General features: G+C 44.0%; 10 protein-coding genes, 3 long non-coding RNA genes, 1 other non-coding gene and 2 pseudogenes across 71 annotated transcripts; 9 read left to right on the top strand and 7 right to left on the bottom strand.

Annotated features, from left to right (window-relative positions):
• Positions 1-49340: 49340 nt before the first annotated feature.
• Positions 49341-79859, bottom strand: Hnrnpll (heterogeneous nuclear ribonucleoprotein L-like). Of its 2 annotated transcripts, XR_015621835.1 has the most exons (14): positions 79284-79859; positions 72310-72428; positions 69765-70002; positions 68831-68916; positions 67863-67959; positions 67705-67777; positions 64075-64157; positions 63628-63699; positions 58466-58683; positions 55954-56075; positions 54414-54615; positions 52922-52979; positions 52740-52838; positions 49341-50374 (listed from the first exon to the last, which is right to left on the bottom strand). XR_015621835.1 is itself a non-coding variant. In NM_001446911.1 (13 exons), the coding sequence occupies exons 1-13, from the start codon at positions 79617-79619 to the stop codon at positions 50319-50321; spliced, it is 1776 nt and encodes a 591-aa protein (NP_001433840.1). In that variant the 5' UTR covers positions 79620-79859; the 3' UTR covers positions 49341-50318. The 2 variants fall into 2 exon arrangements, 1 of the variants encoding a protein (NP_001433840.1); NM_001446911.1 differs by lacking the exon at positions 64075-64157.
• LOC120093309 (U6 spliceosomal RNA) lies at positions 53923-54021 on the top strand (annotated as a pseudogene).
• Positions 79860-123084: 43225 nt separating the features above from the next.
• Positions 123085-128033, bottom strand: LOC148005075 (uncharacterized). Its single transcript, XR_015622786.1, has 2 exons — positions 127918-128033; positions 123085-124913 (listed from the first exon to the last, which is right to left on the bottom strand). It is a non-coding gene; the product is annotated as an uncharacterized LOC148005075 (long non-coding RNA).
• A 4514-nt stretch (positions 128034-132547) lies between these two features.
• LOC120093299 (U6 spliceosomal RNA) lies at positions 132548-132651 on the top strand. Its single transcript, XR_015623653.1, has one exon. It is a non-coding gene; the product is annotated as a U6 spliceosomal RNA (small nuclear RNA).
• A 2097-nt stretch (positions 132652-134748) lies between these two features.
• LOC134479103 (uncharacterized) lies at positions 134749-164842 on the bottom strand. Of its 5 annotated transcripts, none has more exons than XR_015622780.1 (3): positions 163637-164048; positions 163433-163535; positions 135213-135816 (listed from the first exon to the last, which is right to left on the bottom strand). XR_015622780.1 is itself a non-coding variant. In XM_087555042.1 (3 exons), exons 1-3 carry the CDS (start codon positions 164041-164043, stop codon positions 135379-135381), a joined length of 576 nt encoding a protein of 191 aa, XP_087411168.1. In that variant the 5' UTR covers positions 164044-164072; the 3' UTR covers positions 135220-135378. The 5 variants fall into 5 exon arrangements, 1 of the variants encoding a protein (XP_087411168.1); XR_015622782.1 differs by lacking the exon at positions 163637-164048 and adding an exon at positions 164723-164842 and having other exon boundaries at positions 135220-135816; XM_087555042.1 differs by having other exon boundaries at positions 135220-135816; positions 164009-164072.
• Positions 145866-151210, top strand: LOC134479102 (uncharacterized). Its single transcript, XR_015622785.1, has 2 exons — positions 145866-145956; positions 149868-151210. It is a non-coding gene; the product is annotated as an uncharacterized LOC134479102 (long non-coding RNA).
• Positions 160415-212379, top strand: Galm (galactose mutarotase). Of its 2 annotated transcripts, NM_001007704.1 has the most exons (7): positions 160626-160867; positions 167490-167644; positions 176427-176633; positions 182038-182119; positions 208494-208635; positions 210190-210364; positions 211218-212379. In NM_001007704.1, the coding sequence occupies exons 1-7, from the start codon at positions 160678-160680 to the stop codon at positions 211293-211295; spliced, it is 1029 nt and encodes a 342-aa protein (NP_001007705.1). In that variant the 5' UTR covers positions 160626-160677; the 3' UTR covers positions 211296-212379. The 2 variants fall into 2 exon arrangements, 1 of the variants encoding a protein (NP_001007705.1); XR_015621836.1 differs by lacking the exons at positions 208494-208635; positions 210190-210364; positions 211218-212379 and adding an exon at positions 184895-185215 and having other exon boundaries at positions 160415-160867; positions 182038-182806.
• Positions 212380-232151: 19772 nt separating this feature from the next.
• On the bottom strand, positions 232152-238107 carry Srsf7 (serine and arginine rich splicing factor 7). Of its 18 annotated transcripts, none has more exons than XR_015621966.1 (9): positions 237977-238107; positions 236670-236850; positions 236159-236335; positions 235518-235978; positions 235199-235273; positions 235007-235117; positions 233753-233806; positions 233224-233259; positions 232152-232445 (listed from the first exon to the last, which is right to left on the bottom strand). XR_015621966.1 is itself a non-coding variant. In XM_087553655.1 (9 exons), the coding sequence occupies exons 4-9, from the start codon at positions 235612-235614 to the stop codon at positions 232369-232371; spliced, it is 417 nt and encodes a 138-aa protein (XP_087409781.1). In that variant the 5' UTR covers positions 235615-235978; positions 236159-236335; positions 236670-236850; positions 237977-238107; the 3' UTR covers positions 232152-232368. The 18 variants fall into 18 exon arrangements, 7 of the variants coding, with proteins under 7 accessions (XP_087409781.1, XP_087409776.1, XP_087409777.1 ...); XR_015621963.1 differs by having other exon boundaries at positions 235016-235117; XR_015621965.1 differs by having other exon boundaries at positions 235872-235978.
• Positions 238108-238397: 290 nt separating this feature from the next.
• Positions 238398-247158, top strand: Ttc39d (tetratricopeptide repeat domain 39D). Its single transcript, NM_001191906.1, has 2 exons — positions 238398-238573; positions 245026-247158. Exon 2 carries the CDS (start codon positions 245139-245141, stop codon positions 246951-246953), a length of 1815 nt encoding a protein of 604 aa, NP_001178835.1. The 5' UTR covers positions 238398-238573; positions 245026-245138; the 3' UTR covers positions 246954-247158.
• Positions 247159-259302: 12144 nt separating this feature from the next.
• On the top strand, positions 259303-263830 carry Gemin6 (gem (nuclear organelle) associated protein 6). Of its 5 annotated transcripts, NM_001395137.1 has the most exons (4): positions 259303-259527; positions 260294-260437; positions 261204-261407; positions 262999-263830. In NM_001395137.1, the coding sequence occupies exon 4, from the start codon at positions 263051-263053 to the stop codon at positions 263372-263374; it is 324 nt and encodes a 107-aa protein (NP_001382066.1). In that variant the 5' UTR covers positions 259303-259527; positions 260294-260437; positions 261204-261407; positions 262999-263050; the 3' UTR covers positions 263375-263830. The 5 variants fall into 5 exon arrangements, with proteins under 5 accessions (NP_001382066.1, NP_001382065.1, NP_001009466.2 ...); NM_001395136.1 differs by lacking the exon at positions 261204-261407 and having other exon boundaries at positions 259303-259523; NM_001009466.3 differs by lacking the exon at positions 261204-261407.
• Positions 263831-273599: 9769 nt separating this feature from the next.
• On the bottom strand, positions 273600-324581 carry Dhx57 (DExH-box helicase 57). 7 transcript variants are annotated; one of them, XM_087554032.1, is made up of 24 exons: positions 324481-324581; positions 316611-316852; positions 313704-313862; positions 311937-312122; positions 310836-311674; positions 308591-308769; positions 305933-306054; positions 304544-304739; positions 303536-303660; positions 301313-301446; positions 300278-300332; positions 296946-297154; positions 294716-294832; positions 291726-291822; positions 290459-290632; positions 289207-289407; positions 287293-287569; positions 285847-285942; positions 285679-285762; positions 283743-283877; positions 282450-282524; positions 281160-281294; positions 276597-276797; positions 273607-274235 (listed from the first exon to the last, which is right to left on the bottom strand). In XM_087554032.1, the coding sequence occupies exons 2-24, from the start codon at positions 316844-316846 to the stop codon at positions 274092-274094; spliced, it is 4176 nt and encodes a 1391-aa protein (XP_087410158.1). In that variant the 5' UTR covers positions 316847-316852; positions 324481-324581; the 3' UTR covers positions 273607-274091. The 7 variants fall into 7 exon arrangements, 6 of the variants coding, with proteins under 6 accessions (NP_001178836.1, XP_087410158.1, XP_087410160.1 ...); XM_087554034.1 differs by having other exon boundaries at positions 316822-316852; NM_001191907.2 differs by lacking the exon at positions 324481-324581 and having other exon boundaries at positions 273600-274235.
• Positions 324582-324652: 71 nt separating this feature from the next.
• Morn2 (MORN repeat containing 2) lies at positions 324653-331113 on the top strand. Of its 2 annotated transcripts, none has more exons than NM_001145449.2 (5): positions 324653-324762; positions 328099-328152; positions 328469-328575; positions 329276-329412; positions 330874-331113. In NM_001145449.2, exons 1-5 carry the CDS (start codon positions 324705-324707, stop codon positions 330974-330976), a joined length of 459 nt encoding a protein of 152 aa, NP_001138921.2. In that variant the 5' UTR covers positions 324653-324704; the 3' UTR covers positions 330977-331113. The 2 variants fall into 2 exon arrangements, with proteins under 2 accessions (NP_001138921.2, NP_001119558.1); NM_001126086.2 differs by having other exon boundaries at positions 324666-324762; positions 328444-328575.
• Positions 331114-337821: 6708 nt separating this feature from the next.
• On the bottom strand, positions 337822-338984 carry Eif4a2-ps2 (eukaryotic translation initiation factor 4A2, pseudogene 2; annotated as a pseudogene).
• Positions 338985-340094: 1110 nt separating this feature from the next.
• On the top strand, positions 340095-467925 carry Arhgef33 (Rho guanine nucleotide exchange factor 33). 23 transcript variants are annotated; one of them, NM_001432101.1, is made up of 19 exons: positions 340095-340204; positions 345904-345975; positions 369930-370033; positions 372016-372065; positions 380758-380922; positions 381243-381364; positions 382887-383047; positions 386963-387022; positions 389331-389555; positions 395414-395543; positions 406808-406940; positions 408520-408603; positions 409637-409720; positions 412606-412754; positions 413556-413720; positions 415169-415991; positions 423382-423521; positions 428803-428877; positions 430591-430717. In NM_001432101.1, the coding sequence occupies exons 3-18, from the start codon at positions 370009-370011 to the stop codon at positions 428852-428854; spliced, it is 2568 nt and encodes an 855-aa protein (NP_001419030.1). In that variant the 5' UTR covers positions 340095-340204; positions 345904-345975; positions 369930-370008; the 3' UTR covers positions 428855-428877; positions 430591-430717. The 23 variants fall into 23 exon arrangements, with proteins under 23 accessions (NP_001419030.1, NP_001419027.1, NP_001419029.1 ...); NM_001432098.1 differs by lacking the exon at positions 428803-428877 and having other exon boundaries at positions 415169-415865; positions 430591-431017; NM_001432100.1 differs by lacking the exon at positions 430591-430717 and having other exon boundaries at positions 426721-430555.
• Sos1 (SOS Ras/Rac guanine nucleotide exchange factor 1) lies at positions 436556-516575 on the bottom strand. Of its 2 annotated transcripts, XM_087553022.1 has the most exons (23): positions 516538-516575; positions 515949-516076; positions 498763-498888; positions 494395-494526; positions 492653-492817; positions 490840-491049; positions 487838-487981; positions 484086-484196; positions 483909-484007; positions 474442-474569; positions 473040-473695; positions 464618-464699; positions 463507-463629; positions 463091-463194; positions 461652-461874; positions 460463-460582; positions 456070-456232; positions 454729-454846; positions 449991-450163; positions 449671-449787; positions 447946-448213; positions 442469-442587; positions 436556-441333 (listed from the first exon to the last, which is right to left on the bottom strand). In XM_087553022.1, the coding sequence occupies exons 2-23, from the start codon at positions 516033-516035 to the stop codon at positions 440842-440844; spliced, it is 3960 nt and encodes a 1319-aa protein (XP_087409148.1). In that variant the 5' UTR covers positions 516036-516076; positions 516538-516575; the 3' UTR covers positions 436556-440841. The 2 variants fall into 2 exon arrangements, with proteins under 2 accessions (XP_087409148.1, NP_001094186.1); NM_001100716.1 differs by lacking the exon at positions 516538-516575 and having other exon boundaries at positions 438797-441333; positions 515949-516048.
• On the top strand, positions 451073-456419 carry LOC148005074 (uncharacterized). Its single transcript, XR_015622778.1, has 3 exons — positions 451073-451185; positions 452520-454002; positions 454656-456419. It is a non-coding gene; the product is annotated as an uncharacterized LOC148005074 (long non-coding RNA).
• Positions 516576-539160: the final 22585 nt, after the last annotated feature.

Raw genomic sequence — 539160 nt, 5'->3', positions numbered from 1 at the left:
TTGCTTTATAGATGATAGCTTCCTTTGAGCCCTTTTCTAGTTTGGATACCTATCCCCCTGCACACCTGCCCATACCTGTCCCTCTTGTGCCCCACCTGCATTTTGCTGACCTTGTTAGGACAGAAAGAATGCCAGTGTCCATCATTGTTTTGTAACTATAACACTTACTTAAAAGAACATGTTCTCAGGAAACTAGGAATCTACCATTGAATAAGGGCCAGGGTTTGGCATGTGCTTCAAATCTAGCTCTAATCAAGGTCATTTCTCCCCCAAAGTTGAAGCTTTTAAGTGTATCTGTGTTTAGCAGAGTGATGTGCAGGACAAGGGGGAATAGGTCCAGCATTTCTGGGAAGAGACCTGATGATTTATATACATGCAGAAACATCTCTAACTTGCACTCTATGAAGTATTCATGTTCTCATCTCACAGTTCAGAAATTGAGCTCTGAGATTAAATAAGAGATATTTCTCCCCACCCCCAACCCCCGCCAAGGTTTCTCTGTGAGGCCCTAGCTATCCTGGAACTCACTCTGTAGACCAGGCTGGCCTTGAATTCACAGAGATCTGCCTGCCCCTGCCTTCCAAGTGCTGGGATCAAAGGTGTTGTCATCACAAGTAACCAGTCTGACACTGGAGTCCTTAACCTGACACCAGTATCCATTCTTGGGGTGACAGAGGTGAGCAGTTCTGAGTGTGATCTCCAAGGTAACCAAGTTTACAGTGAGTGATTGGGTACCACACAGAGAAGTATGTGCTCTTGAACCCAAATCAGTGCTTTGGAATCTTTTCTGAAGTCATTGTTAGGGTTGTCAAATATGAGATCAAGACCAGGTCTTTAAAAAGGCCTACTGAGTCGAGCAATGGTAGCACACATCTTTGATCCCAGCACTCGGAAGGCAGAGGCAAATGGATCTCTGAATTCTGGGCCAGCATGGTCTACACAGCTAGTTCCATGACAGGGCTACACAGAGAAAGCCTGTCTTTGGGGTCGGGGAAGAAAAAGAGAAAGGGGATGTCAAACATCATTTACTTTAGCTTTTCCTTCCCTCTGCCCACACTGATGCTGACCTCCTGCATGCAATGGTCACAGGGTCCTGCTGAGCCTTCTTCTGCCATCTTCATTTCCATGGCGCCAGCCAGGCCTGCCTTTCCTTCTCTCTGATAACTATCCCTCACCATACCCCAGCCCACCTTCACACTGCCCACAAGGAATAGTTTAGGGGGCCGGGATGAACTGGTAGATGGCTGGAATCCTGAGAAACCTTGCGATCAACCAAGTTTACTCTGTGCTGTCTTGTCACCAAAGAGTTCTAGTTGGCAGAGTGGTTTTGACTTCCCGTCCCTAATATTGGAAGCAAACCCTAGAAACACATCTATACCACTAAAGTAAGTCCAGGTACATGGCCACCTTGTCTGCCTTTTCTAGGGTTGTAGGTCAAAACCCAGGCTCCAGGAGTGGGTGAGCTCAGCCGGCTCGGCTACCAAGGTATACTAATTCCAGAGACAAGCAATGGCGGAAAGAGGAAAAGAGAGATTTAATTAATGCACAGTAGAAAAAAAGAACAAATAAAGAATGCATGAGCCCTCCCCCCAAGCTTGTCTTTAGGTTGAAAAGGAGAAAGAATGGAGCAAAGGAATGTGAGAAACAGGCACAATTAAGCAGTCCTTGTCAGCGGCCCCTGGTTGATGGGTATCTTAGTTCTGGTTCAGCAAGAACCAGAAGCTGTTGCTGTCCTCACTTCAGAGGAATTGCTCTGATTCCCACGAGAGGTTTGTTTCTGCTCCAGGGTGCAGACTCTCCATCAGAGATGATTACACTCTTGGACGGATCATCTTGCTTGGGAAGGAAGTTTAAGTCCCTTGTCACAGAGATATTTATTGGCCGGACCTTCTATTCCTGGAATCCAAAGTAACTTCAAGAGAGAGTGACTCAAGGGAAAACAAGAGAGAATTAGTCCCGTGACCAGCGTCTTCCTTCAAGCATCAAAACCGGCTCCAGGGATATCAGAAGATCTGTGTTAGAGACGGGATCACCCTGGGAAGTTCAGGATGCAGAGCCTGGTAGGGAAGTTAAATAGTGTCCTAACCCTTCATGGGATTCTTTGCAGTTTGGTAATAACCAATACATATAAGGCAAGGGAGTTCATTAAACCGTAGACCTCAAATACAAGGCAAATACTGTAATTTGCATATATATCACGAGATAAGTTAAATCTGTCCATTGTTGTTGTTGTTATTGTTGTTGTTGTTGAAGACATTTCAAGATGTGTGCACATGTGCCTGTCTATGTCTGTCTATCTGCGGGTGGGGCACACGCATACATGTGGAAGCCAAAAGATTGACGTCAGATGTCTTCTGTCTTCCTCTCTCATTTTCCACCAAAGTCTCTTACTGAACCTGAGCTTGTCAGCTAGACCACCTAGCCTGGAAGCCTCAGAGACCCTCCTGCCTCAGCCCCTCCAGTGCTAGGATTACAGGAAAATGCATGTACTATACCTGGCCTTGTCACGTGGTTTGGGGGATCAAACGCAAGGCTTCATGCTTACTTAGCAAACACTTTACTGAATGAGCCACCCCCCAGCCCCAAGGATCTGTTGTTGTTGTTGTTGTTGTTGTTGTTGTTTTGAGGTACAATCTCTTTATTTAGTCCTGGATGTCCTAAAACCCTTCTATGTAGACCAGGCTGGCCTCATACTCACAGAGATCCACCTGCCTCTGCCTCCCAGATTCTGGGATCAAAGGCATGCGCCACCACTGATCAACATCCAGAGATGTATTTTTATCCCTTACCTTTTCTTCTCCCCAGTCCTGGACGTTGTTGCCCCATTTGACCTTGCTGCTATTCAGAAACCTCTGAGCCTTGCTTCTGGGGATGCGTGTGTCCCACTGGCCAGAGCCATACAGGAGACCCTCTTTGGGTACAACTGTTTGTTTGGATTGTTTTGATGAGTCTGAGAGATTATCAAAGTGATAGCTTTGTGTGTCAACTGGCTCTGGCTCTCTGCACAACTGGGGTGACAGGAGTTCCTAACATAAATACAGCAAACGCTGTGACAGACACTTGGAGACAAGAGGCTGAGAGGTGTGGATGACATTCCAAATAGAACAGAAGCGTTTGGAGATCCAGCTTGGGAGACCTTAGAGGAACTGCAGACTGCCACCAGCCCAGTGGCCTGAGGAAGGCAGATGGCTTAGGTCTAGTCATTTCCCTGCCCCGCCCAGCTAGCTATCAGCCTGCTAGGACACAATGATGGCTTACTCCTTTCAACTTTCCTTCTTTAATGATGCATGGAAGATACTCAAAATATCTCTAAAGATAATTCCTTCTCTACTGTGCTTGACTTAACTCACTTTGTACGTTCGGGAGCAAGGCCCGACGTCTGGGGTGGCAGATTCCATTCTTTAATCATCCTTATTTTTAGTCGTGGGGACAAGAGAGTTGAATTACTACACTCTCATTCCCTTGGGCTGGAATCCATATACTCATAAGAATCTTAATGGAAAAGTTAGGCCTTCTTTTTCCTTCCATAGCCTCTACTCTTGAGGAAATGGATTTGCCCCCAAATCTACAATCTTTTAATAATCTTATTTTTCCCCCGTTTGGCTTCATCTTCTCCTTTGTCGTCATTACTCCCAGATCAGTCAACTCCCCCCCACCTGCACACCTACTACCTAGGGAGGGCTGGCTTTAAAAGTCATCTTTCCTTTAATAGCTAAGTGTGCAGAACACCCGGGGGAGGTGGCGTACGATGCCCGTCATGGAATCTGGAGCGAGAACTGGTGTTTAGGAATTCAGAAGTCAGCAAAGGTGTCAGCCCTCCGGCTTTGGAGACTTGTCAGTCCTCCACTGGATATCAGAGCGCACCCCTCACCGGCCTGCCATCTCCAAGTCTTCCTGTGGGCGTTTTGACCTTTCCTGCAGGGCGTGTTACAGTGGTAAGCTTCCCGTTGGCTCACGGAGCCTCATGTGGAATCAGACGAGTGACTGTGTCTTTTCTGGCTCCTCTGGTTAGCCTACTCTGCCTAATCAGAGCCAGCAGGAGCTACCTCAAACTCTCCACATCCCTTGCTATCAACTCTAAGAAGCTCGCTCCACTACCCAGTGATGTCAGTTGCCAGAGCAATCCTGAGCGTTTATGGTCTTAGAATTCTTCCTCTCCTTCTCTACCACACAGTCCTGCTTCTTCCTTGTCAGTGTGTGATAATAAATTCTCGATATGATTTTTGAGACAGGGTCTCATGTTGGCCTCAACCTTACTACATAGCTGAGGAGACCTTGAACCTCTGGTCCTCCTGCCTCTACCTCAGGAGCGGTGCGATTATGGACTACAATGCTCCTGTCTACAAGATGCTAGGGATGGGGTTCACAGCTTTATGCACGCTAGGCAAGCATCTACCAATCGAGACACATCTCCAGCCCTAGAACTTTGATTTTTTTAATCATCCCTACTATCTATGCAGTCAGTGCCAAGTCTTTGAACCCATCTTAAAGAGGACTTTAGGGATAGGTGTGCGTAGGGTGGGGCTGGAAGGGAACCAGCTATGGCGATGTCCTGAGAGTCCGGTACATGTGAACCTTTCCTCGGTAAGGTGGGCTACACACGCTGTGGCCCTGAACCCTGTCCCATGTTTTGGTGTGGTAGACTAATGAAGGCCTGGCTCTTGGGATGAGCCACCTCAATGAAGCTCCTCCAGAAATGGCAAGCTTGTTCACTTCCACTCTGCACCTCCTCTTTACTTTAGATCAGTGCTCCCTGCCCCCATGAAAGAGTTCAGCCACAGTCTTCCCTTGAAGGCAAATGTAGGCAGAATTCCACAGTTTAGAGCTGAGTGGCTGTATAGACTAGGGGATATGGAGGTATGGGGAATGACTTTTCTCCTCAGTCTCCCCTTTCCCCATCCCTTGTTCCTGCGGGCTGCCAATAATGACTGTCCCCTGGACCAAACCTCTTCCCTTGATTAGAAGGACACAGTAATCTTAGCCTTCCCCACCCACGTCCCCTTTCCCAGTCACAGCATAGGACAGATGTTCCCAAGCCGAGAGCTGAAATTCAATCGGAGGCATTCCTCAGGCTGTTTACTTGGTGTTTTCATGCCTCACAGGTTCTGGGCGCCCTCTTACTGAATCCTGACTCTGCCAGGCCGGAGGCTGTGCCAAGAAGCAGGGCTGGTATTGGGTGGCAGCGGACACATGGGCTTTGAATCCTGCTTTATGATTCCCATGTGGCTCCCTCTTGCAGACAGATTCCTGGCTCTGTGGTTTGGGGTTTCCTCATGCTTCTGACACTCTCTGCACTGAGAACGCATTGGAGAAGCACCTCAGATTTCATAATAAGGAGAGGAAGGAAGTTATGGAAATCCATGGAAATCACCTATGGCCAAGGAAACCTCATTTCTGGAAAAAGTCTTAGGCAGCACTTAGAAAGCACCCAGTAGGGCTGCTAATAGATGTTGCATCCTTTTCTCCTAACCTGAGAAGCATGTTTGATTATGGAGATGACAAGGTGTTATAACTTGACATCTCCTGGGACGGTAGGCATGTCCTGGCCCTGCACTCTGGAGCCAGCCCTGCTTCCAGCTCTGCCAGAGCAAGTATCTTTACCCTCCAGACTTAGTCAACATTTTCGTGTCTTTCTTTCCTTCTTTCTTTCTTCCTTCCTTCCTTTCTTTCTTTCTTTCTTTGTTTTAGTTTTTCAAGACAAGATTTGTCTGTAGACCCAGGCTGGCCTTGAACTCATGGAGATCTGCCTGCTTCCCCAGTGCTGGGGTTAAAGCTGTGCATTGGCTTGGCCAGCATTTTCAATAAAATACAAAGTAGTCTCTATGGTCTCGTCTAGCTCTGCTTCTGTAGTTAATGGATCATTATTGCCTGGCAGACCCTCAGTCTCTTCCTGAACAAAGGAGCCATGATGGTTGGTCTTCATTGACATGGACCCACTTGGAAGACACACATCTGGGCATGTCTATGAAGCTGTTTCTAGAGACATCAGATTGAGGGGAAAGGCCTACTTGAACACAGACATCTATGCACTCAGGTCCCAGGCTTAGGGGGAAGAAGTAAACTAAGTGCCCAAATCATCTTTCTCCTCTCTGACCCCAGAAGTAATGTGATGTCTCCACTGCCATGCTTCCTCCACCATGATGGGCCCTATTCCTCAAGCCCCTCCTTCCTTAAATTCCTCCTATCAAGTATTTTCTCATAGCATGTGTCCTTAGAGTTAATATCTCTCAGTTGTGGAGACCCAGGCCTGTTTTGCCCCTTGCAACCCCAAAGCGCCAAGATACGATTGCTCCATTCTGTTTCGTAGCAGCTCGAGGTGAGTAAATCCTGGGTCTTAAGTCTCCTGGGCCATAATTTGAGTGTCCGTTGTTACTATTGCTCCAGTTCGACACGTGGAATTGAATCCATGTGACTCAATGAAACAAACATTTATTCCATATCAAGAACCCTGAGGGATTGGGGATTTAGCTCAGTGGTAGAGCGCTTGCCTAGCAAGCGCAAGGCCCTGGGTTCGGTCCCCAGCTCCGAAAAAAAAAAAAAAAAGAACCCTGAGTACTTGATTACCAACCATGAAAAATGATGTGTGAGGTTCATCTTGGAGTCGATGTTATACAACGTATCTACTTCCTAGGACCATTTTAAAAAAGAATCCTATGGATTCCTGTATGTGGATGTAAGAGTATACAATGTACTAGGCAAATGGTGGACCTGAGAACCCAGAGTACCGGGAGGAGTATGAAAACAGAAGAATTCGAATGCAAGCAGACCTGGCTGGAAAACTCATTAGATTTAGATCCCGCAAGGATGCCTTTTTACAAATTACTTTAGTCTGGCTAGGCCTCTATTTTCTCACCTGAAAGATGAGGATATTAACTTCAGGATAACTAAGTTAGTACCCATCCAGTGCTAAAACAGTGTCTACTATCCAGTAAATGCTCAACAGATGTCAGTGTTGTGAGTGAAACATCACCCTGGCCACACCACACGTGTGTGCTCCCAGAGTCCTTCTTTGCACCTGGGTGTGAAGGGACATGCTGAGGCCCTTTGCATTCTTGAAAGGATGTTTGATGGGTCCAAAATGCCCTTTCTAGCACCAGTGGTGCTGGGCCTTCTATTCAGCACGGTTGACTGATAACTCACGCATACTCCCACTTTTCGTGAGCCTCAGATCTCTCCTTACCTTCATCACCTCGCCGCAGCAGAAAAGGACCATCCTCCTATTCTGTCTCACATCCACTTGGTTGCAATATTCCAGTAGCAGCCCCTACTCCCAGTATACCTCATCTACTTGGAAGCATGAGCACACAGCACACAGAGTAGGAACGATAAGTCCAGAAGCAGCCCCGGACCTACGAGCCCCTGTGGGAAACCCTGAAAGATTATTATCTCCTTTAAACGTCTTCAAAGAACTTTGCCTTTAATTTTCCTGGTTTGGAAACATAGAAATACGTTCCTTGAATCTGAAACAAAGTGGGTACTTTTAAAAATGTGTGTGTGTGTGTGTGTCTGTGTCTGTGTGTTTAATTGAAATAGATTTACATCTCTTTCCACCCCCATTTTGTCTCCCCAACCTCTCCCATGCCACAAACTCTCAAGTTGATAGCCTTTTATTTATTTCTGTCTCACACACACATGCACGCATGCGCACACGCACGCACACACACAAACACATACATGAGAATACATGTGTGTATGCACACAAACATACACAAATACAACCTTCTGAATCCATCTTGACATCTATGTTGCTTTGAGGCTGACCCCTCTACATTGGACAACTGAAAAGGAGGCTCACCTCTGAGACAGACTAATTCCTCTCCCCACAGCCATTAGCTGCCTGTAGTTCTTTGTCTAGAGGTGCAGCTCAAAACTTTCCCTGTTCCACATTAATGTTTATTGACACGGCTATTAGTCAGTCTTGCTTTTGCCCTATTTCTGGGAGAGACTGCTTCTCTGGAGACGTCCTGGTATCCTGGCAATCTTTCTGACTCCTCTTCCCTGAGCCAGAGTCTCAGGAGCTATGATGTAGACATATCCATTGAAGGTGGGCTTCGCAGGACCTGTTGATCTCTGCATGCGTTTGGTTGTGTTTTTCTGTGATAGGTTACATTGACTTTAAGAGAGGTATTCTTTCTTTCTCTCTTTTTCTTTTCTTTCTTTCTTTCTTTTTTTTCCCAGACAGGGTCTCACTAGGTAGTCCTGGCTATCCTGGAACTCACTCTGTAGACCAGGCTGGCCTCAAATACAGTGATCCACCTGCCTCTGCGTCTTGAGTGCTAGGATTAAAGGCATGAGCTAACACTAACTGACTTGAAGTGAGTACTTTTAAAAAAGGGTTTTCTGTCCACACTGCAAGTTGGATTACTTGGGGGCAGTTGCTATTAACCTCGTCTGTGGGCCCCAGAGAGACACGCACTGCACCCAGTCTCCTCTGGCCTCTCTCCGCCATTGGAGAAGAGCCAGGTGAACAAGTGAGCCCCAGCCCCAGAGGGCCTGGCCCGGTCTGACCAGCCTGCTTGGCAAAATGCTGGGCCAAGAGCCTGCCTTCTGCCATCTATCTGCCCAGTTGCTTCTGCATGATTTTAATTACTGACCTCAGATGGCCCTATGGTTGGCTCCTTGGGGGGTCCCCTCTAGGACAAGAGAGTGGTATCAGGTGTCCCCTAGTGTTTCTTCTGTGTGTTGTCAGCTGGCTGGCTGGATTGCCACACTTTCACACAGCATCTTGTCAATTACACCCTCGTGTCCAGCCAGCTCGCCATCCTTGGCTCCAAGTGTAGATTTCCTAAAATCAGATGTGAACTGCGAATGCCATGCAACTGTGGCTGGTTCCCAGTATCTGTTCATATGGCACAGAGGCCTTTGTCCTTGAATCAGTTCCGAAGTCAAGCCTTGGGCTCTGTAGCCCCAGCCTCCAGAGTCACGCTGTGAGTAAGTCTTAGGTAAGAGCTAACATCATCTGGCCTGAGTCTAACCTAACGAACACTGCCAATGTTTGCACAAACAATGCACAAGGTTCTGTCTCAGGAACACTCAAGGTTACCTTTCTTTCCTGATCCTTGGCTGTGGTGACTAGAGTCCAAACCTTCAAAGTTCAAACCTGCAGTAGGGGCTCACATCTGTAATCCCAGCACTCTGGGGCCAGAGACGGGAGAACCGCTGTGAGTTCAAAGTCAGTGGGGGCATCAGCTCCAGACTCTGTCTCCAAATAAACAAACAACAAACAATAACAAAAGTCAGACTAAAACAAAAGACAGGTATAGTGGCGCATGCCTTTAAATCTAGCAGAGGCAGGTGGATCACTGTGAATTCAAGACTAGCCTGATTTAAGTGAGTTCCAGAACAGCCAGAGCTACTCAAGGGGGTAGGGGGACTATCTAAGAAATACAGATCAGCTATAGATCCTCACCACAGATTTTTTTTAAAAAATCACTAATGGGTATTTTTATATGGAATGAGTATTCCCATGAGGAATAATTTATGAGCCAAGGCTATCCCACTCTTCTCATCCCTCCACCCTCTTTCCACCAGGACGGAGTAGGAGGGAGGGTAGACTTGAATGACAGGAAACATCACTGGCTAGACAGCAGGAGTTCAAGTTCAGGGGCTAGAAACATCCGTATCCTGCAACACTGTCTAAAGTAGGCCACAGCCACCAGCTGGGGCAGGGAGGTGACAGTCCTCCAGAGGTGTGACCCTAATACTATAATATCAGAGTGGGAGAGAAAGGCAGAACCAAGGAGAAGGGAGGTGCCTCTGTGTGGTGTGTGTGTGTGTGTGTGTGTGTGTGTGTGTGTGTGTGTGTGTGAGAGAGAGAGAGAGAGAGAGAGAGAGAGAGAGGGAGATGCACCCAGAAAATACAGTGTGAAAACAGTAATTTGGTTTCTACAGAGAAATGTGTCAGCGTTGCAAGAGAAGGAAACGACCTTTTGCATGTAGAAACAGCACAACGGCTTTGAACATCTTCAGAAGAGAGGACATTCAAAGCAGCATTTGAGGCCATAGAGGGGATCAGGAAGCTGGAACCATCTGGAAAGAATTGAATGATATTAGGGTTAATACAAGCTGAGACTTCTCAAGGCTGGATCCTGAGTCTTGGGGCTTAGACTGCTGTTCATTCGGCTGTGCCAACTGGTTAAATTCAGTGGTGAGAGACATCTTAGAGACCAGTGGCAACTGGTTGGGAGTCCCTGGGTATTTCCTTTGGAAACACCATTTCTCCTAACCCCAGAGGGTTCTGGAAGAAGGTGACCTAAGGGTTTAAATATCTCACACCCTTTTGCTGCTTAATGGTCTCTTTGTGGCTTTTAGACGGAACATCCTTCGCAGAAATAGACATAGTTTACGTCATCTAGTTCAGTGCTTTCGGGGTTGTGCACACCATCAGGTCAACTCCTTTAACCTTGGAGGGGAGGAGGAGGCACAGCCAGGCGAGAGTGTAATTTGATCGACTCAATCTGATGTCTTTGTTTAAATGCAAAAAGAAAAAGAGAGGAAGAAAGAAAGAGAAAAAGGAAGGAAGGAAGGAAGGAAGAGAGGGAAAAAAGAAAAGAGGAAAAACCCCATCAACTTTAAAAAACAAACCCATGATGAGGTGAAGTTGCAGTTTCACTGGGCTCCCTCTGAGCAGCTACATCACCCAGGCAACTGAGAAGCTTTGGTAGACCTACACCAGCTGGGTCTCTCCTTGGGAAGGGTTGGGAGCTGGGAGGGAGGCATGTGACAGGTGAGCAGTAACTAAGGCCGATCACCTGATTCCCGGTTCCTTTGCACCTTTAGATTCCATCACTGCAAGATTTCTCACATTGACTCTTCTCTCCACCTGTAGGGCTGACAGACAGAAATGGGATTTTTGCGGCCCTTCACCAGTTAGGCTACTTTGCTTCCCTTCCCCACAGCTAACACACTCTCTCTCTCTCTCTCTCTCTCTCTCTCTCTCTCTCTCTCTCTCTCTCTCTCTCTCTCTCTCCCTCCCTCCCTCCCTCCCTCCCTCCCTCCCTCCCTTCCTCCCCCTCCCCCCCTCCTGCCAACACATTCCAGGACAGATGCAATTCCTTCCTGCTCCAGTCAAACAAGATAGATGAGGGCCAAGGACAGATGTCTGTTAGGGAAGCCAGGAGACATGTGACCCCTTCGGATTCGCTGGAGAGAGGCCGGTGGTGAGACAACTCACCCTGCAGGAGAAGGTTGGGTTACATAAGCCAAGCTCGTGGGTTTGCTCACTGCTGCTCACCTGTTGCTAATTAATAAGCTGCCTGTCACAACCCAACAAGGAAATCGGCTTCCTACTTAAGCAAGCTCACCTCATTGCAGGAGTGAAGACACATTGGTTACCAGTCCAACAATAACACCTCCTGGGCCAAAGTGAAAAGACCAGGGTTCCCATTCAGCCAGGACAGAATTGCACATGTGTGTTGTAGGTCAGCAGCTCTATTCAACCCATGCTGTTCACAGAATAGAATTACCTCCAGTGTACAAAGATACTGCAGAAGTGCTTTGAGCATGGAGTCAGACAGACCCAGTGGTTCCTTCCAGAAGGGCATTCTTCCCAGACAGATAGAACAGTGTGTGCAAAAGTTAGGGAGTGGGGCCAGAGCTCTCCGATCCTGACACAGTATTGAAGCTCAGATTCCAGTGGTAAAAGCAAAGCCTTCCTGCCCACGGGACCAACAACGAAGCTTGAAATGAGAGTGGGGATAAAGAGATCAGGACCAGTGGACAGGGCCAGCGGGGGGAGAAGGGAGGCCTGGGCGATGGCACAGAGTGTCTGCTAGAGTGGAGGCTTGCCACTGGGAGTCCTTAAAGGTGATGTGTGGGGGCGCTGACCTAGTTTGGATGGCAAGTACCTGATGTGTGGCTGCCTGTAGCAAATACTGTTCTACGTTGCTTGAAGAAACACTGAGATCCAGGGCTGGTGCACAACTTCAGTCCCAACACTTGAGAGCAGAGGCAGGGGAATCTCTGTGAGTTCCAGACTAACCTACTCTACATAGTGAGTTCCACAGACCAGGGCTACATAAGACCCTGTCATCAAGGGGTTGGAGGTGAACTAGTGCCCAGGGACACTGGAAAACCATAGATGGCCTTTCAGAGAAACAAGGGCTCTAACAGAGAAGATGGGGAATCCAGAGTTGGGATATAAACTCACCTGTACACAAGAGGGAGTTTTGAAAGTGCCCTGAAGAACACAGAAAGGTTGCAAGGGTAGCAAAGGTTACAGAGCAAAACTGAGTTTCCTGCATCTGAATAGCAACGTGATGCTCCCTCAGATATGGGACTCTACACAGTGACAGTCCCCCTGCCCCCATCACCCACTCTTTGATCTTCTCCTTAAACCCTCATGAGTACCACGTGCCCAGCATATCCAAAACTGAGTGTCATCACTGTCCCTCTTCCAGGCTCTCTCCAGAGCACAGGAGTGAGTCCTCAGCTGACATTAGTACTTGACCTGGAAATCCAGTGAGAGATTTTGTCTCCCACCTCCTTCCTCTAAAGCTCTGGTTCTCAACCCTCCGAAAGCTGCGACCCTTGAATACAGTGTCTCATGTTATGGTGACCCCCCAACCATAAAATTATTTTTGTTGCCACTTCATAACTGTAATTTTGCTAGTTGTGATATAAATACCAGTGTTTTCTGATATTCTTAGGTGACCCCTATGATAGGGTCATTCAACCCCCCCAGGGGGTCATGATCCATGGGTTGAGAACCACTGCTCTAAGAAATCATCTATTAATTTCACTCTGTAAACTACAGTTCTACTATTAGGTGATTGTCTTAACGAGTTGCTACAAACTTAGAAGTGTAATGCACCACACAAACTTATGGCCTTATAGATCTAAAAGTCAGTCCTAAAATTCAAGGTATCCACAAGGCTTCATTCTCTTAGGGGGCTTCTGAAAGGAGAATCTGTTTCCTGCCATCTTGAGCTTCTGCAAGCCACTTGCACTTGGCCGCTGGCCAATTAACTCCTCTATCTTCGAAGCCATCAGGGTGGCAGCTTCAGATCTCTCTAACTCTGACATTCCTCCTGGGCTCACCTACGTAATGAAAGACGACATACATCTCTAGGCCCTTAATCACATTTGCAAAGACTCTTCTGCCTTGCGAGGGAACTGATTCATGGCTTCTACAGTTTAGATAATAGACCCCCTTTAGGGGACCGTTGTCTTGCCTACCAAATGCCTCACCCATCACTGCCACCCTGTGTCCCACTCAGAGTCACCAGCACATTCCCAGGTGCACAGGAGGTATTTGATAAGGATTAGAAAAGAAAGAGGAGGAAATAAAGAGGGAGAGAGGCAGATGCTCTTCCAGTAGGACTTCCTAGGGGACAGGATGCCATTCTTTCAGTCTGTCACCCACTCTGTCCCCTCTCCAAAGCAGTCTTTGTCTTTGTTTGGGTTTTACTGCTGTGACCATGACCAAGGAAACTCTTATAAGGACAACATTTAATTGGGGCTGGCTGACAGGTTCAGAGGTTCAGTCCATTGTCATCAAGGTGGGAGCATGGCAGCATCCAGGCAGACGTGGGGCTGGAGGAGCTGAGGGTTCCACCTCTTGGTCCAAAGGCTGCTAACAGAATACTCACTTCGGGGAGACAGGATGAAGGTCTTAAGACCCACCCCCACAGTGATGCATCTACTCCAACAAGGCCACACCTCCAAATAGTGTCACTCCCTGGGTCAAGCATCTTCAAACCACCACATTCTTTAGTCTTTCTATTTCTTTCCACTCTTATTCTTGGCCGTATAGCCCTTGTTCTTGCTGATTCCTATCTGGAATATCATCTACTGTTTTGGGAGGGAGGGTGGCATTAAGTTGGTCTCATTCTAAAGACTAAGATGACCCAGAGTTCACTATGTAGTCCAAGCCTGCCTTGAACTTCTGGTGGTCCTCCTGACTTAGTCTCCCATGTGCTAAGATTATAGGTACACCACCACACCTAGCCAGTTACCTCCACTCCTCTATGAACTTTGCATCTCAGTTAAGACGCCACCTCCTTCAGGAAGTCCTCCCAGGCCTCCAGGCTAGGGTTTCTATTAGGTCGTTGGTGTCCCTGTACCCTTCCATCACATGGGCTCTTAGAGCCCTTTACACAAATGCCGGTTCACTGTTTCCAGCTCTGAGCTGCACAGACCTTGACAGGAAGAACTGGTCATCCCCCCGTTCTCTAAGTTCACAGTGTCAGTAGGTAATGCCTCAACCATCAACCTACCTCACACTAGTGCTAGGCTCGCAGGCGTAAACGCACCACGCCTGACAACATCTGCTTTTATTGAAAGCTTCATCGTCAAGCCTGCTGTGGCCTTCCTGCAAACCTTGGCCCAGGGCTCTACTTTCCCAGGTCTGCTTATGACTTTATGACTGGCTTGATTGGAGGGAGGGGTCAGTGATGAAGGAATTGGTGACGGCATCAGTAGCCACTGTACTAGGGGCAGAAGGGGACAAACACAGTCCACAGTTCACTGGACTGTGTTTGTCCCCTGGCCTCAGCTCTGGAAGGCAACTGAGGACAAAGACCTGGCAGGGAGAAAGAGCTGGGAGGTTGTCCAAAGTGGAGATCTAGAGAGAGGTTTCCCTGCGTGGGTCCCATGGGCAAGGCTGCACCTGCTGTCTACAGTGTCCTCGCCGGCCAAAGCCAGACTCCAGACGTGTAATAAGAATTCCAGGACACGCACATGCATTGGTAGGTGGTCATCAGTCATCCTAATGGTGTGTGAGGAGACAGGGCCAGTGTGACGGGTTCAAGCGGCTGTGTGTAACTAGCGGGCTCACTCCTTCCCACACACCCCAGTCTCATATCCCTCCTCTCCCCTTTGTACTTCCAAATGCCAGATACACTCAAGGCGGGCAGTGCCACCAAATGTCCAGCCCCATCAGTCACGCCTGGTGGGGCAGGTCTGAAGTCTTGGCTAAAGAAAGAGGATCAGAAGTTCTAAATAAATACCCCCTTGGGTTGTATTTAAAAAAAAAAAAAAAAAAAAAAAGGTTGAAGGCTAGTTGGGCCAGAAAGGTGGCTCAGTGGGTAAATGATTTTGTTATCAAACCTAAATATCTGAGTTCAATCCCCAGAGCCCACAAGGTGGAAGGGAAAAAAGAGTCACTTACAGATTGTCCTCTGATTGTCACGTGTCAACTGTGGTGCGCGCGCGCGCACACACACACACACACACACACACACACACACACACACACAGAGAGAGACAAATTATAAATAAATAATGTAAAACAATGTCCAATACGAGCCTGGGCAACTTAGTGAAATGCTATGGCTGAGGATGTTGCTTGGCAACAGAGCACGTACCTAGATGTCTGAGGTCTTAGATTCAGTCACAGACACTGGGGAATATCTAGCTTTATTTAATTCTGGAGCTGCAAAATAATAATCTATCTCCAGGAGCTGGTGTGACCAAACCAAGTCATACCAAAAATTCTTACCAATGCAGTTCCTGTAGCCTAAAACTTAAGTAAGTGCCTCTTTCTCTCTTCTTACTCTTTAAAATTTAGAATGAGGACTGGAGAGATGGCTCAGCAGTCGAGATCACTGGCTGCTCTTTCAGAGGATCCAGGTTCAATTCCCAGCACCCACACAGCAGCACACAATAGTCTTGTTTAGCTCCACAAGGTCTGACGCCCTCTTCTGGCCTCCTCGGACACTGCATGCCCATGCATTTGAAAACTCATGCACATAAAACAAAAATAGAACCTTATAAAGTTACTATTAATGGACCTCTTATAGTCTTTGTTTTGTTTTGTTTTATGGTTTCATTTTCCATGTACATGAAAAGTTTGTTTTGGTTTGCTTTTTTGTCAGTTTTCAGATATCCTGCTGCTCAGCTGATTTTGTTTTCCTTGATGGCCGTCTAAGTTGTTTCCGCTTCTTCTTTTGAACACGTGTATGGTACAAACTCGTCTCTCTGGCCTTGTGACAAGTAAGAGAGTCTCTTAAGCAGAAGGTATTTCCACAGCTGTGCTTAGAGGGGAGTTTCTAACTCACTACCCACAAGCACCCTGCGTTTCTACCTCTCTGTATCTTCCCGATTCTTCGGCAAATATTTTGGTTCTCAACAATCTCAGGGGTTTGTGGCCGTAGCTCACTTTTCTTTAATTTCCCTGAATATCAGTAAAATTGTGAATCTGTGTGCTTGAAAGCCCTTTAGATCTATGTTATAACTGTCTGTATCCTCTCTGTATCTGTATCCTCTCTGTGTCTGTATCCTCTCTGTGTGTATCCTCTCTGTGTCTGTATCCTCTCTGTCTGTATCCTCTCTGTATCTGTATCCTCTCTGTATCTGTATCCTCTCTGTCTGTATCCTCTCTGTATCTGTATCCTCTCTATCTGTATCCTCTCTGTCCATATCCTCTCTGTATCTGTATCCTCTCTGTCTGTATCCTCTCTGTATCTGTATCCTCTCTGTCTGTATCCGCTCTGTATCTGTATCCTCTCTGTATCTGTATCCTCTCTGTCTGTATCCTCTCTGTGTCTGTATCCTCTCTATGTGTATCCTCTCTGTATCTGTATCCTCTCTGTCTGTATCCTCTCTGTATCTGTATCCTCTCTGTCTGTATCCTCTCTGTATCTGTATCCTCTCTATCTGTATCCTCTCTGTCTGTATCCTCTCTGTCTGTATCCTCTCTGTATCTGTATCCTCTCTGTCTGTATCCTCCCTGTGTCTGTATCCTCTCTGTATCTGTATCCTCTCTGTCTGTATCCTCTCTGTATCTGTATCCTCTCTGTGTCTGTATCCTCTCTGTATCTGTATGCTCTCTGTCTGTATCCTCTCTGTATCTGTATCCTCTCTGTGTCTGTATCCTCTGTGTGTGTATCCTCTCTGTGTCTGTATCCTCTCTGTCTGTATCCTCTCTGTGTATCCTCTCTGTATCTGTATCCTCTCTGTGTCTCTATCCTCTCTGTGTCTGTATCCGCTCTGTGTCTGTATCCTCTCTGTCTCTATCCTCTCTGTATCTGTATCCTCTCTGTCTGTATCCTCTCTGTCTGTATCCGCTCTGTATCTGTATTCTCTCTGTCTGTATCCTCTCTGTATCTGTATCCTCTCTGTATCTGTATCCTCTCTCTGTCTGTATCCTCTCTGTCTGTATCCTCTCTGTATCTGTATCCTCTCTGTATCTGTATCCTCTCTGTCTGTATCCTCTCTGTATCTGTATCCTCTCTGTCTGTATCCTCTCTGTGTCTGTATCCTCTCTGTATCTGTATCCTGTCTGTCTGTATCCTCTTGGTATCTGTATCCTCTCTGTGTCTGTATCCTCTCTGTGTGTATCCTCTCTGTGTCTGTATCCTCTCTGTCTGTATCCTCTCTGTGTATCCTCTCTGTATCTGTATCCTCTCTGTGTCTCTATCCTCTCTGTATCTGTATCCTCTCTCTGTCTGTATCCTCTCTGTGTCTGTATCCTCTCTGTATCTGTATCCTCTCTGTGTCTGTATCCTCTCTGTCTGTATCCTCTCTGTGTCTGTATCCTCTCTGTCTGCATCCTCTCTGTGTCTGTATCCTCTCTGTCTGTATCCTCTCTGTATCTGTATCCTCTCTGTCTGTATCCTCTCAGTGTCTGTGTCCTCTCTGTGTCTGTATCCTCTCTGTGTCTGTATCCTCTCTGTATCTGTATCCTCTCTGTGTCTGTATCCTCTCTGTGTCTGTATCCTCTCTATGTGTATCCTCTCTGTATCTGTATCCTCTCTGTCTGTATCCTCTCTGTATCTGTATCCTCTCTATCTGTATCCTCTCTGTCTGTATCCTCTCTGTCTGTATCCTCTCTGTATCTGTATCCTCTCTGTCTGTATCCTCCCTGTGTCTGTATCCTCTCTGTATCTGTATCCTCTCTGTCTGTATCCTCTCTGTATCTGTATCCTCTCTGTCTGTATCCGCTCTGTGTCTGTATCCTCTCTGTCTGTATCCTCTCTGTCTGTATCCTCTCTGTATCTGTATCCTCTCTGTCTGTATCCTCTCTGTCTGTATCCTCTCTGTGTCTGTATCCTCTCTGTATCTGTATCCTCTCTGTCTGTATCCTCTCTGTGTCTGTATCCTCTCTGTATCTGTATCCTCTCTGTCTGTATCCTCTCTGTATCTGTATCCTCTCTGTGTCTGTATCCTCTCTGTGTGTATCCGCTCTGTATCTGTATCCTCTCTGTCTGTATCCGCTCTGTGTCTGTATCCTCTCTGTCTGTATCCTCTCTGTATCTGTATCCTCTCTGTGTCTGTATCCTCTCTGTGTCTGTATCCTCTCTGTGTCTGTATCCTCTCTGTGTCTGTATCCTCTCTGTATCTGTATCCTCTCTGTGTCTGTATCCTCTTTGTATCTGTATCCTCTCTGTGTCTGTATCCTCTCTGTATCTGTATCCTCTCTGTATCTGTATCCTCTCTGTGTCTGTATCCTCTCTGTGTCTGTATCCTCTCTGTGTCTGTATACTCTCTGAGTCTGTATCCTGTCTGTCTGTATCCTCTCTGTGTCTGTATCCTCTCTGTGTCTGTATCCTCTCTGTCTGTATCCTCTCTGTGTCTGTATCCTCTCTGTATATGTATCCTCTCTGTGTCTCTATCCTTTCTGTATCTGTATCCTCTCTGTGTCTCTATCCTCTGTATCTGTAACCTCTCTGTGTCTGTATCCTCTCTGTCTGTATCCTCTCTGTATCTGTATCCTCTCTGTCTTATCCTCTCTGTCTGTATCCGCTCTGTGTCTGTATCCTCTCTGTCTGTATCCTCTCTGTATCTGTATCCTCTCTGTATCTGTATCCTCTCTGTGTCTGTATCCTCTCTGTGTCTGTATCCTCTCTGTGTCTGTATCCTCTCTGTGTCTGTATACTCTCTATATCTGTATCCTCTCTGTGTCTGTATCCTCTCTGTGTCTGTATCCTCTCTGTATCTGTATCCTCTCTGTATCTGTATCCTCTTTGTGTCTGTATCCTCTCTGTGTCTGTATCCTCTCTGTGTCTGTATCCTCTCTGTGTCTGTATCCTCTCTGTATCTGTATCCTCTCTGTGTCTGTATCCTCTCTGTCTGTATCCTCTCTGTGTCTGTATCCTCTCTGTGTCTGTATCCTCTCTGTGTCTGTATCCTCTCTGTGTCTGTATCCTCTCTGTGTCTGTATCCTCTCTGTCTGTATCCTCTCTGTATCTGTATCCTCTCTGTCTGTATCCTCTCTGTGTCTGTGTCCTCTCTGTGTCTGTATCCTCTCTGTGTCTGCATCCTCTCTGTATCTGTATCCTCTCTGTGTCTGTATCCTCTCTGTGTCTGTATCCTCTCTGTGTCTGTATCCTCTCTGTCTGTATCCTCTCTGTATCTGTATCCTCTCTGTCTGTATCCTCTCTGTGTCTGTATCCTCTCTGTGTCTGTATCCTCTCTGTGTGTATCCTCTGTGTATCTGTATCCTCTCTGTGTCTGTATCCTCTCTGTGTCTGTATCCTCTCTGTATCTGTATCCTCTCTGTGTCTGTATCCTCTCTGTCTGTATCCTCTCTGTGTCTGTATCCTCTCTGTCTGTATCCTCTCTGTGTCTGTATCCTCTCTGTGTCTGTATCCTCTCTGTGTCTGTATCCTCTCTGTGTCTGTATCCTCTCTGTGTCTGTATCCTCTCTGTCTGTATCCTCTCTGTATCTGTATCCTCTCTGTCTGTATCCTCTCTGTGTCTGTGTCCTCTCTGTGTCTGTATCCTCTCTGTGTCTGCATCCTCTCTGTATCTGTACCTCTCTGTGTCTGTATCCTCTCTGTGTCTGTATCCTCTCTGTGTCTGTATCCTCTCTGTCTGTATATTCTCTGTATCTGTATCCTCTCTGTATCTGTATCCTCTCTGTCTGTATCCTCTCTGTGTCTGTATCCTCTCTGTCTATATCCTCTCTGTATCTGTATCCTCTCTGTCTGTATCCTCTCTGTCTGTATCCTCTCTGTCTGTATCCGCTCTGTATCTGTATCCTCTCTGTCTGTATCCGCTCTGTGTCTTTATCCTCTCTGTCTGTATCCTCTCTGTATCTGTATCCTCTCTGTCTGTATCCTCTCTGTCTGTATCCTCTCTGTGTCTGTATCCTCTCTGTATCTGTATCCTCTCTGTATCTGTATCCTCTCTCTGTCTGTATCCTCTCTGTCTGTATCCTCTCTGTATCTGTATACTCTCTCTCTGTATCCTCTCTGTATCTGTATCCTCTCTGTCTGTATCCTCTCTGTATCTGTATCCTCTCTGTGTCTGTATCCTCTCTGTGTGTATCCTCTCTGTGTCTGTATCCTCTCTCTGTGTATCCTCTCTGTGTATCCTCTCTGTATCTGTATCCTCTCTGTGTCTCTATCCTCTCTGTATCTGTATCCTCTCTGTGTCTGTATCCTCTCTGTCTGTATCCTCTCTGTATCTGTATCCTCTCTTTCTGTATCCTCTCTGTCTGTATCCGCTCTGTGTCTGTATCCTCTCTGTCTGTATCCTCTCTGTGTCTATATCCTCTGTCTGTATCCTCTCTGTGTCTGTATCCTCTGTCTGTATCCTCTCTGTGTCTGTATCCTCTCTGTGTCTGTATACTCTCTGTATCTGTATCCTCTCTGTATCTGTATGCTCTCTGTCTGTATCCTCTCTGTATCTGTATCCTCTCTGTCTGTATCCTCTCTGTGTCTGTATCCTCTCTGTCTGTATCCTCTCTGTATCTGTATCCTCTCCGTATCTGTATCCTCTCTGTTTCTGTATCCTCTCTGTATCTGTATCCTCTCTGTGTCTGTATCCTCTCTGTGTCTGTATCCTCTCTGTATCTGTATCCTCTCTGTCTGTATCCTCTCTGTGTCTGTATCCTCTCTGTGTCTGTATCCTCTCTGTCTGTATCCTCTCTGTGTCTGTATCCTCTGTCTGTATCCTCTCTGTGTCTGTATCCTCTCTGTGTCTGTATCCTCTCTGTCTGTATCCTCTCTGTGTCTGTATCCTCTCTGTTTCTGTATCCTCTCTGTGTCTGTATCCTCTCTGTGTCTGTATCCTCTCTGTCTGTATCCTCTCTGTGTCTGTATCCTCTCTGTATCTGTATCCTCTCTGTCTGTATCCTCTCTGTGTCTGTGTCCTCTCTGTGTCTGTATCCTCTCTGTGTCTGCATCCTCTCTGTATCTGTATCCTCTCTGTGTCTGTATCCTCTCTGTGTCTGTATCCTCTCTGTGTCTGTATCCTCTCTGTCTGTATATTCTCTGTATCTGTATCCTCTCTGTCTGTATCCTCTCTGTCTGTATCCTCTCTGTGTCTGTATCCTCTCTGTCTATATCCTCTCTGTATCTGTATCCTCTCTGTCTGTATCCTCTCTGTCTGTATCCTCTCTGTCTGTATCCGCTCTGTATCTGTATCCTCTCTGTCTGTATCCGCTCTGTGTCTGTATCCTCTCTGTGTCTGTATCCTCTCTGTATCTGTATCCTCTCTGTGTCTGTATCCTCTCTGTCTGTATCCTCTCTGTGTCTGTATCCTCTCTGTCTGTATCCTCTCTGTGTCTGTATCCTCTCTGTGTCTGTATCCTCTCTGTGTCTGTATCCTCTCTGTGTCTGTATCCTCTCTGTCTGTATCCTCTCTGTATCTGTATCCTCTCTGTCTGTATCCTCTCTGTGTCTGTGTCCTCTCTGTGTCTGTATCCTCTCTGTGTCTGCATCCTCTCTGTATCTGTATCCTCTCTGTGTCTGTATCCTCTCTGTGTCTGTATCCTCTCTGTGTCTGTATCCTCTCTGTCTGTATATTCTCTGTATCTGTATCCTCTCTGTATCTGTATCCTCTCTGTCTGTATCCTCTCTGTGTCTGTATCCTCTCTGTCTATATCCTCTCTGTATCTGTATCCTCTCTGTCTGTATCCTCTCTGTCTGTATCCTCTCTGTCTGTATCTGCTCTGTATCTGTATCCTCTCTGTCTGTATCCGCTCTGTGTCTTTATCCTCTCTGTCTGTATCCTCTCTGTATCTGTATCCTCTCTGTCTGTATCCTCTCTGTCTGTATCCTCTCTGTGTCTGTATCCTCTCTGTATCTGTATCCTCTCTGTATCTGTATCCTCTCTCTGTCTGTATCCTCTCTGTCTGTATCCTCTCTGTATCTGTATCCTCTCTGTATCTGTATCCTCTCTCTCTGTATCCTCTCTGTATCTGTATCCTCTCTGTCTGTATCTGCTCTGTGTCTGTATCCTCTCTGTCTGTATCCTCTCTGTCTGTATCCTCTCTGTATCTGTATCCTCTCTGTGTCTGTATCCTCTCTGTGTGTATCCTCTCTGTGTCTGTATCCTCTCTCTGTGTATCCTCTCTGTGTATCCTCTCTGTATCTGTATCCTCTCTGTGTCTCTCTCCTCTCTGTATCTGTATCCTCTCTGTGTCTGTATCCTCTCTGTCTGTATCCTCTCCGTATCTGTATCCTCTCTTTCTGTATCCTCTCTGTCTGTATCCTCTCTGTGTCTGTATCCTCTGTCTGTATCCTCTCTGTGTCTGTATCCTCTCTGTGTCTGTATCCTCTCTGTGTCTGTATCCTCTGTCTGTATCCTCTGTCTGTATCCTCTCTGTGTCTGTATCCTCTCTGTGTCTGTATCCTCTCTGTATCTGTATCCTCTCTGTGTTTGTATCCTCTCTGTGTCTGTATCCTCTCTGTGTCTGTATCCTCTCTGTGTCTGTATCCTCTCTGTGTCTGTATCCTCTCTGTCTGTATCCTCTCTGTGTCTGTATCCTCTCTGTATCTGTATCCTCTCTGTGTCTGTATCCTCTCTGTATCTGTATCCTCTCTGTGTCTGTATCCTCTCTGTGTCTGTATCCTCTCTGTGTCTGTATCCTCTCTGTGTCTGTATCCTCTCTGTGTCTGTATCCTCTCTGTCTGTATCCTCTCTGTGTCTGTATCCTCTCTGTGTGTATCCTTTCTGTGTCTGTATCCTCTTTGTGTCTGTATCCTCTCTGTGTCTGTATCCTCTCTGTGTCTGTATCCTCTCTGTGTCTGTATCCTCTCTGTCTGTATCCTCTCTGTGTCTGTATCCTCTCTGTATCTGTATCCTCTCTGTGTCTGTATCCTCTCTGTATCTGTATCCTCTCTGTGTCTGTATCCTCTCTGTGTCTGTATCCTCTCTGTATCTGTATCCTCTCTGTGTCTGTATCCTCTCTGTGTCTGTATCCTCTCTGTGTCTGTATCCTCTCTGTGTCTGTATCCTCTCTGTGTCTGTATCCTCTCTGTGTCTGTATCCTCTCTGTGTCTGTATCCTCTCTGTCTGTATCCTCTCTGTGTCTGTATCCTCTCTGTGTGTATCCTTTCTGTGTCTGTATCCTCTCTGTGTCTGTATCCTCTCTGTGTCTGTATCCTCTCTGTGTCTGTATCCTCTCTGTGTCTGTATCCTCTCTGTGTCTGTATCCTCTCTGTTTGTATCCTCTCTGTGTCTGTGTCCTCTCTGTGTCTGTATCCTCTCTGTGTCTGTATCCTCTCTGTGTCTGTATCCTCTCTGTGTCTGTATCCTCTCTGTCTGTATCCTCTCTGTGTCTGTATCTTCTCTGTGTCTGTATCTTCTCTGTCTGTATCCTCTCTGTCTGTATCCTCTGCCTAATTTTGTTTGTTACCTTTTTTCTTCTCAGTCTTTAATTTCTCTTAATATGCTTCATTCGTTTTTTTTGGCACATCAAAGGTTTTGCTTCTTTTTTGAATGTTAGCTGTATACCTTTTCTGCATTCTAACTCTGACTGGTAAACAAAAGAGCAAATGATTTTTTTTGCATAATGATCTAATTCCCTCACCTATTCATTTATGAAGCTCTTTTCAACAACTCTAGAAAAATTTTTATAACCCTTTCCAAATTAAAAAAATAAAATCCTCACCAAAGGCTTACCCTTGGTTAAATAAGATTATGGAATTTGCCGGGTTGTGGACAAGCTTGTTTTGAAACTTCCAGCTCTCCTATCCTCTGTCAGATAGGACAGCAATGCCCCCTTCTGGAGGCCTGCCATCAGGACAGAACTCTCCTGGACACCGATGTGTTTGTTTAGATCAAAAAGCCAGACTTCCCAGCTTGAGGCTCACCTTTGCTGATGCAAAACAGAATGACACCCACGCAAAAGACTCAGATTAGAACATGGGACCTGATTAGAGGATGGCCTTTCCTAATTGGCCACAGGGAAGAGAGAGACCCACACTGAGAAAGAGGGTTAAAATGAAGCTGGTCCCTCACCCGCCCACACCCCATACCTACCCCATACCCCTGCCCTGTGCTCAAGCTGAGCTCCAACTAGGTTTCCATCTAGGGTAGCCACCTGGACTGGTGACTTTGAAGAACTCAGGTAGCTTCAAGGTTCCATGAGAGCCTGCCAAAAACGTATTCTGTAAATTATTGGATCTTGCTCCAGTCATCCTAAGTGATTCTGGAGAGATGGAGGGGACACGGAGGAGACACGGAGGAGACACGGAGGAGAGATAGAAGCAGAGGGAAAGAGTGGATGCCCAAATAATGGGCACTGGCCACTCTTGGATCCCAGGTGTCTCCACAAAATGGTGGTTAAGTGATTTTTCTGCAACCCCCATTACTTCCTGGAAACCCCCATTACTTCTCTTGTCACTCCAGGGCATATAGGGATGGCTTTATTGCTACCATCAAAGCTAAACAATAGCATCACCTGAAAACCGATTGTGCCCTGGAAGTCAGGCAGATTCGAGCTTCAAATGTCAAGTTGAACTCAGGCATGACATAGTCAATTCATCCAAGGTTTGCTGTCTTCCTCGGTCAAAAGGAGAAGAAATAGCTTTCTTGTAAGACTTGAAACGATTGGGTTAAATTTAAAAAAAAGTATATCACACCAGAGAGACCGCCTGGAACCATGTTTAGGGTCCTCGGAAGGATCCGTGGAGTCCTTGAAAGGTCACACAAGGAAATCAATGAGTCACTTCTCCTATTTAATGGGGTGTTGAACACTTGCCAATCATGCCCCCCCAACGGTGAACCAAGAAATGAGTTCCCCTGAAAGGAAAGACACCTCTGAGTACTATATGTGTTCAGGACAGAATTTATTTACAAACATTAACACACTTTATGATTAGGACAGCCCCGTGAGCTGGATAGAAGCGGCATAAAGCCAATCAATGCATCAGATAAAGAAATAGAAGTTCCAAGAAGCACATGGCTTCCTAAAGACTCGTGTTGGATACAATAGTGCTGAAAGGAAGCCACATGCGTCTGTTCCAGGATCCTGGCTGACTGGGGCCCTGGGTCATTTCTTTCTCCTGTCCTAACAACTAGACACAGGCTCCGGTTATTGCCCGGCGTTTAACCTGGCTCTTGGAAAGACCGAACCTCTTTCTTTAGAGGATAAATTGATCATTTCATTCCCATCAGCAACAGTTGCCTGACCCACGTGACCCGTACAGTCTCTAGGGTTTTCCTGCTAAAAAGAATTGACTGGAGAGCAATTGTTGTTATTGTTCTGTGTTTCACGGGGACTGCGGTTCCATGCACTGTCCCGAGCTGGAAAGTGCAATCAGATAATGGTGGAGAGGAACCAAAGGTTAATAGATAGAAAAGAGGGCAGGAGAAGCATTTTAGAGGAATCAGCAGATCGTTATTTAAATGTAAAGCACCTGCTCTTCTCCGCTGTGGTCGAGATGGTGACCTTGCTTGTGTACCCTGTTGGTCTTTGTGACCACGCCCACGTGTGTTTCATCCCCTAAGCGTCTGGCCTGGCATCTGGTGTATAAACCACTGGCCCATCTTCTCAGAAATGCTTCCTCCTCTTGCCTTCAGTAATGTCTAGCTTGTCCGCCTCCACCCCTCTAAGCTGTCTCTTTCAATGAGGTTAGCCGGGTATGACCGTCTGTCCCTGGAGAAATACAGTATACACAGTGAAAGCCTTCGAAGAAGAAAATTAAGGGAAAAGCTGATGCGTGGTGATAAAATGTTTCTCTGCTGGTGAAATGAGCCCTCTCAAGCCAGACTGGATTATATTAAAGGCAGGTTTATTGAGAGGCTGCTCTCAGACAGTGAGTTCACTGGCCCCAACACCAGAGAAGTTGCTATGGGAGGGGAGTGAGAGGAAGGAAGGAAGGAAGGGAGGAAGGAAGGAAGGAAGGAAGGAAGGAAGGAAGGAAGGAAGGAAGGAAGGAAGGAAGGAAGAGGTGTTAGGGTTTAAATCTCGGCCCACGCCCAGATAAAGCACACCAGGCCAACATGGTTCCACGTGGAGAGATTTAATAAGAGAAGAGGAGAGGAGAGGAAAGGAAGGCCCGCCATGAGCATGGGGGAGGGGAGTAGGGAGAGAAGGTACAGAGAAGAGAGCAAGAGCAGAGAAGGAAGAACAAAGAGCAAGAGGGAGAGGAGAGAGCAAGCAGCCCCCTTTATAGTCAGATACGGCTGGCTGTTGCCAGGCAACTGTGGGGCGGAGCATATCTGGCTCTTCCCAGGTAGCTGTGGGGGTGGAGCTTAGACAGAACACCAACAAGAGGGAACAGGCAAAGAGAGAAGAGAGAGGGGCAGGATGGAGGAGACCAAATCTCTGGATTAAATAGAGAAGAACATCTGGGGGAGGGGCAGCCCAGCCCCTGGGCTAGAAAGTTCAGAGTTAGGGGCAGGGTGTGCCAGGTGGGGACTGAGGAATTCTGGGAGAACCTAGAGGCCAGGTCCGCTGTGATGTGTAAAATATGCGCCTCAGTCCCTTGTCCAGGGATCCGAAACCAAACACTCGGGTGGTGATCAGTCCTGTGAGGGAACCTAGAAAGAAATATACTCCTGGAACATGAAATATGGTCTTTCTTGTACAAAGGAAGAAAAATCAGTATCTCTAGGAATGTCAAGTGTGTACACGCTCGCTCTGACAAATTATTTATTGCTTGGTTTGGTTTGGTTTTTTGGTTTTTTGTGACAGGGTTTCTCTATGTATCCCTGGTTGCCCTGGAGCTCACTCTATAGACCAAGCTGGCCTCCAACTCAAGGATCTGCCTACCGCTAGGATTAAAGAAAAGGCCTAAGACACTGCCATCCAGCTGTCAAACTATTTCAATTCATGCCTGTTCTGAGAGGCAAAGCAGCACACACTTGGCATTCACTCACACAGACACACATACCTGTAAATAAACATTGTTAGGACTCAGATCCCAGACAAATAACTAACGTGCTTATTAACATACCAAAGCTGATGCTGGCCACCAGGTTCTCCCAGCACCCCTCAGTCCCAACCTGTTACAGTATCCTCCTGGCTAGCATACCTGTCCCCCTCCCCTGAACTCCGGCTTCCCTCTCCATAGCTCCTTTGGCACATACATAACTCAGCCATTTTGGCTACACCAGCCTCTTGGCCAGGCTCTTAGCTCAGGCCACCCCTCTTGGTCAGTGACTCTTCTTTTGTCCCACCCCCACCCCCACCCCCCACATGGCCCGTTCCCTCTGGACTCTGCCAAAAGTCTCTGGCTGTATATTCCCTTTTTATCTACAATAAACTTTCTCCTCCACCATACATACCTAGGAGCAGTCACCTCCCCTTTTATTTCTTTTTTTAATTCAAAAATAATAAAGATCAAATTTAAAAAGAATAAAGATCAATCTTTAAACAATAATAGTAACAGTGACAGGAGCTGGGGCAGCCTCTTCTTTATGCTATGTCTATGGAAGGACAGCTACCGTCTTCTTCAAAAGAATAGTTTGGGGTTTTGCTTTTCTTTTTCCAGGTAAAAAGCAACAGGGAACCTAGTTGAAACATTGTGAAATTTCCCCGGTAACAGATGTGATTTTGAAATGCTCACCTCTCTGGAAGGTTCCCAAGGGTAACTCTTTAACAAGGTTCTGCCGCAGCAGGCCTGGGATTTTGCTTGTGTGTTTGTTTGCATTCAGTCTTGTTTTGTGTTCTGTGACCCTTGCTTTCTCCCCAACCCTCTCAGCTGCAAAGAGAACCGCTGCCCAAACCTAGGCTGCCATCTGCAGAACAGAATCAGACCTTTGAAGCAGGAGAAGAACAAAACCAAGACCCTGGGAGAGAGGTCAGGGTTGAAATCCCCATCCTCTACTTGCCAAAGACATTTGAGACCATCCGGGTCAACCTCTGTGTTTCAGATAAAAGAAATGGAGGCCTGAACATAGGCTCCCTATCACCTCTGCCCTTAGTGACAACCCTAAACCCAGAAATCACAGCCCTGCTCTCCAGAGAGACCAGAAGCCTCTTTAGAATGTGTTTCCATTTGTTTCCTCGTTCCTGGTCTTCCCTGTGGTTGTTTATACAATCGGTATCTGAGCTGAAAATATCAGCCCTAAGTTTCCCAGCACCTCGTTCTAGCAGTAAACAGAACACTTACTATACTTGGCAAAATGTCAGCAGTCATTAGGGAAGTTGGTGCTTTGCCAGGTGTTGGTGTTACCCACATTGGAGTTTCAATGGCTAAAAGCCAGCCTTTGAGACCACAGAAAGAGCTGGTATAATAGTTCTCAAACTACTCGATCAGCTCAGCTGAGGACGGGGGGTAGTGTGGCACATATCCGCATCAGCTAAAGCTGAGGCAGGAGGCTAGCCCGAACTACAGAGAAAATTCCAGGACCATTGTGAATTGCATGGAGAGACTGTCTTAACTAAATAAAACACTTGAAACGTATCGTTCTTCAATGGCTAATGTAACGAGGGCTAAAAGAAAACATGAAATATTACTAATTCGTGGGTTATAGTAGTGATCTCAGCTACTGTTGTACAGTATTGTGCTTACGCCTGTGAGCATGATAGCATCTAATTCTGTTTTTAATTAATGGAGAACTTTGGTCCAATATAATATGAGGTACTTAATGACTCCTTATCCCCCAACCGTCTCCCTTTTTATGGGAAGTTCCCAATATCAGAACCCATAGTTAGGGAGAATGTATGTGGGGCTATACCGAGGACTCGGCAAGGAACATGGAGTACCTTCTGGCCTTCTCTCCTCGAGTTTGGAAATAGCTAAATGAGTCCATTTCCACGTTAGATAGTGCGGTGCACACAAGTGCTGGAGGTAGAACCCTAGCTAGAATCAGTCCCAGGAGAATGGGATGAAGAGGTGACCTGTGGCACTGAGTTTATGGGTAACTGCCCAGAACAAAAGGAGGCAGAGAGAGATCCCAAGGGCTTTGTTCGCTGCCATCTTGAATATCAAAGAAGCTGCAAGATGCACAAGGGAAGGCTAAGGGAACGAACAACTCTAAGGACACTCAGCAGAAACAGCAGAAACTCGGCTCCTCATGAGCCAAGATCCCTGTTCAATCGATAGAAGCCTCGCTGTCCCCTTAGGTGTTGCGCCACTCTCCGTGCATCCCCGGGGAAGCTGTACTTCCCATGTAGGTTGTTATATAACAGGGCTTATCTGTGGGAGGATGTGGTACAGGTCCTTGGAGAGAGAAGATAGCTCGACCTCAGACAGAACTATGTCCTCTGAAATTCGAGCTGCCTTCTGCTAATTCCCCTGGAGACTGGCGTCAGGTAACCGAGGACAAGATCATAAACGCCGTCCCATCCATCCTGGCCCCTATGTGGCAGCATTTGGAAGCTCTCTTTTCAGGCCCTGAAATCAAACCTTTGTATAGGAGCCATGACAGAAAGGCAGCAGGGAGGTCTGTAATACAAGGAGAAAGGTGTTCTCTACTCCTGCAGCTTGGAGGTTTGGGTTAGGCACCCCTCGGAACTGTTAAACACACACACACACACACACACACACACACACACACACACACGTGGATTGGGCCAGAAAGTTGAAGAATTGGGGGGCAATCCACGGAATCCTCTAGTCCCGAGATGGAAACTTCAAAGGGAAGGGGATTTCGTGTAATCCAAGGGCAGTTTGAAAGGACAAGTGTGGATCAAAGGTCCAGAGTGGCTCTAGAGAGTCACAGATGTAGGAGACTTACAAGGCCTCTTATCCCCCACAAAATACACACACTCTCACACATCACGTATGCACACATACACACCACACACACACACACTCATACCACACACACAATCAACTGAGGGCCAGGAGTGCAGTGGTAGAATGGTTTGCCTAGCACACTTGTGTGTGAGAGAATGTGTGTATGTTTGTGTGTGTTTAAGTGTCTGTGAGTGTATGTATGGTGTGTGTGGGGGAGTTATGTGTATATAATGTACTGTGTATATGTGTGTATGCATGTATATTGTGTGTGAGTGTGCGTGTGTGTCTGGTGTGTGTGTGTGTGTGTGTGTGTGTGTGTCTGTTTTTGGTGTATGTGGATGTGAATGTGTGTATTGTGCTTACGTGCATATATGGTGTGTGTGTGTGTGTGTGTGTGTGTGTGTGTATGAGTGTTACTAAAGTTTGAACCTCATGCTTTTTTGCCTGCCAGGCATTCTGCAAAATAAGAATTTAAAAATAATGGTAAGTTGAAGGCTTCTTTTCGATTTGTTTTTTTCACTTTGCGCTCAGTGTACAACTGTCCCAGCAGGCTCTGGCATGCAGCAGGGTCCAGGAGCTGCTCTGGACCACTAGAGTTGCTATCCCCTCCCTAGGACACCCCTTTACATCTGTTACCTATGCCCCCACCTCTTCTAGTCAGTACGTGGAGCAGTGATGAGAACAGGAGGCAGAAGTCAGCCAGGGAGTCTAGGGCAGGCATCCGAGCAACAGTCCAGCTCTTATCCTTGGCCACAGAGATGCCAAAAGGAGACTCTGGTTCCTGATTCAAATGTCAGAAGCGTGGGTGAGGGGTGGGGATGGGGCTATAGTTTCTGGTTTGGTTTCTTGTTATCTCTCTTCTTTTACACAGCCACCTGGAAGCTCTTCATGAGGATGAGACCAAACTCCAGCCCACTGTCTGTGTAATCAACAGCGTTAAAAGGATCCCAGGGCTTTCATGATGCAAATGGGTTATATCTATTACAACCTTAGTAGGAATACGATTGACACCCCTCATTGACAGTTGATCTGCACTCAGTCATCTATAGTGGAAGGGCTGATAGCCAGGTCCCCTTATGCTCCAAGACCTGAAAGTCATGGGGGTCCCTCAACAACCAGAGCAGAGTCTGTCCCTGAAGCTGTTGCCTACCTATAGATCTCGTTCCCCTAACCAGGATACCTTGTCTGGCCTCAGTGGAGGGGATGTGCCTAGTCCTGCAGTGACTTGATGTGCCAGGGTGGGATAATACCCTGGGGGGGGGGGGTTCCCTCTTCTCAGAATAGAAGGGGATGAGGGGGATGAGAGAGCAGATGTGAGAGGGGAGATCCAGAAGGGGGCTGCAATCTGGGTGTAAAGTGAATAAATAAATTAATGGAAAAAATGGAAATTGTAACCCCAACCCCGGCCCATCTCCTGAATGATTTTAAGATCCCAGCTCTTGTAGGGGAGGGATTAGGGTTCTAGACACACCTCTCCTTCATGGTTCCCTTTAGACCCCACCTCCCATTTCCCTGGTAACCCCGAGGGGGGAAATGTCACAACTGTTCCTTCTCGGGGTTTAAAGTATCACATGAAGTGTCGGAGGTATCAGGGCTCTGATAAGGGAAACCTACTTTCTCCCGCTCAAACAAATGGAATTTGAGTTCAGCCTGGGTAGAGACAGCGGCACCCTAATATGCTCCAAAGTCGGGAACACTGCAGACCATTGTCCCCTCCCTTAGTCAATGCAGCCAGGGCTGTCAATCACTTGGTCAAGACACCACCCCACAAGAAAGCTGATTCATGTGAAGTCCTGCTGAGAAGATGGGAGGACTAATCATCCCCTTGATGATACAGGGTACTGCCTGCTTTTCTGAAGGAATAACTTTCCCCTTTCCTCTTTCTGCTCAAGCAAGCTCTCCCGGACACATTGTATCTGCATTTACATAAATCTCAGAAACTAACAGGCCAGGCTCCATGGCCTAGGTCGGTTAAGATTTAAGCATCCAGTAGATGGGAGCATTTGTTGCGCTTACAGAGGGCCTAAAATCAGCCATCACCATCCACGTCAGGTGGTTCACAACTACCGCCTACAACTCCAGCTTCAGAGGATCCAACACAGTCTTCTGGACTCCACAGGCACACCAACATGCTTCACACACACACACACACACACACACACACACACACACACACACACACACGAGAGAGAGAGAGAGACAGAGACAGAGACAGAGACGAAAACATATACATATAATTTCTGTTTGTTTGTTTTTCGAGACAGGGTTTCTCTGTATAGCCCTGGCTGTCCTGGAACTCTCTGGAGACCAGGCTGGCCTCGAACTCACAGAGATCACCTGCCTCTGCCTCCTGAGTGCTGGGATTAAAGACGTGCACCAACACCACCCAGATAAATATAAATCTAAACTCCTGCCCTCCCTTCTGAGTACCCAGGGCTTCAAGCCCAGCTCAACCTTACCAGGCTTCCTCTCACGGCCCACTGCCCCACAGTTAAGAGCCCTGGCTGCCCTTCCAGAGGACCCAAGTTGGACCTTTGATTACCACCACCCACACAAGCTTACAACCATCTGCCCCTCCAGTCTCAGGGGATCCAACAGCTTCCTCTGGGCTCCTCAGGTACCAGGCACGCATATGACGACCCAACATACATGCAGGCAAAAGATCCATCCACATAAAATAAAACTATTTTTTTTCTTTTTTTCTTTTTTTCGGAGCTGGGGACCAAACCCAGGGCCTTGCACTTGCTAGGCAAGCACTCTACCACTGAGTTAAATCCCCAACCCAAAACTATTTTTTTTAATGAAGGAAAGATGCATAAAATGGTTCAGAATGCAAGAGAGGCAAACTCTTTTTTTTTTTTTCTGGTTCTATTTTTCGGAGCTGGGGACCGAACCCAGGGCCTTGCGCTTCCTAGGCAAGCGCTCTACCACTGAGCTAAATCCCCAACCCCGAGAGGCAAACTCTTAATTATACCTCATAAAATGTATAACTAATAAAAGTAATAAAATATTAACAAATGCAACTCTATAACCATATAAAAACCTAAGGGAAAAGCTGGGTAAAGTCCCCTCAAACTGGATCAAATGCAAAGAGGCTGTGTGAAAGAATTTCTAGGGAAAAAAATTCCAGGGGCTGGAGAGATGGCTCAGCGGTTAAGAGCACTGACTGCTCTTCCAGAGGTCCTGAGTTCAATTCCCAGCAACCACATGGTGGCTCACAACCATCTGTAATGGGATCTGATGCCCTCTTCTGGTGTGTGTCTTAAGACAATAACAGTGTACTTACATAAAACAAATAAATAGGGCTGGAGAGATGGCTCAGTGGTTAAGAGCACCGACTGCTCTTCCAGAGGTCCTGAGTTCAATTCCCAGCAACCACATGGTGGCTCACAACCATCCGTAATGGGATCTGATGTCCCCTTCTGGTGTGTCTGAAGACAGCTACAGTGTACTCATATACAAAATAAATAAATAAATCTTTAAAAAAAAAAACAAATAAATAAATCTTTAAAAAAATTCCAATAACCTCATAAAGGGGGAGGGGGATTTACGTAAAAAGAAATGCAAAGAAAATACAGTCACCACTGCTCATGAGAGAACTGCAAGTTTAAAGTCTGCTGAGGAACCCTCTATCTTTCTGAAAGAAAGAAAGCCAAATATTTAATAATAAACCCTAGAGTTGAGGCTGGGGCTGCTCTTAAATTGTAATGAGAATTCACAATGTCCTAGTCTCAGCAGAAGGGGGACTGCTGTGATGCCCAGCAAAATCATATGTTATAAAAAAAAAAATCATATGTCATTTTCCCTTGGACCCAGCAGCCACAGCTCTAAGAATTTATTCCAGATATAGCTACCAGAATTGTGAAATCATGCAATGCCTACGTTATCCACCGTAGCACCATTTATAACCGCAAAGGCCAGAAGTGACTCAAATGAACTTCCGTGGAGGCCTGGTTGAATAAATACTGGAGATTACACACAGTGGATTGCCAAGAGACCGGTAAGATGGCCCCGACAGCTGGCTCAGCAGCTAAGAGCACTGGCTGTTCTTCCAGAGGACTCGGGTTCCATTCTCAGCACACACATGGCAGCTCACAACTGTAACTCCAGCTCCAGAGGAACTGGCTCCCTCTTCTGGCCTTCCTGGGCACAGGCGTGTGGGGTGCACAGACATGCATGCCGGCAGAGCATCCATACGCATTAAAAATAATAGTAGTAATGGTAACACACACCATACCTTCCAGAGTACACTGGTAGCTGAGTGGTAGATGAGAGAAGGAACTATAGCTGCAGCCTGCGTCTGTCAGGAAGGGAGGGGTCTTACTACATCAACAGTGGAGAGAGGATAGAAGATGATGGGCTGAAAACCATTATCACTGAGATAAGAAGAGGGGACAGCCGGACCGGAGAGAGAAGCTAACCCGCTCGCGTCATAGAGAGACACACTTGTGTTTGAGAAAGACAGCCCCAGCCCCTCCATCCAAATCCAACAGAGACAAATGGAGCGAACAAGACAGCAAGTCGATTTCATAACCACAATGAGAAGAATCGTGTCACATGACTCCCGGAGACAGCATTTCCGCTGAGCATCCTGGGAGGGGTGGAGCCTAGGGACAGAAAGGCAGGGAGCTCTGAAGCCATTGTTATCGGTCTTCCTAGTTGTCCCACAGGACAATTGACCCAGTTTCTCTGACAAATAAGAAATACAGAAAGGAAAAGGAAGACATTGTTTTCTGGCTTAACAAAAAAATATACAATAGGCACGGTGGTGCACGCCCCTAACCCCAGTGCTTGAGAGGCAGAAACAGGCAGATCTCCGAGTTCGAGGCCAGTCTGGTCTATAGAGTGAGTTCCAGGACACTCAAGGCCACACAGAGAAATCCTGTCTCAAAAAAAACAAAAACAAATAAACAAAGCAAAGACCAGAGGACCTATGGCTGACAAAATATGCCCAATAATGCTAAGAAAGTACTTTTGCTTTTCAGTATGGTTTTATCGAATTATATGGTTTGTTGCAATTTCTCTTCTATTGAATTTATTCTACTGAGTGTTATAGTTTTTATTTGTTTGCGTGTTTTCTTGCTTAGAGGTGGGTTTCTCCCACGAGGGTTACTATGCTTTTACTGAATGATTTATCTCCCTTTTTTTTTTTTTTTTTTTTTTGTCTTTTGAGACAGTGTCTCAGTATGTAGCGCTGGCAGTCCTAGAACCCATTCTGTAGAGATCCACCTGCTTCTTCCTCCTAAGTGCTGAGTGCTAGGATTAAAGCTATGAGCCACTATCACTGGTTTAATTTAAAAAAGTATATGCGTGCGTGCGTGCCTGCGGACGTGTGTGTGTGTGCGTGTGTGTGTGCGTGTGTGCGTGCGTGCGTGCGTGCGTGTGTGCGCGTGCGTGCGTCCGTGTGTGTGTCACATGCATTTGGGTACTTGCAGAGGCCTGAAGACAATGCCAGACCCCCTGCAGCCGGAGTTACACACAGTTGTGAACCTCCTGATGTGAGTACTAGGAACTGAACTCAGGTCCTTGCAAGAACAGCAAGCATTGTTGTCCAATAAGCCATCTGTCCAGACCTTGCCTCGGGTATTTTTATTGTTTTTGTTTCATTGAAACCTGAACATGCGGTATAAACTAGTCTGGGTTCTAACTCACTGTCCTTAGTACCCCAAGTACCATCACCACCATGCTGGGCTAGTACAGTAAATTTCTAGTTGTCTGCCTTGCCCATCAAACTCAAAGCTCACCTCCTTAAGAATATGCTTATAGAGGGCCAGAGAGGAAGCTCCACAGTTAAGAACACTGGTTGCTCTTTCAGAGGACCCAGGTTCCATTTCCAGAACCTGTGGCAGCCCACAACCATCTTTAACTCTAATTCCAGGAGATCTGGCGCCCTCTTCTGGTCTCCACAGACACCAGGCATGCAAAAATACACAGGCCAACATGTAGACAAAGCACCTACCCATAAAATTTAAAAATGAAATATGTTTGCATGATCACCTTCAGTATACAGTCCAGTTTCCTTTCACAAGCCTTTACTGAGACTCTTCCTCAGATAGAATCCTCCCCTCCAAGAACCTTGATGTTTCTTGAAGAAATAAATCTTTTCCTAAACACAGTCACAATAAACAAACTGGAAAGGCAACCTGTGGGATGAGGGAAAATATTTGCAGGTTATATGCCTGTTAAAGGGTTAACACCCATAACATATAAAGAGTTTCAGCAATTCAACAACAAAGGAAAAAACTCCAAAATATAACCAATAGTTCTCTAATGAGGACGTACATGGCCTATAGATGCATGCAAACAAGCTCATCACCACTGATTAATAATTAGGAAAATGAAAATGAAAATCCCTCCTCCCCTTCGAGATAGCTACAACCAAACAAAACCCTGAAATAATTAGCACGGATGTGGAGATGTGGAGAAATGAGAACCTTTGACAGGAATGCAAGATGGTACAGCTAGGAATTCTTCAGCAAGACAAAAATTACCGTATGATAATCAATTCCAAAAGAACTGAAAGCAGGATCTGAAGAGATATTCCCACATATATTGACAGCAGGGTTATGCTATCCGAGAGATGTATCCAAGAGACGGAAACAAACCACCTGTAATCCAGCAACAGGTAAATGGATTTAAAAACATGCTGTCTTCCCACAAGGGAATATTGTTCTCTCTGGGAAAAAAAAAAAAATCCCGATGAGCTCTGTGACACAGAGGAAACTTGGGGACTATCATGGTTTGAATATCCTTGGCCCAGGGAGTTGCACTATTTGGAAGTGTGGCCTTTTGGAATACGTGTGGCCTTTTTGGAGGAAGTGTGTCCATGTGAGCATGGGCCTTAAGACCCTCATCCTAGCTGCCTGGAGGCCAGGCTTCTCTAGCAGCTTTCAGATGAAGAAGTAGAACTCTCAGTTCCTCGAGCACTGTGCCTGCCTGGATGCTGCCATGTTCCCACCTTGATGATGGGCTGAACCTCTGAACCTGTAAGTCAGCCCCAAATAGATGTTGTTCCTTTAAGAGGTGCCTGGTAATGGTGTCTGCAGTAAAACCCCAACTAAGACAAGGACATTGTACTAAATGTCCCAAAAGGACAAGTACTGATTCCACTATGCCAGAGTCATATTATAGAATCAGAAAATGAGGAATTTCACTCTCAATCCATCTTCCCCACCCCTCAGGAGCTGAGGTCTCCAGGCGGTGGCAGTGGCCCCTCCCCCAGCCCCAAACTCCTTCCCTACCACTCTCTCCCATACTTTTTTTAAAAATGTATTTTATGTACATGTGTTTTGTTTATGTGTATGTCTGTGCACTAGAAAGGAACGTTGGAGCCCATTAGACTCCAGTGACAGACAGTTGTGAGCTGTCATGTGAGTGCTGGGAATTGAACCCGGGTCTTCAGAAGAACAGCCAGTGCTCTTCACCACTGAGCCTCTCTCCAACTTCTCCTCTCATTCTCTTAACCCTGCTTTTCATCCCAGAGCAGATCAACAGGTCCCGGAACCCAGCAAACAGCCACTAGGGAGCAGAGTACCCCTTTCTTTCGAACGCCTTTGATACTTTCTCCCCAAAACCAGCCATTTGTCAGTCTTTGTATACTGGCTTTGTATTCCGGCTTCCTCCATAAGGGAAATGGGGCTTGGCTGGCTCCAACTTCTAGGGGGTTCTAGATCTTGGAGGAGGAGGAGGCAACATTTGATCTGACCTTCCAAGGACAGATTTGGTAAAATAAAGATTAATGCTCAGGTAGGGGAGGGATGCAGAGGCCGAGGTCCCAAGACAAGAAGTTTCTGGAGCTGTAGGGAGGCCATTTTAGCTACATCAGACACTCATGAAGGAGCACCGCCCGTACCAGACGGAACATGCGCATTAACACCCAGGGTTCTGCTTCCTGTTGTGTCTGACTCAAGCTGAACTCAGTCCACTCCATGTGCTCTGGGTAGGATGAAGACAGTTGAGCAGCCGTTCTCAGGGATGGTGTTTGGGTTGGTACAGGCAGAAGGGACTAGAGGCTTGCAGCTCACGGGTGCCTGTGAGGAGCTGTTTGGGATAGTCCAGAAAGAGGGGTTCACCTGAGGCCCTTGTTACAAAATTAGCAAAAATCCTGACCTTGTTTTTCCCATGGGCTGTATGCAGATGTGTTAGCCCTTTCTCCTGGCACTCAGATCTCTCTTCGAAGCCCATTCCTAGCTGAGGCACAATGCCTCAGACGCACTGGGTGTCCGTCCAGCTGCCTACCCTGGAATTCCCTTGATTGCACAGCCTTGATGGCACAGCCTTGATTGCACAGGGACAGAACAGTAATCATCTGTTCTTAAGTGACTTAGGACAGGCATAGGTTCCTCAGAAAAACCAGGGTGAATGTTTTCTGTCCTCACACAGATAATGACAGGGAGAGGGTGTGTGTCCCTAGCACACTCAGGTGAGTGGTAGAACTGTAGGCAGCACCCGCAATCCTCTTCAGACCCTAAGAGCTTGTGTGTACAAGGAGGAGAAAGCGTTTACATTGTCAGAGGAGGAAACAGAGCAGGGAGGGTGGGCTTAAAGTAAACGTCAGTGGTGCCAGAGCGCTGGTTCCAGCCCGCAGACATTTTGGACCCGCCCTTTCTCTCCCTACCTTCCTGCTCTTCATTTCTGCCGCACTTATCACCATGGTACCCAAAGATCCTGATCTGCTCTTTAAGTTCAAAAAGAAGCCGTCAGTGGGAAGACACTTCCTCTCCTGAAATTGGATCCCCAAAGCTGAGCTTGGAGGAGGAGCCACAAAACAAAACAAACTCCCGGGATGATGGAACCTGGCAGACGCGGAGAAGAGGAGCCAGCATCGAATCAAATGTCCTCAGGGTGAAAAATCTTATTAGCTGCCTGGAAATTTGGAAGAATGAGTCCCTGCTTCTTGCCCTCAAGGACTTCGAGCCTCTAAGGCAACCGCGGGCTCTCCCGGCACTGCATCCCTAACACGAGGGCAGTTCATTATTCCAAAGTTAGTCCTTGAGGGGGGGTGGGGCATGCTCATCTCCAAAACCCAGCAGCTCAGCCCAGGATGAACTCTCATACTGTACTGAGGGCAAACCACTTAGGGAAGAAGGCGACACAGAGATGCATTTAGGGGACAGATTTATGGGGCGGGTACCCAGAACTAAACCAAGAGTCTCAGAGCAATGAGAAACTGAGGCAGCTGGAGTCAAGATACACAAACGCTATATTCAGATGACAGCCTGAGAGACCAGATCCTTGGTTCCAGCTCTTGTTTTTCTACCACCTCCACAAGTACACTAAAAAAAATGACTTAATCTTGGGGCTGGAGAGATGGCACAGCAGTTGAAAGACCTTACTGCTCTTACACAGGACCAGAATTTGGATCCCAGCACCTACAGTGGGTGAGACAAGGAAAATCAACACCCTCTTCTAGCTTCCACGGACATGAATTCTCTCTCTTTCTCTCTCTCTCTCTCTCTCTCTCTCTCTCTCTCTCTCTCTCTCTCTCTCACACACACACACACACACACACACACACACACACACACACACGGGAGGAGTGGGGAGGTCTTTCTTTGAGACAGGGTCTCTCTACATAGCACTGAGTGTCCTAGAACTCACTCTGTAGACCAAACTGGCCTTGAACTCACAGAGATCCACCTGCCTCTGCCTCTCAAGTGCTAGGATTAAAGGTGTGTCCCCCAACGTCTAGCCATAAGTATTTTTTTTTAATTTTTAAAATCTTGTTTGTCTGATAAATATGGATCTACAGTCGTCTTTTAAGCCACGAATCAGAAGATGATTTGACAAAATATTTTGATGCTATTTCTAGAAGCAACAGACTTTTCGAAGGCGGTGCAGCAGTGTGAGCCCACTGGAGTCCATGCAGAATGTATCTCATTGGAGACCCCATCGCTGGCAGGGCATTGAAACCGGAACTCTCCCGAAAGCCTGGGCCAGGGATTGCAGAGCAGAAGGTGTCTGCCTAGAATTCTCCTTCCGTGACATTTCCACATGGTCGGCAGCACCTTCATTTCCAGGGAGTGAGGTTTTGGATCAAGGTGTTGTTGTTGTTGCTGCTGCTGCTGCTGCTGCTGCTGCTGCTGCTGCTGCTGCTGCTGTTTGCTTGGTTTGGTTTGGTTTGGTTTTATTGGTGTTGTTTTGATTTGTTCTTCAAGACAGGGTTTTACTATGTGGCTCTGGCTGTACTGGTACTCGCTTTGTAAACCAAGCTGTCCTCGAACTCAGAGATCCTCCTGCCTCTGCCTCTGCCTCTGCCTCCCAAGCGCTGGGATTAAAGGTATATGTCATCACCGCGCGGCCAGGGAGCCAGTTTTAATCTCCAAACACCTGCTTTTCAGGAATTCCTTCCCTCAGCTCAGCTTTGGTTCTGAATTCCAAACAAAGTATCCCCGTATACATTGTATGTGTTTTAAAAGAAGGTTGTCCTTGGGCAATTTATTTCTTCTAAAGTAAACTCCCTATTTCATTCTGTCTTTCTTTCCGTCTTTGTTAACGGTCTTGTGATTCAGGATGCCCCTTTTCCAAACTGTGCTGAGTTGAGTGGCACTTCTTTCTAGCGGACTCGACCAGAATCATAGCACACTTGGCCACTAGGGGACGCTCGAGGTACCCGTAATCTACTCTAGATATGCAGCTAGGATAGTCAAGAGCACCAGAGTTGAGCCAAAGTGATTTCCATTCTCCCTGTCCCTCTACTAGAAGCGCCTGCCGCTGGTCTTGTCAAAAGAGTAGAGTAGGAAAGATTAGCCAAACCAAGGTGGAACCAATCAGAAAAGACATTGCATGGTTGACCTAGCGTTTTTTCAGCCCACAATGTTCCACAAGGTCAGACAAAGGAAGCCAAAATGATTTTTATATGCCTTCGGCATAGATTTGAGGGAGAAAGACTCCTCGAGTCCATCAAGACAACATCTTTAAACATCTCCGTCTCCTTCTGGCAAGCTAAAAATCAACAGCCAGCAGAGTGCAATAAAATGAAAATACTTTCTCTATCCCTTCACCTGGTGCTACACATGCACAGAACCACGTTCTCTTTCTGAACCAGGTTTTCTTTCGATTCACATTGAAACTGGATTAAAATGGAAAGCTATTTCCTACATAAAACTAAACCTAGATCCTGGGGCAAGGTTTACCATCATGAGATGGCCTGGTGTTTGTACTCCTAGGCATCCCTGTGTGTTTCCAGAGAGGTTTGACTGAGGTGGGGGCAGCCAGAGTAGAGCACCAGTGTTTGCCTCTCGGTTTCTGGACTATGAATGCCACGTGACCAGCCGCCTTGAACTGCTGCCACACAGTTCCAAATAAACCTTTCCTTCCATAGGTGGCTCCTGCTGGGTCTTTTATTGCGTGAATGAGGAATCACTAATCCTTTTCTGAAGTCAGAAGGAACGGGATTTATTAGGGCTCCAGTGTGACCCCTAACCTTTGAGTCCTGTCAGTGCAGTTACGTCACCAAACCCAAGAGACTATAGCAATTGTTCTGTAGTATAGTTGTCCAGGCTTAGATGACAAAAGTACCATAGGTGGGGCAGCTTACGGCTCACTCTGTGGCTGCACAAGTGTTCCTGCTCAGATACAAATTTGCCAATAGTTTTTCCTCAACATGATTCTTCACAGTGAGGCGTGACATGTGACACGCTATTTAGTCACAAAGTAAACCCATCTAGACGTGGATCAGAAAAGCCTCCAAGGGCTCGGTCCTGAGCTGACCCCAGACAGATCTCAGTGAAGGACCTTATCTTGCCCTTGGTGGGACTGTCTTTCTTCTAGGACATCCAGAACCTGCCTCGTGTGACAGGAGCTACTGTATAGCATGTGACCTGTGGCCTGCATGCTCAAGAGTCCTCAGCAAAGCACTTCCTTCAGAATTTGCTTAACCCTAAAGCAATACAGAACCGTCTGTGTGCAGTGTATGCTGCCCAGAGAGGTCTTCACTTCAGGTAGCCATTTGCTGAAGTTCTGTGGGCTCACCCTGCATAGCAGAAGTGTCTTTCAGCCTTTCTAATCTCCTGGATATGTTGTAGGAAAGGGGTGACTGCCTAGCCTCTGGTGGAGCCGCCTCTCCTGGAGTACCTATGAGTACATCACCCTGCACAACCTTGTGTCATTCCCCTCCAGTGTCCTGGAGCAGGGATTATCTGCCAGCTTCAGTGTGCCTCTGGTTAGTGATAAGGTACCCAAGACCCTGAAAACAAAACCCACCCCCACTCTAATCACATTGCTAATTTGAAGACTAAGATCCGAGGCCCTCACACCGATTGATCCAATGCTACTGTAAAGGGAAGGGGTGTTTGTAGTCCTTCCAATTTTAAAACTCTTTGTGACAAGAAGGCAAAAATGCAAAGGAAAAAGTACATAGGGGTCTATATGCATTAACACATTGATTTCAAGTACTTGGAGATGTTAAGGAGTCCCATAGGTAAAAAGCACGCTCGCCCTTCTCAACTGAGTTTGCCCTGGACACGTAGATGGCTTAGCTCAGGCGATGCCTCCAGCTACGACCTGCACTGCACTGGACCCTGCAGCACTGCCCAGCCCTGCCCAGCCCTGCCCGGCACCCTGAAGACGGCTATGGAAACCACTTCCCAGGGCCCTGAACTTGGGCTTGTAACTGAAAGGCCGTTGCAGGAGGCTGCTGGAGCACCCAGGATCCTGCAGCATGAACGATGCTAAGGGCGCTGTCCCGTCAACCATCCTAAACAGCCGCTGCGTGACTGGGCACGCTCGGTCTCCAGTGCTCGCAGCCAACAGGTGGCGCCACACGGCCACCAAGCAAAGCACCAAGACAAGGGTCTACTGATTCTGACCGCTGCTCTCACAGCAGGAGGCTCACCAACCAGGCAAAGGAAAATGAGGAAGACAATTGTTTGATGGAAGAAAGAAAAGGGGAAAGGAAAAAAATAGTCGACACTCCCAGATCAATTTAAAAATTAATAAGAGGGAACTGGAGAGGTGGCTCGGAGGTTAATAGCACTTGCTGCTTTTGCAGAGAACCCGGGTTAATCCCCAGCACATATTTGGTGGCTCACAACTATCTACAGATGTTTCCTATCTTAGAGGATGCCCTTTTCTGATGCCTGCAGGCACCAGACACACATCATAGACACACGTTTAGGTAAAACATTCAGACCCATAGACCCAATAAGTCCTTTTTTCTTTAAAAAAAAAAAATCTTAGAAACACACAGGGAAACTTGTTAGCAACCACTGTGTCACACTGTGCCTTCCACATGGCCATGCAGGACTCAGCAAAGGACCATGTTTTGCCTCTAATACAAATTTTCTTCCTAGAATCCAGCACATTGCCACCTACTCATAGCACACATTTGACAAGACATGCATGTGACTTTGGAAAGGTTTAGACCATTTCCTTATTTGCTAAAAGGAAGATAGTTCTTAGAATGAGATGATCATAGTCAACACATGCACTGAGCAGCAGGAGGAGATAATTTCCTAATCCCATATGGTCCAGTTTTTCTTCATATGTCAATCTCTCTTCCAACATATGAATAATGTTTTCTCACATCAATATCCTTGTACCACTACTGAAGTCATTTAACTCTACCTTTAGTTTTCAAAGTAAGGCTGACTAACAGGGATCATATCCTTGCTTAAATGTTTAAATTCCATGTATTTTGTCTAGGGCAGGCGCATACACCTGCCACCAGGTGCTTGTGGAAGGAAGAGGACAATATATGGAAGTCGATACTCTTCCCCCCCTATGTGGTCCTGGGATCAAACTCGGGTGGTCAGGCTTGGCAACTAGCACTTTAACCTGCTGAGCCATCTCACCACCTTCAACTATTTTATTTTAAAGATCAAAATGAGGTTTGGAAGAATTAATGTGCCCAAAGTGCATGGCTATGCAGCAGAGTAACTGGAGCTCGGACTGAACCAGGGCACTCTCCTCTACATGACACTGCTCTTGGGCATTGGCTAGGCTTTGGGGCGCAGTGTGTGAGCAATGGTATTTTTCTTTGAGAAGATTTGAGTCTGCCACTAGCTGGCTACTCAGCGTTCTTCCAGAACTCTGTGCTGGGCTGGATTGTGACTCATTTTCCTTTGAGCTCTGTTTGGGTCACAGCTTATAGTTCTTTATCCAGCTGCCGATTTGTAGAGCTCTTCTTTCCTTGTGTTCCTACATAGATGTTGGCGCGCCAGTGCACCCTGGCATGAAATCAGGCTGCTGACTAACAGTTAAATAAGGTGAAATCTATCATGTGTGGCCTCAGCAGAAGTGGGTCCGGGATCACAGGACAAGAAGACCATAAAAACCCTGAGACAAGGAACAGAAACCCTGCTTTTGTCATTGGTAAGAAATAATCCAAACACATTGTCCTGCCCTTTCCCTAGGTCTTAAGAACTTGGCTCTGATAAGCGAGGGCTGCTGGAGTTTAATTTCCTCCCACTTCCAAGTAAAATTGCAAGAAGCCAGGCTTGCTGAACAGAACTGCTTGGTCCCCTCTGTGAAGTGCCCAAGCTTTCAGGACAGTCCCACTTTGGCTCATGTATGAAATGATACATCTTGACTTTTCAAAATATGTCAGAAGACAAAGTAAAAAGGAAAGAAGGGAGGGAAATAAAACCAACCTGGGGCTAGAGAGATGGCACTTGTTGCTCTTACAGAGGACCCCAATTCGATTCTCAGTACCCACATCAGGCAGCTCATGACTGCCTATGACTGCTCCAGCTCCAGATCCTACAACACCCTCTTCCAGCCTCGAGAAATGCTGTGTGCAGGGGTGCGCGCATGCGCTCACACCCTCACAGTTTGAAAACAACTCTGTGGGCAGTGGTGGTGCACACCTTTAATCCCAGTACTCAGGAGGCAGAAGCAGGCGGACCTCTGAGTTGGAGGTCAGCCTGGTCTACAGAGTGAGTTCCAGGACAACCAGAGCTATGGTAGTGAGGCCGTCTCAAACATAAACAAAACAACCAAAACTACTAGGGATGCGACTACCAGTCCTGTTCTCTCTCAGAATGAGAAGAGTAAAGGCATATAGCAGCTGAAGAGCACCGATGCTCCTACCTGCTGAGAAGAGCAGAAGGGATCTTTAGAAGGAAAATATTTTCCCTTATCAGGTAGCAATAATTATGCTGCCAAGCAATTCTCACCATCTAAGACTTAACACTGAAAGGAAACTAGCTAGCGATTCTTCAGATTTGGAAACGTATTTTCTTTATTTTTATCCCACATGCATTGGTGCTTTGCCTGCATGTATGAAGGTGTAGGATCCCTTAGAGCTGAAGTTACAGACAGCTGTGATCTGTGGGTGCAGGGAATTGACCCCTGGTCCTCTGGAAGAGCAGCCAGTGCTCTTAATCTCTAAGCCATCTCTCCAGCCCCAGAATGTGAATATTTTTGACAGAAATTCCTGTTCAAGGATTAGCAGGAGCCTAAATTTACATTTCAAATACTATATGCAAAACCCCATCGGGAGGAGATTGAAGCAGCTATCAGCCCATCTTACAGAGTTGCTGCTCTATAGGAATGGGCAATCATAAGAACTATAAGCTTTATGCCTTTTCTGCCATTTTGGGGATCAAACCTGGGGCCTTGCACATGCTAAATAAATACATATTCTACAACTGGGCCATCCCTAGCCTCAGTCTCTTTTAACTTACATGTAATAACTATAATAGGTTTTGTTCTGCTCATGACAAGGAATGAAGCCCTCAGACTCCAGAGGCGGAGGACTCAACCAGTACATTAGAAAAAAAAGTAAAAAAGAAACTCAAAGGGTGAGGCTTTCAATAAAGGATGTGAACCAAGCAGTGAGGGCCATATGCTTTTATATGGTTGTAGAACAAAGAAAACAGCAATGAAGTGACTGTTGAAGGGTGACCGGTCTTCTTTAGCTGCACAATAAATGACTTTTCCCTGGTGCTAGAACTTTGCCATAAATATAGTACCTAAAGGACATCAAGCAGAGGGGCTTTGATCTGTGGAGCATCTGCAACTGACGTGTTTGTCCAGACAGCCGGCTTACTCACTAAACACTTAGGACCTTGCTGGGGCCAAATTATAACTGCTCAGATCTCCTGTCTCCGTCTTTCAAATAGCTGGGAGTACCAGGCCCAGAAGTTTATAGCTTTCTGACTGCTGTCTATCCTTTTGTTTCTGCTTTATGTCCATATTTATTTACTGTAATGCTGAGGATTGAACCCAGGACCTCTTATGTATGTTAGGTGAATGCTCTACCATTTGGCCACATTCACTTGACAACTGTACCATTTGTAGTAAACAGCTTACTTCTATAATCAGGAAAGCCCATTTTCACATTATTCACTTAAAAGCAGGTCAGAGAGGTAACTGAAAGCACAACTCTGGAAAGCAGACAGCCAGGTTCAAGTCTACCCATTTGTTCAACCTCCAGTTACTTGATGTTTATTAAAATGATACAGCCAGCAGTGGTGGCTCACACCTTTAGTCCCAGCTCTGTTAGTTCAAGGACAGCCTGTCTGGTCTAGTGATTCCAGGACAGCCAGGGTTACACACCCCTACACATACACACACCCCAAAAAGGAAAAACACCATTCTTCTGTGGTATATCCTGTCATCTCTGCCAACACAAAGGTTCTTCTAAGAACCTTATATTACCACATCATTCTATTCCATAGTTAGATTATACTTCAAGATTTTTCAGCACGTCTCTTAATAGTCAATGTTCTTTTTGTATTGTGTTTAATGTTTTTTTTTTTTTTTTTTGGTTCTTTTTTTTCGGAGCTGGGGACCTAACCCAGGGCCTTGCACATGCTAGGCAAGCGCTCCACCGCTGAGCTAAATCCCCAACCCGTGTTTAATGTTTTAATGCTCCCTCTTACCCTGGGCCAGTCCCACTTGCCACTATATTACCAATGTCTGAGATTTTATTTTTTACTACCAATCTTCAGGTTAAGATTTTTCTCGGGCTGGGGATTTAGCTCAGTGGTAGAGCGCTTACCTAGGAAGCGCAAGGCCCTGGGTTCGGTCCCCAGCTCCGAAAAAAAAAGAACCAAAAAAAAAAAAAAAAAAGATTTTTCTCAAAGCACATGACTTGGGGGATGGGAAAATAGAGATTGTTAAAGATGTAAATTACTGTGATTCCTACCCCCACTCCTGCCCTGGTAGATCTAGCTATTAAGCGGGGGTGCTAGGAACTGAATCTAAGGTCTCATCCACATTAAGCATATGTTCTGCCAAACACCCGCAGCTCTGCTCCAAGTACCCTTATATTGTTTAGAGTCCTGAGACATGGTGTTACTAAGTTATCAGGCCGGCCTTGACCTGGCTCTAGTTCAGATAAGCTTTGAACTTGGGTCCTGAGCTAGAATACAGGTCTATGCCACGGCTGTGGCTACCTCTGATATTTCTTCCAGCTCAGATAGGCAAGTTAGCTTCCAACTTGACCATGCTCGGCTTTTGAGACATCCAAAGGCAATGTGCACCGACAGTATCACTCTCCTTCCCTGTGTTGCAGTCCACGTCCTATCCATAAACCGAATAGATGGAAGTGACTGGTACCCCTTAGGACTCCCTCAGGACAGCCGCTGCTGCTCCACAGCCGTCTCCTCAGCTAACTCCCTTTACAGTGGGATGAAACTTTCCCAGTCCAAGCTGCCCCTCTGAATGACACTAGCCTTAATGATCATCACAGGAGCATTTCTTGCTATAGGTAGGGTACTAGCAAGCTGTTACTAAAGTAAATTAGTGCAGACAACAATTACACTGACCAGATTTTAAAAACTAATCTGATTAATTCAGGAACTAAAAGACATATTAAAACCTTACCAATTTACCCACATAATTTCAATAGCCCTTTCCATATGTATTAACTGCTGATCCACAAATCGTTGAGCACGTACCTGGGAAGCAGAAAAACCTGTCTCTTAAACAGGAGCCAGGAAACCACTGTAACAGGTCCCCACCAAGCCTAACCATGTGCACTTCCTTAGGACCCACGGGATGAAGAGAAAATGGACTCTCACAAGTTGTGTCTGACACACATACTTCAAATATCGTTAACATTTTTTTTTTTTTTTTGAGCTGGGGACCGAACCCAGGGCTTTGCGCTTCCTAGGTAAGCGCTCTACCACTGAGCTAAATCCCCAGCCCCAACATTTTTTATAAAAGCAAAACAGGACTGAATTTTTGAACCATGCCAGCTAAACTAAATGCTACATCTTATCAGTGGGAAATCAGACCTAGTAACTGAGCTGGCCTTGAGGTCTTACAAAACCATGTTTCCCCCTCACTTTTCAGGCTATATAGCATTCATTCACGCACAAAGGCACAAAATTTTCAAGCCAGTTCTACTTTCCTCAGACACACTTAAATAAACAAGTTTTATTCATCCTGAGTCTAGTATTTGGAGCAGGATCCATATGGACACAATAGTTTTATAAAGTAGGAGCTAAAGGACTTCAAAAGGCAGCAGTGTCCCAATTTGGCAGATTATAAATACGTAACGAGATTGAATATAAAAACATAATTTGAATATTTAAAATTTAAAAGTAGATCAGTATCTGTCCATCCATCCACCCTTCTACCTACCTTGTATTTCACCAAATCTAAAGTGCTTTTCTCTTCTGTTCCTATTTCAGGAGGTTGAGGTGGGAAAGGTAAGAAAGGCAACATTCACAAACTCTGTTCATACGCAGGGCAAGGATGCTCAAGTGACATTAGTGACGAGAGCAGCTCATGGCTTTATACAGCTGAGCACTTGTTACAGATATCCCCAAGGAATCACTAAAGACAAGTGACCAGTCGATTACTACTTGATGCACATCTAAATTAAACATTGTGTTTTCCTTTACACATGTGCACGTGCGCTTGCACACGCGCGCACGCACACACACACACACACACACACACACACACACACGCACACAAAACCAACACTGAAAACACCACTCAGGTTTTCAAAGGAAGGATAAAAAGACCATTATACATAGGTCTACAAATTACCTTTTAAAATTGGGGTGTGGAGCAAAAGATTAAGACATTTTTTATGGCAGTGTGCTCAATCAGGTGGATGGCTGTGAGATGCCAGCCTGGGCTATACAGCAAGTTCCAGGACAAACTTCAGAATAGCCAGACCTACATAGAGACCTTGTCAACAACAACAGCAACAGCAACAACAGCAGCAACAACAGCAGCAACAGCAGCAACAGCAACAACAGCAACAACAGCAGCAACAGCAGCAACAGCAGCAACAACAGCAGCAGCAACAGCAACAACAACAGCAGCAACAACAGCAACAGCAGCAACAGCAACAACAACAACAACAGCAACAACAGCAGCAACAACAGCAGCAACGCCTTTTTTTTAAAAGACCTAAATAGAACTTGAAAATTGAAAAACCTATTTAATAATCTAAAACTCCTAAAACTGCTTCTGCTAACTATGGACTACCCAGAGTCTACACAGATAAAACATATTGTCTCTTCTTGTAAGTGGAAAGTGAAGTGACTACACCCATTCTCTGGTCTTATTAAAAAGGTGTGAGCGACATAACAGCCTTAGTGTGATTGCTTAAAAAGAGAAAGAAGCCAATCCAGAGGGAGAATGTTTAATAAATGGTGTTGAGACAAATAGCTGTTTTGATCAAAAATAAAATTAATTCTTAAATCTTACACCATATAGAAAAATACATATATTATGATGGATCAAAGATTAAGAAATAAAAATGCAAATATTCCAAACTCTACACACAATTTTGGAAGGGCTCACAAGTTCTCTGAAACTCATTTATGGAACCCATGTTATTATATAGAAGAACTGTTAATTTTAACTTCTATAGTATTAAAATATCAATGTCAAATACTATATGTACTTTTAAGATTAGGTCACATGCAAAATAATGAAGATGAACACATTAACTTATTATTATAACTTTATAAAACCTCCAAACTGCAACTAGGAACAGAGGCATGTGGATACAAAAGGATGATGACTCTTTAAAAGAAACACACCAATTTGAGTTTGAGTGCATACAAGGGTGTTCATGTCTATTAATCCTTTCAGAAATCAACATCAGCTAAACCTGTAGTTCTTGAAAATCAGCATATGCAATGTCATTCTCAAATTTGATTAAAACAATAAATACAAATTATATTTAATATGAGTAACTGTGACAGACTCAATCATCTATTGTAGGAATTCGGTAGTAAAAGGCAAAACTTTCACCTGCATTCATCTCATACACAATGGAAAAACATTTGCAGATAATTACCATTAAGAATGCAAATATATTTTACCATGGAACAAGATTCGTAATAATGTTAGAAATCATACATTTGTATAACCACAATGAAACTGCAGACGGTCTACATTATGGTACTCTATCTTAAGGTGAAAACAATATTTACGTTAACAACAAATTTACTTGAGGCAAAATATGTTTATTACAGAACAGGATCTTATATAGTAGGCAAGGCAACATTAGATCAACCATTTTAGATTATCATGGATGAAGTATAGCTTTAAAACTGTAATAAAGATGAACATAAACTCTAACATGCTCTTCTCTTCTTATAAATGGGATGACGTAGAAAAGCAAAGCTTCAGTGTATAGGGGTTGGAACCATCTGTGAAAATTGAAAAAAATCAAAGTTAATAATCCATCAAAATTTCAATACCACTTTGAATTAGTAAATTATTCTACCATTTTACTATTGGTAATAAGAATACAAAGAAGAAAAACTTTTAAACATTTATGTGTATGACAGTTTTGTCTGTAGTTATACCATCACTGTGCATGCCTGGTGCCCCTCAGAGGCCAGAAGAGGGTGCCAGGTCCCCTGCACTAGAGGTTCAGTGAGCTCCTATGTGGGTGCTCTTACTCTCTAAGCCACCTCTCAAGTCCCAGCAAGGAAATTCTGTATGTAAGGTAAATTTTAACTGTCCCTACTTAACAGACAGTAAGCTCTGTAAAATCATCTGTCTGCTACTACATTCCTACTGTTCTAAGCACTAAGACCATACTCGATTTTTCAAGTGAACTAGTTCATCATTAAAGATCAATAACATCAGGATAAAACAGCTGTCACATCACTTTAATAGCGCATATTGCCAATGGTACAGTATCTTGGTAGTAACTTAAAAGTTGAAAATTTTCTATAAATTAAACCATTTGACATTTACTTCTCTATATTTCAAGGAGGTATTTCTCTTAAATTTTAAGGTAAATTTCAACATATACAAAATACTACTAAGCTTCTGTAATTTTCAATACTTGGCAGTATTATTTTCTACTGGCTCTCCACAAACATTTGGGTGCTATATTTAAAGCATGTTTCCACATATAAAACATTCAAGTAATTTTTAAAAACCTTTGTCCCTCCCTTTTTATTCAATAAAGTCTCGCCGTTTATGTTGCCCAGGCTGGTCTTAGAACTCGTCAGCTCCTAACATTCCTGCCCAGTCTCTTGAGTATCTAGAACTAGAGGCAAGTACCCACAATCCTGTGGTGTTGGTTTCCGTTTTCTGTCATCGCACTCACTCATAGCTGTTGCTGTTATTATTATTATTATTATTATTATTATTATTATTATATCATATTACTAATATTATTATTTTGAAATAGGGTCTCATACAGCCTAGGCTGGCCTCAAACTCTTGATTCTCCTTTCGCCAACTCCTGAACACATTAAAACTACAAACATGGGGCTAGAGAGATGGCTCAGGGTTAAGAGCACCCGACTGCTCTTCCAGAGGTCCTGAGTTCAAATCCCAGAAACCACATGGTGGCTCACAACCATCTGTAAAGAAATCCGATGCCCTCTTCTGGTGTCTGAAGACAGCTACGGTGTACTTATATATAATAAATGAATAAATTAAAAAAAAAAAACTACAAACATACTACATATAGTTAGTTACTTTCATACGACAGAATTTAAACATCATTTAGCTCCAGGATCAAAGTAAATTACGCCACAGAGTTTTATCTGTTTATAGCACAGTAGGGCGGTGTAATAAGTGTTTTCTCAGCTATCACACTAAAGATGTAGGAGTCAATGCTGTAATACTGGGCAGCGCCACTGTAACCACCACAGGTGGCTCTGTAAACACAACCTTTAAGAAGGTTTAAAGGACAATCCAGCAACATTTGGTCAAAAAACACACATTAATGTCCTGTCCTAAAGAAACTGACCTGTACACTTTAAAAATGCCAGGTCTTAGCCAGGCAGTAGTTACACAAGCTCCTCACAGCTGGGTGCAGACAAGCTCCAAGCCAGACTGGTTGGCCTAAACCCTGAGTTCCAGACTAATCAAGGCAAACAGTTAAAAACCTGTCTGCATCCCTCATTCCAGAGTTTGGTTGAAGCCTACACCAGCTGAGAAACAAGATTTCCAGTACAATCAGTATCGCTGAGCAGGTTACTGAAGAGAGAATTCCCTCACATAATCATGTTATGACAGCAACGAGTCAGGCTTAAGGCCAAAATTTATGTAACTTTGGGTAGAGTCCTATTTCTTTTTTTTTTTTTTTTTTTGGTTCTTTTTTTTCGGAGCTGGGGACCGAACCCAGGGCCTTGCGCTTCCTAGGTAAGCGCTCTACCACTGAGCTAAATCCCCAGCCCCCTAGAGTCCTATTTCTTTCCCCAACCCCTTCCTGGCAATCTCAAACAAGACTAGTAACTGTTTACAGTGAAAACACCTGACCTTCCTCACATCCGGGAGTTTTCATTGTAATCCTGACCAACCTCCCTATGGTTTCATTTAGTTCTCTGAACACGCCTTTGGAGATAAACAGCTTCAACCCCACCAAAATCTGCTATGAATCCTGTCCTGTGTCAAGTCAGTGCAGAGCTGCTTCTCTGAGGAAGCACATCACCCCCCTGAGCACCTCTCGCTCTCCTCTCAGGCAGTAGTACTGAGAGCAGTCGTACTCTGCTTCACACAGGCATGGCCGCAGGTATTCCTCCAGGCAATGCCTACTGGCTCACTTACTTGGGACTCGGATCTGGTAGTGATTGAGTGCAGTCAGAGCTTCCACAGCATCAGTTTTGCATTTCCACTCTAAGAGCCCAGACAGAGTTTTCGCAGAAGCTAAAACAGACACAAACCCAGTGGTTAACATGTCAGCAATCTTCCCAAAAAACTTGAAAATTTCCCAAGAGATGCTCCCTTACCTTTTGCATCAAACACTTTATATTTGATGAATGGAAGAACTTCATGGTCATTACACAACTGCCAAGGAAAGGTAAAACTGTATCAGAAGCATAGTTAAATCAAACTTTTTAAAAAAGCTAGCTTTATAGTAGCATTTAAGCCTTTAGTATTACATGAATTCATGTATGTTCAGGTTAACATCAACTTCTATGAGAAAAAAAAACAGTGAAATTTGAAACTATGTAAATAATTTCATATATAATAAAACAGATTTTTAGGGGCTGGAGAGATGGCTCAGTGGTTAAGAGACCCCGACTGCTCTTCCAGAGGTCATGAGTTCAATTCCCAGCAACCACATGGTGGCTCACAACCATCTGTAAAGAGATCCGATGCCCTCTTCTGGTGTGTCTGAAGACAGCTACAGTGTACTTACATATAATAAATAAATAAATCTTTAAAAAAAAAAAACAGATTTTTAAAGTTATAATACATTTCTTCAGACTTTATGAAGAGCCATTTGAATACTAAAGAAAGGAAGTATCAGAATGCCAGAAAGTCCATTACTCCTGAAGTGTGATTACAGTTATGATGGAGTTACGGTGGGAGGGAGCACACAATTTCATTTATTGGTGAGATTTAAAATAAGCTTCCCCTTGCTTCTGGCTTTGTTTTTGTTTTTCTGAGTCAGGCTCCTGCTATGTAACCCAAAACAGCCTTAAATGCAAGCCAAATCTCCTGCCTCTCAGCCTCCTAAGGGCTAGCACTAGCACCATCCACCACACTCAGCTAAATTAGCTTCTTCCACCTACCTTGTCGCAACTGAGTTACTTTAGGTATGTGTATTAAAGTAACTTTGTGGGGTAAAGAAATATCAACTTAATTCCAAGTTCCCAAATGATTGAGCTATAAGGCAATAGACGAGCAATAAACATGTAGGCTGCTGGGAAACAGACAAGAAGATCCTAGAAACTTCTGGTTAACCAGTCTAAACAACTGGCAAGTTCTAGGTTCAGTGTGTAATGCTCACTTTAGCAATGCATATGTTAAAATTGGACACAAAGAATTAGCACGACCCTTGCCCAAGGATGGCACACAAATACATGAAATGTTCACCTTTGTTTATTTATTTAATGGGGTTTGTTTGTTTGAGATAAGGTTTTTCTGTATAGCCCAGGCTGTCCTGTAATTTGCTTTGTAAACAAGACTACGCTTAAACTCAGAGATCCGCCCGCCTCTGCCTTCCAAGCACTGATATTAAAGGCATGCACCACCACCACTGACAAAATGTTCACATTTTAAAAGCAAATTTAACTAACATACACAAGGTGGAGATCAATAGAGGAAAACATCCAACACTACCAACCTTTAGCCTCATACACACAAACCCAAACCAAACAAACAACAAAAAGCAGGGTTTTTGAAAAATTTTAAAATGAGGCTGAACTATGAAATATTACATAAACTTAAAACACAGAGAGCAGCCTTCTATACACACTTTTCTTCAGTGCCTACCTTTGTGAAGGTCTCCTCTGTGACACACAGTGGAACATTGTAATAATGCAGCACACATGAGGGTGGCTGGATTATATTCTTAGAAGCTTGGCCAGCACTTGTAAAGCGATTATTTTTGCTCATTGCAAAATCTTTGTAGCTGCTTGTGCCATCCTCTAGCTCAAATATTTGACTTGGAACAACTGAATGTTGTTTAGACACACTGAAGATTAGAAAAGAAACACACAGTATGTCTTGTTAGACAAAAAGCAGCAGGTAGTCACAAATATTTCTATGAACCAACAAAATAAGGTGTTATGTAAATTTAGTGCAGGTACCCATTTATCCAAGGGGATTGGTCCAGGAACCCCAACCCCCCTGTCAAGGAAAACAAACAACAACAAGACGCTCAGGTGCTACAGCATGCACTCTGTACTGTTTACTCTTTTAGTTTTGGGGGTTTTTGTTTTTGTTTCTGAGAGAACTGGGCCTGAGGGTGACTTTAGCTCTCTGACCCTCCTGTCTCATCTCCCAAGTGCTGGGATTACAGGTGTATGCTACAATACCTAATTTTATTGCCTTCTTTATAATGCAAATCACCCCTATAAACATTTAATAGACACAGTATACTAAATGTATATATAGATGTATATATTATTTAAGAAATACTATGTTTATGTTCTGTACAGATACAATTTTTCCCTCACAGACATCCTTCAATTATGGATGAAAGAATCAATAGGTACAGAATACATAAACAGTATGCATTTTGGGTTATAACCAACCATTTCTATATTTTAGGTATCAATTGGAAAGAAAATATATCAAATATATCCTCGCATTAAGAACTTATCTGTCTTAACATTGTTTGATGATAATGAAAGTACACACTAAGAGATCTTGATTTGATAGGTGGCTCAGTAGTTAATTTTAAGCTATTGCAGAGGACCTGAGTTCAGTTCTCAGCACCAAGGCTGACTGGCTCACATCCACCTATGTTTCCAGCTACAGGAAATGATGCCCTCACAGGAAATGATGCCCTCTTCTGGACTTTTTGGGCACTTGCACTCATGTATACAAACATTTAATTTTTTTTAAAAGGTTTATTTATTTATTATATTTAAGTACACTGTCGCTGTCTTCAGACACACCAGAAGAGGGGCATCAGGTCTCATCACAGATGGTTGTGAGCCGCCATGTGGTTGCTGGGAATTGAACTCAGGACTTCTGGAAGAGCAGTCAGTGCTCTTAACCACTGAGTCATCTCTCCAGCCCCAAACATTTAATTTTTAAATAAAAAAATACATTTAAGGGGTTGGGGATTTAGCTCAGTGGTAGAGCGCTTGCCTAGAAAGCACAAGGCCCTGGGTTCGGTCCCCAGCTCCGAAAAAAAGAAAAAAGGGAAAAAAAAAAAACATTTAAAGTTAGAATTATATAACCTTAAAACTTGTTGCCAATAATGATACTAATACATATATACTCAGTTTACCACAAAATACTCTAAAGTCAACAAGAATTTCAAAATATTCTTTAACATTTATAACTTAAGACAAGTAATTACCAAACATTAAGTCTTTTCCCAAACAGTTTGACATTGTTAAGGTGTGTGACAGCTCTTTCCACAGCATACTCGTCACCCATTTCTACGAGTGCTGTGCCAGGAATGGTCTTCATAAACTTTACCTGCAAACACAAAAATGCCCCCAAAGATCATTTCTTAGAGTCTTAGCCTTAATCCGTAATTCATGAGATAGCAATCCCTCTACTCCAGACTGCTGCAATAAGATGAAGACGACGATGAAGCCCTAGGTAACTCAGCCTATTTCGTCTATATTCATTCAACAAATATTTGAGTGTCTATTTTGATAAGCACAGTGCTAGGTAATAGTAAACATAACCACTTTCACCTTTATATTGAAGTAAACAATTCAGAAATGTCAAGGCAATAAAATACCTAGAGACAGCATGGTAGTGGGAAGTGCAATGCTGGGCAATTAAAGCAAGCAGTAAACATGAACGCTTGCACCTGTGTCACCATTTCTCTATGTCCAGTGCTTCCAGTTTTTAAAAGACACTCTAGCACTCTACATCATACCTGTACTGAACAAACTGGTGTACCAGAAACTTTCAGCTTTACTGGAAATCAGTGGTTTTGCTGTAGGCAACACTTTATCCCTTGATTCAATCCAGTAATACCCTAAAAATCTAACTTATTATAATTATATAATATATATTTATCTATTTAAGCGTAAGCTAATGTGGTTCTTCCTAGCACCTATATAGTAGCTCACAAACCATCCAGAACTGCAGTTCTAGGGAGTTCATTCAGCTCTTCTGAACGCCACAACATACACACATGTAAGCAAAACATTCACACACATTTTTTAAAAATTAAGTCACTGTAAAAGTTTAAATATGAATAGAGGATTATGATGGTTTGAATTTATATCACAATCCATCACTAAACTCTATTAGAAACTTGGGGGCTAAAGAGGTGGCTCAGCAGTTAAGAGCACTCTCACTCACTGCCACCCTCCCAGAGGACCAAGGTTAACCCCCAGCACCAACATGGTAGCACACAACTTTCTCTAGCTCCATTCCCAGAAGCCTCTTCTGGCCTCCTTGGATACCAGGCATGCAAGTGGTGCATAGACACACATGTATTAAAATACTGAGGCAATATGAAATGAAACAGTAGAATTAACCAGACAACATGCCAAAAACTAAATCATGAGACAATTCCTCACACCAAAGACAGTTGTTAAACTCCCGGAACTTAGTTGTCTGCTCACCCTTACACCTACGTCTTTTTTTCTTCCTCTTTTTAGTCTAATGAAATGATGGAGATAACTCTTGTCTAGGACTCTCAAGAACTGCTTATTAAGGCTTTAGAATTAATGAACTAAGAACTAGGAACACCAAGTTTTTAAGCCATGCTCCCACTCCCGTACCAGTGACTCACAGATTTATACTTTCTTATTACTAGGGAAAGAACATTAAAATCACTTACAATAGAGGAAAGTAACATACAATATTGAAACATTCTGTTAAAGTGGGTCAGCTTCAGATATTAACTGAGCTCAAATAAAAACACAGTGTTCCTCATAAGATCACTGAGGCTGGCTCAATAGTCAATCCTTGTTCTTACAAAGAACCTGGATTAAGTACTAACACATACGGCATGTGATCCATACCATTCCTAACTCCAGTTTCAGGGTTCCAATGCTCTTCTGATTTCCATGGATACTAGTCACCCATGTGATACACAGGCATACATGCAAGCAAAACACTCATACACATATAATAAAAATATAAAATAAAACTCATATCATACCATTTAGAAAGCAAGTGTATAACACTACTCCTACCCTCAAATCAAGCTCTGAGACACATTTACAAATATCTAGCTCCAAGATTATCTCCAAAATATCTTCCAAATTCTATAGTTTAACATGTTAAATGGTAAAACCTGATGAAGTGATCAAAGGCTTTCTTTGCCTATTAAAGTAAAAACACGCTAAGTTGAAAATGAACTTATTTTAAATACCCAGTCTGCACTGTGCCATAGCTTGGCTGACACAGCATACCGTAAAGAATCAGTATCTGTTTTTTGCTTATGTCAGAATAACTCAAGAGTCTGGGCTGTCACTGCTTCTTAGGATTACAGTAAGAATATTACACACATCGCTAGTACAGTAAATTTAAATCTAGAGTATGATTTTTATTACATGTATCACGGTCATAACAGAAAGTAGAAAAACCAGGAGTCAAACTACTGCTCACCTAACACTAGTCTAGCCAGGCTTCCCACCTTTAGTGCACAAGTAGGGATTAAATTGCTGCTCTGGACTGTACGCTTTACACTGGTAATTTAAAACATATTTTTATCACTAACCAGATGACTAGCAATATCCAAGTGTTACTGATCACTAACCATTGCTGTAGTCTATGCATGTTAGGCTTATATGAGTTATTAGTGAAAAAATTTAGATGTTCCTGATTAAAGTATGTGTAGCATTTTCTGGATTACCACTAGATATTCCACCCAAATAAACTGAGAAAATAAAATGTACCTTTTCAATATTTCCATACAAGCAGAATAGGTTGAAGACTCTTGAACAATTCATTTTGAGCTGATGTAACCCACTAACCATTACGACGGAACCAGATGGGCTTCCTCCATGCATGTAAGAGGAAGAGGCTTGTGGTAATGGATAAGCAACAAGTTCAGGTGTATCTCTAGAGCCCATTCTGTAACGACTTGGTAAAGGCAATAGTGGACCATGCGATCCTGTAAAGAGGACCAAAAAATAAATAAGTAAAACACACATTTCCATTTATAAAAATTAGTAGATACACTTCACCAAATAAAAATCCAGGACCTTGTGTATGCTAAGCAAGCATTCCAACCCAAATTAAATCCTCAAAATTAGTTTCATGGACATCAAAAACAAACAAAATATCCTCAAGTATACAAATACTTAAATATATACAGGAAACAAATCAAATCAGCACTTGCATGTACCACACCCAACAGACTTAGCTATACCTATATACAGTGGTCTGAGTTTATCTTTACCTATACCTATATATACAGTGGTCTGAATTTATCTTTTCAAAAGGTTTAAGACTAGGCTATAGGATAGAGAGAGCCAGTGTATATAAGTAAGTATGTGTATATATATGTACATATGATGTTATAATTCAGCCAGACATGGCGACATACACCTATGATCTAGTACTTAGGAAGGCAAGAGGATCCACAACTGAAGGTTATCCTCAGTTACATGAAGGATAGCCTAGGTTATGAGACCCACCAACACGATAGAAAACCCACCATGTAGAGACTATTAAATCCACTGTATATAAATTACAGAAAAAACTGCCTACCTTTTAGAAGAATAAGATACAATCAAATATAAGACTACCTTTATATACCTTATAAAATATAAGAAAAACCATTTTCAAGCCAGTGTGATGGTGTACACTTTTACTCCCAGCACTGAGGAGGCTCAGTCAAGTAGATCTCTGAGTTTGAAGCCAGCCAAAGTTAATAAGTGAGACCCTGTTTCACACAAGACCCCACAAAAAAGGAAAAAAAAAATAATTTTCTGCTCTGCAAAAAGTTGTCTCCTTAAATACATTGTATTTTCATTAAAATAAAGACTAGAATTCATTACTTAGTTCTTCATCTATACACAGGTCTTCTATCATTCTCCACTAATACTTCATTTGGTGTGTGTATGTGTGTGTGTCTGTCTATGATGTTTGTCGTATGGTAAAGATAGAAAACAGGACAACTTGCAGGAATCTGTTCTCTCATTCTACCATGTGGGTTCCAAGAATCAAATTCAGGTTTTTAGGCTTGGCAGCAAGTGCCTTCCTTACCCACTGACCCATCTCACAGGTCTGAAATCTTTTTTTCTTTTTTCTTTTTTCTTTTTTTAAAAGGGGAGCTGGAGAAATGGCTCCGTGGTTGGGAGTACAAACTGTTCTTCCAGAGGACCCACATGGCAGCTCAAAATTGTCTGTAATTCCAGGTCCAGGGAACCCGACACCTTACAGGCGACATACATACAGGTAAAACACATTTAAAAAAAAACAAAAAAAAAAAAACAACAACAACAACAACCAAGAACCCAGCAGAAAATATCTAAAATTCTAATGGAATACCCCACCCCACACTACATCTCTTAACCTGAGTAATCTTCATTTCAAAATCAATTTGCTAAATTTAAGAGTTGTAAACTTTATGGGTTTTGCGTCTACAATTTCATTTTCAAGCTTTTTCTTTTTCTTTTTTAAGATTTATTTATTCATTTATTATATATAAGTACACTGTAGCTGTCTTCAGATACACCAGAAGAGGGAATCGGATCTGTTTACAGATGGTTGTGAGCCACCATGTGGTTGCTGGGAATTGAACTCAGGACCTCTGGAAGAGAAGTCGGGTACTCTTAACCGCTGAGCCATCTCTCCAGCCCCCTCAAGCTTTTTCTTAAGTGTGTAACAGAATGGAACAATTGTATAGAAACTGAGGTACTATAAGTGGGCAGAGAATAACAGTTTAATTAAGAAAAATCCAGAAGCAGCAGCTAGGCTGGAAACCTACAGTGTACAAACCCAGGGACTGAAGAGAGGCCAACAGTGGTCAGGAGAGCTCACTGCTCTCCCTGAGTGCCGGCCTGGGTTCAGTCGGTTCCCAGTCAAGCATTGCACTAGTGGCTACAGCTTCAGTTCCAGGGGATCTTATACATTCGGGCCTCTTCTGGCACCGCACATGTGATACACATAAACCCATGCAAGCACACACATTTAAAAAAAAAAAAGACAAAAGAATCCTCTTGTGTATAGATGAATAAATAAAAATAAAAATAAACCCTAAACATCTATGGTTCTCCTAAGCTAGTGGTTACAGAAGCATAGTCTAGAATGTACACAGAGGTGCAATAAACACCAAATCTCAAGCTGTTTCCTCATTTTAAAAGGAAACTTATCATTAGCTCTTTTCTTCTTTGTCTCTTTTTTTGTAGGACTTTGATCAATACTTGCATAGACATTATTCAGATTATATTGTCTCCCTGTCATGAGCATTTGCTTATGCCACAATGATACTTCACTAAAATCACTATTCCTTTCCCTGCCTGTGGACAGTGAAAAGACCGGCAGCAGAGAAGCAGATAAACTTCCACTGAGTTTGAATTGGACAAAGCTCATAAATGTTGGTGAAATACAGGTTAAGTAACAAGCACAACCAGTACAAGAGAATAAGTAAGATTTTAACTATGACCATTTGTTACCAGAATTAAATTATCTACACTACTTAGACTGTTGTGTATAGCTATCAGCCCTAAAGAGTAGGTGCAAGTCTTGATGCTTTAAAAATACTAATGTTTCATATAATCAACTTATATGGAAAAGTGCTATAAATGGCATTACGAACATTCTGAAATCATTTCCTATCTTTCAAAATAATGATCCAGGAGCTATATCCAAAAATGCTAGCATCAGCATGCAAGTGCTTGAAGCTCACTGTTGGAAGTGTAGCTCAAAGCCAGCCTGGTGTACACTGCAAGTTCCAGGCCAGTTGGAGATCTACAATAGTGAGACCATGTCTTTACACAAAAAATAAGAATAAAACACTGTGACGGTATAAAATTTATTCTGATAGAGCAATGAATAAATTTAATCTAGTTTAAAATATGCACCTAACTCATTTTAGATCAATACCTAGAAATATCTATGATGCAATCACAAAATACAAATAGAGCGGTTCTGCTTAACTGCTGCTCTGAAGGTGTTCAGCTGTGATCTGCACATCTGTAAAATCTCAGTATCCTCAGGACACACTTGTCCTCTTTTCACTTCATCTTATTTTTCTCTTTTATTTAGTCTCTGTCCTCCTAAGCCCATGAGCTTTCTTCTCTTAGGAAGCAGAACAAATTCATCTCCAAGTTCGATACCTTAATGATGCAGCTAAGAATGGATGAACGCACACAACCCAAGACAACGGTCTCCAGAAGACACGCTCGCCATCTCCACAACCCTATTTAGCGCCTATCACTCCAAACTGCACACTTCTCTTCACATAAGCCATATTTAAACATTTACTCACAAATAATAAAGTCAAGCAAAGAATTTCACAACAGGCTTTTATTAAGTAAAAGGTTTTAATACAGTATCTATTTGTCTATCTAGTTCTTTTCAGTAAAATATGTGATAACAGAGTACTATTCCTCAAAACCTAGTCAAAGGAAATAGTTTCAATACTACAGAAGAGTTCCTTGGTTTTCACTTATCCTTTTGAATTTTTCTAGCTACTCTAGCAAATGTTTAACCAGGTTTTAGCCTTCAGATGACTATCATTAATGCATTTAACACCATAAATAATAATGGGATCCTTCTATAATACACAGCACAACAGGCTTCTACTCAGTGCTTCTTTACTGCAGAAACACAACTATGCATGTACTCCTAAGCTATAGAAACCAAAATATCATACCAGGCCAGCAAGACGGCTCTATGGGCAAGAGGTGCCTGCCTCCAAGCCTAACGACCCAAGTTCAATTCCTGGGTACCACATGGTGGAAGAGAACTAAGTCCTCTGACCTATTCACTGGCATGACCACACAAAATAAAAATGTAATAAGAAAATTTTTTTTAAAAAAGGACTGTACAACACTTAATGTTTCAACTTTCTCTGCTACTAAAACACACTGAAATTTTATCAGACATAAGAAATACAATTTTAAACTTTTCAAGAAGACACTGGCTATTCTTCCAGAAGAACTGGGTTTATTCCCAGCACTACATGCAGGCAGCTTACAATTGTCTAACTCCAGGTCCAGGAGACCCAATACACTCTTCTGGCCTCTTCATGTATCCGGCATATACACTATGCACATAGTATATATATACATGCAGGCTAAATACCCATACATATAAAAATTATTTAATTAAAAAAAGGAAATATAGCCAGTAGCTAAAACTCCAAGAATGGTCATAAAATGTGAAAATAATTTATAAAGAGAACAACCAACTTTATGATAAATCTAAACACTTCACAAAACATATCAACTTTCTTCCACCTTAAAAAAAAAAATCAACTTTTCCACTTTGAAGCACAGACTATAAAAAGTTAACAACTGCAACAACTAACACCTGAAAATTAAAAAATATTGTTAAACAATGTATAGTCAATTAACACATTTAGTAACAACTCTCAACTTCTGTTTCCAAGAATAATCTGAAGCCTAGATTTTTCCCAAAGAAAATTATCCTTCTGAATTTTGTAATATCAAAATTCCAACCTAATAAGAGGTTTCAAAAGTGGAATTAAATACAAACAAATTTAAGCAAAGGCAAACACCAACTGTAAGGCTAAGCATCTATACATGGAACCACGCTTCTCTCCATCGCCAAATGAAGACGCACCTGCTAGGCAGTAGTGCCCTCTCTGCTCCTCTAAGCCAAAGCTCCTGACAATTCAAAACCAATCACCAAACAAACAAAAAGTGTCCACTCCCCCAACCAATAGCTCTCAACTTATTCACAAATTACTTCATGTACCAATATCCTAAGAAAACAAAGGTTTTAGACAACTTGAAAATAAACTACAACAGGCAGTTAGGAGCGAAGGGAGAAAGACAGACAAGAAACAGAGCATTTTTCATCAGAAACGCAAATGTTCTGGTGGTTGATCTATACTACCTTCCTTCTGCCTTGACACACTTACCATAGCCATCATGTCTAAACGAAGAAGGATGATCTCCCAAAATGGCTTGCCTCTGGCGACCCTTTCCTCTATCTGACACAAAAGTAGAAACATGATTTTAACAATTTTGATCCAAGTACTTAACAGAATTTTCACATGGGAAACACCCATTCAAAACATCCATATACTTCATAAAAGAAATATGACTCCTGGTTAATTTTAAACATCCATTCATATCCAATTTAAATACAAACACCAAAAGTTTAAGAAAACAATTCTATCTAACAAATTCCACTGAAAATTATGTTCTTGATAAATGCCAAATACAATCACACTTTCAGATGTAAAAGATTAGATGCTTTGCAGGAAGTGAATGTACACACTGCCAGAGCTTGACACTGTACAGAAGGCTTTACCAATACATGTCTTTAAAACAAGCTTTAAGTGCAGTACTTTGAAAGACAGTACCTGAATCATACTATTAGCTTCAACAGCAACACATTTTCAAAGTGGGCTTCTTTCAAGAAGTTTCAGCATAAGCCAACAACAACCTGTATTACATGGTTTCACAATCAGTAAACACAGAGTATTTTATATGTACATACACATATTTACAAACACCTACTGACTTGAGAGCTGAAAATTTGCACATCACTGGCTTATGTTGTATCATAATAGGTCATTTTCTATTGACCATAACATCAAGCAAAGTATGAGCAACCTCCAAGTTTAAATGCCAAGATAAACCTAAGCAAGGGGGCTACATTATTGGATGGGAATACTACAATACTCTAGAGATAATTTTTATTCTAGCTATATTTTCAAAACGGCATGCCAATTTCCTCAAATGTTATTTGAGAGATCATTTTAAAAAATTACTTCCAGGTTTCCCAAATAGGAGAATGGCTGTAAAATTTCAAATCATCATATAATACTTTTAGAAGTTTGCTGATTGAATTATAGTATCCAAAATATCCTTAGTCACCTAAACAAGCAAGGTTTATGGAGGATGAGAAATGCTTTAACTTTCATGTCAGCCTAGAGAAGTCTATTTTTACTTACCCATTGAAAGGGACTGAAGGGGGCATCTAGTTCAACTTTTATTCAATTAAACAAACTAACTCTTATCCATCCCTTTTAGCCACTGCTTAACCAATACCAGCAATAAGGTGTTCACTATCTTCTTTACATTTACGGATAAGCTAAATTTCAAGAAAATCATTTTTTTTACACAGAATAGGAACTCATCTTCCCCCCCATATTCTAATGTATTTCAAATCTTATACTTTGTACTTAAACAGTCTTCCAAATGCTCTTGAACACTTAACAACCTGACCTCAATCACCGCTTCTCCAGGCTAAAAAAAAATTTTTTTAACATAGATTCCACCATTTTCCAATATTGGTCTCAATCCTCCAGTCTGTTGATTCCTAAGCTAAATTGTCTGCTCGGGCAGACCACTAAACACTAAATTCAATTCCTCATTTCTTATAAGAACCAAAATGTTTTCATGAATTTAACTGTTCAGGCTAAGGATTCTCTGTAATAAAATAAAATGTAATCATGTTTTTAAAACTGAAATTGTATTTTAATGAGTTTATAGTAAAAATATATGAAGATCTTGTCTTTCTTTTATTACTGTTTGTCTTGTTTTTGAGACAGCGTCTCATAGCTCAGGTAGACTTCAAATTCCTGACTCTGCCTCCACTTCCCAAGTGCTGGGATTATAGGCAGGCACCACCATATCTGGCTCTCCATAAAGGTCTTCTGACAAAGCAAACAAATAATTTTAATGATCTGTCAATTTAAGTCAAGCTTAAATCACTACTGAAACTATGTTTATGTTTATAAGCTGCAAGTCTAGCCAGAAAGCTACCTATCAATAACAAATTAGAATAAGAGTATTTTCCTTAAAAGCATAAATTACTTTACTTCCTTAATTATTTTTTATTCATCAAATATCTACCTTATACATTTCTAAATAGATTATCTAACTAGAATTCCATACCCAAAAAAAAAGCTGGCTCTGTGAAAATTCAGACCTTTTAAAAGAATACACAATGTTAAAATGTATTAATGTTTTGCTGGATGCAATGGCCACACACACCTTTAATCCAGCATTCTGAAGGCAAGCTACCCTGGTCTACAGAATGAGTTCCAAGACAGTCAGGGCTACACAGAGAAATCCTGTCTTGAAGTCCACCCCACTAAGAAAGAAAAAAAGAAAAGGAAGGAAGGATGGAAAGGTAGGTAGACAGGTAAGTCGGACCAAGCAAGTTTATGGTGTTTGTTTTCAATAACTGTTTAGTGGTCAGAAGTAAGAGATTTCTCATCAACCATTTGTCCTCTTGTTTGAGTTCTTAAGGATTTGGTTTCCAGTATTGGATTCAACTGTATCAAACACAGACCAAGCAAATTTCCATAAGTATCAAAAACTGGGGGGGGGGGGGGTGTCTAACAAAGCTACATTTCATAAAACAAACCTATTTATAATTAATTCCATGCATAGGATGAAATGATTTCCTGGACCTGAGAGCAAAAGAAGTCAATCTTAGTATCTGAACATTCAAAGGATCACACTGTGTTTTACTCTCTTTCCTTTGGCTTAAGTACATGTACCATAGAGTACCTACTGCTCAAGATATTTTGGATGGTATTTTCTAGCTAACTTTATAGACACATTCAATTTGAGTTTTTCTAATATGTAGTTCACTGTTAATATTGTAGTTGAAATGTAGCCAATACTGAAGCCCCCTTGTTTTTACAAGATTGACATTTTAATTTTTATATTCCAAAATTACCAGTTACTTAACAAATTATCAGTGAAATATATGCTTGTGAAATTTAGCATGTATAGGCTATTGGTGGAAATGCATTTCAAATGAAATGCTTTTAATATTCAGATTTACCAAGTTTAGAAATTCTCTATCTTGAAAAGGACACGTCATTTTCACCTATATTTGAAATGTCAAATTTTCTCATTACACAAATTAACATAAGTAAAAAACCCTTGTTACAAAATGTGACAACTTATAAACAACCACTTACAAAAGTCAAACCACACAGAAAAACATCTTTTACATATAATACACCTTTTCATTTTGTTAAAACCTTTGTTCATGTTCGTTGGGAAAAACCAAAAACAATAACAAAATAAACTTAAATGCGACAAATGTGTATTTTTTGTGCTAAGGATCAAACACAGGGGTGTATGCATGCTAAGCACATGCTTTACATCACTGACCTGTTTCTCCCCAGACAAATGCACACCTTTCTAATCCACATATCTTTAATGTTTGTGTGCATTGCTTAAGCATTACCAACTCCCAAGGTCTGTAGATAAACTGACCCCTGGTTAAAAACCAATTAACAATTTAAAATCTAAGCTGAAAACAGTTACATCAATGGGCAGTGAACTTTAACAACATTGCATAAAGTCTAGTTTTCATAAATAAAAACGTCTACAGCTGAAACCTTAAGGGAAATCCGATCAGTATACATACAACTTGAATAAATGGGCACAGTCTATCATGGTGTTCGTCCCATGCAAGTCTGAAGTACTGTTAAATGTCGTCCTTTAAAAACTTGGGGTGATGATGCATGTAGTATGCAGTCAAGGTGAATTGCAAGTCTGAGTTTTTCAGAGGGCTTTTGCTGATGCCGATGTTGTGCATGATGAAGTGTAGAGTCAGCCTGCCGGAGTCCTCTATCCTTCTTAATGCCTCGTCCAGCTTGGGGGAAAAGTCCTTCCATAGAGAAGCAGTGTGCAAGTTTGCAGTTTGTAAGGAATATTCTGAATCAGTTTCCTCTCCTCCAAAGAGAGAGAGCTGCTTGGAGAAATGCAAGTCCTTGAACTGCGGGCGTGCCTGTATGTGAGGGCTCCTTGTTGAACTAAATATAAATAAGCTCAGCAGGTACCAGTAGGGGGCACTAATGTCCAAGGTTAATTTCCAGCATTACACGGGATTTTGTAACAAAAGCATTCAGCAACAAGATTTCCATTTTAATTAACTAGCTCATCTCAGAAAAAAAAGAATGCAAATGCTTGTAAGTTTCTCAGCAGATCTCAGTACATTCTAAAATTCGTAAAATACCTACCTCGTCTTCCCAAATAAGGTTTAGTGTAGTCCCAACTGTCATTGTCATTCCTAATAACATTTAGACGAGTTGGCTGTTGAAAGTGAAGATAAGTATGTTTAAATTGAATACCCAAGTATAAATATTTCTTTGGTAGAGTATTGAAAAGAAATACTTACCCTTGCATATTCAATTTTTAGTGTGCAACATCCGGCATATATATCAGCTCCATTGAGTGCTGCTTTAGCTTTCTGGGCACAAAGGACCGACTCAAATGTAAGGCTTCATTAAGGAAATGTGGCTGAAGGATTCCTAAATTTAGTTATGCTTCATTCCCAAGAAATTAAAAGATAACCAAACTAACTGTGTTTCTGGGAATGTTCTTCCAAATAAAATTTCTAAGTAAATCTTTATTTAATAAAGATTTATTTTAAAGAGTGAGAATAACAAAGAAAATTTAACATGATTAACGTTACTTACCCACATAAATCCTTCCAAATAACTAGGTCTGTACAGTAGAGAATGGAATAAGTTCTATCTCCCTAGAGAAGGTCAATCTATAACTATGAAGCACAAAATTACTTTACTCTTAAAGAACAGGTCCAAGGAAGTAACACAGTTGTCAGAGTACTTGGACTAGCATGTAGAGCCTGTGGGTTCAACCCTCAGTATCTTGGGGGACTATTTTATGGTACAAAGTTACCAAAACAGTAAAATTCCCTGTAAGTACTGCAATTCCATCTTTTAAGCAGGGTGTGGTGATGCACACTTTTAATTCCAACACTCAAAAATGGCCCATCTCTGAACTGATGGCCAGTCAAAGTTACACAAGACCCTATTTCAAAGTAAGAAAACAAACAAAACTTAAGATGCTCTAAGATAAAATAAAACATGTGCCTAAAATGTTCAAGAAGGGGCTGAAGAGAGCCCTGACTGCTCTTCCAGAGGACCTGAGTTCAATTCCCAGCAACCACATGGTGACTCACAACCATCTGTAAGAGATCTAATGCCTTCTTCTGGTTCTGTCTGAAGACAGGACAGTATACTTTAATAAACAAATCTTAAAAAAAAAATGTTCAAGAAAAAATATCATTATGAATTACAAACACTTCTATACATCAATAACACATTTACAAATAAAGGATATTCAACCATTGCTTGTATCCCATTTCTCTTGAATATAACAATACGCTGTACTTTTCCAACAGGGTTGCATACAGTATATAGAACATCCTATGAAGAAAAAAAAAAAGTATTCATTTTTTACATTTAGAAAAACATTAAAATTATATTTAATTTTGTTTTATCTTACAAGACATCATTCCTCTTAATTTCTAAACTGTTTTTAAAAAGGATCTCATATAGTTCTAACTAGTCATGCTGACCAAGATAGCCTCAGTTTTGCCTCCTGGGTGCTAGAATCAGAGGCATGTCCCACCATACCCAGCTATTAACCACTTTTTTAAAGGGCAAAGAGTGAGGCTAGAGGAGCAGTTCTCAACTTTCCTAATGTGACCCTTTAGCACAGTTCCTCATGCGGTCTTGACTCCCAACCATAAAATTATTTCATTGCTGCTCCTATCTGTAATTTTGCTTCTGTTAAGAATCATAATGTAAATATCTGATATGTGACCATGTGAAAGGTTGAGAACCACTGGGCTAGAGGTAGCTCAGACCTTGATTAGAGTTCCAGCAACACAACAGCTAGCAACCAACCATCTGTAACTCCAGTTCCAGGGGGATTTATGATGCTCCCTTATGGCCTCTAAGGAACTACACACGTGGTGAACAGACGTACATGCAGGCAAAACACTCATACACAAAAAATAAAAATATTGAAAAAGAAAATCTAAGCATGTTGTTGCACATCTTAAATTCTAGCACTTGGGAAGCGAAGGCAGGCAGATATCTGTAAGTTCCAGACCAAACTGGTCTACATAGCACGTTTAAGGCCAGCCAGGGCCACATAATGAAAATGTGTCTCAAAACAAAGGAAAACAACAGAAACAAAAACTAGCTGGCAGATAAGCAAACTACACGTTAGTTGTTATAGAGGACGTCTGTTTTACTGACATACATACCACTGTAATTGGATAAAGAGGATTCTGAATAGAGAGCAAGAGGACTTTGTTGCCCCCTGAAGGATCGTCAGTGTTTCCTGGCCGAGTGATTCTTTTACTTGTAGAGTAGTTGAAGAAAGCCTGCTGGCCAGCAATGTACACAGGCACATCTGCAGCAAATGTCACACACTCTTTGGCACTATCTATATTTTCAAACTCCACTAGAGCCTGTCGTTTAAATGGCATCATCATCACATAGCTGAAAAGGAAGAAATATCAAAATACAACATCATTTATTCTCAGTCACGTAAAAGCAGACGTTAATCCCCTCAAATGAAAGTGTATTCATCTCATGTCCTACTCAAACCCAATCCCATTATCAATCACTGATACCTCTCCAGCAAAACAATAGAAAACATCAAGACACAAAAACAAAAACTCCAAAGCCAGCAAGCAAAACCCATACTTAAACAGCAGGAACAGCTGGGTATGGAGGAACAGCTGTAATCTCAGCTCTCTGAAGTGAGGCAGAAGGGGGATTTCAAGTTCAAAGCCAGTCTCAAAAAAGAAAATAGCAGAAACACCCACAAACAGTAACTAAAAATTATTTCTATTTTATTAAAAACAGATAACTAGGAGCAACCATAGATTGACCAAAGTTCATATAAGTAATTTACCCCCAGATACTTTTAAAAGTCCATGAAAACACAATGGAAGAATACAATAACCATGGTTTAACAGGAGGATAAGTTAATTTACTTTTAAAAATATATTTAAGAGGAATATATTTTAATTGACAAAATGAATGATAAATGGAGAGGTCCCAGCACTCAAGAGGCAAAGCCAGGAATATCTCTGTGGATCTGAGGTTGGCCTGGTCTACACAGTGAGTTCCTAGCCAACCAGGGCTATATTATACAACTCTGTCCAAAAAAAAAAAAAAGAAAAAGAAAAATCACACACAGTGCATGTTTACACCTGTAACAGGAGAAACAACATATTCCCAACTAACAGGAATAAGAACTTCCAACTGTCTTAAAACACAATCAACATGGTTTAATCATATCAAAAAGCAAATACATCAAGCCAGGCAGTCATACCACTCTGCTCAACAGATAGATAACAGATAGATATCCAGGACCTACAGCTTGTTAGAAACTGACAAACAGTAACAAAACAATAACCCACACATCAATTCATAACTCGGTAAACTGCTACCTTCTTCATTTACAAAACTTCAGAGTAATAGGGTTACCACACGCAAACTGCCTGGCATACCATAGGATCTCACTCACTCCAGAAGATTACTCTATTTTCTTCAGAGCCTGCCACGCCCAATTTTATACCCTAGAGGATAGAAACGGAACCTGGCACAGAGCAGGCTATTAAGAGTATATGTTGACCTAGGAGGTTGGTTGGCTATCCCCACCTATATCACTAAAAATTAAACAGTGAAACAGGTCTTGAATTTAAAACTATACCAACTATAAGTACAACTCTAAATATTTCTTATAGAAGTAAATTCCTCAATCAAGTTTTTAAGTTTTTTTATATGAAAAAAATATAAACCCTAGAATCAGGTTTGTTATTTTATAAAAGGGGTGGTGAAATGGCCCTGCAATTAAGAGCATGGCCTATTATAATAAATCTGCTTTCTAGCTGGGCGCAGTGGCACATACTTTTGCTCCCATTCAGAAGGCAGAGGCAGATGGAATTCTGTGAGTTTCAGCCATCCTGGTCTACATAGCAAGTTCCAGGGTAGCCAGGGATATATACAAACCTCGTCTCTTAAAAACAAAGAGTTCTCTCTACCCGAAATAAGACACTAACTAGAAGCAAACTCAAGAGTTACTAGACAGTGACTTTGTATGAAGACAGGAAGAGGAGAATTTAAACGGCACAGACATTTCAATATGTACTTATACAGCCTGGTGAAAAAAATTTTTTTAATCTTTAAAAAGAATTAATGAGAAAGACCAAACAAAAAACCAAAAGGGTATGAGGAGTCAATATCTCAATACCATGAAAATTTTTACCTACTAACTTGTTGAATGGCTGGCACCTACAAATCACAAATCACCCCAGGAAGGTTAAAACAAGCTTAAGGCTCAGCAGCAGAGTGAATTCAATCTCTAGCACCAGAACACAAAGGGTAATAACAAGCTTAGAAGTTTCCAAAGGGGGCTGGCAAGACCTCTCACTGAGTAAATCACGCAGTGCAGAGACTTGACTCCCTCAAATTGCCCTCTTACCTCCACACACTATAAGTAAATGTAAAAACTTAAAAAAAAAAAAAAAAAAGAGGTTCCAAAGATGGCAGACACCCGTAATTCTAGCATTCAACAGGCTGAGATAGGATGAATACAAGTTCCAAGCTGGCCCTCCTTTGAGAGGAAGTGCTCCCTTTCCAAAAAAAAAAAGAAAAGAGGTAAGAGGTTCTTTTTCATAGCAAAACTTACGCACAGGCAAACAATACAAACGATCAACTCAAAGCGAGCAATCAAGCAAGGCTCAGCTTGCCCTCCCATATTATTTTCAATGTCTATGAAGTCTCCATTCTCCTTACCATATTGTCCCAAATTTCTCCAGTGCCTCCACAAGGTCAGCTTCCACAACGGATTCACAGAGCCCTCGAACATGAACAACAGGAGAAACAGAAACTTTATGATGACTTCCACCTCCCTCCTAGGGAAGAGAAAACAATTTCCTGTTAACTTTAAAAGTCTAAACTACATCTTTCAGTAAATTCAACTCTACATTATAAAGCAAATACACACATTTAAAAAAGAAAAAGTGACAAGTTAGCAGAAGGACCTGAAGACAAATTGAATATTTGATTAGAAATTTTTATTTCTAGTAAGCTCCTAAACACAAACACACACACACACACACACACACACACACTCTCTCTCTCTCTCTCTCTCTCTCTCTCTCTCTCTCTCTCTCTCTCTCTCAACCTTGGTTTTCAAGGCATGGTTTCTCTGTATAGACCAGGTTGGTCTCAAATTCTGGGATATGCCTGTCTCTGAAATTTTCATTTCTAAAAAAGAATGATCTTGAGACCAGCAGGTCAGCTCAGTGGGTAAAAGGCACAGGCACTTGCCACCACACCTGACACCAAAGTTCAATCCCTAAGACCCATATAATAGCGGAAGGAGGGAATCATATGCACAAAATACATTTCTTTAAAAAATGTTCAAGCCAGGAAGGGAGATACAGTAACAGGCAATATTTTACTTACTGAAGTTAAGTGGTAGGGTCATGAGTGATTTTTGTCTTACATAATATATAATGAATAAATTTACAGCTATCTCACACTCAATATTGTTTGTACCCCCCTGGGGGGTTTCTATCCCTGCATTTTATATCTAGATAGACATTTTTCCCCTTAAACTACAAGAAATGGGATTGTCATCACAATAGTTCCTCCCTAATTAGCTCAACATTCCTAATAATGATTTTTTACATAAACTTTATCATTTTCATAAGACAAAAATAAGTGGCTGAGGTAAACCTAAGTGTCTGTTTTCATATTTCTCCAACTACCTATCATATCCCTTCCAACTGCACTTTTTAGTCTATTATAAAATTCACCTTCTGAATTCAGTTTTGTCTCTAGAGTCTCCTCCCTCTTACTTTATCTTGGCATAACTTTTTTTTTTCCCAGAGCTGAGGACCGAACCCAGGGCCCTAGCAAGCGCTCTACCACTGAGCTAAATCCCCAACCCCTTGGCATAACTTTTGAAGAGGCCTTTAACTTTGCCAGTTTTTTCTAAGAATTGCCCATCATGAATAATAACTATGATGAATACAGTGCAAAAAAATGGCTAGTTTTCAAATTGATCTTTCTCACAAAAATGAATTACAGAGCAACGTTTGAAAATCCCTCGTAAGAGATCACTGACTATGTACAGTGAAGTCATTCCCTGAAAGCTGAGGGACATGAAAATGTTAATGCTGACTTGGTCTATGTATTATATACAAATCACAACTCTGCAACACACGAATGTACTCTTATTGTGTCAAGGAAAAATTTTTAAAAGAATTTATAAAAGAGAAGCTAGAAAATACTAAATATAGTATTTGGGGGAAAGGTGATTTTTCTCAACCTCAAGGCAAAAAACCCCTCATACTCCTTGTACTTCTTTATTCCCACTCAATCTATGATTATCTACCTTGGTATTTCTAACTTTAATTACATACCCATACATACTTCTGTTTGGGATAGGGTCTTCCTACATAGCCCTGGCTAGCCGAGAACTCATTAACTTTATTTCTGGGGAGTATACTACTCTGCCATACCCACTTTAACATGAAAACTTCCTATCACTCACTTTAAAACAATTAAAATTCCAGTTATTTCCAACTGAAAAGCTGACAATTCATCTTTTCAAACTGTATTTCTATCATTCGAAGGCTTAGGTTTTCTATCCTCCATTCTACCCCCAAATAGTAACTTTTTAAAGAAAAGCTCTCATGCATCTAAGGCTAGCTTCAAACTTGCTATGTAGCAAAAGATGACCTTAAAACTTCTGATCTTCAAGCTAAGATTATAGGTATGCATCAAAATATCGTTTATGCAGCATAGGAAATCAAACCCACCATTTCACACACACAAGGCAAGCACAAATTTAGCTAGATCCCAACCATTAGCACTCTTCTTAAATCACCATTTTCTCTATTTGTCATATAGCTGTGACAAGAAATCTGAACTTTTCTGCAGCACAGAGCCTCTTTTACCTACCTAATATCAGGTAGGTAGGCAGGCAGGCAGGCAGGCAGGCAGGCTGGCTTCTTTCATGCTAGGCAAGCAGTCTACTGCTGAGTCTTACATCATTATCCTAGTTCCTGATTTTTAAACTAGTAGGTAAGTGAGTATTGATAATCCCTACCTATATCCCAACGAAACTGATGTGGTAGCAAACACCCCCAATCCCATCACTCACATCACCAGCATCCATGGCTCGAGGCCAGGCTATGTACCTATTAATACGTTTAGCATGTATTCTCCAGCTTAAGGAATCATTTTTAAATCTTTTCTCTTACAGCAGTCTTTTCATTTCCATAGCTAGGCTGTTGTTTTCTATTATTTCTCAACCTCAAAATAATATTCCAAGTGTACATACTGAGCAAATGCAACATACACATTTTTTAAAAAACAATTTTCAATCCCTTCTTTGGACAAATTGGGTCAAACTATAAGGGAAGCTCAGTGGGTCCCTACTAACAGTTCAAGGCTGCTCTGGTCATACCCATGCTAATCAATAGCCACTCAAGGGCAGTCTCAAAGACAAATTCTCACAAGCCAATCAAACTGTTCAATATGGCTAGTCTTGAAAATCTTGGTCCATTTTACTGTTTCACTACCTTGCAAGTCTACTCATTAAAATTTGAAAACTCTAAATATTTATCTTATTAACAAATTACCTAACCCTTATAGTTTTTGGCTGTTTGGGCACTTTCTTTTCCTTTGGGGGCTTCTATTTGGGCAATGTGCTCACTGTATTTTGGCAGTAACATGGAGCCAAGGCTAACTTCAAACTCATAATGCAGCTAAGGCTAGCCTTTTACTGATTATCTTGCCTCTTCCCAACTGCTATGGCACCCCTGACCTTTCTTGGTTTTCTGAGATGGGTCTGTAGCCCAGGCTAAGCTCCAGCTTCCATCCATTTAGAAGTATCAGAACTGCTGGGATTACAGACATGTGCCACTGGCTTTGTTTTCAGACACCGTTTTGCCCACCATATTGCCCAGTCTTGTCTTGATCTCCTAGGCTCCAGCTGTTCTCCAGATTTTTAACCTCCTGAGGAGCTGGACTATCACTGCCTGGCTATCACTCAATTTTTGATTTGCCTGTTTACTCACTAGTGGAATACTTGAAAAACTTGATCTTCAAAATGACACCCCATCTTAATTTACTTTTGGTAAATAGTTTTGGTAAGTGAAGAAATTACATGTGAAGGTCTAGTTTCTTTCTTAAAATTAGAAAGTTATAGAGACAAATGAAGATTATGTCTGCTAAATCTAAGAATGCTACTTAAGGGGACCAGAAAGATGGCTTTGAAGCATTGCTGCTTCTGAAGAGGACCCAGGTTCAGTTTCCAGTACCATATGGTGGCTCACGACCATCTGTAACTCCAGTTCCAGGGGCTCAGTGGCCTTCTTCTGATCTCCACAGGAACTAGGCACATACACAGTGCAGGCACACATCTTTAATCCCAGCACACAAGAGGCAGAGGAAGGTGGATCTCTAGTAAGGCCCAGGTCAGTCAAAGCTGTACAATGAGGTCCTGTCTCAAAAGTAAATTTTAGGGGCTGGAGAGATGGCTCAGTGGTTAAAGAGCACTTACTGCTCTTCCAGAGGTCCTGAGTTCAATTCCCAGCAACCACCCGGTGGCTCACAACCATCTGTTGTAATGGGATCTGATGCCTTCTTCTGGTGTGTCTGACAGCTACAGTGTAATATAAAGTAAATAATCTTCAAATCAACCAATCTCAATCCTACCACCTCCCTTTCTCCCCTCCCCTCCTTCCTTTTCCCAAGTCTTGGTGAGTGAGCTCCACAGTAGTGCTACTATGCACTGGAATTACAGGTACACCCCCAACCCGGCCTTCATATTTCTTCAAACATTGAGACCACTTTAACTGTTCCTCTTATTCAGGTTCTTCTTTAAACTTAGTTATTAAATCATCAGAAATCAAAACAGTATGAATCCTGTAAATCTTTTTACCTCACTAATTTCCAATTAGTTAAAAAGATAGTTCATAACTGTACCTAATCTGCATCTACTCTAACAGTTTGACCACATTGTTTCTTCTATAGGCTAAGGACCACTTAAGCTGGGCTAAACCCTTCAGTTAAATGAAAACCGTATTTCAACATGATGAAGTACTACACTCTCTACCTTAATTACAAACATGTTTCATAGCTGCAATGATTTCAAAACAGTACTGAAAAATTACAAGGAAGAGTTTTTGAAAAGGAGGGCTCAGCAGTTAAGAGCACTAGCTACTCTTCCAGAGGACCCAGGTTCAATTCCCATCACCCACACAGCAGCTCACAACTGTCTGTAATGGAGCTTCAAGAGATCTGACATCCTCACACAGGCATACAAGCAGGCAAAAGTACCAATGCACATAAAATATAAATATGTCCTTTTAAAAGTTTTGAAAATGGAAAATAAAGTCTTCATTAAACTTCACATTAGTCTATCAATTCTAGTGTTAAATTTACAAATTAATTTATTGGAGAAGTGTTGATAGGGTCAGAAACAGTTTCGTATGCTAGTCAAGTGCACCATCACCAACATCAAGCTACAGCCCTAGCTCCAGTTACACAGTTAAATGAAACAGCTCACCTTAACCACAGAGAAATGAACAATTTGAATTTATAACTACATACATTAGTTCCTGTCTTGTCCCTTAAAAGCTGCATTATTAGTTAACTTCAGCTTCAAGTAAGGGAAGCCTGTGCAGTTCAACTTTCATATTTTACAGACAACTCAAGGGTAACTAAGAAAACTCAAGGGTATTGGTTGTCTGACTTTCTAGAGGTCACGAAAACTGTATGCTAAGATGAGACTCCTGATCAACCTCAACCCCCTGTCCAATGCCACTTCCACTGCTTGACTTGTGTTACTCATTACTTACTAGCATTCAAAAATAACTATTTTTTGGAACAAAATTTTTATCTTGCGTGTGTGTGTGTGTGTGTGTGTGTGTGTGTGTGTGTGTGTGAGTGAACACATGTGTGTGTGCACAACTACTTATTCATATACAAGTGAGAGGATAACATCTACCCTGTGGGTGCTGGCAACTGAAACTGTAGGTTTCCAGGCATATTAGCAAGCACTCTTCCCCACTGAGCCATCCGTCTCTTCTGACAACTTTTTAAAGTATCTTTCCGAGACACTTAAAAGACATTTCATAGTATTGTACAAACAACCAAGGCTTTTGGCAAAACATGTCTTATAACAAGTCTTACAATACTTGATTATGATCTTAAGACTCCTAAGAAAGTCATCATTTCCTCCTTTACTCAGAATGTAACTTCCAAGTTACATTCTGAGGATCTCAAAAGCCTGACAGAAAAATCCAAATAACTGCATGGAACCTTGGCTTGATCTTGACCAAAAGGCCAAGAACCAGTTGTCCGTAAAGTTATAGAAAGAAAAAAGATTCCTTCTTTAAAATGTGGTCAAATTTCCCCATCACATTTTATTTTTCTAATTATCAGAATTTTTACACAAAAATCCACTGGGCCAGTGAGACGGCTCAGTGGTGAATGTCTGTGGTGAATGGCTGAGGTCCCAGGACTCACATGATGGAAGCCGTCCTTTGACCTCCATACTCGCCTGCATGCTCCAACACACATAACACAAATGAATGTCATTTTTTTTTCTTCAAAGGGCTGAAGAGCTCATCCAAAAGGCACACAGTGCTCTTGCATAAAAGGCCAGAGTTTGGCTCCCAGCACCGGGTCAGGTGACTCACAACTTAACTACCTGTAACTCTACCTCTAAGGAATCCTAAGAAACTTAGGAAGCTGCCATGGGCACTTGTTATGTACCCAACACGAGTAACTAACTATTTTTTTTTTAATTTAAGCTAGACCAATAAAAATTCAAACTTTTGAAAGATAAGCTGCCTCTGATTAATAGGGTCAAAACCGTTCAGATCTCTTGGATCTCTTTGTTTCCTTAAAGCCTCCAGGAGCTGAAGCTGTGGGTTCCGAGGTCCACATTCCTTCAGTCTCCAGTTAACATTTCTGATAAAAGGATTCAAGGAATGTGTGACTTACAGTTCTGAATTCATTTCCTTCTGTGGGGACAAACTTGGAAAGACACAATCAATGAACTCGTCATTTGAAAACCTTCTATCCGACAGCAGGGACACACTCTATCACTTGCCCACACATTTCTGTGACATTTTGTTAGTGAAGACTATCTTGAGTCATCGCCCAGCCTGAACTCCATGCCCACAAAGACTTTTCGATGGAAAGAAAGAGTTAAAATAGCAAGGGAACTGGAGTCTAGGGAGGGCACGGGGGCGTAATTCGTCATTCAATCGCTGCTTTCAAAGAGATGAGGCCACGAAAGCCTTCCCGTTACGGTGCGCCGCGTGAGGATGCTGCGGGACGAGGAGGCCGGGTCCCAGGACCGCCTCCGAGCCAGAGTTGTTCAACTAACAAAGAGCTGATCCCGCCGAGGGCGCGCGGCACAGCCTCCCGGAGCGGAAGCGACACCCGCCGCCGCCGCCCCCACCCCAAAGCCCTCCCCAAGTTCAGGGCCCGGCTGCGGACTCCCTGAGGCCCGGCACCCGAAGCCCAAGCCCGCACTCGCCGTCAGGATTCGGGAAATGTGTGCAATAAATAAGTGATAAGCCCGAGTCCCCAACCGCACGCTCGGTGTGCACGCAGCAGAATAGGAGAGGCCGGAGAGCCGGCGGCGGGTGGGCGAGCGAGCGGGCGGGCAGACGGGCGGCCAGGCCGAACCCCGCCACCGGGCCCTGCTGGAGGGACGCGGCGCCGCGCTTTGTTACCGTGGACGGGGGCATGCTCCGAGGGCCGCCGCCGCTGCCGCCTTCGTCGCCGCCGCTACCTCTCTCATCGCCGTCGCCTTCGTCGCCTTCTTCGCCGTCGCCTTCTTCTCCACCGTCGCCTTCCTCGCCGTCGCCGCCGCCGCCGCCGCTGCCTCGGTCGCCGCCGCCGCTGTCGCTATCGCTCCCCGCCTGAGGCGTCGCTTCCTGGCGATTCTCGCTCTCCTCAGCCGAGTAGACGATCTCTCCCTCCTCCGTCTTGAGGCGCTTGGCCTGGCTTTCGAACTCCCGGTCCTCCTCGTACGTCTCCTCCTTGGGGGAGGAGGAGGTGGAGGACATGGCGGCGGTGGAGACGGCGCGGGATATGGGCCTCAGATGTCGCCGAGCAGTCCCCGCCGCGGGCTGCGCCTCCTCAGCGCGGGTCTGAGAGGCGTCGGCGTCCTCCGCGGCGCGCTCCAGGAGCCCGTGACTGAGAAGGGAGCGCGGGCTGAGGGGACGCTTCCCTTTATCTCCCAGCCAGCCTCCAGCCTCTCCCTCCGCCAGCTTCGCGGCTCCCAGCTCCGGGGGGAACGCGAAACTAAGGATGGGGCCGGGGCCGTGGCCGTGGCTTCCGGTCTTCCCTCCTCCCTAATCCGCTCCCCGCCGCTCAGGCGGAGCCTCCACCCGCCTTGACTGCTGCGGGGCGGGATCGAATCCTCAAGCCCAAGAGTTCCCGCCCCCTAGCTGAACTTTCTCCTCCTATTGGTAGGTGGAAAGTCGATCTGGCTTCCAATTGGCTGAAGGAACTGCTGGTCAAAATCCAGCCTGGACCCTCTCCTGGCTCCAGTCCGGACCGTGCAACGCCCGCAGCGCGCGACTCCGCAGCGGTTGCAGCCCCGCGGCAGTTAACGCTGTTAGGCCCTGACCGCAGCCGAGAGACTTGGTGAATCTGGCGAGCGGCGGTGCGTTCGGCAGAATCGGGACTGCGGGTGTTAACCGCCTTCCCGCTAATTTGAATGCTTTTCTTCTTTTAAAAAGATGAAGGGAACCTCGAGAAGCTCCGCACACCTACCTACCCAACACAGCCCCAAGAGTGCGTGTAACAAAAATTTCATCAAAATGCGTGGACTCTGCGCCACTAAATATTGAAGGACCGTTAGCTATTACTGAACGTGGCGAGTCAACGAGATGATTCACACAGGCACGCGCACAGTATAGGTTGTTTGCAAACCGGACCTTTTGCTGCAGACATACAGAGCCAAGTCCCTGCTGCAGTTACACGTTCTCAATCTTCATCTAAAACCCCCTTTTCTCTCTGTTCTGAATGATCCATTTCATTCATTTTTCCAAAATAGGAAACTATCACAATTCTGTTGGTTTCCAGCCTACAACTCACTTCCTCTGCGAAACCTAAGGACTGTTTTAAGGTTTTAATTGCTTCTATTGCGAAAGGCCTTTTAATATCTGAAGGTGTTGTTAAAAACAAAAACAGAAAACAAAAACCTGGGCATGCTTAAGGCAGGGACTCTGTTCATTTTTGTAATCCAGTTCCAGTACAGTACACCTTAACCCAACTCACCCCCAAATGGATTTCAGTGACCAACTTACTGAGTGGTCCCCCCTTGATAACGGTATAATGTTTCTTGCCGTTACTTTAATCCTTGGAAAACTAAGATTAGTTCTGTGCACCTGTTTTAAATGTGCCTCTTCCTTTCCCACCTGTGGGTGGTTTCCTCCTCTAGCCTGTTTTTTCCCCCAAAGGCATTTCTTCCCCCAGAAAGATGTGTGTATTCTCCACTGATCGTGCTTTTAACATATGTTGTTTTCTCCTTTATACTTCGCACCACTTGTCATTTGAGAATCCCAAAGAATCCAAGTGTTTCTGCACACTGTACAAACTGTGTGTGTGTGAGGCCGCTGGCAGAACTGAAAATTAGAAATTTGATTTTAAAATTAAGACCAAAGTGTGCCGAAGAAGTATAAAGAAGGAATTGCAGAGCTGGGGAACAGATAAGGAAACGATTTAAGCGAGAGCAAGCACACCGGCAGTAAGAGAAACATTGCCCCAGTTTTATCCAAAAGTGTTTCTTTGAGTCAGATGTCCCAAACAAATTTACAATGCAAAAATTATTCTGCTAGAAAGTTCAGGTACTGGAGTTTCAAAAGCTAAGAGCTAAAAAGCCTAGGGCTTCGGGCTGGAGAGATGGCTCAGCAGTTAGGAGCTCTGTGTGCTTTTCCTAGAAAATCTGATGCTCTCTTCTGGCACCTTCATAAGCACCATGTAGTTCCTGAGCAGTATTCTGCAAGAACTGTCAAAATGGCGGCAGCAGTTAAAACAAAGGGAATGAAAAAAGCCACCAATCCCTGAGCAGGAAAACCCACCAATCCCTGGTCTCCTCAAGCTCCAGACTTGAAATCCTACCAATCCTGACTCTGGAAATCTCCACCTCATCAGACATCTTCTCTATGTCTGTCTCTTGTCCAATCGCTTACTGTCTTCTCCCAGGAGCAGAGGGTAGCCACATCTGGACTCCTCCCTCCTCCCCGCTGGATTCATCCCTCCAATAAATCTCTTTTATGAGATGTGCTTCTGGCTATGAAACTTTCAGCACAAGAGGCCAAGAAACAGTGGAGAGAAGAAGGGAAGAAGCAAAGAAGTGAAGTGGGGCTGGGACTCTTGAGCGAACTCAGCTCAGCTGTGGCTACCCTCTCCTGAGACCTGCAATGTCACTGCTGAGGAGGCTTCCTCTCAGAGCTGTGTGGATCTTGGTCTTCCAAGTCGCAGGTTACCGTTCTATCCGAGCAAGAAGGCCAACACACCACACATCCATAACACACATAAAATAAATGAATACATCTAAAAAAAAAGTAAGAGCCCAGTTCTCTGTATTTTTCCTGTCTGTATGTATATATGTGTGTATGTAAATATGTACGTATTTATTTTGGAGACCAGGTATCACTGTGGAACCCTAACAGGCCTGTAACTTTGTATGTAGTTCAGGGGTCCTCTGGCAGTCCCTGCCTCTCTCTGATCCTGGGATTGAAGCAATCACTACTAGTCCTGGTTCTCTGTCCTTTTTACAGTAGTTTTAGCATCGAAGTCCAAGAAAGAAGGGTTAATTATAGCTTGTTTGCCAGGGAAAACTTCTTCTGTTGAAGTGGATAGTTCCCAACATATTTTTATGGGAGAGCTAGAAATATAGTTCATTGGAAAGTGTGTCAGACCCTCGGATTGAATGCCCAGCACCAAAATATTTTTTTTAATTAAAGATAGAAATGTAGAATTAGGGAATTAATTTTTCATATTGCTTTTCTTTAAGGTGGTTGTGCATGCCTTAATCCTAGCACTCAGAAGTCAGTGGCAGGTAGATTTTGAGTTCAAGGCCAACCTGTTCTACATTTCAGGACAGCCAGGGCTTTGAAGAAAGACCCTGTTTCAAACAAAACAAGATAGAATTTGTTTGTTTTAGAGAGTTTGGTTGTTTAAATACACTGTGCTGACCTCAAACTTACAATCTTCCTTGCTCTGCCTGTTAACCTGCCATTTTCATACAAAAGGCAACTTTAACAAACTATATTCACATCCAACTATAAGTTTATTGGGACTTATGCAAAGTTTCCAAATACTTGTCAAAACATTTTCAATTTCCCAAGCCCTGAATTTCAAATTATGGATCATAGACCAAATTAAAATGCAACTCTCATACTAAATAGAAGTTTCCTTTAAAAATTATAGTAAACCAGAGTATTCCAATTCTGATTTACTGTTGGGGTGAATTAAATTTCCTTATACAAATTAAAATGGTTAATCTATAATCTACCCACACTTCCCAGAATTATACTGTTGGTAGAAATTAGAGAATGAATTGCTATCAAGATAAGCAACTATTTCGGTCCCCAGCTCCGAAAAAAAGAACCAAAAAAAAAAAAAAAAAAAAAGATAAGCAACTATAAATTAGGTCTACACGTCCATTGTAGTAACAGTCATTAAATCGTTTTCATTCAGGAATAGCCTGGCTCTGGAATCTGACTCCTTGGGTTCCATTCCTAGAGCAAGAACCAGGTTCATTTGTTGTTGTTGTTTTGTTCTTGTTTTTCTTTTTTTGAGACAAAGTTTTTCTGTGTAGCCTTGGCTATCCTGGAACTCACTATGTAAACCAGGCTGGCCTCCAACTCAGAAAGATCCGCCTGCCTCTGCCTCCTAAGTGTTGGGAATAAAGGCATGTACCACCACTACTGCCCAGCTAAGAGCCATGTTCTTAACTGAACCTCTAGAGCAGCACTTTTGTCTTAAGCTTTTCCGAAAATGCTTAATTACAGAATGGAGTGAGAAATAATACCTCTGATAAAGAGTTTGTGACAGAATTTATCAGCATGACCCTTTCAGTGGTTAGCACATGGAATGGCACATAGGTGGTGGTCATTATTATTTCGTGAGAATTATTATATAAATACACACATGCATGCTTATATTGCTCAGGGGTGTACTGCATCAACTGATTGTAAGGTTTAAAGAGCAAGGTCAAATTGTCCGAAGTTGGCTGTGCTCTGCAGTGCCCTCCTGTAATCCCCTCATTTGGGAGACTAAGGTATGATCTCATATTTGAGGCCAAAGCTTTGCTACTACACATGCAGCAAGTCCCTGTCACAAAATGTATACAATCAAATGAGAACGCAAGAACAAGCTCCTAGCTTTCTGGTATCCTTACCACCTAGAATGTCTTGTTGTTTACATAGGTAGCAATGAGATTTAAAAGTGTAAGCAACATTTGGGGATGTGCTAGGAAGGACTATTTGTTTCCCCAGACCTGCCCTACCCAGAGAAGTCTAGCATTGCTGCTGTATCCCCATGGAGTTGTAGCAGTTGAAATTCTTGGTTACTGCCTACCCTCCTCAACAATAGCTAGTCTAATTAGAGGCCTGGAAAAGTGGCCAAGAGCCTAACACATAAGTAATTCCAGACATTCATGGCCTTGAGGAAGGAGTTAGTCCTGACTTTCTTGTCATTTCTGGCTACCAAGCACTGTATAATTTTTTAATCTCATATAGTTCAAATCATGGATCATATAACTCATGGTTTGTTATTATTAAATATCCTCTCTTGAATCTAGGAGTTATAGCTCCTGCCTGATCATATGTATTTTCTTTGAGAGAGGGTTTCATATTATAGGCCTGCATGGCTTGAACTCACAATATAGACCAACAGTTCTCAACTTGTGTGTCTCAACCACTTTGAATGTCAAATGACCCTCTTTCACAGGGGTGGGATATCAGACATCCTGAATATCAGATACTTATGATTCATAACAGTAGCAAAATTACAGCTATGGATGAAAATAATGTTATGGTGGGGGAGGGTCATCACAACATGAGGAACTGTATTAAAGGGTCTCAGCATTAGGAAGGTTGAGAGCCAGTGCTGTAGACCAACAAGGCTATCCTTGATCTCAGAGGTCCATTTATCTCTGCTTCCTGAGTCCTGGCATTAAAGGTGTGCACCACTATCCCCATTTGACTCCTTTAAATCAAACAAACAAACAAAAAAGTAGAGCGTCCAAATACTTTAGAGACAGCTGGAGCCCCCAAACAGATGTGCAGAACTCTCGAAAGCATATACCATTGTGGTTACACTTGACTACACTTGGAGTTAATATTGCCTCAGGCACTTCCTGTATGGTGCATTCTTCCTGAACAGTGACTTTCCACCCTAACTAACCAATGTCTGGTAGAGTAGAAGAAACAAGCTTACAATTCTTGTTCTAGGTGATTTTTGTCAAACTAGCAGAAGGGTCCCAGAAATAGAACTCTGTAAAGGATTTAACAGTATTTTGCAGAAATAGGAGGGTTGTTTCTGAAGAGCTGGATTTTATGTAAAATATGGAGCCTTGACCTAAAATATCTCTACAGCTCCAATCTTCTGGAAATCATAGTAAAGTATGCATGAAGGCTTATTTAAGTTTTACAGGAGTTCAGGCATAAAACAAGAGTTTTGTGTAGTAGTGAAATAACAATGTTGAAAATTAAGTATGAAAATCCCACAATTTGTAGCCCTACTTCAAATGATATAGGGATCAGAAAATGGTGATATTTTTCAAGAAAATGTTATGTGGTATCAGACAGTTGTTTAACCTATGAGCACTGTTCCAGCTTGTTCTAGATAAGACATCCAGAGAGGAACAATAAGCCTCTAATCTCAGCACTCAGGAGGGAGGGGCAGGTGGGTCTCTGAGTTTGAGGTCAGTCTGAATGAAATACAGAGTGAATTTCAGGACAAACTGGGCTAGAAGGAGAAACTGTCTCAAAAAACTAACTAACTGGAGAGAGAGAGACCTCACCGCCTGGTCAGGTGGGCACTCCTGAGGCTGCAGAGCGGAGGAGACCACCAACACTGCTCACCCCTGCCCACATCCCTGGCCCAAGAGGAAACTGTATAAGGCCTCTGGGCTCCCGTGGGGGAGGGCCCAGGAGCTGCAGGACCCCTGCCTGAGACACCGCTGGAACCTGAAGGAAACAGACCTGATAAACAGTTCTCTGCATCCAAATCCTGTGGGAGGGAGAGCTAAACCTTCAGAGAGACAGACAAGCCTGGGAAACCAGAAGAGACTGCTCTCTGCACACACATCTCGGACGCCAGAGGAAAAAGCCAAAGACCATCTGGAACCCTGGTGCACTGAAGCTCCCAGAAACGGCGGCACAGGTCTTCCTGGTTGCTGCCGCTGCAGAGAGCCCCTGGGCAGCACCCCACGAGCGAACTTGAGCCTCGGGACCACAGGTAAGACCAAATTTTCTGCTGCAAGAAAGCTGCCTGGTGAACTCAAGACACAGGCCCACAGGAACAGCTGAAGACCTGTAGAGAGGAAAAACTACACGCCCGAAAGCAGAACACTCTGTCCCCATAACTGACTGAAAGAGAGGAAAACAGGTCTACAGCACTCCTGACACACAGGCTTATATGACAGTCTAGCCACTGTCAGAAATAGCAGAACAAAGTAACACTAGAGATAATCTGATGGCAAGAGGCAAACGCAGGAACCCAAGCAACAGAAACCAAGACTACATGCCATCATCGGAGCCCAATTCTCCCACCAAAACAAACATGGAATATCCAAACACACCAGAAAAGCAAGATCTAGTTTCAAAATCTTTTTTTTTTTTTTGGTTCTTCTTTTCGGAGCTGGGGACCGAACCCAGGGCCTTGCGCTTCCTAGGTAAGCGCTCTACCACTGAGCTAAATCCCCAGCCCCTCAAAATCATTTTTGATCATGATGCTGGAGGACTTCAAGAAAGACGTGAAGAACTCCCTTAGAGAACAAGTAGAAGCCTACAGAGAGGAATCGCAAAAATGCCTGAAAGAATTCCAGGAAAACATAAATAAACAAGTAGAAGCCCATAGAGAGGAGACACAAAAATCCCTGAAAGAATTCCAGGAAAACACAATCAAACAGTTGAAGGAATTAAAAATGGAAATAGAAGCAATCAAGAAAGAACACATGGAAACAACCCTGGATATAGAAAACCAAAAGAAGAGACAAGGAGCTGTAGATACAAGCTTCACCAACAGAATACAAGAGATGGAAGAGAGACTCTCAGGAGCAGAAGATTCCATAGAAATCATTGACTCAACTGTCAAAGATAATGTAAAGCGGAAAAAGCTACTGGTCCAAAACATACAGGAAATCCAGGACTCAATGAGAAGATCAAACCTAAGGATAATAGGTATAGAAGAGAGTGAAGACTCCCAACTCAAAGGACCAGTAAATATCTTCAACAAAATCATAGAAGAAAACTTCCCTAACCTAAAAAAAGAGATACCCATAGGCATACAAGAAGCCTACAGAACTCCAAATAGATTGGACCAGAAAAGAAACACCTCCCGTCACATAATTGTCAAAACACCAAACGCACAAAATAAAGAAAGAATATTAAAAGCAGTAAGGGAAAAAGGTCAAGTAACATATAAAGGCAGACCTATCAGAATCACACCAGACTTCTCGCCAGAAACTATGAAGGCCAGAAGATCCTGGACTGATGTCATACAGACCCTAAGAGAACACAAATGCCAGCCCAGGTTACTGTATCCAGCAAAACTCTCAATTAACATTGATGGAGAAACCAAGATATTCCATGACAAAACCAAATTTACACAATATCTTTCTACAAATCCAGCACTACAAAAGATAATAAATGGTAAAGCCCAACATAAGGAGGCAAGCTATACCCTAGAAGAAGCAAGAAACTAATCGTCTTGGCAACAAAACAAAGAGAATGAAAGCACACAAACATAACCTCACACCCAAATATGAATATAACGGGAAGCAATAATCACTATTCCTTAATATCTCTCAATATCAATGGCCTCAACTCCCCAATAAAAAGACATAGATTAACAAACTGGATACGCAACGAGGACCCTGCATTCTGCTGCCTACAGGAAACACACCTCAGAGACAAAGACAGACACTACCTCAGAGTGAAAGGCTGGAAAACAACTTTCCAAGCAAATGGTCAGAAGAAGCAAGCTGGAGTAGCCATTCTAATATCAAATAAAATCAATTTCCAACTAAAAGTCATCAAAAAAGATAAGGAAGGACACTTCATATTCATCAAAGGAAAAATCCACCAAGATGAACTCTCAATCCTAAATATCTATGCCCCAAATACAAGGGCACCTACATACGTAAAAGAAACCTTACTAAAGCTCAAAACACACATTGCACCTTACACAATAATAGTGGGAGATTTCAACACCCCACTCTCATCAATGGACAGATCATGGAAACAGAAATTAAACAGTGATGTCGACAGACTAAGAGAAGTCATGAGCCAAATGGACTTAACGGATATTTATAGAACATTCTATCCTAAAGCAAAAGGATATACCTTCTTCTCAGCTCCTCATGGTACTTTCTCCAAAATTGACCATATAATTGGTCAAAAAACGGGCCTCAACAGGTACAGAAAGATAGAAATAAGATCCCATGCGTGCTATCGGACCACCACGGCCTAAAACTGGTCTTCAATAACAATAAGGGAAGAATGCCCACATATATGTGGAAATTGAACAATGCTCTACTCAATGATAACCTGGTCAAGGAAGAAATAAAGAAAGAAATTAAAAACTTTTTAGAATTTAATGAAAATGAAGGTACAACATACCCAAACTTATGGAACACAATGAAAGCTGTGCTAAGAGGAAAACTCATAGCGCTGAGTGCCTGCAGAAAGAAACAGGAAAGAGCATATGTCAGCAGCTTGACAGCACACCCAAAAGCTCTAGAACAAAAAGAAGCAAATACACCCAGGAGGAGTAGAAGGCAGGAAATAATCAAACTCAGAGCTGAAATCAACCAAGTAGAAACAAAAAGGACCATAGAAAGAATCAACAGAACCAAAAGTTGGTTCTTTGAGAAAATCAACAAGATAGATAAACCCTTAGCCAGACTAACGAGAGGACCCAGAGAGTGTGTCCAAATTAACAAAATCAGAAATGAAAAGGGAGACATAACAACAGATTCAGAGGAAATTCAAAAAATCATCAGATCTTACTATAAAAACCTATATTCAACAAAACTTGAAAATCTTCAGGAAATGGACAATTTCCTAGACAGATACCAGGTACCGAAGTTAAATCAGGAACAGATAAACCAGTTAAACAACCCCATAACTCCTAAGGAAATAGAAGCAGTCATTAAAGGTCTCCCAACCAAAAAGAGCCCAGGTCCAGACGGGTTTAGTGCAGAATTCTATCAAACCTTCATAGAAGACCTCATACCAATATTATCCAAACTATTCCACAAAATTGAAACAGATGGATCACTACCGAATTCCTTCTATGAAGCCACAATTACTCTTATACCTAAACCACACAAAGACACAACAAAGAAAGAGAACTTCAGACCAATTTCCCTTATGAATATCAACGCAAAAATACTCAATAAAATTCTGGCAAACCGGGCTGGAGAGATGGCACAGTGGCTAAGAGCACTGACTGCTCTTCCAGAGGTCCTGAGTTCAATTCCCAGCAACCACATGGTGGCTCACAACCATCTGTAGTGAGATCTGATGCCCTCTTCTGGTCTGAAGACAGCTACAATGTACTTACAAATAAATAAATCTTAAAAAATTTTAAAATTCTGGCAAACCGAATCCAAGAGCACATCAAAACAATCATCCACCATGACCAAGTAGGCTTCATCCCAGGCATGCAGGGATGGTTTAATATACGGAAAACCATCAACGTGATCCATTATATAAACAAACTGAAAGAACAAAACCACATGATCATTTCATTAGACGCTGAGAAAGCATTTGACAAAATTCAACACCCCTTCATGATAAAAGTCCTGGAAAGAATAGGAATTCAAGGCCCATACCTGAACATAGTAAAAGCCATATACAGCAAACCAGTTGCTAACATTAAACTAAATGGAGAGAAACTTGAAGCAATCCCACTAAAATCAGGGACTAGACAAGGCTGCCCACTCTCTCCCTACTTATTCAATATAGTTCTTGAAGTTCTAGCCAGAGCAATCAGACAACAAAAGGAGATCAAGGGGATACAGATCGGAAAAGAAGAGGTCAAAATATCACTATTTGCAGATGACATGATAGTATATTTAAGTGATCCCAAAAGTTCCACCAGAGAACTACTAAAGCTGATAAACAACTTCAGCAAAGTGGCTGGGTATAAAATTAACTCAAATAAATCAGTTGCCTTCCTCTATACAAAAGAGAAACAAGCTGAGAAAGAAATTAGGGAAACGACACCCTTCATAATAGACCCAAATAATATAAAGTACCTCGGTGTGACTTTAACCAAGCAAGTAAAAGATCTGTACAATAAGAACTTCAAGACACTGAGGAAAGAAATTGAAGAAGACCTCAGAAGATGGAAAGATCTCCCATGCTCATGGATTGGCAGGATTAATATAGTAAAAATGGCCATTTTACCAAAAGCAATCTACAGATTCAATGCAATCCCCATCAAAATACCAATCCAATTCTTCAAAGAGTTAGACAGAACAATTTGCAAATTCATCTGGAATAACAAAAAACCCAGGATAGCTAAAGCTATCCTCAACAATAAAAGGACTTCAGGGGGAATCACTATCCCTGAACTCAAGCAGTATTACAGAGCAATAGTGATAAAAACTGCATGGTATTGGTACAGAGACAGACAGATAGACCAATGGAATAGAATTGAAGACCCAGAAATGAACCCACACACCTATGGTCACTTGATTTTTGACAAAGGAGCCAAAACCATCCAATGGAAAAAAGATAGCATTTTCAGCAAATGGTGCTGGTTCAACTGGAGGGCAACATGTAGAAGAATGCAGATCGATCCATCCTTATCACCCTGTACAAAGCTTAAGTCCAAGTGGATCAAGGACCTCCACATCAAACCAGACACACTCAAACTAATAGAAGGAAAACTAGGGAAGCATCTGGAACACATGGGCACTGGAAAAAATTTCCTGAACAAAACACCAATGGCTTATGCTCTAAGATCAAGAATCGACAAATGGGATCTCATAAAACTGCAAAGCTTCTGTAAGGCAAAGGACACTGTGGTTAGGACAAAACGGCAACCAACAGATTGGGAAAAGATCTTTACCAATCCTACAACAGATAGAAGCCTTTTATCCAAAATATACAAAGAACTCAAGAAGTTAGACCGCAGGGAAACAAATAACCCTATTAAAAAATGGGGTTCAGAGCTAAACAAAGAATTCACAGCTGAGGAATGCCAAATGGCTGAGAAACACCTAAAGAAATGTTCAACATCTTTAGTCATAAGGGAAATGCAAATCAAAACAACCCTGAGATTTCACCTCACACCAGTGAGAATGGCTAAGATCAAAAACTCAGGTGACAGCAGATGCTGGCGAGGATGTGGAGAAAGAGGAACACTCCTCCATTGTTGGTGGGATTGCAGACTGGTAAAACCATTCTGGAAATCAGTCTGGAGGTTCCTCAGAAAATTGGACATTGAACTACCTGAGGATCCAGCTATACCTCTCTTGGGCATATACCCAAAAGATGCCTCAACATATAAAAGAGACACGTGCTCCACTATGTACATTGCAGCCTTATTTATAATAGCCAGAAACTGGAAAGAACCCAGATGCCCTTCAACAGAGGAATGGATACAGAAAATGTGGTACATCTACACAATGGAATATTACTCAGCTATCAAAAACAACGAGTTTATGAAATTCGTAGGCAAATGGTTGGAACTGGAAAATATCATCCTGAGTGAGCTAACCCAATCACAGAAAGACATACATGGTATGCACTCATTGATAAGTGGCTATTAGCCCAAATGCTTGAATTACCCTAGATCCCTAGAACAAACGAAACTCAAGACGGATGATCAAAAGATGAATGCTTCACTCCTTCTTTAAATGAGGAAAAAGAATACCCTTGGCAGGGAAGGGAGAGGCAAAGATTAAAACAGAGACTGAAGGAACACCCATTCAGAGCCTGCCCCACATGTAGCCCATACATATAGAGCCACCCAATTAGACAAGATGGATGAAGCAAAGAAGTGCAGACCGACAGGAGCTGGATGTAGATTGCTCCTGAGAGACACAGCCAGAATACAGCAAATACAGAGGCGAATGCCAGCAGCAAACCACTGAACTGAGAATAGGACCCCCGTTGAAGGAATCAAAGAAAGAACTGGAAGAGCTTGAAGGGGCTCGAGACCCCATATGTACAACAATGCCAAGCAACCAGAGCTTCCAGGGACTAAGCCACTACCTAAAGACTATACATGGACTGACCCTGGACTCTGACCCCATAGGTAGCAATGAATATCCTAGTAAGAGCACCAGTGGAAGGGGAAGCCCTGGGTCCTGCTAAGACTGAACCCCCAGTGAACTAGACTATGGGGGGAGGGCGGCAATGGGGGGAGGGTTGGGAGGGGAACACCCATAAGGAAGGGGAGGGGGGAGGGGGATGTTTGCCCGGAAACCGGGAAAGGGAATAACACTTGAAATGTATATAAGAAATACTCAAGTTAATAAAAAAAAAAAAACTAACTAACTAACTAACATCATCCCTATCTTCTGAAAAATATTCAAGAGAGGATACTAAATAATACTACTAAACCATGAGTTATGTGATACATGATTTGAACTACATGAGATTAAAAAAAATTACACGGTGCATGGTATCCAGAAATGACAAGAAAGTCAGGACTAACTCAAATACCAAAAATAAAATATAATAATCTGGTCCATGGTGGTGAGTTTCTATAATGCCAGCACACGGAAATCTGACCCAAAAGGATCCAGAGTAGGATCAGTCTCTACTACATATGAGACTGTCTCACGAGAGGGGAAACTTTGTAATAAATGAATAAATGATAAAATGAAGTTGACCTTAGAGCTGCTCAGTCATATGCCAGATGATAAAATTCAGGCCCTAGGTGTAGACACTTCCCTTAACTTAGAACTAGCATTTGAGTCACTTCTACTTTTCTCTTTGACATGTCATTTGGGAGTATTTTACATGTTAAAAAGATAATTTTATAGCCAGGAATGATAGCAGATGCCTTGAACCCAAGCACAGGGAGATCAAGGGCTCAAGGCCATTCTACGCTTCATAGCAAAACCCTGCCTTTAAAAGAAAAAAGGAATGGAGGGTAACCTAAGGTTTTTATAGCTTCCCATTTTGATTCTTGCTGTCTTTGTTTCTCCTGACTGGGCAATGTCTCTATATTCTGAATAAGTAAAGAAACATGTGAATCAAACAGGAATGATTTCATATATATATATATATATATATATAAAATTTATTTTGGGTGTTTTGTTCGTTGGTGGTTTGCCTGAATGTATGCCTATATGAGGGTGTCAGAATGCCTAGAACTGGAGTTACAGAGAAGTGTGAGCTGTCATGTGGGTGCTGAGAATTGAACTGGGGTCCTCTGCAAAGCAGCCAGTTCTTAACCACTGAGCCACCTTTGCAGCCCCAACAGGACAGATTTTAATCAGAATTATGTAATGGTTTCTTTTATTGCAATTTTCTCCTCCCAGCTGCCTCAATATTTTCCTCATCCACAAACCATAATGCAATAGGCCACTCTCTTGAAGACAGATAGGTTTTAGTAACACTAGTGAGCTATTGGCCTTAACCTGTGCGGTCCAATATCACAGCTAACGGTCACGTTTGCTATTTAAATTGATGAGAACAAAACTTGATAGTCAATGGCCGGATCATGCTAGCCACACATCAAGTGACTGAGAGCACAGATACAAGTGGCTACTACATTGCACAGAACAGGAACATGAGCACAGTTAATGACTGATGTTCACTTAATGACGCCTGTCGCCTAGCTCATAGTGTAACCATGACGAGGTGCTTACTGTTCTAAATTGAGCTCTTTATTTGTGTCAGGAAAAAGAAGTATATACAGGCTGGAGATGTAGGGAAGTTGGTAGAGAGTTAGTCTCGTGTGCAGGAAGCCCCAGATTAAATCCTGGAGTATTGCGCAGACCATGTAATCCCAGCAGTCAGGAGCTCGAGAAAAAAAGGATCAGAAATTTAAGATATTCTTTGATTACGGAGTTTGTGACCCCTGGTAAAAGACCACAGACTCAGTCCAAATGTAATTACATTTTTATTGACTAGCTGTTAGCAGGATGAACAATCTCTGAAGCAAATTTGAGATTGCTGTGGACGGGTGTGGGAAAGACTTTTAAAGCAGGAAAACGGCAAGAAGACTCCCCGTCTCTAATAAGCAAGCAAGAACTGGTTTATTCTGCCTGATTTGGTTTGGTGACCCAAAACAATTCGTGGGTATCTGCATAAGCAAATTACAGAAGAAAAAAATCAGTTAGTGATATCTTAACAATTAGTCACGGCTGTATTTTGTAGGTGGGGTCACTGGCTCAGGGTTACTGGGAACTTATCTTTGAGTGACTGAGTCAGAGACAAACAGCTACTGAGTGCCTAGACGGATTCTAGCATTAAATGGAGCTTCTTATAACCATTATACTTTGACTGCACAGAGATTTAGAGACTGGTCTGGGACACTTGAGACATCGCCTCCTAACACCCTAAATTACATGAAGCAATGGATGAAAACTGAGTAAATTACATGTGTTCAGGAATTTCAAAGACCAAAACAGAGTTTACTCTAACTACATTTAAAATGGGGTCATATAGAAACTATTTTATTTATTTAAATAGCTAAATAGAAGCGAATTAAAAAAAGAAGTTAATGAAAGAAAACTAAACAGATAGACAGATAGGCATGACCCCTTTTGTACACAAGATATATAAAAATGTGTACGGTTTAAATTGGTAAAATAATTGGAATGAGTATATGAGAGGCATTTTTCTGTTTTTTTTTCTTTTAATGTTTGTGAGTGTTTTGCCTACATGTATGTCTGTGAATCATGTGCATGTCAGGAGCCTACAGAGAAGCCAGAGAGCAAATGTTCTGATAATAGAGTTACAGTCGCTCGGGTACTAGGAATCTAGCCTGGGTCCTCTGAAGGAACGCCCAGTGCTCTTAACCATTAAACCATCTTCCCAGTCCCACAAGAGGCATTCTAAGAAAACCACAATACCTGTTATGAATGTTTTCAGAAGAAAACAAAAGTCCTATGGCCTTTAATCCCAGCACTCAGGAGGCAGAGGCAGGCAGATCTCTGAGTTCGAGGCCAACCTGGTCTACAGAGTGAGTTGCAGGACATCCAGAGCTAAACAGAAAAACCTTGTCTCAACAAAACAAAACAAAACAAAACAAAACAAAACAAAACAAAACAAAACAAAACAAAAGAGTAAAAAGTCTTTTAGGGCCAATGACTCATCAAGTTCCCAGGACCACAGGATGCAAGAAGAGAACCGTGGAGACTACCCTCTGACATCCACACATGTATGCTTGCCTGCGTGTGTGTGCACACACACATTTTAAAAGCCCTTATCCAGTCCTGATGACATACAGCCACACTGAACTCCTTCACTGTGCACAAAATTGGCCTCATTTGACTCCCATGCAAGCGTCTTATAAAGGAGACTGAGGTACATCTCCACTTGGCAGCTAACATTTAGAAAGACTTATGTTTTCTTCCTTAATTCTCATCTGCTATTCACTATACTAATAATTACATGTGAATCATTATATGTGTGATCTATACTGATTACACCAGAATTGGGATTCTCTCTCTCTCTCTCTCTCTCTCTCTCTCTCTCTCTCTCTCTCTCTCTCTCTGCGTGGAACTACATTCCCAGGAGTATAATTTTTAAGCAACCAATAATTTTTGTAAGCTATTGTTATTTTTATATATCTCTAGATAAAAATCTCATCTCAATATCTCTTAGAAAAAGGACTTCACAATCAACAAGTATTTGTTGAAGTATCGATAAGTACATTCATGGTCTTTGTTGAAGTTTTATCTTTTTTTTTTTCTTTTTTTTTTCAGAGCTGGGGACCGAACCCAGGGCCTTGCGCTTGCTAGGCAAGCGCTCTACCACTGAGCTAAATCCCCAACCCCTATCTTTTTTTTAATTGTATTTTTTTATTTATATTTTAAATGTTCTCCCCTTTCCCAGTTTCCCCTCCAGAAACCCACTATCCCAACCCCCTTCCCCTGCTTCTAGGAGGGGGCTCCCTCACCAAACCACCTACTCCCTCCCACCTCCCCCGCCCTGATATTCCCCTACACTGGGACAGCAAGCCTTGACAGGACCAGAGGTCTCTTCTCCCATTGATGCCTGACAAGGCCATTCTCTGCTACATATGCAGATGGAGACATAGGTCCATTCCTGTGTTCTCTTGGGATGGTGGTTTATTCCCTGGGAGCTCTGGGGGGAATGGAATATTTAGTTGGTTGATATTCTGTTCTTCTTATGGGGTTACAAGCCCCTTCAGCTCCTTCACTCCTTTCTCTAACTCTTCCATTGGGGACCCTGTTCTCAGTTCAATGGTTGGTTGCAAGCATCTGCCTCTGTATTTGCAAGGCTCTGACAGAGCCTCTCAGGAGACAGCTATATCAGGCTCCTGTCAGCTTGTACTTCTTGGCATCCACAATAGTGTCTGGGTTTGGTGACTGTATATGGGCTGGATCCCCAGGTGGGTCAGTCACTGGATGGCCTTTCAGTCTCTGTTCCACATTTTTGTCTCCATATTTCCTTGTGAGTATTTTCATTCTACCTTCTAAGAAGGTCTGAAGCATCCACATTTTGGTCTTCCTTCTTCTTGAGCTTCACGTGGTTTGTGAATTATATCTTGGTATTTCAACCTTTTAGGCAAATATCTGCTTACCAGTGAGTGCATACCATGTATGTTCTTTTGTGATTGGGTTACCTCACTCAGGATATTTTCAAGTTCCATCCATTTGCTTAAGAATTTCATGAACTTATTGTTTTTAATAGCTGAGTAGTACTCCACTGTGTAAATGTACCATATTTTCTGTATCCATTCCTCTATTGAAGGGCATCTGGGTTCTTTCCAGCTTCTGGTTATTATAAATAAGGCTGCTGTGAACATAGTGGAGCATGTGTCTTTGCTGTACGTTGGAGAATCTTTTGGGTATATGCCCAGGAGTAGTATAGCTGGGCCCTCAGGTAGCACTATGTTTAATTTTCTGAGGAACCTCCAGACTGATTTCCAGAATGGTTGTACCAGTCTGCAATCCCACCAACAATGGAGGAGTGTCCTCCTTTCTCCATATCCTCGCCAGCATCTGCTGTTACCTGAGTTTCTGATCTTAGCCATTCTGGCTAGTGTGAAGTGGAATCTCAGGGTTGTTTTGATTTGCATTTCCCTGATGACTAAGGATGTTGAACATTTCTTTAGGTGCTTCTCGGCCATTAGCTATTCCTCAGTTGAGAATTCTTTGTTTAGTTCTGTACCCCATTTTTAATAGGGTTATTTGGCTCCCAGGAGTCTAACATCTTGAGTTCTTTTTATATTAGATATTAGCCCTCTATCGGATGTAGGATTGGTAAAGATCTTTTCCCAATCTTTGTTGCCATTTTGTCCTAATGACATTGTCCTTTGCCTTACAGAAGCTTTGCAATTTTATGAGGTCCCATTTGTTGATTCTTGATCTCAGAGCATAAGCCATTGGTGTTTTATTCAGGAAATTTTCCCTGTGCCCATGTATTCGAGCCTCTTCCCCACTTTTTCTTCTATTAGTTTGAGTGTATCTGGTTTTATGTGAAGGTCCTTGATCCACTTGGACTTGAGCTTTGTACAGAGCAGTAAGAATGGATCAATTTGCATTCTTCTACATGCTGACCTCCAGTTGAAGCAATACCATTTGTTGAAAATGCTGTTTTTTTTTTCCACAGGATGGTTTTAGCTCCTCTGTCAAAGATCAAGTGACCATAGGTATGTGGGTTCATTTCTGGGTCTTCAATTCTATTCCACTGATCTACCTGCCTGTCTCTGTACCAATGCCATACAGTTTTTATGACTATTTCTCTGTAATACTGCTTGAAGGGATGGTGATTCCCCCAGAAGTTCTTTTATTGTTGAGTATAGTTCTCATTATCCTGAATTTGCAAATTGCTTTTTCTAACTCTGTGAAGAATTAACTTGGAATTTTGATGGGGATTGCATTGAATCTGTAGATTCCTTTCGGCAAGATGGCCATTTTTACTATATTAACCCTACCAATCTATGAGCATACATCTTCTGAGATCATCCTCAATTTCTTTCTTCAGAGACTTGAAGTTCTTGTCATACAGATCTTTCACTTGCTTGGTTAGAGTCACCCCAAGGTATTTTATATTATTTGTGAATATTGTGAAGGGTGTTATTTCCCTAATTTTTTTCTCAGGCTGTTTATCCTTTGAGTAAAGGAAGGCTACTGATTTTTTGAGTTAATTTTATATCCAGTCACTTTGCTGAAGGTGTTTATCAGCTGTAGGAGTTCTGTGGTGGAATTTTTGGGGTCACTTAAATATAATATCATATCATCTGCAAATAGTGATATTTTGACTTCTTTTCCAATCTGTATCCCTCTGACCTCTTTTTGTTGTCTAATTGCTCTGGCTAGGACTTCAAGTACTATATTGACTAAGTAAGGAGACAGTGGGCAGCCTTGTCTAGTCCCTGGTTTTAGTGGGATTGCTTCAAGTTTCTCTCCAATTAGCTTGATATTGGCTACTGGTTTTCTGTATATTACTTTTACTATGTTTAAGTATGGGCCTTGAATTCCTGATCTTTCCAAGACTTTTATCATGATGGGGTGTTGAATTTTGTCAAATGCTTTCTCAGCATTTAGTGAAATGATAATGTGTTTTTTTTTCCTTTGAGTTTGTTTATATAGTGGATTACATTGATGGATTTCCATATATATATTGAACCATCCCTGCATCCCTGGGATGAAGCCTTCTTGATCATAATGGAGATCCTTTTGATGTATTCTTGGATTCAGTTTGCAAGAATCTTATTGAGTATTTTGGTATCAATATTCATAAGGGAAATTGGTCTGAAATTCTCTTTCTTTGTTGGGTCTTTGTGTGGTTTAAGTATAAGTGTACTTGTAGCTTCATGGAACGAATTGGGTAGTGGTCCATCTGTTTCAGTTTTGTGGAATAGTTTCAAGAGTATTGGTATGAGGTCTTCTATGAAGGTCTGATAGAATTCTGCATTAAACTATCTGGTCCTGGGCTTTTTTTTTTTTTTTTTGGTTGGGAGACTTTTAATGACTACTTCTATTTCTTTAGGAGTTATGGGGTTGTTTAGATGATTTATCTGTTCCTGATTTAACTTTGGTACCTGGTATTTGTCTAGGAAATTGTCCATTTTCTCCAGATTTTTCATTTTTGTATTAGAATCTGACGATTTCTTCAGTTTCTGTTGTTATGTCTCCCTTTTCATTTCTGACTTTGTTAATTTGTATTCTGTCTCTGTGCTCTCTGCTTAATCTGTCTAAGGATTTATCTATCTTGTTGATTTTTTCAAAGAACCAGCTCCTGGTTCTGCTGATTCTTTGTATAGTTCTTCTTGTTTCTAATTGGTTGATTTCAGCCCCGAGTTTGATTATTTCCTGCCTTCTACTCCTCTCAGGTGTATTTGTTACTTTTTGTTCTAGAGCTTTCAGATGTGCTGTCAAGCTGCTGATATATGCTCTCTCCAGTTTCTTTTTGGAAGCACTCAGAGCTATGTGTTTTCCCCTTAGCACTGCTTTCATTGTGTCCCATTAGTTTGGGTATGTTGTGCTTTCATTTTCATTAAATTCTAAAAAGTGTTTAATTTCTTTCTTTATTTCTTCCTTGACCAAGTTGTCATTGAGTAGAGCATTGTTCAGCTTCCATGTATATGGGGGCTTTCTCTTGTTTTTGTTGTTGTTGAAGACCAGCCTTAGACCATGGTGATCTGATAGGATGCATGGGATTGTTTCTATCTTCTTGTATCTGTTGAGGCCTGTTTTGTGACTGATTATATGATCAATTTTTGAGAAGGTACTGTGGGATGATGTCACAGGTGAGGCAGGTACAGGATAGAAGGAGGCCTGTCATTGGATGAGAAGGAAGGATGGGTGGGAGAGAAGCTTGAAGGAAGAGGAGAAAACTGGAACAAAAAGGAGGAAGAGACAGGAGGGAGAGGGAGAAGGAGAGAAGCCGTGGCAGGACAATATGGCAGGTGACGTTAAGATTCCGCGCTGTAACTTTACAGGTTGTACGAATTTTTTTAAGGGATGGATGTGTATTGGGCTTTTTATGTTTAGGTGGGCAATTACATCTTATCAACTGGGTCAGAGGTTATTGTGTTGTGTGTTCTTTCATGTGTAGATTTAAGTGTAATGGAGTGTGGGGCAGCTGGTCTAGGCTGCCACGGAGTTGGCATGTGTGTTTCTGGAATGGAACTAGATAGGTAGAGAGATGGCTGCCAGGCTCAGAGAGAGGCCTTTGGCAGTGTGATAGGGGATGGAGCAAAGCGGGTGAGACGCTTTGCTGACTGAGAATTAAGATATCCTGCAGATATCTTGGGGCACTGCGGTGCCGGACCTAGTGGGGGATAAAAAACAACCATACTTTTTTTTATTTTTTTTTATACTTTTACAACAACAAGGTGCCATGAGGTGCTGAGAAGAAGGTATATTCTTTTGTTTTGGGATGAAATGTTCTGTAGATATCTGTTAAATCCATTTAGTTCATAACTTCTGTTAGTTTCACTGTGTCTCTGTTTAGTCTCTGTTTCCATGATCTGTTCATTGATGAGAGTGGGGTTTTGAAGTCTCCCACTATTAGTGAGTGAAGTGCAATGTGTGCTTTGAGTTTTAGCAAAGTTTCATTTATAAATGTGGGTGCCCTTGTATTTGGAGCATAGAGATTCAGAATTGAGAGTTCATCTTGGTGGAGTTTTCCTTTGACAAGTATGAAGTGTCCTGCTTTATCTTTTTTGATAACTTTTGGCTAAAATCCATTATATTTGATATTAAAATAGCTACTCCCACTTGTTTCTTGGAACCATTTGCTTGGAAATTTTTTCCCAGCCTTTTACTCTGAGGAAGTGTCTGTCTTTGTCACTGAGGTGCGTTCCCTGTATGCAGCAAAATACTGGGTCCTGTTTATGTATCCAGTCTGTTAGTCTATGTCTTTTTATTGGGAAATTGAGTCCGTTGACATTGAGAGATATTAGGGAGAAATGATTGTTGTTTCCTATTGTTTTTGTTGTTAGAGGTGGAATGATGTTTGTGTGGCTATCTCCTTTTGGGTTAGTTGAAAGATTACTTTCTTGCTTTTTCTAGGATGTATCTTCCCTCCTTGTGTTGGAGTTTTCTACCTATTATCCTTTGTAGGGCTGGATTTGTGGAAATATATTGGGTAAATTTGCTTTTGTCATGGAATATCTTGGTTTCTCTATCTATGGTAATGGAGAGTTTTACTGGATAAAGTAGCCTGGTCTAGCGTTTGTGTTCTCTTAGGGTCTGTATGACATCTGCCCAGGATCATCTGACTTTCATAGTCTCTGGTGAGAAATCTGATGTAATTCTGATAGGTCTGCCCTTATATGTTACTTGACCTTTTTCTCTTATTGCTTTTAACATTCTTTCTTTATTTTGTGCATTTGGTATTTTGACTATTATGTTACAGGAGGAGTTTCTTTTCTGGTCCAATGTATTTGGAGTTCTGTAGGTTTCTTGTATGTTTATGGGCATCTCTTTCTTTAGGTTAGAGAGGTTTTCTTCTATGATTTTGTTGAAGATATTTACTGGTCCTTTGAGCTGGGAGTCTTCACTCTCTTCTATACCTATTATCCTTAGGTTTGATCTTCTCATTGAGTCCTGGATTTCATGTATGTTTTGGACCAGTAGCTTTGTCCGTTTTACATTATCTTTGACAGTTGTGTCGATTTCTATGGAATCTTCTGCTCCTGAGATTCTCTCTTCTGTTCCTTGTATTCTGTTGGTGATGCTTGGATCTATGACTCCTGATCTCTTTCCTAGGTTTTCTATCTCCAGAGTTGTCTTCATTTGTGATTTTTTTATTGTTTCTATTTCCATTTTTAGATCCTGGATGGTTTTGTTCAATTCCTTCCCCTGTTTGGTTGTGATTTCCTGTAATTCTTTAAAGGGTTTTTGTCTTTTCTCTTTAAGGGCTTCTACCTGTTTACCTGTGTTGTTCTGTGTTTTTTAAAGGAGTTATTTATGTCCCTCTTAAAGTCATCTAACATCATTATGAGATATGATTTTAAATCAGAATCTTGCTTTTCTAGTGTGTTGGGGTATCCTGGACTTGCTGTGGTGGGAGAACTGGGTTCTGAAGTTGCCAGGTGGCCTTGGTTTCTGCTGGTTATGTTCTTGTACTTTCCTCTCGCCATCTGGTTATCTCTGGTGTTAGCCGGTCTTGCTGTCTTTGACAGTGGCTTGACCCTCCTGCACTCTCAGGTGTGTGAATACTCCTGGGAGACCAGCTCTCTTCCAGCGGGATCTGGGCACAGAGGGCTGTGGCTCCTTGTTGAAGTTTTATTTGGTTGCTATTGTTGTTATTTGAGACAAGGTCTTACCCTGCAGCCCAGCTGGCCTGGAGCTCATCATGTAGCCCAGGCTAGCTTCCAGCTTGAGGTACTTTTTCTGTCTCCTGATTGCTAGGGTTAGCAGCTGGGGGTTACCAGAGTGGGCTTGATACAATCTTGATACAAAGTCAGCTGTATCAGTCAAAGTTTAATTGACAGAATTCATTTAGGCTATCTTAAATTAGAAGCAGTGAATCACTAAAAGAATTAATACTGACTGGAGACCAGGTATGGTGGCACCTGACTTTAATCCCAGCCCTCCAGAGGCAGAGGCAGGTAGATCTCTGTGAGTTCAAGGCCAGCCTGGTCTACATAATAAGTTCCAAAACAGCTAGGGTTATGTAGAAAGCCTGGATCTCAAAACAAAAATTAAATAAATAGACTAGACTAGACTGCCAGGTGTGGTAACACATTCCTTTACTCCCAGTATTCAGGAGGCGGAGTTGGGTAGAGCTTTATGAGTTCAAGGTTAGCTTAGTCACATAGTGAGTTCTAGGGGTACATGGTGAGACCCTGTCTCAAACAACAACAACAACAAAATTAAGACTACTCATGGAGAAACTCAAAACCACACCTCTAAACTACACAAGCAGGAGTACTGAGAAACCAAAGCTACAGTACCTAGAGCACTGCAGCCACAGTCATGAAAGGCACCATGATCAGAGAGCTGCAGAATCCTGCCACACTGCTCAACAAACATGAGGGGTACGCCTCAGATGGTTCTGATAGTCATAAAGCTGGAGACTGCTACAGAGAAAAATAAAAAGCCCTAGGCAACCACACCCATCAGCAGAAACAGAAGCCAACCATTGGCTGAAGAAGCAGAAAACCTCAAAGACAAATTTAACCTACTTTTCAACCTGAGATTACTCCAGCCCAGTGTCGCAGTGAAACAGGTGGACTGCCTAATGACCTTCATAGTACCAACCCCAATCTTAAAAACTCAACTTTGAAACAGAGAATCTATTCAAGAAATATCTAGAAACAAAAGGGACTGAATCCAAGTTTCCTTTAACTGCTATTTACTTACTTTCTGACATTTTGGAGGTGCCAGGAATAATAGTTTGTCACTGAGACAGATTTAATGATTCATAATCCAACCAACATCACTGATGCCTTGTGAAAGATGCCGGGTGGTGGTGGCAGTTGGTTGATTTGGTTTGTTTTGTTTTTTTTTTGAGACTCTCAAAGTCCCTATACAGCCAAGGCCGTTCTTGAACTCCTAACTCCTGCCTCCCAAATGTTTGGACTACAGACATGAGCCACTATGCTCTTTTATGAATTGGTCTCTCTTTTTTTTCTTCTTTCAAACAATACATCCTGACCACAGTTTCTCCTCTCTCTATTCCTCTTAACTATGCACCTCCCCTCTCCCCATACATCAACTCTTCCTCTGTTTCCCATCAGAAAAGAGCAGGCCTTTTGGGGACATCAATGGAACCAGATATAACAAGTTACAATAAGGCTAGGCACAAATCCTCATATCAGGGCCGGGAAAGGCAACCCAGTAGGGAGAAAAGGGTCCCAAGAGTAAGCAACCAAGTCAAAGATACCCCACTCCTGGAACTGGAGTTATGAGCGGTTATGAGATACCCCATGTATGCTGGGAATCGAACCTGGGTCCTCTACTGGATCACCAAGTGCTCTCAACCTCTGAGCTGTCAGTCTGTGTACTAGAAACTATCTGTGGTGACCTCTGGTCTGGTCAGCAGGAGGGTTCAAGTAAAGGGGAAAGGGCAGGAGAAGGGAGGGGAAGTGCCGGTGCCTCTGCAGCCTGTTGCAGCCTTCACAGTCACCACTGATGCTCTGGTGCCGTGCTGCTGTTCTGAGATGCTACACTGAGCTGGTGAAGGGCTGGCTGGCTGACTAGCGAAGTGCAGCGGCTTCTGGTGCTGAGAGCTTCCAGGGAGAGTTCTTTTCCTAGTCAGTGTGACAGATGCTCTCAGGTGACAAATTAATTCTCACACACCTTTATTTCTTCTGGATAGGATCTTATATACGGTTTTGGGGTGGGTTGGGTCTGACAGCAGGTGCCTCCTATTGGCTTGGCCTGAGATACCTTATCTACATGAGGAGGGACTTGTAGGCTGTCCCTAAGTGACTGATGGCCACGATTCTCTCTATGGAAGGCTGTGACTATGTGACAGGAGCATGTGAAACTCCTACCATCCCTCTGGGTCTCTGGGGCTTCAAGCCCTTCTCAACCTTGCCAGGCTTCCTCTCACAGTCCACTACCCCATACTGGGCCATCTCTCCAGTTCCTACTTAGAAGAATTTAAATATAATCCAAACTATTGCAAGAACCATAAGCATATGGGTATTCATATAATTACTGATGACATGTAAATGTATGGAAGCCATTAGACAAATTGTCTATATGTACAAAAAGGTAAGAATAAGAACTTTGTGATAATTAAAACTTATTTAATAGAAAAAATTTAAAGTGTAATTCAAATCTCCCTCCTTCCCTTTCTCCCTCCCTCCCTCCATATGTGTGTGCACGCGTGCACGCATGTGTGTTTGTGAGCGCATGCATGCGTGCATGCGCGCTTGCTTGGTCCAACTCTGTCCTCTGTGGTAGGATTTTTCCCTAATAAACATTTCAGGACGCCAATCACTGGGCAAATAGGTGGGACTTCCAGGTCAGGAAGAGGAGAGGGAGGCAGGAGAAAGGAACGGCCTTTTGGATGGCAGGAACAAAGGAGCCAGACAGAATATAGGTAGCCGGAAGAGGCTCTTGGGTCCAGAGGCAGCTACCACCGGAGGATTTCTAACATAGAATAGTTTGTAAAATTAGGATGTTAGGTTCTGCACCCAGCAATTGTGTTACCTGTTGATTCTAAACTAAGATTGTGTGGTATTTTCTTTCACGTAGCCACTCAATTGGGTCCCAGAGAAAAATACAGCAGCAGAGCATGGTATGCAAGAGTTCACCCCAGCCAGCCACAGGAATTTGGAAGCGCGGGATGTGCGTGGCAACAGCTAGCCATGGGAACTTAGTGAGCTGGGCGGAGAGAGCAACTTTCAAAGCTCCAGAGAGGCAGAGCCAGTGTGGGTAAGACAGGCCACGGCTAGAAGGAAAGATGAGGTCTCAGCCTGTCCTCTGGGTTGGAAACAGACCAAGGCCATCTGCCGGTGCCTAGCTGGTACTAGTGTGGGATACTTTTTAAATATTTCACACTACAGTCCTAGGGAACAAAATCAATTACATTTGAAAACTACTACTATATATTCCATGATCAAAGTTATATGAAATTTATGCATAAACAGATAAAGCTGGTAGTGATGAGACCAGATAGAACTTTGTTGGTTAGTCAGGGACTCTGTGCTGGTTAGTTGTATCAACTTGACACAGATATGGATATATCTCAAAGGAGAGAATCTTACTTGAGAAATGTCTACATGGGATTGGTCTATAGACAGGTCTGTAAGGCACTGTCTTGACTGATGATTGATATAGGAGAGACCAGCCCACTGGGGTAGTCCTGGGTGGTATAAGCCATCAAATTGAGCAAGCCGAGAGGAGCAAGTCAGTTCCTCCATGGGCTCTGCTCAGTTCCGGCCTCCAGGATGCTGCCTTGAGTTCCTGGATAATAGATTACAAGCAGAAGATGAAATAAACCCTTTCCTCCACAAGTTACTTTTGGTCAGGGTGTTTATTTTATTTTATTTATTTTTTTTTTTTGGTTCTTTTTTTCGGAGCTGGGGACCGAACCCAGGGCCTTGCGCTTCCTAGGTAAGCGCTCTACCACTGAGCTAAATCCCCAGCCCCGGTCAAGGTGTTTATTACAACAGCAGAAAGCCCAGGACCAACTCCAAAGCAACAAGAGGTCAGGCACACCAGAAAATTTCCTTATCCCTCACCTGGAAGCCATGTTCCAACACGTGGCTGAGCTTAGAGACAGCAACTAGATACTCATAGCTCAGCCAAGTGGATCGACCAGCACCTCCCCTCCCGTGCTTACCCCAGTTTCTGCCATAAGTCTTACAAACTTAGCAGCAGTTCATAGGCATGCTACTACTGCACAAGAGGAATCTCCCTTCTTCCTCCTAGGCTCTCGCCTGTGAAGAATTCATAATAAATTCCTTTCTAAAGCACACTCTCTGCGGTCTAAGAACAGCCTCCCTCATGCTAGGCATGAATCCAGAGGCCTCTTTTGTGACCATGAACTTTTAACACTCTTGAGTTTCAGCCCACTTGAAGTGTACGGAAAGGCCTGCTTCAAACTCAGCACCTCAAATTTCCCTGCAACCAGAAGGAAGTTCATAACGACTTTAAAAACGTTTTTAGTAAGGTAACAAAGTTAGGGCTTTAGAACATTCTCTTTAATATTGTTAAATGAAAATATTAGAAAGGGTTAATATAAAATTCAAGTACTGTTATGATCACATTTCCAAGGAATTTAAAAAGAGTATCATACGTTTTCACTGCTATAAGTAATTTTTATCTTTCCGCCGTGATATTATTGAAAGAAACCTGATTTAGATGATTGCAAAATCCCTTTTTAAGAAAAGCCACCAAACCCCAAGTGGTGTATGACTCAGCTGCAGCTGGACAAGGGCAGACTGACTCATTTGGACTGAATTCCACTTTCTGAGGAATACTTCTTGGCGCATCCCCAAATTCAGAATTGCCACTGATTTCTAAGGAAATTTTATGTAAGAAAGAAAACTAAATTCTGGATTTTTGATCACCGACGCCCATCGCTGGAAGTGAGTAAGTACATAGCATATGTTTGGCTTCGATTGGAAAGTTACTTAAAACATATTGACAATTTCTAATTTTGCTTTTTGAAAAAGTGTTAAGGATCACAGCCTGTAACATTTGCAGAACGCTGTGTTCATTTTCCCATCTAATGGATGTGAGCACAAGAAACAAAACTCCAGTTATGAACAAGGGCTGCGTAACACAAGTATGTAACACAGGAATAGAGAATGTGGGCTCTAATACTGTAGGAATTGAGAAAATGCAAACCCACTGTCAGCATTCACACAGCCACCGTGTTCTTTGTTCCCGCTCAAACACACAAGTAGCCATTTTCAGACTTCATAATGCTATTCCAAGAAGCAGGTACTTGTGAGCCCAATTCTTGATAGAGAGATAGGACAAGCAGTTGGCACAACCTCTCCTCTATTCATATATTTGAATCAATAAACATGCAGATGGGTGTGCTATGCTTGTTATGCCTCAAGGCTTGGGAAATTGGAAGCTGAGGATAAAGGGGAGAGAGATCATACACAATCTAGAGGGCTGGGCAGGACACTTCCTGAGCATGCACAGTTCTGAAATTCAACCCCCAGTATTAATCACCAAGAGAAACGTGCAGAGGGCTGGGATACAGCTTGGGTGGTGTACTCTTTGTCTAGCATGTGAAGCCCTGGCATGAGGTCCTGGAATTTTATAAACTGGATGTGATTGGGCACATCTGTCATCCAGCAAGAGAAAGATTACAAGTTCAAGCCCATGGCTGCTCAGTGAGTTTAAGGCCAACCTGGAGTTCCAGTCTTTCTTTAGTCTGGTCTGTCTGATGATTTCTTGGGCCTGGCTCTCCTGATATGCCCATGTGTCCCTAGAGTCACCAATTATCCTATTATAGCTAAAGGGTGGCTCCTTTCCTCTTCCTGGGAATGCCTCATGCATCAATCTGTGGTAGACGGGTAGTATGTGATAGATGGCTCAATTTAAAATGGAGCCTTCTAGGGTAATCATGAGCATGACAAGAACCAAGACAAACAAATCAACTTTACACAATGGGGAGTAACAGCCTGCTCTCAACAAATGGAGAAAACTCCAGTGGGTGGGACTGGGGTCCATTGCAGGATATTTGATCACACTTTGAACCCCAAGGCTGTATTGTTTACTAGGAAAACCAAATTTTAGTTGTGCTGTGTCTCGGCCTTAATCCAAGAGCTTTCTGCTTAAATATTATAAAGAGCATTAAGTAAAGTCAGCCATAGGCCAGGAGGCAGAGCAAGCAACCAGTTGACAGGGAGTGAATACAGGACTATGTAGGATTCGAGTTTTCAAAACCTACTTTAATACGGGTTCTCAGAAGGTTCAATCCCCCTTCTAGCCCACCCTCCACCAAAGGTAGGAGAGAAAAGACAAGGGGATGTGGACCTGTTTAGAAGTAGTTCCTGGGGCAATTTTAATCTGTTTGTTAAGGTTACCAGTCCAGTTAAGTAGTGTCAGTGTACAAAACAGTAATCACACTGGTGGCAAGATCCAGCAGAAACAGCCAGGCCTCTGCAGAATCAGCATGAGTCAGCAGAGCGACCAGAACTAGCTGGGACACTAGGAGAAGTGGCTCTGTCACTGTCCAGTTGAGTCCTGTTTATACTCTCTACAAACATCACATGTCAACCTCAGCAAATCACCATGTGAGTCTGCGTCACATGACACAACCCGTCTACTTTGGGTATTAAGAAAAACCATAGAGAGTAAGATGAAGTCGGGAACACAGATAGAGAGACACACACAGGAAGTAGATGGGAGGGTCATTGAGTTGGAGGTTTTTTGAGACTCCATGAGAGAGGGCATTGGTTCTGAGGAGGAAGGTCAGCTGGCTTCTTTCTCTGCCTCTCTGAGCCAGCAGACTTCACTCCCAACTCTTTACTGGTAAAATCAAAGGATTGAGATTTCATTTAAAAGAAAAAAGCCGGGAGTCCATTGTGTCAATAATGTGCTAGACCAAGTGATGGGCACAGTGACTCTTTGGAATATCTTCAGGGAACTGACAAAGCACAGAGACATGAGCAGACTTGTTCCTAAGAACATGCAAGAAACCAGCTCCCTGATAACTCGGTGAAGATCTGGGGTAGGGACATCACTGAAGGCTTTTGGGTAGACATGTATCTTTTAATGGGGCTTCTTTGGTTCCTATGTGTTGTCTAAGTGTGGCAACAGGGAGCTCACATCTGATTCACTAAAAACATCTCACCAGTCCCGATCTCTACAGTCCATATCATTTGCATCCCTTGAAATGTCTTGCAGAAAAGTTGACTGTGAATACAATGTCATTGTAAGTAAAATATAATTTGGGGCCAGGTGGTGGTACATGCCTTTAATCCCAGCATTTGGGGGCAAAGGAAGGTAAATCTCTGAGTTCAAGACCAGCTTGGTCTACAGAGCCAGTTCTTAAGACAGCCAGGGATACGTAGAGAAACACTGTCTCAGAAAAATCAAAAGGAAGAAAAATATATGCATGTGTTTGTGCGTGTGTGGGGTAATTCCTATTTTATAACTTATATAAGCAGATATCATTAAGTTATTTTCTAGTTGACATTCCCACAGATTGGATTAGAGGATTCTGATAATGAAGGGCATTATAAAAGCCAGTTCAGAACAGGCCACAAGCCAACAGGACAAGTCTCCTATCTTCAAATTCTCTCTCCACCATTAGCCTCTGGTATCTCTAAGCTCCCAGGATGCATTTTTTTTTCTTTGTCTGTGCTGGGGATTGAACCCAGGGTCTTGTGCTTGCTAAGCCAGTGTTCTACCACTGAGCTACATCCTTAGCTAATTTTTTAAATTGTTCTTGTTGTTGTTGACAGAGTTTCTCTGTGTAGCCCTCTGGCTGCCCTGGAGCTTACTATGTAGACTAGGCTGACCTCAAACTCACAGAGATCCTCCTTTGTCTCTCAAGTGCTGGGACTAAAGGCGTTAGTCACCACCACCTGGCCAGCTATTATATTTTTAAGGTCATATTTATGAAGCATCCAGAGCAAGCACTGCTCCTTCAAGAACTATGATCATCACCCCCGATTAAAATTTGCATAAGACAACATAGACTAAATTCGTATGTTCATTCTGAAAGTTAGAGTGTCCCATACTGAATGACACAGTCTGCTAAAGACCATGATAGCCAGTATTAGGGTGAGATTCTAGCCCATCCTTCGTAAGTGAATTTATAATTAATAACTAGCCTGGCCTTTTTTAAATCTGGTCCCTCCTCCCCTTACAAAAGAAGTCTTTTTTCCCACAAGGAACTCCAGTTATGCATCCCAGTTGAGGCTAAACTCTTCCCCAGGACCATAAAAGAATCTTTATAAAAGCGGGTAAGTGGGGCTGGGGATTTAGCTCAGTGGTAGAGCGCTTACCTAGGAAGCGCAAGGCCCTGGGTTTGGTCCCCAGCTCCGAAAAAAAGAACCAAAAAAAAAAAAAATTAAAAAAAAAAAAGCGGGTAAGTGACCCAATCAATCCAACTGCCTCCCCCTTCCTCCTCACATTGATTTCTTCACAGACACACACGTGAGCTAGCACAGCCCATCAGCACCTTCCCCCCATGTCCCTTGTCCGTTATTGAGAAAGACTGCAATTGTGGGGCTTGCTCAGCTGCAAGAGGGAGCCCCTGATGGAGCTGTGAGAGGCTCTCAGAGCTGGGAGACAAGAGCTTCTGGTGCTATCCTGAAATATATCCTGAAATGCTATCCTGAGCCCCTGGAACCTGCAGTGTCTGAAACCTGACCCCTATTGATCCAACTCTCTTCCCATTGTCCTACTGTGGTCCACCCAAGAGCAGTGAGCTCAGTTGTTCCGGTCTGCACCAATCTATGCAGGCCAGTAGAATTTTTTTGAAAATTGAAAGCTAAAACAAAACACCGCCATTTCCCCATTTGGGGTTCCTGAGGTTTCTACCAGGCCAGTAGTGGTGCCCTTGAAATAACTCCTAACAACCTGAAAGCACATGTTTCATTTTGGTTTTGTTCGTTTTCATCAAAGTTCAGGAGAAAGGCAGCAGGTTGGAGGTGCCAACAGTCACTCTCAAAGCTACAGCATTTAAAACTAAGTAAAAGTTAGTAATATCTGTATTAATCCTTTGAAAATTTGATACATGTATACAATGTATTTTGTTCTTTTCTGTCACTCCCTACTGTCTACCTCTGACCCCCCTAGGGCCCACTGACACACTCCCTCTAAATTTCACATTCCTCTTGTCATCGTCATCGTCGTCATCATCATCAGATTATCATTATTAAGAGCAGCCTGAGTCCAATTAGTACTGAATGTACTAATGGGTGTGACACCATCTACAGGCATATGGGCAACCTATCCCACAGCTCCAGCCCAGAAGAAGACTGACTTACCTGCTCTCAGCAGCCGCCAACTGCCAATCAAACCCTAGCTAAGAATGGGGCTTCAGAAGCCCCTCCCCATCTCTGCTGGGATTTTGAATGGCTTGATCTTGAACCTGTCTTCTGCAGGCAACCCGAGCTGCTATGAATTAATGTGTACATCAGCCTTATTATAAATAGAAAATATCATGTCATAGCTCTCTTCCCCATCGCTAGCTTTTGTTTTATTGTATTTTCTCCATATAATCTTCTGCTATGTTCCCCGAGCCTTGGATTGGACTAGGGAGAAGTCAAGATAGATGACCCACCCATGATTTGAGAGCGTAATATCTTAGCTCTTTATTGTGGGGTGGGGTAGGATCTCTTACGTAGCCTACAACTCACAAGGAAGAACAGACGGACCCCAGACTTGGAGAGATGTGCCTGGCTTTGCTGTCTGTTGGAGTCAAAGGTGGGTGTCATTATGCCCGGCTTTATCTTTATTATTATTATTTGGATAAAAGAATAGTATCATGAAGAAAACAGAGAGGCTGGGAAGATGGTTCAGAAGTTAGGAACGCTTGTTCTTGCAGAGGATAGGAGTTAGTAGTACTCAGGTCAAGCGGCTCATAACTGCCTGTAACTCCAGCTCCAGGGGATCTGATGCTTTCTCTCTCTCTCTCTCTCTCTCTCTCTCTCTCTCTTTCTCTCCCTCCCTCCCTTCCTCCCTCCCTCCCTCCCTCTCTCTCCAATCTCTGCTGAGCGTCATCATAGTGTTACAGATGCTCAGAAAACTCACATTAGCCTACACTTGGGCAAAGTTTTCTAAGAATGTAATATCATGAGGAAAATATGATTCATGTCAGTCTTGTTAAATTATCTTCTTTTTTTTTTTTTTTTTTTTTTTTCGGAGCTGGGGACCGAACCCAGGGCCTTGCGGTTGCTAGGCAAGCGCTCTACCACTGAACCAAATCCCCAACTCCTCTTCTTTATCTTCTTAATATTTATGTTTAAACACATAGATTTGTGATGCTCTTAACCTTGCTCAGAGAAGCTTTTTATTGTAATTTATGTATATGAGTACACTATCGCTGTCTTCAGACACACCAGAAGAGGGCATCAGATCCCATTATAGATGGTTGTGAGCCACCATGTGGTTGCTGGGAATTGAAATCAGGACCTCTGGAAGAGCAGTCAGCACCCTTAACCACTGAGCCATCTCTCCAGCACCAAGAGGAGCTTCTTTTTGCAGGGTGTAGTGGTCAGTGCCGAGACTCACAGACTGGAGAATGAATGGCTGTGACCGTAGACTGCTAGCTTCGACCCACAATCTGACTTCAAGTCCTTTGTTTTTGCCACTTCAGACACCATCTTCCTCAGAACCCCTCTCCAAACGGAGGTTGGTCCTTGGCACCCACCCCCAACAGCCAGGAAACTAGGAGAAGGGAACATGTCACTTCAATGTCTAAGGGCCAGTGCAATGGCTCAGCAGGTAAAGGTGCTAGGGATCTGAGTTTGATCCCTGGAACCTACATGGCAGGAGAAAGCTGAGTCCCTCAACTTCCATATGTATACCACGTGTCCCTACACACACACACACACACACACACACACACACACACACACACGTATAAATAAACATTTCTGTTGTTTTATTTTTACTTTGTTTATTTTATGTGCATATGTCTTTTGTCTGCACACAAGAAGAAGGCATGAATCTCATAGGACTCTAGTTATAGAGGGTTGTAAGCCACAGTGTAAATGCTGGGAATCAAACTCAGGACCTCTGGAAGAGCAGAATCATCTCTCCAGAGCCTTTTGTTGGTTTTCTTTGAGACAATGGATCTCCAGGAAAGTCTGCCTGGCCTGGAACACACTATGTAGACCAGGCTGGCCTCAAACTCAAAGAGATCCTCCTGCCTTTGTCTCCCCAGTGCTGGATCTAAAGTTGGGCACTACCACACCTAGCCTAGATTTAAAAAAAATTTTTTTTAAAATAGGAAGAAAAGTTCTCCCACAATGCACTTCACCAAAGCCCTGATATCTCCAGCTTTTCATATAACATTTAAACTTTAAGGGAAGGAAAAGCTGGTGTTTACCTTTCTAGTGTGGATCAGGTAAACAGGAAACAGGGGCCACAAGAAAGCGGTTCATTCTCAATGGCCTCCAAAGTTACTAACTCCCATCTAGATTCCTAATAACAACTTCTTGTGAAAGCGATCAGAACAGTTAGCTCCATGATACCGACTACATCCCATCAGTTAAGACCATGCTTTAGCTACCAGAGACAAAAGCTCCCGACTGCAGTGGCTTCTACCTAGCAGTTTATTTTTGCTACACAGTAAGAACATGGGGAAAGCAGCTGCAGGATTTGGTTCGGTGTTCTAATTACGGCAGCGCAGCAGTCGCTGTGTGCTTCTCACCCTCCCCCTCATGGTGCCAGATGACTCCTGCATTTTCAGGAGTCACATCCTGTTGGATATGACAGAGGGAAAGACGAAGCCAGATTGAATGCCAGCTATATATGTCCCCACAGTGTCACCTTAGAGCCGGATGGATGCTATGCGGTCTGCCGTTTGTCTGGGAATCCATGCCAAGCAAAGCTGTTCTTATAGTCCTAAGGACAGATGCTCAGGGACATAGTCAAGATGGTGGCCCAGGGATTGAAACTGCACAGCTCTGGGGCAGTAGGAAAAAGGAGCCTCGGATTCAGGTGGTGTTCAAGATTCTTGGCTGGAATTGTCTGAGAATGATGCACCCTAAGTAAAAATGTTCCCTCCTCCAAGGCTTTTTGGGGGCATAGTACCAAAATAAACTCTTCCCTTTCTCTAAGTTGCCTTGGCCATAGTGATGGAGGTGATAGCTTTGTCCGTTCACTTTTAGTCACGGGGTTTCTGTACACAATGCTATGTCCCAGTGTAAGTGCCTGACTGCCCTTTCAAAATTACTCTCAAGCCTATGTTGACAGAGCTTCCCTGAGTCCTGCCTGTTACTCTGATATTCTGACTATGGCCTCCATGAGACCCCTTAATCTCTGAACATTCACCATGCTAAGTTAGAGACTTTACATGTGTTTACCCATGTAGTTCTTATGGCAACAGTTACGTTTTGTTTTGTTTTGTTTTGTTTTGTTTTGTTTCTCAAGGCAGAGTTTTTCTGTGCAGCCCTGGCTTCCCAGAACTCTCTCTGTAGACCAGTCTGGCCTCGAACTCAGAGATCTGCCAGCCTCTGCCTCCTCAGTGCTGGCACTAAAGGTGTGAGCTACCCTCACAGGGCCGTATCAGTTACTTTTTTATTGCTGTTACTCTGACTATGGTCAAGGCAACTGATAGAAGGAAGAGCAAGTTCTAGAGAGCTAGCATCTGCCATAGCAGAGCAGAGTTCTAGAGAGCTAGCATCCGCCATAGCAGAGCAGAAGCAGCAGGCTTCAGGCAGAAGCAGCAGGAAGAGAGCACCCATCTCAAACCCTGAGCAGGAAACAGAGAGCATGCTTGGAATGACACAAGCCTTTTGAAACCTCCTAGTGACACACCTCCTCCAACCAAGCCACTCCTCCCAATCCTTCCCAAACCGTTCCACCAACCTGAGCACCAACTACTCAAATACGTGGGCCTTATGGGGGCCAATCTCATTCAACCCACCAACCACAGCAACCCTAGCAAGTAGATAGCAAACGAAAGCAAGGACTCCTCAAAGACATTTTCCCCTGTCCTCTAGGTAGAGCTGAGAGTCTGGGACAGCCAGAAGTAAACAAACACTCTAACAACTTGTAGAGAGAGCCTCCTTCTCATACAAGACAGTCCCTGGCCAAGCTAGGGAGAAGCTACAGAGCTAGCAGCCCTGCTCACTCTCAGTCGGTTCCCCAGCAGCCCTTTTGATTGGCTTCATTTACTTTGTTTTTAACAAGTATTCATCATTAATTATCCCTAACCTATAAGCTATATAAAAGTTGTTTCAAGGAATACAATAGTGAGTAACTGTGTGTGTGCATGTGTGTGTGCATATGTGTGTGCATGTATGTGTGCATGCATGCATGGGTATCTAGAAGAGCAATACATGCATAATCACTGAGCTATCTCTCCTCCCCCTCAAAGAATTATTATTATTATTATTATTATTATTATTATTATTGTTATTGTTATTGTTATTGTTATTATTATTATTTGGTACAAGATTTCACTGTGTAGCTCCTGGCTATCCTGGAACTCATTCAGTCAGTAGACCAAGCTGGCCTCAAACTCCTAAGCTCTACCTGCCTCTGCCTCCCAAATGCTGGGACTAAAGCCGTGTGCCACTAACATCTGACTTCTCTCAAAGAACTTTTTTTTTTTTTTTTTGGTTCTTTTTTTCGGAGCTGGGGACCGAACCCAGGGCCTTGCGCTTCCTGGGTAAGCGCTCTACCACTGAGCTAAATCCCCAGCCCCCTCAAAGAACTTTTAAAGATGACTAATAAGCCACTTACATGGCCCTGCCCCCCCCCCGAAACTTATGTAAATCTCTTTCAAAGGCTCAAGAACAACTTGCATTTGGATTGACAGCTTGTCACTTAAAAGAATGTCAGTCACGACAACCAAGAATACAGAATATGAAGAAAATGAGGAGAGTTCATTTGTTAGAGTGATAGAATTATAGGTAACCCCCTCCCAGTGATTTTGATTTATACTGCCATTATATAGCAGTATGTTTTTGTTGTTGTTGTTGTTGTTTGTTTGTTTGTTTGTTTCCTTGCCTAAGAAAAAGGTTACAGCCAGATATGGTAGTGTATAGCTTTAATCCTGGCACTCAGGAGGGTAGAGACAGGCAGATCTCTGTGAGTTTGAGGTCAGTCTAGACTACATAGAGAGTTCCAGGCCTGCCTGGGGGGCGGGGAGGGGGAACACTGTGATTATTAGAACCAGATATTCTTACAATACAAGCAATAAGGAATCTATTTGAGCCAATTCAAGTTCCGCCTCCATGCAAAAAAGGAATTTCAGAGCACAATGAGATAAAAACACAAGAATGTTACGGGGGACAAAAAGAAAAGATTTAACTCCAGGCACTGAGAGGAACTGGAATCTCCAGGTATGATGGCATATGCCTTTAATCTCAACACTCAGGAGACAAAACCAGACAGAACTGTGAGTTTCAGGCCAGCCAGGTCTACAGTGACTTCCGGCAGAGCCGGGATTCCACAGGAACTGGACATCCACGAGAAGCTGGTGCTGGAGCCCAGAATTCACATGGTGTAGGACTTTTGTAAATAAGGGCTCGCTCTCAGTCTTGGTCTCCCTCTCCGTTCTTCTTTCCCTCGATCTCTGCTCTCTGTCTCTTCTTCAAGGTCTCGCACCACGATCTCTACATAGCCTCCCCTTCTGTTTTACTCTCCACTGTGTCAAAGTTATGTTCTGATTCTCCGTGTACAGAGGGCCAGACAGTTGGCTCCACACTCGCACATGTATTTGTTCTAAGTGGTTCTAATTCCTACTGTTAGGAGACAGAACCCATTAAACCTTGCTGCTTCATCTAATCTAACCCAAATATGGAGTCAGGCAGTCACGAAGCATAAACAGGATTGCAGGAGTCACTCCCGGAGACAGTTTAAAGATGACAAATCCTGCTGTCCGGGCAGAGTCCTAAAAGATGTGTACATAATGCTTTAGACTAGATAAGAATCTAGATCTTTCTCCCTAAAAGCCAATGTTCTGAACTTCCCGTTATTTTGAAAAAAGAAAAATTCTGATTTCTTTATTCAAACATCATAGCTACCAGTCTGATTCAAGCATTATAAGCTATGGATGTGTTTGTGACACTTCATTCATTAAGCTGGATAAGAAGGAGTCATAACAGTCTGTAGTTTGTTCTCTCCCCACCCCAACCCCCTGTCCTGGGAATGGAACCTCAGGCCTTGTAACCAGCTGGGTAAACACTCTATCACTCAACTGCATCTCTAGCTCAGTGTATCTTAAATATTTCATAATTTAGAATAGGAAAGCATCAGGGCTAGAGAGATAGCTCAGCAGTTAAGAGCACTGGTTGCTCTTCCCAAGGCCTCAGGTTTAATTCCCAGCACCCACATCAGGCAGACCACAGGAAATCTGACACTTCTGGTCTCCTCAGACACCTGCACTGACATGCACATATCTGCACACATCTATGTGTAATTACAAAATAAAAAAAATCTTTTTTAAAAAGGAAAGTATCACAAATCTTTGACATTTTAGAAGAAAACTTAAATAATGATGAAAACATTGAATCTCTAGCAACCTGGGACCCAATCCATTCAGAGTAATTCTCAGAAAACAGCAATTGAAATTTTTCCATGACTGACGCGGGGTTTTGGACACATTTCCTGGTTTACCTGGGACAGACGGAAAGAAAACTCAGATGGGGATAGAGGCACAAACAGCTAGGTAAATATGGGGAAAGTGTTTAGCAGAGAGCATCTGCTGGTCCCTGGCTATCCAGCACTTGAACTTTAATACCCTGGATCACGAAAGCAGCAGGGAAAAAGCTAGAATGTTTCCAAGTCGGGCAGTCAAGGCCCGGATGGTTCCCAGGACTGTGGTCTGGCTCAGGGGTAGGGTCACGTGCAGCAAGACTGAAGCCCTTAGTTAAATCTCCAGCAGAGAAAGGAGCAAGCACAATAAGGACCACAAAAACAAAAGAAAACAAAACACAAATAAACAAACAAAACAAACAAACAAAAAATGATAAAAGCAGAGCTCTCGGCGCTGTAGAGATGACTCGTGGGAACCTAGTTCATGTACCTCACGAGAGTAACACTGCTTTCCTTGACTACACAGGAGGCGCTGGGTTCTACCCCTAGCACCACAAAACAAGGCACCACTAAATGGACTATTACGGCTTGAATTTGGGATGTCCCTCGAGGGTGGGTGGAGTCGTTGAAGGTTTGGTGCCAAGGTCAACGAATACTCTGAGAAGACATGCCCTGTCCGTATCCTTAACTCTTCATGTTCTCCTCCTCCCTTCCTCCCCCACTCTCTCTGTCCTGGGTACCATCCGGTGATCAAGTCTGTCCCCACCACGTGACCACCTGCTCCCACCTTGGTGTTTAGCCTAAGCAGGCGCCAAGAACCAACCACGAACAGGAAACCTGTGAAACCTGCTGCAAAGTAAATCTTACCTCTCTTAAGGCAATTTCTTTACCCCTGAGGTGTTTATCACAGTAACTAAAAACAGGTGCACAAAAAGAAAAAAGAGTCACCTAGCGGAGCAGAATGGAGAGATCCACATGTTTCTCAGCTCTGAGAAGCCCCAAAGAAACGAAGCACAGGCCTGTGAGTTCAGTATATTCATGCTGCTTACAGCGCCTGAAACCTCAGTGTAGAAACTTAGCCGAAACGGTCGAGATTAGCCACTTTCAAACACGCCGTAAAGACAAATCCTTTTTTTATGGCTATACTTTAAATCCAAGCTTCAAAAATTCCCAGGATGGGCCAGGAGGTAACAGCCCAGACTTTTCATCAGCTCCTTGTGGGGCTGCAAGTAGGAGGATAGCAAGTTCAAGGCCAGTCTGTGCGACAGAGTGAGTTCATGGCCAGCCTAGGCAACTTTGTGAGACCTTCTCTCAAAATAAAAGTAACAAAGAAGGAGGTGTGGGAGGGGAGGGGAGGAAGAGAAAGAGGGGGAAGGGGAGAAGAAGGAGGAGGAGGAGGGGAGGAGGAGAAGGGGGAGGAGAGGAAAAGGAGGAAGGGGGAGGGGAGGAGGAGCGGGGAGGGGAGAAATTAGAAGGAGAAGCAGAAGCAGAAGGAGCAGCAGCAGAAGGAGACGACTGGGGGTATAGCTCAAAGGTAGAGCCCACACCTCCTTTGCACAAGCCCTAGGCAGGTTCGTCAGCATCAAAAGAAACCGAAATGAAGAGTGAAAAAGAGAATGGCTGCGGCTTTCCAGGGAGCACAGCCTCACAATGAGAACGCACAGGAAGAAATTTCCATGTGACCGTTGTCGCAAACAACTAACAGTAAAACCAAAAATGAGTAAAATTAGAAGTAGAAAGTCTGTGACCTGAGTCACAGGGCAGGTAGTGGTGCCTGCCTTTGATCCCAGCACTTGGGAGGCAGACGCAGGCGCTCTGTGAGTTCAAAGCCAGCTTAGGCCACATAGGAAACCCTGTCTTGACAACAAAGTCCGTAACTTATAGACTGATAAGTACATAAAATGTGCTTAGCATTGGCAATATGAGCAAAAGAACATAAAAGCTGACAGTGCAAGTCGGAACACATTCAGTGAAAACGTGAATTCTATTAAATACTTTAGCAAATTAAAGTTAAGAGTCTAAGGGGCCTGTGAACGAGTTAAAGGACAGATAAGAAGAGGAAACCCTGACCTAGAAGAACTGGAGCTTCTTGCTCTAAGCACAGGACACAGAGGAAAGGAATAGTTCAAAACCCCTCAAACAAGGGGCAGGTTAAAATCATCTCCCACAAAATCATGAATGAAAACAGCAAAGCCAGCACTGAGGGCATCCCAGCTACGGAACATCACCACAGCAGGCAGGCCGAGCCCAGTCACAAGAAGAAAGGACCCAACAGCTAGAATAAAAGTGTTATCGTTTGCAAACAGTAGATGAAACACTGATCTATGGGTCAGTTATTAGGATCAGAATTCAGTTAGGCTGCTGCATATCAAAATCAGTTCACAAATAGCGATGTTTCTGTAAAGTATAAGAAATAAAATTGGGGGGCTGGGGATTTAGCTCAGTGATAGAGCGCTTGCCTAGGAAGCGCAAGGCCCTGGGTTTGGTCCCCAGCTCTGAAAAAAAAGAACCAAAAAAAAAAAAAAAAAAAAAAAAGAAATAAAATTGGGCTGGAGAGATGGCTCAGCCGTTAAAGGCTAGGCTCACAACCAAAAATATAAGAAATAAAATTGATTGTTAAAATAGCACTTGGGACAATGTGTCTACACAAGACACAAGAGTGTCTAGAAACCAATCCAGGGAACGTTTTGTACCAGCTAGAAACAGAACAGATAAAGAATAATATCGTACTACAGTGATCACAAACTTGGCATTTTACAACAGCACAAGCATATAACCTTGCTGTTGTGAAGGTCAGAGTCTGAAGGGCTTTATGGACTAAAATCCAGTTGGAACAGATGTAGTCCTTCTCGTGAGTCAAGGAAAATGTCCTCCCTCCCTAGCCGCCTCCTTTTCTTTCTTCCTTCTTCCCTTCCTTCCTTCTTATGTTTTTGTTGTTTGCTTGTTTGTTTTGGAGTCCTTCCCTTCCTTCCTTCTTGTTTTTTTGTTGTTGTTTGCTCATTTGTTTTGGAGACAAGGTCTTGATATAGAGCCCTGGTTGGTCTGGAACTCACTGTATAACAGAGTTTACCTCTGTGTGTGGTGAACTCCTGCCTCTACCTCTATACAGGGATGAATTAGTACCAATCATGATGGATCCTCAAAGACAAAATTTTGGGCTCTTTGATTAAGGTTTTCTGAGTCTATAGTTTAGAGAAATAGCAAATATGTAGCTAACTGCTTTAAGGCATTCCTCATTTTATAAAAACGGTAGTAAATAGGAAGTAATGATTAAGGAAAACCATGTATGTATATTGTCTGAGTCACGGTTCCTATTCCTGCACGAACGTCATGACCAAGAAGCAAGCTGGGGAGGAAAGGGTTCATGCAGCTTACACTTCCACATTGCTGTTCATCACCAAAGGAAGTCAGGACTGGATCTCAAGCAGGTCAGGAAGCAGGAGCTGATGCAGAGGCCATGGAGGGATCTTACTCACTGGCTTGCTTCCCCTGGCTTGCTCAGCTTGCTTTCTTATAGAACCCAGAACCACCAACCCAGGGACGGTACCACCCACAATGGGCTGGGTCCTCCCACCTTGATCACTAGTTGAGAAAATGTCTTACAGCTGGGTCTCATGGAGGCGTTTCCACAACTGAGGCTCCTTCCTCTGTGATAACTCCAGCTTGTGTCAAGTTGACAGACAAAACCATAATAATACATAAACACATAAATACAACCTAAATACATAAATACAACCTAAATACATAAATACAACCAGCTCGGTCCCGTTTTAGATAACCAGTTGGTGTGCTCTTCCCTGGGTAAGACTGTTTCTCCTGCTCTCCTCAGTCCTTACTTTCTGTACTTTGCATACGACTGAGACCTCATGGGCGTTCCCTGTTCCACTACAGCATGACTATTGTGGCTGTCCTATGTCGGCTCCTGTTCAGACAGCCATGTTGGTGAACCTTAATGAGTGTAGCTGCCAACACTGCTAGGAGACACAGTCTCACAGCAAACTCCCCGATCCTCTCTGGCTCTTGCCATCTTTCTACCCACTCTTCCGAAACGATCCCTGAGCCTCGGGTGTAGGGGTGTGTTGTAGATGTATCTTGTGAGTTGGTCTTTATTCTAAATCAGGTGGTGAGCTCTGTCTTCCCACCACTGACTGGGGTCTGACCTCACAGTTTTAGTCAGTCAGGTAGTCTTAAAAGAGTTAGTGCATTGGATATGAAGGAAGAAAGGGGAAAGGGTCGCTGCCCTAACGGGAAAAGGTCAGTAATCCAGACCATCAAATTCCTGGAATACAACAGGTGGCCTTTATGAGAACAAAGGGTTGCTGGTTCAGGGTGAGTACAACATTTGCCTGAAAGTATTACAGGCTGGGGATGATAAAAAGATATGAATTCCTAGACATAAACACATGCTTTGTAGCGTTTGACAGAAAAGACGGATATTTAATAGTTCTTGCAAGGCTCTGGTTCTCTCTCCTAATGAAGCTAAGTTTCCCAGGGATTGCCAGTCTCGCCTTCCCTTCGCTGAACCTGCCAGTCCCTCTGCATCATTTTGCTACAATTATTATTCAGCATTTTCAAGATTGATTTCCTACTGAGCTTTGAGTAACTTTTAAAACGAGGCCACCTCTTCCCGATGATTGTCTCTAGCAAAGCCAGAACAATGCCAGCCCTTTCCTAATGTGAACACAGTTGGAACTGCCTGGTCCCTAAATCTCCCTTGCTCTCACCACCCATCTTCAGAACTAATGTCTAATGTGTACAAGGAAAACACCCTGTCCTTAGGGCTTTGTCTTGACAAATGGTTCCAATCACGTAACTGACAATGTCACACAACTTGTACAACAGAAGTTGTCCAAGATAGGAAAGGCTGGTGCCCACCGGAAACAGAAAGCAAGGTGATGTGAGGAAGGGCGTGCAGGCTTCTAGAAGCCTATCAAGAAGCACACGTCCGGGGTTGGGGATTTAGCTCAGTGGTAGAGCGCTTGCCTAGGAAGCGCAAGGCCCTGGGTTCGGTCCCCAGCTCTGGAAAAAAAAAAAAGAAAGAAGCACACGTCTGCAAATTACACCAAGAAAAATGTTAACTTCAGAATAATCAATATCCATCCGTTCAAAGTAGTAAGATTTAGCACAACTTGTCACTAATAAAGCAACATAAATATAGGAAAGATTGGCAGAGGATTGGACACTTTGAGATAAATTGCAAAGAGTTCAGAGATCACGAATGACCCCATTGATTTCCATCCTGAGTCACAGGACGACCTCGGGGAAGACACCGGAGAGCTGTGCTCCTGCTTTGAGTTTGACCTTTCTCAAAGCAGAATGTGGTTTGGCTAAAATAGGAAAAGGACCTACCAAGGTCATGCTGTAGCCGTAAGCTTTTGAATCTGGAAGAGGCTTTACCCTGAGCCTCTCAGGAAAGCTGACAAGTCGTGGAAGAATTAATTTAAAGTGTACCACTGCTGTGAGGAACGATCCCATTTTAACAGACACCGTGTTTAGGGGTGGAAATGCAGTTTAGAGACATGTAATTTAGTTTTAATAACACAATTTATTTCTAAGGGGGGAAAAATCCAATACAGTGATCCACTAAATGAAATTTTTATTGAAAAAAAAATCCCGTTAGAGGAAATTTCTTATTTTTTTTTTATTTGTAGATTGTTTTGTGCGTTGGTGTTCTGCCTGCAGGTGTGTCTGTGTGAAGGTGTCAGACCCTCTGGAAATAGAGTTGCAGACATTGTGAGCTGCCACGTGGGTGCTGGGAATTAAACCTGGGCCCTCTGGAACAGCAGCCAGTGCTCTTAACTGCCGAGCCATCTCTCAAGCCTCGTTAGGGGAAATTTCTTTTACAGCATTAATGACTTCTCTTATTAGCCAATCATTTTTCTCTTTTTAGGACAGGGTCTTACTACATAGTCCCGACTGGCCTGGAACTCATGTGTTCTACAGTGCCTCCACTATCTAAGGACTGGCATTAAAGCCCTGTGTCACCCTACCTGGCCTTACTAAGTTCTTATAATAATTCTTTACCATGGACCAAAAACATTTTGAGGTTCTCATTTTGGGAAGAGCGAAATGGAAACTTAAGGGTTCTTGGGAAAGTCCATTATATTGGATGGTGTTTTGCTGAAGCACACACATGAAGGAATGTTTCATTAAAGTGGGCACAGGTAAAAGACTGGGACAGACTTGTAAAAGAACATTTCACTGAAACATACACAGGAGAGCAGATTGTGGAGCAGTGGACTATGACAGGAAGTCCGGTAAGGTCAAGCTAGGGCTTGAAGCTCTAGAGACCCAGAAGGGAGGGTAGACTCCAGGTCACAGCCCTATAGAGAGAATTATGGCCATCAGTCACAGAGGAGCAGTACCCCCAAGACCCTCCACATGCAGATGAGGCATCCCTAACATCTCAGGACAAGCCAATAGGAAGCATCTTCTGTCAGACCCCAACCCACCCCAAAACTATATATAAGATCCTATGCAGAAGGAATAAAGGTGTGTGAGAATTACTCCATCGCCTGAGAGCATCTGTCACAAGAGCTGTAACACCGCCTGAGAAGAGAATGCTCTCCTGAAACTTTCTCCACCAGAAGCTCCCCTGCACTCGGCTTGATAACCAACCCCTAGTCAGCTCAGTTCACTTCAGTGTGGAGCAACAGTAGCTGCTAGGACAGCAGCACCTCCCCTCCTTACTTGGTCCCTTTCTCCTTACTGGAACCCTCCCTGGCCAGAGGTCTCCTCGGATAGTTTCCAGTACACAGATCCACAAAGGATGTTCTGCTAAAGCAAGCACATGAAAGGACACACGATGAAGGATTCTTCGCTCATGATGCATGAATTTGTCCACCTTATATACATAGCTGAGCTCCATTTGTCCAGACTCCACAGAAAGAAACTTCTGGTGGTATGCCGCAATGCTGTTTCCTCAGACTCAGGCTGATTGGCAGAGTGATGTCAGCTAAGACAGACTCACATGCTGAGGCAAGACCTGTGGAGGACATGTGATGTTTGGAGGGAGTATAAAGGCCGCCGCGGACAGTGACAGAGGCTGAGCTTGGCTTGCTGGTAGAGCTGTGACACACTTGCTGGTCTCTGGTCTTCGCTGATCGTACAACCCAGAACTCTTGGCATTCCTGCTGGTCCAATCCCGCCTGCTGCTATCCCGACACTACTGAACTGGACAGCTGGTGTATCCGTGTAGTGTTTGTGAGCAGATGGAGCAGCCGCTGTTGACTCCTATGAACTGAGCTGTTAATTTCCAGACAACACAGATGGGAGTTGCTCCGAAGAACCCTTTCTAAACAGGTCCACTTCCCCTGTATCCTCTCTTTTTCCACTACCTCTGATGGACGATAGGCTAAAAGAGAGGTTAAAGCATTTAAGAACCATCATTAAAAACAGACTTTAAAATTATTAAAGTTATAGAAGAGAGAAATAAAATTCTTAAAATTCGGGAGTGCATCACCAGCAAAATTGCAAGATTGGTTTTTCTTCTGTGATGTCTCCTATTATCCTTTCTATCTGTTCTGTTCCATATTTTTTAAAACTCTTATTCCTGGGTTGGGGATTTAGCTCAGCGGTAGAGCGCTTGCCTAGCGAGCGCAAGGCCCTGGGTTCAGTCCCCAGCCCTGGAAAAAAAAAGAAAAAAGAAAAAAACTCTTATTCCTAGCCAGATGTTAATCATGACATTTTACGTAATAAATGAGTCATCACTAAATCGATTACTTTCTCAGGCTCCTACTCGCTAAGATGAATATGACCAGGTTATAGAGACTATAAAAGGCTGGTAGGGCTTTTCTGAGCAACGTTGCCTCACAACATCCAGGATGGCTGCATGTGCCACCTGCTTCGAATTAGTTCCAGGTCCTCACACAACCCTGGGAAAAGGAACTTGGACCATTTCTGCCTCCAGTGATTTCCTTGGAAAGATGTAAATAGGATTAAGAGGAGGAAAAGAGGAAGTGAGGACAAGATGGCTCAGCCGGTAGAAAACATTGCTTGCCACCATGCCAGGTGGCCTGAGTCAGTCTCTTGAACCCACCGATTGCTGAGATGAAACACCAGGACCAAAAGCAAGTTGGGGAGGAAAGAGTGTATTCAACTTACACTTCCACGTCACCGTTCCTCATCAAAGAAAGTGAGGACAAGAAATCAGGCAGGGCAGGAAGCTGGGGGCAGGAACTGATGCAGAGGCCATGAAGAGGTGTTGCTTACTGGCCTGCCCTTCATGGCTTACTCAGCCTGCTTCTTATAGAAACCAGGACCACCAGCTCAAATCAGTTACAAATTAAGAAGATGCCCTACAGGCTTGCCTACAGCCCAACCTTATGAACACACTTTCTCATTCGTGGCTCCCTCCCCCAAGATGACTACAGCTTGTGTCAAGTTGACATAAAACTAGCCAGCACCCCACACAAGATGGGAAGAATAAATCAAGACCACAAAGTGGTTGTCTGACCTCTACAAATGCATACATTGCACTTATACAACGCACGCACACACACACACACACACACACACACACACACACACACATGATAATGAAAAATAAAATGAATTTTAAAAAGAAGAAAATAAGGAAGGTTCTAGAAGGAGAAAAAATGGGAAGGAGGGCTGGAGAGATGATTCGGTGGTTAACAGCACTGGCTGTTCTTGCAGATGTCCTGAGTTCAATTCCTAGTACCCATAGGTCAGCTCAAAACTGTCTGAAACTGTAGTCCCATGGAATCCAATACCTTATTCTGGTTGTGCAAAATCTAGTTGTGCAAATGTACATGCATACAAAACACATACCCACCCACATGTGCGTGGGTGTGCGTGTGTGCCTGTGTGTGCGTGCATGAGTGTATGTATATACACACACGTGTATATACCTTTGAGAAAAAAAGAGTGGGAAAGATGCATATAAAGGGAATGGGGGAGACTTCAATAATAGGTACAATCATTCCTCATAGAAAAGACAGGAAAAACAAAAAACAGCAAACTCCCACCAATCCACAATCACCTTAGAGAACAAAAGCATTCTGCTTTTGAAGAATAGAAGTAGTAAAGGTCGCCCTGGAGGACCATGTGGCCAGCCTCTGGCTGCAAGCACACGTGGCCCAGTCTGGGTTCGCTGGTTTTTGAGGAAGTGGCTGGCGCACACGCAAGCTTCTCGATGCAGATTGCATGCAGTTACTTCTCAGCGTCAGCTTTGTGTCAGAGTCTCTTTTGTCTTTAATGGTATTTAACTGTCTTGGGAACTTTGGGTACCACAAGCCCATGAACAACAAAGTCGTAGGATGCAGGACCCTACGTGCTTTTGCCACAGCTGCAGAACTCATGTCTGCTATGAAAACACATTTAAAGTTTGCCGGTTTTTCCAAGAAAGACGGTGTTCACCTGGAATCCCAGCCCTGTGAGATGGAGGGAGGGGGATCAAAACCTTCAGACTGGAGTGACGACGGTGAATGAATTCTAGGCATGAGTGAAAAACAGAAGTAGAAAGAACAGAAGATGGCATGACTGCACCTAGGTATGGCGGAGGAGAAAGCTTATCACAGATGTGTTGGGGGAGAGCATGGGCAGAGGCAGGGACATCTGGGAGCATCCAGAGAGGTCACAACCCTGAACCCTGAAGGGAAAGGAGGAGAGGAAGGAGAGAGGGGAACCAAGCACAGCAGCCAGGAGGCCAAACATACGACAAAGAAGCAGGTAACCAAAATGTCAAAATGTCTGGATTATATATGGTAGAGCCTGGGGGGTGGGGGAGGTGAATGGCAGCCCAGCCTCTGGACTGGAGAGTTCAGGATAGAGGACTGGTTATACCAGCCATATCCTGTAACAGGTAGGGACTGAGGGATGCTGGGAGAACCCAGAGGCCAGGTCTGCTTTGATATGTAAAGTATCAGCTGCTTGTCTGGTTTGAAACCTGTTTTATCGTTAGCATGATAGATGATTTGAATAGCATGGTACTGGCTAGAGATGTGACGTGACCATTCACAAACCCTCCACTGCCATTTTCACCTGAACTCCAGGGTCTGAGGCCTGTCACCTGGTTTAAACAGGCTTCCAGGTAACATCGAGGTTGGGTGTGTTTAGGATGTGCAGCCCCAAATATAAAATTAAAGTAACTATCCTCTTTGGGAAGAAAAACCCACACAATTTCACCATCACCGCTGAATCCCATTTTGCAAATGACGCACATCTTCCCCCCCCCCCAAGAAGAGATTAAAAAGCTAAAAAGGGAAATTCTGAAGCAGATACAATGTTTAAACGGGAGTAGGACGCAGAAGTGTTCATGCCGCTCTGAAATGAAATCATAATAGTAAATTATTATAACAGCTCTCAATAGTTACTTAGTTCTTAGGAAAAGGACTTACCATGGCAACCGCTGCATCAGATTGTTCTGAAACGGCTTCCAAGCTCTGCAAACACACAGACGAGGGTCAGGCGAGAGAAGATGTGTCTCTTAGACCTACATTCCTTCAGTGTGGACTCAAAAGGCTGGAGCAGCGCAGTGACGACACAAAGGCAGAGGCACCACACATATCAACTTTGTGTTTCTTTTATGTGTCTGCGGGTTTGGCATTCATGTAAATCCATGCACCACAAGTGCACAATGCCTGCAGAGCCCAGACTGGAGTTACAGACAGCTGTGAGCCGATGTGGGTGCTGGGAATTGAACCCTGGTCCTCTGAAAACCAGCCAGTGCTCTCTTAATTGCTGAACCATCTCTCAGCTCCTTTACGTTCTTTTGTTTAAAAAAATTATGTCAAATCCATATATATACATATATATATACATATATATATATATGTGTGTGTGTGTGTGTGTGTATACATATATGTCTGTATATATGAGTGCAAATACCCTCAGAGGTCATGGCTGCAGGATGTTTGATCACACTGTGAACCCTGAAATTGTGTTATTTACTAAAAAAAAAAAGTTGTGGTGTGGCTTAGCCTTAAAACACGCTTTCAATCCCTCTGGCTGGAAATACAAACACACCCTTAGGACACACCTTTAATCTCAAACAATGAAGGCAAATTTAGTTTGTAGAAGGAAGCACCCATGTTTGCAAGTGATGTCTAATCGAGTGGCAAAGTGATGAATCAGAGAAAGATTTGACAGAATAGGATGTGCCCAACTCTCACAAGAACAGAAAGGAAAGGGAAGCTATTTAAGAGAGTAGAGAGAGAGAGAGAGAGAGAGAGAGAGAGAGAGAGAGAGAGAGAAAAGGAGTGAGGAAGAAGGGAGTTTTACTGGGTCAGCTGTACAGAGGCAGGGAGCCAGAAGATTAGAACACATTGCCAAAGTTAGTGTGAGGCCAAGCAGAGCAATTCATTCGGGAGAAGCCTAGAGAAGCCAGATTGAATCAGTCAGCTTGAAGAGGAGTTTGAACCAGAACGGCTGAGTTGAACCAGCCTGACAGAGTTCCGAAAGAACTAGGAAGTTAAGCTTATTCAGCCTGGAGTCTAAGAGGCTGAAAACATTCTAGGTCTAGATAAGATTGTACGCAGGTGAGAAGCTTCTGGGACTAGGTCTAGGTTAGTAGATGGTGGCAGTAAGCCTCAGAGACAATTACTACAGGAGAATAAAAGTTACATTTACAGGTCATATCCTCTGGAACTGGAGTTACAGGCATTGGTGAGCCACTCTGTGTCAGCACTGAGGACTGAATTTAGGTTGTTCACAGGAGTAGTATATCTCTTAACCACTGAACCATCTCTGCAGCCCCAATGCCTTGCTTTCTATACAACACCGTCCATGACATTGTGTAGTTATGTTCTTAATGGAAGAATCAATTTAAGTATCTTGATATCCTTCCTAACAGCTCAGGACTTCTGGTTATTTAAGTGTGAAATAGAATCTTCATTGAATAGTGTAGGGTTTCTCCTTTTATGGGATTACTGAACTAGTGTTACATTTTTTCAAAAACCAATTTATGCTGGGAGGCAGTGGTGGTGCACACCTTTATTCTCAGCACTTGGGAGGCAGGGGCAGGCAAATCTCTGAGTTCAAAGCCAGCCTGGTCTACAGAGTGAGTTCCAGGACAGCCAGGGCTACACAGAGAAACCCTGTCTCAAAACAAAACAAAAGAAAACAATTTTTATTATATGAGTTCATTGTACAAGTTAACTGGGTTCAGCGTGTCATTTCTTTTTCTTTGTCGTTCTTTTTGCTTGTTGGTTTTGAGACAGGCTTTCTGTGTGTAGCTCTTGCTATCCGGAAACTCACTCTGTAGACCAGGCTAACCTCAAACTCACAGAGATCTGCCTCCCTTGGTCTCCCAAGTGCTGGGTGAGGTTGAAGGATGTGCCACCACACCCAGTTTTCAGTATTGTATTTCTGTACCTGCATACAGCATGCACTATCGATGAAATCCAACCACCTAGGGATGGGATGAAAACTCCTCTAATTTCTGAACCTCCTCCCTCTGCTTCTGGAGTGGGGGAATTACAGGTGTGCGTCACCATGCTGCATTCTGATGATGCTGAGAATTGAACCCAGGGCTTCACGCAAGCTAGGCAAGCAGTCTACCGCCTGGGCTGCACGCACCCTCAGCCTGCAGACCTCTGTGTATAGTGGTATCTAACTCAAAATGCAGTAACGTCCTCAAAGTCTCTCACGTCTGTCTCTGTACACTTTTTTTTTTAATCTGCACATATGTTCTATTTTTCCCTATGGTTTTCAAGCCTCTCTGGACAGAAAGCTTTGGCAGGGTCACGGTTGTTTAACGGTAGCAAATGACTGCGTCATTTCCTGGTTTCTACCTTCTCTAGTTACAAGTACCAAGCAGAACAGGATATGTGACTGCTGGAGAGATTGTTGCTACGGTGAAAACAGTTACTGCAGTGGTTCTCATGAAGGCTGAGAAACACCGAGTTACCAAGTGGAAGGCTGTTTGTTCCTTTCTGTTTCAGATTATCACACAGGTGTGTGTGTGTGTGTGTGTGTGTGTGTGTGTGTGTGTGTGTGCTCTCCTAACTCCCACCGCATCTTTCTGTATAGCAACACCTTCCTGGCTCTGAGTTTACAACAAACTCTGCCTGCATTCCCCTCAGCTCACGTCTAAAACCTCCTGAGCTCTGCTGTAATCTGTTTAACCTGTGTTCATCCTGGAAACTACATGTATGTGAAATGTATCTACTCTGTGTTATGAGAGTTAATAGCACTAATTGAGATTAGAGTGAAAGAACTTTCATTACCCTTGGCCAGATTACCAAAGTGAGTCTGGTTGTCTGACACACTGAGTCCATTAAACCTGCTGCACTTTGTGAGTTTATAATATTCTGGAAAGACACACACTTTCATTTGTTTACAGCATAGAGAACTCGTGACATCCTTCATATTTTTCTTTCCTATAGAAGTCAGTTAAGGGGCTGGAGAGATGGCTCAGTAGTTAAGAGCACTGACTGCTCTTCCAGAGGTCCTGAGTTCAATTCCCAGCAACCACGTGGTGGCTCACAACCATCTGTAACGGGATCTGATGCCCTCTTCTGGTGTGTCTAAGACAGCAACAATGTACTTATATATAAAATAAATAAATCTTTTAAAATATAAATAAATCTTTTAAAGTATTTATTAAAAGTCAGTTTAAAGTGTATCCGATAGAAAACAGGAAGCCCTTAAAGGGTATTTATGTGTGGGAAGCAGGGTGTTATTATTTTGTATTGGACACAGGGTCTCATGTGGTCCAGCACAGCCTCAAACTCATATGTAGCAGAAGACAGCATTGAACTTCTGATCCTCCGCCTGTACTTCTTCAGGGCTGAACATCCTAGTTTGCTTCATTACTCTTGGTTTATACAGTGCTGGGGACCAAACCCAGGTCTTCAAACACTTTAGACAAGCACTGTGCCGTCTGAACTACATCCCTGGTCTTAAGGGGCTTTATTGAGGCAGGTCATATGATTATACTAGTGTTTTAGGGAAGACATTCTGTGGCTGTGAGGAGAGGGGTTATCAGAGGCCAGGATGCGGTTGGGAGGCCACCGTGGTATACACAGCTCACGACGTCTCAACAGAAGGGTTCACTGCTATGGTGGACCAGTAGGGAGAACCAGTGGAGGACAAAGCTTTGGCTCAGGGTCCACAGTCAGAGATGAGGACAGAGAAACTCTGTAAGTGACAGGGGTCAGTGTACCAGTGAAGTGTGAGTCCTGCTGGGGCTGTGTATTAACTGCCGCGGCTGCTACACTCTGAGCTAGCACAGAGCGCAGAGACTACGCGGTCATATGAGTCAGGGTTCTTGAGAGAAACGGAACTGATAGAATGAATCTATCCATCTACATCTGCGTCTGCATCTATACCTGTATGTATGTATGTATGTATGTATGTATGTATGTATGTATGTATGTGTGCATGCATATGTATATGAATGGGGTTTATGTAGCCTGGCGTGGTGGTGCGTGCCTTTAATCCCAGCGTCTGGAGGCAAAGGCAGACAGATCTCTGTGTGTTCAAGGCCAGCCTGGTCTACGGAGTGAGTTACACAAAGCCAGGGTTACACAGAGAACTCTGCCTCAAAAACAAACAAACAAAGAAATGGGATTTACTAGAGTGGATTACAAGTTATGGTCCCACTATTCCAACGATGGCTGTCCCCTATTGGGAAGTTCAAGAACCCAGTAGTCTTCAGTGTTTGTCAGAATCCTGAATAACTAGACTCCAACGTCAGTGAAGGGATGCACTTGCCAGCAAGGGGGAAAGCAAGCAGGCAAACGGTGATCCTTTCCTTCTTCCGCATCCTTTTCGTAGGCTGCCACCGAAAGGTGTGGCCCAGATTAAAGATGGATCTTCCCTTTCAAAAGATCTGGATTTAGGGTAGATTTTCATGTTTCAAATAATTTAATTAAGAAAATAATCCCTTCTAGGTGCATCCAGCCACTTGGCTCTCAGTTAATTCCAGATGTGGTCAAGTTGACAACCAAGAACAGCCAGAGGGAAGGGAGCCTTTTCTAGCGTTGATTTCCCCCTTGGTTCATATTTGGATTCAATAAAATTTAGGTGCTCACTTCTGCAGCACATATGTTAAAGTCGGAGCAATACAGAGATTAGCATGGGCCCTGCGTGAGGATGACGTGAAAATATGTGAAATGTTCTGTATTTAAAACAAAAAAACAAAACCAAAACAAAAAACAAAAACAAAAAAAAAAACAAAAAACAAAAAACAAAACCGGCTGTGCCTCTTTTCTCCCTTCCTTTTGTACTTTTGTTTTTAGAGACCAGGTTTCTCTCTGTAGCCCAGGCTATAGCTCAGATCTGCCTGACTCTGCCTCCAGAGTGTTGGAACTAAAGTCATAAGTCGTCACTGCCCAGCTCTTAATTTTTTAATTTTTACTCTTTATTTTATTTTTACTTAGAAATAAAAATAATTTATTTAATGATAAAAATAATTCTTTTTATTCTGTGTGTGTCTAGCGTGCATGTGTATGTTGTCATGCAGTTCCCAAAGAGGCCAGAAGAGGGCATCATATCACGTGCAACTGAAGTTACAGATGATTGCGAGCCTCCAAATGGATGCTGGGAACTGAACTCAGGGCCTTTGCAAAGGAAGCAGGTGTTCTTAATTAACACCATGGAGCCACCTCTCCAGTGCCTAGTGATGTGTTTCTTATGACAATCTGTCTGGCTACTCCAGCAAGAGAAGCTGTTGTCTGACCAGGTCTTCTCCGCCTGGCCTTGCAAGTAGGTTCTGAGGAACACAGAACTGTTTGCAGGCACACGCAGGAAGTGAAAACAAGGTCATATCGGTATCAACCAGCCAGATTCCCTGTGAGATGTAATGATGATTTTGCCGAGCTCTCTCTCAGGAATCTGAGATCAGCACACCGTGCCAGTACACTGAGCAGGATTGTTGATTTCCTGGGGAGGTTCGGAGAAAGTGGCTGCTTGGGGAACTGGATTCTGGGAGCAGAGCCTTCCCCCATTTGGTAGCAGCATACAGTGGCCTTGTCAGCACCATTACTTCAGCTCTGGGGATTCTGGAAGGATTCACACTGTACAGGGGGCTGCAGAGAGTCAACTTACGACCAAGTCGTCCTAGCCTGACACCTTCCCTTGTCAGTCAGTTTAGAGGAAGGCACTGGAGCAGGGCAGCCTTGAGTTTTGACACCAGCCATACCTCTTTGACCCCAGTCTTTCCCTCAGTTTTCTCAGCTATGAAATAAAAACCTTGCCTTCACTGAAAAGCCACATACAGATGTAACTTCTGATTATTTTTCTGAATGTCAGAGTTCCACCATAGAATCTCCAGGGTCTAAAGGTGTTTTTTTTTTTTCCTCCTGACCAGCTTCAGCTCTCTGTCATGATTCTCCCTATCTCTTAAAAAGGAAAATATTGGAACCTGCAGAAGGCTTAGGGCTCTCTCTGCAGACCATGATGTGGAAGTTTCTGAAAGCAGTGATGCTTTGGGGTCAGGAGCGAGCAGGGGACTCAAAACTGTGCTTACCTCTCTGTCCTAAGACTTCCATGACATGGGACATCCACTGTGAATTATTGAGGTTATTAAAGATAGATGTTGGGGTTGGGGATTTAGCTCAGTGGTAGAGCACTTGCCTAGCAAGCGCAAGGCCCTGGGTTCAGTTCCCATCTCCAGAGGAAAAAGAAAAAAGAAAAAAAAGAAAAGGAAAAAAAATAAAGATAAATGTTCCAGCCCATCCCATCTTATTAAAGATAAATGCCCTGGCCCGTCTCTGCCGTACTGCTCAGACTACTGAGTCAGATCCAATAATCTATATTTTAATACACTTCCCAGAAGATTCTAAATGCACCAAAGTTTGAGAACCACTGCCTTTCCTATAAGTTGCATCCTCCTCCTCTGTGACCTGGTTTCTGCTGCAGGAGAGTGCCTGCTCTCAGTTTAGCTGGGGCCTGCAGTACAGTCTATCTCCCTGGTTCCTGGCACAGAACCTAAAGCCTTTGGCATCTCCTGCGTGATGAGCTTTTTATTTGACAATAATGGTGGGGAGAATGATCAAAAGGTTCAGGATTGGAGCTGATTATCAGAAAAATCAGCTAGGAATTAGGGGACTAGAACTCTCAGCCCCTGACACGCAGTGGTGGTCCACATCTTTGATCCTAGTACTAGGGAGGCAGAAGCAGTGATCTCTTGTGTGTTCCAGGCCAACCTGACCTGCAGTTCTGGGACAGCCGGAGCTACACAGAGAAACCCTGTCTGAAAAAACACATCAAAAAAACATTTTTTTAAAGCCCTTGTTTTAGTCAATGTTCTTTTGCTGCGAAGAGACACCATGACCACAGCAACTTTTATAGAGAAAAACATTAAGTTGGGGCTGGCTAGGGGTTGGGGATTTGGCTCAGTGGCAGAGCGCTTGCCTAGGAAGCGCAAGGCCCTGGGTTCGGTCCCCAGCTCCGAAAAAAAGAACCAAAAAAAAAAGTTGGGGCTGGCTTACAGTTCAGAGCTTTGGTTCATTATTGTAATAGCGGGAAGCACGGCAGCACACAAGCAGACACGGGGCTGCAGGGGGAGCCAAGATTTCTGAATCCGAAGGCAGGAGAAGAGAGTGACACTGGGCCTGGCTTGAGCATTTGAAAGCCCCAAAGCCCACCCTCAGTGACACACTTCCTCCAACAAGGACACATCTGCCATAGCAAGGCCACACCTCCTAATCTTTCTCTAGGAATACCACAACTTCATGATCAAGCATTCAAATATGGGGGTCATTTTTATTCCAAGTACCACAGCCCCATTCCTCAACCTCTGGGGAAAGGAAAGGGCCTGGAAGTTGGGTCCAGTCCTCAATGGCCAATAACTTAATGAATGATACTTAAAGATACGTTGCCAAAACCCTGAAGAAGTGGAGCGTTGGTGTGTTTCAACTGATTGGCGTGCACACTGATGTTCTCAGAAAGTGACTGAGATGGCTGAACTTCGTCGTCAACCCGGCAGGACTAACGATCAGCCAGGAGACACACCTCCGGCCATTTCTGTTGAGGGCGTGGTTCCAGGAGACACACCTCCGGTCATTTCTGTTGAGGGCGTGGTTCCAGGAGACACACCTCCGGCCATTTCTGTTGAGGGCGTGGTTCCAGGAGACACACCTCCGGCCATTTCTGTTGAGGGCGTGGTTCCAGGAGACACACCTCCGGCCATTTCTGTTGAGGGCGTGGTTCCAGGAGACACACCTCCGGCCATTTCTGTTGAGGGCGTGGTTCCAGGAGACACACCTCCGGCCATTTCTGTTGAGGGCGTGGTTCCAGGAGACACACCTCCGGCCATTTCTGTTGAGGGCGTGGTTCCAGAGAGGTTCAATCTAGAAAGGAAAATCCATTCTGAATGTGGGCCGTGCCGTCTCACAGGGCGGGACCCCGGGACAGGTGAAAAGGACAAGGGAGAAAGGGAGCTCATATCCCCTGCCGCTTCTTGACCGCCATCTCAGTCAGGGCTTCTATTGCTGAAAGAAAGAAACACTGCGACCAAAAAGCAGGGTGGGGAGAAAGGGTTTATTTGGCTTTCACTTCCATATCACTATTCATCACTGAAGGAAGCCAGGACAGGAACTGAAACAGGACAAGATCCTGGAGGCAGGAGCTGATGCAGGGGCCATGGACGGTGCCGTTTACTGGCTCCCTCTCTGCTTTCTTATAGAACCCAGGACCACCAGGCCAGGGATGGTCCCACCCACAATGGACTGGGCTCTCTGCAATTAATCACTGATTAAATGTCCCATAGGCTTGCCCTACAACCTAACCTTTTTTTAAAAAAAGATGTATTTATTTATTATATATATATAGCTGTCTTCAGACACACCAGCAGAGGGCATCAGATCTCATTACAGATGGTTGTGAGCCACCATGTGGCTGCTGGGATTTGAACTTAAGACCTTTGGAAGAGCAGTCAGTGCTGTTTTTTTTTTTTTTTTTTTTTCGGAGCTGGGGACCGAACCCAGGGCCTTGCGGTTGTTGGCAAGCGCTCTACCACTGAGCTAAATCCCCAACCCTGCAGTCAGTGCTCTTAACCGCTGAGCCATCTCTCTAGCACCCCTACAACCTAATCTTATGGAGGCATCTTCTCAATTGCCGTTCCTTCCTCTCTGATGACCTAACTTCTGTCAAGTTGACATAAAACTAGACAGGACAACAGTGTAGCTCAACCATTGCTCCCCCGCTGTGACTAATGGCAGTCCTCTGAACTGTAAGCCAAAATCCTTCTTCCCTCAGTTCTTGTGCCATGTATTCTGTAACAGCTATGAGAAGAGTAACCAATGAGTTGGCATTCCCAGAAAGGACATGGAAGCCTTAGGCCCCTACAGCTTGCCTCATGCATCCCTTCTATTTGACTTTTCCTTAAGAATACAGCAGCGAACATAAAGTATATTTCTTTCTAATTTCTGTGAGCCATTTTAATGAATTATCAAATATAAGGGAAGCCCATGGAAACCCCCAGATTTGCAGTCCGCTGGGAAGAAGAATTTGTGGCTAACTCTCAGATGAGGGTAGTCTTGTGAGACTGAATCCTTTAGCTTTATAGAATCTAACCCTAACTCTGGGTAAACAGGACCAGAAATTAATCAATCAGTCATCAATTATTCAATTTCTTTTCAAGTCAGGGTTTCTCAGTATAGTCCTGGCTGTCCTGGAACTTGCTCTGTACTTCAGACTGGCCTTGAACTCACAGAGTTCACAGACCTGCCTCTGCCTCCAGAGAGCTGGAATTAAAGACGTGTGCTACTGCCATTGCTGTCACCATCACCTGGCTAGAATTTAATTTAATTTATAAGGGAAGATAAGAGTGGTATCCATTTAAGCTGGTGAGATGTCTCATTGGTTAAGAGCACTTGCTCTTGTGAAGGTGGGGGCAGATGGTTTCTTAAACCCACATGGTAGACATTAGCCATCTGTGACTCTAGTTCCAGGAGAGCTGATGTCCTTTTTGATGACCTCCATAGGCAGACATACATGTAAGCAAGACACTCATACATAAAATAAAATCAATAAATCTATAATAGAGTGGATCAGTACTTACTGGCCATAGGGTGATAGCCTGTGGTGGTCTGAAATGAGAATGTCCCCCACAGACTCATCTATTTGAACACTTGGTCTCCAGTCAGTGGCGTCTTTGAGGAGGTTTGGAAGGTGTGGCCTTCCTAGAGGAGCTATGCCACTGGGGCAGGCTTTTGACTTTAGGTTTAGACCCCGCCTCTAGTTTGTTCTCTCTGGTTGTTGATGCTGGTGGTTGAAATACGTGCTCTCAGCTTCATGCTCTGTTTATGGAAATGCTTGCAGCCATAATTTCCTGACAGAATGGACTCTTACCTCTCTGAAACCACAGGCCCAAATAAACCCTTTCTTCTGTAAGTTGCCTTGGTCGTGGTGTTTTATCAAAGTAAAAGAAGTTGTTAAGACATGGCCATCTCTAACAAAAGACAAGCTAGCAAGAGAAAAGCCTAACGAATTATTTAATCAAAGTTTGTGTGCAGTCAGATATGGTGGCACACATTGGTAATCCCAGCCCTCAGAAGATAGAAGCAGGAGGATCAGGAGCTCAAGGTCAACCTTGACTACATACGAAGTTGTAGGCCAGGCTGGGTCGTGTCAGACCTTAAGAATGAAGTTCCATTGCATGGAGAAGGTGTGATTCAGTGGAACCTGGTAAGATGTGTCTTCCTTAGATCCCTCCTGACTTCTCGGAATAGCATTCTCTCTTCCCAGACGTAAGGCAGAACCCATTATGAAATAGGTGTCTATAGTAGTCATAACTGCTGGGGTCCAGGAGTAGCCTCACAAACCCCACAAACGCCAATCTCAGTTAAACAAGAATGGCTTATTAAATGCTTAGCCCAAGTCTGATCAAGCAGGGCAACGGCTCAAAGCTGTGTGCTGGTCATTTCCCAGGACCAGCTTATGAAGGCTAAAACTGCAAAAACCACAGTGAGCTCATATGCAGGTGCTGGAAGTGCTGCCCAGTGGTCAGCTCTGACTCAAGCTTTTTAGACATAACGGTTAATATTGACCTTTAATTTGATGGGTCCTTTGTGAAGCTTAGAGTTGTGGGATTTCTTAAGATTAACATATCCCATAACATACAGAACATAAGAGTACCTTATCAGCATGTGGTCAACATGGCCCTGCTCTGAGTCAAGTTATTCCTCTGTGTCAGTGACTGGCAGGCATGTTACAGCAACAATATGTAATAGCTGGCAGGCGTGGAACAAAATGGCTACAGCTATGCTAGGGAGACAGGCCTCAACAATGACCTGGCATGACAGGGAGATGAAAGGTTTTCTTTCTGGTCAGTTTGAAGACAGAAAAGCCAAGGGAAATTCAGGCAACATTCTAGATGTTATGGCTTACTTTGGGAAAAGCAGATTCTGGTTTCTATGAACCTCCTTTAAAAGAGTAGCTCAGGGGGCTGGAGAGAGGGCTCAGAGTTGAAGAGCAATGACTGCTCTTCCAGAGGTCCTGAGTTCAATTCCCAGCAACCACATGGTGGCTCACAACCATCGGTAATGGGATCTGATGACCTCTTCTGGTGTGTCTGAGGACAAGCAACAATGTACTCACGTCTAAAATAAATCTTTAAAAAAAAAGTAGTCAGAAGCTGGGTGGTGGTGGTGTTAGCACTTGTTGGGCAAAGGCAGTCAGATCTCTGAGTTTGTACAGAGTGAGTTCAGGACAGTTAGAGCTAAACAGAGAAACCCTGTCTTGACAAGCCAAGATATATGGATAGATAGATAGATAAATAGATAGATAGATAGATAGATAGATAGATAGATAGATAGATAGATAGATAGATAGATAGGCAGGCAGACAGACAGCTTGACAGACAGTGTCTCTGCTATTTTGTATATATATTTGTTTTGTGTATTCCACATGTGTCCCAGTGCCCCAAGGGGGAGAGAAGAGGGCATCGCATCCCCTGGAGCTGGACTTACAGGAAGTTGCAAGCAGACTGACCTCTGACCTCAGTGCTGGGAACTCGAGGTCCTCTAGCAGAGCAGTGAGTGCCTTTAACTACTGAAGAGCATGTTCCCAGCCCCATCTACAATCCTTCTTAGTAAAATAGATTCAGAAGCAAAATGGAGAATAAGACCCAAGAGGGCAGGGGGAAGTGAGAAAGAAACTCTGCTTTTCTTTTCTTTTCTTTTCTTTTTTTTGAGATGGGATTTCCTGGAACTTGCTCAGTAGACTGGGTCGGCCTTGAACTCACAGAGATCGAAGGCCTCTTCCTCCTGAGTGCTAGGGCTAACCGCATGCACCACTACTTCCCAGTGAATCTTTTCTAGGATTCAAAGTATCTCACTCTGAGTTATTGTCTTCCAAGACCCAACCGTCACTAGCCACATAGCTGGTATCATAGATCATTGGTATGTGGAGAAATAATATGCAGTTGGTTTCAAAACAAGACCAAGAAAACACTGCCCAGGCTACGGACCGTGTCGTATTTTCTCCTCCTGTGTCCACTTCTTTGCAGAATGTGGTTAAATCTGAAGCGCAGCCACGGTGCTACACCTCTCTGACCTACATTCAGAAGAGAAGTGGGGCTAGCACTGCTGTGGTAAAGCCTGCGCCAGAGAGAACAGGGCTTCCCAGCATTCCCCTGCGCCAGAGAGAGCAGGGCTTCCCTGCAGACCCCTGAGCCAGGCTTCTGATTGCAGTCTACACTACACTCGGTGGGGGTTCAGCAGGCCAGGAGCACTGCAGGTGGGTACAGCCCTGCCCGTTGGTATCAGTTATGGCAGAGACAGAATGTCCTGCCTTTGAACCTGTGGAGATGTTAGGTCTACCAGACTCCTGCTTCTTTAGCTAGACTCTTTACACCAGCTATGCTTGACTGTTTACTCACAGTCAAGCTTTTTCTAGGACCCTAACGTTGCCACAGGAAGCCCACTCACAGGCTCTACTCTGTCTCAGGAGCTCAGGCACAGGCTCTGCAGAAAGCTTCCTGTTCTGACCCTGAGCCCGAAGCCCAGATTGCTGCTGCCAGTGTTTGCTGTTGAATTCAACCTCCTCGCTCTTCTCCTTCCCCCTCTCTCTCCTCATCTAAAGAAGACTCACAGTTTCATCAGCCAATGTCACCTGGTTCTGCCCACCAGTGGTGCCACAACAAAAATACTTGAGACTTCGTTAAAAAACAGCATCAGAGGGGTTGGAGCGCTTCAGCGGTAGAGCGCTTGCCTAGCGAGCGCAAGGCCCTGGGTTCGGTCCCCAGCTCCGGGGGAAAAAAAAAAAAAAAAAACAGCATCAGGAGCAACATCAGTGCATGCCCTTAATCCCAGAACACAGGAGTCAGAGTCAGGCTGATCTCTGTGAGTTTCAGGCTAGCCTGGTCTACACAGCAAGTTCCAGAACAGTCAGGGTAACATAATGAAATTTTGTTTTTAAAGAAACCTTCTGTTTCTTTGTTTTGTTTTGTTGTTTTGTTTTTCAAGACAGGGTTTTCTCTGTGTAGCCCTGGCTGTCCTGGAACTCACTCTGTAGACCAGGCTAGCCTCAAACTCAGAGATTCACTCTGCCTCTGCCTCCCAAGTGCTCTGATTAAAGGGCCTGCACCATCATACCCAGCTCTCAACAAACTTAAAAAAAAAAAAAAAAAAAAAAAAAAAAGAATACCAGACATTAGTTTTTCACAGTTTTAGATGCTTGAGAATCCAAGATCAAAGTATCCATAGGAAATTTCTGGTGAGAACCTGGTCTCTGCTTCCAAGAGGATGTCTTGAGTGTTGTGTCCACATATGTCAGAAAGACAGAAGTGGAAGGTGGCTAAAGTCCTTCTGATTCCACCTTTTTTTTTTCTTTTTTTATACTCTTTCCCCCCCCCCCCCCCCCCCCGGAGCTGGGGACCGAACCCAGGGCCTTGAGCTCGCTAGGCAAGTGCTCTACCACTGAGCTAAATCCCCAACCCCTCCACCTTTTTTTTTTAAAGATTTATTTATTTTATTTATATGTTAGTACACTGTAATTCTCTTCAGACACTTCAGAAGAGAGCATCCCATTACAGATGGTTGTGAGCCACCATGTGGTTGCTGGGAACTGAACTCAGGACCTCTGGACGAGCGGTCAGTGCTCTTAACCACCAAGCCATCTCTCCAACCCTGATTCCACCTTTTTAGAAGGTTCTAATCATTGGTTACTTCCTCAAAGCTCCCATCTATTAACACCACACCCTGGGAGTTAAGTTCCAGTGTGAACTGTGGAGGGGTCCTCCTACAAACATCCCTGAAGCTAGCCAGTCAGGCTTTGCTGAGGACATCACACCATGACAGAGACTGCCACAGCAGGCCGGAATGGAGACATCTCAGAAGCCTGAGCTAGCTCTTTATAAACAAACAAACAAACAAACAAAAATGTTGTTCCCATTTCTCCTAATCTTAGCCCTGGACAATGGCTGTATAGATTTTTATTTGTGTGTGACTGCTTTTCAGTTGGCCTTGGTGTAATTATTCTATTATATCTGACTTTCCTACTCCCTTCTCTTTCTGCTCTGGTGAGTTCTGTGAAACTAGATGTTCCCTGAGGTAATGCTTCTTAAACAATTAAAAATTGAGGCATAAGGGGCACGGCACAGCCCAGTCCTACCTAATGGCCCAGGTGCGTGCTGTGTGTTCTCGTCTTGGAAACAATGTAAGAACCGCACAATGGTATTTTCGGATTAATGTTTGACTTGCAAAGAAAGTTTGAAGAAATATTAGAAAATGAAACAGAGCCACGCACTGCTAGAGTTATTCAGTATCCATTACCAGAAAGTGGAGGAATTTATTGGAACTATGAAAAAGCATTAGTACAAGAGACACAATCATGGGATAAGGGAACAGCAGAGTAAGGGAGCACAAACACGGAATACTTTAATTCAGAAAGGCAGAAACTACTGATGCTCTGAAGTGAGTTTTGCACAACATTTGAGAGTAGTTCCTGATCTCCTTTGAATATGTATGGATAGGAAAGTCTGGAATGCATAAAATTATACACTAGTAAAACTAAGTCAAAACACTGGGACCCTTCAGAGAGTCATTGTGTGCAATGTGCAGAAGCAGAAAGCCAGCAGAACTACTGAGCTAAGGGTTCACTTGATCCTTTCTGGCCACTGCCTGGCAGCTTTGCCCATGTCACTGATCATTAGAGCTTCACAGGAAAACGCAAGTAGCTGACCTTGGAGCTCTGAAGTATAGTAAGTCAAAGGTTAAACTTTATTTTTTTTAAACTTTAAATAATGATAAGTTTGCAATTATTATTATTTTGGCCACAGGCTTGGGAACAGGGGAAGCTTGAAACTTTGGGGAGCAATTGTAGTCTTAATTCTTTGTGGGATGTGGTTATTCTTTTGAATTTGACTTGGTAATTATACAATGTCTTTTTTTTTCCTACCTGCTTTTTGGAGTATCAATAAAGGACTGGGGCAAGAGGAAGGCAAGAGAGTGAGGTGTGCATGAGGTGTGCGTGAGGTGAGTGTAGAGTGTGTGGAGAGTTTGTGGAGAGGGAGTGTGGAGTGAGTGAAGAGAGAATGAGAGGAGAGACTGTGGAGAGTGTGGGGAGAGAGAGGATGTGAGGTGAGTGAGTGAGAGAGTGTGTGAGGAGAAAGTGTGTGTGTAGAGAGAGTGTGTGTGAAAAGAATACACATAGTGAGTGTGGTGTGAGAAAGGGAGTGAATGAGAAAGCATAACCCCTAGCCTGAAGAGACGGCAAAACTACATACAGCAGCGTCAAGCTATGAGAGAGAGAGAGAGAGAGAGAGAGAGAGAGAGAGAGAGAGAGAGAACAACTTTAAGCCTTAAAATATTGCCTGTCAGTTTGTACCCAAAAAGTAGTCTGTGTGAGTTTATGATGAGCCTTCCAGATAACCCTGCTTCCAGTTGAGAACTCACATCCTGTGCAGAGGACCCCAGCAAGGGTCCAGTTTCTTTTTACGTGTGGTATTTCTTGGTAGAGGCTTTCTCTTCCAAGGCCCCATTTGTCAGCTACCCACCACTATCATAAATGCCTGGGAGGCGGTGACAGAGCTTGGTTGGTAGAGCGCTTGCCTACCAGTCGTCCAAAGGCCTGGAACTTAATAGACTAGCGTTGTGGTGGTGTACCAGGAATCGTTGGTGAACTCCAAAAGACCACCAAGGAGCCAAGTCCGATGTAATCGCAGTAGGGTCTCTTTATTATAAAAGAGTTTGGGCTTACACACCGCTGACCCACAGGATGGTTTGACGAAGCAGCCCGGAACACCCATCAGGACAAGGTTTTACTGAAAATAGAAGCAAGTAAGGGGAGGGGGATGTCTGTCATGGTTTAAATATACTTAGCCCAGGGCACTTGGCCAGTGGCACTATTTGGAGGTGTGACCTTGTTGGAGTAGGTGTGTCACTGTAGGCATGGGCTTTAAGATCCTCATCCTGGCTGCCTGGAAGTCATCTCCTCATAGGAGCCTTCAAATGAAGACTTAGAACTCTCAGCTCTCTACCTGCACCATGCCTGCCTGGACACCGCCATGCTCCCCCCTCGATACTGGACAGAATCTCTGAGCCTGAAATCCAGTCCCAACTAAATGTCCATATAAGAGTTGCTTTGGTCATGGTGTCTGTTCACAGCAGTAAAACCCTAACTAAGACAGGGTCCGTCCTGGCAAGCGTCTAATTGAATGACTAGTGTACACCAACAGGTAGGTGATCCGAAGCAAGCAGACCATATACAATCATGAAAGGTCTGAAGGTACATCTGAAACAATCAAGCTAATCTTTGATTAACTGTTGCTAGGAAGTAGTTAGGGAGTGACTCTGGCCAAGGCCAAGCCGTGAGGTTCTTCCTGGTACGTGGATGCAGCTTGGATTCAGCTGTAGGCCAAATTTTCAGGCCTTTTTTCTTTTCTTTTAAGAAGGAGGCCAGATCCAAGATGGTAGGTCTGTCATCTCAGTAGCACACACCTGTAACCCCAGTGCTCTGGAGGCGGAGGCAGAAGGATCAGAAGTTCAAGGCTATCCCTAGTCATACATAAAGTCTGAAGCCAGCCTGTGATACTTGAAAGTCTACGTAAAACAACAACAAAAACAAATATAAAAGCAAAAGGGGCTATAGAGATGATTCAGTGGTTAAGACTCACCCAGGAGTTAGTGGCACACGCCTTTAATCCTACCACTAGGAAGGTAGAGGCAGGAGGATCTCTGAGTTTGTGGGGCCAGACTGGTTTACAAGCTCCAGGACAGCCAGGGCTATACAGAGAAATCCTGTCTCAAAAATAAAATAAAATAAATAAAGTAAACCAAAACACCAGCTTCCCTTCTAGAGGACTTGGGTTCAATCCCCAGACCCACATGGCAGATTCTAACTGTCTGTAACTCCAGTTCCGTGGATCGGATGCCCACGGTCTCCATGGTTACCAGGCAGGAAAGTAATGCACATTCAGGACAAACACTCCTACACATAAAATAAAAATAACAGTATGATAAGATTAAAAATTAAACACCTGAGATAATTATAAGGGGAAAAAAGCTCTCATAGATTTGGGTGTTTTGACTGGTGGTTCATTGGCCCCATCACTTTTGAGCCTCTGATGATTCAACCATTTACCTCAGGGCTGAAAAGTGACAAAAGGAAGAAGAAGAGGAGGGGGCCAAGTCTTTACCACTTCAACATTTGGAGGGTCCTTGAGATACTAATTATAGTAGTGACTGGTTTTTCTCCTCTCCAGAAAGAAATGTGCTCAATTTGGTAGAAGCTGGCACAAAATCAAGGGCTATGTGCCTGAGGCCCCATGCGCTATACTCAGCCAATTGAAATTAGCTGGCCAAATGCTTCTACTCTGAGTAGAAATTCAAGTTCTCCATGGAAAAGCATCCCTGAGAGATGGAGGGCTATCCTACTAAACTCTACTGAGCATTGGGAAGCGCCCTAGGGACTGTAGATAAAGCCCTAGTGCTGCTGTGGAGTTCTGCTCCGTCTGCCCACCTCCCTCTTAATCTTGAAAGACCCCCTCCCAGAAAGGGAATTGTACAAGCCCAAGGCCCTCAACTATAGAAGTAAAAAGTAAGTTTTTAGATATGTGGGACAAGCTGACCCATCATTTAGACGAAACAGACCAGAAAAGAAAACAAAATGCAGAAACCAGACTAAATTATGGGCACTGCTCCATGGGCCACCTGGCAGGAAAAAGAAAAAGTCCCTGACCCCCCCGGAAGCCCTGACCACCATGTACTTTTTGCTAACTCATTGTTATGATTATAGCCAAAATAGGTAACATACACGTATGCCTCATTTACTCCACCAATCACATCCCTGTACTGGGACGCCCACAGATACCTGTGTATCCTGATCAATAAAAATCCTCTTGCAGATTGCAGCCTGTGGACTCGGTCTGGTCATTGGGCTTGAGGATCTCCCTCCTGAGGGAAGATTCTCTCTGAGAGTCTTACATATGGGGGCTCGTCCGGGATCGGAGATCCTCTGCCTAGAGACCACCGACCACCCACCGGGAGGTAAGCTGGCCAGTGTTTGTCTTGTCCTGTCTTGTCTTGCTTTGTGACTTGTTCTGTAAATGCTTAGTTACTTGGCTTGGGTCTAGACCGTTTGTATTTGGGCGGGCCAGAGAAGGAGCTGACGAGCTCGGACTTCTCCCCCGCAGCCCTGGAAGACGTTCCAAGGGTGTTTAGAGCCCGGTTTTTCGGGGCTCAGCCTGTATCGGAACGATACGTGGTTTTGGGTTGGAGGAGAGAGGAGAGAGCCGGATCCACTGAAGGATCCGGACCCTCGTCGCCTCTGTCTGAATTTTTGGTTTCAGTTTGACACCGAAGCCGCGCGGTGCGTCTGTCTGTCTGACTGTTGGAATTGTTTGTCTTCTTTGTGTCCTAATTTTCTTTGAACATCTGTGGAAATTGGTTATAGGATTCTTTGTCTTGGTCTTGTTTGTCTGGTTTGTTTTCTGTGGTATTGTCGAGTGTCTTTTTGACTTTTGTTTCGTTTTTGGACTTTGGATAGACGACTGTGTTTAAAATCTTGGACTGACAACTGTGTTTAAAATCATGAAACTGTTTGCTTTGTTTGTCAAGGAGTTTTACTTGGTCCTCTTGGTGCTTAACTTGGAAATAATTTGCTTGAGAAAAATTGTTTTATCTTTCTCTCTTAGCCTCCTCCCCAAGGAAAGATGCCCCTCCCTTTGCTCCCCTTGTCCAGTCTAGCTGCTGTTAACAGTTGTGTATGAAGAACTCCAGGTTAGTGAGTGACCCTGTCTGAAGCAGGTATTAACAAGAGCCTGAAAGCTTTACCTTAGATCCTGAAGAAAAATTCTCCCTGTTGCTTAAACATTCACAGCTTCTAAGGAAGGGACAGCACAGAGTAGGAAAATATAGGGGCTGAGGGTGACAAGCATGCAGGCCTGCTAGCAAGCTGCAGGCTGCGCGTGGGCAGTGGTGCAGCTCTGGCCAAGTCAGCGTAAGAGGAGTTTCAAGGTGATGAGGCCGGCCAGGGTTGATGCTTTGACAACAAGAAGATAGCGTAGAGTTAGTGGTTGTTTTATGAGACTTTTGGCCCTGAAAAAAAATAATAATTCCAGTTGCTGCTTTCAGTGGCCAGACCTTCAACACTTGCTCACAGAAGGAGAGTGTTCATTAAGAGAAGTTCTTTAAGGGAGCCTGCCATATCTGCTGGCCCTATTCCAAGAGAGGAGTTGATCTCCAACATTAAGTAACCTTCCCTGTTAGTCATCATTGACATGGAGAGTGCCTTTGATCCTATCCCCACAGCAGCCAGTTCCTGCCCCTGTGGTCAAAATGCCCCAGGTTGGGGGACAGAGAAGCCCCTAAAATAGTTTCAAAAAGAATCTGCAACAAACTGTGAAGAACTTTGTTTTGCCAGTCAAAATTTAGAATTCAGTCTTTGACTGTGGCCAAGGTCAGGATTAATGTTTTCTTTTCCATGGGCCTTTAGCCCACTGAGACAGTTTGGTAAAGGGCTGCTACTGAGGTCCTGAAAGTCCCAGGTGAACTGGTTACAATTCTTTTGTCAGCCACTTGGCATCTAGCACCCAGGTCCTAACCATCTCTCCATCCTTTTGTTATTAGTTCTTAAGTCCAGAGAGATAGTCGGTAACAGATCAGCTCCCTCTCTGCTTGCCGTTCTGTTTCACAGACACAAAGCTTGTGCTTATTTTTACAACAGCCTTTTTGTCCCAAAAAGTCCTCCTGGTTTAGCTGTGTGACTAAATGCTATTTGTCCTCTTCAGTGGACCTCTATTCTCTAGATTCTCTTCTTGTTTTCTCACCATCCCACTTGAGATGCTTGTTAGTAACTGTTACAGGTCTTCTTTACCACCGAGAAAAGACAGAATCCTACTGGAGGCCAGAAAGATAAATCCAGACATGGATGGAAGACCCTCACTCCTGACTGTTGACTTGAATACCCCTGAAGGTAGGGAGTGCTCCGGGTCTGCCACCAGGCTCCAAGGGTGGGTCTCCGAGGGGCTGGAAAATGCCCCACCAATCTGGCTAAAATAAGTAAAAGATATAAAGAGAGAAAGTTACAGAAATTTAAAGGGTTAAGCTAAGTTGCTGAGAGTTAGTGTAAGTTGCAGAGAAAGTAAAGTTGAAGTGTAGTTACATAAGTGGACAGCATCTAATAGCTGTAGAGGAAGATGCAGAAGATATGAGAGAGAGACTGAGGAAGAGAAAGAGAAAAGAAGGTAAAAAGAGCAGGAAGCTAAGGAAGAAAAGAGATAAAAGGAAAAAGAAGCTAGAGAGTTAAAGAGGGATAAAAGACAGGAGAGGAATATATACTGGCCACAGTAGTTAGGGAACCTAGGAAGACAGTACCTGGCAACAGAAGAGAATTCCTAGCTAAAGATCAGTGTGCCTATCGCAAGGAAAAAGGACACTGGGTCAGGGACTGCCCCATGAAGAACAAGAGGGGCCTCTCCAGCAGCCCGGAAGGCAAGCCTCTTGGTTCTAGAGTGCTGGCTATGCGCAAAGATAGAAGGGAAGCCTGCCCAGTTGTTTTGTGAATACGGGGGCCCAACACTCTGTGCTCCTACGCCCAAATGGGCTAGTGTCCAGCAAAAGACCTTGAGTACAGGGGACTACCGGCAACAAATGATACTCATGGACTACCCGAAGAACGGTGGACCTTGGCGTGGGCCGGGTATCCCACTTGTTCCTTGTGATCCCAGACTGCCCCTACGAGTCTAAACCCTGCAACCCTGCTCCCGGACCCCGACCTAGACACCCCCCTTCATGACTGTCAGCAGGTGCTCACTAAAGCACAGGGGTGGCATAAAGATCTGACTGACCAGCCACCAAAGGGGGTAGATGCCATCTGGTTCATAGATGGGAGCAGCTTCTTAGAGAAGGAAAAAGATGGGCTGGGGCAGCAGTGGTTGATGGAAACAGAGTCATTTGGGCTCAGGCCCTACCAGAAGACACCACTACTCAGGGGGTAGAGCTCGCTCCCCTCACCAAAGCCCTTGAGCCGAGAAGGAGACTTAACATCTATGTGGACAGCACGTATGCCTTTGCTACAGCCCATCAGCAGAGGGGCCTGCTGACATCTGAGGGCAAGAAAAAAAAAGAGATTCTGGCTCTGTTAAGGGCCCTACATGACCCAGCCAGGCCGAGGAAGAGACTCTGGTACACCTCAACGAGAAAGAAGATCCTGCTACAATTTTTACAGGCAGAGGCCATGGTAAAACAAATGCATCAATAGACTCACTTAGGGGTAAGCAAACTCATCCAGACGTTTTCAAAAACTAAATATTATGTCACAGGTCTCAAGTATCTCGTGGAACAGATAGTGCACTGATGTATACCATGCCAAAAGGTAACTGTTTTCAGGAAAGTTGACTGTGGTAGGAGGCTCCGTGGGGAACGGCCTGGATACTACTGAGAAGTGGACTTCACAGAGATAAAACCAGGAAAATATGGTTATAAATGTCTCCTAGTGTTTATAGATATCTTTTCAGGAATAGGTAGAAGCTTTCCCCACCAAGCAAGAGACGGCCTCAATAGTCATCAAGAAGATACTAGAAGAAATCTTCCCCCAATTTGGAATGCCCAAGGTAATCTGGTCAGACAACAGCCCTACTTTCGTTGCCAAGGTAAGCCAGGGTGTGGCCAAGTATTTAGAGGTTGATTGAAAATTACGTTATATTTACAGACCTCAAAGTTCAGGACAGGTAGAATAAATAAATAAGACTCTAAAAGAGACCCTGACCAAATTGACCATGGAGACTGGCGTAGACTGGGTGACACTCCTTCCCTCTTGCTCTCTTCAGAGCAAGAAATACCCCTTCCAGATTCAGCCTTACCCCCTTTGAGATCTTATATGGGGCCTCAGCTCCCCTGACTGTATTAGATGATGTTACTGAACCAACATGTCATAGTAATAATGATTTGTGTGCCAGGCTAAAAGACCTACAGGTGATACAGAAAGAAATCTGCTCACAGCTGACAGCAGCCTATGCCCCGGGGACCCCTGAGACATGTCATCAGTTCCAGGTTAGAGACTACAGCTACACTGAGCCCAGACACTCGAGCCTCGCTGGAAAGGACCATACCTGGTGCTGCTGACCACCCTGACAGCCATCAAGTCTCAGCCCTCACCAGCAGCGTACTAGCTGTTGGGGCTGAGAGCTGGGACCTAGAGGGACACTCAGATCTTCAAAAAGCTCCCTAGACTTAAGTGATTGGGAGGTTGCTATAATGCTCACTTGAGGAGTGTGTTTTAGAAACAAGAATTTCATATTTGCCTGTTTGCCCTGGGTTCCCTCGGAATAGGTGTAAGGATAGGCTTGATTTTTATTGCAAATGATGTAATATTACATATGTTAGTACTCCTAACACTTCTTGGGACTGTGCCTCAGGGATCACAACCTATATAAGTTTAGAAGTTCTAAAAGACCTTGGTGTATAGGTTCAGATAGTGTCCAGATTAGAATCCTGATGCTAAAGACTTAATAAGACACAAAAGAGAGTTGAGAATTATTTAAGGCTATCTAGGTGCTACAAGGGCAGCACAAGGACATCTGCTATTGCCCTATAATGCAAGGCTTATAGAGAATTCAGAACTGCCATTGACTCAGATATGAAAAGAGTAAAAAAGACTTTTTAGCTGACCTCCAAGAACACCTAACCTCCCTCTCAGAGGTAGTCCTTCAAAATAGAAAAAGATTAGACCTGATATTCCTTAAAGAAGGAGTATGTGTGCTACACTAAAAGAAGAATGTTGTTTCTATGCAGATCAGATAGGAATAATAAGAGATATAGTCTTTCAGTCATTCAAACTTTTGTGCTGAGACAACAGTATCAGATGGTGAAACAACAAAAAACAGAGGTACCTTAACCAAGTTGAGTGGAAGATTCCACTCAAGGACAAAAAGAAAATGGGGGAATGAAAGACCCCCTCCCAGAAAGGGAATTGTACAAGCCCAAGGCCCTCAACTATAGAAGTAAAAAGTAAGTTTTTAGATATGTGGGACAAGCTGACCCATCATTTAGACGAAACAGACCAGAAAAGAAAACAAAATGCAGAAACCAGACTAAATTATGGGCACTGCTCCATGGGCCACCTGGCAGGAAAAAGAAAAAGTCCCTGACCCCCCGGAAGCCCTGACCACCATGTACTTTTTGCTAACTCATTGTTATGATTATAGCCAAAATAGGTAACATACACGTATGCCTCATCTGTACTGGGACGCCCACAGATACCTGTGTATCCTGATCAATAAAAATCCTCTTGCAGATTGCAGCCTGTGGACTCGGTCTGGTCATTGGGCTTGAGGATCTCCCTCCTGAGGGAAGATTCTCTCTGAGAGTCTTACAATCTGAGGATTGTATGAGAACTCTAAGGGAGCTTGCAGCCCCTCAATGGGCCATGTCACTGGTACTCACAATCTTAGTGTTTGATCTCTTTCAGGCATTGCTGCTGGAGCATATTAACCATTCAATCACCACCCCAGGAAAGAACGTAGACTGTCAGCAATGACCGCCACCCTTAGAAAGCATTTGGGAAAATAAAATTGTTGGTGGAACAAAATTGAGATGTTTTTACTACTGGCTCTGGTGTAGAAAGTCTTAGGGAACGATTTGAAGTTCAGAAAGGCACACTCTTAATAGTTAAGCTAGGCACCTTTTAAGGTCAGGGAACAAGAACAATGGCAGTACTAGCTGAAGAGACTCTTCTGCTGGAGCTGGGCGGTGATCAAGGCAAGGGATTCCTCGTGCCCAGTTTTGCCCTCAGCCTACTCTACGGTTTAATAAATTTTGCTGATGAGTAGATGTGCAGTCTGAGAATTTAAAGTAGAAACGGCTGGTTGTCTTTTATCTAAAAGTTTAGATTTGTGATTCTTTTAAGATCTTTATAAGATTACTTTTTAAGATAAATGATAAAATAATCTTTCCTTTCTTTGTAACTGCAAACTGCTGCCTGCCAGTAAGAGAAACTGGTTGAGAAAATTACTTTGCCTGCTCACACTTTTGTAATCTCTGGCAAGTTGCTTAGTTACAAATGTACGTGGGTTTTTGGGAATAATCTGTTTTCTTTTCCTGTACTATGTAATGCTATTTCTTGTAAAGGTATTGGAGAACACGCTGTATTTTCACAGTCATTCACTAGAAGAAAAACAGAATGCAATCACACTGTAATTTTATACTGCTTGAGAGATTTTGCTGTGAGAGAAAAAAATGGTTTTTGGAGCCCACTCGTTGAAGTTTTGCCCCATCCACCAAACGTGTGTAGGTATGTGTACGTAAAACAGTTGGTGCCAGCTCATTGGAGTTTGCTTCTCCACCAAAAATATGTGTGTGTGCATGTATGCAAAGTGTGTGAATGTGCATGAATGTGTGTGTGTGTGTGTGTGTGTGTGTGTGTGTGTGTGAAGTTGCTGGAGCATGCTTGTTGGGGCTTGTTGAAGTTTGCTTCATTCATTCATTCATCGTGCAACTGAGTGTATGCGTCTGTATGTCTGTGTGTCTGTGTCTGTGTGTATGTGTATATGTGTGTGTGTCTGTGTATGTATGTCTGTGTGTGTCTCTGTGTGTGTCTGTGTCTGTGTGTATGTTTGTGTGTGTGTCTGTGTGTGTGTCTGTGTATGTGTGTCTGTGTGTGTCTGTGTCTGTGTGTATGTTTGTGTGTGTGTCTGTGTATGTGTCTGTGTGTGTCTGTGTCTGTGTGTATGTTTGTGTGTGTGTCTGTGTATGTGTGTCTGTGTCTGTGTGTATGTTTGTGTGTGTGTGTCTGTGTGTGTGTCTGTGTATGTGTGTCTGTGTGTGTCTGTGTCTGTGTGTATGTCTGTGTGTATGTTTGTGTGTGTGTGTCTGTGTGTGTGTCTGTGTATGTGTGTCTGTGTGTGTGTCTGTGTATGTGTGTGTGTGTTTGTGTGTGTGTGTGTATGATTCTTCCACCCTTTCACTTTCTTTTTTTCCCAGCCTTTTGTGGCCCACAATGAGTTTATTCAATGACCCTTTGCTGCCCCCAGCCTTTTTGCACATTTTTCACCAGCCTTTTGCAGCCCCTAAAGGAATTCTTGATAAGTTAATGGCGTGCTTACGTGGACAAATTTAGTCATCTTTCCGAATAACTTTCACGTGCCTTCCATCTTGCTTTCCCCAGGAGCAAATCCAAAATGGTTGATGAAATTAGGTTGACTTGAACCACGAAGAATTCTACCTCTTGTGGACTTGGTGAATTCTCCCTAGTATTCTGTATCCCAAATATAATGAACTCAAGGGTTTTTTTAAACGCGCGCGCGCGTGTGTGTGTGTGTGTGTGTGTGTGTGAAAATATTGAGTCTGGTATCGAGTCTGGTATATGCTACCTAAATAAGGCTTTGCTTTGCATAATGACAGCACCAGTTGACATGTTAAAGTGGATGAGGACTATTTCACAAGGCCTCATCCCTAGATGAAGATGGGTGCTAAGAGAAGGAGAACCAGCCTCTGCAGGGTCAGCACCCCTAGTAACTTACCCAGTCCCAGGTGGTCAGCCCTAAATACATGTCCACACAAGCAACATTAAATAGACTCAGTAGGTTAGATACATATAACACGCATGTGTAACAATACTTATTTTCAAGCCATGAATTTGAGAGGGAATGGGGAACATGGGAGGGGTGGGGGGAAGTTGAAGGGGTGGGAATAACACAAATCTAATATGTATGAAATGCTCCAAAAAATTAAGATAACAAAATAGAGTCTTGGAATCAACATTTAAGTGAACCAACAACAAAAGCAAAACAGGGAAGGAATTACCTCAGGTAATGAGTCCTGTGTGCCAGGAGGATAAACAGCATGGGAGTCCAGACAAGGAGAGAGAACAGGGAACAGATCACCCTGGTGGAAGAGAACCACCTCCAGGTGTCTTTCCAGGCAGAATAGGAGCTTCCTCTTGTACGGCAGGCGGTGTGTCAGCAGCTTAAGGCTTCAAAGTCATCTTCATGAGTCCTGCAGCTGAGGTGCTGAGGTGCTGAGAGCAGGACATCCTGAAGGTTTTGTGTGTCATAGGAACACATGAGCTCACATATCCTCAGGCCGCTGCTTGTTTAGAGGGCTGTGCACCCACTGAAAGGAAGCCAGCCTTATTGGTTTTTTTTTTCATCTTTATTAATTGAGTATCTCTTATTTACATTTCGATTGTTATTCCCCTTCCCGGTTTCTGGGCCAACATCCCCCTAATCCCTCCCCCTCCCCTTCCTTATGGGTGTTCCCCTCCCCATCCTCCCCCCATTACCACCCTCCCCCCAACAATCATGTTCACTGGGGGTTCAGTCTTAGCAGGACCCAGGGCTTCCCCTTCCACTGGTGCTCTTACTAGGATATTCATTGCTACCTATGAGGTCAGAGTCCAGGGTCAGTCCATGTATAGTCTTTAGGTAGTGGCTTAGTCCCTGGAAGCTCTGGTTGGTTGGCATTGTTGTTCATATGGGGTCTCGAACCCCTTCAAGCTCTTCCGGTTCTTTCTCTGATTCCTTCAACGGGGGTCCCGTTCTCAGTTCAGTGGTTTAATGATGGCGTTCGCCTATGTATTTGCCATATTCTAGCTGTGTCTCTTGGAGAGATCTACATCCGGTTCCTGTCAGCCTGCACTTCTTTGCTTCATCCATCTTATCTAATTGGGTGGCTGTATATGTATGGGCCACATGTGGGGCAGGCTCTGAATGGGTGTTCCTTCTGTGTCTGTTCTAAACTTTGCCTCCCTATTCCCTGCCAAGGGTATTCTTGTTCCCCTTTTAAAGAAGGAGTGAAGCATTTGCATTTTGGTCATCCTTCTTGAGTTTCATGTGTTCTGTGCATCTAGGGTAATTCAAGAATTTGGGCTAATAGCCACTTATCAATGAGTGCATACCATGTGTGTTTTCCTGTGATTGGGTTACCTCACTCAGGATGATATTTTCTAGTTCATTCCATTTGCCTATGAATTTCATAAAGTCATTGTTTTTGATAGCTGAGTAATATTCCATTGTGTAGATGTACCACATTTTCTGTATCCATTCCTCTGTTGAAGGGCATCTGGGTTCTTTCCAGCTTCTGGCTATTATAAATAAGGCTGCTATGAACATAGTGGAGCATGTGTCTTTGTTATATGTTGGGGAATCTTTTGGGTATATGCCCAAGAGAGGTATAGCTGGGTCCTCAGGTAGTTCAATGTCCAATTTTCTGAGGAACCTCCAGACTGATTTCCAGAATGCTTGTACCAGTCTGCAATCCCACCAACAATGGAGGAGTGTTCCTCTTTCTCCACATCCTCGCCAGCATTTGCTGTCATCTGAGTTTTTGATCGTAGCCATTCTCACTGGTGTGAGGTGAAATCTCAGGGTTGTTTTGATTTGCATTTCCCTTATGACTAAAGATGTTGAACATTTCTTTAGGTGTTTCTCACCCATACGGCATTCCTCAGCTGTGAATTCTTTGTTTAGCTCTGAACTCCATTTTTTTTTCTTTCCTTTTTTTTTTTTTTTTTTTTTTTTTGGAGCTGGGGACTGAACCCAGGGCCTTGCGCTTGCTAGGCAAGCGCTCTACCACTGAGCTAAATCACCAACCCCTGAACTCCATTTTTTAATAAGGCTATTTGTCTCCCTGCGGTCTAACTTCTTGAGTTCTTTGTATATTTTGGATATAAGCCCTCTATCAGTTGTAGGATTGGTAAAGATCTTTTCCCAATCTGTTGGTTGCTGTTTTGTCCTAACAACAGTGTCCTTTGCCTTACAGTAGCTTTGCAGTTTTATGAGATCCCATTTGCCGATTCTTTGTCTTAGAGCATAAGCCATTGGTGTTTTGTTCAGGAAATTTTCTCCAGTGCCTGCCAGTCTTATTCTTTAACTGTCTCACCAGGCACCTTTGCTGAAGTTTGGTCTATTGCTATGTATTGTAATGCTAAATTCTATACGGGAAGATCTAGACCTTATGAGTGACTTCTTAAGTTTACAAGCTTTTGTTGTGCAAACCTTGTTCCTTAATTTAAAATTATTAGTTAAATAAAATTGGCTACAGACAATTATTAAGGGGATTAAAAGTAGGTGGGATTCGTTAGAGTGACCTGGTTGGAGAAGGAGAAAGAACAAGGAAGAGAGAGGAAACCACCATGAGGGGAGATGGAGCATCAACACATGGCCAGGAGAAACAACCTGAGGTACATCGCTGGGGAGGTATCTGGGCCAGCAGTTAGAATAGATAAGGGGTTAAACCCCACTACCCCCAGTTCCATAGCCTGAATTTCATTTTGTAAGGGTTCATGATTTGCTGAAGAATGATACCCCACTCAAATAGAATATAAACACAAAGAGAGTTTTATTCTGCAGAAGTCTCCCATTACTAAGATAGAGTGTTGTAGGTGGTCCTGGTGCTGTTTGTATTCTGACGTTAATTCTGCTTCCTTAAGCGGGGCTGTCCCAAGGAAGAGTGGATCAGTAGTCAGGTGATTTCACATGAACATTCTCCCCATTCTAACTGGTCAATAAAGGCTACAGCCTGTGATCCGGCAGTGGAATGGAAAAGAGGTTTTAGAGAGTAGAGGAAGAGTAGGGATGAGGGAGGAAGAAGACAGAGGAAGAGGAGGTAGGAGGAAGATGGAGCAGAACCTCCCGGCAAGGGACCTCATAGCTGGGGATGGGGTGGTGTAGTGGTGAATCTGCCCAATCTAGGCATGCGGCTTATAAATATTGTAACTGAGTTGTGTGTTTTTGAATGGGCTTATTGGGGTTGGAGACTTACCACAATAGAGAGACTCCGAAGTGAGCTCACAGGCCTGAGGTGAAGCACATTAGGGGAGTAGGTGACCCCTATCTTAATCTGTTGAGTCCATCTCTAGGGACATTGCAGAGCCATTACTGGGGCGTGAGGGCTGGAAACTGTTGCTAGGGAAATCTGGAAACTGTTGCTGAGGAAGTCTGGAAACTGTTGCTAGGGAAATCTGGAAACTGTTGCTAGGGAAATCTGGAAACTATTGCTGAGGAAGTCTGGAAACTGTTGCTAGGGAAATCTGGAAACTGTTGCTAGGGAAATCTGGAAACTATTGCTGAGGAAGTCTGGAAACTGTTGCTGAGGAAGTAGCTGAGGAAGTCTGGAAACTGCTGCTGACCCATTGTCCTTGCCTCCTCAGATCAGGTGGTGGGGCAGCTCCTGATGGCAGGGCAGATTCTGACTAGTTGCCCAAAGCCTGATTTGTTTGTTTGTTTGTTTGTTTGTAGTAACGGACTTGCCTGGGCTTGCCCAGCTTTTAGGCCTAGTCTCCTGAACTGCTGATTTGAAGCCTGTCATGGAATCAGCCTAGCCTTCTCAATTTATTTGTAAGTTAGTTGGGGACAAGCTTGAATTGGTTGGATTACACACCTCTGCCCTGGTTGAGGGAGAAGACAAGTAACTCTTCTTACAAAAATAGCACCACAATTTCTACTATTTAACTTAAACCCCCCCCCCCAAGATTTATCCAAAAATTAAAATTAAATAGCTGGTAGGATTTAACGGTGGTTCGTTCCTACATCACTGCTTTGATGTTGACCTCCCTATGGTCGGTGATCATGAACACTGCTGTCAACTGAGGCTTTGAATGTAGGGTAGCACAGTTAAGAAAATGGGCTGCTTGGGTGAAAAATCGAGGTTTGCAGCTCACACAGGATAGCCTTGTTTACCACAGTGAATACTTCAAAGCCACGGGGAAAGAAAATCAAGACCTGTGCCGTTCACATCTTAGGGAAACACAGTATGTTTCGTACCAAGTTAAGCAATGAGAGCTTTCTCTGGTGACACTTGGTGCTAGCCACCCAAGGTGTCTTTCTCTCTGTGGCAGCATGAGCTTGGCAGAACATTGAGAACTGGAGGCTGAGAAATAAAAAAAAAAAAAATGTGGTCTTCCCACTCACAGAAGAAGGTTCTCACGAATCTCTGCTAACACAGTGTTGCTGAAAGGGTCTGCGTATGAGTCAGACACACAAGGTAAGTGGGCTGAAGAGACTTGCAGGATCTATAAGCACGTATGATGGATGAGCAGGGTACAGGAGTGCCCTTGGTTTACTGTGTGAGGTGGGCACAGCCTATAATTTGACTTGTTTGGGTCCTTTTGATATTATGTGTTGTACTTTACTGAAGCCTGCCACAAGCTCTTTTTTCTTTCCTATCAGATTTCCCCTAATTTCCTGAGGGATAATTGAGGCTTTGTAGCTTGAATGCTTAAGACTCCTTCATATTTCAGTCAGAAACAAGTGAGAGAGTTCTTTGTTGGGGTTTAATTACGGGAACATGAGCTCGGTTCTCCTGATTTCCTAATCACGGATGTGTTTCCATGCTGCGTTTCCAACTCACCGTGGCTAGGGCAAGACCAGAAATACAGATAGATTGAGTTATACACTTCTTGAGGCTCCCAGACCTCTTCTTCCCAGAGCTGGGATCCATCTAGAGCTGCATTAAGCAATGAAGGACAGAGGCGTTTTATCTCATGGTCTTACTGAAGCTCCTAACAGTACCTTCCTAATTCCAGGCCATCAAAGGTGAACCTCAGATTTAGCCACCAAACCTTCAGTTTATTTAAATCTAGTCCCAGATTACCGACATCAGAGTGGCCTGAGAGATGAGGAAAAGCGAAGGAGGGCTGGAGAGATGGCTCAGTCGCCAAGAGCTAACACTGCTCTTAGAGAGGTCAAGGGTGGGAGGATAGCGGCGAGAGAGTGGTGGTGATGGTGGTTTGATCCCCAGCCTGCTGTGCCCGTTCAGCATTCTCAAACCCCAAAGACCACCAAGGAGTCGATTCCGATGCAGTCGCATTAGGGTCTTTATTTACAAGCTCGAGCCCGGGCCACACCATCATCACTGGCACAGTGGGACAGGAGGGACAGGAGGGTGAAGCCCCGAGTCTAATTTTAAGCAGGTATTTATAGAGGCAAGAAGGCGGTGTCTAGCTTGGTACACATCTGATTGGGGGAGGGGACATTATGGCCTTTAACATAATTGGCTGGTGCTAGGACCCAAACCATAAACGTAACTTCCACTTTCTTCCTAATTGGTGGTTGTTGGGGAGTGACGTGCCAGGGGCAGGGTTGTAACCTGGAGGTGCAGATTTGTTAGGGAATAACCTGGAAACTGGTGCTAGGTGCCAGCTTGTTAGTGAACTTGAGTTCCACCTTAGGTCAGGTTCTCTAAGCCGGAGTCTGAACCCAAGATCTGGTCTCTCACAGCACCCTTGTCAAGTGGCTCGCAACGACCTATGATTCCAGTTCCAAGGGATCCGATGCTACTTTTCCAGTCTTCTTGGGCACTGCATGCATGGCACAATTCCACATTCACATACACATACAGACATAGTAAAAATATTAAAATGTGTACAGGTCTAGAGAGATGGCTCCTCAACTAAGGGTATTTCTTACTCTTGCAGAGGACCAGTATTCGGTTCCCAGCACCCATATTTTAGCTCACAACCATCTATAAATCCAGTTCCGGGGCACCCAGTGCCCACCTGTGATCTCTATGGGCACCCAGCACGAATGTGGTGCACATACATACTTGCAGGCAAAACACTATTTTAAAATAGATAAGTCTAAAAAATGAAGATTTCTGATTATCGCCTTAGGCTCCCAGAGTCAGAAATTGCAGGCAAGTAATTATAAGACATACTAAAGCAAGATAATAGTTTAAGGACCTCAGAGCCTTCTCCAAACTATAGACACTTAAACTTGCAAAAGAACAAGAAAGAAACTGTACCTGTTACTTACCTGGTACCTGGTCTGCAATAAATATATGACCCTTTAATTCCTTCTTTCTAATACGTGCATTTATAAAACAACCACCGTTAATCCTTCTCTTTTGCTTTTTCACTAATCCCTTCTTAAAGGAGCGTTGTACTTCAGGAGCAAAGGGGGAGACATCTACACAAGTCTGAGGCTCTCTCTGATTACAGGTAGGAAGGCCTAATCTCCTACGTCTAGTTTGCCTAAACTGCGGACTGACAGTCAGAGAACCCACACTAGAGCTTCACCCTTTGAGAACAAAACAAAAACAAACAAACAAACAAAACAGATAGACAGTCAGCAGAAGAGTCTGCGACGAATTTCTCCCCATTTCTAAACCACCACTGTACCACGCACGTTACACCCTGATCTTAACCAGAATTCCCTCGGGATCTGTCGTATTGTCCCAATATTAATAACCAGCATTAATGGCCAAGCAGCTCCTCTCAATGCATCTTGTGGAGGTGTGCAAAGAAATAGGAAAATTGGAGTTTAGAAAGACCACATGTGGGGCAACATGGCTTAGTAGACACAGGAGCACACCTCCAAGCCTGCTCACCGGAAGTGTTTCCTCAGAGCCCATTTGGGAAAAGAGAGAACCTTTTGAGTAAGGAGGAAAGGAGAGATTGATTTCTTGACCCCTAAGGGTTCCTGCGCAAAATAAAGTTGATTCATTTTAAACTACATGTCCCAAGATGCAATTGCAAGTTTCTTAAAGACTACCATTCCCGACATGCACTGCAGTCGGGGTTAGCAAAGGAAGAGACCTGCAAACTTAACTGGAAAGTTTGCTTCTCAGTTACGCTGGGTAAAGGAAAGTTTTAAAAAGGTCTCGGGGCATTTTTCCCAACCCCGGGAGCGGTCAACTGTTTAGATCCAGGCAATAAAGGGGAGGAGTTAAGTCGAGTCCCTCCCCTTCTCCCCGGGAACTTTTATCCTTCCAAACGTGATCCAGGCTAGAGTTTGAACAGCAAGGAGAAGCTGCGCGCCCCGAACTTTCCCAATGGTTTCGGTGACCAGAACCGTGTTTGGAGAGCTGCCCTCGGGGGGAGGGGCAGTGGAGAAGTTCCAGCTTCGGTCAGACCAGCTGAATGTGGACATCATCTCCTGGGGCTGCACGATCACTGCTCTGCAGGTCAAAGACAGGCAGGGGAAAGCCTCAGACGTGGTGCTTGGCTTTGCCGAGTTGGAAGGTGGGTCGCGTCCTGCCCAGGGATACCAAATGGCCCGCCAAATAGGCCCGCGCACACTCCTGAGCCTGCGTACAATCGGGTCCTTCCTGTCACTCACGGGACCTGGCTGAGGTCCCCAAGCTGGGGGCAGCCTAACTTGGAAGCGAGTGAACCCTCTAATGTACGCCACTTAACAGGATTGTGTAGTTGGAAAAAAACGGATCTAATCGAAATAGCTGTAGGGCTTAGCCTCCCTTAGACAGTCAGACTTTGTCACTGTTCACGAGGAAGTCAGCTGAGAGAGACCAACTCCCTGGAGTGAGCTTAGAACTGTGGGGCACAGGGCGTGTTGCGAGTATTCCTCTCTTGCGGTTTTCTGAGGAAGGAAAATCAAAGACGGACGGGCACCGCTACTGTCTCCCCTCCTCTTGTCTAATTTTCTTTGAGGCCTGGTGCCTGTAATTCAATATGTAGCCAAGGCTGGCCTAGAACTCCCAATCATCCTGCTTCCTCTTCTCAAAAGTTGGGATTACTGTCGAGAGCCAGCAGTTTTATCTTAATTTATACATTTAAAACAATGTTAATGCAGTGGACTCAATCAGCAAAATAGACAAGGGTCACGTTCAACTTGCAGTTTAGCTGGGGAGACAGATTTTAGCCCAACAGTTACATCATTAAATCGTTGGATTGCGGTTTGATTTGCAGCAGGAGAAAAATTTCTATCTTAGCATTCCATGTAGCCAGACAGAAAACAAAATCTGAAGTAAAATGGGCAGATGGAATTCGCTCTACTCAGTAATTGCTGTAAACAAATTTTGTGCCGCAAAAGGAAGCTTGAGGTTTTCCTCGTGGTTCCTCTTTCTACATGCCTGTTTTTCATATGTTTAACTTAGTGATTTATTTTGGGGTCTCAGGGGAACCCTGTGTTGTTTACTTACTTTTTTATTTAAGTGTGCATCGTGTCAAAATGCATTATAAGAGTATTGTCCTCCTCCTGGCCGGCTGTCTTTAGGCCTTTATTGTCCTGGAGCCTCCACAACCCTGAGGATTATTTTTTTCCCCCAGCAGAATTTCTCTGGTAACTTAACTGAGAAGGCTGTGGTAAGAGGCAGGCTGGAGGGATGTCGAGGAGACTTGGAGAAGGTGAGGCCTGGTTCCTCGTTCTGTATTCAGACAGGTGATGGAGGAAGTTTTAGAAACTGCTGTGCCACCCCTCTCTGCTAGGCCAGTAGCCCTTTTGTGGGCTGAAGTAAAATGGCAGAGAGATTATTACAGTGGTGTGAAGGGAGAATCCGCTGGGGCCTAGAATTCCAGAGCCAGGAAGAGAATTAGAGGGGACAGGTGGGGACCTGCCCTTATCCTCTGTCCCTGCCTCACCACCGTGTCGAGGGGCACTGCCACCACCCTACAGGGATATACCAGCCACCTCACTCACTCCGGGCCACTTTCAGTTCAGAGGTGAGAGTCCAGGAAACCTGAAATAAGATCTCAGGATGTCTCTGGAATCATTATGAAATGTGAGCTGAGGTGACATCCCACCCAGGGGCACCAGTTTCTTTAGAGGCACCAGACATAATAGTTGTGAACCCATTCACTGTAGTCTGGGGTGCCAGTTGGAGGCTTAGTGAAAGGATTATTCTCACCTGTTCATTAAAGCTCTAGACAAAAGGCATTGTCTCTCCTCTATTAGCCACCCAGCAGGTCTCTTGTCAAGCTCCCAGGAGCAATGGTGCTCCACCTGTGAGTCACAACCCCTTTGTGGGTCCCATATTAGATAACCTGCATGCCAGATATTTACGTTATGGTTCATTACAGTAGCAGAGTTACATGTATGAGGTAGCAATGAAATAATTTTGTGTTATGGGGGTCACCACAACGTGAGGGGTTATGTTAAAAGGTCCTAGCCTTGGGACGGTTGAGGATTACCACCCTATAGCATTTTCTCATTAAGACGCATCATGGCTTCACCAAATCAGAGCTTTTAGGATCTTCTTGGCGCAGTAGGAAGACGGACATTTTCATTCCTGTGCTGTACTATTTTAAAAGGAGAGAACGCTATTTCCAAAAGAGAAGTTGAAAGGAAAACACCTGTAGAATTAAGCAGTGCTTTCTAAGATGTCAGCTGCCTTCCAGATCGTGGCAGAGGAAACTCAGTTCCCGCTGTAAGGTTCTATTTCTCAGGTTTTCCATACCCCCTCATGTTGTCAAAGACAGAGGTTGTCATGTCCCAACAGGAAGTATAGTGTCTCAACTATGAAAGCAATGGTTCTCTGCCACTACCCTGGTGGACTTTAGTATACTAACGGCCATTTTAGATGCCAGGCTCGAAGGCACACACCTTTAATCCCAGCACTTAGGAGGCAGGGGCAGTCAGATCTCTGTGAGTTTGAGGCCAGTCTGGTCTACTAAGGGAGTTCCAGGACAGCTAGAGCTGTTATACGGAGAAACCCTGTCTCAACAAAAGCCAAACCATTTTAGAGTGGCTCTGGCGGCACCTGACCTGTTTTAGCAAGTTCGGACAGCCAGGACTATATAGTGAGACCCCGATGATACAGCCATGAATATAGCTCATCGGGGAGTGCTTACCGCCAAGCCTGATGATCCACGTGGGTTCCAGGACCCACACGGTGGAAGGAAGAACAGACTCCTGCAAGTTGTCCTCAGACCTCCATATGCCCGCATGTAGCACCTGAACACATACGCAAAAAAAATAGTTAACTTATTTAATTTTTAAAGTCTGAGTGCGAATTTGCAGAAACAGAGTAAATAATCTGAAGCGAAAGAACGTACCGCCTCTCATAAATGCTCTGAGATAGGAGGAAGTGCTAATCACTGATAATCCTGTGAAATATGCACCTTTGGTAACTGCCAGTCTCCCAGATAGATTTTTATGTAAACTACTTGGATGGCAGCCATGACCAGAGGTCAGAATGGTTTGACTTATCTCTGGGAAAATGAGATCTTTCTTCTGTAGAATTCTAAAGGGGAAATTATATATGATCATTTTAGTTATAGCCTAGAAAAAAATTAGTAATGTCTCCTGTGGGTTTTTCCTACCCTTTCTTAATATCATCTGTGTGACCCCACCAACAGTCATTATGACTTCTTTCAAAGTCTTTGATAAGAGTACTTGCTTCTAAGCCACAGGTATAAACAGCCTACCCATACATGCAATCAGCAGACTCCTTCTCTTTCATTTCCGACCCTTTACCACCAAATACCCAGCTATTACAGCCGTGAGAGCCAGTATGCAAAGAATAAAAAAAAAAAAAAAACTTGCTGCTTTGAAGTCTGGCCATGTAGTTCAATGGCAGAGCACATGACTGGCAATAAACAAACAGGGTTGAGGTCCAGGCGCCAGGAACATAGCCCAGTTGGTTGCTTGCCTAACGTGCATGTAATGTAGCCTTCTAAGACTTGAATTCCATCCCTGGTGCTTAAAGCCTAGGAACAATGGTGTTTGCCTGTGATTCCTGCGCTTGGAGAGGATCAGAAGTTCAAGGCCATCTTCATCAAGGTCAGCCAGGGATACCTGAGACTGTCTCAGAACAAAACAGAAGAAAAATCTAGGTTTTGAACAGAGTGGAGACAAAAGAGTTCTAGTTAAAGACCAGATTGATATTGCAAATGCCCTAGGGTGCCGTTGTTGGAACGTGGAGAATGCCCAGTTTAAACCAATGCTTTGCCCGTTAGCGTGTGAGTTATTTAACACCTCCGGACCTGTAGCGTAGGTATCCGCCTGTTGGACCCTGTGAACTAAGCCTCTAACTGGAGAACTATTGCTTGTTTTTATCACTTCTTCTTTTGCCCCCAGATAGCTTCTTTCACTGTGCCGGAAGTTTTACTTATCTCGTGGTGGTTATCCCGCTAACATACCTTGGAGATAATATCTGGCATAATTAAAGTGATTGTCAATTCAAGTCGTTTTCTCACAGCACAGGGACTGTGGTTCAATGGGTGGAGCTTCTGAGGGAAAGGAGGGAGGGATTTTACTTCGGACTTTAGGGCTCTCTGGCAGGGTCCGAGGCTGCCTGATGTGGATGGCACAGGCCCAGAAGGGCTGTGTACCACCGTTAAACACTACTTTCTGCTGGCTTAAGAGCCTGACCAGGGTTAGCGTCTACTCTTTCAGTTCCGCAGTTGAGTTCACCAATTAGCATGCATGGCTTGACTTAGGAACTTTGGCCTTGGGGCGATAAACAAGATTTTCTGCAATTCAAAACCTGTCTGTCCTGCCCGCTTCAGGGTCTAGGCTTGTCCTTTTCACAGTCCTGGTTTGATGGGACAGCTTCATAGTCTGTATGTTTCTTCTGTGAAAGGTTTCTCAGGGACCGCTGAGAATAGTTTCTCCGGTCTTTCTCCTGTTTAATCTTTAGAAACTATTCATCTAAACTAAAGAACTATCAAGTGCTTTTCTTTTCTGGGGGCCGAGTCACCGTTGCCAGAAGAGGTCTCTAATGAAGAGATTCTTGCAAACTCATGAGCTCCCAAGGGGACTCGTCTCTCTCCATCCCCTGACATTGCTTGGGAGACTGGGAGCTCCGTGTGCATCTGTTAGATATTTCAAGGAATCTCTGAAAAAATAGATATAGCCAAAAGTTTTCAGACCAAAAAAAAAATGTTTGTTTGGTTTTGTTGTTGTTGTCATCTCCTGTCACCCCTTCTTTGTCCTCCACAAAAGCAGTGCCATAGAAAACCAGACTTCCTCCTCTCGAGGGTCCGAGAAACCAGAAACCGTTTTTCGAAAAGCCAGCAATTCTTTCTCCTGTCTTTCTGGCTATGTTGGCTAAAAAGAAATTCTCTGACCCTCCTTGACTAACTACAGATCAGAAGACCCCCTCAGTGAGAACCCTAGACCTAGGAGAAGGAAGCCTTCCCAAAGGGGCCAGCAAGAATCTGACCAACAGGTCCTGGCGGTTTCCACTTCAGTCCCTCACCATTTTATCAAGCCCATTTATCAAACTCTATTTTTCTATAGCTTCTTCTATACCTTCTATCTATGAACACAAAAATGGCTACCTCACCTAGGTCTTTCAGTCCTAAATTAGAGTATGACCAAATGCATTTGGTGTATTAGTCTCTGTTGACTCACCTGTCCTTTGTTATAAGGGTCAGTCAGGGACAGAATGCATAGGAAGCAAAACCAAAACGAGGTTGTTTGGTTCTTTGGGGGCTATTTCTGGTTAACCACTCTAAGGGGTTTTAAAGCCACAGCTTCCGAAATGGAGGCAGAGTGGAGCAGACAGAGAGATGCCACTCATCTACAGAGATGGTAAGACCACTTGACCTCAGAGACCCGCGCCTTCCAAATCTAGTCTTCCCTCAGTACCTGTGGATTTCACCAACCGCGTACTGAAAACATCATGTCTATCGGTGCCGTATGTCGGTGATCCCATCTCTTGGGAGCCCAGTGCAGGACGAGTACCATAAGCCTGGGTTACAGCACGAAGCCCTGCTTGAGAAAGAAACAAGAAGGGCTGGAGAGACGGCTCAGTGGTTAGAGCACTGACTGCTCTTGCAGAGGTCATGAGTTCAATTCCCAGCAACCACATGGTGGCTCACAACCATCTGTAATGGGATCCGATGCCCTCTTCTGGTGTGTCAGCAGATGGCCATAGTGTACTCATATAAAAATAAATAATTACGTCTTTTTTAAAAAGGGATAAAAAATAAAGATAGAAACAAGGAACAAAGAAAGGATTAAAAAGAGAAGAACACAGCGCGCGCGCGTGCGCGCGCGCACACACACACACACACACACACACACACACACACACACACACACGCTCACCTGACGGTGTTCTCAGAACTGAATTAGGGTCCTCGGTAGGACAGTGCAGATTCTTAACCAGTGAGACATCTCTCTAGTCCCTAATTGTATGGTTCCAAAGAATAAAAAGTCACAGTTTTCTTCCAAGACTGCATAAAAAGTGTTTGAAGAATGGCCCAGCAGTTAAGAGCATGTGCTGTTCTTGCAGAGGACCCAGGTCCAATTCCCAGTACCTATATAGCAGCTCAGAACTGTGTCTAAGTCTAGTCCCAGGGCATCTGATGCTTTCTTCAGGCCTCTGGGGCACCAGACACATATGAGGAATAGACACACATGCATGCAAAAATGCCCATATATGTAAAATAATTTAGAAATATTTTTAAAAGACTGTGTACAAACTGGGCCTAGTGGTTGGTGCATCCCTTCAATCCCAGCACTCCCGTGCACGGGTGAAGGGCAGAGGGCAGATAGGTTGGGTCAGTTCTCTCCTTCTAGTTTGTGGGCTCTAAAGATTAATTTGGGTGGCCAGGCTTGCATCTCTGGGCAGCGAGCACTTTTACCATCCTACTGACCCTAAACAGAAGAATCCTGTGTAACAATACCATCTTAAACTAGGTGTGGTGGCAGTGTTAATGACTGCCATGCCCCTAATAGCTACACTAGGAGGCAGAGGTAGGAAGATCTCACACTTGAGGTCTCGAAACAAGCGAACAAAGCAACTTGGTTTGAGCTTGAACTAGAACTCTGTATTACTAGTACATCCTTGGAGTGTCCCTCAGAAGAATGTAGGAGGCAGCGGTGACGTGAGCCTGAGCCTCCCTTAACATTGGGAGTTTTTAAAGAAATGCTAATATGTCTGGTCTGTTTGTGCAGGTTACCTCCAGAAGCAGCCCTACTTCGGAGCAGTGGTTGGGAGGGTAGCCAACCGAATTGCCAAAGGAAGGTTCACAGTAGATGGGAAGGAGTACCACCTGCCCATTAACAGAGAGCCCAACAGTCTCCATGGAGGATTCAGAGGATTTGATAAGGTGAGCTGGCCCTCGACAAGAGCCACTTGGCACACTTTACGGGCCCCTCAAGCCGGTATTTGCCAGACCCTAGAGCACCTGTGTGGTGGAGGGATCCAGGGGAGGGGTTTGTTCCAGACTTTGACAGCCTTGGACTCAGGAAGCCGGGCATCAGTATCAGGGAGCCGGGTTAATGATCATTCCTGAGACATGGCTCAGGTACTCACATCCATGTTCTCTAATCATTAACACTTATTAAAACCACACGTGATCACTGAATGAGAAAGCTGAGACCGACTCTCCCCCCCACCCCCCCAAAAGCTAGACATCTCCTGGTGGGATAGCCAGGCCTGCCTGCCTGGTCCCAAACCCTCATTCCTACCTCCACTGTAAGTATTGATGTCCTCCAAGGCCACCAGGAGTGTCCCCAATCCTCCTAGTACCTGTCCTCAGCCCCCTCCCCCATGCATAGCATGTACAACACTTAGATCTACCCTTCCACCCAATTGCTTTGTTCCCCAAAGTTAGCTCAGGTCGTCTCCAGTTTCCCATTCCTAGACAAACACTCCCATCACCCAAGCAACTCTCTGGGAAACAGGTTGGGAAAGTAAGTGGATCAGGCAGATCCTCTGAGAGGGGCAGATCCCCCACCTCCTGCTTCCCACCCCACTGCGATCCCCACCTCCTGCTTCCCAGTTCAGCTGTGCACCCAGACCAGTTTCATTCTGAGCTGTGAGGGAGAAAACTCCTGAGGTATTTGGGCTGTGCAGCTTAGGTTGCCTCCTAGACTCTAGCCAGAGAAGATGATGTGGGCCGCAGCCGAAAGCCACCACTTTTCTGCCTCTGGCCACTACCTCTTCTGTGGAGGGAAGTTGGATGCTCTGTTTCCCCGCTCCTGTTACCGGCTTCCTCTATGGCCTAGAACCAGATCACACTGTGGGGAAGAGCAGGAGGAAGAGGGGCGTGTCAGCCATGCCAGCATTATGGTCGAGGATCTCTAGAATATTTCCAGTCCGTGAACAAACCTCAACCCAGGGGAAGTTGGACCCAACTGTGGTTGGGACAGGAATCTTGAGGGGAGTCTGAAAGCAGCAACCTGGTGTAGCTTGTTCCTCCTTCTGTCCCACTGTGTTTGTCTGTGGTATTCACTAGCATGGCTTTCCTAGCAAACACAGACAAAAAAGGTCTGTCTCTATACACCAGGATCTCTTGTGCCCCATGCTGGCCCTGACCTGGCTGAGAATAATCTTTAGTTTATGATTGTCCTTTCTTCCTTCCTTCCTTTCTTTCTCTTAAATTGCATTTTTATTTACATTTTAAAATGTTATCCCATTTCCTGGTTTTCCTTCCAGAAATCTGCTATCCGCCCCGACCCCTGCTTTCCCCGCCCCTCCCCAATCCCCCACCCCTACTTCTTTGAGGATGTTCCCTCACCCACCCACTCCCTCACACCTCCCTGCCCTGACATTCCCCTACACTGGGACATTGAGCCTTGACAGGACCAAGGGCCTCTCCTCCCATTGATGCCTGACAAGGCCATCCTCTGCTGCATGTGCAGCTGGAGCCATGGGTCCATTCCTGTGCTCTCCTCCCCCGGGATAGTGGTTTCATCCCTGGGAACTCTGAGGGGTCTGGTTGGTTGATACCGTTTTCCTCTTTTTTTTTTTTCCGGAGCTGGGGACCGAACCCAGGGCCTTGTGCTTGCTAGGCAAGCGCTCTACCACTGAGCTAAATCCCCAACCGATACCGTTACAAACCCCTTCAGCTCCTTCAGTCCTTTCTCTAACTCCTCCATTGGGGACCCTGTTCTCAGTTCAATGGTTGGCTGCCAGCATCCGCCTCTGTTCTTGTCAGATGCTGGCAAAGCCTCTCAGGAAACAGCTATATCAGGCTCCAGTCAGCATGCACTTCTTGGCATCCACAATATTGTCTGGGTTTGGTGACTGTATATGGGATGCATCCCCATGTGGGTCAGTCTCTGGATGGCCTTTCAGTATCTGCTCCACACTTTGTCCCCATATTTCCTCCTGTGAGAGTATTTTTGTTCCCCCGTCTAAGAAGGTCTGAAGCATCCACATTTTGGTCTTCCTTCTTCTTGAGCTCCATGCAGTTTGTAAATTGTATCTTGGGTATTCCAAGCTTTTAAGCTAATATCCACTTATCAGTGAGTGCATACCAAGTGTGTTTTTCTGTGATTGGGTTACCTCACTCAGGATGATATTTTCTAGTTCCAGCCATTTGCTTAAGAATTTCATAAAGTCATTGTTTTTAATAGCTGAGTAGTACTCCATTGTGTAGATGTACTACATTTTCTGTATCATTCCTCTGTTGAAGGACATCTGGGTTCTTTCCAGCTTCTGGCTATTATGAATAAGGCTGCTATGAACATAGTGGAGCATGTGTCTTTTTTATATGTTGGGGCATCTTGTGGGTATATGCCCAAGAGAGGTATTGCTGGGTCCTCAAGTAGTGCAATGTCCAATTTTCTGAGGAACCTCCAGACTGATTTCCAGAATGGTTGTACCAGTCTGCAATCCCACCAACAATGGAGGAGTGTTTCTCTTTCTCCACATCCTCACCAGCATCTGCTGTCACCTGAGTTTTTTTTATCTTAGCCATTCTGACTGATGTGAGGTGGAATCTCAGAGTTGTTTTGATTTGCATTTCCCTGATGACTAAGGATGTTGAACATTTCTTTAGGTGCTTCTCGGCCATTTGAATTCCTCAGTTGTGAATTCTTTGTTTAGCTCTGTAGCACATTTTTTAATAGGGTTATTTGATTCTCTGGAGTCTAACTTCTTGACTTCTTTGTATATATTGGATATTAGCCTTCTATCAGATGTAGGATTGGTGAAGATCTTTTCCCAATCCATTGGTTGCCATTTTGTCCTATTGACAGTGTCCTTTGCCTTACAGAAGCTTTGCAGTTTTATGAGGTCCCATTTGTCAATTCTTGGTCTTAGAGCATAAGCCACTGGTGTTCAAGAAAATTTCCCCTGTGCCCATATATTCGAGGCTCTTGCCCACTTTCTCTTCTGTTAGTTTCAGTGTATCTGGTTTTATGTGGCGGTCCAAGATCCACTTGGACTTGAGCTTTGTACAAGGAGATAAGAATGGATCGATTTGCATTCTTCTACATGCTGACCTCCAGTTGAACCAGCACCACTTGTTGAAAATGCTGTCTTTTTTTTCCCACTGGATGGTTTTAGCTCCTTTGTGAAAAATCAAGTGACCATAGGTGTGTGGGTTCATTTCTGGTTCTTCAATTCCATTCCATTGATCTACCTTCCTGTCTCTGTATCATTACAAATGATTGTCCTTTCTCTAGCTGCCCCATGCTGGAATTGCTAGTTTGTTTGTTTAAAGATTTCTTTTATTTATTTGTGTGTTGGTGTGTGTGTGTGTGTGTGTGTGTGTGTGTGTGTTGGTTTGTGTGTTGGTGTGTGTGTTGGTGTATGTGTGTGTGTGTTGGTGTGTATGTATGTGTGTGTATGTGTGTGTGTTGGTGTGTGTGTGTTGGTGTGTGTGTTGTGTGTGTGTTGTGTGTTGGTGTGTGTGTGTGTTGGTGTGTGTGTGTTGGTGTGTGTGTTGTGTGTGTGTATGTGTGTGTATGTGTGTGTATGTGTGTGTTGGTGTATGTGTGTTGTGTGTTGGTGTGTGTGTGTGTTGGTGTGTGTGTGTTGGTGGGTGTGTGTTGTGTGTGTGTTGGTGTGTGTGTGTATGTGTGTGTGTGTTGGTGTGTGTGTATGTGTGTGTTGAGTGTGTGTGAGGACACATGTGCATGGGTGTCTAAGGGAGGCCAGAGAGGGTATCAGGTTCCTGGATCTACAGTGACAGGTAGTTGTGGGTACTAGAAACCCGACTCAGCTTCTTTGCAAGAGCAGCCAGCACCCTTAACTGCTGAGCCAGCTCTCTAGTCCGGGCATCACCAGTTTTATGTGGTTGTGGGGGCTGAACCCAGAGCTTCCTGCCTGCTAGGTATACACTCAGCCATCTGAGGCACATCCCCTAAAACCCTGCCTCAGTACATTTCATATTGGTACAGCTGAGTACACTCAGCAGGTTAAAACAAGGGTCTAAATTAGCCCACATTTCTAGAGGCCGGAAGTTCAAGGGCAGGACCTCTGGTCAGGGCCTCCGGTTTTGTTTCAGATATGCCCTCTGTTTTATCCTAAGGTGGAGAAGGTATCTTAGAATCATTGTGCCAGCTCAGGTCTTTTCTTCCCCTATTACAAAACCACCCTGGAGGCGGGAGCTGCACTAACTATCACAACCTTATCCAATCCTGTCAGATGCTCTGCCTCAAATACTCCTACATGCATTTGAGAACCAAGTTTCCAACAGATGAAACCTTTCAGTGGCACATTCCAGTGTTGGCAATGTCCTTTAGTGGTTCGAGTCCCCGCTGTGCACCTGCAAGGCTTAGGGCCTGGATTACTCCGGCTCCCGATGGCCCCTCACATAACGCAGGAGCCCAGATGTGAGCAGTGTGCTGAAGGAAGTGGGTGGGAGCAACAGGGAGGGGTTGGTGGGATTCGAACTCCTGAAAAGCAGATAAGGTCTGTCCATCTGTGGATGTTCAAGAGATGACTGTGAAGGGGAAGACGTGGCTGCCCTGGAACCGCTGAAGTTTGGGGCAGGATGTTTACTACAGTAGCACAGCAGCAGCGTTGGACGTGATACTTGTTCACTCGACTCGAGTGCAACAATAAATGAATAATTTAGTTCGGAGTTACTGTGCTTTTTCTATTTATAGCAGCACTTTTTTAAAAAAGATGAAAATCAAGTCCTGACAGGACTAGAAATCGTACAAGAAAGACTAAAGATATGAAATTTCTGAACAATTGGAAACTCTGGGTCAGGAAACTTGTTCTGTGGATAGGACTTGCACTTAGGTAAGGATAATTAAAAAAAAAAAAATCTTTCCACTGTGCCCTTTCCGTGAAGGTCAAAAATCTAGGTGGCAAGGCAGTAGCATTTTATTTGAAACATTTAATTGTTAAAATTTTCCATTTGGTGACTTTTTCTTCCTTTTTTTTTCCCTTTGATATTTTTTCTTAAGGTTACCCATATAACAGGCTTCTTTAGTGCTTTAAATTTTTTTTATTTATTAGTGTATTGTGTGTATCTGTATATATCTTTGTGTGTGTGTTCATGTGTTCATGTGCATGTCTGTCTGTGCACATCTCTCTGTATGATTGTGTGTGCTCTCATGTACGCATGTGCACACCTCTGTGTGTGTGTGTGTGTGTGTGTGTGTGTGTGTGTGTGTGTGTGCTGTGCATGTGGAGTTCATAGGTCAACTTTGAGAAATCCATTCTGATTCTGCTGTGGGTTCTAGGAGCGGACCTCAGGTTATGCTGTTGCCCACAGAGCCATCTTATAATGCAAATGCTGTTGCCCACAAAGCTGGCTGGCCACCCCTGTATGTATGTCTGTGCCCTGCGTGCCTGGAAAAGGGCATCAGATCACCCAGGACCGGAATTACAGATGGTTGTGAGCCAAGATGTGGGTGCCGAGAATTGAACCTGGATCCTCTGCATGAGCAACAAGTGCTCTTAACCACTGAGCCAACTCTCCAGCCCCTAGATCTTTCTGTCTTTGGATGCTTTGAAACTTTACCATTTCTGGCAGTTAATTAGGATATCATCCATCTAATCTCAGTGAATTTGTTCTCAATGTGGTGTCTTTCACTGTGGGGAACTCAGAGGCCTTCACCATTGCTGGTCTCCCCTTCCTGTCAAATGCACTTTGCGTGAGAGCAGACCCTGCTGGGAGTTGAGTAGACCACACCTAGCCTCATGGGCTGTTCCTCTGGTCTAACGAGACAGTTTAGCTTCAACTGTTCTGTGACAAAAATGGAGATCTGGCCAGTTAAAGTCATATATGCCAGGAGGAAAGAGGGGGAGGCAGTAAAGAGATTACGAGTTGGAGGCCAGTTTAAATTCAACCCACAGCCTACATCCGTTCCTTTTAGAGAAGGATCTTTAGGCTGCCACGGTGGTTCAGTGGTTAAGAGAACTTGCTGCAGCTGCCAGGATAGTGGTCGCACCTTTGATCCAAACACTCAGGAGGCAGAGGCAGGCAGCTCTTCGTGAGTGTGAGGGCCAGCCTGGTCTACAGAGAGTTCAAGACAGCCAGGGCTAAAAGGAGCAGCCCTGTCTTAAAATAAATAAATAAATAAATAAATAAATAAATAAATAAATAAATAAATAAATAAATAAATAAATACTTGCTCTTTCGATCTCTGTCCCCACCATTACGTAAGGTGGCTCATGGCTGCCTTTAACTCCAGCTCCAGGAACTCTGACTCCCTCTTCTTACCTCTACCGGCATGTGTGTATATCCCACACAGATACATACTTTTTTAAAATTAAAATAAAATGTATACATTTAAACAAACATGTTTACTGAAGACAGAATGTGGAGCAGGGTGGGCAGTGTGTGAGAAACATGTTTGATTTCAAGCGAGTTCTGGCTTCACCTCTGTGTAGACCTCGGAGTATCCTAGGCTTCTCTTCTTCCCGCAGTGTCGGGGCTGGAAGCAGGCAGCCTCACTTTGAACTCAGTACTGAGCGAACAAAGCTAGTTGTCGCTGTAAGAAATGACTGGTGCGCAACTGTTGGCCTCCACCTGGTGGGACCAAATATTTAAGGTGACTTATGTAAACTAGACAAACAGCCTAGGAACACTCAGAAAATTCTCTCTCTCTCTCTCTCTCTCTCTCTCTCTCTCTCTCTCTCTCTCTCCCTCCCTCCCTCCCTCCCTCTCTCTCTCTCTCTCTCTCTCTCTCTCTCTCTCTCTCTCTCTCTCTCTCTCCAGAGACAAAGTCTCTTCATGTGTAGCCCTGGCTGCCCTGGAACTCACTGTGTAGACCAGGCTGTGGGCTGGAGAGATGGGTCAGTGGTTAAGAGCACTGGCTGCTCTTCCAGAGGTCCTGAGTTCAATTCCCAGCAACCACATGGTGGCTCATGACCATCTATACTGGGATCTGATGCTCAGTTGATGCTTGACTGAAGAAAGCAACGGTGTACTCACATTAAAAATAAATCAGGGGGTTGGGGATTTAGCTCAGTGGTAGAGCGCTTGCCTAGCAAGCACAAGGCCCTGGGTCCCCAGCTCCGAAAAAAAAAGAAAAAAGAAAAAAAATCAGTTACTTCTAAAAAAAAAATGACACGGGGCTGGAGAGATGGCTCAGCGGTTAAGAGCATCCGACTACTCTTCCAGAGGTCCTGAGTTCAATTCCCAGCAACCACATGGTGGCTCACAACCATCTGTAAAGAGATCCGATGCCCTCTTCTGGTGTATCTGAAGACAGCTACAGTGTACTTATATATAATAAATGAATAAATCTTTTTTTTTTTTTTTTTTGGTTCTTTTTTTCGGAGCTGGGGACCAAACCCAGGGCCTTGCGCTATGAATAAATCTTTTTAAAAAATGACACTTGTAACAGACTCCCCTTTTATATCTGAGCTTTAGTTCCCTGGTCATTTGGTGCCTCCTGAAAGTCTTCTCTTAGACAGAAAGAGCCCCTGTGAAGTTGCCACCTGGGTGCAGCTAATAATGGGCACTCAGGAAATGTTGCAGTGCCCTTTGCTAGAGGTATGAGCTAGGATCCCTGGCAAAGCCAAGAGGTTCAACTGTGAACCCAGGATTCCCATGTCTGTTTGCAAAAGCCCTTCTAGAGAACGTCACCATAGTTCTTACAGTTCTTTCATGTTTCCTAAAAACAGAAGACCCCTTCAGGATAGCTTTTTCAGTAACTCTACTTTAGGAAAAGGTTGGTGGCCGAAGTGATACTGTGAGCTGGGGACACCCTGGTCCCCAAATCAGAACTCCTGACTTGTGACTTGGAATTCTTCCAAATGGAATAAGTGTGCTGTTTGCTTTAACCCCTGTCCAGGGAGCCTGGTCAACCTCAGAGTACTTAGAATAAATATTTACAGAGGGGTTGGAGTAGAGCTCTGTGGGAGAACATTTGCCTAGCGTGTGCAAGGAACTGGGTTCCAACACCAAAATAATAATAGTAAGAATTAAATGTCTACGTATATTGTTTTTGAAGCTAGTATCTCACGTAGCCCAGGCTGGTCTTGAACTCCTGAAGAGCTGAGCGTGACCTTGGACTCTTGGTCCTCTTGCCTTGGCCTTCCGTGCATTGAGGTTATAGTCACGCATTACCACGCCAGGATTTCTGTGGTTCTAGAACTTGAACGCAGGGTTTTATGCACGCTGGGCAAGCACTCTGCCTACTGAGCTACATTCCTGGCCTCAGGGTTATCTCTAAATATTACAAGTAGGTTTTGATGTCTTATATTTGTCAGAGCGAAACTCCGGGATTAAAATACACATCAAAGCCAGGCAGTGGTGGTTCACACATTTAATCACAGCACTCCCGAGATATGGACAGGTGGATCTCTGAATTCAAGGCCAGCCTGGTCTACGGAGTGAGTTCCAGGGCAGCCAGGGCTACAGAGAGAAACCCTGTATCAAAAAAAAAAAAAAAAAAAAAAAAAGAAAAGAAAAGAAAAAAGAAAAAATGGAAATAAATAAAAAACAAAATCAAAGGAAAAACAAAACAAAGGGAAACAGACACATAAATATAAAGTTAGGAGAAGAAAATACAGGAAGTGCAAGTCGATGAAGAGGAAACAGTTTTCTCTTCATTTATAAAACCGTTTTAGATGGGTTGAAGCCTTTATTTCTTCACCACCAGCCCCCTTTCCAGACATGGCTCTTTAAATATTGAAATGTGTCATTTGATGGGGACCACTGTGACTAAGCTTCTCTAAACATCTCTCCCCAGGTCCTCTGGACTCCTCAGGTGCTGTCCAACGGCGTCCAGTTCTCTCGAGTCAGTCCAGATGGTGAGGAAGGCTACCCTGGAGAGTTGAAAGTCTGGGTGACATATACCCTGGATGGCGGAGAGCTTGTAGTCAACTACAGAGCCCAGGCCAGCCAGACCACTCCAGTTAATCTCACCAACCATTCTTATTTTAACCTAGCAGGCCAGGTAAGTGGACTTCCTCCTTCTCTCCTGCTGTAGCCAGAGTGTGGAGGGGTGACCGAGGGGTGTGACTGGGGGGACCAGCCCATGTCGAAGATGAACTTAATGCCCTTGGTGATCAAAAGGGCCCAGCAGAGCATCTGACCTTAAAGAGATGCTCAGTAAAACCAAAGTCATAGAGGAAGAGGGAGTGGGATGTCACCCTGCCAAGGGAGGCAGCCATCTCCCTGGGAGGCCGACACACGACACGTGTTTTCACAAATTCTCCTCCATCTTGTTGCACATTTGCTCTCCTTGCTCTTCTGCTCCCCCGGAATTACTCCCATGTCGGAAATGAGCTTGTTTGCCTCAACCCCTCTAAAAAATGCTGCAGGTAGTGTGTGCGTCTGGCCGTGTGGCCCCGCAGCCTCTCCCAGGACTTCTGCTGTCAGCCCTGTCCGGTGTGGTAGGTGCATGGACAGGGCCCTGGGCGTGCATTTAGAGCACCTGACGTGGTCTCAGTCTCACAACAGTGGCTAACGTTGTGGGCAGCGCTTTATGAGGTTGTTGGTGAAAACATTGAAACCATCCTGGCAGCAGGGCTCTTAACAACATCTGAGAGTTGTGTAGAGCCATCGATAGTCCCTTCCCTCGGTAGCAGCCCTCTGCAAGCCGAGTCATGCCCTCCTAGTTGTTTAACCTGATAAAGAGGCTGTCCCACGGTTCAGTGGAATGTGGAGCCAAACTGCAGCTTCTGTCTCTGTGACTTCCTCCTCACCTCAAGAACTCAGCTTCTCTAATCACGTCAATCACGCTGGCACGGTTTCCTACAAGCTGGTGGCTATGACCAGCTGGCGTTGGCTTCCATTCTCACCTTTACTGGGTTTTGCTGCTGATTTGCTGCTGGTAGCTTCTGGAAGTAGCAGGTAACTGGTTCTTACGGAATCTCCAAAGTTCAGAATAACAAGCATGACTTTTTCTCACCTTTGTTTTTCATCAACCAATTCTTGGTTGGTTGTTGGTTGGTTGGTTGGTTGGTTAGTTGGTTAGTTGGTTGGTTGGTGGTTGGTTGGTTGGTTGTTGGTTGGTTGGTTGGTTGGTTGATTGGTTGTTGGTTGTTTGGTTGTTTGGTTAGTTAGTTGGTTGCTTGGTTAGTTGGTTGGATGGTTGGTTGGATGATTGGTTGTTGGTTGTTTGGTTGTTTGGTTAGTTAGTTGGTTGCTTGGTTAGTTGGTTGGATGGTTGATTGGTTGTTGGTTGTTTGGTTGTTTGGTTAGTTAGTTGGTTGTTTGGTTAGTTGGTTGGATGGTTGGTTGGTTGGTTGTTGCTTGGTTAGTTGGTTGTTGGTTGGTTGGTTGGTTGATTGGTTGTTGGTTGTTTGGTTGTTTGGTTAGTTAGTTGGTTGCTTGGTTAGTTGGTTGGATGGTTGGTTGGATGATTGGTTGTTGGTTGTTTGGTTGTTTGGTTAGTTAGTTGGTTGCTTGGTTAGTTGGTTGGATGGTTGATTGGTTTTTGGTTGTTTGGTTGTTTGGTTAGTTAGTTGGTTGTTTGGTTAGTTGGTTGGATGGTTGGTTGGTTGGATGATTGGTTGGTTGGTTGGTTAGTTGGTTGGTTGTTGCTTGGTTAGTTGGTTGTTGGTTGGTTGGTTGGTTGATTGGTTGTTGGTTGTTTGGTTGTTTGGTTAGTTAGTTGGTTGCTTGGTTAGTTGGTTGGATGGTTGGTTGGTTGGTTGATTGGTTGTTGGTTGGTTGGTTGTTTGGTTAGTTAGTTGGTTGTTTGGTTAGTTGGTTGGATGGTTAGTTGGTTGGATGGTTGGTTGGTTGGTTGTTTTCAGGAGGGTCTCATTTCATAGTCCAGGCTGGTCTGGAACTCACAGCCATCTTCCTGCCTCAGTTCCTGAAATGCTGGGATGACAAGTGTGAGCTGCTGTGCCCATCTTCTAAATTTAATAAATAGAACTTTCTATTGATTTATTATTTCTGTTTTCAGTGTTGGGTCCTCACTCAAGTGAGGGTGGGGAATCGTGTTTCTCAAAGAATGGAAAAGGTATGAAGGCTGCAGGTGGTTTGGCTTTTATCTTTCTGTCCTAGCCCGTGCCCACTGCAAAACTAGGGCACATGTTTTCTATTGAGACTTTACCTCAAGAGCCATGGTAACACATCAGGGAGGGCTTGAGGTGGAAAGCAAGCCGCATGGTTCTGGTGTGACTTGATAGATGTGCCATCAAGGACCCATTTGTACATTTTCCTTCTGTCTTAGTTACTTTTTATTACTGTGAAAAGACACCATGACCAAGGCAACTTGTAGAAGAAAGAGTTTGTTGAGGGCAGTTTCAGATGGTGAGTCCGTGACCATCATGACAGGGAGCATGGCAGCAGGCATGTGGGTGTGGCTCTGACCCACCAGTGTGAAGCTGAGGGAGAGAACTAACTGGGAATGGTGGCTTTGGAAGCCTCAAAGCCCACCTCCAGCAATAAATAACACCTCCTCCAACAAGGCCGCACCTCCTAATCCTTCCCAAACAGTTCTACCAACTCGGAACTGAGCATACAGATATATGTGTCTATGAGGGCCATTCTCATTTAAAGCACCACCCCTTCCTTCGTGGTTGGGATTTTCTCTTCAGACTTGTTTCCCTGTAGCCACAGAATGGCTGCTATAGCTCCAGAAGTCTCATCCGAGTATACAAATCTCTTTCCTTGCGTATCTATACTATTCCTTTTCCAAGGACAAATGGGACACTTTCTAGAAGCACCACAGGCTTTGTTTCACTTTCAAATCAGCCAAAGGTGTGACCCATGCTCTACCTAACCCAACTGCCAGCAAGGAGATTACTACAGAACGGTTGTCTTTAGAGGCTGGCGAGGGTTCTTCTTCCCTGAACATATATGAACTCGCCGACATTAGTCAGCAAGTCTGATTTCTTCCAGGGGAAAGGGAGGTGAGGAAGAGGAGTCGCTGTGACTCTTAGGTAGAAATCTCTTCTCTATTACCTCCTGCAAGAGTCGTTAGGAGCTGAATTAGGCAGTAGTCATGTCGACGCACGGGAAGGTCTTCTAGGCCTATGCTACTCATAATGGGCAAAGTGTGCAAATGCTATAGTTACAACCAGCCACAGTCAAGGGAAATTACCAGAAAAACAAAACAAAACAAACCACCTGAATTCAGAGCCCAGTCTCAAGGTCTGTGTAGTAACCAGTGTTTCGTGACAAGTTTTCGTCAGCCTGGGAAGGAAGTGAATCTGACGGTTATCTCCGACCAGCCTAGACCACTGCATTTTCCAGACGCAGAAAAGGTGCTTCCTTCTCTTCAGTGAAGAAATGTCTGGGCTGTTCAGAGGGCAGGCTCCCGAGACACACCGCTGCTCCTCACCCTTCTTAGTACCTCAGACACCTCCATCTATTTGGTGTGTGGCTTTCATGTTGGTTTTCTTCCTGCCTCGGTGCTTAAAAAAATTTTTTCGAAAGAAAAAAAAGAAAGAAAAACCAGTGAAGGAAATCCCTGAGCAGCTCTGCTCCCGTTGTGAAAGCCGTGGGAATAAGGCACCTGCTCATCTACGGGAGAGTTGTATAAAGTCAGACGACGCCTGACGCAAAGGACCGAGTCACTGATCCGGTGACTTGGGCACATTCAAGAGCACTGTGTTGTGAAGTAGATGGAATCTACGGAAGGGTGTCTACTGAGGGACGGCATTTATGTGAAGTTCCACAACAGAAGAAATCAGTCTATAGCTATAGAAACCAAAACTGTATTCTGGTTATAAATGGGTATTGATCTCTTTTGGAGAGTTGGGAGGCGTGCTTCTGGAAAAGGAGAGCAAAGATCTGGACATGGGCTGGGCCGCGGAGTGAAGACTCAGGCTCAGAGGCCGTGAAGGAGGCAGTGCGCTTGGCTCTGTGCTTTGGGACTCTTCTGCGCTGCAGATAGACCCTGTTGCTCCTGATCTAGTGCCTCTGACGCTTCTTACCCAACCGTCCGTGCTCATTCACAGCAGAGCCTCTGGCTAGTGTAATGAAATCCATTTCTGCTGTGTTTAGACACAGATCCCAAGTCTCGGAACTTTGGCCTCTCTTCTCAGAATGACTCATTTGATCGTGCAGCCTGAGTCTTTTTGGATCAACATCCCACCCAGCTCCTGTTTGCCCCTCTGGGACCTTCAGCAGAACTTGTGCTGAACTTCACTCATGGTTTCTCAGAATTGGCACTAACTGGGGGAGGTGATTCTTGGCGGTAGCGGGGGTGGTTCTGTGCAGGTAGGGCGTTTGACAGCCTCCCTCCAGTGTAGAAGGCAGCAAGCAGCCCTGTTTCCAGACACTGCAGATGTCCCCCTGCAGGACAAAGTCACCCCGGCCAAGAAACCTTGCTTTAGCTGATTTTTGAGCAGTCATAAAAGTGACAGCCCACGCTTGGCTTCTTGTCCCTGTTTTCCACTGTGTGGCTTTAAGATACTGAAAAATAAAAAAAAAAATATTGCTCATATGTTTGCATATTATAAAAGACTTTTTCAATTTACAAACAGCATATCGCCTTAATAACCTGTACCCGTACCTCAGAAGGACCCTGGGAAAAGTGTCTCCCAGGATCTACCAAGACAAGTAAGGTTCCAGAGACTTTGTGATTCCCAGAGGGACACCCATCGAAAGCCAGAACTGGGTCAACCCTGGGCCTTCTGACCACTGACCCAGGCTCCCTAGACCGGTTGGTTCTGCCTCAAAGAACAAGATCTCAGAAGCAGGAACTACGATTCTGACTCCTGTTATGTGATGAGGAATTCATCCTGTGGATAGGAGGGAAGAGTGACAGATAGCTTTCTCTGATGAACCCGAAGTGGTCCCTGGCTATGCAAGATTTATGTGCCCTCCCCCCTTCTTTCTACCTTATATGTGAGAGACTTGCATGCTAAGGTCACTTTTTATGTGTTGAAAATTGTACTTATTTACATGTACATGTATATACACACATGCTTGCCATGGGTCACATATGGAGGTCTGAGGACAACTTATGGGAGCCAATTCTCTCCTTCTGCCCCATGGGTCCTCGGGACAGCCACGACAAGAAGTTCCTTTACCCGCTGAGCCACATCCATCACTCCACAATTATATTTGACAGTTCCTTCCAAACTTGTCAATAGAGATATAGAGGTTCTATCTGCCTTCCTTTAAGTGACCTTATTAATCATAACCATTGGTCAGCCATCAATGCTTGAAGACATTTTTGCAGAAGATATAAAATGAATATGTAAAATAAAACCCAGTAGCTGGTCGTGGTGCAAACTTTTAATCCCAGCACCCAGAAAGCGGGGTCAGGTGGATCTCTGTGGGTTTGAGGCCAGCCTGGTCTACGTGGTGAATTCCAAAACATTCTCAACCCTCACCCCCTAAAATAATAAATACGGAAGCAGTACATCTTCTTTACCTCTTTTCCTACCCAGGGCTCCCCAGATATATATGACCACGAAGTCACCATTGCCGCAGATGCATACTTGCCTGTGGATGAAACTCTGATTCCAACAGGTCAGTGGGTTTAAACTACTGTGTTGTGGAGGACCATGGTTCCCAGCCTCAGAAAGGTTGTTACTTTGTAAACCGTTACCATGTTCACCTTTCCTAGGTAAAGTCCTAGTAAAAGTGGTAGTTCTGTTAACTAATGTATCACATTTATACGAGAAGTTAACGGTAAGGGGAGTTGATGAAAGGTGTGACACAGATATATTAGTTTTTTACTCACTTTGCTGTAAATCTGAAATTCTTTCAAAAATTCAAAGTGAAAAAAATTGTATGAAGATTGGCTTCACTTTTACTGGACAGTGGATCTTGCACTAGGAAAGGTGTGTGCGTGCGTGTGTGCCTGTTTGTTCGTGTGCGTGTATTCTTTAACACAATGGGTTTGTGTTTATTCTTGCAAATTTAAAGGTAAGTATATGGACCTACACACTGAACAGCATTGACAGAGGAATTAGACGGGGCGGAATGGAGGCTGTACACGGGGCCCACGCATTGATCTCAGCACTCAGGGAGACCTCTGTGTTACAGGCCAGCCAGGGCTTCAGCATGAGGTTTCTTCTGTCACTCAACAGCAAACAAACCCAAAACTTAATTGGGGACAGATGCTTAAAGAACTTCCATGTCACCTTGTGGAGTCCACCCATTTCATTTTCTGAACTCAGAAAAATATAACTTTTCATTTTTCTTCTCTCTCCTGCCCCCCTAGACTGGCCAAAGCTTGAACATGGTTTCTCTGGCACTCTGAGCATTCTTTCTCTGAAGCCCCCACCCCCACCTCCAGCCATATGCTGTGTGTCAACCTGCATTATGGGAGGCTTGGGTTTTTTTTTTTTTTTTTCTTATCCTCTTCTTCCTTTTTTAAAATGATTCTATGGGCGTCTGTGTTTGCCTGTATATATGTGTGCTCGGGTGTCAGATTCCCCTGGAGCTGAAGTTACAGACAGTTGTGAGCTGCCATGTGGGTGCTGGGATTTGAACCTGGAATCCCTGGAAGAGCAGTCAGTGCTCTTAACCCCTGAGCCGTCTCTCCAGACCTCTCATCCTCTTCTTCCTGGCAATGGCCAAGATTTACAGCTTGTCTACCCTATTGTTTTTCTCTCAAATTTGAATAACAGTCCCTAAGTTTAAAAAATAATAGCCAGGCAGTCATGGCTAGTGGAGCACACCTTTAATCCCAACACTTAGTAGTCTGAGGCTTCTGTGAGTTCAAGGCCAACCTGATCTACAGAGCAATTTCCGGGACAGCCAAAGTTACACCGAGAAATCCTGTCTCAAAACCAGTATAAATAAATAAATGTAAAAAAAATCGAACGGAATAATTTTGAGAAGTTGAAATAAATAGACTACAATTTTTGACATCTCAGCTTTGAATATTATTCTGGTTGCTAAGCTGGCTTTAACGGCGTTTCTGCCTATCCCGCTAATGTGTCGTCTCCTGATACTTATGTGACTCAGTGGATGAGCAGGAACAAGCTGGCCCATCTTGTCCTAGATGCAGAATCATTGCATTACAGCATTAGAGCAGTGGCTTCTGTTGGTGACTGATAAGGGGGAAGGGAAGCCAAGCGGCTTCACATGGGACACATGTATGTGTCTGCACATCCGAGAGTCATCTTATGCATCCTGCTGGGCTTTAATCTAATGAAAGTCACACACGTGCACATCTGGCGTCCACAACGTGTCATGACTGGGAGGGGCACAGCTCGGAGTGGAATGGAATGTAAAAGTCTCCTCTGTCTCAGTTCTGCACCAGAAATGTCACGGGTGGGAGGGTGAGTTTCTGCACCTTGTACTAATATTGAAAACCTGTTGAGTGGGAGCGAAGGGTTCCGGACTCTGGGAGCAGGAGACTGCCCCAGTCTTCACGGTGTTCTGTTTGTCTCTTTGTGTAACCTTGACTGGCCTGGGCCTGTGTAGGAACTGCCTTGGCTTCCCGAATGGGGGTCTCAGGCATGCACCATCCTGCCCAGCTCTCACTTCCTAACCAGGCAAAGGCCTTCTGTGTGTGAGTATTGCTTTAACATCTAACCGTACAGACTCCCATGTGTGTGAGCAATGCTTTAACATCTAACCGTACAGACTCCCATTTCCCCTTTTGCAAATAGGCGGAAAGTAGACAGTTTAAGTAAGCTTGGCTACTTCAGGACAAAGTCTCAAAACCAGCCAACCAAACAAACAAAGAAAAACAGCCGGGAGGGGGACAGGGGAGGGAGGGCTAGAGAGGTGGCTCGGCAGGTGAAAGGGCATATTGTTATTCCTGAGGACGGGAGTTCAGTTCCCAGCACCCACATTTGGCACTCACAGCTGCTAAAACCCCAGCTGCAGAGACTCCGAAGCCTCCGGCCCCCACCTACACTCACGCACACTAACCCTGAGCACACATGCAGAGTTGACAATACTGTAAAAACACTTTTTAAAAAATTTGGACACCTATATAAAGTATCCAGGTTTTTCTTTATTCAAGTTGGCAGACCCATGAAGCATAGGTTTGCAATCAAGAGTGGTCAGTCCTCCTGTCTGAGTTTTTTGTTGTTTGGTTGGTTAGTTTGGTTTGCTTTGGCTTTGGTGTTTTGAGGCAGGATTTTTCTTCCTTCCTTCCTTTCTTCCTTCCTTCCTTCCTTTCTTTAATGTGTGTGAGTACACTGTCGCTCTCTTCGGACACACCAGAAAAGGGCATCAGATCCCATTACAGATGGTTGTGAGCCACCATGTGGTTGCTGGGATTTGAACTCAGGACCTCTGGAAGAGCAGTCAGTGCTCTTAACCACTGAGCCATCTCTCCAGCCCCGAGGCAGGACTTTCCTGTAGCCCTGGCTGTCCTGGACCTGCTGGGCAGACCAGGCTTCTTGTCTGAGTTTGATTCCCACTTCTATATCAGACAGCTCACAGCTGCCTGTAACTGTGGCTCAGAGAATCTGTCATCATCTTCTGGCCTCCTTGAAGGTAGCTATATGTGTGCACGAACATGCAGGAGCACACCCTTGTACAGATAAATGATAAAGGCAAATCTCCTTTTAAAAAACAAACCAGGGGTTGGGGATTTAGCTCAGTGGTAGAGCGCTTGCCTAGCAAGCACAAGGCCCTGGGTTCGGTCCTCGGCTCCGGAAAAAAAAGAAAAAATAAATAAATAAATAAAAATAAAAAAAATAAAAAACAAACCGAGAATGTGTACGTTAAGCAGTTGCCCCTGCCATGGGCTCCATTCCAGAACCCCGTATGGATACCACAGTTCTCATCTGCGTAAGTCCCTTACATAAAATGCGTTTGCAAATACCCTACCTGCATCCTTCTTTGGGACTTGTTTTTGTTTGTTTGCTTCGAGTCCAGGCTGGGATGGAGCTTAGCATGTAGCCCACAATGGCCTTGAATTCGCAGTCCCCCTGTATCAGCATCCTGGGTGCTGACACTACGGGTGTGTATCACCATGCTCAGCCCCCCTTCCTACTTACTTACGTTAGCTCTAGATTACACAGCATATACCTAGCTTTTTACAGATGCTGTGTTGTGGGGTTGTGGGCTTGCGTCTGCTGCACCACAGGGCACCGCCGCTTGGGGAGCGGACCTCGGGAGTTTGACTACGCTTATCCCATACCGCTGAGGTGGGGATGTTGGGTTATAGGGAAGCAACCAGGCACTGCTCCAGGGTGGAAAAGCAGCAGGCTTGGTGGCCATTATGGCTGGAAGTGCAGAGAGGCCTCTACGACTTGTAGGCGAAGGCCTTCTTCATGGCTCCCCTCAGCGGCTCTTGATGAAAAGAGACAGTCCATGGTTCAAAACAGTTTATTGTCATAGTGAAAGTGCATGCGTAAAACCTTATCCCACTGCTCAGGGTGGGCCCGAGGTTAAATACCTTTTGCAGGGAGGAGTGTCTGGGAAGGGAAGCTTATTGGCTAAGCCCTCCACACCTCTAGGTACCTCATTAGCATGGAGAACTCTATTTTGGGCCTACGTGACTGATGGCCACAGATATATGGGGATCTGCAGCTATGTGACAGGGACCTGGTGCTGGGAGCAGACAAAGCGCCTACTGTCCCTTCAGGGTCTCCAGGGCTTCTAGCCTTTAGCTCGACCTTACCAGGCTTCCTCTCATGGTCTCCAACCCTGCACTGTGTGAAGAACTATTGTACTGTGCTGTTTAGGATAATCAAAAGAAAAGTCTGTGCATGCCTAGTACAAATCTAATATTTTTCCCCTAAGTTGTTTAGCTTTTTGTGGGGTTGAATCCACAAATACCAATTCTGATATTTTGAGATGTATGGACCAACTGTATCTTCATGAGAACTTTTTAAAAGCCTAATTTGAATAATAATGAAAAGAGGTAAATACACTACATTTTTCCAAAGCAAGAAAATACCTAGCTACGATTTATAGTAACCATTCTTTCATATAAGATTGTGTGTGTGTGTGTGTGTGTGTGTCTATGTGTGTGTTTATTCTGGGACTTGAACCCAAATACCTCGTGCAAGTGGGGCAAGCATAGTCCTATGAGCTACATCCCCAAACCAAGAAAAAAAAAATACTTTAATTCCCCACAGAAGTAAGAAATCTTCAATTTCAAAACAAAGAACACTTGGCTTTAAATTTTCATTGTTTTATTTATTTGTTTTGTGTGTATACGTGCGGTGTGAGTGGGCAGGCATCACAGGTAGGTGCTTGAGTGCCGTGGTAGAGTACGGAGGTAAGAGGATAACTTTCAGGCTGTGTCTCGGGGGTTGAACTTGGCTTGTCAGACGTGGCAGGAGATACTTTTAAAGAGTCACGATGGCACATTGACCCAGTGCCTCTCCATTTTCTGTGTACCAGTGAGACAGTTATTGTAAGCTCATAACAGGACCTGACTACTGGGTCTGGAAGGCCACTTGTAGCCCTCCCTTCCTCTCTGTGGCTCTGTGAAGATGCGAGTGTTCAACCCGTTCACTAGATCCATTAGGACGCCAGCATAGTCCACAGCTCATGGTTTTCTCCCATCTACCATTTTGTTCATCAGTAAATGTTACCACTGTTCCCCATCACATTCAAGAACATGCCGTATGATTCTTTTGGAAGCTTCTCCAAAAAGCAGGTGCTATAAAGAACAGAGGAGCTGCTGTGGAGGATCCCAAGACGTCCTCTAACGTCTGTAGACCTGTTTATTTTATGCATACCAGTGTTTGCCTGCACCCGTGTGCCTGATGTTTGAGGAAGTATGAAGAAGGCATTAGATTGCGAGCCATCAAGTGGATGCGCGGAACTGAACCTGTGTCCTCTACAAGAGTAGTAAGTGTTTTTAACTACTAAGCCATCTCTCTGGTCTCCATGACTCTCAACATAAACAAAGCCCCATAGAGATGACTTCATTCTAGAAGCACCCCAGAGGGCCCAACCATCATTCCATCATCCAGAAATGCTCTGCCTGCCCGCTGCTGGGAGGCCCAGGAGTTAGTTAGCCATCTAGTAGAGAAGGAAAAGAATTATCTGTGAAGGTGGAAGATGTCAGGACGGCATACACGTGCATCGTTAGGGAAGGAGAGGAGGCAGATGCAGATGAGAAACCTGAGCAGCATCAGGACCAGTCCTAGAGAAGTGCTGTGTTCCGGCAGCACCAAGACTGGACCAGCTGCTGTGTGCCGTAAAAAAGTTAGCTGGGTCCATGTCACATTTGCATTGAGCTCAGTGCAACTTCAAGGCCTGGATTCACTGTGAAGGAGCTCAAGGCAAATCCATGCAGAGCAGGCTCACGGATGTACCCGAATCTGGCTCCAAACTTCCAGGTGTGGGAATCGATGTGCAGTAGCTAGAGGTTGTAGTGTTCTTGTTGTTGTGTTGTTGCTGCTGCTGCTGCTGCTGCTGCTGTTTGGGTTTAGTTTGTCTTGTTAATTGGGGATCTTTATGGTTTTGGTTTTGGTCGTTGGAGATGGGGGTTTCTCTGTGTAGCCCTGGCCATCCTAGAACTTGCCCTGTAGACCAGGCTGGCCTTTAATTCAGAGATCCGCCTCCCTGTGCCTCCCAGGTCCTTGGTTATGAATATCTTCTACTCTATAAATTATTTATCTTGCTTACCCTCCAGGTCTTCTAATTTCTACCTTAAATCCCTGCTTGTGTGTTTATTTTTCAAATCTCTCTGTGTAGGGCCGTTGCTAATTTCACTTGTAGTTGAGAGATAGGAAGATCTCTATTTCCATCACTGTAGAGGAGATAAACGCAGCATTAAGTACTCCCGAGCTGATAACCAAGCCATATCTGAAAAAGTGACTCATGCAGAAGAATCAATAGTAGATTGGGGTTTGATAGACGTTAAAGCAGTATTTTCACCATGAAGCTCTCGTTGGATCATATGAATTCCTTGGCTTTTGTGGGTTTGTCTAGGTATTTAATCTAATTATTATTTCTGTGTGTGTGCACGTGTGCGTGTGTGTATGTGTGTGTGTGCGTGTGCGTGTGTATCTGTGCGTGTACGAGTGCTCTCAGAGTCACAGATGGCTGTGATATTAGGCTGGGAACTGACTGTCTGTCGTCTGGAAGGGCAGCCATCTCTCAGAGCCATCTCTGCAGCCTCTGATTATAATGTGTATGGTTTCAATTGCTCGACCACAGGTCAGCTGTCAGTGGGTTCTGTGGAGTCCAGCATGCAAGACAGTTCCCAGCACAGTCCTTTCCTTTTTGTGGCTAGTAGTTTATACTTACATTTAGGTTTCAACTCTTTATCTAACCTGTAATCTAAACTGTCTTGAAGGGAGACGCTGACGCAGAACTAAACTTTGGGGGCGCTTTTGCTCTGGTTAGACACGGCAAACAATTTTTCAGACGATGGGAGAACTTGTGTGCTGAGACAGTACTGCGGTGTATTTTACTGTAACGGTAATAGTAAAACAGTGGCCGGGCTACTGTCTTTCCCGGTGTCTGTTGGGGAGGAATCAAGTCCTATTCTGCGTTGGTATGTTTCCTGCTTACTCACTGGGCGGCTGTTGCTTAGAATGGGACACTGCGATATATGAGAACTGGGAGGTGTGACAGTGGCAGGATGGGATAACTCCCTACACACTCCAAGCTCCCACGTAAACCTTTACCCCAGGCACCCTCGGGGTCCCTGTTTTACTCCTTTTGTCAATTGTAGGGGACATAAAAAATGTCTTCGGCCCTCTTTGTCCAATAAAGCATAGAAGACAACAGCCTATGGGGTCTGGCTTCTCCATCCTCTCCTTTGTCCTGTTCCTACATGGAGAGACTCTCCTTCTTCCCAAGTCAATGCAGCAGTAGGGACATGCACAGCCTTCGCTGGGGCCCAACAAGACAATTTAAAGTTACCCCTGCTCTCGCCATAGGCAGTTGTTTCCAGCTGGAGTTTTATGACACAAACGAGCAGTATGTCTCGTGTGTTCAGTGCTGGGCTACAAGATTCGGGCATCTTTGCTCTCCACTTGAAAAATAAATAAATGAAAACCAAGGCAGGTGGTGGTGGCACACGTCTTTAATCCCTGCACTTGGGAGGCAGAGGCATCAGGATCACCTGAACTCAAGAGTTCAAGATCACCCCAGGTAACATAGACAGACCCTGGGTCAAAGAGAGTAAGAAACCGAAGGAAAAGAACACACATCAAGTAAGACAAATATTTTGAGTCAAGTCCATTGGCTAGCTGTCAAAACTGATCCACGGGATGATACGTTTGGCCCTTCTGAACTCACAGCCGTCGGCCATGGCAACCTCTCTCTTGCACCTTGGCAGGCTGCCCTTGCAGAAGGCGTCTGTGGGGCTAAGATCTCCTTTCCACCCACAGCCCAAGCCAGCAGTTGACTGCATGTTGGTCATTAGCTCTGCGGTTTCGCCAAAGCAATTGTTTTTAAGCTTCTTAAAACAAACAAACCCCCAAACCCTTGCTGCTCATGAAACATTTACTCTTTGGTAAGACATGAGAGTCTGCTTTCTCCAGGGCAATCACAGGTTGGTTCTCTTGAGTGTGTTTGCTTTGTGTACTGTAGGCAGATCTAATCCTGAGAGGAAACTCCTAGAGGCCATTTGCAAGAAAGGACAGATGAAATTAACACTGTTCACAATAGCCAGGCAGTGTTGGGACAGGTCTTTAATCCCAGCACTTGGGAGGCAGAGGCAGGTGGATCTCCGAGTTTGAGGCCAGCCTGGCCTACAGAGTAAGTTCCAGGACAGCCAGGGCCACACAGAGAAACCTTGTCTCGAAAACCCCAAAACAAAAAACCCAGTGTCCAGTCTAGGGGAAACTTCCATATCAGGCCTCTTTTTTTATGTTTACGAGTATGATGTACATACATGTCTGTATACATGTTCTTACATGTGTGGGTATGCATGCTAACACACGTGCATGAGGAAGCCTTAAGTTGATGCCTTATTTATGATTGAGGCCCAGTCTCTCGGTCAGACCTAGAGCTTACAGATTATGCTAGTCACCCTAGCCAGCTCTTGCAGAGATCTTCCGTCTTCTCCCAGGGGTGGAATTGCAGGGACGCCACCTCCTCTCCCCAGCATTTACCCAGGCCTGAGGGTCCAAACGCAGGTTCTCAGACTTGCATAGCAAGCCCTGTGATTACCGAGCCATCTTCCTGACTCCAGTGTCTGAATTGTGTTGGGCGTTGTGCTTTAGCACCTGACTCTAGTACCCTGCTCCCCAACAAGAGAAAACAGGTTCCCTACTCAGGTAGCAAGCCAGCTCACTGTGAGCATGTGAGAAAGTGTAACCCCGAGGTGGATGGGCTCCTAGGCTTGGAAATCGTGGTTCTCGGGCTTTGGTCTTAGAACGGAGGGAGCAGGAGGCAACATCACCCTGTACAACTGAGTTTAGGTTTTGCTACATTGCATCTATCTGTAGTAATATGTGAGCCATTAAGAAAGCAGAAGTGGATGCATTGGCCTGCTCATCTTACATTAACATTAGGGGGAGTTGTTTAATTTTGTCTTGTAAGTTTAAAACTCCTCTCCTTAAGAAAATATACCTCTTGTTTTTTAAAAACTTTACCCAGTCGGTGATATCCTGTACCCCATCTGCATCCACCTGCTATTCTTGCTACAGTGAGTTCTGGAAAGCTCATTCTAAAGTTTCATGAAAGCAGCCCAGTTTTGCCCAAATTAGAGTTCTGGTAGGAAAGGCTTACAACAAACCTGTTCAGGGAGGCCCAGCTAGCTGTGTAGCAGTAAATCATTAGGGTCACCTCTGTACTCCTGGTTGGTTCTCACCTGCATGGCTCTGCACCTGCCCAAGAGCTCTGGATTCACGAATGAAAGACATGGACACACAACCTTTGTATATAATATGCTTAACATCTGGGCACTTCCAAACCTCTCATAGCTAGCTCACACTCCCCTCCAGTATTCCTGAGGTAAGACTTTCTAAATCTGTATTTTACCCTTGCTGCCCTGTTTCCTTCTGGGCAGCCCTCGCATGGGGTCGCTTTCCCTTTGCACCTACATTCCAGCCGTCTCACCCTCCTGCTCCTTCCCGGCATGGTCCATCCTGCACCCTTCTCGTGGAGGGACTCCCCTCTCCCCCCTCTCCTTGTTCTTGCCTGGGAATCATGAAAGTCCAGCCTCTGTCCCCCCTGCCCAGCCATCAGCTACATGTTTCTGCTTTATTTCAACCTCTTTCCATTCAACATACAATCCGGTCAGTGATTTAATTACTCCTCTAGGGTAGATCTGTCTTTCCCCAAGAGAGAAAGAAAAATTCCAAGATTGCCTCTTGTCTCCAAGATCTTGCCAGTGAACACTGACAGTCGTGCGCTGGCACGTGGGCTTAATCTCTCTGGGGTTCTAACAGACAATTCCTCAAGACTTCATCTAACCCTAAAATAATGCCCGAGGTCCCGGGTGTTTCTTTCAACCATCTGCACACCGTTTCTCTTTCCTTCCAGCCTCCACACCACTCTCTCAGCCCTTAGTCATCCAGTCCTGCTGATTTCTAGCCTCTGATATTCCTCAAGTCTCTTTCGTCTTCCTCACTGGTTACAGGACTCTGTCTGTCAGTACTCTCCTGGTTTAGGCAACTTTTTTTTTCTCTAACCAGGGCCTAACTTACATTGTGAGAACATAACTTTTGATCAATACACAAATGGAAAGGTGAAAATACAACCTTAAAGATTTATTTTCCATCTGGTTCCTAAATGCATCTAAAATGCAAATCTTATTTCAATAATTACTCCTCTAAAATATTTTGGTAGGGTCTGGGCAAGTAGATTACTTGCCTAGCGTGTATGAAAGCTTGGAGTTTGTTCCCCAGCACTGCGTATACTGCAGTGGTACACATTTTCCTGAGTCTCAGCACTCAGGAGATACAGCCTGGGTAAGTCATAAGATCTTGGTCACCCCTGGCTACATAGGAAGTTTGAGATTAGCCTGGGCTACACGAGACTTCATCTTAAAAAAATGCCGCCCCCCCCCACTTCACCCCCCCTTCACATTGCTACCTACCCAGCCTGGACACTTGGCGCTTTTCCAAGCTGCAAGGCCATGCTTGCTCACACCTCACCAACCTCTAAACCCCCACCCCCATTCTATGGGGACTGTAAATACGGACGTTGCCTCCGAAATGCCTCTCACCCTTCAAAACCCATATGTTCTCCTTGCCTGTCCTTCCCAACCTTCTCCAATGCAGCTTTGTTTCCTGTGCAGGGTTTTGGTAAGGTCTGGTGTTACATGTAGTTTTAAAAACACTCTACGGCCTTGTCGGGGAGCTGCCGTGCTCTAGCCCTTCCCGGCTCCATTTTTGTCCAACCCAGTTTAGGTCCAGGATTGGTTGCAATCAGCCCCAACCCAGCTTCTCTGTCTCTGTCTCTGCCTCTCCCCCCTCTCTCGAGCTCTCTTTCCCCCCCTCCTCTCCCTTGCCTCCCCCTCCCCCTCCCCCCCTTCTCCTTTCCGGCTCCCACCCAGCTTAGCTCCAGGATTGCTCGCAATCAGCCACAACCCAGCTTCTCCCCAACACCCCCACGCCCCTTGCTCCGGGAGTGGTTACCACCCTAGTCTGTTGAATCCATAGATAAAAGATACTCAGTTTTATTACTTTAGGACTTGCCTACTAGCAATTGTGCAAATACCTCCCACCTAGAAATGTGCGCCCTTATCAATTTATTATCTCTGTCTCTCCTTCCGAACTAAACTTGGTGGCTTGGATCAGATAGGCCCCTGCCCACATCTTTGGCCATCCGCCTGCCCATAGTGGAGGCCGTAGGCCCTAGCTGCCCCAAGGCCTTACATGATTACAACCTTCTTCTGCCAAAGCATGGCAGGAAAAATCCTCCTCTCTCCTTGAATCTCCTTTTCCTCTTGGGACCCGGAAGTCCCACCTGTACCTTCCGTGCAGCAAAATGGAAGATCTGAAGGGCTGAACTCTGACATCCTGTCCCAAGGACCACATGGAACGTTAGCTTAAGTGTTCTGGCCTGGTGGCCTGGTGTCTGGAAATCTTACGAAGGAGCACTAGGGATCCAGGAGCTCCTAAGGGCCCGTGGCGGGTCCTGTGTGAACTGGCCGAGCCACCTGGGTCTGCACCGAGATTCCCTTTTCTCCTCTCTCATGGTAATGGCAGGCTATGGCTGCCTTCCTGGGTGGAAGTCCACCTTCTGGGAAGAGCTATAGTGTTTTCCTGTCCAGGAATTTCCGGTGGCGTTGGGTGTTTTATTTTATTTTGCCCAGTTCATCATGGCTGCACTTCTGGATTACAGCTAGTGGGTGAGCTAAAGTAGTGTGGTGGCACACCAAGGAAACCGATGTCCCCCCCCCCAAATTCCACCAGAGATACAGCAGCAGCGAATGGCTCAGAGGAGAGCGGCTACTGTTCCTGCTTGAACCAGTGCATGGAATGGCCGTCCCTGGCCCATCGGTCACGGCAGGATTCAGGCCTGGGCACTCAGGCATAGAACCGACGAGCACGCTGGTCCACTCTGGAAGCAGAAACTACAGCATGTGTCAGCTGTCACCCCCGAGCCTGCAGCTCCGATTACTTCATGTTCCAGTTTCTCCAGGCGATAACAATTACCTACTGTGTGCAAGGGACTGTGTCAGACCTAGGAGAGTAATGCTGGACCATCTGCTCAAGTTCCGCCAACATTGGGAGTGGATAGCAGTGTCTGTAGCACAGGCTATGTCCTCAATCAAGAGAGGCTGCCGTCCCAGAAGTACAGGAAAGGCCGAGGAGATGGCTCAATGGGAGCACTAGCTGCTCTTCCAGAGGACCCAGGTTCAATTCCCAGCACCCGAGTGGCAGCTCACAACTGGCTGTAACTCTAGTTTCAGGGAATCTGTTGCCCCTTTCTTGTCTCTGCAGGCAGTGTACGGATCCGATCCACAGACATGCGTGCAGGGGGGGAAACATACTCATAAAAATAAAATACGTGTGAGACGGCCACTAAGCTAGGCTTGGTGGTACACACCTGTAATCCAGCATTCCGGAAGCTGAGGCAGGAGTGTTACTGCAAGTTTGATATATAGCAAGAAGTTCAGGGGCAGCTCCAGATCTCCAGATGCACAGCAAAAGCCTGTAGGTAGGTAGGTAGGTAGGTAGGTAGGTAGGTAGGTAGGTAGGTAGGTGATAGGGAAAAGGCTAGCAAGATGGGTAAAGACATTTGTCACCAAGCCTTATGACCCGAGTTTGAGTCCTGCAGTTCACATGGTAGAAGGAGAGACCTGACTCTTGAAATTTTTCCTCTGAATTTCACATGCTCACTGTGTCTACACTCATATATACTCAATATCACACACACACACACACACACACACACACACACACACACACGAATAAATAAAGCAGTGACACTATAAAAAAAAAAATAGGCCCATGGCATTAGAGCTGCTTGTTCTAGGGCAGGTTCTGCCTAAACAGCAGGCCAGGAGGTCACCGAGGACCCAGGGACCTTTCCTGATGGCAGTGATGCTTCCCACAGGGACACATGTCTGAGGACCTCTCCACAAGACGATCCAAGAACAGCTTTGTGAGCTTCCAAGATAGCTCCCAGAGCTACCTGTGTTTCCTGCTAGAAAACACATCACCCACTGCTACAAGACTGGCGAGCATGAGCCAGCCTGCTGGAAATCTGGCAGGAAGATAGCTCAGAAGAAAGCACTCGGCCAGGCTCCATGTACTTCCTGTGGAAATTGCAGGCTCACGTGACGTGAGTTTGTCATCATGGAAGTTATTTGCTAGGGCTCTGATCACCACCCACAGAGAACTGATTTAACACTCATGCCTCCCCCTCCCACAGGTCCAACAAGGGCGTGTAGAGCTTCTCAGGGTCATTTATTCCAAAGAGGCTGAGGGATAATGGGCCTTGAACGGCGCAACAGAAGCTGACTTAGTTTCCAGAGCAATCTCAGGTTCATAATGGTGTCTACTGACTTCCATACAACCTAAGACTTGGTCATACTGGAGTAGAAGAATCTAATGTGGCTTGAGTTGTGATAGACATTAATACTTGTGGTGTTAACTGAGCCAGAGGCGAGGCTGTTTTTGAGAAGTTTTTCAGTGTCTCCGAATCCACAAATAAAGAGAGTGAAGTAGGCTGGAGAGATGGCTCAGTGGTTAAGAGCTCTGACTGCTCTTCCGGAGGTCCTGAGTTCAAATCCCAGCAACCACATGGTGGCTCACAACCATCTGTAATGAGATCTGATGCCCTCTTCTGGTGTGTCTGAAGACAGCTACAGTGTACTTATATATAATAAAGAAATAAATCTTTTAAAAAAAGAATGAAGTAATCAAAACGTGGAATGCTGAAGTAGGGTAGGAATGGACTTTAGTGCAAGGCAAGGACTTGAGTGGAAAGTTTTTAAATATATAATTTATTTTTATTTTATGTGCATTGATGTTTTGCCTGCACGCATGTCTGTGTGGAGGTGTCAGATCCCTTGGAACTAAATTATAGACAGATGTACTAGAATTACTGCCATGTGGGTATTGGGAATTAAACCAGCATCCTCTGGAAGAGCAGTCAGTGCTCTTCACGGCTGAGCTGACTTTCCAGCCCCATAGAGTGGGAATTTTAGGCTGTTCACTTGCTGGCTCATGCTCTTCCGGGGTCAGCACCAGAGAGAAGGGCTCTGCTTGCACATTAGACCTCGTGGAGGTCTTTGGAGTGTTTTAATCCAGGAGACTGACCTCACACAGTTGTCAGCCTAGAAATACCATTTCGCCAAGTGTAAGGGTGGGGCTTGACTGGAGACAGAGACCAGTTGAGAAGCTACTCAATGTCCAAGTCAGAAGTAAGGAGGACCTAAGGTCGGGGTCAGCTGGAAGAAGGGAATTTTATAATATTTAGGAGGTAAAATCAGGCAGCCGGGGCTGGAGAATTAGTGCAATCGAATGCTTGCAGACCTGAGTCCCAGGGCCAGAACCCACGTACAAAAAGCTGTGTGTTGGTACAGCATACCTATAGTCCCCACACTGAGGAGGAAGAGACAGTAGGATCCCGGGAGCTCTCTGGCCAGCCAGCCTAGCCACGTCTGCAAACCCCAGGCCGGTGAGAGACACTGTCTCCACAAACCAAGATGGGCTGGATGGTGGGGGCACACACCTTTGGTTCTAGCACTTGGAAGGCAGAGGCAGGCAGATCTCTATGCCCAGCCTGTTCCAGGGCAACTAGGACTACACAGTGAAAACGTGACCCCCAAAAACCAAACAAACAAACCAAGATGGATGGACACCTGAGGTGTTGACCTGAGGTTGTTTCTCGAGTGGCCCCTGGGCAGTAGAAATGAAGATAGGGTAGGAGGGGGGGTGGAGGAGGACAGAGAGGGGGGCAGAACGAGAATGGGATTACAAGTGCAGGGACAAGCACAGAGAGGAGCTAAGAGAGTAGTGGGTTTAGCCTTAGAATGTATGAGGTGAAGCTGGACGTAGGGTGTCCAGGTCAAGCATGTGACAGTGGTAATGGGAAAGAGAAGAGGGGTAGAGATACAGAACGGCATGTGCACTTCGTAGAGCAAAACTCGTGGGTTCAGAATGCAGAAAGCATCAGTGTGAGAGCAAACTCAAGGGAGCCCAAGGAAACTGCCACACATATTTTAGGCACGAGAGGTACCCAGCAAAGGATGTGGGGAAGATGACCAAGCGGAGAGCAGGGGAGACTGTGTCCTGGCTAACCCCACCTGACAGCATGGTCAGGGCAGGGGCCGGTTTGTGAACATGAACGATTGACAGAAAGTGAAGAGGGCCAGAGAGTGTGAGCCTGCGAGCGGTAAGGTAGCTTGAACGTGGAGCCCTCGAGGCCTGGGGCTGGGGGAGGTCTGTCTATCCTCAGCAGCCTATGAGAAATGGAAGAGGCAGGGAAGAGGAGAGAGGGCATCTCGGAGAAGCTGGGCACCACAGGTTGTAAGGGAGAGGGAAGTTCACTCGAGAACTGACGTGGTTCTAGGAGAACTCGGGGGAATCCAACTGATGAAGACCCCAAATGTGTGTAGCCTCAGTCGGACTTCTGTGAATTTTCTCCTGGTTCTTTCAGAAGTCGGGACAAAGAAGGTGGATTGGCCCACAGTTAGGGTTTGGTCAGATCAAAGGGCAGGAGGTCAGAGTGCTAGACAGGTCAAGGAACGTCACTAAGCCAGCAGCTCAGGCCGTAGACAAGGGGTCTTTCATAAGTATCAAAGACTGTGAAGGATGGGGGAAAAAAAGATACAGTGAACCAGGGACCTGGCAGTCCCTGGAGGAGTCTAGACCTATCTGGGACCTCATGCCTGTGACACAGCCACAAGGCCTGGAGGCCACAGCTGGGCAGAGGGCAACTGCAGAGTGTTAACTTATTACTTAGTAGCAAATCCGTGGCCTCGGTGCTGATGGGAGTCTAAAATGGAAAAACACTGTCATGAAAATGCCTTATGTGGGGTTAACCATGAAGAATTGCCCTCTCACTTGAAAGCGACCTGCGGCGTGGCACAGCCCTTCCTGCTGTGGATGTCAAGTCATATCTGGAAGCAACACCCTCCCCCACTGTGAGTCAGAGGCAAAAATCAGAAAGCGCTCAGTGGAATGAAAAGGGATTGGGGAGAGCGGGACCCGCCCACGCAGTATCGGGATGACGTCACGAACACAACCAGAGCGCAGAGAAAACTGCCAAAGAGCGTTGGGACCTCGGGATCTGTGAAATGTTACCTCTACAGAAAAGTCCCAAGATGCTTCCCTTGCCGACTGCTGGAATGAAGTAAAAAATTCCCACCCAGGCTGTTACTTTTCATTATCATCCTCTTTATGTTGCTTCCTAAAATAACTGCCATTCTGGAGATGACTTACCAAGATGACTTAATTAGGTATCAGACGAATACCTGTGCCCATGAGCCCCATCACCGCAGGCCTCCTTATGCAAATCTGACTATTCTCACCTCGAGCAGCTAAAGAGACAGACGTAATTGGAGCAGCTGGGCTGCAAGCACAGCTGGGCCGTCCCCATGGAGACCAGACTCCAGCCGAGCTTTTCTCCCTCGCTCTTTTTTTCATTGTGTAAGCAGCGCATCAGCGCTCAGGTCCGTGCATACCAATCACTGGGGAGCTCGTTAAATACAGATTCTGCCTCCGTATTCTCTGGTTTGAGCTACTGGTTCCATGATTCTCACAAGCCCCCAGGTGAGGCATGTCCTGCGGCTGGTGATCCTTGGGTCTCGTTCCAAGCAGCTACCTACCAGCGCCTCCACAAAGCTCCAACTAGCCTGCAAGAGCCTATGTTTCTTTCTCATTTTGGCACTATTTCTCCCCTTCTTTTGCCCTCCCCAGCTCCTGTATGGTCTCCAACGGTTCGTAGTTCCCTGTATTCTCCCTCCTCCCTCCAGCACGCAATTAGTGGGTTCTGTGCTCCATCAATGGACACTGGGCTCTGTCACTAAACGTGTGTTCCTCAGGTCAGTCTCCAGCAAATGTCATTCAGCCAGTGGTCTCCTTGAATAAGACAAGCTGAAAATGCTATTAAAACAGAAACAGGTGAGGACGAGGCTCAGTCGGTAGAAATGCCTGTCTAGCATGAATGAGGTCTCAGGTCCATCCTCAATACCGCCTAAAACCAGTCGTGGTGGCTACACCTGTGATCTCAGCACAAGTGGTAAGGGCAGGATTCGGAAAGTTCAAAGTCTTCTCAGCTGTACAAGTTCAAGGCCAGCCTGGTCTATGTGAGACTCCGTCTCACAATTAAAAGTTTTAAAAGAAAGAGGGAAAAAAATAACCAGATATCAGAGTATTCCCCAAATCGACAACCTGCTTCACTACTTTTGTCTCACAACCCAATAATCCTGGGTGTCACAGTTGGAAGTCATCACCTATTTATCTGTCCAGCATCTGGATCCCAGAGCTCTAGAGCAACCGGGTGTCTCTGGGAATGGACGCTGCTTTGTTCATTGTCCACTGGGTCAACGTATTGGAAAGGCCTTTCTTTTTTCTTTTTTTCTTGGTTTTTCAGGACAGGGTTTCTCTGTGTAGCCCGGGCTGTCCTGGAACTTAATCTGTAGGTCAGGCTGGCCTTGAACTCAGAGATCCACCTCTGCCTCCAGAGTGCTGGGAGTAAATGTTTACACCACTACCGCCTGGCTTTTTCTTTTTTAATATTTATTTATATTTGGTTCTGGGGAGAGTCTTATTGTATAGTTCCAGCTGGCCTTGAACCTGCCACTTAAACCAAGCTGGTCTATGCTGGGTGGTGGTGGCAAATCAGGAAGCGGAGGCAAGTGAACCTGAGTCCAAGGTTAACCTGGTCTACAGAGCAAGTTCCAGGACAGCCAGAGCCGTACACTGAAACCCTGGCTTGAAAAACCAAACCAAACCAAACAAAAAATAAAACAAAACCAGGCTGGCCCCAAACTCTAAGAGATCTGCCTGCCTCTGCCTCCCAAGTGCTGAGATTAAATGTGTGTGTGCCTGGCTGGTATCACTGGTATCACAGCTATAGCACACCCTGGATATTCTTTTCTTTGTTTACTTGTTTTGAAACTGCCTCATATGTCCCAGGCTAGATGCGTACTTGATCCATTCAGGGCTTCTCAACCCCTGAACAACCCTTTCAAATAAGTATCAACCTGTGCTTCATTTGAGGAAGCCAAGAACTTGAAAGGCACATGTGGTACACAGACAAATAGGCAGGCAAATATACCTCTACACATAAAAATAAAATTCAGTTAAAAAGGAAGAACGTTTGGATAAATACAATTGCAGACCTGAGCTGGATATGAAAATCATACTTTTTTTCCCCCCAGGCAGGGTTTCTCTGTGTAGCCTCAGCCTCAAACTCAGAGATCCTCCTACCTCTGTCTCCTGAGTTAAAGGCATGTACCACCACCACCCGTTGAATCTAAGGCAGGAAGTTGGTAAGTTTGAGTTGAAGACAACCTTTGCTACTGAGTTATCACCACAAAAATTTTAAAGGTGGGCGGGTGGTGAGATGGCTCAGAGGTTGAGAGCACTCGTTGCTTTTGCAGAAGACCCACGTTTGGTTTCCAGTACCCACATGATGGCTTACAACCATCTGTAACTCCAGTTCTAGGGGATCCGACTGCCCTTTGACCTCCACTGGCATCAGGCACATGTGAGGCGAACACATATGGGTGCAAGGAAAGCACTTACAGAATAAAAATCTTTTTGACAATTGTTTGTCCAGACCACTTGTTCTGTGGAGTCTGACTGCCAGATAGAGAGCAGGATACTCCAGGGAACTGGGGTTAACGGCTACCGATGATTATAACTTCTGATACCCATCAAGCTCCAGGGTCACTCACCTGGCCTCTGCAGCCCTATCTGGCCCCGCTTTGGTGGTTGTCATTAGGAACGAGTCCTGCTTTCTTCAATGCTTCATTTCCCTACCATTCCTGAAAGCTGTTGATTTGCTCACACTGAGTTAAGCATCTCTGCCTTTGTGTGTTTGTTATATGTGCTGGTAGAAAATGGAGGGGTTGTAAGTGTTGCAGGAGGCCCTAATGTGGTATCTGGAGTCTTTGCTGCATTGCTGTTAGTGGAAATAAGCCAATATACCCCTGACTAGTTCCCTGACCAATGCCTGGTGATGTAACTGCAGCATTCCATCTGTGAATCTTGGCATCCAATCAGGGGAGGGCAGCATGCTCTGTGATGCTTCGTTGGATAGGAAGTCTGTCTTCTCCAGTCTGCAGGCCAGGGATCTTTAACGAGGGAGGTACAGCTGGGCTTAGGAAGTCCTGGGGACCTTCTGAATGTGCATATGCGCTGTACTGGAGAGAAAGTCTGTAGCTCTTTCAGTATTCTCCAGGGAATTCATGATTCAGCACACAGTTTAAAACCCATTGCTCTAAATGTTTAAATAATGGAGAGTGGAAAGTGAAAAACAGAACAGAAATATCCTATTCTTAAATGAAACTGGCCATGCTCTGACACTCTCCTTTTACCGTATATGTGTGTGCACGCATGTATGTAACAAAACAAGCTATTGTGTGCCAAGTAGATGCCCACATTAGCTCTATCTTATAAATGGGGAAATTGAAGTCTGTGATGGGGTAGGAAGGGGTGCATGCATGCCATAGCATATATGTACAGGACAATGCTAATAAACACACACAGAGAGAAAGCACACAACTATTTCACTGTGGCCCATTTTGGATCAAGAGTTCATAAGAAGCAAGTTACCATTTACCCTGTTTCTTATGTCTATAACTTTCATTTTTTCAAAACCTATTTCTAAAAGTTACCACTTTTTTATTTAGGAGGTAAACTTTTTTTTTTAAGAAAAATTTATTTTATTTATATGAGAACACTGTAGCTTTTTAGACACACCAGAAGAGGGCATCATATCCCATTGCAGATGGTTGTGAGCCACCATGTGGTTGCTGGGAATTGAACTCAGGATCTCTGGAAGACCAATCAGTGCTCTTAACCACTGAGCCATCTCTCCAGCCCTCAAAACCTATTTCTAACATTAGTTCCTAAATGCCTTAACCTCCCTTGTAGCCCACTACCCTTGAGAGGCAGTGGAAAAGAAAGGATACAGGGGAAGTGGACCTGTTTAGAAAGGTTCTTTGGAGCAGCTCTTGTCTGTGTTATCAGGAAATCGGCAGTTCAGTTCACAGGTCAGCAGCGGCAGCTCTATCCACTCGCAAACACTTCATGGATTCCCTAGCAGTCCAGTTCAGTAAAGTTGGAATAGCAAACCCAAATCAGCAGCAGTTGCACTACCTAGCAGAGACAGCCAGGCCTCAGCCGGAGTCAGCAGGAGTCAGCAGTCAGTTGTACCTCACTCAGCTAATCAAAGATCAGCGAAGACCAGAGACCAACAAGCACTGCACAGCTAGCTATACCAGCAAGCCAAGCCCAGCCTCCATCACTGTCCATGGAGTCCTTTTTATACTCCCTCCAAACATCACATGTCTTGCCACAAACATGTGTCTTGCCTCAGCATGTGCATCTGTCTCAGCTGACCTCACTCTGCCAATCAGCCTGAGTCCACCGAAGCGGCAAGAAACTGAAGCACACCACCAGAAGTTTTCTGTCTATAGAGTCCTAACAAATGTAGCTCAACTCTGTAATGTAAGGTAGACGAATACATGTGTGTTGTTAGCAATGAATCTTTCATCACGTGTCCTTTCTGCTTGCTTTAGCTGCACAGCCTCTCTCCTGTGTCTGCTTCAGCAAAATGTTCCTTCACAAGTTTGCCCCAGCAAAGCACCATCTGACTTTCCAAAAACCCCACATTTCCATTTCATATGTCTTTTACTTACACCCCCAATTGTGAGAGCTCGGAATCTCTTAGGATCTGTGTCATAGTATATAAATGTGTCTAGCTTGTGTCCCAAGCATAAGTTCATAGGAAGCAGAAATCTATTCCTGTGTCAACATCTCCGGTCCCTCCTCAATCCCAACTCATCACTTAAGGTTAGAGTCCTGTCACACCACTACAAAACCTTTGCTAGCCCACTGGAATCCCACAATCATGGCATCTCCACAACCCTGTAAAAGTTGATATTGTAAGTCTGTCTCTGCCATCTGGTTCTAGGCTTCTTAAGGTCAGTTTAACCAAAAAAAAAAAAAAAAAAAAAGAGTTGGACTCAAAAATGCACTCCTGTCAGTGTGTATGCACATGCGCTCAAAAGCCACAGGATAAGCTCAGCCGTTGATCCTTTGGCTCCATCCTTCTTGTTTTGTGAGATCTCTCACTGGCCTGGAACTTCACAAGTTGGCTTGGCTTGCTGGCCAGTGAGCTCCAAACAGCTCCCTTTCTGCATCTTCCTGGAGCTGTTTTTTTTATATAAATTCTGGGGGTTAACTCAGGTCCTTGAGCACTTAAGCGATCAGCGAAGCCCTGTGTTTGGTTTCCCCAAGCCCCATCCAGAAGTGTTCTCAAGGATCCATGCTTCTGGTTCACACTCTCCTGAAGGCACTTAAAGACAGTGTGCAAAAGGGAAGATGGAGGAAGCGTGGCCTCCATAGGGACTTGTCAGTCAGTGCCCAGAGACAAAAACATCCTGGAGCGATTACTGGAGCTACTGCTACATAAATCATCCCAATGCACTCATTTATTGTCTAGTTGTTCCTGTTAGACAGGACAATTGTTAAAATATATTAGATTCTGGGCCATAAGCCACGACTCGTCTGGGCCATAAGCTTTGGCTCACTCCCTGACTAGCTCATAATTTATTTAACCCATTCAAACTTTCCTATATCTACCACGCGGTTAGTCACGTCTCTTCAACCCCAGCCCGCTTCTTTCTCTCTCAGCATTTCCCTGAGTTCATCTACCTGCTGGTTTATGTGCAGTTTCCTCAGTTCCTCTCTCTCTTCTCTCTACATCTCCTTTTATTCTCATGTTATTTCCCAGAACTCTCTCTCTTCCTGCCAGGGTCCCACCTCCTATTTCCTGCCTCGGCTCATTGGCCATTGGCTTTTTTATTGATAGGCAATGCTTATATGAAATTTTCTCTAAGGCAAGTCATTCTCTTGGGCTTCCAGCAAAGGTCAGAGCTGGCACACAAGCATCTGAAGACGTTCCTTCCTTGTTTGACTGTTGGCGTTGGCCTTTGGTTGGGAGCCCCCGGTATGACTCAATCTTCCTAATGATATGGTGGCTGGGCTTCTAGAGCACATGTCTTGAGAGCAGCCTAGGCTGAAGCCATTTTATATTTCATGACTGTGTCTCAGGAATCACACACCAGCAGCTCTGTTGTTTGAGGCGGTTATTAAGGCTCATGCAAGTTCAAAGAGTAAAGAGCAGTCAGCTGTCCCTGAAGGGTGTCAGTGTCATGTCAGCAAGGGCACACAAGGGATGGGAGTAGACCAGGGTGCAGTTGACCACAGTCAGGAAGAAAGACAATGTTCCTTATCATAAGACTTGAGTGTGAGACACTCAGTGAGATGAGAAAGGTCAAGGCGGATGGGTTGCAGAAGAGCCGTGAGCTTTCTCTTCACTATCAGAGAGTGAATAATTGTCGCTTTGTCAGCAATTAGGAAGAGGGAGACTGACTCCTGGTGACGGAGTCTGGCCTTGTCAGAAAGCTCTGTCTTCAGTGACCAGATCCACTTCTTACAAATTTCAGGAAGTGCAATGCAGATGCTGCGGCTAGAGTGGCATGTCCATGAGTCCTCTGTTGACTTTGTCCACACGCCCTCATGTCTAGATCACAGTCACTCCAGCACCATTCCTGTCGCCAACCTTGGCTGTTTCAGTGTACACTGGCCGTATCCTGTCCCCACTCCACGCCCCACCCCACCGCCCTCTTGTCTTCTTCACCTGCTCACTGTGACTATCTTGGGTCTGACTGGTTTCCTCCCATGGCAGCCCTCTGTGGCCACACTTCAGGATGTTGGTCTCTCAGAGACCATCATTCTTCAGCACCTGAAGAACCTGTGGCCCTTTGATCCTTCTGCTCTTTTGTTCTGCTACTCACCCACCCACTTATGACCTCATTTCCACCTGTACCCTGCATTAGCTTAGGTCAGGAACTCATCACTGAAAAGCACCCCTTTGCACACGTTCTCAACTTTGTCTCTTCTCCCTCCTCTTGCAATTTTCCAGCAAGCCCCAAGCTGTTTGAGGCAGCCCGCACTCACCACAGCTGCTATCCTGTAGCCATATGAACAGCCTGTGAGGGATCCTTACTGCTGTGTGTCTGTCCTCAGGCTTTGGTGGAAGGAGGAAGCAGGATTAGTCAAATCACTCCTGTGCCCTCGAGCTGAATCTCAACGTTTTCAGGTCAGAGGTCACCAACCACCAGGCTTAAGTTTTGGGGCTCATACCTTAACACACGCCTAGCCATATCGGGAGGATACGGATCCTCTTCAGAAAGCACACTAGATAGGTGGACAGACATATGGACAGACGGACAAAGATGGGTGGGTCTGGTGGCTTTCAGATTAGAACCATGACATGGCATCCTGTCTGTGGACATGTGTTCCATTTCATTTTCATTTTCTGCACATTTGGCTTTGCTCAAAGTGTGATTGGCGTCTCCTTTCTATTCTTAGCACAAAGCAGAAACACATATATGCAGATGAACTGAAGTCAAAAGAACTTGTTCATTTTCCAGAGTCTTAGAAAAACCAAGACGACTTGGGGAGCTGAGGGTGGAGGGTGCTGTCACCATGGCAGACACATCGCAGTGCATCAGGAAGGGCTGTCGTCGACACTGGGAGGCTTTGAGATATATCACTTTGGGCAAGTCCCGTTAGCATCTGGGTCAGCGTCTCTGCAAAGTGAGGGGTCTGCTTGAGGCAACTCACACAGCCATCTGGACTTTTTGTTCTTTGTCACAGACTGCTGCCGCCTTCACGGTGGCTCTTGTTCTCCAGCATCGGTTTCCAGCAGCTTAGCTTTTTCATCAAGCAAAGGTTCCAGCTCAGGCCGGCGGCCGTGGAGGACAGGAAACTGCTCCTGCCCTTTTAGAACTTGCCCTCGGAAGAGGCGGGAAGCTAGCTGTAGTCCAGTAGTGTAGTAAATGTTTGAGTAAGTCTGTCTGATGATAACAAAGAGGAAGGAAGGTTCAGTCTGCCTGTAATTTTGCTACTGTTACAAATCGTAACATAAATATCTAATGTGCGGGAGTGCTCCCAGGAGAGATGCTGTTCGATGGTTCACACAGTACTCTGACTTCTGTTGTTTTGTAAATGTAGATATTTGAGACAGGTTCTCTCTAGTGTGTGGCTCTAGCTGTTCCGGAACTCAGTACGTAGACCAGTAGGCCAGCCTCGAACTCACAGAGATCCACTATGCCCAGCTTTGTGTTTTTAAACTATGTCACTCAGGCTGATCTCAAACCGGAAATGCTCCTGCCCAGTCCCCACGGGCTGCTCTTACAAGCATGCACCACCACATTACAGATGACTCCGTTTTTCTCCCTGTTGTTTGTTGGTGTTTCCTGTTGTTGCACTGTACCCCAGGGTGGCCTTAACCTCAGGGCAATGCTCCTGCCTCATCCTAAGATCCCAAGTGTGTATCACCATGTGTGACTTAGAGGCTCCCTATGGTATGTGTACGGGTATTTTTTTTCCTGCATGTTTGTACATCATATGCATACCTGGTGCCTGCAGAGGCCAGAAGAGGATACCAGAGCCCCTGGAATTGACATTGACAGACATTTTGTGATGCTGGTATGCATGCTGGGAATTGAACCCGGGTTCTCTAGAAGAGCAGCTGGTTTGTTCTTAACTGATGAGCCATCTCTCTAGCCCATGGGAAAATTCTTAAGTAACGAGTTAGACTTTACCAGAGTGTGGTAGGAGTCACAGAAAAGGACATCCCACCTATCTAAAAAAAAAAAATTGCAAGGACATGGTAAATCTAAGGGACAAATTTTCATAATCTCCACACAGCTGCCTGTGAAACACATGACAGCATATTAATGAAAAAAAAAAAAGATTAGGCTGGGCTGTGGCAGTGCACGCCTTTCATCCCAGCACTTGGGAGGCAGAGGTGGGTGGGTCTCTGGGTTTGGTGCCAGCCTGACCTAAAGAATGGGTTCTAGGGCTTTCAAAGCTGTACCCAGAGAAGTCCTGTCTTGAAAAGCCAGGGAGGGGGGAGGGGGGCTTGAACCATATGACTTCTTTCTTCTCATTTAGCAAAGAAAGGAAAGAAGCGGGGAGGGAGGGAGGAAAGAGAGAAGGAAGAAACAAAGAGAGAAAGAAAAAGGAAGGGTGGAAGGAAGGAAGGGAAAATCTTATTTTGGAAGTCTATATTTTAAATGCTAAAAAAAAAAAATGTACCCAGTGGATCCCCACCATCTAGGATTTGGCCTTTGAGATTCAGAATTAACTGCAAATTCTCCCAGAACTAATCAGGATGCAGAGGACTGACTGGCACATCTACAGCTGATGTGCTTGCTCGAGTGTTTCTGGCGCCACCTGCTGGGAAGCGGGTTCCTTTCCCTTCTATTCAAAGGGCTAGAAACCTAAGAATCTTGAAAAAGGAGGCAGGGGTGGCTCTCCCAAAAAGGAATAGGGAGGCTGCTGGGTTATGGGGGGTGGGAGGGTTATGTCTCCACAATATACAGAAAAAAGCTAGTCATGGTGGCACAGGACTGGGCAGGCAGAGTTGGTAGAACCATGGGGATCACTAGGCCAGCCAGCCTAGACTAGTCAAGTTCCAAGCCAGTAAGAGACACTGCCCCCAAACAGTAACATGGGTAGGACATGGTGGTTGGTACACGCCTTTGATCCCAGCATGAGAAGAGGTATAGTGAGACCTCGTCTCAAAAACAAAATAAGCCAAACATTTGACCATAATTGAGACCATAAAAAGGCCTCAGCGGTTTCTAAGGTAGAAAAACTTAGCCAACATGGAGTGCTACTGAATCCAAGTTTATACAGGTTCTGAGGACTTGAACTCAGGACATCTCTGAACCATCTCCCCAACTTGGAATTTTTGTTTCAGTACTTTTATTGGTTTTGTTTATTTTAGAGACAAGATCTCTGTCTATCTGTCTGTCTATCTTGTTTGTTTTGTTTGTTTGTTTGTTTGTTTGTTTGTTTGTTTGTTTTGGTTGAAACAGTCTCTCTGCATGGCCCTGGCTGGCCTGGAACTCATTAGGTAGATCAGGCTGGCCTTGAACTCACAGAGATCTGCCTGCCCCTGCCTGCTGCATGCTGGGATCAATCAGCTTGAATTTCTGATCCTCTGGCCTCCACTTCCTGTGTGCTGGGATCACGATGTAGACTTCCCATGTAGTTTTACGTGTTTCTGGGGATTAAGCACAGTGTTTCTCGTGTGCTGTGGAAGCCCTCTACCAACAGAGCTACTCCCCACCCCTCTTGTCCGTGTTATATTGTTTCAGATACTGCATTTGGCAATCAGTTGCATATTCTGATCCAGGGAACCCAACAACTCATTCTCCTCCCTGGGATCCAAGCTCCCATCCTTTCTACAAATTGAAAGGAAGGCTGAGACTCTAGAACCGATGTGTCGTCAGGACAGCACATATAAAGCTCTGGTCCTGGTAGTAACACCTGTGTCTTCTCCGATTTCTTCCCAGGAGTCATTGCTCCGGTGGAAGGAACTGCTTTCGACCTGAGAAAGCCAGTGGAGCTCGGGAAACACCTGCAGAGTTACCACATCCATGGTTTCGACCATAATTTCTGTCTGAAGGAGTCCAAAGAAAAGAAGTTTTGTGCAAGGTTGGGAACTTTGTTCTTAGTGCCTCTACTTGGGAGAAGAAATTGCAGGGGTTTTGTTGTTGTTTTGGTTTGCTTTAGTTTTGTTTTTTTTGTTTTTTGTGGTTTTTGGGAGTTTTTTTTTGTTTTTTGGGGTTTGTTTGTTTGTTTGTTTGTTTGTTTGAGGAACATTCCCTATGGCGGTTTCAATAGCACCTAATGGGAGCAGAGATCAAATACCACACCCCATATCTTCGTGAAGTCCCCTGCCATAAGTGAATTCTGTAGAATCCACACCCCCCCCCCACCTCCTCCCTGTCATCTTATCCAGCATCCTCTCTGGCTTCCATCCCTGCCTATCCTATAAGCCATTTTCTCTAATTCTCCAAGGCCCAAATCTCCTGCTCTGGTCACCTCTGCCTTCACTGAACTCCATTGTCTGGACCTTTCTCCTTGGAGCTCTAGGAACAGGGGCCCCTTAGGTTCCACCTGCTCAGGAAACCTTCCTCCTGTGCACCTGTGTGGCTCGTGCTTCTGTCCTCACCACCCTACCCGAGGAGCCCTTCCCGCCTTCTGCCCGTGTCAGACCCTGGGCCTTCTCTTCCCAAACATTTTCCTCCAACCTCTTGGTTGACAATGTATTGTGCTTTTAAAAACTTTTTTAAGTTATATTATTAGTGTGCATCAGGGGGAAGATGGGAGAGGGGGAGCGAGGGAGGGAGGGAGGGAGGGAGGGAGGGAGAGAGAGAGAGAGAGAGAGAGAGAGAGAGAGAGAGAGAGAGAGAGAAAGAGAATGAATTCAGAAATGTACTCTCAGGTTTGTAGGGGCAGAGCCATCCCAGCAGCCCGACAACATGCTTTGTTTGAATGATTTCCTGTGTGATTTGCCTACTGCTGCAAGACTGTGCGACACAGCCTTCACATCCCTCTGACAAGAAGTACAGATCCAGGCCAGGCAGTGCTGGCACAGGCCTTTAATCCTAGCACTCAGGAGTTAGAGGCAGGAGGATCTCTGAATCTGAGACCAGCCTGGTCTACAGAGTGAATTTCAGGACAGCTAGGGCTCCACAGAGACAACCTTGTCTTCCAAAACCAAAACAATTAATCAGTCTTTTCGGAACCCTGTGGGTGGGGGTGGGGCACAGGCCTTTAATCCCAGAACTCCGGGAGGACAGGCAAGTAGAGGTCTAAATTCCAGTGCAGCCTGGGTCACACCCTTGGGAACTACGTCTCAGTGGCAGTGGCAGAGTGCTCACAGACAACTACAGGGCCTGGGATCCACCTTGAGCATCCCAAGGGAAGAACCTCAGGACGATTGGATTGTCTCTCTCCAGCCTGGCTGCTCCTCCCCAACTCCCATAACTGGCTGTGGTCAGTCTGTGTTACTATTCCCCAGAGAGGCCAAGACCATGTGACAAGTTGTTTCTGAGGGTCCTCAAAGCCAACAGCCCATGCCTTCCCTGAGAAGCTTCCAGAATTTGTGTCCCCCGTTCTTCCCTCCAGCATCCTTCTTGCCCCTGTTCCCAAAGCTGTTTCGTGGCCTCTTCCCCACTCAGATTGGTTTGTCTTTGCCCCCAGGGTGCATCACGCTGCAAGTGGGAGGATCCTGGAAGTGTACACCACCCAACCTGGCGTCCAGTTCTACACAGGAAACTTCTTGGATGGTACCCTGAAGGGCAAGAGTGGAGAGGTCTATCCCAAGCACTCTGGTTTCTGCCTCGAGACCCAGAACTGGCCTGATGCAGTCAACCAGGTAAAGCTACAAGCTCGCCTGTCAAAGTGGCGTTGACCCACTGACAGGAAGCAGGGCAGGCCACAACACTCAAGCTTTTCAATGTATACAATATATACAACCACAGAGGATCCACAGCTAAAAAACTGGTTAGAGGCACACGTTTCGAACCACCATCCTTCTTCGGTGTTTTTCCTTATCAATCCTCATTCATTTTCTGCACTCTCTTGGGGAGCGGGGGCTGAGCAGGGACAAGCCATGGAGGTCAGAGGACGACTTGCAAGGATTAGTTCTCTTCCTTCATGTGGGTTCCAGTGATTAAACTCAGGTCATCAGCCTTGGCCTCAAGCACTTTTACCCCCTGAACCATCTCTCCAGCCCACAACCACTCTGCTGAGAGACCCTCCGATCTTCCTGCTTGTTCCCTCATTTCCTCTCTAGGTGTTACTCAGAGCATCCCTCCTCAAAGTGTCAGTCACAGGAAGAAGCTTGTGGCTTACTCCAGAATGAAAGTCCAGGCATTGCTTCCTGGAGAGATGGCTCCTTTTTTTTTTTTTTTTTTTTTTTTTTTTTTCCTTTTCTTTTTTTCCGGCGCTGGGGACTGAACCCAGGGCCTTGCACTTGCTCGGCAAGAACTCTACCACTGAGCTAAATCCCCAACCCCAGGCATTGCTTCCTGTAGCAAGTCTTTGACAAAGTAGGCTTGGTACTATGGGAGATTTTCTGTTCCTCACTGCAGATCTGGGACATACTGTCCTCACACTGGCATGGGCCACAGACCCTGCTCCAGACACTAGGACAGAGGCACACCCCATATGGCTGTCTGTATAGCCGTGATGGCTGGTAAGGTCTAACCACTGATCTCCCGTCACAGCCCCAGTTCCCTCCGATACTGCTGAGGCCTGGAGAGGAGTACAACCACACCACCTGGTTCAAGTTCTCCGTTGCTTAAAGAAGACAGAAGATGGGACCTGGTTCGAGGCCAGACTGGTTCCCACTCATCTGCCTCGCTTTAAAAGTAATCCTGTGTGTTAAGTCATTCAGACGGTAGCTGCCATAACAATCAACTAGAATACCGATACCCTTTCCCGAGAGCTGGCTGTAGGCTGTGTCTAACGACCAGCTCTGTTCTCTGTCATCACTAAGGTCTGCTCCTGGTAGAGAAGTGGTCCTCTGGACTCTCCTGACTTCATAGGCTCCACCTCTCCGTCCTGGCTCCATTGTGTCCGTTTTCTTCAAGCCTTCCTTTCCTTGACAGAACTGTTTTCCTGCCTTCTCTTTTACCTCAGACTACCCCCGCAGAAGTTTTAACCAGGTCTTGAGCTATGAGAATTCAGGTTCCCCTTCTGTGCCCCTACCTCAGTCTGCCTAAGCATTCCTAGGGCCACTGAAGGACAAGCAGGGTTTTGGGCCCTGTCCTGTCAGAGCCTTCTTCTCCGGAGCTGCAGAGATGGCTGAGCAGTGAAGAGCAGAGGACCAGAGTCCACCCATGCCAGGCTCGAGGGGAGCAAGCACCCTCTTCTAGCCTCCGGGGACACCTCCACACGTACACATCCACAACGGTTAAAAACAAACCTTAAAAAAGCAAAAAAAAAAAGGGGGGGTTGGGGATTTAGCTCAGTGGTAGAGCGCTTGCCTAGGAAGCGCAAGGCCCTGGGTTCGGTCCCCAGCTCCGAAAAAAAGAAAGAAAAAAAAAATCACTTTAGAAGCATTAGAGTTGACCTATCTTTTTAGAGATGTTGTGATTTAAATTGTAAGACCCAAAAACCCAGAATAATTTCAATTTTCCTGCTTTCGTGGTTAACTAGGAGCTTGGCTAAGGTGTAGCAAGATGCACGGGCATAGAAGGCTGGAGCCTCACATACTTTGCACTAGAAGTAGACGCTCCCCTGAGATGAAGTGGGTGGAGGCTCCTCTTTTCCTCAAAGGTTACATCATCGCTGATGTGCCTAGGCTGCTGATTTTGAAAAAACGCATATAGTTTGTGTTATTATCTACTACAGTCAGTTCAAATAAAACCAAAATTTCCATCTTCAGAAGATTCTTGTTCACTGGTGTGTGTGTGAGTGTGTAAGTGTTTGTGTGTATGTGAGTGTGTGTGAGTATGTGAGTGTGTGAGTGCGTGTGTGTATGTGAGTCTGTGAGTGTGTGTGTATGTGAGTGTGTGTGTATGTGAGTGTGTGAGTGTGTGTGAGTGTGTGTGAGTGTGAGTGTGTGTATGTGAGTGTGTGTGTGAATGTGTGAGTGTGTGTGAGTGCGTGTGCATGTGAGTCTGTGTGAGTGTGTGTGAGTGTGTGTGAGTGTGTGTGAATGTGTGAGTGTGTGTGAATGTGTGAGTGTGTGTGTGAGTGTGTGTGTGTGTGTGTGTGTGTGTGTGTGTGTGTGTGTTGTAGTGCTCATGCATGCCCGTGTAGAGCTGTGAGGATGATTTTGGACATCTCTCTCTCCACTTCTTTACCTTGAGTCAGTGCCTCTCCTGAGTCTGGAGCTTGGCTTTTTTCAGCTGGCCGGCTGCCACGAAGCCTCCTGTCTCCACCACTCCCCCCACGCACCAGGGTTACAGGTATGCGTGACCTTGCCCAGACTTCTTACTTGGGTGCTAGGGATCTGAACTCGGGAAGTCATGTATGCGAAGCAAGCACATTTACTCACTGAGCCATGTAGACTTGTCTTCTCACCTGTGAGACAAAGCGACAAGAAGTTGAATACACGTCAGCAGCATAGGACCTAAAGCTGAGATATGAACCAGGTTCTTTTTCTTCTGGCCCACGGCCCTCCAGTGATGACAGACCACAAAGAAAGGGTGAACAGCAGATGCTTGAGCCACCAAAGCCCTAAGCAACAAAAGCTAGGAGCCTAGGGCTGTGGCCATGTTCCTCTTCCTCGCTACATTTAGGCAGACATGTAGGCCTTAAAAATCACTGCTCAGAGCTCCTAACAACTTTGATCACTCTCTTCTAGGACCCTCTGTATAAATAAACCCTTACGGTTCCCATTGTGGGGGAGCTGTTTCCCTAAAAGGGAGGACAGAGGCTCCTAAGAATCGGGAAGTTTCTCAGAGCTGTAAGATTTGCAAGGTCCCTCCTCCAGGCTAGAGAAGTTAGCGTTCTCTAGAGTAATAGAACTTATAAAGTGTATTTTTTAGAATGACGTATAGGCTGTGGTTCAGCTAATCTAATCCAACAATGGCTACCATGAACTGAACAGAAGGCCCAAGAATCCAGTAGTTGTTCAGTCCATGTGGCTAACTGGTCTTCAGTGTACACCAGAATCCCGAAGAATTATGCTCTGACGCCAGCAAAGGAATGGGTTGGCTAGGGAGATGAGAGCAAGCCAGCAAAGAGCAAAAGCTTCCTTCTTCCTGGTCTTTATATAGGCTCACACAAGTGTGCTTTTCCATTGTGGGGTTTCCATTCTTTCCAGGTATAGTCAGGTTGATAACCAAGAATAGCCATCACAAGCCGTAAAGAATCACAAGGGAGAGAAGATCTCAGTCAGCCACGCTGCCTAAAAGATGTATGGTGGGACTCCATAGTACTTTCCATGAAGCCGTATCCATCCAGGATTGGGTGGGTGGGACTTAGTGATTCATTTGCTTCGGCTCACCCACACTCCTGTAAGTGGCACCAGCATCCACATCATCTGTACTCTGCAAGTGCAGATAAACTCACTGGTCCATCAAGTTGGACTTTGATGGATGTCTTAGTTTGTTCTGTGGTTGGTGCTTTGTTTGGGGTGAATAGATATTTATGTCTTAGGAAGAGTTAATACAGCATGCCAGGAGTCTCTTCCACAATCAGCTGTTGGTTTTAACTTCACCATTATGGTTGTGTATGTAAATGGATGGTGTCTGTCATCTGACCTTGAAGGGTAAGGAAGGTGTTGAAGTCCTTGTGAAAAACAGGTCATGGCAGACCCAGAGTCTATGTCTATATCCTTGGTAAGAAGTCCAGCCCTACTGGCACTATACACAAGAAAAGAAGAAGCTCCCTCCCCCCCTTTTTTTTCTTTAATAGTAGAAGGAAAAAATTATAATTCATGTCTTAGTTACTTTTCAATTGTGTGACCACAGCACCATGGCCAAGACAAACAAGTTTATTGAGGGTTTACAGTTTCATGGTGAGTCCATGCCAGACAGATCATCATGGTGGGAATAATGGCGGCAGGCAGGCAGGCATGGTGCTGGAGCAGTAGCTGAGAGCTTACATACTTATCTGAAAGTTGGAGACAGAGGGTGAGAGGCAGGGCTGAGAATGACATGGGCTTTTGAAACCTCAAAGCCCACCCCAGACCTCCAATAAGGTCATGGATCCTAATCCTTCCCAAACAGTTCCCACTGAGGACCAAATGCTCAACTGCATGAACCTGTGGGGGACCATCCTGTCCAGCTACCACAGTCTGTAATATATAGCACTGGTAAAAAGGGAGTTTCTGCCCAACTACCACTGGTACAAACATATGTTAATACTACTTTATTGGAGGGAAATTTGACAGAATCTATCATTATTGTAAAACTCATGACCTAGGGCTGGATGTCTCACACCTTTAATCCCAACACATTGGAAGTAGAGATGAGCAGATCTCTGTGTTTGAGACAGCCTGGTCTACATAGTGAGTTCTAGGACAGTCAGAGCTATATAGAGAGACTCTGTCTCAAAATAAATAAATAAATAAATAAATAAATAAATAAATAAATAAATAAATAAATAAAAAAGCCTGTTGTCAGAATACGGTCCAGAAATGGAGTCATGTCAGAAGCTTTTTTAAAAGATTTATTTATTATATATAAGTACACTGTAGCTGTCTTCAGACACACCAGAAGAGGGCATCAGATCCCATTACAGATGCTTGTGAGCCACCATGTGGTTGCTGGGATTTGAACTGGGGACCTCTGGAAAAGCAGTCAGTGCTCTTAACCGCTGAGCTATCTCTCCAGCCCATGAGGCAAGTTCTTAATGCTTGTGAGAACATCCATGGAAACAAGACAAGAGTCCTGTGAGCTCAGTTTCTTCAAAACACAGACTTGTTCTCGGAATGTATCTTTGTGCGTCTCCCAGGAGTAGCAGGTAGGAGTGTGTTTACTTCAGGTTACTCATTATTGCCTGCAGGTGTTATTCGATTAAATAGCCATGGAAAATCATGTTTTTGCCATGTGTGTGACTTGCCCTTGTGATTATACATGGCTTGAACTCGAGAACTTTACCTTCCTTAGCCCTCAGAGTATAAATTGTCTGAGGCTCTGACTAAAGTTGGTTATTGCATGGGACTTTCGTCTGTTATTTATCAGCTCTGTTACCCCAGGTTGCCCCACTTCTAGAGCAGAAAACAAAGTAGTTCAGAGGCCTGAGTTTGGTTCCCCACTTGTGTGCCAGGCAGCTCAAATTCCAGCTAGGGGATCTCCCACCTTCTTCTGGCCGCTTTAGGCACCCAATACATGTGACATTCACAGAGACACACAGATACACATAAAAAAATAAATGGACTGAACAGAAATCTAGAGCAAGCCTGTATAGGCAGATAACAATGTGTATCAAACTGTAATTGGTAATAATGAAGAATTTAAGCGACCCAATAAATGCCATCGACGGGGAAATATGGTCAGCTGAGAACCTCATGAATGAATATCAGAGACTGAAGCCATTACCAAGGCAACTGGGCATAAGAGAGGCAGTGTTTGATGAAATTTCACCAGGCCAGATAAAGCTGTTCACAAGAATTAAGAAAGATTAATTCAGCAGGGACCTTGGGACTGGAATAAGACTTTAATAGCTTTGCTGAGTCCCACCATGGGACAAGATCTTTAAGAGACAGGAGGCTTTGGTGAATCCGAATGAGTTGGAGTAGCATATAAATCAGACTCATACCGTGCTAGAGCAATAACAAGGAAATGAAAAGGAAAAAAAAATAAAAATAAAAGCAAGCAAACAGGGCTGGAGAGATGGCTCAGAGGTTAAGAGCACTGACTGCTCTTCCAGAGGTCCTGAGTTCAATTCCCAGCAACCACATGGTGGCTCACAAGCATCTGTAATGAGATCTGATACCCTCTTCTGGAGTGTCTGAAGACAGTGACAGTGAACTTATATAGAATAAATAAATCTTAAAAAAAAAAAAAGCAAGCAAACAATGGGGACCCATCTGGGTTACCTGAGAGCAAAATGTGGCAAAATTTTGAGCCAGTGAAAAAGAAAATGACAAAGCTAAATTCAGTGAGAACCTCTGAAGATGTTAAAGCCTGAAAACAGTGTGTGAAAGAGAGATCGTTCAGATGAAAAGGGCAGTTTATCCCAGGGATGGGCAGCTATCTATCCAGAGTAACCCGCTCACGTTTTCCTCCTGCAAGAGAGTGTAGCAAAGATAGAAATTATTCATTAAGGCCAAGGTATGTCTCAAGAGGCAGGCATGTCTGGCGGAGGGGCAGCAGACCTATCACACAGCACTAGCTAAGAGCCTGTCCGTCCTGGGGAGTCACTTCAGTCGGCAAGCCAGGGTGGCAGCTGGAGCCAGCCTCCCCTTGAGCCTGTTGGAGGTGCTACAACAGCCTCATGAGAGTCCCCAGGATGAGGCAGGTCAGCTTATGGGGACCAACTCAATAGTGTAGACTAAATAAAGTGGTGCCTCCATGTATATGGCTGCGCCCCACATTCACCTCTTGGGGGAAAATGGCACATGTGTGTTGTTGTAAAAATATAAAAGATGAAATGCTGTCTTTTACCCCACTTTAGGTCCAGCACCGCAGATATCTTGCCAGAAGCATACATCCCAACTCCATAGAGTCCCACACAATCTCCAAAATTCAATTCTCCACATGAAAAGAACACACAACACTATAACCTCTGATCCAATAGATAAGATATAATTGCCCACCTAAACATACAAAGCCCAGTACACATCCATCCCTTAAGAACATTCATAACAACCTGTAAAGGCGCAGTGTGGAGTCTTAACCTCAGCTTCCATGTCGTCTCTGGCTACTCTCCCCTCTCCTCCCCCCTCCTCCTCTTCCCTCAAACTTTTCTCCTGCCCATCCTTCCTTCTCGTCCAATGGCAGGCCTCGTTCTTTCTGTCCGGTATGTATTTTACAAGTTAAATGGGGAGAAGGTTCTGGTGAAGTCACCTGAGTCCTGAGTACATGACTAGGCAGCTGTCCTTGGGGCAGCGGAATTAGCAGCAAAATACAGATGACTGCAGGGCAGACCACAGCTCGTGTGAATTCTTTTCAGAAAGTACCAGACCTTGCCAACACTTTTGTTTTCCAACACAGAGTTTCTTCACGTAGCCCTGACTGCCCTGGAACTCAACTCTGTTGACCAGGATGTCCTCAAATTTACAAAGATCTGCCCGCTCTACCTCCTGAGTGCTGGGATTAAAGCCGTGCACCGTCGTGGCCCAGCACTAACACGTTTTAAGTATTAGCTCCTCTGTTTACCTCTGAGCCCAGTCGGTTTAACCAACAATAGGCTTTCAGAACTCTAGCCAACCCTTTGTAAGATCTCATCTGTTAACCTTCAAGTATTTCCCAGATTTTGGAAAGCACAGGAAGGGCATGTAAGCCATGTCTCAAGGCACGAGGATAGGAAATCAGCTCACACTGGATGCAAAGACCAGGCAAAACTGTGCAATCCTTGGGACTCCTAGTGGTGATGCCCAACAAGGTGAGCAGGAACAGCCTGTGTTTGTGAACGGTGAACAAGGTTAAAGAGTCTGTACATGTAAAGATGTTCCCCACAGCCCTAAAATGAAATAAAAGTCCAGTGCTAAGGGTGCCTTACCTCCCTACAGTTGTTGGCTATCTAATCTGCAAGAAACAAGATGGTATGACCTGGTAGTACTTTGCCACACATGGAAAAAAAAAGCCAAGATGGGACTGGGCCAGAAGCCTCCCTTCCCTCCCTGGTGGCTAGTTTTTATTGTGCCGGAATGCAGTGGGTAAGCTTTGGAGGAAAATCTGTCCCCAGTGGTCCTACTCTAGTCCTTCATGTTGTCAACCTACCAGGCAAAGATGTGACTGCTAGTACAACAGGGGCATGATGGTTAGGGAACAATTATTTTCTGATCAGATCTGAGGCCAGCTCCACTGGAGAGAACTCATGTCTGGTGCTGTCTCATCCAAAGCCTGTAGGTCATGGGCTCTTCTGGGGAAGCTACTGCCATTGTTTTTGCTAAACAGGTATGATGTGCTTGTGAAGTTGCCTCTACATAAGTATGTTTATGCCCATAGACTATCGCTGCTGCTGGCCTTGGTCAGGTGAAGTTTTTTTGGCTGGGGTAAGGATAATGGTGGCTGTTATTACAACTGCCTGTGTGTTTAAAGTGCTAAGGAAGGGTTGTAGGCTGTTCATACTTAGTCATCTCTCATCAGGTCCTCCACATCTCGGGAAGGGAGGCGGAAGAAATGTAAGGAAGGGACATTGAGGCACAAGACTGAGCCCATTAACATTCCCTTGTAAATGGGAGGGAATACTTTCGTATTCCTCTTAATAATACAAAAGAAGGGCTGGACATGGTGGTACACACCTTTAATCCCAGCATTCTGGAGGAAGAGGCTGGTGGACAGCCAAGACTATTCGGAGAAACCCTTTCTTGAAAAAAAAAAAAACTAGAGAGAAAATAGAAAAGTACAGTTGCTGAAGGAGGGGATGGACATGACGCATTTTCTCTGGTGATATATTTGCTCATAAATGCTCATATTCTTAAAGGTAACCCTTTACCCATCTTCCTATAAGAAACTGATTAAATCATCTGGTTCGCCAAGTTACTTAAATGTAATAATTTCTTGGTCTGGCACTGGTACCCAATCTGGGATCAACAGAAGTTTGTTTACAGATTCCCAAGAAAAGTTAGTATGATACACATCATTTTCCAGGGCCTGTTTTGCTTCATGCTATAAAACAGCAGGTGAAATAGTGGTTATGTGAACATAGGGCATGTGATCTCAGCAACATGAGAGGACTGTGAATTGGAGGCTAGCCTGGTCTACAGTAGTACACCCTTGTCTATAAGTTAAATAAGAAGATACATAGATGAATAGATAAGTAAATGAGACAAGATCCAACAGATGTTGTTTATGGAGTTTATCTTTCGATACTCAAAAATAAGTTGAAAGTAAATAGATGAAAAAAGATATAACATACAAACAATAATCCTAAGATTTCAAGCAGTTATCTGTTAGGACCTAGGTAAAATACTACATAAAAAGTTAAGGCCTGGGTAACAGTTACCTGGATAGCCTGCCATTATAAGGAAACTTTCTCAATGTGTCTTCTGGTACTATGTTCCAAGACTGATCACATATTCTGCTATGTTCTGTGCCCTTGGAAACCAGTCATGAGAAGTCAGTAGAGCTGCTTTGTATAGTTACCCACACAATATGATTGGACCCTGTCTTAGTCAGGGTTTCTATTCCTGCACAAACATCATGACCAAGAAGCAAGTTGGGGAGGAAAGGGTTTATTCAGCTTACACTTCCACATTGCTGTTTATCACCAAAGAAAGTCAGGACTAGGGGCTGGGGATTTAGCTCAATGGTAGAGCGCTTACCTAGGAAGCGCAAGGCCCTGGGTTCGGTCCCCAGCTCCGAAAAAAAGAACCCAAAAAAAAAAAAAAAAAAGAAAGTCAGGACTGGAACTCAAGCAGGTCAGGAAGCAGGAGCTGATGCAGAGGCCATGGAGGGATGTTACTTACTGGCTTGCTTCCCCTGGCTTGCTCAGCTTGCTCTCTTATAGAACCCAAGACCACCAGCCCAGGGATGGCACCACCCACAAGGGGCTGGGTCCTCCACCCTTGATCACTAATTGAGAAAATGTCTTACATTTTACATCATGTCTTACAGCTGGATCTCAGAGAGGCATTTCCTCAACTGAGGCTCCTTTTTCTGTGATAACTCCAGCTTGTGTCAAATTGACACACAAAACCAGCCAGTACATACCCTAACATAAGAGACATCTGCACCAATATAAAAAAAAAAAAACTATTTGGAATAAGACTTCCATTTTGAGTAATGGTCTAGTAAAGTTAAAGTTCCCAAGACCTCCCTGGGAACATATATCTTATTTGGCAGGAAGAGACATGCATATGGGTAACTGGCATCCTGGTTGGCAAGTTAAGACATAAATGTTAGACAAGGCAAGTCCCCTGCTACAGTTGAATACCCCAACCAACGGGAGCAGCATAAGCATGCAGCAATATCATTGTTCCCAAGGAAATCCTGAATCCCTAAATCCTGATTGGTGGAATAACTTGGCCCAAATGTTTGTGGCTTTTGGGCTTAAAAACCCTGTGGACTCTTTTTTTTTTTTTTTTGTTCTTTTTTTCGGAGCTGGGGACCGAACCCAGGGCCTTGCGCTTTCTAGGTAAGCGCTCTACCACTGAGCTAAATCCCCAGCCCCAACCCTGTGGACTCTTAACTCAATGTCATAGTTCAGTTCCTGACCATGGCCCTGATCAACCAGTCGTGGGGTGTATGCTCATCAAACTATCTCTTTCTGACTGAGATCGATGTTTGTATGGTTTGTAAGGTGAATCCTGGACCCCAACACTATCTAAATGGCTAACCAAATATTTAAAGAAAACAAAAATGCCGGCTATGATAGAGCACACTTGTAATCTCGTTACTCAGGCATAGAGACGCCAGCCTGGAATACACAGGGAATTCCAGGCTAGCATGTCTTAAATAAAAGCCAAGTGAAGCCAGGCAGGCAGGGGTGGCACACACCTTTACACTCCCAGCACTCAGGAGGCAGAGGCAGGAGGATCTCTGAGTTTGATGCCAGCCTGGTCTACAGGGTGAGTCCCAGGACAGTCAGGGCTACACAGAGAAACACTGTCTTAAAGACAAAGAAAGCAGGGAAAGAAGGGAATTATTACTAGAGACCGAGGTTGTTTATTCTAATAAAAGATCAGGTCAGGGAGATAGTTCAGTGGATAAGGTACCAGCCTATTAAGTGTGAGGACCTGAGCTTGAATCTCCAGAATTCCCAGAAAGCCAGAGGCAGTATAATGACTGCCCCTGTAATCCCAGTACAGAGTCCCCAGAAATTTGTGGATTAGCTAGCCTAGAGTATGTGGCAGTGAACAGACTGTTTCAGACAAGGTCATAGAAGAGAACCTACTTATGAAGCTGTCCTCTGTCCCACGTTTATACACACACACAAACACACACACACACACACAAACACACACACACACACACACACACACACACACGAATAACAATTATAAATTTATGTAAGTACCCAACAACAAAGCCTTCAGATGTTTGGAAATAATAATAATAATAATAATAATAATTATTATTATTATTATTATTATTATTATTATTATTATTATTATTATTATTATTATTATGTTGACTTAGTACTTACTGGGTCTACCTTAACAGTTCTGTGAAATTCTGCTTCAAAGTTCCTGAAGAGATTTTTCATCTTTTCCTCTGGTTTATATCTTTTAGCACAGTGACCTCTACTGGTACAGGTGTGGAATAAAACACAGTTTCTGCTGTTTCTAAGAAACATGCATTTGGCTAGAGATGCTAGGGGACACCTAAAACACCCTTAGCCACACCAGAGCGTCTTTCTGTGCAACCAGGCTGATGTTGGTTCCAGTTAGGGAATAGAGGCCCAAAGCAGTGGTTTTCGATCGCCAGGAGGTTTTTGCACTAGTAACACCTATGAGCACTTTCTTCATTAATAAGTCTCAGAGATCTTCCTGACCAGAAGCATTACCTTGGTGTCTTAGTCATAGTAACTATTGTTGTGATTTAAAAAAAAAAAGTGACCAAATGCAAGTCGGAGAGGAAAGGGATTTTTTTGGCTTGTCCTTTATCATCGCTGTTCATCACTGAAGTCAGGGTAGGAATTCAGGCAGAGCAGGCAGGAACCCGGAGCAGGAGTTCATGCAGTAGTCAGGGAGGGGTGCTGCTTACTGGCTTGCTCGCCGTGGTTTGTTCAGCTGCTTTCTTATAGAGCAGAGGACCATCTGACCAAGGACGATGGCGCCACCCACATCTAGATGGGCGGGGCACCTTCCACATCAGTCACTCATTAAGAAATGCCCTACGGGTTTGCCTGCAGCCAGATCTTAAGGAAGCATTTTCTCAACTGAGGCACCCTCCTGTGTTATGACCCTAGCTTATGTCATCAGCCAGCCATAGTACACTTGGTAAACTAGCCTTGGCAATTCCACCAACAACCCCAGCACTCAACATCATCACAAGAATTTGTTTTAAAAACCTGGAAAGTTTTAGACAAATGTCTAAACCAGGGGTGGACAAATACTTTGTCAAGTCAAAATGAGTAATTTTTTATGATCCAACTTTTCAATGATCCGGCTTTGCCACTTCAACACAAAGTCATGGGCAGACATGAAATGGTTTCATGTGATTTTAATTTTTATAAAAAGTCACAAATGAGATCATAGGTATGTTGTGGTAAATATTAAAAAATGCCTGAGCCTTTTACCCGGCGCTAGCGCCGGCACCCACAGGGCCTCATGGCACTGTGGGTATCTTTATCTCAGCCGCTCTACGCTGCCCCCAAGAACTCTCTGACCCAGGAGGTCCACAAGCTGTTCCAGTGTGGCACCTTGCCGTTAGTTCCGGCACCAGTGGGCCATATGGAATCTCTCCCGGAGGCTCTCTGCTAGCCATTAACTCTGGTTCCAGCTACCCGGTAAAATCGGGGCTCTCAAAGTCCCCCATGGCGCTGGCCTGTCGTTGCTCCCTACCACAGACTTTGCTCACACTCCCAACAACCCAGTGAAATCAGGACTCAATAAACTGTAATTTATCAATCAGATTTATATGCTAAATTTTCAATCCACAATATATCCACTCAATAAACTCATAACCAATTGATAAATCACCCACCTAGATAAGATAAATTGGCCAATAGAAATCCATCCCTTGGGGTTGGGGATTTAGCTCAGTGGTAGAGCACTTACTTGCTTAGCAAGCGCAAAGCCCTGGGTTCGGTCCCCAGCTCCGAAAATAATAATAATAATAAAAGAATGTTAGTATTTAAAAAAAAAAAAGAAATCCATCCCTTAGGAAATATTCACAACAACCTGTATCTATGTAGAGATGCATGGCGAGGATCATTTACATCTGCCTCCGTGTTACTTCTCCTTCTGCTTCTCCCTCTCCTAAAACCTCTGTTCCCGCCTCCCTTCCTTCTTATCCAATGACAGGACTCATTTTTTTAAAAATATTTATTTTATATGTGTGAGTACACTGTCACTGTCTTCAGACACCTCAGAAGCCATCAGACCCCATTACAGATGGTTGTGAGCCACCATCTGGTTGCTGGGAATTGAACTCAGGATCTCTGGAAGAGAAGTCAGTGCTATTAACCGCTGAGCCATCTCTCCAGTCCCAAAAGGGCTCGTTTTATCTTGTGTCTGCCTTCACCTGTATAATGACATCAACCTACTTAGGTATAATTCCAGAAAAGCTTTAAGAATCTTTAGTTTGGGGGTTGGGGATTTAGCTCAGTGATAGAGCGCTTGCCTAGCAAACGCAAGGCCCTGGGTTCGGTCCCCAGCTCTGAAAAAAAAAAAAAAAAAGAATCTTTAGTTTGGGCTGGAGAAATGGCTCAGTGACTGCTCCTCTAGAGGTCCTGAGTTCAATACCCAGCAACCACATGGTGGCTCACAACCATCTGTAATGAGATCCGATGCCCTCTTCTGGTGTGTCTGAAGACAGTTACAGTGTACTCATATACATAAAATAAAAAAAATTTAAAAAAGAATCTTATAGTTTGAATTTCATTTAATTTATATGATCAAATATTGGGACTTCTCATTATTCAACTACTTTGAACTGTTAAACCTTCTACAAAACAGAAGCAGACCAAATTTGGCTTGAAGGTAAATTATATCTGTCCAAGGGAAAGACCCTTTTTTCCCCACCATTTACTCCGTGTGTGTGTGTGTGTGTGTGTGTGTGTGTGTGTGTACGTACACACATGTGGAAGGGATCGGTTCTCTTTCCTCCACTTGGATCCTGCAGGATTGAATTCCAGTCATCCAGCCTGGCGGCAAGGGCCTTACCTTGAGCCTTCTTATCAGCTGGGAAAAGCTTGGTTTTACTCACACCAACTGTATTAGTTCCTTCCTTCCCTCCATGCTGTAACAAAATACCTGACAAAACAACTTAAAGGAGGGAGGGCTAACCTTGGTTTAGTTTGAGAGTTCAGTCTATGTCCCGGGGAAGGCCATAGCGACTGGTCAGACTGCCCAAACAGGAAACAGATAAATGCTGGTGCTTCGTTACTTCTCCGTTGTCTTCAGCCTAGCTTCCCAACCCAAAGGATGGTTGTTCATTCTGTGAGTCTTCTCACCTCAAGCTCATTCTAGAAATCCCCTCAGATATACCATGTCTGTCACCTATGGGGTCCTGGGATCAAGCTTGGGTTGTTTGTGCAAGCATCTCTGCTCAAGCAAGGAGCCATCTTGCTGGCCTTTTATTATTTGGAGGGAGGGCTCACTAACATAAGCCATGATTAAAACCATTGGCCACTGGTGATCAGTACAATCTTCTGTTCCTCTTCCCTCCTGGACTGTGATGCATGGCAAAAAAGTCCCATCCCTGTAGCTATTTATTCCTCTTTCTGGTGACCAGCATCCATCCTGAGGCTTATCCAGGGGTCCCCAGCCAAGTCAGTCTGTCAGCACTAAAAGCAAACAAACATTTTGGAGAATTCAAGGAGTTTGGAAAGGTTTTAGATTCATGCTAGGATATAGAAGAAAACTATTTCAGGCTGACAGTGGTCTAAACGAAACTATAAACATTAGACGTATCTTAGTTGTAAAGGAAGCAGTGCTGATAGTTCTTCCCAAACATGATGAGTTTTCCATTTTCCTTTCCCTTGGCTGTACCTAGTTTAATCCCTGAAGATTGAAACAGAGTCTCACTATGTTGCCCTGGCTGGCGGAATTCACTATGTAGATCCAACTGGCCTTGAACTCTAGATCTGCCTGACTCTGCCTTCTAGGTGCTGGGATATGCAGAATTTTTCTTTAATGTCTTGAAACCTTATAGTTGTCTAGGATAGATTTTCTTGGATAGGACCCAATTCAGACACTTTCAAACCTTTCTAAGTGAGACTCACAACCAAGGAGCCTCCAGTATAATATAGGAGGCAGCTGACAGTCATGGTTCTTAGGCCAGGCTCTTACCTGATCTCACTTTGTAAACCTTCTGCACACACATTTGCACAGCAATTTCCTAGATCTTTTCTGAGCAGTACTTCTAAAACTGGAATTCAGGGTTAGCACAGGGTTAGATGAGACTCTTTTGTGTGTGGGTTATGTGTGTGTTTTGCCTACACATATGTATGCATACTTTGTGCATACAGTGTCCAGAGACCACAGATAAGTTGAAAGCCACAATACAGGTGCTAATAGTTGAACCTGAGCTCTTTGGAAGAGCAGCCGGGCTCTCAAACACTGAGCCATTGTGATGACTACTCCTGGTTGTCAACTTGATGACATCTGGAACGAACTACAATCTAGAAATGGAGGGCACACCTGTGCTCCAGATTTTGAGGCTGGAAGACACAGGTTTCTGACCTGGACCTTGACATGGAGGAATACTGGCCGTGAAAAGCTTAGGCCCAGGCAAAATAGTACATGCCTTTAATCCCAGGAGACTGAGACAAACAGATCTGAGTTCAAGGTCGGCCTAGGACAAAGAATATCCCAGATCCAGTCATGGTGGTTACACATCTTTAATCTGAGTCACTCCTTCTGTTGGAGCCCTACATAAGGACAATGGAAGAAGGAAGGTCTCTTCTTCACCTGCTTGCACTTACCTGCCAGCACATCTGTTGAAACCTCCTTCTTCAGGATTCCAGCTTATATGGAGGCCAGCTGAAACAACTAGCCTCGTGGGACTGAACGACTACTAGATTCTTGGACTCCCCATCCACAGCTGCCTGTTGTTGGGTTACTTGGACTACAGATTGTAAATCATCACAACGAATTCCCTTAATATATAGAGACATTTTATAAGTTCTATGACTCTAGAGAACCCTGACTAATAATACAGCCATCTCTCCAGACCCCTAGATGAGAAGAATCCTATGCTTAGAGCTACAAAATAGAGCCTAAGGAGACAGTTTCATAGGCACCTAAAATGAAATATAAGCTTTTAGTTGACATACTGATTAATTTTCAATTTCAGATGCTTGGCTTATAAATTAATTAGAATTCAAGTAATTAAATTTATTCACTCATTAACATTTCACTCAGGTACCTAAGTGTTAATCAGTGTTTACGCAATGAAATAAAATTATAGGCAATAAAGAAACAGAATGGCACCTGGTGTCACAATTTATCTTGTGACTTATATGTAGACCAATGAATGATAACATAAATTAGAGTCCCACTGGTAAAACTCAAGTATATGGAAACTAAGGAAATTAAATCACAGAAACATTCCAGAAAGGGTTAATGTATTTATCATAAATTAAAAAGGGAAGGGTATAAAGAAAAACATGGGGAGAAAGCTGACCCAAGTATGTTAAATGCATGAAAATGTTCTAATGTCTGTAGAACTAAAATGTAGTGATTCAGAGGGAAAAACTGTATTGTTATCAGTTCACAACACAAGACTTACAATTGTTAAGTTGAAAGCCCACCGAATAAATATGGAGACTCAGGAATGCCTACACACTGCCGCAGGGAAAACTTAACACTCACCAAAAATAAAAATGGACATATATTCTTTGAAACTTAGGAATTACTCTGGATATATATGCTCGGGGGCTGGGGATTTAGCTCAGTGGTAGAGCGCTTACCTAGGAAGCGCACGGCCCTGGGTTCGGTCCCCAGCTCCAGAAGAAAAAAAAAAAAAAAAAGAACCAGAATGGATATATATGCTCACCCAAGCTGAGTAACTATTCACTTAGATATGGTAATTATTAGAATTCACAAGTCCATCACTAGGTCTCCATTACTGTTCTCCTCAGAAACCCTTGGAAAGCCAAGTATGGTGGTAAAGCCTTTAATCCCAGCACAGTAGGCTGAGGCAGGCAGATCTCTGAATCTAGGACCTACCAAATTTCAAAGTAGCCAGGGTTAAGTAGAGAAACTGTCTCAAAAAACAATAGGCCACCCACTGCTAGATGGATAGTGCATGCCCTCCATCCCAGCAGAGGAAGGTGGGTCAATGCAAGTTCAAGGCAGTCTGTTCTACACGTCAGAGGGCTATGCTGTGAGACCCTTGTCCCTTGTGCTAGAGGGATGGCTTAACAGTGAAGAGTACTGTTGCCTACACAGGACTCCATTTCAGTTCCCCGCCTCTACAATGTAACTTACAACCATCCATAACTACAGTTCCCCAATGCCCTCTTCTGATCTCTTTTTGGGCACCAGGCACACATGGTACACATATACACATTCAGGTAAAACACTCATATGTATTAAAAATAAATGCATAAATAAAATATAAAATATATAAAAAATACAAGCCTCTTAATAGATCTTTCACCAAAGGAAATGTTGAACCCAGATGCCTCACAGCCCACACTGGTCAGAGAAAGAGCTCTGGCACTCGATCACTATCCACTTACTGGCCAAAATCCAGAGGACAGACACTTAAAAAGACTGGAGCAACAGCAACTGTGGCCACTCACTGCTGGGAATGTGAGAAGATTCACAGCAGCTTCTTACAAAAGGACAGCTCTAGAGTAGGGGAGTGTGGCCACTTGACTGAAAGACTGTCCTCTACCAGAGAAAAGTCATCCTTATGGATAGAGCACAGAGCTTTGAAAGAGACACACGTGGTGGGATGAGGGAGGAAAAGGACAGCCATTTAGCCAGATGAGACCAGCCATCTTAATGCTGGAAATCAACTGTGTAACACGTCACCCTCACATTCAAAAGTAAACAAGCAAGCTCCTTTTTATCCAAAGATGTTAAACGTCTGCACAAAACCACCACTTTAATGGTAGAGTAGCTTTATTCTTTTTTTTTTTTTTTTTTTTTTTGGTTCTTTTTTTTTCCGGAGCTGGGGACCAAACCCAGGGCCTTGCGCTTCCTAGGCAAGCGCTCTACCACTGAGCTAAATCCCCAACCCCTGAGTAGCTTTATTCTTAATTACCTAAACTAGGAAGTAACTAAGACATCCTCCAGCAGGCAAACTGAACAGGAATATCCAACTATTATCCAGCACTAAAAATGTCATCAAGACACAAGAAGTATGGAGGTTAAAGGTTAAAGTGCTTCATACGAGGTTACAAGAAGAGAAAATAATAGAGCTGGATTTGGTGCATCTGTAGTGGAAGGCGGCATCGGAGCAGATCACTAGAGCCCCACCTGCACCTTAAGGAAAGGTTTAAACCATAAGAATTAAGTGCTCCTCTCTTCTACCAGATGAGTAAACAGAGTACAGTAGTAACCCGAGCCCAGGGAGATGGAGACAGTATCAGTAGTTGCTGAGACCCATTTCCTTCAATAGTCTCATTACAGTAAACTGACCAAATAGAAAAACCTATTTTGCTGAGTTTATACCGAATTCAGTCTGTTCCAGGGAAAGCAGTAACCTTCTCCAAGTGTTTGACCTTCCTACTGTTGCTTCCTTCCTTCATTTTAAAATTAAAAGCTCTGGCCAGGCTTGGCGGTGCACCTTTAATCCCAGCACTCAGGAGGCAAAGGCAGGTGGGTCTGATCCTGGTCTATAGAGTAAGTTCCAGGACAGCCAGGGCTACACTGAGAAAGCATGTCTTGAAAAAAATAAACTTAAAACCCGAAAGTCAGGCAGGAATGGTGGCAGGTGCTTTCCAACACTCAGGATGTTCACGGTCAGCCAGTTACAACAAAACTTTGAGAACTGGCAGGGCAACTGTTTCAAATTAAGTAAAATTGGAAAAGCGGGGAGAAAACATGATCATGCAGTATTCATGTATGGAATTACTAATTAAGCAAGGGTTCCAAGTTGGGGGCTGGGGAGATGGCTCAGTGGTTAAGAGCATTGACTGCTCTTCCAGAGGTCCTGAGTTCAAGTTCCAACAACCACATGGTGGCTCACGACCATCTGTAATGGGATCGGATGTCCTCTTTTGGTGTGTCTGAAGACAAGAGTGTACTACTCCTATTTAAAAAAACAAGAAGTAGGGGCTGGGGATTTAGCTCAGTGGTAGAGCGCTTACCTAGGAAGCACAAGGCCCTGGGTTCGGTCCCCAGCTCCGAAAAAAAAGAACCAAAAAAAAAAAAAAAAAAAAAAAAAAAAACAAGAAGTTCCAAGTCAACCTTGGTCTACACAGTGAGGCTGTAATGCCATGTGGTAGCACTTATCTTTAATCCTAATACCCATAGGCACAGGCAAGTGGATCTGAGTTCTAATTAGCCTGCAATACACAGTGAGACCTCAGCCCCTCGCATCCCAATACAGACCTAGCAGGAAAGGTTATAGGCCTATAAGTCAACACCCTGAAGCAGGACTGCACTAACTCAAGGCCTGCAGGGATTACTTCAATACACTACCTCAGAAGAATTACATTCCAGAGCAGCCTGGGTAACAGTGATACCTCTAAAAAAAAGTTATGTAGATGGTTTATACTAAACTACTACTCTACTTTTATTAGCCATTTTATCTTTGGGTTTATCCATCTTCAAGCACCTCACAGCAAGTCTAGCATTTAATTTTTCCTGGTATGAACTATCCCATGTCATTCTCCTTTATGCCACCTGCCAGTTTGATACTTTCTGGGCCTTATCAACTTGCGAAATCAAAAGGGCTGGAGAGACAGCTCTGAAAGGACCCAGCTTGGGCTCCCAGTATTATCAGGTGACTCACAATCACCTGAAACATGTTCCACCTTAAAAACAAAGTTAATCACTTAATATTTGTTCAAAGACTGATGGGAGAGCTGTTTCCCTCATTCTATACTCAAGGAAAAAAAAGTTTTTTTTAATAGTTCCAGTCTAAGGCTGAGCCAGGGTGTGGGAGTTCCTGCCTTTAACTCCAGCACTAGGGAGGCAGAGGTCTATCTGAGTTCAAGGCCAGCCTGATCTACACAATGAGTTCCAGGACAACATAAACTCTAGCAGGGTTGGAGGTAGTTGTGAATGGAGTCTCAGGCTGTAGCCCAGGTTAGACTCCCATCTTTAGATCCTCCTGCCTCAGCCTCCCAGAATGCCAATGCATTTGTCTCATATGCACGGCCTCAAAATTATGTAATCTAGAACCTGGGTTTCTGATCTTCATGGCTCTATTCCCCAAGGGCTAAAATTATAACACAGACATACATTCAAAACGGGGCCTGGGCTACGTAAGGAATATGAAGAAAAACTCTTAGTAAAATATCAGCACTTTTCCTGTCTGCCTAGCAGTGGTAGTCAAAACTACCTAAAATGTAAAAGGTGTACTAAAACTGACTGGAACTGAGTCATTGAGATGGGTACCACTCAACAGATGCATATTGATCGGCCGCCTATACCACACAGCACTAGCTCTTGTAAAAGCACAACTGCTTCCTGAGACGGTTTACTCCATCTCATCCCTTTAGGTTGTCACATAGATCTAGAATGCTGCTAGCTAATCCAAAAGGCTGCATGGGTTGATTTTTGGCTCAGACAGCATACTTCCAAAGACTGAGTATCAGGGTTATTTGTTCAATCTCTGCAGATTTATTGTTGAACAAACTTACAGAACAATTAAAGCTAACCAAGTGCAACAGATAGGTCTGCCGATTACACACAGCTTCATACCAACCACTTATTCAACCAGTCAAACTCTTAAGAACAGAATCCAAATGACTTTCACCACACTAGTGACCACTCAGCCAGATAAACTTGGGGCAGACCAGTATGCATTCAAGTTGCAGTACTATTAGACAACTTCATTGAAAAAGCCTAAAATATAGACAAGGACAGACTCCTGTACTATTATTTTTACACCAAGGCTAAGAAATATAGTAAAAAGCTTGTCCAAAAAACTCGAAAATGATCATTACTGCCCTATTATGCATAATATATTTAAAGTCTGAATAAGAACCTACTGTCTACACCATTCTAAGGTCTACCAGACACTACCAAAGGAGGAAAAACCCAAAACAAAAACGTAACAAACCTTAGCTACATGAAATGCTAATATGTAAGGTTTACAAAACTGCTTTGTCTTTTACATTTTTGCTTGACATTTCTTTATACCAGCTTGGCAAAATAGAACAATGTCGTCAGTAACTGCAAAATCTAGCTCAGATAGTAACAGGTTTTTGCACAGGATAAGGCAATCCATTCAAAAGAACAGAATATTGGGGCTGAATAATTTTGCAAAGCTGGTTTACAAGGTTTTGTTCCAAATTCAGACAATTCCTCAAACATGCATTTTTTGGTATTAAATTGGCTGTTTGAAAGGGAAAAAAAAGTACATTGACCAGAATCATCCCAACTTAAATAGTCTGAAAAACTATACTACTAAAACCTCAGCCTCTAAAAACCAGTTTCTACTTCTTGACATTTCAGTAACTCTGCTTATTTCCTGTCAGTGGTCCCTCTGAGCTTGACAGTTTGAGATTGTTAACACCAATTCCCAGTTAATTAGGGATCTGCCATGATGCACTCATGCTCTTAAGAGGACTCAAAGATCATCTTACCCAAGGTACAAGAGTAAAATGAAAATGTCAAAGTCCTTTCAGATCCTGGCCTGTGCTATGTATAGAACAGTTAATGATGTTTAATACTTAACCAACACCATTAAACTTTGAATACAGGCCATAGAAATATGGTCAATAACAATTTTCTTGATTGTTAAACTTGTCTGATGCTTACCCAATTGAAAAAGTATTAATATTGAACACAAATCAAAACATCTAGTTAGAAACATTTTATTTAAATGTGTCAAATAAAAACCTACATTTCCAGACCATAAGATGTTAATACATTCAACAAAAACAATATTTACTGCTGTGAATTTTACAGAGTAATAATCCAGATCCATTTTGATTAGATGGTTGATGAACCTTCCTAGGTTACACTTTACAGACATAACAAATCCCTTATAATAATGTAAACAAAATAACTTTTCCCTAACGGGTGAACTTGAGAACTTCAGTCCATTCTTTCTGGACTTGCACTTCTGTGTGGACTTCCTGATGGGGAACGACTACAAAGAAAAACATTAAGTTTGGAACCAATTAGTGTAATGAAGCTCCTTGTGTTCAAGTCACAGCAATTCAGTATTTCGATACATCCACAGGATCACATTCCTTCTGCCAAAGACCTATTACACAAAAATGTACACATCCCCTTTTGACCTTGCTTGGTATTTTTCTTAAATTATGTATGTGGGCTTTGTGCACACAAATTCAAGTGCCTGGAGAGGTCAAAGGTATCAATCAGTCCTCCCACCTGACATAGGTATTAGGTTCTACTTGTTCTGTAAAAAATAGTATGCACTCTTAATAACCATTGGGCCATCTCTCCAGCCCCAGAATTTGGCTTTTCAGAACCATTCTAGTTAAAAACTAAGGCTATATTAAAAAGGACAATTACTTAAAGTTGGGGAGTCATCAAGGGGCTTTGGGCAGGAATAATATAGTTGTAATGTTTCAATTTGCAGCTATTTTCATAATTTTGTCATATGCACATCTTCTCCAGCTACATGAGAAAAAACATGTTCCTTAAGCTACATTGCTACAAGACACTCAAGACTAAATAAAACACCTTAAATTTTCCTAACTTAAGTCTTAATACACACACACACACACACACACACACACACACACACACACACACCAAAAAAAAAAAAAGCCATCATTTAAAAATATTCCCAATCTATACAGCACCAATTTTCCAAAGAGTTCAAAGATTAGAGTAGGCAAGTTATAGTTCTCCAAGAGGCCACGTTTTGACAAGACTTGGCAACAAAACATTTAGCTTACCTTCTTTTAGGAGATGGAGATCTGGATTTTGATCGGCTGTTAAAACATGAGAAATTCTAGTTAAGAAAAAGCACCAACCAATCTTTTCTTTTTAAACTTACTACAAAACAAACCCCCAAATTACTTTACAACTAAAATGTCATTACAGCTAAAATTTCAGTACCAGTCTCATTTCATTTAAAAAGCCAATTTTAAAGGGCTTACATTTCCAGGAAAGAGTGAACTGCTGTATAATTACAGTCCTTTTACATATATTTTTCTATAAAGCACATTTCTCTACGAACCTACAACTTTTAGGGCCTCTTACCTCCAAAGTAAAATGTCATATAACATTAATTTCTCCATAAATTCAGCCAAGCAATAGGCCATATATAAATGACGTTCTCAATTGGGTTAACAAGGTACAGGTATTTGTACTTAACACGAGCACTGGGCTAACACCCATTTCTCAATAATTTTCAACACTTTGAACTCTTTGTATATTGGTGCTATATAATTACAAGAGCACTAAATCATAGTCTGACCCTACCTGCTTCTTGGTCGTGAAATAGACCTGGATCTTGATCTCGACCTTGAGCGGGATCTTAATAAAAAGGAAAGGGGACACAATTACAAGAATGCCTTTATAACTAAGCACCTTCCCAGAGAGTAGATAGGATAGGAAAGAGTAGAAACAATTACTGCACAAGTCTTGCCTCTCACATGGATCCAATCTAAGAACCACTATTTCAGATGCCTACCTCCACCATACACAGTATGGTCACTACGCCTACAAAGACACAACAGTCCCACTTTCTAACACTAATAACCACAATCACCAAGTGGTTCCATCCAACTGCTGAGCTGACTTTATTCTTGTTATCATAGTTGCTCCGTTTGTCAAACCAAGTTAGGCTGACCATATCTTTTGAAAATCTTGGGACCCTATAATTAAGTCTATCTAAAGATGGGTTCAATAACTTTCTCAAATTGATTTATGAGTTTTAAACAGCAGTAAAGTGACTTTCATACACAACTGCTTTTCATCTGTAGTGCAAATTATTTATAAAAAACAAAAACTTTTAAAGGACTTCTTACAATGGACTCAAGTTGACTTAAATACATTGAATCCAAATGTAAGGTTAACCCCCTATTCAGGCCAGATGGCGATGGTATACTCCTTTAATCCCAGAACTTGGGAGGTGGAAGCGGGTGAGTCCCTTTGAGTTTTAGGCCAGCCTGGTCTACAGAGCAAGGACTGTTGTCTCATTAAACAACTAAAAAGAAAAAGTCCATTCAGCTATTGCGATGGCATACACCTTTAATCTCATATTAAGAGGCAGGCAGATCCTGTCTCCCTCCTAGTCTTTTATCAAGCTTGGAGGCAAGCTCTGTCACCATCTTCTTCACCAAGGTAGCATCATGCCTGCCCAGATTGTTCACTAAAATCTGTCCTGAGGTGGGATGTGTACCTCACTATGCTCTTCTTCTGTCCTCCAACCCTAGGTCCAAATTATCTTCCTGGTTTCAGTCTCAGTCCAAGTGCTAGGAGTACAAGTGTGCATACTCAAGTATCAGAGGCACCCCATTTGAATTAAGATACTTCACTGTGTCATTAAGACATGACGACAATCCAGTCAGGATCCAGTGGTGGCGGCTCAATCCCAGTGCTCAGGAGGCAGAGGCAAGTGGATTTGAGTTCGAAGCCAGCCTGGTCTACAGCCAGGGCTATAGAGAAACCCTGCCTTGATACTAAAGACACGACAATCCATCTACTAGTAAGCAGGAAAAATGTGCTACATACTGGAAATACCTCGATCCTATTATAGAACCAGACCTAGATCTTCTGAGTGAAGCTGATCTTGATCTACGAAGAGACACGGACCTTGATCGTCGAGGAGATGCTGATCTTGACCTAAAAATTAGAAGCAGTTCTTAAGCCCATCTTGTCGTATTTTTTCCTCCTGTTAAATTTTGAATTTTACAAATTTCTCACCTCCTACCGCGGCTCCTACTACGTGAGCGAGAGTATCGCCTTCCCCTGGATCGGGAATGTGATCTAGATCGTGACCTATTTTTCAAGTTAGAAAAATACAAAATATTAGATGATAACTTAGTTTTAGTGTTTGTGTACCTCTGCTGAAATCAAATCTCAAAACTATTTTAAAATTTAGTATCTCATTTGGAAAAACTCTGGGCCTATTAGTTTTTTTTTTTTTTTTTACTTTTACTAACCTAAAAAAAGATTTGTTAAAAGCTGAATTACAACTTAGAATTACAAAATATAAAACACCATAATGTGTATTAAAATAAACCTTGCAAGTTTGCAGGTCGACCCTCTTTGGCCCATGGTCTAGTAGTAGGTCTAGTAGATCTAGATGATCTAGAAGTATCTATAGCCGATCGCTGCATCTAGATGTTTTCTTCAATCTAACGACGATCAAACTGACAGCCAAAAGAGCCAGGTGAGGCTTGATTGACGCAAGAAGATTTTTCTAGTTGGGAATGTGGTCAATCTGGTGTTCCTCTTTCTAAAGCGGAGGGGGGCCCCAATTGTAAGCCAAATTTACTGTTACGGCGATCACCGACTCAAATTTTCTGCCCTTTAAAGAATAAGGTGAAGCTAGGTGTAGATGACTCGAGGGGATCTGGCCTCTTATGCTGATCACCTCAAGGTCTAGGAGGATCTTAATTGTCGGATTTGCAAGGCGCCTCAGCATGATATCATAAGGCTCGTGACATTCTGAATCAAGGCGACTGACTCAAACGAAGAAACCTGAAAGGTTTTGACCAGGTTGATTATTAATATATTAACATTTTTAATTAAACAAAAATTGTAAAATACACCTGTACAATTAACATTCAAGTTTATAGAAAAACACTAGTTTCTGCCTTGCTAATAAAAGAATTACTTTGATTAACTAGAATACCAACCATTCCTTCATCAATTAAATACCTGCTTCTTCTTCGTCGGCTATAGCGATGACAGTCATAAGCATAATGTCCCTTTTCACCACACTCATAGCATCTATCATTAGGATCAAAGGGACGACGGGCAGGTGGCCTATCAAACCGAGATCTCCGAGGCATGCCTGTTGATAATTCAACCCTCACTCGAGAACCACAAATCACTCTACAAAACAAGAAAATGCTAATGTTAGAATACACGTGTGACTTCTAAATTTAAACCTCAACTACTCAGGCTCTCCACATGCTTTGTCTTTTGTTTACAAATTCTTGCCAATTCTACCTTTAGTCCTAAATCTTATAGTTATCAAGTGCCTGAAGGGCAGGCATTTGAGGCTGGCAGGACAGCTCCAACCACCACCTGAGCTATTTGATGAGTCCCAGGCCCACAGGCTGGAAACACTAAAAATAAGGTCCACCCCACAGTCTATGATTAGCACCAAGAGTACTATCTAGCCCGTGGGAATATTTTAAAGAAATTTGAAAAGCAACCCACTTACTTCCCATCCAATCCTCGAACTGCATCCTCTGCATCTCTAGGGTCTTCAAATTCCACAAAGGCAAATCCTGGAGGATTTCTGGCAATCCATACAGTTCTTAAGGGCCCATAGTAACTGAATGCCCTTTCTAACTCTCCTTTACCAGCGCCAGTTCCCAGGTTACCAACATATACCTTGGTTTCTGTTTAAAAATGCAAACAGAACAAATGTTATTCAATGTGTCTTAAGTTTGAATTCATTTCTTTTAAACAGACTATCCTGAAAGGGCTGTGCAACTTACATGTTTTGTTTTGGAGACCTTGAGGCACGCTAAGTGCTCTACCACGGAGCCACTATTTTATCTATACATTGCTTAACTGACTCTCATGCCTCAGCCATCCAGAGGCAGCTAGGCCCAAAGGTGTAGGGCCACCGCGTCTGGCTCCCTTTATTTGGTGGTCTTCACCAAGTGCTAAATTTTACACCGTGAAATACTAAAAGCCAGACTCATGACCAAGTTCTGGCGTTCTTAAGAGAACGGAAACGCTGGAAATCTCTGCAACGGATCGTGGTAGAAAGGGGTGTGGGGTGGAGGTGGGCCGCGGCCCGGCCCGGCCCCGCCCCCCAGTCCCGGCAGCCTCGGGCACGCCAGCGCGCGGGCTCTCCTAGCCCGGCCTGCTGAGAGGTCCATAGTGAAGAGCAGGGCCGAACCAGTTCCCATCTTCCACAGCAGGCGCAGGCTCATCCAAGTCCCCGCCCCAGAGCTAGAAGCCACGCTTGAAACAGCAAAGGAAAAAAAGGGGGGAAAAAAGCCGCTGGTTGCAACGGTCTTTCCTTCACGCTACTCCTCAAAATCCGACCAATTGTTGGACGACGCGCGGCTCGCAGCTGCCAGTTTCGTTCCGTCTCCAACCCAACCCGAATCTTAACGCCCAGATCTCCCCGCTCCAGTGGCGGGAAAGCGCTGAGGAAATGCGCCACCACAGTCGTCAATGTGCTCAAAATGGCAGCCGCGGCCGCCGAGGGCGGGGGGGTGGAGGCGGGCGGCAGCGCGGAGAATGGCAACGCCACCGCGGCGACCCCGCCAGGCTTCAGCCTGTCCAAGAGACCAAAATGCCCCAGTACCTGGGCCCTAAGCGGCACACATGCCCTCCAGTCCCGCTCTCCCTCCTACTCCCCGCCCCCGCGGCCTCCGGCTTCGTACGGCGTGCGCCTAAGCCGCCATTACGCACGCGGAATAACCGTCTCCAACCGCCGCTCCGACCCTGCGGCCTCGCTCTGCTCAGTCGGAGGACAGCACTGTCCTCCCGTGGGCCCTAGCGGCTTACCTCCTCCATACCGCCCGTAACGTGACATGATGGCCGGCCCGCGTACTCGGCTCTAGCTTGCAATGCTCACAGCGCGAGTAGCACGGAAGCGGCTACACAACCTCCTCTGCCAGTGATCCCGGCGGCACTACAAGGAAGAGGCCGGATTCGAGCTTATATATGCGGCGGGCGGGGATTCTTTTTTTTGCGCATGCGTTCTGTCAACGTTCTGCGCGGCACAAAGGAGCTGGGCGGAAACAGCCTAGAGGCGGAGCGGAGGGAACTGAGAGACCGACTCTGGAAGCGGGCGGAGGGATACGTTTCCATGGGAACGCCAGGATCTCGCCCAGAAACCTGTGGCCTTCCGGGCGGTCTCCTGCTCCCTCCCCTCCCCTTCCCCTTTCCTGAACCCTAAGGATCCTCCTAACCTCTCTCTCCCAACCCTTTTATCTCTTCATTTTAATCTAGGAACTGACAGCGACAGTAACCTTAGTACGGGTACATTAGACCGTTCTGTGAAAGTCTGTAAAATTTAAACGCTGATGTCGCTGTCGCCACCTTTCGGTTTGGGGTACCTGGCCTAGTCTGCTGTTCAGTGATCTTTAAGGCTCAACAGAGGTAATTAAATTATGACCAGAGTGAAAATACCCCCTTACTCCACAGTTATGCCTAGTGGGCATTGCGTCACAGGCCTCAAAAGTGATGACTTCCCACAGGGATTTTGGATAATACCTCTCCTATTTGCACTGTCAGTCACTAATTTGTCACCAAGTTTGATCTGAATCCTTGGGAGTTTGCTGAAACAAAGGGATAGAGTTGGAGAGGAGGGGTTTCTGGCAATGTTAAAAATTGTGGCAAAACTGTAAAAGTTTGCAAGCATAACTGAGCCGAGACTATCCTTAAATTACTTGCATCTGAAGCACAAATTTATTTTTACCTTCTAATGATTTGGATTTTTTTAAAGTTGTGTTTGAATTTTTACTTAAAACCTTACACCTCAGCCACTCAATACATATCAAGTGAAACTCTTTATGTTAGAGTTGCTTAAAATCTGCCTTTGAATTTTGCATCTGCCAGAATTCAGCTCTAAAAATAGTTAAGTTCTTTTTATCAACCACCAAAAAACAAACAAACCAAAACAACAGACATTACATCAAAACTACTTGGAATACTCAGGGGTTGGAAATTTTACACATAAAAGAGGAATTTCATCTTTTTCATTCATTCGGTTTGTGTAGATACAGGTGTGGAGTGCAGAGAAAGGAGTCCTATTTGGTCAATAAAGCATGAGACTCTTAAGTGCTATCAATGTATATGCATGTTGATTTTCAAATATTTAGATTTATAGAGTGTCTCAACAAAAATCTCTGGCAAGAAAATAGAAACTCTGCACAGTATATTGTTCTGCCTCAATCTAGCCGTTGTTTGCTCGCCACAGGGTCTCCTGCAGTTCATCCTGGCCTCTCACAGATTTACTATGTATAGAACCCAGAGCTTCTTTTCATGGTAGCAAAATATTCTTCTAATCTGAGTTACATCCCCAATCCCTGATTTATTTTATCTGCTTCTCTTCTGAAAATCATTGAGCAATAATTATAAAAAAAAATATTCTCTTTGAAGGAATAGCAATTGCATAAAGTCTAATTAATTACACTTTTTCGTTTGGTTGGTTTTTTGTTTGTTTTTCAAGATGGTGGTCTCTCTGAGTAGCCCTAGCTTTCTTGGAATTCCCTCTGTAGACCAGACTAGTGGTGATTTCACCTAGTACCTAAGGCAAGGGGAAAGATCACTTTTTTTTTAAATATAGTTTTCCCTGTCTAGCTGTTTTGTTTAAGATTTATTTATTTATTTTATTTATGTGAGTACACTGTTGCTGTCTTCAGATGCACCAGAAGAGGCATCAGATCCCCAAAACAGATGGCTGTGAGCCACCATGTGGTTGCTGGGATTTGAACTCAGGACCTCTGGAAGAGCAGTCAGTACCCTTACCCACTGAGCCATCTCTCCAGCCTAAAAAGCTTACTTTTAAATCTTGCTTTGTTCACTGTTTTAGTTTCATTTTTAAATTATTGTGACTGTTAAGTCAGATGAGGAAAATCCTAAAGTAAGACAAGCAGTTTAAATGTTTTGTACAGCTGTCTCTCTTTTTTTAACACAAAGAAATAATCTAGCTGGGTGGTTGTGACACAGGCTTTTAATCCCAGCATTTGGGAGCAGAGACAGGCAGATCTCTGAGTTTGAGGCCAGCCTGATCTACGCAGAGAGTTCTAGGACAGCCAATGTCTACAGCCCCTCAGGAAAAAAAAGCTCTAACAGTGGTCTTTTAATGTGTATTTATGTATGATCTATTTACCCAAGTACATATTCACAGAAGGTTGCTCTAAATATCCATGATCAACCACATACTTTCATTATTTCCCTATAAACCACGATCATCTGATCTCCCAGAATGCTTTTAGAAATTCTGGAAAGGAGAGGTTCATGGAATGTATAATTTCATCATATATAAAAAATGAATTTCTCATTAGCAGCACGATACATGCACTCCATGCAGTTCTAAACTTTGAAGGTAGAGAGAGCAATACTGAGGAGCTCTGAGTGCTTTGACCACCTTCCAGCACACAGGGCGTGGTAGCTTGTGCTTGTAATTCCAGCATGCAGCCAGCTGAGTCAGGAGAGCTCTGGGTTTGAGGACAGCCCCAGGGCATGGAAGACCGTAGGGTGGGGAAGTAAGAATGTGATAGTAAAACCAGGAAGAAGAAAACGAATGCAGAGGATGCTTAGAGGTTTAAAACAACCCAGGGAATGCCAGGTTTTCTGAGGAACACCTTGTTATATTAAAAAAATGTAGGGGCTGGGGATTTAGCTCAGTGGTAGAGCGCTTACCTAGGAAGCGCAAGGCCCTGGGTTCGGTCCCCAGCTCCAAAAAAAAGAACCAAAAAAAAAAAAGTAAAAGGAATCTTGATGCCCTCAACGAATCAGTCATGTTCTTCCTTCTCCGAAGAAAGCTGATGAGCAGGACCGGAACTGACTAACGCTCTAACTACAGAGCTGGACTAGGCTCAGGATTCAACAGTTTATTCAGTACCATTTGGGAAGGAGAGAACGGCGAAGCTAAGGGGAAATGTATATAGTTTAAAACAGGACAATTCTTGGAGCCTTTTCAAGTGAAACTCCTTAAAATTTTCTTACAGAATAATTTAATGTTTACAAAATTGTTTAGGATAATGTGGACAATGTAAATTTCAAGATTTCTCCATGAGAGATGCTGACCCTTAGACATAGGACTTACCTGTGGAAGCTTTGTAACTGGCTGTGGGCCATACTTAGAGAAACAGTTTAAAGACCATTGACTTTCTTTGATCTAGACCCTAGAAATGATTTGATTCTGCCGTAAATTAATAAACAGCCAAGTGTGGCAGCATGTGCTCATAATCCTAGCGTGTGGGAGGTAAATGTAGAAGGGTTACAGCTAGCTTGAGACCAGCCTATTGTAGGCAGGGAATTATAGAGCGATCAGAGCTCTGAAGGAGATTCTGTCTTTAAAAGATGTTAAAAAGGCTGGCAAGATGGCTCAGTAGGTAAAGGGATGCTGCCATCCCCGAAGATCTGAGTTTGATCCCCAAGACCCATTTGTTGAGAGGAAACCTACTTGTGCAAGTTTTCTTCTGACTTCTACATGACCTGTGTGTGTGTGTGTGTGTGTGTGTGTGTGTGTGTGTATTTTTTTAAAGATTTATTTATTCATTTATTATATATAAGTACACTGTAGCTGTCTTCAGACACACCAGAAGAGGGCATCGGATCTCTTTACAGATGGTTGTGAGCCACCATGTGGTTGCTGGGAATTGAACTCAGGACCTCTGGAAGAGCAGTCGGGTGCTCTTAACCACTGAGCCATCTCTCCAGCCCATGTGTGTGTATTTTTAAATTTTAAATGTATTTAGTTAAAAAATAATAATAAACACCATTTTCTAAGGAAAATCCCACCACTCAGGAGGCAGAGGCAAGCAGAGTTCTTGAGTTCCAGGTCAACCTGGTCTACATTGAGAATCCCAGGCCAGCCAGGATTACACAGTGAGAGTAAGACCCTGTCCCAAAAGTTAAAATAAAAAAAAAAAAAAATCAAAAGAGGAGCAGGCTGGCCTCATGGCCCACACCTATCATCTCAGAATTTGGGATATAGAGGCAGAAGGGTCAAGAATTCAAGGTCATCCATCACTACATAGTTTGAGACTAGCCTGGGTAACATGAGGCTCTATCTTAAAACAAAATGGAAGAATAAGAGACAGAGATTAAAAAAAAATATTTGGGCCAGGTGGTTGTGGTGCATGCCTTTAATCCCAACACTTGGGGGCAGAGGCTGGCAGATCTCTGAGTTTGAGGCCAGTCTGGTCTACAGAGTGAGTTCAGGACAGTCAGGGCTGCTCAGAGAAACCGTGTCTCAAACAAACCACACACACACACACACACACACACACACACACACACACACACACGCACACAGGAAAATTTGTGTGTATTCTTAATATGTACAGACTTGCCCTATCCAATAACAGTATAACTATTTACACAGTCTTTATATTGTAAGTAATGTAGTTGTGGTGCGCACTTTAAATCCCAGCATTGACACAGGTAGATCTCTGAGTTGAAAGACAGCCTGGGGGTTGGGGATTTAGCTCAGTGGTAGAGCGCTTGCCTAGGAAGCGCAAGGCCCTGGGTTCGGTCCCCAGCTCCAAAAAAAAAAAAAGAACCAAAAAGAAAGAAAGAAAGAAAGAAAGAAAGAAAGAAAGACAGCCTGGTCTACAGAGCAAGTTCCAGGACAGCCATAGCTATACAGAGACTCCCTGTCTTGAAAAAATAAATCAATAAAATGAATAAAGTTTCTAAAAAACAAACAAACAAGTAATCTAGAAATGATTTAAAGTCCTCAGGAGAGTGTGCATAGCTGAATGTTACTTTATATAAGAGATTTGAGCATCCATATGTTCAGTGCTGTAGCACGAGACAGCTTTTTCTTCATGTATAAGGCCGTAGGTTCAGTCATCAGTCTCCCCAACCCCCAAACAATACTTAAAATTCCAAGAGCCTGAGGGTAGCTCAGTAATAAACACTCATGAGGCTGTAGGTGTTACCCCTAACATCATAAATAAATAAGCAGGAAAAATCCAATTCTATAGGCATGGTACTGTATGCCTATAAACCCAGCAGCCGGGAGGCAGAGGAAAGAAAATCTTGGGACGCTCTAGGCCAGCCTGATTTATACAACAGTTTCAGGTTACCTAGGGTTATGTTGTAACACTCTGTTTTAGTCAGGGTTTCTATTCCTGAACAAACATCATGACCAAGAAGCAAATTGGGGAGGAAAGGGTTTATTCAGCTTACACTTCCACAATGCTGTTCATCACCAAAGAAAGTCAGGACTGGCACTCAAGCAGTTCAGGAACCAGGAGCTGATGCAGAGGCCATGGAGGGATGTTACTTACTGACTTGCATCCCCTGGCTTGCTCAGCTTGCTTTCTTATAGAACCCGAGATACCAGCCCAGGGACAGCACCACCCACAATGGGCTGGGCCCTCCCTGCTTGATCACTAATTGAGAAAACACCTGGGTCTCATGGAGGCATTTCCTCAACTGAGGCTCCTTTCTCTGTGATAACTCCAGCTTGCGTCAAGTTGAAACACAAAACCAGCCAGTACAGACCCTGTCCCCCAAAAAGCAAAACAAGAGCTGGGGAGATGGCTCAGTGGGTTGAAATGCTGCTGCACAGGATGAAGGGCTGGAGTTAGAACTCCACCGAAGCAGGGCAGTAGTATTAGTTACCTGTATGGGATCCCTGGAGCAAGCTGACGATCTGTATTGCCCAGCATCAGGGGATCTGGTTCCAGCAAGAGACTGCCTGGGTAATTAAAAGTAGAATGTAACTGTGGAGAATGAGAGTCTATAGTGGAGAATGAGAGTCTATAGTGCAGAATGTGAGTATAGTATCCAATTTGAAAATAGCTTCATAAAGGCCAGGGGGAGTCGAACTTTGTCTCAGGCAGAACCTGGCTAACACCTAGGTGCCTCTGGATAACCTTAAGAGAGCCACTATCCTTAGTTTTATCCTTACTTCCAATTTTGCTTTTGGTTTGTTTTGCTGCTGTGGTTGCAGTCTGGGGGATATAACCCAGGGCACTGTGCACATTAGGCAAGAACTCTACCCCTGAGCTACAGTTTCAGTATTACCCACTGCCATTCAGTGCACCACATGGCTTTCCCATGCACAACAGAGTCTTCCAGGGATGTGTGCTATCCACATGGTTTTCTGGAAGTTATTAATTATAGCTGTTAATTCATTGAAACATAAGTCTTAAAACCAAATATTTCTCTAAAATAACACCCCTGAGATGGTCCTTATCAACATTTTAAAAAATGTAACATTTCTCTTTTTCCCTTTGCCCCCTTTATTAAAAGTTGAATTTCTGGGGTTGGGGATTTAGCTCAGTGGTAGAGCGCTTGCCTAGGATGCGCAAGGCCCTGGGTTCTGTCCCCAGCTCCGAAAAAAAGAACCAAAAAAAAAAAGTTGAATTTCTTTGCTTGGCACGGGGGTCCGTCTTTTTAAGACGCAGAGATAGGTGCCTTTGTGTGAGTTAAGGCTAGTCTGAGTTAATGAGCTCCAAGACAGCCAGGGCTACGTGGGAAGACCTTGTTTCAACACTCCCCCATAAGCTTTGTCCTTTGAACTGAACAATACACACCTTCCTTAGCTTGAACTAGAGAACTTTACAGGCACCGTTTCTAACCAGATTCTTGCCTCCTCCTGAGAGCTTGTGCAGCTACCACAGAACACACAGAACCGTGAGCTTATGCAATTTGTTCAGTGACCAACAGGGTCCAGAAGAACCCTACCGATTACAAAGGGTTTACTCTTTAGTGCTTAGTTTTCTTTAGCACATTCTAGACGAACTTTTCAGAAATCCATCTTCTGGGTATGTTAAAGCGATCCCCTCCTTGTCTGACATAGATCATAGAGAATACCCTTATGCTGCATCTCACAGCTAGTCTTGCGTTTGCCTCCATTTTAACAGCAACACTTCAGAGTGAGCTTTGTGTGGAAGAAGAGACCCCAGTCAGGAGTGCAGCAGCTACTCACAGTGCAACTCCACCTCAGATATTCCTACCTCTAACCAAGGAAGCAAACATGTCACGGTACCAAAGACATGAGGACAATGACGAGTACCTGTTAAATACCCTTAGTCTGAGTGAAGGCGAAACTGAAAGAATGGCAAGAGTAACTAGATCAGTCAATCTCAGGGACAGTGAAACAGAGGACAAGTTTGAGGATGCCCATGAAATTATCCCTGTGGCAACAACAATGAGCCTCTTGTCCTCCTTGGAAGAATGCACAACTGGATTGTATTTGTTTCTAAATAACAGATTCTCAGACGCCATCAATCTTATTCACCCATGGTCAAAAAACAGTTCCTATCATGCCCTAATATACAGTATGTTTATGGTTGTCAAGGCCATCCTCACTTTTGAGCCACAGGATATCCAGATCGGAATGAATGCTGCAAAGGAAGCTCTGAAAACCTGCAACAATTTCCGGAAAAAACCCAGGATAATGACTTTATCTCGCCTAGTGAGTAGGCAGGGAATAAAGTCTATCAAAGAGGAGGAGTTACACGCAGAAGTATGCTATGCCGAGTGTCTAGTCTTGAAGTCTGCCATAACGTTTATACAGGACGACAGTTTGCTGAACTTCCTTAAAAGCGGTGTCAATGTTGGGTCAAGCTATCAAATATACAAAGACTGCCAGCAGGTCTTAGAACTTATGCCGGAGAACCAAAGTAAAACCCACAGACACCTAAATGGAGGGATAAAATTTGGAGTTGGAGTATTCAATCTGATGTTTTCACTTGTTCCACCAAAATCACTTAAACTTCTCAATATGGTTGGCTATTCTGGAGACAGAGAAGTGGGGCTGGCTTTGCTTCACGACAGTGCATCGGAACCCCATATAAATAACATCTTAAGTGTGTTCACTCTTCTCTTTTATTACAACTACGTGCGTGTAGTTGTTGGTGTTGAAAAGGCTTCTACTGCTGCTACAGAGAGTCTCTTCCTGGTCTACCTGGAGAAATTCCCCAACTGTGTTGTACTTAAATTTTTTCGTGCACGTTTTAACATGCTAAATGGAAATTTTGAAAGTGCAAAGTTAAAGTTACAAGAGTGCATTATTACTCAGAATGAATGGAAGCAGGTTCATCACCTCTGTTACTGGGAACTCATGTGGTGCCATATTTTTTTGCAGAATTGGAAGCAGGCATACAACTATGCCAATCTATTGTTTCAACACAGCAGGTGGTCTAAGGCGATCTATACATACAGCAAAGCCATAATACTGGCCTTGCTTCCTCCTGATTCCGTGGACTCAGAAAACGAGAGCTTGAGCTCCTACTTCTTACGTGTGGATAGCCTGAGAATCAAATTTTTAGGCTCTTCTGTGCCGATAGAAAAGTTTATTGCTGAGAAGAGTCAGCGCTATGGTACTACAACGGGCTGGTTTACAGCACAGCCCCTTCTGGAATTCATCTACGCCTGGAGTGGGTTCCGAGTCATGAGCAAGAAAATAGAGCTTATTTCAAGTTGGCTAATGATAATTGACAAAGGAAAAGAGCTTTTGAATGAGAATCCAAATGAGGAGTATGGTGTGGACGACATGAGCTTGCTAAATTTGCTGAAAGGCCTGTGCCTGAAGCACCTGGGCAAACACCTGAAGGCTGAACACTACTTCATCCGTGTGATCAGGAAGGAAAGGTCATTAAAGTACGACCACTATCTGGTGCCCTATAGCTACTATGAACTGGGAATGCTACACTATCTGAAAGGAGACTATACTAATGCAACCAAAAACCTCGACAACATAAAGAACTATAAGGACTATTCCATGGAGGCCCGGCTACAGTTTAGGGCTCATATTGCCCTTGAACAGATAGCTAAATTAGAAAAGTGATTCTTAATCCAGTGTGCTTCTGTGTAGTATGAGTGGAATATCTGCAATTTGTCAAGTAATTGGTGGGTAGAAAAGGAATTCCTCTGTGAAAAGCAGAAGTCCAAGCGGCAACTGCCAAGACCCTGCTAAGTAACTAAGAAAGGGACACGCCATTGCTTTGCCCTCTCTCCTCCTCCTTCCCCATAAAATGCAATGCTCGGACCAAGAAACGGAGTGACGCACATTCTTGCAAAAGCAAAGGCAGGTGCTGTGCACTGCAGACACAGTCCTGAGGGAGTATGCTAAGAGTTTTTAAACTTCCAAGGTTTAGCCCTCCTTCCACTAGATACTGAATATGCTTTGCACATAACAGTGAATGCTTAACTGGTAAAGAAATGACCTCGGTCATGACTGTTTCAGAAACAATGGCACACTGAGTACTACAAACTCTGAGAGGGGTTCTCTTACAATCACTTCCATTGGCTTTTATAGCAAAGACCATTTCCCCCTCTGTGATAAGGAATATCTTTTACACTTTTACATGGGGAGCACTAGGAAGCTCTAGTGTGAATTTCTAATTTGCCAGAGAATAGAGAAGAAAGAAGTCTATTCACATATAAACCCTATGATGATAATTGGAGGAAATCAAGACGACTGGGGAAATAGCTTAGCAAATAAATCATTTGCCACATAAGCATGAAGACCAGAGTTTGGCTCCCCAGAACCCAGGTAAATTCTTGTGGATGGGTGGGTGGTAGCCCCACTTGTAAGAGATGGGAGTCGATGCGGGTCCCAGGAACAAGCTGGCTAGTTAGATGAACCACGTCTGAGAGCTTCAGGTTTGGCTGAGAGACTCTGCCTTAAAAGAGTGAGAAGCAATCAAAAACTTCTAATATTAGCCTGAGGCCTCCATAGGCACAGGCACAGGTACAGGCACAGAGATACACTCCTACACAGGTGTGTCCACAGGCACACTTTACATATCTGAAAGATTAAAAAGAAAACATTTTAGGGGAAAAAGATGAGGCTGTTGAGGGTACAATTAAATGATGAACCCTTGTGTTGGTGTCTTCTCTAAGGTGTAATTTCTACTGAAGACCAGCTGGCTCTTCAACACCTTTAAACCATTGAAGAGCAAATGGTAGCTATAGATTTGGGATTCAATAGTGTTTTACCTGCCTTAGTGATAACACTAGTGCCCAGTTTGCAGACCAGTCAGTTGTTAGGAAAGAGCCAGGCGGGGTGCGCGGACTTATAATGCTGTCGCTCCCAGGCTGAGGCTCCATGCCTGGGCTACATTACACAGACCTGTGCAGAGGACAGGAAACAAAACATGAGGTCGATATTGGGAACTATGCTCTGCCATTAAAGTCATTAACGTGCAAGGCCCCGAGTTGGAACCCCAGCACCCCACAAACAATAATGTGTACTCTTAGTTTCCTAAATTTGGATTGCGAAAACAAATTATCTTAATACTTAATGGGTGTTGTGGCCAAAGGATTAAATGTAGGGGGGGGGGGGAGAGAGAGAGAGAGAGAGAGAGAGAGAGAGAGAGAGAGAACGGAAATGGTAACAGACCATGAGTCCATCTGGAAAGCACTACAACTGCTGAGCCATCTCTCCATCCCCTTTCCATTTCTTCTCAAGACAGGGTCTTATGTAGTAGGCTGTTCTCACATCTGTAATCCCGTCAACTGGGAGGTGATGACAAAGGATCAAGGTTTTAGGGTCATCCTGGGTTACAAAGTAAGTTAGAAACTAACCTGGGCTACATGAGTCTGTCTCAAAAACAGGAAACAGCAAAGGTCACTTCCATGGTTTACATTTATTGCTTTAGAGTGCAAAACAGAAACATGTCCATCTTAGAGAAATAAACCAGCCTTCACCTTATGCCAGAGAAGTCAATTCTTCTTCTCTGTGGTTGTGGATCTTCCCCTGGGCATACACACGGTCCTAATCAGTTCAAAGACCCTCCACTTTTATAATTGGAATTTTTAAAGGACATGGTGTTCTGGAGATGTTTTTCCAGATACCATTCTTTACTTTGCTTGGGTACACAGAATACATTACGTTAATCTTTGTAGTGCATAGGTCTTAGTTCCCTATACTCCAGTGTCTCTGCACTCCCTCTCTCTTTTTCTTGACCTGGGAAGGTGAATCCCTGGCCTGTAACATGCTAATCAATTCTACCATCGAGACACAGTATCCACACATCAAAGGGCTAAGCCTAGAGGCTAAGGTAGCCTGCACAGCAAAGTGAGACCCCTGTCAAAACAACAGTAAAGGAAACAACAAACCATTGCTAATGATTTTTAGGGTTGGGATATAACTCAATGATAAGGTACTTACCTAATATGCTTGAAACGCTGGGCTTCTCAAGCACCACCACAGTCCCATATACAGTGAACACTTTTAAGTTCTTACAGTGCCTGGCATCCTGTATGTCCCTGGGCTGTGTCATGTGTCCCCCAGACCCCACCCCAGTTTCCCTCAGTGCTGTGATTTTAGTACGTGGCACTACTCCAAGCTTATGCCATGCTAGGATCAAACCTAGGAACCCATACGTGCTGAGCAAGCAGCAGGTCTACATGTCCAGCTCAGACACAGGTGAAAGTGCAGGCGCAATGGTGCAGTGCTTTACTAAGGACTCTGTACACCGATTCAGGACGGTCTTGAGTTCCAGACTAGCCGGGGCTACACAGTGAGAGTCTATCTCAAAAGACAGTAACAATTTTTTTTTTTAAATTTTAATTTAGTCACCTAGGCATGGGGGCACACACCTAATCCCAGCACTTGGGAGGCAGAGGCAGGTGGATATCTGAGTTTGAGGCCAGCCTTGTCTACACATTGAATTCTAGGATGGCTAGGGCTACTCCTGTCTAGGGGGGGAAAGGAGAACAATCAATATAACCCGAGCATCTACTTTATGCTGGTTGTGTTAAGAACATGGTTGCCAATAAAACAAAGCATAGTCCCTGCTCACTTTCAGAGGGCGTCTAGGGTTAATGATGTCTTAGTTATGAGATTTTATAGCTGAAATGGTTTGCGGTTTTTTTTTTTTTAAGATTTATTTATTTTATGTATATGAGTACACTGTTCCAGCCTGGGTTTGGGTTTTCTTTCTTTCTTTTTTTCTTTTTTTAAAGATTTATTTATTATATATAAGCACATTGTAGCTGTCTTCAGACACACCAGAAGAGGGCATCAGATCTCATTACAGATGGTTGTGAACCACCATGTGGTTGCTGGGATTTGAACTCAGGACCTCTGGAAGAGCAGTCAGTGCTCTTAACCACTGAGCCATCTCTCCAGCCAGGGTTTGGGTTTTCTAACCACATTTTCATTTCTAGATGAGGTGAGTGAAATCCAGTCAGTGGAACTGTATGCGTTCACAGTTGCGTGCCCACCTGCAAGCAAATAAACACATCACAACACACACACACACACACACACACACACACACACACACACACACACACACACAAATGCAAAGAAAAAACCTGTTTTTAGCCATGTATGGTAGTGGATTCCTGTACTCTTAGTATTTAGGAAACAGAGTCAGAAAGATCAAGAGTTCAAGACCAGCCTCAACTTCCCAGCAAGTTCAAGGCTAGCCTGGGCTAAATGACTAAACCCTCACACATACCTAAAGAAAAATAATTCTAGTTTTTAGCAGAAATCATAGCAACAACACTATAGCAATATTTTTGTGGGGGGTGTTTACTGTGTGGGGATGTGTGTGTGTGTGTGTGTGTGTGTGTGTGTGTGTGTGTGTGTGTGTGTGTGTGTGTGTGTATGTGTAGGTTCGTGTGGGTGAACACATGCAGAGGCCAGGGAGTCAATGCCAGGTATGTTTCTCTCTCAATCATTTCTGTAGTATGATCTATTTTGTGTGCCTGGCCCTTTAAAGGACCCAGTGTCAGTTGCCTCTTGGAATTCTGGGAAGGGGAGAGGTTATCAAAAGCCAGCAGAGGCTGGGAGCTGGCAGAGGGGTTGGGGAGCAGCAGGGAGTAGATCTAGGAGACAGAAGAGTAGGGTCAGAGAGTAGAAGAGAAGACAGTTGGTGACAGTTGAGCCAGGAGAAGCTGAGCTGGGCCAGAGAGGATAGTGTTAGGGGACAGGAAAAGGACCCACAAAGTAGCTAAAAAAAAAAGTCTACCTTTGATGCCCAAGGTGGGGAAGGCTATTTGTAGGAGAATGAAACATTAAAAGACAAGTGGCCACCAATGCAGGCTAAGCAGAGTGGGAGGTAAGATTTCAAGTACTGTAGAGCGAAGGGCAGGAAAGGGAGGGTGACACTTTGTTTCAAATGTCCAATAGAGTGCTACGGCTATGACTGGGGTGCCCTCTCCATGGCTTTCAGCACCCCTTTCTAACTTTTGGGGTGTTTTGTTTATAAAAAAGTTGAAAGACTAGCTGAGCAAATGGAACATGGGTCGGACTGGAGAAGCTTGGGAATCAGAAATGGAGGAAATGGGAAAATGAGGTTTCATTCCTCTGCTTTCTGAAAAGGTAACAGAGTTGGCTGTGTCGTTAGAGAAACAGAGTAGAGGCAGACAAAGTTGAAAACTGTCAAATACAAGAAAAGAGAGAACAATTAAAGCTCATTCCCAGTGACTGAACCAGAGAGCCAGAGTCCCACCCCACCCCCCAACTCCCCGGCAGAAAGAAGAAAAGGAAACTGTGTCAGGGGGAATCAAGTCAAAGAAATGGAAAAGCAGGAGGATGGCCAGGCGAGGCAGTCTGTTTCAGAAGACAGAGTTACACCCACCACCTTTTGAGGACAGGCACTCGTGGGTGACAAAAGCTCCAACAGCGTTCCCAGTTGTTACAGAGCGTATGCCTGCTAATGGGGATGATCCACAGGGTTATAAGGAAACAGAAGTGACAGGCTTAGGTGTTTTAAAGAGGCAATGGTTTCTTATGGCATGGACTCACCCTATGTGAAACAAACTCTAAATAATTGGGCTACTCAGTTGCAATGGTTGCCATAGTGGAAAGAAGCCAGGAATTTGGAACAGCATCACAGAGCAGGGAGAATTAAAATAGCGAGGAACCAGTTGATAGGTGAAGGTCTTTAGGCTGATATACAAGAACAGGTTCAATTTGACACCATCAGAGAACAATATTGTTTAGCAGCATTACGAGCTTGGGACAACGTTTAGGAGCCAGGAAAGAAGTCCACATCCTTTTCAAAAGCTCAGGGAAAGGAAGCCTTCACTGTTTTTTTGTTTTTTGGGTTTTTTTGGGTTTTTTTGTTTTTTTTTTCAAAGATTTGTCTCAGCAGTAAATAAGATCATATCAGACCCTGACACAAGACAGGTGTTGATAGAGACCCTAGCATTAGAAAATGTAAATTTACCTTGAAAAATCATGAGTGATTGATTACTGAATGAAGGCAAGAGCAGCACCCATGAATGAAAGTATGGATGATATTGGTTCCAATGATTACCATGCTAATATAATAGGTCAAGGTCTCCAATATCGAAAGGCCTAGTGCTTTATTTGTGGGAAATATGAACATTTGAAACAAAGTTGTAAACAAGGTATCTCTAAGGGCAATGGTTTTTCTAAATATGGACCCAGAAAGAAGGCCCAGCCTTCCAGGGATGTGCAGGCGATGTGGCAAGGGCTGCCATCAGACCATGTGTCTATGTTCAAGAGAGAGAGCCAAGGCAATTTCTTGCCATCGGGAAACAAAATGGAGGGCATGGCTCGAGGTCCCACAGCAAAAAGTATGAACTGTTTGCCTCTTGTCAGTCAGGAAATAACACGCAGGCAGAAGAACCTCAACTAAGTAATCATGGCGTTGATGCACGCTGCTACAGGCAGTGCTGCTCTAGACTTGGCCATAAACATGTTACTTACACTATCCCCCCACATTCAATGTTCGAAAATAACTTACAGGAGTTCATGGTCCTTTGCCCTCAGGGACGTTAGGCGTGGTCTTGGGAAGGAACAATTTGACTCCCCAAGGGTTCACTGCACATCCAGGAACTAGACATGAAGGTTTCAAAGGAGAAGTTAAAGTACTGGCTATGTAAAAAGAGAGATGTAGTTTAACACAGGAGATGGGATTGCTCAGCTGTTATTGTTTCCCTCCATTAAAGACAAAGCTGCTCTGGGAGAGCAGGAGGGTTTGGAAGGACTGAAAAGGGGTGTTCTGGTAAGCGGTTGTGAATGATCAGAGGCCAGAATTAAAGCTGTAAGTGAATGACATTGAAATAGAAGGCTTGGTGGATGCAGGATCTGATGATCTGACCATTTCACAAAAATCCTGGAACTCAGAATGGCCACTTGGAAAGGTCTATACCCACTTTCTAGGAATTGGTGAGTTATCTCAGATAAAATAAAGTGAGTGGTGGCTTAAGTGTGTGGGACCAGAAGGTCAAATAGGAACATTAAGGTCTTATGTGGCTGACATAGTCATTAACTTAAGGGACTAACATTTATTACAGCAGTGGGAAACTAAATATTCCTTCAATGCCACAGATGATCTCTAAAATAAAGGGTGAAATGGAAGATGCTTCTGGGAAAATGTCTTCCATTCTGAAAAATGTCATCCAGAACAAATATAGAATGTGCAGGTTGTCCAAAGACAGGACACAACAGGGGCTGAATTTCAAAATGTATAAGGGGTTGGGGGGAAGACACACTGCTGAAATTACACCAAGGCTCTACCCTTAAAATGGTTAACTAAGAACCTGAATGGATAGAGCAATTACCCTTAACTAAGGAAAAATTACAGCTTGCCAAGTCAAATGATGGATTTGACCAATTATTAAATGTCTTAGAAGCCCCAAAGTTTCATGAAAAACACCACGTTAACAGAAAAGACTTGGGCTGGAGAGATGGCTCAGTGGTTAAGAGCATTGACTGCTCTTCCAGAGGTCCTGAGTTCAAATCCCAGCAACCACATGGTGGCTCACAACCATCTGTAATAAGATCTGATGCCCTCTTCTGGTGGGTCTGAAGACAGCTACAGTGAACTTATATATATATTAAATAAATCTTTAAAAACAAAAAACAGTAAAGACTTAAAAATTTTTTTTCTATCACCTGTCAATAAGTCAAGGAAGTTATAAGAAAATGTTCTACTTGTTCTTTGTGTAACCAAACTCCATTACCCTAAGGGCACCAAAATAAATGAAATCTGGCAGACACATGTGTTTCATTTTGCAGAATTTGGAAAACTAAAGTTTATATAGCATACCTTTGATACATACTCAGGGTTTCAATAGGCAACTGTTTTGAGTTCTGAAAAGGTTGGTTCTGTAGTTACATTTACTAGAAGTAATGGCTATTATGGGGATACCTGTACAAATTAAGACTGACAATGCCCCTGCATATGTCTCCAGTGTAAAGCACACTGTATATCACACAATCCTACAGGGCAAGCAGTTGTAGAAAGATCTAATCATACCTTAAAAGAACTGCTTATAAAACAAAAAGGAAGACTAAAGATCCCCAGAGAAAAACTAAATAGTGCTTTTAACTTTAAATCTTTTCTGAACATTAATTAAAAAGGGACAACAGGGGGCTGGAGAGATGGCTCAGCGGTTAAGAGCACCCGACTGCTCTTCCAGAGGTCCTGAGTTCAATTCCCAGCAACCACATGGTGGCTCACAACCATCCATAATGGGATCTGATGCCCTCTTCTGGTGTGTCTGAAAAAAGCTACAGTGTACTCACATACATAAATCTGAAAAAAAAAAAAAAAAAAAAAGGGACAACAGCAACTGAGAGACCCTGGGTTATAGAAAAAAAAATTGGAATTAAATCAGTCTATATACTATAAGGATATGTTAACATCAGAATGGAACTCAGCAAATGCTTTGCATTGGCAACATGGCTTTGTTTGTATTTATACAGAAAATAAAAAGATGTGGATAGCATCAAAACTAATAAAGCTGAGGTGAGCGGGGGAGGTCCTCTGAAAACCTTGGCCACTGACCCAAAAAGAGCAAAGAAGAGAGCCTGACCAGCCACTGCTTTCCTCTTCCAGCCAGAAAAGCCTGGACAAGAAACATTCAGCTCCTATCCACTCACAGGCCTATATGCAGGACTTTGGTTTCCTGTTCTACAGAGCCATCCACAGCGTAGAGCAAGTACACTGAGTAGAACACTGCATCCCGCAAGCCCAAATCGGGACTATAAGCTAAAGGCTCACAGAGCTGGGGACAGAGATTAAGAGAGTTCAGTGTGGAACTCCAGAATACAAGATGCTAGAAGATAGTTCAGGAGTATAAAAGGTTCAAGAAGCGGCACCCAAGTTAGAGGAGAGAGAGGCATGGCTTCTAGGTTATCTCAGTTGTGCATATGCTCTGAGAGAGCAACAGGTCACATCAGACACCTCAGAACCCTGGGGAGAACAGAGAAGCGACTTCAAAACTGCATAATTAGTACCTAAAAAACAGAGAAAACACAGAGAGAGAGAGAGAGTGTGTATGTGTGTGTGTGTGTGTGTGTGTGTGTGTGTGTGTGTGTGTGTTATGATATATTTTGTGTGCCTGGACCTTTTTAAAGGACCCTATGTCTTTTTTTTTTTTTGTAGGACCCTATGCCTTTCAGTGTCAGTTGCCTCTTGGAATTCTGGGAACTGGAGAGGATATCAAAAGCCAGCAGAGGCTGGGAGCTGGCAGAGGGGTTGGGGAGTAGCAGGGAGTAGATCTAGGAGACAGAAGAGTAGGGTCAGAGAGTAGAAGAGAAGACAGTTGGTGACAGTTGAGCCAGGAGAAGCTGAGCTGGGCCAGAGAAGATAGTGTTAAGGGACAGGAAAAGGACCCACAAAGTAGCTAAAAAGGAAAAAAGAAAAAGACTAAAAGTTATGCACCCCTCCTCCCCCCCCTCTGTGTGTGTGTGTGTGTGTGTGTGTGTGTGTGTGTGTGTGTGTGTGTATTATATGCATGTATGTATATGTGCTGACATGGCAGGCACCTGAGGCAGATAGAGGTTGACATTAAAGGAGGTTGCACTGGAAGCATAAGAAGCTGAGTTCATATACCCAGCAACCAACATCAGAAGCCAGACAAGGCCCCAAAGTTTAGTAGATTGTTCAATGGTTAAAGGAATTTGCCACTATTCCTGATAAACTAAATTGGATGATTTATTTTATTTTCTCCATCTTTATTAACTTGGGTATTTCTTATTTACATTTCAATTGTTATTCCCTTTCCCAGTTTCCAGGCCAACATCCCCCTAACCCCTCCCCCTCTCCTTCTATATGGTTGTTCCCCTCCCCATCCTACCCCCATTACCACCCTCCCCCCAACAATCCCGTTCACTGGGGGTTCAGTCTTGGCAGGACCAAGGGCTTCCCCTTCCACTGGTGCTCTTACTAGGCTATTCATCGCTACCTATGAGGTTGGAGTCCAGGGTCAGTCCATGTATAGTCATGGGTAGTGGGATGATTTATTTTTATTGTTGCTGCTGCTGTTGTTAATTTTATTATAGACAGGGTCCCAGCATGCGGCTCTGGCTGTCCTGGAACTAAATACTGTAGACCAAGCTGGCTTTGAATTTACTGAGATCCACTTGCCTCTCTGCCTTCTAAGTTCTGAGGTTAAAGGCCTGTGTTCCCATGCGCAAAGTCCACTTTACTTTTTGAGTCAGACCTTCTCTCAGAACTTGATGCTTTGGGGAAAATGGCAGGCTAGCAGGCTTGGGATCTGGCAGTCATAACCCCCAAACCCTGAGGTTACAGATCCATGCTGCCATGCTAGGTTTTTATGTTGTGGTAAAAAATAAAGTGTAACGTTTTCTATCGGTTCCCCGGGGCCGAATCCGCTCACTCTGGCTGCTACTCTGCCATGGGGGTCCTCAAGCCGCCCTCTCCTGGCTGTCTCCCTCTTAGCTGCCCTCTCTGTGCAGTCCCCTAGGCGGTAGTTACCATGCCTGGCACAAACATACATCTGGTTCTGCCGGCCCTTGCAGGTTCTCTCTGTGCGGGCAACAGAACCAGATCTCAGCCATTTCTCTCACACACTGTCCTCTTTAGCCCAGTAAATCAAAGTTCTAGAAACTTGTAATTTAGCAATTAGATTTACTTGTTAAATTCTCAATCTACAATATATCCACACAATAAACTTACAACCAATTGATAAGGATATAAACTGCCTACCTAGATAAGGTAAATTTGCCTATAGAAATTCATCCCAGCTACCTTGGCAATTCAGGACCACCCTGATCTGGGTCATCCTGCTCAGTCTCCTTCTTGATTCTCCTTCCTCCTTCTCCTTTTCTCCCTCCCCACAAAACTTTCTCTCTGCCTTATTTTTTTACTGTCCTGTCATGGCCTTGATCTAACTTAGGCCAGCCTCGCCTGCATAATGACATCAACCTACACTTTTTTTTTCTTTTTCTTTTTTTTTTTTGGTTCTTTTTTTCGGAGCTGGGGACCGAACCCAGAGCCTTGTGCTTCCTAGGCAAGCGCTCTACCACTGAGCTAAATCCCCAACCCCTCAACCTACACTTTTATGTGGGAGAACTCAGGACCTCATGTGTATATAGCAAGGACTTTACACTCTGAACCTTCTCACAAGTTTTCTATTTTGGTTTTGTTTGTCTTGGTTTCTGAGACAGGGTCTTACTGTGCAGCCTTGGCTGGCCTGGAACTCACTGTACAGACAGGGCTGGCCTCTGCCTGTGTACTGCTGAGATTAAAGGTACGCACCACCACATCCAACTTAAAACATCCAACTTGTGTGCGTGTGTGCGTGCGTGTGTGTATGTGTTTTGCTTCCATGTATGTCTAAGTACCACTATGGTGCCTGGTGTCCCTGCTGGCCAAATGTGTGTGTCAGTTCCTGGGAGTTAGACATTTGTAAGCAGCCTGTGGGTACTAGGGATTGAATCCTGGCTCTCTGAAGAACAGCCAGTGTTCCTAGCCCCTGAACCATCTCTCCAGCCCTGTAATGTATTCCTTTTGTAGGTTTGTTTTCTGTTCCCCTCTGTGTGTGCAGGGCAACCTCAGATGTCATTTTCAGGAAGTCCACACACCTTCTTTGAGACAGTGTCTCATTGGTCCAGAATTTGAAAATTAGACTAGTGAGCCCCAGAGGTCCTTCTATTTCCAATTCCCAGCCATGGGGTAACAAATGAACCATACTGGGCTTTTTTTTTTTTTTTAATGGAGCTATTCCTAGCCTCATCAATATAATCTTGATGACTAAGCATATATATAAAGAAGAGACATTTCATTGGCTTGTACTAATTGAATGAACAGAAAAGCTAGACTATTTTAAATATCTTGTGCCTCGTTACAACAAATGCAACTAATTTTTTTTTTTTTTTTTTTTGTGACAGGGTTGGCCTAGAACTCACTATGTAGACTAATTGATCTGCTTCCCACATGCTTGGATTAAAGGCCTGGGAATCACCTGTGGCCCAAATGCAACTTAAATTTCTGATAATTTGGACAAGGTAGCAGCCATCACCTTGTTTCAAAAGAGAAAAAAAAACATAAGCCCAAACATGTTTGCAGTAAATGAAACTTAAAATGCAAGTGAACAGTTGTCACAAATCAGTTGTAGCTTTTTTATTCTGTAGTTTTAAAAGTCAAACATTTTCTCCCACACTCTTAATAACTTGGAATTTACATTAGCTCTCTGTGGATTTATAGGTTTTAACTGATAAAATCTAACTTAATCCATGAAAGCTCATTAATATAAGCAGTCAGTCATTCAATGAATGAAGGTTTTGGGAAGGATTATTTGATATGGAATTCCAAATAGTAATAAAAAGCCGATTTGTATTTAATGATTCTGCTTTTTTGTTCATCGCCCTTGTTTTTTTTCCCCCCAGTACCGGCAGAATTTTAGCATTTACTGCCTTGCACCACTTTTCAGTATCAGTCTTGAAGATTCTTGCGGTATTTCAGAGCCCAGGCAGCTACGTGCCCAGAAATCTGAAGCAGAAGCAAGGGCTGTATCCCTTCCCACCAAAGGGGTTTATAATGAGTGATGGTACTCGACACGATCCAGTGCTGATGTTCCCAGCTTCACCACTGCCCTCAGATTTACTGAGAGCACGTCCCCAAAGGCGCACCCATTTTAAACGCCCCCAAAATGAGCTAAACAAGAATTCATGCCATTCACCTCAACTTCTAGAGCCTTAAGATTTACCCAGAGAGCTTTATGCTGAATTCAGGGAAAAAACGCATTTTCACACCCCACTTAGAAAGCTTTGAGGACATAGTACGAACATTTTCCTCTTACAAAGATTTCTTGAAATGTTCACGGTGGCTGGGAGAACTCAGGCTTTCTTATACACAACCTGCAGTGCAGGCGACTCCGCCTTCGAGCAATAATGGAGGCAAAAGGACTACAGAGCGGAGGATTCTGGGGGAAGGAAATGACGTCAAGAGCAAAGCATGCTGGGCTCAGGCGGGCCGACTCAAGACTGTTCCGTGGCGTGTGAGCTAAGTCGGACTTTAGTCAGGCGTCTCTTCGGCTTTTCCCTGCATTGCGCACAGCTCTGGGTATGGCGGCCTCAAGGCAGGACCCAGTCTTCGAGCTCTAGAGCTTCGCTGGAGCGTCCTCAGCGCTTTATGAGGAAATTGGCGCAAACCCCGCGGAGAATCATCTAGAAAGAGTAGGTAGGAATCCGAGAACCCCGCATCAGTTATGTCTCTAAAGGGTTTAGGGCAAAACCCTGTTATCTGAGGAAAGCGGAGCTGAAGAGTTTGTGTATCATCTATGGGCCAGTTCAAAGCCAGGTTGAAAGCAGTATCTGGAATTGGGAGCAGAGGGTGGGAATAGATAAGCCACAGGAGTTTGAGAATTATACCTGCGGCCATTCGCTACCACCATAGCTCAGTCTGAATTATAAATAACCCCCATCCCGGATATAGTAAACAAAACATTCTCAAGAATTCTCCAAACACAGTATCAGTTTGTTATACTCCAAATGGGCTTTTTGAATGTTGTTCCTTTTGAGGCTTGAGCCGGCGCACTTTGTTCCCAGGCTGGGCTCAGCCCTACTAGTAGGGAGGACTGTAAGTTAAGACTGGCTTTATGGGGCTGGAGAGATGGCTCAGCGGTTAAGAGCACTAACTGCTCTTCCAGAGGTTCTGAGTTCAATTCCCAGCAATCACATTGTGGCTCACAACCATCTGTAATGGGATCCGATGCCCTCTTCTGGTGTGTCTGAAGACAGCTACAATGTGCTTATATATAATAAATAAATCTTAAAAAAAAAAAAAAAGACTGGCTTTATGTATCGGTGCTTACTTGCATTCAGAAACTTGTTAATTTCAGGCAAATTACAGACTTTCGCTGCCTCCAGAATGGCTATTAGGGTGTTAAGACATTGGCATGAGTGGAATATGCACAGTGATTAACCCGAATTGGTACTGGTTCTAGATCTAGCCAGCTGGTAACCATGAGTGAATGGACGAAGAAAAGCCCCTTAGAATGGGAGGATTACGTTTACAAAGAAGTGAGAGTGATAGCCAGTGAGAAGGAGTATAAAGGATGGCTGCTAACCACAGACCCAGTCTCTGCCAAGTGAGTATGCATCTTACTTTCCCGAAATGACAATCCCCTGTACTGTCCTGGATCCAAGATGAGAAGGCAGACGGATGATGGAAGGCTGGTTATTCACACATAAGAATTGCTTTTGAGCCTGACTGCTGTGGAATATTATAGCAAAGCAGACACACTTACAGGAATAGAAAATAGAAATTCTCTCCTCTTCTAATTCTCCTTTCAGAGGGTCTCAAGTGGCCCAGGCTGGCCTTATCTGGCTATATAGTTAGACAACATTAAACTTCTGATGCATCTGCCTCTGCTTCCTGAATGCCAGAACACCTACCTTTTATTTATATATATATATATATATACACACACATATATATATATATATTTGAAATAAGTTTCATATAACTCAGACTGACCTCAAATTCATTATGTAGCTGAAGATAAACATGAACTCCTGACCCTCCTATCTCCACCATATCCATACGGTGGGCTACCATATCCAATTGTGAGAGCTTGTCTCAAAAGATAAAAGGACTGAAGATACACAGATGTCAAGGGGAAAATGCCCATACCCTTTATTGGCAGATTCTATACTTTATTGAAGTAGTAAGTATTTGTAACCTTACTAAGTTTCTGTAGCACCGTGGAGGACTCATACAGCTAAATAACATGTGTGGCTCGGTTAACGGGAACTCTTTAGTTTTGACAGAAGTGCCACAGTAGGCGCGAGGCTAACTTTAGGGGAAGCTTAGTGATGGCGGGTACTCTGTAATGACTATAAATTTTCTATTAGAAATCATCCACATTTAAGACAGATGGCCTAATTCCTAAACACGTCATGTGGAAGAAGTGGGAGCCAAGCTTTTAATCCCAGCACTCAGGAGGCAGAGGCAGGACGGTCTCTGTCCTTTGAGACTATCCTGGTCTACCCATGGAGTTTCAAGCCAGGCAGGGCTACACAGTGTCTCAAAGGAAGGAAAGAAAGAAAACTGAAAAGGTAAGGAACTCACCAAGTTGCCCGGGCTGGCCTTGAGTTTGTGATCCTCCTGTTTCAGCCTTAAGAATAGCTGGGATTACAGGCCTTTGCCATGAAGCCTGTCATGGATGTTTTCCAAATTTCAGAACAATTATCATGAATTTGTTTATAGTATCTTTAAATGGTGCCGCCATATTCCTAGTATTGTGTCCCTTCTGTCTTGCCTGAGGTTTGTGAATCTTGTTTCTTTTTTACTCAGAGAACAACTTTGGGCTAAAGTGTTTTGGCCCACCTTTAGTCCCAGTACTCAGGAAGCAGAGACAGGTGGATCTCTGTGATTTTGAGGCTAGCCTGGTTTACAGAGTGAGTTTACGGACCGCCAGGGCTACACAAAGAAACCCTGTCTTTAAAAACAAAAAACAAACAAACAAAAGGAACTTTGGGAAGGAGTGTGTTCCTAGGTGTGTGTATGTGTCTGTGTGTGTGGGAGAGAGAGGGGCGGGGGGAGAGAGGGAGAGAGAAAAAGAGAGAAGAGAAAGAGATAACCCAGTTTCAACTTTGGGTTTGATGATCTTCTGACTTACTAATTTTAAGTTTAATTTTTAAATTTCAGTTTCTTTAATTTTGTGTTTTGTTTTCTTTGGTCTACTTTGGTGCCTTTAGCTTTTTTTTTTTTTTTTTTTTAAAGATTTATTCATTTATTATATATAAGTACACTGTAGCTGTCTTCAGATACACCAGAAGAGGGAATCGGATCTCTTTACAGATGGTTGTGAGCCACCATGTGGTTGCTGGGAATTGAACTCATGACCTCTGGAAGAGCAGTCGGGTGCTCTTAACCACTGAGCCATCTCTCCAGCCCCCATGTGCCTTTAGCTTTAATGTTTATGTTTTTAACTGGTTTATGTGTATGTGGTTTACGTGAATGTATGTGTGCATATTCTTGTGAGGTATGTGCGGTTAAGCATGCACATGTATGCATGAATAGATAGAAGCCTGAGGTTCCTGTCAGGCAGCTTCCTTAGTCACTCTCCATTTTGAGTACTGGGGCAGGCTCTCTCACTTGAACCCAGAGCTTGCCAGTAGCCAAGTCTGAGTAACCACCTTGCTCTAAGGGTCTTCTGTCTGTGCTTCCCACATGCTGGGATTCCAGGCCGCCTGCGCCTCCATATGTGGTAGGGATTGAGTCTCACTCCTCAGTACAGCCCCTTATCCCCTGAGCTATTTCCAAACCCTGTTTTTGTTTTTCAATCCTACAATTAAAAAATGCCTTGTCTTACACATATTTAAGGCATTTGTAACTTTTTGTTTTAATCTTTGTTAGGAACTGGAGAGCAAAGCATGCACTGTCTTGGAAGTACATTTCAACCCTAACTCTCCCACTCTTTAGATACTCATTAACTGTGCCCTTATAATGATGAGCTAGGCAAAATGGTAGGTGTTAAGGACCTCAGTGAATGCATTTGGTGACGAGAAGACTAATTTCCCCAGGGACCCTTGTTCCCTCCTGTTGAAGGGACCTCAGTTGTTGATGATGCTCTTAGTCCATTGTTTCTTCCTAATTCTTAAGGTTCTTTTACCAATCTGCTCTGAACTTATTTTGTCTTTAAAGCATTGTCCTCGTGAACTTCCTTGAAGATGGCAGACTATGTGTGACTGGAATTATGGGACATTCTGTGCAGACAGTGGAAACTGTAAGCGAAGGGGACCACAGAGTAAGAGAGAAGCTGATGCATCTGTTCACATCTGCAGATTGTAAAGGGTACAGCCCTGAGGATCTGGAAAAGAAGAAAACCAGCCTAAAGAAATGGCTTGAGAAGAACCACATCCCTGTCACTGAAGAGGGAGACACACAAAGGACTCTCTGTGTGGCTGGGGTTCTTACTATAGACCCACCATATGCTCCAGAAAATTGCAGCAGCTCTAACGAGATTATTCTGTCCCGAATTCAGGATCTTATTCAAGGCCATCTTTCAGCTTCCCAGTGAGAGGCCGCACGAGGAGCACACTGACTTCACTGTTTGGTTCTGTATTAAATTCTTCCAGTGTAAGTTGATTATATTACAAGACTTCAAAGCACATGACTACTATGTGTATATGCGCACATTTTTTTTTTTCTTTTTCTTTTTTTTCGGAGCTGGGGACCGAACCCAGGGCCTTGCGTTTGCTAGGCAAGCGCTCTACCACTGAGCTAAATCCCCAACCCCATATGCGTACATTTTAAGTTTTTGTTTAGGTCAAATCAGAGGAAGTGAAGGCACCAGAACAGTGTCCCTTGTCCTGAAAAGAACACAGGAGAGTCAAATTTGGAAGGAGATTTCCTTGCATATGATTTAAGATAAATCACCCTATTTGTGAGACAAGGGTGCATTTTGAATAGGTGTAACAATGTGAAATAAACTTGTAAATTTCAATATAAGATATTAAAGTAAAAATCAGTCTCAGGTTCTTTGGACTAACCATATTTCTGTTTTTAAAATGTTGGTCTTTCCCGGGTGGTGGCGGCACATTCCTTTAATCCCAGCACTTGGAGGGTAGAGGCAGGCAAATCTGAGTTTAAAGCCAGCATTGTCTACAGAGCAAGTTCCAGGACAGCCAAGGCAACACAGAGAAACCCTGCCTTGAGAAAAGAAAGTTGGTCTTTGAGGTTGACTCAGCAAAATTGAATCAGCTGTGGTTTGGCTATAGCTTATGCACCCCTCAGTTCTTGTGATGGGGACTTCTACCTTTAAGAGAGGAGGTGGCTCAGCAGTTAGGAGCACTAGCTGTTCTTCCAAAGGACCCAGGTTCAATTCCTAGCACCTCCATGCTACCTCACAACTGTCTAACTTCAGTTCCAGGGCATCTGACATGCTCATACAGACATGCATGCAGGCAAAACATCAATGCACACAAAATAAAAATAAGGCAGGGAGAGATGAGACATAAGGGGAAATCTTTGGGTCACTGAAGCTATGCCCTAAGGAAGGGTCGTACGGTTCCATTGCTGTGAAGAGACATCATGACCGTGGCAACTCTTACAAAGGAAGCCTTTAATTGGGGCTGGCTTCCAATTTCAGAGGTTTAATCCATTATCATCATGTCGGGAAACATGACAGCGTGTAACAGACATGGTGCTGGAGAAGGAACTGAAAGTTCCACATCTTGATCCACAGGCAGCAAAGGGAGACTGTGCCGCACTGACCGTAACTTGAACATAGGAGGCCTCAAAGCCTGATCCCGTGGTGCCGTATTTCCTTCAACAAGGTCACACCTACTACTTATGCCACTCCTTATGGCCAGACCTTCAAACATGAGTCTGGGGAACCATTTCTATTCAAACCACCACAAGAAGGGCTGTGGGACCTGGTCTCAGACTTCCTGTTTGATGATATAAGCTCACCATGATGTGTATTCGGGAAGAAAACACTCTTGTGGACATGCTCCAGCTCTGACCAAAATGGAGCTGCCATCATGGTACTGTCCTATACGCCCAGCACTGAGCTAAGTTTCTCTCCGTAAGTAGCCTGCTTCAGGTGGTTTGTTCATTTCAGTGACTCAAAGCTGACGAGTAATAGAATATAGTAAAGTTGAAGGTTTTAGCTGATGGCTTTTTTTTTTTTTTTTTTTGAGACAGGATCTCACTGTGTGGCTTAGGCTATCCTGGAACTCACTATGTACTTTAGGCTGATCTCAAACTCACCAAGATCCATCTGCCTCTGCGTCCTGGGTGCTGGGATTTAAAGGGATGCACCACCATGCTCTCCTTTTGCTTGAGGGGAAGAAAAGATTTGTGTTTCATCTCTATGTGTATATTGTCTGTGTGAATGTAAGTCATGTGTGCCCATGCCAAGAGTGAATGTCAGATCTGCTGTGCTGGGGTCGCAGGTGGCTGTGAGCTGCGCACTGTTGATGCTGATACCTGAATTGGGGTCCCCTGCAAGAGCAGTACGTTTAACCACTGAACAGTCTCTCTAGCCCTGGGTCTGGTTTTGCAACCAAGGCTGGTCTAGGATTCAGTGGTCCTGTTGCCTCAGTCTCAGACATGTATGTTACATAGTCAAGAATCCATTTCTCACAGATTCCTAGGTGTGCAGCTCCCCCTCCCCCAGCCCAATAGGGTTTCTCTGTAGCACTGGCTGTCCTGGAATTTGCTCTGTAGATCAGGCTGGCCTCAAACTCTGAGCCACCTGCCTCTTGAGCACTGGGATTAAAGTCGTGAGCCACCACTACCCAGCGTGTGTGTGTCTGTGTGAGACTGTGTAAGGCTGTGAGACAGGTTCTTACTCTCTAACCCTGGCTGATTGACCCTCCCTTGACCTCACGATGTCCTTGCCTCAGCTCTCTGAGAGCTGGGATTACAAGTGTGGGTCACTACACTTGGCTTTTCCTCACAGGTTTAAACACCATGATTCTAAAAGTAAAATTCAGCGACCAAGACTCTTTAGAAAGGTAGTAGAGGAAGCAGAATACAAAAATAGCTGACATGCTTGTGGACATGGTTCTGACCAGATGACACCCTTGAAAAGGGATAAGCCGTACAGGAGAAGCCATGACCTCGCTCAGGCCTTGGTTCAGGGACAGATCCGTCATTAGTGTTGGTAGATAGATTTGCTGTCAATGTGGTCTGCGGGAAACAGGCTGCTTCTTGGCGACTGAACTCTGACTGTTTAAACAATTCTACAAATAAAACCTGAGTGCTGGAGGGGGAAATGATCCTCTCTGCCACGGAAACTGGCAGCTAAGGGAGTTTCCCTGTCACTGCCTCAGCTAAGATGCTCCCAGACAGGTTAGCTCACCTGTTCTGAACCTCCCTCAGGGCCAACGGTTGGAGATCCAGACTCTGCAGAGGCAGCCTTTCCCAAAGCTGGCTCTGTTTACTGCTGCTTCTGGGTGGTAGCCTGGGCTGCCTTTGAACATGGCATCAGGAATACTTTTGAAAAACAAAAACAAAAAGGACTTGGATTGGAGAGATGGCTCAGTGGTAAGAGCACGCACTGCTCTTCCAGAGGGCTGGAGTTTGGTTCCTAACGCCCACATCATTTGGCGCACAGCCAAGTATAACTGGTTCCTGGGGTATTTGACACTGGCCTGTGTGCACCTGGTCTAACAGGCACACTTCTACCATATATATACATATGATTTAAAACAAAAAAATCTTTAAGGCTTTGGGCGTATTGGTTCAGCTTTTGAAATATTTAAAAGGAAAAATTTTTTTTCAGAGACAGGGTCTGTAGCTGTTGTGGACCTCACTCTGTAGCCCAGGCTGGCCTCCCACTCACAGAGATTAGCCTGCCTCTGTGTCCCAAGTGCTGGGATTAAAGGCCAGCCTTTGAGATTTTTAAAAATTGTTTTAGAGGCAAAGTTTGTAGTAATTTTTCCCCCATACGGTGTTTATCTGATTTCCTAAACATTTCCATTGTTTCTTAGAGACATGCCTGAAACAGATTTTATTCCCCAAGTTTTTTAAATTATTGGAGCTGATGATGTGGCTGGGCAAGTAAGGGGCACCCCACCCCCGGTACCATATGTGAAGTTAGATTATTACTGAGGACGTAGGGGCCTTCACGGTCACATGTTAGTTTGGTGGGAACGGATGATACTCAGGGTGCCTGTGCTAAGGACTGCTATCTGATTCCTGTTTATAAAAGGAGGAATGGCTACACCTCCGTGTGACTGCTCCATTTTATATCCCACAGCACCGTGCAAAGGCTTTACAGTCTCCACGGCCTTCCCAGCATTTTGGTTTGTTGGGTTTTGTTGTTGTTTTGAGGTTTATTTTTATTGGTTTCTTTTTTGAGCCAGTTTCTCTATGTAGGCCTGGCTGTTCTTGAGCTCGTTCTATAGGCCAGGCTGGCCTTGAACTTAGAGTGCCGGGATTAAAGGTTGTGCCCGCCATCCAGCAGTTGTTAAAGTATGCCCACGTGCAGAAGTCAGGACTGCAGTGCTTTGGAATTTTCTGTGTACAGGTCTTATACTGCTTTTTTATTTATTATAGTTTTTGGGATAGGGCCTGGCCCTTTCTATATTTCCCAGGCTGGCCTGGTACTTTCAGTGTAGTCCACCCTTGCTTCAGACTTACAACAATCCTCCTGTCTCAGCTCCCAAGTACTATCACTGCATTAAACAAGCACGCCTTATTTATGAGGGAGAGAGGCCTCTTGTATGCTAGACAAGCACCATACCGCCGTGCTCCCTCCATAGGCCTGAGAGTAGAAAAGCAGAATTAGGAAGCCCGATGCCTTTAGTCCCTTTCCTTGTAGTTTCAATAAATAGGCATCCGGATTCTTGAGCTACTGAGACTCTGTGGGTAAGTTATGTTCCGGATCAGTTGTATCCAAGTGAGCGCACATCTGTCCGTGCCTTTGTTTATCTTTGTGCTCCGAACGTCTAGCATGTTAGCTGATCTTCTGCGCCTGATTGAATATGTCGTTTAAATGAAATTCAAAGCCCGCGTGGGAGGCATTTCTGCAGCCCACTGTGGGTTTCCGGGCAGTGCGGTGGTGTACTCTGCCGTACTTCAGTTACTCTCTCCTTAGCCATACTCACTGCAGGAAAGGGTGTCGTAAAAATGATGGGGGAGTAACGGGGGCAGCTGCAGTGTAAGTACGGAGCTGAGGAGGTGAATTTCTTACAGGAGGACACAGTTGCGTTCTTCTGGGTCTAATCAGCTAGCTTCCTTACTGTGTGGGATAGTCCCTTAGTGCTGGCGGTGTAGCAGCCTCCTGGTTTGTTTTGATGCCTGTCTTCTGAAGAGCACGCTGCACTTCGTCCTCTTTGGCACCCTGATGAGTAAACTTTGGGAGAGAAGAGTTACCCAGCCCAGCAATTAAAGTTCCTGTTTAGGTTTATGTGTGAGCCGAAGTCTACAAGATGGGATTTTGTCCAGTCAGCACGGGGATAAGGGCGCGTGCATGTGTGTGCGTGCACGTGCTCGTGCGCCCGCGCCCTTGTGTGTTTCGCACTTTGGAATGTGGGCCCAAGAACGATAACTTGACTTTCTCAGTGATAGTTTCAGCAGTCACACACAAATCGGATCTTCACATTCTTAAAATATGTGATTTTAAAAAAAAGATCAGAACTGAGAGGCCACGTTTCCGAATTGCTCTCCATCTACACGTGTCCTTTTCCTGTTTGTACATACCATTTCTTGGTCTTACTCAGATAGCATGTGCTTGTTCTATATGTGCATATGGCCTGCGTGTGTGCGCGTGTGTGTGTGTGTGCGCGCGTGTGTGTGTGCGCGCGCGTGTGTGTGCGTGTGTGTGTGCCCTCGTGTGCATGTGTGTATACGTGAGCCACAGCACACATGTGGAGGTCAGAGGACAACATGTACAAGGTGCAAGTTTTTTTTTCTCCCTCTACTGCGTGGGTCTGGGGATCCGGCTCAGGTTAGCTTGGTAGCTTTGGCGATTTCTTTTACACACTGAGCAGTCTGTCTGCCCCATGGTACGTTTATTAGAGTTGCTCTGGCCGAGATTTCCTGTTAGTAATCTAAAATGTTTGCATTTTTAGATATGGTTAGTGGCACAATTTTTTTTTTCCTATTCTTTTTTTTTTTTTCGGAGCTGGGGATCGAACCCAGGGCCTTGCGCTTGCTAGGCAAGCACTCTACCACTGAGCCAAATCACCAACCTGTGGCACAATTTTTTATTTGGATAATAAGCTATTATACTTTATAAAACGGTTCCTTATTTCACTTTTTAAAATACTTTTCTTTCCCTTGGCAATACTAACGTTTTGGATTGGATAATTTTTTTGGTCTACAATTCGGGAATCAGTTATTTCTTTTCCATGTAGATGTTCTGAGTCATCTTGCTAGCCTCCAAAATATAGTTTCGGGTATTTTTAAAACTTGATCTCAGGCCGGAGAGATGGCTCAGTGGTTAAGAGCACTGACTGCTCTTCCAGAGGTCCTGAGTTCGATTCCCAGCAACCACGTGGTGGCTCACAACCGTCTGTAATGGGGATCAGTTACTCTCTTTGGGTGTGTCTGAGGACAGCTGCAGTGTACTTATATATAATAAACAAATACATTTTATTGATCTCACTTGGTGGTAATTTGTCCCCTACTTGGTTGTCATAGCTGAAAGCTAGAGCTATCTATCTACTAGAATACAAGGACACTCGCTGCTCGGTGTCCTGCAAGGCATGGGATATCCTGGTACAATGTGACAATCTTGCTCCACCCACTCCAGCAGCACATGAGTGGAAACAATGTAACTCCTAGATTTTGTCTAGAAGGTGTATTCAGGCATGCACCAGCATATCTGCTGTCTAGCACATCTGAAGTCCAAGGACAGAATGAAGAAAAGCTTATTCCAAGTGGAATCTCAGGTGCCAGTGGGTCTTCTGGCCTGCCTCAAAGCAGAGGGAAGACATGCTGGCTAATCTCCATGATGCACGTTTACTCAACATGGAAGGAAAATGAGCCCCTTCACAGTTTCAGTAAAGCCAGGGATAGAGGCAGCAGTAAGTGTGTTTCCTGTATTTTCCTTGCCTTGTTGTTGTTGTAAAACTATTCACTCTTATGATAGATGATCTTGAACTCCTGATCGTCCTGCTTTTATCTGCCAAGGCTAGGCTTACAGGATTGTACTAACATGCCTGACTTAAAGAAAAAACAGAAACAAACAAAGCCCTCATGGTTTGCAGTGTTCCTTAACGGAATGTTTGTTTTATACTATTAAGCCATATTTATCAATGTTTGTATAGTATGTTAAACATTGATTTAAGCCCTGTTCTTCATCCCTCATTGTAGTTAGAAGATTGAGCAGCTGCCCCCCCTCCCCGCCCCTCTCCTCTGCTCTTCCCTCTGCTCATTTCAAAGAGTTCCTCTCTGGTGACCAAGTATTCAAATATATGGGCTGTGCAGGCTGTAGTGCTTTGGATGAGAACGGCCCCCAGAAGCTCGTACATTTGAATGTTTAGTTATTGGGGTGTGAAACTAATTGGAAGGGCTTGGGAGGTGTGAGCTTGTTGGAAAAGGTGTGTCACTAATGAGCTTTGAGGTTATAAAAGCTCAAGCCAGGCCCAGTGTCTCTCTTTTCATGCTGCCTGCAGGTTCAGATGTGGAACCCTCAGCTACTTCCCCAGCACTGTGTCTGCCTGCATGCTGCCACCCCACCCACCACAATGGTAATGTACTAAACCTTTGAAACCAAGCAAGCCCCAATTAAAAGCTTTCTTTTATACTGAGAGTGAGAGTTGCCATGGTCATGGTGTCTTTTCACAGCAGTAGAACAGTAAGCAAGATGAATCACTCTAATCAAACCACTACAAGTGCAATGTCAGATATCCTACTGGGGTGATAATGTAGAAATGGCAAGAAGTTCCACCATCCAGTGACTCCTCACGATTGTCAGCCACACTGCAGTGTGTTACATTTACAGTACTAGAAGAGGGCTTAGAGAAATGGCGCAGGAAGTAGAGTGCTGGTCACAGAAGCACGGGGACCTGAGTCTGAATCCCCAACATCCATGTAAAAAGCCAAGCTTGTGACTGTCACCTCAATGCTGGCTGGGGAGGAGGTGGGTGGGTAGATCTGAGCTTGACGGCAAGCCAGTGTAGATAACTTGGTGAGTTCCAGGTTCAGTGTGAGAACCTGTCTTCAGAATTAGGGTAGAGAGCAATAGAGAATCCTGATGTTGACCTCTGCCCTCCATGCCTGCCCCCACCAAGGTCCATACCTGCCTGGGCCACATAGTGAGACCATGTCTAAAAAATGAAACAAAAGCAAGGGCCAGGGTAGACTCTAGATTCCTTGCCTAGCATGGACAAGGACCTGGATTCAGAGCCCAGCCCTGCAAAACAAACAAAACCCAACTTCCCCAACCCAGAGGTGGGAGGAGACCAAAAGATACTGAAGAAGCCGACCACCCAGGAACAGTCTGAAACTGTTGCTGTGACTAGAACATTCTCTCATCTGTTTCTGTCTGTGCACTCTGCCCTCTGACACTCAAATACTCACTGACACAGGGTCATGATCAAGACGCTCGCACGAGTGAGCTCATCCTCGGCGTGGGGTGGAGGAGGTCTGAGTGAGTGAGACCTACCTTCTGAAAACAATAGCTGCTTTTGTATTTTATTAATTGGCTAAATTTCCTGAGCAGTTTTTGCCTTGAATGTGGAGAGAAAGAAGCTCCAGGATTTATGATTAATTCCATCAATGATTTAAAAGGGAAAAGCAGCATCTACCTGGAGGTTCGAGTAACTATTCAAGAGCTATTATTTATATGGGTGATGCAAGATAACTCCAGAGGGTTCCCATTAGATCTAGAAATTAGGAGAATATATCACAGCAGAGTCCCCTCCTCCTCCTCTTCCTCCTCCTCTTCCTCCTCCCCTCCTCTCTCTCTCTCTCTCTCTCTCTGTGGTGTGTGTGTGCACATGCCTCCTAGAAACAAACTTTCAGTGTCTTCCTTGGTTGTGCTTAACAAATTTTCTATTACATTCATTTATTTACTATTTAGCATATGCACACCACAGCTGGCGTGTGCAAGTTGGAGGATGGGTTCTTTTCTTCTCCTTGGAGCCTGGAGATCAAACTCTAGTCATCAGGCATGGTAACAAGTGCCTTTACCCACTGAGCCATCTTGCCAGCCTCCCCCTTGTTTTTTGAGACAGTCTTTCATGGAACCTTTAGCTCACCAGTTTGTCTAAGCTGGCTTGCCAGCAAGTTCCAGGATCTACCACCACCTCTTAGCACCCAGCACTGGGGTAGACACACGCTAGCACGCCATACTAGCGTGCCTGGCTGTGTGCAGCTAGGGACCTCAGCTCAGGTTCTCACAGAGCAAGCACTTTACTGACAGCTTCTTCTCCAACCTCTGGACAATGTATGCTTTTGTGTTTTAATTTTACAAAGTACTTTCCAAAATCTTATGACATTTTAGGAACATGTTTAAAAGGAGCTGACATTTACCGCATGACTCAGATCTACATGCTGTACTTAGACATATTATTCAAATCAAGAAAAGGATAAAGATTAAATTTGTTATTGTCAGGGAGCAAGTTATCCCTAACAGATAAGGAATGCAAGGAGGAAAGCAAATTCAGTTTCTTTAGTGTGAGACTTGTTACCTCCATTCTGACACTTCTCTCCAATTAAAAAACCAAAACCAAACCACCTACGTAGGGCTGGAGAGATGGCTCAATGGTTAAGAGCACTGACTGCTCTTCCAGAGGTCCGGAGTTCAATTCCCAGAAACCACATGGTGGCTCATATCCATTTGTAATGGGATCTGATGCCCTCTTCTGGTGTGTCTGAAGACAGTGACAGTGTACTTATATAATAAAAAAAGTTATTTGGAGCAATGATAGTTTGTTTCTCTGCTTCCTAAGGGGTTTAGGTTTGTCCACTCTGATGAGAGCTTTGTGTCAGTAGCTAATCAGCAGCTGAACACTGCGGGTGCTTTGCATATGTGTTTGTGGTGTTTTCTTTATGCAAAGAGAATTAGAGACTAAAAATATACTTAAGGGAAGCTCTTCAAATGTATTGAAACTAAAACCTACTTGGTAATTTTGGGCAGCCTAGAATTCCTAAAACTTACATAAGATACATTCTTCACTGAGGTGTCTGGTGTGGGGGAAGGCTGGAGTTATAGGTGGCTGTGAGTGATGTGACACAGGTTCTGGGAACTGAACTCAGGTCCTCTGTAAGAGCAAAGATTCTTTTATTTTGTGGTTGTGTATGTCTTTAATCTATTATATATAAGTACACTGCAGCTGTCTTCAGACACACCAGAAGAGGGCATCAGATCCCATTACAGATGGTTGGGAGCCACCATGTGGTTGCTGGGATTTGAACTCAGGTCCTCTGTAAGAGCAAAGATTCTTTTATTTTGTGGTTGTGTATGTCTTTAATCTATTATATATGAGTACACTGTAGCTGTCTTCAGACACACCAGAAGAGGGCATCAGATCCCATTACAGATGCTTGTGAGCCACCATGTGGTTGCTGGGATTTGAACTCAGGACCTTTAGAAGTGCAGTCAGTGTTCTTAACCACTGAGCCATCTCTCCAGCCCAAGAGCAAAGATTCTTAAATGTACAAGTCAGAGACTGAAACCATGAAGGCTGTTCTCCTTTTAATAGGGGTGTTGAGGAGGAGACCAGCTTTGCATTGTAGCACCCTCAGAACTAATTACATTAACTTACTAATTTACTTCTTTTAAAACCCTGATCTTTTATAAATAAAAATAAAAATCCGTAACAAATCACATTTACTCCACACCAGGTCTAAAATGAAAGTTTTATTTTTCTTACTCACATGATTTCTTTTTTCCTTTCATTTGAGTTCTCTCAGGTAAGCCTTTATTATGACAGGGAAAACCAAACATTTCTCCTCATGCCCAGTAAAAAACCAAGAGAAAAGGATCATCAATTAAGTACAGACAATGCATAATAAAAAGGAGGAGGGAAGAATACATACATTAAGACAGAATTGTATTAAACATTCAGTCTCGAGTTATGAGGTGAATTGCATTCAGTTTGGTACAGTCACAAAAAGACAAGCTGGGTTTTAGACTGTCCTACCACTGACACTCCAAATTGTGCTGGGAGTGTCCCCATGTTTTCAGAAACACCAGTGTGGAGACTGTCTCTTGGGCTGTGGGGCCCAGGCTCTGTGCCCCAGGGGCAGCCCCAGGTCAGTCTTCCGTGGGAGGTAGGAGTGCTCCTGTGCCTTGCAGGGAACAGAGGTGAAGAGCAGGCAACCGGCCAGTCTCACTGTGTGGTGATCAGCTTCACAATCATGCTGATAATTCGAGACCCTCTAGGACAGGTACACAGGTCCATGCTTGGGTTCTTAATTTTATCCTGGAGGAGCTGGTCAAGCTCACAGCGGAGTTCCTTCACCAGTTCGGCCACCTATGATGCAAACTGCTGCATTAGCTGTGTTGAGGTCGTGATAAGCAGCATCACTTAAGACTTCCGACAGCATTTTAGCACATTTCCACTCTGTGACTAGTGAGGCCCACTGTAAGGATATCCACTTATTGTTTACTTATCTCTATCACGTTTATTCATTACTTATCTGAAGTTTTTACCTTCTTGCCTCAGCCTGGGAGTGCTGGGGTCACAGCCTGGGTTGCCAGGACTCATTACTTTAGGAAGTGTGGCTTTTAAGTATTTTCCACAGTACAGTTTGTTGATTTTGTGTGTCTGTGCAGGCATGTGTGCACACATGGGAGTGTGCATGGAATCTGAATTCAGGTTCTCATGCTCATACAGAAAGGGCTTTGCTGATGTCACCTCTCCAGCCTTGTGGGTTTTTGAGACAGTCTCATACAGTAGCCCAGACTGGCCTCGAACTCACAGAAAGTATCCCAGCCCCTCCTCCTGAGTGCTGGGATTCCAGGATTCCAGGTGTAAGCTCTGTGTTCAGTGAGAACTTGCATGTATGTATGCATGTATGTATTTGGTGTTTGCTAATTTCCTTCTTTACTTCTGTGGGCATTGGTGCTTGCCTGCATGCATGTCTGCGTGAAGGTGTTGGATCCCTGGAGCTGGAGTTACAGACAGTTGTGAGCTGCCATGTGGGTGCTGGGAATTGAACTCTGGTCCTCTGGAAGAGAAGCCAGTGCTCTTAACCACTGAGCTATTGCTCCAGCCCCAGTGAGAGCTTTTTAAAAACCATGTTGTCACTTTTTGTTTTATTGGTATATCTGTGTGTATTTGGGCACACACATGTGAGGGTCAGGACAGCCTGAGGAAGTTAATTTTCTCCTCCTATCAAGGAGGTTCTGAGCTTGAACTCTGCCTGTAAGATTTAGCAGCAAGGACCCTTACCATGCTGAGCCATCTCACAGGTCAGATTTTTATTTTTAGCTTTCAAGACAAGATCTTACAGAGCTCAGCTGCCCTCATACTTGCTATGTAGCTGAAGGTGGGCAAGAGCTTCTGAATATGTCTTACCCTGGGGTTACGATGCAAAGGGTTTAGCTTTGTTTTTTAAAGCTGGGTCTCGGGGTTGGAGATTTAGCTCAGTGGTAGAGTGCTTGCCTAGCAAGCGGAAGGCCCTGGGTTCGGTCCCCAGCTCCGAAAAAAAAGAAAAAAGAAAAAGAAGAAGAAGGAAAAAAAAAAAAAAGCTGGGTCTCACTATGTATCCTCGGATGGCCACAATTCAGAATGAACCACCAACTCAACATGCAAGTGTTAGAGTATAAGCATATGCCACCCCACGCTTTAGGAGGGAAGCTTTGATGAAGCTTCTAGGCATGAGGATTTCTCCCCTTTCAGGAAGGCCTGTTGTGTAGTTGTGAAGCTAGGATCTCCTGCAACCATCTAGGTCACACAGGGAGAGCCGGCCTTTATCAGCTGCTGCTGCACCAAACCAGCCTTGCGTGGCCCTTTGGCCATGACAGCCACTGGTCAGACGTGGTTACTTAGGAGCACCTGAAACGTACCTGGCTCAAACTGAAGAGTGTGAATGCACATCTGATGTTAAAGACTTAATATGCAAAGAGAAGTGAAATAACTCAGTAGCTTTCTATATTGATTACACATTGGGACTAAAACATGCTGGGTATATTAGTTAAATAAAATATATTGGGGGTTATTACTTTTTTAAGTACCAGGGGTTGTATCTAAGTCTTACACGTGTTGATTGCATACTCTACCTCTGAGGTGTATTTTCAAGTTTTGTTTTTTACAGATAAGGTCTTGCTATGTTGCCCAGGCTATAGTCTTAAGTATCTGTAGGCTTAAGTACCTGGCTTGAGTGATCTTCTTGCCTTAGTGATCTTCTTGGGACTATTAGTATATAGAGTTCATTTCTTTTTTAGTTATTATTTATTGCTTTATTTTTGTGTTGATTAAACCCAAGGTCTATCAATGAGGTAGTCTGACCACTTTTTTCTTTTATGATAATGGTAAGATCAGGATTTTTATTGATTTATTTTTGCTTAGCTATGCATCACTAAGATTCTATTGTTTGTTTTTGTTATTGAAGCAAGGTTTTGCTATGTGACTCTAGCTGTCCTCAAACTCCCAGTAATCATGCTGCCTCAGCCTCCTAACTACTTGAGCACTGTCTGACTTAAACCTCTGCCTCAGTTCTCCCTCATCTCAAGTCTCCCTACCCCACTGCTTCCCTGGCACTGTTAATAGGCCCTTGTCTGCCTCAGGCTGGTTTCATGCTTCCCGCCCATTAGTTCTGTTATTCTTGGTCCTGAAGCAATGTTGTCATTTCATATTGCAGAGCCTTTAAATGGGTCACTGTTCCTTTACCTGGTGGGAAGCTGCCACGAACCGGATCCACCCATCATCCAAGGAGACGACGAATGCCCCTCTTTGAAGCTGCACACTCACTTGGCCTCCGCCAAACAAGACTAGGGGGTACACAGACACCATGCTGCAGTCTCGGATAAACACCCGGCTCGTTTTGATTTTCTCATGGTACAACAGGTAGGGGCTGTCGAAGTGTCTGACCTGTAACACAAAACCTCAGATGACAACAAGGTGGATGGACACGTAAGGGGGGTCCCGCCAGTCCTGTGGACGTCAGAGCTGCCTGTCCATTAAGGACTCGCAGCTACCTTTCCTCTGAGCTCACTGTTGTTGTGTGACTTCCTGATACCCATCAGAAGCCCAGCCAGCATCTACCACTTTGTAAACGTCTCCTTGTTAGGGCTGGGGATGCTCAGTGACAGAACATTTGCATAGCATGCACGAGGCCCTGGGTTCAATCCCTAGTGCCCTAGAAAACAAAGCGACAACAATAAAAAGCCCCTTTGGGTGGTGTTCAGAAGTTTTCGGAGGTATGTTCATTTGTGTGTGTGGACACATGCTCATACTCATGTGCCACTGCATGTATGTAACATACAGGATCCAGTTCTCTTCCTCTCTAGTGAGTCCCAGGGGTAGAACTCTGGCTGCACGGTGTGACATCAAACTCCCTTATCCGCTGAGCCACCCCAGCAGCACCCACATTTTTAACTGAGCACTAAAGTAAAACTGTAGATATTTATGGGATGTTATGTTGCATGATATAATTCATGATAAAATGTTTAAAAATAATTTTCTAGATTTATTAATTTTGTGTGTTTGCCTGCACATATTTGTGTCTCTGGAGGTCAGAATGAGGCACTGGGCCCCTTGGGTTTGGAGCTTTGTACAGTGTGAGCCATCATGTAGGTGCGGAGGGTTGAATCTGGGTCCTCTGCAAGCTAATACTAAAAGGTTCTTGATTCTTTTTCTCTACAGCTCCTCATTTCAGAAAATGGCAGCCCATGTGTTCAAGCCCCCGTGTGTGGGAGCTTAGCTGCTCTTTTCTGCCCGGTTCCATTTGGAGCATCATCAAGTCCTGACAGCTATGTGTTTCAAACAGATCGGGGCCGACAGTCTCATTCTCATGACCTTTCTAGCTACCATGTTACTACAAACCTTTGCTTTTCACCAGGGCCACCAGGGCCACCGCAGCGTCCTCTGCACACTCTGTGGTTGCGTCCGCATCTTAATGGCGTCTTTTCACAGCAGCCACAGTGATCTTTCAGGTAGGGCCAAGATTCCGATGGTTCCCCAGAGGCTATAGATCTAAATTCCCTACATGACCCAACCCCGGCTCATTTGTCCCTGCACAGCTCCCATCATGCTCATCCGGATCAATCGCCCACTGAACGTCCCAGATACACTCGTGTTCCTGGTCTCAGCACTTACTTCTGTGCTGGAATGTTCTCTCCCAGAGATCCATATGGCTTGCTTCTCATTCAGGACCTGACTGTTTTATCCTAGAGTTCTTCCCAAATTGCTCTATAGAAAAAAGGCTCCTCTCAGCTTGCTGCCTGCTTAGCTTTTTCTCTAGGGCATTTGCCACTGACTTCTTTCCTGCCTGTCCTCACAGCTAAAACTGCTTGAGTAGAAGGACCTTGTTCATTTCCTGTCCTCCATGGCCTACAACAGTGCCCAGCACAGAGACAGACTAGCAGGCATGCATGGATGTTGTCTTCCACATGGCTCGCCGAAAAGAAGAGAAGAGTGCAGCTAGCTCAGGCCTGTGCTGTCTAAGAAGAGAAGAGTGCAGCTAGCTCAGGCCTGTGCTGTCTAAGAAAAGAAGAGTGCAGCTAGCTCAGGCCTGTGCTGTCTAAGAAGAGAAGAGTGCAGCTAGCTCAGGCCTGTGCTGTCTAAGAAGAGAAGAGTGCAGCTAGCTCAGGCCTGTGCTGTCTAAGAAGAGAAGAGTGCAGCTAGCTCAGGCCTGTGCTGTCTAAGAAGAGAAGAGTGCAGCTAGCTCAGGCCTGTGCTGTCTAAAGTTGAGGCAGTCAAGATGAGTGGAGGCCTCCTGGTCCTCTGAGCTTGGAGACCTTTCCCATAGTTTACCACCACTTTCCTCAGTAGCACCATGGGGCTGACCAGCACTGACCTTTCAACCTCACTCTGCCCCTCTTCTTCTGTTTTGTTTGTTTTGAGATAGGGTCTCACTCTGCAGCTCCGGCTGTCCTGGAACTCACCATGTGGACCTGCCTCTGCCCTCAAGTGCTGGGATTAAAGGCGGGCACCATGCACCTGGTGAGAGTTCTCTGTACTCTTTCCTTGTTTTCTTCTCTCTGAATGCTTCACTGAGCACCTACCTTCACCCAGGCCTCATGCTAGACTCTGGAGATATAAAAATCCCTGTCCTGGATTTTATAATTCTGGGACAGAGTAGCGAGGTAAGAAGAGTGGACAAATGCATACCCAGTGGCAGCAGAACAGTGCAGGCAGAGGAGTCTGGGGGCAGTGGCACTGAGGAAATTCTGTCTGAGTCGGAAGTGCTGAGGACTGGACACAGGACCTTGCTGTACCAGGCACACTCTACCACTACGCTACGCCCCATGAAGGAGGTGATTCTTAGTGGAAATGTCAGGTTAAGCATGGCTTCCTGGGAACAGGAGCAGCATGTCTCGGGTCATGGTGATGGGAGACACTGTTGCATTGTATGCAGTGCTGCAGCATGCAGAGTGACAGAGGAAGTGGGGCTCTACAATAGACTCTGTATATGAAGATTTAAGAAATGATCAAGATAGGGCTGGAGAGATGGCTCAGCGGTTAAGAGCACCCGACTGCTCTTCCAGAGGTCATGAGTTCAATTCCCAGCAACCACATGGTGGCTCACAACCATCTGTAAAGAGATCTGATGCCCTCTTCTGGTGTATCTGAAGACAGCTACAGTGTACTTATATATAATAAATGAATAAATAAAAAAAATTAAAAAAAAAAAAAGAAATGATCAAGATAACAGCAATAATGCAGAAGGCTAGAGAGAATTCCAGATTATTACAGTACTTTGGGCATGAAACAATGTTTGGGATTTGAACTGAGAAAATGGTGGTGGCCATGAGAAGAGGCAAAGGTGACACTACCTGAACTTGGTGGTCAATTGAATCAATGTGGAGAAAAGCACATCAGACCCTGATTCAGATGGTACCATTCCTGGACAGCACCCAGGAAGATGGTGTACAGGAAGATGATGAGTTTGATCTGAGGAGGACACTAGCTGCTGTTCTCTAACAGGAAGGTTCAGAACACACTGAGCTCTGGATAGACTTGGGGTGAACATGTACTGGGCAACTGAGATCATGATGTTGTGCCCTTGGAGGGTCGGGGAGTGTACACACAGTACAGTGAGGGTCGAGGAGTGTACACAGACTACAGTGAGGGTCGGGGAGTGTACACACAGTACAGTGAGGGTCGGGGAGTGTACACACAGTACAGTAATGGTCGGGGAGTGTACACACAGTACAGTGAGGGTCAGGGAGTGTACACACAGTACAGTGAGGGTCGGGGAGTGTACACACAGTACAGTGAGGGTCGGGGAGTGTACACACAGTACAGTGAGGGTCGGGGAGTGTACACAGACTACAGTGATGGTCGGGGAGTGTACACACAGTACAGTGAGGGTCGGGGAGTGTACACACAGTACAGTGATGGTCGGGGAGTGTACACACAGTACAGTGAGGGTCGGGGAGTGTACACACAGTACAGTGAGGGTCGAGGAGTGTACACATAGTACAGTGAGGGTCGAGGAGTATATGCAGACAACAGTGAGGGTTGAGGAGTGTACACACAGTACAGTGAGGGTCGGGGAGTGTACACACAGTACAGTGAGGGTCGGGGAGTGTACACACAGTACAGTGAGGGTCGAGGAGTGTACACATAGTACAGTGAGGGTCGAGGAGTATATGCAGAGAACAGTGAGGGTTGAGGAGTGTACACACAGTACAGTGAGGGTCGGGGAGTGTACACACAGTACAGTGAGGGTCGGGGAGTGTACACACACCACAGTGAGAAAAGCCTCAGAGCAGGGGAAGGGGACCTGGTAAAGCAGACAGTGACCAGGGCTCCTTCAGGAGAAAAGAGATCACTGATTGGAGAGGAAGAAAGTTAACAATGTCAAAAGCCACATGAGGACCAGGTGATGTCCCTTTAGATGTGACAACTAGCAGGCCACTGTGACCATAGATGAGTTTACCTCTGGGGAGGAGGCAGCAGTCTCAGCACAGGTTGATGGAAGGACAGAATAACGGACTGGCAAAGCATGCTGATGGTGGAACTACCTCATGGCTTCGTAAACCAACCCACAGAGCAGTGTTCATCTGAGAGCAGGAATGAGCTCTTTTTGTATATAGTGGAATTTTCCCAAACTGGAAACCCTCTCCAGAAGCAGCGTGTCAGTCTGTTTACACAGATCCGACCCTCTCTAACTCTGTGGTACTCCTGGAGACACTGCAAGTCATGGACCGAGGCTTGCCTGCCTTAGGGACTGCGTTTCTCACTGAGGAGGTGCCATAGGTAACATACTGAACACTGCATGCTGACCTGATAGTTTACTGAGGAAGGGTGAATGTGGACATAGCCGTCATTCTTGGTAACGAACTTCAGCTCAGCTGACTTTGGCTGCAGTCTGACCACTCCAGAACTGGTCTTCTGGAACTTTCCTTCTGGGGTTTTGACCTAGATAACAAGTATTTGTGAAAATGGATAAACATATTTTCATTGCAGGACTTGTCCTTTGGCACAAACAAGAATTGCTTGACTAGATCTTGTTTCTTTTCATGTTTCATTTTTTTCAAGGCAGGGTCTCATTGTACAGCACAGGTTATCCTGGAGCTTACTATGTAGTCTTGGTTGGCTTCAAACCTGTGATTCTCCTGTGTTATCTCCCCAGTGCTGAGATATATGTTAATAGTATGCAAATGTGTGTGTGTGTGTGTGTGTGTGTGTGTGTGTGTGTGTAGGCATGCACACCATGTCCACGTGGAGGTCAGAGAACAGCTTGCATGAATCAGTTCTTTTTTCCCACCATGTAGGCCCCAAGGATTAAACTCAGCTAAGAGGTAAACTCAACTTCTAGGCAAGCACCTTTATCCACTGAGTCACCTCCCTGTCCCACGGCTGTCGTATCACTTGCTTTTTAAACTTTATATATTGAACACTTTCTTATATTTATTCAAGATTTTCCTAAAGCATTGTTATCAAGAATTATATAGTGCCTCATTGTAAGTGTCTACAACTTCATCGTTAAACTTTATTTATTTACTTATTGGGCAAGTCTGAAGTGCCCACATGGTGTTGGATTAGTGTGCTGAGGCGGCCTTTGAACCCCCCATCTTCCCCGTCTCTCCAGGGCAGTGATTACAGGTTTGCACCACCACAGCTGGTCATGTCACTGCAAACTTAGATTTGCTGGGTGAAAATCCATCTGCTGAGTGAGGATCCTCCCGGCTATAACTTTGTGCGTGCGTATTTGCAAATTTCCTCTACCAGCTCTAGAAATGGAGCAGAGTTAGGACAGATATGAATTGTATTCTCACCCAGAGTGCTTATTTAAGGACTTACACAGCATTGGTATTAATTATTAGATGTTGCCAATTTTAGGAGTAAACGAGTCTATTTCCTTGTGTAAATCTGCATTTCTTTGTACTACTACACCCAGGCAGTCTGTGTGTGCTGTAGGCTCATTTACAACCTTGTCTCCTACAACCTCTGTGATGGGGGGAACGAAGGAACTGGGAATCCCTGCGTACTGTGTGTGTGATGATGACAAAGTTTACCCTTTGCTACTGTTAAGACAGGAAACAAGAGGACTCAGGAAAAGCGTCACGTTACCTGTACTACATTTGGATACAGAGCGGCACACAGCACTGCTGATATCAGCTTGGGGTTCTCAGCATTTGTGTTAGCCTGTGAGAGAAACATAGCATTACCACACGAGGTGTTTCAGCATTTGCCAGCACAGGTCTTTCTTTTTGAGAGTTTCACGTTAGCCCTGCCTGGCCTGAAACTCACTAATGTAAACCAGGCTGGCCTCGAACTCATAAGAGATACAGCTGCTTCTGTCCCAAATGCTGGGATTAAAGGTGTGCACTACTGTCTTAGTTGGGGTTTTACTGCTGTGAACCCACACCGTGACCCAAGCAACTCTTTAAGGACAACATTTAACTGGGGCTGGCTTAGAGGTTGAGGTTCAGTCCATTGTCATCAAGGCAGGAACAAGGCAGCATCCAGGCAGGCATGGTGCAGGAGGACCCAAGAGTTCTACATCTTCATCTGAAGGCTGTTAGCAGAAGACTGGCTTCCAGGCAGCTAGGATGAGGGTCTTAAGGCTCACACCCACAGTGACACACCCACTTCACCAAGGCTACACCTTCTAATAGTGCCACTCCCTAGGCCAAGCACATGCAAACCAGCACAACCACCACCACCAGCCATTGTATTTCGTTTGATGTCTATCTTAAACAAACAAACAAAAATCTAACTTCCTATTTATTATAAAACAATTTCTTTCTAAGCAGAAAATAAACCTTCCAGACCACAGTCACACAGCACATGTCTTAAAGAGCTTATGATGATTTTTTTCTAGATGCGTGCACAGCGGTCAAGCCAGTGCTCTTGACTGTGGTGTGGTTAAGGGGCCCTCACTAGAGCCAAGGTGAAGCTGATCCAGCACGATCGTGCCCAGCACGATCAAAGTGAACTCTTTTTTCCCATAGGTTTAAACAAGTAAATGAACAGAGCTGGTGTTGATAAGCATCACGGAGAGAAAGAATCTGATTTGTGAGATAGCGGGACTCTCTAGCAAACACTAATTGTTCTATAACAAAAGAACAAAAATTCATTGGGAAGAAGTCTCTTTTAAAATTACACCTAAGACATTAGTTGGTAAAGGCTGGCCTGTTTTGAGGAAACATTACTAGAGCCTACTGTGAATTACAGAATTATGAAGAACAAGTGTGAAATTTAAAAGAAAACAATGTTGACAATGAATGGAAACTCCTGTGCTCGTGGAGGTCAGCTGCCACTTTTGTGGACTGCAGAATCCAGTGTACCACTGCTCACTGGCCGAAGTGAAGAATGCTATTCGAATTAAAGTGAACTAGGACAGAAGGGCACGCCCCTTACCTCCTCTCCTGTGGCATCCAGGACACCATCTCCCCCTTGGGCTCTCTTTTCAATCTCTTTTGCTCTGAGTCCCTCTTTGACAAACCCTATATCGGAAAGCAGCTCAGTGAACTGCCGTTTGAGGCTGGCCATTTCCTGAAAGAAGGAATGGACCTGTTAAAGAAGGAGCTAAGGACACTTCCAAGGTGTAGCTCACACGTGTGTAACAACAGTGAGTAGTGGTGAGTGCGCTGTCCACCTAACGAGGTGTAAGGCCAATCTTGTCTGTCGCCTGTAGAAGGCGGCTTCCATTTACTGCCCACTGGCAGGTGATGAGACAGTTACATGGAAACCCAAAGCCTGCAAAACCCCAGCCATTTTCTATTTAACATTTTAACTGCAGTGTGACAGGTCTGATTTTCTAGGAAATTCTTGGGATGGGCAAAACAAATGTAATTTATTTTTGCTTGTGGTATTGCTTGCTGCCTCTTTGTTTTGTTGTTCTGCTTGTTTGTTTTGTTTTTTGAGACAGGGCTTGTATCCCTGGCTGTCCTGGAACTCACTCTGCAGACCAGGCTGGCCTCTAACTCACAGAGATCTGCCTGCCTCTGCCTCCCAAGGGCTGGGATTAAGGGTGTGCACCCCACCGTCAGGCTTGTTGCTTTACTTCTTTTTTTTTTTTTTTTTTTTTGGTTCTTTTTTTCGGAGCTGGGGACTGAACCCAGGGCCTTGCGCTTCCTAGGTAAGTGCTCTACCACTGAGCTAAATCCCCAGCCCCGTTGCTTTACTTCTTAATCTTTCTGTTTGCGTTTCTATCCAAGTCCTGTCAGTCCCTTATCTGAGCCCAGAGTAGCTAATGTTTCTCTCAGTGAAACTCATCTGCAGAACTTTCCCTCTTTCCCTACCTTATGGTCTTACTGGATCACAGCTGACATTGAGAATATGGGGACATTTTTAAGTTTTTTAGATTTAGATACTGAAAAGTGTTAAGGGCTGGAGAGATGGCTCAGTGGTTAAGAGCACCGACTGCTCTTCCAGAGGTCCTGAGTTCAATTCCCAGCAACCACATGGTGGCTCACAACCATCTGTAATGGGATCTGATGCCCTCTTCTGGTGGGTCTGAAGACAGCTACAGTATACTCATATACAAAATAAATAAATAAATCTTTTTTAAAAAAGTGCCAATGTCTTTATCTTGTAGCTTTTGTTCAAATATAGGCTGCAAGAATCAAATTCAGTTTGTGGTCTCCTTGGAAGGCAGAGAGAGGCAAGCGGACTGAGTGCAGGTGTTGAGGACAGCCATGGCAACACAAAAGAGCTCTTTACTTTAAACGTGGGAGGCACAAATGGGTGGGGGACGGTGTGCTTAGCATGCTGGGAACATGAATCTGATTCATTTCACCAGTCTGAACAAAACATGTCAGGTCTCTGGTACAACTTATCTACCAGCGGAGACAGAACTAGATGTCAGGAAGCAGGAGTACTAAGAACACGATTTATGTTCCTTGGACCTCCCTTTCTCCAGCCTCCAGATTGCTACTCAAATAAAAGTTTTGTAGAGGGGTTGGGCATTTAGCTCAGTGGTAGAGCGCTTGCCTAGGAAGCGCAAGGCCCTGGGTTCGGACCCCAGCTCCGAAAAAAAGAACCAAAAAAAAAAAACAAAAAAACAAAAAAACAAAAAACAAACAAACAAAAAAAAACCAAAAAAAGTTTTGTAGAGACCTTCTCCATCGAGGCTTTGGCTTCCCAGACATGGTGGAAGGAGGTCTAAAATAATGTGTGTCACAGGGGGAGGTAGAAGCACATATCCTCATGTTCAGGAATCCATGTTGCACAGCTGAGAAGACTGAGCATTCCCACTGTCCAGACAGGTCAAGTGAGGCACTACTGCAAGCCCTCTGGGCATCTGCCAGCTGCCACAGTGGGAACGATGAAGGAACGGCACAGAAGAACTCACCTGCAGAGTTCTCCCAGACAGGAAATTCTGTCTGCAGTAATTATAACTTGCTCGCGCACTTTCTTTTGTACTCAGCTGCCAACCCTAAATCGTGGAGAAATCAAGCTGAACTTATTCTGATATTGGAGCCAACCGCGGCTACAGACCTAAGTTCTGAGGTGTCCTTACCTTATATGCACAGAGAAGGGCCAGATAATCACTGTTTGCAAATGCGAATTCCAGCTTTTTCTGATTGGCCTCTTCTTTCTTATCCCAGGGAGACACCTGAATGAGCGATGGATTGAAGGATATGGTTTCTCTCAGCTTTCAAATGGCACTTTCCTACTGCTGCAGCCACTACCTGGGGAAAGCGTCTTGCAGGGAACCAAGTGCATCACTCCATGTGCAGGTTTATTCAAGGCAAGCACGACAGAGAAGCTAACGAATGGCCCTTTTGTTCTGTGAGTTTGAAATAAGGCCAAGATTGGTCTTTTAGGACTAAATGGCAAACGACAGCCATCAAGGACGGCTCCTCTTATTGCTGGATCTGTTGCTTGGCTCTTTCTTTTTTTTTCTTTTTTTCTTTTTTTTTTTTTTTAAAGATTTATTCATTTATTATATATAAGTTCACTGTAGCTGTCTTCAGATACACCAGAAGAGGGCACCGGATCTCCTTACAGATGGTTGTGAGCCACCATGTGGTTGCTGGGAATTGAACTCATGACCTCTGGAAGAGCAGTCGGGTGCTCTTAACCGCTGAGCCATCTCTCCAGCCCGGCTCTTTCTTTTTTTAAAAAGTGATTTACCTTTATGTGCATTGGTATTTTGCCTGCATGTGTCAGTAAGGGTGAGAGATTCCCCAAAACTGGAGATACAAAGAGCTGTGAGCCAGGGTGCTGGGAATTGAACCCTGGTCCTCTAGAAGAGCAGTCAGTGTTCTTAACTGCTGAGATATCTCTCTAGCCCATTTTGTTTTTTAAGACATTCTCACTTTGAGACTGGCCAGCTTAGAACTTGCTATGTACACTAAGCTGGGTTCAGATCTGTGGTGGTCATTTGTGGTGCCTCTGTTTCCAGAACATAGATCATCACACCAACCTAGTTTTTACTTTGATGTCTGAGAGAGGGATTCTATTCTAGAGCCCACACTGGCATGGGACTCACCGTGCAGCTCAGGCTGGCCTGGAAAACTGGTCATAGGGGAATGCTTGTACAAATCCAAAGTTGTTCCTCTCCGCTCTGGTGCTGGAGGGTGAACCTGAGGCCTCACACATACTACCAAGTACCTCACTTTAACTCCTAAAGTGTACCGACTTAGATACGCTCACCAGTGGACTGAATGTGCAAATTATCTTTCAATAGAGTTACTTTTTAAAGTTAATAAATGTGCTCATTACCTTTTGAAATTATAAAATGGTATATGCCGGTTTTTCTAAAATAAGCAATAGCAAACAAAAAGCATATTATTTTAATAAGCTATCCCTCTAGTTCCCAAGGTTTTTTGGGGGGTGGGGCGATACAGATTTTTCTAAGGATCAAATACCATTGTGCTCTGAAATCTTTCACATCCCACATACATGCAAATTTTTAAGGGCTCACATACCTCTATTCCAATTTAAACAAATGTTCACTTACGAAAGGGGACTTAAAAGCCAAGCTGGCAGCAATGGTGAGAGCAGGGTCCAGGCAGCGGAAGATTGATCCCAACAACATCAGTTTGCCGATCCTAACGTCCACAGGCAGAGAGGCCAAGTGATAGCCCAGGGGGGTGAGCTTTTCATCCGGAGTCAAGGCTCCCAAGTCTCGCAACCGTACTTTTGAGGCACGAAGAGAATCAACATGTGGAGGTTCAATGAGCCGAGAGAACACGGATTGGAGATTGTGAGTACTAAACATTTCTAAAATTTTAATTCTGAAAAAGAAAACCATGATTCGTAAATCTGGTATCTTGCAGAATGAAGCAGAGGGATAACTTTTGTTTCTTGAGTAAGAAATGCCTTTTAAAAAAAAGACTGATTTTAATCCTTGCTAATTGTGTTGATGTGTCTGCGTGTAGATGTGTGTATGAAAGTGCAGGTGCTGTCAGGGGCCGGAGGGGAGGACACCCTTGGAATTGTAGTTCCACATGGTTATGAGCTGACAGTGGGCCTTGGGAACTGAACTCAGGTCTTCTGGAAGCGCAGCAAGTGCTCTTAATCCCTGAGCCCTCTCCCCACCACCTCCTAAGTGCTTTTCTAAGCCACACAGGCTTCATGGGCTTGAGACAAGTAGAAGCAGCTTCCCCAATTCTAGGCTTACAGGCAGGGATCACCACACCCAGCTGCAATGATGCTTTAAGTAAAGCCTTTACAAATCTTGTCCTCTAGTTTTCTTAGCAATAAATTACAGGCCCACCTCAAGGTCTACCTACCCATATTAAAAAAATTCTTTTAACAAACTTTGAAAATCGCCTTTTTCTCTTACCAGTGGGTTCAGATTATGAAAGAGAATTCAGATGGTGAATGAAGTATTGGTAAGGATGTGGAAATCTTGAATACTATGGGTGGGAAGGGACACTGGACAGCTGCCGAGGAGGGCAGGGAAGGCTCCTCATACTGCAAACAGAACTGCCACAGGACGCAGCACTCACACTGCCTGTGCTTGTTTGTGTGTTTTTGAGACAGCATTTCTTAGTAGCTCTGTCTGTTCTGGAACTCACTCTGCAGACCAGGCTGGCCTCGAACTCAGAGCTCTGCCTGCCTCTGCCTCCCACGTGCTGGGATTGAAGGTACACAGTGGCCCTGCCTGGTCTTGGGGTCTCTTTTGGTGTTATCAGCTCAGATATACAGCTGTTTTCATGAAGGTACATATATTTGGTGCTTAGCTTTCCTGATTGGGGCATTCCCCTGCAGTGATGCGCTGACAGTGACCCATGTATTGAACTGCAAGGAGGAAAGAGGATGAACTATGCTGTTGGGAAAGCGGGCTTGGCTAACATGCAGCACCCTGAGTCCAATCCCACACCTAAGGGCTTTATACAGCTGAGCCGTGGCTGTTCCATTTTCCTCTTTAAGTTACCAGCTGGATCAAAGAGTATGGATAATTTGCATTTCTTATATCACTAAGCAATTTTTCATAAACATCCAATTAAAACTTCTTTAGCTCATGTAACGTTGCATCTGTTCAACTACTTACTATATCCTATTTTATGACATTTATTCATTAGCTAATAGTGGTGTTGTAACTTTTGTTTACTTTTTCTGATAATAAGGCTGTAGATTTTTCTCTGTCACACTGTGATATCTGTGTCCTCTGGCAGAAATCCCCTGGCAAGTCAAGTTACTTTCCTAATCTGGAAATGTATTTTTGAGAATTATTGTAAGGCCATGATCTGAAAATGTGAGGATCTCTATGTGCAAAGTTAAAAGGAAGAAAAGGGCTACACTGATGTGCTTTATGCAAATGAATGACCGCATTCACTCTATTCTAAGCACAATGTCTTCTACTAGGGAAAAGAGCACAAGACTTAAACGAGGGAGAAACGCGGACTGTGCAAGCAGAGGAGGTAACCTGAGGCACAGCTGCTCCAGGGGCACCCTTTGGATCTCTGGGAGCTGCTGCTTCAGAAGCTGGTGGTTGTAGTGGTGGCTCGTGAACAAGTGGAAGCAGACTCCAGAGGCAACTCGGCCAGCTCGGCCTTTTCTCTGCAGAGCATTGGCCTGAGACACAAAAGTGTCCTCTAGACTTTCCATCCCTTTGCCGGCATCGTATCTAGAGAGGAAGAGGAAATATAGAGGGAGTTATTCTGTGCGCATGTGTGTGTAAGCCCGAGAAGACCCAGGCTGTAGTTCTTCAGACACAGTCTCTCTCTTACTGGCCTGAGCTTGCCCAGTTGGCTAGGCTGGCTGATTTTCCTGTCTCTCCTTCCCCAGAGCCGATGGCACAGGTGCATGCCCCCCATCTAGCTTTTTCTTTTCTTTTCTCCTTCCTTCCCTCCTCTCGACCTCACTCCCTCCCTCTTTCTTTCCCTTTTATTGAGACATGGTTTCTGTGTGTAGCCTTGGCTGTCCTGGAACTTGCTTTATAGACCAGGGTGGCCTCGAACTTACAGAGATCCACTTGCCTCTGCCTCCCAAGTGCTGGGATCAAAGGTGTGTGCCACCACTGCCCAGCTCTTCCTTCCTTTCTTAAGTATGGGTTCTGGGGATTGAACACAGTTCCTGCAAATACTTTACTGAGTTACTTTTAAGAATGTCAAGACTAGGGCTGGAGAGATGGCTCAGCGGTTAAGAGCACCCGACTGCTCTTCCAGAGGTCATGAGTTCAATTCCCAGCAACCACATGGTGGCTCACAACCATCTGTAAGGAGATCTGATGCCCTCTTCTGGTGTATCTGAAGACAGCTATAGTATATATAATAAATAAATTTATAAAAAAAAAAAAAAAAAAAAAAAAAAAGAATGTCAAGACTATTGGGCACGGACAAGTGGTCTTCCTTATGTAAGACAGCCACCCTACTCAGGATCTACAGTCTGGTTTATTGTAGGACTGTGGGGTAACTAGTGCCGTGATGATTTAGGTCCATCAGACACCACACACATTTTCTTTAGCCATTTTCTTCTCATCGAAGCACAAGAAAAATCACATGGGAAAATGAATCCATTATTGGTGATTCTGCATGCTTGTTTGACTTGCACATTCCTCACGCTGGCCATGGAACCATATACAATGTTCCTTTAAAGAGTACCTTGGCAGGAACCATTAACAGCTGTGCTATCCTACAGGAGGTTAGTCCCTCTGTCACTTCACCACAAAAGAATACCTCTTTTCTTTCATCTTCCCAGAATCGATGACATACACGACGTCATCAATGGTTATGGAAGTCTCAGCAATGTTGGTGGAAATTATAATCTTAGTCACACCTAGTGGGGGTTTCACAAACACCGCCTGCTGCTCTTCACTGGATAACGACGAGTGCAGTGGGTGAATGACACACCTAAAAGGAAGTGAAGCACAGTAAGGAGTCTGCACCAAGCACTGAAACTGACCTGCAGGTAAATGTCTACTGAAGTTAACTGAATGACCAAGAGTTATGGCGGTTTAGCTATGCTTGGCCCCTGGGAAGTGGCACTATTAGGAGGCGTGCCCTTATTGGAGGAAGTGTAGCCTTTTTAGAAGAAGTCTGTCACTGTGGAAGCCGGGCTTTGAGTCTCCTTTGTATACTTAAGACTGCCAATGTGGGGGAGGCCCCTCTCCTCCTGCTGCCTTTGGATGACAATGTAGAACCCTCACTCAGCTCCTTCCCCAGCACCAACTTTGTCTGTACACCGCCATGCTTCCTGCCATGCTGATAATGGGCTGAGTCTCTGAACCTGTGAGCCAGCCCCAGTAAAATGTTGTCCCTCATAAGTTGCCTTGGTCATGGTGTCTCTTCTCAACAATGGAAACCCTAAGACAGCGTCTGACACTTTTAAGCACTGCCCTCAAGGCCCAGCTCTTAGAGGTGAGAGGCTCCTTCTGTTCTCACAAAATACAACCTTCCAGAAACACAAACCTTGTGCTAACCTGGGAAAAGTTCTGGGATTATTCAGGAGTAAACCACCAAGATTGATTGATACTTTATAAGTAACACACCTAAAAAAAACTGACCAGCAAAGAATAATCTTTTGCCTTAAGTCCAGGTGGGTAGGGGTGGGAGGGCAAAGTGTGACGCAGCTAGGATATTCATTGTATGTGACAGCATACCCAGTGACTGGCGGAAAATTGTTTTCTCTCAAAATGGCAGCATTTCTTTGTTATTATTAATGCTGGCTTTCCCCAGCCTGCTGCCCTCCTCAGGAATCTGGCAACTGAAACTGCATGCAGATTTGCTGAGTCACTATGATAAGTGAAGAGAAAAGTCTGCCCTTGACGGAATGGAGTAACATTTTCTGGAGCACAAAGGCATCCCATTTCAAGCTGGCATAAACAAACAATGTTTGAGAGGTGACACGACAGTCTAAGGAGGGTGAGGACCACAGGGAGCCTTCAGCTCTTCATCTTTGGAGGTGGCTGCAGTGATATCTATGGATAGAAAGCGAGTGGCTTACCGATGACTTCGTCTGTTGTTGAAGAGAGAGTTAGACTGTAGCTGTTCATAAAGCATCTTGATTTCCGCTAGCCCTGGTAAAAACACAAGTATAGCACCTGGGAATAAAAAATTAATAAATAAATAAACAAACAAGGAAAACTAATGTAGATCACAAGACCGTTTTAAAACCAATAACTGATAACTTTACACTATCAGTTTTTCTTTGTAAAGCCTTATTAGTTAAACAAATATGAAATCACACTTTTGTATATACTCTGATTTAATAAGGAAAAAATAGTATTACCTTTTTCCAATAGAAAACTGAGGTATAGAAGAGCATGCTTTGAGTTATACAAGAAGCACTCACCGAGCACACTCTGTGTGTGTGTGTGTGTGTGTGTGTGTGTGTGTGTGTACAGAAACATCTGAGAACTGAAGCAAATGCCTTGCACACATCAGACCCACCTAAGCTCTCCAGTATTCTTAGTATCCTGACCACTGATACCTGTTTCTACTGTAGAAAAGTAACCTTGTAGACCAGAAGATTCCTTTGTTAATGAGATCCAGACATTTTACTGGATACGATACAAACAAACAAACAAACAAACAAAGAAGTCTGATCGGTTAAGTTTAGACACATTTGAAAGAGCTAGTAAATTAACTAGTCACGTCTTACTAACCACTGATGGCCTTTAGCATGTCCACTAAAGACAATCAGCAACAACAGGAGGTCGTAGCGTGTTTCTGTCCTGGCAGCAGTCCCTTCCCAGGTACTTCTGTGGCTGAGACCGCATCTCACCTGGTAGTTCAGGTGGTCTTGAGACTCAGTCTTGAGCTCAGGTATTGAGTCTCCTGCCTCAGTGGCCCAAGTACTGGGGCTACTTGAGCCTCCACACCCAGCTTTCTCTTGTGCTTCATTCATGGAAGAGGCAGGTCACCTCCTCACTAATGTGTCCCTCAGCCTCACACAGGTAAGCAGATGCCCATGCCAGCCGTGCAGCATGGATATTAAACACATCTCCGGAACTCAGTACCTACAGTCATGGCTTTCTCTCCCCATGAAACTAGGAAGGAGTCCAAATCATCACAAAAATAGAGGAGGGCCAAAGAGCACAGAGATTTTTTTCCTCACACACATTACCTTATTTGGCCTTCAGAGCCCCTTCATAGCCACCCTAGGTAAGAAGGGCATCAGTAGGAGACACACTACTCAGCCCTTGGCTGGGCCTTAGCTGGTAAGCTGACTGCCTCAATACTGACTTTCAGTTTCTGGCCCAAGATCCATCCCATGCTCCTTTGCACTAAATGACACACATTGTGTCATTTAGTGTGTGTGTGTGTGTGTGTATGTATGTATGTGCATATATATATATATGTGTGTGTGTGTGTGTGTGTGTGTGTGTGTGTGTGTGTGTGTGTGTGTGTGTGTGTGTATGTATAAGTTGTCTATATTTTTGCCTACTTTGTTATTATCTATTCCTCCCCCATGGCTGGGCCATGGCTGTTAGGGATAGTTCTTATATTCATGAATATATCACTGATTCTTGTTTTGTTTTGTTGTTGTTATTTGTTTTTGAGACAGGGTCTCACTATGTGTTCCTGGCTAACCTGGAACTGCTCTGTTCCTATGTACACCAGGGCGGCCTTGGACTCATAGAGACCTGTCTGCCTCTACCTCCCAAGGGCTGGGATTAAAAGCATGTGCCACCATGCCTGTCTAATTACGGTAATTCTCTAAAATTTCTTTTTGGCTGGCAAGTTTGTTTTAAAAAAATCTTGTGCTTTGGAATGAAACCAGGCCACCAGTCTATTGGTAATGCATTAGCAACTCCTGACCACTTGCCAAGAGAAGAGAAATAAGAAACTTAATAATTTACATGGCTTTCAAGTCTCCTCAGAAAGCATCACGACACTGAGGTCTAAACTGAGAGAACAGCCATTAGTTATCGCGGCTCCTAAGACTGTACAATGAACATATAAAGTCCTTTATTGACCCATTATCCCCTCAACCAGCACCCAGCCCTTCAACAAACATTTCTTTCAGTCTGGCATGGTAGTGTACACCTTTAATCCCAGCATTTAGAAGGGAGAGGGAGGTGGCTTTCTGTGAGTTCAAGGCTAGTCTGGTCTACAAAATGATTCCAGGCTATCTAGGACCTCAAAGTGAGACCATCTTTTTTTTTTTTTTTTTTTTTTTTTTTTTTGGAGCTGGGGACTGAACCCAGGGCCTTGCGCTTGCTAGGCAAGTGCTCTACCACTGAGCTAAATCCCCAACCCCGTGAGACCATCTTAATTAAAAAAGTTCTATACTTAAATGTACCAACCCCTTTCCCAGAAGCTGAGAAATACAGGAGAACAAGAAAGCCCTGGTTTTTTTATTTTTGCTCTTCTTTCTTTCTTTCTTTCTTTCTTTCTTTCTTTCTTTCTTTCTTTCTTTTTAATATTTGTTTATTTAATGTATATGAGTAAACTGTAGCTGTCTTCAAACACACCAGAAGAGGGCATCGGATCCCATTACAGATGGCTGTGAGCCACCATGTGGTTGCTGGGAATTGAACTCAGGACCTCTGGGAGAGCAGTCAGTGCTCTTAACTGCTAAGCCATCTCTCTAGGCCTTATTTTTGCTTTTCAAGACAGGGTTTCTCTGTGTAGCCCTGGTTGTCCTGGAACTTGCTCTGTAGACCAGGCTGGCCTCGAACTCAGAGATCTACCTGCCTCTGCATCCAGAGTGCTGGAATTAAAGTGTGTGCTGCCACTACCCAGCACAATCCCTGCTCTTACGTTTATACACTACTGAAGGGAGATGGGTCAGTAAGCAAAACAATTCCAGACAGTGTCAAATATTAGTCATTTTGGATGTCATACAGAGTAAGGGTGAGGAGACGATCACAGATAGGATGGCCTATAATGGAGACACAGAGAGGAAACCCACCCAAGAGCAGACTCGCAGTTTGCCAAGGACTAAGTGTCTCATATGTGCATCACTGGGACCTGAGAAAAGAGGCTTACCTGGAGGGTAGGAGTGCTTGCCGTCTACAATCCACTCTAATAAGGCCTCTATTAATTCAAGGTTGACCTTTTCAAAATCCATGACAGACATTGTCTTGATGACCGACTTGCTCACCCCTGAAAGAAAAGGAAGAATCAGAAGAATAATTACACCTTACACCTGTGAGGTTTGTGAGTGTTGGGTCGGTTCAACAGCACAGGAGTTCCCTCAGAAAACACTGGGTTACAGGAGTGCACACACTGTCCCTCTCCTCCCTTGCCTCGCTCTCAGGTGCTGAGACTTTATGCACACACCAGCATGCTCACACCAGCACATCTCGTTTCTGTATTGCTGGAGAGCCAAGCCAAGGCTCCCCGCCAGGTCCATACACTTGATACAGACAGTATCAACCGAGTTACATCCCCAGCCCAAATGTACTTTTGTTTTTCTGGAGCAGTGAGTGACCCAAGGAGAAAGCCCTTGACAGCACTCGCCCCGTTTGAACTTTTAACTCTCTCCTCCTTCTTCTCCTTTCACCATCATTTATTAAAAGTTTAAGATCTAGAATAAAATTCAGTCAGCACATTTTAGAAACTGCTTCCAGATTCGATCGAACCGTGAGTCAGATCATCTAGAAGCCCAGGGAACAATTCCCTCGGGAAGTCCTGAGTGGAACACGGTATTTCATGCGCGTTTTACAACAGTGCTCAGCGTCTAGGTCCCTTTGAGACAGTGACAGCAATGGTGGCTCCTCCTTGAAGGACACATGTGAATTTAGGAAGCTCCTCCACACTGGGCATCGCATTGCAGGCCTTTACTCCCATCACTTGGGAGGCAGAGACAAGCAGATCTCTGTGGGTTCAAGGTCAGCCTGGTCTACACAGTGAATTCCAGGTTCTCTTTTGACACCCCCCCCTTCCAGAAAGAACTTACTCCACACCTTTGATGTCGATCTACAAATGATCCAGTGAGAATCTGTAAACTTCCTACCTACTGGAGTCTTAGCACACAAAAGCCTCCTCAACCCTCACTGAAGCGGAAGCCCAGTTTCAATTCATCTGACTGACAGTGAGTACCGGCACCTCCTGTTTGTTGCATGTTCCCACCCACCCCTGCCAGCCCCACCTCCTGCTGCAGCTCTCTGACATGCCTGGTTGTTATGCAAGCTCTGGGGGTCTCAACTCAAATCGTCACGCGTGTGCAGCAGGCACTGCTCCCGCCATTCCATCCCCCAGGGCCAATACTGACATTTTGGTTTTTCTGGTATTCACTACAATCGAGTCATGCGTTCTTTCACTGAAATAGCACAAGACAATGTTGTGGTATTTCAGTCATGTGTTCAGTGCATGACAGGTCTGCAGTCTTGGCTTGCCCCATTATTAGTGGTTAACTAATTCCCCCGTGTAATTGTTATTAACTCCCTGTGTAGTTAAGTATTTCATGGAGAGGTATGAGACTTACTTAAGTATCAAGTAAATTTTACCCACCAGCTTTAGCAGTATACGTGGACTTCAAAAAACAAGACAAAACAAACAGACAAACAAACAAAAAACCCAACCAAAATAATCAATAAAATGACATCATTTTTTTTTTTCGGAGCTGGGGACTGAACCCAGGCCCAAAATGACATCTTTTAAAAAAATTCTTCCTTGGGGTTGGGGATTTAGCTCAGTGGTAGAGCGCTTGCCTAGCAAGCGCAAGGCCCTGGGTTGGGGTCCTCAGCTCAGGGTGGGGGTGGGGGGATTCTTCCTTTAGATATTTTAATTGTGTTGTTAGGGACCCCCTGCTCCTGCGATATACTGCGCCAGGCTTGTTCCTCCTATGAAGCCTGCTGTGCACATAATCAGAGGTGAGCACACAGGAAATCCAAGACCACTCTTTGCCTTTGTCCTGGAAGCTGAGGCTAGTCCTAGTTCCCAGCTCCCCTTCCTGCTCTTCTTCCTAGACTCCTATCCCTCGCTTATCTTCTGTCAGAACCTCTAACCTCTGTTAGTCCTGCAGGGTCTGTGTGTTTTCCTTTCTCTCCTATCAGAGACTTTTCTTTAATAGTCAGAAAACAAAAACAAAAACTAAACAAAGCCGGCGGGGCAGGTATGATAGCTGTGATCTGTGCACTAGACTGCTGGGTTTGTAAACTAAAGTTGTTCTGACAAATGTAAGGCAGTGTTACTAGAAGTCTCTGGGTCATGGCAGGAAAGAAATGCAAGAAACTTTGGCATACTTGATACCATTCCTGAGTAAGCACAGTACCTTTATAACGGACCAAGAGCTGCTTGAAATCTAACTGCTGATCAGGTATTGTGTCTTTGACAGACTCCTCCTCGTCCTGGAGGTGAAGGGCCAGCCTCAGGTCTTCTTCCACCTCCTCCAGTGCAGTTCTGTTGTGCCTGGCTTTAAGCCTTTCCTTCGCAATCTGTTTCATGGAGCGCATATACGGGCTCCCGTCCTGTAACACATACCTGAGGGAGAAGACAAAGAGCTGTGTCTCTGTGGTATGCCCCTGCTGCAGAAGAAAGAAATTATCCTCCCACTTTGTTTACCCTTAGCAGAATGCTCTTGTTTCTGTCCAGCTCATGTGCTACCTTCTTAGCAGTCCAGGATTCTGCTGGCTGTGCCCTGTTTGGTTGGGAACACACTGGAATGAATGCCATTGGTTCTGTCTACCGTTCTTATCTAACTCAGAAAAGACTATGGCAGTAGAATGAAGGAAGAACGGCACAGACATTCAGAAGACATCTGAGCTATGTTCTCAGTTGCAGTGCCAGAATCTTAATTCCTTCTTAGAGAATCTCACCTACCTCCCCACGGTTCCAACTATAATTCTAAAGCAGCTAATTCTACCCTGTGAAGCCAAACGCAGACCTGGATTACCACTTCTTTTCTGAACGCTGCTACAAGACCATATTCAAACACACTGCAAGCCTCTCATTAGACAGTTTATGATTTGTTAGAGCTAATACTATTGTTATGGTGAGATGGAAAAGTCTGCACTTGGTACTGAAAGCTTAGATTGGTGTTCTAGGCCTGTCACTAAATCACCATGCTACAGAACTTCAAAGAGTCCATTTCGAAGGTCTTATTTTCTCATCATCTGGGAAAACTGACTGACACAACTGGAAACTCCTTCCTCTGGAGGTCTAAGGTTTCTCAGAGGCCCTGGGAAAGGTAAGGGTTGGGGGACAGTGAACAAGCAGGGCTCCCTTTGGCCCTCCTACCTCGCTCACTCAGATAATTTAATTCCCATTTTAGTTCTTACTTCTTTATGATTTTCTACAAGATGTTATTTGCAGAAAGGGTTCTATAGCCCCTTTTAAAGTCTAAATCTTGGTGATTCTATAGTCTTTGACTTTCTCCAGTTACCTCTCACTATCAAACACCATGCTCTTCCTTCCCATTCATCATTCGTCTTGGCATTTACCAAATGTCAGTTTTTTTGTTTTTTGTTTTTTTTTTTTTTCAGAGCTGGGGACCGAACCCAGGGCCTTGCGCTTCCTAGGCAAGCGCTCTACCTCTGAGCTAAATCCCCAACCCCAAATGTCAGTTTTTATGCAGGGCCATGGCAGTGTGGTGTGGTACAGTGTGGTGATGTGTGGTGAAGTACGGAGAGCCTTTCAAGAAACTGGCAAACTAGTGAGAACAGACCAAGACAGTCACTAATCTGCAAGGCAGACTAGAAAAAACACCATTAGAATTACAATAGAATAGCAGAGGATGGCATTGTCTGGCAACAATAGGAGGAAAAGCCTGTTTCCCCAGTGTAGGGGAATGCCAGGGCGTCGAGGTTGGCATGGGCGGGTGGGAGTGGATCGTCCTCATAGAAGCAGGGGGAGGGGGGAGGGGGGAGGGGGGAGGGAGAGGGGAGAAAGGAGATAACATTTGAAATGTAAATACATAAAATATGCAAGAAAAATAAAATAAAAAAAAAAAGCATTACAAGAAGTGCCAAAGACCTCCAAGCAACAGGCAGATGGGAATTCATCAAGGTGGCATCCAAGCTGAGGGTCAAAGGTTGACTGGAAGGAGAGACGGAGCAGAAGTAGAGCAGGAAGAGGCACCGGCCCGCAGCCCGAGGAAGAGCAGGCAGAAGCTTCGGAGCTTCTCCGGCCACACATCAGCAGTGTTTCCACCTCAGGTTTAGTACTTAGCACTACAGAGTCTCATCTAGAAGTTTTTGTCACAGAAGTGACAGCTAAAACTCTGAGAGCCCACAGAGGTTCTCACAGAGGGTGGGTTAACAGTAAGGAACACAGGAAGCACAAAAGCTTAGAGGATCTCAAGGTCAGAAAGCCACAAAGAAACCTGTTTGTATACAACAGAAATGAACATTCCTACTTAGTTCTGCACTGTACAGGCACTGTGTGTACACGTGTGCACGAGTGCCTGCCTTCCTGCGTGGACGGACTTGGAGGACGACTTGTATTAGTCAGTTCTCTCCTCCTGTCATGTGGGTTTCAGGATCAAACCCAGACTACCAGTTTGGGGGCTGGTATCTTTACCCTAAGCCATCTAGCTGCCTCTTAATACACATCCTTTTTTTTAAAAAAAATTATTCATTTTTATTTTGTCTTTTGAGACAGGGTTTCTCTGCGTAGCCTTGGCTGTCCTGGAACTCACTCTGTAGATCAAGCTAACCTGGAATTCAGAGATCTGACTGCTTCTGCCTCCCAAGTGCTAGGATTGAACGTGTGTGCCACCACTTCCTGGCTCTTAAAAGGTAATTTTAGAGATTTATTTTTAGTTAGTTGTGTCTGTGTGTGTATGTGTCTGCATGTGGGTATGTGCATATGTATGCCTGGTGCCTGGGGAAGCCAGAGGTGTCAGATCCCCTGACAGTGGAGTTATAGATGGCTGCATGCCCTATGTAGGCGCTGTGAATTGAACATATATCCCCTGAAAAGTAGTCAATATGTTTAACCTCTGAACTATCTTTCCAGTCCCCTACATCACATCCTTTTTTCTTTTCTTTTTTTTTTTTTTTTTTTCCGGAGCTGGGGACCGAACCCAGGGCCTTGCGCTTGCTAGGCAAGCGCTCTACCGCTGAGCTAAATCCCCAACCCCCCACTACATCACATCCTAACACTCAGCCTCTATTACAAACTTACTGAGAAGAGGATGATGATGGTAGCGGTTAACATTACAAAACATGTTGTCATGCATCAGGCACAGGTCTAAGCACTTTGTTTGCTGACATAGGTGCCACCTGTAAAGGCCAGAAGAGAGACTCGATCTCTGAGAGTCCCAGTTGCTGGGAACTGAATTTAGGTCCCCTAGAAGGACAGCAAGTGCTTCTTTGTTACTCGAGTTAAACTATTACTCTACATTTCCTCAGTTGGTCCTTGGGCCCCGGGGAGCATTATTATTATTAACAGTAACAGACACACTTGCACCTGATGGAACCGAGAGGCAGAGACACTGCCCGCTTGTCAGAGGTGTTAATGAGCAGACTTGGAGTCTGCTCGCTGACAGAGAGGAGCTACTCAGTGGAGAAGGGAGGTGAAAGACAAGATAGGTAAAAAGGAAGATGCTATCCTGGCACACACTCAAGATAAACAGAACCTGTGTTCAAAGATTTTCTTCCTTACCTGGTCACGGCAAGTGCATCCTCCAGAAAAAACTGATCAACAGGAAATGCACGACCTAGAAGACAAGAAAACAAACTAGACTCATCAGAGTCCCCAGTGACCGAGGTTGGGAGTTTTGTGTGCATATTTGTACACACTATCTACGTGTTAAAATAGTATTTGGAAAAATAAATAAAAATGAAACATTTTTTCTGTGTTATTGGAAATATTTTGTTTGTTTGTTCTTTGAGTCAGGGTCTTTCTACAAGACTCTGGTTGTCCTGGAACTCACTATGAACACCAGGCTGACCTTGAACTCACAGTCCCCTGCCTCTGCTTCCTGAGTGCTGGGGTTAAAGGCGTATATTACCACACCCATCTTAAAAATATTCTTTAAAAGGTTTTGATGACAGAAATTGGTAGGCACAAGTTCTATTCAGTAGAGAACAGAGGTGGATAGGAAAGAAATGATAGTTTCCCAATGGGACCTTCAAACTTGTTACACTGTTTCTTTCTTGCACTCTCCCTAGGCAGACTTGAAACAGCACTGTATTCTGGACAGAGCACATGCTCTTCTTCTGCTGTCACCGAGAATGCTATCACTTCAGTCAGTGTTTCCAAATTGTCCCCATGGTAATCAATCACCACAGAAAGACAGGCCAGGCTCAGAGTGGTAATTATTCCACAACAAGGCTGTGGGAACATCAAAGGAAACACTATCCGACTGTATTTTCTTCCAGCATGAATCAGTATCTGGATATTTAGCACGATCCCTAAATGAACAAGTTGGCATGTTTTCCCTCTTTATGACAGACTGTACTTAAAAACAATATTCTGATGTTAAACGCAACAGAACGTTAGACATCCTAAGAACTAAGACTTTCAGGCCACATACAACATTAAAATCTGGCAAGGGGATAAATGACCTCTTGGTCAGCTGCTTTCCCCTGGGTTGTTCTGCTGTTAATGGAGCACGTCTCTACAGACAGGTCCTGATGTGAATGAGCTCTGATGCAGCGAGCCCTCCTTTAGGGACGCACAGCATGCTCTGGTTACCTGGTATGGTGATGACAGGGCAGTAGCTGAAATACTTGGAGAAGAGCCCAGCGTCCAGAGTGGCACTCATAAGAATGACCTGGAGAGTTGCTCTCTGCATCACAATGTCCTTTAACACTAGCAGTAAGAAGTCACTGGAGACAAGAAAAGACAGCCGCAGGTCAGACACGTGCGACATAGGAAAACCACTGACTTTTGAGCATTTGGAACATCTAAGACTTAGGGGAAAGCATAAAACTCCTGGTGGAGAACAGTTCAGAATCTAAAAATATAAAACACCAGATGTCTTCAACAAACTCAGCGCAACACCAATCAAAACATAAGAGCTTTGTCACTGAAGCTGATCATTCTGACTCTTTACAGGGATACAAACGGCACACACAAAGGCTTTCACTGTAGACTGTGTGGAAGAGCAAAGTTACAGATGGCACTGTCAGTGTCCAGGCTGAGGAATGGCACGCAGCTGCTAGAAGTCTAGACAACGACACAAACACTCCTGAGCTAGTGCTAGTGACAACAAACCACAAAGCCCTCCATAAACTGTGGAGTGATGGACTCCACAGAGTAACGGTACACCAAGCAACGTTCTTCACTGGTCTATGCTAGCCCTCATCTTCCCGAAATCTATGATCAACACAGTTGATTACCAACTACTTCTATTCAAACGCTGAGTATACCATTCTCAGTAACCTCTCATCAGAGTGCTTACTGACACGGCTCTCTGCACCCTCATTTCCTTCTGCGCTCCCCCTACCAGGTAGGGTTCAGGACTCCATTCTTGCTGTCCCTGAGGAATGCAGCGTAGGGTCTCTGTACATCGTTAACGTGTCAGCATGAGTGTCTGCCAGCCAGGATGTCCCCTCACTTCTTTCAGGACTGCTTAAAACAGGTTCGGCAAGGCCTTCCTTGGCTAACTGTGGAAGGTTAGCACCTATTGAAAATTTCAAACGAACCCCACTTCTTGCTATGCATTTCTTATCTCTTCTTAGAACTTAACACTTTGTATTTTATGTATTCACTGTATTGTTGAGCTTCCCTAACAATTAGAATGTGAACTCTCAAGGACAAGGATCTGGGGTGTTTGTTGTTTTGCTCACTACTCTAATGCTCAAGCCATACTGAGTGCTCAATGAATATTTAACTCACAAAATAAACTCATTCTCCATAAGAAGAAACCGTCTAAAACAAAAGATTTCTAACAAACAGTCTTTTTGCTCATATATTTTGTTTGGCTTTTCTTTTTTGGTTCTTTTTTTCGGAGCTGGGGACGGAACCCAGGGCCTTGCACTTCCTAGGTAAGGGCTCTACCACTGAGCTAAATCCCCAGCACCCCACTGAGCTAAATCCCCAGCCCCCAACTGAGCTAAATCCCCAGCCCCTTGGCTTTTCAAGATAGTATTTCTGCATAGCTTGGGCTGTCCTGAAACTTGCTCTAACAGAGCAAGGTAGCCTTGAGCTCCATCTGCCCCTGCCTCTGAGTGCTGGGATTAAAAGCATGTGCTCTAGAAATGTTTTTAAATGCTTTCTAATTCGTTAAAATAAACTCTAAATGCCTTATTATGGTTTATAAGGCCTCTTAAGATTTAGCTCCTGTCCTCCTGCTGTCTTCTCTTCCATTAACTCCTTCATGCTCTATTGGCCTCCCTCAGTTCAGAAGCCCACCCATGCTGCCTCCTCCCTCAGTTCAGAAGCCCACCCATGCTGCCTCCTCCCTCAGTTCAGAAGCCCACCCATGCTGCCTCTGTCCCACCTCTTAGCTGGGATTCTCTTTATACTTCAGTTATTAGTTAAAGTCATCTCTTCAGCAATGTGGTCTCTGACTCCCTTATGGTGTCACCTTCCATTGTTCATTTCTTCCTGCTCTCAGACTGTGAAGACAAGGACCTACTCACACCTGTGTCCCCAGCAACTACCACCCAACAGGGCACTTGATGTCAGCACTATAAATACATGAATGAATGCTTACAGAATGATCAAAAGAACAAAAGAAGCACCTGTAGACTACCCCCCAGGGGCACATGCCCAGAGGCTCCCCTGGTGATGGGCATGCCCTCTCCAACCACTGTGCTTCTGACCTGGGAGATCAAGAAAGCCACTTCTTCCCTCTAATTTAGCCTTCCTCTTGGCTTTATCAATATTAAGTCTGTGAAACTCCACACGAAGCAGCAGTTTTCACCTTCATTTAACAGGCCTGTGTGTCTATTGGGAGCACCTTCCTTTTACCTTTCTTCTGTCCTCTCATGGACTTCATCAACAATGATGTGGGTGACTCCCTGCAAAGTTGCGTCCCCTTCCAGCCTTCTCAGCAGCACTCCTGTGGTGCAGTATAACAGTCTGGTGGCTGAGGACTAACATAGGAGAGAGCATTGCCACGCATTAATGAGATTTTGAAAAAGTAGCTATTGGCAAGCAAACCTGAATAAACATTAGACCCACCAGCGATTGTACTAAATACAAGACAGTAAGTAGCTTCTAAGGCCAGCCATCTACCCTTCCGCTTTATATTAAAACTGTAAACAACTCTCTCTCACACAAAACCCAAAACCACCCCAGTACGATTATAAAATCCTTTTTTCATCTTCTGAGACAGGGTGGACCTAATCCTGGGTGTCCTAGAGCTCACTATACAGAACATGCTGGCCCACAACACAGAAGATCCTTCTACTTCGCCTCCCAAGTGCTGGGAGTAAAAGTGCACACTACCAGGTCTGGTTATAAAATATTTCTTTAAAGTGGGTATTTAAATCAAGTCGACATTCGCTTCAACTTTAATAGCAAGATCATTTCTACTAATTAAGAATAAAAAGCCAGGGCTGGAGAGATGGCTCAGCAGTTAGAGCACTTGTGCTTTGAAAGGACCCAGGTTTGATTCCCAGAATTTCCATGGCAGCTTATGATGATCCACAATTTCAGTTCCAGGATATCCTATGCCCTCTCTTGGCCTCTGCAACAGCAGGCATGCACCTGATGCATAGACATACATTCAGGCAAAACAAGTGTGTGTGTGTGTGTGTGTGTGTGTGTGTGTGTGTGTGTGTGTGTGTGTTTGTGTGTGTGTTTGTTTGTGTGCGTGCGCATGCGTGTGATAGGATTTCAACCCCACCAAAAGTGGTTATTAATAAACTGTAGGTACATATCCCCAGTTGCCTGTCAATCTCCAGATCCCCCAAATTCTTTACATCTAGAAACAATTCGTATTCCTAGGAAGTAAGCAGAGCAGAGCACACAGACCTTGACACTTTCCAACCGGATCTGATAGCCCACCGTCAGACCCACTCTTTCTGCTCTTTCCTTAGCAACACGCTCAGCAACAGAGATCGCAGAGATTCGTCGGGGTTGGGTACAGATGATGTTTGCCACCCTCTCAGGTGGCCCGTTCAGAGAATTATCCAGAATAAACTGTGGAATCTGTGTGGTTTTCCCACATCTGTATGTCAAAACAAAGGAGTCCTAAAATGAAGTTTTCAAGGGCTAGTTAACAAAGCAATCACAGGCGACAAGGGACCCACAGCTAACTAGAGTGTGCTGCTGAGCCTAACACGCACTCACGGAGGACCAGGCCTAATGAACCTAGGAACAGGGCAATCGAATGACAGTCTGATGCCATTTATAAAACGAAGGCTATGAAAAAGACACGATGAAGATCTGAAAATGTCTCTAGGGATGTGAACTCTACATATGGATCCCAAAGAAAAAGTGTTGGCTTATGATTTATTCTAGGGGCCTTGCAGAGAGGATTCAATGGTAAGAATGCTTGCTGTGAAACACAAGGAGCTAAGTTCGAATCCTCAGTACTCAGGTAAGAAGCAGGACACGGTTGTGCCAGCTCCTGTCACCCTAGAGTTAGGGTAAGGAAGGGACGGAGGGTCAATGGACAACGGGCTTGCTGGCCTCTAGCCTAGCTCCAGGTTCAGTCAGAGCTTGTCAGGGATTGAGGCAGAGAGTGACAGAGAAGGACATCTGACATCCTCCTATGGCCTCTCTAACACAGAGCCTCACACACCTTTTATATTCTTCTCTTTGATGTGGAATGATTTGGTCATAAATGGGCTGAAATAAAAAACTATGAGAAACCAGGAGATATAAAATTGCTCTCTTAGTTGAGTCTCGGCACAAAACTAATGATGCTTTGTGTAATCCTGAATGAAAGAACTGAATGAAGCCCCAGAGTTGGCTAGGATAAGTTCGCTTTCAGAGTATGGAACAGGGAAAAATATGTTACTTAAGCTGTTGCTAAAAGAAAAAACAAACACGCTTTATAGAAGGAAGGAAAGACACAGAAGATACACAGCTCTCAAGCTGTTGGCATGGAATTCTCCTTCTGACTTGCAATGGGCCTCGTGAAAACCGGTAGCCAGACCATCTACAATGAAGGAGTCTCGGGGCAGAGGTACCCATCTACAGGACGGATGCCTGAGCTCTGTTTTAGCTCTTGTAGTCTGGCCCTAAAACTACATAATTCAACCACCTTCATGGAATCCCATTTCATATCTGACAGAGAAGACGAAATGCTCACATAACGTGGGTACATGCATCTCTTAAGGCTACCTGGTTAAGGCAGACAATGCCCCTGCCCTGCGTGTGCACTAAAGCTGCATCTGACGTCAGTCACTCTCTTACCCAGTCATACCACTTATGACAACCACTTGGTGCTTGCTCAACAATTTAAGAATGGTTTCTCTTTCTTCCCAAGCAGGTAGTAACTGTCTTTCTTGCAGAATTGCGTGGAACTGTCTGGAAGCCTAAAAAAAATCAAGGAGAAGGCAGCAGCTGAGTTATTTCTAGTCACCGTTCACAGAACTCACCTTCGAATCCCACGGTGAGGTTCACTGCTCCTGCTCGCTCTTTAGCAGTTGGCTCTCAGAGCTCAGAGCTGTGAGGCCTGAACCCACAGATGTTAGCTAGATGGCTGGATCCACAGAGTAGGCAGAGCAATCTGTAGTTTTATAGCTAAATAAACTGAACAGTGTGAACCTCTCCTGCTCAGCGCTGGTCTGATCCTAACCAATAACAATAATTATATCAACACTGTGATAAATATTTGTATGTCCACGGAAATGGTTCGCACATGCATTGCCCAATACAGTAATTCTGGCCGCAGGAGGCCACTGAGCCCTTGAGGAACAGAATGCTCTTTGGAGGAACTGAACTTATTTTAATGAGTAAATTCAACTGCAATAGCCAAAGCTTTTAGGAGCTGCTGCAGTAGACAGCAAAGGTCTATACGAGAGCAGACCTTCCCCAGATCAATAATAAGCTAGAACAATTGCCGAAGCTTTCTCTTTGGCCATTCACCATAACTAGGTAAATCAGTTTCACAGCTAATGATCAATACTCTCGACATTGCATTGTACGCTAATATTGTGGGAAAGATGGACTGCGATAGTTAGTAGGTTTGAAGTTCGATAGGATGGAAAAGCTCTCATGTTGTATAGCATAGCTCAGGCTGAAGCAGGAGGAACAGAGTTACAACTTGGTGCCACATGGTAAGTTCTGGCCAGGTGGGATGAAGATCCTGTCTTTAAAACAATGGTTTTAGGCTGGAGAGATGGCTCAGTGGTTAAGAGCACTGACTGCTCTTCCAGAGGTCCTGAGTTCAAATCCCAGCAACCACATGGTGGCTCACAACCATCTGTAATGAGATCTGATGCCCTCTTCTGGTGTGTCTGAAGACAGCTACACTGTATAATAAATAAATCTTTGAAAAAAAAAAGAACTTTTAAAATAATGTGGGGCTGGGGATTTAGCTCAGTGGTAGAGCGCTTACCTAGGAAGCGCAAGGCCCTGGGTTCGGTCCCCAGCTCCGAAAAAAAGAACCAAAAAAAAAAAAAATGTTTTTTTGCATATATATAATATATATGATATATAATTATATATCATATATAATATATGTCAACTAATATAACTAATATAATATATAATAATATAATATATATATAAAATATATACATATATGTCAACTAAAAGTAAAATTGTAGAGTTGGAGACTCGGGTCAGTGGTTAGAAGCCTATACTGCTGCTTCAGAGGACCAGAGTTCAAATCCCAGCACCCACATCAGGTGGCTTACACCATCTGTTAAGTTTAGTTCCAGAGGATACAATCCCTCTTCTGATCTATGAAGGCACCTGCCTACACGCAGTGCAGGTAAACTCGCCCAGATTCGCACGAATGAATAAATAATAATACTCTGTAAAAGTAAACTAAAAATTTGTAAATGAAATATAAGCTGGGTGGTAGTGGTGCATACCTTTAATCCCAGCTCTTGGGAAGCTCTCTGTGAGTTTGAGGCTAGCCTGATCTACAGAGTCAGTTCTAGGACATCTGGGGCTACACAGAGGAACCTTGTCTCAAAAAATAAAAGAAAATTAAATAAAGTAAAAAAAAATTAAAAAATAAAAAATAAAAAAAGAAAGAAAAATAATTGGCTATACTTTGGAACAATAAAGAATTATACTAATGTCATCGCAAATAATTTTATCATATAGATAGGTCATGACAAACTAAATAACTTTCCATCTCTATAATTTTATTTATGGTACGTTACAACATTTTGATGATCTATGGCATATAATATATATTTGATGATATAATATATAAAAAAAAATTGTGAAGGGTCCTTAGACATTACTTAATCTAATCCACAAACTCATCCAATAACTAACCTTTGTGTAACATCCAACTGGGTCCTCAAAATTTACTTCCAACTGGGTCCTCAAAATTTACTTATGGTTTCTTTTAAAACAAATCTTCACGTCAATATAAAAACATGGACTTTTGAGACAGTTGAACTAAACTTCTGTTACCACTTACTGTCTTGTGACCTCGGGCACATTATTTATCCTGTGAGCCTTTGAAATGGCATTGGTTTTCCCCTTCTCTTAGATATGGGTTTCCTAAGTAAATCACAGCATTAATATTCCCTTCAAATATTAAATTAGCTATTATTGCATTGGATGTTCCTAAAACATCTGGTTTACGCATACACTCAATATCTGCCAGCTGAGTGTCCCAAAGCACCCAGCACACGTATGTAAATTTGCTGTGGCATGTAGACAAGAAGGGAGTGGTAGCACAAACCTGTATCTAGCTAGCAAGATCTTGTCCCAAAATGACAAAAGAGAAAACAAAACACAAAAAACAAAAAAGAAAAGAGAAAAAAACGAAGGAAGGAAGTTTGGAAGGGGCGAGAGAAAGTCTTAACCATTCAGAGCGAACCAAAAGCTAGGAGGAAGAGGAGCCCCCAGACCTGAGGGAGGAGGTTGACCCATGTACAGTACCTGTTTCATCTGGAACTGCCTGCAGATCTTACTGTTCTCAGCAAATAAGGACTTTGCAGGCCGGTCACACCTTCTGTAACTCCTTTTCTTAAGGTTCACATAGCTTTCATTCTCCACGACAATTGGAGCAGGGCCTTCGTCCTCATCTGCATCCTCCTCCAGCTCTGATAATCCTTCCCCTTGAGTGGAGTGAAAGGAAACATTTTTAATTTGTCCCTTCTTTAGGTAAGACAGGAAACCCTGAGGCTTGACTGAAACAGCTTCATTTATTTCCATACTACTCCGAAGAGAGCACTGAAGACACTAACTTGAGCTTTCCCCAAGAATAAATGGTGTCATTAAATCAAAGTAACAATGAAGACTTTTCTTTTCCTTTTTTGAGACAGGGTTTCTTTGTGTAGCTTTGGGACTTGCTCTATAGACTAGGCTAGTCTTGAACTCATAGATCTGCCTGCCTCTGTCTTCCAAGTACTGTGATTAAAGGTGTGTATCGAAATCAAAGCTTTCAGTTCAAGGAATTAATATAGAATGTCTCAGCTACTTGCAAGGGTCCCCCAAATTTTTTTTTTTGGTTCTTTTTTTCGGAGCTGGGGACCGAACCCAGGGCCTTGCGCTTGCTAGGCAAGCGCTCTATCACTGAGCTAAATCCCCAACCCCAGGGTCCCCCAAATTTAATGGTATAAAATAACCAAGTTTATGAAACAATGCACTGAGAACAAAATGTGGCATAGCCATGTAATGAATTATCCCTCAATAACAAAAAGGAATAAAGACATACTATGGCATGTGTGAGCTTTGAGAACATTATGCTAAATGAAAGACTCCAGCTTCCAAAGGCTTAAGATCATGACTCAGTTTCTATGAAATATATACATAGGCAAAGCTGTGAAGACAGCCTATGGGAGAACAGTTGTTAGGCCAAAGACAGCGACTGATGCCTACAGGTTTATTTCAGGAAAATCAGTAGTGTTCATGACTGTGCAACTCTAAAACATTAAAAAAAAAAACCCTATTTAATGATATCTGTTAAATAGGTGAAATTAATGTTATATAAATGATCTCAGGAATGTTATTGAAAAGTCAGACTAGGGATGTAGCTTAGTATAGTTGTGCTTGCCTGGCATAAGAAAAGCCAGAGAGGTTCAATCCCCAGCACCACCAAAAACCACAAAAACAAATGAAACGAACAAAATGAAACCCAAGTTTCCATGAGAGCTCTGCCACTCCCCAAGGAAACGGGTGACTGCTGCTCGGAGTGACCTGGCTGGGATGTCCGTCAGCTTCCTGTAGCATCCTGCAGCCCATGCGCTCTACTTACTGATGTGTACAGGAAACTCTGTTTTCCCCTGCACCGCTGGGCTTTAACCCAGAACTTCACGGACATAGGCAGACGCCCTGCTGCTGAGCTCTATCTCTAGCCCTTAGCTAGGAAACTCGTATGAAAGACGGAAAATTGCATTTTTCCTGAAATACAGACATAAATGAAAGTAAATTCTTTGAGGAATGCTGAAGAGGAGTTTGTGGTATAAGAGTCTGCATAGCAGGCTGGAGAGATGGCTCAGTGGTAAAGAGCACTGACTGCTCTTCCAGAAGTCCTGAGTTCAAATCCCAGCAACCACATGGTGGCTCACAAGCATCTGTAATGGGATCTGATGCCCTCTTCTGGTGTGTCTGAAGACAGAGACAGTGTACTCACACACATAAAATAAATCTTTAAAAAAGAAAGGAATCTGCATGGCAAAGCTGGACAAAGCCAGCAGCTTACATACATTTGTATTTAAGGAATTATAAAGACAGCATTATTTTGGTCAACTTTTTTTTACCAGCCTAGAATACTAAAAAAAGAGGAGGAAATGGATATCACATATAAGAAGTAAACATATGAAACCAAGTTAAATGAAATTGATTTTCTGACCATGTATCTTAAGGCCTCTTTGACCTTGGTCTCCACAGGCAGGAGCAAGGCAGAACCTTATCCAGCGCTGCCATTCATATACTCAGGCTGGTCATTCTCTACACAGTAACGACATTTACACTTCAGGCCAGACTTTCTACCTAGGGAGCTCGGCCAAAGAGTTACAGCTGCCAGCCATAGCTAAAGGCAGGCTCAATGACCAGTCAGGGAATTCTTTTTGTTCAAGATCACCAGGAAATAATCCTCATCCAGCCTCAAAACGTTTTACTTTTAAACTCATCACTCTGAATGCTGATCCCATCCTGTACCTAAGATCAACATTTTACGTACCTTCCAGCATCTGATTAGAAAGAAAAGTGTTACTTGGGATCACTGGTTTGCGGTAGGCAGGTTTACTTATTCTGGTCTCGGATGGTGCTGGAGGGACGTTGATGGGAGGAACACTGTACTTATGTTGAGTGTGTGTTAGTAACTTGACAATCTCAGACTCTTCCTCTAAAAGGGTTATCAAAGAATATACAACAGGTTCTGAAGTTTTTGCGAACTCCAAGGCCTTGCCATAAAGGAACTCAGAAATATGTAAACGACAAGCCAGAGGTAGGTTCTCATTGGTGGAATAAAACGCCACGAGGGGAGCCTGGTAGGGGTATTTGTGGTCTTTAGAAAAGCGGATCTGAAGCTCATACAGAAAAGTGGTGTCGTTCTCAGCATCCAGATGAGGGTCGTTTACGTTTCTCTCCGTTCTCCCAATGATCTGATGTGGGGGCACTTCATGTTTGAATTTGCATTTTGATCCAAATTTACAGTTTCCTTTGAGGTAAAATTTACAGGTTTCAGGTGAAGTGTCCCGTACATTTTTGTTACTTTCCTTTTGCTTAGACTTGCAGAATTTGTTGGTCAAATATTCCAGTTCCAATCCAATGGTCCAGACTCTGTTCTGAATTCTTTCTATAAATTTTTCTCCACAGATGGACTTGAGAGCAAGTGTCTCTTCCTGTCTCTGCTCCACGCACTCATCCAAGCTTACAGAAACAGCGGCCTCAGACAGTGCCATCCTCTCTCCAAACGTCTCCGAGAAGCACTGGTGCAGAAGGTGCTCTAGTGCTGCCCCTAAGTCTCCCTCACAGATCCTCAGGGCCAGCTGACAGTGCTCCGTGTGAAAGCCATACCTGCCGAGGGCAAAACGTGACAAAGATGCTGTGTCAAATCTTCATTCCCATCACTGATGTGAGATTCACTTAAATACATGGATGAAATTATAACTGTGGACAGCTACATTCTGTACTTTGAAACAGCACCCCTGACAATACTAACCCCTCCATTTCAAGAGACAGAGTTGTCGGCACATTGGGCCCTACTGGCACTGTCATGGCAGGCCATCCACAGGGAGGACTCGGCTGCCATGGCTTCTATAAGTGATAAAGTGATCACCTGGAAAGTTTTTGCACTGCCAGTGGCGAGACTGTAAATTCCGGAAGAGGAGGCTCCACTTCTTCTGGGCCTATATACTCCCAAGGACGGCAGTCGGGAAGAAAGGTCGGCTCTGGTCCAGCTGACCAGCTCTGCTCGGCAGCGCCCTCGGGCGCGTCCTCTTCCTCCTCCCCGGAGGAGCCTCTTCTAGGGAAGGGGACATTTTCAGGTACTGGGTGTTAATGTCTACTCATTTCAGAGAAAAATTAAGCAAGGATCTAAACATTTAATCAAAGAGCGAAGGATGTGGGACCCTGCTCTTCCGTTGCTGGTTTCGTTTTAATAGTGAGCCGTTAGCTTCTGTCCTGGGAAATGACATTTCTCAGGTACCTACATGCCATTCAGGTCATAGGTAAAGTCATTTACAGAAACAAACTCTTTCTAGCTTCTCAATAATTCTGCTATACCTTACTGAAACCCCCATTTTTCAAATGATCAATGAGCCTTACAGAGGATTAGTAACTAAGGTTACACAGAAAGGAACAACAAGATTCTCACCCTAGGCTAAGCCCAGAGCTTACATATATTCTGACCCACAAAAGCCATCTCTTCCTCTTATTCACAGATAACATCCCCGTCCTTTCCCCTTTATTTAATGTATAACCCCCTTTTCTAAGTCTGAGACAAACAAGTTTGTAGAGGACAGAATATTTTCTATTCCTGACTGACCATTCACTAGTTCTATCAAAGAATGTATTTATTGCCGAGGGTGGAGTGTAGGTCAACTACTCAAGATTTCTAGCAAACATAAAAATGAATGAACCTCTACAACTGTGAGTGTAACAGAGGAGTTAACACAGTGCAGAGGTAGAGGGGAGACAACTAAGAAACTGTTTCACTTGGGTGGCTAGGTACAATATTAAAGCTTGACCTAGAAGCTGAAGAGATGGCTCAGTGGTTAGAAGCACTGGCTGCTCTTTCAGAGGACCTGGGTTCAATTCCCAGCACCCAAATGGCAGCTGATGGCTGTCTATAACTTCAGTTCCAAAGAATCTTACACCTTCTGGCCTCTACCTGCACCAGGCAACAAGAGGTGCCAGGACACACAGCAGGCAAAACAGCCATATACATTAGAAAGAAAAAAGAACAAACATTTTCTTGCTAGGGGTTTGGGACAGGTGGGAAAGCTGAGGCAGGAGGACTGCAGTGAGTCTGAGGCCAGGCAGGGCTGCATTAGCAAGAACTTGCCTCCATATTTGCTTCTAGAATAAGCTCCTACTTGTTAGTATAAAGTTTTAGTTGGATTAGTTTCAATAGAGCACTAATATCCTATATTAGTATGGGCCTGGAGACAAAGGAAGATGAAGCAACCCATGGTGCTGCTCAGGATGGTGGGAGATACACTCACTCCAAAACTGTGGCTGCATAATTGCTATTGTACTTCTCTTACCTCACTTTCAGCCAATGGTATCGCCACAAGAGGCTCTACACCAGCAGTTCTCAACCTGTGGGTCATGAGCCTCACAGGGGATGCATATCAGATACCATGCATAGCAGATGTTTACATTATGATTCAAAACAGCAGCAAAGTAGCAAACAGTTATGAAGTAGCAATGAGAATAGTTTATGGCTGGGGGTCACCACAGCATGAAGAGCTGTATTAAAGGGTCCCAGCATTAGGAAGGTTGAGAACCACTGCTCTTCACTGATCCAGTACCCAAAGCTGAAGAGGCATCATTGCCAATGTGTTCTCCTCAGTATAAAATGTACTCAAACAAGATACTTTACTCGGATCCCGCGTCCGCACCCTGTTCCTGCAGGTCCCTCAGAAGGGCTTTCACCTTCTCCTGATTCTCTGATGTCATGTGCAGCGTCTGAAGGGGCACTTTGGCTTTGGGCTTCCACTTAGGCCGTGTTTCTCCTTTGCTTTTGTTACTGTCGCAGGGCCTGAATTAAAGTCACATGCTCATGAACAAAACTTTGATACTCTTATCAGAGCTCCCAAATACTCACGACACACACCGACAGCAGATGACATCAAATAGAGAGAGTGTTTTCCTACAGTATTTACGAGATTTCCCTAGCTACCAGTTGGCATTTTCCTCAAATTCTTTTACTTTGAAGAGTTCCCGGCCTACTCTCTGACAATGACGTTTGTTGGTTTTTGAGACAAGGTTTCTTTGTGTTGCCCTGGTTTCCCTCCGTGGACCTTATACTCAGAGATCCGCCTGCCTCTGCTTCTGAGTGCTGGGAATAAAGGCATGGCTTCCACTGGCCTGGAGCAGTGGCATTTTTGAAGGGCCACTATCTTTTAGAAATTCTCACAATCTAAATTTGTCTTGTCATTTCTCTGGAATCTGTTTGGGAGGGTCACATGTTCCTATCTCACACAACACTTATTTATAAATCCCTATAGTTTTGTTTTTGTTTTTTGCTTTTTGTTTTTTTTTTTCAAAGACAGGATTTCAGGTAGCATAGGCTGGAGTCAACTAGTTTTGTAGCCATGGTCTCCTCAGTGGCTCCTCCAGTCTCCCTCCACCTCCCAAGTGCTGGGATATCAGATGTGCTCCACCATGCTCTGGGTCCAGTCTTCATCTTAAAGCGCCCCCCCCCCCCCCCCCTAATTTGGAGACTCTGTCCCAACCTCATTTCCTCCAGTGATTCAGTCCATCATTTACTCTCTTCCGTCTCAACTTACCTGGCCCGAGGCTGTAAAGAAAAGGTCCAATCTTCTGAGGATCAGAAGGGCGTATGTTGAAGAGTGGCAACTGTGGCCAGAGTGACTGAAATGTCCTACATCAAACCCTACATTCAAACCCTCTGTGGTTTTCCTTATTAGGCAAAGCAAAAGCCAGACTCCCTCTACTGGCCACAGGGCCACCTGCAGTCAAGTCCCTCTGCTCTGACTGACTTACTCTTGTCCCATGGCTCTGGGTTTCCCAGGCCTTCTAAATCAATTCCTGACTTAGGGTTTCACACTTGCTCTCCCCTCTGCCCTCAATGTTTTCTCTCAGAGAGGCTCATGGCTCTTTCTCTTCTTTGTTCAAATGAGCCTTTTTAGAGGTTTTCCACATGACAGCGACTCTAGCAGTCTCTACACGTCCACTTACACAGTGCTGTGCTTTCTCTTCACAGCGCTCACTGCTTCTGTGACACACTTATGATCCTTCAATCTTAAACATCTTTAATGAAGGGAAGTACAACGTTTACCTATTGCTGCAATCCTAGTGTGTAAAACCAGGACGTCAGAGGTACTCAGGAGATAGTAAGTAAGACCCTGTCTACCACCCCTCCAAAGACTGCAATTGCTCTTTGATGTGACATTAACTGAGACACACATTGTTCTGAATAGTGTCCATAATGACTCTCCTTCCTTCCTTCCTTCCTTCCTCCCTCCCTTCTTTCCTTCCTTCCTTCCTTCTTTCCTTCCTTCCTCCTTCCTTCCTTCCTCCCTTCCTTCTTCCCTTCCTTCTTTCCTTCCTTCCTTCCTTCCTTCCTCCTTCCTTCCTTCCTTCCTTCCTTCTTCCCTTCCTTCCTTCCTTCCTTCCTTCCTTCCTTCCTTCCTTTCTTTCTCAAAGGAAAAATATGTAGATTTTCTGGTGGGACACCTGGCAATCCTGCTCCTTTAGTGACTATGTATGAAGAATATGTATTTAAATCCTCCAATCAGACTCATTACAGCAATCATTTGGTAGCCAGTTTAATGACTTACATTCCCCTTGTTTCTTTTTTTCTACTCTGAATGCATACATACAGTTGAATCCACCTAGGCTAAAAGTACAGATGATCTATGATATCATCAAACCCTGCACCCACTTACAGTCCTTCCTTCCTAATATTCAGATATGCTATTCCTGTGAATGTATGTATGGCTAATGGAGTCTCTCTTCTCTAAGAACCCTGCATACAACTCAGTAGAGTTTCGGAGTCTTCATATGGGGACTTTTCTATGTATACTGTGTAAGATATATTAGCTACATTTACTTTTTACCATCCTTTAATTAAATTAATCGAAAGCCGGAGCTGAGGAAGGTTGATGACACCATCTGTTTCTGGTGGCCATCAGATGATGGCTCACCGGCTGGACAGATGAAACTCATCAACCAGACAGACACGGGCAGCTTGCATTTTGGGCTGTTTAATTTTAACATCAACCTATGGAGTTTACAGAAGACTTTAGGTTTTGTTGCACTTTTATGTCTTCTAGTTTTACTTTCCTAGAAACATTTCACTCAATACTAACATGACATCTAGTTTCAGTGTCACCCTGAGGTAGCTAAAGTCAAAATTCAACCTAATTAAAAAAAGAGAAAAACCCTATTATTTACTACCATGCTTTTAAAAAGTTGTGACAGAGGGACTGCCAGAATTTCAGATGAGAACAATAACCGGACTGGAACTACTTACCCCCCACCTCCCGCCCCACCGCTTCTTGGCCATTGGCTGTACCACATGTTAGGAAGTGAAATGGTTTCTGGAACTGAACATTCTAATGGTTTATCTAACAAAGGGCTGGCAGCATGGCCCACTGGGAAAGGGTGCCTGCCACCAAGCCTGATGAGCTGAGTTCGGTCCCTGGGACCCACATGGGAGAAGAAATCCAACTCCTACATGTGGCCCTTTGCCCTCACATGCACACCAGAGCACCCATATATAAACACACACATAAATAACACGTAAGGGATGCATAATGACCTGGACGGGCGCTTGGATTCAGTGAAGACACAAAAGTCATCGCCATCATCCCAAATTCTATTTGAGGCCTTTCTACTGCCGCTGCCACCACCACCGCCACCGCCGCAGCCACCGCCGCCACTACCTCCACCCCCATGAGATTTATTCACGTGTCCTCTGCCTCCTCTTCCTCCTCTAGAAGACCCCTTTCCATCCCCTTTGCCTGGCTTGCCTTTTCTTCTCACTGAAGAACTCATTTTCACCTGAAAGACAAAAAGTTAATATAGATACCATAAACCAAAAATATAGTAGCCATTTTTTGATCAAAGTTATGGATAAAGCCTACTTTAAAGAAATAAAAAAAATACACATTTTTAATTGGCCAGGTTAGGGGCAGAATGGCTAAATTGCTTCACATATATTTCTTTCTTTCTTTCTTTTTTTTAACAAGTTACCTTAGGACTAATATTTAGTAAGTTTCTGTGACACATATTTATTTTTAATATTTATTTATTTATTTTATGTATCTGAGTGCTCTATTTGCACATATAGCTGCATGGCAGAAGAGGACATCAGATCCCATTACAGATGGTTGAGAGCTACCATGAGGGTGCTGGGAATTAAGTTTAGGAAATCTGGAGGAACAGCCAGTGCTCTTACCTGTTTAGCCCCAGATTTATTAACCAAGAATGTACGACAGACACATATGGGGGAAATTAAATGCACACATGCCTTTAATCCCAAGAGGCAAAGCCAGGTGGCTCTGAGTTTGAGGCCAACCTGATCTACAGAGTGAGTTCCAGGACAGCCAGAAGTACACACAGAAAGCCTGTTTTGGAAAACAAAACAAAGTGATTCTGGAGCAGTGGTTCTCAGCCTTCCCAAAGCTGCAACACTTTCACACAGCTCTTTATGCTGTGGTGACCCCAATCATAAAATTATTTTGTTGCTACTTCATAGCTATAATTTTGCCACTGTTAGGAATCATAATGTAAATATCTGATATGCAGAATATTTGGTAAGTGATCCCTGTAGGGGTCCTGACCCACCAGTTGAGAACTGCTGCTCTAGAGAGATCATCCAAATATACCAGGAAATAGTTAATGGTTAATTCAAAAAGAAAGCATCACAGAGTAGACTAGGAACAGAGGAACAAACACAAGATGGATTTACTCTTAACCAGAGGCAGGCAGGTCTCTGGGTTTGAATCTGCTGACCAGAATGTGCTGACACACAAAGCTCCCACTATCTCGCTATTACAACAGCAATGAATGAGAGTGGGATAAACCATCTAGTCAAAAGATCGTCAGGTCAATTTTTTTAAAAAGGGGAGAACATACAAATTCAAAGATACAAACGAAAGAATGGAAAAGATGAGGTAAATATTTGAGAATTTATGTTCCAGATATATTATGTGCCAATCAGAAACTAAGGAAACTAGATTAGCTATATGAGTACCGGACAGAATAGACTAAAACAAATAATCCTCCTCCTCCTCCTCCTCCTCCTCCTCCTCCTCCTCCTCCCCCTCCTCCTCCTCCTTCTCTTCCTCCTCCTCCTTCTCTTCCTCCTCCTCCTCCTCCTCCTCCTTCTCTTCCTCCTCCTCTTCCTCCTCTTCCTCCTCCTCCCCCTCCTCTTCCTCCCCCTCCTCCTCCTCCCCCTCCTCCTCCTCCCCCTCCTCCTCCTCTTCCTCCTCCTCCCCCCCTCCTCCTCCTCCTCTTCCTCCTCCTCCTCCTCCTCTTCTTCCTCTTCTTTTTTTCCAGGCAGGGTTTCTTTGTGTAGTCCTGGCTGTCCTAGTATTTAATCTGTAGACCAGGCTGGCCTCAGATGCAAGCTCAGAGACCTGCCTGCCTCTGCCCCGAGGCTGCTGGAATTAAAGATGTGCACCACCACACCTAGCTGGAGAGTCGTAAGTACCAGCACAGACTTAACAGACAAACCATCCCACAACAAAATAGCTATTCAATTACATACGGAATGTTGTCTAGGACAGACTGCATGCTAACCTGTAAAACAAACCTCACATTTTTTGTTTTATTGGTGGTGGTGGTGGTTTTTGGACATAGGGTTTCACAGCCTTGGCTATTTATCTCGATTTGTCTTTAAACTCACAGAGATCCTCATGCCTCTGTCTTTCGAGCCCCCATACCTGGCTACCTCACTACATTTTCAGAACACAGAAATAATACAAAACATGCTCTGCTACTAAAATGAAATGAAATTAGAAATTAAAAGCAAGCACAAAATTGGTTAACTCACAAATACACGGAAAGTAAAACTAGAGCTCTTGGTACTTTTTCTTCAAGATCTTAAAGATGGCTCTATATATGTACTGAGTGTTTTTTGTCTTTCTTTCCTACACTTAGAAAGCTCTTTGGAGGCAGCGACTATGTCTACTCTGATTGCTACTTACCCCTAGCATCTGAAGTATCTTGCAGAAAGCAGGATTAAACGTGTACTGGGGAATGGATGAAGGTCAATGAATAATTTATGTAAGAACGAAGATTCACACATGAACTTATCGATTCTACAAATATCAATTGAAAGTTTATGTGCCAGATCTTGAAGATTTAAAGCTAAGACAGCATTCGTGCCTTGTGAAGAAGCTTACTTTCTAGAGGATATGGAAGATAATAAACAGATATATAATCAATCAGGACTGTCTTAGTCTGTTTTCCTCTGCTTTAACAGAATACCTAATACTGAGTGATTTACAAAGACTGAAGCTTTATTTGGGTTCACAGTTCTGAGAGTGAGGAAGTACACAGCACACGGTACCTGAGCAGAGGACAGTCAGAGTCTTTGTACTGGATCTAGAAAGAAAGCTTGAGGACGAGTCAAAGCACAAGGGACGGCCTGCTTTAAAGTAACTATCTTGTGAGACTGGTTTCTCTGCCTTGAGGTATTAATCTCTTTTAATTATCTAACCACCCTTAAAGAACCCAATGCCTAAAGTACTGGTAATCAATTTCAACATGGGTTTTTTGAGGGGACAAATACTATCCAAACTATAGGCACAGATTTATGGTTGTTCCCCAGAGGTGGAAGATAAGTCCCTTTGCTAAAGACACCATGCACTTCAGACACAGGGCCCAGAGGACCTGAGCTGGATCTGACCTGAAAGCCTCCTCCCTGAGGACTAGCTTTCATGGTCCCAGAAAGCACCTGCAAGCTTCCTAAAGAAGGAAGTGAACAATAGTTTTACCCAGCCTTAACATCTATGAAATAAAATAGCCAGCATGGCACAGTGACCCTAGGGGATAGTAATGGCAGGCATATCTTGGTAGTAACCAACAGCTCCCTAATTGGAATTAAAGCCTGATTAACATGGGGAAATCATGCCTGGTACTAAAAACCAAGCTAACTACTCAGGGCTACTGAAGTCATGGATCTTAGAGAATTTACAACTGCTACTTTACTAAATTAACATAATTTCTAATGCACTGTAAATATTTATAGCCATAGGTTAAGTGTAGTTCTTGATAAATGCCTTAGTTGTAAAAACAGAATGTGTATGAAGCTACAGCTGACCTTGTTCAAACCGTTACAATGAGCCACAGAAAGGAAGTGATTTGGGGTTGGGGATTTAGCTCGGTGGTAGAGCGCTTGCCTAGGAAGCTCAAGGCCCTGGGTTCAGTCCCCAGCTCCGGAAAAAAAGAACAAAAAAAAAAAAAAAAAAAAAAAGGAAGTGATTTGCTGAGACAGCCAGTCCCCCAAGATAGCCAGTCCCCCAAGATAGGCTGACTCCACTGAGCCGACAATACCAGGAAGGAGAGGCTCACACATAGCCCCTGAAACTGCATTAACTTCCTCATCCCTAAGCCTCTCTCTCAACTCCAAGCATCACCTCTCCTCTAATAGACACCCCTTTCTGTGTCTGTGGAAGTGTCTGTCCTTTGAGGTTTGAAATGAATGGCTTCACCTGCTGAGGTCAGACTCCAGTCCCTTTCTGTCTCCTGTCACTTTACTTTGAGCTCTGAAATCTATCAGTTCTCATCCCTCTTCAAAGAAGCCTCTCTTTTACAACAGACACAACCATGGCAGAAATTCGCAACTGATCAAGATGCTGAGAACAGAGACTGTGTGGTGTCTAGTCCCAACTGACCCACTACAAAGGGACAAAGGATTGTAAGAGTGAAAGGAACAGAAGTTTACTGTGAGACTGATCTCCAAGAAATGTCAGAGAGGCTACACCCGTGAAGTCTCATCAATACGGCTGCCTAGATAAGACCTGAACAAGGACACAAATGAATGCTAACAGAAGGGGGAAAGCTCAGGGGGCCTCAACCCTAGATGAGGAACTCCATGCAGCTGCAGAGTGCTGAGAACAGGAGAAATGGTTTTCCTCAGGGAAAATCCCTTCAACTGTTTATTCAGAACCAAGTGGTCAGCTCTGAGATCATATGCATACAAGTAACATTATACAGACTGAGCAGGTTGTATTTATGTATTTAGGAGTATATATATTACATACATACACACATATATGTATGTATGTATGTATGTATGTATGTATGTATGTATGTATATAACAACGATAAAAGGAGACCATGAATACAAGAGAAAGCAAGGGAGGAACAAGGGAGGGGTAGAGGGAGGAAAAGGAGGTGGGGGAGACAAAATTATAATTTCAAAGAATATAAAAATAATTTTAAAACAAGACTATTGCAGAGTAGTTGATGACTGCCTCTATGGATAACCTATGAGTGGATATATGAATAAACGGAAAAAGTGAGTATACTGGCTGATTTTCTGTGTCAATTTGACACACGCTGGAGTTATCACAGAGAAAAGAGCCTCAGTTGTGGAAATGCCTTCATGAGACCCAGCTGTAAGGCATTTTCTCAACTAGTGATCAAGGGGGAGGGTCCAGACCATTGTGGGTGGTGCCGTCCCTGGGCTGGTGGTCCTGGGTTCTATAAGAGAGCAAGCTGAGCAAGCTGGGGAAGCAAGCCAGTAAGTAACACCCCTCCATGGCCTCCACATCAGCTCCTGCTTCCTGACCTGCTTGAGTTCCAGTCCTGACTTCCTTTGGTGATGAACAGCAATGTGGAAGTGTAAGCTGAATAAACCCTTTCCTCCCCAGCTTGCTTCTTGGTCATGATGTTTGTGCAGGAATAGAAACCCTGACTAGGACAGTGAGCCATGAAATATTGGTGAAAAGAACATTCGGAGCAGCAGCCATGACAGATGCAAAGGTTTCAAGCTCAGAACATCAATCAGAGCCCTGGACTGGGAGTTGGGATAAGGCCAGAGTGCGCATGCAGAAAGTAATAGGAAACTATTATAGGCATTCAGGTTAGAGAAAAGAAATGCAGTGGCTGAAACACTCTGGGGAGAAAGATGTGCCGTGTTTACATTGAAACTCCATTGGCTATCGCTATGAGGGGCAGGGTGAAGGGAAGTGTCTGTGCCAGGGAGACTCTGGGACAGAATGCTAGCTCCTCAGAAGTAAGAGTCGCTTCTGATTTGTGTAAATACAGCAGGAAATTTATACTTAATAGGGTATATGGCTTTGGTGGAATGCTGTGTGAATGTTTAAGTAAAGCTTTCAGCAAACTTTTTAATAACTGATGGTCCTTCCCCCACTGCATCTTCTCCTTCACTGTGGTACCTGACTGACTTCAGTATCAGGTGCAGTGTGAATGGTAGATAAAGGTAGTGATTTGGGATTTGAATCCAAGACTGGTTAGTTTTCATATGAAATGGCAGGTTACCCGATGAGTTGTTCATTAGCTAGCTCTGGAAAGACACTGCACTGGCTGGTTTTGTCTGTCAACTTGACACAAGCTGGAGTTATCACAGAGAAAGGAGCCTCTCTTGAGGAAATGCCTCCATGAGATCCAGCTGTAAGACATTTTCTCAAATAGTGATCAAGGGTGATAGGGTGGGTGGTACCTGGGTTCTATAAGAGAGCAAGCTGAGCAAGCTGGGGAAGCAAGCCAGTAAGTAACATCCCTCCATGGCCTCTGCATCACCTCCTGCTTCCTGACCTGCTTGAGTTCCAGTCCTGACTTCCTTTGGTGATGAACAGCAATGTGGAAGTGTAAGCTGAATAAACCCTTTCCTCCCCAACTTGCTTCTTGGTCATGATGTTTTGTGCAGGAATAGAGACCCTGACTGAGGGCTGAAGAGATGGCTCAGTGGTTAAGAGCACTGACCGCTCTTCCAGGGGTCCTGAGTTCAATTCCCAGTAACCACATGATAGTTCACAACCATCTGTAATGGGATCCAATGCCTTCTTCTGGTGTGTCTGAAGACAGTGAGAGTGCACTCACATACAAAAAATAAATCTTTTAAAAAAAGAAAACCCTGACTAAGACAGATACTTTTTCTCCTTGGTGAGTAGAAACCCCCCACCCCCCCAATGGCCAAACACCATATAGAAATCAAATAAAACACAAATAATGTTCTCTTTCAATTTAAGATTTAAAACTTGTCAGGCAATGGTGACATAGCCCTTTAGTCCCAACACTCCAGAGGCAGACAGATCTGTGAGTTGGAAGCCAATCTGGTCTACAGAGTGAGTTCCAAGCCAGTCAGGGTTACACAGAGAAAACTCTGTCTTAGAAAACAAAACCAAAACCAACCAACCAACCAAACAACAACAACAACAACAACAACAACAACAACATCTGATTATTTCAACTTCTCTCTAACCCCAGATCCTCATTAGATAAGAACAGAAGTCCAAACTACAAGTTCTCTAAAGACAGCAGGATATACACACACTCACAAAACCATAATGACATTAAATGATTAACATGTGACTGAAGAAATAGCACAAATTAAGTTCTCTAATGCTGTGCATCAATAATTACACACACACACACACACACACACACACACACACACACACACACATCTCCTTCCCTCTCCTTTTCCCCCTCCCCCTCTGTCTTTCCAGACAGGGTTTCTCTGTGTAGCCCTGGCTGTCCTGGAACTCCTTTGTAGACCAGGCTGGACTCGAATTTATAGAGAGTCATCTGTCTCTGCCTTCAAAGGCATGCACTACCACGCCCTGCTGCATATCGTGTTTTTGTTTGTTTGTTTGAATGTAGGAAGAAAGGAAAACATACATCAAACATCTCACCACCCAAACCACCCAGCCGAGGTCAATTCATGGTTGAAAGAAAGGCAAGAAGATTCTGTACTGATTTTAAAACAGGTTGCCTCACACCAACACAGAAAAGGTTACATTTTCAACTTGAGCTGTGATTTTCACACAAAAATTTGAAACAAGATTATTGTATGCCGATTACAGCGGCATGCGATACCAAGTTCCCCAGATACCACATTCCCCAGACGTTTACTGTAGAATACAAATTAGACTGTATAATCCACAGGGGAGAATTCCACTATCTATCTAGCCTGCGAAGATTTCATCTTCTTCACCGTAGACACTGGATCTAAGTTTGGCTCTAAAAGGATCCTTTGTTTCACATCCAAGTTTGGCTCCCACGTCCAGCATCATCAAGCTGAGGTGATGAAAATGAACCCACTCCGCTTGCCTCCCAGGCAAACCTCTGACTACTATACATCACGCGGCTCCATTCAGATATCTAGTCATGCAAAGTTCCTTTCTTCAACATTCATCTTCTCCAACCCTCTCCCCAAATAGCCCCTCGGGTCGACACAGGGCCACAGACAGGAAACGGGGCTGGGGGCCCTTCCTATCCAACCCTGCTCGGAGCCTCGGGCGTGGACGACCTCGACTGCAGATCCCGGGGTCCCCAGGATCCTGTTGGTCCCGGTTCACTGGCCCGGAGCTGACAGACAGGACCATCGGGGCAGGACGGTCCTCGGATGTGAGCTCTGGAGAAGGGAGGCGGCAGGCAGGCCTGGCAACCTTGAACCCGCGCGGCCCCGCACACGCCACGTTAGGCCGTACCTGGCTCGTAGCGTCGCTGGCCTCAGAGCTCAGGAGGCGGCACCCAGGGTCGGGGTCCGGGCTGGGTTCGGCCTCCTTCTTGGACCTCACCCGCAGCAGCTGCCCCGCCCAGGCGTCTTCCGATTGGCCCCTTGCATGTTTGCTTCCGGGTGAGAGGTCGCCCGGTCGCCCCAGCAACCGAGGCCCGCTCTGTCCTAGCGCCCAGCTCCCTCCAGCCTGCCGAGCTGGCGAGCCTAGGGGAATCGCTGAGTCGCGAAAGCCTGTCCTACACGTCTCCATCAAGTGAGTGCGCTTCCTCCCAGGCCTCTAGGGAAGGGCGCCTTCACCTGGAGCCGATGGACCGGGAGCCAGCTGCAGCGTTCGCAATGGGGTGGAGGGCAGCGATAGCCCGGTGTCGGGGAATCCGGAGATATGGTCTGGGCCTCCGAGTCTGTCGTTGGTTCGCTGTTATCTCTGGATTTGTTTCCTTTATGGTGCCAGAACAATCGCAGAGATTCTTTCTAACTCACATAATCCAGAGATTTGAATGGGAAAACGTCACCCCTTTATTTAGAGAACATTTTATTAGTAATCGAACTCACACGGATAAGGCTTTACCTCAGTGAAGTAACCCCTGTGCAAATGGAAAAGAAAGTAGGCTTAATGTTTCTAGACCAATATGGCTGCTGATTTCTGTACAACGACAGCTCAACACGGTGAACCCGGGTGCTTCCCCATCCCAAACTTGAAAGCACAAATACAGTTTAAAAAAATTAAAATTAAAGGTGAAAATATCTATATAAATATATTTATAAATATGTATTAAGACAAATAATAGCAGTGTGCTATGCATCAATAACAACAGCTTTTCCAGGTCCTGTAGTCATAGGAACAAAATCGTAGATGTACAGCCTCACCTTAAAAACAAACAAACAAACAAACAGGCAAACACCACCAAACAACCAGAAAACAGGACAGGTCTGTGACCATTAGGGTACCAGCACAATATATATATACGTATATAAGTATATACATATACATATATGTGTGTATGTATGTATGTGTATATTATTTAGCTTTCAAATCATCTAGAAAGAAAACATCCTGAGTAATATTGAAACCATCTTTGATAAAGCTACCAAAGCATATCATGCAGCAGGTGGAAGATATGTTACATTCACATGATCCAGTGCTGCCCCATATTTGTAACACTAGAGGGCACAAAAGGCATTTGAGACTTCTCTCTCCTTTTTCAGCAGAGGGCCCAAACACTGGTGTGACACAGCTCTTTTTTTTTTTTTTTTTTTTTTTTATTTTATTGAGTATTTCTTATATACATTTCGAGTGTTATTCCCTTTCCCGGTTTCCGGGCAAACATCCCCCTCCCCCCTCCCCTTCCTTATGGGTGTTCCCCTCCCCATCCTCCCCCCCATTGCCGCCCTCCCCCCAACAATCTAGTTCACTGGGGGTTCAGTCTTAGCAGGACCCAGGGCTTCCCCTTCCACTGGTGCTCTTACTAGGATATTCATTGCTACCTATGAGGTCAGAGTCCAGGGTCAGTCCATGTATAGTCTTTAGGTAGTGGCTTAGTCCCTGGAAGCTCTGGTTGCTTGGCATTGTTGTACATATGGGGTCTCGAGCCCCTTCAAGCTCTTCCAGTTCTTTCTCTGATTCCTTCAACGGGGGTCCTATTCTCAGTTCAGTGCTGCTGGCATTTGCCTCTGTATTTGCTGTATTCTGGCTGTGTCTCTCAGGAGCGATCTACATCCGGCTCCTGTCAGCCTGCACTTCTTTGCTTCATCCATTTTGACTAATTGGATGGCTGTATATGTATGGGCCACGTGTGGGGCAGGCTCTGAATGGGTGTTCCTTCTGTGTCTGTTTTAATCTTTGCCTCTCTATTCCCTGCCAAGGGTATTCTTGTTCCCCTTTTAAAGAAGGAGTGAAGCATTCACATTTTGATCATCCATCTTGAGTTTCATTTGTTCTAGGCATCTAGGGTAATTCAAGCATTTGGGCTAATGTCCACTTATCAATGAAAGCATACCATGTGTGTTTTTCTATGATTGGGTTACCTCACTCAGGATGATATTTTCCAGTCCCAACCATTTGCCTACGAATTTCATAAACTCGTTGTTTTTGATAGCTGAGTAATATTCCATTGTGTAGATGTACCACATTTTCTGTATCCATTCCTCTGTTGAAGGGCATCTGGGTTCTTTCCAGCTTCTGGCTATTATAAATAAGGCTGCGATGAACATAGTGGAGCACGTGTCTCTTTTATATGTTGGGGCATCTTTTGGGTATATGCCCAAGAGAGGTATAGCTGGATCCTCAGGCAGTTCAATGTCCAATTTTCTGAGGAACCTCCAGACTGATTTCCAGAATGGTTGTACCGGTCTGCAATCCCACCAACAATGGAGGAGTGTTCCTCTTTCTCCACATCCTCGCCAGCATCTGCTGTCACCTGAGTTTTTTATCTTAGCCATTCTCACTGGTGTGAGGTGAAATCTCAGGGTTGTTTGATTTGCATTTCCCTTATGACTAAAGATGTTGAACATTTCTTTAGGTGTTTCTCAGCCATTCGGCATTCCTCAGCTGTGAATTCTTTGTTTAGCTCTGAGCCCCATTTTTTAATAGGGTTATTTGTGACACAGCTCTTTAAAAGACGTGCACTTTCTTAGATTTCCTTTCAGTAGTGTTCAAAGTATTACTCTCTCTCGAATATCAGCCACAAAACATTACTAAAAACAAAATAAATAAATAAATAAATAAATAAATAAATAAATAAATAAATAAATAAAAAAAATGGGAAAAATTTCCCCAAGATAAAACTGCACAAGACTGTACCCATCGAATGTGGAAATTTGAAGAGTGGTTGAGAACTGCTCCATTTCCTGTATGATCGATTGTGTTTAGTCGTGTCTTTCTTAGCCGGCATCTAATGGTTGTGTCTCAAGAGCCATTCATCCCCTAGATAAGCATTTTTCTGTCAGTAGTCAATCCTGAGTGAGGTGGTGAGAGGAGATCTAACTGCTCTATGGTGACTGTGACACGAGACAAACACATAGCATTGTTTTAATAGGACCCTGAGTCTGGGACTAGAGGAGTGTAGGGATGAGAAGAAATCAGAAAGACCGCAGAGAGGCCATATCTGAGCTAGGTAGCATCTACAGAGTTACACGTTAGCCTGCATGGCTTACATGGCTTCACCCTTTTAGTCAATGGGAAGAAGGAAACACTTGAGGTGTAAGCCATTTTTCTAAGGCCAGAGAAAGTGACAGAGCTGACTTAGCCCAATGTCAGCAAACACACCGCTGTATTCTGTTTCCAACCAAAGCAGACACGCACACTTCCAGGAGAGTGCAGCATGGTCGCTGGGCGCTGTAAACAGATTTGGTAATCTGATAAGCATCGCTAAAACATGGGCCACCGCCCAGCTAATAATAATACATTTATACAAATAAAATCTTATCAAATAAATGAAAATAGACCATCTAGGCAAGATAGCAGTATAAATGCCAGTGAGGAAGTGCTTGTGAAGAGAATTTGTCTGACTAGTGCTGAAAGCACATTTACTGTAGGTCTTGTGATATTAACCTATTTAAACTTACCTTTATTTTCTCCAATCTCTTAAAGCATCTTTAGAAGTGTTCAAGATAAAATTTATATTTCCCAATGGAGACACATACGGTAAGCATGCATTTTAATTACCTTTTCATATAGGAAATTTAGCTTGTTTTTACACTTGTATTGGTATATTATCCCACTTAAATAACAGACATCCTATCGGATGAATAGTCATTTAAGTCAAAATAGATTCTACCTTAAAAACCTGCGGAGTCTGCCATCTGACTCTTAGTTTTAGTCCTAGGAAGCTAGAAAACAAAAGACCAACCAAAACCCACATTTGGGGTGCAGGGCGGTTATGAATTGGCTTCAACATAACTGTTACATCCCCCTAGCCCACAGTCCTCATTTCAGAGTTCTGGGCTTCCTTCCTCACCAGACGGTGACTGCACAAGAACTGCCTCTGGGATCTGTGAGAGAAATGGGACAGGCACCCACACCACGCCTAACGGGATTGTCTACACAGGAAGCTGGAAAGATGACAAGGTATCCTTATCATCCATAGTTCTCGTAGTGGGTAAATAACCCTATGGACTAAGTGATTCCAAGCACTTCATTCCACTCAGAAGGACATTTATTAAAGCTGTAATCTCACTATGTAGGAGGCTAAGGCATGAGGAGCCCAGATTCCTGGGCTATGTGCAAGACCTGTGTTCAAACTAGAGTCTATAATGAAGATAAATGTTTTTACTTAGTGTCCATTATTCTACACATAATATTAATCTCACGAATAGAGCTAATATCGTTCTCAGCTTCCATTCATTGAGTAAAGCCAAACACATTAATTTTTTCCCTGTTTAATCTTCTTGACAATCTCATGAGAAAGGCACCATTAAACCTCCTTTTTTGTAGATGAGATAAGTCAGACTCAGGTTTCTTATAAAGTGGGAATGTGTACCTGGTCTACTTGAATACAAATTCACATTTAAGAAAGCATCATATCTATTTAGCATAAAGCGAGAAGGTTCTCTCTATTCCCTGGGATCAACCTTAGGATGTCAGGCCTGAGAGCAAGCACTCTTACTCACTGAGCCTTCTAGTCAGCTGGGTTGGGGATGGGGCAGGATAACGGTAGAAATGTCTGCTCTGTGGAAACAAGAAGTGATACAAAGTGAATGAAGATGTTGCTGAGGAGATTGTATGTGTAGAGAAGGCTGCTTTCTGAGCATTTCCTTTTTACAATCAGATGAATGGCTTTGGAAGACTTGAACATTTTTCGGGAGCTGTGTATGAAGGACAGTTTAAGGACAACATGTTTCATGGACTGGGGACTTACACATTCCCAACTGGGGCAAAGTACACTGGAAACTTCAATGAAAATAGGTAACTTTGCATTTCAAGAATAATTAAATTCTAGAAGATTCTCTTCAGTCATGCTTGTTTTTTTGTTTTTGTTTTGTTTGTTTGTTTGTTTTTTTTTTTTTTTTTGGTTCTTTTTCCGGAGCTGGGGACCGAACCCAGGGCCTTGCGCTTCCTAGGCAAGCGCTCTACCACTGAGCTAAATCCCCAACCCCCAGTCATGCTTGTTAAGTAATGTATTTAATTAGTGCTAAATAGCCTTTGTGATATATTTGAGCTCCACGAATGGCTGAGGAATGTAAGAGGGGAGGCTGTAACCACTGTAGCCTTGCAAAGTGCAGTATTGTTCTTGGTAAAGGTTATTACACGGCCACCTCCCAACACAGACGTTCTCTGTGCAGCCCTGGCTGTCCCAGAACTCACCCTGTAGATTGGGCTGGCCTTGAACTCAGAAATCCACCTGCCCCTGCCTCCCCAGTGCTAGGATTAAAGGCATACACCACCAGGCCTTGCTAATCATTAAATTTCTACCTCAGCCTCTGTGGTCTCTGTTAGTGTAGGGTGAGTGAGAAATGTGTGATTCTTAAAAATATTTAGTCCAAGAATAATTTTCCCCTAAGATAACTCCCATGGTTAATTTCACAATGATTCACTTCATCCTGACCTGATGTGTATGAATATTTTGTTATGATAGTTTTAAATATTGAGATTAGATAATGTTAACACTAGATGTGGACCTACTAGTGTCCTCTCTGAGCATATGATTTCAGAAAAAATAAAAGAGGGCCAAAGCATAAGCATAGTTATCAGCTGAATCTCATTTCATACCAGGTCACCCAAAGTTCATACGAGGCTGGGGATGCAGCTTAGTTGATAGAGTGCTTGTCTAGTATTCACGAAGCCTTCGGTTCAAATCCTACATCACGTAAAATCAGGCATAGGGGGCAGCTCAAGCTTATAATCCTAGCACCTGAGAGTTCTGAGAGTTAAGGGCGGGCCACATGGAGAGTTTGAGACCAACCTTGACTACAGGAGACTCTGTCTCAAAAAGAAAATAAGATTTATTTATAAATATTCCTTTCACATACCTAGAAATGAAAAGCTAATTGTTATGAAGTCAGTGTGACACATTTCTAGGACTCCATTGCTGTAACAAGGACACATGAACTATTCCCACTTACGTCAATGAAGGGAGGAAAAGCTAACCTCTGGAATGAAGCCTGTTCATAGGAGAGTGTTTTCACCACCCAAGCACAGCACCTCCGGCTTATTTGACCCTGAAATCATGAGCACCCATATTGCCTAGAGACAGTGTTTGTTTGAAATAGTGTTTTCCTCATGTGTGGAAGCAGGACACTGCTGTTTAATAGGAATTAGAAGTGGGAAGTTACCTTAGACAGTACATTAGACAGAGGGTACAGTATAGCAGTTCACATAGTTTGTGTCTGGACTGTGAATGAGCCAGCCTACGTCTCACTTTTGCAGGGTAGAAGGTGAGGGAGAATACACTGATATCCAGGGACTGCAGTGGAGCGGTAACTTCCACTTCACAGCTGCTCCCGGCCTGAAGCTGAAGCTCTACATGTAGACGAGCTGCGTTAATGCTCAGATGTGGCCATGCAACTCCCCTCGGGCAGAGCGACCGAACCTTCAGCTAAAGTAAGCTGCCTCCTCTGTAAGTCCACTAATAAAGCTGTCATGCACTTACACCTTTTGGAACATGTATATGTATTTGTGTGTGCTCATGTGTGCTTCTGTGCATGTATGTGCATATGTGCTTGTATGCTTGTATGCCTGTGTGTGTGTGCACTTGTTCATGCAGGTGCATTTGGAAGGCAGAAGTTAATGTTAAAATATCTTTTTTCAGGCCAGGTGGTGGTAGTACATGCTTTCAATCCCAGCACTCAGGAGAGGCAGGCAGATCTCCTGAGTTCCAGGACAGCCATGGCTATACATCTAGAAGAAGAAGAAAAAAGTCCTTTTCAATCAGTTTTCACCTATTTTTCATAGAGACATGGGTTCACTCTATAACCATGGCTGGCCACTAGATCTAATCTTTCTACCTCGTTTTGTTTCTCAGTGAACCTGGAGCTTGCTGTTTCTGCTCATTTGGCTGGCCAGTGAGTCCCCAGGAGGTTCCCCCATTTCTGTCATCCCCCAGCTGAGCACTGCTGTTACAGGCTCATGCCAGCAAGCCTGGAGAGGGAATCGGGGCCTTCATGCTTGCAAGGCAAGTCCTTTGCCCACTGAGCCATCTCTCCAACTCTTGAATTGTGTTTTCATTAGCAAATGACTAAATAAATTGTGTGACTCAATTCAGAGTGTATGCATGTTTTAAAAATGGAGCAGTACTATCCAAACAGTGGCCAAGTCAGTGTCTAACTCCATGCCTGACTTTTGTTACTCCTCCTGCCAGCTTGGGCTTTCAGGGTTATTTTGGAAGAAAAACATTTTTCATGAGTTATCCTTTAAATTGTGCAATCAGTTGGTCCCCACTGAGTTGATTTACAATTGTGGTAAAGCTTAACATGAAAGCTGTCTTTAAAGGAGAATGTAAGTGCAGTGCATTGCTGATGACTACAGCTGCCATGCTGTGCAGCATGTCCTCAGAGCTTCTGCTCGACTGACCCTTTACCACAGAGATCAGCCACTGCCATTTCCTGCTTCAACCACTGTCTACGCTTTGGTTCTAGGAACTTGAATATTTTACATGCCTTATAGAAATGACACAGCATCTGACTGGCCCTTATAATATCCTGAGTGGTCAGCTGTTATATTTCAGAATTCCCTTCAAAAAAAGCTGAGCGGTATTCCATTATATGAATAGTCAGTTTCTGTCTCTCTTACTGGGTGATCTAAGCTTGGCTATTGTCAACATGCCGCAGTGAGCATAGAAATGTTCACTCAAGGGGCTGGGGATTTAGCTCAGCGGTAGAGCGCTTGCCTAGCGAGAGCGCAAGGCCCTGATTTCGGTCCTCAGCTCCGGAAAAAAAAAAAAAAAAGACATGTTCACTGAAATCTTCTGTTGGAGATGCTGATTTCAACTCGTGTGCATAAGTACCCAGGAGGATTGATGGGTCACACAGTAGGTCTGCTTTTGTCTCAGAGGACCCTCCAAGCTGGTTTTCCATAGTGTGTTCCTACTCACACTCTGTGGGGATTCAACCTTTCCCACATCCTTAGTGACGTTGTCTTTCTTCTTACTGTTGACGATGGTGGTAGGTAGTGGGTCCATCCAAGACGGCTTGACACGAGACTGTATAGCCCAGGCTGTCCTCAACTCGTGAGTGTCCTCCCTCTCTCCCTCCTGCATGCCAGCTTGGCAGCAGTCCTGTGCAGCTGGTTTGGCTTTAGTTTTGTTAGCATATGGAATAGTTTTGTGGTTTTGCTGTTAGCCACCCCGACATGTACAAGGGGGTAGAATGTTGTGGCTTTGGTTTGTACCTCAGAGGTTTGTGAACAGAGCCTTTGCATGCTCACAGGGCTTTTCGTACCTCAGAGGTTTGTGAACAGAGCCTTTGCACGCTCACAGGGCTTTTCGTACCTCAGAGGTTTGTGAACAGAGCCTTTGCACGCTCACAGGGCTTTTCGTACCTCAGAGGTTTGTGAACAGAGCCTTTGCACGCTCACAGGGCTTTTCGTACCTCAGAGGTTTGTGAACAGAGCCTTTGCATGCTCACAGGGCTTTTCGTACCTCAGAGGTTTGTGAACAGAGCCTTTTGCACGCTCACAGGGCTTTTCGTACCTCAGAGGTTTGTGAACAGAGCCTTTGCACACTCACAGGGCTTTTCATACCTCAGAGGTTTGTGAACAGAGCCTTTGCACGCTCACAGGGCTTTTCGTATCTTTTTGGAAAAGCATCTTCTCAGCTTCTTAGTCCAGATGTTAATTGAGTCCTAGCTTTTCTCGTTTCCTCCCTCTCCTCCCTTCCTCTGACTTCCTTATCTATTTTTCTTTTCTTTTTGAGACCAGGGATCACATGTACCCCTGGAACTTACTTTTTAAAAATTGTTATTATTTTATGTGTATGGATATTTTGCCTGTATGTACCTCTGTGCACTATGATGTCATGCAGTTCCTGTGGAGGTCAGAGATTGGCATTGGGTCTACTGGATGGAGGTACAAATGGTGGTGTGATTTGAACTTGAATCCTCTGTAAGAACAACCTGTGCTTTTAATCTCTGAACCATCTTTCGTCTACATTGATCATGTAGACCAGGCTGGCCTCAAAATCACGGAGATCCACTGCCTAAAGGCATATGCCACCACGCCTGGTCCAATTGTTTTCTCTTTTACATCTATTTGCTTAAATGTGTGTGCACATATATGTGTGCTCATGGTGTGTGTGTGTGTGTGTGTGTGTGTGTGTCTGTCTGTCTGTCTAGTGTGTATGTGTGTGTGTCTGTGTGTCTCTGTGTGGTGTGTGTGTCTGTGTGTCTCTGTGTGGTGTGTGTGTGTGTGTGTGTCTGTCTGTCCAGTGTGTAGGTGTGTGTCTGTGTGTCTCTGTGTGTCTGTGTGTGTGTGCGCTCATGGTGTATGTGTGTGTGTGTGTCTGTCTGTCTGTCTAGTGTGTATGTGTGTGTGTCTGTGTGTCTCTGTGTGGTGTGTGTGTGTCAGTGTGTGTGTGCTCATGGTGGATGTGTGTGTGTCTGGTGTGTATGTGTGTGTCAGTGTGTGTGTGTCTGGTGTGTATGTGTGTGTGTCTGTGTGGTGTGTATGTGTGTGTGTCTGTTTGTCTCTGTGTGTGGTGTGTGTGTGTGTGTCTGTGTGGTGTGTATGTGTGTCTCTGTGTGTGTGTGTCTGTGTGTCTCTGTGTGGTGTGTGTGTGTCTGTGTGTGTGTGGTGTGTGTGTGTGTGTCTCAGTGTGTGTGTGCTCATGGTGTATGTGTGTGTGTCTGGTGTGTATGTGTGTGTCAGTGTCTGTGTGTGTCTGGTGTGTATGTGTGTGTGTCTGTGTGGTGTGTATGTGTGTCTCTCTGTGTGTGTGTCTCTGTGTGGTGTGTGTGTCTGTGTGTGGTGTGTGTGTCTGTGTCTGTGTGTGTGGTGTGTCTGTGTGTGCTCATGGTGTGTGTGTGTGTGCCTCTGTGTGTGGTGTGTGTGTGTAGTGTGTGTGGTGTGTGGTGCGTGCGTGCATGTGTGCATGCGTGTGTGTGTGTGTGTGTGTCTGTGTGTCTCTGTGTGGTGTGTGGTGTGTGTGTATGCTCATGGTATGTGTGTGTGTGTGTGTTTGTGTCTGTGTGTGTGTGTGTGGTGTGTGTGTATGCTCATGCTGTGTCTGTGTGTCTGTGTGTCTCTGTGTGGTGTGTGTGGTGTATGTGTATGCTCATGGTGTGTGTGTGTGTGTGGTGTGTGTGTGTGCTCATGGTGTGTGTGTCTGTGTGGTGTGTGTGTGTGTGTGGTGTGTGTGTGTGCTCATGGTGTGTGTGTCTGTGTGGTGTGTGTGTGTGTGTGGTGTGTGTGTGGGTCTGGGTCTGGATCTGGGTCTGGGTCTGGATCTGGGTCTGGGTCTGGGTCTGGGTCTGGGTCTGGGTCTGGGTCTGGGTCTGGTTCTGGGTCTGGGTCTGGGTCTGGGTCTGTGGTCAGCTAGTGGGCAGTGCCTTGGGTTTTTCCTTACATCTGTTTCTCCTCCTTTCCTTCTGTTTTTGTCTTTCTGAGACAGGCACTTACTCTGTGGCTTAGACTGGCCTGGAACTTACACAGCCCAGGCTGTCTTCAAACTCACAATCCTTTTGTCTCTGTCTCCTGAGTTCTGGAATTACAGGTGGGCATTGTTTTTTTATATTTTAATTCTCAAATTATTAAGTGTTCCCTATATATTTTTCAGATTAAAGTTTTTTTGTCGTTCATTTTCTCAAGATAGGGTTTCTCTGTGTAGCCCCTGCTGCTCTGTAGACTTAAAACTCACAAAGATCCATCTGCCTTGACCTCTAGAGTGCTGGGATTAAAGGCCTGTGACACCACAGGAGGCCAATTATGTGATTTTAGAATATATATGTTTAATTTTGTGAGGGGGGGCTGGGAAGATATCATGGAGGCCAGAAGAAGACATTAGATTCCTCTGGAGAATGGAGCCAGAGTTACAGACAGTTGTGAGCTGCCCAGTGTGAGTGCTAGGAACCAAAATTGGGTCTTCTGCAAGATCAGAAATTATTCTTGAGGGCTGAGCCGTCTCTTCAGCCCTGAGTATGTGTTTTTAAGTCCTTTATTCTGTTCATATGTTATATATATATTTTTTTTTTTTTTTGGTTCTTTTTTTCGGAGCTGAGGACCGAACCCAGGGCCTTGCGCTTCCTAGGTAAGCGCTCTACCACTGAGCTAAATCCCCAGCCCCCATATGTTATATTAAACTGGCTGGTTTTTGTACATTGAAATATCTTAGTATCTCAGGGATGTATCTCATGTGATATATGGCCTTGGTTTGGTATGGCACCAAAATTCACAGGCAAGCAGTGTGAGAACAGACAAGAAGCATAGACCAAACTAGAACCTCTGCATCACAGAGCAAGCAACAGAGTGGGAAAGAAAGAGAAGAAAGAAGGGAAGAAAGAAGAAAAGAAAGTCAGCCAAAAATCCTCGCCTGGATTGAGGAGGGGCGCATGAGGCTACCCCAGGTGAGATGCTGTTAACCACTGATGGCTGCTGGGGAGGAGCAGCCGCTTTTCTTCAGGGAGGCAGCGCCTGAGAAGCTGCCTGTCCTCCTGTAGAGGGTCCTACACTTGTGCGCGCACATCCATGGGGTTTATAAAAGCACATGAAGTCAGGAGGGAAAAGCACATGGTGGGGAGGGGACTGTGGGGGTGGATTTGAGCAAAACACATAGACACGCTTGACATTCTTTTCTTTTTAAAGTGAATATACAATTTTATTTAACATTCAAACTTCATTAAGATGTGCAATATGGCAATTTTACTGGGGGGGGGGGGCGGTTAACCCTACCTGGGATGATTGCTTGCTGAGGCTTAGCAACAGGGTCCAGTTCACACTCAGCACCAATTAAATGCTTTATTGAATAAATACAACATCAACAAGATGCATTCAAATTTTCTCTAAATAATCGTTTTGAAAGGCCTTTCTAGTCAGGCTAATGACAAACACAATAAAGGCAGATATGCTAGTTTAACATAATTGGCTGATTTTATACAGCACTTCTATCTTTTAGTCCACAAGTATATTATTAAATGATAGAGAACATCTAACAAAACCATTTCTACATAAGTAGTAAATGAATTTCTAAGAAAAAAAAGATTTTACAGACCCCATCTTTTGTACCCACCCCCAACAGTCTAACTGTAAAGAGGGTAAAGCCAATGCCTTTCCTCAGAGCTCAGGATAAAGTCGCTTGGCTATCAGAATCTGCATTTGTGATCCATATGAGCATTGAGACAAGATCGGGATATTCTCCAAGAAGCACAGTGCACGCTGTGATCGCCTATTCACCAACAGCGAGCACTGCATTCCAAATTATCTCATCCCACTTGTCTTCTTCAGTAACAAAGTTAATAGCCACACCTTTCCTCACAAATTAACCCCTCTGCCAATTCTGTGTAAGAGAAAGAAGCCAGCAGTCAGCAAGTAGCCTTAGTACTGTTTAAAACTTCTGACTACGACGATCCACTTGTTAGCCATTGGCTGTTCGTGCTGCCAAGAGGAGCACTAGCTGATAAAACCAATATCCAGGTGGAAAACATCTTCCTTTGCAGATAGCGCCAAAAGAATTCAAGGCTTGTCTGGCTGCAAAATGAGATAGGCGCCTTAGGCATTACAATAAAGCAGATGACAGCACTGTGTTTGGGGTGAAATTAAAGCCCATACCAAAGTGAGCCAGCCAGGAGCAGGTGTCAGCCTGGGACAAGTGTAAACACCAGGAATAAAAGAAAACAGTTATGGGCTGGAGAGATGGCTCAGTGGTTAAGAGCACTGACTTTCAGCTCTTCCAGAGGTCCTGAGTTCAAATCCCAGCAACCACATGGTGGCTCACAACCATCTGTAATGGGATCTGATGCCCTCTTCTGGTGTGTCTGAAGACAGCTCCAGTGTACTCGTATATAATAAATAAATCTTAAAAAAAAAAAGAAAAAGAAAACAGTTATACAATCCATTTCAACACACTCCTGGAACTGTAATCTGTAAATACAAATACTGCAAGGTTAACTTTGTCTAACACTTACTTTTGTCCAATGTGAAAGCAAGTATTTGGTACCGTAACCCAAGCTTATTGCTGCTTTCTGCTCAGCTTCTTTTCACACGTTATACTCAAGTTACTAAAACGTTACCTCCAAAGCAGCTCTCTACCTTCCTACAAAGTACCAGACAATACAAACCACCCTATCAGAAATGCTAACGTACAAAATGCCTGGGCTGGGACAACTTAAAATATCAAGTAATCATGACAAAAGAAAATCAAATATACATACCAACTTGCTCTTTATTCAAACGGCGCATGCTCTTTCGCTTTGGATTCCATGTCCTAAATTACATCAATGCCGTTTCTGAGCACCATCTCCGTATCAACTGCCACTCCTGTGAATATAGTTTTCACGATTGGTAGGTAGATCATAGTTTATAACCAAGGACACTTGTTGCATGTCAATCCCATGAGCCAACAAGTCAGTAGTGATCAGAACAGGGCTTGACTCTGACAGGAACTCTCGTAGATGACATCTCGTTCCTTCTGGTCCATGTCACCATGTAGAGCAGAGACTCTGAAGTCCCTGGCATGCTTTTTCTCTGTGAGCCAGTCCACCTTGCACCTTGTATTGAGAAAAATGACTGCTTGTGTGATAGTCAAAGTCTCATACACATCACAAAGAGTGCCCAGCTTCCACTTTTCTCGCTCAACATTAATATAAAATTGTTCAATTCCTTCAAGGGTCAACTCTTCCTTCCTCACCAGAATTCGAGTCGGATCTCTCATGAATGTCTTGGTCACTTCTAGCACATCAGTTGGCGTGTGGCAGAAGGCAACAGAACCTGAATACTTGTATTTAATTTTTGGAAAATCTCATAGATCTGATCCTTAAACCCTCGGTTCAACATTTCATGTGCTTCATCCAAAACAAACATTTTGATCCATTTTGGAGAAGGGGATCTTCTGTTTAGCATACCAAACACTCTCCCGGGAGTACCAACAACAATGAGGGGCTTCAGCCTGCAACGTCAGCACTTCATCTCAAACATTGGTCCCTCCAATGCAAGCATGACAAGGTGCTCCCATATAATCTCCAAGAGCCAAAATGACCTTTTGGATCTGTTGAGCCAGTCCTCTGGTGGGGGCCAGTAGTAGTGCTTGGGTCTCCTTGAACTCAGTCTCCAACTGCTGCAGGGTGGAAATAGCAAATGTGGCTGTCTCGTCAGTACCTGACTGAGCTTGAGCAATCACATCAGACTCTTTAATACAAGGGATATAACGGCCCTCTACTGAATAGCCGAAGACTTCTTAAAACCATAAGGATAGCTGCCTCGAAGAAGGCACTCTTTAAATTCATATCATCAAAGTTATCAACAATTTCATTCCAGTTGCTCTTGATGACACCATCGGGGTCCATCCCCTCTGGGCCTCCATGTTCTCTGTTGTAATCTACGGAGCCACCAGACATGACCTGAAAAACCCACTCACCGACTCCATGCTTGACCTTCTTAAACAAAATAATCTTGCAAATTTAATAAGATATGCTGAATTATTCAATTCAAAGGAACAGTCTTATGTACTGTACATGAATTACATTTTGGTTTCTCATGTAAATCTGTAGTTATCACATAGTCTGTATTCAGAAATCTTAAACTACATTTCCAGGCCCCTAGAGAGTTACCTTTCCAGATAAAATAATGTTTAAAGGTATCAAAGCTGCATTACTGAATTATTGTACTTGCCCCATAAATATGTACAATTAAAAAGTGAAATAAAATTTGAATGGAAAAAATAACCAAAATAGTATATGTCATCTATAGTCTTAAAATTACATTAAAGATCTGATTTTTTTTTTGCTAAAACTCTATTCCAAAACTGACCAAAAAGAAAAAAAAGTGTTGAAATGAGTAACTTGTGTCATATTTCATTTAAAATATTGTTCATGTGTTTCTCAATGTCATTGACATATTTTTATATATGCTAATATATATTTGGGTTAAAATATCTTTGAAGCTTTAAAATTATTTTTTTTGTAATAGTTTTGTTGTTAATTTCAAAAGACTATAGTGCTCAAAGAAATCCTGTCTTAGACTCTCCAAGTAATAGACAGTTTTGGATGTGTTGCTCAGTGTTAGCAAATGTTGCTTTAAATTAAATAGTATTATTATTATACTGCCATTTATTAGAAGCTAACTACCAGGTAAGTTCAAATGAGGTGAGCGGATCCTCTCAGAAACCAGGGCACACAATGTCAATCCAGAACATCTGGGAAATACTCCAGTGAAAAGCACATGCTTTGCCAGAGCTAAAGCTCTCCTTATAGTTTCCTTCAGTGTGTTTATGGCCCCAAGACATATGCTTTTCAAATACGTAACTTTGTCTAGTTGTGGTAGTAACTTCTCAGGGTGTGGGTCTTGTTTCTCTAAGGTGCTGAGGTCCTCCCCTGAAGTGATGTTCTTCCTCTCACCCTTGGAAAGCAGACGCAGCTCCAGTCTTGATTAGTTGACCTGGAGCTTATGTAATTAGAAGAGGCACCGTCTCCCTCATTTAAAAGCCTGTTAGCATATGACAGTCTCCTATCAAGGGAAGGCAATTCTTTCCACAGCTTCTTCCTGTGATCTTTAAGACACTCCAGAGTCCAGAGAAGCCTCGCTCTGAGGATGAGCTAACCACAGCAGGCACCATGGGGTAAGTACATGCCTGGAGAACCACGGAAAGGGGAAATACTTTTATAAGAGAACAAAGCCACCCATCTTTATCTATGGGCTACTAATCCAAGTTCAAAATAGAGTGACATTTATTTAAGGCAGACCTTCAAATAAGTAACTTTTACTGCAGGAGTTACCATTTGTAAACCATTAATTCATTTTCCTTGATTAGTGTTTATGTTTTAATCTACCTTTGCAGGAGGCTAGTGAATGTCTGGGAACTGAAATGGTTCTGCAGTTTACATATTTAGTTGAAGCTGGGTTAAATTTAAGAACAGTTTTAAAGGGATGATGAGAGAATTCTTTTATTTACGGGGCAGCATTAGACCAGCACACGCACGCCTCTTTGGGATTAAGAATAATCAAAGCATGAAAAAGATGAGGGTGGTGGCTGGAGCAAGGGTAGAGTGCTCAGTGTTCTGTGTACAGTGACAGTTGTACAGACAGAGCCTGTATACAGAGGGGTTCATTACACAGAGGTATTATCTGTGAAACATTTGCAAACAGTGCATGGGGCCCTGGGGTGTGATGAAGAGAACAAAACAGATTTCAGTGTTCTTTTTTGGAAGTGATTCTGTAACAATTAGTACTACAGTTACATGCGTGTAAGGTGCTGAGCCAGCACGGTCCGGATGAATAGACTCATCTTTGTCTTCTTATCTTCTTCAAGTAACTCCTTTTAATACGAAAGTATGTCATGAGAATACGAATGTTTCACTGAAGGTTACTTGGGAAGGATTCCACAGAAATGATCAGAAGTGTGTGTGAAAGGGTTTTGGCACTCTTCTCCCAAACAGTTCCCACTAACTCTAATCAGTCGTCGTGTTTTTGTTGGTAACCATGACTGCGGAGACCGTGCTAAACCTGTGCTACAGCTCGGGCTTTGAAAGAAACATCACACTTCGTATTTTTTCAGCGCTGGGGATTATACTTGTGGCGTTATATATGCTGGGTCTACAATAGTGTTTACCACTGAACTCTATCCCCAGCTGCTGTCATTAACTTAAAAATGATTTATTTTTCTTTTATGATCATTGGTGTTTTGCCTGCATGTATGTCTACGTAAGGGTGACGGATCCTGGAGTTAACAGACAGCTGTGAGCTGCCCTGTGGGTGCTGGGAATTGAACCTGGGTCCTCAGGAAGAGCAGCCAGTGCTCTTAAATCTCTGATCCCTTAACTCTCCAGCCCTGTTATAACTTTTAATATAAATAGAAATGAAATTGTTTTCAAGCTAAGCATTAACAGACAAGTCCCAAGCAAGGACTTCACGTGTGTTTGCTTGATTTCTCTGGGTGAAGTGAAAGGACTCCTGGATCCTCCGTTGTCCAGAGTCTGTACACCTCCAGGAGCCCCCAGTGAGCCCCAGGCAATGTCAGGGAGTGTCCTTGTTTACCTCCCTCTGCTGCTTCCTTCTTTCCTTTAAGAACAGTAATTCTAACTTTTTGAGGGAGCAAAACTGGGTTTCAAGGATCTTTGGAAAGTAATCTATCTTTTTAAAAAAAAGTAAAATGAAACATTTTTGCATTCAATTTCAGATTTATAGATAGTTTGAAACCAAGTTCAAAGAACTCCCACCCCACCCCACCCCGCCCCGGCAGATGAAGAACACTGGATATTTTGTTTGTTTTTTTGAGACAAGGTCTCATGTATTCCAGGCTGACCTCAAGCTGTATAGATAGCCAGAACCTTAAACTTCTGGTCCTTCTGCCTCCACCTTCCTCCCCAAGTGTTCGGATTACAGCTGCAGGGCACCGTGGCTCTTTTAAAAGAACAGTTGGTTTTGAATTTAGGGCAGGAGTATAATTAATCTGTTTAACATTGTTCTTAGTTTCTGGAGTTCTATAAAATGTAAGAATCATTAAGAGAATGATCCTATTTTCAGGGGTAGGGTCACATTACCGATTCTGTCCTCTTTTAGACCCCTCCCGTCAGCCACCCAATTGCTTAAGACAGGAGTCCAGTTTATCAGCACAGTCTCTCACTGCTGAGTCTCTCACTGCTACCGTCAGGCCCCTGGGACTTGATTAATCACTCGTGCCTCTGGAGAAAGCTCCAGGAACCACTGAAGAGAAAGAAAATCATTTTGTTTCTAAGGTTCAGTGCCCCAAATAAAATGAGCTAAACAGAACGCACACTGCTCAGGATTATACAGGACTTTCTTCTGCTCCGTAGCCCAGAGAGTTGGGTCTCGCTGGCTCCTGCCTAGTTGGTAAAGACGAGATAGTCCTAGAATAGTCAGACACGTAAAACTCGGCTGCTGTTCAGATGCTCGAGTGTGTCCACCTGAAGACATCTTTAGGCCTTTTCTTGAGATGAGGGACTACCTGTCTTGGATCTGTCTTTGGGTCCTACTTAACTCGAAGCTATTTAAGGGTTCACGCCAAGCCCTTTCTACATTGCCTCAGGCTGTGCTGGCATGGTTTCCAAGAGCAACAAAGAAACAAATATTACAAATTTTCATGCTCTCTAAAGAGTCTCCTCTGCTCCAATTTCTTATGGAGTGTGGGATGATTAAGGATGGGCCATAAAGATGTATATAGAGATAACTTGTGAGTTGTGGAAGGACCTAAACCAGCTTGGTGATGCATCCTTGTAATCAGAGCGCTGAGGGAGCTAAGGCAGGATTAGCATATGTTTAAGGCCAGCCTGAGCTACATGGTGACTTCTGTTCAGGCTAGCCTGGAATACATAATAAAACAGTTTTTTTCGGGGCGAGGGGAGGAGAGAAAGAGAGAAGGAGGAAGAGGGAGAGGGAGAGAGAGAGAGAACTGTGCAGTGTGAAATACCCTGCCACTACTTAGCTGATGACCATATTTCTTTGGAACACACCACCCCCACCCCCACCCCTTTTCCAGTGCTGGAGAATAAACCCAGGGCACTGCACGTACTGAGTAAACACTATCACTGAGCTATGCCCCCAGCCCCAACTGTATTTCTTTCTTGTACTGGGGGAGTAAGGAAGGCTCTTTCAGGTAACCCGCCCTGGACTTGAACTCCCTATACAGCCCAGTCTGGTCTCTAACTTTATAGATCGTGTTTCAGTTTCCCGAGTGTCAGGATTGTAAGCGTGCATCACCACACCCAGCAATGCTTGTCTCTATGAAGGTTGTGTGTGGCCACCTTTCCCTCTCATAGCATAGCCAAGGCAGTCCCAAATGACATTTGGCAAAAATAAAGTTAAGGTTCTATTAATATTTCACACACAACAAGTTCATTATTACAGAATGTTCAACAAGTTTAGCTTCTCAGTTCCAGTCGGTATAATTTTCTTAAATCTGTTACGGTTCTATTTTCTACTTCTGTATCTGTGATACAGTCCGACTCATTTTCTTAAGTAAAGCAAGACATGCAGCTCATGTAGGAACCATTGACAGTCACTGCCATCTGTGTCCTCCTTTCCTATCAGTAGCTTTTAAAATTCAGGCCATGGTTTTCTTCTCTGAGTTATTAAAGGAGCCACCTTCCTAGCCTCTCTGCAGCTGGCTTCTCTGCATAGTCCTTAAGGCATCACCCACCCAAAGCCTGCCTGTTGCTTCTGTGCTTAAAAACCTCAGCAACTACTCTCTTCACTGTGTGCCAACCATCAGTCCCCAGTCTGTCGGTCCAGACTAACCCTCTACTCTACTTATTGGCTCCCTAGGATCCCCACCCACCTCCACCTGTGCTCTGCACGGCTTCTCTTGTGATCCGGTGTCTTACCATTTCCTGCAAAGCTCAGCTCAAAGCCTGTGTCCTTGAAACGGCTCACTCTTGGTCCTCTAAACTTACTCCACTTTTTACACTGCACTGTGGGTCGGAGTTACTTGTGTGACTCATTTTTTTGCCATTAGACTGCAGGCTCCTTGCATCAGGAGCGTCATTTTAAGAAGCGTCCCTCACCACAAAGCACACGACTTTTTACACTACATGGGCTAAATAAATACTGTTTCCCTATAATCCACAAAGAATCAGACATCTTAATTTTGGCCAAGCTTTCTTTCTTCCTCAGAGTGGCTAAAGTTCCTCGATGAAGAGCTCAAATGGTAAACTATGAGCAACAGACAGGGAAAGGATAAAATGGAGGGCTGGAGGGGGCTGGAGGGGGCTGGAGGGGGTTAGAGGGAGGGGGAGGGGGGGAGTGGGAGGGGGCTGCAGGAGACTGGAGAGAACTGGAGGGAGGGGGAGGGGACTGCAGGGATGGGGTGGGGGCTGCAGGGGCCTGCTGGAGGCTGGAGGGAGCTGGAGGGACACCAGAGAGAGCACTGAAGAGTGGGTCATTTGCCATCAATAAGTAGAAAGCACAGTCTCCGAGGGAATGTTCCAGAATTAAAGACAATTCTTGTTTCTAGATAATTTCCTAGAGGGCTAGCATACCAGTAAGGATTGGGATCATCTGTCTGTGATGGGAAAAGTCGTGATAATAGAACTTTAAGCAAGACACGTTTTTCTCATGTTCCTAAAAACACAAGCAAGCAAAAATGGAGAGTGGCGCAGTCCAGAGCTGTTGGATTAGTTACGCTGACAAGAGACTCAGGTTCCTTCGTGCTGCTTGTTCTTGGCACAGCGCCTTTTAGTCAAAAAAGATTATCAGGGCTGCACTCAGCCCATTGGTATTCAACCAGCAGGAAGCAGAGATAGGAAGATGAGGGGGTACTTTCTCTTTTAGCAGGAAGCCACTCTATTTCTTCTATCCCCATGCATAAAAACCTTGACACAAGGCTACAGCTGACCATGAGGAAGAGAGGGGAATATGATCTCTAATGGAGTTATTAATGGAACAAGGGGTTGGGGGAAGACCACTAAGTTCTGGGTGCCAACTAGCTGTGTGATTGGCTGCCTTTATGCCGTGCTCATGCCTCTAGGATAAAGTACAGCATTATGTATGAAGAAAAAGTATTGTAAGGTTAAAGGAAAAAATTAGAAAGAGCAAGATGAGCTGGCAGTAAACACAGATTCACTGAGATTGAAGAATGGGACTTGACAACACAAGAAGGTGACTTAGTGAGTCATGGTGTCCCTGTCCCCATTCTTCTCCCTCCTTCCAGCCTATGTGCCCCGAAGCCTCATGCCAGGTGAGTGCTATCCTGCTGACTACTTTCATGTAGGTGGACTGAGCAGCTAGGTTATCCCAGAGCCTCAAAGGACAAAAGCTTTAACCTCAGCTGACTTGAATCTGTACCCTGCTAGCAAAAACACACAAACCACAGGGTGTTTTCCAAGTGAATTCCTACTTAATTTTTTATGGCAGATCACCTCAGCCCTCTGTGGAAAATCTCTTTACAAACCCATTTCACTTGTCACTTGAAGTAGCTTTTTGGGACATTAGTATGAGATACTTTCTTGGGTGTGGGATTCTGAGGATGGAACCCTGGATTTGTGGCTTTTAATATTTTAAAGTCAGGTCAACTGCTCTGAACTCTTGATGGAGCAAACCCACCCCCACCCCTGCTCCAAGTCATCCTGTTCTAAGTGTAGCTATAGTCCTAAGTGCATGGGAATTTATCAGTCACTCCAAAGGGATAAACTCTGAAGGGAAGGGACAAAAGAACTTGTTTTTTTCTCAGCATGGTTTGGAACAATTAGAGAATTTTAACAGGGAAATAAAAATATAATCCGATTGCATTAGACAATTCTATGGTAATTAGTGGTATAGAGTGTAAGGTAGTTATCACTGCCAACAGCGTTTTGTCTTTTATAGACCCTCTAGAGTAATCAGGAAGAAGACTTCCAAAACCTGATGTGATGTCTCCTGCTGGAGACGGGGCACGAGGTGAGTGAAAACCGCACAGATCTTGCTTGTAGTGGGAGCACGAACAGATGAACAGTGTAGTGACGAGCAGAGAACCTTCTGGAAATAGAAGCATGCTACAGAAAATGGAGTGGGAGAGTTTTGTAAGCCTCTGTTTGAAAACTGTCAACTAAGCAAACAAGACTTTCCATAAGTGGGGAAGCCAGAAATAATAGCCAACCTGTAAAGCAGCCATATTACATCAGATCTTACCATATATATGAATGCTTACCAATACTATTGACAAGGAATGAACTGTTTGAATTAACAAACTGTTGCACTCTATTTGGGATAATTGGGGATTACAAAAGTCCTCTGGAAACATGACACTGAGCTCATCTGCTGAGTCTCTGTTTGTTCTGGCTTTGCCACATCATAACCATATGGACTAGACTAGACAGCTTATACAGTGCCCATGTATACAGTTGGGGAAACCGGCTTGCCAAGGTCAGTGAATTTGTATTTTGAATTTCCATTTTGTGTATGGACTGTGGGATGCATGTGTGTGAGCACACACATGTGCAGGTGAATTTGCCCGTGCGTATGTCTAGGCAGAAGCCAACCTGGGGCCTCTTCCCATTCACTCTCCACCTTAGATTCTGAGTCAGGGACTCTCACTGAACCTCACAGCTCACAGCTTCAGTTAGACTGGCCGGCCAGCAGGCTCCCAAGATCTGCCTGTCTCCAGCCCTAGCACGGAGTGACAGGTGGCTTTGGGGTGGTGCTGGGTATCTGAACCCAGATCCTCATGCTTGCTTACCAAGTTCTGACCTAGGTGCCTAGTCCAAAGGTTACCTACCTCCCCAGAGTCATTAAACTAAATTAATCAAGGAGCCAAGATTTGAAGTATGTCTGCAATACTTAGAAAAAGTCTTGCCAGTGTAAACCTAGCAGCACTGAGAAGACTGAGGCAGGAGATTGCTGGGAGTTCAAGACCAGCCTGGACTACATAGTGAATTCTAGATCAGCCTGAGCTATGTAGAATGAGAACCTGCATTTAAAAAGTAAATGAACTTGGGGCTGGAGAGATGGATGGTTCAGCAGTTAAGAGCACTGGCTGCTTTTCCAGAGGACCCAGCTATGATTCCCAGAAGCCACACAACAGCTCCCAACCATCTGTAACTCTAGTTCCAGGAGATCTAACACCTTTTCTTGGACTTTGTGGGCACTGCAGACAAATGGTGGACAACATATGTACAGACAAAACAGGCACACATGTGAACTAATAAAGTAATTTAGGATAAATAGTTGTAAAGTCACAGTTTAAAAGCTCATTTGAAAAACTCAAAGCTATGAAGTGCTCATCGTCATCTCAGACCTGTGTCAGCGAGGCCGCTCGTCGGTGGGCAGCCCTTGCTACCAAGTCTGATGTCTTGAGTTCAGTCTCCATGACCCATGTGCTAGAGGGAGAGAACCACACCAACTCTCATAAGTTGTCCTCTGACCTGCAGTGTATGCAGTGGTGTGTGTGCCAGCCCATAAATCAACAAATGCAGAAACAAAAACACCCCGAGAAGCAAATAAAGCTTGAGAGCCCATTCCACCTCTCCTTCATCCCTCAAGACTTAGTATTTGCCATAGATGCTTGCCTGTCCTTGCTTGTATCCAGTGCAGTGGGACCACATGCTTGCAGTCACAGCAGTGCAGTGGGAGCACATGCTTGCAATTGCAGCAGTGCAGTGGGAGCACATGCTTGCAGTCACAGCAGTGCAGTGGAGCACATGCTTGCAATTGCAGCACTTGTAAAGCTAGGGCAGAGGGGACGCCATGACACTGAGGAAAAGAAAACCATGAGTAGAGGAAGTAGATTTGTGATGTATTTTTACTAGTATTAATAATAAACCTTTAAACCTTTCTCACTCAGCAGCATGGGTCATCTTCAGATAGAAACTCTAGAGAATGGAGCTCACACAGGGACTTGTGTAATCTAGTGCAGTGGCACCTCGTTTATTTTTGAGGAAGTAATTTTGAACTCCTTTAGTAGACTGGTGTGAGCTCTAAATCCTTTCCCCAGAAGAAATGAATTTACTTAAAAATTTGCCTATAACTCAGAAGACACCCCGATTTATTTGAAGTCCTCATTTCCTAGATGTGAAACATTTAAATTAATTATTTGATATAAGTATCATCATGGGAAAGTGAACAGATGTTATGGCAACCTAGAAAAAGTATGGTGGTGCCTGCCTGTAATCGTAGCATCTGGGAAGGGGAGGTAGAAGCCCAGGAGTTAAAGGCTAGCCTGAGCTTCATGAGACCTATCATAACAAAAACAAACAAACAAACAAACAAACAAACAAAAAACCCAAAAAACAAACAAACAAAAAAACCCCAACAACAAAATACAACAACAACAAAAAAACCCCAACAAAACAAAAACAAAAAGATCAGCAGCAGAAGTAGAACCCAGCTCTAATGGGGCAGGTAGTGAAAACCAGGAGAGAAGGGGTCTAGACGTTCCAGAGCTAGCCCAGTTCTGGGTAGAACCCGGTGATGTGGGGGCTGGGGTGGCATCAGCAGAACCAGAGACCAGAGAGCACGTGGAGCCATGGCACCTTTGGTTTTTAGGAATTACGTTTTCGGTGTGTGCACCAAGGTGTGTATGTGAGGTCAGATGGCGACTTGGTGGGAGTCAGTCTCCTTCCTCCGTGTGAGCCCCTCACCAGACTTGGCCTCACTGGCCCTGGCTTTGGGTTTTTGAGACAGGGACTTAGATGTCCCAAACCAGCCTCAAATTTGTGTAGCCAGAGATGACCTTGATCGCCAGATCCTCCCTACCCTACTTCTTCAAAGGCTTGGGGGTATAGACAGGAATCACCATGACTGGCTCGGGGTGTCTTTGTCACGGGACCCCAAGGTTGAGGCTGTATCTCGATGGTAGAGGGCTTATCCAGCATGTACACGGCCCTGGGTCCAATCCCCAGAACCACGAGATGAAAATAATACAAACTGGGAAGATAAATTCCCTCAGCTCAGGCTGGGCTGGCTGGCTAAGTAATCCACTGCGTAAAAGAAACATTGTGCAAACCAAGTGGGCGCAACTGTAAGGCTGCTGCTTTGCAAAAGGAGCCTCCGTGAAGGTAGATGGCTCACTGCTGAGTCTGCTCCTCTCCCTCCTGCGCCCTGCAGCTCCAGATGAGTCCTTTGCAGCCAGCAAGAAAGGGTGCAGTGGCTCAGGTCCTCCTCAGGTCAGCATGAACCGGGGTCCTTGTGTAATTCTTACTTAATCTCCTTTGTAAAGCAAGGTCTACATATAATGGCCTGCCTGGTTCATTTGTCTGTACTTAATTAACCTACTATACCCAGCTAAACCTCTAATATCGGTCTTGCCCTCTACTTCTTGCTGGTGGCTTCATACAGTCCCAAGGACACTTCGCTAGATACATAGTAAATTATTATTAATTTAAGTTTCTCTTAGGGGCCATAAGGCTTCAAAGAGTAACTGTATACAGTGTTCATATTAATAGGTATATATGCCATACATCTTTTCTTCCCTTTTTTTGTTGTGTTTTTGGTTGTTTAAGACATAGTTTCATGTTGCCTAGGCTGACCTTGCACTCCTGACCCTCCTGCCTCAGCCTCCTGAGTACTGGGATTACAGATGGTAATCCCACTTGGTGTTTATATTTTTAAATACACAGGAGCATTTGGTCTTTAGCAAATAGTAGTCCTGCTTAAGACTTCCAGTCTATATATTTGAAAAGTAATTTTTTTCAAAGTACTTTCTGTTATGTCAAGGTTTCCCATCTCTAGCATTTGTTTTTTTTAAAGATTTATTTATTATATTTATATGAGTACACTGTATCCGTCTTCAGACACACTAGAAGAGGGCTTCGGATCCCATCATAGATGGTTGTGAGTCATCATGGTTGCTGGGAATTGAACCGCTGAGCCATCTCTCCAGCCCCACAAGATTTTTTTAAAAACAAAATTTACAATTTAAATGAAGTCATTGGGGCTGGGGATTTAGCTCAGCGGTAGAGCGCTTGCCTAGCAAGCACAAGGCCCTGGGTTCGGTCCCCAGCTCTGGAAAAAAGAAAAAAAATGAGGTCATTGATTCTACATCCCATCCCCCATTTTCTCTTTCCAACCCATTAATTATGAAATAGAAAAGATCAGGTCTCCTTGCTATTAATATGAGCAAATAAAATTCTGTGTGGGTTTATTCAGGGAGAAATTATTAGACATAAAGGCGAACATCCATTGAGAGATGCTCCCCGTGACAGGAATATGAATGAATGCACAAATACATTTATCTTCAAAACACAAGCGGATTTCAAAATGTCTGAACATTTCAGGTTAGAGAGATGGCCGTGGGTGCGGGTAGAGCACTTGCTGTCCAAGCATGGGCACATGGGTTTGGATCCACAGAAGCCATGGAAGAACCCAGGACAGTGGTGGCCATGTCTAATCACAGTGCTGGAGAGTGGGGACGGGGACCCTGGGGTTCACTGCCAGACACTGCAGGATCAGGGAGAGTCACGGTCCTTCCATCTATGCTCACACAGACGACAAAGACCAAAGCACCTATAGTATATGGTAACTGAGATTTCTTCAAATTGCAGGAGATGCTTTATCCTCCAAATCTAGCACACAGGATAAGAAGACGGTGAGCTCTGTGAAATGAGCAAGATTCAGGAAAGCATCACTGTATGGTCCCTTATGATTGGGATCTAAAAGGTCAAACTCATGGAGGGTGATGGTGGTTGCTAAGCCTAGGCATGGGCGGTTAGGAGGTGCAGTTCGGAGGGGTGGGGGGACATTGGTCAAACTGTGCATGTTTCTGACAGGAGGGCCAGTTGGTGTGTTTTATTTTGATATTTTTTGAAAGATTCATTGAACAGCAAAGTGACCACAGTAAGTAACATACTGTGTATCTCAAAATTGTTAAGGATTAATCTCAACTGTTCCTTCCATGAACAATGATAAATATATGAGATGGTGAATACGTTAATTAGCTTGATTTAACCAATCCATATTATACCCAAGCATGGTAATGTTACCTACCCTGTACCTAAAAGCATATGCCAATATAATACAATTGTAATTGACCAACTAAAAACTTTAAAAGTAAGAGAGTAAATATAATAAAAATCTATTATAGACATGTATGGAATTGTCAAAGATTAAAAGTGTTTTAAAAGGAAATGCAAAGGAAACATTAAAAACTTACGCTCTGTGGTAGCAGGTACCTATAGTTAAGAGGCTCAGGAAGAAGCATTGTGAGTTCATGGCCACTGATGCTCACAGCCAGACCCAGTTCAAAAAAAAAGCCCAAGGAACCAAGAACCTGAGAGGAACAGTAGGTGTGGGTAAAGACTGGTCCTGCCAGCAAGATTTACAGTACTGTGATGATTCCTGGTTAGAGATCTTAACACCGTGCTGTGAGAGCACAAGGGAGAACGGCTTGGGAAATTGTGCCTTGGAGTTCAGGCAGGCTTCCTGGAGAAGAGTGGACGAACTGAGCCTGCAAGGATAAGGAACGGCTCTCTGAGAAAATGTATCTGGGCCACGGAGCCGACTCAGAGGCAAGAGCACTTGCTGTCCTTGCAGAAGACCCAGGTTTGGTTCCCAGCACCCATGAGATGGCTCGCAAACCCTCTGTAATTCCAGTTCCAGGCAATCTGATAAACTCCTGTGCACAGAGTGTACACATGAGTATAGGGAAACACTCATACACATAAAATAAGAATACATTAAAAACACACAGGTCAGGGAGAAGATGGGAGGAACAAGGGGCCGAGACATGCGTGTGTTTAATGAGATGTGTGAGCCCTGGCTATTTCTGCATCTGTACCACATACACCAACTACTCTGATGCTTAGCTTGAGATTCTATGAACTGGAGAAGGGAAGCCGCTCAGCCAGTCCCCATTACGAACTACCAGAAGCAGCATAATTGAACCAACCACTGCATGCCTGGCAGCAGTGACTCATGGGGCCTACTCAGCAGCCGTCCTGAGGCTCTAACTACAAGAGTGGCCTCAGAGGGCTTAGTGCCTTAGTGATTTGGGGAGCTGGAGAGCTGGGGGCATCAGGCTCCGGAGACAGAGCTGGGTCATACTACCCAAGGTTGCGAAAGCACTCTTCCAATGGCAGTGTTCAGTTTCCAGCCGAGGAGCAACTGTGGTCCAGCACTGGCTATACCACACCACATGACCAAAGTCCTTGAGGAAACCAGACTCAGCCTTAGAAGCCTTTTGGTGTCTACCTGTTTCTTGCCTGTATCTAACATACCCCCAAGTCATACTAAATTCCTCTTTGAATCCTTGATTCCTCCTACTCCGTCCCCAGCCTCCTTCAAGGGCTGATCAGTAGTACTTTTGATTGACACCCACGGCAGCCATAGTCTTGTATAGGCCAGTGGTCGCCAAGTGCCTGGAGGTTGGGATGTTGGAATGTTGGTGGCTTCCTCTCCAGTGTCAACTGTACTGACACTGAACCACCCCGTTCTTGCTCTTACACTGGTGACCAGTGCCTGGGAGGCTCATTCTTAAGCTTGGTGCTTTGGACACAGAAGGTTGTGTGGCCTTTACTCTGTAAGGCATAGCATCCAGCTCCTCAGGGGAATCCAACCTTCAGTGTCTCCCCTATCTCTGTTGACCTCAGGCAGGGCTGAGCTTCCAGCTTCGCTCTAGGCAAAACTGTGATCACCACTGCAGGAGACTTACACCAGTCCTGAGCCGTTCAGGCTCTTAGAGAGGTTAAACAATTTCCCAAGGTCAGCCAGCTATACAGATTATGGGTCCTTGATTTTACATTTCACCTGAGCCAAACACAGAGAAGGGATGGAGGCCTGGGATTTTAATCCAGATCTTCAGTACTGGAAACCTCAGATTCCTCCTCCTCTTGAGTGAGATCTTGTAATGGGTGTATCTGGGAAAAAATTGGCACTCTGTAGCAATCTCTTTTTTCTTTTCTTTTCAAAGTAGGACCTTAGGATTCGGTGAAGTCATTGGAAACGTTTTTTAAAAGTCGAGTTGATCTTTATGAGAGGAGTTCATTCATTCATTACCTATTTCTTCACAATATGTACTAGACCCTGATTGAAATCTTGTGGAATGCAGAGTAAACAAAATGCTGGATCCCTCCTGCGGTGGAGCTGAGGGCCAAGGTGGTCATCAAGAAACTGGTACCCACACACTTGATACTCAGTGCCACAGGAGGTACTTACACACTTGATACTCAGTGCCACAGGAGGTACTTACACACTTGATACTCAGTGCCATAGGAGGTACTTACACACTTGATACTCAGTGCCACAGGGGGTACTTACACACTTGATACTCAGTGCCACAGGGGGTACTTACACACTTGATACTCAGTGCCACAGGAGATCGGATGAAGAAACAAACAGGAGCTATTTCAGTTAAAGTGAGTTTTATTTATTTATTTTTTGGTTCTTTTTTTCGGAGCTGGGGACCGAACCCAGGGCCTTGCGCTTCCTAGGTAAGCGCTCTACCACTGAGCTAAATCCCCAGCCCCTAAAGTGAGTTTTAAACAGAAACTATCGGTCTTTAAAAATCTTTAGCATGTAGTAGTTTCTAAAGTTGTCAAGACAGAGGAAATGGGCTTTAACGGGGGTAAGAAGGGCTTGCACTCATCTTTCCTCATCCTTTATGCTCCCGAATTATCAAAGAGCAAGTTCCTTTGTCTCTACAAATCCAAATGCTCTCAATGCTGCCATGATTTCCCAAATGTTTTGCACTGACATGTTCATATAAGTCTTATGAATAGGAGCTACCACACACTCAATAGGTTTCAAAGAGGCAGACGTGGCACCCATGCCTGCAATCCCAGCATGGGTGATGTGGGATCATCCTGGGCTACCCAGTGAGTTCAAAGCCAGTCTGATCTACAGGAGACCATGTCTAAAAAAAATACCATTTAAAACTTTAATAACTAAATTCAAAAGATTTTAGCAAGTAGGACTCTTTTTCATGTGAACGCCGCATCCAAGTTTACACATAGTTCCTTCTCCAGATAGCAGGCCAGGCAAGGTCATAAGCCAAGCCACGTAAAGCAAGGGGAGGATAAGAGCTGGCTTTCAAATGGCTGGAGGGATTGGTCTTCTGAGCTTAGTTTACCAGGCAACTTTGGTTTATTCACTACTTACAGTTTGCTTTGAAGACCAGGAGCAGGCCAGACGCACCGATCCCCAAGCAGATGAACAGTAGATACTAGGGGGTCAAGAGAGTTATCCAGACAGAAGTGAACCAGCCCAGGGAGTGCGCTCCAAAGAGAATGAAGAAAAAGACGGACTTTTGAATTAAACAGCTGAGATGCTACATGGCACCCCATTTTATGATTGAAAATAACTCTGAAAATAATCTTTGAGGCCCAGACAGAATTATTTTAAAAACTCTTTGTCCTACTGTGATAGTGTTGCCAATTCTTTTTCCTTAGCTTCTACACCCAAGATTGTTGATTACCAGATTTTCAGATAATGGGTCATTGAAATAATTGTTAGCAATTAATAAACTTGGAGAGATGAGTGATAAATATTGTTGGCTGCTTGGGCAGGTTCATTGTCAATGCACTTTTATTGAGCTTCTAAGCCTGTAAGGACACAGAATGGGAGTCGTGGGAAGTAGAAGGGAAAACAGACTCTTCATTCAAGAACTTTATGATAGCTTAGCAAATGAGGTCGTTACATGGGACAATGGCAGAAAGTCATGGTTTTGATCACAGTCGAGTTTATGCTGCTTCTAAAACGGAAGGATTTAGAGTTCGGCTTTGGAAGTGAGTTCTCCGAAATGAGAGCTGGAGAAAGTTGAGAGTCTAGGTAATAGGGGAAAGGAGAGAGAAAAGTCAGAATGCAGGTGGCAGACAGACTGAGGCCAAGGTGTATGGCTAGTGAAAATCCTATCAATACTCTGAACCTGGGCTCAGTGCCAGTGTTGCTGTCAGAGCTGGAAAATCCAGAGATGATCAATCTAATGCCCAGACAGAGAATATGAGGGGACCACAGATACCAGAAGAGGAGGAGGAAGAAGAGGACAATGACAACAACAAAACCAACCAACCAACCAACCAAACAAACAAACAACCCAGTTTCTCCTACTTTTACCTTAATGCTAAAATCAAACCAAACCAAAACAACTAAAACCAAACCAACACAAGAAGAGCTAAGAAAGAGGAGCTATGAGCTGCTTAGGATGACCAGCTTGGAGTACAGTGTCAGAGGGAGAGAGAGAGAGAGAGAGAGAGAGAGAGAGAGAGAGAGAGAGAGAGAGAGAGAGAGAGAGACTAATGATGGGAGACACGGGCTGAGGAGAGTCTTTGTATCATAGATCCCCATGCCACCGAGTAATGCTTGGAGATGCTGGGCTACATAGTCCTCAGCTGTTTAGAGTCACAGGGCCTTCAAGTATCTCCTCACACTACAGATATGGCCAATGGAAGACCAGAGAAGGCTCCAGGCTTTTCACTGTGCCTCAGGGTGTGAGAAGTCAAAGTCGTACTTAAGCCCTTCCCATTCCCTGACAGGGGAGTAGGGCATTAATACAGCCTTTTGTTATTCTGTCTTAAGACAAGGACTCCCTGCATAGCCCTGACCCATCAGGAATGCACCGTGTAGTCCAAGCTATCCTCAAGCTTGCAACAATCTCAGCCACTTAGGTGTCGGGGTGACAGGTATGATGCCCACTTCTGCCCCTTTTGGGGAACATTTTTTGCCTGGTTTTATGGAGGGAGCCTGATAAAAATGTTAAGAGGTCACATTACCCCAAAGCAAAATGGAAGGCTTCTTAAAAACAAAAACATACACAGCAAGAAAGGCAGGAAGTGACGTGGGCAGCCCTGCTTTCAGACAAAGGATCCCCTCCAGTGATGTTAGAGCAGGATAAATTGGAATGATCTATGGAGGGAGTGATTTTCCTGAGGCGTGTTCAGCAGCCCGAAGGACACATTCCAAGTGAGGGCTTTTCAATACTCTTTGAAAAGTTATGTAGAATAGGATTTCTTTCCAACTATCCCAGAGTCAAGAAATACGTCATTGGCTATGGAGGGAGAGAATGGGGCACTTTATTTTTAGAGTCTGTATTGCTATGTCCCCAGGCTGGCCTTGAATCCTTGGACTTAGATGACCCAACAGGTGTGTGCCATTGTGCTCAGCTGTCCTGTTGTTTATTTGTGTTCTAACTGGTTCCAAATAGGGAAATTAAAACAAGAGGCTGAGGAATTTGAGCATATCTAGCTGCCACATATCCCAGCATTATTTGAGAAAAGGTCTCACCGAATAACCTAGGGTGGCCTGGAACTTTCCACCACGCCTCAGCCTCCCAAGTGCAGTGCTCACAGGCATGCACCGCCACACCTGGTTCAGTTCTGGGCCCCCTCCACATCTGTTCATCACAGTCATTCCTTATTTGTATGGGGCAAGGAGTACAGAAGGCTGGTGTGGAGGTCAGAGGACCACTTGTTAGAGTTTGTCTGTCCTTGCTCTGAACGTGTTCTGGACCCTTGAAAGAAGGGCTGTCCTCTCCTCTTTGTTCCCCCAAACAGCCAACCAACTGTAAGATAGGTATGCATTTGGTGACAGTCTGGTGTAAAGCTCATGCCTGCATCCTCAGTACTCGGGAGGCTCAACCAGGAGTATTCCTGACACGTCTACCCTTGTGACTCATTCTCTAAAAAAGAATAGGTTGGACTCAGTAGGTCTTAGTCTGGGGTGGGGCGGGGAATCATACATGAAATAAGATGAAAATAATAAATGATAAAACTAATGAAGAATGCACTCCCTGGTCACTGAATGCTGTAAGCTTGGTGACGCCGTGTGTACCTACAATCTCAGCACTCGGGAGGTGGAGGTAGGAAGAGCAGAAGTTCAAGGGCACTCCTGAAGTTCAACAAGTTCTTGGCTATGTAACAATTGCAGACTAGCCTAACTTAGCTAAGACTAAGATAATAAGCAGAATGTTTTTTCATATTTAAGTTTGTGCCACTGGATTCTAATAATGGTAAGTTAGATGACAGCCCTTGACTTGGTAAGGGAGGTGACAGTTAAAAACCACTGAGGTAGGGTTAGGGTACAGTTGGTAGCATGCTTGTCAAGCATGCATTAAACCCTAGCTTTGATGCCTGGCACTGCCCAAAAAGAAAGGTGGTGGTGTACACCTATAATCTCAGCACTTAGGAAGGAGAGGCAGGAGGATCACCAGTTCAGTTCAAGGTCACCATCCTCCACTGCACAGAGAGCTTGCGCTACCAGAGACCTGGTTCGAAACAAACAAAAATTTGCATGATCCACTTGTTGGAGGCCATGAGGGATAACTGCCCTTTGGAGGTGAACAGGACTTGAGTTGCCTGAGGCTGGGGGTTCAGGCAGGGACCTGTAAAGGACTGAGATCTTTAGGTGGACTGCACACAGCTTGTAGACCAGGACTCTGAAGGATGAGGTTATAGTCTTTGTGGCTACAGAATATCATTGACCCTCAGGGCACCCTGACTATGATCCATGTTTCCAAAGTCATAGATTTTTAAAACGTTATCTATGATTTCCAGCTTCTGGCGTCTGCTCACTGGGCAGTGGTGGGAAGGTACCATCATTCTGAAGACTTCATTTACTGTTATCCTAGCAGCTCCCCCTGCCCCCAAGTGCCAAAGGCAGATCCAAATTGGATGTCGTTTTATCGGAATGATGAAAACCTTCTCCCGGGAGAGGCAGCGCTAACCTGCTTTCCCCTCTCACCTAAATGGGTCCTGGTGACGAACGATCTGTTTTATAAAGTGCATGGACTCAGCCACCTCACTGGAATTTGCGAGACCTGCAACTTCTCTGCTTCAGCAGATGGGGTATTTCCCCAGGATGACTACTTAGTTTCCCCCAATTGATCTCCACCCCCATCTCTGCAAACAGGCTTTCCCTGACTGGAGGGAACTTTCTCTGGAGGCCAGGACCGTCCCTCTGAATATCTCTAAGGGTTTTCAGCTGTCCCTCTTCACTTGCAAGTGGCCTTACCAGGTGTAATGAATGTCACTTTTTTTTTTATTTAAGTTGATGGTTTGTTTGTTTGTTTGTTTGTTTGTTTGTGACTGAGTCCCAGTATGTAGCCCTGGCTGGTCTGGAACTTGCATTATAGACCAGGTTGGCCTTGAACTCATAGAGCTCTGCTTGCCTCTGCCTTGAAGGAGGCATGCACCACCACTGCCCTGCTTTTAGTTGAAGTTTATCCCTCTCACTGAGAGTCTCTGAGAGGCTTCTGCTTAGCTAACTCCAGCTGGACGTGTGTGAGAGACAGAAGAGAATCCAGGCAGGGTAAGAAGAGCCACAGGACACCTTCCTCCAGATCCACAGCTCAGGAAATACCCAGGCTATCAAAGGCCCCTTGGACACATTCAGGCGTGCCAAGCAATAACAAGGGGCAGAGGGGCCCCCGGAAGAAGGACGACCTGAATTTCGATGAGTCATATCATCTCACACGAAGCTTAAACTCACACACCTCAAAGCAGGCCGGCAGGCAGGTAGGCAGGCACTGCTCTGAGAGAGCAGGCCACCATGTTTCCTTCCTCCCAGGTCTTGACACACACCCACGAAGCCAAATTACCCAACCCCAAGTAAACAGAACAATTACAGGTCACTGGAGTCGGTTTGCAGGATCAATGACAGCCTCCAGATGTAAAGAATGTTCTGTGTGCTTCTGAGCCGAGGAGTTGTCTGCTCTGAGGGCTTCTCACTGGCCCTGGACACACTAGAGCAATGGTGGAGTACCAGAGGCGGGTGGGACCCTGAGAGTTGTTCAGGAGCTGCTCTTGCTTCTTCAAGCCTGAGGCTGGGTTCATGCTTCCTCTTAGGAGAACTCTGCTCTGCTGGATAGCATAAAATAGTTTTGTTCCTCATCCAGCTATCACTAATTTTTGGTACTAGGAAATAACCCAGGGCCTGCTCCTTGGCCTCTGAATGACTCTTAATTACTTATTATTTTGAATGGAGTCTGTAGTAAATACCATGTTTCTCATAGTTGGCTGGGTGAAAATTCACATCACCTTCTCAGATTATTTATTTATCTTTTTTGAGACCACCTAAGGACCTCTGGGGAGTGAGGTGTTGGAACCGGGGAGGAGATGGGTACTCACCCTGGGTCTTCAGTTTCTCGAAGCCCAGGGAGGCAGCATGCATTCACTTTCCTAACCCAGAGGCAAGGCCGCCCCGTTTCTAACCGCACCCATACTTAAGAACAAGTCGGAGGCTGACCTGAACGCACAGACGTTTTCACCATGAGGTTTCTATTGCTTGGTCCTTCTGGGGGCGGGACTCTATTTTAATTAACAACTTAGTCTCACACTGTTGCCCAGCCTGAACTGGAACCCAAGGTGTACCCAAAGCTGGCTTTGAACTCCAGATTCTCCTGCCTCCAGCTCCCAGAGACTGGGATTGTGAGCATGGCCTACCACACCTTTAATTTCATTGCCATGTGAAGTTACTTTGTCTTTGGTGATGATTTAGTTTTGGACATGGGCATAAAGAGAGCTACCTTATTTTTGAGATACCTTCATTTAAAAATTTTTATTTAATAAAAAACTTCCCATGTATGATATGAGTGCTTTGCCTGCATGTATGTCTACATGACTCATTTTGTGCCTGATGCCCACAGAGGCCAGAGAAGGAGTCAGAGTCCTTGGGACTGGAGTCACAGCACTGGGTGCTGGGAAGTGAACCTGGGTCTTCTGAAAGAGCAGCCAGCCAGTGCTGACCCATCTCGTCAGCTCTCAAGACCCTTATTCTAAACACTGTGTACTTACATATTGTTAGATCTGTTTTCTCTCATTAGATGACTTCCAGGAATCACATTATACCTTTTGCTTTCTTTTATTATGTTGATTTCTGAGTTATATGAACAGACTTACAAATATTTTCTAGAGAAAATAATATTTATTACAGTATCACATGTTGTTTTATGGTATTTTATTTAAGATATGTGAGAATTCATCATCTTAGAGTAGATTTAATATTACAATGCTGAAATGGCTCCAGTGATTTACATATATTTTATTTGCAGTGGATTTTATAACAAGTCATTGCTATTTCTAAAACTTTCCTGTGATATTATTTGAACTTTATTTGAAAGGATAGATAACGGACTGTCCTTTTCTCCCCTCCTCTGTCCTCTCTTCCCTTCTCCTCCCCTCCCTGCCTGAGTCTTGCAATGTTGCCTGGGCTGACCTTGAACTCAAAAATCCTCCGCATTGGCCTCCAGAGGGTTGAGATTGCAGGCGTGGGACCCTGAACCTGGCTTGACCCTCTTTCCCGTCCTTCCCACAGATAGTTGTTCTGCTAACTCCTCTTTAGCTTTTAAAGGAACCAATTCTCGAATGTCTGGAAGGCAGCGCGTTTCACCAGCTTGCTTTTAGCGTTCTCAGTGTCAGGTGTGCGGGTGTGACAGACAGAGTCTGAAGAATTCCACGTTTGTGACTAATCCGGGCTGCTTAATGGGGTTCTGTCTGAATATACACAAACAAAGGAAACTATCCCTAAGAAAGTCCTCTCTCCTCTTGTCCCTCAGTCTTCCCCTCATCACTCTTGTCAGCCCCCCCACCCCGACTTTTAAAATCATCCATTCAATCTGTTTATTCAGAGAGTTAACAAGTAGTTGGGAGATCGAGGCAAGAAGGTTGTTCTGAGTTTGATGCCAGCTTGGGCTATGTGTTGAATTCCAGGCCAGCCAGACCTGCATAGCAAGAGCTTTTCTCTCTCAAAACAAAGCCACGAACCTGGCAACAGCAGCGATCAAGTAGGCACAGAGTCCACAGAATCCATGCTTTATTTCTTTTTATTTACCTGTTTATCTCGCAGTGCTGTCATTTTAATGGCAGTTAGAATAGTCACCTGAGTTCCTGTGCTTTGAACTGCTGTGGCCCGAAGCAATTAAACACAGGAAACTAGAAAACTAACCACCACGAGAGATGGTTCTGCTTGGGTAGTGAGGGCAAGCACTTACCGCTCTGAGGTGAGTCCCAGTCTGTGTAAAAGGACTGGGAGTAAACACTGTGCCCACTGATGACCAAACACAATGTCCCTGGCTCCGCATTAAAAACTATGATGCACAATGGCAAGCCAGTGTTACCACCAAGCGATGTTGATTTTAGCTGACATAGGGAAAAAAAGAAAACCAGCGTAAGTGCTCTGCACAGTGTCTTCAGGAGTTGTTGGGCATCACGGAGGTTATGTAGACATTCCCTTCTGATCATGTTTGCAGGCTTTGTCCTGGTGAATTATTTAATTTTCAAGGGAAATATTTCCCTGGCTCCCTTCCCCCACCACAAAAAGTTCTTGTTCTACTAAATTAGAAATATGCACTAAAGACCCATTCAACAAAGGACACTGAAGTGGAAATTAACTCAAGTCTGCTTTCAATTAATTTCAATTCCCCAAAGTGCCAAAATTTCCATTTCAGTCCCAGCAGTAATTGGAAAGTAATAGGCAAGCCTAGGTTTTTGTCATTGTACGTGTATGTAGGGAAGGAGGCTGTGCATTCTAGGTCACCCTGGGGGAGGGGCAGGAGAGGCTGTAGTCTTCAGACTCCGGTTAGTTTTACAATGCACTTTCCCAGCTAATTTCATGACAGCCTGGCCATCCCTTTTTAGATGCAAGTTTCCGTGTTTCCATTTCTCTATGTTTACAGTTTTAGAACCTTTGCTTCTGAACAGAAGAAAGAGATTTTAAAAAGAAATCCTTTCCAAGAATTACAGGATCAGAATCAAGCAAATGCAGGGAGTGTGTGTGTGTGTGTGTGTGTGTGTGTGTGTGTGTGTGTTCACGTACACAGAGGGTACCCAGAACCCTAAAGCTTCTGCTTAGCGCCCCAAAGCACTCAAGAAAACCTGATGGAGCTGGAACTGGAGGTAGAGCACCTCGCTTGTAGAAAAGACCACATTTAGTGCCCAGCACCACATAAACTGTATGTAGTGGCTCATGCTAATAATCCCAGGGCCTGAGAGCTAGAGTCTGGAGGATCAGAAGTTCAAGATCAACTTCAGCTCCGTATGAGTTTGAAGTCATCCTAGAGAGGCAGTCAGTAGTTAAGAACGCATGCTGGAGAGATGGCTCAGGGGTTAAGAACACTTGCTGCTCTCCCAGAGGTCCTGAGGTCAATTCCCAGCAACCACATGGTGGCTCACAGCTGTCTGCAATGGTATCTGATGCCCTCTTCTGGTGTGTCTGAGGACAGGGTACTCACATAAATAAATAAGTCTTTAACAGCAACAACAAAAAGGATGCTTCTTGTACAACCACAAGGACCCGAGTTCTGATCCTAGCACTCTTGTACTGAGCCGGGTATTGTCTCCCAAGCCTGTAAACCCAGCATTCTGGGGGCAGGGGTGGCTGGAGACAGATATCTATGGCTTGCTGGCTGCCAGCCTAGTAGAGAATCAGGAGCTCCAGGTTCAAGGACAGCATAAAGGAGGACAACCGATGGTTTCCTCTGGCCTCTGTCTTAGCTAGCACTCACACATTGGCTCATGCATCCATACACAAACATGTACATCACATGCACACATGCACGGCAGGGGAGACAGACAGACAGAGACACAGATAGGGACAGAGACAGAGAGACTGGGCAGAGATCAATCCTGAGATTTCAGAAAGAGCGTAAATTGGAAACCATGGCTTTATGTATAGATCAGCATGAACGAGGGGTGAGCAGACATTTTCTAAAGCTTTAGCAGCGTTTCCTCTCTGCCATGACCTAGATGTGTGTTCTAAAGGCCAGCACTGCAATTGTGGAGGTGCAAGGAAAAGAAGGTAAAGGGAGTGTGCAAGCCACGTAGACCAGTGAGGGACATTTATTACTGCATGGCAGACACTGCTTCAAAGACTGTCAAAGTCAGAGTAGAGAATTCTACAGCTTAGTGCTAGAGCACTTGTCTCCGCCTGAACCCACATTGAATTTAGTTTCTAACATCACATTGATTAATTAATTCTGGACTCTGAGAGGAAGGGATTCTCAGTACAGAGCGGGTAGCTTACAACAAGAACAATCTCAAGAAATATCTGGAATTGCCATAAGACATTTTCTAGAAAAGTCCTGCTGCTTTCCCATGTAGTCTTGTTATTCTCCCCTCAAAATACGCTTTTCAGTCTAAATTCTCCATTAGTGGGAGTGCACACTTCAGTGTAGAAGTTCTCTCCAGGGCTGGAGAGATGGCTCAGTGGTTAAGAGCACTGCCTGTTCTTCCAGAGGTCCTGAGTTCAAATCCCAGCAACCACATGGTGGCTCACAACCATCTGTGAATAAAATAAATAAATCTTAAAAAAAAAAAAGTTCTGTCCAGGAGAGTTGGGTGTGATGGTGTGTATGCTTGTGATCCCAGAAAGCTGAGTTGAAGCAGGGGACTCATGAGTTAGAGATCAGCTTGGGAAACAATGGGACCTTACCTCAGAAAAAAAAAAAAAAAACCAAACCAAACCAAACCAAACCAAACCAAACAAAACAAAAAAACAAAGGGGCTGGGGATTTAGCTCAGTGGTAGAGCGCTTACCTAGGAAGCGCAAGGCCCTGGGTTCGGTCCCCAGCTCCAAAAAAAAAAGAACCAAAAAAAAAAAAAAAAAACCAAAACAAAACAAAAAAAAAACAAAAAAAACCCCACCTTTCTGTCAACCTTGCTTAAATATAAAAGGATGGATACAGTTACTACAGTCACTTTTCCATCCACGATGACAGTGATGCCGGGTAAACTGAGAATGATGGGAGGGGGAGAGGTGACCATGTTCCACTTCAAGTGGCCATCAATGGTTGTTGACACTGTGTGGGGAAATCAACAGCAGGAGCAATCGTGGCTCCTCCTGCCATTTCTTAACTTGTATTCCCATTGTTTATTATTAACATTATTATTGTTTCATTTTTAACAATAGGTCTCATGTAGTCCAGGCTGGCCTGCTACTCCATATGTAGCCAAATGATGATCTTGAATGATGACCTCCAGCTTCTTACCTCCCAGGTCTGGGATTTCACCGGTTTGTAAGGTGCTGGGGACCAAACACGGAGCCTTATGCGCAGTAGGAAAGCGCTCTGCCAACTGACTTACATGCCTAGGCACAGAAGATATTCTGCATGGTCCTAAATAGAGATGCTTTCGTTCCACATTATTAGTAAAAATGATTATGAAAGCTCTAGCAGCTACCATAAGGTAGGACAATGAGGGTTCTGAGGTAAGGACAGAAGTGTGCCTCAATGGCAGAGCCCTTGTCCAGCACGTGTGAGCTCTTGGATTCGATGTCTAACACCTCAAAACAAACAGGAAGAAAAAAAAGATAAAAATCACCTAATAATTGTTTCTCTTTTAGCTAAGATCACCTGTAAAGAATATTTCATAAATATTTTACATTTTACAGTAATGATGAAGGAATTTAGAATGAGAAGTGAATGTAAAAATAAATACAGAAAACTAGAGACTATACAGCCAGCTATATATAAAAATGGGGGAAATGCTGTTCAAAATATTTATAGCAAAGAAGGCTTAGGAAGTACTTAATGCATTTAACAGTGCAGGATCATTGGAGTAGAGAGATGGCTCTGATCTTTGAATTTTTTTTTTTTTAAATCGGAGCTGAGGACCGAACCCAGGGCCTTGAGCTTGCTAGGCAAGCGCTCTACCACTGAGTTAAATCCCCAACCTGATGGCTCTGATCTTAAGAGCACTAACTGTTCTTCCAGAGGACCTGGGTTCAGTTCCTAGCACCCATGTGACTGGTCACAACTCTCTTTCCAGGGGGCCTGACAAAAAAATGACAGGATCTTGACCGTACTTGGTGGTTCATACTTGTAGCCATGAGTCTAAGGGCAGGCAAGGTAAGTTCCAGGCCATCATCCTGGGCTGCATTGTGAAACTCTGTCTCAAACAAACAAACAAACAAACAAACAAACAAACCCAAAAACCTTTTTAAAAAGGTACAGAATTTTTAACAAGAAAATTATGAAACAGTATTGAAAAACTGGAAAGAACTACAGTGCTTTTGGACAGGATTTTTGTCTGTTGTTTGTTTGTCTGTCTAAGATAGAGTCTCAGTGTGTAGCCTTGGCTGGCCTAGAATGTGCCATTCAGATCAGGCTGACCTTGAACTCAGAGAAATCTGCTTCTCTCTGCCTCCCAATGCTGAGAGTAAAGATATGTGCTGTCATGACCAGCTTGGATAAGATTTGGAAAAAGAAAAAGTTCATTTCTCCCAATTAACATTGGCACAATTCCAATGAGAACTTCCATTTTTTTTTTTTTTTCTGTCGTGGGTAAAATGTTTTTGAACTACTTTTGTTTGTATGCCAGGAAGAGCAAGTTATTTAAAAAAAATCAATAACTTATTTCAACAAATATTTTTTGACCTAACTGATAGGATATAATTGCCCAATTAAACATACAAAGTCCAGTACCATCCATCCCTTAAGAACATTAATAACAACCTGTAAATACACAGAGCGGAATCTTAACGTCAGCCTCCATTGTCCTGCCATGGCTTCTCCCCTTCTCCCCCCTGTCTCCTCCTTCCTTTCCAAGTCTCCTCAACAAATATCTTTTTAAAGATTTATTTTTATTTTTAATTATGTATAAGTGTTATCGTGTGGTGTGTGTCTGTGTGTGCACGCGTGGACGCACGCACATATAGGTCAATGCTGGAGCCAGCAAAGGACAGAAGCACTACATTTCCTGGAATTAGACTTACAAATGGTTGTGAGCCACCTCATGTGGTGCTGGGACCTGAGTTCAGGTTCTCCTAACCTCTGGGCCACCTGTCCATCCCATTACTATTTTTTTTAACACACTAAAGACTGCTGCTACCTGTCATTTGGAAGCAGGGATAGATAGATAGATAGATAGATAGATAGATAGATAGATAGATAGATAGATAGATAGATAGATAGATGATGGATGGACAGACGGATGGACAGATGGATAAATAGAGACAGATATATACAGACATACATGCATACATACATACATGCATACATACATACACATACATACATAGGTGACAGATAGATATTCCAAAAAGAAGGAGGCCTCAATAGATTTCAGGGTGTATGGAAATTTAATGTTACGAAATTGAAATTCCAGCTTCCTGAAGAAGGAAAATGGCTCCCTAACCTGCGAAGGTACAAGGTTTACATTTAGAAGATAAGGAGGTAGAGTGTTTCCCTGTCCTACACATAAAACCAAACTCTAGATGATTCAACCACTTTTTTAAAAAACAGAAAAATCGGGGTTGGGGATTTAGCTCAGTGGTAGAGCGCTTGCCTAGCAAGTGTAAGGCCCTGGGTTCAGTCCCCAGCTCCGAAAAATAGAAAAGGAAAAAAAAAACAAAACAAAACAAAACAGAAAAATCCTGAGGAAAATTTAGGGGGAAAATAAAATCTTGCAATCTTCAGAGTGCTTTAGAGTGAATTCAAGAAACCTAGGAGAAATTAAGAGTGGCTCGCTTTAGTTCTAAAACAATAACAAAACAATAACAAAGTGACACAGGAATAGAAGAGCATGTTATGCTGGAGAGATGGCTCAGCAGCTCAGAGTGCCGGCTTGACTCCCAGCACCCACACAGTTACAACTGTCTGCAGCTCCACTTCTAGGTGGCTCAATATTTTCTTGCCTCTATGGGCACTGCACACATGTGGTACACAGACATATATGCAGGCCAGACACTCACACAGGTGGAATAAAGCAAAGATAATTTAAAAACTAGACGGCAACAATATAGCACACAATCCTCTCTACTACGGAGTGTTTTTCTAATTGATACATAAAAAGCAAATGACCAAAAATAATCGTCGACTCAGAGAAATAGATAATCTAAAGAGTGTCAAGGACACGGAGAAACATTCAGCAGCTTGGCAGTCAGCAGAAATAACTAGTAAATGGCACCCATCTGCCTGACTGAGAAGGACTAAAAAATGTTACATTTCCTGTTGGCCAGACTAATGCAAAAGAAAGGATGCATACATCTGTCAAGACGGCCTGCTGCTGCTCTTCCACAGGACCCACGTCGGGTCTTATCACGCGTGCCAGAGTGCTCACAACTGTCTGCAGTGCCAATTGCGGGGGATCTAACACCTTCCCCTGGCCTCCGAAAGCACATGTGTCTTTCATTCACACAGACGTAGACACACAAATCAAAACAATCTTAAATCCACCACTATGTAACCCCTGCGTCCTGAAGCTTTTCTTGGGGCCCTGTTTACAGTGGCAAATAAAGGGAGTGCCTAACATCGTGGGAATGGTCTACACAGTCCATTCAGATCAAGTAGTATCAAGCAGCCAATAAGGATGGTTCCATATGCAAAGTAATAAGTCTAGAAACATCTCTGTGACCCATTAAGTGAGAATGGAAAAGTACAGAAAAGTGGAAAATGAGTCTTCAGCGGCAGCCTCCTCTCTCTCTCTCTCTCTCTCTCTCTCTCTCTCTCTCTCTCTCTCTCTCTCTCTCTCTCTCTATGACACACACACATGGATATAATATATATACACATACACACACACACACACACACACACACACACACACACACACACTGGATGTGATCATGTGAGGACAGAGAAAGGCTTGAAAGAGCAGCAGAGATGGAGGTCAGTAGGGACCAGGGAGGAAATGGGCATAGTAGAAATAGGGTGTAAATAACACCAATCCAACACCGAAATTAGATATAATGCTTTGTTACACAGTAAGAGTAAATGGTAGCTAATGTCCTCCATTATCGATGGACAGCGTGAGCAAAAATGGTGATCGTCATTTAAGTAGAGGCACTCTATGTGTTCCCAATGTACTTTCCAGTTTTATTCTGGTATTGTTTTTTAACCAGGACTTTTATTAGGGATTTCATTAAGGTTAAGCTTTAGGAATGAGAGAGTCCTAGTTAGTGGACACAAAAGCCCATGAAGCCTCCTCAGATCTCATAGAAAACCACGGGCTCAGGTTCATGGGTGGGGTTGCTGCCCGTTCCAAGTACAGAATATTATAAAGGCACTGCTTCAGCCCCATGGGCTTATGGGAGGGGAAAGTCCCCCCCATGACATAGAAATCATGAAGGCCTAGAACCTGAAGATCTGTTTACACACGGTATCCTATGAAACAGATGTCTACACAGTTCCTGATATGCATGTCGTGGTCACCTTAGTGCAACCTCGGGTCTGGGTGGTTCCATTTGTACATGGATCCCATCCCTCTCAGGCTAGGAGCCACCAGGGAACTTTGGTAGTCACTGCCATCATCTGCATACAGCTCATATATTACTCTTGGCAGCCAGGGCCTGTTCTTCTGAGGTCAGGGGATACCGCCCTCGCAGCAGGTTATTGGTCATGTGGAAGGCTGTCTGTGCCCCGAGTGGAGCCAGGCCACCGGTTGCCCTTTGCAGTGGTCAGACTCTCAGGGCTGAAGCCCCGCCCACTCCCATCTTCACCTTCTCTAGCTCTAGGTTGTGTGGTTGGTTATGAGCGTGCGTGCGTGTGTGTTTGTGTGTGTAGTTACTTTTGCTTTTGAAATTAACTAAATAGAACAAGATTTCTAACATCTATTGATAAAACGTTTTATATCTTGAAATCAGCGGCCACAGAAATTTGTATCTGTGAGCTTTCTGAACTACACACGTTTTCATTTTAGGACATGAGGTTTTGCTCACCTTCTTCCAATTAGTTATAGGTTAGAGAACTAAATCCGCAGAAGTAGATTATCCACAGCAATTTGGCTTTACATATTTCAAGATTATTTTTTTCACAAATAGCAATAGAATTACTACTAATAATAAGTTTTAAAAAGTTTGTGGAGGGGTAGAGTGCATGCCTAGCATGCGTAAAGTCCAATCCCAAGCACACACAAAAACACCAAACAAACAAACAAACAAACAAAAGCTGGGTATATAGGCACATACATGCTATTTAGCATTTGGGAGGTAGGGGCGGGAGAATCAGGAACTTCAAGGTCATCCTTGGGTCCACAGTGTTTGAGACAATCTGAGTACATGAGATGCTGTCTACAGAGGAGAAAGAAAAGCATTAATCCCCATGTCTTGTTCATCAAGCCTGTGGTATGGGAGGCTGGGAGAACCGGGCACTGTCAGCCTGGGTACTGGGAGGTTCATAAGACAGGGGTGGGGGGGCGCGAACCAACACAAGAAAGGGTTAAAATGCTGAGAGGGAGAGGTGCGAATGGCTAAGAGAGGCCGGACCTTTGCGTTCTCTACTGTACTAGATTGCATTCTGAACTTGCGCCTTCTCATTGTGAGATCACAACGGCCAGCCCACACTTGTTAAACTTCTCCCATGCACAAAGCACACCAGGGGCTGAGGGTGGCAGCTGGACACAGGTTTATTGCCTTTCCTCCTCTCTCAGGCTGTTGCTCTTAAGGCAATTGTCCTAAACAGCAAGTAGATAATAAAATTATTAAATAAAGCCACGTGACTGGGTCAAAGGAGAATGTAGCATATGAAAAACTACCACACTTTTTAGTAACGAATTCCATAGTTGTACAATGATATTTGCAGGCCAGTGAGATGGCTCCGCTGATAAGAATGATTGCCTTGAGTGCCTCGTGACCTGAGTTAGTCCCAGCCCCCACATAAAGGCAAAAGGAGAGCCCGGCTCCACAGTTGCTCTCTGACCTCCATATGGGTGTCTCGGCATGCATGTGCCCCTCCTTAATAATATAAAGTAAAATACCCGACTTTGCTTTTTAAAATAATTTATTTTTTGTACTATGTGCTTTGGTGTTTCCCCTGATTGTGTGTCTGTACGAGTGTCAGATTTCCTGGAACTGAACAGTTGTGAGCTGCCATCTGGTTGCTGGGAATGGAATCCAGGTCCTCTGGACCAGCAGTCAGTGCTCTCAACCGCTGAGCCATCTCTCCAGTCCCCGACTTTAAGTTTCAAGTTAGAGGGTTACTTAGTTAAGTAATTCACTCTTTTGAAATTGTTTAGTCTCCTCACAGCACTACCAGATGTCCTTAATGCTTTAATTGGCAGGTGCAGGGAAGGGGAGGTGGCCTGATCCAGGACGAGGATGACGCAATGCTGAAGCTGGAGGAAAGAAGCAACAGGCACCATGGAAAAACCCAAAACTAAGCAAGGTCAGACTCCCATTTTGCTTTGGAGCTTGGGATCAGGAAACTCAGGCGTCAATCTGTCCTACCAAATGCCTTTTTTCAGTCTTCACCCTGGGGACCTTGAAAAACACAGACTTTCTGGGATACAGAAAATGCCACGGGTGTAACATGGCTTGAGCCCTTCTCCCCTCCTCAGTGATGACTTTAGGACTGCCTCAGGCCGTGTTGAACAAGGTGCATTCTCTAATAGACAGCGGCACCTTCTAGGTTCTCCAAGAAGAACAAGTAGACTCTCTTCCCCATTCTCTAGACAGAAGCAGTCACTTTTGCCTTTTACAAGGAGAAAGCAGTCAGAGAGCAGTCAGGTGGCAGCTACCAAGTGTCACACGTAGGCCTAAGGTCCTGGTCCATGTTTCTTGCCTTACTTGAGCTTGTATGGAGAGTTTTGGTAACCTCAAACCATTGGGATTTTATCGAGACAGCATCTACCAAGTCCAGGTTCTAGGCCGAGGTTATCTATCAGTTATGAGGTTAACACATAGAGGCTGGTTTTCTACACCAGTATGGCTAAGGAGAACTACGTGCACAACTGTGCAGCCGAAGGCTTGCAGTGAGGAGTTTCATGAGAGCAGCTTGCCTCGTTCGATGTGGCCTCTGTGCAATGTAATGCTGCAGGCGTAGCAGCAAATCGATTGAGCCAACGCCCTGCCTCCGTTGCCTCCTCTTCACCGCCACCCGGTGTGGTTCTGAAAGAGACTTCCTAAGCCAACCTGGCTTTCTCCCTAAGCTGCAAATGATTTTTACAGCCTGCTCCATCAACCTCATGCTTCCCTGCGTCTTCAGACTCTACTGATGGCATTCTTCCTGCCTATAATCTCGCAGAAACTTTCCATTGGCAATTTCTTCCCATCGGCTCTCCTTCCTGGTTGGATAAGTATCCCTCATCTGACTGTAGCTGTGAGATGAGGGCAGAGCACAGGACTTTGTTGATGACCAGAGAGAGAAGGCAGACACGGGGACAGTTTATGTTCCTTCCTGGTTCCTTCTTGAGATGACAGCCAAGCACCTACCTGGCTGGCTTCCCTTCCTGTTGCTATAATAACATACAACTTGAAGGACGTGGGTCTCATTTGCTTCTAAGTCCAGGTGACAGTCCCTCATGGCAGGGAGCTTGCCTAGCAAGCGCAAGGCCCTGGGTTCGGTCCTCAGCTCTGGAAAAAAAAAATAACAAAAAGAGCAGAGAGCAAGTGTGCTTTTTCTCTCCATTTTCTGAAAATGGGTTTTTAATGTGCCTGCAAATATGTATGTGCACCCCATGCATGCTTAGAGGTCAGAAGAGGGTGTCATATCTCCAGATCTCTAGTTACAGGTAATGGGAAGCAAATCCAGGTCCCCTACAAAAGCAGTAAGGGTTCTTAATTGCTGCGCCATCTCTCCAGGCCCTTTCCCTCTCCATTTTATCCAGTCCAGGATGCTCAATGAATGGCCCTGTCCCAAGTTAGCATACGTCTTTCTGCATGAATTAACCAAGACGATCCCTCAGTGACATTCTCAGAGGCCAACCCTGATCTAGACAACCCCTCAAAAGTGTACCCAGAGGATTGCCTCCTAGGTGAAAAGTTGACAATTCATTCCAACCATAACCTGGTAAAGAACAGTTATGTCCACTCAGGTAACCTTTAGTTAGTCCTAAGAATACCAGGGAGGTCCCCCCAGGTTACCCCCTCTAGCCAGTTGACTGTCACATCACTGAGTTTGGTAGAGGAACGTCCCTTCTGTGGTAAGAAAGGGTTTTCTACCGTGGTGATTGTGTCATGTAGGTTGAGTTTGCCCAGTGGGGGGAAATGGGAGCATCAGTGGCACCGGATTTGTTCTGGAATCCTCTGGTTCTTGCCAGTCGGGCACAGTTATGGGATCCTGTGTATTACTTTATTTCCCACATGTATCCAATGAGAGCCCAGACAGAGCAAGTCCGACTGATTGAACAAAGCTCTTTCTCCCTGCAGGAGAGAATGAACACATGCCGGTGAATAACCCGTCCACTCAGATTTACCAGGTGAGGCGAACGTGTCGTCCGTCGTGTGAGCCCTGCCCTGGGAGCAGTGGTGACTGTCCTCACACACAGCAGTGTTTGTCACTTAGATGCTTCCACATTTCCCTGGCTTTAACAAGGCCTAGGGGCAAGCAGGGCAGAGGCTACTCATTTTGTGCCTTTGAGAGAACTGGTTGGCAGAGGAAAGTTATTCTGTCTGTAAAGTCAGAGCACCCATACCCAACCTCTGGTTTTTATTTTATGTATGTATGTATGTATGTATGTATGTATGTATGTATGTATGTATGTATGTATTTATTTTTGTTTTGCCTATGGCACTGTCACTGTGGTCACACCAGGCAACAGCATGGCCATTAGAGAGCTCTCAGGAAGAGCTCTGCTTTCTCAGCAAGGTGTGGTGGCACACACCATAACCCCTTACAATGGGGACACTGAAACACCACTTTTACAAGTTCAAGGCTGGCTTAGAGTACACAGTGAGATCTTGTGTAAAAACATTTTAAAAAATATGCTGTTTGTTTGTTTGTTTGTTTGTTTGTTTGAGACAGGGGCTTTCTTTGTAGCTCTGGCTGTCCTGTAACTCACTCTGTAAACCAGTCTGGAACTCAGAGACCCTCTGTTGGAGCCTTTAACCCCCTTGAGTTGCTAGGATTAAAGGCATGTGCATCCACAACCTGACTAAAATATGCTTTTCTTAATTACTTCCCCACCCACCCAGGGAGCACTGAGGATTAAGAGAGTTGTTAGCATTACAAACGTTGACAGGAAAAAAAAAGCTCATTTTAAACAATGGCATAAATAGACTCTTTACAAAGATAAAGTTTTGCAAAGTATTTTTGTCACCAGAGTTCCAGTGGGCTGCCCCACTGTGCAAATAGAATTTATTTGACTTCTGGCATCTGCATGAGGAAGAGCTGACAGCTTAGCAGGTCTTGGCAGAAAGGCTCTTAATTATTATTTTTTACATTTATCTATTTTTATTTACTTTTGGGTGTATGTCTGTGTGTATATGTGTGTGTGTATATGTGTGTGTGTATGTGTGTGTATGTGTGTATGTGTATGTATATGTGTGTATGTGTGTATATGTGTGTATGTGTGTGTATATGTGTGTATGTGTATGTATATGTGTATATATGTATGTGTATATGTGTGTACATGTGTATATGTGTGTATGTGTGTGTATATGTGTGTATGTGTATGTATATGTGTGTATGTGTGTATGTGTGTGTATATGTGTGTGTGTGTGTATATGTGGATGTATATGTGTGTATATGTGTGCGTATATGTGTGTGTATATGTGTGTATGTGTATGTATATGTGTGTATGTGTGTGTATATGTGGGTGTATATGTGTATATGTGTGTATATGTGTATATGTGTGTATATGTGTGTATATGTGTGTGTGTATATGTGTGTGTGTGGCAGTCAGTTCTCTCCTTCTACCATGTGGGTCTGTGGATGGAGCTCAGGCCGTCAGGTTTGAGAGGAGAGCACTCAAGCAGGAAGACACGAGTGCAGGGGAACAGAGAGCTCAGAAGAAATGTTATTTAGATGAGTTGGATCTAAATGCTGCTAAAGTCGATGTAACAGAAGCATCCTGCATGAGTTCCTTGCTGCTGTGGGCCCAACTAGAGCAAGCCAGCATCCGGAGCATAGCGCTTTGTTGACTGTGTTGTTGCTGTTCTTAGACCAACAATGGGAAGGAGTAGAAGAAACAGCCTTGTGAGAATCTCATTCATATTGGGTGAATAGCTATTAATGTGCGAAGTCTGCTGCTTAGCCCAGTTGGAAATTAAACAGATGTAACAGACTTCCTTTTTTTTTTTTTTTTAATGTCTACAACTTTTGAAAATACATTGATGAATAGCTCATGTTAGGCAGGCTTTTGAGAAGGCTACAGTGAAGGCACTGATAAAATTCAGTAGGGAAGAGATGGAGTGCTGTTGACCAAAAGACTTGAATACAGTACCCAAGGACAAGCCAGCCATTGGACAATGGACTATTAGGGAAGATTGCTTCATACAGGGTGGCCAGCTTGAACAGAGCCTGGATAGGTGTTGATGTGATGCCTCTTGAGTCCAAGGCCTCTGAGTGCTTTCTGTGTCACTTCAGTCTGTTCTCTGAACAAAAGGCCTATGGCCTTTGGAGAGGTGTGCCTGCCTCTTGAAAGTCAGGTATGGTTTAGAATCTGTTATAGATATGTGGGTCGCTCCCTTGATGTTGACTAAATTTAGCTGTGGGTGAGGGGTGTGCCCTCATTCTCTCACTGCCACAGATTCAAGTATATCAGTTCACACTGGAGGGTTGGAGCTGGGAAAGGTTTGGTTCATTCTGATGACTCTGTCTTTGTTTTAAGAGAGCACTTCCTAAGTCTGTTAATTCTAAGAGGCCAGGTAACAGTAAGAAAATACAAAGTGCTTTAGAAGGGACAATGAAAACATTTTTCCATTTCTTGGTAGATTCCATCCCTGGCAGATGTTATTGTATTAACTTGATTTAAAAAAAAATATTTCCAGAACAGGACATAGTGGCGCAAGTCTTTCACCCCAGGCAAAGGCAGGCTGATCTCTGTAAGTTTGAAGCCAGCCAGGTAAGCAGAGTGAGTTACAGGCCAGCCAGGGTTGCATAGCGAGACCCTGCCTCAAGAGAAAACCTATTTTCCTGTTTCCTAATCTAGAATGTAAACCGAAAAGTGAGGATTTAGTGATTTGCTCTTGGTATTCTCAGCATAAACCACAGGACTTGGCTTATGAATAGTCACTAATTAGTACTTGAACACACGAGTGATGATCTGGAAGATGTGCGTATTGCTTTAAGCGAAGAGGTCTGATGCAGTCGTTCTGGCTGGTGGGGGATAGGGTTGGGAAAGAAAGATCTTCACTGTGTGCTCTAATCAAAACCAACTCCAAAATGTTTCTTTCTTTCTTTCTTTCTTTCTTTCTTTCTTTCTTTCTTTCTTTCTTTTTTTTTTTTTGGTTCTTTTTTTTCGGAGCTGGAGACTGAACCCAGGGCCTTGCGCTTCCTAGGTAAGCGCTCTAACCACTGAGCTAAATCCCCAGCCCCTCCAAAATGTTTCTTAAATGCTCAGTATGAGAAAGGTCAAGCTGGCTGTGGTGGGTAGTGGCACAGACTTTTACATGGCAGCACTCAGAATGCTGGGGAAGGCACCGGCAAGAAGATTGGAAGTTCAAAGCCAGCCTGCACCACATGGACCTTGTCTCAACAAAACAGAAGATCTAAGAAGTGCTGGCAGCAGAGCAAGTCTAACCTGAACAAGAATCTAGGAGAAACAAAAGATGAGGGGCAGGAGCAAAACCAAAGAAACCCACCAGAGTCTCTGCAATGTGATTTTAGCTCTTCAGACATCTTCAATCATGAACTACAACACAGAAGGAAATATGGTTGTTAATGGCACGCTGAAGGAAGGAGAGCTAGGGTCAGTCTCATTTTTCATTGCCTATTTTTCTTTGTAACAAAAATGTCTGTGGTAAAGGGACAGAGCACAACTGCAGTCATCTGCCTCAGACACCTGAAGAAATTTCAGAGACCTCTTCAGGCAAAACTGGGTCCCTGGCCACTCCATGGAAAAGAATTTCAGGAAAAGCCAGTGTGAGGTGGAGTTGAAGGTCATTGAAAGAGATGGTGATACGAGATTTTAAATGCAAGGACGAAGAGGGGCGTCCTCAGGAAGAAAGTATAGTGAACCCCAGAGTATGGGTGTGGGCTTCTGAGAGCCACTCTCTGCTGTATTTACAATACAGGATGTGGTGACTTCTGAAGTTATTCTCTTCAGAGAGTTGTCAAAGAAGTCAGGTGAGATCATAGGCTGTCTCCCAAGGTTCACCCAACAGGAGGACAATTAAGCAGGAAGAACTCCAGAGCACAGAGAAGATTGCTCAGTGGGTGACACATCTGTCACAAAAGCCTGACAACCTGCATTTAGAATCCCAGAAACCATGCCAAAGCCTGCAGTGCCCCTATAGAGAGTTGGGAGGAGTGTGTGAGAGAATCTCCTGTAGCACAGAACCCTGAGACTGGATTATCCAGGGGGAGTCTCACACAAAATAGAAAGTGAGCCTGCAGTTGGAGCTTGTCCTCTGACATGTCCCATGGCATGGATGCTCCTGTACCCATAAACTCAAGTATATGTGTGCACACCACACCAGTTAAGAAGAAAGCGAATAGTTTTGTTTGTGAGATTCCCAGAAAATATCTGAGAGGAGTGAGGCTCTACCCAAGGTCATACAGATCCAGGCCTGAGTCTCGGTTATTGTTATTAGTGTCACCTCTGTGTCAACAACCTTTGCAGCAGATGGTAATGATGTCAGAATTCACAGCAGTTGTAATGATGTTGGAAGCTTTGCTTCTCAGTTGACCATCGTCTTCAACAGACTCTACAGTAGAGGTGGTAGGGATGTCTTTCCCCATCCCCCATCCTTATAATTTCCTGTCTTCTTGTCTTGCCTTAAAAGTAGTTTAAAGAAATAAGCTATCTGTCTAAAAGACCTCGAATTGAATAACTACTGGCCGGGTTCATTGTGCTACCCTATGGTGGCTCATGTCTATTACTTAAGAGACAGAGACAAAGGATTGCAGAGAGTTTAAGACCAACCTGAGCTACGCTGAGTTTTAGGTTAGCCTGGGACACAATATAAGGTCATAGCTCAAACTATGGGAGTCTTGTATGTATACTAGGTTTCATTGCCCAAAAAGCCACTGAAGGTTGTCTGGAATCTTTAAAACCTTGTTAGACCTCAGTGCTTTCTGCCATTGAGAAGAATCTCCACACCAGATCAGTTAGCTCTTCCAGGCCAACGTGTCTGCGCCCATGGTCAATAACAAATGTTTCTCCACAGCAGGTTTACCTCACCTGCAGCAGGCCCTATAGAAGGACTCTTACTTAGGTCAGCTTCTACAGGAACAGCATAGGAGTGGATAAAGACATATTCTCTCAGAATTTAAATACTCAATGCCTAGTTTGTGCTTTAAACACAGCATCTCTTCTCTTCTCTTCTCTTCTCTTCTCTTCTCTTCTCTTCTCTTCTCTTCTCTCCTCTCCTCTCCTCTCCTCTCCTCTCCTCTCCTCTCCTCTCCTCTCCTCTCCTCTTCTCTTCTCTTCTCTTTTCTTTTCTTTTCTCTGTGTAGCCCTGGTTAATCTGGAATTCACTCGTAGACCAGGCTGCCTTCATACTCAGAGATTTTCCTGCCTCTGCCTTGAGTGCTGGTACAAAGGCATGTGTCACAATGCCTAGTTAAACACAGCTTCTTTGAGGATCAATACAGAGATCTAAAACCGGAAGGTGGAGGTTGATAGAAAAAACAAAACAAAACAAAACAGGTTTCCTCTGCAGTTTGAGTTAAAGGCAAAAAGCAAAACAACTCCTTTGGCATCTTTGGAGTCACAAAACATTTGGGATCTTGCTCATATAGCATCAAGGATTTTAGGAATTTTTCATAACTTGTGGAAGTTTCTCAAATCTTGACATTTATGAGTTTACAGAGTTCCTAAGGCACAGCACAGCCCCTTGAGTCTGCCTCATAGTGGTTCCCAACCTTGGTAATATGTTGGAGAGAAATGGGAAGGCTTCGTAAAACACAAGTTGGAATTCATGAGCATTTAGTTTGAGACTCAAGAGATGTTTGATAGAAAAAAAAAAAGAGGAAGATGTCTACTAGAATCATCTGGTGAAGAGTTAAGAAGTCAAGGAAGAAAGAAAACTGAGAAGTGGAAATTAAGAGCAGTAATTGGGAAGAGCTTGGACTCTCTGGTTTCTAAGATGCCCTCTGTGGAATCCTGGACTTTGAAGTTGAAGTCTCCCCAAGCGTGCTTCCAGCGGGAGCTCACCTCCAAGTCATAGAATGGCGGTATTGTGACCTCTCTAAAACAGCTTCATGAAAAAAATCAACGGGATGAGGAATGTGTTTCACTCCCTGGAGCACAAGGTAGACTTGGTTCTAAGCCCTGGGGCGGGCTGTGGGCTGTCAGATCGAAGAGCTGCAGAGAGTGCCACGTTTAGACGGAGTCTTCCAAGTGGTTTTATTCCCAAGGTCAGGTTGGTGTGCAAGACCTACCTGCCTACAGCTCAAGAAGCTTGAGGAGCCAGTCTTCTTCATGGGACTCCACCTCAGGCTCGTGCTTGTGCTCACGTGATGGCTTCCCCTCCCTGCACTGTCTGGGTTCTGATGCCGCTTAGAGGATGCAGGGCTGCTTCACTCGCGTGTGTGGGGAGAAAATGTCCAAAACAGTTATGCAGTTCCCAGAATCCTTGTATATGGTCATCAGAGAACGTGTCTGAATCTTAAAGATTTTGAGAGCTGGGGTTCTCCAGCTGAGGAAAAGTTCTCTCTACTTTTCTATTGTCTCTGCTGTTGTCTTTTGGCTTCTGGGGAAAGCCACATGTCCCCCAGGGCAGCCGTGATAACACCTGTCTCCATCTCAGGGCAGTGTAATGAAAACAAGATTGCCTTCTTCCCCTTGTAAAATCACAAAGATTAATTTAAAAGGCGCAGAGTGAGGGGCTGGTGAGATGGCTCATTAGTTAAGGGAGAGACGCTGCCCAAGCCTGGTGACCCTAGTTTCATATCTCACAAAAGGCGAAAGGAGAGAACCAACTTCGCAGTGTTGTCCTGCGACTTCCACATGTGTGCGTTCACTCCCCACAGTCATGTGATCATTCAGACGGCAATAATAGTCAACGAGAGGGATTGGAAAGGAGAGGTGGCCCACGGTGCTGTTCCCCACAGTGCTGTTCCCCAGCTCTGCCATCTGGCTGATCCGCAGGCCCCACTTATTCTCTGAAGAACGATTGCTTTGGTCCCTCTTATTTCTCCCTACTCCCAGTCCTAGAAGAAACCATTTGTAAAACAACAGGAGCCAACATCTCTCTCTGACAGACGTGGTGTAAGTCACTAAGGTGTAGTGGAGAGTGGCAGAGCAGGTTGGAATCCTTTGGATGAATTGTTTTGGAAATGTCTAGAAATTCACATGTGTAGAGACACATGTGTGGATTGCCAAGGTGCCTGGGCTTTACCTTTAGCTCCTTACTTGGTAGATATTTTAAAATTATATTTATATGTATATGTCTCTCTGTGTGTTTGTGGGCCCAAGCACAGTGCCTAAGCAGGCCGGAAGAGGGCTTCAGCTCTCCTGGAGCTGGAGTTACAGGCAGTTGTGAGCTGTGGGTGCTGGCGGCCGAGCTTTGTGCTCTGTGAGAGCAGCAAGTGCTTTGAACTACTGAGCCATCTCTCCAGATGTGATACTTTAAATTACACAATAAAAGCCTTCTGAACATTTCTGTTTTGAAGACAGATGTGGACCTAAATGTTCTACGTCTAATCAGATTATAAAATCAAGACAATAATGTTATCTTATTATTATCTTAATTTAGTCTCTGTTGAAGTGCCTCTTATATTTGTGCCAAGCCTGTGTGTGTGTGTGTGTGTGTGTGTGTGTGTGTGTGTGTGTGTGTGTGTGTGTGTGATCTTTATTTACATCCACTCATTTCGTCCTCCAGACAGCTATGGGAAATAGTTATTATTGTTATAATTACTCTACAGATGAGCACACTGCTGCCCAGAGGTTAACATTCTTCATCCCTGTCTGAGAAAGCTTAGGGTTTGAACCCTACTACTCCAAAGGTGATCTCCTCTTGTGGTTTTCAGCCAGCAGGCATGCAGCGCTCTTCCTGCCAGCCCAGACTGCCAAAGACCACTCTTGTCTCCATCCACAACATGGATCAATGCTCATGTGAAAAACGTCATTACCTCTTTTTCTGTCAAAACACAAGAAATTAAAAAAAAACCAACTTTGTTCTTTTCAAAGAAATTCTTACTAATCTATTTTTTGCTCCTATTCAAAAAATATTTATGTCTATTATTTTGATTGTTTGCACATATGTATGTTTGTGTGGTTGTTTGTACACACGCGTGTGCAACTGCCCTTGACGATCAGAAGGTGTTGGCTCCCCTGGAGTTGGTTGTGAGCTGCCTGGCACGGGTGCTGGGAACTGAGCTGGAGTCCTCTAGAAGAGCAGCCAGTGCTCTGAACCACCAAGCCAGCTCTTCAGGTCCCCTTTTATTTTTCACTTCTTCAGGGGAAAAGTACAGCTTTTCTTTACATTCTGATGATAATCAGAGACTGACTCATCACTTCTCCCACAGAATTCAGGTGCTGGATCAGAACTGTCTTCACACACATGCTTTATTTTCCTAGTAAGCAGTGCGCGCTCTCTCTCCCTCTCTCTCTCTCTCCTTCTCCCTCTCCCTCTCCCCATCTCTCTCTCCCTCCTCTCCCTCCTCCCCCCCTGTCCTCTCTCTCCCCCCTCCTCCTCCCCTCCTCTCCCCACTCTTGTAACCCTGGCTGTGTGGGACTAAGACCAAGCTGGCCTTGAAATCAGAGATTCTCCTGCCTTTGCCTCCTAAGCTGGGATTAATGGTATGGGCCATCACCGCCCAGTTTCAGCCTCATTCTTGTGTCAAGGGCTCTTTAATAATGGCAGCATGGATGAGGACCTGAACCAACTGTTTATTTTGTTGTTGCTTGTCCAGCTTCAGTGCATACTGCATAGGTGACCTATAGGATGAATAGGGGCAGAGTCACCTAAAAGATCCAGATTTGGGTAAACAAATGAAAGAGGTCAAGGGGACACTTATAAAAACTTACAGCAAGCCTAGTTCACTCTTCCCAAATTATTTAGCTGCAGGCCCTGGCCTCGGAACTGAAAACTGGCTTCACAGAAGCAATGCAGGAACTGACACGGATCCAACATGGAGAATATGCTTTGGAAGAGAAGGTCAAGAGCTGCAGATGTTCCATGGAAGAGAAAGTCACCGAGATGAAGAATTCCTTAAACTACTTCAAGGTGGGAGCCTCTTTTATTTCCCTGAGGAAAAGAGTATGCTGGTCCCAGTACCGGAAGCAGGAAGTTTGCCTTTTCTTATAGCATCAAGGATAAGAACGTTTCCTCTGAGTCATTTGTTAGTCACCATGGAACAATAGCTACCTCATGGTTAGCAGTTTCAGAGCTCTGTGTTGAAATTAGAGACCACTGAGAGAGCATACTTCACCTCTCATTGCCCACTCACTCAAAAGTACACAACTAGGCAAAGGCATATGGGAGACTGACTGCCATGTTCTTTTACCCATGCACCAGTGTAAAAGGTTGCAATTATTGCCTTGTAGGAAGAGCTGAGCAATGCGATGTCCATGATTCAGGCCATCACTTCCAAACAAGAGGAGATGCAGCAGAAAATCGAACAGCTTCAGCAGGAGAAGAGAAGAGAATCTCGAAAGGTTAAAGCCAAGTGAGTATCTTAAGCATATCCACTCGGGGCAAACCCTTAAGCCATGGCTCTACCACAGAAGCGCTGAGAAAACTCCCAGCTATCAGCACATAAGGAGTGTGCTTCTGAGCAGCATAGACCAGCCTGTGCTGGGAGGGAGGAAGCCGAATGTTCCTGGTTAATACCTGGGCTGGAGGGATGGCTTAATGGTCAAGAATACTGGCTGCTCTTGCAGAGGACCAGAGTTCAGTTCCCAGAACCACATCAGGTGGTTTACAGATGCCTGGAACTCCAACTCCAGGGAATCCAGCACCCTCTTCTTGCCTCTGTAGGCAAATGCGTGTGCACACCCATGCACACGTGCATACAAACAACAACAAAACAAAAACCCAAAACACCACGAATCCATAAAAGCTCGGATCTTAGAACACACAAATGTCCTGATGTAAGCTAGCTAGTGAGCTGGTCATATCGGTGAGCTCTGGGTTTGATTGAAAGACTCTGCCTCAGTGTCAGCAGGTGAAGGGTAATGGAGGATATACAACCTCACCTCCAGGCCTCCACACGCATGAGCACATGTCTACATATATGTGTCCACATACAAGCAAACATACAAACTCATATGCAAATGGGAAAGTGGATAGTATAAAAACGGATGGTAGTACTCCATGAGAAAATATATTTAACACAATATGAAATGAAATTAAAATGATATTCGATGTGTCCCTGGTTTGATTTTAGATGTAAAGACTTATAAATTGATAACCAGAGAGTGATTGTTGTTTTAAGACCATGAGACACCAGTGTCACAGCTTCTCCAGTGTCACTATTATTTAACTTGGGTAGCTGAACAAAAAATTAGTCAGCGCCTCAAACATAGAAACAAGTTAATTTTCACCAGTAAATAGTTGCAGTCTTCGCGGTATGTCATGGGAATCATAGTTACTCGAGCCTGGAAACAGTTATGGATACGTTTTTCCGGGTGAAATGCTATTGCTTCCTGGTACTTTGCGATGGAGATGTTAAGGAAATGTAAGTCATCCCAAGTAAATACTCAACACTGCAAACTTTAAAGAGCCTGATAAGAGCTAGGCGTGGTGGCCATGCCTTTAAACCTAGCAATCGCAGAGGCAGGAGGCTCTACTGGGCAGGGTCTACACTACAAGCCCCAGGCTAGCCAGGGCTCCATAGTGAGATCCAACTGAAAATTAAAACAAAATCAAACATTCTAGTGACAGGGAAGCCAGTAATAGAAAATAAGAATGAAAACGTCACAAATGGATGCAATTTATAATACTTAAAGTTGGTGAGTTAAATTGAATCATACAAACTGTTTGGCTTTACCCATCAATAATTCATTAAAAAAAAAAAACAACCATATAGTTTAACCCATGTGTGCCTTGGCTGCACATTAAAAAAAAAAAAAAAAGGAAAATTTATACAGCTCAAACTGAAAATTCATTTCTCTGGTATTATTTGAATTGAGCCTTTCCTAATCTATCAGATTAAGAACCAAATTCCTTTCTGTTGTCTCCTTTGCTAGGAAAGCACAAAAGGAAGAACATGGTGCACAGGCCGGACCTGCATCTGCGCCTGCGTCTGCGCCTGCGCAAGGAAGCCCCTTCCGCTCCATCAATGTCCCAGAGTCTGGTCTCCCCAGTGAAGACTTCACCAACATGTTGCCTTCTCAGACTTATGAAAAAGGTACAGCTCATAAACCTTGGGGGATTAACCACACATCTTTCTTCCTGATTCCTAGGGCTTGAGTAAAAGTGCGAATGAACTCACACTCTCCTTCCTCATCAGAAGAAAATACAATATTGCTATATTGCCCAGAACTTTGCTAGTATCTAGGCTATAGAAGGCAGTAGATGACCTCAGGGTTCCTGAATGACTGCCCTGCTTTAATGTTTTCTCTTTGTGGAAAATACTAATTTTGACATTGCTTCTAAGTGTCAATTAGATTAAAAATAATTTAGTGCAGCCAGTATTATACCAACTATAAGAGAACTGGATTTTCAAAAGCGTCATTCTAAATAGTTATCTACTGGTACTGTAACTAGGGCCCCATGTTTCTCTGAGAGCCAGGCTGGTGCTGTCTGTGAGCTCCTGAGTGTACAGATGTGGCAAGATGGAGTGTTGGCGGTACCAAAGGAGCTGCTGTTCAAGGATTGTGATTCTGGACCTGTGTTCCAATCAAGAAAAAATAAAACAAGTCAAAATTTGCTACATCATTATATTCTTGAGAGTGTCTAACAAAGTACCTATGTACAGAAAAATTAATGTAGAAATCACCAACGTTTGAATCTCTTTCTCTTTCACTCTCTCTCTCCCCTTCCCCCTCCCTCTTTCCCTCTCTCCCTTTCCTCCTCTTTCCCCTTGTTTTAGTCGTGTATAGGAAGTCCTGAAAAGGTAGTCTAAATGATTTTCAACCAGGTGTCAACAGCTCAATGGCAGGGCTGCTGATTTTGTATCCTGAGGGCTCAGGAACAATGTGTTTTACTGATTCCCAGACAGTAAGCGTGTTACGAGTAACCAAATGTAAAGTGCTAAGGCGAGTGGCTTTCACCCGGTGAACTTCTGAGTGCAGACTCACTCGGCTATCAGCCATTTGCTTGTACGTATGAGCACGTCTTCCAGCAGCTGTAAGTGCAGTCTGTGGACAGTGGCTTGATCCCTCTGGGAGGAGGCTCCGTTGGTGGGCTGTACAGCGTGAGGAGCAAGATGGATCAAGATGGCCACGAAGGCCAAGAGCCCAAGATGGGCTCAGGGTAGACTAGGTCAGATCAGTCCCAGGTCTGGGGCAGCCGTGTGCAGTCACTAGATAGACCCTTAAAAACTAGATTTACAAAGCACATCTGTAACACAGTGTGCACACAATGGATGGCAGCCCTCTTAGGCTGGAATTCGTCCATGGGTTTATTTTTAATCCACTGAAAACAGCTAACCCAGATGATTGCAGTGCCCACATGCATGTGCTTATTGAAAATGTTTTACTTACTATTGTTAGTATGTATGGGTGTGTGTGTATGGTTGTGTGTGTATGACTTCAAGTGAGTGTGTACCACAGCTCAGGTATGGAGGTTGGCCACTTTTAACTATGGGTTCTCTCTTTCCATCATGAATTTCAGATCAAAGTCAAGTTGTCAGCCTTTTACAGCAAGCAGCTTTCTCTCTTGGGTTGTCTCACCGGCTGGATTGAAATGATCTGCTCACTGGCAACCTCTCCTTCCTTCCTTCTTCCTTCCCTCCTTCCTTCCTTGTGCTAGGGACATAGTCATAGTTTGTTCTACCACGCTCTGTACAAAATTTGAGATGTTGCCTTTACTACAACATCATGCATATACTTCATATTAGAAGTCAGAATTAAAGGATCAAACCTTCAAAACTGTTGGTTTAGCCCTTTTTAATGACACAATGGTGTGACTCTTGTCTGTTACCTCAAATTCAGTAGCTCCAAGCAGCAAACAGTCATTACCCAGGTTTCTCTGAGCCACGGTTAACCTGAGTACCACTCACTTGAGGTCCCTCCTGAGGTAGGTTGCCACCGAGGTACTGCCAAACCTGTTGTGCCATGTGACGGCTGTACACAGAGGGCATTTTTCCCCAGGCATTGCGGTCCCTGTGATGCGGGCTTTCCCCACATGGCACCTGCTTACCCCGGGGTACGTGGTCTGACAGGATGCTCAGAACAAAAGCTGCAGCTTTGCATAACCTACTCGTTGGCGAAGCATCTTGTCCTTCCCGCGTGTTCTGTTCCTCAGAAGATAATCACGAAGCCCAGCATCGCTCACAGGAGCAGTCACAGGATAAGAAAGCCTTGGGATGGGAAAACTGCAGAGCCATCTTGGATGCTGTTTACCACAATGGCTGACCCCCTTTCATTTTTTTCTTTTTTAAAAAAGTTTTGCTTTTAATTATTTAAAATCGCATGTACTTGTCTGCCTGGGTCTGTCTGTGAATGCGCAGTAGAGACATTAGCTCTCCCTGGGTCTGGAGTTACAGGCAGTGATAACACACCCAGCATGAGTGCTGGGAATTGAACTCAGGTCCTCTGCAACAGTAGTGCATACTCTTAACCTCAGAGCTGTCTCTCCTACCCTCCATCTTAAAAAATAGCCTCCTTATGTAGGTCTTCTGTTGTGAAGCTTCATTCACATACCTTATAATTGAAGAAATGAGGTAACACTCAGGTTTATTAATTTTATGTGTATTAACATTTTGCTGACACGTATGTATGTGTACCACGTGTGCTTGATGTATATGGGGGTCAGAAGCGGGAGATTCTTGCATTAAATAATAAAAAGGCTGCACCATCCCACCAGAGAGCGCTGGCTACTCTCTGGCCTCGGCTGTCTCACCGCCTCCATGGCTAGCCCCATGTAGGGACTCCCCATCCTGTGGTCAGTTGTCACAAACCCCTGTAACCCAGCAAAATCAAAACTCAGCAAAGTGGCCAGATATAAAATTAACTGAAATAAATCAGTAGCCTTTTTTTATACAAATGATAAACAGGCTGAGAAAGAAATTAGGGAAACAACTCCCTTCCCAATAGCCACAGATGATATAAAAATCTTGGGGTAACTCTCACCAAACAAGTGAAAGATCTGATGACAATAACTTCAAGTCTCTCAAGAAAGAAGTTGAAATCTCAGAAAATGGAGAGATCTTGCATGCTTATGGATTAGCAGAATTAACATAGTAAAAATAACCATCCTACCAAAGGCAATCTACAGATTCAATGCAATTCCCATCAAAATCCCAACACAATTCTTCAAAGACATGGAAAGAGCAATTCTCAAATTCATCCAGAAAGGCAAAAAACCCAGAATAGCGAAAACAATTCTTAGCAATAAAAGAACGACTGGGGGAAATCACCATCCCTGACCTCAAGCTCTACTACAGGGCAATAGTGATAAAAACTGCATGATAGGGGTTGGGGATTTGGCTCAGTGGCAGAGCGCTTGCCTAGGAAGTGCAAGGCCCTGGGTTCGGTCCCCAGCTCCGAAAAAAAGAACCAAACCAAACAAAACAAAACAAAACAAACAAACAAAAAAACTGCATGATATTGGTATAGAGACAGATGGGTTGATCAATAGAATAGAATTGAAGACCCAGAATTAAAACTACACATTTGCATAATTATCCTTCTTAAGGCCTACTTATTCTTGTTCTGAATATCTGAGAGCTAACACCTTTCTGTGCTGGATCAAACCTATAGGAATTTTTGTTGTTTGAATGGATGCCACTTGTGGGCATTTAAAAAAGATTTATTTATTTTATGTATATGAATACACCCCAGACACACCAGAAGAGGGCATCAGATCCCATGACAGATGGTTGTGAGTCACCATGTGGTTGCTGGGAATTGAACTCAGGACCTCTGGAAGAGCAGTCAGTGCTTATAACCACTGAGCCATCTCTCCAACCTGGCTTATGGGCATCTTTAACAGTTGAGAAACTAGCTTTGGCCCCACTATCCTGCATCAACTTCTCTCTGTCTCTCTCATCTATGATGAAACCATAAAATCTGTGAGTCTGTCCTTTTCTTGGGTCATAGAAGGTGCTTAATTCATGTTGGTAGAATGGCTGCTGAATTAAGTTTTCTTTTCTCTGCAGCCCAAGAGTCAAGATCTGTTCATGTAGGAGATGGCAATGTGAAGGGGATGATGGGTCCTGGTAAGTGGCTCCTCTTGGTTTAAGTTTTTATTGTTGTGCGTGTGTGTGTGTGCGTGCGTGCGCCTGTGTGTGTGTGTGTGTGTGTGTGTGTGTGTATGTGTGTGTTCGTGCTCGAGCACATGATACTGCACCGGGCTGGAGATCTGTGTGAAGTTGGTTCTCTCCTCAGGTTATTGGGCTTGCAAGGCAAACACTGCCTGCTGCCCCAATTAAACTGTCCAGGTACCTTCACTGCCAGGCCCGAGCCAAACAGGAAAGGACTCAGACATGTTAATCCCTTTCTTCACTCTGACAAATACCTGAAAAAAACCACTTAAAGGAGAAGTTTATTTTAGTTCCTGGTTTCAAAGGTTTTGATCCAAGGTCAGCTTGCTTCACTGCTGCAGACACGAGCAGACACTGCAGCCTGTGGTATAAGGTTCTTACTTCATGGCACCCAGGAAGCAGAGCGAATAATAGGAAGGGACTGGGGACAAGGCACACATCAAGACATATCCCCAGTGCCCAATTTCTCCCAAATATGCCCTACCTTTCATAGTTTTATCACCTCCAAATGGAATGATTTGAAAGTGGAATCCATTGTTGGATTGATCTCCCAGAGAGGTAGAGCCCTCGGTATCCAGCCACTTCCCTAAGGCCTCAGTCTTACTGCTGCTCGCATCGAGGACCGTGCCCTCCATGCCGGACCTTTCCGAAGAGGACACTTCCTATTCAAATCCTAAAACCAGATGAGAGTAATCATCTTCCTCACTTCCCTTCCTACCCACATGCTGGCCCCGAGGCTCATTTAAATCGAGGAGAGAGGAGAGCCAGTAAATTTTAAGAAGAATAAACCAGCATTCTTATTTCTTTCTCATCCCATTTACTAATAAAGCTAGCATTTGCTGAGGTCCCACAGTGAGATACTCTGGGGCACACATTTTTCTTGCCTCACATACTTTATATTTAATCCAAAACTTATGTAATTGATGATTCTCCAGAATTTGGGCATTATTTAATCTTCCCTCCATTCTCCTCTCCTTTTCTCCTAACTTAGCATCCTAGGATAAAGGGACTAAATAACAAACCAAGCACCCTGTCACCGCCAAGATGGCTCTAGTGCTCTTCCCTCTCTCCTTCTGTACTTCCTCCTAACACTGCTGCAGGTGCCTGCCATGCTGACCGGAAGCAAGGAGATACAGGGAGTCAGGCGTGCTGCTCTAACTTTTGGTTAACGTGTTGGTATAACTTGTCTACTCTAGTCTAGTCTAGTCTAGTCTAGTCTAGTCTAGTCTAGTCTAGTCCAGTCCAGTCCAGTCCAGTCCAGTCCAGACTAGTCTAGTCTAGTCTAGTCTAGTCTAGTCTAGTCTAGTCTAGTCTAGTCTATTGAGGCACAGTCTCACGTAGCTTCGCTGGCCTTGCACGTTTTCCGAAGCTAAGGGTGATAATATCCAACGAACTCTTGATCTTCCTGCCTCCACCTCCCAAATGCTGAAATTGCAGGCGTGTACTACCATGCTGGGATTTTCAAAAGCTTACTTATTTTGTGGAATCCATGTATGAAGACAAATTAGAGGACACATGGACCAGAAAAAGGGAGAGAGGTGACTGCTTACATTTTGGGACACTCTTAACCCTTATTCCACATACTTAATCTTCTAGATATGAGGTACCCATCTAGCAGTATATTAGTTAAGAATTAGTAACAAATACTATTTCCTTTTTCCTTTTTTTTTTCTTTTCTTTTTTTTCGGAGCTGGGGACCGAACCCAGGGCCTTGCGCTTGCTAGGCAAGCGCTCTACCACTGAGCTAAATCCCCAACCCACTATTTCCTTTTTCAAAAAGAAAGTTCAAATGGGTAAAGGACACCAAAACATGATGCACAGAATCAACTAAGCAGGGCCCATAGGGGCTCACAGAGGTGGAAGAAACAATCAGGGAGCCAGCATGGGTCTGAGCTAGGTCCTCTGCATACATGCTGTGGTTGTGTAGCTTGGCCTTCATGTGGGACTCGTAACAATGTGAGAGGGACTCTTTTGCCTGTGCTTGGGACCCTTTCCCTCCTACTGGGATGCCATGATATATCGTCCAGCCCTGGTACAGGTTTTGTGCCTAGTCTTATTATATCTTGTTAAGCTATGTCAGTGGACATCCTTGGGAGGCCTGCTCCTTTTTTGAAGGGAAACGGAGGAGGAATGGATTTGGGAGAGAGGAGAGGCAAGGAGAAGAACTGAGAGGACTGGAGGGAGGGATGTGAGAGAAGAATAAAAGGGTTTTGGCTTTGTAATTTTCTAAAAAAGTTTTTGTCTAGCAGGCATTGTTTTTCAGGAGTGAACCCAACAACTCCAGAATCAGATGAAAACCTTAAGCCTTCTCTCTCAGCTGAGATCCAGTCCAAGGGCCACCACACATCTGGCCTGTGGAGACAGCCTAAGGACGGCAAAGAATGGGGCGAGGAATATGTCACAAAAGATCACCCAGATAAGCTGAAGGACTCGGGCCAGGGTAGACACAGCTCTCTGGAAAATGTTCTATGTGAAACCTCTTTAGCCGGTAAGTTCTGAGGGGGGATGTGGGTGGGAGTATGAAAGAAAGAGATGTGCAGGAGGCTGGAACAGGAGGACCAGAACCCTGGCAGTGTAGATGAAGTGGACATGTGGAACCACTGATTCTTTTTTTTTTTTTAAAGTAACAAACATTTTTATTATATTTGAGTGGGTCAGACATTTGGTTAAAGCTGAGTTGTGTTTATGAGTCTTTTACAAGGATTTGACAGAGGACTTATGTAGAACCACAGTGTCATACCTGTGAGAGTGGTCATACCTGTGAGGTTGTCATACTGTGAGGTTTGTCATACCTGTGAGGGTGGTTATACCTATGAGGTGGTCATACCTGTTGGGGTGGTTAGATCTGTTAGGGTGGTCATACCTGTGAGGGTCGTTATACCTGTGATAGTGGTCATACCTGTGGGGTGGTCATACCAGTAAGGGTGGTCATACCTGTGGGGGTGGTCATAGCGGTGAGGTTGTCATACCTGTGAGGGTGGTCATACCTGTGAGGGTTGTTATACCTGTGATAGTGGTCATACCTGTGGGGTGGTCATACCTGTGAGGGTGTTCATACCTGTGGAGGTGGTCATTAGCTGTGAGGGCACCACTGATTCTTTTCAGGATGAAGTCCCTAAAGCCTACAGAGGTGAAGGGACTTAGCAGGGGTGGGGGATGCAGGGGGCGCATACTCTGGTGGAACCACCACCTCAATGGTGGATGTTTATGGCATTCTGTACTGTAGTGCTTCAGAAACAAACAAACGAAAAGCTAAGGTTCTTGGAGAATATCTATTTAGTCAGCCAATCATTTATGAGTAGTCTGCCATCAACATGTTAAACCCTGCAAAGGCCTCCTGCCTTCCTTTCTGCTTTCCTTTCTCTCCATCCTTCCTTCTATGGAGAATGACAGCAGCATTCTCCACACTGAGGTAGTAATTAAATAGAACTAAAAGTTTTTAAATTATTAACAAGAAACCTTAGCCACTTCCTTGAGCTTTTTGATAGCTTATCTTGTTTCTTATTGCTTGTGTTTTAACGTTTTGGTTGTGCTGTGATAGAACAGCACAACTAAGGCAACGTATAAAAGAAATCGCTTACTTTGGCTTCCGGCTTTAGAGGGATAGAAGTCATGCTGTTAGAGCAAAGGCATGGCTGATAGCTTTCTTTTTGACCTACAACCATGAGGCAGAGAGAGAGAGAGAGAGAGAGAGAGAGAGAGAGAGAGAGAGAGAGAGAGAGAGAGAGAATCTCACTTGGAATCATATGAATCCTTTGAAACATCAAAGTCCACCTGCAGTAGCACATCTCTTCAACAAGGCCATAACCCAATCCTTCCTAAACAGTGCCATCAACTGGGGACCAAGGATTTGAGCCTTGGGGCCATTTTTACTCACACCATCTAACTTGCTTCATATTTTATGCTATTTTATAAATACTACTTTGTTTAAAGTTTATTTACATAGAGTAAAATTCACATTTAAACTTAAAAACATTTTACTATGTATGCGTGTATGTATAGTGTATATGTACAGGTATGTATGCTATAGTAGTGTAGGCTAGTGTGTGAGCATGGAGGCCGTGTGGCTATAATCGCTGAGCAGCTTTGTAGGTATTAGCTTCTGAGTATAAGGATTAACTAATTTTTAATTAATTCTTTATTGTATATACTTTCTTTTCATCATATTTATCACAGCCCTCAACTCCTCCCAGATTCAACTCCTCACTCTCTACCCTCTGCTAACTTTGTGTCCTTATTTTGTGTTGTTTTTATAAAATAATCCAATTTGTGTTGCCCATAAGCTCCAGGATGTGGGGCCAGCCACTGGGGCAGTGTCAGTCCCCTGAGAGCCACACCCAGAAGAACCGACTCTCTCTCAGCTCGACTTTTTTCCGAGCTTTGGCTGTGATCACTGTCAAGATCAACATATATTTCTGCTGTGCTGGGAATTTATCTCATGCTTCATGTTAGCCAACATCTAGGTAAAGAACCACTGTGACTACTGTAAAGTCCCATCTGTTCTTGAACTTCACATAAATAGGATAATGCTTTACCTGTTCTCTTGTGCCTAGTCTCTCTCTCTCTCTCTCTCTCTCTCTCTCTCTCTCTCTCTCTCTCTCTCATTACATGTTTTCCAGATTCTTCTACATCGTCCCATGTAATCTACTCTGTAGCTCATTCTTTTTTATTGACCACACTGAACATCTTCATCATATTTTTTTTTTCCGGAGCTGGGGACCGAACCCAGGGCCTTGCGCTTGCTAGGCAAGCGCTCTACCACTGAGCCAAATCCCCAACCCCTCATCATATTTTTAAAAACATTTATTTACTTATGAGTGTTAGTACACTGTCGCTGTCTTCAGACACACCAGAAGAGGGCATCAGATCCCATTACAGGTGGTTGTGAGCCACCATGTGGTTGCTGGGAACTGAACTCAGGACCTCTGGAAGAGCAGTCAGTGCTCTCAACCACTGAGCCTTCTCTTCTGCTCCCATCGTATTTTAAAATTCCATAATCCAGGGCTGGAGAGATGGCTCAGTGGCTAAGGGCACTGGCTGCTCTTCCAGAATTTGGTTTGAGCTTCACGTGGCAGCTCGCAAGCAGTCCCAGGATTTTTGTTTTTCTCCATGTAACAAAAACTCTATCATATATATCGATTTTTATCATTATATTCTTTTATTTATTTTGCTTAGAGACCTCAGGCACCTTGCTCCACCTGTGGCCCATTACACTGCCGTCATCCTGGTTTAACAGAAAAGCATTTTTCTCTTATCAGTTTGAAGCAGTTCTTCCACTGTCTTTCAGTTCCAAATGTTGCTATTGGAAAGCCCAACATTCCTCACATCTTTAGTTCTTTGAGTGTTACCCAGTATATATGTCTTTCTATCTCTGTATGTCCTGGGGGTGGAACTCAGGTCCTCAGGCTTAGCAGCAAGTGCCTTTACCCTCTGAGCCTCTATTTGGTATCTTTTAGGGGCTTCTTTTTAAACCCAAAGTGTTACAACTTCACAAGGATGTGGTGGTCCTTAAGATGATGTGTGATCGGGGCTGGGGATTTAGCTCAGTGGTAGAGCACTTACCTAGGAAGCGCAAGGCCCTGGGTTCGGTCCCCAGCTCCGAAAAAAAGAACCAAAAAAAAAAAAAAAAAAAAAGATGATGTGTGATCTTTTCCATCATTTGTGCAGAAAATAAAGGACCCTCCTTCTGTAACACATGTCCTGGAATACGTGTGCCCATCCCTCCACTATTAATTTCTCAATATTATCTCAGCTATAGTTTTCCTTTTCTTTGAAGCTTCTGATTTAATGTTAGGTCCCCTAGTTTTATTTTTTCATGGGCCAATTTTTCTTCAAAGCATATTTCCCTTCTGCACTTGTCTTCTCCTGAGGGTGAAGGGAGATGTCTTTGGCTTGATCTACTCTTAAAATTTTCTATTTCTTTTTAAATGTCAACGAGTTGGGGTTGGGGATTTAGCTCAGCGGTAGAGCGCTTGCCTAGCGAGCACAAGGCCCTGGGTTCAGTCCCCAGCTCCGAAAAAAAAGAAAAAAAAATGTCAAGGAGTTTCTTCTTCTAAAATAGCACCCAGTAATGTTTAAATGGCTAGAATATTTTGCACAGCTTTTCGAGAATAGTAATTGTAAGATTTGCCATGCATCTCAGGGTTTCCCTGGGGAAGGCAGTGAAGGGATATGGAGTCAGAGATCAGGGTCTACAGTTGCTTTACCTTTGGCTAGTCTTCTGTCTTCTTCAACTCTTTGCTCTTCTGTGAGGAAAGCAGCTGGCTTCTAGTAATCAACTCCTGCTGTTAGCAGCAGGGGATTAAGAAAAAAAAAGGCTCAAGGGTCCCTTGCTGGCCTTGCCAGAGGCTTGGACTTTGTTAGTTCTTCATGAACCAGAGAGACAAGAAAAGGAAGAAAGAGAGGTGAAACAGGGAAAAGAGAGAACCGAGGCTCGTGGAAAACACTCTGGCTGAAGTTGGAGAGCTGCACTGTTGCTTTACTTCAGTGTTGATAATGTTCCTCTAAAACGTTACCTCATACAACTACCTGCAGGATAATTGACTACATGGTTTTCTAAATACTTCTACATTCCAATAGATTCAGAGTAAGTTAAAGGCAATCATTTATGTCTTAGATCAGTAAGACTTAAGGAGTTACAACAGAATTGTTTAATATGTCTTTCCATGAAGACTAATATTTGACTAAACATTTATTATCTGTTACTAACTCCATAAGTTCATTATAAGTTTAAAGCTATAATCTTTATGTCACAAATTAGCACAGTTTTGTCAAGAAAAAAATCATCTGCCTTGTGTCTTATGATTTTAAAGTTTTGTATAAACTAGTCAAGATTGTATTTTCTGTCCTTGCACCTACAATAAATTGTCCGCTCCCAGTTTACCACCTTTAGTTACCAGATAATGATCTCACAGCTAACCTAGAAGGAATGTTTTCCTCCATTGTAAATTTGTTCCAAGCCTGATTTGTTTTCCTAGTGCAATCATCGAGTGACACATGAAGACTTACAGAGCTCTGTTTGCAGCTTTTCTCCTCCAGAGGGCTTGAGATTACTTGTATACATTTAGGAGTTACATAAATCAGGAACTATGAAATCATCATTTTGTCTACACAGAATTATTACATGAGAGTTCATCTTCATGCTGATCTGTGAGTTTGCTCAATAGTGTGTGCTGATGCCCACAGACTATTAGGCTATAGAATCGTCAGATCGGCATCGAGAAACAATCCTGGGATGAAGTCTCTATGGACCCTGCTCTCTCAGAGCAGTGGGCTGTCTCCAGGAAATTCACGTGTATGACTTCGCCTTTCCTAGACGGCTTTTCACATACATTTGTGTATTTCTTTTCTGTCTTCTATGGTGCAATATTATTCAAATATCTCAGTATCCTTAATTGTTTATGTGTCTAAGATTGCACCCCAAAGGAAGGAGACAAGAACTGAAGGAAGTCCCCCAAATAACCTGGAATTTTGTATTATCCAAGCTTGTCAGTAGTGAGCTTCATTATTGGTATGCTAATTAGGTAGACAATTTACATATCGTAAAGTGATCTCTTCATGCCAATGCCTTAGGGTCCTGGTCGGACATGGGAAGTTCAGAGTGGCAGGTGGCAGGGTGCCTGTCCCCTGCCAAGAGTGTTTGAACCTGGCTGCTGACACTTTGGGCCCTGAAGGCGATGGTGACTCTGCCTTCTTCTTCAGCTCACCCTGCCTTCATCGTTAGCTCAGGCTAGGGCTTCCCTCATGCAGCTTCTCCCATTTCTCACACAGCGATGCCACCCAGCCTGCAAGTGTGATCTGAAAGCTCTCACAGTTTGTTCAGACTTACCTCATTGCCTCTGGCTGGCCGTCTCCTGTCCTTCAGCCTCTACTGCTTCTTAGTGGGGTCTCTCTCTGTAGACACATGCTTTTGTGTCCTTTGGTTCACTGGATGAATCTCGTACCTCTAATCTGTTTTTCCTCTTTCTAAATACTCCTGCCTGCTTGCCCTGCTTCTCTCCTTTCTTCTTTCTCTCCCTCCCTCCTTCCTCTCCTCACTTCTACCACTTCCTCACTTCACTTCTTCTTTTTCTTTTCGTTTTTGGCTCAAGGGGCCCAGGTAGGCCTGGAACTGGTTAAGTAGCTGAAGATGACCTTGGACTTCTGATCCTCCTGCCTTCAATTCTCCGATAATAACTGCATGGCCAAGCCTGGTTTTCTGGTGCTGGGACTGAAGCCTAGGTCTTCCTGCTGGGGACGGACACACTGCCAATTGAGCTTTTCCATGTGGTTTTATCTCTTTCTTGCCTGGCTTAGCATCCAGGAGGGAGTTGCTTAACAAAACATTGCCTTGGGTTTGTTTTAAAGCAAAAAGGCAGACTGTGGCTCTGGAGCTGCTGGAATCCGAAAGGAAATACGTCATCAACATCTCTCTGATCCTGAAGATAAAGGCAACATTCCAGGGCTCGGATGGAAAGAGGAACCCCAAGGAGAGAAGGTACAGTGCGCTCATTGCCTTTGCTTTCCAGACTGACAGGACTAAGGTAAGTCACCCACTGCTGCCATTTTGGTAATTCTGCAGCCTAGAGAGTTCCAGAAACAGTCTTTGCAAGTGAAAAGCTCTCAGGGAGAACTTTCCCTCGGGATGGAGACCCTCTAACTCCAAAGACCAGACCGAGACACCACAGGATGTAATCAGCAAGAGGATTTGGTTTATTGTCGGGATACACAGGCACAGGCACCTGCGGGTGCTTCAGTCACTCGGAGGACTGGCGCGCCCCACAGAACCAAGGATGGGCTTTTATAGGATTTTGGGGAGCAGAAGCAAGCATACAGAAGCAGATGCATGGTTACAGGGATATAATTGGTGGATTCTAATATGGCAAGGGTTTAGCCCGGGGGCAAGTTTCCTAGCTACCTTCCAGAAACATAACGGCTGACTCGGCCCCCCAAGGGTTCAGCCCGGGGGCAAGTTTTTTAGCTACCTTCTTGGAACATAACGACTGACTCGGCCCCCCACCAGGGTGTGGGACCTCTCCTGGGGCTTTTTTTCATTGTCAGGTGCTCAACGGCAGTCCTCCTGTTGCCAGGCCTTCAACCAAACACATCTTGTTTGGCAGCCGCTGTGTACTCAGTGTTCTAACCTTTCTCTGAACCAGTCATCTTAAATATAGCCTTGCAAAATGGCGTTACTGCTGCTAAGCTGGGGTCTTTCATTCCCCCATTTTTTTTTTTGTTAACTTTGAGTGAAATCTTTCACTCGACTTGGTCAAGAAATTTCTGTCTGGTGGGGGCTTATTCCCTCACTGACTCTAGGCCACAAAAGGGCTAGGAGGAGCCACGTAGGAGTTTTAACTTTAAGGGGTTTGGAGTGCGCTGAACTCTCCATGTCTGGGGTGTAGTGTTGTTATTAGTCAATTCCTCAGACCGGACTGTCTTGACGTGTGGTGTGTGGATCTAAGCCGAGACTCCGTCTACCTTTAGGGCGGTCGGGGTAGTCAGGAGGACGGTGTAGGGTCCTTTCCACCGTGGCTGGAGATTCTTGGTCTTGTGTCTGTGCACCCACACGGTGTCTCTAATCTGGAACGGGTGTGGCACCACCGGATGTTCAAGCTTGTCCTGGTAAGCAGCGGCCAAAGGTCTCCAGACGTCTCTGTACAATCTGTAGGGCCTGTAAATGGGCCCTCAGAGAAGGGCTGTCAGCAAAATCAGCAATGTTTGAATCAAAGAAATGGACAAATGGGGGTGGTGCTCCATATATTATTTCAAAAGGAGTTAGACCATGGGGGCCCGGGGTATTCCGGGCCCGATATAGAACTAGGGGAAGGAGGGCCACCCAATCCTTTGAGCCAGTTGTAAGCGTTAGTTTGGATAAAGTCTCTTTAATTGTTTTATTTATGTGTTTTACCTGACCTGAACTCTGGGGTCTATAGGCACAATGTAATTTTTAATCAATCCCCAGCAATTTGGCCACCAACTGACTTACTTGGGAGACGAAAGCGGGCCCGTTGTCTGACCCCAACGCTTGAGGCATGTCATACCTGGGAAAGATTTTCTCGAGGAGCTTCTTGGTGACCATTTTTGTAGTCTCGTGTTTTGTGGGGAAGGCTTTGACCCATCCTGAGAAGGTGTCTACAAACACTAGGAGATACTTGTATCCATATATATCTGGTTTAATTTTAGTAAAATCAATTTCTCAATGGATGTCGGGACGGTGTCCCCTAGGACGAACTCCTTGTCTAATCATGGTCCTTTTCGGGTTAACCTGAGCGCACGCTTTGTAACTCTCAGTCACCTTTTGTATCGCTTTGTCCCGATTCAAAAAAACACAGATTTATCTCTTCCCGATCTAGTAAGGTTTTCATCTTCTTAAACCCCAAATGGGTTAATTTATGTAAAAAGGAGATCAATTCAAAAGTCATTTTTATTGGCATAACTGTAGACCCACTGTTTTAGTTGAGGGTGGTAGATGGCCCCCATTTTTTCTAGGAGCTCTATGTCCTCATGGGCATAAACCCAACTAGTTTGTCCCACTGGTGGGGGCGTGGGTTGGTCTGGGCTATTTAAGGGCAAGATTTGTTTGTTCATGGCCGCTTCTCGCGCCGTGGCATCGGCCAGCCGGTTTCTTCGTGCCTCTGGGTTGTGCCCTTTCTGGTGTCCTGGACAATGTATAATACTCAGTCTTTTGGGCAAGAATAGGGCTTCTAAGAGGGCCAGAATTTTAGCCTTATTTTTAATATCTTTACCCTTAGATGTGAGCAGCTCCCGCCTCCGGTAGATCTCCCCGTGGATGTGTGCCGTGGCAAAGGCATAACGGCTGTCTGTATATATATTTAGCCTCTTACCTTTTGTCATCTTGAACGCCTGAGTCAAGGCGATGAGTTCAGCCCGTTGTGCGGAGGTACCAGCAGGCAGGGCTTTCGCCCAAATCACTTTGTCCTCCGTAGTGACCGCAGCTCCAGCCTTTCGCTCTCCCTCTGCCAAGAAGCTGTTGTCATCCGTGTACCATGTGTGGTCAGCATTCTGAAGAGGCTGGTCCGATAGGTCCGGCCTGGTTCTATGTACTTCTGTGAGGATTTGTAGGCAGTCATGCTGTTCTGCCTCCTCTGGTAGGGGAAGCAAGGTGGCAGGATTGAGGGCGACTACGGGTCCAAACTGAACCTGTTCTGCATCCAGTAACAAGGCTTGGTAGTGGGTCATGTGGGAATTAGAGAGCCAGCGGTCTGGGGGCTGCTTTACCAAGGCCTCCACTGTGTGGGGTGCTAGGATGGCGAGTGGCTGTCCCAAAGTCAATTTTCTAGCATCCTTGATCAGGACAGCAATAGCAGCCACCATCCTTAGGCACGGTGGCCAGCCGGAGGCCACAGGGTCCAATTTCTTAGACAGGTAGGCCACAGGGCGTTTCTAGGGTCCCAACCTTTGTGTTAGGACCCTTTAGCATACCCGTTTCTCATCAATGAACAGTTACTGAGCAAATTGTAAGGGTTTGGAACAGTCGGATGAATATCTTCTATCCTCTTGTTGACCTTTCTCAAGTCTTGTACTGGCCTATAATCTCCAGTGCCGGGTTTCTTAACAGGCAGAAGAGGCGTATTCTAAGGCGACCGGCAGGGGATTAGGATGCCTTGATCTAGAAGCCTCGTAATGTGAGGCCTTATACCTTGATAAGCTTCATGTGACAGGGGGTATTGTTTTATGGAGACTGGAGTTGTAATTAAGGGGGGCTGTTGGAGCGCCAACCCCATCCCACCAGTCTCTGCCCAAGCCAGTGTCCTGTCCCGGTTTATAGGGTTAGAACTTGAAGGGGAGTTCCGTGGGGGCCAGTTATTTGGGCCCCTCCTTCCTCAAAATGAATTTGTGCTTTTAGTTTGGTGAGCAGATCACGGCCCAGCAGAGGGTACGGGCAGTCCGGAACATGTAAGAAGGAATGGGTCACCTTACCGGTAGCCAGCTGAACCCGGCGGTCTGTAGTCCATCGGTATTGTTTCTCACCAGTAGCTCTTTGTACCCAGGCCGTCCGGTCGCTGAGTTGTCCTGAAGCTTGGGTGAGGACTGAATGCTGGGCTCCTGTGTCTACCAGGAAAGTAACCGGCTGCCCCCCAACTTTAAGCGTTACCCTGGGCTCAGGGGGGGGTCCTGGCCATGACCTCCCTAATCTTTATCTAGAGCCAAGAGGGAGGTTCGTGGTCGAGGCTTTCGGGGTCCGCCAGGCTTCTTGGGGCACTCTCTGGCCCAGTGCCCTTTCTCTTTGTAATAGCCACATTGATCTTTATCCAGCTTTAGCCCCTTTCGAGCTCCCCCCTATCTCCCTTCCTTTTTTGGCCCTGAACTACGGCGGCCAAGATTTGACTCAATTCTTTGTTTCTTTTTTATCTCTCTCTTATTAAAAATCTTTTTAGCTTCTTTAAGTAAATCCTGTAATGTATAGCCCTGTAAATTTTCTAACCTCTGTAACTTAGTCCTGATATCTGGAGTAGCCTGCCAGATGAAGGACATAGAGACACTCGTCATTTGTCCTGGGTCATCTGGGTCATAGGGAGTGTACATATGGTAGGCCTCCTTAAGTCTCTCTAGAAAGGCGGAGGGAGTTTCCCCTGCTTCCTGTAATACCTGTTTTACCTGAGCCAAATTAGTAGGGCGTCATATAGCCCCTCGGAGACCCGCTAGAAGCAACTGGCGATAAAGGCGTAGGTGTCCCTTACCTTCAGCTGTATTAAAATCCCAGTTTGGTCCTCAGGCAGCTGGGTGGGACGCCCATCATCTCCCAGAACATGCTTTCTGGCCTCTAGGAACACTCTTTGTTTTTTTTCTGAGGTTAAGAGGGCCTGTAAGAGCTGTTGGCAGTCATCCCAAGTAGGCTGGTGGGTAAGTAAAACAGATTCTATTAGGTCGGTGAGTGTCACCGGATCTTTGGAGAAAGAAGGGTTGTGTTGTTTAAAACGGCCAGTATTGGGTCTGGCCACCGGTTCCCTGTCTAAGTGGGAAAACCTGGGAGGTTGAATCTGGCATCACCTCGCGCTTATTGTGCAATCTCCCTGCGACAGGGGAGAAACCCTTATCAGACTGTGGCCCGGCAACTGATCTGGCCGGCGGCTCTGTCTCCTCCGTTTTAGCCGGGCCTGTCAGAGAGAAGATCTATGAGAGGGGAGTTTGGGTCTGCCGGGAGGACAGGTTTCTTAGAAGGCTCTGATTTCACAAAGGTAGAGAGAGGAAGACGTGGCCGGCGGACCGGGCGGGGCCGAGGGGACAGACTGGGGGTTGAGGGGAGGCCAATTTGGGTCCACGAAGGGTTCCGCCCAGGAGGGGGGTTTTAAGGCGAGACTCTCTCAAGTGATAATATAAGAAACCTGGTCAGGATGTCCGTGGACGACCCGATCTTTAACCTGTAAAATAATGATCTTATTAAATGTGTCATTCACTGGCCATCCTGCTCCGAAAGTGGGCCACTCGGATGTGTAGAGAGTCTGCCCTTTTCCTTTTTTTTTTTTAACCTCGACGGACTGGTTGTGTGCCCGGTCGTGGACGTCTTCCCAATGATCAAGAGTGAGACTTAGGGGCATTGTTAGGGACTGTCCCATGTTAGTTCTAAGGAAGATTAGGACACAGAGAAAACAAACAACACCAACAGTCAAACAAACAACAGACAGGCGTGCTGCACGGCTTTGGTACCAAACTGAAAGCAAAAAGTCAGATGGAGGTGGCAAAGGTCCGGGGCCCTCTGAAAGCCAAAAATACAGACAGAGTGCCGTTAGTCCGGATCTTTCTCCTCTCCCAGATTGGGCCCCGAAAAGTCGGGCCCCTAACACCCTTGGAACGTCTTCCAGGGCTGCGGGGCGAGAAGTCCGAGCTCGTCAGCTCCTTCTTCGTCCCGCCCAAATTCCAAACAACCTGGCTGAGCGCTCACAGAACAGACCTGGCTGAGCGCTCACAGAACCTGGCTGAGCACTCACAGAACAGACCTGGCTGAGCGCTCACAGAACAGACCTGGCTGAGCGCTCACAGAACAGACTTGGCTGAGCGCTCACAGAACAGACAGAATAAGGCAGAACGAGACAAAATCAGACAGACAGACAGACGCCGGCCGGCTTACCTCCCAGTGGGTGGTCGGTGGTCCCTGGGTGGAGGATCTCCTTTCCCGGCCAACGCACCAAATGAAAAGCTCTCAGGGAGAACTTTCCCTCGGGATGGAGACCCTCTAACTCCAAAGACCAGACCGAGACACCACAGGATGCAATCAGCAAGAGGATTTGGTTTATTGTCGGGATACACAGGCACAGGCACCTGCGGGCGCTTCAGTCACTCGGAGGACTGGCGCGCCCCACAGAACCAAGGATGGGCTTTTATAGGATTTTGGGGAGCAGAAGCAAGCATACAGAAGCAGATGCATGGTTACAGGGATATAATTGGTGGATTCTAATATGGCAAGGGTTTAGCCCGGGGGCAAGTTTCCTAGCTACCTTCCAGAAACATAACGGCTGACTCGGCCCCCCAAGGGTTCAGCCCGGGGGCAAGTTTTTTAGCTACCTTCTTGGAACATAACGACTGACTCGGCCCCCCACCAGGGTGTGGGACCTCTCCTGGGGCTTTTTTTCATTGTCAGGTGCTCAACGGCAGTCCTCCTGTTGCCAGGCCTTCAACCAAACACATCTTGTTTGGCAGCCGCTGTGTACTCAGTGTTCTAACCTTTCTCTGAACCAGTCATCTTAAATATAGCCTTGCAAAATGGCGTTACTGCTGCTAAGCTGGGGTCTTTCACAAGGAGACTAGGCAGTGGTGGCAAGTCTCAAACCGGTTCTCAGCAGTCAGATAATGACTGTAGTCTGTGGGGCCTTCAGTCTGTGTCAACTCAGAATTTAAAGTGAGGCACTGCGTGTCCTCACGGATGGCAGACGTCACCTAAGTCTCAGGAAATGGATGTGGCAGGGCTCTGAGTACTAAGAGCCATTAGACACTGATACAAGGACAGAACTCTTGTTCAGGCGATCCCGTAGCAGGTACTTTGTGAGAGTGTGCACCGAGGTGTGTGTGTGTGTGTGTGTGTGTGTGTGTGTGTGTGTGTGTGTGTGTGTGACTGTGCTTCCAGCATGCTGGCCCTAATGTCACAATGTACCTGCTCATACTCCTTACTCCCTCTGTTGGGAGATAACAGGAAAGAGGGATGGACTAATTAATGAAGAAGAGCTGATTCAGAATGAAGGGAGGGAAAGAACAATCCTGATGAATGGGAGTCTGGAGTCCGGGGCATCATTCATTACCTTAAGTGTTTATTCCACGAGGTGATTGATACATGGTTCATCAGTTATGAATCTACGTAAGAAACTCCCATTTTTCTGCTACTTCTGGCTCCTCATATTTTACTTGACTTTACAGCCATTCCATATCTCCTCCCACCCAAACACAAACACCCACATATCCACAGTCATATCTCAATGACTGTGGTGAGGAACTGTTCAAGTGTCTTGAGTGTTTCTAAGGATTAGAAGGGCTTGGATGGAAAGAGGAATTCCAAGGAGAGAAGCTACCCGTGTGCTGGTGGTGCCAGTGACCGCCACCACGAGTTTGTAGTTAGTTCATCACTGCAAGATGCTGGTGAACGAAATATGAACAACAGAAGGCTGACATGGCATCACAAGCCCTTGACAACAAACGCTCAGGACTCTTGCTTCATCTTCCCACAGTGGCCTAGGCTTTCTCTGTTCCTTCGTACCCCATCTGGCCACTTGACTTCCCACTCAGAGACCCCACTAAAGCCTGACTTTCTCTCCTACCTCCTCCTCCTGAGCTGTGGGAAGGTTCTGGACTGTAACTTTTTTGTTTTCCCCCCAAGTACCTGCTCAGTTTAAATGACTCAATGGAAAGAGAATCTACCTTTTACTGTGGGTTTGCTTCTGAACCTAAGATCTCTATCTAGGGATCTGGAATAAAAGGAGGAAGGAGCCATGTACCCTGGGTCCTGTGTGTCATACTTGTTCTGGAACTTCATGACTCTTCCCCAGCACTGGAGTGTATAGCCATGAGGCAGGGCACTTACCTACCATTCAGGAGGCCCTGGGCGCTCTCTGCCAACGGGAAAAGGAATCTGCAGAACCTTGTGATGTCTATATCTCAGAGGAAGACACTAAACTAAGGTCCAGAGATGCTCAAAGCCACATAGAAAAGGGAATCCTTATTCTGTTATATACGTGACAATGCTGTTCATATTGGTTGTCAGGGTAACCCTCGTGGCTTTTCCTCACTCAAGCAGCACGAAGCTTCAACTTGGAGCCTTGCAACTGAACTCACATTGTCTTGTTCTAGGTCGGGCTGTGCTGCCTTTTCTGTCCTACACTTGGGCTTTCCTCATCTTCTCCTCACTACTTATCTCTTTTCCATATGCTTTTCTGAAACCTTGATGCACTGTGAATAGATCTGTCGGCAGTGTTTTTTCACAACAATTTATTTGGTGACTTTGCTCATCACAGATGGCAAGGTGTCAGTCAGTACTTTCTACCCCTTGTTGAAGATGGTGACCTCTGACATTGCTACCCCTTCTCAGAATTGCAAAACACAGCCTTAGGCTTTCCCTGGAAACACTGAATTGCTCAAGAGAGTCCTCAGTCCTTTTAGGCCAGCCTTGTATATTAGGAAAGGCACACACAGCCAGGGGGAAACTGTGGTCATGTGTGAGAATGTCACGGAAGTTATTGTTGTGACATTGTTTGACTCATTTTAAGACTGAGCAGTCTGGGAACACCTGTGGGGAGGATCGCTGTTTCACCTGACGTACAGAATTTGGAACGACATCTACCAAGAGGTGATGAACTCTGTGCTACAGATTGTACTTACTTAATTATCCAAACTCAATCATCTGGGACCTGCTACTCTTCAAGCCAGCCATTAACCCATTCAGCAGGGCTGTAACCCGCTGCTTGTAAAGCAGGGTTTCATCTTGGCCCAATGCTGAATTAGCAAAAACAACATAACTACGTTGAAACTATAACTAGATTTTCCTTGATGGCTTTTTATCTTGTTTTGTTTTTTAAATCACTATTTAAATAGTATATCAGTGAGAGGAGAAAGAGCTTCGAAGGTGATAGGAACGATCCACATAGCCATAAAAAATTAGAACGTGTTTTAGTTAGGGTTTCCATTGTTGTGAAGAGACACCATGACCGAGGCAACTCTTATGAAGGACAACATTTAATTGGGGCTGGCTTACAGTTTCAGAGGTTTAGTCCATTATCATCATGGCAGGGAGCATGGCTGTGTGCAGGTAGACATGGTACAGGAGAAGGAGCTGAGAGGTCTACATCTTGATCTGAAGGCAGGCAGAAGGAGACTGACTCTTCCTCACTGGGCAGAGCTTGAGCACTAGAAGCCTTCAGAACCCACCCATACAGTAGCAATGCCTCCTCCACCAGGGCCAGACCTCCTAATAGTAGGACTCCCATGGGCCAAGCATGTTCAAACCACCACAGAGCCCTTGAATATTGTGTTTGAGAGTCGGGCCTGTGTGAGGGGTGCCTTCTTGCCTTCTTTCTCCCTCTATTCTCCATCTCCTGGCTCAGTTCCTCCACACTTTCCCATGACTTCGTATAATATCTGTTAATTTTTTTCAAAAGTTTAAAAGCCCGTTTTCCATATTTTGTCAGAACACACTGTAAGTCTTTGCTCTTCATGAAGCATGCGTTTCCACTGTCATTGCAAGTTGTGATATTTATATATGCTTGGCTCAGGGAGTGGAACTATTTGGAGGTGTGGCCTTGTTGGAATAGGTGTGGCCGTGTTGGTGTAGGTATGTCACTGTGGGCTTGGGCTTTAAGACTCTTGTCCTGACTTCCTAGAAGTTAGTATTCTGCTAGCATCCTTCGGATGAAGATATAGAACTCTGACCTCTTTCTGCACCGTGCCTGCCTGGATGCTGCCATGTTCCCACCTTGATGACAGTGGGCTGAACTTCTGAACCTGTAAGCCAGCCCAAATTAAATGTTGTTCTCATAAGAGTTGCCTTGGTCATGGCGTCTGTTCACAGCAGCAAAACCCTGACTAAGACTCAAGGGTTGGCCTAATTGGTCCCTGAAACCTCAGTTACCCAGTGACAGCCCAAAGAAGGTGGGCATCAGCTCTCCAGCTCACCAGAGACATTATTTACAGTAAAGCAGAAAATACTATTCTAGAAAGAAAAAGAAAGGGACCGGGGAGGAAGGGAGGAAAGATAATCCAGGATATATCCCACAATTTATATGGCAACACATCCCCACGTCAGGCCTCAGCGTGGTACAGCAACTTCACTATCCAGGTGGTTGCCTGGAGTCCTCTGCAGCCTCCGGGTAGGGGGATGTCTCTGCATCCGCATCTGCTGATGCAGCTTTTGCTCCAGGCTCCTGCTCTTCTCCCAGCCTGCCTGTTTCCTAGCTCCTCTTCAAATTCCTCTCTGGTCTGAACAGGTTATTTAGGTCTTCCAAGAACACTCTACTGTGGGTAAGATCAAGAGGCCTCTCTGTCTGTCTTAGAGCCAGAGCTCACGGACCAGAGAGCTAAAATGCACAGTAGTGGAAGGCTTCCTTGTGCCTTTCCTAGGAGAGCTCACTACCTATTCTAGTGTTTTTCTCTTCTCTGAAATACAGCTCCATGGAAGTCTTCGTTTGGCTTAGAAAAGGGGCAGGGAAGCCACACAAAAGCCCTTCTTTTACCCTGACATCTGGTCTAATGCGGAGGTCCGCTTGCAGCCAGATCACCTCGATGGTCCACTAGTGTATGTCCATCATACAGTCGGGAACTTTTTAATCGAAGTCAGCACTCAGAGACAAGTCGGCCATCACATCTGTGCTCAATGTGTTGGAAGCACAAGGAGATGCACGTGGCATCCTGAGCCATCAAACGGAGCTCAGACCCTGATTCAGCACAGCAGACTCCTTTGTCTTCCTCCCATCTTGTTCCCGTAGGCTCCTTCTTCTCCATTCTGTCTCTCTTCTCTCCACTCAGCCTTCTCTGACCTCTCACTTCTTCATTTCCTCTGGGTTAAAAATGAGGCACACAATCGGGGAGAGGAAAGAGATTGGAAGTAGGAAAGAGGCTCTCTCTGTGAAACACCAAGAAGTGCTCAACAGCCTGAGGTTCAGACAACAGACTGTCCATGCCCAGCATGCCTTTTTGGAGTCAAAAGAAAAGTTATGTGTGGGCTGCTGAGACAGCTCAACTGTTAGGAGTGCTGGCTGTTCTTCCAGAGGTCCTGAGTTCAATTCCCAGCACCCACATGGTGGCTCACAATCATCTATAAGGGAATCTGATGCCCTCTTCTGTCATGCAGATGCATATGAAGCAGAGTACTCATAAATGAAATACATAAAATTTTTTAAGAAGAAAAAGATATGTGAGCTCCTTCATTGCCCCGACTCCCCGGATTCTATCTGCCAGTGTTAACCAAATTGAACCACTGACCCAAGAGGTATTATTCCAGCCAGCAGCCAAGAATAGATTGTTTGGGTATCAATCAGCTTGAAATCTAAAACTCTGAAAACGATGTCCTTTAGAATGTCTACTGAAAGTGATATGAATGAGGCTGTTCTTTATTGTGTGGCCAATCACATTTGCATAATCCTTGAGCTAGCAAGGGGGCCTTATCTGTTGTCTGAGGATGTCTGCTTTGCTGAAAAGAAATTTATAATCCGAAATACAGACCCGTGAGAGTGTTTGCATGATAGAAGCTGGGCCTGTGGTGTGCATTCCTCTGGGACCGTCTGTGCCCCGGCTTGTGTGATTCTCCCTCTGTTCTGTTCCAAGCCTCTTCCCCGGCTCCCTGCGCTACCTTATCCAGCAGCACTTGGATTTGCTTCACGCGCTGCAGGAGAGGGTCCTGAAATGGCCACGCCAAGGAGTCCTCGGAGACTTATTCCTGAAGTTGACAAATGATGAGGTAAGATGCTCCCCTCTACAGACTTTGGATGGATTGTGTCCCACTCATCTGCTTCTCCTAATGGAGAACCAAGAGCCAGCACATTCCAGAGTTAGAAGAGGCCCTGATACTCAGTCTCACCTCCCACGCTGCAGTTAATAGGGAAGGCTCACAGAGATGCAAAGGCTTTGCTGACATCGCCCAGCTTGCTACGGAGTCGGCCATCTATGGCCGTCCTCTCCCTTCTGATTCACAGCATGTACAGTTGTGGTCTCCATTGATTATGTAAATGTGTATATGCATTTATATATGTGAGTTTATAAATACATGTGTGTCTATGTGTAATATTTGTATTTATGATACAGATACTGTCAAGCATGTATATAACCATACACACATATAAAATAAGCATGAGGAATAATATATATCTTCATATATAATTTTTATTCTTTATGAATTTTAAAATACATGGTAGGTGGCTGTTTGTCTTGAATGTTTTTTGTTTCAGTTCCTTAGAAAGAGAGTGCTGAATTTTGAACTCTCTTTTGTGTTACACTGAGAACATATCCAGACCAGAAGTTGGAAACCCAAATGTCCCCAGGACCAGACAGTGGCACCTGTGGTACACGGAGTTGAGTGTGAAGCAGTTTGTTCTGATTGGAACCGGCTGAAGTAGGCTGTGTTTGTTTAGATGCAAAGAATGGCTACTCAGATATTTCCAGTTATTATTTAGGGAAGAAGGGCTAGAGTTGAGTGCGATCTAGAATTTTATGTAAAGGGTTCTTATTTTTAAACGTTGTGTGAGGCAATTAAAGTTAATCAGTTTTAGCCTGCATCTTTGTCAACAGCCTGGTTCCAGACTGAGTTTCAGGACAGCCAGGGAGACACAGAGAAACCCTGCCTCCAAAAACAAAATTATTATTATTATTATTTTTTTTAAGTGTATTTTATTGTTTAACAATTGTAAAATACTTTAGCTTACTTGACTCTCAGTACTTTTTACTCTCTTGCTATGAAGGCAGAACTGTTGCACTTTGGTTCCCACATTGTAGTAATATTTATCTCAAAACCAAAACTATTTTTATACACATAGTCTCGTGGGTCACTGGCTGCTGTCCTTGAATGTGCTATGTAGTTGAAGATGACCTTGAACTCCTGTGTTCTCTCATGCACATCTAAATGTCAAGGAAACAACAAAAGAAAAAACATTAAAAAGACAAATAAGGGGATGGAGAGACGGCTCAAAGGTTGAGAGCCGCTGCTCGTGCAGAGGATTGGGGTTTGGTTACGGTAACCAGCATGGTGGTGCACAGCCCTCCGTAACTCCAATTACATGAGATCTGATACCTTGACCTCCGAGGGCACCAGATACTTACACGGACCACATATGTGTAGATGAATACTCAGCACACATAAAATAAAAGCGAGTCTTTATTTTAAAAAGGTGAATAAAACCTCCAAAAGCAAATAAAGAATATAGTTAATAAATTGTTAAATTTTCTCTGAATTCTTCTCCTTTTTTCATGCTCATGCCACTGTAAAAAACGTTGCCATTCCTATTTCCAGGTTCTTACCATGCATTTTTGTGTTTATTTTAAAGAATAATTTCTTGGATTACTATGTTGCCTACCTGAGGGATTTACCCGAATGCATCTCACTGGTTCACGTTGTGGTGCTGAAGGAGGTGAGTTAACTTTATGCACATGCTGACCTTTGCTTACACACCGTCGATATCATGTCGCTGGTCATCTACCCGGACAGCACGTGCCCTGTGAGCTTCTCTTCCAGGCTGAGGAGTCTTGAACGTGCTCCTGATGCCCTCCTCTGGGTTAAAGGGGTCCATTCAGGGATCAGAGCCATTGCTGTGGTCTGCAGGACTTTAATGACCCAGTACACTAGGCTACAGACAAAGCGGATCGGGACCCTGAGTCCGTCAGCAGCTTGGTGCCGTGTGGGTTGTTTCAGCCTCAGAAAATATGGCTCTCAGTACTGGATTCGAATCGTCCTTTGTCAAGCTAGAAGATCGTAAATTGCCTCTATCCCGTCCCCTTAAAGCGTGGCCACTTCAGCGATGTTAGGTGGTTGATACGCACGTCCACATGTGCACCGTGTTATTTTAAGTCAACAGGAAAACAGAGGTCAGAGGCCTAAGGCTGATCGCAGTCATTTCTCACAGGAGACGGGAGGCTGCTCTTACTTTTTCTCTCACCTCCCTGACTCCTCGCAACTGGAAATGACTGGCTCATGCTAGCGTTATCGAATGTCTGGAAAAGGAAAAGAAGGGTACAGAGGGGGAGTCCATCGTGCTTTCTGCCTCTAGGTGTTTCTAATGGCCTGTCCCCACTCTTGAAGGGCTCTTGCTCACTCTCAGAGCCTATTAGTAGATGACTTGTGGGAGAGCCTTAGTGCGTTAATTTAAGTGCAGCTTTCTGAACGCCTACTTCTGCTTCTATGGAGGGTGGGGAAGGAAGGGAGAGTTTGGAAACTTGAATCAATTCAAAAGAAATATGTTACATTCCCTGCTGGGGAAGTGTTGCCCTTTGGACATGTCCCTGAACAAGGGTCCTCTCCAGTGAGAGGTCAAAGCCTCACCATGCCCTTTGAGAAGAAAGCATTTTGGAAATAAGCTTTTCCTCCCTGGTGGGTGGAATCTCTGGTGTTCTATCTGCTGAGCTGACAAGGACATTGAAGAATGACTCCACGTTTCTCTCACGCAGGGTGATGAAGAGATTAAGTCGGATATCTACACCCTATTTTTCCACATAGTACAGCGCATCCCTGAATATCTGATACACCTGCAGGTGAGCCTGGCTGGACAGTCTACACACTGAACTATTATTTTTGGTTTCCAATAATAAGTACTGTAAAGGCACAAGGACTCATTGATATTTCTAAGAAGTATTCACATGGCTTAGGTTGTTATGGTTACACTGTACCACACCATACTAAGTAGAATCAAGAAGATCTATTCTTGAAAATTTTGATTTATGATACCTGTCTTTGAAGTTCTGTGTACCTTCCAACTTAACATCAATCTCCACTTCTGGGGGTCTAGAATCTTTTTTAAAAAATTATTAAGGAGCTTGGGGTTGGGGATTTAGCTCAGTGGTAGAGTGCTTGCCTAGGAAGCGCAAGGCCCTGGGTTCGGTCCCCAGCTCCGAAAAAAAAGAACCAAAAAAAAATTATTTATTTATTTTACTTATTTATTTATTTTACACTCCAAATTTTATTTCCCTCCAGGTTCCCCCTCCCTCCCTGACTGTACCACATCCCATACCTCCTCCCACCCCCTCTCCATCCCCTCCCCTCATGTCTTCATGAGGATGTCCCCACGCCACCCAGTCCACCGACCTCTAAACTTCCTGGGGTCTCCAGTTTCTTGAGGGTTAGGTGCATCTTCTCTGACTGAACCCAGTCCTCTGCTGTCTATGTGTTGGAGGCCTCATCTCAGCTGGTGTATGCTGCCTGGTTGGTGATCCAGTGTCTGAGAGATCTCAGGAGTCCAGGTTAATTGAGACTGCTGGTCCTCCTACAGGGTACCCTCCTCAGCTTCCTCCAGCTTTTCCATAATTTAACCAGAGGGGACAGCAGCTGCTGTCCATTGGTTGGGTGCACATATCTGCATCTGACTCTGTAAGTTGCTTGGTGGAGAGCAGTCATGGTAGGTCCCATTTTGTGAGTGCTCCATAGCCTCAGTAATGGTGTCAGGTCTTGGGGTTTCTCCTTGAGCTGGATCCCACTTTGGGCCTGTCACTGGACCTTCTTTTCCTCAGGCTCTTCTCCATTTCCATCCCTGCTTTTCTTGCAGACAGGAAGAATTGTGGGTCAGAGCTTTGACTGTGGGAGAGCAACCTTATCCCTCACTTGATGTCTTTCTGCTGGAGGTGGGTTCATTACGTTCCCTCTCCCCACTGTAGGGCCTTTCATCTAGGGTCCCCTGCTTTGAGTCCTGAGGGTCTCTCACTTCCCAGGTCTCTGGTACATTCTAGAGCGTCCTCCCACCCTCCTTCCTCCCGAGGTCGCCTGTTTCCATTCTTTCTGCTGGCCCTCTCTAGAATCTTTTATAAACACTCTTGATAGCATCTAAGTACCTAATCCAGTCCCCTCCTCTTTGGTTCTACAACCATCTGAATGTCATCTCTGGCCTCTTAAGTTCTGCTTACCTGCCCACTCATACGATCCTGGTGGCTTCAACTTGGCTTGGGTCCAGGGTTCCAGCATAGCTCATTCACACTTTAAGAGCCTGCAGGCCTGTAGAGGAAGTGGAGGTGAGGGCCCAACAACCTCTTTCTAGTAGCATCTCTTCCTCCTGCTACCCAGCTGTTCAGGTTTAAGGGTTGACTGAGCTTAAGTAACTCAGTGATAAATCTTAGAAATGCTTGTGCTTAACCTCAGCTAGAAACAGCCCAGAATCAGGACTGAGATTTCCCCCTGGATACGGCTTCAGGTCCTAAATAATTTTCTCACAGTAATTATCTTATGGGTCCTTTCAACAGTTTCACAAAGCAGGCATTATTGTTACTATTTTTCCTAAGGACATAGAGGACCAAAGAAGACTCAATATCATGTTCACAACAACACACCTAATAGACAAAAACCTTGGGCTGAAGGCCAGGTCTTGCAGACACCAAGTAAATAGGCCTGCTACTCTCTAGTTCACATCCAAATCTTCTGTCATTATTAGACCTAAAGGAGATCACTGAACTTGGTATCTCAGTGTCCTTCTTTATTATATACAAGTAATTTCTGTGCCTATCTAATTGGGTTGTGATTAAAAACTAAAAAAAAAATATAAAAGAGCTTAGCTCCTGTTAATAGCAAGAAGTCAATTATATAGTTGTTAAATGTTAGCTTTGCAATCTAAGTCATGCAAATATTTCACTGTAGCATATAAGATCTTGCTTTCCATTTTGTACTACTATAACAAAATGCCTGAGGCTGAGTATTTTTTAAGTGGAGGAGGTTTACTTTGGCTCACAGTTTTGGAGGGCCCAAAGCATGGTGCTAGCATTGGTTTCCAGTGACCCCCCCCCACACCCCCCAAGTAGTAAATGCAGTGGTAACAACGGTAACAATGACCAGTCACACTGTCTGAAAGAGAAGTAAAGGGGTGGTGCCTGGGCTTACTTTCCTGTGACTATTTCTTTTCCTCATTAGAACCCAGTCTATAAAACCAGAATTAATTCCTTCATGAGAATGGTCAGCCCCTAGTCACATTTCACTAGGTCCCAACTCTTAAAGGTTCCACACCTGTCAAAAAAATTACACCATAGATTAAGCTTTCAGAATCGTAGGGAGATAAACTACGTCCAAACCATAGCATCAGCTGATGTAATGAGAGGGGCCACCATCCACCTCTGCCCATCCCAAAGCTGCTGTCATGCCTGTCATTCTCATTACTGGTCTGACTCCTGTAAGTATTGCTTATAGATGATAATCATTAGAATATGTCTGTTATTTCATACATCTAATTATTGGGTCTTTCTAACTTTTCAGGATGGAATTACATTCCGTCACATTTCAAGTAAAATAGACAGAATGACTTCTTTTGATGTAATGGTCGAGCTTCCGTCTGATTGGCTAGATGAAGCATGTGCTTGAGCCAGTCATTTAGATTGAAGGCTACAGCACTCACAGTAGCTCAGCCTAACTGTACAATGCTGCCTCCTTTCCTTTTCCAATCCAGAATGTTCTGAAGTTCACGGAGCAGGAGCACCCCGACTACTATCTCCTGCTTGTGTGTGTCCAGCGCCTCCGAGTGTTTATCTCTCACTATACCCTGCTGTTTCAATGCAATGAAGATTTGCTTATCCAGAAGCGGAAAAAGCTCAAAAAGTAAGGTTGTGACGGTACCACACCTGACAGAGGTGCCTGAGAAGAGGGCACCGACCATCGCTTGTGTTGAGTGGTTGGAGTGGAGCGGAGGGAGTTGGAAAGGAAGGGTGGGGACGGGAAGAGGAGGCTGGCCACAGGAGGGACACACCCATGGCCCAGTGGAAATAACTTTACAAGAAAAGCACTTGGACTCTTAAGTTGTTTGCCTTAGCCTTCCCAGTTCAAGATTGCAATTTAATGGTCTGAATACAGTCTCGTGCATTGATATAATAAACATTTATTGAGCACCTGTCATGTGTTAGGTACTATTCTACCCAGTGTATGTATCACGATGACCTAAGTAGTCATAACCCTGTCACATGGGGCTAGACCGTGAAGAAGAGGCTAGGCGTTAATGAGTGGTGAGGGTAAAAGTGTTGGGGTATATGTGTCTGAGTAGATTTCACAGTCTGAAGAAATGGTTTGAGTAGGCGCCACCTGGCCTAGGTCTCCTTAAACATCCCAAACCATCTGGAGAACATTATCATTTCTCTGGGGGTTTCCACCTAGAAAGACAGCTATCTCCTGACCCTGTGCTCTCCTGACCGTGTGTCTCAGTCCCACTCTGGATCCTCAATCTCTTTTCAGCCAACTGTCAGCCATTATGTAAGCAGTTTAGCTTATAGAGGGCTCTGGGGATAGAGAAGCCTTCACAGAAAGCTTGATCTGAGAGACAAATCTATTTTTCTTAGCATAATCTCTGTATCCAGAGAGCCAGTCTTACACTTTAAAAACTCAGATTTATTATTTCCATTCTCTTAGGTCATCTATGGCAAAGCTGTACAAAGGGCTGGCTTCCCAGTGTGCCAATGCTGGCCAAGATGCTTCCCCCACTGCAGGGCAGGAGGCTGTCCGAGACAGTGGGATCCACTCAGAAGAAATGCTCCAACCCTACCCTTCCACTCCCAGTTCTGCCCCTGCTGTCACGTAAGCATCTGTTGCTATGGAAACATTAACAGTATTGGCCTTATAGACAATGTGTATAGGTAAGCACCTGCCATGGATTAGAAATGAGTTCTGCAGAATTCCACCCTTCCTTTCCAACTCCCTTCACTCCAGTCCAACCGGTTACTCAACACAAGTGATGGAGTTCCTGGCCCTATTGTTTCCATAGTAACCACCAAGCATTTGCTCATCAAGATGTTTGGATCCCAGAAAAAGGAAAGAAGGGGCAGATTTAGAAAGTGCTGACAGGTGGCACTTGGGAGGCAGAGAGACAGGCAGAGGCAGAGGCAGAGGCTCTCTGAGTTCGAAGCCAGCCTGGACTACAGAGTGAGTTCCAGGATAGCCAGAGATACATAATAGAGGCCTTGTCTCAAATTAAAAAAAACAAAAACAAAAAAACAAAACAAAAAAAAAAAACCAAGAGTACTAAGAGGTGGAGAGTAGAAACTCACTTTGTGTATTACTTCAGATCTTGAAGTAGTGTGAAATATTTTCTTTCACCTACAACAAATAGAGGGGGAGATCTCCACTATAACCAGGCCAAACTATGGCTGTCATCACACTCTTCTAGAATAGAGTATTCATGTAAAGCCCGTTCATTTTTTTCACATCTATAAATTTGAACTCCTACGTTTCAAGGTCAGCCTTGCAAGCCCTTAAAATATTCAGTGTCAGTATTCACACATGCATCCATATACAGTCCTGACAGAATTAAAATATAATTAAGTCGAATAGCCACTGTGGCCAGAATGCAGTAGTTCATTTACAGCTGTCTAGCAGGTAAGCAAAAACAAAGGTCCTAAGTAACAGGTGTCCTACACTTTTTAAACTGTAAAGCTTGCTATGTGCTCCCAGCCAAGAGAACTACAGAGCTGGGCAAATTCCGGTCGTTTTTTACCTCACATCGTTTTGTGGGTTGCTTGAGATGACAATCAAGATGCTTTACAGCCACAAAACTTTGAAAACGTTTATTACAGAATTACAAAGTTTACACGAGTTTATCCTCTATATCAGCATCCAGAGTAAAACAGTTTATTCAGGAACACAATTGTTTACGTGCCAAGATCTAGGGCTTGTTATCGAGCTCACTTCCCAGTATTCTATATGACTCTGTCACAGCAAGAAGTGAGATATATTGAAAAGAGATAGATGCCTTGAGACAGTGCCTGGTGGCGGGGAGGTTCAGACCTTCCACCAGACAAGTGATAGTGACAGCCTTTGTCTGCCGGCCATGTGATGTCTCAGTGACTGAGCTTGGAAACTGAGACTTTCCTGGCCGCTGTTTTCACTCTTCTAGGCAGGCCTAGGGATTCTTGAGAAAGACCCGCAGTCAGTTTGTGGCGCTTTTAAGTTAACCCACGAAGGTGCCTGGGAGGTGAGGAGAGAAGCAGTATTTGATCGCCTCTTTTGTACTGTTTCCCCCTTTAAAGACATCTGATGGCCCCAGCGAAGAAAGGCCAGCAGCAGCAGCAGCAGCAGCAGAGCCTCATGGAGAGCATGCAGCCCGGGAAGCCAGGAGACTGGGAGATGGAGGGCAGAAAGCACGAGCGGCCCGAGAGCCTGCTGGCGCCAGCGCAGTTCTGTGCGGCCGAGCAGGACGTGAAGGCGCTCGCCGGGCCGCTGCAGGCCATCCCAGAGATGGACTTCGAGCCGTCCCCCGCGGAGCCGCTGGGCAACGTGGAGCGCTCGCTGCGCGGTCCGCCCGAGCTCCTGCCTGATGCGCGCGGCTTCGTGCCCGCTGGCTACGAGGAGTTCGAGTACGGGGGAGAGATCTTCGCGCTGCCCGCGCCCTACGACGAGGAGCCCTTCCAGGCGCCAGCGCTCTTCGACAACTGCTCGCCGGCCTCCTCTGAGTCCAGCCTGGACATCTGCTTCCTGCGGCCGGTCAGTTTCGCCATGGAGGCTGAGCGGCCGGAACACGCGCTACAGCCGCTGCCCAAGAGCGCTACGTCGCCGGCGAGCAGCAGCGGCGCCTACAAGCTGGAGGCCGCGCAGGCGCAGGCACACGGGAAAGCCAAGCCGCTGAGCCGCTCGCTCAAGGAGTTCCCGCGCACGCCGCCCGCCGAGGGCGTGGCCCCGCGCCTCTACAGCACGCGCAGCAGCAGCGGAGGCCGCGCACCGCTCAAGGTCGAGCGTGCTCCCGCATCCCACGGCCCCGCTGCCGCCGCCGCCGCCTCCCGCGGGGCGCCGCGGACCTTCTTCCCCCAACAGAGGTCCCAAAGCGAAAAACAGACCTATTTGGAAGTAAGGAGGGTAAAGTAAAACCCAGCCGACGCCCGCCTCGGCGCCCCGGGCCTAGATCTCAGGGCCAGTCCCGGTTCCCTTGGCGGGGAGGGAGCAGGCAGAGGCGGAGCCAGCACACGCGTGGTTACAGGATCTGGCCCTGGTGGCCTTCGAAGGCGAGTGGCAGGGCGTTTACCACACCTAGAGCACGAAGGCAGAGAGGGCGAGCAGGCACCCAGACGCACACAAAGAGTATGAGTTAAGGAGTGAACGAATTTGTTCTTTCTTACAGGCTATAGGTCTGCCCGATGCACCTCCTAGACTAAATGTACAAAACTCCGAGCGCTGTGTGCTAGTCACTTCCAATATCTAGGGAGGACTAATGTAGACTTCGAAGTTTGTTGCAAAGCAAACCCGTGCTTTCTTAGAAAAGACTGTCTTGATTCAAACACCTTTAGCTTCTATGAATGTTGAGGGATTTTGATATCTGTCCTTGGTGTCTCCAAGCCTTGGGATATTTAAAAGTATGTTCCATTACTAACCACGAAGAGGCAGATTCATGGGCAGACACATAAGATTTCAGTGCAACAGAAACAAGTGATTAAGCATATTGACAAGATAGCGCTTACCTGTGCCACCACCCTTTCGTTCCACCCTTTCAGTCTGTTAGATCGATGGTTACAGACACATTTAATTGCCAGTGAACACAATACTTGTGTACCAGGCTGTCTGTGCTGATTGCCGAAGTTTCCGAAATCAACAGTGTAGAATGTCCCACAAGACACATGCTTACCACACAGAATTGCGATGTCCTGGGTTGGGGGCTTACAGGAGGGAGAGGTAAAACCCTCTTGGGTTGATGAGGTTACACAATGCGGGGTGGGAAACAAGGTCGGGAGCCTTTAAAGAAAAGATACCTGGGCATAGAATAGCTAGGTATGTTTTTCCTTTGGCCTAATGGGAAGGTAGAAAGAAAGCCACAGAAACAGGAGGGTTATGGATCATGGCAAGCGCTGGAGTTTGCCGCACACCTGAGTTCCAGGAGTTAAACCAGCAGAGGGAAAGAACACCCAATACTGTGGTCTAGCGAAGCCACCGACATTCTTCAGGAGTCTTGAGATTTTTTTTTTTCTTCTTCTTCTGGCTCTGATTTCTTGTCTCCAAACTATAAAAATTCTGCCGGGCAAAATTTCTGAGACAATCTTAGATAATCTTGAACATTATTAGGAGGGAAATAGAAGGGAATTAATAATACCTGTTCAAACTGGGATAGGCAGAGGTGTACACCAAAATCTTTCAAGTAGTGTACTCTGCTATAAAGAATGATCGTAAGAAAAGTGAGCTTTTGCCCTAACTCACGTGAAAAATTTGAAAATTGTAACAATTATCAGGGGAAAACATATTAAAAACAACAAATACTATATCTGAGAGGCAAAGAATAAGAAATATATTTGTGACTGCTTACTATACAAACCTCTAAGTAATAATATTCCAGCATTCCCTAACATGGGAAGACACGAGTCTGGTCAGGAAGAGACACCAAGGAAGAGTCATGCAGAGTTCAGGCGAGAAGGGGCTGAGCGTGGTTATACATGTTTGTGCATATGCATGTAACATACATGTTTGTGCTTGTGCATGTAACACAAGCATGCTTAAGTATATCTGTGTTTAAGGTGAGGATATGATTGGGGCTTCAACTGCAAAAGATAACCCTGTAAAACTGTATCCTTAAAGGGTCAGTTGGGGTGAGCAAAACCGTCCTGCTTCTTCAAATCTACTCTACACGACCCCCCCTCCCCCAGCCACGTGGCCAGAAGAGCCTCATAAAGCCAGTCTTCGTCATCTTTATTGAGAGTCAAGAGAGAAGACAGTGTGCTTTACCGCAGAAGGCATCTGATTGGGCAGTAGGCACTCTCGGTTCTAACCCAGGTGCCGCCAAACAGCTATTTGCTTTTTGACAATTCCCATGGCATCTCTGTGCTTGCAGTTTTCTTATCTCTGCAAGTGAGATACTTAGGGGGGTGGGGAGATGGCTCAGTGTTGAAGAGCACTTGTTCTTCCAGAGGACCCAGGTTCAATTCCCACCACCCACATGGAGGCTTCCAACTGTCTGTAAGTCCAGTTCCAGGGGATCCGACGTCCCATTTTGGTCCCCTCCATCGTTAGACATGAACATGGTTCCAGACATACATGGCAGAACACCAATACACATAACAATAAGTTTATATAAAAAGTAAGACATTTAGTGGACAGCAAGAGGGCTCATCATATGTACTAACTGAAAGACCTGACTTTGGCCCATATCCCATAAATGGCAGAAGGGAACCAACTCCTTAAGGACTGTCTCTGACTTCCTCAGAGGTTCTCTGGCACCTGTGTGCCTGAACTCAAAATCATGCAATCAAAAATTGTAAAATTCGGGCTAGTGATGGCTCAGGAGATAAAGGCTCTTGCTGCCATGCTTGAGGATATGCCATTTGGCCCCAGAACTTAGATGTGGAAGGAAAACTGATTCTTGCAAGTTGTCCTGTGATCATATCTACCTCATAGGGTTATGAAGATCAGGCCAAATACAATAGTTTAAGAATACATTTTCTAAAGTATGAAATGCTATACCGATGAACGATATCAAGACCATGGTTCCACAGACAGATTTTCTTTAAACAATTTATGATTTTCCTGAAGGAAGGATTTGGTGTTGAGGTAAAGATCACTTTAATGGAGGTCCGCAGTTGATAGGAGGCAAAAACAAGCCCCTTCCTGCTCCAAAGGTCTCCGAAGTTCTCAGTCAGGAATGTCCTATCTCCACCAGGTGTGGAGGCCAGCAGGATATAGCCTTGCCTTACTTGCTGTGGACACGTCCCACAATGTGGTCTTGGACATAGTAGTGGATGCATTAATCTAAAATCCAGAATGTGTAGACAGACCTACTGAATCAGAAGTTACTATGTAAGATTCATAGGTGTTTGATATAAACAGTAAGTGCATCGGGCAGAAGCCTGCCTGAAACCCCTGACTTTCATAACAAGTATATATACATCAGAGATTCCTGCTTTAGAGACTCCAGAATGGGGCTTAAGAATCTGTGTTTCTAGGTGAAAGTAGGTGTGGATGGTCCTAGGGTGCCAGGAATGTACTTTGAGAAACATTACACTAAACCACCAGGACACTAATCTCCATAGTTAAGTTAGGAATCTTAGTGGCATTTCAGAGACTTTTCAGGTCTGCTGCTACAACCCCAAGTGAAATTCTCAAAGTCAGATCTAGGTGTTTCCTAGAAAAACCTATTGCCCATGCTTTGGTCCTTACAAGCACTCAGCTACCCAGCTGGACTGGCAGGGCCCTGGTGGTGTGTTTTCTGCTTTGACTTCTTATGGTATCTTAGGGTTTTACTGCTGTGAACAGACACCATGACCAAGGCAACTTTGATAAGAACAACCTTTAATTGGGTCTGGCTTACAGGGTCAGAGATTCAGTCCAGTATCAAGGCAGGAACATGGCAGCATCCAGGCAGGCATGGTACAGGAGGAGCTGAGAGCTCTACATCTTCATCTGAAGGCTGCTAGCAGAATACTGCCTTCCAGGCAGCTAGGATGAGGGTATTTTATTTTTAAAAGATTTTATTTATTTTATTTATATGAGTACACTGTCACTGTCTTCATGCACACCAGAAGAGGTCATGAGATTCCCTTACAGATGGTTGTGAGCTGCCATGTGGCTGCTGGGAATTGAACTCAGAACCTCTGGAAGAGCAGCCAGTGCTCTTAACTGCTGAGCCATCTCCAGCTTTAAGGATGACGGTCTTAAAGCCCACACCCACAGTGACACACCTACTTCAACAAGGCCACACTTCCCAACAGTGCCACACCTTCTAATAGTGCCACTCCGTGTGTGAGCATATACAAACCATCACGTTCCACTCTCTGGCCCCCATAGGATTGTTCAAACACATGAGTCTATGGGGGCCATACCTAAACATAGCATAATGCAAAATACATGCAGTCCAACTTTCAAAGTCCCCATAGTCTATAACCGTCTCAGCAATGTTATAAATCCAAAGATCAAAGTCTCTTCTGAATTCATCCAATCACTTAACTGTAATCCCCAAAGCAAGACAGGAAACCATCTGGGCAGACTCCAAACTCTGCATCTCCACGTCTGATGTCAAGGCGGTCTTCAGATACCCAACTCCTTTATCATCTTTGTTAACTGCAACAAACTTCTTTCCGCTGGCCTGGTTCTACTCCCTGTTGTCAGCTTTCCTCCACAGGTATCCCATGGCTCTGGCATCTCAAACATCTTTGGGCCACCAAGATAGTGTCAATGTCACAGCTTCTTGTTTCAATGTCCAGGATCCACACAGATCATCCTGGCTCCTCCAAAGAGCTGATGTCACTTCTCTAGCTCTGCCCTCTGTAGCTCTCTAAGCTCAGGTTGATCCACTCCACTGCTGCTGCTGCTCTTGGTGGTCATCCCATGATATTTGCACTGGGCTCTTCTGCTACAACTAGGCTTCACCAGTAGCCTCTCATAGGCGCTCTTCAGGGTGCCAACCCTCAACTCCTTTGCATGACCCCTTCAGTCCTGGACCATCAACTGCAATGCACCTTCACCAATGGTCTTCCATGGCCTCTCACAGTGCCAAGCCTCAGCTGCTCTCCATGACCCCTTCATGCCTTCAAAACCAGTACCACCCGGGTGACTCTCACACATTACCAAGTCTAGCTGCAGCACAAGGTACAACCTTGGCTATCTCTGGAACACAGCCTCTTTCTGCTCTCAGAAAACACTCCCAGAAGATTTCATCTCAGTGATTCTGGTCTTTTAATCACCACTGACTTCTTAGCTCTAGCTGACCTGCATCAATTGTCCCAGTAGTCCCTTTTATTCTGGACCCTAAAGCCAGAGCCGCATGGCCAAAGCCGCTGACTTCTGCTGCTTGCTGGGGCTGGAACATGGTCCCTTGTTCTATCCCATTATCCTAGCTTTCTGCTTCCCAATTCCTTCACTGCCTAAGCTTGGCTGTCGTGGAAATTGCTCTGTAAACTGACTTTGAACTCAGAGATCTGCATGCCTGTCTCCTAAACACTGGGATTAAAGGTGTGGTCCACCAAGCTTGGACTTAAGTTTTTCTCCACCTAGAACTTGCTGTGTTCTAGGCTGGCCTTGAACTCTAAGATCTGCTTGTCTTTGCCTCCTGGGATTAAAGGCTTGTACTGTCATGCCCGGACCTAACTTAACTGGGTAGGATCTTGCCCCAAGGTCACTATTCCCTTAATTCAAATAATATTCTTGAACACAGGATTCAGCACCATTTCACTTCCTGGTGCCCCTTAAATGCCATCTATTTTATATTTTTCTTTTCTAAGCTTGCTACACTTGTTCAAAATGCTCTCCAGGAGACCTAACCAGAGAACAAAGTCTCTGCTGGACTTGAGATGTCCTTTGACAATGTAATTAATACAAATCTCTTTACCTCAGCCTCAGGTAGATGCTTCAAACAAGGGCAAACAGCAGTGACATTCTTTACCAATGTACCGCAGAACACTGTACACCACAGATTGAAACTCTTCTCCTGTGAAACCTCTTGGGCCAGGTCTGCACAGTTCAAATCACTCACAGCAACAAAGGCTTCTGTATTCCTTCTAGGATATTCCATTAAGTCCCACTTAAAGCATTCCTCTGCTTCCTGAATCCAAAATCCTCAAATTCACATTCTTCCAAACAAAAGGGTGGTCAGGACTATCACCGCAATACCCCAGTCCTGGTACCAGATGTACTGGTTACTCTTATGTCTTAGTTAGGGTTTTACCTCTGTGAAGAGACACCATGACCAAGGCAACTCTTATAAAGGACAGCATTTAACTGGGGCTGGCTTACAGGGTCAGAAATTCAGTCCATTATCATCATGGTGGGGGACATGGCAGCATCCAGGCAGGCATGATGCAGGAGGAGCTGAGTTCTACATCTTCATCTGAAGGCTGCTAGCAGAAGACTGGCTTCCAGGCAGCCAGGATGAGGGTCTTAAAGCCACACCCACAGCGACCCACCTACTCCAACAGGGCCAAACCTTCTAATAGTGCCACTCCCTGTGCTAAGCATCTACAAACCATAACACAGGGTTTTCGAAGTTAAGCAGCTGCTTTAGATCGTTTTTGAATCACAGCCATTTCAAGATAAACATTCTGTTCATGCAGCATATAAGTTTTTGTACATACGTAATACATTCTTATGTATGCACTTAAGTGTATGTGCACATGATAATACAGCTCACATTTGAAAATAAACAAGTGCACAAAAAGTATCTTTATTTTTAATTGTACTCTAAATATGGATCGAATTACATAAGTAGGTTGAAAAAGCATATTTACAATTTAGATACATGAGCTCATATTTCTCAACAGTTCTGACCTCTAACCTCATAAAATACAGAATTATGAACACAGTTTTAAAATTATGGTTCCATTGTTGAGCATCCTAATTGATCTCTATTTCCCTCGACAGTGAAACAACAACACTAACAAAAACCTTTAATATTAAGTTTTCTTGTTTTGTAGAAAGAGAAACATACCCAACAATGTCAGGTGTCAAGTGTTGGCTTATTCAGCAAGACACAGTTGATGCCAGAACAAAGTTTATTTTCTATATTTATGGGAGCCCTAGAGATGGCTCAGTGGTTAGGAGCACTGGCTGCTCTTCCTGAGGACCGAGGATCAATTCTCAGCATCCACATGGTGGCTCACTGCTATCTGTGACTCCAGTTCTGGTAGATCCAGTGCCCTCTTCTGGCCTCCATAAGCACCAGGCATGCACGTGGTGCACAGACATAGGAACAGGCAAAATACCCATACAGAGAAAAGGAAAAAAAGAAGAACGTATTCATGGATAATCTTTTAGCAGCTTAGTAGAAACTAGAGATGTCTTGGAAGAAAAACCTAAACTGGGAAAGGCCTTCATCAGGTGGCTGTAGCCAGGCCTTAGAGTCATTTTCTTGGTGACTAGTGGATAGAGGAGGACCCGGTCCCAGGACACAGGGTGTGTGTGGGTGGAGGGGTGCTGTCCCCAGGCAGGTGTTCTAAATCAGTCACAAACCGAGGACACTAGGCAATAAGCATTGTCTCTCCGTGGTTTCTGCTTCAGTTCCTGTCTCCAGGTTACTGCCCTGAATTCCTGCCCTGACTTCCCTCGGTGCTGGGCTGGTACCTGGAAGTGTAATCTTTCCCAGTTGCTTTTGGGTCATGGCCTTTATCAATCACTCGGATAGAAAGCAAAGCAGGACAGAGGGGACCTGTGGGGTTAGCTTTCTCCTGCCACAGGTAGACTTGGGAGTAGGAGAGCCAAGTGTCAAAGCCACAGTCCCACAGCCAGGGCAGATTTTCCCGGAAAAGAGTGAAAAAACATTCCTTTTTTGTGTTTCCAGGAGATGCACCTAGAGGATGCCACCCGATTCTGTCCAAAGGAAGAAAGAGAGAGTGAACAGACTTCTTTCAGCGATCAAAATCCCAGGCAAGACCAGAAAGGGGGCTTTCGCAGCTCATTCCGCAAGCTCTTTAAAAAGAAGTGAGTAGCCCTTGGATAAAACAGTGTTTAACTCATTTCCCTCTGACAGGAACCTGAGGTTTTAACAGTAGTAATTGCTAAGTAGCCTGGTCATACACCACTGTTTTAAATTTAGTGTTTGTATCCAATTTCTGGACAGAAGCAAACAGCTCCCCCGCTGTGTCTTAAAATCCTTCCTCCTCAGTCTTAACATTGCCTGGAGAGGAATGAACAGAGGGCTACCCTGGCCAATGGTTGAGAGGGTGTGATGCTCTCTGGGAGGAGCTGGTGTTGAGTGAGAATCCTCCCCCTGTGGAAAGTGTTCTTCAGGCGTCTCAGCACTTCTGCCCGCATGGGCCTCGTTATCCGTGTTCTTAGAAACGCACACTGATAACTCCCTAAGGGTTTCCCGGAATGAGTGGGTTTTGCTCAGGTCCTTTTGAATACTTCAGAGTGTCCATGTTAGACGGGAAACAGAAGGCATCCCTCCTCATGCTCTATAAGTCTTACTGTGGAGTGAAGCAGTATTCCTGCAGGCATTGTGGCCAGTGTCATGTTGCAGATTGGGAGGGAGGGCCAGGCCCCAGTAAGGAAGAGAGACGTGACCCCAAGTGTCTCAGCAGTCCAGCCTTTGCCTGCCTGGGTGGACCTCAGACCTGCCTTCCTCTCCCGTGGGGAGATCTGCATGCTCTTTACTTCCTCTTAGTAGAGATCATTTTAAGTCAGTCTCAAGTCTATTTTTTAACTGTGAGAAAAACTAAATGAAGGCGTTATTGTTGCCTTTGGAAACCACTTTCTCCTTGAAGGTAGAGTTACTGGTTGATTTAGATACTGGTCTTGATAGAAGAAGGGGGGAAAGCCTGCAGTTGGCTCTCTGTTTTAATGATTTGTCTAATTCTCCTGCAGTGGGAGGGTGATGTTGGGACTAGTGGGTATCTGATTGTTGGTCCTTGCCTGTTGTTACTAGAAGGAGGCGGAAGAGGAGAGAAGAGCAGCGGTTCTACAGTTAACCACAGCCCTACAGTCTCCTTCCATGCAGTAGCCACAGCCCTGCAGTCTCCTCCCATGCAGTAACCACAGCCCTGCAGTCTCCTTCCATGCAGTAACCACAGCCCTGCAGTCTCCTTCCATGCAGTAACCACAGCCCTGCAGTCTCCTTCCATGCAGTAGCCACAGCCCTGCAGTCTCCTCCTTCCATGCAGTTAACCACAGCCCTGCAGTCTCCTTCCATGCAGTAACCACAGCCCTGCAGTCTCCTCCTTCCATGCAGTTAACCACAGCCCTGCAGTCTCCTCCTTCCATGCAGTAACCACAGCCCTGCAGTCTCCTCCTTCCATGCAGTTAACCATAGCCCTGCAGTCTCCTTCCATGCAGTAACCACAGCCCTGCAGTCTCCTCCTTCCATGCAGTTAACCACAGCCCTGCAGTCTCCTCCTTCCATGCAGTAACCACAGCCCTGCAGTCTCCTCCTTCCATGCAGTTAACCACAGCCCTGCAGTCTCCTTCCATGCAGTAACCACAGCCCTGCAGTCTCCTCCTTCCATGCAGTAACCACAGCCCTGCAGTCTCCTTCCATGCAGTAACCACAGCCCTGCAGTCTCCTTCCAGTTTTGCTAGGCAACCTAATGCATGCATGACTGTTGCTGGACCCTCAAGCCACCTATGTAGGGACTGAGGCGGAAGCACTGTTTCTTCCTCTCCAGGATTATGGATTTAGGTTTTTCTTGGTCTGTAACTGTTGATGCCATGACCGAGAAGAAGTGGACAACTTCCCAGTGTGAACTTGAGTTTAGGTTCTAAGTCCTTGGAAAAACTCCACACTCCTAAGGATACACACTGCTTGAGTCTGTTGATAATTTCTAAGTCATAAGCTTCCCAAAAGAAACAATTGTCTGTCACCAAGTATCATTTATAACGACTGAGCACCAGCCTTGCCATGGTTCCTTCACACATTCCTGTCTATCGAAGAGGTGTTAAAGGAGAAAGGCCCTGTCAGTCATACGGGCACAGGGAGGAGATTTGCCCCTTTATCCAGGGAGCAGCTCTAGCCGAGGTGAGGAGGAAGAGGAGGAGAACCCTGGAACTGGGGAACGCAGGACAGTGAGTGGGTTGTCTGAAATAGAAGCTAGATGATTCTAGATGGGTTCTCTGAAAAATGCTCCCACACTGGGTGGGAGATTGCTCAAGAAATTAGTCTTTTCTAGTCTGTGTATTTGCTGTATTTATTGTGGGCAGTCTGAATAGTTAGTTACATCGCCCCAAACCATGTGCTGTTGGGCCTATAATTTTAATATTATAGAAGGCCAAGTTTTAATCTTGCTCGAGCTCCCTGCCCCCACGGACCTTGGTACGATGCAGATTACTTGCTGTAGCTCCCCAGATTCACCCTGCTTAGCTGCCTCCAGCCCCCCCACCCCACCCCCCGCAAGGCTGACATGTTTCTTAGGACAGAGGTCAGTGGATTCTCTCAGTCCTTCCTTAGACGAGTCTGCACGAGTCACACCACTATCCACAGTAATGGCTCTATCCTTTGTACTTGGAATGTGCAGTATTTTCTGAGTGGAGGTGACGGTGTGGCCACCGAGAGTCCTCCTCTGGCTGACTTTCCTGGCTTAGAAGGCCTGGTCTAGTCACTTAGCACCGTGCAGGTGGTCTCACTACAGCTTGGTGCTTAGGGAGTCTTTGGGGAGTGGCAAGGGTTAAAGAGGCAAGTTAAATATAGTCTCTTCTGGCAATTTCGTCTGAAGACCATGGAAAGCCTATTAAGAACCACACTCCTGTCTGGTATCACGGAGAGAAGGGCCTGGGCCTTTAACTCAGATGGGAATACACCGTTCTCGTATGTGTGCACAATTCCAGACATGCACATAGGACCACGAATGGCATGGTCCCAGCCATTGCACAGGAACCTGCCCTCTGAACCCAGGGATGTGTAACAGGAGAGATAAACTGTCCTGTCTAGAGGAGTCTATATGGAGATTACTAAAGACAAATTGTAAAAGAGGAGGTGCAGGTAGAGAACTGTCAAACCATTCTGTGTGTCAGGAAACCAGTTGGCAGCAGGCCTGGTGACCTGAAGTAGCTAAACCTGGGTACTGGAACATTCAGAGCCTGGCCTCCCAGGAGAGCCGCCGTGTCATGCTTGGGCCTTGCTGCCTCCCTCCCCTGTAGCCCTCCGAGCTTCGGTCCTCTCTACACTGACACACTTTTTGTTCCATAGGGGCTTGTTTGGCTGGTGGCCCCACACACCCAGAGTGCTGCTTCGGGATGAAGCTAGGCATGGAGCCAGATGCAACAGGAAACCCGAGAAAGGGTTCTCTTCCCTCTGAGGCGGGGAGGGCCGAGTGCCCATGCCCACAAGGATTCAAAAGGCAGAGTCAAGTTGGCATCATAAAAAAATATTCTGAAAAAGTGCCCACGATATTTGAGGAAAAGGGTAACCCTTTTATTGTTTCCATCTCAGGCGCATTTGCCCTGGGTAGATACCAGATCATAGGTCCCCGAAAGCTGTACAGCACTGCTCAGAAGGAAGACCTACTAACCAAAGTCCGAGAGAGTTACATGACCTTACACACTTTAAATGTGACCCTTACCTGTCAGGAACAGACCTGATAGCAATGGCCAACCCTTACCCCTCCTCCCTTAGAGTAAGACGAAAGATAGACTTTCCCCCTGGAAGAGTGTATATGACACTGTCAAAGACCTAAATCCAGACCGTCATCAAAGCTGAGGCAAATGCTTTCGCATCTTTGCGTCTGACTCCTAGACTTGGGAGTAAGTACTCTGAGCTGGGCAGAGCAGTGAGGAGACACCAGGTAAGGCAGGTGAGCAGCCGGGAGCCTCCACTTCGAGCTATCATTTTCTGAGCACAGAAGATAAAGAACATGGCTCTGAATGCTGACTATATTTTTCACCCCTTCACTTCCTTTTCAGTACTTTGTAATTTATATGATTATTTCTAGTCCAGCTATCATACCCCACCCATCACTTCAAATCTATCTCATCACACATGGTCAGGAGCCCTTCCGCAGCCTGGATATTGGGCTGTCAGGGAGCCCCGTTTTGTTTGGTGTCCTCCCACAGTGTATACGCCTCCCTGTGGAGCAGTGCATAGAACAGAAGGCAGAAATCTAACGTCACTTGGTTCTCTTATATTCACGTCCTCTACCTCCTAACACTCATCCCAAGCCCACTCTTTCTTTTACCACTTTGAAGTTCTGTCTTACCTCGTTTAGTTTTCTTATGTAAATTTCAAATTCAAGAGGGGATGTTTTAAAAGGCTGAGGTTACCAGCTCTGATTGGGAATGCTTCTCAGTAGGTCATCCGAGTCAGTCAGTTAAGTCTTTAGTGTACCAGGTTCTGCCCAGCACAAAACAAGTAGAAGAAATACTGCTGCCCGTTTGGAGCTTATAGTTCAGTGTAAGGTGAGCATAGCTGCAGGTTATAATCTACATCACATATTAAGAGAATCTTATTCATCATCCTGTGGACGCCATGGGTGACTTTCTCCACCATCAGGACAGGCGCTTCCCCACCTCCTCCTATCCTCTGCATCTGAATGCCCTGACTCCTTCAAGGAAGGCAGTCTTTCATATCAGAGAGCCCAGCCTTTCTCTGGAGACTCTGTGGCACTTGTTTGTGCCTCCCTTCCTCACTCCAGGACTTTCAGGGTTATCTGCTGCAAAGTTGCACATCCTGACCTACCCAGCTTGCAATTTTCTTTTTTTGCTGTCCCTTGAAGGAAGTTAGTAACAACTGTTACTGTTTCATTCTGTTTCTGTCCATTTTCATTTCTGTCAAGTTAACATGTGTCAGGATATATTGACAGCCATTGTACCCTTTCCAGAGAGTCCCTGCCTGTCCCTTTAGTGTCTGCTTAGATGTGCCCTGCAGTCTGCCAAAATTGTGTAGGGTATTCAGAAGCCATCTGTGTGTTTTACAAAGAAAGGGAAGAAAACATACCATCTCTTTCTCATAGATTCTGCAGGGTGATTCCCCTGCTTATTGATGCCTAGACCTCTGGAAGAGTCCAGATACCTACAGTATGTTGAGCACTATAAAAGTCAGCTAAAACTGTTTCTAAAAGGTGAAAATGAGCTTGGGATCATTGCTGCAGTAGAATTCTGTATTTTGAAAACAATTAGTAAGTTAGCCACTTAATTACTTAGTAATTAACATTCAGAAATGTAGACATTTGTACTGGAAGCAAAGGGAAGGTCCATTTTGTAAGAAGAGCAGTTAAAAAAAAGTCTGAGCTGAGTTTATGGAAACTAGACAGGGCGATTTTGGCATTTGTTTCAGAAATGGGAACTCAGCTGGTGAAGATTTCTGTGGTCCTTGGGGCTGGTGGTGACATCAGAGCTTTCCCATTTCCAGGTAAACTCCAAACAGTTGCATGTGGGAACCTAAAAGTATGACGTGTTGGGCTTTGGAGAGATCAGACGGGAGTTAGAGGGAAAGTGTGAAGAGAAGGCTTTAACTGTAGACTAACGTTGAGAAATTCTTGTGAGGGAAAAAATTGAAAATAGACAGCAGCAACTGAACTCCTGCCTCCTGCCCTAAACCAGAAGGGCTTCTAGGCTCCCACATAGCAGAAGACAGGGAAAGAATGAATGGCCAAGATGTAATTTACTAACATTTGGGGCATATGTATGCCAATCAGGGATGATCTGAACTGGAGGGAGGCAGTAGTTCTGAGAGCTGAAAGCAAGCCTGGAGTTTTAGGGCAGTCGTGAGTCTGTTTCTAGGGAGTTTAGGTTGATCCCCAAAAAGAGAAGTTTACCCCACCAGACCCTTCCCCTCTATAGGATGTAGTAGGAATGCACCCCTTTCTAACCAGAAGTAAAAGCTTGTTAGCTAGCTATGGCTTCATTTCTGTTAGCAAATTGAAAAATAAAAACATCTAGTCCATTTATCAGGTTTCCAGATGTCTTTAGTGTTTCCGTAGGACCGGTGTTTTTACTTGAAGAATAGAAAAGGATGTTTGAATTCTTCCCAACAAACTCCGTAAATACAGATTCATAATTAATAGCAATACTTATTAATAACAAGTACTCAGGCTGGACTTCTATTGCAGTAGAACACTTGCCTTTCGTGTGAGGGCCCTATGGTTGATCCCCTGTACTACCAAAGTAGAACAAAGTAAAGCCCCTCACCCCCCCCAAAAAAGTAACCAACAGAAATCTCCCAAAAAACCAAGGACACAAAAATAGTGAGTGTACCAATGACAGTGTGAGACTTGAGGCAAGTTACCCTGCACTTGTGTTTAGGGAAAGCTCGTCTGATGCAGTGTGTGGAGGAACTGTTCACTTGCATGGGCTCTGGAACACCGCTTTCATACATCCTAAGTAGGACTCGGACACTGGGTCTCGGTTCCTGAGCTCGTTCTACCCACTCAAGCTCCAAGTTTAAATTAGTGAGAGGGCTTCAGTCTAGTTGCATACGAGATTATTTCTAGAAAGCCTCCTCCCTCTAGGACTTCTGACATGAACAGACTGGAGAAGGTACAGAATGGAATGGATTGTCTAACCAGGAGAAAGAAAGAATGCGTCCCGGACTGGGCACTCAGACGGACTGGGCTAACTACCCATTAGTCTCGGTTTCCTTTGCGGTGGTTGACATAACTGTACTGACTTCTGCATTCTACCAAATGTAGCATCTGTGTGGTTGGCTTCAATAAATCTTTCCTTTAAAAATGAAAACAAGCAAACGCAAGAGTGTGTAATGTAATGTCTAGATTAAGCAAGAGCCCCTGATAACCATTTGAATTTCAGGGCCTTGGTAACCTGTGGACAGTTATTTCATTGAATCAAAAATAGATATTGTTGTGCTTTCTTCCTGCTCCAGTGTCCTACACGGTGACTAACACTGACATAGGCAGTTGTCACAGTAGCCCCCATGAAGCACTAGAGAGATTCTGTGTGTTCACATAAGACGCACATATCTTAAGTTTTGAAATCCAGGGGAGTAAAAATGATTCCAGGTCTAGGAGGCAACTGTTTTACAATGCGAAGCAATTTGGATAGATAAATACTTGAAGACAATTAAAACCAAATCAACCTGTACTTTATCTGTGTGCTGAGATTTTAGGTCCAGTGGATCAGAATACAGGGAAAAAACTAATGAGAACCCCTCAATGGATCCTTCACCCACCAAACAAGATTTCTTCAGAAACCGACTTGCTCTTGCAAATGACCTTGACCAAGGAACAGCTGTGTAAATACATTTACAGTTGTATTGTCGAGTGGTAAGAGGAGGGTAAAAGCTTGTATATATCTCTGTAGGAATATATATATATATATCTCAATGTATAAATCCCTAAGGAAAACTAATATAAATATTTACATATGAAACTAAATCAACATACAAGATACTGAAGAGATGAAGATTAGTGTACGGTTAAGACTTGGCTCTATGAACCTCAACACTTGGGAAAAGGGAAATGAAGACTTTCCACATCATTACAGAAAAGAAAACATACTAAATTTGGAGGAAAATAAATGTTTGTAAGAACAAACCTTGCACCTTGAAGTCATTCCCCAAGTACAGTAATAAGCATGCTCCTTTTTAGCATGGGTGTGATTTTGTGCTTCCTAGGGATTTTAATGCTTAGTTCATGAACTCATCCCACTGTGCTTAGACTAGTACACTCTATGTGAGGGTCCAACTGTGTCTTGCTTCCTATTTTTGCAGAAGGCAGCTATAACATCCTTCACGGCATAGGATTACTAGAACCAAATTTGATGTGTACCAATCAGAGTTCTAAAGAATTTGTCCTTAAACTATGACTTAGAAGCTTCAAAACTTAAAGATACAGTCCTCTCCAACTTATTCTATGGTTATGGAAATCAGTAAAGGGAACAGGGTTGTGGCCAAAAAACAAAGAAATATTTTCTTTGTGTGGGCTGTGTTGGGACTGCAACAGTCGTAGATCCAGTAGCTCTCATGAGTGTTAGACCCACTCAAGCCCGCACAGACCAGGAGCAAAACTGACTCAGCCACATCCTCTTTCAGAGGCTGTGCACCCAGGATCTTGTGCTCAGACACTAAGTTACATCCCCAGCCCCAAGGCTTCCTTTAGTCTAGGCTGACGCTGACCCCAGCACCAGTTCTTTGATGGTCACATTTGCATGGTGGTTACTACCGACACAGGTCAGAATGAAACCTCAGGGATGTACCACTCAAGTCTCCTAGGAGGGAGCAAAGAAGCTTTCATAGCCCCTTTCATAGTAGAAGACTCAGTCCTACTTGAGAGAGGCCTGCCTGGCTCTGGAGTAATCAAGTGGGCTGTTGAACCCAGACACGCCCCAGATGGCCAGCATCCTTTTCCTTAGTAGGCCCCAAACACCAGCTTTGTAACAGGAAGAAACAGAAAGGTTTAAACTACTTGACTCCAGTGGAAGGCAGCTGCTTACACAGTTTCAGTATTCACACTGACTCATTCAGACGGTGCCTCTGTAGGAATGCTCTGTTGGATGCTTTGTTTTTAAGTATGACCACCTTTCTCTTGTCCAGTGATTAAGTGAGAACACACGTACAATTAAATATGGGGAACATGTAAAGGACTACTACCGAATTTTGGGAGTTTCAATATTTAAGTGCTAGCTAAGATTTTCATTTCCTGGGAGTTAACAGACCTCTGAAGTCAGATTTTTATCAGGCTAAAATTGTTCTGGGCAGTGTTTAAAAGTGCAATGCCAAATCAACCGGGCATGAAGAGTTAAACAACTAAACTATGAACAAAAATAAGAATTCTCTTCCTTCCATAACCCACTTGTCATCAAAAGTGGTTATTAGAAAGTTTTAAAATATCACACACCTCTCAGATTTTATTTTGATAGTATACCCCGTCCACACCTGCAGACCACCATGGTACATTATTAAACTAATAGTAATGTTGCCACTCTGGGTCCCTGTTTGCTGTTAGCTGGACACTGAATGAGTGCACATCTACCCACCTCTAAGCACTGCCTCCCACGTCCCTAGCACATTCCTATTCCCAAGCGCACTTGTCTACGCTCTTGTCTATGCTCAGATTCCCGAGACCTCAGTGTCACCGTTTAGGGCCACTCTCTACAGGGCTTCTAGTTTTCTGACTGTCTGCGGTTCTGCATAAACTGATAACTAAACCAGACTCCTCCTTTTGCCAGTAGCCATGCACTTTCCAGCTCAGTCCTGCTTTCTTCACATCCCTGCTTGGATTCTTCTGCTGTGCTGATCAGTAGATCCGGGTTAAGCCCTCATATTCCTGAGGTCCTGTGTGGTGTGACTAGTTCACCTCTTGATATTTGTCTTACCTTCCTACTAAGAAGGCAAGTCCTCTCAAGGGCAAGGCTACGCCTTTTTCTCTTTTTGTGCTCCATAAATCATTTCCACTTTGCGTGTGGTAGAACTTCAGCTTTGTCAGTTCAGTCTCCACATTTTTAAAGGAAAACGCCAATGAGAAAAGTAGTAAGATACAGACGTCTTCAAAATCAGTTAAATAGACCACGCCATTCTCACTAATATTAAACAAACAAACAAACAAAAAACTTCAATTAAAAGAGTGATAGTTCACTCCCTTTTCTCCTGGCATATTTTATAATCTTTCAGGATGGCACTGCAAACTGAAAGGGGAGGTGGGGTCTTTAGTGATGTGTGATACTTGACATAAAACTAGGAACAAAGTCAAGGAGAGACAGTTGCTGTGCGCCTGGCCTCCAGCCCTCTGACCACTGGTGTCTGCAGGAAATGACGCGTGTGATAAGCACCTCAGCAGCGATGCTGATTTGTCTTAGGCCAGGAGGTCCCAGAAGTAACTTTTACAGCCCTGAGGGATCTGCATACAAGTCCAAGCAAGGAGCGGCTAATTTTTCTGCGTTCAGAACTGGATCCTCTGAGGAAGAGGGCTGTGTGGATTACAGGATCCTTTTGCTGAGCTATTCCGTCTTCTAAGTGTTTCGGCTCACCTGAGATCGAAACTAGACCATTAGTGAAACTCCTTCAGTGGAGTTCTGTGGTAGCTGACGGCTTCTCCACCCCCTCTTTCTTATGTCATCTCAGTGATGACACCATGATCCCCAGATTCCCAGAACTGTATCGGTCCCATTAGAGTAGGGTTATTTGGGGTTATAGGATCCACAGAGCTACATTTACGTTTACCTAGATGAGATTTTGTATTCCTACATTTGTCTCCTATGTAATAAGCAGCACACATTGTAATTTTATTAAAATACATGTAGGGGCTGGAGAGATGGCTCAATGGTTAAGAGCACCGACTGCTCTTCCAAAGGTCCTGAGTTCAAATCCCAGCAACCACATGGTGGCTCACAACCATCTGTAGTGAGATCCGATGCCCTCTTCTGGTGTGTCTGAAGACAGCTACAGTGTACTTACATATAATAAATAAATAAATCTCTTTAAAATACATGTATACACATGATAAGTATTCCTTATAAACTTGATTTTATATTCAAGAAAAAAACAGTTGCAAGCTCTTAAGAATGAATGACTAAATGTCTTAGATAACACGGGACAATAAAATTATCTAGCGTTCATGCTAACTTTTTCACAAAGCATTGCCATTAGTGAGTTTCTACAAGAGCCCCGACAGCAATGCTTCCAGTAAAGTTGGGCTCCTTGTCGCACACTGATTAGAGATGGAAGAGCGCGGTCTGTGGCTTCTCAGCCTTCCTGGATTTGTGGCTTCCCTTTGACTTAAGATGGTAGATTGACTTGACTGCTCAAACTTGTATCTAAGCCTTTTCCACAGTATCTTCTCCACCCCAGTTAATAGTAATCTTCATTCTTGTTGCCCTGGCCCCAAATCTTGACGTTGGCCTTGACAGTTCCGTGTTTTGTTGATAGGACATTCAGGCTGCAGGAAAGTGGGTTTCGTCTAATACATTCCTAACTCAGCCCTGGCCCTCGCCTCCACTCCAGTGCCCTTGTCCAACTATTTCTGTTGGACTCGCCTCCCACTTCCTGCTCTTAATTCACTTATCCTCCATACACAGTGAGTGTACAGTGGATCTTGAGATTCTTCAGCTCAAACCTCTAGGTCAGTGCTTCTCACCCTTCCCAAAGCTGCGACCCTCTAACGTCCTGTTGTGGTGACTCGCAGCCACAAAATTATTTTCACTGCTACTTCATAGCTGTAATTTTGCTTGTTATGAATCGTAATATAAAAATCTGAATTTTCCACCAATCTTAGGTGACCCAAAGTAGTTGTGATGCACAGTTGAGAACCATGGCCCCAAGGCCCTTAGAATGATAACAGTGACTTTTAAAGCTCTACGTGATGTGCCGTGGTTTAACTCCCAATGGCACCTCTGTCTGTCCATATTCACCTCTTGCCTACACTAGCAACCTCTGTACTCTCACATATACCAAGTGCGCCCCTGCCTCCAGACTGAACTGGCTCTTGTTTTGGCCGCCTAGATGTCTCACTATTTTACCTCTTGGAAGGTCTTGTGTTCCTTTATGAAGGCTAAGCAATCATCACATTTAAATCCCATGCTTCTAGTCACCAGACCTCTCTTCTCTTCATAGCAGTTACATTTGTTTTGCTTGTTTTCTCAAGACAAGTTTCTCTGTGTAGCCCTGGCTGTCCTGGAACTCTCTCTGTAGACCAGGCTGCCTTGAAGTCAGAGATCTGCCTGCCTCTGCCTTTCAAGTGCTAGGATCAAAGGCATGCATCACCACTGCCCAGAAGTAGTTACATTTTTAATATACAGTATTGTACTTATAAAATATTGTCTACATCTTCATACTAGCTCCGTAGATCCCATGAAATGGATCTTTTCTTCATTCCTACGTTCTAAAATCAGTTCTGTAAAAAGACCAGTATTTATTGGCTGAATAGTCAGATGGGCTCTTATCAAATGCTTATAATTTAAGGTCACTCAAAACAATCTTGTAGTGATAGCATAGGAAGCCATACTAAATCAAATCATAGGATGTCAGGACAAACAGCCAACCTATTCAGAGTTTTCTAAATCAGGCAAACTGCAAACACATTCTTTATACTTTTATTTGCCAGGTGCCAAGTGCTTTGTGGAAGGCATTGTGATGTCTGCATGCCAGTCGCTCACCCAGTAGGAACTGGAAGTGAAATAGGTCTGCCCTCAGCACTTGCTTGCTCTGCCACCGTGACTCACATTGCTGGGTCAGTTGTTAAGGCAATGAAACCAGCTACTAAAGGTCCCTGAAGGTTTGCATGGCCGTCAGCTGTTTTCTGGATCTGTAGTCTATCAAAGGCGCAGCAGTGCAGGCTCAGATGTGGAGAAGGCCTCATGGCTCTGTTCTGGAGACTTAAGGGCTCTTCTTTTTGATGACCTAGCATTTACTTTTGATTATAAAGCAAAACGGCAAATCTCTGGGTTAAAGTTCAGAATTAATGTTTGAAGAGCAAATCAGAGTCTCTCACTGCCTCTGCCTCTGCCTCTGCCTCTGCCTTTGCCTCTGCCTCTGCCTCTGCCTTTGCCTCTGCCTCTGCCTCTGCCTCTGCCTAGGCCTCACTGCCTTGCTTCTTTGTTTGCTTCTCTCTTTGGTACAGGGGATGAGACCAGGGCTTCACTGTTAGCAAGCACTCTACCACTGAGTGGCTCCCAACCCCATTTACTGTCTTATTTTAAGACAGGTTTTAGGATGGCCTTGAACTCATCTTACCCAGGTGTGCCTTGAATAACATCCTGACAGTCTCCTGAGTAGCTGGGGTCACAGGCCTGTACAGGCCGGCCTGGCTTGACTTTCTTTTGAAATAAATGGACTGAATCTAATAATCCTTTAATATCTTTATTTTATAGTACACTTTGAGTGACTCTCTATTCACAAAGTTCTTTAGATACAACCTGGAGCTCTTTTATGCCAAACTGAAAAGGACTTCTACAGTCCATCCTCCCGGCACCCGCTAGCCGCACTGCCCAGCACATTGTGTGGAAATGTAACTGCTCCCTGAAACTTTACCTGTGTCTACAAATAAGAGGATCTGACGCTGAACTTGCTTTAGCCTTCTAAGCTGTTACAGGAAATAGTATTCCCGAAGGAAGATTATTCAAATAACACACTTGTGGGCTATATAAGGCATTTTTCTTTATTATTTCTCGGTTTATCTTAGTAATGCCAGAAAAATAACAGCCATTATTTTCACTTTAACGCAAACCAAATATTTCTGCACATGGAGTACAAAGATCAGCTGCGAACATGGTTAGGTTCAAAGGTCAGCTGCGAACATGGTTAGGTTCAAAGGTCAGCAGCGAACATGGTTAGGTACAAAGGTCAGCAGCGAACATGGTTAGGTACAAAGGTCAGCTGCGAACATGGTTAGGTACAAAGACCACTATTACATGTACAGACCACTTTGTTCTTACACCAAAGTAAGACTGACAGAGCATTTTTAACAATTATTTCAGCAAATAACCATGCTCTTAAACAAAGGCAAACACACATATATACATAGACACATCTTAACTAAAATTACGTCACTGTGACAAACTCTCTGGTGCTTTCACCAGATATTTGCGCCCCCGAGTCCCCTGCCCTAATCCCATCCCCAAATGCTGACTTGATTTGAAGAAAAAAATATTAGAGCTGTTCCTAATCAAAGGCACGTTTGGCAGGCGACTGAAGACGGCATGCGTCGTACAGGTGCACTCTAAGCCACACCCCCACAACCTCATCTTCTGTGTATCTCGCTTCTTTTGAGTGGTGGTCCAGTGGGACACACCGTTAGCTAACTTGCCTTGTGAGTTTTCAGCAACTGGCTACTTAATGCACTGTGTTTATTAAAGGCAAAGGGAAATCTGCTCACAGTTGACAGAAAATGCACTTTATGGTGTCAAAATGGAAAATAAGGCATGAAACTTATAAAAGAACTTAAGTGTTTTTTCGTGTAGATTTATCATGAGACTAGAACTCAGAATATTTCATTGGCTAATGTATAAGGGACTATGAAATTAAAAGTAGTGTTTCAAATGAAAAAAATGAATAAAGTCATTGCTTTTCTTCGCATTTTACTGCATAATTCTCTTTCAGCCAAGTTACAGTAACCTTGTGATGTGTATTTATGGTAAAGATTAACGTGCAATACGCAGAACCTGCACCTGTACACAGGGACACGAGAGATGGAGCAAACCCATCCGGCAGCAGAAAACCAGGAATAAATGGTTGCCTTGGTTTTGAATAGAAGAGAGGGTAGGAAAAGTTTTCTGCATGTACTACAGCTGGGACAACACCCCCACTTATTTTCCAGAACTACCAAATATCCCTAATTTAAGCCATTAAGATAATGAGATAACATGAGCAAAACTTAATTAAAATGTCATTATGATAAATACTGTCGGCTTGCATTAAGGAAGAGTCTGGAATCACAGCATAGCCTCCAACTTAAATAGCACTTTAGTACTGCTCTGCTGACTAAGTTTATTCCGTATTCTCTTGGCTCAGCTTAGGTCCAGTAAAACAGTGAGCTGGAGAACAGTCACTCACTAAATTCACAATTTGATGCCCAATATCCTTTATTTAAGCAAAATTTCCAATTAGGCAGATTTTCAATGTTTGTCATTTGTAGTCTTCAAACACACATTTGAAGGAGTAAAAGAATAAATAACCTATCTTAAAAAATTAAGGAGCGGGGCTGGGGATTTAGCTCAGTGGTAGAGCACTTACCTAGGAAGCGCAAGGCCCTGGGTTCGGTCCCCAGCTCCGAAAAAAAGAACCAAAAAAAAAAAAAAAAAAAATTAAGGAGCATGTACTTTTCTGTCCTTGTTTCAAAGTGCTTAGCTGGGAAAAAGCATTTCTATTGTATTGGTACTAAGCCACCCAGAGGAACTCCCTTTACTTTGTGAGCCAAGGATAAGAAAATGTTTGCTGACACTGACTTCTGGAAGAATGGCCCATATTTGGGCATAGTTAAGCAAGCTTTGCTGCATGCTGCATTACTATATCCTGAATTCAGATGCAGTTCTTAATGGTGCATCGTCTCATGCCACGTCTCGTCCCCGAAGTACATTTTAGTTACAACTAAGGATAAACCTGCCAGCCAGATAATGGTTCACTCAGACACAGCTTTCCACCTCAGAGCATCCAATTAGAATGTTTAAAATCAGTTGGTATACTGCTGCAGAATATATTTTTGCCAAAATGCCATATTGGAGAATAAAAATATCCTCTCTCCATGATGCATATGAAATGGCTGAATGGTGGAATGGTCTTCTGGGAACAGTGGTAGAGAATGGTTCCCGTTGGGAGAAATCTAATTAAATCTGCGCTCTCCTTCCTTTGTTGGCTCAGGCTGGAGGGGCCGTCACCTTGTTGAAGGAGGCGCTTGCTGCAGAGACCCTCAGAGACACTGAATGGGTTTCTAACGCTGCTTTCCTTAGATTCTCATTTGAGGTAAGGGCAGGATGATCAAACAGTGATCAATAAGCCATAGGAAATTCTAGGGACAGTTAGGCTGATCGAAAAAGTCATGGGAGGTTTGGGGATGTGCATTACATCATAAGTTTTACATTAATAAGTATGCTTAGCTGTTTTTGTTCAATGAATGGTCATTTGTTCAATGAGTGGCCAAATGGACACTTTTCATCTAAGAAGGGGTTTAAAATTAACTTTTGAGGACTCTTTTTTAAAAAGGAGACATTTTACAAAGAGAAAAATGGATACTGTAGCTGAGTGAGAGTGAATCAGCTCTAGCCTCATGATGACGCAATGGGTATCCTTCTGACCTTAGAAGACAGAAGCCGCACTGCCAAGACGGACATTTACTGTGCCAATGAGCACTGAGCTGCCAGCATGGTGCAGCGGTTGTTAAGAGTTACTGAGATGCCGAGGCATTCCTGAGGACACATGCGCACACTGACGCTGACTAAGGATGGAGCACTGCAGTTCAGACACAGTGGAGATAAGGAAATGTTTTCTCTTCAAGTTGCATGCATTTTAGTCACAGTATCTGTTGGACTGAGAAGAGCAGTACGAGGCTTCATGAACCATGATGGGGTATTAATGATGCAGGGAGATGCTCTAAGGAGGCGCTCTGATGGAACCAAAGGTCTTAAGCAAAGAAGAATGTTCAGTACATATCTTAGCGAATATGCGTGGTTGTCAAGAAACTTAGAAAGCTGCAAGGCTCTGCCTAAAAGATCCCATTTTAAGCCAGTATTTCCCTTCGCGCCAAACTCCAGCTTGAGTAACTCTGTAAGACCCAGGCACCCAGGCGTACCACACGTGCTTCATGCTTAGTGTTTGTCTGCTTTTCAACCCCAAGAAAGAAGAAGCAACCATTTTCTCCATATAATAATTTAATATATGCCAGCCAAACAAAGTAGTTTATCTTTATTCAATTAAATAAAAACAGACCTGTCAGGTATATTATATAACATTCACTATATACACATGATTTAGGCGATGCAAGGTAATTCTAGGTATGCTAACTGTTCAACTATTAGTGAAACACAGAAGGTGTCAGGAGCCCAGCGTGTTCCTGCTCACATTGGGTGCCTGCGTTTCTGTGGACAGTTAGAGGGACAGCCACAAGCCAGGACAGATATTACCAGTAAACGTCTGAGGGACAGAGGGGCTGGGGACGAGTCTAGCAGAGATTAACAGTCTCCTAAGTGTGGATAGCATACTTGACAGTTACGCTTTAACAAGTTCCTCTTCGATCATGTTCATGACGTCAAAGTTTTTGTTTGAAGGCAACACCACCACATTTTATTTGTGAGTAGGGGTAGGTAGGGAATGTTCCTAAAATTGGCATAATTATTCTTAAAACAATAACAATAACAACAAGTACCTCTTTGGTGAAGCCTCGGTACCCACTCGGTTCACTGTAGTAATCTGTAAACAGGACTGCGGTACAGTGCTGGGCCTTGGTTCCCACAAGGCCAGGCACCACAGCCTTTCTCACAGTCCTCTGAATGACTTGTATGAAAACATTCTAAAGCAGAAGAGTAAAGCAAAGGAAAACAAAGGAGGAGGAGATCCCTGTTTAAGAGTTTTTAAAAGTGCATAATATTTTGAATTACAAAGACTGTCAACATATGGGCCTGTTGGACACGAGACCGTTTTCCATCCCTTCACAATGAGGAGGGCTCCTGCCTATTGGCCAGGAAAGTCCCCCCCTCCCCGTGGTGTCCAGGTGCAGTCAGACGTCCAGCTCCTCTAGATCAGTCTCACCCTCTAAGCTGGAATACCATCTCACCTCATAGTTACGTGTAGGTTAAAATCATTGTCTTACTACATGTTGAAGTAGAGTCGTTAGTGTTTGGAGTTCTCCTTGTAACTCCTCAGTGCTGGCATGTTCAGTGCATCCATTGCCAGCAATGGATTTGGGTTGGGAACTGGGTCCCAGTTTAGAGGAACTCAGGAAGAATGGGCATTCTCCAGCAGTGGCGGTCCATCTCTGTGCATGGATGGGTGTGTGTGCTCCCTTTTGTAAGTTTTTGGAGGGAGTTTGGGGATAAGTTGAGAAGTGCTTTGCCGTGGAGGAACGGGAGGCCCAGCAATGGAATGGAGGTCCACTTCCTGTGTCAGTGGTGGTGATGGCAGATGCCTTCTCGTGCCGTGAGGAGACGGGGTTTGAGGAGGTGGCGGTGTAAAGGGGGATGGGCTGTTTGGGAAGAAGGCATTGCCATGGTCACTCTTTTTGCCCAACGGGGGAGGTTGGAGATGTAATGGCGAGCTTGAGAAAACATCGGGTGTCCTCACAGGTTCTCGTGGTGGTAACAAGGGAGGGCTCTCGGGAGGATCTGATATAGAGGTCCGATCTGATATTGAGTATCGTGGTGAATAGGCTTTCGATGTGGGCTGCCTAGGAGGAATCGCTGGGGGGCTATCCAAGTGCTTAGACATAATCTAACAAACGAAAAAGAACAGAACATGTTAATTTCTTTTGAAGAGCACCATAAATATAGTAAGTTAATTTGGAGTTTGTTAATTTGGAGTTTTCAGACATGCTACTGGCAGAATGTACGGTACAGAATGTGGACTTTTACCAAATATGTTAATCAAGATGGTCTGTCCACACGCAGGGGAAAAAAGAAACTAATTTTGTCAAGATTAGCCAAAAGTTTGTTGGTTACTACTGACTGCCTATCACACAATGCACTAAATTCTAGTTTAGCACAAACTATCCATTTCTTTTTTGCAGTGCTAAAGATTGAAGGCAGTGTCCATATTAGGCAAACAAACTACTATAGCCCTGTTAAGTTTTAAATGTATTAATTAATTAAATGTTTTAAAAGTATTAATGTTTCATGAAATCTACAGGCCTTGACTTATCCTGCTGCTTCTGTTCTCTAGGTTGCTTAAGACCAAATAGAATTATTGAATAACTTGCAAAATAAACAATAAAAGGGGGAAATTTAAACAGGCAGGAAGTCTCATTACTATATGTCTTTAGGATCTAAATTAAAATCTAACCTAAAATTGAAATCTCTCCCTATCTGGCTCAGATCAGAGAGTAACTTTCAGCAGATACTCAGTACAGATGCATTTATCATATTCCTTCACACACGCGCACATACACCCCCACACCTTCCCCCCAAGTGCACACACACCCCCACCTCCCCCACACGCGCACACACACCCCTACAACTCCCCCACACCTCCCCCACACGCGCACACACATTCGGGTCATTTTAAAAGAACTGCACGAAGGCTGAAGAGATGGCTCAGCTGTTGAAGACGAGGTTCACAAGCAAAATATAAAGAACCACACTAAGCCAAGTTACTGTTCACCACCTGATAGATAAGACTTGGTTTTTTTTCTCTTGGTAATGCTCATAGCTTTAAAAACTTATAGGGGTTTGCATGCATGCCCAAACTGCCTTTATAAGAAAAGACATAAACATCTTGCATGATAAATTTATACTTAATATTTGAACTGTTAAACCTAAGTGCTCTGAGACACTAGCCTATTCCAGCAAGAGGGAGAACTGACAGTAACAGCTGACACAGCCACATCTACATAACCGGTGCTTGGCTTTACCTTGGATGGGGAGGATTCCGCTGGGGCAGACTCTGGTCGTCTTCGAGGGGGGACAGGAGGAGGGACAGGCACTTCCTCGGTGCCCTTGGATAAACTTATAGATGAGACTGAAGCAGATCCTGTAAGGGTTAATTTAAAAGAGAAAAAAATTATGGAACTTCCATTTATTACTCTTGAAAGGACTTAGATGGAAATGGTACTGACTAAAGAAACGTGCTGAACTATCAAAAGCAGTTTAATAAACCAATACCCAATACTATTCCATTCATTAAAATAAACTGCTATAAAACCATGCAGAAATTTCTTAACAATCTTTTTTTAAAAGAAAAAGCTGCCTAAAATAATGGTTTTTTGGAGGGGATTTTTGTTTCTTTTTGCACTTTTTGAACAAAATAGTACTACCATTGTTAATCTATAGTTGGAATTTTTAATTGGGTTAATGTTCAGATTTCTGTTGGAAAGGTAATTTGAAAAAAATCTTTGAAATGGTCTTTTTTTTTTTTCCTTTAGTTTTATATTGTTCCCAGGGTACCGTGCCCAGACTAGATAGTTTCTAGGGATAGTCTCTGATCTTGGCAGGGCTATCTCTCTTATATAACACAAAGGAGAGAATCTGCTGCTTCCTGAAGCCTATTCACAGTTTGCTTGGGTCCAGACGCCCTTAGCATGTAAACAAGATCAGAATCATCACATCTAATCCAAAGCTGTTTAGAATGTCTACATAGAAAACCATTTAGAATGTCACAGGGCAGGGGTGCTCTGACAGTGAGAACAGGAACTTTCTAAAATCTAGTGATCCTGTGTAAGACCAAGGTGATGGGATGCAGAGAGGAGTCATTCAGTGGTGAAGGCACAAGAATGAAAGCACAACGCAGGCCCGAATACTTACGCTCTGAGAGACAACTTTGCTACCATTAGTTTATAAACTATAAGACATTAAAAATGTACTTGGCAGGCTTTCTTAATTCCTTTAAGCATTCTAATCCCACTATTAATATAACAGTAGGGAGCGTGAGGAGTGTTCTGTGCACTTATATCCAAATGGCCAACGTGGTTGTGTGTGTGTGTGTGTGTGTGTGTGTGTGTGTGTGTGTGTGTGTGTGTAGGCCAGAGGTCAATGTTGAGTGTCTTCCTCTTACTGTCCACTTTATTTTTTGGGATGGGTTTTCTCACTGAATCTGTAACCCACATTTTTGGCTCAGCTGCCTGGCAAGTGAGGCCCTGAGACTGGTCTGCCACATCATGGCTCTCACAGCCTTGCAGTGCTGTGTTCACAGGCATGTGACATCATGCCAGGTTTTCTGTGGATCTGGGAGATCCACAGTCAGATCCTCAGGCTCTCAGAGCAAACACTGCCCACTCCTCAGACCAACATTTTGGTCACCTATTTTTTAGGAAAATATATACAATTAATTTAGGTTGTAACTGATGTTTTTTTAATGGATATATTTTGAAATCTTTTGTACAAAGAGTAATGCCATTGATTTGCTTAAAACATTAAAAATAGTAGGATTTATAGTGAGTTGTTAGTTTAGGGCTAAAGCAAGTAAGTACACCAGCACTTGATTTTATCTAAATATTTAGAACTTGTAACTACTTATAAGGTGGTCCTTAGCAAGTTAATGCAGGTATTTACCTGCTCTCTGCTGTCAGGAGGCTAAGTGCACTTTGTAATTTAGACGGTGCAAGCTGCTTGCTTCTCTTTTAAAGTTGAGAATGAAGTATATTGAGAATTGTGTAGTTGGAAAAGAGAAGTGAGTTCTTTTAAGAGGAAAAAGCATGAGAAGTAAGCATATAAATGCAAGGCAACTGTTTATGGTCAAAAGACAGTGCAGGGAGGCTCAGCGGGGAAGGTGCCCTCCATCTGCTCTCAAGCCAGAGCAGGAATCAGGTTTAAATCAGGTGTGCTGACTTGGGCACGGGGTAGTGTAACCTGGGTAAAGACGGCATCGCCACTTTTCCTGGAAAGGAAACAGGAAAAAGTTGTTTTCTCCCACTGATATTCTCAACTGACCCATAAAAAGTATGTAAGACGACACCATGTTAGTTTTAAAGAATATCGTAATCATCTTTAGATAAAGCTCATTAATGCGTTTGAGAAGGAAAAAAAAAGGAGTTAATATCGTATTGGGATTTTTGAAGTTTTTCTTACTTCTTAATATCATAAGTGAAAGCATTCATTAGAAAATGATGTGATGCTATAACACTGGCAGATTTTCACATTTGTCTATGTGTGTGTGTTGACTGTGCCCATTGCCACAGGATGTGTGATGACGTCAGAGGACAGGACACACGTGCAGCAGTCAGTTTTCCACCATGAGGAGTCCAGGGTTTGAATTTAGGCTTTCATGCTTGGTGGTAAGCACGTTGGCCTGCGCAGCCAGCAAACCTGCCTCAGAAGGCAGTGTAAACTACAAAACCCAATGCAGTGAAGAATTTAAAATAGACTCAAATCGTTTGCCAAAGGCTAAAGGGAGAGTCATACAGTTATTATCAGATTCCTTTGAAAACATGTTCTAAGAACATGACACTGTCACAAAGCACTGAGAGCTCTGAATGTTTAAAAAGCTTCCCTACTCATAATCACTTAAAGATTTCAGTGTATTTGGCCCTTAAATTGTATTGAGGAAATTCCTAGATAAATTTGGAATGCCTAATTTACAAAATATTCTTTTAAGAAAAATTGTCTTTAATTAAATTAAGTCTTAATTTTTTTCTTTAAAGAAAAAAAATTAAAAAAAAAAGCACAGAAACATCAAAACAGTGGTTCTCAATCCTCTTAATGTTGTGACCCTTTAATACAGTTTATCACACTGTGGTGACCTCCAACCATAAAGTTATTTTCATTGCTACTTCCTATCTGTAATTTTCCTCCTGTTGTGAATTGTAATATAAATATCTTTGGAGATGTTTGCCAAAGGGGCTGCGACACACAGGCTGACAGCCGCTGCACTAAACTGAGAGACTTGAGAGAGAACACGAGAACAGCTCGGCGGTTCTGAATCGCCATCGGTCCACTTCTTCACTACCAACACACAGAACACAACTACCCAAGCAGCTAAAATACTTCTCACACTAGGGCGCTGAGCTGATTATTTTAAAATTAAGACTTCCCTCTTACTTGTTTTTACACAACATGCAATAACTCATTTAATTTGGGACTTTTTTTTTTTCAGTTTACTTGGTCAAGAGGAGGGTAACTACATTCCAAATTCAGTCAGCCTTATGGCACGCTTTTGTTAACTTGGTTGCCTTCATAAGCCAGTATTTTATCACAGTACTTCCTTTTTATATGTATAAATAAGTAGCAATTTAGCAACACTAGTAAGTGGAGTAGAACTCATGTTTGAACTCTGAATGATATGAAGCTGGTGTCCTGATTTCCTTTCAGCCCTTCTGAGGAGCTGCAGTGGAGATCATGAGAGACTCAGTATGTTGCTTAAGCACTAACCTACTTGCATATTCCTCACTTCTGTTTTTATTTATTTAATTGTGTGTGCAAGTCATGTGCATGCTGGAGCCTACAGAGGCCAGAAAAGGGCACCTGGTCTCTTGGGACTGGAGTTCAGGGACTGTGAGCTGCCTTCTGGGTACTGGGAACCAAATCCAGGTCTGCTTGCAATAGCAGTAAATACTCTTAAGCCACGAGCCAGCTGTCCAGCCCCTCGAGTTTTATTTTTATTTTTAAAAAGTAAATAGTATACTTCTATAAAGCTAAGCCTCGAGAACATTACAACTAATATATTAATTCTAGTCAATGCTAGCCTTTTGGAACATAAGTAATGGGCTGCCTTCGTGCTAGAGGACTGCAGGCCGCAGTTACAGCAACCCTTTCCGACGGGGAAACATGGCTTCAGAGGTGCTCAGATAGACAGCCCAGTGAGGAGCAACTGAAAGAAAGCAACCCCACAACTATAGATCTGTTGGTTCAAAGCAGGGGGTACCTCTAAATAAATAGGCTACAGATGAACTTATCAAAAACATATGCACCAGCTCACTGTGTATATAGTATGACTTCCATGCTCCTTAGTCACAAGCAAAGCCAAGGGAATGCTCAATACAAATACACTTTCTGTAGTGCAGAGATAAGACACACTTTGTACTGAGTGCAAATGCATGTGTGCATGTCATAGAAACAATTACACAGGATTCGGGGACAAATCTCAAAATACATCTGCAAAAGCTTATACATTTTTAGTTGTTTTCTTTAGGTTAAAAGAAGCCTCAAGTCCCACAGGGCACATAGAAAGTGTTTTATCAAGAACAGGAAAGTTGTGAGCAGACTTGGATGATAAAGCAGGATTCCCAAAGCAAAGGTTGGTCCTTTTTAGCTTTTGCTCAATGATGAGGCTATGCTGCCCCTGATGCTGCCCCTGATCAAGTCCTTGAGTGGAGTTTGATCAGCTGGGAAGCCAATGGGAAGAACATGTGGAGACAATCGCCAGAGGATTAAAGTTGATTTGATTGATCTAACAATAAACATTTGTGTGATGTTTTGTTAGGAGAGCTGCAAAGCTCCTCATGAAATACTTAAGAGTGGATGGTGCTTTGTAGAGAGTCAGTTAGTAACCTTCTAACCGCTAAACGTCCTTGCGCTTGTGTGAATTAAGATGTGCCATAAATAGAGAACGCACACTGGATTGTAAGTCCTTAAAGAGGAATGTGCCCCGTGAAGTGTTCTATGCTTTCACACTGAAGTCCTTTTTTACATATTGGTTAAAGAAAGGACTCTAAGTTATGTTTGCTTTCTCTAATGTGGCTATTAGACATTTGCAAACAAACATTGCTCTCACACTGCGGTTGAACTGGGATGACAGAGCAGTCACTAGGACTTGTCTGGCCACGCTCTTCTTAGTATCACCAAGAACGACATGTGATCAGGACACTACAGTGAGCCTGAGGAAGGGTGATCTAAGAGCTGGAATCGTATGAACTGGAAAACAGAAGCCACCGCAGAATTTAGTGGGGATGGTATACCTTATATTCAGATAAAATGAATGTGTGGCTGAATAGATATTTCCTTTAGAAGCTGGGGTTCAGCTCCCAGCACCCACACGGCAGCTCAGAATCGTGTGCAACCCCCACTCCAGGGGATTTGCCGCTCTCTTCTGGTCTCTGCAGGCACCAGGCACGCACAAGATGTACAGACATTCACACAGGCAAAACACACATACCCAGAAAATAAATAAAATAAAAACACAAACCACAGGGTTGATATTCTTTGAAGATTTTTAAGGATGGCCTCTGTCTCTTCTAGACGTGGGCAGTGTGCATTTGGATAGATTCAGAGTGTGTGTTCAGCAACTTTCAAAAACCTCCCAGTTCTAGGTTTTAGACTTAAAGAATTCTAGTATCTTCCGAAGCCCGGGCTTATGTACTCTTTGTACACGGATGAATACACAGTTACCAAGGTTATCTGCACCTCTGGCCTGGGCAGTACTAACAACTGCTCAGAAGCACTTGAGCTCTGGACTCACTTGAGTGAAAAGGGCTTGCGGAGTGGTCGGAATCGAACACGCTGCAGACGTCTGTGTTACTGGAGGCGCTGGACGCAGGAGGCGGCGTCAGCGGTGTTCTCGGGGAGTTTGGTGCCGACGCTGTACTTTCTGTCTCGCTCTCAGGAATCCGACTGTAGCTGATTTTCCTTGGCTCCTGCTGCAGAGGTGTAGGGTGCCTCATGGTTCCTGGTCTTGGATTTGATGGACGAACACCAGGAGATTTTAGGGGATAGCTGTATTTTTTTGGCTAGAGACATCAAAAACAAAAAACAAACCACAGTACTTAAAACATCGTGGCTAAAAGGAAGGTGTTTTCTTTGTTTTCCTAATAAAATTCAACCAACAGTTACGAAAATTATAAATGAGCAATATGAAGTGTCACAGTGGTTGAGAACAGAGCCCCGCCCCTGCCCGGTGCCGCGGTCACCCGGCTCTGCGGAGGACCTGTGCGGGGGGTGTGGGGGGGGCTGTTAGAGTCTAATGTCGGTAACTGAGCTTTAATATGGATAGAAGTACAGAGGTGTTAAGGTGGTACCTTAGGGGATGGAAATTTTTCTGAAATACATAAGTACTATACAATAATTCCAGTTTTTAAAACACTATTTGAGGTGATTAGGCCTTGTTGGAAAAGTCAGAACAGCCATCATTAAGTGTGGGCAGGAGGACGTTCAGATCATGTGGACACTGACGGCTGAGTTGCTTGCATTTTGACTTGTGTGAGTGTTAATTCTAGGGCCTTTCCCTGCAGAATGAGCACTTCTCACTGCGGCCGACACACTTATGTCTAATGAACTATTTCAGGTTCATGCTTAGAAGCTGACTTAGAGTTTGAAAAGAAATCTGGCTGTTGAGTCACAGATGTTATTAGTTTACTGTGACCATGTAGAAGCTACTTATATTGATTCTGACTCTTTCGATGAGTGGAGGAACAAATTCAGATTGAGTGAGAGGTGACACTGAGCCTAACCTTGGCACGGCACTGACAAAGTTCTACAAAGTAAAAGCACTAGAAAAAGCATTTTTATGCAAACTTTGCATTACTCATGGTTAACATTTCTAATAAGTCATTTTTTTTTTTTTTGGTTCTTTTTTTCGGAGCTGGGGACCGAACCCAGGGCCTTGCGCTTCCTAGGTAAGCGCTCTACCACTGAGCTAAATCCCCAGCCCCCTAATAAGTCATTATTTAAAAAACTCCCAAGTATGCTGGAGGTGGAGGTGGCAGTGCACACCTTTATTCCCAGAACTAGGAAAGCAGAGGCAGGTGGGTCTCATGAGTTTGAGGTCAGGCTGGTCTATAGAACAAGTTCCAGGACAGCCAGAGCTACAAAAAGAAAATGTCTCGAAAAACAAAAATAAACAGATAAACCAAGTAAATATACTGATTGTAAATGAATTAGTATAAATTTCTTAAATTCCATGTCCTTGAAACAAATTTTAACTTGTTACAACTAAAAATAACAAACAATATAAATTGGTTACTTTTATCATTACATCATATTAGAATTTATTAAAATCAATATTAATGTTCACTTATTTGAAACCAGGTGGGAAAGCCCTCATTATATTTACTTATTAATCACGTGTGAGCGTCTTATTCCATCCAGTCCCTGAACAGTTTCACAGCCCTCGTCTACGAGACACATGGCGTGCGTAACTACAGCGTGGGAAGGTGTAAATAGGAAACCTGTGGACTTGAATGCTTACAAATCTTGGAAGAGGCTTAGGGTTCCGTGGTTCTATTTCTAGGGATTTGTTGAATAGATAGTCTGTAAATTCCTTCTCCATGCTATTTCCCATTGGATTCAAGTTTTCAAAGAATCTCTAAAATAAAAGTAAAAAAAAAAATTATTAATATTAAAGATTTTAAATTCCTGAAAATATCTTAGGATAAGTTCAATATAAGAAAATTTGAGTTACTGACTATAAATTTTATTTTTCCTTTTCTGTTCTACAATATAAACAGCCTTTATGAGGCATTGTATAAAGGTGATCAGAAAAATGTACCCTCACATGATTCGTCTTACCTTGATGTCTGACTCTACCCGTAAGCAGTAAGGCTGGTTTTGGTACTGCTGGATCTCTCCTGTTATCTCGGCCACTCTCCTCCTCTTGCTGAAGTTGATAAGCTCTTTTCCATGTCTTCTTAGGACCTCAGGGTTGCCTTCTTCTGTTTTCAAGATATTTGTGAGATAAATTCCTAGAAAAACCCAGAAAATTACTTCATTGATAAAGAAGGAAAAACAGGAAGTTTTTTTCCTTCTCACTAACTGTAGGCATAATGTCGGCAGTGATAATAGGCAAAGAAGCAGTGCCCAGATATGCCTCTGTATTAAACCCGTCTATAAAATACTTAAGTTCTACAAACATTCAAGGAAAGGGAGATCAAGTTTCAGAAATAGATTATTTTTTAGAAAATAATGGCTTCCGTCCTCCTCACTGTTATGTGGCTCGTGTTGAAGAAACTCAACAATGCTGTCCCTGATGAGGCACTGCCAGAGAGGAGGGAACTCATCTCAGAGGACACTTCCTGCCTTTCCAGTCTTAGTCTTAGAGTTTGGAGTGGCCATGTTTGAGCAGGCTTATTTGTGGAGATGTAGGAAAGGCTTCGAGTCTATCGAGCACAGGGTGACATAATGCGTGCAGATTTTAGACTTAGTACACCTGGTGCTATAGGCTGGTCTCCAGCCTGCCGTGTAGCTAGGGACCTTCTCTCTGGCTACAGCCCCTGAGCCCTGGGATTACAGGTGTGCATCCCACGCCTGCTTCAGGCAGGCAGGCGCCCTTCCTTCTAACTGAGCTCTGCCTCAGTCCACTCCTGTCTTTATCTAGCCTTCTGACCCAGGAACACTTTAGTTCCTTCCTGGCACAAAGGTTCTAGAGCCAGCCATGCTGCTCTCTACCTGTCCTGTCTTATATAAACTGCTCAGTTTCTCCGTGCCTCAGTTACTCATTTGTATACAGACTGAGATTGGGCCTGACAAAAGAAGAAAGTGTGGTTGCAACTGCTAATGTTGGTATCTGAATATTACTTTTCTTTCTTGTTTTTCCTCCCAAATTACACATTGCCTTTTTTTCTTCTCTTTTCTTTCTTTTTTTTTTTTTTTTTTGATGAAGGGGTGGAAACAGGCATGTGTGACTACCTGAGTTCATTTACTGAGTATAAATGTACTGCCTTTTTGCCAAATTTAGGTATAGCAAATGAAAGTACACTCTGTGTGTGTGTGTGTGTGTGTGTGTGTGTGTGTGTGTGTGTGTAAAGTAAGGTAACACTGACACCAATACTTGTTTGGTTTGGGCACATGATTTATCTGTTTATTTCTCAGCACCAAGGCCACTCTTCAAGGTATGTTCACAAAATAATTACTGTGTGTTGTAGTAAGCATTGTGCTTTCTAACAACGTCCTTAACAGTATGCATATGCAATGGTAGCCAGTATCAGCTTTCCAAATTCGGCAAAACTTGCAGTGTTTGTAGATAGTAGCATCTGGTACTCAGTTTGTGAAATGTCTTTTGTTAAGTTTAACTTTTGCTAGGCATTGTGGTGCAGGACTAGTAGGCCATCCGAGTACAGTCAGTCTCTGAGAAAAAGGGAAAGCTTAACTTTTATCTAGGAGATAAGAGGTTAGAAACATTTTGCATTTTAGGACTGCTAGCTATACTGACTGGCAAAGAGGAGTAGTGTGCAAGCTCTCATACTCTGTGTGCTTGGAAAGGACAGAGGGCATGAAATAAAAGGGTAGTAGGCCTTAAGACATTAGTAACTGGGACTCAAGAAGTGGCTCAGGGTTTACACATGGCCTTGCTTTCTCTATCACAGAGCTCAAGTCAGGTTCCCAGTACCTATATCAGATGACTCCCAGGGAATCCAACACCTTCTCTTGGCCTCTGAGAGTCCCTTCCCTCCAACAATGGTTGGTGTACATGTACACACACACACACACACACACACACACACACACACACACACACACAGGACATAGCAGGAAGGCATTGAGCTCTGTACTTAGGAAGACTGAATGTGACTGGTACAGTGAACAGGATGTCCACATGTGTTATATTAAAAAAACATTTGGATAAAGTTGTAAAAATACAAGAAGCACTTTGGGAGACATCAGGATAAAATTTGGAGAAGTATTTTATGCCTGATTAATGACTAGCCAAAAGAATAAAATCATGGTAGTGCTGTCAGAACTTCGATGATCAAATACTGCATTCATAGAAATATTTAAGCATATGTGACTTGCAAAGAATATTTGTATATGGACACATTTAATAGGACCTCAATTCTATATAGTAGCAGGCCTAATTATTTTTATTTTGTTTATTTTGTTTTTATGTGCATTTTGCCTGCATGTATGCCTAGGTACCACATGCATGCCTGGTACCTATGGGGTCAAGAAGAGGGAGTTACAGTCAGTTGAAACCACCATGTGGTACTAGGAATTGAACCTGGGTCCTATCAAAGAACAGTCAGTGCTCCTAAATGCTGAGCCATCTCTCTAGGCCCACCAAAGTTTGATTCGAGAAAGAGAGGAGGGAGGGAAGGAGGGGAGGGGTGTGTCTGTGGATATGTAGATACTATGCAAATCTAAATGTCACTGTGTCTATCAAATACTAGTCTAAGTGGCCAAATTCTCTTCTGTTCTAAAATAATACGGATTCTTTCATTCATTCAAAAAACATTTGTGATGCCTCCATATATCAGGCCCATGGCTAGGTGCTAAGACCAGACAAGACACTGGCCCAGAGTTTTCCTTTTGAAGACCAAGAACCTAAGCCTCGGTGCCATCCGCAGAGGATTACACTGCACCAGGGTGGGAGCAAACTGCTAGAGGACCAAGAACCTGAGTCACACTCACCCTTCTTTGTTATTTGTATCACAATGTTCTGTCTTCCCTATCCCTACACAACTCCAGAGCGTGTGAAGGTCCTGGTGACATACAGGACACAACACACTGATCACAGGTGATGATGATGAAAGAGTCACATTAACTTTACGGATAGCATGTGGCTGCTGTACATGCTAGTGTAAGATTATTAAAGTATAAAGTGTAATGTAAAACACATACAACGTGCACATCAAAAAGACCTAAAGCACTCTGGAGGCAGGGGAGGAACATCTCTAAGTTTGAGGCCAGCTTGGTCAAACAGTTGAGTTCCAGGATGGCCAGGGCTTCACAGAGAGAAAAACGAAGAAACAAACAAAAACCCACAAGCAAATGTAAAAATATTTAGTTATGAAGTACAACAGTGAAAGAAGAGAAAATGGATACACTGAGGAAAGTATCAGGATTGCCACTGTTCTAGGCACCACAACTTAAGACTACACAGAAAACAACAGAGATGAAGATTCAGCTAGGAGAAAACGTACGATTGCATTTAAGTCAAACACAGTAAGACAGATCAATTCCTAAACCTTCAGAAGAACACTCACCCAAGCATGCACACAAGCAGAGAGAGGGGCTGCTCCAAGAGCTGGATACAGCCCAGGCAGGGCACTTCCCTGGCAGGCATAAGCTCAGGTTCCACCCCTAGCACGGAATGGGGAAAAGGGTGTGTGTTGGGGGAAGAGTACAGAAAGTGTAAAATGTAAGGAACCTACAAGAAGGCAACAGACAGGCCCATCTTCACTCTCTATGCAAGAAAAACAGAATCGGACAGGACAGTCAGTCTTGGAAAGAAGAAAGGCGTTCATCCTCCAGTGCCAAGGAGGGCAATAAGGAGCTGGTAAAAATGAAAGTCTAATGTGCTGCAGACTGCCTCAGAGGCACGGCAGTGGATGTTGACATGTGTTTGTTAGCGATTAAATACAACTGTGGATGCTGTAATCATGCTGCTGCTTCTTCCTTTATCAAACTAAACCACAAGGTTGGTCAAGGTGCTGCACATCTCTTTATCCCAAGAACCAGGAGTGCTGAGGCAGGAGGATTGCAGCAGTAACAAAAATAATATGGCTACAAAGACATGTGTGATATGATATGTGATGGCTGTCAGATGGCACTCGAAAGTGAATCATGGGGTTAGGGATTTAGCTCAGTGGTAGAGCGCTTGCCTAGCAAGCGCAAGGCCCTGGGTTCAGTTCCCAGCTCCGAAAAAAAAAAAAAAGAAAAAAGAAAAAAGAAAAAAAAAAAAAAAAAGAAAGTGAATCATGTCTCTCTCTGAGTGAGGTCAGTGAGGTCAGAGGGGTTCAGCTTGCGCTGCACCTGGAGTGTCTATGGATGTCCTGGGTTCCAAGTCTAAAGAGAAGATTTATTTCCAGACCACATATTCCTTACATCTATGGCCTGACTGATGGACACACTTTGTTTTGTTTTCAGATAGGATCTTGCTATGCAGCCCAGACTGGCCTCACACTCACATCTGACACCTGAAGGTTATCTTACAGTGTTTGTAGTGAACTGACATTTTGTTTGTGACTCCCAAAACAAGGCCAGATATGAAGTTTTCACTTGTGGTGTCGCCTCAACAAGTTTCAATGTCCATTGTGGATTTTTACATTTAGGATGCTCAATCTATGTTAGGTCTGAACTTTTTTTTAAAAGTCTTTTTTTTTTTTTTTTTTTTGGTTCTTTTTTTCGGAGCTGGGGACCGAACCCAAGGCCTTGTGCTTCCTAGGTAAGCGCTCTACCACTGAGCTAAATCCCCAGCCCCTTTAAAAGTCTTAACAAGAAGAATATGAAAGGATTCAGGTGCTATTTTCTACACTCATTTAATAAAATGTTTTATCTAGAAGCATAATAACAATTAGGAATAAAGACTTACCAAAGAAAGGCACACATGGTGGATTAATAGACCTGAGTTTTGCCAAATATTTCTTATAGTGATCTTCACTCAACTCATGAGCTTCTTCTAAAATTTTCTTTTGTCTACTTGGTATTTGCTATAATAATAAAATTAAAAGTCAGGAGGGCTCACTTTTACAGGAACTGCAAATCTTGCCAAAACAAACAAACAAACAAAAAACCCCCAAAAAACCCAAAACCAACCAAACAAAAACTCAAAAGAACAGCTAACCATTATGGCCCATTCACAATCACTTTTGACTCCAAGAATGTTAATACTGTTTTTACTTTTAATTTATAATATATATATTTTGAGACAAGGTCTCAGCATGTATCTCTGGCCAGGTTGGAATTCATTATGTAGGTCAGGTTGGCCCCAAAGCATGGAGATCCACCTGCCTCTGCCTCCCCAGTGTTGGGAATAAAGGCTTGAAGGACCACACCTGGTTAACTTTGAAAAAAACCTTCCTCATATACTTTAGAACAAGCTTAAAAGTGTGCATAATCTACTCTATCTTGTCATCTGTCCTACAATTTACGTGAATGTTTAACTGAGCATTACACGTGAGCTGCTGAACGTAGGTCAGCAAGTGGGCTCAGCACAAGCCTGGTGATCTGAGCTTGACCCCAGATCCCATCAAGAGGGCGGAGGGAACCTACTTACTCCACAACATTCTTTGAACCACCAGATGTGCCTATGGCAGACACCTGAGTGCACACGCAAAATTAAGAAAATAAAATGCTGATTGTTTTTCTTCTAACAAGTTGGAACCTATGAATGAATTTTAAGGAGAGCACTTAATTTTAAAAGAGAAAACAATTCATTATGAAATTTAGGTAAGTTCAATATTTAACCTAGAACTGAAAAAAACAAATGAGACATTTAAGTATTAAGTATCATAACAGTTAACATTCTGATTTTCCATTTATATCAGCAGGTATTAGTTATACACTGGCAGGCTTCATTACAACATCTGCATATATCTCCCTCTCCCTCTTCCCCACCTCTCTCCCTTTCTTTTGGTGATCCAGTGAGTAAATTACAGTTGCTTATAGGAGCATGGGTGAGGGGCTATTTATGAACCCAGGACCTTACCTGTAGTTATACTACTGAATAATATGTCTCTCCCTCTCTCAGCAACCACTAACCACGGCGACATGCTGTGGAAGAGATGGGACCTTATAATCCCCACCCAACTGCCATGACATCATGCTGATGGGCAGTTCTGTACAGGCGTTATGCTGAGGATCACAGACTGAGTCTATAATAGTCATGTCATACAATTCCTAAGTTCATTTTAAAACACATGTACACACTTACCTCAAATGTGTGGTCCAGTCTGTAAACAGGTGACGAGTTCATAGCACTAACAACTTCCAGGACACCATTGAAGTTGTTCAGCTCTTGAAAGACTTGTAGAATCTCAATTATTCGACTCACTACTGCTACTCTTTCTTCTAAGTTCTCTGTTTCTACAATACATCTAGAAATTGAAACAAACTAGAAATGAAAATTTTTATTTCCCTAAAACTATGATTCAAAGTGTTCAGTCTGACTACAGAAAGACATATTTACACTAATGGGCTGGACAGGAGACTGCAGAGAAAGGCACTGGGAGCTGCTCTTTTCTGACACCTACACTGTGATGGAGACAAGCATTTTCCTCCTTCCCTAGTGCATCCTCTGTGTCCGCTGTAAAATCTCACCAGATGTGAGTCTCTGTCATGAGGTGTGCTCTAGGCATGTTTACTCTAGAACCTTTGCTTCCTTTGTGTGTGCACACACATGATCCTATTACAGTGATTCATTTCTCTGCCTGAGAGATAAATCTATCACTCAGAAGTGTGCAATACCATATCCAGATTAATTTTGCTTTTTGATATATAGAAATAATTGGTTGTGTTTATAGAAATAGCTTTTAAGATAACCATTAGTATGTTGCAAAGTTGAGATGTTTTACTTAAAATTAAGTAATACTGGCAAGCAGGGTAGCTGATGGTATGGTATTACCATGCATGGGCTCTGGACTTAATTCCCCAGAGCAAGAAGCAAACAAAATACACTACCTTGAGCCAAAAAAAAAAAAAAAAAAAAAAAAAAAAAAAGCACTTTTTCCACAATATATAATATTGGTTTATTATATATAGTATGATATGGCATATGTAGTATATGTTATATCTTTATTTTCATATCAAATAGGCCAGCACTTGGATGGCTAAGGCAAGACTGCCAATACATTGGTTTGAACCACACACTGAGCTCCAGGATTGCCTGGTCCACACAGACAGACCTTGGATCAAACTCAAACACTCAAACACACACACACACACACACACACACACACAATTGCCTAGTTAACACAATCTTTCTATTTAAGAGAACTTTTTACGTATTAATAATAAATTGTCAGTTAAAAAAATTTAAATCGAGTTTTCAGTGACATTAATAGTTTATAATTTAAGAAATTTAGTTCAAAACTAAGTACACATTAAATGTTTAAAATGTAAAGCCAGCCTTAGATTATATTATTTCTTGATGAGGCTAATATATAATATAATACTAAGAATAAAACCTCTATACTTAAAACCATCAAAGGATATGGCTTATAACATTAAACATGCTAACATTTAAAGAATTATGTACAAATATTCTGCCTCCCTTATTAGGTGAGTAATTAAGAACACATGAGACAAGCATGCTTTCTATCTTAACTCGTCTGGTTACCAAGTATAAAGATTAAGGTCAGTGCTCTTGGGTCCAATTCTGCTGAACTTGTGGCTCAGGACCACTGAGATGAGTAGAGAAGACTCTGTCACTGAAAACGAGTGTGATGCTCTCCTTCCCTTACTGGACGACTAGAGACCGGAAGGACACTGCACGCTCTGCCGTTAGTTACACTCTCTTCCCCAGGGTGACATGTTTCAGTAACTATGGTAAGAAAGGGCCTCTGTGTGTTTAAATATATCAAGTTTAAAATGAAACCAGGACAACATTGTGGGGGAAAATTCCCGTTCTTTCTTCTTAGAGGTATTCTGTCTCTGACCTCAGAGACAACTGTAGCTTTCTTTCGTGGACTGCTCCAGGCCTTCATCCACGCCACCAGCTACTTGTTCTTATAACACCAGTACCATCTGTGGACTCACATCTTTATTGAGAAAAACATATCCAGTCTACAAAGCTAAGGTGACAAGTCCCCAGTTATAAAAGTTCACTGACTTCTGGGCTTTATCAGATAGTGTAGTTCAGCTGATATACTCTAATGAAAACTATTAAAGCAGGCCACACCTACCCACCATAACTCAATACCTAAGAGTCTTTGGAGGTGGTCCTAAGAAAAAGCTACAAATGAAAAATTGTTAGGAAAATCTACAAATAATTTCTTTAAAAAAGGCAGAGTTTGGAGTATTTCAACCAAGATCACCCTCCTCTTCTTCCTTTGTCTAGAACAGTTGTTTGAGATTGTTGGAGAAAGAGCACCTAGTTCCAGCTTGGGATTTTGAGAGGCTGGGGTGCACACCTGGATAGGTTCCTACTCTGCTGAGTTAGGACTTCATTGAGTGCAGTCTTCATATTTATTTATTGATAATATTTATTTACTTAATACTTAAGATGTGCGGACCCCTCCCTTTGCCCAGTTATGGGCTGAGGCTGTAGGGTAATTAGAACGCTGAGAAAAGAGCTTTAAAGAGAGCTAGACTCATGTCCTCTCCAGAACTGTGGCACAAACAGCTCCCAACCTCAAACCATCTATAACAAAGGTATGTTCAGGACAGTGGAAGTTGTTATGAAAGGCAACTGGGAAGAAATCTGGAGATATAAGGAAGATACAGAGGTGTTGTGGTTCGCCCTGGATTTATCTGTATTTTGATGCCAATTCCACTGCCCCAAGGACAGCTGCCTAGTCACTACTCAGGACTCAGGTGACTTCACCAGAATCTTCTCCCCAATGAATTTGTAAAGCACAGGTGAGGGGCAGGTACAGGATAGAAGGAGGCCTGTCATTGGAGGAAAAGGAAGGATGGGCAGGAGAGAAGTTTGACGTTAGAGGAGGAGACTGGAACAGAAAGGAGGAAGAGAGGAGGGAGAGGGCAAGAAGCCATGGCAGGTGATGTTAAGATTCCGCTCTGTGTATTTACAGGTTGTTATTAATGTTCCTAAGGGATGGATGATACTGGGCTTTGTATGTTTAGGTGGGAAATTATATCTTATCAATTGGGTCAAAGATTATTGTGTTGTGTGTTCATTCATGTAGCGATTTAAGTGTAAGGGAGGTGTGGGCCGCCACGGAGTAGGGATGTGTGCTTCTGACAAGATATCCGGTAGCTATCTTGGGGTACTACGGTGCCAGACCTAGCAAGGTAAAAGACAACAATATTTTTTTCATTTTTTATATTTTTACAACAACACATAGGCTCAACTGTGTGTTAGCTATTTGCTGAAGCAGGGAGATAGATAAGGTTAGAACAAATATCAGTTATTAAGGACCTTAGAAACTTTACTTCCAAGGAACTAGAATTTCATTGGTTTATTCTGTACAGCAATCTGTGCTAGCACGGAACTGTTCACAACAAAGGAGTGAAGATGGAAATTAGTACTGTAACACTTAGAGCTGGGGGTGCAGTCTGGGAGAGAGTGAATGTGAGCCATCTGGAACCAGTCTTCCCAAAGTAGTGACTGTGGGCATCCCACATCTACCTGCTTAGGCCACATCACGTTTAAGTAGCAAAGGAAAAGCTGTGGAAGGCAGAGGGCAGTTCTGAAAGTTGCTATATCCATTATGAAGCGTGTAAAGAAATAAAAAGTACGACCTAGCCAGTGGGGTAATAAAAGCAGGGAGCAGAAACTGCCTGTTTGAATGACTAGATGTAAATTAACTGAAATATTTCAAAGTCGCCATTAGAGAGCATGGTCACAGAGCTAAAGAACAACCTGGTAAAGAAGCACGGGAGAGAACACTGTGACAATATCTAGAGAGAGAGCAGGAAAGAATAAAAATTGTAACAGAACCAAACGGAAACTTGGGAGTGAGAGATGGAGGGCAGCGCCCAGCGACAGATGTGAGCGACAGCGTAGAAAGAACGATCTCAGGACAGCTGCTTCTCAAGCCACACAATAAACCCTGCGTGTCTGCTCTGAGCCGACCCAGAAACACCAAAGGGGTCCCCAGGCTGAAAACAAGGCCCCGATGGCAATCTCAGTCCACACAGAGACCATCAGTAAAGGTGCCTGTAACTATAAAAACACTGTAAACACCCATTCTTTCCTCTTACCGTGTCTAATAAGCCACTAATTTAATGTGTATGAATGTACTTTTGAGTCTGTAGTATAAAATGTAATATACTGTCAACAGAAGAGGACATGAGTGGATGAAAAAGGCTCTGTAAGGTTAAGATGGTGACAGCAGATGGCAACGTAATCCCAGTAAGGAAGCACTGCTGGGTTTGCACCATTAATTAGGTCTATACGAATGCAGACGAATGCAGACGGGAGCAGTGAGAGACGTGTGGGAGGAAGGAGTGTCTGCCTGCTAGAGGAAAGCTGCAGCCCAACGGTGGCTCCAGGCAACCATTCAAAACCAAAACACCAGTGAGATTCAAATGCACATTAGAACACTTAGGTTACAAGAAAGGGGGAAGAGGTGCTGTACAGAAGCAAACCAGCCCCAATCCGTAACCTGCCCACAGCCACAGAAAAAAATGTGCACAGCACTTACTTCTCAAACCACAGAGTGAGGTTGGTGGTGTGCCGAATCATTTTCAGAAGGTTAGGAGAGTTAATTTCTTTATCTTCTTTTGTCCACACACTTCCAACTAATTCTGATGGCTGCACAGCTCTAAAATCATCAACATAAAATGGCACATCACATTTCTCCTGAAGTATACAGTTTACTACATAAGAGAAACTAAACTACTTCTAGAAGGGCTGCTCTTTTATCAATAGGAAGTTGGTGAAAACAAGGAGTATTTATAATTTTTTATGTTTTCAGATTAGAAATATTTTGGCAGACACTCTTGCAATCCAATTATTCCTCGCTGGTTTGCTTTAAAGGCAGTGTCTCCCATGTAGCCCAGCTAGGCCCTTACTCCCTGTGCCCAGCACCCTGAGTGCCGCACTGCTGCACACATCACCCAGTGCTTATGCCTAACGCACACTTCCGCGTACCGTCCTCCCTAGCTCTTCCAGACGTTATCTGCTAGGTTAGGACGGGAAGGCAGCCACTTCAATGGCATCGGTGAGTAACCAGCGAGGCACAGCGATTACTAATTCAGTCTTGGTTGGCTTTTGCTCTTACAGTGGGTAGAAAAGAAAACCCACCCTGCAAAAGTGTCTGAGAACGAACTGTAAAATTCTCACATTATCATTTGGGAACCATGATAAATGTAGGTGCAAGGATTTATAAATTTAGCTCTTTTTCTCATTTTGTGATTAATAATTTTGAGGTTCTAAATAAAATTTCAAACCAGAAACATGTTTTTCGGATAGTTTTATCAATGAATAATATTAAACTATAAGGGGCCATGGCTGGCCGAGACGTAACTGTAGCTCACTGGTGGCTCTAGTTTGCACTGTGGAGCACTAGTCTCTATGTGGCTGCTTTGAGCTCGGTCTATAATCACACACACACTGGAAACCTCACGACCCACAAGTTAGTACAAGCTGCAGCCAGCAAATGGTGCTGCCAGGATTTGAACCAAGCTTACCAAGCAGGGGTAACTGAAAGAGCATAAAGGTAAGCAGATCAGTAATGCCTGAGGGGGCAAAGGACCAGACTGACTGCAGCACCTGATGCTGCACACACACACCGCCCCCTCTGCATCTCATGACAACACTAGAAGACAAAATGTACTCCACTTCTACAATGAACTCAGATAACTTCTGAGCTTGAATGTTGAATAACATACCGGTATAGATCTGATTCAAGTAAAGTGAGTTGTCGAGCAATTTCTATTGGGTGTAGGGTGAGCAAGTCAAAAGTCTCTATATGCCCAGGTCTGCTTATGTGCCACTCAACTGTGGGAGGTGAATTCTGAAATGTAATATTATGACCTGGGCCATTGTCTCTTGCAATTTTTTTCCTTTGGATTATCTTAGTGATGGATTCGACCCATTTTTTCATTGCTTTACCTGAAATACATTTTAACAAACATTTAAATACTCTTTAACACTTTGTTTTTAAAAATGTTTCAAGTAAGACAAGTGATACAGGAATAAATCATTACTATAAAGTTCAAATGAGCAAAGCAGATCCTGTAAGTCCCTCCCCAATCTCCTCATCCTTTCCACACAGGTAATCACTGTGAATAGTGTGAGGTCAAGCTAGACCTTTCCTAGACACATTCTAAAAGTAATTTGATTTTTTGCCTCCAACATTTTGAATCTTAGTTCAAAATACTAGTTTCACATTCATATTCCATATAAAATGAAAGATTAACAAGAATAAGTTCCATACATTCACATATCTAACTAATACTGTACTTTATAACCCAATTATGAGGACTGATTCATCATATGTTTCTATTTTTGTGTGCCTATGTACTTACAGGAAATAATCTATGTAACCCTGTACTTTCTGATTTTTTTTTTCAATTTCTTTTTTTTTTTTTTCCGGAGCTGGGGACCGAACCCAGGGCCTTTCGCTTCCTAGGCGAGCGCTCTACCACTGAGCTAAATCCCCAACCCGTATTTTCTGATTTTCATGTTGACTGGACAATGGATATAAAACCAAATTTGTCTAGGCAAACTTGGGAGTCATATAATCACAGAATTTTTAAAGTAAGGGAAACTCTGAAGATAATCAACTGTAGTTTCTCATGCTTTTTCATAAGTAAACTGAATGAATCTAAAGAGTCAAAATTATATTTCTGATTAGTGGTGTTAAAAAGCAATCTGTCAGTGTGATATACTATCATCTCCTTGACTTGCTCTATTTACCTAACCATGCGCCTTTATCAACAAGTGTTGCAGTCGTAAAAGAATTCCAGCCTGTACCCAGGGTAAACAAAGTTTCAATTAAGTGTTCTAGCTTAGCCTGAGACTAACAGAACCAGTTCTGTAACAGATGACAGTATGCTGAGTCAGCAGCTGCCAATGCTGGGTTTTGTTGTTTTGTTTTCTGAGAAAGGGTCTCACTACTGTAGTCCTGGCTGTCCTAAAACTCACAGAAATCCTCCCCATCTGCCTCCTGAGTACTGGGATTAAAGGTATACTCCACCACACCCAGCCTAAATGCTATGTGATAAGAATGTTTAACATTTTTAAATTAGCTATAACGGCGTCAATTGACAGTAACCATATTGGTAATTTTATCACATATAAAAGTAAGAACTTAAGAAAAACATACCTCTTACTGTTCCAATAAATTCCTCCATTCTCTGTAAAAGGTCTACATCTCTTTCAAAGTCATAGAAATGGTGCTCCACCCAGTGCCGACACACGTTTAACACCCTGTGCATTGATGCAACACAGAATCAAACATTAAATGTACCCGCTGAGACTGGCGAGCGGTCTCCTAAAGCTGTAAGGACTCGGATAAGACTTAACCCACTCCGTTTGCTCCCCTTCACCTTTGCTTAGCAACAGTTTTCAAACATTTCCACTTTTTTCCCCCAGGGCTTTGTTTTTCCCAAGACAGGGTTTCTTTGTGTAGCCCCGGCTGTCCTGGAACTCAGAGATTGGCCTGCCGCTGCCTCCCAAGTGCTGGGATTGGCCACCACTGCCCAGCTTTGAGCCTGTAGACGGTCTTCAGTACAGTCTTACCTCAGCTGTACAGGCTGGATATACTCCTTTCTAAACCTTTTCAGCTCTGCGCTCAGGGGCTGATCTCCATTCTCTATAGCTATGCGATCAGCTTCTGTTGGCTCAGGCTCTGGAATTTCAAATCTAACAGAAAACAGAAAAAAAAAAATAACAAAAATATTATATCAAATCCAAATTCCCAAACTTTTATTTATACTTATCAGTACAATCAAGAGAATAATGTAAGAAATTACTACAGATACAGACACATCAGTGAAAATCCACTTTTATAAGGTAAAAGCTAATGATAATTTTTTTAAAGTTAATATTTTAAAAAGTTAGTTTTGCCAACAGCTAAAACTAACTAGAAGCAAAATAAAAATACATGTAAAATTTAAAACAAGTGAGGCTAATGTCCATTTTTAGTTGTAGAGAACTCTTAAATCAGTACATATAATTTTAAGGGTGACTAATGATTGAAACTTGATTCTTTTTTTTTTTTTTTTGGTTCTTTCTTTCGGAGCTGGGGACCGAACCCAGGGCCTTGCGCTTCCTAGGCAAGCGCTCTACCACTGAGCTAAATCCCCAGTCCTGAAACTTGATTCTTGATTGTTCTTTGTGTAGATAAAAATATTTTCCTTGATAAAAGCATTTGCTCACTGACAAGATTCATTTAATTCAATATGTCATAATTTGAAAACTTGTTTAGAATGTGTGAACCATTAAAATTTGAATTTCTAGTGTCTCATTATTTTAAAGACATGATTTGATATAGTTCAGGGGAACCTTAAACTTCTTTAAATCTTAAACAGTTAAAGATGACCTTGAACTCCTACTCCTCCTGCTTCTACCTCCCAAGTTCTCAGTTATAGGCACATGCCCAGCCTAGATTCTAAGTCATCCATATTGATATAGCTTTTTAACTTGGCCAATTCAGACTGGGAACACTGCTTAGACTGAACCAAAGCCTTTAGCTTTAAGCACTATGTCAATGAGAATTTTTGATTATTTAAATAATCAAAGTTAGCTTTTATTTTAAGAGTTCAACTACAGTTAAGCTTATTAACACATTTATGGGAAATATCTTAATTGCTTCAAAAATAGAGAACTTGAACACTTAAAATCAACAGACCTTTCTATTAGAAGATTCAGTAGTTCTTGAGGTTTGCAAAATGATCTGTATGTTGTAAGAAATGTCCGAACAAAATTTGGATCTAGGAAGAAAAAGGAAAAATATTAAAGTCTTGTGTAAGCAATGATTAAAACTATTATTTTCAGTTTCAAAAGAGATCAAATACTCAGTCTTAAAAAGTCCCCACAGATCTTACCATGGAGACAACTGTAGATTTTAAAATGTACTTACTGCTAGCTTCAGTTGCTTCCTAAAGCAGTGGCCCTGTCTTAAACTCATCACTGGCAAGAAATATGCAGCGAAGAAAAGCAAGGGCAAGGAACTGAACCAGGTTTCCATTTGCTCCCAGAATCTCAAAGCTTCACCTGTTGGTTCATTTACCTTGTGGAGATGTAGCAGCAGTGACCTACCGGTCGCCTGACATGCAGTTCAATGAACTACATTTCCCAGTTTCCTTTAGATCATGAGAACAGAGCATAAAACCAGAGAGCCAATGTTACAAAGCAGTAGGGTAAGCGTGTGCATGCGCGCGCGCGCACACACACACACACGCACAGCTCAGTCAGAGCAGGAGGCTCTTCTTCCACAGCCCACACACATCTCCATGGAGGCCAACTGAGTCAGATGACTCTCCTAGTCTTGCCTCCTTGTATCTTTTCCTTGACAATAATAGGAGAAAGGTTCCTTCCAGGTTAGAAAGGTAGCTCACTATCTATGATCAGCAAAGAAGACCCTAGGCTATTTTCTCCTGCATGAGGAAGCAACAGTAGCAACAACAGCACCCACAGCCATTTCTCTGGGTATGACCGCACGGCTTCAGTCTCCGCAGAAGCAGAGGCAGGCATGTCTCTGGGAATTGGAAGCCAGCTGGAGACGCACAGTAACTGTCCAACAACACCACTCACTTCTACAACTCAGATTTTTCTAAGGTCCACCCACAATTAGTCTAAAGTCTTTAAAAGACTTGAGTCTCTTGTAGGAACATTTCTCATTCTTTTGTTTATTTTGTTTTTTATTGGATATTTTTTATTTACATCTCAAATGTTACTCCCTTTCCTGGTTTCTTGGCCATAAGCCCCCCATCCCATCTCCCTCTCCTTCTTCTATAAGGGTGTCCCTCCTCCCCAACTACCCCCCCCCCCCAAGATACAATCCACAGACCACATGAATCTCAAGAAGAAGGACGGCAAAAGTGTGGATGCTTCAGTCCTTCTTAAGAGTGAGAACAAAAATATTCATAGGAGGAGATATGGAGACAAAGTTTGGAGCAGAGACTGAAGGAACGGCTATTCAGAGCCTGCCCCACCTGGGGATACAGCCCATATAAATAGCCACCAAAACTTAGATAAGACTGATGAAGTCAAGAAGTGCATGCAGACAGGAGCCTGATGCGCTGTCTCCTCAGAGGCTCGGCCAGAGCCTGACAAACACAGAGGGAAATGCTCTGTTAGCAGCCAACCATTGAACTGAGAACAGGGTCCCCATTGGAGGAGTTAGAGAAAGGATTGAAGGAGCTAAAGTGGTTTGCAACCCCATAAGAACAACAATGCCAACCAACCAGAGCTCCCAGGGACTAAAGCACCACCCAAAGAGCACATGGACAGACCCATGGCTCCATTGCACGTGTAGCAGAGGGTGGCCTTGACATTAACATGGGTAAACTGACAAATTCACTGACAGCAGTAAATATACACACATTATTGTTAAAAATGTATAAAGTCTTTGACTAGGATAACGTTTAGTGAAGTTAGAAAACTGTTGATTCTAAGAACCCTAAGTTCAACTAAAATCACAAGTAATCCTTTTTACCTTAAACTAAAATCCGTGGCTTTATGACAAGATAGACTCTGATGTGATCTGCTGGCATTCATCATCAAGACAGTGAACGGATTTAACTGCCAAACAGCCCCGACTGAAAATACTGAATAATTTTTCACTTTGAAGAAAAACAATTATAGAACAAAGGGATATTATTGTGGGAGTTTTTTGCTTTTGAGACAGGGCCTCACTAGATATCCAGGCTGGCCTTGAATTCACAATCCTCTTGCTTTCGTCTCCCCAAGTGCTGGGGTTGCAGGCAGGTCTGACCATGCCTCCAACTAAAAACTCCTTTGGTTTTACTCAGGGTTTCTTCCTTTAGTTTATACCTCCTGAGGCTAGAGTGGGTTACTGGTAAAAGTGTTTTAAATACATAAAATCTTTTAATAATTTCCTTTTTGTTGGTATTTTATTGTTTGTCTTCAGTTACAGAGATCCTCAGTTAAAGACTAATGTCTCATCCAGAAGAAAAGATTTAAAAACAGAAGGCTGTACAAGATTTTAAAACAGAGGTATTTATCGGTACCATCACAGCCCTCCCTTTCAAGAATCTTCTTCCTGTTCTGCAAATCTGTTTGTAAGGTGAGGCTTCTCAAAATAGCACGTGTTTAGGAAGCAACAGAGGCCACGGCTGGGCTACTCGGCTGCCCTTGCTAGAGAGCTGTGTCCTAGATGAGGTCTCTGAGCATCTCTGGGCTGACTTCCACACTGCAAGTGTGCACCCATCTCTCCTCCAAGCCCAGGTTTACTTCAGGCTGGCAATCTAACATCACACTCAGAACTTCTTTTTTTTTTCCCCAATGCTACCCAGCGTCAGTCAGGCAAAAAGCTGTGAGTTTCAGATAGAAGAAAAGCAAGTGCTATGTTTTAAGAAAAGTATGGCTATTTTAAAGCGGGGTCTTCATCTTCCCAGGCTAGTAAGTGATGACCATGCTGGGAAAGCTGGGAAAGGGACCCTGCACTTCAGTGCCACAGCAGTCCAGCCGACCACATCAGTTCCCCGTGACTGCTGGAGAATATCCTCAACAGAGTTTTGACTTACATTTACAGTCAGATGCGTTCTGGGGAGGTAAACAGCTCAGGTCAGGAGTAACCAGACTCCATAGTGTCAGACAGACTAGGGGACCCACAGAAGAGCATGGCCATTCAGTTCCTGCTCTGGTGCTGTTCTCTCAAGGCAGATAACCCTCCCACCCAGGACCAGAGGATTCCCATTAGCCTTCCTTAGCTCTGAGAGCCAAATATATAGAATTTATCGACGAATGATAGTGTCACTATGTGAGTTTATGTAAATGACTAATTCAGAATGCAGCTGTAACTGCTAAGCTGGTTAGAGGTACCAGAAGTCACTAGAAATGAGCAATCTAAGTGTGATCCTATAACTCGTGGAATGTTAGAAAGCAGCAGCTGTTCTTCCTATAACACTGTTCACAAGAGGAACTTCTGGTGCTGGCCAACGGAATAAATACTCCACAGTAACCACTACTGCAGCACGGTCTAACGTGACTGAAACTTTTTTTGTTCTTATCTTGGCTGGAAGCTAAAAGTAGCCTTGCCAAGAAGGGAGGGTGGGGTTTTTGTGGAACAACTAAAATACTCCAAGAAACTGGCAGAAGCTTAAGTACTTAACAAAAAGAAAAAAGAAAAAAACCAAAACTACCTATATTCCCATGCTGGTTTCAAAACACACACACACACACACACACACACACACACACACACACACACACACACACACACAGAGTTATTTTTTAATCTAAAGCAATGAACAATTCTTAATGAGTAACAAACTTATTTTGAGAGACCTTACCTGTATTGAAGTCAGGCCGAATCTGGCTTAAAGGTACAAACATGAACAAATACCCACTAAAAAGAAGGTAGCTCAATTTGACATAACCAAAGGCCAGTCTGGACATGTACTACTCAGACACACCCTTCCAACTTCAACACAAACAGCGAAGCTGACCCACCGGAGGTGACCTCCTCCCTTAACAGGGTCACAGTTTCTCTGTGTCTGCTTTTTCACACTCTATACAACGCCTACTGAAGCTAGTCTCAAGTTCGTGGTATAGGCCCAGGTTTTTTCATCTATAAGCTGTGGTTATTTTTATGTGATCTGTCTGTTTATCTTCTGAGATGGGATCTCATGTGTCTCAGATTGACCCAAAACTTACTATATAGCTGAGGATGGCTTTGAACTTCTATTCCTCCTGCCTCTGACTCCTGAGCGTTACATGCAGAGGTGACAGGCATGTGCCACCATGCCCAGACCATGAGGTGCCAGGGGTTGAACCCAGAGCCTTGTGCACATTAGGCAAGCATTCATCCACTGAGCCACAGCCCACACCATGGCTACTATTTTTTTGCTGGCCTTATAGCTGACTACAACCCCTTGTCAATTTTTTGTTATTTGGTATACAATAATTCAAAAATCTCCTGAACTTCAACTATATTTACATTATATCTAGTATTCAGAATACAGCATATTAAATTTGAGATCATCAATCTTCCTTTTTCTGTCCCTACTTTGATTTAACATTTGACATTTAATATGGCAAGGTCTTAAGACTTATGAAATATTTATTACATTAAAAAGCTATTATGCAGACCACCCCTCCCCCACCTGCCATGTGGAAGCCTGTTAATCAGGATGTCTGCTCATGTGATAACCCTCCTTTTACACAGCCATTTCAGACTTCAGGGAACAATGAGCTGCTCAGCGAGGACTTATAAACAACCACCTCTGCATTCCTTACAAAAGGAAACAGACGCTATGCTGACGCACAGACACTGAAAAAAATCCAAGGTTTAAAAATAGAACAGCACTGCCCTATAGATCAAAAATTGTTCAGAGACTTTAAAAGTTAAACGCCCACACTGAACTCGTGCAAGATACAGACCCAAATCTCATGTAGATTTCTTTTTGAGCACTTTATATCAAAGATAGCAATAAATCTATCAGAAGCAATCTTGAATTCATCTTTTACAAAAGGAGCGTCCCACAGAGAGGAAACAGTTCGGCACACCTCAGAGTTCTAGTTGTTATCCTTGCCCACTGTCATCGCCCACTCTCCATGGCCAGGACGCCAACCCCCTCTCTATGCACGTCGCTGCCTCTCATGACCAGCTGCAGTGAGGTGTCTACAGCGGCTCTGTCAAACGAGCTTCCTGCTCCCCTTCCTTCCCCTGTGACATTGCTTTGTGACTGCTTACTCTAGGTAAGGAAACTGTCTCTTCATATCACTGCCAAATTTAACATAATCCAACTGAGTAATTTTCCTGTCAGTATTCAGGGTGAATGCCCCAAAATTCAATCTAGTTGGTGAACTAGAAATACTAGAAATACTATGTGCTGAAATACTGGAGATGAAAGACAAGTCATCAATTAGACTATGTCACACTGCCATCACTATGTATGGCATCCGTCTTTAACTCACAATGATACACATGTACTCTTCCAGAGAGCATTATTTACAGAGTATACTACTCTGATAGCCCAATAACTGGGCTCTGTCAGGGAAAAACCTGGTGTTTTTTTTTTTTTTTTTTTTTTACAACATAACAAAGTAAAGTAAAATAACGAGGCTGAGTATAGGCCAGTGACAGAATGGTTTCCATGTCCAGAAATAAAAGAGATGATTAGAACCCAACTGCACACAGATCTGCTCATCACAATACTTAGAACTGACTCCCTATTTCAATTAAAAACAAAACTATATGTCTTTGTAGTATACCTGCATTTGCCCCAAATGAATAACTGTCATGAGAGTAATTAAAACTCCATTTTTATTATTCATCATGTGTAACTTTTTAAAAGGTGTTATCATATTAAAATAATTTTTAAAACTTTAGTTTGAAAGTGTCAGTGGGACATGAGTAGAAATTATATTTTGCTGAATAAAGAAATTAATCCCTAGAGGCTGGAGAGATGGCTCAGTGGTTAAGAGCATTGGCTGCTTTTCCAGAGGTCCTGAGTTCAATTCCCAGCAAGCACACGGTGGCTCACAACCATCTGTAATGGGATCTGATGCCCTCTAGTGTATCTGAAGACAGCAACAGTGCACTCACATACACACATACATTAAACAAACCAACAACAGCAAAAAGCCAGTACTTCTGAGAGGGACTGGAGAGAAGGCGCAGAGGTTAAGATCACCAGCTGCTCTGCTCCTGCAGGGAGCCGGGTGCGGTGCCTAACAACCATGTAACCCAAGTCCCGGGCAATCGGACGCCCTCTTCCCACACTTCTAGCACTATACAAACATGGAGCAGACATGTGCACAAAAACAGCAACAAAAACCTTTACAAATGCAATCTCATTAAATTTCAGTAAACTGGACTTCATCAAAACTGTATAAAGCTAGAAATTTAAGTGTTATATTAAAACCATGGAAAATATTACTTTATGCAAAAGCTAAAAATTGACAGCAGTGCAAATCATTAGGTATGTATGATGACATCATGAGAAAAGTAGCTTTGCACACATAAGGAGTAAGACTGCTGGACCACATAAAACTTACGACCTTACTGAAGTATCCTTAATGTATACTCATTCAAAATAAACAAACAAACAAGTGAGTTAGTTGTAGTTTAGAAGTGCTAATTATGAATTATTTCTGTCAAATACAGTAGCTTAAAAATTACAGAAATGTTTTAGAAGCAAATTGTAAATTTTACAATATATAAGTAATTAATAAATTTAATTTTTAATAGAAAAAAGAACACCTTGCTGCACTGAGGTAAAATTCATAGGATGAGTTACTCTAAACACTCTAAGGTTACTCAGGGCCAAGTCAGTCCCTGCAACTGCAGGGCTGCTGTCAATCCACAGGCTCATTTCTTTTAATTGAACTTGTATGATTTTTCCTTTGTTCTTTTCATAAAAATTAAGCAAACCATATGAGGATAAAGCAAACAGGTTTTAAATTCACAAGGATTTACAAACAAAGGCAACGTAGCAGGATAGACAACCTGACCTTTTATTGTTGAGAAATTACTTGAAAACCATAGCAAAGTACTGTTATGTGTTCTGATTTTAAACAGTGTAGGGAAGGCTGATGGTTGTGTGGATAGCTAGTTCATAGTTACTAAAGACTGTAGCTCTTTAAACAGCTTTGTATGTAACAAGAAAGGTAATCTATTTACCTTTTATGTAACTACTGGGCAGCTTCCATTTTCTTTTAAAAATTTTAATACTTCTTCATTCTTGAGTAATAAACACCCTGACTATAGTCCCTGGGTGAGAGTTTATAGTAACCCAGAACCCCAGACGAGGCTTCGCAGACTGCTCAACGTGCCCCAGCCCCTGTGCGCGACCACTGAAAATGTAAGTCAGAGAGGCCGAGTGAGTCACTGTAAGAACTCACAACTCACCTTTGGAAAACACTGTCGATGTCCAAAAGCTAAACAAAACTAAACTCTGGCTTATAGACCAGAGATGTGTAGATAATGGCAGCTACATTCAAAAGTGGTTTTAAATCACTAATAAAAAATAGTGCTCAAGTTTACCTGCTCTCCCTTTGGTAATTCCAACCATATGAAGCTCTTGTTATTGAAGGGAAGGCCTTGTTAAATGACACTGTTTACAAAGTGGGAAAACTAATGGCTGTTTTTAAAAGGCCAATCTCACTAGCACCAGAATAGATTCCAAAGGAAACAGAACTCACTTAGAGGACATTTTAAAAGCGGGAAAATAAATATTTTCCGCAGAAACTTACACTTCCTAAAAATAGGACTGTATTTAAATGAGAAGAATGGGGATAGAGGTTAAATTTCACATTCTAGTATCTAAGAATACCATATTATAATTTTAAACACACATTTCTTTTAAAGAAAAGAGTTTGAAAATTTCCATCTAAACTCAGAAATAGCTTTCACATCCAGTGTTTCGTGTGTGCTTTCTGACAACACACTGTGGTATACATTTGATGTTAATGTTTGAGAAGAAGACTATGGTTCTGGGATGTAACGGGAGCCTGATAGGTGACAGAGCAAAGTGTGAGCTCAGTGCTATCTGCTCCACCCCAATTCTGAGATGACAGTTATCAAACTCCCCACTATGTGTCAGACCATGTAAGATGGCGTAGTATGCCCTTTACCTCTCAACCACTGTATTTAATTCTACCTAGCATCCTTCTAGGTTTTCTCTAAAACCTGTTAAGGTAACCGTTTGCATCAGTAACATTAAGAACAAAATACTGACAATGTGAATGGCCTCCAGGCCTCCCCAAAGGATGGAGGGATGGAGAGTAAGAAATACGTGTTTCTGCCACCAGCACAATTTTGATGATGGGTAAATATTTGATGTTTTAGTCTGTAGCCCAGTTATAAAATAAGAAAAGAAAATACAGGGGTGGAAACCTTTAGACAATCACATTGATGCTTAGTTTTCTTTCTACTGCTTTTTACTGGGCAACACCAGACAAGTGACCATTTCTCTTTTGTAAATATGATAGAAAAGGTAAAAGCTTCAAAGAGAACAGAGTGAAGGTTTAGCCGACTCCTCTACGTGAGAAGGATTTGCTTGCTGTTAGTTTTCTACCTCAGGCACAGTGACCCACCCGTGGAGTCAGTCAGTCAGGAAGCAGCCTCCCCCGAGTCTCACCTGCGTACATGTGGTACGTGAGCCTCTCAATCAGCTTAACCACTGTCCCTGCCTTGATGATGGGGATGCCAGCCTTGGGCTGCACGTTCTCTTCAAACAGAATGTTCTCCTCAGAGTCGGGCTCTGCAAACCTGTACACGTCAGCACTCGGCAGCCTCATGTGCTCCTCCTTCTCCTCCTGCAGCATTGTAACGTCCAGCATTCTCTCCAGCGTGCTGCGGTACTGCAGGGATATCAGGGCTGCCATCCAGTTATTCTTCTCTTCAGCTGACTTGGCAGAAAATATAACACTATTTCCATCCTTCAGAATTATTTCGAAAGCGTGCTTGTATTCACTGGTGTCATCCTTATCGTTAATCTGTACCTTTCGCATAAAAAACTTTTCTTTAAGCCGATATTCTGCATTGCTAGCACCAGGAAGTCTTGGCTGCCCATGATTTGATTTACAGCAAATCATTAAGCCATCGAAGAGAAATATGTGTCTCTCGTGTTTGGCTCCTACACGTGTAAGAGTTCCTTCCATTATAAACTCATTGCAGCATTGTCCAATGTCTTTCCCCTCCCAACCATCAATGTTCTTCTGAATCTCATTCATCTTCTTGATGGCCAGTTGTTTCCCCTTCATTTGCTGGCTGTAAAACCGACATGCAGACTCACTGGGGTAAAGGAAAAGATGCTATTAGTACACAGAAGACAGACTTTATATAGAGTTCATGCAGATAAGGTGGCAGGGTAAAAGACAACTTAGAACATCACTGACATGTGTTTACTAATTCCCCAAATAATACATGTAATTACGCACCTATAAAAGCTAAAACAGCACAGAATTTTTCAGAGTTATAAAAAGAATAGTGATGTTGAACTATATAAAGTCAGGTACAAAACAATTATCTCTGCCTTGAATATTAAACACTTAGAAAGATAACTATAAAAAAGTAGCCCAACACAGTAAAAAAAAAATGAGATATGAAAGCAAATTGTAAGTGTTTTTAAATGCACAAGACCCAGAGATAGAAGCACATGTTACAAGGGGAAAGCAGATCTGCTACCTGCATCAATGTCTGAGTTATACAATCCCCAAACTAACCAAGCCTACGAACCTGCCTCTGACATAACAATGACGCCGGCAGATCTGCCCGGGACACTGCTCTGTCCCCTTCAGCTTACCAGCCGCTCCTCGGGAGGCCTTGTCTGGGAGCAAGCAGGGAAAATGCACAAATATGAAAGGTTTTTCAAACAATAACAAATTCTCCTGGCTTTGATGTCACTTCCTCTGAGAGACCAAGCTTGTCACTAACACCGTTTTCTTTATTGTTTACTCAAGGAGGGAAGCTAAGGCCCCTGAATTTGTACCACAACTTTCAGGATAGAAAGGAAGAAACTTTAAAATGGGAATATTTACCTCAGTCTTCGTTTTGCAAGATTTTTGGAGCAAATTTTTTCCATGCCACTTTGGACATTAAGCAGGGCTGTTATTGCTTGTTTCATACACTCCTTATCTTCTTGATCTTCGCTCTTTTCTTCTAACTGCTGTGGAAAGGGCAGAAGGAGAACCTCACTTTATTGAAGGATAAATAATGCTCATTTAGCTCTCCCTACTCCAGTAATTTTAAGTGTTCTATAGATGTATTATTTTATGTTATGAGTGTTTGCCTGCAGTCTGAAAGTGCACCCTATAAGTCAGATCCCCTGGAACTGGAATGCAGGTGGCTGTGATCCACTATGTGGGTGTTGAGAGCTGAACCAGGGTCCAGTGCAAGAGCAACCTCTCCAGCCTCTCGATCTGTTTGAAGCATTTTTCTAGGCTGAGGATGTAGCCTGCTAGTGTTACCTAGCATGCGTAAGGCCCTGAGTTCTATTCTCTGACAGCATATAGTCCAGACATGGTTGCAGACACCTGTAATCCCTGGACTCAGGAAGAAGAGGCAGACGCGGACACGCGAGAAGCTGTCTTCAAAGAAAACCAGCAAGCAGTTGTTATTGTTTCTGCACGGTTTGGTAGCACATGCGTGTCTCTAGTGCTTGGGAGTCTAAGGTCAGCCTGAGCTCTGTAAGTGGACCCTGCCTCAGAAGGCTTTACTTCTCTGCTAAGGAGTACTGTCTGTAATCACATTAACACGCCACTAGGTTCTCCATGTGGAAAGTCTGAGGAGCCAGCCACTGTAGAAAGAACATGCTGAACCTTGAAATAAGCAGTGTCGTGCGTGCGCTCAGCAGTCATGCTCCTGAGAAGACCGCACAGAGCTGTTTCTAACGTCCAGAGGAGTTAACTATGGCTCTGGGCACAAGGATACTCTTACGCATAGAATCAAAAATAAAGTTCAGGGCTGGCAAGATTGCGCAGCAAGTCCAGCCTGATGGCCTCAGTCAATCCTAAGAACCCACATGTGCCGGCCCCATTCCTTGCTTACCCCTCCCTACATAAATAAATGAATAAATTTTTTTAAAGTCTTTAAAAATATAAAGTCCAGAAACATTCAAGTCATTAACATACAGAGCAAGATTTAACAATAGGGAGGATATTGTTCCCTCTGAATTTTGTTCTGATTATAGATTATAGAGTGTGTGTGTGTGTGTGTGTGTGTGTGTGTGTGTGTGTGCATGTGTAGGTGTGGACTTCTACATTTGAGTACAGTGCCCTCATAGGTCAGATGAGGGTGCTGGAGTTACAGATGTTCCTGAACCGCCCCACCCTACATGGATGTTGTGAACTGAACTCTTGTCCTCTGGCAGAGCAGCCAGTGCTCTGACCTACTGAGCCATCACTAGGGCTGCTGTTTTTGTTACTGTTAATATTACCGACTCAGTACATAGACCTAATGTACAAAACTCTAATACCAAAAACATGTTTAGGGATGCACTGATTTTCTATTCAAAAAATGTTTCAGTCTTTTCTGAATCATTAGCTTACATTTTGCATATGGAATATATTGGTATATAAAAACACTGCTTGTGTTTATGTATATGGGTATTTTGCCCTCATGTATGTCTGTGTACCATGTGCCTTGAAGGCCAGAAGAGGATGTCATACCCCTACAAAGAGGTACAGACAGTTACTAGCTTGCATGTTGTGCTGGGAACTGAACCTGTGTCCTCTGAAAGAGCAGCCAGTGCTCTTTAACCACTGAGACCTCTCTCCAGCCTCATTGTCAGTATTTTAAAAATCACAAACCTAAAGTATTTTTTTCCCTTTTCTTCCTTCCTTCCTTTTTTCTGAGACAGGGTCTTGTATGCCTTTGTCTGGCCTTGAACTCTTAATCCTGAGGCCTGCCTTCCTTTTTCTAGTGCTGGTATTATAGGTTTATGCCACCATTTATACAGTGCTGGGGATGGAACATGGTGCTAGAAAAGCCGTATCATAGCTTTACTCCAGCCCCAAAGCTTCTGAACTCATAAAGTTTTCCAATGAAACACTTTTAAGTGTTCTTTTTGCTTTCATAGCTGACAGGCAGTGTTCGGCATTTCAGTGTGATAAAGACTTGTTTGAGACAGAGCCTCACTATGTAGACTGGGTTGACTTCAAACTCGGAGATCTACTGCACGTCTCCCAAGTGCTGGGGCTAAAGGTCTGTGGTCATCACACAACCAATAAAAACCTTTCTGTATGGCCATGCTTTTCTGTTTATTTAAGTTGATTAAAACTAGGAAATTATGTAAAGCAATTAAATCTAATTAAAGAGGTGGCTTATTCTGGCCACAGAAACAAAGTGGCTGCAGTTATGTAAATGACAGCAAAGAAGCCGTCTCGTTATTTCACTGGAGCAACTGTTACTAACACTATAAACTTACCGTCAAGCGCACTCTACTGAGGTTATATCGTGTGTGCACTGAACTTCACCTAAGGAATCTTTCTAAAGCACAATAACGTGTATGCCCTGTAGAGATGATAGTAAAAATGTCTATGTCTATCCAGATAATAAAATTCACCTATTCATAGGAAAGGAGCCACTCATACCCTTGATTACTTTTTGGTTCCTTAGACATAAGCAGTGGGGAGGTCCCTGCTTAAGGTGTGGTGGCTCATAACTAATCCAGTGCATGGCAGTCGGGGGCAGATGGATCACTGCAACTTTAAGGCTAGCTAGGCTACAGAGTAAGCTTCAGGGCAGCCTGGGCTACAGAGTAAGGCCTTTTCATATCTGCTCCTGGCCCCTGACTGACAGAAGGAAGCAGAGGCAAAGCAGTAGTGACAGGTATAGCACACGCACAGGGCACAACGTGTACCACAGAGCAGCTCCCAGGAGCCTCTGCGATGCAGAGCCTGTAAAAGAGCCTCAAGGGAAAGCACGGTCCCACAAGTAATCTCAGGAAGTAGACTTGACACAAAACAAACTGTAGATGGTTTCTGTGGTGGGGACTGAAGCCTGGACTCTGATCATAGTAAGCAGGCATTCTGAGTTACACCCCCTTCCCCATCTCCACAGTGTATGAAGTCCAAGCTAACCAAAAGACAGAGAACAGCTACAATGCTTCCCTTTAAAGAAGGAACATGTAGGGGCTGGGGATTTGGCTCAGTGGTAGAGCGCTTACCTAAGAAGCGCAAGGCCCTGGGTTCGGTCCCCAGCTCCGAAAAAAAAAGAACCAAAAAAAAAAGAAGGAACATGTAAATTAATGATTTTATTTCTAGAAGCTACTTTTCTTCAACACAATATAAAACGAATACCATTTACTTAAATGAATAGGCAGGAAAGACCAGAACTTAAAAGTCATAACTGTCAGTCCTCAGACCTTTTCACTAATGTACACAATTAACTGAAATGAAATAAAACCTATTTAGAAATGAGGTCTTTTCAGTTTTAATCAAATGCAACCATGCTAGATTACAACTGACCCCAAAATCCACTGAAATTCAACTGTGTGAGAAAGGAGAGGGCAGCGAGACGCTGACAGACATGGAGAGTGAGAAGTGATGCACACCCGAAGCAGGCAGAGGCCACGTCCAGAGCGAGGCTCTCCACGAAGGCCGGGAGAGCCCTGATAGTGGCGCAGCCTTCTCAACTCCTGCTCTCTGCCTCCAGAGCAGAAAGAAGGCACTACTGAAAATGAGTGTTTCCAGCAGGGTATAGCAGCCTTAGACAGCCTCAGTGTGCACATGCTACAGATAACAGACTTTAACCCGATTTTTAAAATGAAAGAAAACATACTTTTCCTTAAGTTACATAGACTTAGCATACTACAAAAAGAATAGGGTAATTCTCCAGGATGAAACTAAAGTTGTTTAACTTTTTTGTTGAACCAATTCCTAGTACTCAGAATTTTGGTCACTATATTCAGTTGTAATAATCCAGTCTAAATTTGTTTAATAAAGCCAACAAAATTTCATGTAGAAAAAATGGGGTTGGGGATTTAGCTCAGTGGTAGAGCGCTTGCCTAGCAAACGCAAGACCCTGGGTTCGGTCCCCAGCTCCTAAAAAAAGAAAAAGAGAGAAAAAAAAAAAAAAACACATTATGAGAGCAAATGATTTTTCAAAAGCTCACAATGAGTCAGGTATGACGATGCAGGCCTCTGATCCCAGCCACCAGGAGGCAGAGGCAGGTGGATTTCTGAGTTTGAAGCCAGCTTGGTCTACAGAGAGCTCCAGATAGCCAGGACTACATGTCTCGAAAAAGACAACGATGATGAAAACAACAACAAAGTACACAAGGAAGTTTTTTCCACTTCATGAAATTTAACTCTAATGGTCCTAACTAATAATAAAAGGGTCTAAGTACTGTCTAATTCTGTGGAAATAATTTAAATCAGTAAAAACTAAGCTCAAAGTGATAGCTCTGATTAAAAGGACATAGTGTTCTTCCGGAGGACCCAAGTTTAACTCCCAGCACCTAAGCCACTGCTCACAGCTGCCTATAACACACATACACACACGCGCGATTAAAGATAAAATGTTAATTATTTTTAATTGAAAAAAATTTACTTTCTAATTGACAAGTAAAAATTATGTATGTTTATGGTATATAATATGGTGCTTGACAAAATACTTAAAATTGTATACTGCCAAATATTTTTCTCAGATGTAAATTCTTAAAAATCTACTTTCAGCAATTTTCAAAACTATACAATATTATTTGCTATACTCACCATATATGTGTGTGTAGACATACACACACATATGCATGTGAATGTAGTACGCATGTGTGTGTATATGTGGGGGTTTTTTTTTTCCAATTTTTTTTTCTTTTTTTCGGAGCTGGGGACGGAACCTAGGGCCTTGCGCTTGCTAGGCAAGCGCTCTACCGCTGAGCTAAGTCCCCAACCCCTTTTTTTTTCCAATTTTGAAGGCAACTTTGTAGCCAAGGCTATTCTAATCTTTGTTCCAGGCCCTAGATTCTGGAAGCATGTTCTACACTAGGCTGGATTTATCTTGAATGTATTATTACTCTGTTATAAGAAAAAGACCAGATCCTGTGAGGAATTCAGCAGGGACTCAGACAGGAGAAGCTTTGTTAGTGTGTGACTGACCGCTAATGCTAAGGGGTCTGTCCAAGCTGCTTTTCCCTGAGCTTTTAGAGTGGGCTGTGATGTTGTCATCCTGCTCTGTGTTCATCTGTGGTGGCCACATTTCCTGAGCTCACAGAGGAGTCAGGGTCTTAGTCACCACAAACAGACCTAAGCAGTGAGACCTAAGCAGACCACTTTTCAAGGAGTGTGACACATGCTCACTCTTTCAAGGAGTGTGACACACGCTCACTTTTTCTGGTGAGAGAAGGGGTTTGAAATAACAAATTTACAAAAAAAAGCAAAACTTCAGCAAACTTAATTCTAATGAAGTCAGAGCCTATTTCTTTTATCTTCCTATATTACCTTGGTGAGATATGTCAGGAATCTAACTCAAAGGTAGGCAGGGCTCCCAAAATTAACCGTTCACTTCCATGTGATTTAATATTTCCTGAGCTTATTAAATTCACTTCAATCACATTTCAATTAACACTATAAAGTTTAATACTTCTTTCCTTCTTCAATCCTAACTCAAGTTTTGTACCCATTGACAAATCTCTTCCTACTGCCCCCAATCTATAGGAAACATTACATTACTCTATTTCTTTGTCTGACAGTATTACAAAAATAACAGCAAAATTCCATCCTATGAATTCATAATGTTTTGTTACTCATTATTTAACAAGAATTTACTAAACGATTTAAATGCCAGTACTATACAAGGCATGAGAACTCAAAGGCAAAAAGGCTTTGTTCTATTTCCTCAGGGAGCATCTAGACAGCGATATGAAGGGGATGTCCTGCAGATGGACACTTGTGGCTGAATACAGGGTTTCTGATGTTAAATATGAGGTGCTGCCAGTAAGGGAGTGAGAAGAATCAAGAGGGTATGATGGGTGGGGCCCAAGCTAACCAGCAAAGGCAATGAGTACAGAGACCAAGCAGAGCTGTGGGTGGGCAGGAGAGTGAGGTGTGGTCAGTGGCCAGCATCACAGACAGTAAGAAACATCTCCAGTGCTAAAAACAGGCAAGTGTCTATGTCATAGTCATTCATGAAGTAACCTTTACAAATGCACTGTTTAGGTAGATGATCCTGCCTAGTGAAATAAACAGTCTATAAACAAGGAAACCAGGGATCAAAAAAAGTACAGTGACTTTTCTCTAGCCACTCGGCAGACAGAAAGACTTCAGTGTCTACAAAATTCTGAACCTTCCACACACAGATAAATTATGGTTCCAACTGCCCCGATCTCATGCAATCAGTTCTGCCTCCAGAATTGCTAAGTGTAGGTGGACATTTGGAAGTAATAACAATTCCCCAAAGAAAACAGAATACCAAGAATCGTGTGTGTGTGTGTGTGTGTGTGTGTGTGTGTGTGTGTGTGTGTGTGTGTGGTCTTTTTGTTCACTGAACATTAGAACCTTTTCAGTGGTTTGCGTAAGTACCCTACAAATGCATTGCTGTACTATACGATTTTGCAAACCTTCTAATATAATAGTATATATTGATCAGTTCTCCATTTACTTAGATTATGTCATGATACCAGCATCTCAAAACAGAATCTGAGGCAACTGGGAAGATGGCTTAGTTGGTAAAATGCTTGCATAAGAATGAGGACCTAAGTTCAGACACCCACGTAAAAAGTCAGACACTACACACCTGCCTTTAATCCCAGAACTTGGGGGGCAGAGGCAGGTGGATTTCTGTGAATTAATGGCCAGCCTACTGTACATACTGAGTTCCAGGACATCCAGGGATGCAGAGACCCTGCCTTTAAAAAAAAAAAAAAAAAAAAAAAAAAAAGCAGCTATAATCTCAGCATTGGCAAGGTAGCCATGGGCAGACCCTTAAAAATGGCTGGCCAGCAATTCTAGCTGAATTGGCAGGTTCTAGGTTCAATAAAAGACCCTGTCAGTTACACAAAACTAGGTGGTGAATAACTGAAGACTTCTTCAGTCCGCCAGTGCTGACTTCTGTCATGCATACATATGCACCACCACCCACAGACATATACAGTAGTATACCTTGAAATTTCTTCCTACGAGAGGAGGTTGAACAGCAAACCAACAAATACAAACTGAAGTAGGAGTAGGGCTGGCAGAGGGCTTGACAGTCACAAGTGTTTAAGGTGTATCCCCAGGACCTACAATGGTGGCAGGAGGGAACCAACTTTGTAAGTTTTCCTCTGGCCTCATGTACACTGGGGTGCCTTGGGTGTACATTTACTTGTATAGATACGTGCAAATAAATAAAAATACAAGTCGTGCATTAATTCTGAAAGAATCCAGAATGGAGAAAAGATCAGTGTGTGCGTGGACGGATCAGTCTCCTGTTCCCTGTACTACCGTACCATAAACTGCTCACTTTACAATTAATGTAAGACAGAATGAGCCAGGGACACACACACACACACACACACACACACACTCACACACACACACACACACACTCACACAGACACACATCACACACACACTCACACACACTCACACACACTCACACACTCTCACACACACTCACACACACAGACACTCACACACACTCACACACTCACACACACTCACACACTCACACACACTCACACACACACACTCACACACACACATGCACACATACTCACACACACACTCACACACACACACTCACACACACACACACACACACACACACACACACACACACACACACACACACACACACACGGTAGAAAACATTAAGTCCTAAGGGCCTAAGAAATCTTCACTATATAATGCAAATCATCCCTACGCCTCCCCAAGGCAAGGTCTCACACTGTACCCTAAGACTGGCTTAGAATTCTTTGTGTTGCTTTGCCTGGCCTCAAATTCATGGTAATCCACCTGCCTTAGTCGCTCAAGTGCTGGTACTATACGTTTGATCCACCATACCCAGATAATTTTAAATAGCATTCCTTTTTAAAAAATATTTATTTAGTGTGTGCACATGTGTATGTGCTTGCTTTTACATGTACATGTATGGAGATAGGTAAGAAAGGAAATTTGCAGAAGTTTCTCCTTCTACACTGCGGGTCCCAGAAGTCAAACTCACGTAATTAGGTTTGGTGGCAAGCACAACCTTACTGGCCTTTCTGATTTTTCTGAGACAAGGATGAACTCTGTTACCTAACTAACTCTCTTCTTTTAAAACCATCTTGAATTATGTGTCTGCATGCCATGTGTGTACAGGTGCGGTGCCCAAAGAGGCCAGAGGAAGGCCCGCCCCGAAGTTCCCTGAATATGAATTTACAGTAGTTTGTTAACTGCCCAGGACGGTATTAGAAACCCAGCTCAGGTCCTCAGAAGAGCAGCAAGTGCTAAGCCATCTCTATCCCTTACGTTTCCGTGTGTGTGTGTGTGTGTGTGTGTGTGTGCATGTGTGTGGGGGGCAGTGAGAGTTTGACTGTGTGTATGTGTGGGCAATCATATACATGGAGGTCAGGAACAACTTTGTGATACTGGTTCTCTCTCTCCACCTTGATGTGAGCTTCAGGAGTCAAGCTTAAGCTGTCAGTCTTGTGTGACAGTGCCATGCACTGTACCATCTTGCCATCTGAGGTCTTCAGATGGAGACTTGGATACATATATACACAGTTGTTTTCAAAGAATCACCCATCTAAGCAAAAAGGCCACATGATTAAAAATAAAACTGGGCTCTTCCTATAAGCAGTCAGAGGTGACCTGTGAAGATGGTTTGCCATGCTCTTGACCCAGAAACCCCCACAAAATCATGAAAATCAAGAGGTTCAAACCTTCATGTTCACTTTAAGAATACCCGGGAAACTGCCAGGGCCATCCAGGGTATGCATATTCACAAAGCCACCAAACACCTGAAGGATGTCACTTTAAAGAAGCTGTGTGGAGCCAGTAGGTGCGCCCAGCCGAACGGTGGGGCTGAGACAGGGACGGTGGCCAAGAAAGAGCGCTGAATTTTTGCTGTACGTGCTTTAGCATGCAGAGAGTGATGCTGCACTTAGGGTTTAGATGCGGATTCCCTGTCACTGAACATCCAGGTGAACAGGCACCTGAGACGCGAGGACGAACCTACGGAGCTCATGGCCGCATTAACCCAGCATGGGCTCCCCCTGCCACACTGAGAAGGAACAGATTGTTCCAAAGCCAGGGGAGGATGTTGCACAGAAGAAAAAGATGCCAGAGGAAACTGAGGAGACAAAAACTCACGGCGCAGGAATAAATTCAGCATAAAATCAATGCAGATAAAAGTCAAAACAAAACAAAACCGGGCAGCTTGCTTTATAGTGAAGTGTGGCAGAGGAAAGGCGCTGCTCTTTCCAAGTTACTTAAAATTGCCGCTCAGCTAAACAAAGAAAACGGATATAGACTAGAGCATGACTGTCACATACATCTGCAACAGTGACACCTGAATGCTTTAGAAATAGCAATCCAAGTCCTCTTACCTTCAGAAGTTCAAAGTAATGCAGACAGTGGTACACAGGGGCGAGCAGCAGCCGGGGCAGGACATACTGAACGGCCTCTTTGAAGCCTTCACCTATGGACTGGAAAAGGAGGTGATTGAATACCTTCTGCACTTTATTTTGCTAACACTGTACAATTTAATTTAGCCATCACTGTACCTGCAGATAAAGTGCTGCCCCAGGCTTTGATAGCTGACTGAGAAAACGCTCATGGAATCCGGGCCGCAGAACATCCCGAGCATAGGACTCATATGGGTCAAAGGCCAGTTCCTTAAAAACAGACAGTGACGTAAAAATGATCATAAATAGTGAATGGTCCACCATACAGAAACAAAAGATTAAATTACAAACACATCCTCAGAAACACACTCCTTTTAAAGACTCTAAATAAAAACTGAATGGCTATTATAATCTTAACAAAATAAATCTAATATCCTCAAGTAAAGAATCTAGTGGATCTTTCTTCTGAGTAGAAGGGTATGTATGTAGGTATGCTATGCTGCTCTTGGTCAAAGGTTGCAGTGGAACTAGGAGCTGTCCTAAGAGTGGGCTGACTCGGGGTTGGGGATTTGGCTCAGTGGCAGAGCGCTTGCCTAGGAAGCCCAAGGCCCTGGGTTCGGTCCCCAGCTCTGGAAAAAAAAAAAAAAAAAAGAACCAAAGAGTGGGCTGACTCAGCCCTAGAAAACAGCACAGCCAGACCTGGGCAACAAACTATACACACACACACACATACACACACACACACACACACACACACACACACACACACACACACACACACACACATATAGTTGTGTAGGACACAAGCATTTAGAATCCTGATGTTAGATATTTATTTTTTCAGATATAGTGGGAGGGTTGCAGAAATGGCTCAGCAGCTAAGAACACTTACTGCTCTTGCAAAGGACCCAGGCTTGGTTCCCAGCACCCACACCATGGCTTACAACCATTCATAACTCCAGTTCCATGGGATCTGATGCCCTCTTCTGGCGTCTGGGGGCCAGAGACATATATGGTACAGATACATGTAAACAAAATACATAAAATAAATCTAAAAAATATTTTTGGTGTTCGACATTTACTTTCATATTTTATAAATCAGAAGGAACTGTTTCTATCATCTAAAATTGTTTTCATAAGAGTAACTTAATCCAAACTGCACAAAAAGCAAAACAAAACCAAACAGAACCTCCAAACCATCATTGTTAACATGCCAGTCATCATTAAGCTCTCCTACAGGCGTAAAGGAGCATGGAGACTGCTGAGGAAGTACAGAGCAGGCACTGATCAGCACGAGCACCAGACCCTTCCCATCATACACCCCACGAGGAGACACCGCTGACAAGCCGATGGATGACCTAATTCAATCCCTGGGACCCACAGAGTGGATAGAAGCACTTACACAAACTGTCCTCCGACCTCTGCTACATGCAACACACACACACACACACACACACACACACACTCTAACAAGTGTTCACCTTTGTAATGGCTAGAAAGGAGACAATGGAAGAAATAAGACAAGTGATTTAAGATATAATACAAATTATGAATTAATTACCTTTCATACTGTTTGTAAAGTACTTAAGAAGGAGTTAATAGTACACCATATCTGACCACTTCAGACTAAAGCTCTGGACACCATGTCAGGCTATCCTACCTCCTTACATCTTGGTTCAACTCATAATTTAATTATTCATTTGTTCTGTCTGCCTGAGCAATGCAGTCTGTGCCACGTGCTCACTGTAGTTCCGTTCTGCTTCGTTGTCTATCCATACTGGCAGCAACCTGCTATTCCTATTTAATAAATCTAAATGTGTGACGAGCGAGGCAAGTCTCCTCCATGTGCTGTTCCTCTAGACTGTCTTTGTCTCCTCTCGTCTCCTTCTCTGAGTGGTAGGTAGTGGGTGAGACAGTCTAGACAGGATCTCATTGGATAGCTAGAACTTGCAACACACGCCAGGCTTCAGTGCTGGGATTACAGGTGTGGACCACACCTCATTTGTACACATTAAAGATCAGCCTGCTGTACTCTGGCTACTCTGTGAATGATTAACATGAATGTAATTTTGAGTTTTTCCACATAAATACTGCATAGTATGTATCACCATTTACTTGTGCATTCCATATCAATCCAAGTAGTTTACATTTTTTCTTAACAAGTCTTATATACATTTAGTTAGGTTTTTGAATTTCAGCAGCAGCAGCAGCAGAAGCATGTATGTGTGTACTGGTGTGCACAGGTCAGAGGACAACATTTGGGGTGAGCTCTCTTTCTACAAGTTCTAGAGATTGAACTCTAAGGCTGGGACTCCCCCAGGAACCCAGCTCAGGCTGTCAGGCCTGCACAGTGCTATATGGGTGGGGCCGTCTCACCTGTCCTACTGCTCACTGTGCCCTTCTGAGACGGGGCACCTTTGACCTGTACAAGCACTATGTTCCGGCAGGTGTAAGAGCACAGGAGTGCTGGTCTTTCTCTAAGCCAACAACAGTGAACTCACCTAACATTTTAGTATATTTTCTTGTATTTGCTAACTACTGACTGCAGGTAAGACAGCCCAGTCTCATTCTGCTCCGTGTCTGTTCTGCTGTACTATGCCGTCCCTGTCCCTCTAGCAGTATTTACTCCCAGCTTCTGAATTCTCCAGGACCTTTCTACCACGGCACTAGTTTTGTCTTTTTCCTGAGATAGCACCTCTGTGCTGGGACAAAAGATTGCATCACATAGGAAGAGAGCCTATATGAGGAAAAACCCTCAGCTGACTGCCTGGATTGGTGATTGATAGGGAAGGTCCAAGCCCAGGGTGGGTGATGTCACCGCTGGACATGAGTTCTGAGTGACAGATGAAAGCGAGCGGAGAAAACCAAAGCTGCTGCTTCCCACCATAGGCCGTCACCTGTAAACCAATGAACCCTTTTCTCCCCCAAGTAGCTCTTGGTCATGGTGCTCTAGCACAGCAACAGAACAGAACTGTAAGAGCTTCACGCAGCTCTAGACTGTGGCCCGACTTGTTCTGTAGCTGAGAATGACAGCCTCCTTCTGAAAGCCCTGCATCCACTTTCCCACTGCTAAGGTTATAGGGTTACAAGGTGTGTGCACCATGCCCAGTTGAAGTGGGAACTGAGCCGAGGGCCTCATGTGTCCTGGGGAGAGTTTACCAAGAGCTACATCCCTGGCTCCTCTCTTTGCTTTCCCACGAGCCCAGCACCATTACCCCAAAAGATTGAATGTGTTTTAGAGCAAGACAAGAGTGGGAAACCTCAGCATGACTACCAGTGATGACTCACTATAACTAACTCAGTGAGCATTGGAAATGCTCGAGGTTACCAGGCTTGAGTATACCATGGGATCTGGTGTCTGTGCCATGGACCTGAGTTTCCCAGTCACTTCATCGTTCAATTCTAAAGACTACGGCTATCACATACTGGTTACTTTACTATGAAAAGGGAACTTGCCAAATATTTAAGGGAGATTGTCTTAATTTTTACAAAAAAAATTGAATCTTGTTATTGTTATTCTTCTTACTTTACAAATGTATACAGAGAAGCAAACTATTAGTAACCTGCCTGGAGATACACATGTGATACCCAGCAGTGCTCTGATCAGTAGATGTGAGGACTGGGACCCTACACCCAAGCTTTTCTCATTCAGCAGTGGGCTTGCCTTGGCCTTTGTATGAAAGTTTCAGAGTGAGACACAGGGGTTGGATGTAGCACTTGATAACTATTTCTGTACTTGACAACAGTAATAAATGTTGACTGACTGTGAAAAGGAAGCAATGGTATGTTTATCAGTTAACTACCTATGACTTGAACTGGAAATACAAATTATGAACCCTATTTTAATGCAAATGTACTTTCAGACAGACTTCTTTTGCTACATAATTGACAATATTAATTGATATACTTACTTCTGCTAAGTCTTCAAAACAGCTTCCGACTAACGGGTGGGGACTGCCTTCATCTGTCATCTCTACAGTGTCTTCTATATGGCCCAGTAACTTTACACTAAGTTCATGGATATCCACTATACGACTAAATATGTTTTCTACATCCTGTGGAGGAGAGGGAAATATTAATTCAATCATGTTATATAACAAGATATCTTTTCAGTAAAAAAAAAATTTATAATCAAGGTTTAATGTACATACTGTTATTTAAATAACCTACAGTAAAAAATACTTAAAAATCCCCTTTTTTAGTGATATGCAACTAAGAAAGCTCTCTGTCTGCCAACTGTTTTGTTGTGGAATGTCTTCACACTCTGTAATAGTCTTAATCTTTAATAGTCCTCAATAGCGTTCAACACAGAATGGCAGGGCTTTGCTATCTGACTCTGCATTCATCTGAGGGGATAACATTTTGGTTGAAATACAGGAAGAAAAGTACAGTTCTATCCAGATACATAATTTTACCAGACATGTTATGGGAAAATGAAGGACTATTCTAATTGTCTACTCAACTGTGATATTCCTGCTTTCTGTGTAACATCCATGTAATTTTCTATCGATCTTTAATTAATATATCATAAAATAACTGGTTTTCTGGGAGTGAGGATGCTGTAATGTGGATGGGGTATAAATAATTGTCTAAGGCAAGAAAGTATTTCGTACCTTTACAACAGCAGGGTTGACTATAAGGAGAAAGGAGTGCATAAGCATACATAAAGCAGGTACATTTCCTGTGTGCGGACCATGGGAGTACACTATAAAGTGTGTTTACCAGAGTGGCTTTCAGTATACTTAGACTAAGGTCCCCTCTGCAAAAGACAGCTAAACACATCATCAGCAAAAGTGACGTATATCCCATTGTTCTGTATACAGTCCAGAGCCCTGTTCTGGGCATCTGCTACGTGGAACGTTCTGTGCAAACAGATGAAATGTTATTATACTGCCACTAATAAACTGGTCACTTCAACATTTCTTGCAGACCATATAATTTTATACTGTTCTTTTAAAACCTGTTGATTACTATTTTATCAGTGATTTTTGTTTCTGTCACTTGTGAGGTATGGTCTGTATGCAGTGAGACATACCTACTTTAAATGTACTTTTGGTAGGATTGCCTACAGTTATTCCTCTGTGATCTCATACACAGTCACCAGTCACATTTTTTTTTTTTTTTTTTTTTTTTTGTCTTAAAAAATTTCCTTATGGGAACTGGAGAGACGGCTCAGCAGTTAAGAGTTCTGGCTGCTCTCCCAGAAGCCCAGAATTCAGGTCCCAGAACCCACACAGCAGCTCTAATCATGTACTAACTCCAGTCCCAGGAGAGCCAGCGCTCTCTTCTGATCTTCACAGGAAAACGACCACACATAAAATAAAATAAAAAACATTTTTAAAAGTTCCCTTATGTCTCATCTGCATCAGCTCCCACCATCCTCCCTGCTAGAACATGACGTGTCCACTTCCTGTGAGCAGACCGCAGTTGTGTCAGAGTGTCTGTTACGTAGAAACAGGTTGTGTGTATCCAGCTTCTCTGCTTATGTTCCTGAGGTTCGGCTCTGCGAACGTATGCATAAGTGCTTCATTCTTTACTCCACTGTATGAGCAATAACAGTTTCTCTTCACAATTGGTAGGCACTGAGTTATTTCCAGTTTTGAGCTATAAAATAAAACTTCTACTTTGTATGGCTTTGTTTTTGTTTCTTCTAAGGCAAAAACTAATAGAATTGTTTGAAAATGTAGAAGTGTGTTAGAAAACCAGCCAATTTTACTAATTTATATCTTACAAGTAACACTGAAATTTTATAAATCCATGAGCAGTCATTGCACATTCTTTTCAGTATCTGACACTATCCCTTTTTAAGTCTTTCTAACAAGTGTATGGACGTATCTATGCTTTTGATTTGCATCTCTCTGATACTGAACGTCATTTAGCAAATTTGATTGTTGATTTTTGTGTAAGATATCTTTATCCCTCCTTTGCTCTTTTTTGAAAAAGCAAATTTAATGAAACCATTTAAATGCCATGCATTTCATACATTTAAACTAACTCAATAGTGCTTAGCATATTTACAAACTTATAAAATCTAATTATTTAATTTTTGTAGTGGTGGAAACAAACCCAGGGTTTCACATGCAGATTAGACAAGTGCTCTGTCACTGGGTGGTACTGTCAGGCCCTCCCTGTTCTGGTTTAATAGTCCCTCGCCACAGTAGCTGGAGCTCCCAAGCTCGCACTGTCCCAGCACTGAACATCCTCTTGGTTCGGTGAGTCAGCATGGGCACTATCCTGCGTCTAATCTCCTGTCCGACTTTCCGTCCCTTCGTGTTCCCACCAGTACCGCTGTTAATGCTGGGCTGACTCTCTCACCTCACCTCTCCAGCTCTCCCTGACTAGAGAAGATTGTTTCTGACTCATCTGAGATGGAGTCAACAATACAGCTGCTGTTGATAAGTATCGATTAAATGACTCAAATAAGTCAACTGAATCAAAAGTATCTTCCACCTAAACAAGAGGCTTTATTCCCTGAAACAAATGATTATGTGATTTCATTTTTACTTACATAATTAGTCTATTTTAGATTTTGTCTTTCAATTTCTGATGTTTAAGCTCTTGAAAGTGTTGTAATATTTTATTTGTGATGACTGTGTCCCACAACTTTAAAAAACTGACAAATTAGAAATCATGAATTGGGGCTGGAGAGATGGCTCAGCGGTTAAGAGCCCAGACTGCTCTTCCAGAGGTCCTGAGTTCAATTCCCAGCAACCACATGGTGGCTCACAACCATCTGTAATGAGGTCTGATGCCCTCTTCTGGTGTATCTGAAGACAGCGACAGTGTACTTATATATAATAAATAAATAAATCTTAAAAAAAAAAAAAAAAAAAAAAGAAATCATGAATTATGTAAGTTCAAGTTTGAAGTGAAATTTAACAATACATGCAAAAATAGCATAAAATATACTTACATAAGATGAAAACAACTTGGAATTAGAGACAAAGGGTTCTCGAAAAACCTTTATAATTAGATTTAATTCTCTTATATATTGTCGAATTTCTGCCATGAATGCTTTTACCAAATCATAGTAAGTTTGTTCTCCTGAGGTGGAAGGTTCTTCATCAGTTAAAGATAAGATATTTATATCTTCTACATCTTGATGAAACATATCCATCAATACCTATGGAATCAGAGATAAAATAAAAGTGTCAAATAAAAATGTAGTCTCACTTGAAAATAAATGCCCTGGGAATTCCTTTTTCTTTCACAAGGGACGTACACATGCCATGTATGTGGGGATGAGGATAAACTGCCCTAAGAATTCTTTGAATTGGCCTGTAGAGAAGAGATGGCTCAGAGGCTAAGAACAATCAATGTTCTTCAGAGGACCTGGGCTTCATTCCCAGCACCTACATGGTGGCTCACAGTCTTCTTTAACTCCAGTTCTAGGGAATCAGATGCCCTCTTCTGGCCTCCATGGCAACCGGGCATCAACATTGTGACAGGCAGACATGCACCCTGCCCACTCTTGTAAATTGTCACTGCAGTGCAGTTTACCCTAGGCTACAAGATAAGTCATCGCTCAACAACTTAGGAGCACTGTTTTTGAAAAACTTTGAAGCTTTAGCGATGTGGCCTCATAAAACTGAAGCTAGCCATAAACTCACTACGTAGCTGAGGCTGGCTGATCCTTCTGCTTTCGCATGCACATTTCATTCAGTTTACTCAGTACCAGAAACCAAATCCATGGCTCTATGCATTCTAGGCACACACTTTACCAATTAAATATATGTCCCAGTCCCCTTTTATACATGTTTTTCGGTATCTCATTTCTGTGTGTATATATGATAGCTACTCAAAAATATTTTACATATATGATTCATTTAAAAAGTAGCAAGCAGGTGGGGTTGGAGATTTAGCTCAGCAGTAGAGCACTTGCCTAGCAAGCAAGGCCCTGGGTTCGATCCCCAGCTCCGAAAAAAAAAAAAGAAAAAAAAAAAAAAGTCCTGATAAAAAGTAGCAAGCAGGAAGGTTAGACAGATAGCTGAGTGGTTAAGAACAAAACTGTATCAGTTCCCCAGAAGCTATGTCAGCAGTTCACAATTCCCTATAATTTCAGCAGATCTGGTGCCTCTTCTGGTCTTCACAGACAACTGTGCTCATGTACACAAAATGCCCCCTCCCATGTGCCACAGAAATAAAAACACATCTCTTTGCAAATGGGCCAGCGAGGTGACTCAGCTGTTAAAAGCACTCACAGCTTGCCCATAGCACCTGGGTTCAGTTCCCAGAACCATAAACCCTCTGTAACTCCATTTCTAGGGGGATCTGATACTTGTTCTGACTTCTCTGAATCCCTGCATGTACATATAAACTAATATAAGTGCACCCACATACACATTTTAAAACAAAGTAGCAAACATTTTGTATTCATTTTCAATTATAATCATAAATGCCAAGTACAGGTAATCTTTTTCACTTTATTCTGTAAGAATAAACACTAATACATACATAAGTAGAATCTGTCACCAGAATGGTGAGAGTGTGAGCAAAGTGTAGAATGTCATCTGAAAATATCTTCTTTCCCAAACAGCCACTGAAGTGCGAACCCACCTCTACCTCCTGTCTATACAGTTGCAGCCTGGATGCATGCTAGGAGATCCCAGAAGTCTGCCCCCAAACATGATGCAGTACACAATTCTATTCTTTCGGAAGAGTGCATTAGCATCTAATAAACCATAAGTAAAATTATGAACACAACATACAGAAGCTGATTCTCCTACCTTATCAGCACACATTGCCACTTTAATGTCTTGTTTTGTAATTTCATAATGCCGTATATTTCTTACATAATTCCCCACCAGCTTTAAAATATCTGCAGAAATGTATTCTAATACTGCTACTATGTAAACAGAAACCTGGTGGTCAATTTTATAACCCAGGACCTCCTGAAAAATTAAAAGAAAAGCATGTTTAAACATCATATACAGTAAATTTAATATACCAGTTATAAAATAAAAAAAAAACACACAACTGGCTTAACTTTCACTGAAGCCTGTCTTACCAAGATTTAATAATTTAATTTTCACTGGTTCAGTCATGAGAAATACACATACACGTGCACTCGTGTGCACACATACACATACACACACACACCCCACACACCCCTATATGTATAGAACACACACACATACACAAATTAAAGTAAGCTTTAAAAAAAAGGAAGCAGAACGGTCTCTGGCTGTGTACAATACTGGAGCAGCACACACTACTGTGCAGGTAATTGGCCTAAGTCGCAAAGTCTGAGTTTGGTGTAGGGAGCAAATGGTATATTACTAAGTAGAAATGCACTGAAGAGACTATACAAAATAATTTTCATACGGAGCAAGAGTGACACAATACTGGCATCCAGGAATAGCTATGAGTCTTATACTGCTATCCTTTCCCAAGGGACCTTATGACACATTCTTGGCTTCCCATGAAAAACAAAAATAAATACAAAGAACTCCATGCTATATGCTACTAAGCATATGAAATGATCCTATTACTATACTTCATAGAGAATATGTTCTTTTGTGGAGCTAAACACTCCCAAAGGAAGATGAATTCTTTCTTTTTCTTTTTTTTTTTTTTTTGTTCTTTTTTTTTGGAGCTGGGGACCGAACCCAGGGCCTTGCGCTTCCTAGGCAAGCGCTCTACCACTGAGCTAAATCCCCATCCCCCAGGAAGATGAATTCTTAAGAGAGGAGAAAGTACAAGGCAGTTGGGCACAGCAGTGCACACCTTTAATCCCAGCACTCTGGAGGCAGAGGTAGGAAGATCACAGATCTCAGGCCAAGGCGCCTGGACAATAATACAGGACTATGTCTCAAAAGGAAAACATAAAACTCTTACTAAGGCTTCAACTATTGGGGCTGGGGATTTAGCTCAGTGGTAGAGCGCTTACCTAGGAAGCGCAAGGCCCTGGGTTCAGTCCCCAGCTCCGAAAAAAAGAACCAAAAAAAAAAAAAAAAAAAAAAAAAGGCTTCAACTAGTGTGTGTGAGAGAGAGAGCTATTTTGCTTGTCATGGTAAATAAACAAAATTAGCATTATTAGGATTCTTGGCACTTTTCTAGTTCTAGGGACATTAAAGTGGTTAATTTATTTAAGCGGACCAGCTTGTTTAATCTTAGGGAATTTTTGTTCCACAGAAACACAGATACTCACTGCAGTCTCACAGATAGCCCTACACAAAATACTAACAGATTTTAAAAGCATTATGGGATAAGCTCTGACCAGCAAGAGAGAAATTTTTGCAATTATATTTTCTAGCAACCCTAGCGTAAACAAAATCCACAATATAATGTTTCCAAGTCTCTTCATTTGTTTATTACTATTGGTATGAAATGACACGAAGCCATGCTGCCGGACCTTTCCTCACCATCAGAGTACCCCTTCCTTCAACACGAATCCCGGGACACTTAAAGGGACTCTCCTCTTCAGTTGTTTGGTCTTCAGAGGTGACATGGCAGTATTCCAGCTTACCCTTAATAAATGATGAATTCTTTCTGCTGGCAGGGATAAAGGGTTCCTTCTCTTCCTCTTTTCAATAGCTGATTGGGCATCAGCTATTGCCCACTTATCAATTGGATGAGGGAAACTTTTTTGAACACGTTCCTGAGAAAAGAGGAAAATAATAACTAAGCCACAAATAGAGTTCATCACTTACATTTTACCTTTAAATAAAGAATGCACAAAGTTGTGCTTTTCACATAATTTATACTCCAAACAAAAATCCTGTGGTTGTCAATGTGTTAGTTTCTTAATTGGGTAACCAAGCGACTAACATGGTTTTAGTACCAAGTAAGTCATCCCGACTCCCACCTTTATTACCGCGGATGGCAGCACTGGTGAGTTACCATCACTCAGTTTCAAGGAAGCAAATACCAACTCCAGTAAATTCTCTCTTACTTCACTCTTACTTAAATCCCAGTTATAAACTCAAGTAGCACAGTTAAGTAAAACCTCAGAGGTTTGTTTCCTTTCCCCATCAAGTGAGAGTGCTCATCCTTGAAACTGTCTCCAGGTTATGCGCCTCGGCACGCTGTACTGCTAGCTTGTGCTTTAACACAGTGGGCCTGTCTTTAAAGACGGATGCACAGAGATCCCCCTTTAGCAGACTACTCCAATTCTAACATCCAGAAGCTATTCAGTTAAAGAATGAGCCACTACAATAGCTAAATTCCCTACTTTAACATAGTTCACTATTAGCTCCCTTCAAATGTTTAAAATCCAGCTGCACATACCTCAGAGCCAGTAGAGGTCGCTATTGTAAAACCTTTAACAAATTCCCAGCTTGTGTGTACAATTAGATGAGTTGAGCATTGCCCCTTAAATACAAACCTGAATGAAAGTTGTATCAGTAAATGCACTGCCACAGAGACCCTAGGGCTAGGTGTGAGAAAGGTGCGGATGCACTTAGCACATCCTGGGGGAAGACTTATATGCACTAATCTAATCTCTCTGCATTCTATGTTCACAGCTGTTCAGGTACCAATACTTAAAATTTCATGTTTTAACTAAATCACAAGTCTAATTTAATTAGAAGCCACAGGAATTACATACAGCAGCAGCTGGACAGTGGTGGCACATGCCTTTAATCCCAGCACTCAGGAGGCAGAAGCAGGCAGAGCTCTTGAGTTCAAAGCCAGCTTGATCTACAGAGAGTTCCAGAACAGCCAGGGCTACACAAAGAAACCCTGTTTTAAACAACAAAAGAAAGAAAAGAAAAGAAAAGAAAAGAAAAGAAAAGAAAAGAAAGAAAGAAAGAAAGAAAGAAAGAAAGAAAGAAGAGGAGGGAGGGAGGGAGGGAGGGAGGGAGGGAGGGAGGGAGGGAGGGAGGGAGGGAGGGAGGAGATGGCTCAGCACAGAACACACACTAGCTGCACAACCCCGAGGGCCTGATGTCACCACTTGATCTCAGAAACCCACAGGGAAGGAAAGAACAGACTCCAGAAAATACCCTCTGACTTGTATGCACACTGCCCTCTCCTCTCCCTCCCGGCTTCTATCTTTCTCACACACATGCGTACTATACACACATACACACAAAATATCAATATAAAATAACCCACTATTTTGTATGTGAATGTAAAAAAAATGAGAGAGAGAGAGAGAGAGAGAGAGAGAGAAGCAAAAAATACTAAATCTCCATGCTGGTGAAGACAGCCCCACAGGAAGAGCACTGGCAGCCATGCTGACGACAAAGCTTGATCCCCAGAGCCCACGTGGTGGAAGACAAACTCCTAAAAGTTGTTCCCTTTATGCAAATGTGGCCTGTCTACATTTACACACAAATAAATAGTTAGATGATACATTTTCAACAGTTTCTATTATACCCTTATAAAGAAACTTAACTGAAACAGCTTCCTAAATACACCTTGCCCTTATTTATGAAGCACACTAGTCTTTTCTATTCTACTTCTTTTTGGATGATCAATGCACTAAAAAGTTATGTTATGACCCAGAGAGCCATCTCTCTAGCCCCAGAAAATTGATTTTTTTTCTTAAATCTTCATTTATGTTGATTCTTTTCTGAGCGTCAATTTTCAAATACATAAGCAAAGAGAAATATACCCCCTAGACTTGTTTAAGATATAGAATTTCATAAAATAGCACTTTGAAATTATAAAATTTCAGTGGTTATGACAAGTAATGCTCTTCCAAAAGGCTTGAGTTTGACTTCCAGAACTGACGTCAGATGACTCACAGCTTCCTGAAACTTCAGATGGAGGGGATTGTCCTGGCTAGTTTTTTGTCAATTCAACACAAACTAGAGTCAGAGATGAGGGAACCTCAGTTGAGAAAATGCCTCCATAAGACTGGGCTGTAGGCAAGCCTGTGGGGCATTTTTTTAATTAGTAATTAATTGATAGGGAAGGGCTGAGGCTATTGTGGATGGTGCCACCCTGGGCTGGTGGTTCTTGGTTCTATAAGCTTGCCCTGAAGAGCAAGCCAAAAAGTAGCACCCTCCATGGCTTCTGCATCAGCTCCTGCCTCCAGGATCCTGCCCTGTCTGAGCTCCTGTCCTGAGCTCCTTCATCAGTGATGGACAATGGATGTGGAAGTGAGAGCCAAATACACCCTTTCCTCCCCAACTTGCTATTGGTCATGGTGTTTCACTGTAGCAGTAGAAACCCTAACCAAGACAGAGATCTAATTCCCTTGGCCTCTGCAGGCACCTACACACAGATGTGTACAGACACATGTAACTGTATGTAATACAATAGATACTTTAAAAAGAAATAATAAAGCTTATCACACACATGACCGGTATGTCCATTAGATATATTCTTACATATTCCTGCAAAATTATCTCCAGCACCAAATCCTGCACGTGGGAATTTATGGCTTTATATATTAATTAAAGGTGAAACACGCATAGTTCTGTAGATATACATGGGAAGATCTGATGTCAGCAAATTAGCAGATTTCTAGACTGTACCAACATCAGCATACTGAGCAAGGTGACATTTGTGAGCCCTTCCTGTCAGTCTGGATCCTGCCAAACCATGGAAGACTATAGCTAGGATCAAAGAAAACTCAAGTGGAATTGCTAATGTGATACAGAGTCAGGCAGGCCATGGTACTCAAGGTCTCTGTGAAACAACAACATAAACAGGTATTTAAAAGAAATTAAGAATAAAAAGCCCGACTTTACAGAATGAAGCCAGTCAGGTCTGGTAGGAAACTCTTAAAATCCCAGCAACGGGGAGATGGAGCAGGTGGATCAAGGGTCATTCTTGACTGTACAGCAGGTTGAGTTCAAGGCCAGCCTGGGCTAGATGCCATCCTGTCTCAGCAGCAACAACCAAGCCAAACCACCATGAAGAATCTACTGTAGATGGGTCGAGAAGCGAGGACTGCCCAGTGCACTGTATTTTCTGAACCCGTCCAAACCTGTTACTTGGTGTTTGTTGTCCCCCCCAACACACCCCCTACTTTGGTCGCCCTGGGGATAGAACCCAAGGCTTGGGGTAACCTTGTCAATAAGCTATATAGACCCCTCACGCCAATGTTCCTAGATACTTATTTACCTCAACAGAAATCCAGATCTCCTTCAGGACTTAGCCTATAGCCCACATGCCAGATTCCACTGCTTTAAAAATTTCCACACCCAACTAAAGTCCTGTGACTTGTAGGAGTTAAAAGGTAAGAAATAAATAAAGTACTCTCCCAGACTCTCTTTTGTTTTGCTTTTTGAGATCTCACGTTGCCCAGGCTAGCCCTGAACTTCCTATGTAGTTAAAACTGACCTGGAAACCTGATGCCCTTGCCTCCACCTTCTAAGTGCTGGTACTAAAGTCTGCGCCAACACCAGTGTTTGCATCTCAGCCCTTTAAATGCCATCCATACCTTGGGAACCTTCAGCTCTGTCACTGCATATCCACGTTTGTTTTGTAACTTTTACCAGTAAAGTTGTAATTTCATCCTCTGATGCCAGTGTTTTCTACATTTCTCCCTCAGATATTTTATTATCAGCCCTCTGACTCTCTAAATTTAAAGGAAATGTTTTGGGATTGAAACCTTTGTCTGTCCTGTTTGTACGCTCATATGAACAAGGATCTCCGTTGAGTTCAAGGCCATCCTGGTTTACATAATGAGTTCCAAGACTACACAGAGGTTTGTATCAGCTCAGTCTAGTAGCAACGTGAAGTTGTTTATTTAAACTGTAAAGTAAAATCTGAACATTTCACAGCCAAGACACAAATAAGCTACCACATACCCAGGTCAAAGTTTACAGAGACAATGAAGGAGTTGAAGAGCACTTGTCCCCTTCGCTGCCACCACAACCAAACTACAGGCTAGAAATACAGACAGACAATAGAGGACAGTAGCTGTCACTTGCCATACCTCCACATCTGAAGCACTCCGGGGCTGAGCTTGGCATAGCATATTTAGTAATTGCAAAATTAATTCTTCAACATACTGAAGAGCATCCTCATTAGACTCAAGAGTAGGGTGAACTTGCCCCTGAACCTATAAACAAAAAAGAAAATAATTAAAATTGGACTAGCCAACAAATATAGATTGAATTTTACCCCCAAATCAGGGTTTCACAACCTTAGTTCCCAGTCTCATACACCATACATGTTATTCTATCTTTTAAAGATCCAGTTACCTAACTGTAATTTTGGTATTTTTGCATATACTATGGTTTGCAATGCCATACAGAAATGGGAAGCATGAGAAGGAGGCTAAGGTGGTGATAAAGCCTTGTTTATGGAGGACCCCTGCCCAGACCCAGTCAGAACAGTCATTTACCATTCTACATGGCTGAGGCTGACCTTGGATGATCCCATTTAACTCTGCCTTCCTCACAGTCTCATGAATCTCCGGCATCTAGTACTATGCAAAGCACTCACAGTACAAACATCGAACACAAAGTCGCCTTACATCGACGGGCTGAGAAGATGGCTCAGATGATGGAAAGCACAAGCCTAGTGACCAGAGTTCGATCCACATACAAATTACACATTTGTAACCACGGCACTCCTATAGCCAGATGGGAGTCTAAGACATTAGAATTGCCAAGAACCTGGCAGGCCGGCTAGCCAGGAGACTCAGCCCAGCAGGAAAACCAGAGAGAGCCTGTGTGGTGGCCTCAACAAAGTGGACAGGAAGAGCTTACACCCAAAACCATTGTCCTCTAACTTCTCTATGTGTACACACACACATGCACATACACACAGACGGGGAGAGGGGCATGACCACTGTGATGATTTGGGCTTAGTCTGCTATACAGTGAGAAGATGGACAATCATTTCATAATCTTTATTTTTCCTGACTTTTCTGTTGGCTACTACAAAGCTTGCACTTTAATGACCAGCGAAGCAGTTTTGTATCCTTTCATCGCTCACTGTGGGTCAGAAATATTATGGCAAGAAAAGCCATTCCTGATGAAGGTGATGTGCTTTAAGACACGTACCCACTGACAGAAGGTCTTCAGTCTGGAGAGGAATGACAGCCTTGGGGTGGGGAAAATGTTACTAGCATACTCAGGAGGATTTTTCTTAAAAATGTATATCCCAAGTACACTCACATCCACTTTACATGATTTTTAAAGGTAAATATTTGAAGAAAAATAATATTCTAACAACTCAGAACTGCCTGAGAATATTTAGAACTTGAGTGATTTTACCGGTGAAGCAGCAGCCCTGGAAGCTGGAAGCTCAAAGCACGTTTTAACCGCAGTCAGTATTATTAGCTGCCAACCTAACTATACCTGTTTACAAGTTCTACTTATCAGATGACTAGGGTGATTGGAATAGCTTTGGCTCCCATAGACCCATATGTTTGAATGCTTGGCCATAGGAGTGGCACAATTAGGAGGTGTGGCCTTGTTAGAGCAAGTCTGTCACTGTGGGGGCAGCAGCCTGAGGTCGTATATGCTCAAGCTGTGCACACAAGCCCAATGTGAAACACACAGTTCCCTCCTGGGTGCCTTAGATCCAGATGTAGACCTCTCAGCTCCTTCTCCAGCACCATGTCTACCTGCACACCGCCATGCTTCCCACCATGATGATAATAGACTGAACCTCTGAGACTGTAGCCAGCCCCAGTTAAATGTTTTCCTTAATAAGAGTTATCATGGTCATGGTGTCTCTTCATCGCAATGAAACCCTGACTGAGACAATGGCTACACACAGTTAAAATAATGGGGAGCTGAGGATTCAGGGATTAAGTCCACTTTCCATTCACCATACATTCTGACTGACGTGTGTACGTTGTGATAAAGTCACTGTGTGCACATATCCTGATGCTATCACCCTTTTTAAAACTATGGGAACACGTTTTACTTCTGTACATTCGGTTGTGTGTCTTGATGGTTCAAACTGTCTTTCTATATCCTCATGGCTACTCTATTAGAAGTGAATCCTAAAGTCACTTGGAGCAATGCTTCTAAGGGGCTATCGGCCAAGTTCCTTTCTGAAAGTTACTAGTGAGGGGGTTTTAGTCTCATAATTTTTGTCATGCAAACATGAGACCAAGTTTAAATGACTAGAGCCCATTTAAAAATCAATTTAAAAAACCCTGCACCTGTCAAGTGTGGTATGTACCAGTGATACCTGTTCTGGTGAGATTGGTAGGGGAATCACCTATCTAGCCAATTCGTGAGCTCCAACTTTAGTGAGAGACCCTGTCCTAAAAATCAAGGTGGAGCCAGTTATGAAAGCACATAATTGAGTTCAACAGACAAGAACAGGAATTTTACTCAATGTGACAGCAATTCCATTTGTAAGACACAATCACTATATTCAATAAAAGATACGACCTCATGAATAAGGACTGGCTGGCTTCAATCCTGATGGTTCACTTTATCTGCAGCAAACTCTAGCACATTATGTAACAATTTTATTTGCTATTATTACCAGATTTTGTATGAATTTGTCTGTTTGATATATGAGTTGTCCAAGAATACTCAGGAACTGTGGGGTAAACTGCCAGAAAACAGTGTTGAATTCTAATGAATCTTTAATAGTCCTTTCTAGCTAATGTCTCTAAAAAGCTGAAAAGGCTTTAGAAAGCCTAGCTCTATTTCCTTTATTTATGTGCATGTCCATGTATCCACACTAGTGTGCAACTGCATGTAATGCAGAAGGCAGGGCAGGACACAGGTTACTTTACTGCCTCAGACAATGTCTCTTCTTGAACTGGAAGTTTGCCATTTTGGATAGGCTAGCGGGCTGTGAGCTCTAGAGATCTGCCTGTCTCTCACCACTGCAGGTTACAGGTACCCAGCCATGCCTGGTCTTTGTTGTTTTAATGTGGGTTCTGAGGTCTGAGCCATAGTCCTAATGGATGCAGAGCAAGTACAACATAGATAGCTAGGTCCCCAAGGACCAGGCACACCCAACAGCCTTCCTCTGAGGAGTTAAAGCCAACATCAAGGTCATTGATTTGCACACATACATCAGTGCAACATGGCATCATGAGATAATCTGTGTAACGTTATCACACCAAGAAATCAGGAAACATCTGTGAAAGCAACACTCATCACCTTGGTGCACAAAGCCTTCCTAGCTTGCACCTCCACAAGTGCCCTAAACAGCAACTTGTACTTCGATACACACATGCCTGCCTCAGTGCTGCAAGGTCATCTCCATATAGCTTGTTTCCCACAAAGACGAGACCCTCTGTCCCATAAAGCAATGATTCCCAAAGAGACACCAGATGCTCAATACCCAGGTAACCCCAGAACCATACAGAGGTGGGCCTGGACCCACCTCTGACCACCTTAGAGGCCTCTAAAACCCTCGTCATTCATCCCCAATGTAAACGACAGAGGCGGCCCTGGACCTGCTGAGCAACGACTGAGCAAATCTGAACATTTAAAAAAAAAAAAAAAAATCAACCACAGAACACACTGTGCCCAGTAAGAAAATGCTCAGCCAAGCAACGGAAGTGTAATCTACTTTAAAGGAGAGAAAAGCGGGAAGCCAATACATAAACATAACATCAAAAATAATAAAATAATAGAGAAAATTCAAATCTGGGCGGTCATTCGTGCCTGCAATCCCACAGTCAGTGGGTGAAGCTAAGCAGCTTGTGCTGTATAATGCAGTTAGGGACAGCTTAACTAGAGAGAGAGTCTGAAATGGCTCAGCAATGCAGGAGCCGAGCTCTACCCCTGACACCCACACGAGGGACTCACTCAGTCAAGGGGCTCTGACTCCTGACTTCAGTCAACACCAAACACATACAAGGTGCACAGACATACATGCAGGCAAACACCACACACATAAAATAAAGCATAATGATGATGACAGCAATAGCTTTTAATGTTATCTCATTAGAGAACGGTGGTTCATGCTTGTAATCCCAACACTCAGGAAACTAAGGCAGGAGGACTGTCAAGAGTTCAGGCCACTCTGGGCTACATAGTAAGTTCCAGGCCAGCCGAGTTATCTAAGACCTTGTCTCAAAAATAAAAAAGGTAAATGGCTTTAATCTTTGTATTTCATTATTCTTTAAACAAACTAAGTTACAGTCACTGTTTGTGTGACAGAGAGGGCTGAAGAGAGGGCTCCTCAGCTAGAACCTGAAGAGGATCCAGGTCCCGCGCCCAGAACTATAACTCTGCTTCAGGAGACCTGGTGCCATCTTCTGGCCTATGCAGGCAAAATACATAAAACTAAACTTTTTTAAAAATGAAGAGAACCAGCCCAATGTGGCAGCACATGTGTATCTTCCAAAAACTCGGGAGGTGGAGGTTGAGGGCCAACCTGAGCTACACTGTTTTAATGAACACAACCAAAAAGAGGCCTGTAGGTGCCTTAGCAAGTGAGGGCACCTGGCAGCCTGAGTCCATGGAAGCCACAGAAGACGGAAGGAGAGTTGTATAATCAGAGGATACAGTATAAACCTGGCTTGTACTTATGCATAAGGAGAAAGCACACACTGTGCAATGACAGCCTAGATAGAAACAAATTAGAATGAACTGTCTATCAACAGGAGTACTTAATCACAGTAAAGCCAATTTACTATTTAAAAACCTACAAGGGGGTTTGGGGATTTAGCTCAGCGGTAGAGCGCTTGCCTAGCAAGCGCAAGGCCCTGGGTTCCGTCCCCAGCTCCGAAAAAAAGAAAAAAAAAAAAGAAAAAAAAAAACCTACAAGGGGGCTGGAGGTGCAGTAATACTTAACTAGCACCCACATGGCCCTGGGTTTTATTCTCTGCTCCATACCTCAAACATAATAAAATAGATGCTTAGAAAAAATTATGATAGGCTAATTGAAATATAAACTAAAGTGTATGCAGCTATAAGATAGTGCTTCTTAGAAAGAATATTAGTCAAATTATAATCACAGACATGTTCACTCACCAACCTTTAGCACTAATGAAGTATTCCAGTGAGTTTGGTCATAAGTTTTTAAAAATCAAATACTGTTTTTCATTTCAATATTAAGTGATATGAAACCAAAACAAACTTCAAAATAAGAAAAAGACCTCACACAAAGGCATGGATGGTGGTTTGGTACAATTTTTCTCTTTTAGTTTCATTTAAGTGAAATCAAACTATGCTTTTCAGTCAGAATTTAATTAGCCAATTGTCTCTCTTTAACTTTTATGGAAGCAATAATTTAAATTCTGGAAGAAAACCTATCCTTTCATTCTGATTGGATTTTACCATATAATAACATTTACTGCCTAAAATGACCAAAATTTGTTAAACACAGTAGAGAATGCATATTCTCTTTAGATATAGACATTGTGTACACTGAATAACACACATCTACACTAAATAAAGGCTCTATAACTTTGTAAAATCTTTCTTAGGGTAACAGGAAATTCTGACTTTTTGAAATATAAACAAATATTCAATGCTATATTATTGTATTGTTTTAAAGAAGCATCGCTAGGTATGGCGGCACGTACCTTATTAATCCCAGCACATGGGAGGCAGAGACAAAGGATCTCTGTGAGTTCAAGGCCAGCCTGGGCTAGACAGTGAGTTCTAGAACAGCCAGGGCTATGTAGATGACTCTGTCTCAAAAAAAAAAAATTAAAAAAAATAAAGAAAAGTGTTTTTATTTATGGATACAAAATGCATACGATCACTCGCCTGACACACACTCGTATCTAACACACTTTTCCGTCCTAACACGGCTCAGCAGACCAGTGAATCCAAAGGAAGGACCACAGCACACACAGGGCAGATGGTACTGGTCTTTCTAAACTTCACTGCAATCCATTTCTCCTTTTATACTCCAAAACATCTTCCTTATGTTGCTGAGGTAAACCTAGGAAAATCATGATGGCCCAGCCCAACTTTCAGCCAGTCAGGTTAGGTGATGGACACAGAACTTTGACTGTGTTGACAATATGCTCCTGAGGCTTTCGTGAAAGGGAGTGAATAGAACAAGATGCCCTTCAACAGAGGAATGGATACAGAAAATGTGGTACATCTACACAATGGAATATTACTCCTCTATCAAAAACAATGACTTTATAAAATTCACAGGCAAATGGATGGAACTGGAAAATATTATCCTGAGTGAGGTAACCCAATCACAGAAAAACACACATGGCATGCACTCATTGATAAGTGGACAATAGCCCAAATACTCGAATTACCCTAGATGCACAGAACACATGAAACTCAAGAAGGATGACCAAAATGAGAATGCTTCACTCCTTCTTTAAAAGGGGAACAAGAATACCCTTGGCAGGGAATAGGGAGGCAAAGTTTAGAACAGAGGCAGAAGGAACACCCATTCAGAGACTGCCCCACATGTGGCCCATACATATACAGCCACCCATTTAGACAAGATGGATGAAGCAAAGAAGTGCAGACCGACAGGAGCCGGATGTAGATCGCTCCTGAGAGACACAGCGAATACAGCAAATACATAGGCGAATGCCAGCAGCAAACCACTGAACTGAGAATAGGACCCCCCGTTGAAGGAATCAGAGAAAGAACTGGGAGAGCTCGAAGAGGCTCGAGACCCCATATGAACAACAATGCCAACCAACCAGAGCTTCCAGGGACTAAGTCACTACCCAAAGACTATACATGGACTGACCCTGGGCTCCAACCTCATAGGCAGCAATGAATAGCCTAGTAAGAGCACCAGTAGAAGGGGAAGCCCTTGGTCCTGCCAAGACTGAACCCCCAGTGAATGTGATTGTTGGGGGGAGGGCGGTAATGGGGGGAGGATAGGGAAGGGAACACTCATATAGAAGGGGAGGGGTTAGGAGGATGTTTGCCTGGAAACCAGGAAAGGTAATAACAATTGAAATGTAAATAAGAAATACCCAATTTAATAAAGATGGAGGAAAAAAAACAAAAGAACAACAGAAAGTTCCATTTTAGCCCTGACTCTGGTCTGAGATGGGGCTCACTTTGTAGATCAGGCCAGCCTTGATCTCAGAGATCCACCTACATCCACCTCCAGAGAGCTAGAATTTTTCTCATTCATAAGGCACTGCTTGCTGCGAGCTTCTGTTAGGACTAGAAAGTCAATCTGAAAAGTGGTGATCAAAGCACCTGGAGGGTTTCACTCCCTCCTCAGACCACAGCTCTTACATTAACTTTTTAAAAGACAGGGCCTTCCTATGGCTGGGACTGGCCTTCAATTCCAGCCCCTGCTGCCACTGGTTCAGAGTGCTGTTTTTGCATGTGGGTGTGTGTCACCACACCCAGTTATGCTATTACTTTTTAGTCTCGCATCAGTTCAAGAAATGCATTACATTTCACTTCTTTTGTGTGCACATGTGGGAGGGGCACAGTGCAGATCCACAGGCCAAACGGCTCAGTAGGAAGGCATTGGGCAAATGCATAAGCCAGGCCCAGAACCCACAACCGTAAAACAACGGAAGAGGCTTTACTAAGTCGCCCTAGACATAAGGCTGTGGTCTCCCCTCCCCCAGTAATACACACACAATAATAGTAAGTAAATAAAAATTAAGTCTTAATTGTGCAAGAATGCATTTTAAAAGAACATAATTTAACTAGAGGCTTTGTTAAGTCTTAGAACAGAAGGCATATTTTTAAACACTCATACCAGATGGCCCGACTTGCCCTGTTGTACAAGTAAGTAAGGACTAATACAGGGCATTCTTACACCCCTGAGTAATGTAAGACATGACTTAAAGTTCACTGCTCTAATTTGAGCAGACATGCTCCCTAATCTATGAAATGGGGATAAAACCCACATTAAAATGGTCACAGGCAAGGTGGCAAACGCCTGTCCCAGAACTACAAAGGTGGAGGTGAGAAGGATCAAGAGTTCAAGGTCGGGGTTGGGGATTTAGCTCAGTGGTAGAGCGCTTGCCTAGGAAGCCCAAGGCCCTGGGTTCGGTCCCCAGCTCCGGAAAAAAAGAACCAAAAAAAATAAATAAATAAATAAAAGTTCAAGGTCATCCTCAGCTACTTATTTGAGGCCAGTGTGGGCTACATGAGAGCCTGTCTGAAAAAAAAAAACAAGTTACAGACTTAGTCATGAATGCAAATGTGCTATTATAAGTGATGACTGTAAGCTACACTGAGAGCCAGGACTACAGAGACCTTGTCTCGGAAAAAAAATAAAAATGCCTTAAAAGAAATGTAGTTAGGGATCACTTAATTTGTGTAATTATTTCTTTTTTTTTTTTTTTTCGGAGCTGGGGACCGAACCCAGGGCCTTTCCCCATTTTTCCCACTGAGCCATTCCCCAACCCCTGTGTAATTATTTCTATACTGTATGTCCCATGTGTGACTTTCTAGTGAAAGATCTCTGACTTCACTGATAATGTCATTTTAAATTCTGTGGACAAATTTAAACTATATCCAAGAAAAAGCAAGACAAAAGGCTTTTTGCAGGTATTGAAACTTCTGACATTTCTGACAACTTTGAAAAGGATTTTAAATTTTCATAGGCTTAATTAAGTGTTCCCACAGGCGTATGTATTTGTGCTATGCATATGTGTGTGCTTCACATGCATGCCTGGTGTCTGTGCAGGTCAGACAAGGGCATCAGATCCCTGCAACTGGAGCGGAGTGATTGTGAGCTATCGTATGGGTACTAAGAACCAAATCTGGGTTCTCTGCAAGAGCAACAAGTGCTCTCAACTACTGAGTCATCTCTTTTGCCCTTAAAATACACTTTAAAAGAAAAAAGAAAGAAAATTTAAACTGACAGTGTGTTTTAAGACATAAGATTCAACAAATTGGGGTTGGGGATTTAGCTCAGTGGTAGAGTGCTTGCCTAGGAAGTGTAAGGCCCTGGGTTCGGTCCCCAGCTCCGAAAAAAAAAGAACCAAAAAAAAAAAAAAAAAAAAAAGAAAGATTCAACAAATTTCAGAATTTCAGAATAACTTTTATATACATCCCTTCCTTCCTTTTCTTCTTCTCTAGTGTGCGCAGTATATGTAGGCATACATAACTAGGAATGCCCATGAAGATCTGGGGACAATGCGCAGGAGCTGGCAAACTTGATCACCAAGCTTGGTTCTCTGAGCTCTGCAAACTGTGGTGCCCACCTGCATGCACAAGTGCACTCAAGCACATATGCATGAACATGTGTATATACACACATGTATACATGCACAGAAGCACACACGTAAGCATGCATACACACACACAGGCACACACCCACAAACACAAGCCCATATACATATAATTTTTAAAGAGATTCTCAAACTCATCTTACAGCTTAGAAATACCTAATTTAGAGTGACCTATGAGGACCTAGGGGATGACTCATCAATAAAAAGTCCAATGCCAAGCCAGATACCCTGTGTTCAAATCCCTGGAAACTATTTGGTCACACTCTCGAAAACTGTGCTGACCTCAGAGCACACATACTATGGCATAGCATAAATCAATGTTATATAAAATAGGTTTTAAAAATAATAACATCATAGTAATTAAGTGCCCATAATTCTAAAATTTTAAATCACTTTCAGTGAGGCATGAATGTTGAGCTCATGGCCACCCTTGGCTGTGCATTTGGAGGACATCTCAAAAACTGAAAACACTGGGGTTGGGGATTTAGCTCAGTGGTAGAGCGCTTGCCTAGCAAGCACAAGGCCCTGGGTTCGGTCCCCAGCTCTGGAAAAAAAAAGAAAAGAAAAAAAAAAAACTGAAAACACTTTCCTTCCTTTTACTATTTTCTCCCATGCACCTCCAACCTCATTGGAAATTTAACAAGATTAAATTTATGAGGAATTTCACCTGCCCGTTGTTTCTGTCTGCCTCTCAGGAACCAGGATCCAAGACTGCCCTACGTTAGTTACATAGTAAGGATCTAGGCATCACTGAACTGTTTTCGTCACAGTTACTATCCTATCTGTGGTTTAGTTAACTGCATATTTAACTGCACAAACCAGCTGTCACACTAGGAAACACAGTTTATTCGGTCAGAGGAAGCAATTTATATATACCATTAAATTCTAATGAAAATTAAGTTTTTGTTTTTATTTACTCCAAGGTATCTTTTATTTTTCTAAAATATCAAGTGTTGAAGGAACCAAACCACCTACTTTACATGGGGGAAAACTGTAACTGAATTATCCCAATCAGGCAATTCATAGCCAGAGAAGAGCCTGGTTGACCACAACAATGGGCCTCTCAGATCTGACTGCAGGCAGTAGAACTGACTAAGGGCCCCAGCTGCTGCACTCTGAAACCCACCGCTGTGTTTGTGCAGTGGCCATGCCTGTAACCAGCTCCCCCTAGTCAATCACCGGACAGGGTAAGCATACTAAGGCCGACTCTGTTCCTCAGAGAGGCAGCATTCCTGGGACAGTTAACTTTCACTCAAAGACTTCCTGAGGCCTGGGCAAATTCTCCTTAGCACTGAAAGGCAATGACACTTTTTTTGTTTGTTTGTTTTGCCTGTTGTTCTATGTGAGGGTGCCACAGCCTGTGGCCCTGGAGTTACAAACGGTTGTGAGCTGCCATGTGGATGTGCAGTGATCCTTCAGATTGTCTACCTGCTGGATTAGGCTCACTTGGAAGGCAGAAGCACAAAGACTATGAGCGGAAGGTCGGCCCATGAATTCAAGCCAACTTGGGCTACAGAATAAGACCTCACAAAAACAAAGCAGATGCAGTGACTGACATAGGCCAATAATCCCAGAACTTGGGACATTAAGGCAGGTGGATCAGAAGTTCAAAACCAGCCTCAGCTACATAGTAAGTTTAAGCCCCGCCTAGGCTACTTGAAACCATGAACAGATGGACAGATGGATAGATGGGTAGATGTTTAAAACTTTACTTGTCAAAAACACTACTACTAGACAAGTAAATTTGTAAACTATAGGCTAGAAGAAAATACATGTATGTACCCAGCGTGATAGTAAACACTTCAGATGTAGAAACTCAGGAAGCAGAACCATGATGATCACAAGCTACGTGAGGCCTTACCTAAAAAAATAAAATAAAATCATAAAATAACTTATCAAAAGAACAGTTATCCAGAATATGTAAGGCATCTTATAATTCAGTACTAAAAAGAAAAATAGTAATTTAATGTTTTATGGGAAAGAAGAGTTGAGCAGACACTGTCCAAAGGAATATACAGGAATGACTAATAAGAACAAGAATGCAGGAGGCCAGCAAGACCACTCAGAGGGGTAGGTGTCTACTGCCACTACCAAACCTGATCATTTCAGTTTGATCCTGAAAACCCATACAATGGAAGAAGAGAATCAATGCCTATGTGTGTCTGTCTCCACCCATTCTCCCCTCCACACACACTGCAAAAAAGAATATAAAAAGTTGATCAATATAATTATCTACCAGGGGATACAAGACTCAGTTAAAATAAGACGGCACTTCAAACCACTAAAACTGAAGACTAGTAATATCAAACAGTATCCCTGGAGAGACTCTAAGCGGTGCGACCGTCTTGGGGAAAGGCCTAGCAGTTTCTTTCTCATAAACAGATTTCTAACCTGTAAGTAATGGCTCTTGGTATTTGTGTACAAGTAATAAAAGGTTTTATAAACAGACGCCCATAAGAACCATGGAAGCTGAGTGTGAACCCCAACATTTAGGAGACAAAAGCAGGAGCATCAGGAGTTTAGGGCCAACCCTTTTACATGAGACACTGTCTCAAGAACAAGACCATTTGAGCCTAATGGTTCACCCGCCACCATGCCAGCGTTTGATCTGAGGGACCCACATGGCAGAATGAAAGAACAGAGTCTTGCAAGTTGTCTTCTGACCTCCACATCCGTGCACGCATGTGCATACATGCACAAATACATAAGTACAATTTTTAAATTTATGAAAGGACAGTTATGGCAGCTTATTATTATTATTATTATTTATTTATTTATTTGACAATGGCTCCATATGTAAGGCATTAGATATCCATCCACCAGGATAAACAAGCTGTGACAGTCACATGATGGAAAAAAGGACTGAATTCTTAGAGCATACTCTCAAGTGCTTCACTAAAAATATACACACTACTTGAATCTATTTACATGATATTCCAGAACAGATAAGATTAACCTATGTGGGGCGGTGAAAGGTTACAACAGTGGCTACCTCTGCAAAGAGAGAGGGCATGAAGGCAATGGTCTGTTCCTCAGTAGAGACTTTGATAGTGGACATTCTCTAAGCACTAGAACTAGCATCTGTGTTCCACTGCATATAAATCTACTAAAACAATAAAAAGGCTACTGGTTTCTAGTTACTGGTGCAGGCCGAGGGATTTAGTAATAAAGTGTGCTTATACCTGCAACTATAAAACTCATCAGGAAGGTGCTGGGGGGGGGGGGGCCAGCCAGAGGACCCAGCTTAAAGAGATGGATGGACGGACGGATGGGCGGACGGGCACCCTGTCTTTAAAGAAATCAGATAAGCTGGACGGAGCAGCTCATACTTGTTAGCTCATCACTGGAGGGGGAGGGGCCAAGACACGACCATTGCCACAAGTCTGGCGCCAGCCTGGGCTTCACAGTGTTTTCCAGACTGCATAGTGAGAGATGTCTCAAAACAAAGCAGCAGTTAATGGGAGGGAAGAGTGGATAGGCATGTGACAACAGCAGTAGAGTCTAAGATGATGGCTAATTGGTATTCATGGACAGCCAGTCACACTAAGCTGCATCCATCTGAGTTGTAAGATTTGACCCAAGCTAGCACTACACACCATGACAGACACCATTAGCACATTCAGGATAAGCAGACATAAAAGCCTGCTTTTGGTTTTGTTGTCGTTCTTTCACCCTGTAGCTAAGAATGACCTTAACTCCTGGTCTTCTGCCCTCACTTCTCATGTGTTGTGATGACAGGCCTGTCACACAATAACCTAAAAGTCTGTTTTTATAATAGCCAATGATGTGTATCAGTTTGTACTCCCTACAGTTTTATGAAAGTTTATAGAACATGCTGGTTTTAGTTTGGCTCTCAAGTTATTTAGCAGGTTGGCCATATTGCATATGTAGATCGGTAACCTACATTCCCATTTACTCCATTATACAGCTGCATCACAATTCAGTCACTCACTTCCCTGTTGGTTCCTGATAGACTAACAAACATTTAGATTGCTGTGCGGAGCTGAATGGACCTGCCACAGTATTCACACATATGTTTCCTTTGTCAATAATGGGGACTAAACCCAGGTCTCATGCACACTGTGTGTGCACTCTAATCTACTAGTAAGCAACATCCCCTGTCCTTTTAGCACTTTTTATTTTTGAGACAAGTTCTTACAGAAATTGTCCAAGCTGGCCTTGAATGTTTAAGTTTCCTGTATTAGTCTCCTGAGTAGGTGGAATAACAGGTCTGCACCATCAAACCTGACTCACACAGAAGTCTTTCTATAGATGCACTTCATCTATTCTATCTCAGACCTCTAGATTGGCTGCATCAGGTCTCAAAACTGGACTGCCAACTGGAGAAATAGGCCTAGACAATCCAAAAGGCCTTTAAAATCAACATGTTCCAAACCATTTCATTACGTCACCTGTCTCTCCATCCCAAAGTTCGATGACTAGCTGCAAGCAAGCCTGACTTCCTTAATATCCTCCAGTCCCACAATGAAGTGCTAGGTCTGAGAGTTCTGCCTTTTCAACACTGCTCCCAGAGCACCCATCCTAACCCAAATGTGTACCTCCTCTCAGACGGAGTCTCCTGCTTCTCTCTCTCCCTCACCTCCTCTCATATGGAGTTTTCCTGCTTCTCTCCCTTATCTTAGGCCTCATTCTTCCCCTTTCTTGACCTAAGTGAGTTTTCTAAACTTCAAACCAAGTGTTACTTTCCTATTTAGAACACCTCATTGACCAGGGTAGTTAAGCCAAGACAGCTAAGCTGCAAGTTCAAGACTAGTCTGGGCTGTAGAATGAGACTGTCTAAAAACAAAAGCCCTGGCTTAAGAACAAGTCCTCTCTTCAGACATACCCACTACCACATCCACTTGGTCTTTTTAATATGTCATTTATCCTTAGTACCAAGGGCAATACTTGTTCTGAGACAAGCATCAAGTATTTGTGGGATGTGATAAATGTAGAGGGAAGACACTGTGGGCCTAATAAATACATTCAGGAAAAGTAGTAGACCTCTCTAGAAAGATTTTGATACGAAATCAAATAGGAAGGTCAGGGTAAAGCCGTCTTAAAAATTCCATGCTAAAACACCCAGCTTTAACTTAAAGGCCATCAACAATTTTGAACAAATGTATAACACGTTCAAAAGTACTATATAACTTCTGAAATATGTAAAGGCAAGTGGACTGGGGGTAAGGAACTCAACTGAGAGGCTACCACAGTAACCTTGGAGAGGAAACTCTAAGCAGTTAGAAGAGTAGAGTACAAGAGCATGTTAGAGGTTGATAAGTGTAAGGTTTTGCTTGAAGGCAGGCAGCAGTACACAGACAGGAGTCCTAGGCTTCAGTTTTGAACCAGTCAAATACAAGTTTAAAGCCATTAACCAAGAAGTTAGAAACTGGTGGTGGGGGTCAGTTTTATTATGAGTATCCCCTTACACACTTGGCAACATTTCCAAATAACTTTATCCACTGGCAAACTAAAAGTAACATATAATGGCTAGAAATTCAAAATCCCAAACCAAAAGGAGGAGGAAAGAGTTGAAGATTTACTAAGTTACAATGTTGCTTTAGAAGCTTTAAAAAAATGTAGCAACATTTCTAAATAATTTACTTTTAACCTCTGGCAAACTCAAAGTAACAGACAAAGACACTTGTTCAAAATGAGTCCTAACAGGTGTCAGGTACAGCACCGGTGTAGAAGTCCCATAGGGTAGCTAACATGAATATGGACAAGTAAATTAGGATAGGACACTAGGAAGAAACAATGGAGCACTATCCAACGCAACCCTGAGCGCCTGAGAAGAATCTCTGAGGCTGAGTAGTAGTAGGCCAGATCAAATGAGCAGACTGTCCAAAAAGCTTCAGCTAAGAAAACACACTGGTGGGCATTATACAAGCAGTTTAAAGTCTGAAGATTTCAGGATAAGGACACACCCACACAAAATGTCCAAGGACGCATCTTCATGAAAAGTCCAACACACATACAATATTCAAGTTTTAAGCTACAAGAGCATATTCTGAATATGAGAAATATATCCAGCCTTGTCTTGGGTGTCCTAAGAGCATTGCAGGTGGGAATGTGAATGAGGAGAACCTCATGCATTAGGGACCCTGTAAACTCCCTCTTCATCTCACTTCTGCAGGGACGGCTCTGCTTCAAGCGGAAAGCCAGCCAACCGCGAAGCTATAGAACACAAGCCACACTATGGTGAACTGGGGACAAAACCCTTTCCACAGAAGGCAGTCACTCACAACTCCAGCAGTTTTCTGATGGTGAAAATGTATGGCAAGTCCATCTCTAATTCAAGAAAAAAATAAGAACTCAGATTGTATGTGACATTTCTCATCTTTTTTTTTTTTTTTTCAGAGCTGGGGACCGAACCCAGGGCCTTGTGCTTGCTAGGCAAGCGCCCTACCACTGAGCTAAATCCCCAACCCCGACATTTCTCATCTTAAGATACTGGCAACTGATTACATAAAATGAAAAACAAAACAACGAACAAAAAGACCCAGAATGCCAGCCACACAAAATAGGTTTCTGCGAGGGCCACCCATGAGGCAGGTTACAGTAGTCTGCCAACTTCTACAATGCTCTTCCTACCACTCCAAAGGATCCTCAAGTGATATTGTGGAGGTCTCCTTAGAATAGGAGCTACCTGCTTTTAAGCCGAATACCTCAAACTGGTAATGTTCTGTGAGAGCTTTTGTACATATAAATCAATTTTTCTGTCTCATCTTGTCCTGTCAAGATACCAAACTTCTAGCGTCATGAGGCATACTTCTCCAATTCTACAAACTAAGCAGGCAAGTGTGCAGGTAAAGCCAAGGTAAAAATGGACTGAAGCCTCATGGGATCTCTAATGAACAAAGTATGCACAACGAGGTGACCTCTTTGATTTCCTTAGAAAACCTAGAGATTTGTAAGACATTTGAGGATAAAAACCAGTAACCCAAGTCTGAAAAATAAAAGCAAAGTCTCCCAAAAAAGCAAACAGTTTTCCAGCATAAGATACCAAGAGGGGAAGGGGAGAACAGTGCAAAGGAGAAACTAAAAGGTGCTGGCCTCTGTGGAGTATGAAAACACTTTCTGGTTATAGAAAAGCTCTGCATGGTACAGCAAACTCTGTACTCAATACTCAGTAGTAACAAAACTGTATTTTAGCAAAGAGAGCATGAAAATCATCTGAGCAACAAGAAATCGAGATTAAAACTCCTGGAAGAGTAAAACAATCTCTACAGGTAAGGCAAATAAAAACAAAAACCAATCTGGTTTTAAAAATCCATTCAAACACACCTGTTTCAGATGTCTTGGTACAAGCGTTGCTTTAGAAGCTTTCGAAATGTATCAACAGCCACGGATAACTACTGGCAAACATAAATTCAAAATGCCAAACCAGACAGTTGCTTTAGAAGCTTTTAAAATGTAGCAAATAATTTCCAAATAATTTACTTCAACCTCTGGCAAACTCAAAGACACAAAGACTAAAGATGCAAAACACCAAACCAAACGAGGTTCGAAGATTCTCAGCTACTTCAAAAGAACCAATCTGAATACAGTGGCATGTGCATCACTCCTGTAATGGGAGGGGGGAGGGTGTCAAGAGAACGGGGAGTTATGACTGAGGACGAGCAAAACCAAGCAGGCCATGTTCTTACTGGCAGGCAACCTCGCAATTACTTAGGCAAGCACTGTGGCCAGGGCACTTTCGAGCCAGTGAGAGCCCTGGACTCCTAAAACGAGAGACTGACCGCAGCTCGGTAAGATCGAGAAGGTAGGCAATGGCCTTCTTTGACCTCCACGGAAAACCGAGGCTCCTCCAACCCTCGCCTCGGTGCTTGGATGATCCAGACCAACCCTCCCCGACTGTGTGCGGCCTTCCCACGCACCCCGGGCGAGTGTCAACAGCTGGAGCAGCGGACGCGGGGAACCTCACAGCCTGAGCAGACCTCCCCGAGACCCGAGACCGGGAAGAAAGACCGCGGTGGCGCCCCGCCTCCCCGCCCTCACCCGGCCCCGAGCGGACTGGGGCCGGGAAGCGGGTTCCGCGCCCCTACCTTTTTCAGCGCAGGCACCAGCAGCCCCCGCCACTTGGGCGCGTTCTCCTCGCTGAAAAACTCGTAGGGCAGCTGCTGCGCCTGCATGGTGCCTGCGGGGCGCCTCGGGACGGACGGAGGGGCGGCGGCTCGCGGCGCGGAGAAGGGCCGCAGCCCGCGCACAGCCCGGCCCCCTCGGGGCGCCGCGCGGCCCGGCTAGCGCTGGCGAGGAGTCTGGGGGGCGAGGCCCGCGGCCGGGCACCCACCGGACACGCGCGCCGCTCGTCGAGAGGCAACGCAGCCCGGCGGTGGCGGCGGCGGCATCCCGCACCACCGCCCCGGGGCAGGCCCCCCGCTCCGCCCCGGGCCGCCCTCCGCCGGGGCTGAGCTCCCCCGCACGGCCTGGCCCTCCGAGAGACGGCGCGTGGAGGGACGCTCGGGCCGGTGGCGCCCGCTCGCGGGCGGGGAACTCAAGCGAGAGGCCCAGAGCGGGGCGGGCCGGGACCGGGATCGGGTGAGGAAGGAGAAGGGCCCGAGGTCGCTGCCGGGGAATCCGGCCGCTCGGCCGTCGTCGCTGCTGCTGCCGCTGCCGCCGCCGCCGGTGTAGCGCTGGAGCTTCCTACTAGCAAACTGAACCTGCTCGCAACTGAGCATGCGCCAGCGGCCCAGGCCGGTTCGCTCCGGGTTTTCCATCTGCCCGCGGATGAGGAGGGGTGCGCGCCAGAGGCTGGGGAGGGCACTCGCAGAGGCGGGGCTGAGGGACCCTGAAAGCGAACCCGCGACCCGAGAAAGTGTCTGGGTGTGGGGGCCTGCGAGCAGGCAAAGCGCCCCCTTTGTGTGGTCCGGCAGGCGGGGAGCCCATCCAGTTCTAGGAGATCCTAGGCCCTGTGTTTTAGAAAAGGGGTGTGTGTACTTTGTTCCCAGCACGAAGATAAGGAGTGCCCTGAGCATGCACTGTATACTAAACAGATTGCACAAAAGATAGATTCCTCTCACAAAAAAACGACTGCTCAGGGTTTGTCTGGTGGGAGGAGAGACTGCTTTTTTCCATCTGCCTTTCCATGCCATGAGAACGGATACGTGTAGTATTTATTGATCGTGTGTCTACTCAAACCCACGAGCTTTTATTTGTGGATTTAGTCGTCCTGCTTGGGATCTTTCATAGCTTCAACTGGATAATTAGCTTCTGGAAGACAGAGATTCCCCCCCCACCCCTCACCTCGCCTTGGTACTCGACCCAGAATAGAGACGTGAAAATTGCGGAATGCTATAAAAGCAGTATCTATGAATTGTCCTTCCATCGTGAGGATGGAGATGCTTATTATAGTGGCACTGTGCAGCGCTATGGCACATTGTGCCTTATCATTGAACTCTTTCTGAGTACAGCGTTGTTTTAATTCTCAGTTTTCATTTCATAGATGACGAGACAGTTGGAAGAACCAGCCTGGGTTCAAATTGACATTAGGTCTTGCTGTTTTGAAGTACAATAAACAAGATCTCACAGAAGAAAAAATGTTTGAAACCACCATCTTTTAGACCACCTTATAGGGTCTGAATGAAATCTTCAAGTCTTTCCTTTTATAATGCATACACGGATTTACATCTTTTTAAAAATTCCCCTCATTTTAAACGGCTCAACAACAGTTTGAAGTCCATCCATTGACCATCAGAGTAATAAGACAGCAGAGCAGGCCTGTTGGTGAAATGACTCAGCCAGTAAAGGGTACCTGCAGCCAAGCCCGAGAACCCGAGTTCTGTCTTAGAGACCCACGAGGTGGAAGCAGAAAAACTAACTCCCAAAAGTTCTTCTGGTCTCTACACGTGTTCAGTGGCGGGTGTGTCAGACACAAGATAAATATACTTTTTCAAAAGAGAAAAGCAGAGGAGTGATAGCTTAGGAAGGAGTTAGAAAAGGAGTTTCAGAGGACAACTGATATATCAGTTATTTTCAACAACAGGTTTATGTGGTCTCAAATGACTGAACCAAATCAACTATTATAGAAAACTGGTCCTTGGCTTCTCACTATTAAAACACATTTCAAGCTTCAGGCAGTAATGTAGCCACTGATCCCAGCCCTCAGGAGAGAGGTAGAGGCAGAGGAGCAAGGCCGATCTCAGCTGCATGGTGACCAGCCAGGGCTACATGAAATGCTATCTCAAAATCTAAAGAACACACACTTCAAAGTTCTGCGCAAAGCTACGAATCTGGCACCTACTTAAAACAGTCTTAAGGTTTTCTCTCAGTTGTTAATCATGGTTCATCAGGCTCTATCACTCTAACCTATTCCCAAAAAGCACCACTCTTGTTTCCGTGGTTCCTCCCAGTCTGGAGTGCCTAGGTGTTCACATGGGTAGTTCTAAACATCGGACATCCAAGAAGCCTATTCTGATCAGCCTAATGAACTACCATCCTGTATAACTCTATCCAAACTCTCAGTCATGTATTTGTGAACTCCCTTCACTAGAATATAAATGCCCCCCCCCAAAAAAACCCTAACATTTCCCAGGATTTATTACATATGCACAGCAGGAGGCATTGCTTTTAATGGCATCAAAGTTGCATAGAGGAAACTTGCAGTAAGAATACATAGGTGTGGGGTTGGGGATTTAGCTCAGTGGTAGAGTGCTTGCCTAGAAAGCGCAAGGCCCTGGGTTCGGTCCCCAGCTCCGAAAAAAAAAAAAAAAAAAGACTACATAGGTGTAGTATGACAGGTGTGCAAGTCTTTAATGCCAGCACTTGGGAGGCACAGACAGAAGAATCACTTTGTTCGAGGTCAGCCTGGTCTATATGGTGAGTACCAGGGCAATCAGAGCGACATAGTGAAACCCTTTCTCAAATAACCAAATAAATAATCCATAAAGGAAAATAGGTGATCTTCGAGAATGCGCGAGCGAAATCTACATGTATTCACTTCAAGATATCAAAGAGCATTAAGGTATTGGTAACTAAACTCCAAGATTCCCTTGCACTAGGAATCTGATTTAAGTACAAAGGGAGCAAGCCCTAGGAACATGGATTGTCAAGTTTAGCGGCCAGGTCAGGTTTTCACCAGTGTGAAATTCTGGCTGCAGACTAAAAGCAAATGGATCAAGGGAAATTGCTTCCTAGCGGAGTAGCAAGAAGGGTTAGCCAGGGCAACTAAAATCGCGGAGCTGTCGAGCCTCTACCAAATGTCTGCCTACATCTCTTAGGACAAAAGCAAACACCTAGACCAGCAGATAGCAATGCGAGGCAGGAACTCGTCATTTTCACGCACAGGGCCTTCGACTTGCGGCGCAAGCGCAGACGCTCCCCTTGGCGCCACTCCACGGTGCTAGGCAGCCTCACTGCCAGAACGGAGGTGACGCACGGGGGCGCGTCTGTACTCACTAGTCGCAACCCTAAGCGAAGCGTTCAGGCAAAGTAGTCGAGTTCCGAGCTCATCCGACCTGGAGCGTCAAGGGAAGGGGCGGGGAGGACGCAGGGCCCCGACCGCGCTCGCTCCCTGCAGGTGAAAGGGTGGCCCGGCTAGCCGGGACAGGACCACCTGCTTCCCTCCATCGCAGCCACAGTAACCTTAAAGCTGGTGTGGGATCTAGGTGCTTTGCTGTTCCAGAGTATCCACTAGCGTCGCAGGAGAAACTCAAAGGTCCTTAACCTGATAATCGTGGTTTTGCACAATCGTATCTCTACTTCAAATACACCCCTCCTGCTGGCCTCCCTCACCTATCACTGACCCATGCACGTGCTGTTTGTTCCAAGTGTTTGGCATACCCGTTCGTCTCCAGTCTGTGCAGCACTGTCCCGCCTCAGATCCCCCTGGTACTCTAGGAACGTTCACGTAGTCTCCCCGACCCCACCCCAAAGCTTAAATATCATGTCTCTACAGTTCTCAGTCCATGTGCAAGATTCCTGTCCTTGAACTTCAGGGTCTCACAGGCATTAGAAACGGCAACTTCATTTACATTAATGGCCTCCTTCTGAAGCATATTCAACTGCATTCTTTGATTCATTCTTTTTTCTCAACCCGCACCTTCAGTTCCACTGTTTCAAATAGTCCTCAGAAAACATACCAGAGGAAACACGGATTGAAAAGAGCACTGGATACCTAATAGTTAATACTCATTCCTTAACTCCTCATCCTCTCCATTGTCCTTTCTCTTCCCACTTTGCCAAAGTAGTAGGAGGCAGGGTAGATACAAGTAAAAGAAATGATCAAAGAGTAGTCAAAGGTATACAGGATTTTTCTTCCCACTTGCTATGTTTGTTAGAATCCCCACGAGGTCCAACTTGCAAAATCTTCTCCATTTGGTTCACATAGTAATAGATCCTCAAACCGATTGCACAGAACTCAAAGCAATTTTAATCAAATTCCCAACACTGTTTTGGATTGAAGAGGACAAACTAATTCTAAGCCATGAGTGAAAAACCATAGGCCAATTTTCTTTAAAATAGCAAGTGTGTGTGTGTGTGTGTGTGTGTGTGTGTGTGTGTGTGTGTGTGTGTCACTATGGCAGCCTAGAAAGGATTTTGTCATTATTTTCTTTATGTAGGGGAAGGGTGTCTCGTGAAGCCCAGGCTGACCTCAAAATCACTATGTAGCTAAAGATGACATTGAATTTTTGATCTTCCTGCCAAGTGTTGGGATTACAGTTATTTGGTTTATTTAGGTAAAGAGTAAAAATCTTAAATTTGGAAAGCTGGCATTGATAGGGTGTCAACCAGATGGCCACTTAGTTCGGATTTCACGCAAGTGTCCCAGTGGCGTTCTTTAAAGAGATTCTTTTGTTTTGTTCATTTGCCTATAGTCTCCTGTGACCACATAGATTTCCCTCTTAGCACAGACGAACTTCCCACTCACAGAGGCTCTTTATTCCTTGCTGTGGTGCTGGGAATTGAACATTGCTGCTTCCAAATGGTTTCTTCTTAAACTTCTTCAGGCAATACTCTACCACTAAGCCATAACCTCAACTTTGACTTCTTTCAGGGATGATTTGCAGGCCCCATAGCATAGTAGAGGAGGAACGGCTGTTGTCAAGCCTTCCCTTGAGTACTTTATTCGTTTGAGTGTCTAAGCCTGGCAAGCTGTGCAGCGAACTTTGCACACAGTGGGCCACCTTTCTAGCCATGGCATGAGATTTTATTTTAAATGTATCAGGAGATGGTTATTTTCAAATTTAAGCAGGACAATTCTGAGAGTGGGAGATAGAAGTGATACGTTTTGGGTTCTGGTACCACAATGCACACGTACGGATGTTGTTAGAGCTTGACTTTCCAAAATACAGCTGTATAGACTTTACGTGCGACTGCTTCACTTGCGGGATTCACCTACACAGCCTTGTTATTCAACTTTACTGTCAGCTAACTGTATTGTCCTGTGGTTTTCTATTTTATTTGGGGGTATTGGTTTCTTGTTTCTCGGTAGGGACTCGTGCTGTCTACTGTGCTAGTCATCCTGCTGTATAACTAAGGATGACTTAGAACCTCTGACTCTCCTGTCCCTGTCTTGGGAGTGCTGACATTACACACAGGCATCACTGTTTCCAGTTTATGAAGTATGGGGGGGTCAAACCCAGGGTTTGCGAGGCAGATACTAACGGGGCTACATCCTCGTCCTGGACACTTCTTAGTGTCCATCTCAATGGTAATGAGTATATTCACATTACTATACCACCAACCTATAGAACTGTGTTTTTAGGGTTTCACTACGTAGCTCAGACTGACCTCAAACTCACAATCCTCCAGCATCAACCTCCTGATTGCTAGGTGTGCAAGCCTGTGCCACTGTGCCCAACTAGTGTGTAAAACTCCACATCACAGAACTCAAACTCCGTAACTACTAAAAATTCCTGTTTCCTATTCCTTCATTCTGGCAGCTCCACTCTTCCCATTTCTATGAATTTTTTCTATGAATTTTTGATTATAGATATCATTCCTTTGACACATACAGTACAGACATACATCACCTATGGTCATTTGTGGATCAGACATGGGAATGCACACCTTTAATCCTTTAGGGAGGCAAGGAGAGGCAGATTTCTGTAAATTCAAGGTCAGACTGGCCTATATAGCACGTTTCGGGCCAGTCAGGACTACAAAGTCTCAGAAAGTTCCTCATGTATTATTAGTCTCTGTACCTGATGTATGTGTGCATGCACACGGCACAGAACACATGTAGAAGTCAGAGAGTCAGAAGACAATTTCCACTTTTTTGGGGGACGGGGGAATTCCAGGAATCGAACTCGGGTCACTAGGTTTGCGTGGCAAGCATGCTTACCCACCGCTGAGCCCTGAGATGTTTGGAGAAATGTATTGTTAGGTGTCTTAGTGGGTTGTGAAGAGACACCGTGACCAAGACAACTTTTATAAAGGAAAACATTTAATTGGTGCTAACTTACAGTTTCAGAAGTTTAGTCCACTATCATCATGGTGGGAGCATGGCAGCCTCCAGGCAGACATGGTGCTGGAGAAGGAGCTAAGGGTGGTGCATCTTGATCCAGAGGCAGCAGAAAGGGACTGTGTCATACTGGCCAGACTTGAGCATATATGAGGCCTCAAAGCCCAACTCCGCAAGGCCACACCTCCTAACAGCACCAGTCCCTATGGCCAAGCATTCAAAGTCATGAGTCTGTGGGGGCCAAACCTATTCAAATCACCACACTGGGCAACCTTGTTCTTGTACAAGCACCATAGTATCCATTTACATGCTAAGATGGCTACACTCACTGGGTTCTATGGAATTATGTGCTGCTGTTATATGCGACTAGCTTATTATACTTAGCATAATACTCTTAAATCGAACGTCATCCCAAGTTGTGACATATAGCAGAATTCCCGTATTTACTTTTACATTTTGTTTTTGGACAGGATGTCATGTAGCCCAAGCTGAACTGCAGTTTTATCTGTAGCAGAGGCGTGTCTCGAGTCCTGGTCTCCCTGCCTCCATCTCCTGAGTGTGTAATCACAGTCACGGGATTCCTTTTTCAAGACATCATATGTCTGCCTCCCGTTTTTTGATGGATATTTGGATTACTCCCATTTATTATGTGATTGTGTGTGTGTGTGTGTGTGGAGAGAGAGAGAGAGAGAGGAGAGAGAACCACCCACCCATTTTAGATTTTTGTGATTTTGAGTCACAGATTAAAAGCGAGTTTACTCTGTTAGCTGGGATTATTGTGCTCAACTATTGGGTTGGATTTTAATTAGATAGCAAGTTCAAGGCCAGCCTGGGGGCTACATGAGATGCTGTGTCAAAAATCCAACAAATAAACACCTCCTACAAAACAAGACAAAGGCCAGTGCTGGTAAGAAAGGATAAGTCTGGAATGCAGCTGGGCTCTTAAAATGTGCTATGTCCTGTGATCTATGGGAAACTTCAAATAAAATTGAGTGTGCTTCTTGCTTGGTAAAGAACCAGGACCAGCTGATGATAAAGAAAATATAGAATGGGTAATAAAAGCAGGCAGCTGTTAAATAATGAGCTACAGTCACGTGGCCAGTCATAGAAGAGGACAGTGATACAGTGATTGCCATGAGGTTTGTAATATATATATACATATATATATATGTATATATATATAGTGTGTGTGTGTGTGTATGTCTATGTGCATGTCTGTGTGCATGTCTGTGTATATGTGTGTATATGCCTGTCTTAGTTAGGGTCTCACTGCTGTGAACAGACACCATGACCAAGGCAACTCTTATAAGGACAACATTTAATTGGGGCTGGCTTACAGGTTCAGAGGTTCAGTCCATTATCATCAAGGCAGGAACATTGCAGCATCCAGGCAGGCATGGTGCAGGAGGAGCTGAGAGATTTACATCTTCATCTGCTGGCCTCTAAGAGAGGACTGACTTCCCGGCAGCTAGGAAGAGGGTCTGATAGCTCACACCCACAATGACACACCCACTCCAACAAGACCACACCCACTCCAACAGGTCCACACCTTCTAATAGTGCCACTCCCTGGGCCAAGCGTATGTAAACTATCACAACGCATGTGTGTAAGTGTGTGTGTGTATGTGTGTGCATATGTGTGCATATACATGTGTGTATGTGTGTATATGTGCACATGTGCATGTGTGCAGATGTGTGTGCACATGTATGTACATTATATGCATGTGTGTTCACATGTGTGTGCATGTGTGTGCATGTGTATGTAAATGTGTGTGTATATTTAGTGAGCACCTTTCTTTTCTCTCCTTCCTTAATCATGTAACATTGGATGCACTGAATTTGTATCAGTAATTATCTTAATTTTATAACATAATATTTGTTATGGACTATCAGAAGAATAAACATTGCTCACTGTCTTTACTCCCTCTTCCAAGAAAGAAAAGAAACCAAACCAAAACTCCACAGCATGGTAGAGCGCTTGCCTAGGAAGCGCAAGGCCCTGGGTTCGGTCCCCGGCTCCGAAAAAAAGAACCAAAAAAAAAAAAAAAAAAAAAAACAACAACAACTCCACAGCATGAAGCCAATGAACAAACACTTAAAAAATACAGTTCCGGCAGCTTTGCTCCTGGGTCATCGGATGTCCTCAATACTATGAGCCTAGATTGACCTATACTTGCCGCCCTCCATTAGACTCCCAAGTTCGGGTACTACAGGCATGTGCTACCATGTCCAACATCTGTAGTTTTATGAAAGCTTTAAATTATGAAATATTATTTCATCGACTTGAATCCAAATAGGTAAATACACGTGCGTGCCTCTGTGTACTGATCCCCTTTAACCAAGTGCTCCTCTGTGTGTCAGAATCATGAATCAGGGCTGGGGATTTAGCTCAGTGGTAGAGCACTTACCTAGGAAGCACAAGGCCCTGGGTTCGGTCCCCAGCTCCGAAAAAAAGAACCAAAAAAAAAAAAAAAAAAAAGAATCATGAATCAGGTCAGCCGAAGGCAATGCACACTTTCCTCTGTGAGTTCCAAACCTGACAAATTTGACTTGGGATTTTGGATTAAGGCCAGCATTCCAACTAGAATTGGGAACCACAGGGAAATTCCAGGCCCCCGAGAGAAAAGCTGGGGCCTCTAAAACAAGAAAGCTAGGCCACCCCCTTAAGACCTGTGTCCTCTTTTTCTGACTCTTTAACCCATTTTTTTATGACAGAAGGGAAAGGGTACTGTACTGGTATTGAGGAGGGACAGGGGGAAAACAGCATGGTTTGAGACATGGGATAAGAATGTAGCAAAACATTTAATCCACCACTGCATAATTTCAGCCCTATCAACTTTACTAAACGTGACACAGTGTCAATTTGTCACATAAACAGAAGGAAAGCCAATCGTTTTTCTCTGGATCATCTGCTCCTTCCAGATAGAAGGTTGCAGATTCCTGCTCCCTGTGGTGCCTGTGCAGCAGCCTCTAGGGCCTCTGGGACCTCTGCCCCTGTCCCTCCTTATATCCTCCTTCCTGGTCTCATCCTGTGTTTCACTGCACTCTTAGGAGAATCTCTTCAGAGATTCTCATTTCCCTGAATAAATGTGGGCGAGTGGTTGGTATTAATGCCTGTGCCATCAACTCTCCTTCATTCCGGTGAGCACTTTACTTGGGGGAATTACCTTTGGCTCCGTGTGCCCATCAAGATAACTCCCATTCTCTGATGGAGGGAAGCTTGTTTCCCTTTTCTTCTTCCTTTATTCCCTTCCTTTCTGAGACATGAGTCTTAGTTTGCAGCCCATCCTGGCCTGGAACTCACAGTGTAGCTCATGTTGTCTCACATTCCCATCAATCCTTTTGTTTCCGTCTCCTGAGTGCTGGGATTTTAGGCATGAGACACCATCACACTGTTAACAGGAAAATTTGGGGAGCCCTACTTGGGGTGTCACATGTTACCTGGGACGTTGGAGCCCCTTCTCAGGATTCTTAGTCCTGTTAGTAAAAGAATTTAAGACTTAACTCTGAAGGAAGCTCAATGACATTTTTGTCAGAGTTTAAAAGAAAAACAACAGGACAAGCAAGATCTTGGCGGCTGCCAGGGAGGGGGATGAAGACTAGGACGAGAAGAAGCCATGCTACCTGCGTTAGATGGACTGTTAACTGATGGTCAGGCACACAGAGGACAAACTGCTGCATGAAAGACAGAAAGCTTGTGGGGAGAGCTGCTGAGAAACAGTAAAAACACCCAAAGCACCAGGAAGGGCATCCCTGGCCTCAGGCCAGAGTCTGAAAGAAAACAGAAGAGAAGAAAAGGAAAAGCCAGATGACCTAACAGAAACCTGTGGGTGGCTCTGTAGTAATTATACCAGGGGTGGCTTTCTAGGAAGGAATAATGTATCTCATTAGAGAAATAGTTATCTCCCCCAGAATGTTAGGATGGCTTACAATGACTATTCCCTGAAAGAGAGTCCTTTAGCCAGGTGACTGACTCCTCCAATTGAATTGCCACTAATGGACCTCACAGAGTCTTGACTTTCTTTTTTTTTTTTTTGTTTTTTTGGTTCTTTTTTTTCCGGAGCTGGGGACCGAACCCAGGGCCTTGCGCTTCCTAGGTAAGCGCTCTACCACTGAGCTAAATCCCCAGCCCCGAGTCTTGACTTTCAATGCAACTGCGAAAACACCCAGCTCTAACGGGGGCTTCAGGGAGATTCATGTAGAAAGGGTTAGGTGCCGTCCTGATGGCCTTTGGGGAAGCTCGCCGTAGCTTTACCTCTACTTGTTCTCAGGACGCACAAGATCTGTTCTAACGGCAAGGAAGCTGAACACAGCGGCCCAAGCCTTGATCTTGTTCCAGTAACTGAGAGGCAGAGGCAGGAGGATTGGTGTAGCCTGAGATACATAGTGAGTTCCAGGCCAGCCTAAACAGCCAGACCTTGCCTCAAAAAAGGGGAATAAATAAAGTGGACTATGCCGAGTGCAAGCTGAATGCTTGTTTGGTAGTTTATTGAAACAGAATTTTAGATAGTTCAGGCTGGCCTCAAACATACTATGTAGCCAGAGATGACTTTGAACTTGTGACCCCCTTCCTTCTACTTCTAATTGCTGGGACTACAGGCCAGCCCACTCCCCTAATGTTTTTTGTTGATTTGCGTTGCTTTTACATTTTATCATTGATTTAGTGTGCGGTGGGTGTGTGGTGCAGTGATCCACCTGTCAGGGTCAGAGGTCATCCTATAGAAGTCAGTTCTCTCCTTCTACCACGTGGTTCCAAGGATCAAACTCATAGGTGGTCAGGCTTGGCAGCAAGCGCCTTTGCCTACAGAGCCATCTCACCAGCCCTAGATGTTCTTCCCAGAGCTGGCTCGGTAAAAGGACATGCACTTCCTAACAGGGCCCCCTTAATCTACCTGACAACTGCGGAGAGAATTTTACTGCGATGGTTTGTGGTTTTCTATCTAGCAAAAGTTCAGAAGTGAACTGTTTCTGCAGGGCACAGTGACCCAGGTCTACTATCAAGGGCAGAGTGGCTGTGGCAGTGTTGATTTTTTAAATTTGTCTTAGAACATGACTGTTCCCATCATTTTTAAATATGTGTTGCTAAGAAAGGCGTCTTTTTCAAGAATGATGCACTTCTGTAAAGCACGTTACCCTAGAGATGGCGTCTGCCCATTGCTAGTCTCTGATTTCAAAGCTGCAGCATTGGCCCTAGCAAACCCTAACACTTAGAGCTGAGGCAGCAGGATCACCATTAGTTCAAGGCTAGCCTAGGCTATGGGCAGGGCCCTGTCTTAAAAAAAAACCATATCTAAGTTAAAAAGCCTTGACCTCGGGACTCATGGCTGCAGTCCTAACACTCAAAAGGCTGGGGCAGGAACACTGCTGGGATTGCAAGTCAGCCTGGGCTACACAGTGAGTTTGAGGACAGTCTGGGCTTTATAACAAGACCCCATCTTCTTCCTCTCTCTCACTAAAGCCCTTAAAGCCCTCACTGTAGGAGGTGGAGATATGGCTCAGTGACAGAGTGTCTGTCTCACATGTATAAGGCCCTAGGTTGGATGCCGAACCCTCAAAAAACAAAAAGACAGACAGAAAGGAAGAAAGGAAAGAAGGAAGGAACAGAAAGCAAGCTACTATAGGCTACAATAATGTCCTCTCAATATCTTACAGCTTTGTAACTCTCTGCAATCAAGTCTGTAAAGAAGCTTAAATCAAGACCCTTATCTTAGCCAGGATGGTGGCACACTCCTGTCATCCTAGCACTTGTGGAGTCAGGAGGATCAGAAGTTCAGGGCCATCCGTGATTACACAGTGAGTTTGAAAACAGTCTGGGCTGTACAAAAACCTCATCTAAAAAGTAAGTCAGTCAGTTACCTAGCCCTGGGTTCATCCCAACACCACAGACCCTGGGCACAGCGGCCTGAGAGTGCCATCCCGGTACCTGGCAGGTGGAGGCAGAAGCATCAGGAGTTCAAGGTTATCCTCCAGCAAATTATGAGTGTAAGCCAGGGTACAGGAAACCATGTCTGAAGAAATTAAAGAAAGAGAACCTTGGGCTTTGTAAGTAAAGGGGACAGAATCTCAACAAAAGTGAGCAAACTCGTTAACAGTAGGGACAGAGTGAACTCTGTGATGCCTAAAGATCTCGACTGGCATTTCAGGACGAGCTTCCCCCTTCAGGTCACGTGATGGTAGGAACAGATAGCAATGTGGATGGTGTGTTGACTTAGAAGTTAATATTCCTCAAATGCTCTGGGATTAGAGGAATTGGAAAAGCAAATTCTCAGAACCGACTCCCAGATCTTCTGACCTACAAACCATAAGGGTGTCCAGAAAAAGAGAGTTTTTTGGTTGGTTGGGTTTTGGTTTGGTTTGGTTTGGTTCTTGAGACAGAGTCTCAGTGCTCAAACTTGCTTTGTAGCCAACTGACTTGAACTTGGAAAAGCCCCTGTGAGTATTGTGGACGGAATACTTCTAAGTGTTAGCATTACAGGCATGAACCTCCACAGAGATTTAATCCAGAGCCCTGTACACACTAGGCAAGCACTCTACCAACTGAAACAGCCCCATAACCACCCCCCCATCCAGATTCTGGTGAGTCTGGTGTCTATGGATACTTGGGAACCATGGGTTCAGATACTCCTATGTGTTAATTCTCTTGTCACCATGACCAGCTACCCAACAGAAGCAATTTAAGGGAGGAAAGACTCATTTAGATTGAGATGTGGTTCCTCACATCTCTGTGAATCAAGAGGCCAGAAAACACAGGCTGGAGCCAGAGCAGCTATCTCTTCAAGCCTCCCCCAGTGACCTCCTCCTGCTGGCTAGTCCAAAGTCCCAGTGGTGTCACAACTTCCCAAGCTAGCACTACCAGTTGGGGACCAAGTGTAGGAATACACGAGCCTTCAGGAGAAACTTCAGATCTGTCTTAGTCACTGCTCTACTGATGTGAAGAGGCATCGTGACCAAGACAATTCTTAGAAAACACTTCATTGGAAGCTTGTTTATAGTTTGAGAGACTTAATCCATTACTGTCATCTTGGGAAGCATGGTGACAGGCAGACATGGTGTTGGAGAAGTAGCTAAGAGATACACCCATGATCCACAAAAGAGACAGGGACAGAGACAGAGACAGGAAAAAGGAGAGAGACCGGACCTGGCATGGGCTTTTGAAACTCCAAAGCCCACCCTCGGTGACACACTTCCTCTAACAAGGCCACACCTCCTAATCCTTCTAATCCTTTCAAATAGTGCTGGCTTCCTGATAAATATTCAAATTTAGGAGCCTGTGGGACGACTTTTATTCAAACCACAATACAATGCTTTGCTTCAATCGCAAAGGGGTTGAGTTTCCGTCATCCATTGAATGTTCACAATCTGGGGGCATCCACAGGAAGTTCTTCTTCACTCTACCTTTCTCCTTTCTCTACCCTCCCTCCCATCTCAAGTCACAGAGTTTAGAAATGCAATGTGCTAATTCTTATGTGGCACCATGCTTTGTTTTAAAACTTTTATTTTATTTTTGAGATAAAGTCTGGTGAATCTTAGGCTGGCCTCAAATTCACTAAGCAGCAGAAGATGACCTTGAACTTTTGATCCTCCTGCCTCCACCTCCCAAGTGCTGACATCATGGGCATGTGCCACAAGATCCGTTTTCAGGCAGTGCTGCATTTGAACCCTAGGGAGGGGCTACATCTGTAGTCCCTGATCCCACTTCTTTTCTTTCTAGTACTGGGGATGAACCCCAGGGCCTTGGGCAGTTCATTGTTCATTGTCTGCCTGGTTGCACGTCATCATACCCTTCCTCGGTTCTTTTCTCCCCAGGTGGGACTCAAGTGTTTAAATTATATTCTAAAGAGTCTATTGCTGGAATATTGGAAGTGTCTATTGTTTTGGAAAGCACAGAACCCCTTTACAGTTACATTGAAGTCCTTGTGAATGCTAGCCACGGGTGAGCCAGGGTTCATATAGGTTACAGTGCTAAGTTATGGCTTTAGATTAATTAGATTCTGAGGTGTGATCCTTGACCAGACCGCACAAAGACAAATTTTCATGCCTGGCAAGAGCAAACTAGAGATGGAGAGATGAGTTCCAGCCACTAATTTCTACAGTTTTAAGTCTGCGTAATACCACACGTGCTCCGCTACTTAAAATATCTCAGAGCTCATTAGCACAGCTTAAGTCAAAAAAATTAATTTACTAAACACAATAATATGTTGCATTGAAGGATGATTATTTATGATTGAGGGACCGTATGAAGCCCTTAACATGTTTCAATTAATTTAGAATTTGCAAAATTCCCAACGTACTTTTAATATTTGTTCCCTACAGCTAAGTAAATTGAGGTACCAGTATTTTTAGTAGCCTATTCAAGGTCACACTGAGAGGTAACGGTTCCATATCCCATGCTCTCAAGCACCACATTCAAACACCTTTCTAAATTTGTACTTATAAATACTGTTCCCTCAGAAGTCTGCCCTATAATTAACTTAAGCAGTGCTCTCCTGTAGCAGCAGCCCAGGGATTTCGACCTGTACGAGGGTTCCAAATGAGGTTCAGATATGACAGGACAGCCATCCTGCCTCATCTGTAGATGGTTATAAATGTCGGACACAATGGTATGAGGTATGCTTATGAAAGTACTAAACCGAAGTGATTAGATGTCTCTTAACAAAACAAAATACATACATACATACATACATACATACATATATACATATATACATATATATATATACATATATATACACATATATATGTATATATATATATATATATATCTTTAGGTTATTTTTCTATGAAACACCAAGTTTACATCCGGTATAAATTTTCTTTCTTTCTTCCTTCCATTTTGAGACGGGGTCTCACTGTATAGCCCTGGCTAGCATGGGAGTCACAGAGACCTGCCCGCCTCTGAGGATTGGAATTAAAGACATGCACTACCACACCAGACAACACTGGATTTTCTTTCTTTTTAAATTTTTTTGTTAATGTTCATTGGTGTTTTACCTGTATGTATGCCCGTGTGAGGGTGTCAGAAGTCCTAGAACTGGAGTTACAAACAGGTGTCAGCTGCCACATGGGTGCTGGGAATTGAACCTGCGTCCTCTGGAAGAACAGTCAGTGCTCTTAAGCACTGAGCCATCTCTCCAGCCTATGGTGTGTGTGTGTGTGTGTGTGTGTGTGTGTGTGTGTGTGTGTGTGTGAAGTTGGCAGATTTGCTGGCAGGTGTCTTAACCCAGAGAACTGTCTCACCAACTCAAACAGTTGGGAATATTAAAAATTCTGCTTGGTATGGTGGGCCACACCGATAATGGTTAGGAGCAGGGCAGCACCTTCGGTAGGCAGGCAGAGTTGTAGGCATAAAGGAAACAAAATGCTATGGGTCGGTAGAACCAGTAGTCAACTCTGAGAATATCGAGAAACTGAAATCCTAAGAGCCCTGACTCATCAATATCTCAGCTCATTGCTGGCCTTGCTCGTTTCTTTGTTTTTGTTTTTTAACTTCCTGTGTCGTCACTACCCATCTCCCACTCTGACCCAGTTCAGGACTCTTTTGAGCCCCCTTTCACCCTTGCTGTGAGCTTTCTAAGTTTAACATGGTCACATGACACGCTGTCCAATCAGTATTCTCCACTTACATTCAAACTAGCCAATCAGGCTCATCCCAAGTCAATGTGGACTTTACACATAGTATGAGCCAATCAGGACCGTTCTTAACCTGCGTTAAGTGCTTGCAGTGAGTACTATTCATCAAGGCCCCCTCTGGTTCTCTCTAAGCTGTGGGGGTTTTTTACTTCTCAATAAACCTTGTTTGTCCTAGTTCTGACTTGTCGTTCCTCAGGACTGTGAAACAATGGCATCAGAATCTCTGGCCCAGGCTGACTTTGGAGACTACCCAGATTCCTATGACTCCAGCCCCTTGAACCAAGCCTATCAAAAGCCAAGAAAGACATCAATGATCTCAAAGAACCCCATCCCACCACCTCCAATTATAGTCAATTTAGGCAGGAGTTCTAGGCCAGCCTGGGCTACATAGTGACTTCCAGGATGGGCTGCAGTAGGAGATCCCTGTCTCAAAACAAAAATACATACATGCATCCATGAATACATACATACATACATACATACATACATACATACTTACATACAAAAATACATACATACATACATAGAATATATATTCTAAATCTTTAGAATCTTCCTATTAACATCTTACTTGTGTTTCTCAAACTTGATGCTTTTCTCCACATCCAGTAACTATTTGTCTTACCATCCCAGATTTATTAAAATTCTTTATAATGGGGCTGGAGAGATGGCTCAGTGGTTAAGAGGGTCTGGCCAAAGGCTCTAGGTTCCATTCCCAGCACTCACATATGTGGCAGTTCACAACTTTCTGTAACTCCTGTTCCAGGGGATCTGATAGCCACTTCGGGCACTAAGCACCAACCCTGTGCACATACATACATATAGGCAAAACACCACACACGTAAAATTAAAACAAATGCAAAACCTTTTATAGCCTCACATGTACACAAACTGTTCAATACATGGTTTTCTCCTGGGGGCAAATTTTAACAAATGTCATATTTCAATTTATCTGAAATACTAAAGCGATATAGTCTACTGTTCTGGCGGCTGTATCTCACGTCTTACATATTTCATACAAGAAAGTCATGAAAAAGAGAAGTCTGCCAGATGGGATTCTCTTTCCAGGCAGAGAACCAGCAAAAATTTGCATAGCCACAACCTCATCTGCGAAGATGCTTGTTTCAGTACTGGCCCCGGTTCCAGGGTGACGACTGCTTATCTCAAGCTCCCGAGGCTGCCTTGTGCTCTCATCTGAGCTTCTGTAGTAGGTCTCTAGATGCAACATTTGCCAAACTTTTTCAAACCCCAGAAAAAGAGGGATTAAAACACAATCGTGTAAAACAGTAGGCCCATACCCAAACTTAAACCTATGCCTTCTCCCGCGCCGCTAGCCAAGTCCTACAAACCGGCCCACCTGTTGGGGACGGAAGGGTAGGAACTGACTTTCTCAGGAGGCGGCTGTCTGGGCAACTTCCTCCATGCTGTCCCTCCCAAAGTTTCTGCTGAGATTGTATATTTGGTGGGTACAGAGGAGCAAGGAATGTTCTGTCCTCCCTTTACGTCCATCTCCAAAACTCTACAGTAACGTCCCTAAATCAGTGTGGCGCAGAGAGGGGCCCAGCTCACGTGACACTGCTCTTACCCTCCATCTTCCTCTCTACTTCCTGGCAGTCCGGGCTACCGTTTCCCAAGCTCACACCACTACCCCGCTACCCAGGAAGTTGGGTGTGGTTCCCAGAAAGTGAGGTTGGGATTTACATTTTAGTTTGCATTAATGACATAATCCATTGTTTGGACCCTTTTCACCGGAAAACCAAGCAGGGTATTTTTGTTACCAAATTTGTTTTTCTTGAAATTAAACCCTCACAAAAGAAAACAGAGTGCCACCAAGCAAAAGTAGGGTAAGTGAGATTTCTCTTTTCCCTCTTGCTTTTTGAGGTGGTGTCTCACGTATCTTGGCCTGGCTGCAAGTACACTGGACTAGTACCTGAGTGCGACTGACTGAACCTCTCATCCCCCTGCCTCCACTTCCCCAGTGCTGGGATTTTAAGGTGTACCACCAACCGGTGCATTCTATTTCAGTTTCTGTCCTCAAACATGTTAACATAAGAGCAAAACAAAAGCAAGAAACAACAAAAACTATTCTAGTATATTATTATTTTCAGTTCATCAGAGGGTTGAGCCCACGACCTTCCACATGCTAAGCAGGCAGCTGTCTTATTGAGATGCATGCAAGCCCTGAAAAACTATTTTAAGGTTTGAAAGAACTTGTGGGTTTTTATGTTGACTTGCACTGAGAGGAGGAGAAATGACCTCTGCTTCTCAGGAAAATCTGAATTGCTTTTTATTTTATTTATTTATTTATTTATTTATTTATTTATTTATTTATTTATTTTTAAAGATTTATTTATTACACATAAGTACACTGTAACTGTCTTCAGACACACCAGAAGAGGAAGGGAATCAGACCCCATTACAGATGGTTGTGAGCCACCATGTGGTTGCTGGGAATTGAACTCACGACCTCTGGAAGAGCAATCAGTGCTCTTAACCGCTGAGCCATTTCTCCAGCCCCTGAATTGCTTTTTATACATAATATTTAAATGTGTGTGCATGCATGCATGCATGTGTTCGTGTGTGTGTGTGTGTGTGTGTGTGTGTGTGTGTGTGTGCGCGCGCGTATGTGTGTGTGTGTGTAGCTAGAGGCTCTGCATCTCCCTGGGGCTGGGGTTTCAGGTGACCTGTGAGTCACCTGAAGTGGGTACAGGGATTTAAATTGAGGTCCTCCAGAACAGCAATACATGCACTTAACGGTTAAGACATCTATCTCTTCAGTTCCTTGAACTCTGTATTTTTGGTTTTTATTTTTGTTTGAGACAGGGTCTCACACCATAGTCCAGACTGGCCTGAAACTCACTGGGTAACCCAGACTGGCCTTGAGTTCATGGAGAGAGGCCTACGTCAGTCTTCAAGCTTCCTGAGTGTTGCAGGTAGAAGGTACCACACCCTGCTGTCCTGGTATGATTTTCTTTGGTGTGTCTCACACTTTTGGTTTAAAATTATACTATTATTTTAGCACTTCTGAGACAGGGACCTGGCACACTGTATGTGCCAGGACATGTCCTGTAAACCAGGAGAACCCTCCTGCCTCAGCGTCCATTTCAGATAAAGCCCACCACCATACTTGGCCAATTTTTCTTAATAGGATTGTTCAAACATGTTTCTGAAGGAAAAAAATATTTTTAAAAATTATTTATCTATTTTATGCACATTGATATTTTGCCTGCATGTACATCTGAGTGAGGGCATTGGGTCTGTAAATGGAGTAACAGACAGTTGTGTGTGCTGGGAATTAAACCTGGGTCCTCTGGAAGAGCAGTCAGGGCTCCCAACTGCTGAGCCATCTCTCCAGCCCCAGCCACATTTTTATTTCATTTCAATAACATTTTTTTTTAAAAAACTGGCTAGAGAAACAAGCTTGGTGCTCTCTGTGAAACCAGGAGAACCTGAGTTATGTGGACCCAGCCTCCCCGTAACAAGTCAGGTCTGGTCTCATATGCATTTAATGGCCTCAGTGCTGGTGGGGGAGGGGCAGAAGGGAATGACAGGGGTGGGGCGGGGGCGGTACCAGCCTCCCTGTGTGCCCACACTCTCTTGTGTACACAGACAGACATCTTCACATTTACCACACACACACTTACCACACTCAGACACTCAATTTTAAATCTCTCATCTTTGGTGTCTTTTAGTTGACACCTTAAAACAAAACTTAGACACTTGTTGTAGAATCCTAGGGGCCTTGACTACTGTATGTAACCCTGAGTGTATTCACTTCTCCGAGCAAAATAGAAAGTATTTTTTGTCACTTAGAGGGTTCCTTTATACTGGCTTCCAATTAATCTTACTCACCCCAGCCCAGCTCCCGGAAACCAAAACCACCCCTCTGATTTCTCTCAGGATAAGGTTGAGAGTGTCAAAGTGACAGGCCGAGGAGGTTGTTAAGTTGGTAGAGTCCCTGGCCCAGCATACAGGAATCCCTTGGGTTTGATCCCTAATACCAAATAAACAGGGTGTGGTGTTGTATGCCTGTAATCCAAGAGCTGGAGCGGTGGAGAGAGGAAGACCAAAAGTTCAAGGTCACCCACAGCTACTCGGAGAGTTACAAGCCAGAGGAGGTGACCTTAGCCTCTGTCTCAAGAATAAAAAAGGGAAAGAACCCTAAAACAACAAACATTAGCTTTCTGAGTTGTCTTTCTCGGGGCACTACCCCCTTCCACTTTTCAGAGTGCCTGGTGAAACCTCTGTCTCTATCACTGAGAAAAGAAACAAAGTTGCAAAAGATGCCCCAAGCCACAGGGCTAGTGCATAACTCGGATCTAAGCGCTGAGGAGCAAGTCAGGAGGGTTGAGTTTGAAACCAGTGTGGGCTACATAGCAAGTCCGTCTAAGAGAGGAGAGGGAGAGAGAGTGGGTCGGGGGCGGGGGGGGGGGGCGTCCTAAGGCGGGTGGAGAGATAGCTCAAGTCAGAGGTCTTACTGCTCTTGCAGAGGACCCAGGATGAGTTCCCAAGACCCACATCAAATAGCCTACAACCTCAAATTTGGTGGCATGCATTTGGTGCACATAAATTCCTGTAGGCACGCACACACACACACACACACACACACACACACACACACCCATACACACACCCATACACACACACATACACACACATATACACACAGATATACACACACATACACACATACACACACATATACACACAGATATACACACACACATACACACATACACACACATACACACACAGATACACACAGATACACACACACACATACACACATACACACACATACACACACATATACACAGATACACACACACATACACACACATACATACATACACACACACAAACACACACACACATACACATACACACACACACACACACACACACACACACAATGAATAAACTAAAACTTGCAATGTGCTGAGCAGAGGAAGTGGTTTCCACACAGGCTGAAAGGGGCTGAAGAAAGTAGAAACAGAAACAGGGGGACTGGGCATTTAGGAGTTACCTTCCTCTTAAGGTCAGCTCAGAGGGCACTTCCTTACCGCACTGAAACTGGCCCGCTTGGGGATTTGGATATTAGTTCTTTCTCCTAATTTATGGGAAAATCTAACAAATTAGTTTGGGTTTGGTGAGTGGAACTTCACCATGACTCCAACTCCACATTAGCGGGGGCCCCTCGAAACCGGTGGCTTCCTACAATTATACTTAACAATAGTTTGTATTTACATAAGAGAACTTACACAGACCTTTGTGTTTGGAGCTCTCGTTCAACCTGATTTCTACAACACTTCAAATTCATCTATGTCGCTGTGTGGATCAACAGTTCCTCTTTTTCTTGCCTTTAAAATTTTACTTTTAAAATTTTGGGTTGTTCTGTGGGGCTTTTTGTTTGGGGTGTGTGTGTGTGTGTGTGTGTGTGTGTGTGTGTGTGTGTGTGTATTCTGAGACAAGGTGTCATTTGGTAATCCATCCCAACTCTGAACTTGCTTTAATTCCCCAAGTGAATGTTGGGATTATAAAATCACCAAAATATTTTATTTCTTATTTCTTATTTATTTATTTATTTATTTTTACTTTTGGACACAAAAACCAACTAACCAACCAACCAAACAAACAAAAAACCAAAAAACCAAAAAAACCCCTGGAATGACCGTTGAACCATTTTGTTGGGTGTAGATCTCACTATACAACCCCTTCTCAACTCTGAGCTCAGTCTTCCCACGTCGGCCCTCTGCATGCTATGTGATTCTACCCATGCACACTGTGCCGGCTTCCATTTAAGCAGTTTTTAGCTGTATTTTTCACGTACCACCCAGATGGAATCGAGCAGCGTTAGGTACCCATTGCGTGGTTATCACTACTGTCCAGTTCTAGAACATTCTCGTAGGCCTAAACGAAACTGTCCTTATCAAACAGTAACTCCCCTCCCGCTACATACCTCCTGGTTTCTGGAAACTACTCTTCTACTCTTGCTAGGTGTCTTAGTTACAGTTTCACTGCTGTAAACAGACACCATGACCAAAGCAGCTCCTATAAGAACAACATTTAATTAGGGCTGCCTTACAGGTTCAGAGGTTCAGTCCATTATCATCAAGGCAGGAACATGGCGGCATCCAGGCAGGCATGGTGCAGGCAGAGCTGAGAGTCCTACATCTTCATCTGAAGGCTGCTAGCAGAAGAATGGCTTCCAGGGAGCTAGGATGAGGGTATTAAAGGCCACACCCACTTGACACACCCACTCCAGCAGGGCCACATTTTCTAATAGTGCACTCCCTGGGCTGAGCATATACAAACCATCATACTAGGAACTTGGATATTCCACACAGTACACAAATAGAGCCATATGTTGCTGGCTATTGTACCTGATCTCTTTCACTTAGCATAGTTTAGTCAAAGTTCACTTGTTTTTAATAATATTTCATTATGAGCCACTGTCCCCATAAACTCAGTTCTTGGGAGGTGGCTGAAGGCAGGAGGGTTACCTAGTGAGAGATTCTTTCAAAACAACAACGAAAAGAATTAAATTGAAATCGTTATTTCTTTATTATAGTATTCTTCTTCAAGTATGTTATAAGAAAAAGAAAAAAGGTGAAAAATTAAAAAAGAAAGGAAACTAGAAGTAAACGTATTACAGCTGGGGATACAGCTCTGTGGCTAAGGGCTTAGTGTATGCAAGGCCCTGAATTCACCTGGCTAAACCCCAGCACCACAGAGAAAATATTTAATTTTACTAATTTTAAAATCCACTTGGAATATAGTTTTAATCCATTTGGAATGTTAGCCTCACAGGTGGTTTAGGAGAGGGCTGAGCCATGAGAAACACGGTGACTTAATGTAAGAATTCAGCTGGGGAACTGGCTCAGGCAGGAATACTCACGCTTTGCAAGCATGAGAACTTAAGTTCAGGTCCCTAGAATGAGCATAAAAAGCCAAGTGAGATTCCCCTGTCTCCAAAAACAATGTAGAAAGAGATCGAGGAAGGCACCCCACATGGACCTCTGCCCTCTATACACATGCATTAGAGAGCACACCAGTGCACATGTGTACACCTATACAAACTCCATGCATAGACTTACACCACATACATATATGCAAAGGGTTGTGCACAGTGACCTCTTTAGTTTTGACTGTCAACTGACACAGCCTAGAGTCACCTGAGGAGCTGCCTAGGTGAGACTGGCCCTGCGGGTGTGTGAGGGGAACTGT

Source organism: Rattus norvegicus, chromosome 6 (genome assembly GCF_021556685.1).
Source record: "Rattus norvegicus strain SHRSP/BbbUtx chromosome 6, alternate assembly SHRSP_T2T, whole genome shotgun sequence".
NCBI classification, from domain to species: Eukaryota; Metazoa; Chordata; class Mammalia; order Rodentia; family Muridae; genus Rattus; species Rattus norvegicus.
The sequence above is the reverse complement of the archived record's forward strand: the minus strand, read 5'-3'. Positions and strand labels throughout refer to the sequence as shown.

What these genes read in the sequence shown, in the direction of transcription:
- Galm (NM_001007704.1), top strand. Translation starts at nt 160,678, where the DNA reads ATGGTTTCGGTGACCAGAACCGTGTTTGGAGAGCTGCCCTCGGGGGGA. An exon ending in GATTCAGAGGATTTGATAAG is followed by an intron (nt 167,645 to 176,426) that starts GTGAGCTGGCCC and finishes ATCTCTCCCCAG; the next exon opens with GTCCTCTGGACTCCTCAGGT. An exon ending in GAAAAGAAGTTTTGTGCAAG is followed by an intron (nt 208,636 to 210,189) that starts GTTGGGAACTTT and finishes CTTTGCCCCCAG; the next exon opens with GGTGCATCACGCTGCAAGTG.
- Arhgef33 (XM_087554226.1), top strand. Translation starts at nt 370,009, where the DNA reads ATGGAAAAACCCAAAACTAAGCAAG. An exon ending in ACGTTGTGGTGCTGAAGGAG is followed by an intron (nt 408,604 to 409,636) that starts GTGAGTTAACTT and finishes TCTCTCACGCAG; the next exon opens with GGTGATGAAGAGATTAAGTC. An exon ending in AAGCGGAAAAAGCTCAAAAA is followed by an intron (nt 412,755 to 413,555) that starts GTAAGGTTGTGA and finishes CCATTCTCTTAG; the next exon opens with GTCATCTATGGCAAAGCTGT.
- Srsf7 (NM_001039035.2), bottom strand. Translation starts at nt 238,004, where the DNA reads ATGTCACGTTACGGGCGGTATGGAGGAG. An exon ending in AGCCGACGAAGAAGAAGCAG is followed by an intron (nt 235,274 to 236,158) that starts GTATTTAATTGA and finishes CTTGAAAAATAG; the next exon opens with GTCACGATCTAGATCACATT. An exon ending in TCTCCATCTCCTAAAAGAAG is followed by an intron (nt 232,446 to 233,223) that starts GTAAGCTAAATG and finishes TTTTCTTTGTAG; the next exon opens with TCGTTCCCCATCAGGAAGTC.
- Hnrnpll (NM_001446911.1), bottom strand. Translation starts at nt 79,619, where the DNA reads ATGTCCTCCACCTCCTCCTCCCCCAAGGAGGAGACGTACGAGGAGGAC. An exon ending in GGGATACAAGCAATGGTTGA is followed by an intron (nt 67,960 to 68,830) that starts ATATCCTTTATT and finishes ATGAAGCCTTAC; the next exon opens with ATTTGAGTCGGTCCTTTGTG. An exon ending in ACCTTATTTGGGAAGACGAG is followed by an intron (nt 63,700 to 67,704) that starts GTAGGTATTTTA and finishes CTTTTGTGTCAG; the next exon opens with ATAGAGGAAAGGGTCGCCAG.
- Ttc39d (NM_001191906.1), top strand. Translation starts at nt 245,139, where the DNA reads ATGTCACGGTACCAAAGACATGAGGACAATGACGAGTACCTGTTAAAT.
- LOC134479103 (XM_087555042.1), bottom strand. Translation starts at nt 164,043, where the DNA reads ATGAAAGAGAAGGAGTCTGCTGATTGCATGTATGG. An exon ending in TCTGCTGATTGCATGTATGG is followed by an intron (nt 163,536 to 164,008) that starts GTAGGCTGTTTA and finishes GTATGTGTTCAG; the next exon opens with GTGCTACATGCGGGCATATG. An exon ending in GTGGATCATCAGGCTTGGCG is followed by an intron (nt 135,817 to 163,432) that starts GTAAGCACTCCC and finishes TTTCCTTTCTAG; the next exon opens with ATTGAACCTCTCTGGAACCA.
- Dhx57 (XM_087554032.1), bottom strand. Translation starts at nt 316,846, where the DNA reads ATGAGTTCTTCAGTGAGAAGAAAAGGCAAGCCAGGCAAAGGGGATGGA. An exon ending in CATGAGAGGACAGAAGAAAG is followed by an intron (nt 301,447 to 303,535) that starts GTAAAAGGAAGG and finishes TCTTGTCTCCAG; the next exon opens with TGACTTCTTACTGCTAGTGT. An exon ending in TGGCTTTTAAGTCCCCTTTC is followed by an intron (nt 285,943 to 287,292) that starts GTAAGTGAACAT and finishes TCGCTCATTCAG; the next exon opens with GTGTCTCCCTGGGATAAGAA.
- Gemin6 (NM_001395136.1), top strand. Translation starts at nt 260,313, where the DNA reads ATGAGTGAATGGACGAAGAAAAGCCCCTTAGAATGGGAGGATTACGTT. An exon ending in ACAGACCCAGTCTCTGCCAA is followed by an intron (nt 260,438 to 262,998) that starts GTGAGTATGCAT and finishes TTGTCTTTAAAG; the next exon opens with CATTGTCCTCGTGAACTTCC.
- Sos1 (XM_087553022.1), bottom strand. Translation starts at nt 516,035, where the DNA reads ATGCAGGCGCAGCAGCTGCCCTACGAGTTTTTCAGCGAGGAGAACGCG. An exon ending in CTTGAATCAGATCTATACCG is followed by an intron (nt 460,583 to 461,651) that starts GTATGTTATTCA and finishes TGATGATTTTAG; the next exon opens with AGCTGTGCAGCCATCAGAAT. An exon ending in CGGAATCCTCCCCATCCAAG is followed by an intron (nt 441,334 to 442,468) that starts GTAAAGCCAAGC and finishes TTCGTTTGTTAG; the next exon opens with ATTATGTCTAAGCACTTGGA.